Source organism: Mastigoproctus giganteus, chromosome 8 (assembly GCF_048544385.1).
Source record: "Mastigoproctus giganteus isolate SK-2022 chromosome 8, ASM4854438v1, whole genome shotgun sequence".
In the NCBI taxonomy this organism is placed as follows: Eukaryota; Metazoa; Arthropoda; class Arachnida; order Uropygi; family Thelyphonidae; genus Mastigoproctus; species Mastigoproctus giganteus.
This window is the reverse complement of record NC_143582.1, coordinates 50,433,937-51,010,652: the sequence shown is the minus strand read 5'-3', so window position 1 is coordinate 51,010,652 and position 576,716 is coordinate 50,433,937. Positions and strand designations below refer to the sequence as shown.

The following is a 576,716-nucleotide window of genomic DNA, read 5'->3' as shown; positions in this document are numbered from 1 at the left end:
ATTTGCTCTATCTTTGAGCAGGAGAGGTAAACATTAAGAAGCCAATTAATTTTTTTTTGTTTGTTTTTGACCCGATGGAATTCGATAATGAATTCTGAGACGTAACCAGGTAGTTAATTAGTTTACTGAATTGTACTAAATGTTGGTACATACAAATATTTTTTGTGTATTTCGAGCATTTAGTTCATTAAGCTAATTATTTAAAAAAAAAACGTGTTGTATAATAAACGTGTTTGTCTTTTATTTTATTTTAAATTAGTGATATTTTTTCGGATTATAGGAGTTTTTACTTTCATGTTTTCCTAAACAGGCATTTGTAAAAGGTATTACTGATGTAGTTAGAAGTCATTCTTGAATTGGAATTTTAATTGAATCTTCAGATCGAATTAAACTTGTTTTTAATTTCCCTCTTGTTTATTTATCATTTTATACTCTATTTCTTCACTGTCCACACTCCTTACTACTTCTCTAACTTTATGATTAAATGTTCAAAGTCATTCTGTAGTTTCTCTGCTAAAACATGTTACACTTTTCAGTCCAGTTGAACTTTTGAATGAAATAGCGCGACCTTTAATGCTAACGCCATCCTTCGGTCCCTCATCCGCCGTCGACATCATCAGAATGGCTTTGCAAACTGCACTCTACGTCATAACCGAAACGCAATGAATATATTCGATACTGTTGGTCCAATTCTGGGTTGCGTACAGGGAATCAAATGTATTGATCTGTATGTTAGTTAAAGAAAAACTTAGCCTGTCAAGACGCCAGTGGTGAAACAGGAAAAAAAAAAAGTAATTGCATTTTCTCAAAGTAGCCGTTACTGCTATGTTCTTTGTAGCAGGGAACGAAGGTCTTCAATAAAAACTTCGACCCTTATATCTCTGTAACAGCCTTCTTCTTACAACGCTTGTAAGACGTTCGTTCTTTTTATGTGAAAGTTTTTCGTCTTGGTTCTGAAATGATGACTTCCTCCGTTTACTGAAAAAAAAAAGTGCATTACTGCGTCTCAGGCTATTTTGTACTGAAAAGAAGAGCATACAGAAAAATCTCTACTTGAAACGTCTTGGCACTTTCGACCTCACTCACCCATGTCTGCGTAGTTTTCTTTAGATCCATTTTCCTCTAAAGCTTCCAGTCAAAACTTTTATGTAGGCGTTCTAATCATTTCGAACTTATGAATTTTATGGGGGAAACTTAGCTTTCTGTCAGCGATATGCAGAGTTCTTATATATACAAGTGTGCCTAGCACAGGAATAACGTAGCTTACTTTAGCAATCTCCCTGTTCTTTGAATAATTCTGAATAAGTTATGTACATTTTATTGGTCATTGGAACTTGTATATTGATTAAGGGAAACTCATCTAGAGTAGAAAGCTCAGTAAGGTAAATCTTGAAGCAAGCTAAATCATGCCAATAACAACTAACAGTTCACTAACAGGTGTAATTGCCCAACAATTCAAATGGTAAAGTCCAACAGAATTCAGAGATATGCATTGCTGGGGAGAAATTGAAATCTGTTACGCCAAGTACGACGTGTGATCAAAAAAGTTCGGGGACTGACTTTGTATTTCAAAATTGCTGCATCGTAGCAAGTCGTAAGTTGTCACAACACGTTCGGTGACTTATAGAGATAAAGTAACTCATGAATCACCCGTTTATTTGTAGTTGAATAGAAGGTCTTTTATGTGTTTCGTCGTATTTTGAAATGAGTGCTTTTACTGAGCAGTGGATTTGCATGAAATTCTGTTTCAAATTAGGGAAATGTACAACAGAAACTTAAAGAGTGTTATAAACAGCTTTCGGAGACAGTGGTTCGCAAAGTTTATGTTGCTTGACCGTCGAAGATGATCCTCGTTGTGGCTGCCATTCCGCTTCAAAAACCATTGAGTCAGTCGCTGGTGTTCGTGATCTGATCAGGAGTAATTTACGTTTAAGTGTCCTTGAAGTTGATATTTCTTATGAGACACGTCAATCAATTTTTTTGAACGACGCATTTCAGTCAAGTTTATACCTCATCTACACTCACTGATGGTCACAGAGAGTGAAGAGTTCTCGCATGTCAGCCTCTTCTTCAACATGCTGCTGCTGACGATCCACACTTTTTTTCTTCCATCATTACTGGTCGTGAATCGTGGCTGCATGGCTATAACAAGAAAACAAAGGCTCAGTCCTCTCAACGGAAGACTCCTTCTTCTCCATGGCCCATAAAATCAAGACAGTCTCGATCAAATATGAAGGTCAGGCTTATTGAATTATTTTGACTCACTGTGAATTAGTTCATTATGAATTTGCCCTGCGTAGGCAAACAGCGAGCCAGGAGTATTGAAAAACAGCCTCTTCGTCGATTGTGCATATGCTATTCGGGTAAAGCGGCCGTAAAAGTGGGCTTTAGAGAAATGGCGCTTGCATGACAACGCCCCTGCACACCGGACGCTTTCCATTGAAGAGTTTCTTAAGTAGCACTCCATCACTGTGGTTTCCCATTCACCATAATCATCAGATGTAACTCTCTGTGATTTTTTTTCTTTCCCAAACTTTCTTTGAAAAGTCAGATTTCGAACGACTAAGAAATTCAGAACACGACACAGCAACTATTAGCAATTCCAAAAGAAGCCTCAGAATTCTTCTAGAAGTTGCAGAATCGTAGAAATCGGTGTATAAAGTGTGAGGAAGAATGCTTCGAAGGAAATCCATCAGAATAGCTGGTTTCATTATTTCCCAAATATTAGTTCATTCCCAAAAATTTTTGATCCCATTTCGTATAATTTCAGTTTTGATGTAGTTTTTACAGACCAAAGCAAGTTTTGTGATGGAAATTATTTTTTGATGGGAAAACATCTGTGGGGTCACCTACTAAATTTTTTGGACTCAAGTGAAACCGACTGGTAACGAAAATTCGAGACTGAAATTATGCAAATGTCGTTACTTCCTTAATGATGCTAATTCAGTCACTAACATTGATTCATTAATAAAACGTTACATCGCTCAAAACCTTGGTTCTAGATGTTCGATTTTAAAATTTTAAAATCGAATTTTGATTTCGTGCGTACAGGGTACACGCGCAGTTTTTTTAAATTTAGCATTTGCATTTGCTTATAAAGGTGGTATTATTTTGGAAATACAAACAGGAATATTTTTCTCAATTTCTAGGTTTTGTCAACTTTTTTTCGTTGTATGCCTTGATAATGAATGGGATTTGAATAATAATTGAAATGTAAAAGATTATTAAAATAAAGAAATTGGATGAGATTGTTTTATCTTCAACCAATCTTATTTTTTGATGTTCGTCATTTTAGATAAAATGACATGGTCATTTATTATTAAAATACAAGTACAGTATAAATCATAATTTCAATGCATTCTACAGAGAGTTTCATCAGACTTTCAGAGAATATTTATTTGAACGCATTAAAGGCGTCTCCATTCTTTCGAAGCGAGCTCCTAAACGTATACGTTCATTTTGAATTTTTGAATCATAAATTCTCAAGTGGATAGAAACTTCCGATCAGGAAGTGGAAACTTCCGGTTATCAAACAGCAGCATGAGCAACTGACAGCTTTTCTGCTATCAGATTTTGAGATGGCCACGTGGTGCGACGCTGACTAATCATCAAATACGTTTAGTATGTATTCCTTTTGCCATCATGGAGGATATTTAAAGTAGTCCCTACAACAGTAAATACTATAAATTCATCATAACATAATTCTTTAATATTTAACAACTTAAATCATTTGAATGGGATGAAATTTGACATTTTTCTTTTTAATTACAGCTTCCTTCTTTGAAAAAAATAAAGTAAAAAACGTTTAATTTCATTGGTCATTATCTTGCCTGAAAAGATTTTTTTTTTAGGAGTAAAAAAGTTTCCTTCCTTTCCCGTTCTGTTCATAACGAAGGATATCGCACTACATTGCTATCTTTTAAATGATTTTCCTGCCATTTATCAACATAAGCTTCAAGATATTGGATTTTTTTTTTATGTGAAGAGTTTTTTTTTCACCTTATAGCTTTGGTTTATGTGGTAGGCGATAACTAGTTGACAAAAGGAGTTTAATTGTTTTGTTTTTCCCGACGGAAACGCCTGCTGACTACTGAAATGTCAGAGCTATTATATTACGGCGCTCAATTCCCCCCCCCCCCCCTTTTTTTTTTTTTTTTTACTTTTTTTGTGAAAGGATGCTTTGGTTTTAAGAATTAATTCTGACAGCGTTGAATTAAATAACGAACTATTCTGTTCACTACCACTTAATGTAATTCCATTATATAATACATCGTAACTAGATATTTTAGTATAAATATTATTTTGTGTATTTTGTATTTTACTTTTAATACAGGTCTGTTTTATTTTAATGTAAGTCGATTTTAAATTTATTATTGTTCATTTTTATTATAAAATTAATTTTTAATATTTACATAAATTAACGTTTATTTTGATTTCCTTTTTAATATATTTTGTGTTAGTATGCTTTTTGTTTGTACGAGTTTCAATAAACTTTTTTTATATCATCTGTTTTGAAAATTCCTGATGAAGCGTCTCTTTTAGCTCGAACAAAATGAAAGATAGTCATAAATAATCACTTTCATATTCTTTTAATACTTACAAGGCAGACACTTCGAGAAAATAGATCAATCATCCAATGAGAGTTTCTTTTTCTGTTTTGTGTTTTGCAAAGCTATTCTCACAATCCAAGAAACTAATTTACGATTGAAATTCGGTTCTTTCTTTGATTTATGACATCAGCTTCTTTCGCTTCCCTTTTTTTAAGGGAACAGAAGATTTCCGCTATAAAGAAAACCTTAGAAGTTGTGCACCATCGAAACAAATAAGGAATAGGATGAACTGCAGCCTTAGCAATGCACCGATATGAAGGCATAAGGATTTCTGTGAATGTGAAAGACAAAGAAGGGTTAAGAAATAACAAAATTATTAAAGTAACGAAAACCACTCGGGCATAATATAAATTCCGTAATTGTCTTCAGAATTTGTTGTCTTGTCTTGCCTCCTCAAACTCAACCAAATATTTCCTCTAAGCATGTGTAATCAGCAAAGTATAGAGTGTCGTAATTTCGATTGGCTATTATTTATCGTAATGAAAATCGCCATCTCTTGGTTAATCCAAAAATTTATTGTTAAATGGCGATCTTCTTATCTCGGCGTGTACGTTATTTATGAGAAAATATGATCATATGACAAAAATGACAACCTAATGAAATAAATCAAAAATTAACAACTTTCTAAATGGGAAAGGTTTTAATTTTAATGTCTTTTGGGGGGTCTCCTACTGTGTCTCCCCCTAAAGTAAGTCACCCAGTGTGCAAGAGCACAATAAATTTCCTGTGACAATGTTATACTCACATACACCGAAGTTGACACCAAACTATTAAGAGATTGGATGTACATGGTTTTAGTATTAAGTGAACTACTCAATGAAATCTCGAGATGCTGCGATATACCGGCAATTTATGCTGAAATAAATTCATAAATAAAGCAAGAAAACGTATTTGTACTATTTTCCCAGTCAGTGAAAAGCTGTTTCCCTATAGATGGCCGAAAAAATATCAAATATCACCCGCTTTGAAAAGTTAAACCATTTTCTGTTTACCGCATGGAGGTGCCAAGAAAATGTCTTTATCTTAACTATTCCTGATAAACCGAGTGAAGATATGTCAATCTCACATCCGTCGACATCGATTCTAACTTGCATTCTTGTTTAAATGTTTTATTTTAAGAGTTGGTAGTAAATTGCTTTTTGTTTTGAATTTATAGTTCAGTTTACAGGTGAACCGATCATTTATTTAGTTTGCGTAACATTTTAATAATGTATAACATTATACATTAATAATGTTATCTTAATGTATATTAATATTATATTAATTATATATTAATAATTATATTTTAATTAATTATAAATTAAATATAATCAATGATTATATTAATAATAATATTATATTATATATTAATAATTAATTATACACATTGATTTTATTAATGCATATTAATGTTATTTTGATGTATAATGTTATACATTAATAATTAGTAACATTTTAATAATACTGTATATAATGTCTTTTGGACTAATAATTATAGGACTATAGACTAATAATTTTCATTTGTTGCATAAGCTCTAGGGAAGATAATTATGTCACTTTAATCCTTTTTGGTAAATTGGATGGATTGTATGTTTGTTGTAACTCTGGCAAATATTTATTTAGATTTAATTGTTATTTTTAGAGCTATTGTACACTATCGAAGATAATGCAGCCAGTGCGAAGAACAGGTCAGTAGTTATAATACAAATTTCTTAGATCTGTAGCTAAAATTACAAATTGAAATAAGATTACGGAGTTCGCGGTAATGTTATTTTGATTATGGAATATTTTATTTATTTTTATATTTATTTTTCCATTCTGCAGATTTAGTATTTTCGTAAACTGAACACTTCGAACTTCTTGTGTTATTTTCATAATTTTTAATACAACAAACTATAACGGCATTATCTTTTAAAAATTTTAAATAAAAAAATTAATATTTGTTGTATGCATAGAAGGATTTTTACCAATTTGTAGATTACTAACTACTGATTCACGTACAGAATAATAATTCACTATTTTGAAAACAACATTCAAATTTAAAAGCTGTTCTGTCAGTTTTATATTCAAAGATAACAATTTAGGTGCTGTTTCACCAGCCAGTTGTTTTAAACCCTCCCCCTGCATTTCAGTTATTGATTCTTTCTCTCGTAATTTTGAAAACTCGTTTCCCACAAATGTACATATAAACGATGAAATACAGAAAAAAGCATAAAATATATTAAATTTTGCAATATCCTTACTTAGAAACATAGAGACTGTGAAATACAGTATACGGGGATTTTTATAAAGATGGAAAGAGAAAGTGAAAGAAACAAAAAAAAAATCTAAATTTGTTTTCTCTTTATTTGGGTAAAGTAGAAAATTGCCTTGGATGCAATTTTCATAAATTCGACAAATAGAGCAAAGATAGTGGAATCCGCGGGAAGATAACAGAGCAGTGTTTCTCCAAACCCCATAGGTAAAGGATCATTAGGTCTCACGCAGGTGTTTGTATGGATAATACCCGGCTATAACTTAATGAGTTCGATACGATACGGTGAAGGTATGTGACCTTATTTAAGGGCACCTGCGGTAATATACTAACATTAAATTCCCTGAAATGAGACGAAGGGGATAGAGAAATGATAAAACAGGAACGCAAACACAGAAGGAGTCATTTTCTCTCGCGATGCCTGGTGCTTTAGTGATGTTATCACTGGCCGCTTCTAATATCATCTTGTAGAGGGTTTTTAACCGTTATTGCTCTTGTAGAAGTCATCTCTTCCTACACGATCACTTAGAGTACGGCGGGAAGGCTACTTGCACGCGAACCCCCGAAAGGTTGGTAGCACTTACCTGTCTGTACAATAAAAGTCCATCAAGTAATGGACTGGTTTCGAGTTTTCACTCCAGGGAGTTCGTACATTTAGTTTTCCACTTTATATGTGGAATTTATTACCCGGGTGGCCGACCTTCGTTTCCATGGGAATATTGCAGTAGCCTTGTTGATATGGCAACCGGAGCACAGTTGCACGTGAGGACTAGGCAAATTCATCCCTACTTTATACAGAAATCTGTATTACCTGTATCAATATTTTAGGGGGCATAAACAATGTGTTATTTCCTTAGAAAGAATCGTATTTTTCGCTTATTTGTTTATTTTTTTCAGTGGAATTACATTTATATCTGAAGGTAACTTTCTTAAGCGTTCCCTAATGTGCTAAACAGCAAAAAAAAAAAAATGTGCCTCAGTGCATTAGACCAACGACAAGATCTTAATGACTGTGATGACGACTGGATAAATGATGCCTCGTGTCATGGTAGGCATCCCGGGATTTGGATTCATCTTCTTCGGTGTTCAAGCATTAACAGCAGCTATTAGTGACCTCTGGTGATTAATATCCCTCCGGGAAGGTCGGAATTGGATATTAAATTGATGGAAATAATTTGTGCTGGTCCCTAAAGGTATACTGTGTTGTGACATTGTTACGACTCGGAGATGGTTGTCATTATTGCATAACATGCGCAACAGTAGTTTTACGACTCCCCTAAGGAAGCGTGCAGGAAGGATGGTTGATAATTTTGTACGTCTGCTAATGCAGTTTGGTGTAATGACTACCTTTAGAAAGGGGAACCATTTATATACTATTTATAAATGGGTCCCCTTCCTACTATTTGTTGGAATTTCTTCTTTCTACTTCTTTCTTTAACTCTTTCTCTTCTATCGTCTTTACCTATCTTCCATTTGAAATTGCTGTTCAGTTTTTTAAATTCATTTCCCTAATGTATTCAGTATATTCATCATTAGCACTGATAAAATTCGCCAATTGCTACTCCTTCCCATAATTTCTTTACTTCTCCAGATAACACTTATTTGTTAAATAATTGCCCTTGCAAAAATAAATTTTATGATTTACAGTCCAGTTCTAGGCATTAGGGGAAGGGGTAAGATGGGCTCGATAAACAAAAACAGTTACAAAAATTTCTATTTGTGTGCAATAGATACATAAACAGCGCCTCTTGTCTTGTCAAGAACTGGCCAGCTATACACACGTAAGAGCTTGCATAATTTTAATACTAATAAAATTTCTTTTCGAAAAAAAAAAGTGATAATGCCACCATTTTGCCTCATATAGGAGGCAAGATGGGGTGCACTTTAGGCGATACTATCATACCGTTAGGTTTGCCACTGCAGTAGAGGAAGGGAGAACAATGAGTCAGAAGGCCTATTCAAAAATTTTGTTGGGGGGTCGACTTTATAGTTTCGTTACTGCTCTTCGTCATTGTTACCTTCTCCTGCACATGAAAACGAGCTTACGTTTTGCACACTAACCACATCACCATCAACTACCCCTCTGTGGATCCAGAACATAAAGAGGATATGTTAAATTTCCTTTTGTAAGGACCGAAGTGCTTTTCTGTTTTACGTCGTGGTAACTCGTTTTTATACGGAGCTTCGATCGGGATTGCTGTTTTGTGTGATGGCAGCCCCTTGGCTTCTTTTTCCCTTGAATGGCATGAGGAATGGGTAAAGTGTCCTTTGGGGGATACATTTTTAAAGGTGCTGGTTCCTTCTTTTATGCTCCTGAGCGAACGACCAGAAACTACGTCATCCTTGTATGTAGTAAACTCTGAAGCCGAATGATTGTTAGATTCTTCATTAACATCAGAAAATTGCCTGTCAGTAGTTATAGAGCCAAGGAGTGCTCTCAAGAAAGATCTCAGGGTCAGTTGGCCATATGCTCATCTTTTGAGATTCATTTATCGTGTTGTCATTTTCACTTTGGCTGCCTGAAGAAATGTACTCCCAAACAGCTGGATAATTTGGAACACTTACATTACATGGAAATTTTTAAGAAGAGAAGGCATTTTGACAGCTATTTTTATTAACATCGCAATATTTTAACTCAGTATTGATACAGCTCTATTAAAAATGGGTATTGCTAACTAAATAAATAAGGAGCAAGATGGAACAGTGTAATGCCCGACTATAAGTCCCCTTCTTGCGTTTGCGTTTCTGTTAACGGCCAAAGCAACGAACGCTATGAGGGGTCAATATATTGTATCTGTAAATTGCTTGTATTCTATGGCCGATTTGCCTGTTTTCAGGAGAAAAAAACCATGTAACCTTCGCCTGAGACTGACTAACTCAGTCAAGTTGTGGAAAAAGTGCATTAAAATACTTCGCTTCATTGAGAAACCTGTGAGGATCCCTTGCCCCAAAGGGTTCCCTTCAGGATAAGCGAATGACAACAGCATAACTTTTTTTCAGTTACCGAAACAATAACGAATACAGTATGAATACTTGAGATTTAGCTTATTCGCTGAAAGGCCGAAATTGCAAAAGAATAAGATCACGGTAGTGGGAAATAGCACAAAAACTGATGAATGCATAGGAATACCTAATATGACTGACACTTTCCATACTGTACTACCCTAGTGAAATATTCTTTGAGTTTTTGCGGTTTCCTGGTAGGTAGAAACATTGTACACAGAAATAAGCACCTATCCCGTCGTCTTTTGTCTCGTGTTCCCATCGTGCTCCCCCTCCTTCCTTTCCCTGTTACGTTTCAGTACCAAAAATATTAATTCTGTTTGATTCTTTGCTGCAATTCCTATAATAGCATTTCCTAATAAAAAACAAACAAAAACAAATCTAAATGTTGGCAGATTAAATAAATAAAATATGTTTATAATTTTTATTTCAGTACACAAATAGAAAAGTGTAGTTAGCAGTTGTAAGATCCTAAACGACATCGTTCAGAATGTATTGTCATTCTTTTCGGAAAATTGTCCATTTGGCAGCATTAAGAATTGCTCTGCTATCCAACCGCCTTTCGCCTTGAAGGAGCGCAGATTAAGCCAGTTAGCAGTGTGTAATTGCAAAATACTGAAGTCATTTTGAAATTAACTCGTAACTCATCTCCGGTTATCGCAGCCAGGAAACTAATCTAAGTTGTTGGTAACTTGAACGGAGATAAGTGATGACAGATAATTCTATCAGCCAACTGCTTGCAAGGGTCGCTTCTTATCCCATTAGAAAATCGAGCGAAAGTTTAAGAGATTAATGCGCGGCGGAAAGGTGCGAAGTTCGAGTGTAGTCATTAATACACTTCCTTTATAAATGGGTCCTAATTTTTCTCGCGTGTCTGCGAGCCACTTCTTGTTGGAGGCCTCTGATAAACAGATTGCTGATGTCGGGAAGCAGTGGGCGATAGTTAAGAATTATTTATTCATTAGCATTTTCTCTCGAAAAGCCAAAAGTTGCTTGGAAACGTTGTTTTGAAAGCTGCACTGTATAGGATAATTAGGTTCTACCACAAAAAAGAACTATCATTCAGCTCATCGTAAATCATTTTAAAACGTGTTAGTAATTGTTAGCTCATAACTCTTTATAGAGAGTTACTATTTCCATAAGAGCACAGCCTATTGCTTCAATGATTAACCTTTATACCATCAATGAAAGAAAAACCGTAACGATACAAATCCTATGCAATGTATATACACAGGCTAATACACATTCCAATTGTTAATAGGTAGCGGTGGGCATAATCGATTATTTCGATTATAGAAAACAATTCGAATGATTCAGGTATGCAGGTACAGAGGGGTGGGGGAGAGGGATTACAACGAAGAAAATCGAACCGATAAATCAATACATGGTATATATAAGGCATACAATTAAGGAACTTTTAGCAGTCTAATACTAATGTAAGTATAAGAAGTAATCGATATAATACAGTACTGTAATTACTCCTTTAATTCGATTTCACACTCTACATTTTCGTTGTTATGGATTTTTATATTAGGGAACATTTTCACTTAAGTCAAAAAAAGTTCGGTATTATTCTGTCGACAACGGGCTAATTTCTTGGGAACTGTTTTTCTCACTGATTATGATATTTGTAATTTACAATTTATGATATGATTGCAATTTATTATAATTTATATTATAGTTTGTTAAGCTATTATTTTTATTTATAATTGACAAATAACCACTGAATTTACCAATTCTGGAGCTCGTTAGTAGTATTTTGCCAACAATTTAAAATTTAGAGAATTATTTATTCTGACTGTCTGTCATTCTATGTCTGATTAGTTAGTATTATAACGGATGAACGTTGCAAATAAGCGGACTTTTTTCCTCCATCTGCCAAAAATAATCCCCAATCACTAACACTGACTTTTTCCTTTGCCAAAAAGTGAGCATCGAATTTCGCTTTAAACTTTATAAACTCTCTACTTTACTAATTTATTCCAATAATCTATGATTCAATAATGTCCCACCGTGAACTTCGTGAGATCGATCCTAAGATTTTATATTTGTGTTCCTTGGTTCTCTTTTCCTCTACTAGAGAGAATAAATTACCCTTGTTTTTCACTGATCCACTTCAGTGAAAATGTTTTTTTTTGGAAACACTTTAAACTTCCTGTGTCACCAGACAACTTTTAATACACCTATATCTGCATTTTCTCTTAAAATTCGTAAATATAAAATATTTGTCTTACGCATAAATGCATCTTGAAAAAAAAAGATTACAAATTCTGATTATTAATTCACGTATTACTAATTCATTATTTAAAAACAAATTATAAATTCAAATTAGAACGCCATTCTGTCAATTTTCAGTTTTATTTTAAAGGATAGTAACCATTGAAATGTTGTTCTACTACGTATCAGCTATTTTGAACCTCTCCTCGCAGTTCAGTTATTGTTTCCTTCTCTCATAATATTGAAAATGCCTTTCCCATAAACAAACATACAAATCTTTCCATTAAACAAACATGCAAATCTTTCCCATAAACGTACGTATAAACGATTAAATATAGGAAGAAGCATAAAAAATATCCAATATTGCAAATAAATTATTTTAAATTATCTCCCTCCTAGCAACAGAAATACAGATTCAAGTAGAAAAATGTGCATTATCTACTGAAACAAGATTTTCTTGAAGAAAACACGTGCATTTATTTTATACAAGGTCGTCTTTATACGATAGTTCAACCCACCCCCACTGCTCTGGCTCATTTATTAACGTTGCTATAGATAAAAAAATTACAAGTCTTTCCACACAAATAACAAGTCTACCTTCGAGGTCCCATTATCATCTGAGGCCTCCAGCACGTGTCAGGATGTATCCATACATCCTTGCTTATATCCCTCATCCCTGCTTATATCCCTCACTCGGTCTCCATAAGATACCTAGTTGCGAAGCTTTGAAGTCTGCAGCATTTAATGCACTCTTCAGAAGGACATATATGCATCGACTACTTTGGTAATAGTGTTGTAATTCATGTGGTATACTGATTGATACAGTTGATACAGTTTGTCGTGTATTATGTTGTTCAAATGTATGTTCCCAAAACAATATGCATGTTGTGCAGGCTTAAATATCCGCAAAAACTCACGTGGAATCCTATTCTTTCCTTCTGAGATTAGCTAACTACAGCCCAGTTGAGACTTTTAGGACTTCTTACAGTTTCCGACGTGATTCGAACTCTGGGGTTCTCCAAACTAATGACAGGCAGTGAGCTCATTATACCTTAATGAAGGACCAGGTTAATAGAAATTCACTTTTATGGGCTTTGTATCTTTTAGTATAAATGGAATTCCTTGTTAGCGGAAATCCAGTTGAAAGCTGATAGTTCCATTAGAGTATAGAGAAAATGACGAAGTTTTCGAAGCGTGCGTGCCATGCGTAAAATACCCGGGAACTAAGCTTCTATTTTTGATTATTCATAATTCTCTGAAGATAACGCACAACTGACATTATCCTATTTAACATGGTGTTTATCATTTGCGGAAGGAACTGCATTTAAAAATTGAGAAATTCGAATAACCTAATAGGCCCGTGCGATAGAACACCGCACACTTGCCAAATTTGTCCCTTAATGATCATTAAGCCTTATCTTGAGGACAATTAAAGTCATCCACGCTTCTGTATATGACACAAATTAGAGCTGTGGGAGGGGCTCCGAACCCTTAGTTATAACGAGGTCCTGTCTGATAAAGAAAGAGCATCATCTGTCATAAGAGGACACAATTACAGTGACAGAATTGATTTGAATAATTTGCCCAAATGAGTGGTCTTGTTTGGGAAGAGATGCTCTGCCAGTGACAACTACAGGACGGGGATGCGCTAAATAAGTAACGATGGAAATTCATTTTGTGGGTGTCTCTATTCGACTAATTATGCTGAACCTCATTTCGCACAAAAGCTAATTTCCGTAATTGAATGAGAGGTGCGTTTGGAAAAGTTACGTTACTTGCTAAGTCCCTCTCTCTTTCTCTTTTCTAAATGAGAGTGATCAACCGCTATGTTCTGCTATATTATGCTCTATCAAACAGTGTATTGTTTGTAATTTTCTTTGTCTCCATTAATTTATATTTTCACTACCACGGTGTGTCATTAAAATTTATTCACCAAGTGCAACCAATAATGAATTAATAGCACATAATTAATTCTTTTTAATTAATTACTCCCAGCAACGGAATACAGATTCGAGTAGAAAAATATGCGTTTTCTGCTGAAACAAGTTTGCTTGAAGAAAGCACATGTATTTATTTCATCATCGGTGCATTCTTCTAAACTTCCACTGTTTCTCTGTATCTGGTTTCTTAGCTCTTTTTTTTATCTTTGTCTTTCTCCGCTTTCTCCAGGTATCACAATTAAACCCAGAAGCTATCTCCTTACACCGGCAAGTGCATCACAGGGTATTGTATAGCCGCGTGCCCTGAACTGAAAGAAAGCGTGGACGGTTTCTAAAAAAAGATTATGCGAAAGTTCAGAAGTTTTCTATCCGAGATGTTGCGCTGTGAAAGAGTGGGAAGATCACGTTCGTACAGCTTCGTGCAGATGATAAGGCCGCTCATATGTGGATCCATCGGGGAGATATAAAGAAGAATTAAATAATCCCACACTACCATCAGCCTACTTTTGCAGCCTCTTTCTCCACCCGTAGCCCATTACTGGTGATCACAGGCCAGTTATTTCCCAGAGCTCATCACACCATCCCCGACGAGGTGTAATGCGCAGGTCGTTCCTAGTGAAATACGTCTGGATCGTTATTTGGTGGGTAACAGTATACAGGACGCTGGATCCTCGAGATAAAGAGAGACAGAAGCGTCTCCTAACGGTAAAAGTCAATATTCATCTGGTGAGAAATGCCTTCGTTCCGGGATGAACCACTCTGTAGTCTGATAAACGGCTTAGATAGCATCCGTCTGCAAATTTATACAAAAGGGGGAGAGGGAAGGGGAATTACTTTCTTTTACAGTGTATGTGTGCAGGGGGGGGTGGAGTGAGGGATGGATTTGCATGCAACGTGGATATTTTTATTTATTTTTCAGGAAATTTATTATGCAGTGCCCTAAAGCAGTTGCTCCTCGTGCAGTTAGAATTACTTTCGTGTGACGGTTACTGGTGGGTTTGAGAATAAGCGAGAATATCACCAGGGGTGGTCTGAATCATAAAGCTTTCCTCCCACATTTTCCACTACTGCTGTAAAAGTAAGAATGAAATATCTATAAACATGAACGGAAACATACTTGCGTGTTCCATTCCTGTGGAGGAAATAAATGTGGAAAAAATGTGCCGGGTGAGTGCACGTACAACCGAGCCAAATACGAAAGTAGCCTGAAACCACATAAATATCTAAAGATAGAAGAAGTAAATATAGGTTGGATAGGAATCAAACTTATTATTATGTGCAAAGCTTTAATGGCTGATGTGATATTTTTGATCAATCAGGCGGTTTAATGAAGGCGAAATGACACGCATTAGTTCATATACGAGGAACCAGAATTCGAGTGATTCGTCTAAAAGTAGTGTCGTCGTGGATCAACACATAACGTAGATTTGAACCTGGAAATGTAAAACACGATTGGAATAAACTGCAAGCAGTATCTTTAACGTTTCTTAGGACATCGTATTAGAATGTGGTATAGAAAAGAACGATTCTCGCACGCCAGTTTCTGTTTGTAAATAGGGTGCCTTAAAGGCCCCTGACCTACTTACTTTCCAACTTATTATTTTATATTCAGTTTTATTTGAAGCAATATGAGAGGTGTTTGAAAGGTTCGTGGCCCGAGTATGAAAGAGTAGCGGTACAGTACTAAAAATTACAGTATTTGTATAACACTTCAAATAGTAACCTACTAAGTTTCAATAACTTCTTTTCTTTAATTACAGGACCTGAAGTAAATAAAGGTGTGTGAATGAGGAAAGTTGGACAAAATCAGTCACCGTGCAGTCATCCATATTTGTGGGGGGGGGGATTAATGCCAAAGGCGATTCATTAGTATATGGTTACAACATTGTGGGAGGATGCCCATTCCATGGTTATGGAGTGGACAGCAGTATTTAAAGGAGGGAGAGAGAGAGCCTGGAATGTGACCTACGCTGCAATGTCCATCACTCCAGAAGTTGTTGACAGTATGCATTATCTGGCGAAAAGTGATCGAGGAGTAACAGTTCGGTATATTGCCAGCGTCTTGGGCATCTCAACTGAACTTGTGTACCACATAATCACAGAGATTCTCGCTATGAAAAAGTTGTCAGCATAATGGATCCCAAAGTTGTTGTCAGAAGATCAAAAACGCACAAGAGTTGTCAAGTCAAGTGAACATTTGCATCGCTTTCAAGCAGATCCATCAAATTTCTTTGCAAGGTTTGTGACCATGCATGAGACGTGTGCACATCACTTTCAGCCAGAGACAAAAGAGCAGTGGAAACAGAGGAACCTCGGCTTTCGTTTCACCCTCCAAAGAATGCCAAGTCGATTCCTTCTGCTGGCAAGATGGTGGCATCAAACTTTTGGGAGGCTGATGGAGTATTGCTAACATATTTACGCACGCTTTGTGACTGTGAGACTGCATGAACACATCAAAGGCAAACTCAAAAGAAAAGTCAGTAAACGAGTCTTATTCCACCAGGACAATGCGCCTGCTCACATGTCTGTCATTGTCATGGTTGCACTGCTTTGAAACCTTGAACTATCCCCCCATGTTTACCAGATATAGTGCCATCGAACTTTCATCTATTTCTTATTTGAAAAAAAAATATCTATCTGGCATCCATTTTCCCACCGGCAGTGACGTCATTGCTATGGATATCACTGCAGTGGATGCATTCCTGGAGGCCTAGAGAAAACTTCCTTCACAGATGGAATCAACGCATTGCAACTTTGGTATCAAAAGGGTATTGACTCCAAATGGGGACTATGTCGAAAAATAACATGTTATCAAACTCCTCAAACCCTTCATGCCCATGCCACGAACTTTCAAACTAGTCATGTAACAGTGAGAAGTTATTGGTGCAAATCTTTCATAGAATTTATTCTGATATACTCCCTATTCTCTTATGCATATGTCACCTGTATTATTTGTATCCTGCTTATGTACTCTTCTAATTAACTGGGTGTCCCCGGGGTAATGTGGACCAATGAGAAATAATCTGATTTAATAAATAAATAAATGTAGAAAATCAAGGGGAATTAAATAATTCACCTAATGCATGATTTCATATTTTACTGAAAATCAAAGTTCCTAATCTGGCTTCCAGGTTAGGAAATCTTTGAGCCAACTGCTCGTTAAGAGAAATCTTATAATCCTATCTAAAATCGTGATCGGACAATTCCATGGGTTCAGAATTGAAAACATCATCAAACATTATAGAATTTCCAGGTCCACAAATACCAGACAGATGGATAACAATACTTTCGAAACTCCATAACCAGGTCGAATAAATGAAACTTTTTCCATTCAATTAAAAAATAATAATAATAATAAATAAATACATTTTCTGTTTATACTCCGGGACGACCACACAATCAGAGAAGTTCACAAGATGAAGAGAACTCTAGAAACAACACCGTATTTAGCAATCACACGTGCTTGAAATCTCGTCACTCAAAGCGACTGTACGTATGTACTCTCTCGCTTGACCACTTAGCTGCGGCGGCTTAAAAATTTTCTGCTTATGTTCCAGGATGACCACGACTTCGCAAGGTTGAGAGAGAATACAAGGTACAGCACTGTATTTACAGGTCACTCAAAGTGCGGGTACTTATGCACCCTCACGTCCGCCGATCGGGCTAGCCAGGTGGGTAAAGTGCCTGCCTGGCAACCCAAAAGTCGCAGGTTCGAATCCCGCCTTGGGCTTGGATCACAGTATAATGAAAAAACTTTGGGAGGTGCATTATGGCCGCAGAAGCCGATGCGCCAACGACTAAACAACAACAACCCTCACGTGTGGATACTAGGCTAAACCTTTGAACACTTTTGTAATTATGTTGTACGTTTAGAGGGAAAGATTGTCTTTAAAAAATTGCACACATAAATAAAATATACATACATTAACTAAATGATATATTTTTTTATTTTTCTAAGGCAGCTAAGGCCACGAAGCGTCGGTCTATTGTATGTGTAAATTGCACGTCTTCTGTAGTCAGTTTGCTAGGCAAAAAGCCCGAGTTTCTGGCACAGATACCTTTCCTAAGACTTAATACCCAGAAGAGTACCGCCTGTCCAGACTTGAACTCAGGTCTTTTAGACATATCGAGGAAGGATAATGATCGTAACCACCGTGCTAATCACGAAGGCAAGTACGGCTGCCTCATTAATACAAACACCAAATAGCGAGCATAAAGCCATGTGATTTCTAGCGCGCTTAACGACAGTGTAGGAAATAGACATGTAATATACCGGGTGATTATAAAATAAGTTTCCCTATTCAGGAGACCCTAGTGTCAAAACGGTTAGAGATAACGCCGTGAAAATTGGTGGAATGCCATTTAGGGTACGGGAAAGCGTTTTGTAGAAGAAAAAAAATTTGTTCAAATTTACACCACCAGGAGAGAAATTGGCACTGTAAACATGAGATGGAATACTTAACTTAGGATTAGATTTTAATATCACCACCAATTTTCACAGCGCTAACTCTAATCATTTTGACACTAGGGTCTCCTGAATAGGGAAATTTATTTTATAACCAACCGATATATAGATATCCAGTGAAATCATTGAGACGAGGATCTGCACTCTTTTCCATTGGGTGGGGAAGAGAGTCGACCACAGTAAAGTTATGGAAGTATTCCAGGATCAAGAACCGCACAAATTAGTTTTGAGAAACCCATTAACTGGGCTGGAGTTAAACGTTAATGAATTACATTTGGAATAGCTTAATGAAAAAACAAAATCGAAAAAAGGAGTTGGAAGCTCCACGATAATGGGTGTCAGTTAACATAATTTCCTGGCTTATCTGACGTACATAACTTGATCCTGTTGCTTCCAAAAGCCTCCTGTACTGGTATTCCTACCTATAGATTGAGAATATAAACTTACTCTGAAATCAAGTGTCGAATACATTCCACATGTCTAGAAGATACGATATAAGATGATCATGTTATGATTTCCTTCGCCGTTGTCTTTCTGTGTTTGTATACCCGTAAGTTACACGGTTTAATATGCGGAATTGATTTTTCGAATGGAGTGTCATCACTTTGGGATAACAGAATTAAATTAAACATTGATGATGTGTGTGAGCTCTTATATCTTATGAATTATATTCATATGCAACATGGAGATGATTTTATGCAAACCTGTTCGTGGAATTTTCATGAATTCCCCAGTTAGCGTTAATATAGCATATTTAGTGAATTTTGAATCTGAAATTATGTCGTATTTTAAAGTTTATACATGATATATAAATTGTTTGTATGTGATATGTTCTCTGTTTTTCCGGGAGGTCATGATGAGGTCTTAAAAGTGATTTGGCGGCGTTAAAATTCTTAAATTCTGCTGAGAAGGACGGCCGTTTTTTTTTTTTTTTTTAAATAAAATTTCGAGTTATGTCTGTACATAAATGAAGTGTTTCGAATATTTAGGCAGTACTCGATAAACAGGAGCTAAATCAACACCAAATATCACTACTCCCTACAGAAATTTATATTATCTGCAGACGTTCGAGTATTATTTTAAAGAGTCAGATCAACACCAAATTTTCAATGCATGTTTTTTCTTCCGTGGGGAGGTTTCAGATTAAATTCCGATTCCATAAATCTGGAATAACTCTGGAATAAGGGTTCCGAACTATTCAGAATTTCAGGATTTATTTAGAGTATTCTTTGTACCAAATTTCACGCCGGTAGAATAACCGATATTCCGTGTGCACCCCTTAAAAAAGCTCACATATAGAATGCGTTAACACAAATCCCTCATAGATTCACGTGATAACGTTTTAGCTTAGACCATTTGAATAGAATATACAGTGATGGCCAATTATTCCTTGCAACATGCCACATATGTTGATTTTGGTTTGATTTAGTATTTTATTATGTTGGGAATGTGTCGTGTGCACCACTAGGTGGCACACGCCGTTTTGGATTCAGAAGGCCCAAGACAAATCGAATTTGGAAGGGTGAAAAAAAATCATCGCAAATTATACTTAAAAGAATTCCTTTTGCTACTTTTCTATATGAAAAGCCAAAACAAATCCCAAACAAAATTTTTAAGGTCAGACTTAAACGAAATCATCATTCCTTCCCCCAACTGATTCGCTCGTGGCGCCACAAAATAATTTTTGTTAATTGAGCAGAAGTATTTTAAGCTAAACATTTTAAATAATAAAAACAATGAAAATAGTTTTACTTTTATGAAATGAATTTAACACAGCAGGCAAATGTTCATTCTTACAGAATTGTTGTTATGAGAAGTTCACTATCGCCGCTACCTGCTTATACTAAACTAAAGCTAACATGTAGTGAATATGAACAGTAGGTTTCTGTAATCATTAAACTTGGGTCGTAATTTCATTTCTAAAAAAAAACAAAGTTGAATTTGAACTGTATGTGAAAATCCTCAGGAGACATACCACCAGTGGCATCTGTGCAGAAAATTGGAAATCCCTGGATAGCAGTTTTTAACTCCTTAAGTACGTTATTTGATAATCGAATGCTCCTGCTACCTAACTTGTTTCATGTTCGTCCGTCAGCACGTAACAACCAGTGGACGGAGTTTCATGAAATTTTATATTTGGCTCTTTTTAAAAATATTTGTCGTGCCATTCCAAATTTAATTGATTTGGAATAATAAATATGTGTTTGATTACCTAGTAAACACCGAAGTCAGAGTACTATGGAGCAGAGTTTTTTTTTTATTTTTAGAACTCTGTAAGTTGGTGTATCCAACGTTGACAGATGGAGAAGAGCTGTGGAAAGATCCACCTGAGGAACAATGTAACAAAGACTTTGAATATCTCCAGTTGAAATGCGTGGATTCTTGAATTATCTGCAGCCTCTGAAACTCTTTCCCCTCAAGGAAATATGAAACACCAGAAATCCCCGAAGCGAAAAGTGTTTTCAGTTTCCCTCTGCCTTAATTGGCTGCTTTTGTCTGACATTGGTGAGTGACGGGATGAATCGTCTCCAACTCTAATTATGCAGTTTCTAAAGAGAACGAAGTTCTCCACAACAAGTGTTGTTATACCAGTGTCACATGACTGAGTACCGGCATAATTAGAAGGAAATATATCCCCTTCAGCACAATGAAATTTCGCAACGGTTCTCGAGAACTGGAGAATGCGTTAATACATGATTTCCTGTTTCCTTAAGGCGATTTAGAAGACGACACATGACTTGTCTTAAGATTGTTTTGGTAGATGAGAACGTAATTATGAAAGTAACACTTCTGGTTTCCTTCTGATACGACTTCCTCATTATTTGAAAATATATCGTTCAGTCCAAAAGATATTTGTAAAGAAAGAATGTTAAACTTTGGAAAGATGAAGTTCCTTGAGGCATAACAGCCAAAACCAGAGATCATTCTTGTACTGTAAGCATTCAAAAGACTGTTGGCAGCAGCGCAGCTCTATTCCAATCGGAAATGTTTCGTATGAGAATGAAGAAGGTGAAATCGAAGTAGGTGGTTCAGAAGAAGACATCGCTGAGCATCCTAGGCAGATTGAGATGTGATCACGGTGTTTAGAAAAACACTTCACTGTGCCCCTCTGTTTATTTACTAATTAGCATATCTAATAATCATAGCATCGTGCCGGAAATGTCTATTTAGATATTTTTTTCCCTTGGTGCATCGAATGCCTTTTGCCGCGAGCATAAATCACCAATTATTACGTGTTCGTATTAGAAACGTGTACTGAGATGCCGAAAAACTTATTTAGTAGTAGTAGCCCGAAAGATGTAATAAGTATAGACCTAACTAAATTGTGTATGCAAATGAGATTTGTTTCATGAGTGAGCTGTAGGGCGTTGTTACCCCTAACAACGATCACAGCCGGTGTTGCAACGCCTTGTGCGTCATTACAGCGAGAGAAACTCGTTTTCTCCATAATCTGAAGGAAATAAGCAGACTCCATCGTATCCAATCGACTATTGTAATTCGTCTCCTAGACATTGTAATTTGTTTAGGCCTCCCACTGTATCCTCATCAAGTGTGAAAACCTAGTTCAGTGATATCAGCCGGTCTAAAAATAGATTCAAAGTGGAAATGAACGCAACTTTTCCAAACTCACTTATTTCGTTTTTCGGATAAAATAAGTGAGCGTGTGTTTATTGGCTTTAGATAGAAATGGAGTTGTTTTTTGGTTTTTTTCTCGCGCATGGCTGTTGATTTGCTGCATTATTTCAATTAGCTGTTGCGATTGTAGCAACTGTTGTCGTGTCGTATGAGCATCAGTACGCATCTACTAGTTTAGAACTAAAAATATTTCATACAGGATCTAAAAGTGGCATTCATTATATTATTATTAGCTTGACGTCACAGTTTCAGTTCCTCCTCCTCTCACTTTTCTTTCTTATATGTAACACTTAGTTATCCAGGGTACCTCGTCTCCGTCTTGGGAAACAAATCTGTTGTTATAGCAACAACAAAATAGATGAATGGTCTAATGAAACTCCTTTGTCGTTTGATCGCATCTCAGTGGGATGTAAGCTGAACTCTGTGGGTGTTCAGGACGTGGTATACACAGCCTTCCCCTCGCGGCGTGATCAGGGAATTGAGTAGATAGCCCCATGTCTCCCCTCCCTCCTGGAGATTTATATACCTCTCCGACACCCTTGTTGATCGAAGTTTAGCCTAAGGCCACCTGCGTCGTGTCAATTCAGTACTTCCCCCCACTGGGATATAAAATCCCCCTTGAGACAGTCCCTGTGTCAGCACATACCCCAAGAACATCCTCCAGACTTTTCTTATATCTCACATGACGTCCAGACCACTCAAGTCCCTTGAAATATTGGTGGCGACCAGGTTTTTACTGCTCCCGGGGACTTAGAGGCGATTGGTCACCAAGACAGAAAACTGGGAGACACCAGCAATTTGGTCTCGCACTAAAGATGATGTTTGGATATAAATCACTGAACCCGTGCAACGAGGTGCGTGCTTCGGGTGCTAGTGTAGTGGGTAAATAACTGCATGCTTCTGTCAAGGGAGTTGTATGGTATCCATTAGACACAAAACTGTTGAGCAACTTGGATATTAAACACTTGTAAGGAAACACCAGCTGCACATGACTTGTTGTACACTCAGAAAGCGATTTCCGACAGGTTTAAACTGCGTCTTCTATTAAACATTCTTTTCTTTTCTTAACAACGATTACGTCGAGATGATATTAATAAATTTGAAATGCTAAATTGCAGAATTTATTTAATAGCTTTTAGTTTTAATTCTATCGGAATTCGTCAGGTGGCAGCACGAAAATCTCTGCATTTGTCTAAGCTATACTATTTCTGCATTTTCCGTAGAATTATAATAGTTGCGGCGTTTTATGGTTAATAATTGAAATAATTCTGGTTTGATCTTGTGTAGTAATAATTGATCTAATTCCTAAATATAATTGTAACCTGAGATAGAGAGAGAGAGACTCAAAAGTAAAGCCGCGAGTACTTTACTGTACAAAAATTCAAAAACATAAACATTTTGCTGTTGCCTGAGTTCTAAGGCTGGTTGTTATAAAAGCATCTTGAAGAGAATCAGTTTAAGAAGCCATTTGTAAATTCCATCCCAAAACACGCCATATTAGGACACACGCAGAAACAATATGTAAGTATGGTTCTTCCAGCACGTGTCCAAGTCGATATCATCAAAGTCATCTTTACATGCTATTTATTTAACTGCTTCGACCATTTTCTTTTCATGAATAAAAGAAAGTTTCTGTAATGACCATTACAGTCAGCTGTTTCTTCTGGTCCATAAGCAAGCCTGTTTATCCACTCTAAAACGTATATACTCCAAAGTTTAGAACTTCTCAGTAAAATGGAGGAAACTTCATTTCATGCTGCCTGTTTCATTATTTTTAATAAAGAAATGCCATAAATTTAGCGTCTCTAATTGACTTTAGTTCCGTAATAAAAACTGCCATCTCATTGGCTACTGTAACTCGTGCAGCGTGTGACGTAACTGATGCTTGCTATATATCAAAGATGATGAGAGACAATGACATTCTTACGGGTGTACAAGAGAGTTGGATGGCATTATTTATTGGCTGTGTTAGCCAGGCTAAGTGGCTATTCACATAATATATAGCTACCATAAAAACATAACGAACTTTCCGCTTCCGTTTCCAGAATCGTTAAATAGTTGAGAAGGTCTTGTTTATTGGGAGCCCACTTAAAACTTGTTTGGCCAGTGTTTAATGTTGGCTCCAGCACTGTTTGATTAATTTCCTCTTTATTTTTATATTGGTACTTTTTTACCCTTTCTCATGCTACATCCAGCTGTTCGTTTAGTGAGTAAATTTAATGTCTTTCGGTTTTCAAAGAAAATGTAAACGTCTTTAATCTTAATACTTCCTTTAATGACAACTCCTTGCGTTATTTATAATATTTTAAAACCGTTTGAAGGAGTTCTTCGTTTTATTAATACTAACTGGGATAAATGGTTCACATAAAATACCAAACAAGTGAAGTGCTTTTTTTTTTTTTTTAAGACTGCCGTATTATTTTAGATTTAAAAATGCATTTCCGGCTCTTTTGTATATTCTCGTATGTTTTATTCCCGTAATATCGTTATTTTTTTTTCCTTTTCTTTTCCCTTTTTTTCCTCAGACATCCTTTGTACTGTAGATTTATCTTTTATTTCTAACTTACGTGAGTTTTCTTTTCTAAATTTCATGTCTTTAATATCCCGGAAATAAAACTCACCACAATTGGGTACGAATTTCAGAGCTGGATTTTTACCCATAATGCCCCTCGTTGCTTTTTGAAACGGGCTTTTAGCTCATGTATGGTTTGCAATTGATAAGCTTGTTTGCATTGAGAAAAGTTGCTCGGCTTCCACAACAATAAAGTTGTGAAACTTTATTGTTGTGGAAGCCGAACAACTTTTCTCATTTAACAATGGCATACAGATTATATTTTGAGCAACATGCGCACTTGGTCACGAACGTTAACTAAAGGACACATTCGGCCTTTAAAAATTAAAGCAAAAACAGCTTTCTTAAACTTAAAATAAAACATATTAAGCTTCAAGTTTACTGAAGGCTAAATTAGAAGCTTCTCGAACTTTTATTTTATCTAGTTCAAAATTTATTCTTCTTAAATATAAATAGAATTTTCTTAATACTAAATTCTAAATTTTTAAAGAATCGTGCAAATTTTTGCCTATAAAATGAAACTTATGTTATAATATATCCAGATTTATTTTATTTTTATCAGAAACCGTCCAGTTTAACGCAGGATATCATGCCTTACAACCACAGAAGATTCTTATATTGGATAAGGAAACAAACTTCCCTGTTAACTTATGCGGGACTTTTTGGAAGGCCATGCTTTCTCCAAATTATCTAAAGCATTTAACATTACTGAAAGTTGTTTTTGTTCTAGACACCTTTGGCGTATTTCTGTTTTAAGTAATTCACGTGTTCCGAGGTCTGCATATTTACTTGTGTGCTTTCCAGAAGAACCTCCCTTAGATTCTATTGACTGCTGATAGATCTTTCCAGTGGATATCTTCAAAGCTTTTCTGAGTCATTAAATTCTTTCTTTATTATTCCTTTGGCGCTGCTGGCGTCTGCTTTGAAACTATTATTCACCAGCTGCAGCGGTATCATTGTTGCTACAAACCATGCGCCAAGCGAACGAGGAGACAATGACGTTTGAAATATGCTACGTGCCAATGGCAGCTTAAGTCATTGTTAAAGCCCATTACTATATAGTTTATGATGCTGTGGCTGGAAGTTGATAGCAGGAGGGGTCATTTTTGTCTTCTTCCATGATCAAGCGTTATTTAGGAAGGGCTAACTTTCCTAACCTCCAGAACCTTAAATGAAACATTTCTCCATTCTTTGATACAGTTCCTTCTATTACTGGATGCCTTTGTTTGGTTTTCATTCTTAATACTCAATCTTAAATCTGCTTCGTTTTACTTTTTTTTTATTTGTGTGGATATTAAGGTAAAACGGGGAGGAGTGGATCATTAAAGTTATAAATGATAATAAAAAGATAAATATGTTACAGAAATTTGCTTAAGTCAAAGAATTTAATTCCTATATGTCTTAGTTGGGGGGAAAGCAACTGAGAAAGATACATAAGACCTTGAAGAAAATCAGTGACATCAACGCGAGGTTTATTTTTACTGGTAGGAAAAGAACTGGGGTGCACAGATACAAAATACAATTTTGGGGAATCACAGAGGGCTCAATGTCATGAACTTCGTCCAGGATGTTGCATGCAGATCATTTGAATGAATTGCCTGCCACAATGGTCGAAGCAGAGAGTTTGATGAAGCTAAAAGCTGAATTGGATAACCAATTTTTGAACACTATATGCTATGCAAAAAAACTTGAAAGCATCTACAAAAATCAAAGAATTATAACAGAATAATAAAAGAATTATAACAAAGAATTATATTGTCATCAATCCACTTCACCCCACCTTAACGGGTGCTTTCCTCTGATCCTTACAGACCATATGAATAATAACCTTCTGCTCAAGTTTGATACTTAGAATACAGTACTTCAATAATGCTGAACGACCAGATGAAAATTTACAATGTTTTATAATATCACTTCCGAATCGATTGGACTCAGCCGTTTTAGAATTATAATACCGTTCTTATTTGGCATATGTAACTGCTCTTCGTGTATTAAAATTTATTTTTCAGTTAAGCTACGTTAAGAAGAAATTATCCAGGTTTAATGTTAAATTAAGCCGTTTGGATTAGAATTGCAGAAATCTAAATTTCTAAAATCACGAAAATTTGTTCTAGTTCCACCAGCCTGCAATAATAGTGAGCTGAATTTGTTGGAATCTCTTATTTTCCAAAAATAAGTACTGGAGTAAATGAATTAACATCTCTGCTAAATTTACTAAATCGAATTCCCCTAAATCCACAGTGGTCCCAGAAGATGGGCGAAGGATGAAGTAGTAATATCAAGTGTTTCAAATCCTTGCAGAATATCTCAAAATACAGTTCCCCCTCCATGATGTTTCATTGATGTTTCTATTCTTGTAATCATCAGTGCATTCTGCCAAGATTTAGTACTCCAGTGCGTTCTGAATTTCAGTCTACTCTTAAAAAACTGCGAAATTAAATTTTTGCCTCTTTTACTAATTTTCTCTCTCCCTTTTTCTCCCGTTCTGGTTTTTTTAATGTCTAAAATAGAGTAAATCATTGGAAAAACATTTTTTACGTTAGTATTTGCTAGAATTGTTTATCTTATATATCCTATCGCAGAATACAGATTCACAGACATGAACAGACTAGTTTTCACTGCTGTTATTTAATGTGTCGTATGAGAATTTCGGGAACATAGACGATTCAAGTAACCAATCTGCGGTTTCAAATTTCCAGACAGGCCCTGTAGTTTAATCAAATTTAACTATTAAATGTATCCCTGCCTACTTTTACTGTTTGATAATTTTTTCCATTTCGTCGTGGCGTTCTTCTTCATTAGTAACAATGCTTTCATCCATTTCAAGATCATTTTCTTCCATTAGGAGAGATAATGTCCTTTCATTTATCACATGAGAAAGCCACTTTATCCGTCCCCTCCTTCCTGAAGTATATCGCTCTATTATTTCCGGTTGACATCTCTATTTAATGACGCACAAACTTAACCTCACGGACACGTGATTTATATTCTCCATAGCAACAAAAAGAAAAAAAAAAAAAAAGGAATTCTTTAAAGAAATGACTTATCCAAAAAAATGCTTGCAAGGCTAAACCACCATTAATAACAGTTATTAAGATAAAATAATAAAGAATTTTACCAAGCTCCATCTGGCGTGTAATTTGTGAATCTGAAGCATTTAGGTTGTTATGACAACTCTGCCTACAGTATTAGAGACTTTCATTGTTGGTCTTATATGTTGATTTTGTGTGAAAATAAATGCTGCACTTGACTGGGTTTTTTTTTTATTTACTTAAAAAGAGACATAATTAATCAAAGGACCAACATAATAAGGAAGCTAAGAAATGGATGATTAATTTTCAGAGCGCGATGTGGAAAATTCTTTCACTTGGAGTTTTGCAGACCCAAACCGTGTCATCTTCGTATTATTTTAATAAAAAAGTCAAACTCCATTGAGGCCGATGAGTTAACCGTGATAAGAAGATTTGCCAATAAACTGGGATAATCAGCATCCTATAAAATGGTGCCATCTTTCATTTTTTAGGTTCGGGGGGAACACCGCAGCTAGCGAACAAAATGTTAATATCCCTGCGTTCAATCGCACGTAGCGTTTACAAATCTCGTTCTCCTGCTAGCCTGTTCCTTCTATTACTGCAGATAATCCGAAATCACCAGTCTTTCAGTGCACTAGATGATCAATGACAGGCCATTTTCGGAGTGACAGCCAACCCTCAGTTTGATTCAAATTGTACTAAATGACAAATCACATTCCTCCCTGGCGACAGGGCCTCGGAGCCAGAAGTTCAGAGCCCCTATCAATCACACTTCTTATCGTCTGTCAACCCTGCAGTCGAAGATATTTGCGAGACTATCATCTCCTCTCCTGTATCGCTCCCATGCGTCCCATGATGAACTTGGGTTTTTAAAGTTCGCGTGATGTCCCAACCTCACACCTACCTAACTCTATCGAGTGTTCAGAGAGATGACTAGGAAGGCTATGCTATTGTTTCCTATCTATCCATCTATCTTTCTTTTATGCAGTCTCTTTGTGCATTTGAAGGGTGATCTGCTAGAAGTCGAGCTTTTTACCAGTGCCTCACTAGGAAATCTAATATAGTGATTACTTTAGACTGATTCACCGCTGCTGTCAAATTTTTCTATTGCTGATACAGGTAAGAAAAGCTCATCTTATGTGCCAGGGGGATAAGCCGTATTCTGCTCTTACCTCCGCATTTTCTTGAATTGCGACCATTAGGCACTTTTCATATCCAAATTTAGAGGGGGGGGGGATCTACAGATTGATGATTTTTGTATATTTATCCGATTTTCATGAATTTTTAGAAAATTTCGCTTAATGCATATTAATTTGAATTACTTTTTTTTCTTCTTTCAAATGCACGTTTAAAGCTACCATATCATCATTTTAAATTGGAAATCGAAAAATCAAACTTAGAAAGAGGAATCTGTTCGGATGGATGAATCTGTAAGCGACCTTTCAAAAGAATCTGACCCCCAACGGATGTAGTAGATAAAACTCAGTAAAGATATATTACAATATTCTTTTAAGAATGAAGAATATATCAGTATCATCGATTTTAACTCAAATGGAATAAAAAGTTAAAATGGATAGGATGTCGCAAAAATTTACGGGAGCCTCTAATCTGCTAATAATTAAACGGTGGTTTCATTATCAGCAGAAGTGCAGACTGTTTAAATATTTAGATAAATTAACTATCTAAACAGTCGATTACGAGAAGGAAAGAAAGAAAAAATCAAATGCTTGTCACCACTTCTGTCATGGTCGTTTGATTGGTTCCGTATTTGTGTGATGTGGTGCACTATAACCCTAGTCGTTTTTGCGCCATAAAAACCAAACCCAAACTCAATCCCATATTTGGTCGCCTCTCATTACTTACTAGAACCACGAATGTCTAGCGAGAATATATCTAGTAATTACGAAGTATCTGGTAAAACGGTGGTTTGTTTTTCTGACAGAAGCAATGAATGAATACCGCTAAATGCAGTGGTGTATCATTGCAGGAGGACTAATCGAACGGACTCAACTCAGGATTGTTTCTGTTCAGCGCATTGACAGCCCTGGGTTGATGCGATGGAAAGCCCGCTCAGCTAGCAAAGTTGTTATGATCGTTTTCCTTGCGCACCGTGCAGAAAGGATATCCCTGTCTATATGGGAGGAATTTTTTATGGGCTTTTTACCATCGTGATCGATTGTCCATTTTGGGGGACACGTGCATAGTTTCTTTCAAAAATCTTCAACTTTTCATCCAGAAAACAAGCAAATGGACAGTAGACCACACGCATTTTACAGACAAACAGCTGGCCTGATCTGCCTTGGCACAAAATTGGACAACTACGTGACAGTATTTTCACAAAATTTCTCGGACTCATCAGTATTTCCAACTTTGAGTGATGAAAGACAGCTCGACCCAGATTCAATGTCATCTGTCTCCCACTTCAAAAGCGACAGTGCCACTAAAGTGTGTAGGTGAACGTAGTATAAATACTACATTATAAGCCTGATGCGGGTTTGAGTCTCAACCGCACTTGATCTAACTTAAAGCAAAATTTAGTTTACTTTTTACTTATCCATCTCGCACATCAAGTATGACAAGGTCACGTTCATGTAACTAACAGTTCCTATTCCATCTCTCTCTCTCTCTCTCTCTCTCTCTCTCTCTCTCTCTCTCTCTCTCTCTCTCTCTCTCTCTCTCTCTCTCCAACTACAAGAATTAGTTACGTAGTCAGAAATTTCACGCAGAACAATAATCAATTTAGTTCCCTATTATCCGGTTCAGGTTTTTGCATTAAAAAAAGTCAGCGCTTGAAATATATTGATAGCCAAAATAAAGAGTAAGAGCTGTAAAGGATTTTGGTGGCGGGGAGTTGTTTAGAATCGGCGTTGAAGAAAATGTAGTCCTTAGGTCTCAGTAATATGATGTCTAAATTCCGTGTACTTTTGGTCGGTTTTTTCTGTTTTGACAGATACAAAATCCGCGATTCCAGGATAAAAACCTCTTCAGCCGGTCTCGGAACCGAATAGTGCGGTTACTATGTGAAAAAGTTCAAGAGTGCTTCCCGTCGAGACTGAATTCGAACCCAGGCTTTTCCTATGCTCTGTAGAAGATGAACGATAGCCGCTTGTGCTGGGTGCGGTCACGTGAAAGATGGAGAGCGAGAGAAAAAGAGCGAGATTACTAAGATGGAGTCTGACGTGATACTTTTGCTATAATGTCAAACACGACAAAGTTCGGCTGCTGCGAAAAGCGTCTTAAGCTACGAGGATAAAGTAGCTCAACGGCGCTATTACACGAAAAAGATGTCATTTTCCTGACACTTAACCAGCTGAATTTTTAACGACAATCATCTCTCGACAGTCATTAAAAAGAAATAAAATTCCCATCATGCCAAACAGCAGTAATAACACGGTCGTCGTGCGAGAACCAAGACTCAGGGATGGGAGCAAAGTTGAACGATAATTATTTCACCGGCACGACAAAAGTTGTTCACTTCCCAGTCTCGGCATAACGTAGGAAAAAAGTGCTTTAAAAACAGACCTGCAAAGAAGAAATACTCCGAACTGCAGGAAACATACGGTGTAGGCTTTTGCTGAGCTAGTAGAGACATCCCATGTCAGTATGACCCTTGTGTCCTCAAACAATTAAGGTCGATAGTATTTCGTGCTTTTCTGCCTAGAATTCTGCTCCGAAAACTGTGTCACACATTCGGCGCACGTATACCGGGTAATTACATCACTTTCACCATGCCTTCGTGGGCTTGCGCTGGTGGAGATCATTAAAATTCTACGCCACCCTAGCCTGCTACGCGAGGTCCTGCTGATTCCATAGTTGAGTTGGTGAAGAATGCTAGTTTATGATGAATGGAGATCGTGCACGAATATTTGTCCATTAACCGTATATATTGCATGAGAGTACTTCAACGTTTTCAGACGCTCCCAGTGGGGTATTAGAATATCAACTAACGTATCGTGTGTTGCTATGTATGTTCACCGTCCGGGAATAGAAGGATTATGCCCCTGCAATGGTAGCCTTCCCTCTCAGCTAGTGTCACTTACAGAGAATTGGCATTTCATGTCAGGAACGTTGAAGGATAGCCTAATCTGTGCTGACCTTCAAAATAAATACAGGGTGTCCCAAAATCGCTGCGTATTTTGGTGAAAGTGATTTTCAAATAAATTTCATTACGACACGTATATTTATTCTTTTTTACATAAAACGTAAGTATTTGTAATGTGTTAGAGATGTTATTATAATTTTTATTAATTTTTTAATGTTTTCTTTCAAGACCCATAATTCATGATGAATGTTCAAGAGCGAATTTTTATTGTAACATCAGGCATCAAAGGAATGAAGTTTTGTGAAATTTCAAGGAGATTTCATAGTCTTGGTCCTACAGACAATGCGAATCGTGCACTGGTGAATAAGTTTAAAAGAACTGGGCTATGCGTGATGAGGCGAGATGTGGACGCCAAAGGGCAGCACGTGAAAGCATTGAATCAATTGGAGAAACATTCGAAGAGGACCCAGAATTATCAGTTATGGAGGGATCTCGAAGACTGAAATACCCAAGACATCAGTCCACAGAATTTTGCGTTCGACATTGATGAAAATGCCCTAACACATGCAACTGTTGCATGATCTGCATGAAGAAGAAGAAGATTTTCCACGTCGACCAACAATGTATGCAGAACTTGTCGATCAAAACAAAAATAACAGCTTAATGGACTATAAAATTTCCTTGAAATCTCCTATGAAATCTCCTTGGTATTCTTTCCCTAATTTCACAAAACTTTATTCCTTTGATGAGGGATGTTACAACAAAAATTCACTCTTGAACATTCATCATGAATTATGGGTCTGAAAAGAAAACATTAAAAAATTAATAAAAATTATAATAACATCACTAACACATTACAAATACTTGTGTTTTATGTAAAAAAGAATAAATATACTTGTTGTAATGAAATTTATTTGAAAATCAGTTTCCCCGAAATAGGGAGTGACTTTTGGGACACCCTGCATATAATTTTGAAGATTTCTTTTTTATGTCCTTGATTATTCTACTGTAATCCTTTATAACTAGTCAGTGTTCGTTATAAAAGCTGATATTATTACATCCATTTCATTTTCCACAGAGATGGCTGTTGTAACTTAAATCTTCAGTTGAAGAGATTCCAAATAGGAAGACTAAGTAAGGGTAAACGACTGTGACAGCACCAAATTTTGTGGTATTCCATTTTGCGTTGGGAAAACAATTTATTAATCAGATATGCTTGTCTTTATTTAGCAAAATGCGTGATGTCGTTATTTACGGATGAAAGTTCCGATTAGCATTGTTTGCAACGAAAGTGTGCTAATAGGAAAGATCGAAATATAGCTGATGTAGTCAAGCAAATTTATCTAACCGCAGCTGGTTACCATATCAACGGTGACAATGAATTTCCCGTTAGTTGTTATTGATAATGCATCTTTATTACCATAAATTAATAATGCATCTTTATTACCATAAAGATTAATTAAAATATGAATAAGTGTTTCAGTATTTTTGGAGCAAGAGACATCTTAGGTTAAAGGAGTTTAGCAGTTGCGCCTTGTAGGATCGTAATGCACAACAGCGAAAAGCATTGCTAACCCAATAATTATATCTTAGGTCCAATACCTATATTTGTGTGTATGGAAATTCCCTGGCTGTGATGAGTTACAATTGACGGTGTTCCCCCTGTGGGAAATTATTATGATAATAAGTTGCTTCTTCATTAATTTTAAACTCGCCTCCTTTTCAGCTCATAAAACATTCTATCTTACGGAAATTGAATTTCCAGCTGCTGCGAGTAGCCCTGAATGAGTAATGGTGTATTTTCCCCGGAATTATGAATGTATAAATTAAATATTGGTCACCATCTTTTTCAACATTCAGCGTGCATTAACTGAACGCTATTAATCAAGATTCAGAACGTCTCCGCCCTCATCCAAAAGTGACCATGAAACGGATGTGGACTGAAAACACTTCCGTTTTGGTAGTTTAAATGAGTTTGTAGCGACGTTCGTTATGCCAAATATTAAGCATTGGAGTAACTGCGGAAACGATGACGTCATACGTGGTGCCGACAAATCCTACTTTCAATGAGACGCTGGCTAGCCATTGCGTGTTATGACATGCACTGGCTGGGGACATTTGTCATGCGTTTGACACGCCGATTGTTGTAACGGTCGCACTCGGAAACATTGCACCAACTTTCTAAGACACCACGACGCCTTCATAAAGCAAACTCATTAATATACGGTCACGTGCTAAACAAATACTCAGCTTAATAGAGCTTTTGTACGAGCAACTATCTTCTAATGCTTTGCAGTGAAGGTTTACTGAGAAGACTCCGGGTGGTCTCTCTGTTCTGTTTGATTGCTACTTTGTATGGTGCAGCGTATGTGTTCTTTGGTTTCAAAATTCTTGTAATTTTATCTCTTTCGCCTTGCTTTGTGTTCAAAGAATTGTTGACTCTTCATTCAGAAATTTAATTATTAATTGTTAAGGATTAAAGTTCCTTAAATGAATTTCAAAGGAAAATTTATCAGCTTTATTTTTGATAGCTATTGAACATTAGGAAAACTCGGGAGATATTTGGTCGCATCACAACAACTGCCTTGTAAGTTTGATAGAATTAGGAACACATTGATGCTTCGTGCACAAATAAAAGAAAATTTGTCTAGGCTTATACAGTACAAGAATTACTAAAATGGTTTGATTAAAAGGATCTGACTAAAATGTGTTTTAAAGAAATTAAAACATCAGAAATTACTAATGATTAAGTTTAAAATACCTAAAATTTAATTCATAGTGATTAAGATTTTATATTAGTATTCTTGAGAAAATCTTTCTATACCCACAAAAAATATAATCTTATTTACAGTATAACTGTCTACACTAATCGGATTAAAGATATCATGTCAAAGTGAGTAGAAGACAAGAAGGAGAAATATATCCAGATATCAAAGGGTAGGTGGAGAGAGAGAGAGAGACTTTCGTAAAGAATTTTTATTTATTTTGGAAGGTCTGACCTGCAGTATCAACTACATCAAAGAAACCGTAGAAAAGGATTTATTCAAGTAGCTGTCTCCAAGGGACGTTAAAAATGCTTCAAACGACGCTAGGGTTATATACATGAGTTGCGCTATCTTTCGGTGATGAAATATTAACTCTGCTCGCTTCGAACAATATGGAAAAGTAGCAATTTCCCCTCCTTTCGCATTAGGTGCAGGCAATTGTTAGTACGAGGCTTCCATTTTGAGGTATTCGAAAATGTTCTTCATTTATTATCCCCTTGCGCTTCCATAAAAATACTCCCAGTCCTTCCAGCCCGATAAGTCTGCACTGCTCCGCACTTATTCCATTTAGCTGCACGGCAATAGGCCATACTCCGCCCTTGGAATGTGACGTTATCTCATCCCTTTCGTGGCAAATGATCCCGTGTTTCCCTATAATGGATGCCATGTTGTTTTTCCATAGTTTTCTTGGTCCCAAGAGTTGAGGGCTGAGTAAATTAGGTCTTTCCTTGCGTGGCATCCATCCCAGCTAATCAGAGCATTGCCTATAAGTCGGTGGCTTATGGACTGTGTCAGATGAATTCCGGGCGTGTAATCCAGTATCCTTCAAGTGAAGCGTGTGCAAGTCATTATGAAGAAAATAGACTTTTGTATTACATTACCATGTCACAGGCCAATGGGGATGTGTAGAGAGAGAGAGAGGGGAAGAGTCTTCACTAGCCTGCTGTTGAAAATCCAAATACACTGCTGTGTTTGACCCCTAGGTAATTGTAGTAGTTGCAGACTGCATGTAAAAGCTGTTCCTTGAATTCCCCTGGCTGTGATAATTCATTTTGGCTTACACTATGTCTTTCAGTTAATCTATTTTGCTCTGTTTTGTAATAACTGCGTTTTACTTGCGCAGTAGTTTTGATGCTGTACTTTATATGGAGATAGTTCTCCATATAAAGCGTACAATCCTGTGGGATCGCTTATTTTTATCTTCAGTTCTGAATTTATTTCCAGTTTCTTCCGATTCTTTGTATTTTACTACTGTCTGTTCGGTAGCACAGTGGTTATAATCGCCGTCCTCCCCAGACCGGGTGGAAAAGGACCACAATGGAATCCCGTCAGTGACGCGAGGAACTTTTATGGACTTTTCTTCACTCTGTGACTGAGTTAGTTGGTTTCAGGCTCTCTTCCACCCGGAAACTCGGGATTTTCGTCCAGAAAAACAGACAGATCAACCAAAAAACATGGACATAAGTATATCAGTTGGCTCTCGGGCGACTCTAATATGACAGTTTTTTTAATTATTATTATTTGTTTTTACCACTTCATATAAGAATTCGTCTTTACTATACATTTTCGCAAATTATTATATAGAAAATGCTTCAAAATTTTATTACAATGAGCAGAAATCATCTGTTTGATTGAGAGATATCTGCATTTCGTTGTATGCCATATACACTATCCTCACAAAAGAATTCGGACACTAGTAATAAAACCTGAAGCGCATATATTCTGATTCAAGAAATTAGTAACGTGAGTATCCATCTCTGGCATGAACGATGGCAACTCGCTGGAATTAGTGCCATTCCTTAAATAAATAAATTTTCTGATTATACTCGGGACGATCACACGGTCAGAGGAGTTCACAAGGTAGAGATAATACAAGAAACAGCACCGTATTCAGCATTCACGGGCTTGAACCCGGGTCACTCAAGGCACGTGTACTTATGCACCCGCGCGCTTGACTACTCGGCTACGGCGGCCGCAATCGAAATTGGCCCTACTGCCCTCTCTAACATGAAGAATACTGTCAAGCGTGACTCTTTGTTCCACGTGACATCATTCCATTATTACAAAGCCAACGAGCTATGGATAACGTACTTCGGCAAACGACATTTAGTTTTCCTTTGATCTCTTAGGAAACCTGCAGCTCACACTGCCCGGAGGCAGCCACGGACAGTGCAATTATAGACAAAACCTAAAATAAACAACACTACACATTATTTCCAAAACTTAAAGCAGTGTCACAAAAAAGAACATATCGTGGGTACCCTGGAAATAGTCTACTTCAAATTCGCCTCTGATGATTACTATAGATTGGTAAACAGGAAACGACAATGAACACTCATGCACAAATCGCGGAGGACGATTACCAGCCAAAAATTAAGTCTCGCCTGATATATCTGTTGCAAAATAGAGTATTGATAGCGATGCTGTTAATGCGATCTCCAGTCTCTGGTATCAAGACATTCAGGTGGCAATGGTGCCCAATGGTCAACAAGAACACTTCTCAAGGTTAAGACTCTGGTCACGCCATGTGAAAAAGAGTGTTAATCTCCAGATAACGGTCAGTGAGTGTGTACATTTCCCAATGCGCAATTTCAGTGTCTGTTTTTTACCAATTAGTTCAGATTACTCAAGAAATCAATTCAAGATGTGCGCTCATCTAGGGACAGTCAGGAATATAACATTTTTTCCGATAATTCTGTAGTATGTTGTCAGGCATCTCTTTGGGCGGATGCACTGACATATAGAGTTGACACCTGGATTCCTATGCCAGCTATTATGCAGATGCGATAGAGGTATCTTACAGGACGATAACGCCTAAAAATATGTCTGCCTATCCCACACCTACCAGTCGGAAGCATATATTTTCATTTAAAGTTGTCGTCTTTGGTGTATCTCCAGCAAGTCTGTTGGTATAAATCTGCGACTCTCAGAATCTTAATCCTCTCCAACGACTTTGGACAATCATAAGATCAACATTCAATATCAGGCTATATCTGAGTTAGAGTTGTGCATCTGGTCGGATTGCAGATCGGGTCTTCAGAAATTTTGCTTTTCGTGGGGCGGTGCGGTTCCATTTTTGAATGTAAATAATTTAATACAGTAATAATACCAAAAAATTAACATATTAACTCATGAAGTAGCTGTTTTTATTAGTTTTTTTTTCTGAGTAATTTTATTTGCTATCAAGCGTGTATCTTGTTTATGTGTGTGATTTGAATTACACACAACGCAGCTCTACTACTGATATCGTTATAAATTGAAGAATGTCCTTTTTCGATTTCTGAATTATCTCTGATTATGTTTTAATTGGGTTATTATTCTTGTTATTATATTGCTTATGATTATGAAATTTGCACTCAGTGCTTCAATGTTAAAGATTGAATGGACACAAAAAATAATCTTTCAACACAAAACTGAAAAAAGAACGTCATTAAAAATTGCCTAAAATTTACTGATTAAAAGAACACTAACTTAGGATCGCGGTAAATTCAAAATTACTCTATAAGTAAAGTAGTCACGCAAAATCATTATTTCCTTTTGTTTACTGTTTATTAAAATTATTTTTACAAAATGTTTATTTGATTTGAATTTTTATTGTGCATGGGCATCTTAGACCATGATGTGCCAGTCCAATAAAATAAAGAAGATATAAAATGATGGAGTGCACAATTAAGAAAAATAGAGTACACATTTAAAAATAACAATAAATTGTATAATTAAGAAATTGTATATTTCGAGTTTGAAATCTGAGCTGGAAGTTGAGGAGGAAGTTGAAGATTGATATATCTCCCATTGCAATGGGAGATATGTCAATCTTCAACAAAAACACACACCCCACACCTTAATACCACCAACCTACATTGTTGACACCTGGCTGGATGGACTATCACACTACGTTGACACCTGGCTGGATGGACCTAGGACAGTGCACTCATGCTGTTTTTTTTGCTATATTCTGGTCTCCTCCATGAGAGTCAAACAACAGGAACCAGGATTTGTGACGCTAGACAACTCTTTTCCAGGCCTCCACAGTCCAGTGTTGGTGTTTCTGTGCCCACTGTAACCGTGTTGACAGGAATGGAAACCGGTTCGGTCGTTGGCTGCAAGGGCCAGGTGTATCTAATAAAGTGGCCATTCAGTGTGTACGTGGGTCTCCTTAGCATTTGTAGGCTGTTTCAAGCGTTTGTTGACAAAATCCCGTGAAAAACAAATTGACATGTTCCAGATCATAATGTAAGAAATGGAAAGTAAACGGCCATCTGCTGGCATTAAAAAAGGGAAAGATCACTGGCTGCTGCCTAGCGAGGAGTTCGGATGCACGTCCACTACACTGGACATTCCTGGGACAATATATCGATCACAAGAACACACGCGATTTACAGACATAATATATACGCTGCAATGTAGCCTAAGTTTTATTCTCAAATTCCCCTTGCAATAAGGAGGCATTCCAAAGGAAAATTTGTCTATTGTCTGGAGGTCAAATCCAAAAGCGTGATTGAAAAAAGAAACTTTTCAAGAATGGCTCATAAAAGAATTTTGCACGGAAGTAATCTGCTATTGTGACGCTAATAACTTGGAAACAAAGCATTGTTACTGATTAGCAATGCCACTCGCACCCAATCAACTTGGAAACTTCGAATATATACTTCCTTGTGGAAGTGATGTTCTTTCTACTGAACATATCTTCCGATGGACTAGAATATCATAGAAAATTTTAAGCTCTATTGCATGGGCTGCACCATCAAAGAACTGATTGAATCATCAGTTTTGAGCCGTGCTGATGGTCAAAATCGACAGTCATTTAGGGAGTTTTGGAATTCTTATCACATTATGAAGACAGCAAGGAATATCAGCACGGCTTGGGATGAAGTGCCCACCAGTTGCATGAAAACGTCACGAAAAATGTTTGTACAGGCACTCATAATGATTCGAACGATTCAGATTAAAATGTGCAAAATCAGGTAATTGATGGCGTTATCTATTTTGCCAAACAACTGAGGATGGGCGAAGTAATCGTAAACACCATAAAAGATTTAACTGCGCTCATATCATACAGGCCTGACTAATGAAGAACTGTTGCTGTTTATGTGTTTTACGGCTCAAGGGCAGTAAGGCTATAATGCGCCAACGAAGAATTGATGGAATTTAACAGCAAAATCTGTTGTTGAGATTAAGAACTCTACGAATGATGATATTGAAAAAAAACTTAACAATTTTGTTGAGAGATTTTGTGAATAAGATTGATGATGCCTTAGATATAATAACTAAGAATGCGTTCCCTATATGATATACTTCTACAAAGAAATGCATCGTGAGAAAAAAATTCAGAAAAGACAATCTACTTTGATGCGTTCTTCAGGAAAGTTGGTAATTAATTTTTATATAATAATCTGTATGTATACGTATTCTGTAATGAATTTTAAATTAAGAAATTTAACTCTACTCCATTTAGTTATTTTATTTGTATAGTACTTATATAAGCACTATAAAAACGACCTCATTTTAGCTTACGCATCGATGCAGCTAACGTTCTAGCTTTTAGGAATGCATTCTAGAGTAAAGTGCGATTTGACAATATATCGTTTGTAAATTGCATGTATTCTATGGTTGCTCTGACTGTCTTTTGGAATGAAAAATCTCAGTTTCTGTAGTTGGGGTGGGGGGGATAACGAGAAAAAAATAATAAATTGTCATATTAGGATTACCTGAAAACAAGCTAATCCATCCATGTGTATTATGTATGCAAATTGCGCGTGTTCTTGGTAGGTTTGCCTTTTTCGTTGGACGAAACCCAAATTTACCGAGAAAAAAAAAAAAAAAAAAAACCAAACTTTCTGTCTTCGATGGAGACTGGTTAACTCAGAATGGAAAGAATCCATAAAAATTCCTCGCGTCATTGGTGAGATTCGAACCCCAGCTTTCACTGTGCGTAAAAACGCCTTTTGGAATTCCTGTAGATATCCATTTAGTATAACTTGTCAGTAGCACGAAGGTTTACCGAGTCAAGGAGGGGAAGGAGGGATAAGATGAATTTCCGCCAATTCAGAAATGATCTTCGAGTAGTTGTAGGATAAAAATATCAAAAGCTAGTTCAGTGTCAATTTAAATGATGGCAAGTTCTCTTCGCCGATGCTGAAAGTGTGCTGTGGTGGCGGCCAGGAGATTGATAATAGATGACCTATTAGGTGTAATGAGAATTTTAATGAAGAGAAGCATCTGGAAGTATCTGCATTGCGAAAAGTGTAAGGAACATTAAATTAATTTCAGATGTGAGTAGTAGTTTGAGCTAGGTGTGAAGTGCTTTTCCATGGGTTGGATGTTACACTTTGGAAGCTACCTCGCCAGATAGTCCTCTATCCATTGATGCTGGGATTGGTTTATTTATTTAAATTATTCCATAATGAAAAAAAAATAATAATAATAAAATAATAATAAATAAATTCACTTTAGTAGATTTTATTTGTTTGGCTTGTTTGAGTGAATAAAAAAAAACTTTTTTCTAACCGAACTATGGAAGTAGTTACTTTTCCTAATTAGAACCTTCACTGAGCAAACACGTTTGAACTGCGCTTTGCTATTTGCAGATGTGTGAAAATTTACTGCTGTGACGTCATTGTCAAGGCCGTAACTCTAAACTATTGCAGTATTGCTTCAATGTCATATTTCACCTGTAAGAGTTTCAGGCTTCTCTGTGGAAGAGCCAATAGGCATTTCATCATTGAACGTTTGTTGCACACTCCTGAATTGATTGTCTGTTGCATTTCCTGCACTGTTGAGCACCCGGTTATGGTGCAGCATAATCTACTTATAATGATTTGTGATCATTGCTATATTCGTGCATTGTTCAAAATGCGATCTTTACTACATATTAGAGCCTTCGTTTTCCATCAGTGGAATTAATTCGAAGAAAATAGTCTTTAATCTATTTTTAATGGTTGCGGCTCTCATTCCTTTTTCTTTTGATAACTATACTGCAGTTGCGTGTGCATTATCTATTTATATTTTCCGAACGGAGATAGTACATGCATGAACAAACATTATGTCGTTATATTTAAAATTCGATAAAGGTTTCCTAGGTAGAAAACGATTGTGCACCTCTTCTTTGAACCCCTTAATTGGGACATGGAGACGGTTTTTCTCCATGGCGTTGTTCACTTACTCTAGCAACCAGTGACGTTTCAATTTCTAATAAAAATTGGTATTTTAACTTCATGATATGAGACTTTCGTGTCGCTTTCTATTTCGATCTTCATGTAGTCGTTAGTCACTTAGTTACTAACGAATGAAAAAAAATTAATTTAATTTGATTGTTTATTTAGTTCATGTTACAGCCAATTTCGTCCTCTTTTAACTCGATTATTATTCGTTTATGCCAAAAGTTATGCGACTTCTAAACATTTTGATTAAAAAGTTGCAAAAATATAGATTTTTTCTTGAAATGCCAATTGCTTTCATAAGAAACGAAAAGTAATTTTTATAAAATTTATGAAAATATTTCATAAGATTGTTTAAAATCATATTGCATTGAGAATATCTGCGATGAATCCTGTTAAATTAGAAACATATATGAAGGCAATATTGAGTGATTTACCTTCTACAGTATCACTGATGAAGCGAAGGGAATCGGGTTGTGTGAGAGTAACAACATTATTAAAAGACTTTCCTAAACAGAAATTCCTTGAAACGTTTATTAGACGGTTGCATATTACTTACAACCTTTACGAGGATAACAGGTCCCATTAAAATAAATAGAAAAAACTTAGAATTTTAAGCTGCTTCAAAGTGTAGCGTATTGGTATAGAAAATAAAAAAAAGAGAAAAATACTTGGAGAAACGTATCTGTGTTTGCAAATGATGCATTTCTGTGGTTATCAACATACGACTTGAGTAATTTGGGAACTTTAGGAGGACAACCTTGGAGTGATTACAGCTTGTTGGGATGCGCATTTCCTTAACCTTTTCGTTCCTTGGTTTGCCTCCAAGGGGACAAAGTTCTTTTTCCGCATTTGTTTGATTTTCCTAAATGTTTGAATTATCGGAAAAAACGGGCCTATTTCCATGTGATTGTTCATAGTAAAAATTCTTCCCAAAGTTTAATGGCGATTTTCAAAAAAATTTTGACTTGACAGCGGTTGGTTTTAATATCTTTAATGGCGTTCTTGGAAACGAAGCTATGCCTGGTCGAAACTTAATGAAAACTTAATTAGGAAGACACGTAGAGCTGGAGTAATGGACGCTGTAATTAGCAAAAGACTGTAAACGATACGTTGGTGGACTGAGGGTGGGATATCGGTACCGCTGGCTAGGTCTCCGTAAAATCTTAAGCTACACTGGTCACGTACGTCGATATTTGCATATCAGAAAATGCCATAAAATTTAAACGAATATGAGATAATTAGGCCCGTTATTTACAGCTTTTTTTTCTGTACGGTAACTTGGTTTTCCTATTTTAAAGTTCATCCGGAAAACAGAACTCGGATTCCGTTTTTAAAGAGAAAAGGTTGCCAAATTGAAATTAAGCGCCAAAAAAAGTACCTTGTTTTTAAATTGTTATTTTGATTTTCAATTATTTAGTTTTCGATTTTATTTCACGGATTTAAGTTTGCTGTGTGAAATTATATTATATTATTTTTTAAGTTCTTTGATTCCAAGAGTTTTATTGATTTAACAGTTTATAAATCAGTTTTAAACATTTCACAATTTGCAAATCAGTTTTAATTATATCTATTTTATATTTGTGGTGTAGCACTTTTAGCGATTTGGAATTTTAAAAAAATTTAAATATTCTTGATAGCCGTTTAAATATTTTAATAATTTAGTTAGCATAATAACTGACAAATTACTATAAATCGAAATGAATCGTTATTAATCGTACGAGAATTATAATAATCCCTAATTAAAATAATAGATTTATTATTTTATTAAATAATGATTTTGTATTCTCCTCTGTATGTTTTTAATAGTACCTTCAGAACCGTACGTTAATGTATAAAATATTTCATTAAGCATTATTTGTTAAAACCAAATAGTAATATCAGTAACTGAATGCTGAGCTAAGTTGTTAATATAATAAATTAAAATCTCATTAAGAACTAATTTGATTTCAAGTTACTTCTTAAGTGGGAACTGAATTTTTCAAGAGAATACTGTTTTCTTTTTTAGTTGTTGTTGGGAGATATACTTTCCCTTAGTTACTCCTTATTCACAAACTAAAAACTGAATACGTCGTACAAACACCATTTTCAGGAAACTGCACGACACAAAGAAGAAGCGAGTTAATTTTTTGCACGTTATTTGTGTTTCGTATTAGGAAAATGACCCTTAAAGGTAAGTCGGTTTCTTTACATCTCCGAGGAAATCGGTGTGGGAATAGATTTCGCTAAAAAAATAAGTAAATAATAAATAAATAAACAAAATAAATAAATAATAATACAATATTAATTCAAATAATAAATTTTTACAAATTACAGAACTTTTAAGGAATAATTAATGCATATGAAAGTTTGTTTATGTAAATTGAAACAAACACACTATATACAAGGTAATATCCCCCTGAGGGGGGAAATAACCTGCTGATTCCATCTTACGTGATAAAAAAATCATTCTATAAATTATATGATATGCTTTCTTACTAAAACTTTGAACATGCCAAAAAAATACTCATTTGACTTCTGAAGTTCAGTATGCTCAACACGGTATTGATAATATAGGTGTGCCTAAACCATATTTGTTCAGAGTTACAGAATTGTTGTTGTTGTAGGGTTTTAGGCGTAACAACAAATTAGGCCATATTGCACCGTATAAAACATGTGTTTTACTGGACGGAAAACCTGAAGTTCCTGGAGGGAAAGCCATGCTATCCTCTCCTGAAACCGACTAACTCAGCCATGTTGCGAAAAAGTCCCACAAACATTCCTCGCGTTATTGATGTAATTCAAACTCGGATCTTTTCCACCCCCCCCCCCTTGGGAAAAATGGTGGTGCTACCCACAGGAGCATTTACGGAATGAATTAACACGGGAACTCTTTACAATCTAACAGAATATGTTATGGGAGTGGTTGTATTTGCTGCTTATAGTATAAACTCTTTATTATTAAGGATTAAATTTAATTTCAAATATTTGAAGGGGTCGTACATAAGTTTAAACTGGGGGAATACTTTGTTTCCAAACTAAAATCATTCCAACTTAGATTAACCATAAATAAATTAAGTATTCTATTCAAAAATTATTAATGTCCTTTAAGTTGTGTTAGCTGTGGTCCAGATATTGACAGCATAATTTAAGACTGAGCTGTTAAAGCAGGGTAGATAGAAATTACAGTACTTAGATTTGGTATTTGGTTTATTTTGAATGAGACAAAATATGTATGGGAAGAACCTTAGTTTGCTCTCTATATAATTAATGTTCTTAGCCCCCATCAATCCATCTCAACAAAAATATCTGGGCTATTAGCTCAGATGTTTATGTTGAGATATTTATTCTATTTAGCTGAAATAACAGGAGTTACATTTTAACAAGCAAGCAAGAACATCTATAGCTATAGAATCTTATAGGGGGGGGGTGTACATCCAGTAATCTGATGAGAAGGTTTTATTTAATAAAAATTATGTTTTAAGTTCACTAATTACAAATTTGTTATTTATTTATTTTTGTTACACAGAGCATTAAAACTATGATAAATGAATTAGCTTTCGGCTGGGTGGCAGCCTTCATCAGATTAAAATACTTTGAATGGCAGTTAGAATAGAGATGTACTGCCAGGATGGTGCGTGAGACACGTGGTTAATTGTTTGTTGATGTTTGTGGCTGTGACGTATGGTGGTGACGTGGCCAGCGTTTGTCCATGGACAGAATTACTGTTTCTGTGATGGGGTTAAGTTGACAACCACTGTTCCTGTTCAACGAGGTATCCGCGCATTTTATACTTAACGATTCCAACCAGGTGCGCCTTAGGTAATGGTGGGACTTGTCTACAACCACGACATCGCGGTGTGGGTCGATGTCGTGGTGGGTTGTCCAGACATGCTCGGCAATAGCTGAGTGTTCTACATCCGCCAAACGGATCGCCCTTTTATGTTCTGAGAGGCGTTTCTCGAGACGACGACCAGTCTCTCCAAAGTAGCAGCTCGTGCAGTCACGGCAAGAGATGTGATAGACCACACCACTCTGTAGAAGGGTGGGGACAGGTGTTTTTATGTTGGAAAGGAGAGAACGCAGTTTCTTGCCTGGGAGTTGGATGCACTTTACCCCATGCGATCTTAGGATTCTACCGATCTGCTGTGACAGGTTGGGGTAGTATGGGATGAATGCCCTCGTGGAAGACTCGTCACTGTTGGCGTTGCTGTTGGTCGTCACGTTGTCGCGTGCTTGTAGATCACATCTGTTAAGGACATCGATGGGGTAGCCACACCTCGTAAGGTCTACTTTGACTCTGGTGATCTCTTTGCGCCTTTCATCTGCAGAGCTGGAGTGTGTCCAGGCGCGAGTTAGCAAGGTTCGGGCGGTTGAGAGGAGGTGGCCCCGTGTGTGTGCTGACTGGAAGTTGGTAAATTGGCCAGCACACATAGGCTTACGATAAACTTTAAGCATGTGTCTTCGCGCCGGACAAGTGTATCTAGGTATGGTATAGAGTTGTTCGACTCCAGCTCAACCGTGAATTTTATGAAGGGCGACAGTGAGTTGAGGTGGCTTAGGAGTCGCTGACTTGAGTCTCTAGGGATCACTACGAACACATCGTCTACGTAGCGACACCAAAAGGCGATGTGATCCGGTGCGTGTGTAAACGCACGTCCCTCTAACTCCTCCATCACGATGTTTGCTGTGACCGAGCTGACAGGGGAACCCATGGCTGTGCCATGTATCTGCTGGTAGATCGAACCATTAAACATGATTGCACCCCCTGTTAAGCACAGTCTGAGGGCGGCGGAAATGTCATCAGGCGTCAGCTTAGTTCTGTCGCTGATTGTTCCATCATTGTCCAAGAGTTGTTTTGCGCAAGAGATGGCAAGTTCCACAGGGATGGAGGTAAAGAGTGATACGACATCGAACGATGCCATGACTTGATCTTGCGAGATGGATATAGTGCGGATCCTTTCTATGAACTCAACACTGTTGGAGACGGTGTAGGTGGTCTTGCCAACTAGAGGAGAAAGAAGTCTCTCCTCTAGTTGGCAAGACATAGCCCGTAGCAGGCAACACCTGAGGTTTGCACATAGATGCAAAGCTAACTGGATTATACCGAAAGGGTTTCGCTACAAACAACCGTTTCCTAGTGAGCGTATGGGACGTGCCTGTCGGAACTTCGGCTTCAGAACTCTACGCATATGGATCGGCTGCCTCCATCGTGACATACAACGTGCTACAGCGAGCAAAGCAGCCCTACTTGCCGACCTTAAGGCTCTGATTCCCGATCCTATTTACACCAAGGTAATCAATATTTTATGTTGCCAGGCCGTCAGAGAATCAGATCGTTATTGTGCCCGACAGAAACGTAAGTTCAATACTTTGATTAATGAATCCCGTCAATTTCGGCGCCAGCGTAATGCCCTTCCCACAAATTGCACGGATTTCGTATTGAACCTAAGCAACAAGCAGTTATCTGCAGAACAAACAAACTTGTTGACCCTTGGCATGACATTTGCCGTTCTTCCAAAGCACCCACCAATCACCGACATCGCCTTGGGTGTGGAAGCAAGCTTATCACGCCTCCCAGAAGATGTAGCCAACGCAATCCGCTTAAAGACTGCAGCAGTTCTACACCATGCTCGCCCCGTCTCTTCAAACCTCAGCCGTATACAGATTTCTACCCTCAAGGCACTGAAACGGGATTCGTCCATCGTCATTCTACCGGCGGACAAAGGCCGTCGTACAGTTGTAATGAACCACACTGATTACATGGCGAAAGCCTTACTGCTCTTACGAGACACTACCGTCTACAAACCCCTAACCATCGACCCCAACAAGGCTTTGGAACGATGGGAGTCAGAGGTGAATATCCTCACCAACACTTGGCTGAAGCAAGGGAAAATCACACAGTCAACCCGTAATCACCTCCGTGCCTCCGGGTGTCAGATCCCACGGTTTTACGGCCTGCCGAAAGTGCACAAAGAAGGCACGCCACTAAGACCTATTGTATCCTGCTGTGGATCACCGACTTACGAGTTGTCTAAATTTGTCTCGAGACTTCTTTCTCCTCTAGTTGGCAAGACCACCTACACCGTCTCCAACAGTGTTGAGTTCATAGAAAGGATCCGCACTATATCCATCTCGCAAGATCAAGTCATGGCATCGTTCGATGTCGTATCACTCTTTACTTCCATCCCTGTGGAACTTGCCATCTCTTGCGCAAAACAACTCTTGGACAATGATGGAACCCTCAGCGACAGAACTAAGCTGACGCCTGATGACATTTCCGCCGCCCTCAGACTGTGCTTAACAGGGGGTGCAATCATGTTTAATGGTTCAATCTACCAGCAGATACATGGCACAGCCATGGGTTCCCCTGTCAGCTCGGTCACAGCAAACATCGTGATGGAGGGACGTGCGTTTACACACGCACCGGATCACATCGCCTTTTGGTGTCGCTACGTAGACGATGTGTTCGTAGTGATCCCTAGAGACTCAAGTCAGCGACTCCTAACCCACCTCAACTCACTGTCGCCCTTCATAAAATTCACGGTTGAGCTGGAGTCGAACAACTCTATACCATACCTAGATACACTTGTCCGGCGCGAAGACACATGCTTAAAGTTTATCGTAAGCCTATGTGTGCTGGCCAATTTACCAACTTCCAGTCAGCACACACACGGGGCCACCTCCTCTCAACCGCCCGAACCTTGCTAACTCGCGCCTGGACACACTCCAGCTCTGCAGATGAAAGGCGCAAAGAGATCACCAGAGTCAAAGTAGACCTTACGAGGTGTGGCTACCCCATCGATGTCCTTAACAGATGTGATCTACAAGCACGCGACAACGTGACGACCAACAGCAACGCCAACAGTGACGAGTCTTCCACGAGGGCATTCATCCCATACTACCCCAACCTGTCACAGCAGATCGGTAGAATCCTAAGATCGCATGGGGTAAAGTGCATCCAACTCCCAGGCAAGAAACTGCGTTCTCTCCTTTCCAACATAAAAACACCTGTCCCCACCCTTCTACAGAGTGGTGTGGTCTATCGCATCTCTTGCCGTGACTGCACGAGCTGCTACTTTGGAGAGACTGGTCGTCGTCTCGAGAAACGCCTCTCAGAACATAAAAGGGCGATCCGTTTGGCAGATGTAGAACACTCAGCTATTGCCGAGCATGTCTGGACAACCCACCACGACATCGACCCACACCGCGATGTCGTGGTTGTAGACAAGTCCCACCATTACCTAAGGCGCACCTGGTTGGAATCGTTAAGTATAAAATGCTCGGATACCTCGTTGAACAGGAACAGTGGTTGTCAACTTAACCCCATCACAGAAACAGTAATTCTGTCCATGGACAAACGCTGGCCACGTCACCACCATACGTCACAGCCACAAACATCAACAAACAATTAACCACGTGTCTCACGCACCATCCTGGCAGTGCATCTCTATTCTTACTGCCATTCAAAGTATTTTAATCTGATGAAGGCTGCCACCCAGCCGAAAGCTAATTCATTTATCATAGTTTTAATGCTCTGTGTAACAAAAATAAATAAATTATGAATCCAGAGCACGCAGGCGTGTTTTATTATGTACAAATTTGTTGTCGTGGATCCAATCTATATGTTAATTAAATGTGTATGTGTAATCGACTGATTAGTAGTTAGTAAGTACTAATCATTCGCTGATTTCGATTTTTGAAATCTATCGGTTTCTAATTATCCAATTATGCCCATCGTTGGTTTGAACTACGATCCACTCAAACGCGTAAATTGCTATTGTATCGTAAACTTATAAAACTTGGTACGACAATGAGCAAATGTGTTTCTGTTTCTAGACCTGCTGTGTACGAAAAGAAGAACAAATGTTAATAAAAGAACTCCATTAATTTGTAAACTAAACCAGAATGTGTCTAAATAGGTTAAACCGTAAAGGAAACAAAAAAAAAAAAAAAAATCCCATCAAACCAATTAGTGCTATAACAAAGAAAATCAATGAAATAAGAAATTTGGATAAAAAAAATTCTCTACCAGGTACATAATGTATCCTGCCGCTAGAACAGAGGTTCCCAAACTTTCTCGGTTCACGGTGCCCTTAGTGTCCCAGTAATTTTTTCATGGCATCCCTAGGCCAAAAGAATACCTAACACAGTGGTTTGCGACCTTTTAATATATACCTATATAATAATTTTATTCTTTATATAGAGGTAGAAGAAATTCTTTATTGTACAGTAAAGATACAGATACAATACAGGTAATAAATGAAGATCAACTATAGATCAACACAAAATTAAAAAGGTATGGTACAATGGATATCGTACACCTTTTTATAATGAATTAAATTTATAAATTAAAAAAAAATAATAATAATAACTTTAAAGTAACTTAAACCGAAATAAACGGTACCCCAAGAATATTGTTGCGGCACCCCGGTTGAAAACCACTGCGCTAGCATATTTAGCGTGTTTTACATTTAAGTCATCGGCAGGCGTTAAAAACGTTTTAATTTTCAGATATTAATAAAATTCATGGATAATAATATAACAATGTTTTTATTTTATTAATAATAATTACATATCAGTTACTGAAAGTATTGGTCTGTGATCACTAAAGTAGAATTTATAATTTTTACATTTAAGAGTTAGTTCACGACTAAATACGCCATCTATAGTTGTTCTATTATTTATTTATCTATCGAAAGATAAATAAATGGCATGATGGCATGTCCCAGTTGAAGAATGTTTTCATAAATGTGCAGAACTCTTTTCCAGCCTCAGACTTTAATTGTAAATAAAAAAGTACATTCAATCTGAAAACACCAGGTGACTTGAAACCAGATGCGTTTTCGAATTAACGCATTTCCCAATTTCCGAAAGTTTTTTTTTTTTTGGTCTTAAAACCTTAATATTTCTGTTTCTAAATTCCTTAGCTTTCCAACGTATGCTATACGTCCACATTATCCCGTTTATTACGTTTCCTTGATCACATGTTCATATTTTCCACTATCCTGTAAAAACTACTGCAATTTTCAGCGGTTTGAAAGTTTTCCTTCTGTATGGAGCTGAGATGAAGCTCCCTGCAAAATTTCATTAAATTTGGTCCAGTAGAAGATAAATTAAACTGGAATAAATTTTCGTGACGCTTTTTGCATGACGGTTTTTCGTTACAAAATTTTTGGAATAACGCCAGTAAGAACGTTTTTAACATTTAAAAAAAAAAAAAAAAAAAAAAAACAGCAGAAACCACATCCTTATAAGGGAAATCATCACTAAAGGAAAATAGAATATGTATCTGATATTTTTAATTTCATTGCTTCCGTAACCGAAGAAGTAATCCTGTCCTTTCATGGCAGGACTGAAGGTTTATTCTCTGGGCTTCGTTTTATTTTTTTTTATAAGTTAGTACATAATATCTTAGCATTAGCATTAGTAGATGCATATGATGCAAGAAAGCAAGCTTTTGAGCATAAGCAAAAAAAAAAAAAAAGAAAATTCCAATTTCACACATCTTTTCGTTCTAAAAGTTTGTCAACTCCCACAACAGCAGACTCAAATTTGTTCCAGCAGTCAATTACCCGCTGGCTAAATGCAAATTTCGGCATCTCTTCTACAACTGTCTTTCCACGATTTGAATTTATGTCCACTCACATTCGTCACATTCAAGGCATTACACACCTCAGTCAGATCACCTCGCAGGTGCCTAGTCTCCAGACGCTACGATCTGCAGAACCTAAACCTCTCTTGGTAAGTCTTTCTCTGTACGCAGTACTCAAGGCCTGGCCTGACCATTGCCTTATACAAAGGGATAATCATCTCCTTATCTCTACTAACAAAATTCTTGTATATCATTGACAATACCCCATGACCTGCTCTGGTCGCCTGTCTGCCCTGCTCAGAAAAAAATCATATCTAATTGCACAATTACTCCCAGGTTTTTTTTTTCATTCTCTACAGCCCTGAGTGTAATACCATAAAGCTGGTACTCGTCTCTGGGGTTACTTCTACCCATATGCAGTACTTTGCATTTGTCAATGTTAAACTTTAGTTGCCACTTCTCAGCCAATCTGCCCAACTTTTCTAGATCCTGTTGCAATCGTATACTATCAAAATTGTCATTAACAACCCTGCCAACCTTTTTATCATCTGCAAACTTGGAAATTAAGCCTGATATACCTTCATAAATACCATTGATAAATATACAAAACAACAATGGACCCCACACCGAACCCTGGGGAACTCCACTAATAACCTTAGTCCCCGAAGAGCAGTGTCCATTGATTAACACTTTCTGTCTTCTCCCACTCAACCATCCTTTTATCCATACCAGCAATTTGCCTCCAATGCCGCACTGCTCCAATTTGTACAGCAGTCTTCCATGTGCAACAGTATCAAAAGCCTTTCTAAGATTCAAATATATGATATCAAAGTTATTACTTGCATCCAGTAGCTTTGTGACCACGTCATAGTATCCAATCAAATTGGTCAGACAAGACTTCCCCCTTAACAAACCCATGCCATATCTGAATTGTTACTGCAGTCTTGTCTAGATGATCCTGCAATGCTTCTTTAACCAATGACTCCATTATTTTCCCCTAACACAAGAGTAATTACAGACCTATTGTTAGTTTAATTTCTATATTTGCACGTCTCCAGACCATGTGGACATCTCCTGAGTCCAGGGACGCCCTCATAATTATGACTAAAGGTTTACTTACTTCCTGCGGCGCCTCCTTTAATATCACTGAATAGATCCCATCCACCCCATGTGCGTTTCTTGTATTCAACTTCAACCATTTCTCTTCCAATTTGCTCTCAGTTATTTCAAAATCATTAAGCTCCCTGTTATAGTTTAATAAGCTTGTATCCTCCACTTTCCTACAGAATTCTTCATGTGTGAATGTAGATGCAAAATACTTGTTCAGTTTGTCAGCTATCTGATCAGGATCATCAACAGTCGAACCATCGATTTCAAGTGGACCAACCTGATTCATTCCCTTCCTTCTAGAGTTTATATAAGTCGATAAGTCTTTGCTGTTTTTCTTTGCATCCTTTGCCAAAGATTTCTCGTAATCTGTCTTAGCTTGCCTGACTTCCTTTGTGACTTGATTACAGACTAGCTTATATCTACCATAGGATTCTGTGTCACCTGATAATTTATATGCATCGCACGCATCTTTCTTCTCTGCCACGAGTCTCATTAGTTCATCTGACATTCATTTAGGCCTAAACCTAGAACAGTATTTCTTAGTTGGTATGAAAAGCCTAGTAGCTTCCAAGGTTAATTCCTTGAATACTTTCCATTTAGAATTTGCTGTTGGTAACGTCATATGTTTGTCCCACTGTATATAATTAAAACTCTCTACGACCACTGTAGTCACGTTTACGAAAGCAAAAGCCCTTCCCTTTACTCTTGATGGTATTTACGTCTTTAAGTAAATCCCACATCAGTACATTGTGATCACTGCCACCTAGTGGTTCCTTTATCTGCTAATTCTTAATGCACGAATAATCCCTGCTGTGATAATTAGATCAAAAGTGTTACTCCCCCTGGTTGCCTCTCGAACATGCTGCTGTAGAAAACAGTCATCGAATAAATCCACAAAAGCCTTGCTAGTGTGCGAGTGACCAACCCACAAGTTTCAGTAAATATCTGGGAAGTTCAAATCCTCATTATAAGACATTTTGATTTACTGGCCCACTATTTATCTGTGCAATTGTTCGTTGTACTCATCAGAGTCATTAGGCCTATATCAAACTCCTACCCTCATTTTTGCTTTCCCAGTGCTTAAGTCACACCACACTGACTCAACATTGCTCTGTCCATCTATGTCAACTGGATTCACTTCCTTAGATTTTGTGTTTCTTAACTAACAGCATAACCCTTCCTATCCTTTCTATACATATTGCACTTTCCATCTTCCAATTCTGCACTGCTTATATCTGTGCGACACCATGTCTTTGATATCCCAACAATATCCGCCCTTTTGATGTCTTGACCAGCACTTCGAATTCATCAAATTTATTTACTCTACTCCGAGCATTGGTGTACATGCACATATACATGCATCTTTTGTGAATTATCTTTTTATCTGGAATTGTTTAGTCTGTAGCCGACTTTTCACTCTCGTTTAGAATTTTAAATTTAATTAATATATCAAGTCTTGATTTGTAGAGGCTTGAATAAGTTTATAAAATTCACAAAATCTTAATAAAATTAGATAGCGGTATTTATTTCTTTTTAATGAAAAACCTAAACACGAAAGATATTAGAAATATATTGATATAGTGCTTAGTACCGTGAGTCGGTTGAATGTTGAGATGACAGAAGACGCTTGTCGACATTAGACTTAAATTTCTGTTGATTGTAATTTTAGGTAAATATATATGAAGGAAGGTTGTTCTAGAAAAAATATGTTGAAGGAATAAATGAGGAAGAAGAAAAGTTGGTTCTTTGAGTTTGAAGTTGGACAGTAAATCGATGTTGACTGGTTTGGACGAAAGAGGTGTAACTTTAGATGCCAATTCAGAAGAACAATGCCCATGGAAATATATATAGAAAAGACGTGCAGCAGAGAAGAGAACGTCTATGAAATAGAGAGTGGAGACTTTTTATGAAATGGTCATTAATTAACCTGGCTGCCTTCTATTGAATAGATTATAGAAACCTGAGAAGGGTTTTGGGTGCACCACTCCAGATGTGGGAACAATATTCCATGGTATGGGCCGATTTGTACAGAGTAAACAGCTGTTTAGAAGAAAAGTAAAGCTGAGAGCGACAGAGAAAATCCAGTTTTTTAGATGGTTATGTCAAGCGAGATTAGAAGTCAGGGTAATCCCTAATATAGAGCTATGTGATCTTTTCTAGAAATCTAAAATAAGCATCAGAGCAAAAGAATCCTTTTTGCGAGATATTAGACAGGACTGAGTTTTACAAGGATTGAAATTAACTAAATTATCTTTGCGTTATTGGAAAATTACTTGAAGATCAGCATTTAAGGAATTGGTGGTAAATATTCGAGATGAAGCTGTTTATGAAGGGCAAGATTTCTCAAATTGGAAGGCGGAATGCACTATGCTATCTACGTGCTATACAATAGGAAAAGAGTGGGAGAAAAAAACTGAACCTTGGGTAATACTAGCGCTAGTGTTACCCAAGAAGAGTTAGAAGACAGTGTGCCATTTTCCATAACCTGCAGAGAGCGGTCAAGAGCAACTGCTTGAGTTTTGCCAAACTTTTCCATTGATTTGTCCATAGATAATCCAATATATCATCAGTGATCGACATTGACGGAATTCATACTGGCAATCATTGATCAGATGGAAGTTTTCGAGATAGTTTAGTAGTTGGCGGTTAATAGATTTCTGTATTGCTTTGGAAAGAGTAGAGGTAAGTGCGGTGGGACATTAAATGTATGTGAGGGATCTGTTACCCCTTTTTAGGAACTGGTTGAATATGAAGAAATTTCCTAACAGAAAGAAAACAGTGGAATAAGAAGGTGTACAAAGACGAACTGAAAACAGAAGCAAGCTCAAGAGCACAAGTTTTTTTTTCAAAACAAGTGGAGAAATGCCATCAGGATCTGGCGTTTTCTTGGCATTAAGATTGTTCAAAATTCTTCGGATATCCTTTTGACGGAAGACCACGGGAGGCATTGAGTAGAGTGTACTAGGAATGCTAGGAGGTGTTTTACCAAGATCGTCAATACAAGAGTTAGAAGAAGATGCTAGAAATTCGGTTTTATCTTTAGCTGAGGAGGCAATAGACCCATCAGGTTTTAACAGAGGTGGAAGTATAGGGGGAAAAGTTGCAACTAATAGCTTTGGCAGGAAACTAAATTGCTCGACTACCGTTTAGACAAGAAGCAAGTTTTCTACCCTTAGCGCGTTCAAAATATAGTTTGGGTTGATTAATAACTACTTTGTACTTGTTGCGAACTTTAGTGTAGGCAGAAACTGAACCTGTAGATTTGTACGTGACCCAATTATGATATGCAACGTTCTTGTCTTGAACAGACTTAGAAATAGTTTCACATTTATTGGAAAACCAAGGTTTAGATAAAGAACGGGATTTTAAGGTGGAGCGTGGGATAAAGGATTTCATCCCTACAAATATAGTTTCACTGACATGATCTGAAGAAATACGGGCTGAACAAATAATCTCGTATTGACATCAGAACATTGAAACAGTAATCCAACCAAGTAAAAGAAGAATTCAAATCTCGCAGATCATTCCATTTCACATCGTTGTAATGCCAAACAACAGAAGGCTGAGAATGTCCTGTTTAGAATTTTACTTAATCTACAATCATTTCATCTAAAAGTTTTATTGTTCTATTTTATTTATTTTTGTTTTGTTTTTCTTGATTATGTGTTATTAATTTTTTCATTCATTATATTGTGGTCTCTCCCCGCCGTTTTGGTCTGCATTTGTTAAATTAAAAAAAAAAAAAAAAGAATTCCTCGCTGATGGCATTTTTATCCCCCGCCCTGTTCAGAAACTTCTTTTCATCCCTTCAAACCGGAACCGTACCTTACGTGCAATTTACAAACAAGATGTGCTGAAGCCGCATAGCTTGAGATGTCTTATCGTTGTACTGTACAACTTAACGCAACCTATTAAACGAAATATTCAAACTGGGAAAAAAAAACAATTATTTCATATTTAAGCAAAATGATGAACTAAAAGATAAAAAAAAATATAGTGAATGTATGGAGTTTGCGTTTTAAAAATATTCTAACCATATCTGTATGCAAACTCGGCTTTTAGATACTGTTATTTTGTGTTAAGAGTTACATTCTTTAAAGCTTTTATCAACTTTACGTGTGTTCATCACTAAAGTGGAGAGAATTTCTATAAGTGCTTGAAGGTCATTCGTAACGTTAGCTGACCTCTTCGCTTTCATTCCGTATTTCTTTGAGCCACATAATTCGTGTTACCCACTTCTTATGTATGCAGTGCTTGTCTTAAACCAACTATCTGTTGACGAGAAATTGTTGAATTTTAGCGTGAATGTCTCACAGAAGAGTTAGTGATAACCTTGACCCACCTGCAGAAATTCTCTCTACTATACCATTATTGATGTCATGACCAATGTGATAAAAAAAAAAAAAGTACTACAAACCAGATTTTTTTTTTTTTTTTTTTTAGCGGTCTTTCGCCGTTTTACTTTTTCAAGACAAACATTATTACGATTCTCCTTCTGATGAATTCCAATAAAGAGATGAAGGGTACCACAGACTTCTTTAATTGACAATTCAAACTTCAGGTCCATTTCATCCCTTCCCATGACAGTAATTCGATTATATTCGAAGACTTTTTTTAGCCGGAAGTGTACTCAGTATGAACCACAAGGGGTGTTAAATTAATTTCGCATCCGTTATTCTCCTAGCAGTTTTTCTTGATATCCTCATAATTTCTATTCTGTTCAGTTCTCTTCTTCATCACTCTCTTTAGACTTTTCTGCTGTATATATTCCCACTAATTCTGTTGTTTCATGGGCACAAATTACGATACTTGTACAAATAAAATACAGAAACACAGCACCTGACGGGCTTTCTTTCTGTCTCAGAAATTCTCAAATTCCTTTATAAAATGTACCGCGTACTTTGTTAAATCTGCTGAACCACAAACTTGAATCTCACAAAGCATCTGATTTAATTTGTAGCGCAGCGACAAACTAACTGGAAATATCAAGCATCAGGACGACTACTGTTTACAAGCCACTTGGAAACCACTGAATTACATTGCCCTCAAGTTGAATAACTGGTACACACCGCATATGACGCACAAAAAAGCTCAAATAACTACAGAATTCTCGGTGAGCAGGCATAGTATTCGGGCTTCTTAGAACTTCCTAAGAAATTTAAGTTCGCGTAATTTATAAGAACGTAATGTTTGGACAGCAGAACCACCTTAAGAGCAGGAAGCATTTAGTAAACAAAGAGATACGAACAGAACATACCAGAGGCATGAAGTTCACTTTCCTAGAAAGCTTGGCAGTCTTGCTTGACGTAAAATGTTGTTAATGAAGATAGGAGAGAGAGAAGCAAATCTTGTTAGCCTTCTATGAACAAGCTCCCTCATCCTTTATCAGTGAAAGAACAAGATACAAGCCAAATGGTTCCGAGTCGGTCCTATTCATCAGCCACAATAACAAGTGCCCAGCACTCTCTCTTTCTCTCTGTTACCCTATAATTAATGAAACAGCGCGAGCGATGAAGAAGGAGAACTTGATCTCCTCGACATACGACGTACGTTACGTCTAGCAGGAAAGCTCGTGCAAGGAAACTGACCCCCATAGTAAAACTTTACGCAATTTAATTAACATGTACCGTTTGGAAGCAGACTTCCCGATTATTCTTCGTTGCTTCGCAATTTTTGTTCCACCTCAGGTAGAAACTTTGAATCATTTCGCGGTGCATTGTGGGAAAACTGTCGTTCCATGAAACTGCTGCAAGCCAGAACTATGTCGGTGATTGTCCTTCATTATCGACTAAAGTTGACTGTCAAATTTCCCTTTTAAAGAATGGCAATTTTCCGTGCCACTTGCATACAGTTTCCCGATGAACATTATTGTATGGTAGCGTGTTCTCCTCAGCTGTGTATAAACTCGGCGCAAAAACATGTTAAACACGTTCCGGCTCGCTAAATCACATGAGTGTATTGTGTGAGGATGTGACAGCTAACATTCTTTCGTGTTTTCTGGAACAGGTACAAGGTACAACGCGGGACACCTCACATTCGTTTAAAAGCAATCACCATATTTACGCGAACAGACGGAGCATATTGTCAGTTGAAGTTGTATCTCTTATTGTGAGTTTTGATTTATATGCCAGGGTGCCGTTCTCATTTGTCTGCGTGCTTTCGTAGATAAATCGTGACAAACCATCGCCCAAGCGCAAGATGAAAAATTCAGAGTCGAGGTTTTATGAATATATATGAGCGTATGACCGTACTTCGAATCTGTGTATTAAGATTTCCATGACAACGTATTATTATTAGCTTTCTCTGGAAGTTGGGCTTCCCTTGAGAACTGGTTATGAATAACACTTTTTTATTCTATGTATATCACAACAATTCTGGGTATTTCGTCATCGTTTTCTCTTGGTGGGGAGATTTTATTGTGGAATTCGGTTTAAGTACTTCTGTGAATAAAAAACACGTGGGGTTTGACACGTCTAGCTTTCAGCGACACCCGATCGAAATGGCGTACCATTTTTATATGAAATCTTAATACGGTCATTTAAGAGATATTAAACATCCTGTCTTGACTGCAGTTATTGTTTGTTTGTTATTTGGTTTTAGGAGCATTAGTAACTAAGGCCATATTGCTCCGGGAATATGCGGTGGTCATTCCCTGACCTTTCCGCATCCTCCGGATTTGGTGGTGACGGGCTCGAACCCCGGTCCTTGACTACAGCGATTAACTTTTAACTTTAAAAGCAGTAGGTAAAGCGAAGTTTAAACAATGTCGTCTAATAAGCTTTGCAAAAGGTTAATTAATGTGAATCCCAATTCATTAATTCTATAATAAAAGTCCTTTAAGTTGCTTCGTATTTCATGACATAGAAGCCGAAAGGTCATTTCATTCTCAAAAGTGTCTACATTTGTTGCCTATAAGCAGCCTTCGGATAATGATCGGCTTGTGTTCTCTTCTCCCTTGATGGGAGGCGAGGGTTTCTTGTTTTTTTTTTTTTTTTTTTTTCCAGAGATCCATTAAAACTCTGAGCATCAATCTCAATTGGGGCTAGATTTTGAGTGACGGAATTGAATACCCGCAAAGGACAACTTTTTTATTATTATTGTTTTATTTTAAATACAGTCCCGGGAACCCTTTGATCACCCTCATAAGTACTGATTTTTTGAGTGCACTATCGCTTTCTTTTCGTTTTATTATTGCGTTGTGAGCGTTTATTACATCAGTCTTGCTATTTCCTTTTTCAGTACATTCGCATTTATATGAATAAACGCCTGTTGCCTTCACCATGTCCATTCGTTCCTCCGCATGTAAAATCTTGACTCCAAATGAATGGACATTCACGAAATTTTATATTTGGCTGTTTCTGAAAGATGTGGCAAACCATCCCAAATTTCATTAAAATCTAACAAACAGAAATCGGGTAATGGTAATTTATAATTATTATTTTTTCTCATACATATCACATAGGCTATCCATACACGTATATCGTAGAAACACCGGATATCATGTGTATTTCCATATGCTGATTGGAGTGGGCGATATGGAAGACGCACAGAAACGAAATGTTCCCGGTTCGCACATAAAAGTCGTTCCTATTTGAGAAACTTTTTTTTTATCAGTTTACTAAAATGATGAATTATTACTATTTACTTATTATGTTAATCATGGCAGAAACGTGAAATATGTTCTATATTTCAATTTTTATTAAAATTCACGAAGAAATAAGTAAACTTCATTACGAAAGTGTTGACAGCATATCAATTTAAGGTGCTTGTTTCATTCATGAAAACATGGAGTCTGAAATATGTGTTGTATTTCACGGGCTGTGAAATACGTGTTGAAATGGAGTTTAAAATGGAATGTCACAAAGAATTACAAACGTGGATTGAATATTAGGTTGGTGAGGTATGTACAGCAGAACCACCTTAAGAGCAGGAAGCATTTAGTAAACAAAGAGATACGAACAGAACATACCAGAATAATGAATGCAGGAAACTGTAAAAACAATTGCCTTTATACATTAATTAATATATAAAGGCAATTGTTTTTATAATATTTAATGATTGCCAATAAGCAAAAACAATAATTAAGCAAAATGCTTGAATGTAATTCCAACAGAAAAAAGACACTAATTATGAACTTTTTTGGGACCTAAAAATCTGGGGGATCCGGGTGCATGGCTGATTTTGGTCCCCTTTTGCTAAACTTTGGCTTTCCTTCGATGTAGGAGGTCCCAGTGCGTCGCATCAAGTGTACCTTCCTTTTGTAAATAAATAAATAAATTTTCTGTTTATACTCCGGCACGACAACCAAGTCAGTAGAGTTTACAATAAATCGTCAATATAAATATTTATCAGTCACGGGCTTGAACCCCGGTCTACTCAAGGAACGCGTGCTATGCACTCTCGCTCCTGACCACTGGGCTACGTCAGGCGTACGACCCTGCTGACTGCTTACCTCCAGTTCTCCTGAAAATCTTGTATTTATTTTCTTTGTAGATTGGCGCCATTTCTAAGCATTTAATTTCATCATGAATCCAAACCACAGAGTCTTTTTACAAAACCTTTCTTAACGTTTTATTCTTTAAGGGCAAGTTGACAAATTTCGATCGCTATGTAAAATAAATTGAGCTATAAGGCTTCCAGCCGTGGTTACTTCAAAAAACTGTTCTAGAGTTAATTCCTGTTGTTACTTCTTTACGAAAATTAACCATGTCCGGCCAAAATCTTCAGAAGGGAGAAAAAATTTCTATTATCGTTATAATACCCATAGCCCATACATTTCTAAAGTAATGGATAGGCCTATTAACTGTCAGGTTTTACAATGCCTCAAAATCTTTTATCTGATTAATGATTGCCAATATGGATTCTATTACTGGTGATCCACAGGGTTCATGGCTTTTGGTTGTGCAAATTCTATACAAAAGGTTTGAGAGATTTAAGCTCTTAGTCTAGACATTACAAAGGTATTTGATCAGGTTTAGCATTGATGTTGTGTTTTCTATGTTATCATTGGAGCTGAAGTGGTCCAAGGTTCGTTCTGCTCTTCTGCTGTATATCAGTGACCTTCCGTTGAGTGTAAGTCCTATTTATAAGGTGATAGTGATTGTGCCATACCTTCCGCTTTCCAGTTTTATAAACAGCCACAACTTCTCGAATATCCGTCGCTATTTTCGTAAATGCTGATCCCCAGCCTTCTCCACTGGGGACCAGAAAATTTAGTTAACTTCAATCCTTCTAAAATCCACTTATGTTTTATTTCCCACAAATTGGAATTTATTTCTCCTGTGTTGATCTTCAATAGCAACGCATCCTCAGGCGTCTAGAGACTCCAGACCGTAACAGAGTTCTCTATTTTGGTTTATATCAGACTCATACAACAGTCTAGCAGTGTGATGACTACAACCACAAGAGACTATTCAGAACATTTCAGCTACGTGATATATGCCTGTATCTTGGGGATTACTGGTAATCTTGCAGAAAAAGTAATACATTTTGTGAGAATTCAGAGAAAAGATGTTAGGTGGCAATCCAGTCTCGTGGTTTATGTCTGCTGCTAATTGATTACTATGTACAGACAATGTTTTTCCCATGACTAGATAAAGAATTGTATTCTGAAGTTAACTGATATCAAAGAGAAGAGAATTGTATGATGTGGATGTCTTTTAATAATGAATGCAGGGAATTTTTTCCAGATTAAACGTGGTAAAAGTATTTTCGGTAGTAGGCTATTCGAAATGTGCCTATTTGTGCAACTGAATTTAGTGGCAACTTGTATTTTTACTTTAATTACCCTCCAAAAAGTATCCGAAAAACTCTGTTTCATAACACATTGTATCTTCCCTGAAAAACAAATGACTCAGACTGCATATAATGAAAAGGCGTACGAACTACGTAAGTCAGTTTTTCTCTACGTGGCACATAAAAACAAGCTGACTGATTTCGAGAGAGGTGTTATTGTCGAATGTCACATTGCTAGCTTGTCGAGTCGTGCAACTGCTGACAGCCTACACTATCCATAATCGATCGTTGGTGATGCTATCGTGCACTGGAAACGTGGCTGTATCACTGACACCCAGCAACGCACAGAAAATAATCCACGAAAACTCACTCTACGTGACAATCCCGTCAGCCATCCTTGCAAAATATCAACAAAAAGTTTAAGGCGTCAACAGCGGTTGAGGTCTACAATCTCGTTTTTCATGGCGGCGCATAAGCCAAGCATCACCAAGCGAGTGAGCAGTCTTGCCTTGCATGATGCAACGAACACCGTAACTGGTCCATAGAGTAGTGGAAATTGGTTCTATGGAGTGACGAACCTAGCAAACAAGTAGGTTGGAGTGGGTGTAGAAAATGCCTTAAGAATGTCTACTGTCGGAGTGCATTTGCTAGGCAATGAAGTTTGAGGAGGTGGGGTTATGGTATGAGGTGTTTTTCATTGTATTGCCTACAATCCTTGGTGGTTGTGCGGAGAACCACGAACTCCGATGTGTACCCTAACATGTTGAACAATTCCTACGATGTGTAAGTTTGATGCCGATCCATGTTTGTTTCATCAGATAATGCCAATACCTTACTAATAGTGCTGTTCGAAAGTGCCTCATGGATATGAATGTACAAAAGTTGGAAAAGCCGAACAGCTTCCTATGCCAGACCAGATGCAAATTACCACTGCTCTAGCGTAGGAAGCTGTTCAGCTTTTTATACTGCGAGCTATGCGGTATAGTCCGTTACGGATGGAATGGTCATAATTCGTGATCACTGAGTGTATATATACGCTGTGCTGCCACTTTATTAGGTAAACCCCTGCTGTGCACACAAATGGTTCGTCCCACAACGTTGCAAGTCACATGACCACAATTGTGGATATAAATGCAGCAGAACAACCTTTCTAGTATCAGTTAAGCGTACAAACCATAGCAAGAATGGGGGAAAGGAGTGATCTAACGATCTTCGAACGTGGCATGGTTGTAGGTGCAAGACGTGCTGGACAAATCATCTCTGAAACGGCAGTTCTCCTGAACTTTTCACGCAACACAGTTTCAAGGGTGTATCGAGAAGGGTGCAACGAACAGAAAACATCCTCTCAACGGTATTCCTGTGGAAGAAAATCGCTTGTTGGTGACAGAGGTCAGAGGAGGATGGCTAGAACTGTGCAAGCAAACAGACGGGCCACAATGACGCACATCACGTTATATTCTGACGTGATGTGCCACAATGTCGCACATCACGTCAGAATACAACCTTGGTGCGCAGAACAGACCACTAGTCGCACTTTGTCGCGAATGGGCTACAACAGCCGACGGCCACATCGCGTACCTTTGTTATCAATGAAGAACAAGAGAGCACGCCTCCTGTGGGCACAGCAACACCAGCACTGGACTATCGAGGATTGGAAAACAGTTGCTTGGTCCGACGGGTAGAAGTTCCTGGTGCATGATGTTGATGGAAGGCTCAGAATTTGTGGAAACAACATGAATCCATGGACCCGTCATGTCTGACGACTACTGTGCAAGGTGGTGGGGAAGTGTTATGGTGTGGGGAATGTTTTCTTGGCACACGTTGGATCTATTTATACCCATAGATTCACGCCTGAATGCCACATCGTTGCTGACCAAGTGCATCCGTCCATATTGACAGTTTATCCTCAGTCAGATGGTTACTTCCAGCAGGATAATGCGCCGGTGCACAAAGCCCGAATCACTATGAAATGGTTCCAGGAACATGACAATGACTTTTATTTGCTGCAGTAGTCCACTCAGCCCCCCCCCCCCGATCTCAATCCTATTGAACATCTTTGGGATGAGCTGGAAAGGGCTGTTCGCTGCAGGCCTACACCTCCGTCTAATCTCAAGTGACACACTGATGTCTGCATGGTACTCCATTCCTGCGCAACGTTTTCAGCATCTTGTTCAATCCATGTCTAGACGAATTCAGGCTGTTTTGAAGGATAAAGGAGGCTCAACAGGCTACTACTAGGTGTTCCTAATAAAGTGGCAGCACAGTGTATATCATATAATAATTTTTGCATGGGATACATTGTAGGAGGCTGTTAAAGAGGTAAACAAAAATGCTTGATAAAACTGATTTAATAATAATAATTTCTATCTCACTTTGTATATTGAATCTTTGTCCTCTTTTTGAAAAAATGGTGTTTTTAAAGTGACTTTCCTTTCAATCGTTCCACTATTCTTTCTCTATATTCATTCCCTTTTCCTACGTTGTCTACCTTCCGTCCCTCGCTTTTTATCAGTTCTGTCTTTTGTCATTCTTTCATTCGCCTTTTATACTTTTTCATTTTTCTCTTTGTTTATACTTTTGTCATTTTTCTCCTTCTTTATACTACCTGATTTGTGCTATTGTTCCTATTGTTTATCATTTCTTTGTCTGTTTCCGTTTTTTATTATTTATTTTCTGCTTTTTGTTATTCTTGTTTATCATCAATACCCTTTCATCGCTGGAGCAGATCTATAGCGTCAGTAAACTAAATGCTTTACGTTGCTATGGCTACAACCTCTAGTTTTCTGCGATATTTTCACTAAATGATAAATAAATGTCTGTAGGGGGAGAGAGAGAGAATTAACTTGATCAACGTTTAAGAAGTCTCTTAAGTAGTTACAACATTCAAAGCAAGCATTATATGCAAGTTTCAAACTTTGTTAAAAGTGTTCTAAAACTTCACTTAGCTGCGGGCAAATCGGATAACCTCTCCATGGTCAAAATTCGTGATAAACAAGCAAAATGGGATTTTCTGCAACACAACTTAGTTAAAAAGGAAAACAAAAAACACGTCGTGGCATGCCGGTAGGTGCGTGCACATTACTGGTTTATATCAAATAAGATTCTCCCGAAACTCAATTACCTCCCGAGCGGTATTGTATTAAAAGAGGTCATTTAACGTTCTACAAGTGGTGTTTTTCGAAACAACTTCCAGATAGAGTACGGTAATGTTGTGAATATTCACCTGTGAGCAAAGTACCAAAGAAATTCAAGATGAAACTCAGCTCTGTAGAACACTACTGCACAAGTAATTGGAGCCATTTAAACAAGAACTTTCAGGATAAAGCGTCTTTCTAAGACCGGCGGTTAATGTTATGAAAAGCCATTCACTCCATACAGCTTGGAGAATATTTACCGAACCGAAAGGAGCCAACATGCGTGAAAAATGCTTTAAAAATTGAATTTTTCTGAAAAATAAAAGTTTCAGTGCCTCGGAGATTATATTGTGGTGGCTCGTTTGGTTAGCGATAAAGTGGACAATGGGAGCCTCAGCAGCAATTGGAACGAAAAGAAGTGCTTCCGCAATCAGCTAGCGAATGTAAATATTTAAAATGGAAGAAAAAAAAACATGAAATGTATTTGGATTGGAAAAGAAGCACGAAACTTGAAGGCTTGTGAATATAAAAGAACATGCTATAGCTTTTATACCTACTAATGTTTTTCTTTAGGGTTTAAACAGTTTCTACAAATGTTCCTTAATGAGGTATTGGGCAATATAAAGCTAGTTGGACATATTGCCAGTCTGCGCGATTTAGTTCGACAACTTGAGGGTATCCATCATTGTTACTTCACCCAACCATTAAATTATGCTTTTTCGGTATACTCCAACTTAAGTTTTAATTATATCTTGCGATATCTTGCACTTCAGCAAGATATTGTTTCTCTCTTAACGCCGACTGATTCTTATACTGTATATATTTTTCCGCCAAATACGAAAATGGAAGTCGTTCGTCTCTTAGTTTTTAATCATTTGTACTCTTCCCCCCCCCCTCCCCCCGCATGATTTTGCTATTTTACGTTCTGGAATCAACTGCAGTCTCCTGCAAAGAGATACGTTTAATTCTGTAGTTTTTCGCGACTGTTAAAAAGATGTTTTAATATTTTTTTATAAGTAAAGTAATTTAAAATAAAGGGGAAACACCAGTTCCTCATGAAATAAGTTTCTGTATTATATTTCTCTTGACGACGGAATATTTGTAGAGAACGTAATCCAAGTGAATGGCTCTTATTTCATTGACTCATCGACGTTAAGTTTAAAATCGGCTGCTACATAATGTAGATGTTCGCTATTCCACATAAAGTATTCGGACAGCCCCCCCCCCCATTTCCAGTGTACTGAATGGTGCAAACGAGATGTATGCAAAGCAGGGAACAGGTTTAATAGTGTGCAGGCAATGAAAAGATGAAAGAACGAAGATGATGTAATCGTGCGCAGTGAAGTAGCGAAAAAAAAAACAAAAAACTGATGGATAGGAATTGCCGATCCTCTCAGAATGTGGAGAAAGCAAAGCAAGTGACATACTTAGAAAACGTTATGTTGGAACTCCAGATTTCCACAGGAGTATCCGCAAGTGCTTCCACGGTATATAATGTGTAGAATTTCATGATACAGCTGCTGCTCACAAACACCAACACTACACCAATGATCTTCAGGTATCGTGGTGTGTAGCCCATCGTTCTTGGATCATGGAAGAGTGGAAATGGATTGTATGGAGCCACCAGTCGCGTTGCATCGTCTTCAGATCAGACATCCGAGTGTAGATGTGGACAATGCTTACAAAATGCCATCTGCTGCCGCAGTGTACTATTCCCACAGTGAAGTACGAATATGGCTGAATCATGATGTCAGGTTGCTCTTCGTGGTTCGGACTTGGACCGTTGCTTGTAGTGCTGAAAACTATCAATAGCGAGTCGTAAACTGACGTTTTGGACAATTTCCTAGTGTCCACTTAGCATTCCTAAGGAAATGAGCCTTTCCTAATTCAGCATAACAATGCCTCTTCTCACACAGCGATAAGTGTAAAAGCCTAATTTGAGGAAAACGAAGTTCAGTAACTCGTCTGGCTGTCCTGAAGTACAGACTGCTACTGGATCAGGGTGCAGCCAATGCTGACCTTGTTGCTTTCTGTTTTAGCGTCTTAGCATATTACGCCATATCGCACCAAGGTATTGTGATTGTGTTCTCGAGACGATTTGCATGTTGTGGGATGAAAGACCTAAAATTAATCTGAATCATCAGGGGGAGGCCTTTAGGAGTCACTTCCTCTCTGATGGGATTCAAATCCAGACCTCTTCCGAAGTGTTTTTGAGTAATAAAAAAGTGACAGAGAGAGTGAAAATAAAGGTAAAACCAATATACTGCCAATACTTCCCCTCCTTTACAGTTAAACTGGCGGGTGCACTGAAAGATAAACTGACAGAGATTCCTGCTATGTGCTACAAGGAAAGCATTCCACCACTGGCCGAAAGCGTCCACCATAGATCGATGCTATCAGTGGCCAAACGTGAGCTTACGCCTTATAAGTTTCTTCATTAAAACACGCGTTTATCCATACTTTTGGTAGATTGGCATTGTTCACATGAAAGAATACTGTACTATGAAAATATGTGCCGCCATTAAAAATAAAGACAATTCGAAAGCATCACACTTGATATTTTGGTACAAAAGAACTAAATGTGTTTATTGTGTCAATAGAAATTCATTTTCTTCGGGGCTGCCTCCACTTTTTTTTCACGCCAAATCCAGGATTCGTCATTCATGAGCATAGAAAAGAGTTTAGCATTATATCATGAAGGCGATGAACTCCCAAGATTGTATTAGAGGGTTTCAGACGACACTTATAAATCAAGAGAGACAGTGGCACGTTTACGCATAGGCGCACGCACGAGCATAGGGCCTGAATATGTAGTTACCCCATAAAGTTGAGAAATACGTTGAAATAAAGAAGATTTCGTAGAAGTAGAATCCTCAAAATCCCACTCAGCTTAGGGACCTCAAGTGACCTTAAAGCGGCACTGAGCAAAAAATATTTTAGGAAGTTCATTATTATTTTTATATACAGAAACTACGATATTCAGTGAATGACCGTTATTTCTACACGGCATGCAATTCAGCTATACACCGCCAGTTCAAAAAAAAAATTAACAACAACAACAAAAATGATATGGTTATAATGATCGAAATGTGTATCAATACGAAACTTTTCGCTATAATGCGTGCTTTGGACTGGGACAATAAAACGTTTTGCAAGTACGCATCTCTTGCTTAGATTATATTCTTAATGCAGCTTTACACATTCTTCTCATTCTTGGAGCGAGTGTGTTTAAACCTTGGGAAAGCATCAGAAAGCGTAACTTCAATTTCCTTGTCCTTTTATTTCCACGTTTAACCAACATCAGTTTGTAATTGTAATCTTTGTTAAGGTGTGAACTTTGCATTTAAAGCGTTGAAAATGTTGTCGATAATTACATTCTGTAAATGATTTGCACTTTTGTAAACATGTTTTGTAAAAATTGATATTCCTGCATTTTTGTACACCCTTCTAGCCGGTCGGCTGTGTAAAAGGGGTGAAAGCAATCACTTGCGATAATAAATGCTTGATAAAGTCCGTTGAAATTATCTTCCATCGGAAAATGTGTGAGGAACGTTTTAACATAAAACATACCGAAATGGAAAGTTGTGGACTTATATTGCATTATTATTATTAAATCCGTTTATTATTATCGCAAGCGATTGCTTTCACCCCTTTTACACAGTCGACCTGCTAGAAGGGAGTACAAAAATGCAGGAATGTCAATATTTACAAAACATATTTACAAAAGTGCAAATCATTTACAGTATTATTTACAGAATATAATTATCGACAACATTAGAAGAGGTAATTATTCACAGTATCACATAAAAATACCGGTAGATGTCCAACAGTTATTTTTATATTTTGGTCATTCCATCCTATTATTTATAAAGTTCAAGTTCCTAGCTTCCTTCTAGTTCAAGCTTCTTTATACTTCTATAGTTCAAGCAAGCTGTAAGCTTCAGAGAGGCTCTTCACTCTGTACTGCTTGGCTTCACAGTATTTCACAGGGTCTATTGCCAATGAATTGAAAAGGGGGATTGCGTTGTTTGGAAAGAAGTTCTTCAGACAGCACAGGTTGGACAGTGTAGAATGCAACGGTAAGTAGGGATTGTGAGTACTGCGTCCAGCACGTGGAGTAGCGATAAATCCATGAAGACTGAGGGCGTCAATCACACCAGTAAGCATCTGAGACAGAAGAAGAATATTCCTAGATGCTATGTGAACTCTCCAGGGAGTGATCTTTAGATTGGTATATAAAATAGCCCTGGATGGTGAATGCGTTGCCCATGACCCTGTTCATCTATCACATTACTCAGTACTCGACTGCCAGGAATCTGTTTATGTACGATGTCGGGGTAGAAGACCAGATTGGTGATGCATATAGTGCGATAGGTTGTAGGCACCGCTGGACGTATCCTCCGATTACATCGACGTTGAGTAACCCCGTCAGCTCTTGTCGAATTGCCCACATCGTCGAGAAGTCTTCGATTTCATGGTCGAAAAATGGGTCTGAAAAGTGAGGCCTTCGTCCCAAGTCATGCCGAGGTCTGTGTGAGACGTCACTTTCCTTATCTGCACTCCGTTGTGATAGTTTCTGATATCAATTTTGATTCTCTTTTTTGTAAATGTGATTTGGGCTGATTTAGATATGTTTAGCTCCAGACCTATCTGCAGTAGATAGGTAGGTTACAAGGCGACTCGCTGATTTATTAGGTGGGTTTGTTCAGGATTTTTTGATTTTATATATAATTTGAGGTCATCTGCGTATGATGAGAAATCAGTGTAATTTGCGAGGAAAGGTTCAAGGGCCGCGGCGAACAACAAACATGACAGGACACCTTCCTGCGGTACTCCCCGCGTTATAACACGCTTCTGTTGGAAGGATTTATGGCTGATGATGAGTTTTCTAGGCGTAAGGATGAGGTTGAGGGTTTTTAACAGGCTTCCTCTAATGCCAAAGTATTTTTTCCAGAATGTAGATGAGAGCGGGAATTGAGAGCTTATCATAAGCAGATGAGATATCAAGGAAGATGACGTCCATCTGAGATTTACTGTTGACAGCAGTTCGAATTTTAAATAGTCTGTCCTCGTATAGCACGATAGTTGTGTTCCTAGAAACCCTCGTGCAATATAAACAACAGGCCCTATGGGAAAAGTGGGGTTAGGTGCCGACCACCCAAGATTGAACACACATTTGGAACCAAAACATTACCAAACACAATAAATAATCGGGTAATTTTAATCGTTATAAAATACGTAAGTATTTTATAACGATTAAAATACGTAATAAAAATAATATTATAATATATTTTTATTTTTATTATAATATAATAAATAATAAAAAATATTTATTTTTTATTATTTATTTAAATAATAAAAATTTATTAATAAAATAGTAAAAAATTTATTATATTAAATAAAATAGTCGTAATAAAATACTTACGTATTTTATAATATGTAAGTATAAATTATAATACGTAGGTCGTAATAAAATGCTTACGTATTTTATTACGACTATTACGTAATAAAATATTGCTAATGCTTTTTGCTTCTATCGTAAGCAAACTTGTTTTTTGTTTATTTTCTATCCAAACAGATGACTGCCATTCCATCTCTTCCAATTCTTTGTGTCTTAATCTAATGGATTTTAATTACCCTTTGTGTTGTTCCTGCTATGAAAGTTGTTTTTATTTTCTCTGCATTCTTTCTAATTCTCGGCGTTGCCTCATTTCGGTCTGTAGCACGTGCAATATCACATGGTCTTTCATTTCGCTCAAAGCGTTTCACAATTTCATATTTTTTCTCTATCGACAGAGGCAGACTGGCCATAAGCATTACCCGGGAAATCCGGTGGGCCATAAACCGTAGTATGAGGCCACTATAAATTTTCCCGGGTAAGAATTTTTGACCCAGTCCGCCTCTGTTTATCGATATTGCTTTTTTTTCTCTCTGAATCTGCAGTGTCTTCGCCAGGACGCTTCCTTTTCACACCTTTTAAGTATTTTACTCATTTTTAGGGAATAAAGCACAATTACAAAACGAGGAGGCACGCTTGATACACATAAACAAAGCTGCGCACGTGTAGCAACTGAATAAACAACACCGTAAAGGCCACTATTAACACCTCACATTTTACTAAAGCACATTTCTGGGGATTACTACCATAAAACAATTTCCAGTTGCGTTTCTGCTAGTGGAATCTGTTATAAACTGGTAGTAAACTCCATCTAATTGCATTTGCGATTATATCGATAGCTGGAATTGTGTTGGTTTTTACGTTATTATGGTGAAATGTGTTTCCCCTTCATTGATATAAAAAAGATAAATACAGTACATTTTCAGAATCTTCTCTTCATTTCTATCGTGTTGCGTTCGGTTGGGGTGATTCTGCGTTCGACTGCCATTTCTTGTAAACACAAAGGCGAATCGTGCATAAGCGAATTCGGTTCGTGTTATATAAGATATTGTTCCCCTATTTATAAATCGTGTATGATCGAATTCGTGTAATGTAAACACGTGTTATACGAGGACCGACTGTAGGGTGTCTAGTAGATTTTTATATGTAGATCTTTTGGAGATCACAGTATGAAGATGTTTCTCAGGTCTCTGAGAAAAGCATTGGTCGATCAGTGTTGATAAGATAGATTTTTCAAACACTTTTAATAGAGAGCAGCCCGCTGAGATCGGTGTGAAGTCCTTAGGCTTTCTTCTTTTGGGTATGGGTTGTACCCTGTAGTGATAACACATGGTCGGAATTGATTCGGAATTTAATATCTGATTTAAGATTGATAGTAGGGGCTCCACAATGAAGGCACTGCACACTTTACCATGAACAGAGGAAAGCCATCAGGACCAATTGTAGTTTTATTGGGAAGTCTATTGATGGCATTTATAAGGTGTTGCTTTGTTAGAGATATAGTTTAAAGGGACTACTGGAGGGTATGAAGAAATCGCTCAGTTTTGGGGTTTTTGGATCTAATGGCATTCCTGAAATCATTCCTGAGATACCAATTCCTGAAATACCTTCTCTTTCATATGGAAAATCCTTGTTGCATTTAGATGCAATACGTTTGGAGTGATTTTTTCTGTTGAGTACCAGCTGCCGGATTGCTTTTCTTTTATATTTAAGGACGGTTGCCCACTCTTTCTTGTACATCTGGTAGTCAGCTGAGTTATGAAACATTTTCCATTTTCTGAAAGCTTTTTGTTTCCTCTTGAATGCTTCTCTGACTTCAGCATTGAACCATGCGTTGGATCTGTCAGATAATTTTATTTGCTTGGAAGCTCCTTGGGCGGCAATTTCAGCTAGCTGGTTAGCAAGGCTAGATATAGCGATGTCCATTGATTCTTGCTGTAGATCCTTCCAGTTTATTTATGTGAGACGTGCCAGGATGATCTCTGGGTTTAAGTATTTGATGGATGAACAAAGCCAGCACTTCGTTCCCGAAAGCTTCGCCAGCGTCGTTAGTGACGTTGAAATCAAACGTAATGGGAGAGTGATCAGAAGGAAAGCTGTAATGTTCCGTGGTCAAATTAAGGTGTGGGATATTGTGGAATAATTGATCCAGCGTCTGGTTTCCCCTGGGAGGAGATGTGGTTTGATGAACAAAGCCAAATGTGCCAATGACTGTTCTGAGATATTCAGTGGCTTCATGTCTATGCGTAGGCATGTTAAAATGGCCTATAATGAAGGTCGGAGTATTGGGGGCTAGGTTGGCTGCTATCCATGCTAGCAGTTCACTCCGGTAATCTTCTGTATGGTCGGGAGGTAGGTACACGAGACAAATTTGTAGTAGTATGGTATCCTTTCTAAATGTGGCACATGGGGCTTTGAAGTTATTTGATTTGGTCACCTGAAATCTGGATTGCTTAAAACTGGATGAATACAGCACCGCAACACCTCCGCCGCGTCTGCTATCCCCGGAGTTATGGAGGCTGAGATCGAGAGGTTTCGGTCAAGCAGACGAACTGATATTCACCTAATAACATGATTATTTGTAGAGGGTGTAGTTTGCTGCTGATACTGCGTACATTTTGGTAGAAGAATTTAAGGAGAAATATTGGGAGAAGTTGGCATGAGACTGACGTTGGTTGCTATCCCTGTATTGTATTCGATTCTCATGCGGTAGGGTGAAGGAGAGGTCCGTTCTTTGTACATTTTTATTAGAGTTCCCGATGGCCAGATGCTGGTATCCAGTACTTTTAGTTCATCATATCATGTTTGTCACAAGTAATAGTGAATGAAGTATATCTTGTTTTCAAAGGTTTCACAGCCACCTTGATCACTATTTGCTCCTCAAAGAACTTAGATATATTGGCACCGGTTGTTGAAGGCTCAAGTCCCGATATGAAGATTTTCGATTTTGTTTGGATGGATGTTATATTGTATATTGTCTCCAATATTTTGGATTGGTCGACTGGTTTGGCTTTGTTGGGCCATGCTCGGGTTGTTCCTTGAGTGGGACTAGCCCTCTGGGCAGCCATTCTATTTACAGAGCTATCTTGGTGAGAAGTTGGATCATTGACCATTAATGTCACTTCCAAAGAGGATTTAGGTCGCCATTGTTGTAAGGGTGACTGCTGGGAGACAATATTTCCATAAGTGGGTTTTTTAATTGGTGTCACAACTTATGCTTGAATGTAGACACGAGGTATTTTGAGGGGCCTCATTGTGAGAAACGGCTGCTTTAGATGTATAATCGATCATATACAAGATCAACTTAATTTATTTAATTGCATTTATTATATCTAACTAATGTATATTTGAATATAACGAGAATATATATATATATGTGTGTGTGTGTGTGTGTTGTGTGTGTATATATACACACACAGGCGTCTCCGTAGCCAGGTGGGAAGGAGCAGCAGTGCGTAGCACACGCTTCTTGATTAGACCGGGGTTCGAGCCCGTCACCACCAAATATGGAGGATGCGGAAAGGTCAGAGAATGACCACCGCATATCCCGGAGCAATATGGCCTTAGTTGCTAATGCTCCTAAAAACCAAATAAGAACAACAACAACACACACACACACATAATATAATGACTCCAGAGATTCTGTCGTTATCGGAAACATTTCGAGATATCCCGTTCCCCAAAACACTTCCTGTTATTATAAGTTTGTGTAGCTTTGCAGTGCTTATTTAATTTCGCGATTGCCACATCCATGTTAATTTTAGCCATAAATAGTCGCGCATGATCGACACAGCACTGCACCATTACCGCGCTTCTCCCACATATCATTGTGGGCATAATACATTGCAATAAATGACGTTCCATAGGCGTTGGTTACATCTTCACCCGACCGTCTGATTTGAAGATGTAAACGCGACTCATTACTTCATAGAACCTTTTCGCGTTGTTCCATAGTCTAAGAACGATGGTCCAATCAGCACTGAAAACGACATCTGGGCCTTTGTTGGTGTGATGTTCGGCTAGTATGTAGTCACCATGCCATTAAAATCTGTCTGCAATTCCCTACAGACTGCAGGTGCACTTACAGACTGTTTTTGATACTTGGAGTTCGAACGTAATGTTTTCCAAGGACCATTGTTTGGTTCGCTTTAACCGTTTTTTTTTTTTTTTATTATTATTTTTTTTTTATTCCAATGGTCTTCGATTTCTGCTCGTCAGTTTTTTTTTTTTTTTTTTTTGTGTGGCCTTCCTTCATTTTGTCACTACACGATTGCGATTGACTTTGCGAAGTTTAAACATGTGACTGTCGCATTCAGTGACAAATTGATGACATGGTATCTGATGATTAAGACTCTCTGAAACGTAAGCGCCACGCTCTTCCACTGATTTTATTTGGTTGTGGTGTAGTAGTAGATGCATATGATGCAAGAAAGCAAGCGTATGAGCTTATGTAGCATCAGCCAAAAAATAAAAATAAATATATATATATTAAAAAAAAATTGGCACATCCATTCCCTCTAAACGTTTGTCCAGTTCCTCCTTGAATTTATTTAAGCTATCAACGACAGATGGAAGTTTGTTCCAGCAATCATCTACCCGCAGGCTAAAAAATCCCATCAGAATTGAGCCTACTGAACCCATTCAAGGCCTTATACACCTCAATCAGATCACCTCACAGATGCCTAGTTTCCAGACGCTGAAATTTGAAGAACTTAAGCCTTTCTTGGTAAGAGGACCCCCTTCGTTTCCCTAATCAATCTTGTTGCCCTTCTCTGTACTCTCTCAAGCAACACTACGGCATACCTAAAATGAGGCCTCCAGACCTGTACTCAGTATCTGTTATGCCTGTACACTTTTTAAATCTGTTTCTGCTTTCCATGCATTGGTACCGTAGTGTATATTTCGGCCTTCGTTGTTTTACGGCTCCCATTACAGTCTATTTACTTCGTCCATATCCGAACCGGTTACTGCTTGAAAGGAGAGATTCTTTGGCCTATCGTAGGGCTGCCATCATGACCTCTTCATTTGACGAGAAATGATCTCATCTGCAATACTTCTCTGAGTCGTCAGAAATCTTCTTTGAAAATAACTCTCACCGCTGAGTCTGATTGATATGAAATCGACGAAAAACTAAAACCGAAATGACCAAATGACTTCACTCCCCACCTCTCGCGTTGAAATAAGTGCTGTGAGGGCGGGAATTGTCGTACAGGCACACACCTCATGATATTTGTTCCGGATAAATTTCTGTTGGTTTCTTAAGGGCGACTTACATACATGTGGTATCTGAATCTTCGTTTATGATTGCAATGGATCTGCCACCTTGTACCCTCGGGATGACGTAAAGGGTTGGTACAGATGACGTCATCGTATGGAAATGGCAAATATGCTCATATGTTGCTAGTAGATTTTAAGGAAATCAAGAGCCACAAGAGTTTAGTTATTTTTCGTTAGCTGCGATTTTTCTGACATTTTCGGCTTTCATTTGAATCTGCCTCGTAATTTTTTTCTTTTATGCCATCTAATATTACAACAGAATATTCGTAGCCTAGTGTTCTGGCGCGCTGGTGCATAAGTACACGTGCCTTGAATGACCGGAGTTCAAGCCCGTGACTACTGAATACGGTGCTGTTTCTTGTATTCTGTCTATCTTGTGAACTCCTCTGACCGTTTGGTCGTCCCGGAGTATAAACAGAAAATTTATTTTAGTTATTTAAATTTATTCGTTCGGTCTTGCCATGTCCTCAATTTTTAAAGCAACATGTATTAATCCTCATAGGAATAAGATAATATTCATTCCTATAGTTTATTATATCTACATCATTATCAATAAAATGCCAAAGAAACATTTCATGGTTCTTTCCGGGTATATTCTGCTCTGATTGATCTAATGCTTGCCTATCGCGTTAATAATATAAGTAGTGGACCCCGGCTGCTGCCGTATAAGTTTCACTATTGGGCATACATCGTTGCAATAGACTCATTATCCTCAGCAGTGATCTCGAATATCATATTGGAGATGTTATTGCGGAAACTGTATTAAATGCAGCTATACTAAAATAGAATCGGTTTTTATTAGTTGTACAAAAAAGGTCTTGCTCATCTCATCTGGCTTTCCCTCTCTTTAGGTTCAAATAATGGTTCCTGCAAATTATATTTTCCCCTTAGTAACCCCGCTCTAAATATACTGTACGTTCATGTGCGGTATTCCTTTGGAATGCCTTCCTATAGTTTTATTACAGTGACTGTTATCCTTTCAGGTTTATTAATACAAATTAGGTAGACGGAACGCTGAATTGTTCTACGTGATCCCTTGAGACCAAATTGCACTTAAAAAGGCGTTACCAGAACGAATTTCTGTTGTGGAACTCCCAGAAGATAAATGAGCCTTAAAATTGATTTTCACAATGCTGGCCGCTGCCAAGATTAAGTATTATGCTTGCGTTCCTCTCTCTCTCTCTCTCTCTCTCTCTCTCTCTCTCTCTCTCTCTCTCTCTCACCTGAAATAATGGTTATTGGGAAGATTTTATAATATCGGAAACTAAGCAATCAAAATCCTTGAAGTGTTTCAAAGTAGATAGAGTAAGAGTTTTTGTATATTAAGGTCTCTATACAGACCTTTATTTAATGGTTTAGGCTTCATTTCGTGAGGATAAGTAATCAGACGCTGTCACTTAAAAACAGACTGCACCATATCTTGGTAAAAAAAAAAAAAAAAGTCTATTTCTAGGAGAACAGAGTATGGAATAAAATCATGCAATAAATATTATTTTGGGCCCTCACCAGCAGTAATGCAGCCTAAAATCGTGTTGTTTCTCCATATTCTTTCTTTCCATTTTTCTTAGATCCTTTCCTGCTCTCTCTCGCTTCTCTATTTTTCTTTTATTCTGTTCGCCTCATTCTTTATCTACGAAAACAGTCCCACTCTCTTTAACTGCCGGATGTGTATTTTTTTTCTCCCTGCCTTTAACCAAGTTTTTCCTCTGGTTTTTGAGCGAAAACGAGTCAAGGTTTATATTGTCTGATTGTATTCCTTAAAAGCTGTCGATTCTTCGATTTCATGAGTGAAGTTTCGACTGGAATCGTATTTTACGCTTTACCATTGTTCTAGCCAACCCTTTATTTGATCACCCGAACTTTTCGTCTCCAGCAAGGGCCAGCGAATGTGTAACGACATTCGCAACCGAACGGACAATCACCACCATCCACAAAGCGTAACTCCAGTCCCATCCTGCTACAAAAGGGACTCAGTTCAACGGCAAAGAGCAGTTTTAGTAACCTTAAAACACTTCTGCTAACCTATGGTATATTTTTGCCATCTGCTAAAATCCCACTTTCACACAACTCAAATGACAATAGCAAACACGCAAAGCAAATAATGTCTTCATACTCGGCGAAGTTGCTAACCTCGCAAGAAAATGGAATCGTAATTTTTTTCAACTAAAGAAAATGCTTCCTTAGAGTACCATTTGACAGCCACAACAGAGAACGTGTCACTAAAAAATATTGCTCTTATTTTCCGCGTAGCAGGAATCGTGCAAGTGTATTCCGGCCACACTTCACGGGCACAAACGTTTCTGAAAAAATTGACATCGGCTGCCGTCTTAGGAGCAGCAGTGATTGTCTTAGCACCAACAAAAATAACGACGTCGCCTGTCTCACCTAAGGTTTCTCATCAGTTCCTTAGAGGAATATTTACAAAGTGCGACTCATTTAAGGGGGAAAAATATGGATGCTCTCTGCGGCAGATTTGAAGCCAGAATTGTCAAACGTGCAGAACTTCTACAGGAAAAATATAACGAACTTCACTAATAATGCTGTAACCCGAAAATGAGCAAACTTTATTCAAAAGGGAAAAGTTATGCAACTCGTATGTCTTTCCGTTTCATGCAAATGATAAATTTTTATCACGAAGAGGACCATATCATAGAATAAACAATTGCCCATACACCTCTAAAGAATGAAAATTAGAAAACATACTCCGGTGAAAGTTATAAAATGGTCTATTACTGTCTGAAGAAATTCGGTACACGGTAGCATCTTCAACAACCTAAGTACAGTTGTAAGTCGAGTCCCACAAAAAGTTGCTATTATTAAATCTGTCAAACTAAATTGAATTTACTGCAATTTGTCCTTGCCATTTTATTGGCTATAAAATGGCATACACTCACAAATCATTTATCAGGAAAACACCATTTCTGTAGATTACACGTACAGTATCGGGAAAATAAATATCTTTGCTTGTGCCCAGTTCCAGAGGCCTTTTCTGTTGTTATTTTTGGTTGTAGGGTTTTAAACACATCAGTGACTTTTAGCATTAGCATTAGCATTAGTAGAGGCATATGATGCAAGAAAGCAAGCTTATTCAGCATCAGCCAAAAAAAAAAAAAAAAAAAACCCTCTCCCATTTCACCCCTCCGTTCGTTCGAAATACCTGTCCAGTTGAGCTTTAAATTTGTTTAGGCTATCAACTTCAACAACAAGTGATGGAAGTCGGTTCCACCAACCAACCACCCGCTGGCCAAAGGCAAATTTCCGCACATCTATCCGACATCCGTCCTTCCTCAATTTGAATTTATGCCCTCTGAGGTGATTATTCTGAGAAAGATGAAGAATCCCATTGGCATTGAGCATGCTCAAACCATTCAAAGCCTTATACACCTCTATCAGATCACCTCGCCGGTGCCTAGTCTCCAGACTCTGTAATTTGCAAAACTTAAGCCTTTCTTCGTAAGAGCAACCCTTTGTTCCATTTACTAATCTTGTTGCCCTTCTCTGTACCCGTTCCAGCAACTCTACATCCTTCTTGAAATGAGGCCTCCAGACCTGTACACAGTACTCAAGATGTGGCCTAACCATTGCCTTATACAAGGGAATAATCACCTCCTTATCCCTGCTAGAAAAATTCCTGTATATCATTGACAAGACACCATGAGCTACTCTTGCAGCTCGTCTGCACTGCTCAGAGAACTTCATATCTGCCTGCACAATTACCCCCAGGTCCTTTTCATTCTCCACCACTGTCAGTGTAGTACCGCAGAGTTGATACATTGCTCTGGGGTTACTGTTACCCATATGTAGTATTTTACATTTGTCAATGTTAAACTTCATTTGCCACCTCTCAGCCCATCTGTTCAACCTTTTCAGATCCTGTTGCAGCAGCATAGCGTCAGTAGTGTCCTTAACGACCCTGCCAACCTTTGTATCATCTGCAAACTTAGACATTAAACTTGATATCCCATCATCAATATCATTCATAAACACCGAAAACAACAATGGACCCAACACTGAACCTTGAGGAACTCCACTAATAACATTAGTCCACGTTGAGCAGTGTCCATTGATTACCACTCTCTGTCTTCTGCCACTCAACCATCCCCTTATCCATAGCAGCAATTTGCCTCCAATGCCACACTGCTCCAATTTGTGCAGCAGTCTTCCATGTGCAACAGTATCAAAAGCCTTTCTAAGATCCAAATATATAATATCAAAGTTATTCCCTGCATCCAGTTCTTTTGTGACTACATCATAGTATCCAATCAAATTGGTCAGGCAAGACCTGCCCTTAACAAAACCATGCTTCGTCTGAGCCATAACTGAATTCTTGTCTAGATGATCCTGCAGTGCTTCTTTAACCAGTGCCTCCATTAATTTACCTGGAACAGAAGTTAAACTAACAGGTCTATAATTACTTGTGTCAGCCTTTGATCCTCCTTTGTGAATTGGGGTTACATTTGCACATCTCCAGTCTATGGGTACCTCCCCTGAGTCCAAAGAAGCTCTCATAATTATGGCTAGGGGTTTGCATACTTCCTTTGCTGCCTCCTTTAATATAACTGGATAGATCCCATCCACCCCAGGTGCCTTTTTTATGTTTATCCTCAACAATCTCTCCTCCACTTTCCTCTGTTATTACAAAATCATCCAGCTCACTGCCAATGTTTACTTTACCTACATCATTCTCCTTCCTGAATAACTCCTCATGCGTGAATGTAGATGCAAAATACTCGTTTAGATTGTTAGCCACCTGAGCAGGATCCTCAACTGTTGAACCATCAATATCCAGTGGACCAATCTGATTCATCCCTTTCCTTCTCGAGTTCAAGTATGTAAAGAACTCCTTTCTGTTTTTCTTTGCATCCTTTGCCAAGGATTTTTCGTAGTCTGCCTTTGCCTGCCTAATCTCCTTTGTGACTTGGTTACAGACCAACTTATATCTATCATAGGCTTCCATGTCACCCATGACTTAGACCATATTGCTCAGTATATATTATGCCTACAAATTGCGTGTGTTCTCTGGATGATTTCCCTGTTTGCTGGATCGCAAACCCGAGTTTTCGATGGAAAAAACCATGCTACCTTCGCCTGAAACCGACTAATTCAGCCATGTTGTGAAAAAGACCCATAAAAATTTCTCGCGCCATGTATCTTCCGTCTTTTCAATCTTCATTTCACCCTAAGGTGCCGCAACAACATTCCAGGGGTGCCACGTAATTTGGGTTTAAGTTACTTAAACTTATTATTTTTTAATTTATATGTTTATTTCATAATAAAAAGGTGTACAATATCTTTTTAATTTTGTGTTGATCTATAATTGACGTTTACTTAGTACCTCTATATAAAGAATAAAATTATATACTGTATATATGTAATTTGTATTATGAAATGTAATTTTTAACGCTGGTTATGGAGAACAAAGGGCGAACGGAACTGTGATCGCAATCACGGTGAACAAAGCCGGGAGCTAAGATAATGAGAAGTAATAATGATTAATAAGAAATAATAAGCATAACTTAGTGCTGTTCGTCCTGTGATTTCAGCGCCCTTTTTCAAGGGCCAGCCGTCGAAATCAAAGGAGGAAACGGCAATAAGTGGGTATAGCCTCTGTTTCTTACATGAAATACAGCCCCGCGTGGTATACTAGGAAGTAGGTAAGGTTAGTTTAAATCAGTTAAAATAATTTGTATAAATAAATGGTTTAGGTCAGTTAAAATATTTTGTTTAACTCGGTTAAAATCATTTTATTCTTTATATAGAGGTACTAAGTAAACATTAATTATAGATCACCACAACATTAAAAAGATACCGTACACCTTTTTATAATGAAATAACATATAAATTAAAAAATAATAAGTTTAAGTAACTTAAACCCAAATTACGTGGCACCTAACTGACCTAAACCATTTATTTTTATATAAATTATTTTAACTGATTTAAACTAACCTTACCTACTTCCTAGTATACCACGTGGGGCTGTATTTCATGTCAGAAACAGAGGCTATACCCACTTATTGCCGTTTCCTCCTTTGATTTTGGCGGCTGGCCCTAGAAAAAGGCGCCGAAATCACAGAAACAGCACTAAGTTATGCTTATTATTTCTTATTAATGATTATTACTTCCCATTATCTTAGCCCCCGGCTTTGTTCACCGTGATTGCGATCACAGTTCCATTCGCCCTTTGTTCTCCATAACCAGCGTTACCATTCCAGTAACGTTAGCACATTACCCTTCACGACTATTAACTTTTACACACACTCACATATGTATACAAAGGGTACTAGGAAAGTTTTGCAATATGACGCAACAATGAATCACAGGAAGCTGCTTGTTGCTGCATGTTGAGACATGTTCATACGTGCATAGTAGCCGCCGCGGCAAGTCGATGGGCTCAGTTATTCATTAGTAGTGAGAGTGTAAAGTGCTTGCGATGGCATCGTGGTCACGAAATGAGATAAGGACAGTTTTGCGGTATAATTTCGTGCGTGGTTTAACCATAGACCAGTGTTTAGAAGAAATGACTCTTGCACTAGATGATGACTGTCCACATCGTACAACGATATTCAGGTGGTATAGAGAATTCCAAAGGGGAAATTTCACTCTGGAGGATTCTGAGAGGCCGGGAAGGCCACGAACGTCAGTTACGGAGGAAAACGTTACTGCTGTGAGGAAAATGCTTGACGAAAACAGGCGAGTGACCTACCAACAGATAGAGGATACTTTGGGCCTAAATGCACCAGCAATTCGTTCGATTCTGCAAGATCATTTGCACGTGAAGAAACTTTGTTCTCTCTGGGTGCCGCATCAACTGACTGAAGAGCAGATGACACGACGTGTGACTTGGTGCCGGGAGATGTTAAAAAAGTTTGATAAGGGGCAATCTCGGTATGTGAACAACATCGTGACAGGTGACGAGACTTGGCTGTACTATTACGATCTGCCGACCAAGGCTCAAAACAAAGTTTGGGTCTTTGATGATGACGACACACCCGTAATTGTCAGAAAATCCCGATCTGTAAAGAAGAAAATGATAGCTGTATTTTTCAAATCGAGTGGAATTGTGGAACGTGTCGTTTTGGACACGCAGAAGACAGTCACAGCTAAGTGGTATACTGAACAATGCCTGCCTAAAGTCATTGGATCTATGAAGAACCTGCGGCCAAAGTCAAGAATGGACACCTGGTACCTCCATCACAAAAATGCTCCAGCTCACCGCGCCAAAGCCTGCACCGAATATTTGACCACGACAGGACTGAAACTTCTCGAGCACCCTCCCTACAGTCCAGACCTTGCTCCCTGCGACTTTGCACTGTTCCCGCATGTGAAAATGAAGCTAAAAGGGAGGCGGTTTTCCAGTGATGAGGACCTTCTACGGGCTTGGGACAACGAGTGTGCTTTACTCCCTAGTGAAACTTGGCAGAACTGGTTTAAAGATTGGTTTCGGAGGATGGAGAGGTGTATTGAATGTAGAGGAAATTACTTTGAAAAAATTAAATAAACAAAGATGTATTGCAAAACTTTCCTAGTACCCTTTGTATACACACAGATATATACAGAGAGCGAATCGGATCTAACAGGCGGAAAATTGAGTAGGGGTGCCGCAAAATAAAATAAATTACTTAGGGGTGCTGTTATTAAAAAAAAAAAAAGGTTGAAAACCACTGATCCAAGATATTTAGACAGACTTCAGCATTCGTGTCGTTGTCCAAAACAACCAATCGCCCAAGGCCAAACACAGCTCCAGACCATCATGCTGCTTCTGCCCGACTACATTGTCAGGACGACACAGTTCGGCAGGTACCTTTCTTCGGGCATCTCTCACTAATAAATATGGCCGTTAGATGATAAACATGTATCATGACTCGTCACTCCAAAACACAGCTTTCCATTGGTCAACGGTCCAGGAATGGTGGGCGTTAGACAAATCTAGATGGCGTCTGACATTAGTCGGAATGATTTATGTGCGGTTGCACTACTGTAACCCATATCATGCAGCTTCCTGCACACAGTACTGGTACTGACATGTGTCTCAATCATCTCACTGAGGGCCTGTGCTTGCCGTGACCTGCGTTCCGAGCGAACAATGCTTTGTAGGGTTTGTCATGTTTTGTTCGTTTCGGAATTTTTCCGGGTAGCATTAGTGTAAACAATAACGTTGTGTGAGAAGTTTGATGAACAGTAAATTAAACGTTGGATGGCAAGGAGGAATAGATTTGTTGTTCCTAGGAGGCATCTGTTCACAAAATTTACAGGAACCGGGGCACACTGGGTTCTCAGGGCGACAGGCTGGAGTCCATCAGCTGGAGGTTTCTGAAAATAGGCGGTATGAAGGATACTTATTGAGATATTAAAAGGTTTTTCGTGATCCTGTTTAACCACCTAGGATCCAGTATTCGAAACTAAGGAAGCTTTTGAGTCGAGTTGACGATGCAGAAGACCAAATGCACCGTCTACTCGACTCAAAAGCTTCCTTAGTTGAGTAGACGATGCAGAAGACCAAATGGCAGGCGCATAGTGTGCAGCCAGGGAGATATATCTGAAGACATTGCATTATGAAGCTAGGATGGTTAACACCTTCAAGTTCTTGCTTTTTCTCTCTAAAGGGTTGCAAGGGTCTTTTTTTTTTTTTTTTTTTTTGTGGTTTTTGGAACTGTCGCGAGAAGGTGAGCTGTTCATCCCAGGTGACTCCTAAATCATCATGATGAGTGATTCTGTTGTCAGGAAAGATAATTTGTATTGCGGTGGTATTATTATATGGTTTGTTAGAAAAGGTGATCTGGACTGACTTCCAGGATTTAATCGAAATTGCAATACAGGTTCCGGATTTTTCATAAACTATTCTTATTGTGTGATACATGAAGTTTTAGCCTTGGAAATTTTGAGTGGAATCCGGAGCGATATTACGTTAACAGGATACAAGTCATGGATGTCCTGTTGCCCTGAGTACTATGACAGGCTGAGACTCGGTGGTTACAAACTGTTGGGGGGGGGGGTGGAAGAGGTTCTACAGTTTATTGCGTCTGCATCTTAGTAGCAAACAGATAAATCGCCACTGAAATTAGTACAAGTTTGCCAGTTATTGATATGTGCAATGCACGATTCAGTTTGTTTTTTATGGAAAGAAAGCTGGGCCGGCCTTTCCGAGAGAGTGGAGTAGTAGAACAACTGTACTCTTTCCCAAAGCAATTGCAAGACTTCACAAACTGTGAGGATCATGATAGCTCTCAAGTTGCAACTGAATATCTACACTAAAAATAAAATAAAATAAAACCCAAGCGAATGTGCTAGTTGTTCAATGGGTTGGAATATTCTGCCCAGTTGAACGACAGTTAATGTTCCCTTATATACAACATTCGTCAACTCATTCCTAGAATCAGAACGTGGTGACAAAACGTTGCTCTTCATATTAAATCAGAAGCCAGAAATGTATGGAACTGCATCTCCATACTGCGCAGTAATCCAGTCTTGAGCATATTTGACGATACTGTGCTCCTCTCTAATATTTCCACAAGAAAAGAACATAAACGAAGCGGAATGTTTTTGTAGCTACGTTGACAGTTGATTAATTGTGCACTTCGCAGTCTGTGGCTTTGCATTGTCGTGATGGACCTCTAGAAAAGAAGTCCATCTTTTACTGAAGGATCAAGTCTGGTTTAAGTGACCATTGGCTGAATGTGACTAGCAGTTTTGTAAGCAGAATTTGGAATCATTTCAGAAACACGCAAATGTCCCTCAAAATTTCTGATCACGGGTTATCTGGCCCTAACTGTAAGGGTTTTATAGAGACGCACTAGCAGAATTTATAGACAGGCTTATGTCTAGAAATACTGTCTGTAGAAAGCTTCACGGGAAGAGAATTATACACGACAACCAGCTGTCTGTGTTCCCTTGATCCTTATACTCAAAACAGTCCATTTGAATTGGTGCCGATCGCATGTTGACTAGACCCAGGAGCAAAGGGCCAACATTCCTTGACCCATTAGTGAAGTTTTCAGTCAGTTTCTGGAAGCAGTTTCATTCGGCGAGAACTAAAAAACCGATTGTTTACTGTACCATTATCTTATGTGGCTGTATCACAATGAGATCCTGATCCTTTTTGTATGAACAGTTAGTCCCGACTTTCTTTTAATGAACAATAATCCATGTCCTCACAGTGGCTAGCCAGATCCTCAGACGTCATCCAGTACAGCATGTCTGGGACACTCTATCGGTAGGAGGGTTGTCTGTCACAGTTCCTCCCCAGAAATTTCAGCTAATCTGCGTTAGCCCTTATGTCAGAATCTGAATTTCTACGTCCGGTAACAATATAACTGGATACCTCTTCACGTAAGAATGGGATTTCCAGCAAAAGAGCAAAATCTGTAAACTACATTTATACAAATGAGATATTTAATACAGTATTGACAAAAAAAATAAATTTCAGAAATTGGATTGTGGTTTTATATTAACTCCTACGTCGTTCATAATACTCGCGTAAAGTAAAAACACACCTTTTTTCTTACATTTAAATTACGCTTCTCCAAATCATCTATTCCAAGAGTTTATGACACTTCTGGTCGCGTTCGTTATATTAATCCGCCTGTTGTACTTCACATGTTTGCAGATGATGCTTCTGACAACATTTCCAAAAGTTGGTAAAATTGGATTCATTTCTCTTTTAAATTGATCGCAATTGTTATTTGTCATTAACAGATGGTCAGACTTTTCGTGACCTGTTTTATTGATATTTAACAACATTGATTGTTTTGGAGTGTAGAGTTGAATGCAGTATCTCACCCGTATGAAACACAAAAAGCAATTAGCGTAATTGCTTATTTGGGAAAATTTTGGCGAACTGTTGTATTGGAAATATTTTTCTAAGGATGTACGAGTATTGTACTCATACACTCGCTGGCCAAAAAATTAGAAACCTTTATTAAATATCTGTTTGCCACCTTTTGACCGAATTACACCCCTACAAGTCGTGGCTTGGAATGCACTAAGTGTCCGAGGAAGTCTAGCTCCAGATTTGGACCATTCTTTCATCAGGATATTTGTCAGCTGCTATATTTGGTCGGTAGAGAAATGGAAAGCTGAACTGGCCTTTCTAAAATAACCCAGACATTCTCAATTGGATTCAGATCTTCGGTATAAAGCGGCCAGGGTAGATGTTGGAAATCTTGAGAATGTTCTTAACCATTTAGAAAGAATTTTTGACAAAATATGAAAGAATCCATCACAATTCGGGTAAAAATGAAGCATTGCAATGTGACTTTAGACCGATACGACAGAAAGATTTTCACTGTGGATAACATGACTTTCGAAGTGAAAACATCTCTGGCGGCACTAGAGTAAAACCATTGGTAACGAAATTTTCTTACGGAAATGACGCAATTGACGTAAATTATGGTGGCTGTTAGATTTTAAATGACGCCACTTCCTAAATGGTGCTAACGATGCAACCTCAGTCACTAACGTTGATTCGGTAAACTAAGTTCATACTAAGATACGGAAATGACATCACTTCCTGAATGATGCCAACTCAGTCACTAACGTTGATTCGGTAGAATAAGCAGCTGGTAGTAATATTATGCAAGAATAAAAGCTTCAAAGCCAACCAAAGAAGCTTCTCGTTTCGAAAAGGAACGAGTTCAAAAACATAGAGAACGAAAAAAATGTAGGCTTTAATAAAATCTGCTTCTCAAGATTTGATCAACATCAACCTTCTAAGTAGCGTTTCGATTAAACCGTTTAAAAATTTAAGCGGTTTAACGACGTCATACTAGAGTACAAATGGATTTCGCTAACTATTGAATTGTAAAAATACCAAATCTAATTTCAGTTAACAACCTATAAGAATATTTCGAAGATGGCTAAAACTCCAGCTGAGCAAAATCGAGAAAAGAATGCAAGAATAAAAGCGTTAAAGCCACCGAAGAAGCTTCCCATATCGACAAAAGAACGAGTTCAAAAATATAGAAAATGAAAAAAAAAAAAATGCAGTGTTTAATAAAATCTACTTCTCAAGATTTTGATTAACATCAACCTTCTACATCGACTTCTCATCAAGTAGCTGGACCGTCGACATCACGAAATTATATTCAAGAACTTCCTGAAGATTTAAATGAATAACCTGACGATTTTCAATTGATTCCTGAACCGGCTAGACAGAGTATACTGCAACAACCATTCGATTGCATCATCCAAAAAGAACCAAAATCATATTTCAGCTCAATCGCCTGTTGTAGATCCTCCACAGGTTTCAACAGTACTCGAGTGTGAAATCATCTACAAGAACATCGAACATAACCGTAATTCCTATGAAGAATTTGAACGACAATTTCTGAAAAATGCATTCGGAGCTGTTTGTGATATCTGCGATCGATTATGGTATGAAAATGATGTAAAATTGTGCACTCCAGGAAGTTATCCGTTACTTCTCCTAGAGGCGCCTCCGTAGCCAGGTGGGCAGGAGCAGCAGTGCGTAGCACACGCTTCTTGATTAGACCGGGGTTCGAGCCCGTAAACACCAAATACGGAGGATGCGGAAAGGTCAGGGAATGACCACCTTATGCCTTAGTTGCTAATGCTCCTAAAAACCAAACAACAACAACAAGTTCTCCTAGAATTTCCAACTGCAGACGTAACGACTATGAAGGCTTGTAATACTTGTCGAGCATCTCTCAAAAATGATTCCATTCCAACATTTTCGAAGATCAATGGTTTCGTTTATCCTGCTATTCCACCTCTTCTGCTTCGATTGTATTTAGTAACCGAGCGACTCATTTCTCCTCGTATACCATTCTTGCAAATTAGAAAACTAAGACATGGTTTCGGCCAATACGGAATTTTGGGGAAAATTATAAAAAAAAAAAAAAAAAAAAGTAAAGTGCAGCCATTATCAACCCACTGCAGGATGGAAGCCTCCTCAACAATTCATGCTGAGGGAAATGGACCATAATCTGCCACGCTGGTCCAGTGCGGGTTGGCAGATCGACCGTATTCAGCAGTCAGGGGCTTGAACCCCGGTCTACTCAAAGAGCGTGTGCTACTGCACTCCCGCTCCTGACCACTCGGCTATGGAGGAAAATTATAAATGTTCCTGTAAATGTTAATTTGATGGATAATTATTTGCCTCGTAGAATAGATGACGATTATATCAACCATGACGATTATATCAGCCTTATCATATCAACCGTAGAAAACTACACAACTCGCTATTTAATGGGCTTGGTTCGTAAACAAGATGTAAGGGTTTGGTTAAAGTATCTGCTTACGACTCCTTTGTATCGTCTGTATGATATCGAGATTGACGAAGCATTCTTCGCTAAAGACATGGAACACGATGATGCTCCTACACGTGATGAAATGAGTGAAGCTATACCTATTTAGGAAAGTTTAGTCACTCAACAAACTTAGGAATAGCTCCTGGTGAACGAAATGTTCCACAAAGTATACTTTTTGACAAACATGCCGAAGAATTTTCCTTTCCTAGCCTTGGTCAGCATCATGAGTTTACAGATAATTTAAAAGTTACACCGTTTATGATGGCATCAAGTGAACTTCGTCGTTCAGGTCGGCATAGAGTGACGCCTTATCTTCTTTATATGACCATGGAAATAACGAGACTAAGAATTCGAGATGCATTAACAGTTGCTTTTAAATACGTCGGAAAAGACACTAAGCCTGCCAAAGAACGAATCAAATCCCGAGAATAAGGGATAGTATGGGTGCATGGGATCATGAGGTTCATGAATACTTTCATCCTACCACTAGTGGGGGAAAAAAAAAAAAAAAGGGAGTAAATCGAGACTCGCTCCAATCACAGTCTAATCTTGGCGTTGCTGGCACCACTTCAGTCGAATCTTTCGATTTTTCACAGAAAGCTTTCCTACATAATAATTTCCTACATATAATAATAATAATAATATTGGTAGACATACGACTACCGCATCCTACATTCTTCAACTCTCTCTCTCTCTCTCTCTCTCTCTCTCTCTCTCTCTCTCTCTCTCCACATAGTTGGAAATGGGTCTTTCTTTGCTTGAATTTAATTTTTCAGTCATTTTCTGCACATTGGACCCTATGCTACCCACGAGGGTAGCATAGGGTCCAATATGCAGGTCACACTATGCTATCCTCGTGGGTAGCATAATTAGTATAATCGCCTTCCTCCCCACAGTCGGGTGGAAAACACCTGAGTTCGTCAATGGTGCGAAGAATTTTATTAATATTTTTTATAACGTGGTTGAGTTAGTTGGCCTCAGGCTAGGGAAACAGTTTTTCTCCAGGAAACTTGTTTATCGTCCAGAAACAGCAAATGGACCACAAAACACACGCAATTTACAGACATAATATATACGGCGTAATATGATCTAAGTGGCTGATGCGCCTGAAACTACAATAACAAAAATTTATTCTGACGCACAATTCGCTTTGAATTCCTGCGGTCTTGTTCTGGGAGTGCCGACTTTCTTCTGCATTTCTTTCTTTTAGAGCTACGTTCTCCTTTCGCCTTTCACTCATTGTATACTTTTCAGATAGTTGCTTTCAACAGACCAGTGATTTCCTTTCTTTTCTCAATTGTGACTCCTGCTAAACGCGCACCAACAATAACACTTTTCTGAAAATTGAGAAAAACTACGTGACTTCCCCATGACCGGATCGACGAAGACGCTCCGGTATTTATCCAAGTAAATTGTTATCATATCATGTGGCAGCTAATATTTGCATGCTGTACGTCTAATTACCTCTTTAAGGCAATTGTTAAGGATTTCTAATTTGGTGGCTAGTGAATGTAGCTATACATGGTACATCTACAATTTTTTTTTTTTTTCGAAAATGATTGAGTGCACCTTTGAATGCCCTCGTGGGTAGCATAGTTGGTAGGATCGCCGTCCTTTTCCACACTGCATGGAAAATACCCGAGTTCGAATCCCGTCGATGACGGAAGGAATTTTTATGGGTTTTTTTCACAATGTGGCTGAGTTAGTCGGTCTCAGACGAGGGTTGCCTGGATTTTTCTTCCGGGATGTCGGGTTTTTCGTCCAGCAAACAGAAAATCGACCTCAGAACCATGAAGTTTATACTCAATATACATGGAGCAACATGGCCTTAGTCGCCAATGCTCCTGAAACCCAATAACAATAACAACATACCTTTGAATAACATTTCCGTTCAATTTGTATCCTTAAGCAGGAACACATTTTTATCAAAAGTTGTAAAATTGTTGGAAAAAGTCCAGAAGGCAGTATATGCCAAATGTTTTCAATTATCTGAATAGCTTTTGTCGCAGCTGGTTGTACTTCGTCAGCAGCTGGTTGTACTTCGTCAGCATCTTTGAAATCTTCGTCGACGTCTTTGAAATTACAACCTCTCAGCAATTGATTAAACCCTTCGAAAAGGATATAAACCGCATGATGCCAGATGTGGTGAGAAATAGAGAAGTGAATGATGGAATGCTTTTGCTCCATGTTTAGAGGTGCGAAAATGGATCTGTGTGCTTGCGCATTGTTAAGCAAAGCTCAGTCAGTCCTTTTAGCTCATTTCTTCGATCCTTTTCTACTTATTGTATTTGTCACACGACTAAGCTGGTTTGGTTGGTTGTTATAGGGTTTCAAGCGCATCAGCGACTGAGACCACATTGTATCGAATACAGTATATTATGTTTGTAAATTTCGTGTTGTTTTTTAGTCTGTTTGCTGGACGGAAAACCCGAGTTTCCGGAGGAAAAACTATGCTATCATCGCCTGAGACCAACTAACTCAGCCGTTTTGTGAAAAAGACCTATAAAAATTCCTCGCGTCATCGACAGGATTCGAAGTCGTCTTTTCCACCCGGTGTGGGGAGAACAGTGATTATACCAACTGGGCTACCCACCACGACCCTCGCGGAAACGCTTAAGCATGTTTCATCGAATCGTCACCATACGCTTGCTGTAACAATTTAAATATTTCAACTTGAAATTTGGCGTGTTGAATGAAAAAGCGAAATTTCTGGTGTTTGCAAATGGAACCGAATGTGCAGCAGTTGATGCATTATGAAGTTTAAAGAAATACATTCTTGGACGGTAAATGGTGTAGGTACTCTTTTTTTTATTTATTATACCAGGCGGTCCCTGCCAAATTCTGGCAACGCCGCCATATATTTACATTACCATACAGTTTACAGATCCAATCTGTAAACCGCACAGAGAATGAGGCGCATCCATTCAAACGTAGGTAACAATGCCCAAAGTCCATCCGGCCATTCAAAATTCAACAACAGGCAATAGCGTACTGAGTCGCACTGAGATTAGTCTTAGACAGATTCGTTGGGCTCACAGTAGTGATTTGATTCTTGAACTGACTATTCTCAGTTCAAAAATAAAATCACTACTGTGAACTCCAGGACGTCAGTTGTAAGGCCTCTCAGTAACTTTCAACCAGGGAACACAAATCAGCAATAGTAAAACGAAGTTCAGCGTAATCTGTAGATTAAAACTGAACGCTGCAGCCAAAAAGAGTGCCTCACTTTTTCTTTTCTTCTTCTTTTGAGGTACTAAGAACCTGCACATTTGACTGTTGTTGTTTTGCTGTCGGATTATGTTCAACCCCTTCAGTAAAATCAGCCAGCTCAGCGGTGGGAAAGACTCGCATCCTCTCTTTATCACGGTATTTTCGCTTTGTAACCTCCATTGTTATTGGGAAACTGAAACGTTATCCGACAGGAAATTGCTTCTAGTTGGAATGTCATGAGGCTATCCTACAATGATGACAACAGCAACCAAATAAACTAAGGTTTGTAATTAAATGATGTAAATGGGTAACAAATGCCAGCAGTCTAGGAATTCTAATCTCCCCGTTAGCTGTAAGGAATGTTTGTGCTATTTTCCCCCCTATCATATGGTCGATAATTGGGTCTCTGCGAGGGATTAAAAATTGGAGAAGCTGGGATTTTCATACTCAAAAAATTCAGCCCAACCACAGAACTTATGCTGTTTATAGAGGTGGCTTTTGCTGCCTCCTTGCAAATACCAGGTAGTAACCGAAACGATTACGGATATTAATTTGAGAAATAATCCATCTTTAGTTGATAGGCAAATATATCTTATTTTCATTTGACTCACGTCTCACACCAGAATAATGATGGAAAGTCACCATTAGTTGTGCCCATTTTTTGCGTTTTTAATCTCGCATAACAGGAGCATTTTGTCCTATACAGAAAGGCCTCACTTTGTTTAAAAGTTTGCATGTATTATTGCGTAAAACAGCGGAAAGGAAACGCATCAGCAAAAATAACGATCTTTGAATGTAACTTTGCATTGTCAGTGTGTAATCAATTTTCTATCTTAAAGTTTTCGACTGTTTAATCAATACCTTTCATTCCAAAAGTGGAAAGCAAGTGACTGTTGAAACATTTCCAGGCATTCATCGATTACAATGCGTTAGGAATTTCGGGTTTCTTAACTCCTACTGCTGTGCCGTCCTCTGTTGGTTCCATATATTTCCACGCTTATCTATTAAACAAGCATGCATTCTATCAGGATTGCGGTAAACACCATCAATATCTGTAGGAAAGTCTCTCTCTCTCTCTCTCTCTCTCTCTCTCTCTCTCTCTCTCTCTCTCTCTCTCGGTTTCTGTCAGCTAAAAGCCACTGGCCATTACAAACTAATACATGTGTCATTTGCTGGTTATATGATGCAGGCGCAGTTTATGTACCCTGATTACAATCACCAGAGGAAATTTACCTAATGAGGACATTAGCAATGCAGATAGCAATGTGGCGTTGTGCAGGTGACATTGGGTGAGTGATGGCACTCCTTAACCCCCTTCCCCAATTCTCCAGATCGTCTGGGGACCAGCGCTGTGTGACCATATAACTAATTTCACTTAGTACGGTAAATGCATATTCTTCGCCTCCCCTTCTTTCCCCATCCCTTACTTGATAATTAACATTAATGTTTATCATAAACAAGTCTGTGTAAGTAGAGTATGATTTGTGTAACCTTTCCCTCTGTGGACTCGCTTAGTTCATCAAGGTTTGTGCGATCGCATTGGAACCCTTACTGGGACAGCATGCTGTGAATATATTTGTAAACAACATCCTGTACCTAGCTTACTGATCTGTATAGGCGGCATACATGATACACCAAATGAACAGCCACCTTATATATATATATATATATATTTTAAAGTACATGAGGTTATTATCGATAATTACTCTGGTAACACAGTTGAAGAGTTAGAACTTTGTACATCAGATAAGGGCTCACATAAAATTCCACGTAATCTAAGTGTCAAACTTAAGAGTTATTTTAATAATACTTCTCAGGTTGATAATTCTAGTATGATTTGTAATGAATGCAAATTACAAATCAAATATATTAAAAAAATGAAACGCCAAAATTAGATCAGATATACTACACGAAGCAGCAACAGAACAGAATGTGTCACAGAGAGAAAGATTGAAGTTAAGTTTCAGCAGTGCCAATTTGGAAAACCGAAGCTTGTTCGCAGGGTGTGTTGTGGACGGGGGGGGGGGCCTCTTGTGATTCAAAAAAATTTAATAGTAAATTTCGTCAAAATTAAAAAAAAAAGTTATTTTTAGTGAGCATGGGCTTCGTAGTCGCGTAGTAGGCGTTGAAATAACAAGACCTGTTCTTAAAAAGATAGAATAGAAGGATAAGTTGCCTAGTGAGAAGTAGATTTAGCACAGTAGTATGAGGTAACCGGCTAACTTGGTAGTCAATTTAATTTGACTAGATTAGCGTTCCTGAAATTGAGCGCCTGTGCCACGAAATTATGTCGCCAATTTAAAAAAAAAATGTGACTTGGGAAAGTTCACATTTTTAAAATGTTGCAGTTCTTGTGACTCGCAAGAACTGCAAATCACCACGTACGATAGAAGCCCTTTAACCGATCTGATCGGGACTTGTGGTTGGTCGGTTAATCAAAAAAAGTCGGTTAAAGCGGAGAATTAAAAAAAGTTAAGATTTTTATTTTCCCTTAAAACATATACATTTATTTGCCTAAAATAAGTATTTTTGTTTGTTTAGATGATGAAATGTGACCCTTTGCAGCATAATCCCTCCACTTTTTTTTTCCACAAGCATCACACCATTGACTTAAATCATTCTTATTTGAGTTAATGTAAAGGTGTATCTAAAGCATTGTCCCTGGATTTCATTCGCTCTCTGCTTCCGTCACGATGGGTTGATTCCTGCATCATCCGTAATTTTATTTGCCAACGAGTTGTTGAATCCATTGTAGTGTGTCTTTTTGCTGTAAATCATTGGAATCTTCAATTTGCTTGAAATAAGTTAATAAACTGTGTTCTTCACTATTTTGTTGTGGTGATCTGTTATGAAAATAATCTCTCTGGAATAATTGAAATTTGGGTAAAGAAAAAGAATTGCGTATTCGTTCAAAAGGGTGGGGGGGGAAGAAAAAAGAGACAATATAGTGACTTCAGCTTCGCTGTGGTTGCAATCCAATGAGAGTCCCTTTAAAAATCGCTTTCGATACTTGTGCCATCTAGCGTCATAGAAATGAATCACATTCACAAATCAAAACAATCATGGTATCGCAGCTAAAACACTAATCTTAAGTACAGTTGTCAGATGCGACAAAGATTTGCTTTGTGAATTATCCATTTAATGTTTTTTCTTTCTCTCGGAACGATTGGGTTGCGATTTTTAATGCTTTTGAAGCATCAAACAAATCTCTTAGATTGCTTCTTTCCTCTTGCACACCACACTGAATTCATTAATAAAGATTAAAACAAGAGCATCCATGACGGTTTGATCCCCTTCTGGAACGCATCGTATGCAGCTATCTATCGCTGAGATTCCGTTCTTGAAGGAGGAGACTGTTAAGTAGCGGACGGCGGTCGAGTCTAAGTTAGCCGTAATTTATGGCTTGTCATATACAGCGATTTATGGCCGCCTTCGTATCTTAACAGCTTTTATCGACCTGTGAACCCATTTGTCAATGCCCGTTGTCGGTTCACGCGAAATTATTGTGGTCTTTGCACGGCGCTCAGCAAGGTCACTGCAGTGATCCATCACATTTTACGGATTTTATTATCATGTTTAAATGTAGATGTGTGTTTTGTCACTGAATGGTAATTAGTCGAGGAAATGATCGCTCACAGCCGGCTACATGCTGTCGATGTGCGTCCTCGGCATTTAGATGTATGCATACATAGACTTCCTTAGGAAACACACTAGCAACAGGTTCTTATCTGTGTTCTTGTGCGGAAGAAGGTAAACAGAGGTAGATGAAGACATCAAGTACACCAATTATACCTGTTTGTACCTCATGATTTGGTTGAATTAGCTGTGGGGTGGCAGTAGACGCCGTTTTGAGATGCTTGCGTGTTCGTGCGTGCAAAATCTACTCAATTACGTTGCCACCCATGATGCTACCAAAGTCATGTGACTTCGGTAGTCAGCAGGAAAACGTTTTCGCAGACAGATTTTATCTGTTCAGTGTTTGCCAATTAATAGTCAGGTAGTTCACATTGTTATTTCGAACTAACATTATTTTATAATGTTAGTTCGAGAATTCGGGAAAGTGGGAATTCCAAAAGGCGTGAAAGTAGCTGTTATTGAACTTGCAACATTGTTGCAAGTTCAACAACAGCTTGTGGAGTCCTTTTACGGCTCCACAAAGTGACTTCAGTAAAGATGCCGAAACCCAGGGGCGTCCAACCTTTTTGGCTTGGGACCAAAATCGATGAAACACTGAAGATCGCGAGTCAAAAACACTGAAGATTGTGGCTTGTTTACTGGGTTTTCTCAGGAAACTTGAGAGAACTTTTATGGTCCTTGAGGTTGTCACAGACATTCTCTCAGATATGCCAGACAAGACCTGCTACCTGGGAGTCTAAAACGCTGATGGAACTGGTATTTGGATGATATTCAAGTCAAGCGAATCCAATTTCGGCGAAGTCCGGATGGTCTGTGACAGCCAAATCCTCTGCTCGCATCTTCACGATGGTGGGACCGTTAGTAATCCTGGGTATAACCTCCATGCACAATCCCACTGTGGGTGACCATCCAGGTGTGAACCAACGTAAGCAGAGGTCGACGGTGGCGCCTACACCACATGTAGGAATGCCACCCCTCTGTGTTACCAGGCAATACAAATATTGCTTCAAACAAGTATTGCTTCCTCGGCATCTAAAAAACTTGGTTTTCTCTTTCATTCTCGGCGTTACTTTTCTTCTAAACAGCTGCTCACTCTGTACAAATCGCAAATCCGCCCTGCCATGGAATATTGTTCCCACATCTGGGGTGGTGCCTCCAAAACCTCTCTGTCTGCTTGATTCCATTCAGAAGAGGGCAGTTAGGTTAATTAATGACTCATCTCTAACAGAGTCTCATAGACGTACTGTTTCTGCTGCATGCCTCTTCTACAGATACTTCCATGGGCACTGTTCTTCTGAATTGGCTTCTATAATTCTTGCCCTCTTTCAAAACAGTCCGAACACGTGCAGCCACCATCCAACATCCAACATCCATTTACTGTCCAACTTCAAACTCACAGAACCAACTTTACATCTTCGTCGTTTATTCATTCAACTGCCGTCTTCTGGAACAACCTTCCTTCATACGTATTTCCTGAAAATTACAATCTACAGAAGTTCAAGTCCGAGGTCAACAAATATCTTCTTTCGTCTTCTCAACCTCCAACCCAAGCATGGTATAAAGTACTATAGGTTCTAATACCTCTCGTGTTTGGGGTTTTCATATAAAAAAAAAAAAAAAGCCGCAAGTACAGTTCTTTACTGCTTATTACGCATTTTTTCAAAATAGAATGTAAATTTTGTAATCAACACATATTTATTTTTTTATTTTATATTTAATAATTAAAGATAAAAATCAGACAATTATTACATACTAATAATAATAACATTCTAATCGTGTATTACGATAATGCTGTTTATAGCATAAATCGGATATTGATATTTTCAAATTTTGTCACACGCTACTTTTAAGTTAGGAGAAAGAAAGATTCGTAACACTCGTGGCTGTTTAAATGGCTGCTGGTTAGACTTGAACAAAGACGCTGAAACCCAGGGACCAAAACATTCAAAGACATGAAATAAAAATGGCTAATAACATATTTTCGGTAAGTTAAAAATAAAGATACTATCGTTGACACTTTAACAGAAACACAGCAATATTTGAAAAAATATAACGGATTTTAAAAATATCAGAAATGTTAACATATCAGATCGAATTATAAAAATACCAAAATAATCGTATTATTTTTTACGAAAATAATATATATAGCCTATAACATAATTGAGTCACGAATTATTTTTTGACCAGATTTGCATTTACCATTTAATGTTATATAAAACTTACTTGGAAGTCAGTTGGAATCTGTTCTCATTCATACAGTTAGCTGTCATTCAGCAATCACGTTTTTTCGCCTACTTCTAGCAATAAGTGTGAAGTATAGCAGAACCTTAAATTGGGAACTTTTTCGATGTTTTTCCAAATTAATCGACCGTATAAGTACAGAGGAAAAAATGGGCTGGCCGGAATTAAAAAATGCGCCGCAGGGGCAAATTTATGCATTATGTTCCGCTTATAATTTGTAGGATTTTAGGCGCATCAGCGACTTATATTATATTGCATGGTTACGTACAAATGTGTGTGTTTCCAGGCCGATCTGCATGTTGTTGCGGCTGAAAAATCCAGAATAGCCTCCATTGAAGAGAATTCCTCCAGTTGTAAATGGGAATCGAACCCAGACCTCTCCAAACTATAGATAAGCAGCGAAACCACTATAAAGTCATTAATTTTGCGAGACAATTCAATACTAGTTCACAGTACATAATTCATAAAAATAGTACTTTAATAGGTGATTTAATAGGTAATAAGTGATTAATGCTTAGATTCGATTTCTGAATCATGCGCACTATTTATATCTCATCTTAAAAAATACTGGATAATCGTAATACCCTTACCAGCATTTAACCTGTCATCTTTATTTCTTAGTTAAGTACATCACCCATGGGACAAATCCGGCCGTATGGGCTAGCATTTTGTCTTAATGCTGGTAACTATCGTTCTGTACAGATTATATGAATCAAAGCTACAGTGTTACAGAATACAAATAACGAATTAGGCTTGAATCCCTAGGCTTATGCATAACCTTTCTTTCATATAGCCTTCTCCGAAATTTTCGTAAATCTGGAATGTCCATGTTCCCAAGAATGCCGGATTTATGGGGTTCTATTGTACCTTTGCTTATATTTGTATATTATTTTTTCTTTGTGATTCCCCGCTTTACAGATTAATGACTCTTCTGAGAAAAGTACCTTTTTTTTTTCCTTTTTTTTTTTTTTTTAAATGTAAATCCCAAAAACGAGAGGTATTAGAACCTATAGTACTTAGTACCGTGCTTGGGTTGGATGTTGAGAAGACGAAAGAAGATATTTGTTGACATTGGACTTGAACTTCTGTAGATTGTAATTTTCAGGAAATACGTATGAGGGAAGGTTGTTCCAGAAAACGTCAGTTGAATGAATAAACGAGGAAGATGAAAAGTCGTTTCTGTGAGTTTGAAGTTGAACAGTAAATGGATGTTGGCTGGTGGCTGCACGTGTTTGGACTGTTTTGAAGGAGAAAGCGGGAATTATAAAAGCCAATTCAGAAGAACAGTGCCCATGGAAATATATGCAGAAGAGGCATGCAGTAGAAATAGTACGTCTATGAGACAGCGAGTGGAGAGACTCTGTTAGAGATGAATCATTAATTAACCTAACTTCCCTCTTCTGAATGTAATCGAGAAGCCTGAGAGAGGTTTTGGGGGCACCACCCCAGATGTGGGAACAATATTCCATGGCAGGGCGGATTTGCGATTTATACAGAGTGAGCAGCTGTTTGGAAGAAAAGTAACGCCGAGAGCGAAAGAGAAAACCAAGTTTTTTAGATGCAGAGGAAACGATATTTGTAATGTGCTTGTGCCAAGAGAGATTAGATGTCAGGGTAATCCCCAAAAGAGATATCATTTTGCCTAGAAATCGTAGTGTCACTAAAGATAAGCATAAGAGCAGAAGAATCCTTTTTGCGAGATATAAGACAACAAGATTGAGTTTTAGAAGGATTGAAATCAGCTAAGTTGTCTTTGCCCCAATGGAGAATTACCTGAAGATCGGCATTTAAGGAATTGGTAGCAGATTTTCGAGAAGTTGAAACTGATTCAGCAGGGCAAGGTTTCTCAAAATGGAAAGTGGAATGCAATGTGCTATCATCGGCAAAACTATGGATAGGATTTCCAGTCAATGGAAGAAGGTCATTAATATACAAGAGGAAAAGAGTGGGGGAAAGAACTGAACCTTGGGGGACACCGGCATTAGTGGAGAAGTTAGAAGACAGAGAGCCATCTACCATCACTCTCAGTGAGCGATCAGAGAGAAAACTGGATAACCAATAACTAAAAACAGTTGGCAAACCATAAAATGGAAGCTTGTTTAGAAGACCTTTATGCCAAACACGATCAAAAGCCTTTGAGATGTCAAGAGCAACTACTTGTGTTTCACCGAACCTTTCCATTGAATTAGTCCATAAATGGGTAACATAAGCCAGAATATCACCAGTGGATCGACACTGACTGAATATCCATACTGGCGATCGTAGATCAGACGGAAGGTTTCTAGGTAGTTTAAGAGTTGGCGGAAAGTTGGCGTTAATTGATTTCTCCATTACTTTAGAAAGAGTAGAAGTAATTGCAATGGGACGATAATTGTATGGGAGGGATTTATCACCCTTTTTAGGAACTGGCTGGATATGAGCAAATTTTCCAAGCAGAAGGAAAAACACCTTTGGAATAAGAAAGTGAAAAAAGGTGGCAAAGAATAGGAGTAAGTTCAGGAGCACAGGTTTTGAGAACAAGTGGAGAAATACCATCGGGACCTGGAGCTTTCTTAGCATCAAGATTCGTCAAAATCCTTCATGGTGGGAGGTGTTTCACCAAGATCATTAACACATGAGTTGGAAGAAAAATGGGATGCTAGCAGGTCAGCTTTTGCCTTTGCTGAAGTGACATCAGAACCATCTGGTTTGGACAGAGGTGGGTAAAAGTTGCGGCCAATAGCTTTGGCAAAAGACCAGAATACTCGGCTACCATTAGGGCAAGAAGCAAGTTTTCTACTCTTAGCCTGTTCAAACTCTAGTTTGGATTGATTAATAACTGCTTTACAATTGTTGCGAGCTTTGGTGTAGGCAGAAAATGAAACTGAAGAATTAGAAACAAGCCAATTACGATATGCAATGTTCTTCTCTTGAACAGCCTTAGCACAAAAAAATATAAACAAGGGATATTTATTATAAATAAAGATATAGTCATATTAAAAATCACAATTTTTATTATTATAATCACATTTGATATTACAGAAATAGCAAATCAATGAGATGTTTGTAGTTGTTTTGATTTAGCAATAATTGAAATGTTAGGTTTAATAATAGAAGTTCCCAATCTTAAAAAGTCTTGCAAATGTTCATCTGTCATTCTTGATCGATGTTTGGATTTTATATATTTCATTTTTGAATATGTTTGTTCACATAAATAAGTGCTACCAAAAATAGAAATTCTTCTTCTTGCTAATTTGTTTCAATTATGGAAATTCATGTTCTATAAAAGTTTTATAAAAGTTAATTAATGTTTCATTTTTCAGTAATGTTTTCAGGTTATCGTTACTTTGAAGATCTATGATTTCTAATTGTAGATTTTTATCTATTTGTGAAACATTTACATCAAATGGATTCTGAAATAATGTAAATAATTTTCTATTGTTTTCGAAATCAACAAATCGATCAACAAATGCTTCCATCAATAATTCAAGATTTCGGACAAAATTGTCGGTAGAAAAATCACAATTGGGCATATTATTATATGCACTTTCACAGCACAAAAAATGAGAAAAATTATTTTGTTCAATTTGATTTTTAAATAATTCTAATTTTGTCTGAAATGCTTTAATATTGTAGAACAAGTCATTTACAAGTAGATCGCGACTTTGAAGTTTTTTATTCAATGTATTCAAATGTCCACAAATATCTGTTAAAAATGCAAGTTCCCATAAAATTTAGAGTCTGTTAATTCTGGGACTGGTTTTAATTTTTCGTTCATGAATATGTCTATTTCGGTTCTGAGTTGAAAAAATCTTCTTTTAACACATTACCGCGACTCAACCACCGCACCTCCGTATGATAAACAAATCACCATTTTCGCTTTCCTCCAAGAAAATTTTAAACTGACGATGGTTCAGGCCATTTTTGCGTATAAAATTCCCAATGCTAATTATAGTCGACATGATTGAGTTCGAAGACGAACATTTATCGCACAACGATTGCTGGTGAATAACACAATGAAACTGCATAGGTCTTTCGAAGTTTTTGGAATCAAAATATTTATTAACATGGCCGATGAAACCAATATTTTTTCCAACCATATTCTTTGCACCATCGGTCGTAATTACTGTCAACAATTCCCAATCAAGCTGCAGGTCTTCAACCACTTTTGATACGCTATAAAATATGTTTTCACCAGAGGTTCACAGATAAATACCAGTGTACTTTTTCTTTAGAATAGTACTGTAATTTGTGGTGCAAGACTGAGCAACTCGTAGTTATTTTCTTCATATTATAAGATGTGTGATGTCTCACATTTTGTAGCAAACTCAGTTTGCATTTTGATTAAATAGAAATGAGAATTTAGCCGCTCCATGTGCATTGATGCTAACATGTCACCAATTTTAGATAAATGGGGGTTATATTAGGTTGCAGTTAAATTACAGTTTAGCCACCCAAAGCAGCTCAAGAATATTCTGTGTGGTGTTAACCTTGAATGCAAAGCAAACCTAGAAGCATCACAAAAACATTTTAGGAGCCTTCTTTTTACTGGGGGGGGATTGGAGGTTAAGTTAGTTAATTATCATTTCTAGGTTGTAAGAATATATAATATAGTGGGTTAAAAAGATTTGAGAATACGATTATGTGTGGATCTGATACCTATAAGTGTCTATTAAGAAATGCTTCAGTTCTCTCAAGTGGTCAATAAAATTTGACAGTAAATGGTTCTTATATAATAGATGATATTTTGAACACCTTGCTGTAATATCATGTGTTCCACAATGTTCATCTTGTTTGAATATCCGTCACTTATGCATGCTTCATACTTCTGTCTCTTTTTCCGCCCACAGGCAACCCCTGGTGGAAAATTTCCGTTATTACCGTACATAATTTAATCCCATGAGTAGTATTCCGGTTCAGCCAGCGAAAAATAATTTTCCAGTAATAGAAGAATTTGGTGCTGTGTCGCGTGCTAGTTTATTATTTCTCTACATAACCTACAGTGTTGTTCATAGCCTATCACGCAGAAGAATTAAATGGCACTGTTCGTGCATCTATTAACTATACATGGCGCCAGTTTTGTGCGTGTCGAAAATAAACCATAGAACGCCGAGACATTAAATTTTGACTTGATGGGTAGTTAATGCTGAAATTGTAAGACACTGACTTCTTTCAGTCTGTTTGTTGGAATTCCGAGATAAATTATTAAAGTACCACGGAAACTCAATACTTTTATAGATTGCAGCCTCCATTACTTAATATTTAAAAAGTGCCTCTCTTCCCCTCCCAGAAATTCGGGCAAGGATTGTATAGATAAATCGGAAGCACACACACAATTGTAGCTCATTGATAAACAATCTCAACCAAACACCACAGCTTCCTGAGTTCATTATGTTCAAATTTCCTGTCATGTTGGCCCTCAACATACAGTCGCACTAATTAGCTTATTCTGTTTCTTTCTCAAATTCTGATGTCACGCAAGTTAAAATTTCATCTCAGTTCAGGAACACAGTTATTTTCTGTTCCGTTACTCTTCACACCTAATATGAGTAGTTTCGTAATCTCGTAGTTACTATAGCAACGGTTGATCTATCGATTGATATCTTTTATTCTCTAAGCAAAGATTATGGCTGCTTACCAGAGAAAAAAAGAAACTCAAGGAAAAAGTTACCGAATGCTTGTTAATTTCGTAATAATTATAGGTAACTGTGACTGCTGTCACGAGGTAACTGTGACAGCAGTCACAGTTACCTCGCCCTCGTGAGTAGCACAGTTGGCACAATCGCCGTCCCCCCACACCGGGTGGAAAAGACTTGGTTTCGAGTCCCGTCGATGACGAGAGGAATTTTTATGGGCCTTTTCACAACGTGGTTGAGTTAGTCGGTCTCAGGCGAGGGTAGTATGGTTTTTTCCTCCCGGAAACTCGGTTTTTCGTCCAACAAACGAAAAATCGACCTCAGAACACACGCAATCACCGACAGTATATACGGAGCAATGTGGCCTTAGTCGCTGATGCTCCTAAAACCTAATAACAACAACAGTTACCTCGTTACCACAGTTGAAAATGTTGTCACCACACTTACTACGTTTGGTTCCTGTTTTGTTTTTTGAGCTAAGGAAACTAAGGTTATGAAGCGTCATGTATCGTGCCTATGTATTCTGCACGTTGCCTATTCTCGGTTTGCTGAATGAAAAATCTGAGTTTCCTAGAGAAAAAAAATAAAATAAAATAAAAATGTATAGTTCTCGTTAAGGCTGGCTAACTTGGCTACCGTTCCCATTTAGTTGAATGAATTGAAATTACGTTGAATTCGCTTGATGTTGCAATTGTAATTAAGAAACAGTGCATAACAAAGTTTCTATAACATCTGCATATTAAAAACAATTCTAGTTGTTTAATGCGAATTGGTAAACTTAATTAATTTTTAACTACAAACCTGTAAATTCTTTATAATGTATATTTTTTAGCACAAACTGAAAAGCATACAAAATGTAATACATTTAGAAAAAAAATGACAAGATGTACAAGTATTTCGAACTTTCAGCGGATAGTTTTAATATGAAGTATTAAGAATAAATAGTAATGTATGCAAATAATCAGTTATTTCACTAAATCGAGCTTTATTTAATGAAATAACTGATTACTTGCGCATCATTACTATTTGTTCGTGTTTTTTTTTTTTTTCTCTTGAATTTGCACTTTTTTGAAATCTTTTGTGCCGATCAAATGAATCTCCTTTCAAACACCAACAGTACTCAGCTGTCATTGTCTCATTCCATTTATTCTGGTATTTTTTCTCAAAATCTTGATATCTTAGTGAAACCTTTCACCCTGCACCAAGCTTCTTTGCTATTGAACTAATATTTGTGGCCCTTTCTGACGGTATGATCTGTGCCTTTCTTCTCGTTTGAATAAAATATCTAACTATGAATTAAAATGTAGTTTTTAGACGCATCACAATGTAGGCCATACTGCGCCGTATATAATGTCTGTATAGTCTGTATATTGGACACGGACTAATTCAGGCCCGTTATGAAAAATACCCATAAAAATTCCTCTCATTATTGAACGATTCGAACTCGGGTCTTTTCCACCCGGTGTGGGGTGGACGTGATTGTAACAACTGGCTACCCACGAGGGTTATACTATTAAGAACTGCACTGATTTAATTACCTTACACACACACACACACACTGTCCAGTTAAAACAATATGACGACCCCTGTTTTAGTAATCGGTCATTTTTCCCCGTCTGGCGGCAAACGTGTTGCCGTGAGAACCGGTAAATGCGATACTGCAGATTCACGGCATGCAGCGAGGTACTTGATCGACATAGGCAAGAGACACGATGTGATGGATTTCAAAAAAGGGATGATTGCTGGATACCGATTGAAGGGTGGAAATATTACGTAAACTGCGAATCTTGTGAGCTGTTCGCGGAGTGCTGCAGTTAAGATGTTCCAAGAGTGGAAGGACAAAGTGTATTCGTGTCAAACGGCACCAGGGGTTTCCCCATCTCCGCGTAGTATACATTGTCATGTGAAACAGAACACCGTTGAGGCCAGAGATTTAAAAGTGTATGGATTTTGTACATGTGTACTGTCGTGTACCGTTGTTCATCTGGTCATTTAGCCGCTGGACCCCTACTGAGGCCCAACGTTGCCCACACTCGGTCCCTATGTTAAAAAAAAGGGGGGGGGGGGGTAGACGCTAGAGGTTTAAATAAGGCCGAGATAGGTTTTAAATGAAGGTTATGTTAATTTTTCACATTGAACTTTAGCAGCTTGCAGTCGGGACATTCACGGTTCGTCAGTAAAGGTAGAGTGGGGGAAGACCGAAGATTGGGGGGAACAGGTAGAAGTATGGGAACGAAAGAGAAGGCGATCCCAGGAGTGTCAGTGGAGCAAGCCCCACCAGGGGAAGAAGGGGGAGGCAGGGGAGTGGAAGGACAGTGAACAAAGCAGCAGTCGCCAGACCAGTGGCTAGCACCGACGCCTGAACGATGGTCGTGGTGAACATGGCTGTCCTGTCTAGTGCCAGCGATAGATGGAATACGGTGGAACGGCTGATGATGGACTTTAACCAGGCAGTGACCAGCAATGTTTTCAAGACCACGATCCAATGAACTCTCCTTGACCAGAGTAGGCCAAGGTACCCACGCTTGCGGCCGTCCCTCGTCAACAACGCCTACAGTTTGCATCTGAACGGCGTCACTAGACCATTGATGACTGGAGAAGTTGACTTTCTCTGTGAATCACGTTTCCTGCTATGCCGAGTGGACAGTAGAAGAAGAGTGCGGCGACAAACTGCAAAAAGGAATCGCGCCGATGCCCTGGTCCAACAGAAACAGGCAGGTGTAAGCAGTGTTTTGGCATCGGGGGATGTTTTCTTGGGAAACTCTTGGAGCTCTCATACTCCTAGCCCGCACTCTGAATGTCGAAAACTACCTGTCGAAAATTTTAGATGACATGTTAACCTTCTCCTCCCATATTAATCACCTCGCCTCGAAGATCTGCAACAATTATCCACATTTCCAAATCGGACTGGGGACTAAATAGGAAGGTTCTCTTATATTATATTATACAGCAGTATTCGTACCCAGAACAGCATATGCTTCGGGAGTCTGGTTCCATAGAGCCATTAATGTTAAACTCCGTTCCAAGCTCATCTCCATTCAACAGATTATGCTGCTTGCCGTGCTCCAGGCCTGCAGGACAGTGTGCTCTGCAGGTCCTTGCTGGAGTCTTGCCACTAGACGTACATGTCAAAGGACTGTGCTATCGTCTAAAGCACAGAGTTCTTGGCGAGATTCTCGGCATCTCGTGCAATCTAACTACTAACATCAAAGACGAGAAACAGAGAATTTGGAATGAACTTATCAATGTGTGGCAATCATAATGGGATTCCAGTACTACTGGTCAAGTCACCGGCTCTTTTGTTCCTGCAGTTACCTTCCCTCTCAACAAGAACTTTCGCTAATGGTTTTCTCCCAGCTTATCAACATCATATATACTTACTGGAAACGGCTCCATCAACTCCAAACCATTTCAGTTTGGCTTGTCTGACACCAATCTCTGCTTGTGTGGTGCTGAGGAAACCTGGACGCACATTCTGTATCGCTGCAGTCTGTACCACGACGACAGATCTACACTACAAACTGCTGTCAGCAACTTTTCTGAAGGAAATGAAGTGGCACTGACTGAAAATTCTCAACCGTTCGCAGTTCTACAACAATTCTCCTCTGCTGTTTTCACCAAAAGTAGGCAACTCTTCTCAAGTCTATCATCATCTCAACAACAAGGAACCAACCCAATACCTGCAATGTCTGTCGATATGTCTAAATACTGATGTCACCTGGCATCACTTTTTTTTTTTAGCTGGTACCCCAGTTTGGGCAGCTGTGAGTACGGGATTGGCTAGCATCCACTGGTATAGCACTACCAGCAGTGGGTGTGGTTTTCGTCCTTCCTAGGACAGAAAAAGACTGCTGTCTTGTAGTTCCTTGTGCCACAATTTATACTTCTGATTAGTTGCGTGATATGATTTGCTGTTTGGACATGTTACATGTTCATTACACTTATGAGATTGCAATTAACATCACTCTGACTATGTATATCATTGTCAGACAATTAACACACTTGTATATAATTTAATATGTATGTATGTATGTATGTATATAGAGTATTTGCCAGTTTCTTGCTAGGGGCCGCTTGTTGTTTTGTTAATAAAGTAAAGTAAGTAGACAGTACCTATGCATTGTGCCTCATTCACTACATCATGGTTACTGTCTTTCTGGGTGGCATAGGTGTGTTACAGCAGAATAATGCGCTCTGCCACGTTGCCAGTATTTTTCGAGAGTGGCTCGCCAAAAAAGAAAGTGACTTCCAGATGCTACTTAGCCGTCGAATTCGTCCATATGAATCCCATAGAACATCTCGGAGATTCTGTATCGACAGATCCGGCGTTATGATCCCCCTCCACGGACTGTCGCAGATATACGGGACACAATCTTGGCGACGTGGTGTAACATAGTTCCTGCAAAGTTCAGAGTCCATGCTAGCAAAATTTTAAGTTATGTAGGCGTGTATAGTATCTTATGTAGGGGAGTTCCAGTGGAAGGCAGCCATTTATGACCTAAAACGCAACTGTTGAAGCTGTACGACATATTAGATTCATAACTGAGAGCATGCATCACTGAAAAGATATTTTTTTTTCCTGAAGGTGAACCTTTTTAACGTACCAGGACCAGGCGCCAGCACCATAGGTACAGAGAGGGAGAAATAATCAAATAAAGAAACACATAAATAAAAGTCAGCGCGTACGATGATTAAGATCCCAAGATTGGTTAGAGAGGCGGGTAATCATAGATGTTTATTTTATAATAAGTTAACAATTTAACATTTGTTTTTATCTACTTTTATTTATTCTTTATTAAAGTCGGTTTCATAAACTGGACTTTTCGTTGCCCGATTTTCCTTCAGTAAAGAGGAAATTAGTGTAATATAATTTGAGGAACAGTCTAATCGGTTTTACAGATTGAGGTATTTCGAGATAGTCTCTAAATTGTTTCCAGATATATTCAGTTTATTAGAGACCGACACATGAGAAGGAATATAGCCTGATTGGAAAATCCTTCTAGAGGGAACAATTTGCATTTAAACAGAGGACAGCGACTGGGCTCTCACTGCAGCAATTACGCAGGTCACAACTAATGAGAATTCTGAGAACGGTTGAATCCTGTAGCTCATTAGTAATGGGATGGGGTGAATAGTTTTGCGTGCTTCGATGATATTTGGACACTGCATCCCGGCCATTAATATTTATTATGACATACGAATGGAAAGGATTTGTCGCATGAAGCGGTTTACCTGCACATATAAAATCAAATGGAAGACTCCTAGAAGTCGTTTCTAACAAAGTGACTAAATTTGAGATTTTCGTGTTAGTATCGGTGACACTGCTCAATAGTACTTAATTGGAATCATCTGTAGAGAGAACAGTTTATATATTGATCTTTGGCAGTTGTAAAAGAATGAATCTGTTGTTATTGTTATTTAGGAGCATAGCAACTAAAGTCATATTGCTCCAGGAATATGCGGTGGTCATTCCCTGACCTTTCCGCATCCTCCGTTATTTGGTGGTTACGGGCTCGAACCCCGGTCTAATCAAGAAGCGTGTGCTAGGCACTGTTGCTCCTGCCCACCTCGCTACGGAGGCGCCAATGAATCCTCCTTAAATTTATTTAACCTATCAACTTCCACAACGACAGATGGAAGTTTGTTCCAGCAATTAACCACCCGCTGGCTAAAGGCAAATTTCCGCACATCTATTCTACATCTGTCTTTTCTTAATTTGAATTTATGTCCCCTTAGGTTCGTAATCTGAACAAGTGGAAGGATCCCATCAGAATTCAGCGTGCTCAACCCATTCAAGGCCTTATACACCTCAATCAGATCACCGCGCAGGTGCCTAGTCTCCAGCCACTGCAATTTGCAGAACTTAAGCCTCTCTCTTGATAAGAGGATCCCTTCATTCCCCTCACCAATCTTGCTGCCCTTCTCTGTACACGCTCAAGTAAATCTACATCCTTCCTAAAATGAGGCCTCCAGACCTGTACGCAGTACTCATGGTGTGGCCTGACCATTGCCTTATACAGAGGGATAATCACCTCCTTTTTCCTGCTAGCAAAATTCCTATATATCATTGACAAAACCCCATGACCTGCCTGGCAGCCTGTCTGCATTGCTCAGAAAACTTCATATCTGCCTGCACAATTACTCCCATGTCTTTTTCATTTTCTACCACCTTAAGTGTAGTACCACACAGTTGGTACGTTTCTCTGGGGTTACGTCTACCCATATGCAGTACTTTGCATTTGTCAATGCTAAACTTCAGTTGCCACTTCTTAGCCCATCTGCCCAAATTATCTAGATCCTGTTGCAGTAGCACACTGCCATTACTGTCATTAACAACTCTGCCAACTTTTGTATCATCTGCAAACTTCGACATTAAGCCTGATATACCTTCATCAATATCATTGATAAATATACAAAACAACAGTGGACCCAACACCGAACCCTGCGGGACTCCACTAATAACATTAGTCCACGAAGAGCAGCACCCATTGATTACCACCCTCTGTGTTCTCCCACTTAACCATCCTTTTATCCATTGTAGCAAATTACCCTTAATGCCATTCTGCTCCAATTTGTACAATAGTCTTCCATGATAATAGGATTAAGATCAGGTGAATGTGGGGGCCTGGGAAGATGATGGACATCCGTGTCATATTCTTAGTGTGCTTACACGGAGAACGCAGGTAACTGCTTACTGGAAAGCACAGCGACATGCAGCTGAAGCTTCTCACTGGTTATGAACACATAGAAAGCAGTTGACCAGTGCAACTTCTCGGTATGCATTCGGGTAGGTTTTACTTGCGCCACTGAATTGCGGAACGTATGATTTCTATTACTAAGCTAAATACAATATATAGTTTTCAAAATAATTACGTTATATTTAATGTTAATTGCATTTGGAAAAACCTAGATTAATTAGGAAATATGAAACCGGTGAGTGTTAGCAACTGCAGTCTCTTTTAGGCCATGCTTTAAAATATTAGTGCATTTTTATGCACCGTGAAGACTGCAATTTGTTGTAGAAGGCAAAACAGTAAGAAACTTAAAAAAAAAAAATTACAAAAAAATCAATGATAATAAAATGCATCTATTTTCAGAAACAGAGTAAGTATAAATCTGAAAATTGAAGTAATAAAAGGTTAATTTTATATATTCCAAATTTTTATTTCTGCGTGGTCATACTGATAAATTTTTGTACAACCCCCCCCCCCCCACCAGATTTTAAAACAGTAAGCGATGTGTATACCACATCCCCGTACATTATAGTAGACAAACTTTTGGATATCATAATGTATGTAATGAATTGGAAGGTTATGAAAGGCAATTTTAGATATATCACAACGAATCGAGAAACATTATGTTTTAAATTCGTTTAACAAAAACACAGACTAACCGACTAATTCTACTTATTTATTAGCACTTTACAGTTAAATATCAGAAAATAGAACCAGCTGCTATTCCTGTTTGAATGCAGTTGGATATTTTTGTCCTATATTGCGTGTTTTACCTAAATCCGTAAATGTTTGAAATTAACTTCAGTATCCATGCTTAAAACTTCTGTATTACAAATTTTCTTTACGTCACCATGAATTCTTGCTTTCCATAGTAAAAGCAGTTAGAGGTGCGAGCAATGCGTACCCAGTTTAGTGACATTTGTACTTCCGCTGGGAACTACATGCTTAATTTGTTGGGGTAAACTGGTAGATTAAGCAAGAAGCGGCGGGCAGTGCCCACACGCTCTTATTATACGCACTCCCATTAACTTACATTATTCATTTAGGCTATTGTGGCTGCTGGTTACAGGTAAGCATTCAACCTGCGTTCTACGTTTAAGCACCCTTAGAACCATTCTTGAAAGATTCTGGCATGATGTGCTGTTGCATTGCCATCCATAAGGTGGCTATTCTCAGAAACAAGTGGCTTCTGACTAGGCAGGCGACTGCAGTATCTATTTTTTCTAATTTCTTGCGCATGATACCAGTTGAAATAGGGCACTTCTGGGCTTGGTTGAATTCCGATGTTATTTTTTGCACATTGTATGCCCTATTTTTCCGTACAATCCTCTTCAGGGTAGGACGGCTTCGCTTCTGAAGTATTGTTTTTCTGCCATATTTACGCCTTTGAGATGTGGAAGAACCGCTTGCTTTCATTGAAGAACTTTGAAATGGATACTTTTGAGAAACCATCTATGTCTTTCGTTTCTTGAATAGTGTCTCCTGATAAACGTGCAGCCACGAAAGGACCTTTTTCAAAGCTACACGTTTTCTCCATTCTGGCTTCAGATCACTGCTGTCTTTTTACTCAACGAGTCAACAGGTCATCACCCCACGTCACAGTTTCTTTGCATCTATTTGCATTTCATGTCTGACTGTCGTAGTACAAAGTTTCGTATTTTTTTTGGTCAGTGTGTGTCTTTTATATTGCATATAGAATAAATTTTAAAAAGAAATTTGAAATAACTTTGCTCAACAAAAAAAAAAAAAAAAAACAGAATAAACGGAGCTGCAAATAAATCCATACTTAAGAGAAGAAGTGTGTTAACAACTTGATTTTTACGGTTGCCAAACGTTGTTTGGTTAGCAACAGTCAGTGCATTTTTCGTTGTGGCGTACGGGTTCGAACATGAGGCATGTATATTATGCGCAATTATGTTACCGCGCACTCACGGCCGGTCAAAAGCACAAACGCCATGACGGGAATCATAATTTATATACTCGTATATATATTTTTTGCACAGAGGCAGGTAAGGCCGTCAGGTTTCGTTATGTTGGGTGTCTAAACTGCGTGTATTCTTTTGTCGGTTGTTCTGTTTTGCAAAAATTAAAACCCGGGTTTCTGTGAAGAAGTCCTGCAGTTCTCGAACGGGATCAGCTAAATCCGCTCACGATATTTCATCAAGGAAAAAAAGTTCATCCCGGTATTTTTCATACGATGTAAAAGAGCAGCGACACTATCCATTTGAATTGCCGAGGTCAGAATAAAAACATGTGCATTAATTGCACTTATTGAAACTTACGTAAAACACGCAAAACCACTAAAATTTTATTAGATCTTTTATCTAAGTAACGCATAAACAAGAATATTAAACAACTAATTAAGCAACCACGATTAATTAAGGAATTAATCGTGGATGCTACTAAAAGTTTCATACCTATTAAGAAATATTGTTTAAGGTTTAGGCCTAAATGGTTGTCAAATGAACTAATGAGACTCGTAACAGAGAAGAAAAATGCATGGGATGCATACAAATTAACACCTGACACAGAAGCCTATGATAGCTACAAGTTGATCTGTAACCAAGTTACAAAGGAGGTTAGGCAGGCGAAGGCAGATTACGAGAAATCCTTGGCAAAAGATGCTAAGAAAAACAGCAAGTATTTCTTTACTTATATAAACTCTAAAAGGAAGGGGATGAATCTGATTGGTCCACTTGACATCGATGGTTCTACTGTTGATGATCCTGCTCAGATAGCAAACAAACTGAATGAGTATTTTGCATCTACATTCACACGTGAGGAATTATTAAGGTTTGAAAATGGCAGAAGGTTATCAAATTGTAGAAGGATACTTAATGATTTTGTAATAACTGAAAGCAAAGTGGAAGAGAAACTGTTGAAGTTAAACGTAAGAAAAGCACCTGGGGTGGATGGGATCTATCCAGTTATATTAAAGGAGGCGGCAAAGCAACTAAGCAAACCCTTAGCCATAATTATGAGAGCATCCTTGGACTCAGGTGAGGTTCCCACGGACTGGAGATGTGCAAATGTATCCCCAGTTCACAAAGGGGGATCGAAGGGTGACACGGGTAATTACAGACCAGTTAGTTTAACTTCTCTTCCGGGTAAAATAATGGAGTCGCTGGTTAAAGATGCATTGCAGGATAATCTAGACAAGACTGCAGCAATAATTCAGACACAGCATGGGTTTGTTAAGGGAAAGTCTTGTCTGACAAATTTGATAGGATATTATGATGTAGTTTCAAAGGAACTGGATGCAAAAAAAAAATTTGATATCATATATTTGGATTTCAGGAAAGCTTTTGACACTGTTGCGCATGGAAGACTATTGTACAAATTGGAGCAGAATGGTATTAAGGGTAAGTTGCTACAATGGATAAAAGGATAGTTAAGTAGGAGAAGACAGAGGGTGGTAATCAATGGGTGCTGCTCTTCTTGGACTAATGTTATTAGTGGAGTCCCGCAGGGTTCGGTGTTGGGTCCACTGTTGTTTTGTATATTTATCAATGATATTGATGAAGGTATATCAGGCTTAATGTCGAAGTTTGCAGATAATACAAAAGTTGGCAGGGTTGTTAATGACAGTAATGGCAGTGTGCTACTGCAACAGGATCTAGATAATTTGGGCAGATGGGCTAAGAAGTGGCAACTGAAGTTTAACCTTGACAAATGCAAAGTACTGCATATGGTTAGAAGTACCCCAGAGAAACGTACCAACTGTGTGGTACTACACTTAAGGCGGTAGAAAATGAAAAAGACCTGGGAGTAATTGTGCAGGCAGATATAAAGTTTTCTGAGCAATGCAGACAGGCTGCCAGGGCAGGTCATGGGGTTTTGTCAATGATATATAGGAATTTTGCTAGCAGGGAAAAGGAGGTGATTATCCCTCTGTATAAGGCAATGGTCAGGCCACGCCTTGTGTACTGCGTACAGGTCTGGAGGCCTCATTTTAGGAAGGATGTAGATTTACTTGAGCGTGTACAGAGAAGGGCAACAAGATTGGTGAGGAGAATGAAGGGATCCTCTTATCACGAGAGGCTTAAGTTCTGCAAATTGCAGTGGCTGGAGACTAGGCACCTGCGCGGTGATCTGATCGAGGTGTATAAGGCCTTGAATGGGTTGAGCACGCTGAATTCTGATGGGATCCTTCCACTTGTTCAGATTACGAACCTAAGGGGGCATAAATTCAAATTAAGAAAAGACAGATGTAGATTAGATGTGCGGAAATTTGCCTTTAGCCAGCGGGCGGTTAATTGCTTGAACAAACTTCCATCTGTCGTTGTGGAAGTTGATAGGTTGAATAAATTTAAGGAGGAACTGGACAGGCATTTGGAGGGAATGGTGTGATATTTTTTTTTTTTTTTTTTGGCTGATGCTGCATAAGCTCATACATTTGCTTTCTTGCATCGCATGCCACTACTACTACTTGTTGAATATTGCAAACCAAAAATTATGCTTCTCATCTCTAACAATGGCACCTCCGTAGCCAGGTGGGAAGGAGTAGCAGTGTGTAGCACACGCTTCTTGATTAGACCGGGGTTCGAGCCCGTCACCACCAAATATAGAGGATGCGGAAAGGTCAGGGAATGACCACCGCATATCCCGGAGCAATATGGCCTTAGTTGCTAATGCTCTTAAAAACCAAATAACATCTCTAACAATAATAAAACAAAACTTTCACTTTAAATTAATGACTTGGATTGACATTGCTTAACTTTTGCAAATTCTTGTTGCGAGCTGCTAATTATTTCTGCTGAGTTTTATCAGTCACTTCGCCAAGTAATGTAACTGATAATACGCAACGTAATATCATTTTCATATATTCCTTGGCCCTACTTTTTGTTCCTTGGTAATGCTATTCCAGTGAATTATCCTTTTGGACGTATTGTTTGGTGAACTGTTGAAGCCATCTAAGACTTGATATTGTTTGTACATAGTACATACAGTATATTTGTTAATGATGAATCTTTCCCTATTAATAGTTTGATGGGGTGAAATTTGATCCATGATATTTGGACTCTTTCCTCAACGAAGAAAAGAATGTCTTGAGGAGCTTTCTCTGTTTGCTGATTCTGATACTAGGATGGGACTTTTGGTAAGATGTCAGGAACCCGTCACGATGACAGCAGAACAGAGCACAGAATTTACATACAACAAACACTACACTCACATGACCGGTTATGGCGCAAGTCTCACCACAAGAAGTATAAAAGCGGCTAATGGGGGAAACCCTGGGGTCCGCAACAACTACACTTAAATACTTAATACTTAATATTCCTTGGCCCTGAGTGCCAAGCGATATAATTTTCTTTTCTATCGTCATTTTCTCTTTTGTTTACTTCACATAGTTCTATGCTTCAAAGGTTTAAAGTAAGAACTCAGAAAGAAAACCCACCTTTCTTTCTTTTCTTAGTGTATATATTACTAACCAACTCTACTGACTTCAACAACCGCATAGTCCAGTGGTTTTCAACCTTTTTTTAATAACCGCACCCCTAAGTAATTTGTTTTATTTTGTGGTACCCCCTACTCAATTTTCTGCCTATTAGATCTGACTCTCTCTCTCTCTCTCTCTCTCTCTCTCTCTCTCTCTCTCTCTGTATATATATATATAGTAAAGAATAATTGTATTAAGAAGCTAATTAATATGGGGGTGGAATGTGCCTGTACGAGACGGGTTTGCAACCCCGAACTACCCGAGCCCAACTACTTATCTCTACTTCATTCATTTTTCTACTTTACTAGCCACTACTTCTTATGTCCTGTGAGCCATTAGTCTACCGAACGTAATATGCGCGACACTACCTTCTTACTTTACCCAATCTATTTTTCGCCTTAACAAAGTTTAGCTGCTTTTCACTGCTACTTTGTAAGCTATTATATTTCTCAACTATCCTGGGCAGTTTGGACATGATGTATTTAACTGAGCTCATCACCACTTATATTATTTCAATCTATACAGACGCCATACCATAATTATCAAAAAAAATATATATATATTTTTCACACCTAACGCTAGGAGCCGCTAGCGTACCCACATATAAATATACCGGCACGTCGCCATCTTGGTCATTTGGTCAGTTTTACATAGTAACGGTAAGTCCCTTTCTTCCTGCCTATACCGATATTCATTACTTTAGTTTTTTCAGTTTCTTCAATTTTTTCAATTCTTTTCACTTGCTTCTGTAAGGTTATCCATGATCTGTATGCACCACGTAACATAACCACTTTTATTGGCACAATCTATTAGACTCTTACCGCAAAATTTTAAAAAAATTTAAATTTCTTTCTCAACACGTGGCAACCGCTCACGTGCACCACAGCATACAGAACATGCCGGAAACAGAAGCAAGAACATTGCTGTCTTTTCCATAATTTCGGTGGATGACCTCTGATGATGACACTGAGATTGTGAAAGACACCACAATGTTATCTTATTTTGGTCGCCTTTTCACTTCTTATCTTTATTTTAATTTGCGGCCTATTTCTTCTTTTTCATACCATATATCGCTCACAGTGTATACCATATATTCATTAGGTTTAAATCAAAATCTTCTTCACACTTTCTACTTACAATATATTTTATATATATATATATATATATATAGAATTATAGATCACCACAAAATTAAAAAGATACCGTAGACCTTTTTATAATGAAATAAATATATAAATTATAAAAAAAATAAGTTTAAGTAACTTAAACCCAAATTACGTGGCACCTATGGAACGTTGTTGCGGCAACCTAAGGTGCCGTGGCACTCCGGTTGAAAACCACTGGCATAGTCACTTGTAGCACTGTTCCTGCCTCCACGTGGCGTGGCCGGAAACCTGGGGGAAGAAAACCACTTACGAATCTCTTGATTCAGATCCGTTGAACAGAGATGATATAAATGTAATGCAAAAGGCCAGAAAAAAGAAGAAACTGAAAGCTCTCCTCCTCCTTCCATTCATCCATTGAATAAGCTCTTCCCATTTTTAATTCAGAAATATCTTGAAAATGTGGTTGGTCCTCCAAAAATGGTTCGAAGACTACAATCTGGGGACATTCTAGTAGGGATGAGTGAGAATAAACACTCAGAAAAATTATCGACATTCAGTGGAATTCCCACAAAGGTTATCCTGCATGGCATTCTGAACTCCTCTAAACAGTTAATAGCAGAGTGAGATCTCCTTAATGTACCCAAGGAAGCGATCAAAATGAAATACATGTTAAAGGATTGTTATCAGAAAAGATGGAATACTTACTCCAACTCGGGCAATCATTCTTACATTTAAAACACTAATTGTACCCTCTCAGTAAAAGCTGGATATCTAGGATGCAAAATTCGATCTTACATTCCCAACCCAGTCCTGTGTTTTAAGGCAAAAATTTGGGCACTCTCCAGCAGTCTGCAGAATTATAACCACCTGTCCCTCCTGTAGTTCGAAAGGACTTTTTCACACAGACTGCAGTACTGGAACACAATGCTGTCCAAAGTATGGAAATTATTCGACATACTCAAAGGAATGCAATCAGTGACAGAGAGAAAAGAAAAGTGAAAAGTACAAAGTCGAGCATAGGGTACTATACTAAAAAGCAAAGAAACAGTTTTTAGTGTCTACTAAATCTCTCCCCTGTGCTTCATTTGTACAAAAGCAACGCTCCATAAAAATACAGACTGATTGTTCACTTCCTCTCAAGCATTTCAATATCTGGCTTGGCAAGGTCAGCTCTCTTCTCACTAAAAGAGTATTCTACCCCAACAGCATGCAATTCATTCGGTAAATACACCATTAACAAAACCTCCAGATAAAAACACAGTACAACAGCCAGTAGAGCAAACAAGAGCTCTTAAAGGGATAAGCAAAAATCCGGTACTGATACTCGTACCATGGACATAGACGAAAAATCACACGAGGATGATCTGATTCTTGAAATTCACGCAGAAGTGGACACAGACATCCGCAGACCAGTATTCTCAAAGAGAGAGAGAAAAAAAAAAACTAAAGTAGTTAGACGCAAAGAAATTACATCCCGTAAGCGTTGTGGACTTCGAGGAAATTTAGACGATCCATATGACCTAAGTAGCGATTATAAGGCTGTTGTTCTTTGTCTACAGGATACAAATTCGACTCCTCAATTATCTGTGAGAGTAAAACATCACAATATAGAGAAAATGTAGGAATGACTATAATATAGCTCATGAAGGAACAGCATTGCTAGTAAACTCCAGAACACAAATACCTTTTAGAAGCTGTTGCGGCTCGAGTTATGGTCAGAATAGCAATAACATTAGTTTCTTTATACCTTTAACCCAATCATGCATACACTCTTGATGATTTTGAATAATTTAGTTACTCAGCTACCAACCTGTTGTATCTTGAGTGATTGGGATGGGCATCACCTCTGTGGGGGTTCTTTCCATCGTGATAAGAGAACACAATTAATCAAAGCATTCCTTGAAAAGCACAGTTTAACGTTGTTAAACATTGGCAGTCACACATACATGCATCTCTCCTCAAGGTAATCTTCTGCAATTGACCTCTGAATATGCTCTCCAAACTTGTTCCCACTCATAGGCTGAACAGTTACTGATAACCCTAACAGTGACCACTTTCCTGTGATATGCACACTCTGGACTAACTCTCCTTCCCAAACTGAAATAAAAGCAGTCTGGAAGTTTGACAAAGCCAAGATGAAATATCAAAAATTGGCACATAGTGTGCATAGTATTAGGGTCGGGCGCCACCTGTGGTTTCCCACATCTGCGCCACATGTACACTGTGAAAAAATACAGAACACTGTAGATGCCAGAAAAAGTGTAGTGTGTTGGGTTCTGTTGGTGTCCTGGCATTTGGCCGTGGGATCCCTGATGGGACCCCACGTTGCCCGCACACACCACTAGGAGGTAGCCAGGCTGCCCATTATTCTCTGGCAGATCTCCATCAGCCTGAGCTTCCTGAACGGATACCAATTTAAAAAAAAAAAAAAATAATAATAATAATAATAATATATATATAAATAATAAAATAAATAAATAAATAATAATAAATAAAAATAAATTAAATAATAATAAAAAATAAAAATAAAAAATAAAATAAATAATAAAAATAAAAAAATAATACAAATAAATAAAAAATAAGGTAGAGTGCGGCAGTACAGGGTGTACGGAAGAAAATGGGGGATGAAAGTAAGAGTAAGAGAAAAATTGGCACATTTAAATATTCAGAGCATCGCATCTCTCACCATTCACTCTGCGGTAAACTATATCACTCACCAGATAATGTCAGCTGCAGAATCCGCCATATCTAAATCGTCTGTCAAAATTCTGTGCCACCCGAAAATATGGTGGAATAAAGTCTGTAACAAAATAGAAGAATAAATATTGTAATTTAATTTGCAAACACCTAACCACTGCTAACCTGATACAGTTTAAGAAAGCAAGATCTAAAGCTGGTCACGTACGACAAATGAATAAGAAATAATCATGGACAGCTCGATTCTCATGCAGTTACTTTTCAATATGATATTAGTTTGTTTTTTTTCTAATTCCCTGTAAACAGATCCACAGACATCAGTACAGTTTCAGTTTTGACTAATATTAGAAGAATTAATGAGAAATACCCTCCTGTAACCACACCAATACTACTTCTAAAAGGGAAAGTCAGTCTCTCTCTCTCCTTTCAGTTGTAACTGCATGTGAGATTTTAATACTACACGCCAGCTTCCACATATATACCTCTTACGATGAATGAATTGAACGATCAAAGAATAGTGCTGCAGGTCCTGATGGAGTTTATTATACTATGATTGGTCGTATTGAGCATTATAGCTCTGGTTCATACTATGATTGATCATATGAATGAAGAGTCTCTAACTGCTCTACGACTGTTTAATATATTCTTAGATGAGGATTACTACCCTGCTAGCTGTTGTCATTCTATAGTATTAGTATTCCCAAAGCCAGGAAAGGACCATTCTGATCCAACAAATTACCGACCTTTAGGAAAAACATTGGGAAAAATAATTAATATCAGGTTTACATGTTTCATAGAAACTGAAAACATTTCAAGTCGAAATCAATGTGCCTTTCAATGGGCTAGTTCAGCACTCGATCTCATGGTCAAAGCTGAAGCAAACATTCTAAATACATTTCTCAGAAACGAACACTTAGTGATGATATACTGTCGAATAAGCTTTCGATACAACATGGCTATATGTGATTCTTTGATTTGTATGAATCCGGTCTTCGAGGTTATCTTCCAAAATTTATCCAGAACTTTTGGATCAATAGATTCTTTCAGATACGTTTTCATTTTGCTGTCTCTCCCAAACATGTGTAAGAAGAAGGAATCCCCCACGGTTCTATGCTTAATGCCACAACCTTTGCCATCAGGATCAGTTAAATTACCAAATGTATTCCTGACACATTTGAAACATTCCAGTATGCTGATGAACTTGCAATCTATGCAACTCTCAAAATATGCGTCCAATTGAAATACAGCTTCAAGGCACCATTAACACGCGTGTTCAGTGGACGAAAAATATTTTTATCTACTCTCAAAACAAAAAACAACAGCTATGCATTTTTACCGTAAGCTTAAAATTTCATCATGACTTACAGCTCTATTTTCATCTAGTTACTTTTCAACATGGTATCAGTTTTTTGGACTAATACTGGATAAAAAAAATACGTTTTTTGGAACATATTAAGCATATCCGTACAACCTGTCTAAAGAAACTAAATCTATCTAGGATAATTTCTCCTATGTCATGAGGTGCAGATCGTTACATGTTGCTACATCATTTATGCCATTCATTAATTAGGTCTAGACTGGACTATGGGTCTCCTGTATATGCCTCAGCTAAACAAAATGTATTAAAATGGTTTGACCCTATACATTTCCGCATAAGGAACTCGCCACTTCAGAGTTCCTTATGCGGAATCACACGAATCTCCGCTTTACATGTTCTGCTATTAAACTATGCAGCTAATATCAGAAGTTGCCCGCATCATTCCCACATGCCAATAATGTGTACACCAAAATGGGATAATTTGTATCAAAATAAACCATTACAAATAAACCACGTGGAATTAGGTTACAAAGCTTATGTATGTTATGGATTAAATATGGAAAACATAATTCCAGATGTTAGCGCAGCTACACCGCCATGGCAACACATGACGGTGTACACACTGATAACCATTTCCAACAATGGGGGAAACTGCACTTAAAATTTCAATGTTAAGGAAATCCTTGCAGCTTTTCGATTCTCTTTTCGATTTTCTAATTTCACCCGAATGTACACCAACGGTTTCAAGACAGACAGTAAAGTTGGTGCAGCTGTAGCGCTACCAAATATTACAAGTCTCGGCAGCTCCCTCTGGAGTGCAGCACTAACGCTGCAGAATTATATGCTGTCCTGATGGCTTTAAGCGTTGTATCCGCTGTTCAGTTCAAACTTCCTTCCTTCCAGTCATCCCTTACTTCCACAATTCGAATAAGGTTAGTGCAGCTTCATACAAACAGGCAAAAATAATCGTCTGTTGCTGGACATGCTAGAATCATAGCAAACGAACAAGAAGATTTTGCTGCCAAGAATGCCAGTCTCATACCATCAGACCTCCAAATACCTTACACTGATTAAAAACACATCATACAATGAACCAGTTTTGTTTTATTTATTTTTAATTTTTTTATTATTGTTTTTATTTCTTAATTTAGGGCGTTTCACAATCCAGACTATGACAAACGTGTTTACATACATTACTGTACCCAGCAAGGCCGTTCTGTGTAGTGTTGCGCATCCATAGCAGACTAGTATAATGTTCATTCGCAGTATATAAGACAAACATAAGTTGCCTCCAGTCCATACTCAGTGTATAACTCAGTAATTCATAGAATTGGGGTGAATTAGGATTGTAGCATTTTATCCACTGTAGTGCAGCACAAGAAACTGCGTCATTACCGATTACCATATCTTGTATAGTTCAGCATACTACCCTGCTAGCTGTTGTCATTCTATAGTATTAGTATTCCCAAAGCCAGGAAAGGACCATTCTGATCCAACAAATTACCGACCTTTAGGAAAGGTCGGTAATTTGTTGAACTGCAGGGTTGTTGTTGTTTAAGAGCTATTGGCGCAAGAGCAGCTTAGGCTATAATGCGCCTAGTCTAGGTAAAACTGCAGGGTGCAGCATAAGGAACTGCATCGTAATCGATTACCACCTGTTACAGCAGTAAGAAAAAATTGCTATCCATTTGGCAGGAGCACAAAAGGAATAAATTTTTCCAGATTAAGAATGATTACAAGCTGTGGCTATCAAGCCTAAGAGGGAATAGGAAGAAAGACGTCATACTTTCTAGATGCATGTCTAACATAACTCGTAGCTACCTACTCATACCGAATGATCCTCCACTGTGCAACAACTGTCAGACCCAACTAACACTAAAACATCTTAGCATCGAGTGCCCAATTATTCCTAAGAGAACGACAAACAACTTTCTCTTCTCAGTCTTACAATCAACTAACATCACAGCAGGTTGTGGGAAACCTACGAGACATTGATGATGTTTTCGCTTTCCTAAAAATGATAAATACCATCTTATCTGAATCCGCTTGTTTAATAGATCAAACCTGTACCAACTAAGACTGTAATAGATGCATTATGGCTTTAGTAGCCATTGCACCAATAAATCAAACAAAACAAAGAGCAGTATATTTGATCATTTTTAACATTTTTGTTCGATATGTATAGCTTTAAAGATTCTTTTAATTGTGGTTACCATAATTTCTTTCATTTATTATTCCGTGAGAAACACCACGCGCTAATCAGTGCCCTCAGTGAGTGTTTTTGGAAGCAGCCGAAAACTTGTATCGCAGGAAACATTATTCTATATTTTCCCATTTCGTATTTTGTGAATCGCAACATCTGGTCTGTATGCTTGATTTCTGCCAAGGCGGTCAACAGTGAGAGCATTTTGTAGACGAGTTAAATGGTTTTCGTGGTTTTATTAGCATTGTTGATTGCCCATTTTGGAGTTATCGTCACAAAATCGTCTCATAATTTCCTCTTCCCACTATCGGAGTTAATTAATGCGACCGTATAAATATTGCTACGTTTTGTGACTTCGAAGAGCTATATACTCATAATAAGAGTACATAGTGTCTGTTCCTTAACTATTTTTTAATTCCGTAATCGAAATTCGAAATCTTTTATACGCCGCGAGTTTAGCAGCAAAATAACTCATGTTTCCACCTTCTGTTAAGATTTCACTTTACAAATTAAGTCATTCGCTTGAAAATCGACTACGTGGTACTTCATCCATGAGATAGCCTTAGGTTATAGATAGAGTGCCACACAATGGAAAATGCTTAGATTGTCTTCTCTTTAGACTTCGTCATTTATTGAGCTTATTTGAACTGTGAAGCCAGCAAAGGTGGAATCGAGGATTTAAGAAAACAAAGTCCTTCTTCCACAGTTAAATTAGTTTAAAAGGATAACTGGTAACATTATAATAAACCACTTTCTACACGACTGATGTTTTTTCTCACTAAGTTTTTATCAGTCTCTCTCTCATTTCCGCCATTAAACATTCAGAATTCAATCTCAGGAAACTGAATTTTCATGATATTCATAAACTCTTACCTTATTTCGTCACAGATTCGTGCACTCGCCGCTGTTGTCATGGCAACCGCGAAATGCATCGCCTTCGGAGTTTTATTGAATGAAATGGAATGATAAGTAGTCAAATGCGAATGTTGCATTTTAATGTTTTATGGATTCATTTGAATAAAATGAAATTAGTTGGGCAGAGAGCAAACTAGCTAATCAAAAGCGAGATATATCAGCCACGCAGCAAGGACAAGAAGCATCTCAGGTGTTCCAGATGGTCCTGATTGAAAAGCAGATCATTCCCTAGTTTTGAAGACCTCAAATTATTTTTCCAGCTGCCTCGGAGTAGCTTTAAGTAGCTTTGAGTCACGAAGAAAATGGCAGTTACTAAAATCTTAGGTAATTACAGTGAACTATTGTTAATTAATCAGATTAGTGTAATTACTTTCTCTCTTCTTTGTGCTCTCTTGGTAAGATGGAAGTTGTATGGAATAACGGGACTAATAAGGTTAAACCGTCGTTGAAACGGTGGTAATAGGATCAAAGGAAGCGTGCTAGATGATAAGGGCGTGAAGAATACCTGTGTTAAAGGTATTAGAAATTACTATTAGTTCACTTCGCATGCTTTGCATTCAGATTAATTCCATATATAAGCCTTAGGTACTTCATGCCATGAGATTGGATCGATTAGCCTTGCGAAGTTTCACTGTATTATGCCACCTGATGTTTCCTGCTTGTATATTTATTGGATGTAGTATTTTTTTACCAGGTTCACATATTGTCTACTCAAACATCCTTTAAAGATTTTGCCATCTTCATAAAAATAGAAGGTGAAGAGCAGATTTTTATCCATCCTGTAAATTAATTAAGTTTTCAAAAGTAAACCTACATTCCAAGGCCATCTTTAAGTTAGGGCGAGGCCTGTTTGGAATACATAATTGAGGACTTTTTGCAGGCAGTAAACCAAATATTAATACAGTTATATATGATAGTACAGTATTGTGGCAGACAATCTCCATCGTTGTATATAAATATATTACCCTGCAATTATTATTAAAATAATTAAAATTAATTAATATCATAATTCAGTGCAGAGCAGCTCACAGAGCTGCACTCTTCGCTGAATTAGTCGACATTTTTAAAGCATTTATTTAAAAATATATGTTTGCATTTCAAAAGTGTATACGGTTCCTAGTTATATCGATTATAATGTTAAAATAAAGAATGACTTTAAAAAGTACACGGTTTTAAACTTTTTATCTAAAAAAAATTAAATGGTGCACAATATGGCTATGCGCTTACTCTACTAAAATTTTTTACTCGCCCGTAGAGTTTTATGGAATTATATGAGCACTGTTTTACAGACCTCATAGAATAATCCATACGTAATTTACAGCAGGTTTGGGGGGCACTCCTGGGCCTACCCCATGCTATTCATCCCGATCATTGACCACTTTAGCTAACGCTCATGCTTATTCCTCTTCTTAGGGGGGCATGGAGTGGGATGCTGACACTAGTTGCAGGTGTCAGCATGCCAGTGTGGGATTATAGATGACCATGCAAACGGTCACGTGCCAGCCGCGAGTCTCTCCCACTTCGGGGGCCCTGTTCCTATGACTATACCTCCATATTCCAAGGGTAACTCCTATCCCCACCCTAAATATTTCAACTGGGGGACCCTACTATCGCATACACTATCTGCTGTTCTTATCAGTCCCCTTCTCCCTGTGGAGAGTGTGGACTCCTTCCACAAGGGTGCCCTTCTATCCCCTATTTTAAAATTCCTTGTAGATGTCTCCCTATCTGCCCCACCCCCGTTACTTCATTACTATTTTCCAAACTTAAAACGTATGGGGGAGAAACCCTGGAGACCGCTACACGAAAACGCTTTCCAAAATTAAACTATCACCCCCGCGCTCTCTTCCTAACAAAAAATCCTCACCCCGGCTTTCTTTGGGTCCTCCCTGGTCATGCGATGGCGACGCCCGGGTTCGCCCACGAGAGTTCTCGTTTTGGACGCACGACGCACATGTGTACCCAATCTCAACCCACATGTGGACACTGTTGAGAGAGGCCACGACTTTAACTCGTGCCCTAAAAAAGAAGACACATCCACTTGCGCAAACTGCAAATCAATGAAAATGCAGGCAGATCATTCCATCCGGGACAATAAATGCCGGTCTACACAAAAGCTAAGAGCACATGCCAACTAAGGCTCGATTATGGGGACTTACCTTAAACCATTTACTACTCCCACTGTAAAATTTGCTCAAATGAATGCCCAACAAGCTAAAGCAGTTGCAGCGCAGTTGAGGAAAAAGGCAGACGAGCACCTCGATATCCTCTTTCTTCAAGAGCCATACTTGCATAGTAAAGCAGTCAGAGGGTATCCGTTGACTTATAAGATCGTTCAAGTGGACGGGGAGACCCTATGGGTAGCTATTCTGTTCAGGAACCCTGATCTCACTGTCACCAAAATACCACATTACTGCCTTCCCTGGGCAGCCTGTGCCCATATCATCACCCCTTTGGGGGGATTTTACGCAGTTTCCCTTTACTCTCGGCCGGGTGAGGATATTCTCCTGATTATTAGATACTTACAAAGCATCTCGCTGGAATTCCCAAATGCGAAAATCATCGTTGCCGCCGACGTAAACTGCAGGTCGCCAGCGTGGTTCAGTGAAACGCAAGATAGACGAGGCACAAACAACGGACAAATACTGGAAGAATATCTCTCAAACAGTTGTTTCTCAAACCAACCAAATAACCTACCGACCTTCTCTAGTACAATGTGGGAAGCCACAATTGATATCATCCTGGCCACAAGATCCATTGCACGACATCTTTCATCCTCTGAACAGTTACAGAAAGCTTTACCACTTCGGACCACCGTGTAATAACTTTCCAACTGCACCGATCAGTAAGCCAACAACCAATTATAAGGCAACCTCTCCATAGATTTGCAATTGACAAGGCAAAATGGCAGCAATTTAAGGATTCACTGATCATGACCGCCCGCTCTCTCAGCACAGTTAGACTGGACCCAGACCAACACCAAAAGGCAATTGTAAGCCTAGTTACTAAAACCTCAAATAACTTTATTAAAAGGAAGGAACCTTCTCTTGGAGTCATACCCTGGTGGTGTCCAGAGCTCCAACAACTGCGACGGGAGGTTTACACCCGACGGAAAAATTTTCAACGCGCAAGACGGACATGGCCGGAAGCGGAAGTAGAGTATCTCAAGCAACAGTACCGAACGGCAAGAAATGAATACACAGCCCTGATTAAACAAAGGAAGAAGCGCTCCTGGGAGCAGCTAGTCTCCACAGTTGGAAATTCTGCCCCATGGGGAGTGGTGTACAGAGTGATCACAAACAAACTCCCCAGGGGAGAAGTCATCCCAGCCACCAAGACGCCACAAGACACGTATACAAAGACACGGTCCGAATCTATAAATAACATCCTTGACGCCATGTTCCTTTAACACACGCCACCAAACACCCCAGAGCAAATACTACTATGTGAGGAAAACAGCACATACACCACGGCCCAAGTGGAAGACCGCTTCACCAAGGAAGAAATGGACACCGCTGCGGCAAAAAAAAAAAAAGAAATCTCCAGGAGAAGATATGCTGGAGCCGGAGATCGTAAAGAAGGCTGTTGAAACCATCCCAAATGAGATCTTAAACCTCTTCAATCATTGCCTTGAAGCAGGCGATTTCACAGCAGTATGGAGATCTGCAAAATTAAGGCTTATTCTCATGAATCCGACAAAAGCCCAAGACCTTCCGGAGTTATACCGGCCCATCGCTCTTCTATTCATACTAAGCAAACTTCTAGAACATCTTCTAAGCAATAGAATATAAATTCATTACTCCAAGGCTGGCCTTCACTCTGAAAACCAATACGGCTTTAGAAGGAGATGCTCCACGGTGGATGCCTTTAGAGAATATCGTCAAAGCAGCTAGCACTACCAGTCATAAATACTTCCTTGTCATTTCAGTAGATTTTGCCGGGGCGTTTGACTTCCTCTGGTGGCCAAGCGTCCTCGGCAGACTCCGGAAAGAAAAACTACCAACTAATTTGTACAATTGTATAAAAACCTATCTCGCAAATAGAACAGTAACCGTCAGTGCTCCGTACTGTTCAGTCACACGACCAGTCTATAGAAGATGCCCACAAGGCTCAGTACTTGGCCCACTTCTCTGGAATGTGGTGCTCGACAGCTTTCTAAACCTTGACTTTGGTGATGTGAGGTCACAGGCCTACGCGGATGACCTGATCCTGATGCTGGCGGCAGACTCAAGAGCTCAACTAGAGATCTCTGCAAACCGTGCTATAAATATCCTACAAGACTGGTCCACCCAACACTACTTAAAGATATCCCCAGAAAAAACTTGCTCCATCCTACTTAAAGATTCTCTCAATATCAGAAGGCCTCCCCAGATAAAGATTCAGGAAACGACAGTTAAGCTTTCCACCGAACTTAAATATCTTGGTATTCTGCTGGATAAAAATCTGTCATTCACACCCCATCTTACTTACCTCCGAAGCAAAATCAAAAAATACTCCGCACTAATAGCTAGAGTCATTCATCGCGACTGGGGGCTTAAGAAGAGGACCCTAGTCCTCTTCTATAAGGCAGTCTTCTTACCAGCAATAACATACGCATCAGGAGTCTGGTTCCACAAGATGGTAACAGCAGTAAACAAAAGGAAGCTAGAAACCATTCAACGTTTAATCCTACTGACAATCTCGAGAGCCTGCTGTACTGTAAGCACCCACGCCCTCCAGGTCCTCTTGGGCGCTCTCCCACTAGCCCTGGAGATCGTCCGCTGTGGGTTGCTTTATCAACTATCCAAAGGCAGAGCAATCACCTGCACAGACTACACAACTGATCCGGCGAACGATCGTAAACTCGAGAAAAAACGCCTTCTCACTCACCTACAGCAGGCCTGGCAAACCCGCTGGACAACTTCGACAAAAGGGGAAGTCACCCGAAGATTCATACCGGATAATCAACTAGTGTTTCCCAAAAGCACAAACTGGTTTTCACCGGGACTGCTGGCATCTTACCTACTCACGGGACACGGCGCAATAAGAGCAAAACTCTCCAGTTTCGGTTTGAGTGACACCCCTCTCTGCCATTGTGGACAGCCAGAGACGTGGGAGCACCTCATGTACCACTGCCAACTATACGAAGACTATGCCAAGAACAATATCTCTTGGAGAGCGAAGACAATTATAAAACCTTAACGCAGTTTGCGCAGGATCTTTTTACTAGAAGAAGGTCATACCCACAACCTTAGCAGGAATTTTCCTACAAACCAACCACTCGTCATCCAGAATAAAACTCCTTAGATACCTCAACCAAACAAAAACTTAACAACTACAATCTGAAGAACAACTAATCATTAACTTAATGATTAGTTGTTCACTGGAACTGATCACTGTCTTAAACTGGAGCCATTATCTGGACTTAACTACTCACACGGACGAGACAACATGTCCCAGGAATGGCATACGAAGACTCGACAAAGACATTGTGCAGTTTTCTGCCGAAATATCATTAGGCGATCTGAACCGGGTACCCTCACTCGGTTCACTTTCCATCCCTTCCCTTGGCCGGGGGATGGTTACTCTGCACCCTTCCCCCCTATCTTCACCTGGTGAGGCATGGGCCTGCCCCACCGATTTTTGGGTTATCTTCACTATTGACTCCATATTTCTGTCTTTCACCCCCAAGTCGTCAGTGTCCCTTCTCTCTCTCTAGCTATCTTGCGACTAGCGTTTGACCCTTGTCAAAACTACACAAGCCCCACACTCAAAAAAAAAAAAAAAAAAAAAACTCTACCCCGCATAACTTATATCTCTTTCGGCCTGAACCAATTTCTAGCGTTTCTCCCCCTCCACCCCCACTTTTCTTTTCTTTTTTTTTTTTTTTTAGGTCCTAGCCACTGAAATCTCAGGAAATGAGGTGGCAGGACCTGCCAGAGTAAATAGTAAATCTCTAAAATACTGGTGTACCTGGTCTGCCTCCACGAGGTATAGTGTGGGCAACGGTGGGTCTCAAATAAGACCCAACGGCTAAAAGACTAGATGAACAACGGTACAAAACATTACACACCACAATATCCGTACACTTTTAAACCTGTGGCCTCTACAGTGTTTTGTATCGCACCACAATGTATACTACACGGAGATGGGGGAACCCCTGGTGCCGTTAGACCCTAAACACACTATAGAGTTGTCCTACCTACCGACCTGGCTCACTTAACTGCGGAACTGGAGAGTAACTACTAGGGCACTGTGGTGTTCTACGGATCGCTAGGCTAAGTGGCCAGATGGACAACATTCCAACATAACTCTCACTAACCTTACACAAACACATACTAACCCACACTGTCTGGCTTTTACAGGGTTTGTATTCCATCATAAAGTTACGACGCAGAGTTTGGGGGGCCCTCCCGGGCTACAGGATATGTAACACTAAATACTAACCCCATGAAACAGAAATGTGTAAGGCGTTTTCCTTATTTGACAATTTTTCTATGCAGGGCTCTCAATTAAGTGGGTAATTTTTATACTACTACAACACAACCAGAAATTGTACTATAGAATATAAAAATTAGTTTGCTACAACTTGCCTCCACCGGACCTGTTAGTATTGGACCAAGTTCTCCGGAATCCCTTTGAACACGCCTAACGGCTAAAACCGGTCCTGCTATAAACCTGTTTGTGTTTTGATTCCGTAGACTGCTTTTTAAGCACACAATACACAGTGTGCATAGTATTAAGGTCAGGCACCACATGTGGTTTCCCACATCTGCGCCATAAGCACACAATACAGCAGGCTACGGCTGCTCTGTTTTCCAACACCGTATGGGAAAGACCTAGGTTCAAATCCTATTTTAGTGGAAGAAACTATTATCAGCCGTTTGACTTACTTTCCAAAAATGGAGAGCTTGCTTATAAGATTACCATTTCTGTGTGTTTGTGCGTGTCCCTACCTTTGTATTTGTAGTTCGGTCCAAAGTACGTGTGAGAGAGCACCAGGGTACTCCGATGCAAGTTTGTATGCGATCTGTCATCTTAAAATGAAATGACCACTGCTCACATTATAAGCGCCATCCATTTATAACCTTTGTGTTTAAACTGCTCTAACTGCACTGCAGGCTAAATTTCCAGTATATATGGAAGAGGAATTCCTAGGATATCCTGATGGAAGTATTTTATTTTGATCTTCCATCTTGAAACAAGATAGCGGAAGATGAAATTATAGGCACCACCCATTTACAACTGATGTTTTCGCAGCTCGAAAAAAAAACAGAAATTCTAGACGTCTCAAGAGAAATGTAACTAACAGGAGCATATATTTTTTAATCTCGGTTCGTCATTTTGAACAAGAGTGATGTAGCTTCTATTCATTGTGTTTAAATAATAGGAAAGTAGGTTCCATTAGTTCTGCTTAGAAACTTCTTGTTTATTTTCCTTTCTATTTTTGCCCTTCGGGTCTCTCTCTTTGATTAACTGTTGAAATGATTGGATTAAAACGGAGTACTGTATAAGAATATCTGAATATCCGTGCGTTTGCCATTGAACTCCGTGCCGAAATTTCCAGTGGTATGCAAGACCTTTTGTTAATTGTTAATTTAGAACTGATCAGAACCAAACACTTCACTTTAATGATATTCGAAATTAGTTGACGGTTCTAAATTAGGCTTCTGTCAAAGGGATGAAGATTGGTGGGACCGAAGAGAGTTCAAATTGACGCCGATCATTAAGGTGGAAGCGGAAGAAACAGACACCAAATAATTGCATTTAGTTCTGGGGTACTAATTATCCTTGTATTCCATTGGCCTGTTTTATCAACGCAACAAATCGCTACCCATTTTTCAGACCGTGATGATCCTCCTTTGCTTTCATACAAACATTTCTTTCAACGCGGGGAAACAGTTGGCAAGTGCGAAAGGCCGTGACCTCTCCGTATAATTATTGAGACTATCTGTTATGCCAATCGAAGAGACAGCCAGTGGGCTTCTGTGTGTCAGTTCTAATGGTTACTGGCAATGAACCTAATTACTACTGATGAGATCATTCATTAGTGTGTCTACTGTGTTGCGCCAAGGCAATCCATTGACCTCTAATATGTTCGCCAATTAGTTGCTGTAGAAATTTGTTCCGGAGTTTCCCAAATGCAGTACGCCTTCATCATATATAGCTGCACCAAATATGAAGAATAACCACTAATTGGTTTTTATTACTTAAATGTGGAAAAGTTTCTCTATTAAGACTAATGTTTTTGGTATCTTAAAATACTCTGTTTAATCTTTCCAAGTCACGTCTTTCTTAATGGTGGCTCACTGTATATCGAACACAACGTACGTCTGTGCATAGGTGATATTTCCCCCCTGTGAATAATTTTGTTTCTTTGTCTACTAAGATTTTTTGGAACAGAATGTGAAATACTTAGCAAACTCGTTTAGAGAACAAATTACTACCTTTAAAAATAATCTCCTTTACTGCTTACCCTTCGCTTCAAAACACCCCACGTTTCTGCAGTAATGAAGACACAGCGTGCATACATGTCCAGTATAGCAAATCACCGACGACTAGAAAATATTGGTTAACACTGGGATTGTAAAGACGAACCTTGTTGAAAGATAGATTATTGGGGATTATAATTTTATTATTTAATGTGAATTTTCTGAAAACTTTGAGCAGAAAACGTTATAAAAAATAAGAAACTTCGTGAACTGGTTTCCTTTTATGCCCTTGGAATGTTCCAAGATTTGCACGTCTCCGAGAAAGAGAGGGAACTAACCAAACAGGCGCGCGAGCCACGTATTTTACAATCTGAGCATAAAAGGAAATATGTGAATAGTAAAATTGCTTCCTTGTAAATGCAGAACGTCTGTAGTCTGTATTTAGATATGCGTACCCACGCAGAATTTAATTTTGAGTTGAAGAAAGGCGTAATTCAGCTTCACTCTCGCTCTAAGCTATCGTAAGAATTAAAATTCTGTGTTACGTCCATTTGCAATCTAGTGGAAGGCAGAGCAAATATAATTTGTTAAGAAATGAAACATAGGATTCATTGTAATGCTGTTTCTATGACTTTCACTAATGGTGTGCCCTTAAGAAACGTTACTACCTGAGAAAGAAGTAAATGTTTTTTTTTTTTTCTGCAGGAGCAAATGGTCAATCGAAAAGCACATTAGTCGTTACATTAGTTCGCGGTACATAGAAATATAATCTAATTTTCTGGAGAACATTAATATGATAGAAATCACATTAATTACTTCCTGATTTAGTTTTAAATTTATGTGCATTCTTCGGGGACAATGTTCAGCACCGGGACGACCACACGGTCATAGGAATTCACAAGATATATAAAATAGGAGCAATAGGACCGTATTATGCAGTCACAGGCTTGAACCCCTGTCGCTCAAACAGGACTACTTATGCACCCTCGCGCCTGACCACTTGGCTACCGATCATCAGTAAATTTGGTTATCGTCGTGTTTCTTTTGAAGTATATGGGATATGTAGTAATTGGTAGAAAGTGTTTTGACGATTTCAAAACACTGTTCTTCCTGAAATAATGTTTCAGTTTAATATTCATCCATCCGAACTCGTCTTCGGAAATTGATTCAAAGGCAAAATAGCATCATATGGTAAAATCCAGAGCGAACTGTGGAATTTTATTATCAATTTAATTTTAATTAATAATTTTTTGCAGGGATGCATTTAGCGGTGACCGGAATTTAAATCGTCATTGGATTGTGCAACCAGGCAATGATGGATGTCTGCTTGCGATGACATAGCAATACATATGGTGACATCTGTCATAGGGGTAGCACCGCATTAAACAGAATGCATTTATATTATATTATATTATATATACTTCTTAAAAATTAAAGTGCTGAAAGTTTTTTTATTAGTAAGACTGGCGAAACTATGATATCATCTCTACCTGAGAGATCGCAGCTAATATAAGAACCTTATATTTTTCTTTGCAAATTATATTTACGTAATATGCATTAGATTCCGAATAGACTTGAATTTTTATACTTAATATAGAATTATATGATTGAAAAACATGTATCACATATCGGCTATTCCATTCGTTGTTTGGATTGGTTGAGAGTAGAAGTTATCCTGGGTTATGAAACCTGGTTTATATATACAGAAGAGACAAATACAACGTTATCTAGACTACAGTGGAGTTTGTCCTAATACTCAAACTAGGCATTTCCACTATATCGTTTCCATGTAGGGAAATGAAACCTGCGGCATGAAGGAGAAATATTGGAATACATTTTTTTTTTTTTTTCAATATGACGTGCATTCCAGGGGAATCCCTACATTACATACGCGGAGAGAGAGAACCATTCCTACATAGAATATAATTTTAAAAGAAGTAATTATTACTATGGATCTTACAAGAATCGATTCATACGTGTGATTCCTATCGGAGTGATGAACAAACTTGGTCAATGGACCACTGTTGTTCCATATAGCTATAGTCAAGTAACATATTTTACTTTTAAAATACATACACGGTTTTTATTCATTTTCGATTTCCCTAATTGTTTAATTCCCTTCTTATAGGCAATCGGCCGTATTTTCTTGGCACACTTGCATTAACTAAGTTACAAGGGAACCTCTGACTTCGAACTCTCAGTTGGTGATGTTATGAAATTAACTCTGTACCTTTCATTAATTTGCCACTCTTTAATTTCAGTTTTTCTGGAATGTTCCCTAAAACTTGTGTTTAGGATTCGAGTTTAAATTTTTACATTTTATACAAAATCAATCAATATAAATATTCTAACACAAAACGATATCTCATAAAAGTGACACTGAAAGAACTCGGAAATATTAAACACTAAAACTCTGGTCTCTTTGGTCCACTGAAACCTCAGTGGTTGCCTGCTCCTAATCTTGAAGAGGTAAAGCCCTGCTGTCATCATAAATTTCTATCTGATTTGAGTTTTCCTCCATTCCACAGTTGCACAACGCAGTTTTCGATAAACCAAGCTAGTACAACTTCTTGAACGGACCATGTCCGTTAAATAACGTATAGTACATACCGATAAACTAAACGTAAGCTAAGCTCTTCTCTCTCTCTGATTCACCATTGCCATATCAGGAATAAAGTCGGTTGTTGCCATTTAATTTCCAATTGTGTTTGAAGAGGCAGTTTTTTTATTCTTTTTCTTCTGAAGACTATATTCAATTTCTAAATTAAGAAAACAAGAAATCCCTATAATCTCTTTTCTCACATTTGTCTTTTTGTAATATATCAATTTAATTATAACATATTGGCTGCTTTCCTATTATTATTTTCAGCGCAACATTTGATACAATCCTACAGGCCAACAGAGAAAAACGCTGTGCTGCAATCAAATGTCTTCTGATTACAACCGTGGTCGCTCTGTGTCCCCAGACAGCGGAGATGGGAGAAATCCCAGGTGCCGTCTGACACGAACATACCTGTGTCCCCAGACAGCTGTGGCATATGTCATTACAGAAACAAATGCACAATCTTAGCGCATGTTCAAGGCTTGCCCCGAAGTTCACATTTAATTCTTGCTATTCTTCTTAACTTAGCAAAATTTAATTTTTATCTTATCGTTGATGTATTTTTACGTACCACAGTGAAGGTAATCTCTCGTTTAGCATAATTCCAAGATATTTGATACTTCAGATAAAGAATAGCTGTATCATAAAATCTAGCAGTTAGCTGGCGTCTTGCACTTAATTTATCCCTAACCAACTTACCACGTTTTTTTTTTTTTTTTTTTTTTAGCTTAGTTTGAAGTTTAATGTGTCTAGCACCAGATACCAATTCTATTCCTGGTCTTTAACCTACCTACCTTATTACCGGACAGGGATCAATAAACCACAAACTAACATCCATGGGAATTATTGACAACACCTACTGTGCATGTGGTGAAATAGAAGACGGGAACCATCTAGTATCGAGGTTCCCAAACTTTCTAGGTTCACGGTGCCCTTAGTGTCCTAGTAATTTTTTCACGGCCCCCTAAGCCAAAATAAATACCTAACACAGTGGTGTTCGACCTTTTAATATATACCTATATAATAATTTTATTCTTTATATAGAGGTACTGAATAGTATGAATCAGAGCTGTAATACTCAATACGTTCTACGTTGATATTAATATTTGTAAAATAATAAGAGGAGTATACCTCAATATAGTACGTAGTACTATACTGAGGTATACTCCGATATTCTAGTTATTACTGATAGTAGTACTATTCAAGACATTTTGCATTCGTTTAATAATATTCATTCTAGACTCAAATTTACATTGGAAAGGGAGGATACGGATACAAAGTCATTAAACTTCCTAATTTTCACGCTTACCCGGGACTCGAATAAAATCCAATTTAGCATCTATCGAAAACCTACAAACACCGGTATGCTTCTACATTATAACAGCTATCACCCGTTCACCTACAAAAGATCGATTATCTTTAATCAATTTCTAAATGCCAATAAATATTCAACGACGGAATCTGCTTTGGACTCAGAAATACAAATATTAATTAGCAGATTCTTAAACAGGGGTTATTCCATTGCCACAATAAACAGAATTAGGCTACAGGCTAAGGATAGAATACAAAATACTACACCGACCAACAATAGTAATATCAAAAAATACTTTATTTCTGTCCCATATGTTGAACAGTGCACAAACAGCTTAATAGATTCTTTAAAGATACCGAGTTTAAAATTGTGGCCAGGCCAATACGGAAGTTACACACTATACTGAACAATCGCTCGCTTCTTTCCGCGTTCGCAACACAAAGTAATGATCTGGTATACAACATTTCTTGCGGTGATTGCGACTCGTCTTATCAGGGTTCGACCGATTTTCTCTTAATATTCGTGTAAATCAACATGAAGCCTTAGTTTGTGCTTCTCGTTCAGCAGCGTCAGAATTAGCCTTTCATGCCATTAACGGAAAACATACTTTTTTTATTTAACGAGGCCAAAATACTTAATGTTCAACGTAATTATAATCGACTATTAATTGCAGAAACCGTTTAAATTAAATTACACGAGAATTCTGTTAATGTTCGGCGGCCATATTTGATCTCTGATGCGTGGACCTTTACGCGCATGCGCGAAGACAAATAATCTCTATTTAAGTTTCAGGTTTAACCCGATTCGGTAATTTTCATTCCTGTGATCACGACATACGGTCGAAAAGCGTTGTCAGCTTCAGGAAGGAAAATCGTTTTGAATATTTTCGTTAGATTCTTTTTAATTGCGTTAAATTGATTTTTAATTGTTTTATATTGATTTGAATTGTGTTAAATTGTTTTTTTAATTATTTAATTATTTATATTTTACTCTAATGTGCCGGTAAGTCGTTGATTTTTTCGTTTTAATTTCTGGAGGGTATCATACGGAAGTGTTCTACGTACTATATTGAGGTAAACTCCTCTTATTATTTTACAAATAGAGGTACTAAATAAAGATTAATTATAGATCACCACAAAAAAAAAGATACAGCACTATGGATACCGTACACCTTTTTATAATGAAATAAATGTATAAATTTTAAAAAATAATAATAAATAAATAATAATAACTTTAAGTAACTTAAACCCAAATTACACGGCACCCCAAGAATGTTGTTGCGGCACCCCGGTTGAAAACCACTGATCTAGTATATATCTGTCAACACTATGAGGACCTTCGCAGCATCCTGTTTACTTGTATACAAGACAATCCTCAAGGAAATGAACACTTTTTCATCACAGAACAAAACTACTACTATGAGTTTACCAAGTTTGCACAAGTCCTCTTCACAAGACGGAGCACCCTATTGCCAACGCAGAATAGGAACACTCCAAACATCTGATCCTAACCCAACTGGCCAACCGATCTTAACCTGGATAGGATTAACTGGCCACCTGATTCACCAGTGGCGACTTGCACGCAGCTCTCTTGCTGTGACTTATTTATCGTCCTTCCTGGATTCCCCTTTCATCTGATGGCACTTATTGCCCCATTGATAACCTGGACGATGCCTTCGCCTCCATCCTCCATATTTCTAGCTATACCCTCCATTCTTGCGTACACTCTGTACTTCCCCAACTCTACGTTTTTTTTTTTTTCTTTTTTGGTCTCCACCCAGGGCGCTCTGGCGACCCTGGCGGAGGCAAGCCAGATAATAATGGGCAGCCTGGTTACCTCCTAGTGGTGTGTGCGGGCAACGTGGAGTCTCACCAGGGAATTGTTGTTTGTTTGGTTTTTAGGAGCTTGTTTATTTGGTTTTTAGGAGCATTAGCAACTAAGGCCATATTGCTCCGGGATATGCGGTGGTCATTCCCTGACCTTTCCGCATCCTCCGTATTTGGTGGTGACGGGCTTGAACCCCGGTCTAATCAAGAAGCGTGTGCTACGCACTGCCGCTCCTTCCCACCTGGCTACGGAGGCGCCTCGCCAGTGGCCCTGCGGTCAAATGCCAGGACACACAACAGAACCCAACATAATACGACGTCTTCAACACACAACGCTTTTCTGGCATTTACAGTGTTATGTTTTTCTTCACAGCGTACATATGGTGCAGATGTGGGAAACCATGGGTGGTGCCGACCCTAATACTATGCACACTATACCAATCATAAAAATTCTGGATTAACTTCTATTTTCTAGAAGATGAACATTTCAACTTATCTATCATCAGATTACACTGTCCTAAAGAGTATACAGGGTCCATCAGGTTTAGAAAAATACGAGTTAATAAGGTGAATACAAATTAATAAGGTGTGTATGTCCATTCGGACTCAGTTGCAGCATAGATTGTTCTTAAATTTCATTTTCAAACTAGGTCTTTACTGGTCACTGGATGGAGCATTATCCTGCTAGAACATGGAGGGCACATTTCCATGGGCAGCATGGAAATGTTCAAAATAATAATAATAATATTCTTTAATAAAACGAAATACGTGATTCCTATCGCAGAGCATCTAGAGAAATCTTACAATGGTTCGAAGCATTGCCTTAGGGGAAGTGTCTTTTAAAATAATCTCTGGAGGTTTGAAGCGTAGTACAGGAGTGGCTCATAAATCCTTAGCAGTGATCCGCAGATGTCAGTATACAACTTCGCATTGGTGGTTTTTGGAAACAATGAGTTGGAACCACGGACTCGGATCGTACAACCAACATTTCGAGTCCGAACCGCGCGAAGCAGCTTCCTGCCATTTCGTTCTCTGTGGGATGGGCACTGTATTGATGACGATCACCAGGTATTCTTCACATACATATTGGATCATCTAATCTGAAGACTGTGTAACACGTCTAGCTGATCCATAGTATCTGTTTTGAATTTTTTTTTATTTATTAACAACAAGATACACAACAGGTTACCATTAACAGTGTATCTGAGAGTAGAACAATGAACACAATTGATAACAATAATATGAAATCCAACAGGAAGATAAACATTGATAGATTTAAAAATTAAAATCATGTGTACAAAAGTGAACTGCATTAAGTTAAGTTACCGGTAAAACAAATAATAAATTAATTAGTTAGAGAATAGAAAAATAATAAAACAAATAATAATAATAAACTACATAAACAAATGAGAGCTAGTCATTTTGCAGTTCAAGAGAATAGGCATACTTGTGGATGGAGCTCATCAGTGATTGGAAGTTGTCAAAGAAGTCAATGAGCGAGTCATTTGCTGATTCTGTTCAGTGGACTGAATTTCATAACGTCCGTGGTGGCAGAGTCAAAGCAAAACAGTGTAAGGTTCCTGACTTGTCTACAAGGAGCATTAAAGTTTATTTTACTAAGGATATCAGATGCTTCATAAGTTCCAGTGATTACTTTGGCTAGCAGGGTGATGTCAGCAATAACTCTTCTAGTGCACAGAGGCCTCAGATGAAAGTAATCACACAGCGATTCATAGTACACTGTGTGATAAAATAGAGGATTATGGAACTTAAGGTAACGGACAAAAATTTTTTGGACTGCTTCAATTTTATTAATTAATGTTTTTGTGTGAGGATTCCAAATGGGTGAGCTGAATTCAAGGATTGGGAAAACTATAGTTTTATAAAGGATGACAGAATATCTGTAGTTTTTGAACTTGTAGGCGTTTGATAAATCCCAGTGTGTTGAATGCTTTTCTGGTGATTTTAAGGACATGGGCATCAAATTTCGCACTGCTGGAGAAAAGAACCCCCAAGTCGTTAACTTGGTCACACCTTTCGATGATCACAGAGATAATAATGTACTCCGTATTTATTAGTTTTGTAGATCTACGGGTTGAGAAAGAGATTACTTTGCACTTCGAGGGGTTAGCAGACAATCCATTCAGAGATAGCCACAGAGAGAATTTATTGAGGGCGCATTGAAGCCTATTGAGAATCGGTAATCTTCTTCACTGCTGAGTATAATCTTCTTCACTGCTGAGTAGATCTTAAGATCATCTGCATAGAGAGCAACTTGAATATTGGAGGTGCAGATGAAAGAAGGAAGATCATTTATGAAAACAATGAAAAGTAGAGGACCTAGGGGAGAGCATTGAGGTACGCCCCTTAGTGGAATAAAACTGTCGGAGTTCACTTGATTGACGATGCGTAATATAGCTGCGTAGCCATGAGAGCAAAGGGTCACGGATACCGTACTGCTTAAGTTTTTCCAGAAGTTGTTCGTGCGGGACTTTATCAAATGCTTTAGATATATCTTTACAATGCAACAACAACAACACATCTTTACAATGCAACAACGAAGCAAACTCCAAAATCGCCGAGTTGCAAGAATACCTTAATTGCATGGGGCTCCGACTAAATGAACACAAGACAGCCCAAATGGTTTTCACCAACAAGGTATTAAAAAACCACATATCAATACGCGTAAATGGCAGTGTGGTCAAAAAAGTCAGGACACATATTGATCTTGGTCTGAAATGGGACGAAAACCTAAACTTCACACCCCATTTCGGACATGTAAAGAAGAAAACTTACGCAGCGCTATGGACCTCCAGACAAGAACTAGTAGGTATCAGGAACCCTGACCTTGTTAAACAATATATTTTAAGATGCGTCATCCCCATCCCTCTCTACGCATCTCAGATTTGGTCTTCTGCCCCAGATGCTACCATCAAGGCTTTCCTGGGTTTAGAGTACTGGATGCTGAGATGGTTAAACAGGATCACTACGAAGCCATTTACAATCTCAAGAACCATTTTATATGCCAACTTGGATGTCACGCCTTGGTCTCACATTATTGTCACCAAGAACGTCCTCACGCTTGCAAAACTACTGACCGGAAGAGTCGACTCGCCGAAAACTGACCACCTGCTGACTCGGCCCCGCATGACGCAAAGGTGGGCGAATAGAACAACATCCCTTCCACTCAGTAGCGCGCTCACACAGCTGGAAAGCCTTCGGCGATTTTTTCCTTTGAACACCATTAAGATGTTCAACGATCTTCAAGCAAACCCAGAAAGGCTTTGCACAGAGAAGAGATACAGGACCGAAGTGTTTCAAAAGGCATTACTCCACCTATAAATGTTGAGTGATGCCGACAGAGGGAAACAAAAGAGAATGCAGGAAATGAAAAATGAACTGGTTTTTGCTCCTGTTATTTTTATATTGGACGTCTTGTCTTTCTGTGAACTCGCTGTAAATAGTGCTGTACTTTTGTAGATGTGAACATTCTCTAATTCCTTGTAAAATTGTAAATTATGCTTGTGCTCTCTTTCTATCTGCCTGTCATGTAAAATAAGGCAATGATGTGTATAATATAATTAATTAGACAATATATGATTTAGAAAATGTATAATTTAGACATTGTATAATTTGTATAATTTATAAAGACTTGATTTGTATAAATTATAAATAGATAATTATGTATATAAATTATATTTGTATATATGAATGTGCACCCCCTGGTTAATAGCTGTAAGCGGGTGTCTCTTTGGAGAAAATAAAGATAATAATAATAATAATATCTGTGTAGACTGAATCAACTTGAAGCAAGGTTATCAAGAACTTTTGAGGTATATTGCCAGAAAGGAAGCAAATTTGTGACTACCGACTTGCCACTGCAGAAACCATGTTGGTTCTGGTCAGTGAAAGGCCTGAAGAATTCGAAGAGATGTTTGTGTACTGCTGTGTCGAACAGTTTAGCCAGACTGTTTTGCAATGATATGGGTCTGTAATCAGTTGCATCATTTTTATCACCTTTCTTGAAAATTGGAACTATATTGACCTGCTTAAAGTGCTTAGGATACTTCCCCTGCCTGAGAGACAAGTTGAAGATTCGCGGTATGAGGGGTTTTAAGGTAGCGACAGTCATTTTCCAAAATAAGCCAGGAATGTTTTTTGGACCTCTAGTATAGTCATTTCTCGTGCTTTTTAATGCTGACTTTAAATCTTCATCTGTGATAAAGATGTTGATGAGAATATCATCTTTAACAGATGTGAAGTCAGGAAATGAGGCAGATCTCAATGTATCGTTTGTTTGGATTCTGGAAAAATGTTTGGCAAACTCTTGAGCAATACTTAATTCGTCCGATTAGAGAATTCCATCTGCATTATGGAGTTGTAACTTTCTACTGGTTATATTCTTATGCTTCGTGAAATTCCAGAATGGTTTAATATCTCTGTGAGTAAGTAGACTATTCTGAATTGATTCTATATACATGTTGTAAGATTTTAATATGAGGGTTTTCACTTCTTGGCGGAGTTGGCCGAATATTTCGTAGTATCGACTGTCACCTGATTTTAAGGAAACACAATTTTAAGAAGTCGGCCTGTAATATTTCTGGTACAAATCGACTGCTTTAAGCATCTCTATTGTTAATGGAACTGTGTTCACAAGCACGATAACAAAAGTACCGCCCATTAATGTATGTTTTAATAACCTATTTGTAGAGCATCAAGAGGCCAGGAATGCTTTAGACGTTGTAAAACGGAAAAACTTCTTATTTTAGTGATAGCTAAAGGAGCACTTATCTCTACATTAGAACGTTGGATAATTGTCATATGTACGACATTTTCTTCCATCTCTGCGTCCTACGAGGACATAACGGAGTTCATTCATACTCCAGAATCATATCCAGAGCCGTTTTCGATGTATTAGCGATGGTGGGGAACACAGTCATGCTTTAGTCCAGTTTTAGCGTCAAACTTCTTCTCAAGAAGTTTTCACTGCCTTAGGACTACCATTTACTTCAACTATAAAAAAAAAAAAAAATCCTGCAATGGAGAATCTGTCCCTTCATAAATTAATGTACATGTACTTAAATCATAGATTCATCCAACGAACTGCATATTCGGAAGAATGTTAGGGCTCAACGTCAGACACGTCTGTTAGAGTTAGTAGTTGTATGAATTGCGCAAGAAACTACGCCTACGGATTTTTAAGCAGTGTCCTGTTATACAAAATGAATATGTGTGCTTCATTAAAAGTAAGCACACTGCCATCAAACAATGACGTTCATAAGCCGGGCGTGCAAGGAAGCCCTCATTACTTAGACAATTTAATTTGTGGGTATTAATATATCACATCTGCTGGACATAAAGATTTAATTCCCTCCCCACACTCCTTTTACCCTTCATTTATTTGTAATTACAGTAGGTGGCGTATCGCTCCCGTTAATGGGGTTAGTTCCGTACTTTTCAATTAGGAATCTGCCATTAATATCATGAGTTAATCGTGTGCAGCGTCCCGGTATGAAGTTTTGTGGTAAAAAAGCGAAATAACAGCCACGTCACGTATCAAGACGACAGTGGGGAATTTATCAGCAGAATCTGCATCCCTTGGGGGTGCTAAGATAAGAGAACTGAACACCCGGTTCAGCTTTCCACGTGTCAAAGCAACCATGGCTGCTCCAAGTTCTGCTTATCATTGGTTACTGCTGATTGCGTAATTGAGCCAGGGCTTTGGCAGCCACCTTAGAATTATGTCTGGGCTGTCTTTTTGCTAATTCTTTTATCACTGTTTTTCGAATGGGCTTCATCTTCCATCATGTTTTGTATGATGGGATTCACTTGTATGATCCGGTGGTAGCGGATATATTTTTCGTTCTCTGTTCCGCCTGCTACCTTTTTCGCTTAAACTTCTCGCTAATCGTGCTTGGAAAACCAACAGATATACAAATAACCTTATATCATCTTTTTTTAATAAAAATATGATATATGGATATTTGTGTGTGTGTGTGTATATATATATATATATATATATATACACTAACATAAATGAAAAGTATGGCAAACCAATATAGCGAAAATAAAATAAATCCATACGTAATATAACAAAAAAAAAAAAAAAAGAGTAAGGGGAATCAAGATAAAGGACATTGAAGAAGGAACGCTCCTAAAATAATTTAGAAAAATCCAATTTATAGAATATAAAAAATATAGAAATTTTAGAATATGCCAATTAGTTGAAATTTAGTGGCACCCAGACGAAAGCAGCAGGTCCAAATTATGTGAATTATCACCAAAAACGGAGGCGAAAACCAACAACACTTGACCAACAAAATGAAAATAAATAAATAAAATATAGACTGACCATTATGCCCCATCTCGACGGAGGCCAATAATGACCACAAGGCCAATAATGGTCAGTGAATCACTGCATTTCAAACATTAGACAAATCCATGCCCGATAAACCGATCGAACCGCAAATGCAATGGGCCTGAATAATGGTGGCTATTATTCAGTGAAAAATTATAATAGAATAGATCCTAGCACTCACATGGCGACACTATACCACTGAATAATCCTAGCACTCACATGGCGACACTATATCATGACAAAGTCACTGTTAAATTAGAATATATAAAGAAAAAAATAGGCTATAGATAAGAGTATGAGCACAGCATTAGAATTTGCATTACCCATGCAATATCATGCATGGGTAACGCACTTCCATCATTTCTACTACCGAGGTAGTATGCATGCATCATTTAAGTATATTTCATATTGTGAATACCATCACAACGAGTTGCCGAGGTACTGCACTGCTCTGAATAAGTAACGCTTCGCCAGTGGAGAAGACCAATTACTTATTCTCGGCGGATACCACCACCCAGACGGCACCGTTTTGAAGGTTGTTGGCTTACTCATCGATGGGTGGTCAGGTACCCTGTTGTTGCAATAGTGACTACTGGGTTATGAAGTTTAACTCCACAATATGAGAGATGCTTGATGGTGTGCGTAGTTTAATATTTTTAGATTAATCTAAAAATCTAAAATCTAAGAATCTAAAAATATTAAACCACGCACACCATCAAGCATCTCTCCTATTGTGGAGTTTTCCTTCATAACCCAGTTGTCACTATTGCAACAACAGGGTACCTGACCACCCATCGATGAGTAAGCCAACAAGCTTCGAAACGGTGCCGTCTGGGTGGTGGTATCCGCCGAGAATAAGTAATTAGTCTTCTCCACTTATTCAAACGTTACTTATTCAAAGCAGTGCAATACCTCAGAAACTCGTTGTGAAGGTATTCACAATATGAGATATAATTAAACGATGCATGCATTACTACCTTGGTAGTAGAAATGATGGAAGTGCATTACCCATGCATAAACAACCTTTTCATACTCCTGGCCATTTAGTCAAGAAATATTTTTAGAACTTTTAAATTGTTAAGATTAATACTTGTGAATAGACTTTTAAAGTCAAATGTTTGTAACTGTGTTATATTATTTTTTTATAGTATTAATAATAGTATTGATTTTAGTGATTTTTATAATGTGGTACCTGGAGCTTTAGCTTAACTACACGAATTTATGAATTTGAATGCAATAGGTGATTTATGAAATTTTGGAATGCAGTAGGAACTTTGTTATTACACTGTTTGACAAAGCCACATGTAATTAAACGATTATTATATATATATATAGGTATTATAACGATCGTAACATAACATCCTCCACTAAACTATAGCCAAAAAACTAATAGCATTACATAAAAAAATTAAATTAAACTATAATAACTTAAAATTTCCACTTGGCTACTGCATTCCAAATTTTCATAAATCACCGGAAGAAGTCATCTGTAAATTGCAGGTATACAGCGATAAGGTTTTGTATGTTAACCTTTGTGTCTATGTAACATACTTTACCTACGTGTTCTTCATAGATTTATCTAGGTAGTAGTAGTATTAGTAGTGGCATGTGAGGCAAGAAAGCAAGTGTATGAGCTTATGCAGCATCAGCCAAAAAAAAAAAAAATAAATAATAATAATAATAAAAATCACACCATTCCCTCCAAATGCGTGTCCAGTTCCTCCTTAAATTTATTTAACCTATCAATTTCCACAACGACAGATGGAAGTTTGTTCCAGCAATTAACCACCCGCTGGCTAAAGGCAAATTTCCGCACATCTAATCTACATCTGTCTTTTCTTAATTTGAATTTATGCCCCCTTAGGTTCGTAATCTGAACAAGTGGAAGGATCCCATCAGAATTCAGCGTGCTCAACCCATTCAAGGCCTTATACACCTCAATCAGATCACCGCGCAGGTGCCTAGTCTCCAGCCACTGCAATTTGCAGAACTTAAGCCTCTCTTAAGAGGATCCCTTCATCACCCTCACCAATCTTGTTGCCCTTCTCTGTACATGCTCAAGCAAATCGACATCCTTCCTAAAATGAGGCCTCCAGACCTGTACGCAGTACTCAAGGCGTGGCCTGACCATTGCCTTATACAGAGGGACAATCACCTCCTTTTCCCTGCTAGCAAAATTGCTATACAGTATATCATTGACAAAACCCCATGACCTGCCCTGGCAGCCTATCTACATTGCTCAGAAAACTTCATATCTGACTGCACAATTACTCCCAGGTCTTTTTCATTTTCTACATCTGAAGTGTAGTACTACACAGTTGGTACGTTTCTCTGGGGTTACTTCGACCCATATGCAGTACTTTGCATTTGTCAAGGTTAAACTTCAGTTGCCACTTCTTAGCCCATCTGCCCAAATATTTTGGATCCTGTTGCAGTAGCACACTGCCATTACTGTCATTAACAACCCTGCCAACCTTTGTATCATCCGCAAACTTCGACACTAAGCCTGATATACCTTCATCAATATCATTGATAAATATACAAAACAACAGTGGACCCAACACCGAACCCTGTGGGACTCCACTAATAACATTAGTCCACGAAGAGCAGCACCCATTAATTACCACCCTCTGTCTTCTCCCACTCAACCATCCTTTTATCCGTGTCCTTTATGATACTCTTCCCCATAAACTAATACATATATCTGACAAAATAATAGTATGTATATATATATTTTTTTCTTTTACATATGAATTCTTTTTTTATTAATTATAGTGCAGCCGTTAACAAAATGCTGTAAATGAGAAGTTAGTCAGTCATGAAAAATAAATAATAAGCGTGATGCTTTTATGAAACTTATCTAAGATATCTCTTACTGTTTTGCAATTAAAGCTCTAATCTGTTTTTTATGAAATGATTAATTTCAGGCGCTTCAAGTTTGAGTGACTCAGTGAATATCTGTGATAACTCGTACCAACTTTTTCTCACCCGAGATATTTCCAAGTTCATAAAGTGAAACTTTCGACAGTAACCATATCACAAATAGAAAAATAGCACTGGAAGCGACGATTTTTCTAGGCTTGTAAATTGTGTTAACAATCAACGCAAAATGTGGAAAATATTTTTAACAACAGAGAAGATTTAACAGTAGAGTAATAATGGTAAAATTTTCCTGTGCTTGGGATCGGAGCGCCATTTGGTAGCAAGTGGACTGTGCAACGCATTAGTAGTGTTTATCAACTTGCTGAAGCCTACCAAACAGGTTTCCTAGTCTTATCAGTGCAACCACGGTTAAACTCCAGAGCATGGCGTTACATTTTTTTAGCAGTCTGAGATTAGTAGTAATCAAGACATTTCTGTGGAAGGAGAGAGGAATTAAACTACGTTTCAAGTCAGGTAAGAAGTTTTACAATCATTACAAACATATTTTGATGTCTCTTTAATGTTTATAGGAGTTTCAACACAATTTTAAGTGATGTTAAAAGTCTCATTTTTATTAGTATAATTCGTTTCACAACCGCTATGATTAGAATTCATCTCGCCGAACTTATATTTAAATATAAGTTTCAGGGAATGTAGAAATTATCTTCTGGTTTTTCTGTTGGAGAAAGGAGGATATCATTTTTGTTTTCAATATTAAAACTTACCCGTAAAACTAGTGACATTTATCACACGAGTTCAGCACTTTCTGTGTTACTATAATTTATATGTAAGTTTGTTCCATGAACAATCCTTTATCATATATTCCACACTCAATTAACAAATGTTTATTTAAACACGTTTTGTTCATAAATAATGATATTACAAAATGCGGTGGTATATTATGATTATTTTTATGATTATTTAACGCAACAAGAAATTTAAAAAAAAAACATGGATTTTAACAGTAATCAGTAAAAATCGAATTTAAATTCGACATTAAGAGGGAAAGGAAGCAAGCGAGCTCGGAAAGGCTGACCCCTATTCTGATTCTCAATGTTTCTGGTTGGAGCATGTGTGAACATTACGGAAAATTAAGCAAAGCTTTGCAATATTATAGTTGTCTTTATGAGCTCTCATAAGTGTGTGCTCTCAGGCCAATTTGTATGTTGTTCAAACTAAAAAACCTGAATAATTCACTAGAGAAAATCATATTCTCTCTGCCTGAGTTCACCGACTGAAGAGGCCTCTATGACTTTAAGAATTCCTACCGTTTATTATTAATGATAATTACTGTTGGCTTTAATGTTCTATTTTAAACTGGACAAGAAATTTGTACAAAGGAACTTGAGTAATGGAGTTGAAAATGATAATAATAAAAATAATGATGAAATATGTGTATACTTCGGTACAACCATTAAGTCACAGGAGTTCACAGCTAATTTCTACAAGTATACAATCATTAATATTTATTACCTGTGTTGTGCAGACGGTCAGAGTGTATACTGTCATGCGCACCGGGGTTTCAAGGGGTGTTCCCTGCATCTCCGAGCTGTTGCTTTGTGACGCAGCACAAATTCTGTAAAGGCCAGATAGTGTGTATATTGTGTGGTTTACGTCAGTAGTGCTAGTTTATGTTGGTGTCTGGTTCATCTGGCCACTTAGTAAAGGGGCCCCAAGAAATACCCTATGCTAAATGGCCTAACAAGTGGAGGTGGGCCAAGTCTGTTTTGGAGGAGCTCTGGTGGAGCGAACCTTGGCGTCGCCTGAGCTTACCAGGAAGGGCCTAAAAATAAGAAGTTTTATGTTGGAAATGAGCGCTTGGGTGAGAGTTCGAGCTTTGGAGGATAGGTTAAGGCGAAGAAGGTTGATAGGAAGGCTTCCATCAAGAATTGAAAGAATAGGGGACAGAGGGGATACCTCTACATAGCAACGGAAAACCTCCACGGAGGGGGAAGGATTGTTAAGGGCAGTAAAAAGTTTTTAGGGTGGTAAGGATCACCAGGCGAAGTCTAAGGGTAATATATGGGGGAGAATTAGCAATGCCCTGGTTTGGATAAGGGGGATTAAGTTATAGGGCCAGGGGAACCTCTGTGGTATGCAGAGTTTCTGCACCATAACAGAGTACAAAGGTGGAGATGGGCTAAGGCCTAGGAGCCACCCCGATATAAGAACACACACATGCAAACACACACAGTACCTTGATTACCATTATATAGAATGGATATATATATATGATAATGTCTATAAAACTGTATATAATCTTGTATATAAATTGTTTATATCATGAGAATGTACATAAAATTGTGTGTGTAAATAAATGGAATGGAATGTGGTATTCTGGTCCCACAGAAGGTCTTAATGTCAGAAAGATCTGATATTTCCAAACTAGCCAGACCACCTGAAACCAGTGTCAGCATCCCACGCCTGAGAACAGAATTCAGCATGGCGCCAGTAAGGGCAGTTTGGGGGTGGTCCCAAAATTGGTTTTTCCCCAACTGCAGTTTATGATCGGGGGCTCTCCTACTCACGAGGTACACAACATTTCCACACCAACCAGTAAAAGCAACCCTATGCAAACCTTGGCATGAAACCCTGGGAAACCATCATCAAAGAGAGGAATCTATACACCTTAGCACAACTTCTATGTCGCCAAATGGATTCACCTGACATCTGGGATGTTTCTGCAAACCCTCGGACCTAAGAACGAACCCGGTGCAGGTCAACACCTTGTTCACTCTGCAAAATGTGCAATACCTTAGGTCAGTGTTCCCGGCAAATACGTTCGGAATGTATAACTCCCTGGGAATTGATGCCTCATCTTTCTGCAGCTCGAAGCGCTGTAGACAGGACATAGTGAAAGAACTCTATAAACACTGACAATAAACGTTATGTGAAAATAATTCCCTGCAAAGGCTTTCCTGGATTTATCGTTGTGTTTTTTGCTGTTTGTTATTTATTTATTTTATTGTTTATTATTTTATGTATTGATTTTTACTTTGTTGTGTATTTTCAATCTGTTTTGATCTCTTGTAATTCCAATCAATGTAATCAACTGGAATTTGCATAATGTACGCCCTTCTAGCCGAACCAGGCTCTTCCAGGGGTGCCCACTGATGTGGAAATAAAATAAAATAATAATAATAATAATGCATGTCTCACGAGCGAGACGCTCTTCCTCGAGACTGAAGGATTCATGCTTGTCACCCAAGACCAGGTAATCAACACCAGGAACTATAGAAAATACATCGCCACGGAGCCCGGAGGGTCCGATTACTCATGTCGACGATGCCACCTGGCCTCAGAAACGATCGAATACATCACCGCGGAATGCAAGGTGATCATCTCTGCAAGTACTCTCATAGGCACGACCAGGTAGCAAGGATAATACATCAGAAGCTAGCAAGGAAATACCTATTGAACGAAGAAAGTATACCGTACTGCAAAGTACGAACCCCAGGCAGTACTAGAGACCCCCAATCCACAAGCTGTACTGGGACCGCGCCATAATAACGGATAGGACAATCCCGCACAACAGACCGGACAGAACCCTTGTGGACAAGAAGGAAAAGGCTACCTATCTGATTGACATAGGGGTACCGAACACTGGCAACCTGCAGAAACCCATGGGAAAAATAAATCAGGAAGTAGACGAACCTAAGACAGGAGATCAAGAAGATGTGGCATATGCAACAAGTAACGAGGCGTCTCCGTAGCCAGATGGGAAGGAGCAGCAGTGCGTAGCACACAATTCTTGATTAGACCGGGGTTCGCGCCCGTCGCCACCAAATACGGAGGATGCGGAAAGATCAAGGGAATGACCACCGCATATTCCCGGAGCAATATGGCCTTAGTTGCTAATGCTCCTAAAAACCAAATAACAAACAAACAAACAAGTAACAACCATCCCGATCATCGTGTCAACCACAGGCATGGTGCCAAAGACCCTACATAACAGCCTAGCAGCAATAGGTCTCCCAGCGAGCACCTACAAGGAACTCCAGAAAGTCGCAATCCTGAACACCTGTAGGATAGTCAGAGAGTTCCTCGACCAACAGTAACACTAGACATAACAGCAACTACCCTGTGTACTTGTTAGCAATATCCGTCACAAGGTGGAACCCCAAATCAGGGAGAAATAATATAAAAGTAATAATAAGAGAAGGGCAAGACCATCTAGCCCCACCAACTGGAAGTGCTTCCTGCGCAACTGCGCTAGTGACCATCCAGGAAGGAAGAAAACGCTAACGCATGAAGTGGAGCATTGAAATGAATACGTTCATCATGCGAGCATACTATGAAATAACCAGGCTAGAGACCGATATGACAATGTACAGGTCGCGACTACATACCAAGTGGTTGGAACGATACCCCGGATAATCAGGTCACTGAACAGCGATTAGCAGACCAAAGAAGGACCATCGTCACGAAGAACCTAATAGCTCTTGCCATCTTGGAAAAAATCAAGCAGGACGTTAGCGATCAACTACAAAGCACAAAGAATATGGAACCAGAGGAGGAACATCATACCATGAAACAAGAGGGGGAACAGCAAGAAGAAATACAACCCAGAGTAGCTGAAGTGGAAAGAGACGAAGTCATGATATCCAGAATAGAAGACGAGTGGAAGAGGGCCCTAACAGAATTCGAAGGAATGGGCCCCACAAGAACCCACCTAATACCTACGCAGAGGCCAAATAAAATCCTGTGGAGAGTAACAGACCGTCAAATAATGCCACATTACCTTGACAACAATGGTGCAACGCTGGAGGCTATCCACACAGCCGTATACTGTGCTGCCATAGCAGCCGCTAGGATTAATGGAAAAGAAACGGAAGACCAGCAGCAGAAGAACCGAAAACAGAAGGAACCGCCAGCTTGGGAAAGAAGACTTCAGCAGAAGATAGAAGAATTAAGAGTCAAGATAGGTCAGTTGACCCAGTACCAACAGGGTAATAGAAGTAAGAAATTGATTGGAAAGGTGAAGAGCATCCTCAAACGAGACAGCGTCCACAGCAAACATGAGACCAGAAGTCAGAGAATAGGAGAATACTTGAACACCCTGAAGCAGAACCTCCTCGCACTCAGCGAGAGACTACGCAAATACAAAGAGAGCTCACAGAGAAAAATAAACAACCGAATCTTCGATGAGGACCAATGAGCCTTCTACAGGAAACTGGGTGAAGATGAGAAAGCAGGAAACGGACCACCCAGAAGAAGACCATCGAGGAGTTCTGGGGAAATATCTGGACCAGTGAAGTAAGACATAACAGCAGAGCACCCTGGATAGAAGGAGAACGGAAGAAAACCACGGACATACAAGAGATGAGAGAGTGGGAGATTTGAGAAGAAGAAGTAAAACAGTCGATCAGGAACACCCACAACTTGCGAACCCAAGGAATTGATAACATCCACAACTACTGGTACAAGAAGCTCACCTGCACACACACACAGCCACCTAGCAGAGCAGTTCACTCGAATGATAAGGCACCCGGAGACAATCCCGAAGTTTCTCACCGAAGGAGTCACATATCTGAAGCCTAAAGACGAAGATACAAGAAACCCGGAGAAATACAGGCCAATCACCTGCCTCCCAACGATGTACAAGATCCTGACCAGCTGCATAACCAAGAAGATATCAGATCACTTAGAGAATCAGAACATAATGGCCGAAGAGCAGAAAGGATGCAAGGAGCAATTAACCATAGATGCCGCAGTTATGGAGCAAGCCTACAAGAAGCACAGCAACCTATACACAGCCTACATCGATTACCCAAGCCCTTCGACTCCGTATCTCATAGTTGGCTAATAGAGACCCCTGAAGATCTACACGGTCAATTCGATAGTGACAAACGTCCTAGGAGCAACAATGGCGAAATGGAGTGCTACCATTCAGGTCGAGAACATCACAACCAGGCCAATCCCCATTAGAAGAGGAATCTTTCAGGGAGATGCTCTGAGCCCACTGCGGTTCTGTCTACCACTCAACCCGCTATCCACCATTCTTAACGGCAGCAAATATGGATATAACCTCAAAGATGGAAGAAAGAACCTGTACACCCTCACCCACTTGATGTATATGGATCACATCAAGCTCTATGCAGCAACCGAGAAGCAACTCCAGCAACTACTCCGGATCACCGAAGAATTCATCAAGGACATCAGGATGGAATTTGGTCTAGACAAACGCAAGACCCACACACACTGCACTAGGGAAAAATAGTTGGCCGAAACTACCAGCTGCTGACTGGTAAAGAGATGGAAGCTATGACAGAAGGAGAGAGACCTACAAATACCTAGGGATGATACAGGCTGAGCAGTTAGAGCACAAGGAAATCAAGAAGTGCCTGAAAAATATCATTAGAGACTCAGAAGCCTGCTGAAAGCAAAATTGAACAGAGGGAACACAATTAAAGTCATAAACACCTATGCAGCTCCAGTACTAACATACACCTTCGGGATTATAGATTGGACTAACACCGAGCTAGAAGATATCATGAGAAAGACAAGGACAATGATGACCACGAGCCACCAACACCACCCGAAGTCAGCAGTGGAGAGACTAACAATATCTCGGAAAGAGGGAGGAAGGGGCCTGATAGACCTGATAGAGCAACAGAAAACAGCGATAGTTAACCTGAAGGGGATTACTTCGAGAACAACACAGCACCACTCCACCAGGCCATAAGGAAGATAGATAAGTGGTATGCCCCACTCAACCTAAGCGAGGAATCCCCACCCACCCAGATGGCACAAGAAACGAAGTTAGAAAGATGGGCAAAGAAGACACTCCATGGCAGACACTACAATGGCCTCCATCAAGTTCATATCGATAGCATTGCTTCCAATGCATTGCTCACAAGCGGGACGCTCTTCCCCGAGACTGAAGGATTCATGCTGGCCATCCAAGACCAAGTAATCAACACCAGAAACTATAGAAAATACATGGCAAAGGAGCCCGTATTGTCAGATAACACATGCCGACGATGCCACCTGGCCTCAGAAACGATCCAACACATCACCGTGGGTTGCAAGGTGATCACCCAGACTAAGTACTCTCATAGACGCGACCAGGTAGCCAGGATAATACATCAGAAGCTAGCGAGTAAATGCCAGTTGATCAAAGAAAGTGTACCATACTACAAGTACGAACCCCAGGCAGTACTAGAAACCCAAACCCGCAAGCTGTACTGGGATCGCACCATAATAACGGATAAGACCATCCCGCACAACAGACCGAACATAACCCTTGTGGACAAGATGGAAAAGGTTACCTACCTGATTGACATAGCGGTGCTCAACACTAGAAATGTTCAGAAAACCCATGAGGAAAAAATTAGGAAGTAAACGAAGTCAAGGAGATGTGGCATATGCAAGAAGTATCGACCATCCCGATCATCGTGTCAACCACCGGTATGGTGCCGAAGACTCTACATAGCAGCCTAGCAGCAATAGGTCCAGTCCTGAACACCTGTAGGATAGTCAGAGATTTCCTCGATTAACGGTAACACCAGACATTACAACCACCCTGTGGTTGTAATGTCTGGTGTTACTTGGTGGCAGTACCCGTCACGAAGTGGAATCCGCCAATCAGGGAGAAATAATATAAGAGCAACAACAACAATAATAACATAAACCATACTCCTATCATATCTGCATGCACACAAGACGTTTCAAGATTTTTTTAATGTAAAATTTAATCAGGGTACAAACTATAGTAATGAGACTGTTGACAACGTTTAGCATTCACACCACCTTTTTTCACTCATTCTTGCACACAGACTGTGGCACAGCATCCCGAATATAAACGCCGCACACAATTTTAAAAGACGGTCAGTGGTTAGAAGGCGTACAAATACCATTCACGTCGGGCCGAACCTGGTCAACTCAATACTACTTTTAAATATGTTTAAAACGTAACCGTGCTGACTACTTGGCTGTGTTTTAAACAATTTTTAAAATTTTATAAATAGAAATATTATTTTATGAATTATGATTGGTATTTACTTTTGATATTACCGCATCCTGTTCATGGTGTTTTGTTTTAGGTATTGTAATTAGATATTGACATTGCGATATTTGAAAAAAAAAAAAAAAAAAATGAACTACACGATGTGCAGAATTATTCAATGGACCAGCGAACTCAGCTAAAGTATGAAAATTTTATACTTTTTTTTAATATAAAGTAGCAATCACAGGCGCATCTACAATATCAGTAGATGGGTGGGAGTGTTATTTGAGAATACAAAATGCGAAAGTTTGCCCTCTAAAATATCAGTATATTTCACAACGAACATTATATATTTAAACATTCATTAATGCATACAGTATTTTAAAAAATGATTTTTTGTCATGATTTTGCCTATCTTGCTTTCTAATGTACTACTTTAAAAATAAAGACCCACTGCAGCTTGAAAACGACGAAACGATGAGAGAGTTGAGCTTCGAAACCCCCTCCCCCGGAGTTACGCCACTAGTAACAGTATATTTTAATATTTAAATAACAAAGTATAAACTTTTAAATTTCTTATTAAAATCTTATAATTAGGCGATTGCTATAATTAATGAACGTAATATGCATTATAAATTTATGAGTGAGTGTGTTATACAGCTTCTGACTGCGACCTCTGCTCCCATCGCTGCTGATATCAAATATGACTGAGGGTTTTATTTTTATATTTATTTATTGTTTGAAACTAATCCGCTATGGCACTTATGCAATCAGGCCGCTCTAAGTGAGCTCTAGTACTTGCTGCATCAGATGAAACCCTGCACTAAGTAAACTTTGGCATCGGTTTTGTTGTACACTCGAAATATCTAGAAGGAATTATGCATTTTGACTCCACGATTTTTTTGTATGCTGTATAAATATTTTCAAATGCATGAGAATTATGTTTTTTTTTTTTTTTTGGTTTCAGATTGTTATGCCTACTAGTCGAGGTTGTAAACTCTTTCCAGAGTCCTATGTTTGCGCGATACTACACTGGTCCAAGCAGGTCCAGCATATGGTTTATGCGGCATTCAATTTTGTAGTGCATATAAAATATAGTTTGGAATGCTTTTAGGCGACAATAACAACTCTTGGCGCCTTACTTTCATAATGAGAGCTGCCGATCAACATAAGAAGGATGGTTTCATGTTATCCAGAAGCATTTTGCGATTCCTTGAACTTGAGTAGAATCCACTAACCACCATAATAACTGCTACTTCAGTATGGTAACCATTTCTATGTATTGTGCTCCCACTTTTATTTTATTTATATTTATTTTTATTCTGTAACTGTACGCCAATTGTTGTACCATCCCTGGCTAGCTCGAAAATTCTGTTCGTTCAGCCAGGTATATTTATTTACTGGATCGCAAATTAGTAACACATACAACATACCTGATATCCTTCCTGATGAGGTAGAACATGCGTTGAAGAAAATGAAGAATCAGAAAGCCCAGGGGGAAGATGAATTTAGTGTAGAGTTGTTAAAATTGGGAGGAAGAGACATGACACAAAAACTGGCAAGGCTTTTCACAAAATGCATTAGAAAAGGTGTGACGCCTAAGGAGTGGAATAATGCAATCATAGTTTTGCTGCATAAAAAAGGAGATAAATCAGAAATTGGAAATTATAGACCAATTAGCTTGTCATCCCATATCTACAAGTTGTTCACAAGGATCATTACTAACAGATTAGAAAGAATACTTGATGAGAATCAACCGAAAGAGCAAGCTGGCTTTAGGACAGGATTCTCAACTATGGATCACCTTCTCGTAATATCACAGCTAATGGAGAAAGCAAATGAATATAAAACACCATTATGCCTGTCATTTGACTCCATACAGCATAAGGCAATTTCGGGCACTGGAAAGACAAGGCATAGATACTCCATATATTATGATTTTGAAGAAAATATATGAGAACGCTATCTCCTTTATTAGACTGGACAAAGACAGTAGTAAATTTAAAATTGAGAAAGGAGTTCGACAAGGAGACACAATATCTCCGAAGTTGTTTACTGCTGCCCTTGAAGAAGCTTTCAGAAGATTAGACTGGTCGCAGAAAGGAGTCAATGTGATTGGAGAGTACCTAAACCATTTACGATTTGCAGATGACATTGCGGTCATAAGCTTCGATCCCAAAGAATTAGAGGAAAATCTTAATAATTTATGCAGAGTTAATAAGGATCTTGGACTAAAGATGAATATGGCTAAAACAAAAGTAATGGTGAACAAGTATACCACAGAAAGAAATATAATGATTGAAGGAGCAGTAATTGAAAAGGGAGTCATATACTTATCTGGGACAAGTCATTAGCTGTAATAATGATAAATGGCTGGAAGTCAAGAGAAGAATAAATTTTGGATGGGTAGCATTCAGGAAATATAGTCACATACTGAGGAGCAATATCCCAATTTGTCTGAAACCTAAAATAATGAACCAATGTATACTCCCCACCATAACTTATGGAAGTGAAACTTGGGCACTCATTAAAAGAATGGAAGAGAAGCTGAGAACTACACAGTGAAGAATGGAACGAATTATATTGGGAATCAGACTGTTAGATAAGAAGAGAAACACATGGATTAGGCAGCAAACTCAAGTAAAGGACATTCTTATCAAAACTAAAGAACTAAAATGGTGTTGGGCAGGATGGACTAAGAAAATAACGGAATGGTACCCAAGAGGAGCTAGAAGAAAACCTGGAAGACAACGGAGATGGACATATGATATTCATGAGTTTGTGAGTAGTAAATGGATGGCCATTGCACAGAACAGAAGGAACTGGAAAGTTTCTGGAGAGGCCTTCATCCGTCAGTGGATTGAAAATGGCCGATGATGATGATTCTGTTCTGGGGCCCGAATTGGGAGTGCATCACTTGGTAGGTTGCTAGAGTCCCTGTTTGAGTCCCTGGCGAGCCCCCAGTTGTTTTCGAGGGACACGCACCCGTTTTTTCAGTGACTCAAATTGTTCTAGCAATGGACCAAATTGTAACTTAAGGTCGGTGCACTCCTTACAACCGTGACAAAGAAAAGAATCTCCCAATTTGCTAGGATTATCCACTAGGTCGACCTTGGCATACATGCCACAGGTTTTGCAAAGGATAAAATCATTTTATCATAAAATAAAATCATAAAAAGGGCGAATAGTCCAGAAGGAAGGACTATTCGCCCTTACACGTGGCCTTTTATGAGTCATGGTACCCTCTGGAGAAGTGTTCAAGGCGGATCTTGTAATAACCATTATGAAATTATATTTATAATATAAAAATAAATCAAACTATTACAGGGAAAAACCTTATTAAAATAAACTTTACAATATACTAAAAAAACCTTTGAAAATAAGTATCTTGCTCTACTTCACTAATCCTGCTTTAATTCCCTCTTATCTATTCTTCTTTAACGTCGCTATGAAGAGCTGTAATAGGCACGTCTGCTCGCCTCGAATGCCAACAGTTATCGGCTGAACTGCACGGTGATTGGAATTTACGAAGCATGCTCAATAAAATCTCCAGAATTCCATACTCAAGGGAATATGCAGAGATGCGGGAAACCCGTGGGGCCGTTTGACAACTAACATTCAAGGGAAGGTTAGATGACTAAAGTAGGGATACCAAATTCGACGTAGAGCTCTAGACATCCCGTCTTAAAGAGTGGAATTTACCGAATCGTATCCATTTACAGGGAAAGGCATCTCACTGTTGCATTTTTCTAAGTTCTTGCTAATTCCTTGTGCTACTACTCAGATGTCAATAGTTTTATTGAAAACGTTGTCATTGATCACAATCCGCAAGGTTTTGATTCATTGTAAAGTGGCCTTCAGACTTCTCGACGAGAAGTCTGAAAGCCACTTTACTTCTTAAATAAATTTTCATTGATTCTTGTAACTGACTCAGTTCATATATAAAAAAGAAAGTCTATGAAAATTTGAGGTATTTATTATAGCAGATCAACTGTGGAATCCTATAATCTTGAAGTCTCCCGGGTATACAAATGGCATGTCTGCGGGGATTTCAAGATGCTAGGATTCCCTCTTGAGTTGCAACGTGGTTACACTAAGCATTTTTGTTTTTTCTATCTATGGGAAGAAGAACAATAAGTCAATGCTGTATCAGAATGGAATGACATATCAGCCAGGATTAAAGCCTAGTAAACATGCCCTGCTGCCGCTAGGTTAGTGAAAGAATTAATCGAAGCTTTGGACACTCGAAATTATGTTTTTTAGCGTATATATTTAATATTTTCAAAACTTCCTGAAACAAAAATAAGATGCTAGCATCTAAAGAGTGGAAGACAAAATGGCCGCTCTTGAAAAGTATGCATTTTAAGCATTTAGACTTGTATTTCGTGAGTTTCTAGTAAAGAACAAGAGCGGAAACTCCTGAAGAGCCGTTTAAATATTTGATTTAACAATACAGAAAACTGGGATAAAGAATATCCCTACAGAAGGACTATTCGCCCTTTCACGTGGACTTTTATGAGACCAAATTTGGGTGACGTCAGTGAAGACCATGGAGAATGTTTGCATCAGGACATTCAAGCAGTAGAAATGAGGTATCAGGGAAGATGAAATGCGAGTGACATCTGATATTTGGTTCAGTTCGAGGCGATCGCAGCAATAGAAAACAAAAGGACATTCGAATGTTTGTTATTGACTGAAGCATTCTAGTTTATCGACCTTGATAGCAATCGTACTTACATGTTTACTGCTCTAAGCTAGTTTCTGATCCTTTAATAAAGGGATGCGGGCGCTCTGTCCTTCTGTAGGTTAGATAAATGTTGATAATAAACACAGATATAGTATATTGGCATGCAACTGAAATTTTCTTTTTAATATCTTGAAAAATCATGATCGCAATTAAAAAAAAAAACTATTGTCATAAAATAGCATATTCAAGATCATAAAGAAATACTGTAGTATGTATGAAATTAAGATAGAGAAGAGATATCAAGGAGGATAGGATACAAGTTTTTCACGTTGTTATTATATAGATAGATGTGAATAATACCCTGGATTAACGGTGCATTAATTCATGTAGGTGATTTACATCAGTTGGTTTGTATTTTAGAATTTCTTTGCAAGAGAGTTAGGTGGAAGTTTTCTTAATGCATTTCCCTCTCTGAGTTAGGGTAATTTATTGGTTTGAGCAAGTAAACATTTGCATGTCATTTCTTTGTTTCTTGATGGTCTTCACAACTTTCTGGATACTGCACGAATTGACAAAGAACTTCGAGCTACCTACTTATTCATAAAATATAAAACATTTCCACTTTAAGACGTTGAGGCGGAAAACGCTTGGAATTGCTTCCCACAACCTCTTTTTCCTTCTTATTTCCTTTATCTGCCTTCCCTCCTCTTTCCTTGTTTCATAAAATATGAGGCTGTTCGAAGTGAACGTGCAAAAGTTTCAGACATTTCCAAGAACTATAAGTAAAAGACGCTACATTTCGACCTTCGGAACAATGCGAACCTATCACCCGCCTGTCGGTTGACAGCACGTAGCGTGAAACAGATGCCATCCCCTTGTAAAATGAAAGTGGAAGAACTATTGCCGTCTGTCACGGACTCCGGAATGAGTTATGCTAGCTCATGAACCAGACCTGCCCTGGTTATTCGTCCTAATCGCAAGGAATCGGGACCTAATATGCAATCAGATATTGGAAACATAGCTGATTATATAAAATTTACCTAGTAGTACCGGTAATTTAACCTGGTTACCCACCAGATATCCTACAACTTATTACTCGTTTTCTTGTATACGCGAGTCTTAAAAACATTGTGGAAATACGAAAAGTATTTCCAGTAAACGTGGTATGTAATCCACCCACCCTCCAGGACTTTTTATGAAGGAATTTTTAACTATGCAATCAGTACTTATGGTATTCAAATTAAATCGTTTGGAACCACCAATTTTTAGGAGTGCACATTTTGTATAGATCAATGCTTAAGGTTAAATAGGATTAACCATATTAGGCTAAAATAGGGTTAAAAAGCAAGAGGAGAGCATTCAGAAATCTTGCAATTGGAGCGGAAATCGCTCCCCAACTCAGTGAGTTCATACGCCGATATCCCTGCAATACATTGCAGGAATATAATTGCAATTTCTTTTAACAAAATTTTGTTAAAATAGCTTTCAAAGAAAATTTTTTGTCCAGAAAGACGGTTTGATGGCCCAAATAGCAGGGGGGGGGGGATAACCGACTATTCAAAGTGAGTTAATGTTCTATCCCATTTCCCAGAATATTAGTGAATATTGAAAAAGTTTATACTAGTTTGCCTAACAGATGCGTATCTAACTCTAATGTAGCCTAGTGTACGCTCATTACGCCTAAATGTTATTTATGAAACTCCCCGCAACCTAATTTCTGCACCCGGAACTGTAGTTTTGCTTCATCAAGCCTTTTCCTTAATGCTAAAACTCTCTCAGGTTATTGGCAACTGATAGCCCTTTTCTCCCTTAAGGTTTACAGCCTCATTAACTTCTGGCTTTTATTAACCAACTGGCTGACTGCTATCTGCTACTATTGCTTCATGCGCTGTGTGGTTGTTGATATGGCAACCACGTGATACCTATCTTGCCTAAACGCATGTGTATAAATGGCGACGTAAGTTTATAGTTCCTTGTACAGAGATTACAGAGATAGGTTTTATGTAGTCATTAGTCGTATTTTTATTTCTTTATTTTAGATTTTATCGAAAACAATTTTATTATTTTATCTGACACGTGTCCCACTCTCACGCGTGTAATACGTTGAATAATATATCTCAAAAACGCAGTATCGCAATAGTTTTTATTCGAATCAATTTTTTATCTTAGGTTGACGTGTAAGAAAAATTTAACGCATGGAAGGATGAAAATTTACTTGCAGTGTATTTATCATTCCTTACTTCCAGGTGATTATCTCTAAAGATTATACCGTTTGCATTTCATAACTGAAAGAGAGAATGGAAGCGCTTATCAAACTCATTACAAACATCGACGTAAAAAATAAATAAATAAACAAAATAAAATTAAAAAATATATATAAATAATTTGAGTTTGCTTCCCAATATCAAGTTTTGCCACAGAAATTAAAAATATTGAAATATTTTTCATTTCTGTGGCAAATATCGAAATCTCTGATTTCAATTATCCACATCATTAAATTGCAGGGCCTTTGTCCATTTGCGCTACGAGTGAATTACCTTATGAGGGGAAAAAATAATAATAAGTAAAATATAATAAAATGAATAAACACAGTATTTCAAATGGGCAAACCCGTGCAATCTAATTCTTTGCGAATATTTCATTCAATGATTAGAAACTATCTATTAGTGTTTATTTCTTTGGTTTTTACTTCTGTAGGTTGGATAGATTGCCATAATTTATCCTAAGAAAAATCACCTGTATTCAGTTTGTAATGTTTAATGTGCTTGAGGTTCTCCAGTGCATTTTCCAAACTGGGAAGAAAATGCGTAACTTCTCGTGTATTTTACCTTCTCCACTTACCTCAACCAATAACCATCACCTTTATAGATCGCTGAATACCATATTCTGTCCCTGTGTTATTGCAGATGATTTTAGGAAAGATTGGAAACAGGGGGAAGGTCCCCAGCACCGCATCCGCAGGACCTCCATCTGCTACGCCTATTCCAACCTGAGGAATGCTCATTTATGACCTCCATCTTCTTACATCTTTAAGCCAGTTTCAGATCCACTTACGTATTTTCCTTGTAATCTCAGTGTATAAGTTACAACAGTAAATGAAGCGTCCCGAAACGCACATGGGATTTTATCAATCAGAGGTAGAAATAGAAAATTTTACGAAATGGAATGCTCTTTTTAATAAAATATGTTATTTTTAATAATCAAGTTATGTGCATGACACTACTGATGCTTGAGACGAACCGGAACGGTGTGTGGTGCTCTTTGATCCATTCTGTGAACCCTTCTGCAAATGCTTTAACCAAGGGCTAACTATTAGTTCATCTTCGAGTAGCGTGTCAGATTTTTGTCAGTTGTCCTTTGTCATTTAAGTGAACTCGTAGCTATGTCGCTCCTCAGACGCTTGCCCATTAGCGACAGCTTCTCATCTGTTTCCAATACACGACTTCTAGTTGGTGGTTATAATAACACAATAAACAGAGATTCTAAAGATCAACTCAAACAACAAAACAAATAAACAAAGAGATTATCATAACGATCATTTAGCCTCATGGCAGGGATGGGCCATCAACCCCCCTCCATGAGTCACCGTCCCCACTACGAGGAGGTAGGTCACTACTATCTATTAAGAAATACTCGTATCTGAAACACCTTTTTTTTTTTTTTTTAACTTGGTCTCTTTCCAGGAAGCTCAGGCGACCCTAGCGGACACAAGCCAAAGAATTATGGGCAGCCTGACTACCTCCTAGTGGTGTGTGCTGGCAACGTGGGGTTCCACAAGGGAGCCTGCGGCCAAAAACCAGAACACCCAACAGAACCAAACACAATACTTCATATATAACACACAGCACTTTCTGTTTTTTTGTTTTTGTTATTTGGTTTTTAGGAGCATTAGCAACTAAGGCCATATTTCTCCAGGAATATGCGGTGGTCATTCCCTGACCTTTCCGCATCCTCCGTATTTGGTGGTGACGGCTCGGACCCCGGTCTAATCAAGAAGCGTGTGCTACGCACTGCTGCTCCTTCCCACCTGGCTACGGAGGCGCCTAGCACTTTCTGGCTTTCACGTTTGTCTCCACAGAGTTTATATGGCGCAGATGTGGGAAGCCACCGGAGGCGCCTTTCCCCTAACATCGCACACTATATGAAACGTCTTTTTAACATACTGGCAAAACTGTGAGAAGAAGTCCCTAAGTTAAAACAGAACATGCACGTTTTCATCAGTGAGAGCGAGTGTCCCTCGTTCCAGCCGAGACCTTAAGTCCAAATGATTCGGACAACTCAACATGTTGTGGAGGCTGGTCCGCGGCTCTGACAAAGTTCAGAGTCAGCTATGCTCATCTGGCAAAGCCTGGACATCAAGCCATGTACAGTTAGGACACAACAGGCAGATAGGCCAAACTGCAGCCATGCCCGAAGCCTCTGGCCAGAAGTAAGAACAGAGGGTAGGAAAGCATATGCCTGTCTTCCCTTCTCAGAATTAGACCATCGGGTCTGCCATATGATATATAACTCATCACTGATTCTTCTCCGTTCAGATGGTAAACTCAAGTCATCGACCTCCCGCGCAACTGGGCACGATCGGACGCCCAAAATTTCTCTGGGAAATTCTGGGCGTCCGATTTGAGACCTCGTTTGAGACCATAGGTCAGGGCAGACCTCTCCACCATGTCTGCGAGGATCTTCCCGCGAGTACACATAAGGCTTCGGTGGAGACTGTTCTAAAAGCCCTAGTGATGCCCAGAAGAGCGAAACGTTGTGCGGAGAGGAGAGCTTTTCTTATATGGCTGTGGAAAACCCGCCGTCCCCAAGCTTCTGCCGCGTAAGTTATGACGGGGGCAAAGATGTTATCGTAGAGGAGGTGGAGCCCTCCCCTTAATGCTGCAATCAATGCGGGTTACTCTGGCATGCAGCCTTTTGATCTTCTCCTTCAGATTATGACCATGAGCAATAAAGTCAATAGCTCCTTCAGGCAAACACCCAGGTACATCGTCTGTCTCACGTTTCTCAAAGAGAGGCTCAGGCTCTACAAATAGGTTGCTTCTTCACGCTGAGACGCCCCTTTAGGAGCAAAGTGGCTGACTTCTGTCCAGAAACCCTAAGCTTATGCAGGCTCGCCCAAGATGTCAGTTGGGACAGGCTGGCAACTGTCCCGGCTTCTAGTTCCCTGCGGGTGTTTCGCCCCCACAAGGAACCACGAGATCATCTGCATAAGTTAGCCTAGTAACACTCTATTGACATCATGTCACACTAGAAGCTCATCTAGTACGATGGACCAGAAGACAGACCCCTGAGGGCAGCCTCGCTCAAAGCTACGCATTTCCTCCCCGTAAAGCTTCCTGGCAATAATCAGTCTATTTTGAAAATAACTGCGAATTAGGCAGAACAGATTGCTCAGTCACAGGGACGCCCTAACCCTGCGGAGGATACTTTCCCACCTCAGGGCGTCGAACGCCCCCTCAAAGTCCAAGATGAAGCCCAGGACATGTCGACCGGTATGTTCAGAGGCGTGCGTGAGAACAAAGTCAATGGCATTCTTTGAGGGAGGAGGAGCCCTTTTCAAAGCCGAACTGCAATGGAGAAGTCAGATTCTGGGCACCATAATGATAATGTGACATCAGGCACCCAAGGACCAGCCTCTCCAAGATCTTGCTCAATATCGGTAGCAATACAATCAGCCGATACGAACGAGGCTCATTCGCGGGCTTTTCCGGGCTTTTGAGTTTTGAGTTTACCTTCACCACTGCCGTTTTCCACGGAGAAGGAACACTTGCTCCTCCAGACAGTAAGTGTAAAACGTCCAGGAGAAAGTCGAAGTGCCTCATTGAATCTCTTAATTATAGCTGCCTCTAGGAAGTCAAGGCCTGGGGCATTGCCATCCTTAGTCTGCGTTAAAGCAATAAATCAGCCGAAGTGAAGGGAGTCTCGTTCTCCTCGGTAAAAGATTATACACAGTGTATATGCTCAGTTGTCCGTGACAGTCTTGTACTCTGCATCATCATCTACAGTTGGTCAAAAATAAACCATTCATTATATTATTTACGGACTCAGACCAACTTAGGGATTCACCTCCGTCTCTGTCCACTATAGAAAACACCACATCTCTAGAATACAGCGTATCAGATTATTGAAATGCATGCCCTCCCAATATGGCCGAGGAAGGGAGTTTGATGAGTTCAAAGTGGAAACTGGATTTTATCAGACTTTCCGCCAATGGAAAACGTAAGGGCGATTGCGTTATTTATTTATTTATTTTTTTTTATTATTTATTTATTTTTTTTTTTGTTGGAAGATGCAGAAAAAGTCCATAACCTTACATTACATCATTAGCCATGCCATTACTGATACTGTACTAACACTAATATCACGAAGAAGCGGCTCTTGTACGCATGCATGACCACAACTAGTAATTCTGGTGGATGTTAATATGTTAAATCTTAGCAAGATGGAGTTAATAATAATAAAAACATAATTGCTCCCCTTTGTAGTTTATGAAATTTATATAATCATGCGAAAGTTTGTAAATCTTCTTGTAAATTAGGTCTGAATTCAACTCTCAACGAAACAGCGCAGTATAATTATCCAGGCAGTCATCAATAGATTTTTATTTAAATTCTCAGACAATATTTAATATGCTGTAAAGGCTGTTGGCAAGTCGTGTTCACCACAGTAAACATTTTTAATATGGTGAGAAAGCTACTGTGGTGGATAAGTTATTGTTTTGCGGTTTTTCTCTTAGTGTTTCATGTGTGTGGAAAACTAAAATACTCCCTTTTTATATGACAGACATTGAAAGTTTGGCAAGATTTTTCTATAAGTTTCGGTCCAAATTCCAGCGGATTATTTAAAACCCTGTAGCAGGCGCGTATATCTGCATTGTGCTAAGCTGGCCAATTTTTTTTGTCTAAAACAAAAAAAAAAAAATGTCCATCAGAGTGACGAAAATGATAATTTTAGTTTTCCCCAATTGTTGCGTTTCCTCTAGATCTGCATTCTTAATTGCTTTTATAATGATTTTTCGAATAGAGATTTTAATTTGTGTGCCACTTTATATTCCGACGTCTGTGAAGCAATGTTGACAGTCAATTAAGTATTTAACGTGTCTCTTTCTTTTCTCATGGAATTGTGGTAGGCGACCAGATGTAAGGGAAAAATATCTCTTCTGTATAAATACTTAAAATTCTATTTTAGAATTCTAAATTCATAGGCTTTTGCAGGGATTTTATAAGGCATAGGTTATAAGGCTTTAGCGTTAGCCAAGTATTTGGTTTTTTTTTTAGGAACATTAGCAACTAAGGCCATATTGCTCCGGGATATGCGGTGGTCATTCTCTGACCTTTCCACATCCTCCGTATTTGGTGGTGACGGGCTCGAACCCCGGTCTAATCAAGAAGCGTATGCTATGCACTGCTGCTCCTTCCCACCTGGCTACGGAAGCGCCGCTTTAACCAAGTAAGGAAGGGGAGTTTTTGCATGGTTCAAAAACAACGTAGGCTCTGTGCGCACCTCAGAACTAAGAACTTTTTAAATAATCATAACTGATAGCCAATAATCTTCTTAACTCGTAGATGATTTTCTTTTCTGGCGAATGTTGTTTGCAAACTACAAACAGAGACGCAGGGTACCTATCTAAGATGCAAAAGTCTTGAGTAGGAAATCTTACTGCATATGCTGTTACGACACTGTGGGAAGATGTAGGTCAAAAGGGATGGATTACGAGATGCGGTTTGTTTAGGTGTACAGCTGCGTCTTCGAGTCTCAAATGGGGCGCTGCTCTTATTTTTCTGGACGTGGCACAGAGAAGCGGACACATCACAAACGTTACGAAATATTCATTTCCTGTTTACCCCCACATCTCCATCTGCCATTGATCGATGTGAGCAACAATGTAGAGTGCATCCCGTATGTCCCTAGCGATTTGTGCCGCCTTTCAAAATGAAACGAAAGACTCCGCTTCGAAACGGAGCTAGATATGAGCGCAAACCAGGCAGGCCTAAAGACAATCTCGGTAAGACCCAGGAAGCACATCTCATCCTTTTAACCATTAAAACATCTTCCCTTACCGCAAGGGAGCATTCGGATTCCCAGAAGAGCAAGTACACGCGACAGTAACATGTAGATGTTGCTGGGGAAGCGTTCCTCTCGCGCTCATGCGGCGGATATTAAAGTCTATAGTATTCGAAAGCAAAATTCCAAAATAAATCAATCGGACGGCTGAGTCGGATCCGTCCTTCTCTTCCCTGCTGCCACCATTCCCCGCCGCCAGTCACAAGTGAGTAACGCAAGCACTCGGGTTTTTATCAGGCAAAAGACCCCCTCCGTTTCGTCGGTACTTTTAGCCGGCGATCGCACGCATGTAAGCTACGCCTTGCTACATCGGACTGTTGATGGTATTACTGAATAGGAATGACTGCCAAACAGCATTTCTGTACAGCTTCACTCTTTCCCATTGCTTTCTGCTTTTTTTTTATTTTTTATTCCATATTTATGACAGTACTAGCTGCTACTCTTATTGAGATGAAACTCCAGGATGATACGATTCCCATAAAAAAAAAACAAAAAAAAAAACGGGCATATCCAGTTGAATGACTCTGATATGCGCAGTATTTCAAGAGTTTTCTGAAGAAAAGACCCAAAATACCTTTTTAGAAGGCAAATGCCCGTAATGGGCAGGAAATGTAAATAGAGCGTGTTATCTTGACTCCATTCTGCCACTTGACTTTTTTTCTTTTTTCTTTTTTTTTTTTTTTGTAGATTCCAAAACATTCCCTTGCAGATACATACATGCTCATAAAGCAGACTTCGGAAACAGCCTCACTGTCTTCGCTGGCATGAGAGAACATTACGCATAATTGAGAATTAATGTTCTGTAGGGAAGGGGTAGGTTAAACACGACTCCCATCCCTCTCTCTGTCTCTCTCTGAGGTTTGCTATAGTTGCATTTTCGTTATGTGATTGTGAACATGAATTTTGCTGTGATTAATTACAGTCGATTCTTCACTGGTGGGGCGGGACGCCCATTTTACAGCAAAAGATAAATTTAGAAGACATCGTATAAACAACACGAAAGCCTCTGGTCTTTACAAACCTGAAACATTTTAGGAATCTTTTATGAAGTGAGGTTTTTGTATTGATTATTAATTAATCAGTTTGTGTTGATCATGTGAACTGGAATCTGCTTTTTTCTTTCTTTTTTCTTCCCCCCCCCATTTGTATAACAAAGCACCAGAGAGATGGCATTAGCATTTCTTAAAAATGTTTTCTTACAGATTAAACTTAATTTAATTTAAATCAATGGTATGATTACAGTGGAATGATTTATTTCGTTGGTGACTGCAAATAAAGTATAAAGGAATTTTCGAAATTAGTCTGACTCGGGTGGAGATGGATTTTTTATAGGACTTTAAATTTTTCATTCCAAAAAACGAGTGAACTGCGCATGGAATGCACGAAGTTTAGAAACATGATATACTGACTCCTCATGGCCTTGGTTATCCCGATATATACGTATATCTGAACCAACTCATTGACTGTTTCTCTTTCTCTTTCAGTCATGTTCGGGTAGCAGCTGAAAGACTGAGGATAGTTGAAAAAAGTTAAATACGTGAAGTGGAATGATATCTATACCTAAGAGTGAAAACATTGACACAATGGACTTATGGAATTAACTGTCTTTTGATACTGATTTTAACATGTGTTTGCTGTATGTTTTTTTTTATAATTTATGTCGTTAATCGCAAATAATGGCAGTGCACACACACGCAGATACCCTGGATCAACACAGCCACATAACGTCAGAGGAGTTTACAAGATAGAAAGCACAAGTACATTACCATATTTAGCAGTCGCGTGGACTGAAACCACGGTTATCTCTAATGCCTGTACTACTGTACTTTCGCGTTTGACCACTTAGCTACGGCGACCTTTATGAATAACTGATTTTTGCTCATTCACATCAACCACGTTTCAATTGTACGTAGACAATAAGAGAACTTTCCTAAAGCCTTTATATGCTAGTAAAAAAAATAATGAATAAATTAAAAAATATATAATAAATAAATATATATATATATATATATATATATATATATAAATTTTCTGTTTATACCAAACTTAAAATTATTTATTACGTATACTAGTGCTTTCTATTTCGGTTATCGAATTAAGATGGAGTAGTCAGTTGTTTCACAACTGACTACTCCATCTTAATTCGATAACCCATACAGAACTTTGTAATTATTCAACTTTTCAGTTCTTTAGGAGTATTAGCCTAAAAATGTTTCGTTGGTCTCTGGATAACTTTTAAGATCACAGGCCCCTCCCCCTACCACAGAAATCTATTCGTATAAATGAAAATATATTTCGCGTATTAACCTAGAAAACAATAGGCGCTTATGCATAATATATGCATAAGCGCTTATTGTTTTCACCATGTCCGTCCGCATGTAACAGAGAAACTCCCAGTGGACAGATTTTCATGTAATTTTATATTTGGCACTTATAGAAATATTTGTCAGGCCATCTCAAATATCATTAAAATTGGACAAATAGGAATCTGGCAGTTATTATTTCTTTTTTCCATAAAATTTGTATGGAAAAAATGAATTCATAGATTAAACGTAGTGTTAATGCACTATTGCTAGCTTTGGACAGTCCATATACGCTTCACGTGTGCTATGTAAGACTCGTGAACACGGTGTTGCTTATAGACAGATACGCATATACAGAGAAAAGAGACCTAAAAGTATATGGGAAAGAGCTATAAATATTATACACTTGTATTTAACCTAAACGTCTAAGTTTTAAAAATAAAACTATAGAGTCTTATTAAGTGCATAAAGTTGACCTTAGTGATTAATTGATTAGAAGTTAACTATATTTACTTTTCATTTCAGAAAAAGAAAAAAAATTCAATTAATTTTAAGAAACAAAATAAAATGCAACGCTCTACGTACATAAACCTAACTTGAAATATGTTAAATCAGATGTTTAAACATTACTTAATGAAAGATCCATTATTTCACAGCTCTCGAAAAAGTTCAATCAATATCATATTTCCAGCGTATGTTTCGTTGGTCTCTGGATAGCTTTTAAGATCACAGTCCCCCTCCACCCGACCACAGAAATCTATTCATATAAATGAAAATATATTTCGCGTATTAACCTAGAACGAAGTCGGATCGAGGCAAAATTTTCAACTTGTTTTCTTCTGTTGGTCCTTGGAAAAATTTCAGGTCCAGTTGTGATTTCACAGTTCTCGTTCCTTCCCCCCCTCCAAAATCGGCATAAATGAATGTGCATTTTCCCATTAATCGACAAGAAAAATGTGGATTGGTACCAAGTTTACAACATATATTCTGTTCGCTTCTGCGATGGTTCTAGGTTCGATTCCAATATCAGAGCATTCCTTCCCCGGTTTCCCTACAGAAATATTACTATAAATTTGGAACAGGTGCTCTGATCACCTTTTGTTCCTTATCATTAGGTTGATGGTAAATACAACATGTAAAAACATGTGAATAAGAGAGTAGAAGCACAAGGTACAAGGTATTCGTGTAATGGTTGCGGCCTCCAGGGTTTCCCCTATATGCCGCTGTATCTTCTGTAGTTTATTTATAGCCGGCAAGTGTGTATAAATGTATGTGTGTATGTTTTAGTGTAGGTTCTGTTGGGTGTTGTTTGCCGGCCCTGGAGACTTTGCAGCCTGGAGGCAGGGGGGGGAAGCCACCTGCGTCCAGACTCCCGTACCTTGCAACGAGGAGGCGCTCCAGGGGTTAGTAACCGCAAAGGGGGTTTCCAACCAGTGGTAAACCCATGAAAGTTATGGGAAGGAGAAGTAGGACAAAGAAAGAAGAGAGATATTCTCTTAAGAAAGGAGCAGAAAACGGTAGGATGAATTAACAACTAAGAACAGAGAGGAAAGTTAGGTTTTCTCCGACTGGAAGAGGAGCCCAACCTCAGCCAGCCAGAGAAAGGAAAACTCAAGAAACAAATTTAATTGTGTCTGAGACACCAAGAAAATAACTTAACTTAACTTAGCATCTAATTACAAAATTTTCCAAAAATTTACAGTGAGAAGACAAGACTTCTGAGAAGCTCAGAAGAACTTGTCTGAACAATATTTGGTAAAAGTTTTAAACAGTTACACTAAATAACAAGCAATCTAATAACCTTTTCAGTGATTTTGTTAGAACTGCATTTCTAGTATCTTAACACACAATGAGGAAAACTTGAGATTTAACAAGGCTATTAACTCCGAGAGTCATAATAAAATTAAGATCACAATTACATAAAAGAGGAAGTTGTAATTCTAAACAATAATATTTTTTTTTTTTTTTTTATCCAAAATTTTGAGTTAAACAGGATGAGCTGTGTTTAGCATCTTTCGTCTTCTAAACACAGAGTTAGCGTAGTTACAAAAAGCTGAGAAGGATTCTGATGTTTCCAAAAATTTTGGGAAATCATCTAGGGTGTAAACATTAGTGTCTAACATGAGCTGGTAACGTAAATCTAAATATATGTTGCAATTTAGGACTAAATGTTCCACCGTCTCCTCAGCTCCACAATGACAAAGAGGAGAGGGGACCAGTCCAAACCTAAAAAGGCGGGAGTTAAGGCCGTGACCCGTAAGAAGAAAAGAGGAAAAAAGTCCAGGTTGAAGCCAGGAAAGATTCTTAGATTTTACAAAGACTTTAGGAAGGAAGGAGAAAGTAATTCTGCCAACGGAAGAGTCATCCCAAGAGAGCTGCCACTCATCAAGGGCTAAACTGAGCAGTCGAGAAACTTCGAGGTCGGTAGAGTTATTATAATTATTTTCAAAAACACCAATGGAAGCAGGGGTAAGATGCCTCCTGTGAAATTTAAGAAATGCAAGGATAATTTCTAAATGAATGGGAAGGCGCCCATTCAGAACTAGCAGGGCATCAGTAGAAACAGTTCTACATGCCCTGCTCGTGGCCAAAAGGAAGGATCTTTGCGTCTGTAGAAGAATTTTAAGGATGAGAGAGTTTTGGACACGGGAACCCCACGCACCCGCACCATATGTAACAATTGGGAGGAATATACATTTGTAGTATAAACCCAATGTTCTAGATTTGAGGTTCCAAAGAGATCTGGCAATGTGAATTAACCAGCCAGTAGTTGATTTAATTTTTTCCTTTAGGAATTTGCAGTGTGGAATGAAAGAAAGGCAAGAAAACCTAGGCCATCTAGGAATCTGGAATCGACCATACCACTTAGCATAAAAAACGGAAAGTGTCCACAGCTCACCACCAGCCGCGGAGTATGAAGCAAATGAGGGAAATAGATGTAAAATATTAATGTATAACTCGATAACTGAATTTTAATCAATTTCATCAATATATGCAGGTGAAAGAAATCAAAGTGAAAACAATGCTAGAATGGTCACAAAATTTGGCGGCACCCGTTGGGACACGACTGGACACCCTTGTTGGAAAGCTATAATTTATACTAAAGTTTGAAACTTTTCTTATTTTCCAGATAGAAATTCATATTCAAAGTAATGGTAAAATGTTATTTTGCATGACTCATTTCTTATGGTGAAAATTTGCTGTTGTTAATACAAGGAAGACGCCGAATGAATATTTTTTCCCTTTAATTTGGCTTTCTTAAAAGTGCTCTGTGTCCAATACAGTTCGGTGGCCAAACTTAATAACCTTGACACCGCATAAGGATAATCTTTGAAGGCTGAGAGCAGCTAAATCCTGAAGTGCACACGTGACTTTTATTAAATTTAGTTCACGTACACAATAAAAACTTAATTTTCAGATCGAATCATTTCAGTATTAACGGTTAATAGGTTTGTTTTAACTACATTTAAAATATTAGGAAAATACTATCTTATAACTAATCATAAAATTACTGGGGAAATGTCGTAAATGATTTTTTTTTTTTTTTTTTGCCTTTCGTAATAGTGGAACTTGGCATTAATTATTTCTGACAATTTTTTTTTTGGTCTTTTCTAGGCAAGTTGTTGTTACAGGCGCATCATTGACATAGGCCTGACGTAGCCGAGTGGTTATTCAAGCCTGTGATTACTAAATACGATAGATATTTGTATCGACGATTTATTGTAAACTTATTGACTTGGTTGTCGTGCCGGAGTATAAACAGAAAATTAATTTTTTTATTTTTTTATTTTTTTTATAGACCATTATACTCCGTATTAATCTCAGCAAATTGCGTGTGTTCTGTGGTCGATTTGCCTGTATGCTGGACAAAAACCCGGGAGAAAAACCGTATACCCCTCGCCTGAGACCGACTAACTCAGCCACGTTATGAAAGAGACCCATAATATGCTTCGAGTCATTCACAGGATTTGAACCTAGTCTTTTCTACTCAGTTTGGAGAGGACGGTGCTTATATACAGAGGTGTATTGCTAAAAAAAAATAGTACCGAAACGCTCGTAACTACAAATAGTTACCTACGCTTTTTTCATTTCCAAAAATAAATAATTCAAAGATTATAATATTTGTTCGGTATTTATTTATAACTATTAAATAAAATTTTCAAAAGTAAAAAACAAAGACAAAAAATCAGAAAAGAAAAAAACGAAAACAAAAACTCCAAAATAATATAAAAAATACTGTTCAGAAGAATCATAGAAATTCCCATACAGGATCGATTACGTATTCTTGTGTGATTGCCCTTTCTGTTTGTTGGTCAACAGCAGAACGATGAAACCGTAACCAAGTTCGGACATAAAAATTTGGATTCCATAATTCTAATGGTGGACCGTGTAGTTTAATAAACAACAAACTTGCCACGTGTTCAACAAGAATAACGGGATCTTTTCTCATTTAATATTAAATTCATACTGCTGAAGCCACGCTCGCATTCAGAAGGACTGCAAGCTATAATTTTGGAATAAGTTTTTAAATGTTCCAAATCTGTGGGCACGCTACGACCACCATTAGCTAAATAATCCCTATAGGCATTCAAACATTTTGTGAAAGATAAATTAAAACGTTTAGAGAGAGATTCTATTTCATTTACTCCAAATCCAAGATCAATTTCAGATGGCCATTCGCTTGGTTCAAGAATTCGCAACTCTTTTATAATGTCTGAAGTTGAAATTTCTTCAGTAAATTCAGAAGAATCTGTACTAACGCTCAGCCTATGCTTCATATTATTAATAATGCTGTTTAGAAATTGATTTCTATGAATTAATGTTACTTTGTTATTGGTTATGTTATTGGTTTCAGTTGATGTTACTGAAAATAGTTGCATTTTTTTCAATAGCATCTGAGGCTTCTAACAACTTATTTCCTTTTTGAGGATCTTTTAAAAATTCCAAGTAACGAATTGTACGACGAATCAATTTGTCTGCATATACTATTGTCGTATCTCTTTTTTGCAATGACTCTGAAAGAATCGATATCTCAAACAATACATCGTACATAAGGGCTAAATTTAGAACAAACTGTTTGGATGAAATTCGTTTATATAATCCGTTGAACATGGATTGTTCAGTTTTGTTTCGGTTTTTATCTTTACTGCCATTTTCAAAATGATGGCATAAAGATGCAAATTTTTGCCAAACTGCTGATACGGTCCTAAAGGAGCTGGCCACCCACTCCAATCCTTTTAATTCCTTCCCCGATGCTCGTAGCGCATGCTTCTATTTCTCTCTGTTTTTTTTGAAGATTGACTGTACAAAGTAGTAGTAGGTGGTATGTGATGCAAGAAAGCAAGTGTATGAGCTTATGCAGCATCAGCCGGAAAAAAAAAAAAAAAAAAAAAATCACACCATTCCCTCCAAATGCCTGTCCAGTTCCTCCTTAAATTTATTCAACCTATCAACTTCCACAACGACAGATGGAAGTTTGTTCCAGCAATTAACCACCCACTGGCTAAAGGCAAATTTCTGCGCATCTATTCTACATCTATCTTTTCTTAATTTGAATTTATGCTCCCTTAGGTTCGTAATCTGAACAAGTGGAAGGATCCCATCAGAATTCAGTGTGCTCAACCCATCCAAGGCCTTATACACCTCAATATGATCACCGCGCAGATGCCTAGTCTCCAGCCATTGCAATTTGCAGAACTTAAGCCTCTCTTGGTAAGAGGATCCCTTCATTCCCCTCACCAATCTTGTTGCCCTTCTCTGTACACCTCAAGCAAATCTATATCCTTCCTAAAATGAGGCCTCCAGACCTGCACGCAGTACTCAAGGCGTGGCCTGGCCATTGCCTTATACAATGGTCAGGTACAGCTTGTCCATAAATATTTGAAAATGGTTAATTCCATGAAATTCTGATATTGCATCTCGAACTGATAACTTAAGCTTTAAACAATGCCATATGATCAAACTTGGATATTTTTCTAATAATTTATTTCAAACTCCAGATTTTCTGCCCAACGCTCGTAAAAGAAATTAAATGGTGTTTTAAATAACTGTCGTCAAATCCGTATTTTTCAAGACATTTTAAGAGACATTCTGTTATTGTGAAAGCTGTTTGATCTGGCAATTCGATTAAATCAAGAAAGAAGTAATGTGGATCTTTCATTTTATTGGTTTCACATTTTAAATAAATAATCAGAGTAGATTTCTTTCTTAGAGTGGTAGACTCATCAATGAGAATTGATACGTTCCACGTATGTCCACAATCTTCGTGGACTAATGTTATTAGTGGAGGCCCCCAGGGTTCAGTGTTGGGTCCGTTATTGTTTTCTGTATTTATTAATGATATTGATGATGGTTTATCAGGCTTAAGGTCCAAGTTTGCAGACGATACGAAGGTCGGCAGGGGTGTTAATGACACTAATGACAGTGCGCCGATGCAAAAGGATCTGGAAAAGTTGAGCAGGTGGGCAACTGAAGTTTAGATGGCAACTTAAGTTTAACATTGACAAATGTAAAGTACTGCATATGGGAAGCAGTAACCCCAGAGTAACGTATCTACTTTGTGGTACTACACTGACAGTGGTAGAGAGTGAAAAGGACCTGGGGTAATTGTGCAGGCAGATATGAAGTTTTCTGAGCAGTGCAGACGGTCTGCATGAGGTGCTCATGGTGCCTTGTCAATGATATACAGGAATTTTTCTAGTAGGGATAAGGAGATGCTTATGCCCTTGTATAAGGCAATGGTCAGGCCACACCTTGAGTACTCTATACGGGTCTGGAAGCCTCATTTTAAGAAGGATGTAGAGTTGTTGGAACAAGTACAGAGAAGGGCAACAAGATTAGTGAATGGAACAAAGGGTTGCTCTTACGAAGAAAGGCTTTGGTTTTGGACTACAGTGTCTGGATCCGAGGCACCTGCGAGGTGATCTGATTGAGGTGTATAAAGCCTTGAATGGTTTGAGCATGCTCAATGCTGATAGGAGTCTTCCTCTTGCTCAGAATAGTCGCCTGAGAGAGCATAAATTCAAATTTAGGAAAGACAGTTGTAGGATAGATGTGCGGAAGTTTGTCTTTAGCCAGTGGGTGGTTGATTGCTGGAACAAACTTCCATCTGTCGTTGTAGAAAGTTGATAGCTTAAATAGATTCAAGGCAGAAATAGACAAACATTTGGAGCGGGTGGATGGGTGAAATGAGAAGGATGTTTTTTTTTTTTTTTTGGCTGATGATGCTATATAAGCTTGCTTTCTTCCATCATGTGCCTATGCTAATGCTAAAAATTTGTTGGCACAGTTTTAATTTCATTTGCCTTGCGACATGCTCTATTATATTAGTAGCACTTAATCTTGAACGTAAACCGTGCGGAATAACAGTGCCATTCAATTCTTGAAGTTGTAACAACTCAAAATGGTCAGAATATGGTCGATCATGTTTCATAATATAATATGCAGTTCTAAAAACCTTACAGGTGTTAGAAATTTCGGAGTCATTCATTTGATCAATTATCGCTTCTAAATGTTCTTCATTTGCAGCTTGCAAGCTTCCGACACCAGTAACAAGGGGAATGCAGCAACTTGACCTGTTGTACCATAGTTCCTTAGACATAAGGCTAACGCAAAACTGCATAAAATTTAAGTCGGACCACAATCCCATTGAAATAGAAGCAGCACTGAAGATACACAAATACATGCAGGGTAACCACACGAACTGGGAAAAGCAAAGGAAGTATCTTTTCTCCGTGAAGTATATTAATGCAGAGGTCATTCTCAGTCACCTGACTAGTTACAACTGGAATGACCTGCAAGAAAAGCCAGTAGACGAAGCTTTAGAAATGATCACTAAAAAGCTATACCAAACAGCATTGGAAGGAGCAGCAAAAGAAATCAAAATATCTGAGAGAACAAAAGAATGGTTTAACCCACAACTGAAAGCAAGTTTCCTCAGGAAGCAAAAACTGTATAGAAAATGGCAAAGAACGGGTCATCCTGCCGATCACATTCGTTATAAGAAAGAAAGAGCACATTTCATCAAAGCAAAACGACAGGCACACTGCAGTGTTATTCATAACAAACTAAAACGAGCAAAAAGAATTACTAGCAATAGAAATAGCACAGAGAATATGACAGAATGCATTTTCAAGGAATGGGCTAATAACACTTTTAGTAACCTGCATGGACTGAATCAAATTGAGAACACTGATAATGGTAACAAAATTTTGGAATTCCTGAAAGATTTAAACAAGCGAAACTATTCGGCAAGAGAGGAACCAACAAGACCTCCATTGAGTGAAATACTAATCACCAAAGAGAGCGTAATGAAAGCAATCAACGATCTGCCCAATAAGGCCACTGTTGGACCAGACAAATTTCCAATGTTCATCCTTAAAATAAGTAGCCCATTTATAATAGATCTATTACTGCACATCTATCAGAAAATCATCAGGTCAGGAGCTTTCCCGCAAGCTTGGAAAAATTACATTGTAACCCCAATACCAAAGATTAAACACCCAAAATTGGCTAAGGATTACAGACCAATTTCTGTTAGTTGCACCCTACAGAAGGTATTCGAAAAAGCGCTTCTTCCCACCATCAATCAACACTGCTTCAGCCATAGACCACCACATTTGCACTCAGTTATTTCGGGTAGATCAACAATAACAAACTTACTGGAAACCCTTTTTCGCGTGCAGAAAGCACTAAATGAGAAAAAGCAAATTGATATTATTTTTTTGGATATCTCCGCAGCCTACGACAACGTCTCAACTCCAGCGCTCATTGCGATTTTAAAGAATTATTTTAATGTAAGAGGAAATCTGTTAACTATAATAACCAGCCTGCTAGAACATAGGAAACTTATTGTTAAGCACCAAAAGCTACAATCTTGCTTTACCATCTCGCAAGGAGTGCCTCAAGGGGGAGTTCTTTCGGCTACTCTCTTCGCGGCCGTCCTGGAGCCGTTTCTTGCACGGTACTACAATTTTATAACATATGCTGACGATGTAAAATTCTTCATCACTTCCAAAGACCATGAATCAGCAGAAAGTATTTGCCAGATGGCAAATAGCACAATCCGAGAATTTGAGAGCTACCTGGATTGCATCGGGCTCCGTATTAATGCACAGAAGTCTGCCCAAATGACCATAAGTTACAAGCAGAATAAAAATGACATCTCAATCTCTGTGAACGGGTCTAGTGTGGAAAAAGTGCACTCTCACCTGGACCTGGGTCTTAAGTGGGATGACAGACTCACCTTTGCTCAACACTTCGCCCATATGAAGACAAAAATATTCGCCGCTTTATGGGCTACTAGGCAGGAACTGGTAGGAATTAGGGATCCTCAGCTAGCGACCAAGTACATTTTAATGTGTGTCCTGCCAATTGCAATGTATGCCTCGCAAATCTGGTCTTCAGCTCCAGATTCACATTATAAGTCCGTCCTTGGGATCGAGTACTGGTTCTTGCGATGGCTTAACAGAGTTGCTGGCCACCCTTTTACTATCTCAAGGGCCATTCTCTACTCAAACCTTAACATCACACCCTGGATGCAGCGGACAATTAACAGGAACATACACACTCTCGCACAAATGCTCACAGGCAGAGTGGATGCTCCAGTCCTGGATAATATTCTAGTTAAACCGCGTGCCACTGCTAGACGTTGCGGAGAACTAAATAATCCACTGCGTTCAGTCATGAACAATCTTAGTAGCCTGCAAAGATTCTTCCCATCAAATGCAGCGAGAATATTTAACTCACTACAGATAGATGCCGAAAAACTGTGTGAGGATGCAACGTACCGGAAAGAGATCTTCCAGGATTCGTACAGACTTACTGAAATATGAATCGGCTGCAAAGTACTAAAGAATTGTGAATAAAAGTGAAGCTTTCTGCTTTAAGAACAATAATAATCTGTTGACTGTAAAAATATACCTTCTGTAACAGTTGTGTTAATATGTAAGTTATATGTGGAATTATTAATGAATTGTAAATATATGAGCTGTATAATGTTTGTACACAATCATAAATGTGTAAATACTGTATGTATGTATTAAACATAAAATGTGTATATAATATTTCGGGACGAGACTACGTGTTCAGTATATGTAACCCACTGCACGTAGTATCTCGTACCCTGATATGTACTTAGCACCCTCCTGGCACTTTGCCGTCCCGGGGTGGTTTCCTTATGGAAATAAACAGATAATAATAAAAAAAAAAAAAAAAAATAATTTTTTCAGCCTTTATATGTGAAGTACTTTTTGAATGTTCATAAAATTTCTTACGCAAAGATGTCAATTGTGCACTTCTATCTTTGCCATAAGATGATACCACTACAAAACTCCATTCCTTTGAAATGCTAACTCCCTGCGTTTTAGACGTCCCTATTTTTTTTTACAGCAGCACAAGTCAAACATCCTAATTTTCCGGCGTCGCATGTAAGCCAAGGGTATGTTTTTTTCTTCTCAGTTCACATGTCAGCATCCCAAACGTGGTGCCGATTAAATTTTAATTCTGTGTCACTGTTTCTCTCATCTTTAGATCTTGATGGAAAAGAAGAGGCCATGTCGTTATCATTTCCACATGTTTGTACATTTTCTTGCCAGTTTTTAGTTTTTTATCAAGAAATCTATTTAATGTTGTTTGCTTGCGTTTTTCGCTCATTTTTTATTTAATGAAAATTTCTTCTTTTAATTTTTAAATACTGAAATTACGTAAATTTAAATTTATAATCCCGTAAAAATTAATTTTTACCTTAGAAGAAACAGTAATAAATAAATTAATTAATCTAAATAGTAGAGATCGGTCATAAACTCACATGTACATATATATATAATACATATATGAATGACAAAAAAAAAAAAAAAAAAAAAAAATCCTGTACGTCGTTCTCCAGAAGACTGTGATCACACCACATCGACTGTACAGTAACTGATTATCAGACTTCAGACTCACGGTTCATAGAACAACCAGTGCTAGCGTTCAGCTCATGGCGAATCAAAATGCAGCATTCGTACGCATCACAGTATATCTCATTCGTTGATCTCTTTATCTGACACATTGTACTTTAGTAAGAAACGTCGAAGTTTCATTGCGAAATTTACATTTTTGTTTTTAAATAAATTTTTAAAGAAATCTATTAATTTTAAAGATTACTATTAATATATATTTTTAGTAGCAATGGGTAAAATAGATATTTCTCCCTCCCCTTTGATTATGCCAGTGTTTCATAATATTTGGTGTATAAATTTCATGATTTTCTATTATGACATTTAGAAAAAAAAGTACCGGAACGTCGTTCAGGTGCGTTCCGGATCGAATACACCACTTCTTATATGCACTGTGCTACCCACGAGGGCTGGTGAAATACTGCTTTCTATAGAATCTCTGTATGAATAAAACTTAGAAATGGCACACGAATTTATGGGAAAATGCCAGTTGGTATTAAAATTATTAGAAATTCAGTTGCTACTCAGGAGGTTTTTTTGATTTTTTTTATTTCCTGCTGATCAAGGTATTAATTTGAGGAATGAATTTTTCCAATCCATATTTCTCTGAACCATAGTTTGGCCACATCTGTGTCGAGAAATATTCTTTTTGTAGTGCACATTAGTGAACAGAGTCATACCGAAGCTTTAGCAGATTTTAAGTTAAAATGCTGGCAGATGATCATAATAACCAGTCTCGCAATACAACGCCACAGGAACAGAAGAATGGAAAGAGGGGACAAAAAAAAAAGTGGAAATTCAACTTTTCATATGTGTAATTAACACTTTCTTAATTAGTTCCACCTGCTCTTTCATTCTGTTGATTTCGGTGGCACGAACATCAGTACCACAAAAACAGCGATTACGCCACACATGCCTTCATGCAAACAAGCAATTAAAAGAAGCCAAGAATTGTGACGCGATGTCCATCACTGTGCATTTCTATGTGACAGCATTTCATGTGTTTTGTTCTCGGCTCAATGAACCCGAGTCTTAATGAAAAGGGATGAGAAATATTTAATTTAGAGTAAAGTAATAATAAGACAAAGTAATTACAATGGTTTCCACTTCCGTGACTCTCTCACTGGCTCATTTCTTCGGGGATTTAACAAAGCACAGTCAGCACCTTCAAATAAGTACTCGGTGTATAGCAATTCGATCTCTTTTCACTGTCCTCGCCTGAGGAATGGATGGGGGGGGGGGGGAATTAAAAAGTGGAAGATTACGCTGAAGAGAAGTTTCGTGTGTTTTTCTGAGTGTGAATCGGTTTTAGTCTACTACTATGAAACTTTCTTCTGGGTGCTAATTATGGTTTCATTTATCTCAAAAATAAATAAATAAATAAGTTGGTTGAAAATCGTTGTTCGGCGAACAACTCAACATTTTCCATCTTCAGAACTTTGAGGGCTTAATTAAACAGCGAAGGTATAACATAACCCCCCCCCCATTTTACGATGTCCCTCCTTTTTTTTTATTCATATATTATCATTTAGGCTTGGCGCCATGTCTGTTGTAACGATTTTCACTCTCTAATGTGAGAAATTAGAATTCTTATGTGCACTGTGATTGTTTACTCACCACACTATTTAATTCATCTGAAGAACATAAAATATCGTTTACAGACGGAAATTAATACTTGAACTATAATTATGTGGCATGAATTTCCGGTGTTGGCAAATTCATTTCATAGCATGTTCAGCGTGTCCTCCACGGTTAATCAATAATGTGTCACAGTCAAAGTGTGAAGTTTGGAAAAACATGCTCCAAAAAGTTTCCTACAACACAGAAAAAGTTTCATCTTCAGTCTCTTTCTTCAACGCAAAAATGGTTCGTGGATTCTGAAACGTTCTCTATTTCAGATAACCCCAAAGATAAAAGTTACATGGTTTAAATCAGGTGACATTGGAGGCCACTCCGGTACTTTGCTATACACCTCAGGGTATTGGTTAGAAACCACTCTGTTACCAAAAATTTCATCCAGAAACTGCAGGACAATTCTGAAGAGTATTCAGTGTTGCCAACAAAATCTGCAGACCTTTCTCTACATAGCAATGTTTTTTTGGTACGAAAAATTTGAAACTTGCGAAACTGCAAAGAAAAGAAATGGTGTGATGAATAAAAAATCACCCTGGACTTTCCTTTCTACACACTTCTTTTCAACTACACTTTGGGTTCTGGCACTTCATCTGACTCTCTGCTTGGGTTCGGATAGTAGGTTGTTTAGATTATGGTTCTTTAGTGGACTTTCAGAATCGAAACTACACCATTAAAAAAAAAAAAAAAAAAAAAAAAGTGAAAAAAATTAAAAAATGGAATTTTGTCTGTGAGCTTACTTTGTGAATTCTTCTTTTTTTCTTTCTTTTTTTTTTTTTTGTTATATTTGACCTGAATTAAAATATATGTATGTTTGATTCGGTGCTCATTAGATGGCGCTATTATCGCTTACTGTAGTATTCCAGCATGTTAATTTAATGACTGGCCTGTAATAAAGATGAACGTTTTATACGCGATATCTGCTATTTCTGGTTAAAAGGAGCTTAAATCATCTTATATTCTTGAAAAGATAACAAGTTTATGTAGACCATAAACAGCGAAATCTAATATAGCAAATGAGATTCGGAAACCGTGTATGTTAATGGTTGATGCTTTAAGACGTAAAGAAAACTGTTTTTCGTTACATAAATTTTGTTATGCACAAAGTGGCTTTTGGCGATTTCCAGAACGCCGTTGTAGGGTTTTAGGCCCATCAGTAACTTAAGCCGTATTGCCACGTATGTACTTTATTATGATTGTAAATTGCGTGCGTTCTGTGGCCGATTTGCTGTTTTTCTGGACGAAAAACCCGAGTTTCCGGGAGAAAAAAAAAACCATGCTACCCTCGCCTGATACTGACTAACTCAGCCACTGTGTGAAAAGACCTTTAGAAATTCCGCGCTTCGTTGACGAGATTCGAACCTACGGCTTTTTCACTGGGGGTTGGGAGGACGGCGATTTGACCAGCTGTGTTACCCACGAAGGCATTTCCAGGACGTTCATAATTTCAGTATACCCTTTTGTCCTTCGACGTTAGATTGGGTCCGTACTCTGCGCCAGAACACCATCATCTAAAATGTCATAATTTCAAGCTTCGTGTCTCCCTCAACTATTAACTTAATCTTGAAAAGATATGCTCATCTCTGGGAGAAGAATGGAATGAAATAATTAAGCATAAAAAGTTCTATTTCAGAAATATAAGCGCTTTTCATCAAGTCTGTTTCACTTACAGTCTTATAAAATATTATAATATTTCCGGAATATCAAAATGAAAGGACGTCAGTGATGTGATGGTCCAGAAAATCGATAGTAGGTTCCATCAGAACAATAAGTAAAAATTACAAACTGTAATTTTAGAAATTAATTTCTTTATTGAGATTATTTTTTATTTCATTTAGATTAGATAATTAAGGTGTGGCGAATGTGGCCCAGAACATAGGCATCCCTATGTTTCGGGCTACATTCGCCAGTTTAAAAACAAGGAAAGAAGGGAAAAAAAAAAAAAGACAGACTCAAAAATAACTTAATTTATTTTACTACAATTGTTATTATCTGAATCATTAATTATAAAAGCCGCCATCTTTAAGAAAGTACAGGCTTTTTGTAGTTTTGAATAAAGTGTTGCATTTTATTATAAGGGCTACGAGAAAGACATCGATCACTTTTACTTACGAATGGATATAAAATAAAATTAATAGTAAAAAAGAATGCCTAACGTTCATTTTGAATCCTTTATTGCTATAAATATGTACATAATGTATATATAACAGATACAATATTTAGCAGTTTGACCCTTCATGGTCAAAAGGCCAAGAGTTTTACCAGAAATAACAAAGAAATAATAGGGTGGAACCCAACATTAAGGTAAAGGAATGCACATCGCGAAAAGAGAAAAATTAGAGGTAAAATAAATAAAAGAATATATGTGCAGTATCCATAGAAATAAATGAAAAATAGAAAAAAAAAATATTTGCACTGCATAACTTAACATTAAGAGCAAACTAAGTTGACTGAACAGTTAATCTGAAACACAGTCAGAATTACATGGCCTCGAATCGAATCGGTCAGTGATATTTTATTATAATGAAAGGCCACAAATGATAATATTGTGCGAGCTGAGAGAATATCTGAATTATCTGAGAGAATATCTGAAATATCTGACTGAATAAATCGGCAGAACTAGTGGGAGATAGCGATTAAGAAGGACTTTATTCAAGGAAAACGTGATTCAGGATGCGTTTTTGATACATTTTGTTCTCCACAAACGTTCTGAAATCGGCATCCAACTGTTGGACAAGTCGAAGTATCTGAGCTGGCACAGAACGATCTGAAAGGTGGAGTCGAGTTTTATACGAGCATAGCTTAGGAGGTGCCCTAAGAACTGGTGACGGGACTCTCCAGTGGCACATATCCCAGAAGGACAGTGCGGAAATCTGTAGCGACGAGCCTGCTTGTTTTGATAAATGTTGGTAGCCTTTGTATCTGCAGGGTTTAAGTCATCACTGTTGTTCTGTGCTGGAAAGGAAGTTTGTTCTTTTGAATATCTCATTTGAGTAGCCAGAATTTCGATGCAAAGATAGGTGGTATTGTATTGGGAGCGGCCAATACAATAACACCCATCCATCTCTTTTATATGCAACTGAAATTTGCATATAAAAGAGATGGATAAACAATTGTGTGAATGTAATTGACTGTGGTTGCTTTATCGTCAGAGTATCGCAGGTGTTGCCTGGCAGTCCATTTAAGATGTGCAGCGCTGGTGAGGAGAAGCTCATGGTGGCAATTGAACCTTAATTTTGGATAACACTGTCCCCAATTCAGTGTGGCTTTGATTCCATTAGTATGGAGGCTCTATAAAGCATAGGTTGGATGGCTATAGGGTTTGTCTCAAAGAGAAGAGCATGCATTCTGACTTAGTGGGGTTGATTTTTAGACCATATTGAGATACAGTGGGGGACAAAAAAACTGCATCACCTTAAAAAAAAGTAATATTTGTAGTGAAACGTATAAGATATTGTTTTATTACAATTACTTTGTTTGTCGCAAAGTAAAGGTATTGTGTCAGATAACGCTTCTGCTGCATCAGACAGTAATTGCAAGGTATCTCATCAGCCGTTTCAACAAATACGGCGTTGGAAGGGTGTACACGCCCATTAGTATCCTGTTTTGCAGAGGTGTAAGCATGGCTCCATATGTTCCGTTGACACCAAAAAAAAAAAAAGAAAAAGTGTAGCTGTTGTTCTGTCCAGGAAGGACTTTCTACGCTGATAAATAGGCTGTCACCAGTCAACAGTGTCCCGGGTGCTGAAATTAAAACATGAAACCAGTGATGTGAAGAGAAGACCTGGATCAGGCCGTAAAAAAGTGACTACGCCTTCCCAAGATCGATATTTGAAAAGGCTATGCCTTCGTAATCGCCACCCTAGTGCTCCTGATCTAAAACTGGACTCTGAGATGGCCTCTGGTGTTGAAACAAGTGCACAAACTATCCAAAGACGGCTTTCGGAATGTGGTCTGCATGCCTATCGGCCCAAGAAGAAGCCTTTGTTGACCCAACAAATGAGGAAGAAGCGACTTGCTTGGACTAAAATGCATGTTTCATGGACAAAAGAGCAATGGGACACCGTCATCTTTTCTGACGAATCAAAATTTAACCTGCATGGCTCGGATGGGAAGCGATATGTCAGAAGACGAAAATTGGAGGCATGCCATCCTGACTGCATAACACCGACTGTAAAGTTCCCCGCCAGTCAGATGGGCTGGGGAAGCATAACAAGCAAAGGGGTGGGGCGAATTAAGTTTATTAACGGAACGGTGAATGCAGAAACCTACACTGCTGTCTTGGAAACCCGTTATTAGGGATCACCACACAGACGTCCAAAACTGCATTTCTCAATAGGATTTAGCACCTTGCCATACAGCAAAATTGGGAAGTTTTATGCTATTTAGATTTAATGATGAGTTTGTTTTCTTGTGTCACAAGGCTTAAAACATACTTATACCAATGTTTCCCCTCGTTGTTCTCCCTTAAGGTGCAGTCATAACTCAGAAATGCTGGCATTACAGTGTTGGACTTGCCCAGCCCGGCAACAGTCAGATTTGAAGCCTATTGAAAATTGCTGGTACATAATGCGTTTAAAATTGCTCAGAAGAAGCCAACAAGTAAGATTCAGCTGCAGGAGAGCATTGTAAGGGTGTGGTACCACGAAATTGGGCAACCAAATATACAGAAATTAATTAACTCTATGCCAGATCGTTCCAAGGCTGTAAGCCTTGGAACGATCTGGCATAGAGTTATGCAGCTCGAGGAGGAACAACACCATATAGTGGACTTATTTTCCTGATTTACAGTACATAATAATATTAGGTTAACTTGTCATTTGTTTGTACACGTAAATGTAATAAAATGTATGTTTGGTTGTCATGATTGCCATTTGCATGATTTCTCATAGTTCCATTTATTACGCATTTTACCCTTTGGGAAGATATTTATGGCAATTAAGTATATCAGGTGGAATCTTTTTATTGGATTTCATTCACAGAGGTATACACTGGTGTTCAAAGAAAGTGCATCGCCTCCTAAAATTGTAATTGTCGTCCGAATAACGTAAGTATATGGCAATATTTCTTACAGATTGTATCAGATAAGATTGACACGCGTAGGTTATGACGAAATATTGCATCAGCTTTCACTTTCAGCTATATAAGCACGCTCTGCAAGAGTTGCAGTCATTCCTTGCTTGTGTCAGGATGGCGAGTTACGTGCAGTTGACGCCACGAAGAAAGAGTGCTATTGTTGCTTTACGTGAGGAAGGATATTCTTCCCGTCATATTGCTTGCTTATAGAGTGTCTTGTAATCAGTCGACAGTGAGTAGATTTCTTTCCAAACTCAAGAATACTGGTTTTGCTGATAAGAAAAAAGAAACCAAACGCAAACGACTCTCTACGCCAAAACAGGACAGTGTTTTGAAGCGCTTATGCCTTAAAAATCGTAAAGCTTCTTCGTCTGAGCTGAAACGAGAATGGGAAGAACATACAGGAGTGGTAGCAAGTGCAGTAACAGTCAGAAGACGCCTCTTCAAAAATGGACTTGTAGCCAGTTGTCCTAAGAAAAAGCTCCTCCTCACACAAAAAATGAAAAAGGCCCGATTAATTTGGTGTAAGGGGCATGTCAAATGGATCCCCGAGCAGTGTAAGTCAGTTATTTTCTCGGATGAGAAGAAATTCAACCTGTATGGCTCTGATGGGAGACAAACGATTCGCCGTAGACGTGGTGAAGAATACCATCCAGACTGTATGGTGTCTACAGTGAAATGCCCTACCAGCCAAATGATATGGGGGTGCATTTCGTATTGCGGAGTAGGTCACCTGCAGTGTATAAAAGGTTCCGTAAATGCCAATGGATACCGGGCTATATTGGAAGGCAAATTGCTGCCAACCATTTAGAGACCATTTCAACCTGCCAAGTAACTGCATCTTTCAGGACGACTCTGCTCCTTGTCATCGGGCGAAAAGTAGGCACTTCTGTAGTTACTTTAGCTTCATTTCTGCATTAGAGGTTCGACAGTAATGTCTGCTAACCTTTGTTACAGGTGAAAAAATGGTTGGAAGAATGGTCCATTACAACTGTTAGCTGGCCAGGAAACAGCCCGGACCTGAATCCTATAGAGAACTGTTAGCATCGTGTGGAATCTGCAGTTGCCAGAAAGAAACCAAAGACCCTTCGTGAACTTCAGGAAGCCATAATTCGTGGTTCCAAACACGGCTTGAAGATAATCAACTGAACTATCAGTTGATTATCTTCAGAAATTGATCTCGTCAATGCCTCGACGGTGTGTTGCTGCTGTCATCAGGGCCAGAGGCGGTTCAACTAAATATTAGTTTGCACCCGGTGAACTTTTCATTTTGTTTTCCATTTGAAATGATAAACTGAAGCAAATTCAGGGCTTCCGATAACATTTCAGCCATAATTGTCGTGTTTACCAAAACTGTTTTATAAAGGTTGCAAATGTTCATTTTGGAATATTTTGAGAACACCTGTCAAATATTACTTAGCTTTGCCTTAACTATTAATAAATATCATTTGTTTATATTTCTATTTTTGATGCTAGTTATTAATGTAACATGCCATCGCGAAAAAGGGTTAGAAATTCCTAGGTGATGCACTTTCTTTGAACACCAGTGTGTATCCTATCTAACAAATGCCTTTCGAACATTTCTGCAACCCACAATGCAACAAAAAACACTTTATTTGCAAAATTCACAAGTGATGTAGTTTTTTTGTCCGCCATTGTATGTGGCAATGTGAAATCCATTATTGGAATCTGTTGTGTGGATATTATTATCCTTGGCTGTGATAGGGGTGAGTATCTTAATATCTTCGGCGTAACTGATGAGATCCGTCCCGTTGCTAACCAGCGGGGAGATAAGCTTGCTGAACAGAAGCCTGGAGATAACTGCGCCTGGTGTCCCACAAGGCGCAGTTCTTTCCATGATGCGCCTAGTAAACTCTGTATCCAGCTAAGAGAAGGATTGTTCTCTTATGAAGAGACTAGGACATCAAGAGCAGGACATTTCCACCAGTGAGAAAGTTTTTTTTGTAAAAACTGGAGTAAAGCAGGCGCGCCGACTGTCAAGTGCCGATTCTACGTCAGTAGGATTTTCAAAGGATCCGTTTGGAATGGATCCGTTGAGGTACATTAGGTAGAATCTGCTTGGCGAGAATTTTTAGGCGTACCTTCTCTAGCAACTTTAGAAAATTAGAGGCATTGGTAATTGGTCCGTAGTGGTTTACAAGTGTGGGCGTGAGAGTTATTGTTAATGGTCTGACATGATGTACATTCCACTGGGGAGGGAAATAACGAAAGGATGGAATTGAATATAATTAGAAAAGGATTGATGATTTAAGGGCTGGGCATTTTTATAAGAATTGGGGAATAGGTTTTCACTGGCAGTACTGGAAACCGGAATGGAATTTATCGCAGCAAAAGGTTGATGTCTGGTGATGACCAATGGCTTCAGCGGTCCAGCCTGAAATTCATATGGTGGTAAAAAAAAAAGTGCAGATTGCCATTCAACATCCCTGTTGAATCTAATGGTGTTGTGATCCAGCCATTGGAATTCAACTGTGGGGATAATCTCAGTCAGCTTAAGAGTAGGGAATTCCCATGCGGAGAGTGTTATAAAAATACATCCTTATTGCACTCCACTAAGGCTATTAAACTCTGTGCGAGCTCTGGAATATTTGTCCTGGAATTCTGTCCTTCACGTCACGAGAGCACTTCTAACTTCTGTGTAATCCTTGTTTTAATTTGAAACTGACATTGAGATTGTGGTCCACCAGTCTCTAGACCAGTTGGTGATGATTGTCCTTTTGGATGCTGCATAGGTTGCTGTAGATCTTTAAAGTGGTCGGTAGCACAATGCATGGAGGCGATCAGGAGGTTCAGTTGGTTTTCAACTCTGTTGAGGAGGTTATTAACTAACCGAAGACCAGTGAACGCAAGCTGTGAGAGAAGAGTTCTTTTGAGGTTGACTATGTGCGCGTGCAGATTGACATCTCCGCAGAAAAGATGCATTCTCAATGAATGTAATTGACTGAGGTCCACTTGGTGGCTTGTAGAATGGTGTTATAGGTCGGAATTAGAGGAGTATAAATTACAGTGTTTCAGTCCTCCACAAAAATTTGTAGAAACAAATTTACATAACATTAAATGCCATCATGGAGCCACCCAAGAATTAACTTATATGTCCGTGTGTATTATATCCATAAATTTCGTATGTTCTCTGGTCAATTTTCCTGTTTTGATTTGCGAAAAACTCTGCTCTCCGCTCCTGAGACCGACTAACTCAACCACGGAGTGAAAAAAATCCGTAAAAGTTGCTCGCGTCATTGACTGGATTCGAACCCGGGCCTTTTCCACCCGGTGTTGGGGCGCCTCCGTAGCCAGGTGGGAAGGAGCAGCAGTGCATAGCACACGCTTCTTGATTGGACCGGGGTTCGAGCCTGTCACCACCAAATGCGGAGGATGCAGAAGGGTCAGGGAATGACCACCGCATATTCCGGAGCAATATAGCCTTAGTTGCTAATGCTCCTAAAAACCAAAAACAACGACAACAACAACAACACCCGGTGTTGGAAGGACGGTGATTATGATCACTGTGCTACTGCACCCACAAACTGGTTGAAAAGGCTTTTGTTTTTTTATTTTTATTGTGTTAACTTAGGATGACACCGAGTATAGCTACAATACCATGTGTAACACACCACTGATAATACACTTAGTGGCAACTTTATTAAGTGCACTGTTTCATGAAATGGATCACCACTCCTTCAGTAACAACATTATTATGTGTTCATATCAAGCGATATAAAGCAAAGTGGGCAAATATGTAAAGATATATAAGTACAATTCATTATGAGGATGGGTAAGACGAAATATTTGAGTGACTTTTAATGTGGCATATTAGTTGGTAATAAATGCATTGACTACCATGCCACGTCCTCCGTCCCTGCCCTCCCCAAACCGGGTGGAAAAGGCCCTGGTTTGAATCCCGTCAATGACGCGAGAAACCTTTGTGGGCTTTTTTGTGCCATGGCTGAGTTGGTTTGTCTCAGGCGTCGATAGAAAGGTTTTTCTTCCAGCAAAACAGACAAAACGACCAGAGAACAAACGCAATTTATGGACATAATATACATGGGCAGATGTATATCTTGGAAACGCTTCTGCGGGTCTCACATACGACTGAGTGAGGTGTATCGAGGTTGGTCCAGTAACCAAATAACATACAGCCCAGGAAGATTCTATAGTCTGATACAGCTCATTGATGCAAGACATGTGCCAGGGTAACAATCAGTCAAAGAATCCAGTATAACAATGGTAACCAAAGAGGTATTTCAGATCGCACCATTCGTCGTACCTAGTTACGTATCTGCTGACGACGGAACCGGATTTCACTCCTGTATACAGAACAAAGAACGTAGGGTTACAGTGGGCTCAGGAACACCAACACTGGACAGTGTAGGAGTGGAAAAACGTTGCCCTATCTCAAATCTCAGTTTCTGCTGTTTTATGCTGATGGAAGGACAAGAATATGACGAAAAAAGCATGAGTATATGGACCTATCCTTCTAGGTGTTAACAATGCAGGGTAGTTGGTGGTGGTGATATAATGGTCAGAGGAGCGTTTACTTTTATTTATTGTTTCGAAGTAGAACGCGGAAAAGAAATATATGTAAATGGTACGTAAACTTTTTTATATCAAAAGTCGCAAATAATTATCCTGGACTATGTTGCCATTATACTTATTTGCGTAAATGGTTGTGTGATTGGTTATTTATTTCTTTAAAGACGGTGAAGTCAATATTTTATATACTAAACTATGAAACCTAATGAATAAAACCTATTTTTAAAATATGAACATTAAAATAATTTAAACTGTTCTTTTTTTTTTGAAGGAACTTCAAAAAGAGAAAGAACAATTTAAATTTACAGTTTGGTGCATGTGCGTCAATTCCTCCTTTCATTGACATTTTGTTTACAACTGTACTAATACACGAATTTTTCTGATACTCCTTGAAAAAAAAATTTTCCGCCGATAGTTTGGACAACATTGGTCTATGTCAATTTTTCTCAAATTGCATTCCAAAGAGCCCCACTCGTTCACAAAGAGCCCACACGACTATCAGAATTATCATGATGAAAAAGGCGTAGCTACAACTCCTTGCTGGACGGGAGCAGACGAGGGGAACTTTTATGGGCTTTTTCATATCATGGCCGAGTCTGTCAATTTTGGTTGAAGATTGCATAGTTTTTCCTCTAAATGAAAAATAAAAGAAAAACCTCTAGTGTTTAATCTCTCAAACATGCGAACTGATCACAGAATGAAGAGCATCTTTAATGAAGAAATACATCCAAATCTTTCGCGTAAGTAACCTGACCAATATGACCGCCTTGGGTATTGATCCATGCGAGGTCTTCTGGCTTACATTATATAGCTGTGAATCAAATAGAATTACCTTTTGCAATTAGGCGGCCATTTCTGTTGTCATGGGGCTTTTGCCTGAGTCCCTAATTTTAGAACAATTACTCTATTAATAATCAGTTTCTGTCGCTGTAACGAAACTTCGCCGTAGTGAAAGGCACAGTGGATTACTTTCACACGCACACACACACACACACCACACACACCTTGAGAAAGGCCTGGTTTCTAATCCCGTGTAGGCGGGAGGATTTTTTCCCCCCTTTCTCGCACTGTCGTCGATCTCGGGTGAGAACTATCTTGTTTTTTCCTTCCATACACTTCGAGTTGAACTTTTCGTTCAGCAGAACGGACAAACCGACTATAGATTGCCCGCAATTTCCAGACATTTCTCTAATTCCTCGTAGCCTTAGCTGCACTCCATCAAAAATAACAGTAAAACTGTTATTTTTTTAACGAACGCCCTCAAGGCAAAACAGAATATTTTCTGGTTTAAAAAATCGCTTGACCTGGTCCCGAGGAATCCATATCTATAATATCCTATGATTTACTTTTGTTTAAACAAGAAAGACAGAAATTGCAGTAAAAGGAGTTTAATCTATAAGAAAAAAAAAAAAAAAAAAGCTTAACTCTACACAACAGTAACTTTGACAGTTTTGAAAAACACTTCAAAATTTTTTTGTCCATGTGACATTAAAACCTTTCTAATCGTAGAGTCTTCTCTCGGTCCACCTATATTTACCCCCCCCTCCCGCGCGGTGAATGGTAAACAAACAAACTTTTTCAACTTCCCGTTAAGCAAGTGGTGTGTTTTGTCTGTCTGTAAATTGTATGAGTTCTGTAATTTTTAGTGCGGACTCTACTTTGGAGCTCCAGATGTCCACAGGAGTTTTCGCGATAAAGAGTATTACACGGTATGGATTTTGATGTCAAAATCCATACCGTGTAATACTCAAAAGCCACATCTCAACGAAAGTCAGACATCGCTTGCAATGATGTCTAACCCCATCATTCTTGGACCATGGAACAATGGGAAAGAGGCCCTATGTAGTGAAGAATTGCTTTACCCAGTCTTATGGGCAGAGAAGGGCAACGAGATTGGTGAGTGGAACAAAGGGTTGTCGTTACCAAGAAAGGCTTAAGTGCTGCAAATTGCAGATTCTGGAGACTAGGCACCTGCGAGGTGATCTTATTGAGATGTATAAGGCCTTGAATGGATTGAGCAAGCTCAATCCATTCAAGGGATTCTTTCTCTTGTTCAGATTACTCATCTGAGAGGGCATAAATTCAAATTGAAGAAAGACAATTGTAGAATAGATGTGCGGGAATTGACCTTTAGCCAACGGGTGGTTGATAGTTGGAACAAACTTCCATTTGTTGTAGTGGAGGTCAGCAACTTAAATAAGTTCAAGGCAGAACTAGACAAATATTTGGAGGGAAATGGGAAGGGTTTTTTTTTTTTTTTTTTGTTTTCGCTGATGCTATATAAGCTTGCTTTCTTACATCATGTGCCTCTGCTAATGCTATGATTAGACGATCGAGTATGGATGAAGGGAATGCATCAGCTGCACTAGTGTATTCGCGCCTATAGTGAAATCAGAGTGGGAGATGTTATGTTGTAAGGCTGATTCTGGTGGTTCGGACTCGGACTTGGACTGCTGGTTGCAGTGTCAAAAACCTTCAATGACGAGCTCCACACAGACGTCTTGGCCAGTTCCGTAGTGCCCACATTCTTGCAGTTCTGTGGAAATGGCCCTTCACGTTGCAGCATGCAAATGTTCCATAATTAGAAAGTATAAAAACCTGGTTTGAAAAAAACGAAGTCCAACAACTTTCCTGGCGGCCCAGAGGCCAGATCTAAAGGATGAACTGGAACGCTGGATAAGGGCTAGATCAATTGATACTGTGTAACTTCCGAGTTAGTCTATATTAGCCTAGGTTTCTGCGCGTGTAGCACAGTGGTATCGTCACCGTCCTCCCCACACCGGGTGGAAAAGGCCCGGGTTCGAATCCCGTCGATGATGCGAAGAACTTTAATGGACGTTTTTCGCTCCGTGGCTGAGTCAGTCGGTCTCAGGCGTAGATAGCAAGGTTTTTCTCCCCAGAAACGGGTTTTTTCGTCCAGCAAAACAGGCAAATCGACCATAGAACACACAATTTACAGACACAAATATGGGTTAATGTATTCAATTACGGGCAACCCTAAAATAATAATTTTTTTGTATTAGCCTGGGTGTGTGAGGTTTCCGTTTTTATAATTTTGTTGACTTTGAGAGACGAAATCTGGTTTAATCACGAAACTAAATTCTGGTATGATGAAGCTTTATTTTATTCCTTTGATATTTTATTTCTTTTTTAAGGTATGTGATTTTGTTGTTTTCTAGGCACGCCTATGGCGTGTCGGCTTGAAAGTAGAGCTCTGCACGTTAGCGTGTTTGAACCCGTACCACGTATCTTGAAATACCATACTGTACTGTTCTTTTAATGTTTAGCTTATAAATTCCTCCGATCTTATGTTTAGCTTAATTCGACATTTGATTAGGTGGCAACCCCTAGAAGAGCAATAATTAGCGAACACTCTGCGACTCTTTTTACTCAAGTCTTAGAAGTAAGTGGATGCCTGGGATGCACGATGTAGTGGGTACCGGATTTAGACTATGTATACATCTCCATAATGAGAGCCAGATGAACTGCGCAGGTTGCGCAGCGACGCTTGGCAGTTCCAAATGAAGTACAGCAGCACATTTCAGTCAACACCATTAATGGTACAGAACTTGGGCTGGGAGTTTCCATGGGTCCTGTCAAACTACAGGCTTTAAATTACGGATATAATTTGTTTCGGCATAAATTCTCTCCCGAACACCACATAGCTGGTTTTTGTGCTCACCACATGATTTTGTGCTATATACCAAGTTTTCAGTTATTGCTGTGTTCCTTACATCATACTGCTTTCTAAGGCCAAGGTGCCGTTTAAGATTACGATAACCTCGCTTACAAAGCTGGTTTCTGTCAGTCTGTGATTTATGCGATCTCTAGTACTGGTGTGCAGATCACTTTCGCTTAAAATCTGACTAAAATTGTGCTCTTTCCGAGTCATACAATAATTATGAAGAATCAACTCACAGAGAATTAGGATTCAGCCGGAAAATTTCAGGATAGTATGAGTGTGGCGTTACTTTTTCCTTTTGGCACTTGTGTTTTAAATCTCACAATCAGACATGGCCCTCGACAGAAGAGAAGAGTGCAGTACAGTATATCGGCGTCAGCGAAGTAATTAGCATACGTCTACTCGTGGGCGAAGTTCTCTTCTCTTCTGTTAACAGTGTTCTTTCCCCTGAGCCAGCAAAGAGAAGTCGCAATAATTACACACAAGAGGAGGATAATTCTTCATCTTCTCTCAAGCGTCACGAGTTTGTATCAGTTGGCTGCGTGTGTGTGCTCCTGCTCTTTGACTGAAACTTTTAAATGAACCGATAAAATGTTTCTTTTCTCACAAAAGTCGCCGATCTTTGTTTTGCTTGGAATTCCATTAATCGCCAATTCGCTGCCAACAGCATCAGACGATCAGTAGAAATGTCATCGGACGTACCAAAGCAATGTACAGTAATTGTAGCTTGTTATTGCTGTGATTTATGGGGCCTTTCATTTTACAATTAGCCTTCCACTACAGGAGAGTCTATTTATCATCGACTCAATATCCTTCTTAGACTTGGTTTGGTGTCTTGCGCCTTTGCAGAGGGATGGTGCACAGTTATTACATATGACAGATTTATTTTCTTGTTTAATCGTAAATATATTTCACTCGCGAAGAGGTTTAAGTGCGGGAAATTATCAATCAGGGCATGGTAGATGCCCCACCTGTGGTTGATATATAGCTGGTACCCAGTGGGGATTACATTACAGCAGGGTGGGCTTGAATATGTGTGTGTCTGTGACTTTTAGTGCTCACGTAATAATTGATTGCGGTTTGTTGCTAATGGCAACGAGTCCATGAAGCTAAATGACCAAAGTTTGCAAAACATTCCAAGCGAAAGCTGCGATACTCGATCGATTCTTAGATGGAATCCACACTTGTGAAATAACAGAACAAAATGCATTTGCGTGTGTTTCCATTCACCACAGTGGCCTGCAATCGCTGTTGTGCAAGTGGATTTCATATTCAACAGGTGTGTGCCCGTGCACGCATTTAGATAAAATAAAAGTAAATGGGGGAGAGATGTATGAATTAATGAAATTTTTTCAGGGGTATTTTCCGATAGTAGCAACAGTACGAGCTTACTAAATAGCCGACAGTTATTGCAATTGATATCTCTCTACGTATGATCACGATTTCTCTGTCTTTCAGACATAACGCACGTATACTTGGCTAAATCGAGAAACTGTGTTCTGAATTTAGCCGAAGAACAAAGAGTATTCGTAATGTCATTTCGGCCTCGATAAGTAGCGCCCTCTGACGAGTTTTTTCCCCAAGTCATGAGCATATGAAATTCTTCTAAACCTAAATCGTACTGGTAGAGAAAGAAAAATATTTCTACCCCTCATGGGAAGACCTTCACACCTTTTATGGCGAAAATGGACGAGCAATAGCTGCAGGCAGTAGAGTGTGTTGAGTGTCTTGTTAGTTTGAGAATCTTGTTTAGTGTTCTCGGCCAATAAAACGCCATTAAACAGCTAGCGGTCACATTAGTGATGGGGGATAGGAAAACAAAACCTGACTTTGCTTTAATAAACTCCCAGTCATCTCGTGTATGTGTGTATATGTGTGTGTGTCGTTATGTTAGCCCTCTGTCCCCCAGGGCCCACGTGCCGGTGTGGAAGAGTAACAAGGTTAACAACCGGCTGGTAGAGTGGCCCTGTCACATTCCTCACCCAAGGATACAGCCTCCTAGTGCCGGCCTACCAATCGTGTGGTCTAGGGACTGCACTCCATCATGACACCCCTGACGTACGGGGCCTGTCATATCGGGCCACAGCTTGGCAGACAACCAGCTAATTAGTGGCGCTTTGCGCTAGTGTTAAATGCGGAGTTTTGGCTGGAGAGTGGTTTGTCTTCTATAATTACCGCGTTCGCATGAGTTGGGCGCCGAAAGGTATCCTCGGGGATCGGTGAAGATGGCACCGACAGTGTTGGAAGTGTACGGTTCACGAAGAACACAGATGGGAGCTGAAGCTGCTACAAAATTGATTCCCCTCGCACTTTTTTGAATTTCGTTTTTCTTCTTACGGAACAAATCCCTTCGATATATTAGGCTGTCAGCCAGCACGATTACAGGCTGGAATTTTAATGCACAGAGGGTTGGGCTTGGATTCCTGTACAAAGCAAGGCGTGAGAGACCAAGAAAGACAAGTTGTAAAAAAAAAAAAAAAAAAAAATTATGCAGGAAGAAAAAGAATGGAGGAAACAAAAAGAAATCTAAAAAATGGCACATGGAAAGAAACAAAATAAATAAAAAAATAATGAATAAAGCGATAAGAAATTAATTTATGCTGGGAAACAGTTAAAGATAGAGCAGTATTGAAAGCATTCGACTTTTTTATTATCATTTCATCAAATTATACTGTTGGAGGAACAGTTAGAGAAACAGGTGTGTGTGTGTGTGTGTGTGTGTGTGTGTGTGTGTGTGTGTGTGTGTGTGTGTGTGTGTGTGTGTGTTGGCAGAATAGTAAACATTATGAAGTAAAAATGCCTAATTTAGCCAGCATGAGGCTTCTACTTAAGGGGTTAGCTTTCTGACAGAAATCTTGCTTAGTGGGCAAACCGATTTGTTCAAAGTAACTGCAGATATAGAAAACAAAACAAGAACATGGTTATTGCATTTGGTTTAGCAAACGTTTGAGATTTCAACAAGGGCTCCTATTTGTTTGTTACAAGATATAGTGGAGTGCATTGTGGAATTTTCCTTCGGAAATTGCACTTTAATCCTGACAGATGTGTCCAGTTAAATAGCGAGGAATCAATGTAATTAGCAACATGTTTCATCGGTATTTGAAAAGCTGTGAGAGGGATTCTCTAGTATCTTGTGCCCTTCTCTGATATAACATAAAAGAAATCCATCCCCAATGAAAGGTTCTCTGTCCTGTCAGAGAAGGGCACAAGATACTAGAGAATCCCTCTCACAGCTTTTCAAATTGTTAGCAGTGCAGCAATCAACGAAACGAGATTAAGGCATCGAAGCTGCCACTGAAATGCTTGTCAAAATGAGAAGGAATGCAGTTACAGATTGACAAGGAATACAGTGTTTCTCCTTGTATACTGCGCTGCTAACTTTCTTTGGGATGATTCTTCACCATCGGATTTTGTTGCGGATTATTGGAGGCCATTGCTAGATTGAATGGAAAGATTCGTTCCACTTTTTTATAGAACGGAGAGCAATCTTTTTATTTGTAATTCACATTCTTCTCGTATGTTCTTTTTTAAAGACTTTGATTTAGAAAAAGAACTTAAGTTGTTCAGTCATAATTAGGCTGCTTCCATATTTGAAAACATTAATGCGCCCGGTTTCTCTTTCTTTCTCATAAATCCACTTGGATAATTGGTGGTTATGGCAGATACATTCTCCTGATGCAGCATCTTCATTTTCTGTTTTAACATTTGTTTAAAACAACGAAATGAAAATAAAATTGATATTTTTATTAATAAAACTAGTGTTAAAAATGAATATCACAAACTATTGTTTTAGCCCATTCATGTTTTGTATTAATTCTCTATATTTTAACTTTACTGAAGTTTATTTGTTACTTTTATATTTATACGTTATTGTTATATTTCAAACTGTTTTTCACAAATTTAAGGCTTTTTTCTGTTTTTTGTGATTAATTAAAAAAAAAAAAAAACTTGTAACAAAAATAAAAATGCTATTGAATTTTGTATTTTATTTAAATAATTATTATCATGTTTACATTTTATATTATTTTTAACAAACAAATGTTATGTGTTTAATAACAGTAATAATGATGTAAGTAATAAGGGCAAATGTAGTGTTGCTGTGTTGTTCAGTAACAATTGATATGTACTTTGTGTTGGTAGATGTGTACAGTATGCAAAGTCACGTGCATATCACATGGCTTTGTGTCATGGGTTTGAGGACGACGAGACACGCAAACAAATTAAAAGAAAAAAAGAGAGAGAGAGCTCATTATGAAAATGGACATATCATTGGTTATTATTATTATTATTATTATTATTATCATCAGTTTATTTCTCTTAGGAGAACACCCGGTTACAGCTACTGGCTAGAGGGTGAAAATACATATACTGTACAACTATGTTACAAAAATACATCTATGTTACAATTATAAAATACAGTACATGAAATACATAATATCTGATTTATAACTACATTTTATCTGGAAAAGACACTATTTGAGTTATTAATTATTCGCAAATACTTTTACTACTTAACTACTGTAAACTGGTAAGAACATACCGTGACAATTGAAGCATACCTTCTGCTTAAACACACACAAGTGGGAGTTTTACCATATTTACATAAACACAAATATTTACAGCAGCCAAAACAACGTACAGCATATGAAACAACACGAATGACCGTGATACGGCAAAATAAAAATTTTAAAGTAAGGTTGCTACTGAGAGGAGAGAAAGGCAGACATCCATAGTATCAGGCAACCCCCTGAAACTCTACACGGTGCTATTTCATGATGCGAAACCTGTGGCCTTGGCAACAGTCTGTCACGGATCTAGCAGACCCAAAATCTTTACGGAAATAAAAGTAGAAAGAACTTCTTAAAGGTTGGTGGGAGGTTGGTAAAAGTTCCTCTAATCCCATAAATTGCGTGTGCTCTGAGGTTGATTTTCTGTTTAGCTTGACAAAAAACACGAGTTTCAGGGAGAAAAAATTGAATTACTGCAAGCAAACATCTAATTAGCAACAAAGTGCAACACTGATATCATCTCTAGTATGAGTAATTACATTTTCCTATTTTAAGTTTATCAAGTGCCGTGAAAATCGTGATGACAGTGTGAATAATGCAAAGAAGTTATGATACAGCTGGATGACGTGTGGCACCTTGACCTGTGGAATGTCGAATCACATATAACGTTGTTCGTTCATCAGCAAATAGATGCGTGAGGATTTGAGAACACTCCGATCGTTACCAGCCTGAGTGTCTTTGCGAACAGCGAAAGAAAGTGGTTGATCTCTCATGGTATGGTTTGCTCATTCTTCTCAGAATCATGCGTTTTTTTTCCCGCCGGCTTTCTCGACTTCTTGGACAGTACAATGCCACTAGATCTTAATGAATTTATTTTCAGCAGGAATAACTCTACTTGCCATAATACAGACCTCGTGCAAAGATAGTTTATACTTAGAGCAACCCTGTACGAAGAAACTTCAATAGTTGGCCTATAGCAGTGCCTATTCATCTCTGATCTGCTTTTAACTAGATGGCGATGAGTACTAAAGCTTCATAATACACGATTTCCTTTAATATAATAACGAGCTGTTGCTCACAATACGTGGAAATACGTTTTTTTGTAGAATAAAAGTTGTCATAGCTGATGAGATGGTTCACGATAGCACTTAAAAGTACAGTGTACTCTCGCGAAGGGACAGTGTGTGGCGCACCATGGCCACAGATGCCGATGCGCCTAATAAATCCCCAAACAACAAACAAGGGACAATGTGGGGTCGCTGTCTCACTCCATGTGAAAAAGACCTGATTTACTGAAAAAGACCCGTTCTTGGCCGAAGTTCGGAAATGCATCTCATTGTGAGAGAGTTAGATTTATGACCTTTTTCATGCTGTGGGCGAATTAGTCAGTCTCGTGCGAGAGTACATAATTTTTTTCTGAAACTCGGGTTTTTAATCCCATAAAATAATCTCTGTTAAGTGCCAAAGCAACTGAGGCTATGACATCCTCTCCCGAGATTGAACAACTCGGTTCACGTTGTGAAAAAAAAAAAAAAAAAAAAAACCAATAAATGTTATTGACGTCGAGACAGGATTCCAATCTCAGGCCTTTTCACACAGTGTTCAAGAACAGTGCTCATAACTACTATGTTACCCTCGAGGATAAAAAATAAGCAAACGGACAACAGCATACCCACAGTTTAGAGACAATGTACTGATGCCTAATTGCCTTAGTTGCTCGCACAAATTCTGAATAACCCAGCGAAATCTGCACTGGGTAATGTCCCTAACGCTTCTAATATAAGATTATAAGAATAATAAATTGGTGGTATTAACTTTTGGTTTAGGAAAGATAGAGAAGATAGCAGGGGCAGCGGGATCATGCCTCTTATCAAAAGCAAGCCTGAGCGCAAAAAGAGTTTTTTCTGTCAGAAGTTACGTCAGCCATCATAGTATCAGGACGTGTGGTGGGAGTTAGTTGGAAGAAAAAGTATAATGACAGTGGGAGTAATCTAGAGACTAGAAGATTATGAAGAGTATGACTAGAGTCTCTACATGCAGATGGAATGGGCAGTCAGGTGTGAGTATCTTATTATGGGTAAGTTCAATCCGCTCCTAATTGATTGGATTAAGTGGGAGGGAACTCACCCTGGAGAAGAAAATTTTTAAATAAACTCGATGATTATTATTTGTGCCAGAATGTTAGGGAAAATACGAGGGATAAGATATTCTTGGCCTCTTCGTTACTCACGAATCAGATGTCATCACAGAGCCTAAAGTGCAGGAACATTTGGCAGGTAGTGATCACACAGTTATACCCTTAAGAAAATATAGCAAGAGGAGGATGGCGAGATGGATGAATACAGAGTTAGCCATTCTAATAGAACAGAAAAAAAAGATAGCATTGGAAAGTTACGGAGCGATGGAAAGTAATGAAACGTACAACAGCTACAAGTGATCTGTGATATTACCACAGATAAGGTTACGGAGACTAAGGCTGAGTATGAGAACTCACTGGCTAAAAGAACAACGAATGGGGACAAGGAGTTTTCATGTATGTACTGCCTTAGATAACCCAGCTGATGTTGTTAATGAATTAAATAGGTTTTTCGCAATTGTCTTTACTGACTAAAGACCCTTCGTGTGTGTGTGTGTGTGTGTGTGTGTGTGTGTGTGTGAGGCTGAACCATATGAGATGAGTGATTTTTGGAAATTACAGATGGCTGTTTGTTAAAAAAACTTTCTATCTTAAAGTCAAGTAAGGCTTCAGTAATTTTGAAGGAAGCGGCCAGACAGTGTATTGAACCATTAGCATTAATTATGAGGGCATCATTGGACTCGAGAGCGATTCCTTTGAATTGGAGACGTGCCAACATATCGCCATTACATAAAGGGGGATTCTAAGAATTAGATAGGTAACTAACTGAAGTCAGTCTGACTTCAGTGGTAGGGAAAATCTTAGAGGCAATAATCAAGAAATGTCCCTGGCCATTTCGATAGAAATGGCATTTTGAAGGAACACACAACATGGTTTTATTAAGGGAAAATCACGTAACCGAGTGGTCAGGAACGGAAGTGTAGTAGCACACGCTCTTTGAGTAGACCGGGGTTCAAGCCCCTGACTGCTATATACGGTCGATCTACCAACCCACACTGGACCAGCGTGGCAGATTATGGTCCATTTCCGTGAACATGAATTGTTGAGGAGACTTCCATCCTGCGGTGGGTTGATAATGGCTTCTGCTTTTTAGCTATTTTGATATAGTTACTCATGAGTTGGATATAGGGAACAATTTCTACATCGTTTATTTAGATTTTAGGAAAGCATTTGACTCAGTCCCTCATGAAAGATTACTATGTAAGCTGGAACATGTTGGGATTACTGAAAAGATTCTAAGATGGATTTCAGGGCAATGGGCAGATGGTTGTGATTACTGGATATTCTTTAGATTGGTGTAACGTCAGAAGTGGGATCCACAAAGGATCGGTTCTTGGACCACTGTTGTTTCTCATTTTCATAAACGGCATCGACGAATGGTAAAGGGCGCGATGTCAAAATTTGCAGAGGATGTAAAAATTGGGAGAGTCGTATTAATGATAATTGCCAAGTAGCTTTCCTACAGGAAAGCTTGAAGAGGATGGTCAGAAAAGTGGAAGCTGAGGTTGATGTTTTCCTACACTTGGAGAACAGTAACCTCAAAATAACATATGCACTTTGTGCATTAATAACAGTAGAGGAAGAAAGGGATCTGGGCGTTACGGTACGGACAGATATAAAGTTCTCTGAGTAATGTAAACAGACTGCTAGGAAAGGTCTTGTTGTTCTATCCATGATATGTCGAACAGTATCCTATAGAGATAGGGAGGTAATAATCCCACTATATAAGGCAATTATAAGACCGCATTTGAAAAAGTATGGAATACTCATTTGAAAAACGACACTAACCTTCTTGAAACTGTCCAAAGATGGGCAACTAGCATGGTGAGATTAGCAAAAGGGTGACTGACTGTAAGAGGAAAGACTTCGATTACGTTGGCTACAGAGCTTAGCAAGCACGCATCTTAGATGGGATCTAATTGACATTTATAAATCTCTGGCCGACCGGGCTAGCCGGGTGGATAAAGTGTCTGCCTGGCAACCCAAAGGTCGCGGGTTCGAATCCCGCCTCGGGCTTAGATCAGAGTAGTGCAAAAACCTTGGGAGATGCATTATGGTTACAGAAGCCGATGCGCCAACAACTGAAAAAAAATAAATAAATAAAATAAAATAGAAAATTAAATCTCTGGGAGGTGTCAGTAAAATGAATGACGACAGAATTTTCAACGTTATAAAGAATTCCAAAACTAGGAGCCATGAATTCAAATTACAGGGAAAAAAGTTTTAGAATAGATTGTAGGAAGTTTTCTTTTAGCCAGTGAGTCGTTGATTACCTACAGTTTCTGCAAATTGGATGGTTGTGAATCTGTACTCCAAGAGCATTATAGCCATAGTAGCTTATGCGCCATTAAACCCCCATAACAACGATATACTCCAAGAGCTCATTCCACTGTCTCACAAGTGCTCGATTGGATTGATATCCGGTGACTGGGTGGGCTACTGCAAGTAGGCTCAGTGAAACCAGTTCTGTACAATTCTGGACTTATGACATGGCCTATTTTTCTGTTGGAAGAATCCATTAGTAGGTGGATATGCTGTAGCCATGAAAGGGTGCGCGTGGTCGGGAAAAAAAAATTCCAGATAAGATAACTTGTGGCATCCAAATGTTGCTCCACTGGTTCAAAGTGCCCAAAATGCACCACGAAAACAATTCCCACACCGCCGCCACCAGTCTGGCATGATGGATACATGGCCTTATGCTGTTTTCGCTATATTATGGTCCTCCCATCAACGTGAAACAGCAAACCGGGATTCGCCAGTTCAAGTGACGTTTTTTTTGTCTTCCACTGTCCAGTGTCGGTGTTCTTGAGCCCACTGTAACTGTCCTTTTTTCTGCTAATAAGTTCGGTCATCGGCTGCAATACCCGATCCATCACAAGGTACGAAAAATTGTGCGTCCTGAAATGGTCTTTGGTTACCACCGTTGTACTGAGTTGTTATATGACTGACTGTAGCTTTTTCTGTATTCTGCACAAGGCTTGTTAGCCTTCGTTGTCCTGTTTCGTCAATGAGTTATCTCCGACCATAGGACCGCTGTTGGCTAGATGTTATTTGGTTACTGGAACAATCCCTATGCGCAGCGCATAGTCCTCCATGAAAACCCCAGCAGGGTTGTATTTTCCGAGATACTCATACCGGCACGTCTAGCGGCGACTACCATGCCACGTTCAACATCACTCAAATCTTTCGTCTTGACCATTATCGCACTGCATTGCACATATACAGTGTCCCTACTTATCTGCCCACCTGCTGTTTATCGCATGGTACGAACATGTAATGCTATTACTGTAGTTGTACTTGATAAAGTGGCCACTCTGTATAACTCTGTGTAGAGATCAGCATTAAAATTATACGTAAAATTGTATTGATCTCCTTGATAGTTGCCATTAAGGACAACTATCAAGGACGTTATACATTGGAGCAGTGTTTCTTAACCGGTGCTCCTCGAGTACTCATTGCTTGGAATTCCAGCTGAGGAATATATATCTTTTAAAATTTATTTACAAGTATTGTCTATGTAAATATCAGCGAGATCTTATTTAGTTCAGTTTTTGGATCGTTATTACGTAATATAATATTTATATACAGTAAAATGTGTAAAAATATATATATTTTTGATTGTTCTCCATTTAGTTAGGGAATAGTTTATAGTGCTCCACAGAAACACTGTTGTAGAGGCTGATATGGGGGTGGGATTTTATGATTTTATTTACTAAACTTGGACATAATTGGTATGGAAATTATTTGCTCATTTACGAACTTCTTTTCGATCACTTTCGTTTAAAAATTGAAAGCATTGCTGAAAATCATTTAGCTTGTGTATTTTGGCAACAGAGTAAGCAAAAATCTTGACAGGAACAGTCGCTTCTTAAAATTGTGCGCTATGAGCCTAGAACGAAACAGTAAAATGCTCTTATCCATCTCTTCATTTTGCTGATCACCATCATCCCTGTGTATTGCAAAATCTTTCTGTCTGTCACAATAAAATGAAATAGATAACAGAGATATGAACTACCATTCAGTTATTGACCACTAGATACACAAGATGCGATTAATTTATTTCTAATCGAATAATTTGAGAAAAAAACTCAAATTAGCCGTATTTAGCAATGAATTAGTCGAGTTTATATAAAAAAAAAATGATAGCGCCGTTCTAAGAGTTGTGTTTCAATTTAAATACAGTACGATTTGCTTAACATCAGCTTTGTTGTGATAGTCTTGGTGTATTACTCCCGTGATGTAACGTGTACTTTAAGTACGACTAATAAAAAAAATCATTACATCATTATAGGTTCAGATATTGACACGCAAGCAATGACATACGCTATTCTGATCAATAAGAGGGGGAGGAGGGAATGATACTGTTAGTAAACAATGCTGACAGAAACCATTAAGGTCTAATTATGCCAAATATATCTGGATCGGGTGGGTGGGGATAAACTCCGCCGTATCGATTCTCCTAATTATATTTCTATTAGGAATTTCAAGAGTGAATCTGAGAGAAATAATACCCACTATACGGTGAAGAGAGCTGCGTGTAACATGAAATGCCGCCAGGTGTCACTGCTTATCATTTCCGATCCTTCAAGCACGATTTGTCTGAGTCAAGGGAGATCCATTACTGAGGGAGGACTTATACTTTTACAATGAAAGGTTAACTGAGTTTTACGGATCATCAAACGAGTCTCACAGGTCCACAAAGCGCCGTCATCCCCGGTAATTCTCTGATTACAAGGAACGTTTGAAATTTTATACATGAAAGCTTCGTTCAAGTTCAATTACGACAACTCATGGAGCACGGGGTCATAAAAATTTAGCTACCGTGCATGCACTTTTGTCCGGGGGTTCCCACCCCCATCTCCATCGCAGTTCCCCCGTCTGATCTACAGTGAGTAATTCTGTGGGATAAATATGTAATGAAAGCTCCACCCTACTTGTCGTTTGGGCTACTGGCGCCGACACGGTTCACCAGTTTCAGCCTTCTCCAAACGTTCGCAGCCCACACGACGGTGATATTTTCTACATCCCAGCTGTCCCCTTCCTTTCCCTAGAATCATGAGTCAGCGGATGTTGCGTGGAACGGCCGCCGTTCCATCGTCACGACAGAATTGCCCGAGTTTTTAAGACAGCAGGTCGCCAATTTCTGACTGAAGGTTGGGGGTGGGGTGGGGTGGGGGCGGAATAGTCGTACAGATGAGACTTCAACGCGTTTGACACACTCCCCAATCTTTATATTTATTTATTTTGCGAATAATAATTAACAGTTGGCTTGAGTTTTCCAACTATTTATCAATAACTGCATTGTATTTATTTTTATTTAAATAAATATTCTGTTTAACTCCGGGACGACTACAGGATCAGGAGGTGCTCACAAGATAGAAAAAAATATTTCGCCGTATTTAGTAGTCACGCGTACTTAAACCACGGTCACTGAAGCGCGTGCAAGTCTGTATCCCTCACGATTGACCACTCGGCTATTTTAAGTTACAAACTTTGCCCCCAAACAGTATACGTCGTATACATGTTGATTGGATTATCGCGCATTATTATGACTTTAATTTGTCATTCATATAATTTTACTATGCTAATTCGATCTTTTTTGAACTTTTTCCACTAGGGGTCGCAGTTGTGTCCACTACAGAATGACTTCTGCTCTGAATTCTTGATGCATGTTCTACAACTTATTAATTTTTTAACAAAAACGAACCTAGTAGATCTAGTTAATCAGGGCCCTGAGTCTTATTTATCATAGACCAACTTTTGCTATATGGCAGTATATGTAAATTCTATTGATCAGTGTAACAAACTGATTTCTATGGGGTGTAAGTGCTTTTTCCTCTCGTCTGGTTAACTCATCGTGCTTTATTGAATTTGGGGTACTGTAATTTCTTCTGTCTGCTCCCATTCCCTGATTGTCTATTTTTAGCACCATCCCCCCTACAGAACGTTTTGCGCAAGTCAATGTTCATTTACCTTTAGCTTTTCATCCTGTTCATCAGATGGCGCTATGTCTTCCCATTATAAACCTATTTCCTCATATCAATACAGTGAGAAAGCAGACGCCTATGCTGTGGTGGGCGTTCGCTGTCACGGTTTGCTGTATTCCACGATGGGTAGTAACGAATGAGTTGCCCTTATACACTCGAGACATCCGCTAATGGAGTAAGCGTTCGGCTCTTCTGTACTCATCGTCTTTGACAAGGTCACCGTTCACTGCTAGACTGACCCTACGCTTCTGAACACTCCTGGTGTTGTTTCAGTTCACGATTAACATCGACATTGTTCGTATGAAGGGTTCGTGACTTGTTGCTAAATATTTATCAAAAATAAATATTCCTTAAGAGCATGCGCCACGCTACTTGGAATCACCGTGTCTCCATTTAAACAAACTCATAACTTAACAAGAACGTAATTCATTATAGAAAGCCAAAAAAATCGAATCCTTAAAATAATATCGTCATTATTTTTCAAATGAATCAGGATCTGAACAAATAACGTTAATTAGCAGCCAGAAAATCCATGCAATTTATTTAATTCTTACAGTATATTGGAAAACAAACACAAAGCACAATTAACCGGTAACTTCAGTGCACGTTCTGTTCATTTGTTTATCACTTTTGCTTTTACGCAATAGCGGCTCCAGCTGCAGTACGTGGGCGTGAACATAAAACATGATAAACGCGAAGCCATTACAGTTATTAAAATTAGGGGATAAAAATAACTAATCAATTACACATACAGTAAAGGAGGTTTTTCGATGTTTTTTCCCCTACTTTGAAGTAAATATACCTTTTAATTAAAATAAATAGAGCGGAATTAATTAAAAATTGTTTTAAAAAACAACATTGCGAAATGGTGGTTAATTTGTTTCAAGCTGAAAGAGGTATTTAATAGATTAGAACGGTGTGCACTTTAACGCACGAAGACTTTGAGCGTTATTTCCTCCTCCTTTGGAAGAGCGATACACCAAAATAGCATAATTTAGAAGTCTCGAACTGCTTCAATTATAAACATTTTTTTTTTTAGTGAAAATTATATTTGGTGTACAAATGGTGCCCATACATATTTAGAACAGTTATTTTTCTTGGTATGCAGTCTAGTATAGGGCATCGATTTTGTCTTTTTGTTTTGTTTGCTTTTAATTGCTCCTTAATATTTATTCCGATATCCAATGGCCTTCCGTGAATGAAAGAGTTTTATTTGCCACCCTTCTGCGAAGCTGTAATTAATGATGCTGCTGTTACGGAAAGTATTTCGGAACACTTGAGTCATTAACAAATTAACTGTTTTCTCCCTAATTGTATTTCATAAGCTAATTGTTTTAGTAAGAGCTTAACGAATTTCTAGCATCAGGATATTTACTAAGATCGGTCAAATGCAGCTGAAATGAAATGATTAGAAATATGCGTAGTTGGGACCCGATAAAACCAAATAAGAGGGTATTTATGGCAGTATTTGTTATACAACAACGGAATGTAGTTTCCTTTTTTTTTATTTATTATTGACACCTTCAATGCCGGTTATAATGAGCTTATTGATCGAAAGCAAGATGCTGTGGTATCTTATGCACGCTTATTTTGTGAATTTTCTGATATTAATTAATATTTTTATACTTATATATATACATAAAAAGAAATATTCGTGACGTAAAGCGTCACGTCTTTACCAGTACATCTTTACTAATGCATGTTGTACAGAAGGTGCAAAAGCTAAGTCGACTATGCATTTATGCTAAACGTCATGCATTTTTACTGGTGGAGGGCACTCATTTTATCCATTACGAATGTTCTAGAATTGGAAAATAAAAGTTTCATAAAATAAAAACTGCAAATAATAGACAAATTGAACCGAAATGGAGGAAATAACTTTAAGTTTTGTACATCGGTTTCTTTCTTCAGAATATTTTATACACTAACGTCATATTTGTAAGATTGGATTATCTTATTATTTTTTCATCCTCAAGCAACAGTTAACTTAGCTGTCCGAGGGAGAAATCTGTCACCATATCTCGATAAGCTGAAAAAAGTTAGCGAAGTTTTTCCATCCAATTGTGTGTGGAGTGACAATGCGTTTGCCTTCAGCATCGATAAAGGATGAAAGGGTAATTTATACCTGAAGTGTGCTGAAGGATCAGAAAGAGAGAGATATTGTTATTTTTGAAGCCCGATTGTCTTCCAGGCCACTGCCTCTAATGGCAATATGTGAGTTCTATGGTGTGATAACGCTACCACTGATTGACAACAAGAAGAAGAGCTCAGTGTGTGTGCTCCCCAGAGTATCATGAAAAGCAATAGGATTGCGTTAGGCGTGCTGGAGACGTAATGAGATACACTTGTTCCATCGACTATGGCCTGCGAAAAGGCAACTATACCCTGCTATCTTTATATAAATTCCGGCAGCTATGAGTTTTGTTTTGGGACCGAATGGCTTGTCTTCTGATTAGCGTTGCCAAATAGCATTCGTGATGTGTAGAGCTATCTGAAATCCCACATTAATTCCCAGATGGTAGTGTGCGCCAGATGTTCTGTAGTGGGCCTAAGGATTCACAACTTAATTTCAGAGTATTTGGAGTGACCATCCCTCGAGACTTGCCTTCACTGAAACTTCTTGCGATCTCCCAGTATTGATCTAAATGGCTGAATTGCTGGTTGAAATCACGCGAGGTTTAAGCGTCACTCTTCATGTGTTAAGTATAAAAAAAATAAAATAAAAGGAATGTTCTTTTTTAAAAAAGAAGAGATAGGGAGTTTATTTCTTTAAAAGCTTCTGATTGCAGCAGTGACTTGTGTACATGTGTTTGTTCTTTCCAATCTGAGGAAGCTCTATGTCTTGGGAACTCATTGAAATACGACACGTCTCTGTAAAATGAAAGTAGTTTTTTAACAGTTCCATCGATCGGACAGTTTTGCTCTTAAGAATCTTGCATATAACCCGAAGAAGCCCACGAATTTTTAATTAGGGGGGGGATGATTATTCACATGTATATTTGCTTACGCGTGTCTGTTAGTGGTACGTCCTCTAATGTAGGAGCCAGATTTACTTTAATAGAGGATTTGGTATATTAATAATTCCTTTTAATTAGAGGACCATACATACCCTTTTTTTTAAAACAAATTAGCTAGCAATTAATTAGCAAAGAAACGTAAAGATTTTTAAAGACGCTTTTATGAGGTTTCATTTTAAATTAAAATTAAAATACGGGAATTTGAATTAAACCAAATTTACCAAGTCTGTTTTTGTTGAGAGTAGGATCCAGGTCGCTGTAAAAGAGAATAGTAATCCGGATGAAAAGCGCCCAGCCTTTCATGGGGACAGTATTTGGAATAATATCGTGATTTCCATGTACCCTCTGGATCTGTGTATTCTTGCCTGTAATTGTATGTGGTCCAGGTGGGTTTAACTTTATGTGGAAAGAGAAAACATACGGGAAAAGTCCCTCACCTTTGCATGGGAGAGTAGCTGACCAAGGCTTTTCCAAACGGGTAACTAGGAGCCATTTTAACACACCCATTTTTTCGAAGAAGGCTTAATGATATATTACAACAACATACCTACAGTTATGAACTTTTTAGAATTTTCTACCAGCCAACAGAATGGAGGCTATTTATTGACCCATCGAAGAAAAGCCTCAAATGAGTTCTCCTTCATAATGGAAACAAGTACCGGTATGCATTTATTCCTGTAGTCTAAGTACACTTAAAAGAAAACCACGTAAAGGTTAGGCGTCTTTTGGAAAAAAAATTAGTACGAGGATCATAGTTGGCTAGTGTATGGAGATTTTAAAGTTATTTGTCTGTTAATAGACCAACAACTTGGTTACACCAAAATGCACTGCTTTCTGTACGATTGGGTCAGTTGAGCAAGAATTGAAAATTTGGAAAAAAAAAAAAGAAACGTGTCCACTAAGACACCAGGTTCTAAGAACATTAAAGAGTTGAGCCCCTAGTATATAGAAAAAAAAAAAAAATAAAATAAAATAGTGTACTCCTTCTGCATATAAAGCTAGGTTTAATAAAACAATTCGTCCAAGCGAAGAAATGATAAAAGGAGGAAACTGTTTCAGATATGTTTGCAATAAATTCCCTTCGCTTACATACGAAAAAAAATCAAAGTAGGAATGTTTGTTGGACCCCAAATCCGCAAGCTGCGTCTAGACTCTTATTTGAAGAATCAATGAACAAACTGGAAGAGACTCTTGCGCTGACTTTAAAAATATAATAAGCAAATTTTTGGGTTGTAGTTGTAGATGTTGTTGGGTTTTAGGAGCATCGGCAACTAAGGCCATGTTGCTCCGTGTATGTTGTCTGTAAACTGCGTGTGTTCTGAGGGCGATTTTCTGTTTTGCTGGACGAAAAACCCGCGTTTCCGGGAGAAAAAAACCATGCTACCCTCGCCTGAGACCGACTAACTCAGCCACGTTGTGAAAAAGACCCATAAAAATTCATTCCTCCCATCATCGACGGGATTCGAACTCGGGTGTTTTCCACCCGGTGTGGGGAGGGCGGCGATCCTGCCAACTATGCTACCCATGAAGGCGTAAATTTTTGGGAAACAATAAACACCCAATTATGAGGTGACCGTGAGTGACATGCTCTAAAGTTCAGAAAACTACGCCGTAATATTAGTGTTAAGGTACACTTCTTGCACTCTCATTCCAACTATTTCCCAGAAAATCTAGGTAGTTCAAGTGAAGAGAAGGAAAAGATTTCATCAGGATATAAAAGAAATAAAAAAAAAAGGGGGTACCAAGTGGGATGAATGGAATATCAGTATGATGGCCAACTATTGTTGGATGCTAAAAAGAGGCACAGCCATCGAAACTAGCTACCTCAAGAAGTCAAAGAAGATTTAACCTAGCTTAGTTTGTAAGAAGTCCAGTTTGTGGCTATGTATGCTTGACAGGAGGACTTAGCTTTTGATATTTTATAGTATTTTTATATGAAAATAACCTAATTATAAAATCTGTAAAAATACAAAATAAATCAGTTGCACCTCCACCAATATTTTCTTATTATTTGTAAAAGTTCTTATGCGATAGAGCAAATTTCAAGTAACTTTCGAAATTTCCATTAAAATGTAGTTCAGATTTCTTATCAGCAGTAAAACATTAGAGAACCTTTCTTAAAATGCAAGCCGGTGTTGTATAAGATTACGTCAGATTACAAAAAATGATCCTTTCAACTCATTTCTTCCTCCAGGGATTGTAATTCCTGCGTTTTTGCGATAACTTCTTTGCCATGTTATATTTGAGTATTATCGTATTTTGAAGTACAGTATTATATTTTCACTTTTCCGTAACCTGAATAAAATGCTATTATGTATGAATTTAATTTTAGGTAAAAACCTGGGCTGCCATTTTACTTAACCACTTCAACGTCATAATCGCAATGCCAGCTTTGTATTTTGCTTGCACTCCACTCTTTCGTACCAACCCATTACCTCAACTGTGTGGAAGAGACCACCAGAAGACAAAGAAAAGATGAGACAACTTGTGCCGAACCGAACTGAAAGAGTGGCGTGAATGGAGGTGTCAGGTAGTGATGAATGACTAGTGACACTGATGGAGTGAGATGGAAGGTCTCGTGATGTCTAATCCTCCATAGAACCTTTAAGGAACAGCTTGATGGTCGGCCGAAACAGGTGGGTAGCCGAGAGACGCTTCTAGGTGATGTCATTGACACCGCTATAACCAGGTAGAGCTCCAGGGTTACCATGGATACAGCATGTTTGAGCAGTGTATTGGCAGGCGAAAACCGATCTGTTTTGCTGTAGTGCTGGAATAGAAGGCAGCTTACTATCAATTACCATTATCGGATGAGCTTTCATTTGGTAAATTTTATCTCCACGTGACTATCCCACGGTATTTATTTTGCCCAGAAATTGCTAACTGTCTCGTGGAATGCTACATCGCAAAAATCAGGATACTATGACATCATTAGAGCACCTCCCAGATTTATTTATTTCAATTTATTTTATTATTTTTCCAGATTTATTTATTTATTTATTTCAATAGCTTGAAAGTATTAAGACTAAATACGTTATGCATTAAGCTTTTATATGAATTGTAAATCGCTATAATTTTTGTTGTGAGGATCACATTTTTTTGTGCTCATTTACTGTTACAATATGCAAATTACTCAAGATTAAGGTTCATTATATCACGACTGCGGTGGCATAGTCATTTCCCTGATAAAAACTTGCCTTTAATTGGTAGGTGATAGATTGGGAAAAATGAGCGTGAATGGAGTTCAACTAAACCCAGTACTGGAGGAAAGGGACTTGGGTGTTACGATACGGTCAGACATGAAATTCTCTGAGCATTATAAACAGGTTGCAAGGAAGGCCCATGGTGTCCTATCGATGATCTATCGAACTTTTGCAAGTAGAGATAGGGACGTGATAATCCCATTATATAAGGCTTTTGTTAGACCACACTTAGAATACTGTGTTCAAATATGGAGACAGCACCCAAAGAAAGACATCGAGCTTCTTGAAAAGGTGCAAAGACGGGTAATTCGCCTGGTGAGATCGGCAAAAGAGCGTCCTTATGAAGAAAGACTTCAAATATGTGGATTGCAGAGTTTGGAAACTAGACACCTTAGAGGAAATTTGATTGAGGTGTTTAAGGCTCTGAGAGGCATCAGTAAAATGAATGAGGACAAAACTTTCAAGGTTATAAATGATGCTAGAACTAGGGGACATAAATTCAAGTTACGGGGGGAAATGTTTAGATTGGACTGCAGGAAGTTTTATTTTAGCCAGCGAGTTATAAATTACTGGAATAAGTTGCCTACATGGGTGGTAGATGCTGACAGTTGAGGAAATTCAAAGGTCATCTGGATAGTACCTTCGGGTGAGGGAAACGCATAGGATGTTAGGTTTAATTTCCTTTTCTTTTATTAATTTTTTGTTTTTTTTATCATTGTTTTATTCGTTTTTTTTTTTTTTTTTTGGCTGGTGCAGCATAAGCCATAGGCTTTCTTGCACCATGCGGCCATTACTAATACTAATACCGCAGTACTAAAGCGGTAGATACGAAGGCCGAATGTCATAAGTCTGTATAACAGTTAATTTGCATTTAGCTGTACTTCAGATGAGTCAAAATCTCTAAAATTATTACTATACAAGTATATAATGATAAGACGCCTGTGAAAGATTATCATTTACGTATCATTTGCATTTCGGGCAGTTAGTGACTGCCTAAACTAGAAGAGCGCATGTGCTGTGGGAAGTTCTTACGATATTTGCTACCATTTGGGGGCGAAGACCTTCTGTAAGGAATGAAGGGTTAAGATTAAAATTGAAATTGTTGTTTGGAATCTACCGTCCAATATAATGTCAGTTATTTTTATTCTTGTGGATTATCCCTTAATTTAAATGGAACTCTTTGTCCCAGTTGAGCTGCCTGTCTACCCTATCGTACTCTGTCATCTTGTCGATACGTCTTTCGTCTCATGAAAGTCGACTTCTGCAGTTCATTATATTGACGAAAGAAGGTAAGGGGTATAGAGTTAGTCTACTTTCAATACTTCTTAATTACCAGTGATGATAATCAATAAACACAAATAGTAGTAATATTGAAGAAAAATTATATGAATGTAACAGTTGATTAGATTTTTGTTTTGCATACTTTATAACAAATGGTTACAAAGTATGTAACTGACAAATGGCTTGCAACTAAATTTTTTTATTTATTTACTTCTGCAGTACGGAAGGCCTGTTTACTGTGTAAGCTAATATATTTACAACTAATATGTAACCAGTCTACAATAACAGGAAAAATTAGTTTTTGTGAATCAGTTCATTGTCTCTATCATCTAAATTTTGTTTTATGAATAGTTTTTTCTTTGCCTCTGGAGGTCCTCGTATTGTTTAATAAATAGTTATCCATTGCACCTTATTTGCATGCTTTTATTTCCTGTTTCTGCAGATAATCAGATAACGTCTTCATTTCACGCTCCTTGTGAATATTTTAAAGTGAGCCTTACCAAGTGTGACACTTTTAACTAATTAATAATTTGCATTTACCAACATTTCTGTTGGCAACATGGCTGGTGATAACAAATCTTACTTAATCTGACGATGTGTCCAAGCAGCAGTGTTCCGAAGACTCCGGGATTTCGTTTTTAGTTTCTTTAATTAAAGAACTTCCCATTTCTTACATTCACATTTCATAATGCGTTACTTTTGGTCGTCCATGCTATGAAAACTTAAGTTGAATTATATTTTTGTTGTTGCCTATTTCCTTTTGATGCTAATTTCTGTATTAATCAGCAAGTTCCTAAATTCTCGGTATGTTTGATGCTCTTTTTTTTCTTCTTTTTTTTTTTTTTTTTTTTTTGTTCTCCGTCGCTCTTTTTATGGGCGATATTATCCCGGGGAGGGAGAAGGGTTGAAAAATGCCTAAAGTGATTTTCTATTCATTTTCCCTTTCAGAGTAAATTCTTGTAAAGATTAACTTTCTTTATCCTGAATTACGTACTTCTAGTTAATTGGTGTAGAGTGTGAGGCTCGCTTGAGAAGACAGGTATCTCTCCCAGAAATGCAAAAATTAGCAATCACACTTTCCCAGTTCGTAACACCTGCTTATCCCCCGGGGTCTAATTACCAAAGATGTAACAAAACCACTGCGGTTTTCCCCTCTTTCAATATCCGACATCACGCGCGCTTAATTAACACCTGAGCTTGCTAAGAAGAAAGAAAGAAAGAGCGCCAGGCAGCTTTACTCTAACTAAGATATCTAATGCTAACACGAAGTTAACACTTGATTCTCTCAGTAACAACACAATCAACTGGCTTCCTTTCATTAATGGCTCTTGCTGTAGCCCTGGGGACAAGACTATAAAATCCTCGTCATCAAGTTTTTACAACACCACTCTAAATAACAGATTGTCCTCATTAATCTTTGTGTCTGTCATATGTACGGCAGCTGGTCACTGACTTGCAGTTCTAACGCCCTCTGTCTGTTGCATATTCAAATACCACATGAGAACGTACGTAAGGCACCTGACTATTTTTCCTATGCTGTCTAAAAACTCTTTAATAATTCTTATCGGTTTTTGAGTAAATGTGTCACAACAGCGATTGATATGCATTTCAGAACACTACTCCTCGGCTAATACAGTTCATTATAGAAGTGACAACCGTGCGCATCCTTTACTGCGCAACAGTAGATGCTATTTGTAAAACGGAGTCCTAAAGCTGTAACAGTAATTAGCTAATATACACACGACTAGAACTATGTGAACAGCGAATGCGTTACATTAATATTACAAGTGAGAATTTGCCAACAGTAAGCTTTATATACGTGTTTATGAAATTCTGTCGATTGAATAGGTGTTATGTTAATAGTGGCCAAAGGAAAACCGCATCAGCAATTCGGTGATTGTTGGAGTTGAGGTGTTTGAACCATTTGGCCTCCAGGATTTTTTTTTCCGCTAAAAGAGACTGCAATCACACAGCACTAATGTACCGGGTGGTTATAATATCTTTATTGCAATCAGCGAAAATAAGTAAATTTTACATGTATGCTTGATGCAATGCCCATAACAGCAAAAATTCTAGGGGTTTAACATAGAAACGAACTAAAGCTCTAACAACAAAAAAATAAGTTGTAAACACATGAAAACATTTTTTATATATATACACACACATACACACACAATATCAACAAACCAATCAAGGAAAAACAGTGACAGTCACTCGGTTGAAGACGAGAGCTGCTCCCTGATGATACTGTAGGCTTTGTCCTCAATGAATTCCTTGTAGTCAGCATCCATATCTAGGATGTTTTGGAGCATCTCCATTGTCAGGAATCTGTCGTCGCTCTTCCTGGGCCTCCACGCCACTGACTGTAAAGAAGGGAGAGCTCTTAAGGGTCTCGGAGGGATTCTCCAACTACAAATCTGCCAAAAACTTGGCGTAATGATTTCACCCACTATCATTTTAATGGTGACCAGTAAGCGGAGGGTGAAGATCCGTTCTGACACTTTTCTGTAGTTTAGAAGTTTTGTCATTTCTGAAGTATGTGTGAGGGGTGGAAGCTTGTGCTTGAAAAGCGCCCACCGAAGAAGTCAGTACTCATCAGATGAGATGGTTTTTGCTGCCAACGCCCAAATTTTCAGATCCGTAGGTAATGACTGGCTGAAGAAACCGGTAAATATATTGAATGGTGTACTGGGACTCTATGACATGAAGGAGATGTTGTTTGGCAAGCCATCTGGATCGGCAGACCTTGTTGTGAATATCTGCCACATGGTGTTTAAAGCTGAGCTTAGGGTCAAAGATGACCCCGAGATCTCTGTGCTTGGTTACTGGAGGGATAGAGGTTCCATGGTTTGTCAGGCTTAGTTGAGCTGGGTGTGATTTGAGTGAGAACACCATTTGTGCAGATTTATTTGGGTTAATCTGGAGAGAGAACTGTGCTAAGTACGTAACTAGAGCTTTTAGGCTGTTGTTGATGATGGTGTTGGAAGCAATCTCAGGTTGATCGGTCCCATGGATCCGATAGAGGAGCTTCAAATCATCTGCGTAGCTGAAAAAAAATTCATTTCCTGGCATAGGAATGGGTGAATGGCAGCAGTAAAGAAGAGCCCAGACGGAACTCCGCCCTGGGGAACATCTACACTGACTTTACTAGTTAAGGAGGCGCCTCCATTGCCAGGTGGGAAGGAGCAGCAGTGCGTAGCACACGCTTCTTGATTAGACCGGGGTTCGAGCCCCTCACCACCAAATACGGAGGATGCGGAAAGGTCAGGGAATGACCACCGCATATCCCGGAGCAATATGGCCTTAGTTGCTAATGCTCCTAAAAACCAAATAACAAACAAACAAACTAGTTAAGGATTTTTTATTCACTGTCAGGTGAAGAGCCCTGGTAGTAAGAAAAATAAGTTTCCCTATTCATGAGACCCTAGTGTCAAAACGATTAGAGATAGCGCTATGAAAATCGGTGAGTATGCCATTTAGGGTATGGGGAAGCGATCTGTAGAAAAAAAAAAAAAAATAGTTCAAATTTCCGCCACTAGGGGAGAAATTGTCACTGTAAACATGAGATGGAATACTTAACTTAGGATTAGATTTTAATATCAGAACTTAGAGATCTACAGATATTGTTCTACACTGTGCTGCCATTTTATTAGCTACACCTACCTAGTAGCGTGTTGAGCCTTCAGAACAGTCTAACTTCGTCTAGGCATGGATTGAACAAGATGCTGAAAACGTTGTGCAGGAATGGAGTACCATGCAGACATGAGTGTGTCACGCAGTCCCTTGAGATTCGACGGAGGTGTAGGCCTGCAGCGAATAGCCTTTTCCAGCTCATCCCAAAGATGTTCAATAGGGTTGCGATTCTGAAACTGAGCGGGCCACTGCAACAAAGAAAAGTCATTGTCATGTTCCTGGACCATTCCATAGTGATTCGGGCTGTGTGCACCGGCGCATTATCCTGCTGGAAGTAACCATCTGACTGAGGATAAACTGTGAACATGGACGGATGCACTTGGTCAGCAACAATGTTTAGGTACGATGTGGCATTCAGACGTGAATCTATGGGTATCAATGGACCCAACGTGTGCCAAGAAAACGTTCCCCACACCATAACACGGCCCCCCCACCACCTTGCACAGTAGTCGTCAGACATAACGGGTCCATGGATTCATGTTGTTTTCGCCAAATTCTGAGCCTTCCATCAACATGATACACCAGGAACTTCGAGTCGTCAGACCAAGCAACTGTTTTCCAATCCTCGCTAGCGCAATGTTGCTGTGCCCGCAGGAGGCGTGCTCTCTCGTTCTTCATTGATAACAAAGGTACGCGATGTGGCCGTCGGTTGTTGTAGCCCGTTCGCGACAAAGTGCGACTAGTGGTCCATTGCGATATTTTGTTCTGCGCACCAAGTTTGGGTTGTATTCTGACGTGATGTGCGACATTGTGGCCCGTCTGTTTGCTTGCACAATTTTAGTCATCCTTCTCTGACCTCTCTCCCATCAACAAGCGATTTTCTTCCAGAGGAGTGCCATTGAGAGGATTTTTTCTGTTCGTTGCACCATTCTCGATACACTCTTGAAATTGTGGTGCTTGAAAAGTTCAGGAGAACTGCCGTTTCAGAGATGCTTTGTCCGGCATATATTGCACCTACTGTCATGCCACGTTCGAAGATCGTTAGATCACTCCTTTCCCCCATTCTTGCTATGGTTTGTACGTTTAACTGATAATAGAAAGGTTGTTCTGCTGCATTTATATCCACAACTGTGGTCATGTGACTTGTAACGTTGTGGGACAAGCCATTAGTGTGCACAGCAGGGGGGTGTAACTAATAAAGTGGCAGCACAGTGTATGTGCTTTCCTTCATTTGAGATGATATTCTGAAAACGAAGGACTGTGTGCGACACAGTTTCGCGTAGCATCTCATTGGGGATGTTGGCTACATGCTGTTTAATGCTTGCTTTCAAGTTGACAAGCGTCTGTATGCCGCCATACAGACGCTTGTCAACTCTGTCTTTCAGGTATCCCCATAGCCAGAAATCACAGGGATTGAGATCTGCCCACCGGGCTGGCCACAACTGCGGAAAGACTAGAAATTATGTGATCGTTTCCGAATGTTGAACGGAGCAGTTCCTTCACTTGTCGACCAACGTGGGGAGAGACACCATATTGCATGAACACTACGGTCTCCAAGCATTGTCTTTCTTGCAGAGCGGGAATGATGTAATCTCTTAGAAAAGCGCAGTACCGTGCATTGTTACCGTACACCTTACGGGGGGGAGAGAATGAGGTGTAGGCTCTTCAACGAAAAATGGTCCAATTATAAACTCTGCTGTGAATCCACACCATACTGTAACGTATGGATTTTGTAGTGGTCTTTCATGCACAGCAGATGGACGAGAATATTCGACAGTTTTGCGCATTTACATCACCATGAAGAGTGAAATGTGCCTCATCAGACCACAAGATCATTCGAGACCATGTATTGTGAAGTTCCATAAGAGCCAGAAATCATAGAGCAAAGTCTATTCGTTGTTGTTGATCACAAGACTTTAGTTCTTGCACTACGTGAATCTTGTACGGGAACCAGCGTAAAATTATTCGAAGCACTTAACGTACAGTAGACCAAGGAAGGTTCAAGTCTCTTGACATACCTCTGGCATTAATGACTGGTAGTGTTTTGCATTCCGACCATTGCAACCGCCACTTCATCCACTACCTCCGTTCCAATACGTGGTCGTCTGGTCCTCTTCCTGGAATTACACCTAACTTCCCGTTCCGTCGCTTCAAATTTCTATATTAGTTTTCGAAGCCCCACTGTCGTCAAAGGTCCTTTACGCAAACCGATATTCCGAGTTTCCGATATTCAGTAGTGCTGCATTAGCGTTACTATTATTCTGGTAGAACAGTTTTACTAAAAGAGCACGTTCCTTTTTTGTAAGAGCCACAATGGTTATTGACGGTGGCGTTGGCCTTTATCTAATAGGATGTCATTTGCTTAAGCAGAGTGTCTTGAAGTAAATGACAAGTTTTACATATGTTCAGCGTCGTTTTACTCCTGGTGGAGGAAATTGAACTAATTTTTTTTTTTTTTATTCTACAAATCGTTTCCTCATACCCTAAATGACATACCCACCGATTTTCACAGCATTAACTCTAACCGTTTTGACACTAGGGTCTCCTAAATAGGGAAACATTTGTTTCGCACATTATACGAGGTTTGTCTAAATTATTGGTAATTTTTAATAGTTAGTCAGGACTGTATAGCGTTGTCTATACTGTATATCTTTATCGTTTCTATGCCTGAGATAGACCGGGGTTCACGCCCCCGACTGCTAAATACGGTCGATCTGCCAACCTGCACTAGACCAGCATGGCAGAGTATGGTCCATTTCCCTCAACGTTAAGGAGGCTTCCATTGTGCAGTGGATTGATAATGGCTGCATTTCACCTTTATTTTTAAGCGGCCGGCGTAGCCGAGTGGGGTTAGGCGCGCGGGTGCAGTAGACAAGGACTTGAACCCCGGTTACTCAAGGCAGGCACACGTGCCTGCCTTGAGTAACCGGGGTTTAAGTCCGTGTGTACTAAATACGGTGCTGTTTGCTGTTGTATTCTGTCTATCTTGTGAACCCCAGGGGCTCACATCTGGTGATTATGGGCTTGGCACACCCAGGGTCCTGAGCTGGATATCATTATTCTTCTTTTTCTTGATGATTCCCTTCTACTTCTCTCTCTCTCTCAGGGTAACTTGGGAATTTTTTTTTTGGCTGGTGCAGCATAAGCCTCAGGCTTCCTTGCACCATATAGCTAATAATAATAATAATAATAATAATAATAATAACTCCTCTGGCTGCGTGGTCGTTCCGGAGTATAAACAGAAAATGTATTTATTTTAATTTTTTTATTCAGCTACTGATACAAAGTGCATCTTTTGTAAATGGTCGGAGAAAATCTTTGACCGTGCTACTGTGTTAATTTTTTTTTTTTTTTTTTTTTTAGCCATTCTACCATATGACATACTAAAACTGATGTTTTCGTAACGGAATTTCATCCAATGAAATGTCAATTAATTAAATAGCTTAAATAGTGTTTCAAAATTATTTGCTTCAACAAGATCGAAAGTGCGCTGTTTATAGCATCAAGCTAGTTTTTAATTTAAGAGCATAATTTCATTTTATGCAAAAAATTATAAATAATAAAAGATTTTCTGTTTATACTGGCCACAGAAGCTTACAAGATAGATAATGCAAGAACGTTATCATATTTAGCATTCAAGTGGGCGTTAACCACAGTCAACTCAAACGCGTGTACCTAAGAATTGGCTACGTCAGGCCTATGTGTATCATATTTGCAGAAGTTAAAATATAAATTAAGTAAGAATTCATTAAAAATAATTTCGTTGTTACTTTTTGCGGTCACGTTAAAGTAAGTTTGTTTTAGCTTTATTTCTTGTACTTGCTCTCAAGTTCCTCCATTCGCTTGAAATCATAAAATTGCAACTAAAAACATTCCATGGCGGATATAACTGGCACTTTTATAGCCATCTCTATTTTAAAAACAGTAGACACTCGGGAACTACCTACTTACTTGAACTTTTCACCCTGTGTCTTTCTCATGTTCCAAATGATTTCAGGTGCTTCCTTTTCAGTGACTGCAAATCTAAAATTGAATCAGAAGCACGTCATAAGAAATTAAATTTTTCTTACAAATGTAGTCAGTTTCGATCCATCGTTTGAGCATAAACAGTTCCTGAGAGATCTTATTTACTACTTAATTTGCAGTTTTATTGTTTAGTTTTTCCTAGTGTACCCTATTGCTATTTGTTTCAGTTTTTGTGAATTCTGTATTCATCACTCAGAAGAGTTACTAACCTTTTGGTATTGCATTCAAGTCGCCTCTATGAACTATGAACATAATTGTTATTTTGTTATAGTCTAATCCTATTGCTATGCACATTAAATCGGCCCCTTTTATTGTGTGCCCTTGCGCATAGTACAGTGGCTGCGATTTCTACACTCCACACCGTGTGAAAAACCCTGATTTGATCTCGTTAAGCCCCGAGCGTGGTCCCCTGCACTGTGGCCGAGTTAGCCGGCCTCGGGAACTCGGATTTTTTATTAAGCAAACTAACTATAAACACATGTAATTTACATAACACACTAACACTCATTACCTTGGCGCTAAAAAAAAACATCACTCATAAAGTAAAGCATATAATTTAAAATAGTTTTAATATTAAAATGCATATTAAGCTAACATAAAGGCACTCTGTGTAAAACTGGACGTTCGTTCATTCTGCAATGCTTTGAGAGGCAATAATTATTGAATTCTCAAAAAATGTTCACTTGCTAAGCATGCGGATCTGCAAGTTTTTGCAGTTTTCATTCCTACTAGTGACGAACTAATATATGTCACTTACACAGTAAACATGTGTAATACCTCTCATACTCCAGTGTTGGACATTATTCTGTTTTTTTCATGAGCACTAACAACATACAAGACGACATAGCGGAGTAAAATTGTAACAACATGTTTCTCTGTACATTAGGATTAAATGCAATGTGGACATGCCAGAGCCATTAGCTCAGTGTGGATGCCTTCAGGAAAGTCGCAATACTAACAGAAATAAATTGCTGGACACACCCGTCGAGGATTTCTTATCAAAGATTTCTGTGGGTAGACGTCTTAATCTGTCTCTCTTTGTCTTTGGCACAGTGCTAAGTACTTTTTTCACAGACAGACATAGTGGAAGTCTGATCTCTGATGTATCGGTCGCTATGAACAGGTTTCGTGAATGTGCGATTTCCTAAACCACCCCAAGGCGCACCGTCTCAATGGAAGAGCGGTATGCAGACTCCTGACACCTCAGGAAGATGGAAATCTTTTTAATGAATAAAATTAAGAATGCCAGATTGATACAGCGTTTAGTCTCATCAATCTTTATTATCGCCGCAACAGGAGTGTTGTTAACAAGTAATTTTCTCTGGTAATCAAGTCTCAGGTGTTCCATGGTGCTCAAATCCCGGCCTGGCTGCAGGTGCTATTCTTAGAACTGTTCATAGTCTACCTGTCCGTTATCCCTCTCATCCTTGTCACCTAGGTGAGATAAGAATCGGAGAACTGACCATTTTGGTGTGAAAAGGGTTAAATAAGTGGACCGAATTCTTAAGCGAGATGCTCTCAGACTTGCTTGCTTTCCAGAGAACTCTGAATAACTTCGTGAGAGACAGAGACACGCTCCAGCACGGATAAGATACTCCACTTTCTTAATATTATGTTGCCAAGAAGCAGATGAGTACCTCATGCTGTCTGCGGTGAAATATTTCATCTATTTGGCCTGCTACAGACAAATATTGTAGTAGATATCTGGGCAGCCTGAGATCGCACAGAGTGGCATCCCAGTACGCCATACTTTTTAAGGACAATCATCTTAAATACAGCTTTTGTGTCGATACAAATACTTCTTTGAAATAATGAAGAGGTATTTGTTACCGACAGTGTTCATCATTCGAATATTAAATTAATTTAATAATTTTCTTGTTTAAAATGATTGCATTACATGAATTTTAACAAAAGTTACTAATCATTTTTCTGACACAAAATCCAGGGAAAAGTCGGGGTATCTCGAAACAAAACACTGTTTTATTTTTAGTAAAAATGTGAAACTCGCAAAAGAAAAAAAGTGCAAATACCCTCGACACTTATTTGGAAGAAGCTTTTATTCTTAAGCAAAGGTGTAGCGATATGCACACCAAAAAATGTGTGCTTTATAATTTTAATTTTCGTTATTTGCAAAATTTAATCAAAATGTGAATTACTGATTTTAGTATTTACATTTTAATGCTAAAATTATTTTGGTAGTATTAAAAAAAAGTACCTCTTGCTCATGATGATTATAAGACTATAAGCTGTCTCCCAGACAGTGACATTGCCTGGAGTTCAAAAATACCTCGAACAGCTACTGTATTTCCCAATGTATATTTCCTTCCAGCTCCAGGCGTAAGTTTTTCATTGATTACGTTCCACAGTAGACAAGATCTAGCATGTGTTGACCCTCTCAACTGATTAAGAGTAAACCGCATTCATGCCATTTGTGAAATTATCAGTTCAGTTCTCTGCAGCCGACCGGGCTAGCCGAGTGGGTAAAGTACCTGCCCGGCAACCCAAAGGTCGCGGGTTCGATTCCCGCCTCGGGCTTGGATCAAAGTACTACAAAAACCTTGGGAGGTGCAATATGGCCACAGACGCTGATGCGCCAACAACTACCAAATCAATCAATCAATCAATCAAATCAGTTCTCTGCTTTTCCTCCCTCAGATCAAGTACCCCGATTGATCTTTTGAAGTACCAAGATTGATCTTTTGAATAAAGCAGTTATGTTTATACTGTAGTAGTTTTATTATACAAAATCAGTCTCTATTTAAGTGTACAGTTCTTCTTTGGGCGCGGGTGGGGGAGAATCATGCTGAAGGTAACGATACATCAGATTCGTACTTGTCATAATAGCCTGTTTATTCTCCTTGACATTATAGTGGTTTAGCCACTTATTACTCGCTTGAAGACATCTCGTTGCGAGTTCCTTGTAGACTGGAATAATTTCTAGACTTCTTCAATTGGAAGAATTGGAATATAAGATCGCACCACAGGAGAAGGAGTGTGCGCAGTGGCGAAACTACCATACCGTATAATTTGCCATTGCCGAAGGGGAGAGGAAGAGCCGGATGGAATGACATTTGGTTCCGTATTGTTAAGTAGCGTAGAGGAGCTCGTTCGAGTGTCTCACTGGGCGATCCAGCTGTAGTTTTTCATCTGAGTGTGTGTGTGTGTGTGTGTGTGTGTGTGTGTGTGTGTGTGTGTGTGATATTATATTAACAGCAATATACATGTATGTCGGTGTTGTTAATACTAGAACTGCAGTATTTTCTAAATCTCCACATTCGTTATCTTTTAAGTTTATATTTCGCCATATTTCAGTTCTCCAGGTTCCTAGACGGTTGGCTAGTGATTCGAGTCCCATTTGGAGGGTGCACATATATAATTCACAGGTGTCTTGCCGTTTTTGTTAGTTGGAAACCATTCTTCGCTTGCGCTCGTTTCAGCACGTCTCTTGCACTTTCCGGGGCGCTGTAAAAATAAGCTTTTAATGTGGCGCTCAGCAGATCAGAAGTTCACTAGGAATAATAACGAGGAGAATCTATTGTGCCGATGTTGGCTGGAGAAGCAGGCAGCTCTCTCTCACCATCCGTCATCGTAACGTAGACGTTACGGTGACGGATGGTGAGTTGTCACGTGTCGTCCCGACTTTCGTCAGGCGGATTGACAACGTGCTACCGAAAACACCTAGAATGAGGTCAGTATCATTGATCATTCCGGAGCTTCACCAATTCGAAGAGATGCCTGCTGAGAAATCTGTTTAAGTCCAAACAACCACTTGCTCTAGATATCGGAAGGTATAGCGGGCGCTTTGGTATACTTGCTGTTCACTCGGAGTGAAAAATACGGTACTTGATTTAATTTGTTAAAAAGAAAGTTGAATGTAATTTTCTTTGTTAATGTATAAAGTTTGAAATAAAATGGCGGTGCCAAACACTCCTTTTGGCAATACACCTTTTATCTACCCTCCTTTAGGTGATATTGGCACCGCCATCGATGAATGATAGTACTAATAGTTGTAGTCCTAATTACTAAAAGTTCACTTCGAAAGGCACCTTTAGCATCTCAAGGTTAAAAATCCCTAAATTATTCCGAAGCTTGGCAGAAGCAAATCTTAATCTGCATAAAAATGCTGTTTGTGGTCCACAACGAATAATTAACACCGTGGTGGTATTGAACCCTCACAGCATAATTTATGGACTATTGGCAATGTTCGTTGACATTGGTTTATGATCCATCAGTACGAGACCATTTTATTTGTTTATTTATTTTTGGAGAAACAATAAAATTAGAGTCCATGGGCAGACAAAGAGGAAATGGGTCTGCCATTGTTAGGATACTGCGTGTCTTATAGTTTGCGAGCTTAAGTTTTTTTTTTTTTTTTTTTTTTTTTTATGGGTCATCAGTAAGAAATGAGTGTTTTAACTGTTACTGCCTCACCGCACGTTACATGACTTCACATTAATTAACTTTGGTGACCGCAGTATTTGAATGGCTAATATAATCTTTTTTAGTACAATCTATGCTGGTTATGAAAACAAAAATTGCAAATGCTAAACTGGTTTTGTGAACAACTCGCCTCTATTAATGCTGTTTGAAAAGGTTTATGGGTGATTTTATAGGAGTCGGAGTTGACTCACTGTAATTGCATAAAAGAATTTTGGACTCGTCGCATTATGGTTTTAGTTGCCAGTGCGCCAGAGAAGTCAAACGAAATATAGAGAGGGCATTGACTCATTTTTTTGTGCATTTTCACGTGATACAAGAGAATCAAACGAGTTTCCTCCCTTAAATCTGAACGAAGCAGAATTGTACAAAATAAATGAAGTTTTCGGTTTATGATCTAGGACGGACGGGTACCTGGAATGAGATAACTATAAAGACAGAGACAAGAATGTTATCGTATTTCTTGGTATCACGTGGCGTGGGTCTTTATGCACCCCCCCCCCCCCAAAGCATTGCGTTATTTCGCTTTGAGTTTAAGCGACATCCCTGAAAAATATGTTTCGCATCTCTTTTGGAAGCGGCAACCATGCCTGTCACATTTCAAATGTTGAAACAGGCCAGGGGCGATCCAGATTGGTTTTTTTTATAGGGGGGGATATATAGCGATGATGATACGTGATTGACAATTGAAAATTAAACTGCATTTTCGCGTGAATCTGTCTCGAACTTTTAACTGGCGTTTATATTAATATGTATACATAAAGTATGTTAATATACATACATTAATAGTGTAGCGTGTTGATATCATAAAACACACAGTACAGTATTTGTTGTATACTCCACATAACTTAAAATTTAATAACTAAATTTACTTGCGTTCATACTAAACTCACTTGGCCTTTCTACTCAATTTTCTTAATCCCCACCGAGCGAGAATTTTTATTTTACATATATAATAAGATACATGTATATATTTTTTAAGGTCCTAGCCGCTGAAATCTCAGAAAATTAGGTGGCAGGACCTGCCAGAGTAAATATGTAAATACACATGTACTAGTGTACCTGGTCTGCCTCCACGAGGCATAGTGTGGACAACGTTGGGCCCAGCAGGGGTCTAGCGGCTAAATGGCCAGAAGAACAACGATACACAACACTACACTCATACAATATCCATACACTTTTTAAATCTCTGGCCTTTACAGTGAACTGTTACACCCACAATGAAAGCAATGTGGAGATGGGGGAAACCCCTGGTGCCGTTAGACATGAACACACAATACTATACAGTATTTGTTCGAATGTACTCGGGCGGAGGGGTGGGGGACGATCGCCCCTTCCTGAATCCGTCACTGAAAGAAGTCGGAAATATTAAGAGCCAGGTTCAGATATGGTTGATGAATTCAATTCCGACAATCCGATCTTTTTGACCAGCTGCTTGATCATTGGACAATTTAGTGGTTGTAAAGACCCTCTTTTTAATTTTCCTGAATGTTTTAATTTTGGCTTCGTGTGAATATCTTATTATTACGCTGTACACAACGCGGAGTGGAAAAAGCTTGGCAAAATTTAGAGAATCTTCGTAAAAGCTTACTACTGCCCTTTCGTAGCACTGCCTATGAGCAGTAAAACAGTGAGAATAAAAATCTGCGTTCTGACTTGACATTTTCCTTCAAAATACAGTTAACTCGGCCTTTAAGTGACATCGCGAAAGACAGGCGTTTAATCTTTGCCGTTAAGCTTTCAGAACTTCTTGGACGAGCCACACATTTTAAACTGCATATGGTTTTCTGATGAAACTCTTTCATTTAGACATGTATGTGAACAAACAGGCTTCCTTCTGGGATTTAAAAAAAAAAAAAAAAATGTACATAATATTATTGACAGTTCTCCTACATCTTCGACGACGACGAGTTACCGTGTAATGTGTTCATTTCAAGAACGACATAATTCGGACCAAGTTCATTGAACACAACATTCTGAAGTTAACCTTGAGATTTTAATTTCTTTTCTCGGTGATTGCCAAGTGGATATTTATAACGCTGGTTGCAGTAAGATGGCACGAGTTGTCGTGCAAGTAAGGATCGTAATAGAATTTTATGGAAACTATTGGAAACATTTAATATCCAGAAAACAGAATAGGAACAGCTTTTTGGGTGTTCATTTTTCGCGAGAGGAGAGAGAGAGAGAGAGAGAGAGACCTGAAAGCGGAGCACCAAACTTGAAGGTCCGCCTTTTAGACTCCAAAATCATGGATGTGTTGCCACAGTCCTTGTTGTAATAATTCGTTATCGCGGAACGAACAGACACTGCCACCATTGGTTCCGCTGATAATAATGACGCATATAACGTTTCCAGAGATAGGACATAGTAGTCTTAACAATAACCCGTGAAAGTGCATATAAGTGGCCTTGACGAGTGAAATAAAAGCTTTCTTGTAGCCATCCATCAAAGGGGCGCACAATCACGGCATTTGATGCGGGAGGACACTACGATTTATTATTCCGTCGTTAAAACATTACGCTGCCCTAATGGTTGGCTCCATTAGTATTAATTAGCTTTACAAATAACAGTCATTAGTAGCCTACGTTGTAACTTTCCGGCTACACGCTTTGGACCCATTTCACAGCATTTCACTCACCAGAGCAGAGGGAGTAGTTAAAGCATTAAGTATAGATACTTCCTCGAACATTATACGAAGATCTCAAGATTTTATATGTTGTAAGATAGAGGCCGTCGACGTTACTTTTTAAGAAATTAGTTTCTTTTGTTTATCAGTAACTCTGCCGATTTAATCGATACTTAGTTTAGAACTGTATTCATTAATAACCGGTCATGTAAATATTCGGTAACAAAGCTCTGCGCAACACTGATTAGTTGGTTTTGGTTTATTATAAAAGTTTGGCTCTGTCCATTTATGGCGTGGGCAGTTTTTGGAGGATTAACTGGCAAGAACGCCGTTTTGTTTGAAAGACATAAGTGAGAGACTGAAATATCACGAAGTACACTAATGCAATTTTTGGCTAATTAATTGAGTTTATTGAACCTTAAAATGAAATAAATTGCATGTAGGCAAACCCTAAACTAAATAATCAAGCCTGACTATAAAATAGTCGACGCTTTGGAACAGGGTCGTCTTTTTTATTAGGGCCAACGAAAAAGCAGGGACACACACATATTCAAATAGAATATAATGATTTCATTTCAGCAATAAAATCCAACAAATTAAGCACAGATTTATAAGAAATTCTTTCCTCTACGTTTTCTGTTAACAACATTTTTAACAACCACATGTTATTGGTTTGTTATTTGGTTTTTAGGAGCATTAGCAACTAAGGCCATATTGCTCCGAGAATATGCAGTGGTCATTCCCTGACCTTTTCGCATCCTCCGTATTTGGTGGTGACGGACTCGAACCCCGGTCTAATCAAGAAGCGTGTGCTACGCACTGCTGCTCCTTCACACCTGCCTACGGAGGCGCCAACAACCTCATCAAAGTTCGTCAAAGTTCAAACTAATTTATGGAAACGATTTCCAATTTCTTTAAAAACAAAAAAAATTAGATATAACGCAAGGACTTTTTAATATGTTCGTTTAATGTAGTACGCCCTCGGAACGAAGAATAAGTGGGATCTACGACGAACACCAAAAGACGACCCTGTTTCGCAACTGTTTTGGGTCATGTTTTGAAGACAGCTGTAACAATAAGGCAGAGTTAAAGTTAACTTTACGAAATATTAACTGAAGTTTTATCAGTTACTAAATAAAAAAAAAAAAAATTGTCTTATTGTTATAGTTGCTTGAAAACGGTGCCCAAAGTAATTTTCGGAACAGATAGTTGGCTATTTGTATTCAGGCTCGAATGATTTAGTTTAGTGCCTAGGCGCAATTTATTTCACTTTAAGGTTAAATTTAATGAATAAACTTAATTAATTAGCCAAAAAACTACACGAGTTACTGTACTTCATTATCTGTTAATGATACAGCAAGATCACAACCTCAACAAAAGTTTATTATATTGACAGAAAAAGTTCTCCATCATACGCATTTCCATTGGAATTTTATTTTCTTGCGTGTTATAGTAATTTTAGGGAAGTCACACTGGTCTTTCAAACCAAACAAATAACTAACTCAACCAATGTATCATTAAGGATGTACTCTCGCCTTAGGACAGGAAGAGAACAGTTTTTACAGACCAAAAGAAAGGAAAATAGCAGATCTGAGATTGTTCTTCTGAAATCTTAAGTTTTCTGATTTTTTTTTTTTTTTTTTTTTTAAATGTGAACCCCAAACACGAGAGGTATTAGAACCTATAGTACTTAGTACCGTGCTTGGGTTGGAGGTTGAGAAGATGAAAGAAGATATTTGTTGACATTGGACTTGAACTTCTGTAGATTGTAATTTTCAGGAAATACGTATGAGGGAAGGTTGTTCCAGACAACGGCAGTTGAATGAATAAACGAGGAAGATGAAAAGTTGGTTCTGTGGGTTTGAAGTTGGACAGTAAATGGATGTTGGCTGGAAGCGGCACATGTTCGGACTGTTTTGAAAGAGAAAGCGGGAATTATAGAAGCCAATTCAGAAGAACAGTGCCCATGGAAGTATCTGTAGAAGAGGCATGCAGCAGAAACAGTACGTCTGTGAGAGAGCGAGTGGAGAGACTCTGTTAGAGATGAATCATTAATTAATCTAACTGCCCTCTTCTGAACGAAATCAAGAAGCCTGAGAGAAGTTTGTGGGCACTGACCCAAATATGGGAACAATATTCCATGGCAGGGCGGATTTGCGATTTGTACAGAGTGAACAGCTGTTTGGAAGAAAAGTAAAGCCCAGAGCGAAAGAGAAAACCAAGTTTTTTAGATGCAGAGGAAGCAATATTTGTAATGTGCTTGTGCCAAGAGAGATTAAAAGTCAGGGTAATCCCCAAAAGAGATATATCATCTTGCCTAGAAATTGCAGCGTCGCCAAAGATAAGCATAGGAGCAGAAGAATCCTTTTTGCGAGATATAAGACAAGACTGAGTTTTAGGATTGAAATCAACTAAGTTGTCTTTGCCCCACTGGAGAATTCCCTGAAGATCAGCATTTAAGGAATTGGTACCAGATTTTCGAGAAGTTGAAACTGATTAAGCAGGGCAAGGTTTCTCAAAATGGAAAGTGGAATGCAATGTGCTATCATCGGCAAAACTATGGATAGGATTTCCAGTCAATGGAAGAAGGTCATTAATATACAAGAGGAAAAGAGTGGGGGAAAGAACTGAACCTTGGGGGACACCAGCATTAGTGGAGAAGTTAGAAGACAGAGAGCCATTTACGATCACCCTCAGTGAGCGATCAGAGAGAAAACTGGATAACCAATTACAAAAAACCGTTGGCAAACCATAAGATGGAAGCTTGTTTAGAAGACCTTTATGCCAAACACGATCGAAAGCCTTTGAAATGTCGTGATCAACTGCTTGTGTTTCACCAAACTTTTCCATTGAATTAGTCTATAAATGGGTAACATAAACCAGAATATCACCAGTGGATCGACACTGGCGGAATCCATACTGGGGATCGTTGATCAGGCGGAAGGTTTCTAGGTAGTTTGAGTTGGCGGTTAATTGATTTCTCCATTACTTTAGAAAGAGTTGAAATAATTGCAATGGGACGATAATTGGATGGGAGGGATTTATCGCCCTTTTTAGGAACTGGCTGGATATGAGCAAATTTCCAAGCAGAAGGAAAAACACCTATGGAATAAGAAAGTGAAAATAAAAAGGCGGCAAAGAATAGGAGTAAGTTCAGGAGCACAGGTTTTGAGAACAAGTGGAGAAATACCATCGGGACCTGAAGCTTTCTTAGCATCAAGATTCGTCAAAATCCATCTGACACCCTTTTGACGGAAGACCACAAGAGGCATTGAATGGAGCGTTTTGGGAATGCTGGGAGGTGTTTTACCAAGATCGTTAACACATGAGTTGGAAGAAAAATAGGATGCTAGCAGGTCAGCTTTATCCTTGGCTGAAGTGACAAAAGAACCATCTGGTTTGGACAGAGGTGGGAGCAGAGTTGGGCAAAAGTTGCGGCCAATAGCCTTGGCAAGAGACCAGAATGCTCGGCTACCATTAGGGCAAGAAGCAAGTTTTCTACTCTTTGCTTGTTTCAACTCTAGTTTGGACTGATTAATAACTGCTTTACAATTGTTGCGAGCTTTGGTGTAGGCAGAAAATGAAACTGAAGAATTAGAAACAAGCCAATTACGATATGCAACGTTCTTCTCTTGAACAGCCTTAGCACATTTATTGGAAAACCAAGGTTTAGATAAAGGACGAGATTTTAAAGTGGAGTGTGGGATAAAGGATTCCATTCCTGCAAGAATAATTTCACTGATACGATCTGAGCAAACTTTGACATCAGAAGTTTTGAAACAGTAATCCGACCCGCGGACCCTTCTGAAAATCTAAATCTGCGGTTTCTTAATATCTTTAAAAACAGTAATAACAAAATACTGGGAAGATCAATGTGTACAGATAAATTTTAAAAAATCAGTGATAAAAAAATTAACGGAACTCGAAACCATAAGGTTCCGTGAATACACTTTGAAAACCGGTTCTTTAGACCAGGGCCCCCCGCACTTGTTCCATCTGATCGATCACGGGCACGTTTTGGTCGTACACGGTGTATAGAAATAAAATATAATACTGTATAATTTTATGGAGAATGCAATTGCCACGAACGTCATTAATTACATGCTTCATTTAGTTAAGTTTTCTTCAAAAGTTTTATGTGCCTACTTCATAACTTTTCATAATAAACAAAATAAATAATTCTACAACAGGCGAATTTAATTTAAAATAGAGATACACTTGAAGGGTAAAAAAAGTAAACTCGTAAAAATCGATCTCAACACTTCTGAATCTTGAATATTTTCTAATCCGTGTTAAAATATTGGTCAATATATTTCAAAAACCTTTATCCCCAACTTTTTATGTTATTTGCTGTTCTTTAAAAGAAAAAAGAATAATAAATATAACGCCTTTTAATGGAATGCAGAACTTTCCTGGTAACTCCCGCGTGATAGTTCGATAGCTTAACATTTACATTGTGTGTGTTAAGTATGACGGCTGTCTCTCAAAGGTTTTTACTAATCATGACTGGTAGTTCATGGCACTCAATCAACATAATCTTTTTGATGCAAGTTAGACCTGTTAAGTATATAAAGTGAATATCTATTAAATACTTAGCATTACTACAGAAGGTTAGGTTACCTAAAGTAGAATGTAATAAATGGTTAATTTTTAATCAAGAATTTTAGAAACAAAATATTATTAAAGCAGGTTTAAGGCCTGACGTAGCCGAGTGGCTAAGAGCGAGAGTGCAGTAGCACGCGCTCTGAGTGAACCGGGTTTTAAGCCCATGATTGTTAAATACGGTGCTGTTTCTTGTATTCTCTCGATCTTGTGAACTCCTCTGCTGCTCCTTCCCCCCTGACTACGGAGGCGCCAACCAAAAAGTCTGCAGGTGACAGGGCTGAACCTGGACATGTGCTCAACCCATCTACAGTATATATTAAGCGGCAGCCTGAAACACCCTAAAAATAATATATCTATATATTAAGAGGCGTGAAGCATTCTCTATGTTGATTAATGAATTGATTTATCAACATATTATAAAATAACCACGAGAGTTAATGGAAGAGTAGCCTGTCCTATGAAAAATTTATCACCTTCAGAAATGAAGGGAAAACTTGTCACTTGGCATTAAACGTTGTGTGGGGGGTGGAATAAAAGTTTATTGTTTATATATTTAGTAATTGTTTTATTGTTCTTATTTCGTTTTGTTCCCTATTATGTGTTTGTCCACTTTATTCTTATTTTCCCAACTTACGCATTTGACTTTACTTCCTAGGAGAATTCCAGATTCGTGGGAACTTCTCAATTGTGTATAATTCCCTTCGGAAAGGCTGAGTGTTCAGGAATAACAAACTCACAAATTAATAAACAACAAAGTTTACTTACATATGTATATACAACAAAATATACAATTGAATAAAAAAAAACATGTAATATGCATACAAGGTTAAGTCAAGGATACCTTGCATATATTATTCTTATATTAACAATCAATATGCTATTTTCATAATTCTACTCTGTGTTCTCGCCATTCTGTTACAATACACTGAAGACCAATCTTAACTTTCCTAAAGTCTCTATTTGTTATTAGTCTTTCAGTTGGACCAACAATTCTTCATCAATACGAACACTATATTCAATTATCTATCCTTAGAACATTCAATATTCTCACTATATTCAATTATCTATCCTTAGAACATTCAAATATTCTCACTATATTCAATTATCTATCCTTAGAACATTCCAAGATTCTCACTATAAACTTTATTATCCTTCTAACATATTATAATCATTTGAACAACAATTTAATCTATTACTTACCTTTCGTTTCTCTTGCATTTTACAACAACCCTTTTTGAATTAATTAACTCTGTTAGTATATATATAATTTATTTAAGAGATAATTTATCTATCAAGTTACTTCTAGTGCTATCTCTGTTTTTCATTAATTAATCACTATACTGTTTCACTAACAGTCCTTGTTAACTTACAGTACTTACTATTATCTTTTTTCTTTCCTTTCCTGGGAGGTTTCAAACTTCCATTTTTGGCTCACTGAGGATCTCCTTCATCTGCTTTCACCTGAATTTGCTACAGATAATTTTTTTTAGGAACTCTTGGCTGCATGGGACTGGAGTTCTTTCTCCACCTTATTCGGGCTACCATCCATTCGCTGTTTCCTTCCTTCTCATCAAGCTACTAATTTCGCATTTTCGCTCCTTTCTCTCGATCTACTGATTCTGCGGATTTCGCTCCCTTCCACTCCACTTTATTAAAACTTATCACAAGGAAAACTCATAGGGCATCTCACACTAACTCCTTCTCCACTCCACTTTATTAAAACTTATCACAAGGAAAAACTCATAGGGTGCTACCCTCGTTTTTCCGCTCCACCTATTAAGAACTCTTTCAAGAAGAAAACTTCCCAGGGTGCTACCCTTCTCTTTTCCCACCACGACCAAACACTCAACTGTTAACTGACACATATTTCCTACCACAACAGAACCCTCAACTGTCCATGCTACTAACTCATTTTACTTATCTCGACGAAAATCTCGACTGCTGTGTCCGCTGACTATTTCATTTTCCCTAGCACCAACAAAAACTCAACTTAGAATCCCACTAACTCATTTTCCTAAACACCCACATAACTCAACTCGGGGTTCTGTGTTCCTCACATTTTCTAACACACTAAAAAACTCAACTGTCTGTCCTAACTCATTTTCCCAAACGCCGAGGAGAATCTCGACTTTGTCTCCCCCTAACTCATTTCCATACACACCCACATATGACATGTAGACATGTATTGTGGGGGGTGGAAATGAAAAGATGATTTATATATTTAGTATTTTTTGTATTTTTATTTTTATTTCGTTTTGTTCCCTATTATGTGTTTGTCCACTTTATTCTTATTTCCCCCACTTACACATCTGACCTTACTTCCTAGTAGAATTCCAGATTCAAGGGAACTTCTCAATTAATTATAATTCCCTTCGGAAAGGCTGAGTGTTCAGGAATAACAACTCACAAATTAACAAACAACAAAGTTTATTTACATATATATATATATATATATATATATACAACATAATATGCAATTGAATAAAAAAACATGTAATATGCATATAAAGTTAAATATAGGATACCTTGCAAATATTATTCTTATATTAACAATCGATATGCTATTTTCATCATTATACTCTGTGTCCTCACCATTCTGTTACAATAACTGAAGACAAATCTTAATTTTCCTAAAGTTTCTATTTGTTATTAGTCTTTCAGTTGGACCAACAATTCTTCATTAATACAAACACTATATTCAATTACCTATCCTTAAAACATTCAAAGGTTCTCACTATAAACTTTATTATCCTTCTACCATATTATAATCATTTGAACAACTATTTAATCTATTACTTATCTTCCGTTTCTATTGCATTTTACAATAACCCTTTTGAATTAATTAACTCTGTTAGTATATTAGCATTTTAGCATTAGCATTAGTAGAGGCATTTGATGCAAGAAAGCAAGCTTATGCAGCATCAGCCAAAAAAATTAAAGTAAAATAAATAAATAAAAAATAACCACTTCCACTTCACCCCTCTGTTCGTTCGAAATACCTGTCCAGCCGAGCCTTAAACTTATTTAGGCTATCAACTTCCACGACAAGGGATGGAAGTCTGTTCCACCTACCAACCACCCGCTGGCTAAAGGCAAATTTCCGCACATCTATCCTACATCTGTCTTTCCTCAATTTGAATTTATGCCTTCTCAGGTGATTATTCTGAGCAAGAGGAAGAATCCCATCAGCATTGAGCATGCTCAAACCATTCAAGGCTTTGTACACCTCTATCAGATCACCTCGCTGCTGCCTAGTCTCCAGACACTGTAATTCGCAAAACTTAAGCCTTTCTTCGTAAGAGCACCCCTTTGTTCCATTCACTAATCTTGTTGCCCTTCTCTGTACTCGTTCCAGCAGCTCTACATCCTTCTTGAAATGAGGCCTCCAGCCCTGTATACAGTACTCTAGGTGTGGTCTGACCATTGCCTTATACAAGGGAACAATCACCTTCTTATCCCTGCTAGAAAAATTCCTATATATCATTGACAATACACCATGAGCTATTCTTGCAGCCCGTCTGCACTGCTCAGAGAACTTCATATCTGCCTGCACAACCACCCCCAGGTCCCTTTCATTCTCTACCACTGTCAGTGTAGTACCAGAGTTGATACGTTGCTCTGGGGTTGCTGTTTCCCATATGTAGTACTTTACATTTGTCAATGTTAAACTTCATTTGCCACCTCTCAGCCCATCTGCTCAACCTTTCCAGATCCTGTTGCAGCAGCATAATGTCAGTAGTGTCCTTGACAACCCTGCCAACCTTCGTGTCGTCTGCAAACTTGGACATTAAGCTTGATATACCATCATCAATATCATTTATAAATACAGAAAACAATAAAGGACCCAATACTGAACCCTGAGGGACTCCACTAATAACATAGTCCACGATGAGCAGTGTCCACTTTCATTCTCTACCACTGTCAGTGTAGTACCAGAGTTGATACGTTGCTCTGGGGTTGCTGTTTCCCATATGTAGTACTTTACATTTGTCAATGTTAAACTTCATTTGCCACCTCTCAGCCCATCTGCTCAACCTTTCCAGATCCTGTTGCAGCAGCATAATGTCAGTAGTGTCCTTGACAACCCTGCCAACCTTCGTGTCGTCTGCAAACTTGGACATTAAGCTTGATATACCATCATCAATATCATTTATAAATACAGAAAACAATAAAGGACCCAATACTGAACCCTGAGGGACTCCACTAATAACATAGTCCACGATGAGCAGTGTCCATTGATTACCACTCTCTGTCTTCTCCCCCTCAACCACCCCTTTATCCATAGCAGCAATTTGCCTCCAATGCCACACTACTCCAATTTGTGCAGCAGTCTTCCATGTGCAACAGTATCAAAAGCCTTTCTAAGATCCAAGTATATAATATCAAAGTTATTCCCTGCATCCAGTTCTTTTGTGACTGCATCATAGTATCCAATCAAATTGGTCAGGCAAGACTTCCCCTTAACAAACCCATGCTGTGTCCGAGCTATAACTGAAGTCTTGTCTAGATGATCCTGCAATGCTTCTTTAACCAGTGCCTCCATTAATTTCCCTGGAACAGAAGTTAAACTAACAGGTCTGTAATTACCTGTCTCCCTTTGATCCTCCTTTGTGGATTGGGGTCACATTTGCACATCTCTAGTCCATGAGTACATCCACTGAGTCAAATGAAGTTCTCATAATTATGGCTAAGGGTTTGCTTACTTTCTTTGCTGCCTCCTTTAATATAACTGGATAGATTCCATCCACCCCAGGCGCCTTGCTTATGTTTATCTTCAACAATTTCTCCTCCACTTTACTCTCAGTTATTACAAGATTATCTAGCTTACTGTCAGAATTTAATACACCTTTGGCATGCCCCTACACGAATAACTCCTCATGTGTGAATGTAGATTCAAAATATTTATTTAGTTTGTTAGCTACCTGAGCAGGATGATCAACGGTTGTGCCATCGAAATCAAGTGGACCAATCTGATTTATTCCCTACCTTATAGGGTTTTTACATAAGTAAAGAACTCTTTGCTTATTTAGTTAAATTTAGTTAAAATAGACGCTAGATCCTAGCTTAGGATAACTTTTGAATTATTTCCTTTTGCTGTAAAGGATCTCTTTTTTCTACTGTTGCTGTGAGAACAGGAGTAGTAAAGATTAATGACGTAAGAAGCGCAGCTGTGGAAAAGCTGAAGTCATAATCGAAGAAAAAAACTGAGTATTTTTGTTAACTTACATCACATTCTTCAAAATATAATTTTCTTTTTCAACAGATTGGCGGATACCTTTTCAAGAATTTATTTCTTGTCGTAGAGGAATTTTTTATTGATAAAATATCTGACATCCGCAACTTCCTATTATTTTGAAAACAAACTTTGTTATGGATAACTCTTTTTGAAGACTGACGATGTGGAAGTCGCTTCTCGAGCCAATATGGTCACATAAAATTTTATCAGACGGGTTTCAGAAAGAAGCAGAACAATACTCAACTCCTTTATGAATGCAGAGAACATCATCGTTACTGGTACGAATATTTCCTGCTCAGTCTCCTTGTGGTCACTGTAATACTCTTCGTATAACACTATAATACACTTCGAACACAAGTAATTTCACCTGCTTATGTGTCTGCGAATTTTGATTGTTTTTCTTTAGTGTTTCAAACAATAGAACGACAACAACATGAAATAGATGTACCTAAATTGTACTTATTTTTATATGTGTAATCCTTTAAATATGTACCAACATTAGCATAAGTTCCGTAAGACGAAACCATTGTATTGAATGTGGATACAAAACCTCACCCATAGTGGATTCCTCTACTGAAAGCTATAGCTGCTCTGACTTTAACGAGTGATGCTTAAAATCTTGGGTACTCAATAGTAATTTCATGGTACGCCCATTGGTTTACTAAATTTATGAAATTTGGAAACTTTTTATCAATTTAAATTATAAATTCTATTAAATGACTTTAATTTAAAGTCCACGAAGTTATTTTTGCATTTTTCTTCAATATCTTGATGTTCTTATTATATCCTAGAGGCATCCTCCCTTGATTAAAGTTTAATTGATGTGGTAATTTGCTTCCCAAAATTTGATTTCAATTTTTTGACTTAACATCGTGCATTTGGTTAAATTTTAGAACTCTTTAAATCGATATTAACTCAGAATTTGTGCAGTCTTAATTTTATCATTTCTTTCTTTTTAATAGTTTCTCTTGATAAGAAAATTCCATATCTGAAATATTTTAATATTAATGCGATTTTATTTTACCGAATTGATGAATTTGCCTTTGTGCCGGAAACCATTTCCAATCTTGATAATCAGTAAGCTATTTAGTTTTAATTTAGCAAATATATTTGGAGTCTGTTATGTTCAACATGTCCGCCCGTCTGCATTAAACAACTGGACTCCAGTGGACAGATTTTCATGAAATTTTACTCTTCGAAAGATTTGTTGATTCATCCTAAATTTTATTGGCCTCGAACAAATAGAAATCCGATAGTTGTTAATTTTTTCCATACATTTTACATAAGCTGTCTATATTACAATATTATTTTATATAGGTAGTCTATGTGAAATAAAATAATAATAAAAAAGACAGCCTGTATATGTTGTCTTTATTATATTTGTAGTTAGGGTATTATATCTTGTGCGCTGGTTGGACGCATGAATGGGCAGTATGGTGGATGCGCAGAAACGAATGTTTTCGGTTCGTGCATTTGACACTTGAGGAATTGTGTGTGTTTTAATCAGCTTACTGAACGTATAAATCATAATTATTATCATTTTATTATTATATTGATTATCTTTGAATTGTTATTAGTCCAGGTGGAAATAAGTAATGTACTGTATTATAAAACGTTGTGAGGTACGCATAGTGAAGGCCATATTTTGTTCCTTCAAAAAAAAATTCGAACGAATAATTTCGTTTTACTGCCATTTTCAGGTTTCTAGAAATTTCTAGTTTTAGTTCCAGAAAAATATAGAATTAAAAATTTAAATATTACTTTTTTTAAAAAATAAATATATATCATATAAATGCTTGGTTCTTCATTTCTTCGTTTATTTTCCTCGACTTGGAAGGAAATGATGTTACAGTGAAGGAGGTGAACAGAAATCTAAATTTGCTTCTTTTTCTTTCTTTCGATTTTTTACCTATGTACGCTTTTTTAAAAATTATCGTAAAAATATTGGTTTTATGTCCTTCATTTTCATTCACTTATGGATCTGTTAAAAAATTTGTGTACAGTATATATGGTGTGTTTTTGGTTGCAGACAGGCGCACTAGAGGGCACTCGTCCCGGGTGTCGTATGACGAGGTCGGTCCTCTGTAAGATATACCAACTCAACTTTTATCTTACCAAATTAAACCAGCCGCAGTTTATTACCGTCATCCTAATTTTGAGTAAATTTAATGTTCATTTTTAATGAAGAATAAATATTTCAGTTATTGAAATATCTTGATTACTAGTCATTCGATTATGCTTGTAACTAATTTTATCTCTATTCAGTGATTCTGCTCAGCCAAATCATTGCATACTATTTCTGCGCCCATTCCCCCTTCCTGAGGCCACTACGCTCGTAATAAATTAAACGCAGAAAGGTTTCAAACGAACACTAAGTTTGTTGTTAAATCAGGGGTGGGCAGAGGGAGATCTGCCTCCTTAACCAAAAATTTGAAATTAAGAAAAAGAACGCAGAAGGCGTTCTAAAAAAAAAAAAAAAAAAAAACCAGGTTGCATGGCAACCACGTTTTTTTACGATTGATACCTGGATACGCCACTGTACTGTTGTGAATCACTGTGGATTTTTGCGTTACTCAAAAACGGTTGAGGAAGTAGTTAGAATGTTGAGAAACAGTTCATGTATTGCTAGCAAGTGCTTTTATAAGCGTTCATATGAAAACAACAAGCAGGGTTAGATTGCGCCAAGAAAAGAAGTTAGAGTTGGCTGTGAAGTTCAAGACTAAGATAATTATCTTATTAAGACTAGATTTAATTAAGACTGTCATTTTATTGAACAGTAGAATATAATAACACTTTGAAAAATAATTTGATGTTAAAATTATCAAACTGATATTTAATATTTTTAATACTTGTAGGGCTTTTTAATACTAAATCTTGCGTGCCAAAATCAAAACTCGAGCTGGTACTGTAGCATCTGAACATATACGTTTTTATATGCGATAAATAAAATAAGTCAGGGGCCCACATCTGGTGAGTATGGGCTTGGCACACCCAGGGTCCTGAGCTGGATATCATCATCCTACTCTTTCTTGGTGATTCTCTTTTTCTCTCTCTCGGAATTTTTTTTTTTTTTTGGCTGGTACAGCCTAACCCTCAGGCTTATGCTGCACCATATGGCTAATAATAATAATTAGGGGGTTCCGTCCCCTGCTCGCCAATCCCCGCCGAAGCTTTTCTACGTAATATGTAGAGGTATGACGGAGTAAGTCAAATATTTTCTACGTAAAAGACACACCTGTCGAAACGCACTGATTGATATCTAATCAGGTAATGACCTATGTAAATATTTACCTGTGTATTTGTAGTACGCAGTATTCTCAAGGTCGAATAAATATCACAATGTAATTATTTACCTGCGTTTACATAGGTCATTTAGGAAAAGGCCTGGTAAAAATTCAGATCTTGTGTACCACTCCATACTCCATACTTCGACTAAATGTCAGGAAAAAGGCAGTGACTGGCGGGTGCCACTCATTGTTTAGCCCCGCCCTCACTTGCTGCTGTTTTAAAATCGGGAACTCGTTTTCGATTTTAAAACAGCGGCATGGGGGATAAACACCCTACCTAAGCTAAGCACCTCCTCCTCGACGGCACAAAACAATCAGACACAATACACATTCGCAATAATCACCCAATCACAGAACTCGACCGTTTAATCAGTACGTTCTACAATCACTCCCACTGCGCCGAGACAAGTGGTACCCAAATAATAGATTTTAGCCAAAGACCTTTTTCTTCGGGTTCCATAATGCATGAGGAATATTGTTTCACCCGAAAGAGCAGGACTTAAAATATTCAACTGACATATTTACAAACTATACAAATATTTAAAATATTTTCAAAATACTAAACTATTTACAAATATATAATATTCATTAATATACAAAAAACGGTAAAAAATGGAACATCAAATATTAGACAGTGAAGCACGTGCACGAGGCTGCTGAACGTTATGGTGGCAGTTGTCAATAATTAATTGCATTTGTAGTGTAATTGCCTCGCCCTCTTCTCCCATTGGCTCGAATAGATATCACTAGGAAGAATACTTCCAGTGTACTACTGTACCCTCTGATTTGACTACTCGGCTACTGCGGCCTTATGGTAAATATGAGGTTTCATCACGGCGTGCCTCCAGTTCCAGTGGGGATTGTTTTTGTTAAAGTGCAATTTAGATTATATTTGAAAGCCCCCCTCCCCCATTGAATTTAACGAATGCTGTTGCTGCTAATAACATAATTATAAAAAAAAGAAATTGTTTGTACTCGTGGACGGTCACAAAAAGAGTTATAGTTAACAATAGTCTAATTATAATAGCTCTGATGTGCATATAGAGGCTTATTTTGTTCATATACTTTTTTTTTTTAATTTGTGTAACTTTTTTATCTTGCAAGGAGAAAAGGAAAAATCGTTTTCGTTAAAATATCATAAGACTGCCCACTGGAATGCTATTCAACTGATTTTTCATTTAACTTGGAGTGTAGGATATGTTTTTCGCGTCCTGGGATAAAATTGGATACCCTGCTTACCAGGATTAACTTTGAGCACAAAGAAAAAGTCGTATTACAACTGTCAGAAGTATTTCGGTATTACGGAAATCCCCTGGGAGTGGGAACTTATTGCAGCTCTTAATCCTCTTTGATGTTTCTAAAAGTCTGATTAGGTTCGGGGTTCCCTGTCTTTAATATGTGTTTTGGAAGTTGCTGGAATGGTTCTGTGCGTTTTACTGTCACGTATTGGAGTAAATCACTACAATGTTTTTAATGGATTTAGAATGAAGACAGTTTATTCTACTATCCACAGCAGCTTTCTCTGCGATATCTTTCCACATTCGTCATAAGAAAGCCGAAATTAGTTTCTCTAGGGGGAATGTGGCTTACAATTGATCCTCGCAGATTATCAGTCCTCCTTACGCCTTATATTGCATGATGGGGGAGACTCAAGATGGTTGTTAACCTCCTGGGGAAATAACTCTCCCCTATACATTTTGCGTGTCAGCTGCAGTCTTTCCTTTTCTTTTCTAATCTATGGGGCTATCAGTGGTAACTGACCCTTGGGGGAGGGGAAGGAAATTGAATGACCAGCATTAATCCCAATATTACTATAAAATAATATCCAGGAAAGAAACTCAGTTTATCTCGACGGAAAACCTCCCTACTAAATACTGCTTTGTCGCTTCCAGTAAACCCCACAGAGGCGTGTTCTATGATTAATGGCGAGGCGACGAAGAGCGGAGCCCCTCCCGGGGGGATGATAAAGGTATACGCACTTCAACAGCAGGGGTCATGGGACTCTGATTAACCATTCTGACTTGTTTCACAAGAAAATTGCCGGAGGATCGCACAAAGCCATTTCCTTTGCTACTTCTGTCTAGTGGTTGAGTGTGTGTACTTACAAACATGGCCACAATGGGGATGGGGGGAGCGACATGTGCTCATCAGATAATTTATACTAATAATAAATAATTTAAAAACTTTTTTGAATATTTAGGGTTGGATAAATTCAGTAATACACTGCATTATGGATTTTATTGTAAATCCGAACCGCCCACTTTACAATAGACTAGAATCTTTAATTGCAGTTTAAGATGCATACAATTAATCCCATCGTGGCATTGTGGCGCCAGGGGTTTGCAAATACATGTATAATTAACTAATTACAGTAAATTAATAAATAAATAAATACATAAATTGGCATTGATTTATTGCGGTATTATTAGAGACACGTTACAATTATTCAACTGTGACCTTGTGTACTTTTAGCTGAGCTGCAGCGGCGTGACGTTGCATTCCGGATCCGGAATTTAGGGGTAAAGCCGGACAAGCACTCTTGAGTCCTGGTGGAGCATCAAGTGTGGTCGGCCGGACTCTCAACTGCAGGAGTCGATTGGTATCTCGAAGACACGTCTGTGGCGGTCACAAGTGTTACTATCAGGCAGGCAATAGGCAAGTTGGTTGGGAAGTGGCGGTCTAAATTTTTAGTTTAGCGAAGATATCCTCTCTATATTTCTTGTAGTCTGTCACTTCTTGGAGGTCACTGTCGATCACTTGGAGTGAGGGCAGCAACTCACCAATAGACAGGAATCTATCGGTGAGTGCTAGCCGATTATGGTTTGCTAATAGACGTGCTGAAGACCGGAAGTAAGGGCAAGGAATTCGGCCCTGTTTATTACCCATGGCCATCTTGAATATGAATAGCAGCCTTCTTTTTTCGATGTAGATCCGCAACCTGCACATTTGAAGGACATTGCTAATTGCGTTGCTCTGAGAGCTGGGGAAAGTGGAGGGTTGGCCCAGTTTAACAGCCAGAATTCTGCCTAAAAGATCCTTTTAAGGTTCGTTGGATTCGGTAGCCGAAGCCCTTATCTGAGGCGTATAGGACGATCAGGTATTGATTGGATACGATATATCTTTTTAGCGGTTGTGGGTGGAGCAGCTGTTGTTTGGTGACCCATCGTAGAGAAGTCAGCTCCGAATGTATCAGGTTAACGTGCTCTGTGAGTGATAGCTTGGAGTCGAATTTTACTACTGGATCTTTGTGTTCGAAACTAAGGAAGCATTCAGCTTGGAACTGAGGAGGCTCCAGCGTTATTGGCTACCCTTTAGTGAGATGATGAGTTGTGTCAATTTTAGGGGGATTGATTTGGTGGTTGAAGATACTGAGATAGTCTCTTATGTCATGTAGTTTCCTGTTAATTTGTTGAATAGAGTCGTATGGCGCTGTCCTAGTAAGGAGTTTGGCATCAAAATATTTGATGCAATTGCATTTTTTTTTTGGCCACAAACAACGCCATCATTACCGTAAAGAGGACTGTTGACCTTCCTGAGATCCCATAGTGTATTTTCTGAGGATTGTCACAGAGAATTTAATGGATGACGGACAGTAGCAGTGCTTTCTCCAGAATTTTTACTAATACAGAGGCGCAAGCAATGGGCATATGTTGGCTTGGGAGAGTTGATCGTTGGTTTTTAGGAAGGGACCTGAAACAGATAAAACAGATGCTTTTAAAATCATTACTTTCCACTGTAGTGGAAAGTAATTATCCACATTATCCGAATGGCACGAATAATCCTGGACGATTGTCTATGAGGCCAAACATCAGGGGAAACCACAGATTCGGAACAAATCTAGATAAAATTACCTAATTTAAGTATGAAAAAAAAAAAAAAAAAGGTGTAAAAGAACGAAAATTTAATTTAACGAAGGGAGGAAGGATAAGGACTGCAGGTTATTCTGCGGCATTCGCCATGTTATAATTTTTCTATGTATACAACCGGGTGTGCATGCCCACTTGTAGCATGAGCGAAAGGGAGTTGCATGCAGTGTCCAAAACAAAGATAACTGCGCATTAAGGTTAAATTAATAAACAATGGGGGGGGGGGGGGGGAAACACCTATATCAAAGAGGTTATTATTTATTCAAAATTGAGTATTGCAAGCTTCATGCTCTACGAAACTATTTACGGGCGGATTATTTTAGATCTACAATAAAGTTGTAGGTCTAAAATAATCTAAGGATCTAACTTAATCTAACAGTGTGCAGCTTTATTTTGTTAGTCACTAAATGCAGATTTATGAGCATTCACAAACATTTTACTTTCTGTAAGGTCGCGCCTAAGCCGACCGGGCTAGCCGGGTGGGTAAAGTGCCTACCTGGCAACCCAAAGGTCGCGGGTTCGAATCCCGCCTCGGGCTTGGATCAAAGTACTGCAAAAACCTTGGGAGGTGCACTATGGCCACAGAAGCCGATGCGCCAACAACTACCAAAAAAAAAAAAAAAAAAGGTGGCGCCTTTAGGGAGTGACTGAAAGCAGTGCTGCCATTAAGCTGGCTTCATCAGAAGATTGCAGAACGACGGTTGTGTAATAATATTCAACAGATTTTTAAGGGTGGGAAATACGCTTTTACCAGGAGTATTTGCGACACAGAAAAATGGCAACGATTTGTAGATAAGAATTTATCCAGAGTAAGTTCACCTTTGCGTCTCAAATAGCAATTAATCATCACGGGGCACTTTCCTCCAATTTGTGACACATTGTGGACCGTTGCTCAATTCCTCCTTCAGCACATGTTTTAACTGGACAAATGCTGGCATAGTTCAGTCAGACCTAGCACGGCTGTCTAGTCCGTTCTACGGTAGTCTTGCTGGACTGACATCCAGCTCTGAGCAGTGACATCGTTATATTTACTGTGGCGATGTCATTGTGAATGTAAATAATGTTAATGTAAAATGTCAAACGTGAACTCTCTCTGACTATCTTGTTGCAATCGTCAAAAGGAGTAGGATCAACAATGGTACAGGCAGTAATATCTCGGTATTATTTATGTTCTGTCATCACTCTGAATGGCTGAATTACTGCCACTGATTACCTTGATATTCTGAATGACCAAGTTCATCCCACGGTGCAAACATTGTTTCCCACAAACGAAGCCATGTTTGAAGATGATAATACTCCAATACACAGAGATGGTCTTGGTTTGAGGACCATGGAACTGATGTTAAGCATCTCCCATGGCCTGCAAAATAATATTTAAATGTTATTGAACCTCTGTGGACGTATTTGGAGAAGAGAGTGAGAAGCAGATTTCCTTCGCCTTCATCACTCAAGAAGCTTAATCTTCCTGCACGTATCAACATTCCTCTTAAGACAGTTCAAGTTGAACCTTGTTCCATGTAGAATACAAGCCGTTTTAAAAGCAAAGGGTGGCCCAGCACCATATTAATGCATACTTGTAACCCTTATCACAGGTGTTTTCATTATTTTATCATCTGCCTCCTGTACATTATATTGGTGTATTATACATCGATAGCGTAATAAGTAAATAAGTAGTGCGTGTTTTCCTGTATATAAGTCGTACAACCACAGATATAAAATGAAAGTTAATTACTTATTCAACTTTTTAAAACTTATAAATTGATCAAAAACGATATGAGCATTTCTGATATCGAAAAACATGTAAAATGACATTCCTAGAAAACATCAACACTGAAAAGCTTGTGTTTTTTTCCCTGCCTCTCGTAATCTGCCTTAGCTTGCCTAACCCTTAGTGACTTGATTGCAGGTAGTTTGTACTTAATATAGGTTGCTGAGTCCCCTGATAACTTATAATCATCCCATGCACTTTTCCTGCCCCTAAACTCATTAAATCATCAGACGTCCATTGAGGCCTAAACCTTGAACAGATTCTCTTAGTATAAAAGGCTTAGTATAATAACTTTAATCTTCCTTATCATTTTCGATTTGGAATTTGATTTACTAGCAATATAAGCTGGTTTTCAGTGAAAATCGTTTTACTAAAATGATTAAACCATTATAATCACCAAATGTAAAATCCCTTCCTTTTATTTTGATAGTAGTTATTTTTTAAATAAATTACATATCCAGATTCTTAATACGCCATGAATCACTGATGATAATTAGATCAATATTATTTTTCTCTTGACAAGAGAAAGTAATCAATATTACTTTCTCTTGTCACCTCTCTGGCATGTTGATATAGAAAGCAGTTATCCAGCAATGTCCTGCTACTAACCCACAAATTCTAATCAATATCTGGAAAAACCCAACGATAAGACATTGATTTGCTACCCATTATCTGTCTGTATGGTTGTTCATTACACAATACTCCTGACAGGTCTTTGGCCTATAATATAGGTGTGATTTCAATTTTGTTTCCTAATGTTTATGTTACGCAGGCTGACTGAAAATTTTCAACGACAATTCTACTGCACAAAACTACAAGGGAGACAAAATTCAATGGCAACGAATATTTTCATTTAAAAATCTAAAAACTGCAAACTGCACATATTAACCTCATATGTAAAGATTAACAAATTGTGACTTAAATTGAAGAATATGTATTAAATATAAAATTTTTAATCGCTCATCTTATGTCTGATAATGTATTTTTTTTTTTTTTTGTTCGCTAAGTTGTCTGTCGAGAATAGTAATGCAGTGTACCGATTGTATAAGAAATTATTTCAAGATTTCACTGTATGCACGTTACTGCGATTCCTATTTCACCTAATATGTCTAATCACACAACTTTCATATTTTAATCTAATTTGAATTTTAATGATACAGTACATAAATTATTCAACCTTTTATGAATATCAGTTAATTCGTAAGTCAATAAATAAATGCAGTCTTCGGCTAAGAATGCAAAGAATTCTTTGCTTATATTAATAGAAGGAAAGTGAGGAACTACATTGATCCACTTGATATGAATGGCATAACTATTCATGATCCTTTTCAGGTTGCTAAAAAATTGAATAAATAAGTTTTAGACATAGAGATAACAGAATTTCGGTATATCTAATACAGTTATCATAAATGGTTTTATAATAACTGAAAGGAAGCTGGAAGAAAAACTGTAGCAGCTAAAAGAGAAAACAAGGCATCTGGGACTGGTTTAATCTCTTCACTTGTATTAAAAGAAGCGGCAAAAGAGGAGATCAAACCTTCAGCTATAAAATGAAACCATCCTTTGATTCAGGGGAAGTCCCAACAGATTGTAGATATGCAAATATCTCTCCTATTCACAGGATGGTTCAATGAGCAAAGTGAATAATTACAAACCTGTAAGTTTGACTTCTGTGCCAGGAAAAATAATGAGTTGGTAGTTAAAGAAGTAATGCAAGATCCCCTCGCTAGGGATGAAGCTGCGTAACAACTACAGCATGGATTTAAGGGGAAATCATGCCTGACCAGTCTTACTAGCTACTATGAGATATCACGGAGGAACTAGATGCGAAGAATAATAATACTTTGATTTTAGTAAAGGTTTGATATTGTTTCACGCTAATAGCTGTATAAATTGAAACAATGTGACAGCTAAAAGAGGGCTAGGGGCAAATCAATACTGTGGCTAAAGGATGGGTAATTGGTAGGAGACAGAGTACTGTAGCTATAAATGACCACTGCTCTTTTGGAGTAATGTTATTTTTTTACTTCAGTCCTGCGTTTTTGGTTCTGGTCTCTTTACGTTTTTAATATTCATTAACGATTTTGATGATGGCTTAACGCCTCTGACTCTATGTGGTCGTCCGGTAGTATAAACAGAAAAAAATTATTTATTTATAATAAACATTATGTCTAAGTTTGCATTTGATAAAAAAAGGTTGGCAGGGTGATTAATGACATTTAATCAAGTTATGTTACTTCAAGATCTAGTTAAACTAGGCAGGTGAGCTGGAAAATAGCAATTCAAGTTTAGTATTGAATAACATACCATTTGGGTGGTACCAAACTCAGAGTAGTGGATTCTGAAAAAGACTTAGCGATAACTGTATGGCCCGACATGAACTTTTCGGAGCGGAGCAGTGCAAACATGCTGCTGGAACAGATCATGGGTTCCTGTTAATCATGTTAATTCCGCCAGCAGGGACAAAGAGGTGATTATTTCATTGTAGAAAGCAATGGTTAGGCTACATTTAGAAAACCGTTTTGGGAGTTTCATTTTAAGGAAGATGCAGAGAAGAGCAACAGAACAGTTGCTCTTTCTTCTTGGGTTCTGTAAATTGCAGCGTTTGGAAACTAGACATTTGCATCGAGACCTATTTATTAAGAGGGATTGGGGTTGGGATATGCAGTATGGGTGTTTTATTATTATTTTTTTTTTATGATGCTGTATAAGCTTTGTTCCCTTGCATGATTTTGCCATTACCAGTTCTGTTTATTTTAGATTTTGAAATAACTTTCCTTAAAACTTTTTCCAGACATAGGACTTACAACAGACTACTGTACTGCTAAGTGATATTGGTATGTTTAAAAGTGCAAGCTGGATTTGCGAATTAATAATTCCTTGTATTTTATTTTTTGCAACAAATTTCTACAGAAATAACAGAATCCTTTAACTCATGTCTTGTCTTTTTTTTTTTTTTTTTTTTCTCATTTCAATTTAATAATAATTTTTTCTTTATTTACTGTAAACGTATATTGCAGTATTAAGTCTCATAAAAGAAGCTCAAAGAAATCTTCAAAATCGACGTTTAATATAAAATTTAAGTGATCATGTAGAGCAGCGTTTCCCAAATTGGGGTGTAAGTGTATTTAGGGTCAAGCGGCACCAGGGGTTTCCCCCATCTCCGCGTTGTTTACGTTATGGTGTGTTACAGTACACTAACTGCCAGAGATTTAAAAGTGTGTGGATCTTGGATCGTTTAGTGTCATGTATCGTTGTTCTTCTGGTCGTTTAGCAGCTGGACCCCTTGTTGGGGTCCAACGTTGCCCCACTTACGCCCCGTGGAGGCAGACCAGGAACCCAATAGCTTATATATACTCTGGCAGGTCCTGCTACCTAATTTCCTGAGATTTCAGTGGCTAGGACCTAAAAAAAATCCGCTAGGTTGGAGGCCGAAAGTCAGTGGGCGAGGTTCAATTTTGACGTGTAGGGCATACACTAGTGTATAGGCAAAGTGGGGGGAGGAAAGTCAGAAGAATGGGTGCGATAGAGAAGATGCTCCCAGTTAGTGACAGTGGGGCAGGCCCATACTCCACCAGAAAGAAAAGAGGGAGGGAGCAGGAGTCTGGCTCCTCCCCCTTGTCAGGAAAGAGGAATAAAGATACCCAGCAAGGGAGCAGGATACTGATCACCAAATAGCACATAGGCAGAAAGGCTGCAGTGGTCGAATCCGATGCATTTCCTTTAAGTCCGGTGACATCAGTATCATGGCCTGGCCAAAGGTAGGACAATGTCCTGTCCAGAAGGTCAGTCTGATCCCTTTCCACAGGTCAGTCCCAGATGGTCGCTATGATGGATCTCCAATGATGCATGTGCATCATTGCTGATATCTGAGTCAGAGTCTGCTGTAGGAATCCAGTAGTTGGGTCAAGTTCAGTAAAGTTTTCCATTTTAGGAGTTCAGGGTCCATTCCGAGTTGTAGGCTTGTTAGGGATTCCGTCTTTCTTCTTGAAGAGTATCCCATCCAAGTTGTTGATTGGGTAAAGTTTGGTTTTCTTTGACGGTTTTGGGTTTCAATCTGGGTCCCAAACTGGGGTCCGTGAAATGTTCAGAATTGGTATCAAGTAATGTGTGTTTATATATATGTAGGGGCCCGCAGATCTCAGTAGTTTTGAAGCCGCTGATGTAGAGGATTGTATAATAGACAGCAAGAAAAGTACTTATCGAATTCGTAGAGCACTACTTACATTTAGGAAGCTACGTACATGATTGCCATATTGATATGTCAGAAAGGGGGGGGGGAGGAATAATCAGTGTTGCCCGTGTTGTCTGTGGCTTGCTTCCTGAAAAGTCAGAAAACTGTCATGAATTGTCGTTTAGTTTTTTGAATAACTATTCCACCCACAATAAAAATCGATTTTGAAGCTGCTAGTGGAATTGTTACTAGACTTTGATTTCAGTTTGAAACTTTCACGCCAGTGTATCTGAAAACGACTTGAACGGCTTTGCCTCGCAGAACAGTATGAACAACGAAGTCTAACCTCATATCGCTGTGTACCATTTCGCATAACCTTTCAGCACTGATTTTTTTGCGAATTAGTGTTGCAGAATAAGTGGGAGGGGGATCCAATTCGTGTGTGGAACTGCTTTGGTCTTTGACATCGAACAAACGTCATTGTTGAAGAATGGAAGTGAAAGCTAAATAGAATTAAAAAAAACGAAAATTCCAGATGTGTACTCTTTAATATAGATCCTCAGAGACAACTCGAAGTTTAACGAGCAGCTGCTATAGACCTGGCAATGCCTTTCAATAAAAGGGAAAGGAAAACGAAATACGTAAAATTGAATGGAAAATTTGGTAGTATTAGTGAAAAATGTTATGCTGATAATGGCTTGAAGCGACGTCTGCAGTTTTGCACACATTTAAAAACTGGAAAATGAAAAATAATTATGTTTACTACTTCTGTACATAATTATATATCGTTTTTCTGCTCTGTCTTATGTATCAATTTTGCACTCATGTGAGCAGCTACCTAAGCGTACGTAATGAATTCTACAGGTACCTTTCTTGCTACCTTCTCATTGCACAATGCTTTACCATCATTATAGTTATCGCATAAATTTTGTATTAAACGTTGATTTTTAACGACCCCTCTTGGCTTCTGTTTGGGATATCAGTTTCTTCTTCTTTCTGTCCAGTATTAGGCCTAGTGGCCTGTTATAGTCTATCTCCATCTTTGCAGGGGTCTGCCTCTGTCTCTCCTTTCCTGGGGTTTGTAGTTTAGCATCTCTTTCGGATAACGTCCGTTCTCCATTCTCTCTACATGCTGTATCCATCCTGTTTCTTTATGAGTCGATATAATTCAGTACTGAGGTTGTCTGCGGTTCTGACAGGATGTCTTGATTTCTTTTCCTGTCAAGTCTGGTATAGCCTGCGGTTCTGCGCATGAAACGCATTTCTGCACCAGTCAACTTTCTCCTCCTATCCCCTTTGCTCATTGTTTATGCTTCAGAGCCATAGGTTAGGATAGGTCTGGCAAGGGTGTTATGTATCAGTGTCCTTGTTATTTATTTTTTGCTCAATATCTTTTTTCATATGACAGGTGGTATCCTAGGCACTTGAAAGTGTTAACTTGTTTGATAATATTGTCAATGCAGATTTTGCTTCTTATTGGATCTCTTCCTTTAAATGCCATCACTTTTTTCTTTGAAGATGAGATTTCCATATTAAATGATTTTGTTATTTTGTTTAATGAGAAGATGGCTTTCTGCAATGAGTTCTAATTCTATTCTATTAGGACCTGGTTATCAGCAAAAAGCAGTGTGTCCATTCTTGCTTAGCGGCTTATCTTTTTGTAGCCTATCATCAGTTCTAAGTCTGTAAAAGTGAAGAAAAATGTTTAGTATTCAAATATTAGAACATAAATATCTTTTGCGGCAAACGTAACACGCCACAATCTGGATATGAAGTCCAAGGTCGTTAATGTGACCACAATAAGATCCTTAGAGTAACCGTTCGTTATAATTATTTCCCTTCCCCCACGTAGACGCCTGTAAACCATCTAAAGATCTTGATCGTGGTTACAAGTGAGTTCCAGCTTATATATCAACCTCTCTTGTGAAACAAGTCAGATGCTTTTCTAAATTCGAAAAAAACAATGTCAAATTTAACATAGTTTTCCTTAGTATTGAAGTCAAGCTGACCCATCTGCGGTTTCTCAGTTCGTTCTGAGAACCATGTTTGATTAATCCTCTAAAACGTTTGATTAATCGACAGTTTCTAATAAAATGTGATTATTTTTTATCGTTCCAAAACTTTTAGTAATATAATGTGTAATGGATATCGTTGAGTTAGATCTTTAGAATCTGATGTAAAATACGCTATAGCCGAAACGAAGCAACTAATATTGAGCAACCATTTTATCGAAAATATTTTACGAAAGAACACTTGTTTTACAATTAAAAAAAAAAAAAAAAAAAAAAACAAGGAAACATTTTCAGTAGAGTCTCAAAGTACGGGAGGATTAGGTTCCAGGTAACCCCTCGTAAGTTGGAGTTCCCCTGTAGAAAACTATGGTAAAACTAGGTGAACTATAAACCGTGTACACATATGTATATACTTTTTTGTGTAAATTGAATGTACATAGACATGAAATAAAGCAGAACCAGAAAGAGTCCATCTTCACAAAGGGTGCGCCTTTAGGAGAAGTAATGCTCATTCCAAGCAACCAGTACTAAGAGGTGTGAAGGGTCTTTAGTTTTATTGGTTAGTCGGGCCAATGAGTACTGCTGAACCGGTTCAATGTCGCATGTGTGAACGCTGCCGAAGACGCACATTATCGTTCTTATTAATCCATGAGGTATCATCTGGTTCAAGTACAGAATTCTTATTATATTTTACGATACTTGCTGTATTTCTTGACTTTAACTTTTCTTACATGATTCGAAACAAAACCGATCACAGTAGCATTCAAAGGCTAAGCTAATAATGCATTCGTTATTGTACATAATATTTCTTTCTCTCGTTGTTCTCTTTTTCGCTTAGCCAAGGATGATGGGGGGGGGGGGGGGAATAAGCGTTGAATTTTTCTCCAAACACATACTTTGTTCATACTGTTAATACCAATGGCTGCTGGCGTCATCATCATATTCTTTGCAATATATACGCGTAGCAATGCCACGTGATCTTTAAACAAGATATTTCCGACCATAGATCTTTGTGTCGTAATAATCTGAAGACCGGGCTAATAAACACCCTTAGATATATGGCTATTCACAGAACAGTAATCTCCCGCGAAATGGCTACCAATCAATATAACCTATAGGCTTAGGTGTCGGGCTTATTTTACGATGTGCCATAATTCAAGCGAATATCGTGTCTCCCGTCTTGGACACGCATGCGCTTTCTTTCCACGTCCTCCTTATTAAATGAGCGAGTTTAAAAAAAAAATAATAATAAAATAAAAAAAAAATACGTTGGCTTTTATTAGTCGCCCCTTCTCCTTACCCAATCAGTGTCATTCATACTTTGAAAGTTATTTCCCATACGTCATAAGGCCGCCCATTAAATGGGGTGGGTAATAATTGTTACCTGGGTAACGAACGTGCCAGAAGAGATGTTAATGGACTGTAGAGTGCTATTGTTGGCAGTAGGAAGTCAACATCGTCAGAAACAAGGGAAGATGGATGGACTGGATGGGAACAAAAGCGGGAGTTTCATATTCACCGTCAACTTGGGCGCGCGCGCGCACACACATTTGTGAGCGCCTGCGTTTGCAACACGGATGTCGTCGGTGGTGGTGGTGAAAAGGCAGGGTTTAAGAGTGCTTCGGGATTGTAGTACTCATTTATTATCCGTTGACGTTAGGCCTAATCGGGTGCCCGATGTAAAACTAACGTGATTATGGCGTCATGGGGAATCTATACTGCTCTTGCGTGTTACACAACGCTACAAGGCCCATGATGTTTAAAGAGGGGTGGTGATGGGGGGTGCTCTTGACACTTAAAAATGAAAACCATAAATGATGGAGTTATTTGGGAAAATAACACTCTATCGGAAAAAAGCGAATTGATAAAAATTCTCTCGTAGATGGCGCCACTTACATGTTATTGTGTTTAACAAAGTTCTTATTATTTTTGAGCTTTGAACTGACAAAAAAAAGTCGGTTTCATCTTAAGGGAAAGGCCACATGGATCTCACTTTAGAGGGGGGGCCTCGATTTGGTTAGGAAAAAGAAAAGTATTTTAATTTTTCTAGTATTTCTCTTTATCCCCTTTCCCTAAATAGCATATTGGGATTCTCTAAAAAATTATATGGGTGGTACCCATCGTAATATTTTATAATCAGTGCAAACATTTGATAGCTAAAACGTACTCTTTTTAGAAAAACAAGCTGAAAAGAGTATGCTAAAGCTTACTAATACAGAAGTTATCATTAGAATATCAAGAAAGTCAAATTGGGAAAACATGTTGCGTGTGGAACTTAATGAGGCAATTAAATTACTTGCGTTCATCTATTAAAAACGGCAAGCAGCGCGCGCATCAGTGTTAGTTAATATTGGTCGGATCTCTGTGTCATGCTTCACCAGAGGCGCTTAAGCGGAACAAAAGCGATATAGAAGGGCTAAGATATAACAGAATATAAGAAGCGAACAGCTAAATGTGATAAGCAATCGTATTTACATTATGCTGTGCAAAGCGAGAGAAATTATCAACAAAAGGCAAAAACTAAATAAAACAAAACCCATTAAATTGTGAATAGAAGAAGCTTGGGTATAAGAAAGTGGGCAATCAGAAATGCAGCGTAACTGCTCAGAAAAAATCAAAACGAAACTATAATGCATCCATTAGAAGAAGGAAGGGTCAGCTCATTAAAGTCATAAATGGACTGCTAAGTAAAGAGCAGTACCGGGGATATATCTTTTATTTATAGAAATTCCATTATTATAGGAAACTGCTAATAAGGCCCATGTTCAAAAGAGTACTCTACTGATGTTGAGTCATGATGAATAAAGGCTGAAATTAAATTCTGACATAGGAGTTCTCTCGGGTTTCCTTTTCACAGTGCTTCCCAACTGCCCTAATGCAACTGTGAAACTTTATATCTTGACATAGACACGTTGTGTACGTACCAAAAATAATTCGATCCCCCCTTTAAGTTGATGGTAGGATTTGATGAAAGCAAAATTTGTCGACGCCCTTTTAGCACACAACGCAACACCTACTTTGGAAAGCTCTGCATTAAAATCTCTGTTAAGCGTATACAATAACATTGTCGCATACGCAGGTAATCTCAAATTTTTCATATATTCGTAAAAGTCCGGACGAGAAGGCACTTGAGGAGACGAACCATATTTTCAGAAACACGGAAAGACTTACAAAAATCGAGGGAAGTTAAATCTGAAAATCAACACAGAAATCGGTGTTAATAGCATTCATGCAAATTAAGAGGGGAAGATGGAATCTATCTAGTTATAATGAAGGTGGCAGAAAAGGAAGTAATCAAATTATTTACCCATAATTACGAGAGCATCCTTAAAGTCTGGGGAGGTCCCCATGGACTGGGAATGTGCAAATGTATTCACAAAGGTGGTTCAAAGGGTGACAAAATAATTATAGACCTGTTTCACGCCCCCCTCCCATACACTGAAAGGTGTCTGTCTGATTGCAATGTATTAGTCATCGGTTCCAGTAATCCGATTCAGAAGATCGTGGCAGAGGAGTATTAGCAATGTTGCAGAAAAACCTTTAAGTCGTGAAAACGTAGGCAACAAGGAATCAAATTAGACGATAGAGAAGAGGAATGCGTCCGACTGGAATTATCTGGCGGTTATCATAAATACATATAACGAGGAAAGGATGAAGAAACGGAAAAGTGAGTGGAATTAAAGCAATGAGTTCCGTAGAAAGAATGTACTCTGCAAACACAGCGGCTTAATTAAACAGTTCAGTATAAACTTAAGGAATTTTAATGAGTACGGAGAGTATCGAGTGGAATTACTTAAAGAAACCAAGTTGTATAAAGAAAGATTGAACGACTCAAGTTGAGGCGCGAATGGCCCAAGGTAAACATTCATGATGACTACAACAGCGAGAAGAAAAGGATCAGGAGTACTTTTCGACTGCTCCGTGAAAAAGCTTAGTTACAGGAAAAGAATTTGTGGACATGTGAAGATATTTTAAAGGCAAGATGGGAAAAAGCCAGTGTTGTTAACATGGCAGCTAAGGGGAAAAACTGATAATTATATAGGTGACAGATAAGTAATTTAATTCGATAAGTTTAATTCTGAGAAAGTAAAGTTGTGAAATAAATTGAATTAAAATTAAACTTTTTTTTAAGCTTACAAAAATTATAGAAATATTGTATTGTGGGAGACTTACAGAAACAGTGTGAGAATTGTAGACCAAATGTAGTTCGGTGCAAGAATACGGCATAGGCTGTAATGGTCTAAGATATATTTACGTTGAAACAAATCCGCTGGTCATATGTAGCCCTCCCCGGAATAGAAACTGAATTTATTTAATTTAAGTAACTGTGCACAGAGAAGGCTACCTACTTCTCTACACTTGGCGCACTATAACCGTATCAGCAGATGCACCAATAATATTTAAGCAAACAGCTAATTAATGTGCTAGTTGCATATAGATTTAGTGTGAGTTATTGAGAAAGAGGTAGAATTATGAAAGCAGGAAATAGATTAATTATGTACGATGTACCCACCTGGCTTAGTCTTTGTTGGGACATATGTTCTTTTTAACGCCAAAGCCGTTAGTCTTTTAAATCTTATTTTATGGTAGTAAATCGCGTGTATTTTATGGACGGTTTGTCAGTTTTATTAGATGGGAAAACCAGTTTCCGGTGTTGGTGAAGGGAGCTAGATTTTTCGTCACCATTGTATGACTGCGAGAGTTCTTCAAATGTATTAAAACAATCCTGACAGCAGTGCGAAGATCGAGCAGATCACTCTGTTTGCATCCTCTCGTCAATGTGCTCTTGTTGTGGCTCTGGCAGAAATTAGTGAGAAGTTGGAAAACGTGAAATTGCGAGAAAGGAATTTCTTCCTTTTCTTATAAGAAAAGTCCCAAAGTGTAGGAGTTCATCTGGATGAAAATCCATGCTCTCTAGCCTGTGGCTGTAACCGGGTGTTCTCATAAGAGAAATAAATTGATGATAATAATAATAATAATAATAAAAATGCTGTCCCTTCCTAAGGACTAACTGTGCCACAGGCCTCTATTCCACCGGGAAGTATTTCTCACTATATTAGAGAGCTGTGACGCTCTTTACTGTGCTATATGCAAGGGGAGAGCAAACAGGAGGAGTTTACCATTCTTCAGTTTTTTAATGAAATAAATAAATTAAAAAAAATTCATTTTGGGGAATTATTAAAGAAACATAGTCGTTTGAACCAGTTCTGCTATCCGGAAAATTCTACTAATATACATAAAAATTCAGTATAATTAATAAGTTATTATAACATACTACACTCTTAAATATAACACCCTTTAGGTAACATTGGGGGCAGTAGCGTAGCTACCCTTTTTCTGGCACGGAGGCAAAGAACATGTTCGGGCCCCTACTTAATTAATGAAAATTGCAAAAAGAGGACACAGCCAAAGACGCCGAGCCCCCTAAATGACCCGGGCCCGGAGGCAATTGCCTTGCTTGCTTACATGGTAGCTACGCCACTGATTGGAGGGAGGAGCGGAGTTTCTCTATCGTAATACTTAATATAGGAAATCACTCTTCAAACTCTGTCTTTTATCTGTCTTCTTGCTTGCTGTTTCTGGCTTAAGTAGGTTGAGTTAGTCTTCTCATGCCCTTTGCTGTTCAATTAGCATTGATAACTTCGATGTTGAAGTAGTTGTTCCTTCGCGTAGATATCCATGACTGCTGCCTGTTATCACATCATTTGATTATTCGGCATACATCTTATAGCAGAATACTGCCCTACAACTAATATCCAGACACCTGCATATCTGCAAATAAATTTTATTTAAAGGAAAATTAATAATGTGTGCTGAAGCCTTTATGACAGCCTCTAGTCTCCATGGTCTCCACTAGTTTTTGTAAGTGCCGTCCATATTTTCCACCATTCGGTTTTTTTTGGGAATTCTCTCCCCACACTCACCAGACGATCCAATTCATCCCAAAAGTTCTCTATAGGATTGAAGTCACGGCTCTGGGCTGGCAGTCCAGCCTTTCGACGCTCGTGTCCTCAAAGCAGTCTGTCACAAGGCGAGCAGTATAACATGGAATGCTCTCTTGGTGATACAAGTATGGGTCTGACTAGCTGCCACGACGTAGTTAACTCATTAATGTTCAGGACTTCTAGACTTTAGTTTTCTCCAAAACAACCAATGGTTCCAGGCCATCACGCTGCCTACCCCAGATTTCACTTTCGGGACGATACAGTCCGGTAGATATCTTTCTCCAGATATCTGTCACGCCGGATACAATAGTCATGCCAAAGCACAGCTTTCCGATTGGTATAAGGTCCAAGATCGGCGAGCATTATATTAAGTTAGATGGAGTGTCTTGTGGACGGCTGCATGATATGGGACAGTGGTAACCCATATCATGCAGCGTCCTGCACATGTCTCCCTCCCCTCTCTACCTTCATCATAGCGAAAGCCCCACACGTCAAAAACTTAATATGATAAAATTACCTTACGCCCAAAACTCGGCCTAGCAAACCAAAGCGACATTACCCCTACAACAGCGCAGATTTTTTATTTATTTTTTTTCTTTATTTATTTATTTTATTTTTATATATATTTTTTTATTTTTTATTATTATTTTTATTTTTATTATATTTTATTTATTTTATTTTATTTTATTTTATTTATATTTTTTTTCTTTTTCTTTTCTTTTATTTTATTTATTATTATTTTTTATATATATATATATATATTTTTTAAGGTCCTAGCCGCCGAAATCCCAGGAAATTAAGCGGCAGGACCTGCCAGAGTGAATCTACAGCTGCTGGGTTCCTGGTCTGCCTCCACGGGGCGTAAGTGGGACAACGTTGGGCCTCAATAGGGGTCCAACGGCTAAATGACCAGATGAACAACGGTACAGAACACAACACAACACATGAACAATTCCCACACACTTTTAAATCTCTGGCATTTCCCAGTGAACTGGTTCACCACAATGAAAGCAACGCGGAGATGGGGGAAACCCCTGGTGCCGTAAGACAACAACATACACTTACACTGTACTGGTGCTGACACATATCCCAAATTGTCTCACTGAGGATCTGTGTTTGCTACGAAAACATGTATCTGCGTTCCGAATGGACGAGTCTTTGCAGGGTTCTCCTCTCTGTTCTGTCAGCTTCGATTTTCTGGGTCGTTTCTTGGTGGTCTCAGCACGATCTGCTTCTGTTTGCAGGCACATCACCAATCGTTGACCTAGGGATCTTCAGTGCTGTTGAAATGTACCATACGGACCGATTGCGTATGTGGCACCCTATTATCGTTCCCCGCTGAAAATCTGTTAACTCCTTCGATCGCGGCATCTTACATTCACAATCGTACTACTGTCTCCTCATAGGTTGACAAGCATATTTATTATTATCAATTTATTCAACAAACACCCCTGTACAGAAATTATCTAGGAGGGTAGCTCAACAAAAATATCAGCAGATACATAAGATATATAAATATAGAGGAAAAATTACATAGATACAGAAATCACACATTCATAGAAAATTTACAAAATTACAAAACATTATACGTTTGTACATAGAAAAATGACATAGTCATTTACACTATGAATTGGTCCTCATTGTCATTCTCTGAACAAAAGGAATACCCTCAGTCCTATAAGAGTCTTTTGGAAACAATATATCGTTCATTTAAGATTTTTATGAGTTCGAGGGCACTTGAAGTCTTTCTTGAATTACGTTCTTCATCATATTTGTAGTTTCATATACAGATTCGCTGCAATGAACTTCCTGTAAGTTTTCTCATGGCAGTACCTGTCCGGGTCTATTTTGAGGTCTCTAAACAGCTCCAGAGTATTGGCAGGAAACATCCACCTTAATCCGTCTGTGTTATTGAGAGCGCTTCGGAGACTATGAGGGTTGTGGAAGCGGGCTCCAGGGCGGGGCCTTACTACAAGATTTTCAATCTGAAGGGCATCTAAACTCATAGTCAGAAGTTGTGCTAGAGTGCAGATGTCACGCATTGTGATCATCTGAATCTAGCTGTGTTCAAGTTTGCATACAGTATGGATTTTGAAATTGTGAAGGGCTTCTCGGCAATCCTATTCAACCACCGGAGCAACCAGTATTCCAGGCTGAGAAATTTCGTAATGTAAGTATTTGGAGCAGAGGACCAAATTGTCAAAGCATATAAGGATATAGGAACGATACATCTTTGGATATATTGGCTCACTAGCTGCTGGTTTCGAATCCCAGTTATTTCTTGTCTTACAGCCCATATCGCAGCAAGAGTTTTTGATCTCGTGTTCTGAAAGTGCCTTTGGAAGGTAAGGTCCTCGTCTCACGTCACTCCTAGGTCGGTGTATGAGTTTACTTTCTTAATCTGTGCTCCATTAATAGATAATTTGATTTGATTTTTTATCTTCTTATTAGTTATTGTCAGTTGTGCTGACTTGTCTGAGTTTAGCCAAACCGATTTTGCGTAGGTATGTCTCCAGTTCATACAGCTTAGCGTTGGCATGGAAATTGACGTCGGGCACCAGAGAACCTTCTTTAGAGACGACAAAATATTTTATATCATCGGCGTAGGAAATAAAATTCTGATTCCGCGCCAGAAAAGGCTCCAGGGGGGCAGGGAACAGCAAAGCTGATAAAACACCTCCCTGAGGGATGCCCCAAGTGAGGGTGTATTGTGCACTGAATTCTTGGTGTTGTACAATGAGGTGTGCCTTGGCTTCAAAATGGCCTTGATAATCTGTAATAGTTTGCCCTTAATGCGGAAATAAACTTTCAATATGTTTTCAAGTGCAGGTAACGACACATTATCGAAAGCTGCCTTTATATCAAGGAATATGATGTCAATTTGGGCATTTTTCATTTAATGCATGCTGCATTCTGAAGAGAGTCTCCAACAGATTAGTAGTATTTGATCGTCTCGATACTACGGTATGGAGGTAGGGTGGCCTGTGCGCAAAACACTGTTGGGTTAAAACAGAAAGGATGACTTTTTCAAAAAGTTTTAAAAGAGAACAACTAATGGATATAGGTCGAAAATCTGAAGAGGCCTTAGGGTTCTTCTTTTTTGGCACCGGCCGCACAAAGTAGTGATTCCATCTCTGGGGGAGGACTCCATCTCTCAGGATGTTTTGGAAAATGTGCAACAGCACATCAACAATATAGGCACTGCATATTTTTAAAATAAAGATAGAAAACCAGTCGGAGCCGATCGTAGATTTGGTAGGCAAGGAATTAATGGCATTGATGAGATCTTCTCTAGAAATATTGACTATGGATAAAGCATTCTCACAAACGCCTCCTCTTGCTAAAATATGTTGTGCCATATTCTCCAGCTGATATCCTTGGAAATTTTTTGCTTTACCTGCAACTGGCAGCCTTTGAAAGCACTCCTTAGCCCAGTGTCCGAATGTGGTTTCTTCCATTTCAAATTTAGTGGCCTTTTTGTTCACGATTCTTTTCGAATGTCGAAGCTTTCTAATAACGTCTTCTAATAAGCTTTCTAATAGCGTGAATGTCGTTTCTTTTTCAAGAAAATGGCTCTTTTTTTCTTGTAGTCCGTGAAGTCTTCATTCAATCCTGATTTTTTCCATCTCTTATAAGCTTGGCCACAAACGCCTGTTTTAAATACTCGTTGAACCACGGTTTAGTTTTGTCGGTGACCCTTACCTCTTTTGAGGCACACAGGTCAGCAATAAATAGGAACTCTTTGTGCCTGACACTTTCAGCTTGGGTAGTATGTAACGAACTATGAACGGAGTGATATCTGCATATTAATAATGGGTCAGCGTATATTATTGCAGCGTTATTAATAACTTACACTGCGTTGAAAATTAAGCGAAGTTTATTATTTCTAATTGTGTGTGTGAATTTTTGCTTTAATGCGACACGAAAGTTCTGGAGGTGGCGCATAAATCTGAAACAAATTAGTTCAAGCCTGCTTTAAAAGATATGATATGGTTACTAAATTCCGGAAAATATTATTGCATACAGTATAGTCACCTAGGATTGACTGCGGCTGTTTTTTTTTTTTTTTTCTCTCAGAAATTCGGGGAAGGTGCTTTAATTGAAGGTCAAGTGCAGTCGAGATTCGTTGAGTTTTGTAGGGTTTTAGGCGCATCAGCAACTTAGGACATATTGTGGCGTATGTAATACGTCTGCAAATTTCGTGTGTTCTGTGGACGGTTTGCCGGACGAAAAACCCACGTTTCTGGGAGAGAAAAAAACATGCTACCGGGAGAAAAAACCATGTTACCCTCACCTGACTGACTAACTCGGCCACGTTGTGAAAAAAGGCCCATAAAAATTCCTCGCGTCATTGATCGAGGTTATCAGAAAGGATGTTTGTTATCCTGTCTTCGTGCATATAACCGAATGTGAAATTCATGACTTTCCTTGTATCAGTAAGGGGATTCGAACCTTGACTTTTTTTCAACGAACAGCAGACAAATCCCCTCAATACGCATGCCCACCTTCAAGAACTCTACATAAGGAATGTTCGTACTGAAGCAAACATTCGTGCTTCAGCAGGACAATTGTGCTGCAGCAAAGATGGAAGCTTTCAAAATTGGTGGAACGTAAATCTTTGAAAAATAGCGCTTTAAATGGCATTTCTTCAATATTTACGAATTAGGAATTTGTAATCAAAATCATTTGTCCCTGCCCACTTGATCATTTCTTGGTTGCTGTTGCTCCTTGTTCTTTTGTTTTATTGCAACTTTGGCGGTCCTGTTTATTTATTTTTATTTATTATTGTTCTTTTTACTACAAGTATTAACCAGAAAAAAGAAAGCTACTTTTTTTTCTCCTCTGAATTTGACACAAACTGCAGGCATCATCTCGTGTAGTGTGTTTTTCCTTCTGAAGGTGAATGGCGTTTGATTATGGTTGTGGAATTCCTGCAACTGGTAAGGTATCATCGATCAATAGCACGCTTTAACTGAAATAAATCACGTCAGTTTTGACGGCTTTACCCCACCAAAACGTCGCCCGCATTGTGGTTTCTCGCAGCTGGCACAGTCCTTACGGTTGTTTTTCTTCTAAACCGTGTAAAAAAAGCCTGGGTTCGACTCTCATATGAAGAGGGGAGGGGATTTTCATAGGCTGTTTTCACACCGTGGCCGAATTAGTCTGTCTCGGTCACTTTCGCCCGAAACCAACTAACTGTTCTTCCCTCCTCGTGAAGTCGTATATCATTAGTTTTTAATTTGTTATCATCTAAGGTGCGCCACTCCTCAGCCGACCGATCTGTTTTCAGAGGCGAATATTGAGTTGGTTTTCCTCTCTTCTTCAAGAATTGTCGATTCTTTCCCGTCAATTATATGCCAGTTATTAAACTCTGTTAAATATCTTCGGAACTAATGCCTAGAATTCCCCTAAGTCATTTCCGGAGATCTAGCACATCACCTTTTATTTGTTATAATATCAATTTAGGTATACTGGTGGATAACTGTCTTTGCTGATGTGAACGTAAAAGTCTAAGCCTTAAACTGAAAGTCGATCTCTATCACGATATCCACGAGATGGAATTGAGCTCAAAAATGCGTGCATATTTTTAAATTAATTCAATGCCTGCTTTGAAATATAATTGCTTAACCTCCACTATTTTACATTTAAATAGTTAATTATTTTATTTCAAGCAAACAGTACATAATTATTAATAATTTCCTTTTACTAATCATATTTACTGATCAACTTACTTATATTATCATCATTCTAGCGTACAAATAAAGTTATTTTAGAAGGACGGTTTTAATTAAGTCTTTCTGCTTAAGTGAAAAAAAATGTTAATGGCAATATGAAATTTGGAACGGATACTATCCAATGCATGGTCCAAGACTGCCATCGAGGGCAGTTAGTATCGTGTGCAACTGGTAGAGTATTGTTTGGATGAACTTCCAGGTATGAAGTTCGAGATGTTTTCAATATGGTGACTACTTTTGTCCACTATATGCTCGAAGCGCAGTATGACATGACCAGCTTTTGCGTGTATGTCACGAGAAATGGTAAGGCGTTGCATGTGAAGCCTTCAAATCAGCCAGAATTGGATTTGCCTTTGATATACTCCGTTCTTATCCCCATATTTAAAAGTCACACGGATTGAAGTTGTGAGATCGAGGTGGCCAAACTTTTTTATGCAGGGGTGGGTCTGGTCCACCCTGCATAAAGCATCCTGGTGTGCTCGCGCTCTCTCTCTCTCTCTCTCCTGAAGAACAGGAAAGTTACGGTACATGTCTCTGGACCATGAGCTCGACACTACTCAAATAAAAATAGGCCAACTGCGAAATTCGCCGCAAACCTACGCAAAACAGTAACACAATGATAACGGAGAGACACCTCTTTTGGCAATACCCAGAGGTGATGATTCCCATGCCTGACAGTTATTCACACTGCCAAGATGGTAGATGACTTTCATCAACCGGTAAAATACCACCACTTTGCTTATTGGAGGCTTGAAGTGGTGAAACCCATGTTTAGTCTCTAGAGCAAAGTTTCCGGCATCCCCCCCCCCCCATACTTCTCCTTTAACCCATGCACGGTACTAAGTACTATAGGTTTTGATGCCTTTCGTGTTTGGGGTTTTCATAAAAAAAAAAAAAAAAAAAAAAAACGCGGATCATCAGTCCACAAAATGTATTCTGGCCCTGTGCCATCGATCTCCATCCTTGCCAGAAACTATAGAACAAAGTCATTAAGTTGATGTGGATTAGTTCGTGTTAGCCGTTGTACCACATGGATCTGGTACCACGGCAGATGAATGATGAAGCAAAGAACTTTACGGACGAGTGACCATAAAATGTTAAGCTGTTGTGATACCACCCTAGCACTTAGGAAGAATGTTCATTGCGTGCTGCATCATTGGTCTCTGCAACAGCTGCAATGAATGGAAATGCCCTCTTCAGTGTCTTCGAATTTTTTCATAATTTGTGCAGCCCGTTATAGGAAAGCTGTCCTCTTCTTAATCCTCTTTAACGCCGGCGTTCTCGAAGTGCAGCCATGGGGTTCTCTTGTTCTGATGAAACGTCTTTGATAAAAAGGCGCCTCCGTAGCCAGATGGGCAGGAGCAGCAGTGCGTAGCATACGCTTCTTGATTAGACCGGGGTTCGATCCCGTAGCCACCAAATACGGAGGATGCGGAAAGGTCAGGGAATGACCACCGCATATCCCCGGAGCAATATGGCCTTAGTTGCTAATGCTCCTAAAAACCAAACAACAAGGCACAATCTATGTTTTGCAGTACTCTTTCGAGATTTCTTGACCGTATTCGCGTAGCGTAAACGTTCCTCCTGTTGACAGTTTTTTTTTTTTTTTTTGCGCTTTATATTTTTGCATGCATTGGACTGGGATAGTGTTCATTCCAAATTTCACTTTTATTCCATTAACAATTTTTTACCTACAGCCAACTGAGATGACCCACTTTAATTATAACAACCCTGTATTTTTAACTATCATTAAGCCATGGATCACCTCGTTGAATATAAGTGTTCAAAGAACAGTGAGCAAAGAGAAAAACCTAAACAGAATTTGAAAATGAATGTGGGAAGGAAATGACAGTTGGATGTCATGAGGGGATGTGTCTGTGTGTGCTATTGCTCAGCAATTAAACATTCCCAGGTCGACAAGGTGCAGTAAAAATGGAAGGCCCGAGGTGAAACTGAGCTCAAGAAACGACCAGGTAGGCGTGAAATGCTGATTGATGCGAACCGTTGCAAGTTCAGAGTTAGGTTACCTCATCTCGCAGTCAGCTTCTAGAATCTGATTTTATTAATTTCTTTGAATAAATGCATGCGGCGTTCATAAATCCAAAGTCCTATGAGTTTTGGTAGGATAGTGTATATCCAGGCGCTGCCTAATAGAATAAATGAATTGAAACCATCAACAACAAAAACAGATACTCGGCGCAAGCCGCTTAAAATCTGTGACTTAAGTCCTTCAGCTTGTTTTTGTACGAAGTAAATAAAATACTAATTAGGAAACAACTCTATTCTCTGAAGAGACTTATCGATGCAGCAAATTGTTGTTCTCCGGTTGCTTTCGCCTTATCGGTAGTTAGCTGTTTATTTACTGAGAGCAAATAAAATAATAATTAGGAGTTAATTATTTATTAAGAGCGGCACCGCTTTGCGAAATATATTTTTAATGTCGTTGCTCTTTGACGCTTCTGTAGCAGTTTTAAATGTTTCAGCGTTGAAGGAAAAATGAAAATCACTTTATCCTGTTTTAATTATTTCTTTTAATGCGACATTTTCTTATTAGCGTGTTTTATTGACTGAGTCAGTTGTCAACTTACAGACAGTACAGCATTTAAAAATTTATGGAGCTTGTGTTTGCATCACTGCGCCTTTATTTCCCCGTCCTTGACTCTCACTACTTGCGAAAATTTCTTAATATAATACTGTTGCCATTATTGTTGCAAAGGCAACGAACATTAATCTGGAAAAAAATAGTTATAACGATGGTTTTATGGGCCGCGTGTTCGCAATTTGGATTAAAGATTAATTGCACCAATAATGCGAGATAAACTGTTGTATGAGAGACGAATCGAACCAAATGCACTCTAGACGTCCCGGGGTTTTGGCAAGTGCATCAAATATCCTGGCGCTTAATCAGGTTGGTGATGGAAGAGGAGGAGTTTCCAGTCCGTATCCTGTTATCATTTCCTGCTCATTTTATGTATCTTTTGCTTTAGCGTCCTTTTCCCCACCCCATAAGGGATCGAAGCTTAATGACAGTGGACCGATATAAGAAAACATAATCCGTAAGACATACATGCAAATGAAGCGTTCTTCTAAGCACGTGATATTACTTGAGCCTTCTTAAGTAGTGTGTAATCTGCTGGGCCCACGACATATGAAAAACTTCACTTTCCTCCTGTCTTGATAATTGAAGTTAAGAAGAAACAGTCCGGAGATTAAGTACTTATTACGGCAGACGACCGCAGCAAGTAATGGTGCAAAGCGTCCATCAGGCTTATCCGCTGTGCCTAACGACCACCGTCTCTCCACCGATTATGCGGGTATGGCGGACCTCCTGTTTATACATAAATGGCTGATGGCGAGATGGATTAAAAGGAAATGAAGTCGGAAGTTCGGGAGAAGAAGATGAAGGAGATTAATGGTTTGAAGATTAACTTCCGCTCTGATCTTTAGCCAGTAGCACAGCGACTTCGTAACACCTGTCCCTACTGTATCATCACGGACTCTTCCACCCACTGATTATCCAGTGATAACGACTTAGAAGTTTTTTGGTAGACTTCTCAATAGAGAGGTCTGCCAGAAATTGGCAGATAGATAGATAGACAGACAAAAAAGCGTAAGAAATGCAGGTTAAGAGAACCAGAGAGTGAGAGCTTCCTTTTGAAACTGTAAAATCCATTATTTCGAATTTACTGTTCAGTGGAAGGCAAAACCTAAATTTCAAGTTTATTTATTATTTTTTTAATCCAGTTTAACAGTTTTAGTTTTAAATACATCTGATAAATTGTTGCATCAAAAATCCAACACTTCGAGTGAAATCTTAGCACATTTAAGATGCCACTTTTTATCTTATTCTTCTTGTTGAGCGGAGTCTGAACCTTTCTGAAGCAGGTTTTGATCTGGCAAACCCTGAAGTGGGACGATAAAGACAAGCAAGCAGATGGACTGAACATGCACAGGAAAGAAGGGGGGGATAGTTTTGATGAGAGAAAAAAGGTTAACTACATGCATAATGAATTTCTTCCACACAACAGAATTCTCTCGACTGCCGGCTTCCTTGCACTATGTTGCCATGGTTACTGTCATTTACAATGTATTGCGATGCATTTTGGGAACAACCTATCGCTTAGCAAGTGGTTTTTTTTTGTAATATATAAACAAGTGAGCCTACTTCGCCCAGCTGTTGATGATCACTTGTCTACAAATAGGTTTCATCTCTGCGGATTACCAAGATGAGGGGGCCGAAGACATTAATTTATCGCGTTAATTAATTCATGAGATACGCATGAAACACACAAGGGTCGCCTATTTGAGCGTGCATTTCACTTGTGATGCTTGTTTTTATTAATTACCTCACGTCCCATCTGTACAGGCAAATTACTTAACATCGTTAGACGGATATTTTATGATGGGGCTTGTGATGCGGGGGTAATAAATAACTGTATGATGCATAGGGCACGCTAGCCTCAAATGGCAGCTCCCTTTTAGGATTGTTACCTGCTCTATTTAATGGCATGGCTAAATTGTTGAAGTACGAATCGCCGCAAATATTGAAACACTTTTTCAGTGCAAGTGCTTCAATGTCTGCGACTTGATAGATTCGTTTTAGCCCTGTTCTCTGCTCGTACACCTTTGTCCCCAGTTGTGCCACTATACCATAACGAGCCACGCAACAAAGGATGGCCCATATCACCTTGTTTCGCGCTTTCTTTGGGACTGTCACGCTTATAATAGGGACAAAACAGCTTTGTTACGTGCTGCCATACAGTAGACCCCTCCTTCGTAAGCGGTCTGGATTGTTTCGATGCGATCAACTTTGGAGACTCGCTCACGTGTGACCTATTATGTTGGACAGTTACGCAATAAAACGTGGTCCACACAAAGACGCCGATCTGACAGCGAAAATCTTAAATAAGACATTATCTCCGATGATTACGGCGAAACCGCAAATTTTACCACCTTTGAAACATGATGAGAGAGTGGCACTCTTCTCACTCTCCTACAAAGGCAAGAATTCTTTAACGTCTTTTTCCTTAATATCGCGGCCCCTTCCCACCGCTGTTTCGCAGACGAGAATCTATACTTAGCAACTAGCTGACCATATACGTAATCTGTGGGGTCACACAAGTGCAGCTCTGTTCCGCAGGTCGATTTATAATAACGTAAATTCAGCTTCGATATTTTGGCTACCTCAAGCGATTCTGAGAAAGGTTCTGAAAAAATAAAACAAATAAGTAATTATTTATTTATTTTGGTGTATGTATGGTATTTTCACTGCAGTATTCTGATGATGTAATGCAGAAATAGGTGGTGGCGCCTCCTGGCATCACCTAATATTTTTGTTAATTACGCAGAGGAATTTTATAATGAGCGTTTGAAATAATAAAAGTAATTGTATGTGTTTATTTTCATTTCTGATTCCCCCCCCCCATCAAATCGGGAGGCATACCACTGAGAAGAGCTGTGTGTGGCATGAGTGCTGCAGGTTGGCTACTCCTCCTGTATTGTAGATGCTTCAATGTCTGGACTGCTGGCCTTTATTATTGACTGGCATCTTCTTTATATTGTTCAAATCAATCACCTTCTAGCTATGCTATAAGAAAAGCGTAGATTCCTCCTGTAACGTGGAGTAAGCTTGTACAAATAGAACTTGTATTAGTTTGTTTGTTTGTTTGTTTATTTATTATTATTTTTTTTTAACGTAGCAAATTTAAGAGGACACTGTTATTAAATGCCAAACAAGCTTCACGTTCCATGTGACGCAAAAAATTTGGGCCCCCAACTAAAGAAATATTCTTCCCAAAAAATCTAGATGATGAGTTTTGGATTTACTTTTCTGTCAGTTGGGGAGGAGGGGGCGGATTAAACACAAATTAAATTTGACTATACTCTGGCCTCATTTGGCAAAGATAAAAACAGCGACTGGAAGCCACATTTCTTCCCGGGTATCACCAGACATTCCAAAATTTTCTTTGTAAAAATTTTTGATTATTATTAATTATTTATGGCGCATTATTTTATTTTATTAGTTAGACTTATTAAAAGCATTATTTTCACTTTATTGGGCCCTAAAAAAGGCGCCTCGGAGTCTGACGTGTTGGAATTGCCGAAAGTGTGTTCTGCCACCCCTTTGACAAGCCAGTCCAGTTCCCATAACTTCTGTTTTCCTCTTTCACAATCGAAAATATTTATTCCAGCCTTACGAAGTGACTCGATCAAGTCGATCATGGCGGCGATATTATTTATTGACATACCCTTGTTTCTTTTATGACGTCAGTAACCAATCAAAATTTTTTATAGCAATTTGTTTTAAAGTATTCAACCAAAAATATACTGCAACAATTTGATTTCTTGTAATAAAAAATGCGCTTCTTACGAATTATTCAATAGAACTACGAGGTGTTGGTGCAACAGCATCTTAAAACAGTTCACTTGACACTTTCATTGCTTCTAAGATAAATTGAGACCGAATAGAAGTAATTGCAATGTTTGCTTTTGAAACATTGTCCACCCCTCCCTGAAATTACATGCATATGAAAACAGTTTATGATATCAAAATCAAACGAATCGTGCACATATTTAAATTAGAAATAATGCAGAAATATTGTTTTCCTCTTTTTCATGCATCTCAAGAGGCACCTGTACAGAAGTCCTCAGTTTATTTGAATTTAAACTTCTTAAGGAAGTTTATATTTAAATAATATTAATTATTCCATGTAAAGTGGAATAATTAATATTATTTCAGGTTATGCATTTTAATATATACGTATTCCGGTTTATATATATTTTTAAATAGGAATAGTTGGGAGAGAATCCTTTCTTTTAACGGATGATGTACGAAATACAACGGATCCCCTCCTCCGAAATTTAATGTACGGTGACTATGATGGGGAGAAGCAGAATGAGTATATTTTTAATTTTCCCAAAACTGTGGGGATAATTGAGGATTCTTGAAATGATAAAAGTCTTATTGCGTATAGATGGGCGGAAGTTTGCCTTCAGCCAGCAGGGTGATTGATTGTTGAAACAGGCTACCATCTGTTGTTGTGGAGTGGATGGGTTGAGTAAATTCAAGGAAGAACTAGAGAAATTCTTGGAGGGTATGGATGGGTGAAATATGTAGGGTGTTTTTTTTTTTTTTTTTTTTGGCTAATGCTATATAAACTTGCTTTCTTGCATCGTTTGCCATTACTACTACAGGGAATCAGAGGTCCTCAGATTTTATTCCAGTTAGGTAGTGCAGAAAGCGATAATTTTGCAAATGTCATGAAAGGACTGATTCAGGGAGAAGGGTAACGCTATAATTACCTCTTCCCAAAGGCAAGTAGTGTGCTCTTGCATGTTCTTGCTTTGTAAACAGGTAGCTGGATCCAACCTTAGCTATTTACACTCCAGTACATGAAGGCTAGATCCATCCTGAAACCCCCGACAATCGCTGACAATATATGTTCTGTAAAGTACCACGATTGGCAAGACTATGCTTCCATATAACATAGGGAGTTAGTGGAAAAACAATATTATGCCAAAAAAAACAGTAAATTTATTTTTCGTTTATGCAGCGTACGTTGGCAACCTTGACAATGCAATAAGAATAACAAGATAAGAACAATGGGATGGAATAAGATATATAGGTTACCATCTGCCAAACTGTGTACCGCCAACAATTTTTCATGGATTTGTACCTCGTATATGTAAAAAAAAAAAAAAAAAAAGCAGGCACTTTAAAAATTTTGGTACGAAAATATAAACCGCGTTATTTCAAATCTATCCACGTTTAGAAAGGGATTTCTAATGAAATGGTACAGGCGTGCAAAAAAGGTTGGGGGTATGATCTTAAAGGTTTACGTACTCCTATGCTCCCAAATATACGAAACTGATTATGGAAGAGTAATGTCTTGTAATAAATCTAAGTGGAAACTGACTTCGGAAGGAAAAAGGGTATACTTGCGACCCAGTCCCTTAGACATTTATTTATTTATTTTTTAATTTTTCATTATATTTCATTCCTTTAATAGGCATATATCATCTCTCATAATATGGGTATCTTCCTACCCTAGAAACATTTTTTGGCGACGTTCATGAGTGGAAACACAGGTTACGGCTTTACAATCACCATCCAAGCATTGGGCTTAGAGTTATTTTATTCAGTTCGAGTCATGGGGCCCCACCACAGGACAGCAAAAGGTGCTACTGAGCTTCACATTACGTTACAAGAAATTCGCAAATTAATAACAATACGATTACAAATTACCGTACATTTGTATTAGCCATGTAGTGCAAGAAGCCATAGGATTTTGCTGCACCAGCCAAAAAAAAAAAAAAAAAAAAAATACAGTGTATATTAAAAATAAACAAAGGATAAAAAATAAAATATATAGAAATAACAAAATTCAAAAACTTAAATTTTGACAGAGTCGATCGAATGTATAAAATTGCTGGGAATGCTAATAAGAGCGTATTTTAGACCGAGGGAAGATGTTTTTGTGTTGGAGAATTGCTAATGTCTCCCCAGTCCACGAAGGTAGTGCTAAAGAGGAGTTGGACATCTGTAAGCCAATAAATTTGACTCTTTAGGGAAGATCATGGAATCTGTAGTTAAGAATACGATTCAGGGCCATCTTGACAAGAATGGTATCTCGAATAGATCCTAGCGTGGATTCGTTAAAGGTAGATCATTCATGACCAATTGGTAAATCTAGTTAATCTGAATCAAAAATACTTGAATCGGTTGCGTACGTAGTCCGAAAAATGACAACTAAAGTTTAATGCTCCTAAATGCAAGGTTACGCATTTTGGGGAACGGAAATCCTGGAGTCGCATATAAGTTGGGGGGGGGGGTATTAAATGTGGCTCAAAACGAAAAAGCCTGGCCTTGTGATCTATGTGGTATAAAATTTTCCATGTAGTGTAAGCAGGCTAAGAATACGCTTGGTCCAAAAAAAAAAAAAAAAAAAAAAAGCTAGAGAGAGAAAAGATTAGTTATGAGTGCAAATCGATGCACATATGAAGAACGTCTTAAGAGATGTAAGCTGCAAAGTTTGAACTCTAAACATCTAAAGGAAGATCTGATTGAAGTTTATAAGGTTCTGAAGGGGTTGAGTATGAGAAAGGTCAGTCTTCCCTTTTAGGTGAAACAAGAACTAGGGGACACAAATATGAAATACTAGAGAATAATAGAAGATTAGATCTCTTGAAGTTCACGTATAAGCAGTGGGTTGTTGTCAAACATTAGAATAAGTAGCCTCCGAACGTGGCAGAGACTGTTTGAGTCTAATTAAATTCAGAGTAGAATTAGATGATTACCTTATCGGATTGGGAATAGTGTAAATATTCTGTTTTATTTATTATTATTTTATCTTATTTTTTTTTTTTTTTGCCAAATGTAGAAAATGTCGGTTTTTTGCATCATATGGCCTAACTAATATGTACTTAAAAGCCCAAAACATTAAATATATCGCGGATGCTGTGGTGTAGCAGCAGACAGCAGTCATATACGAAGTATAGGATATTTAATACAGTTCAAGTAACTAGCATTATCTGAGTAGCCCGAGGTAAAGATCCCACTACTTTAAGAAACCGAATAGTTCGATCGTAAAAGGCAGTAAATCTACGACGAGATCTGGATGTGATCCTGGCTGGCTGTAGTGTTCTGTGTATTTCAGATGACTTGCGTTCGCGCTCCTTTAACACTAATTCCATCCATCTGCACCAGTATAGTTTGAACAAGGGGGAATGTGTTGATCAGGATGCGGTTTTTGTAGCTTCTGTACGATGACATTTTTTGGCATCATTTGTAGATTATCGACTATTATGTTGTTTTGGGAACATGCAGGCTAGATTCTGCAGAGTGCTACAGTAGCGGTTTGCCGCGGTGTACTGATCTCTCATTTTTCTACGGTTGTGATGTTAATTTGTTTACTTCCTCTGTTCTGCTCTTTGAGTTTTAGAAATTAAGAATTTTTGCACGGGGCGCAAGCTAGTAGAAATTTTGTAGATGGGGTAAACTCAATTGGAGGGAGGAGACAGCTGAATGGGTGGGAGAAGGAAGCGAAACTGGTAGATGTATTGACAGTAATCGTTACCTGTTAAGTAGTAAATATCACCACCTCAGTTAGATTACTGGTCATATGCCAAGTTTTGGGGAACAAATTTTCTTTGGCTTTCATAAGTTTCATACATATAGTTTTATATCCACTGTATGGGTTATTGGCGGTCGGCCAGACTCTTCCAATCCGTTACCTTACAGTCTCTAGGGAGTTTTGAAACTTTCTCCTGCTGTCTTAGTTGCACTGAAAGCACAACTATTCTTCATATGGGCTGGTAGCTATCATCATATATTCCGTTGAAATTATTGCATTGAGCTGTAAAATGATTACTACCGGGTTTATTAATTTCTGGGTAGTTGCACCGACTTTTATCGATCTCTATATATCAGCCTAAATGGCTGTACTATTGGCAGATGAATGCTACTTCCAGCTATCGAAAATTCGTCTTGTAGAATTTTTTGTTACTAAATGATTACGTTCCGTCCATCTTATGCACTTTATGCTGAGTGATTCGTAGAAGAAATCATATGAAAAGAAAAATGCTAATTTCGATGAGTACATTTCCACTGGTCTGTTCGACTACTTTTTCTCCTTTCAGTTTATTGTAGAGAGTTATCTTATCTTGTCATGTCATTCGGAATTTTTAGAGTATCGGCTACTCTGGCAAAACGTACCGATTTTTATGATACTCTCTCCAGTTCACCCTTTTTTTTTTTAACCTGTGGTCCTCAAGTCCGAGAGCACATAGTTGGTAGTGTATACATTAATCAACAATCAGTGAACCGGGCGTTTTTTTTTTTTTTTTTTTTAAGTATAAAAAAGTTCAGTGATCAATGGTTTGCCCGCATAAAACTTGCGTTCAGCTCATTGCAGAGTCCCCGCATTCTACTTTAAGAAGATCAATGTTTCTCTTGCAGTTTTTCCAATTTCAAAGTTTAACATATACACACGTTCAGTCACTTCGACATTTTGAAATACAAAATATGAAAACTCGTCTTTCTTATTGACTGACAATAAGAGACTGCTAGTAAGCAGGTGAGGAGCTTACTGCGTGGAGGTTTAGGATAAAACATGTCCGAAGACTAAGTTGAACACGTTGCAATGCGCTCTGTTGTCTCAACTATAAACAACTAGCATAATCCGATACTTTTTTGGACAGACCTCGTATAAACATTGCGCCATTTAATGGACTAAATAAATAAATTTCTCTTTATACTCAAGGACGACCAGAGTGTCAGAGGTATTTCGTAGGCTTATATATTATGCATTATACCAGTGTTATGCAAACATTTTCGGCCACCATCCAACCCTTTTGATTCTTAGCTTTATCGGCAGACTATCACATAAAAAATAAAAAACCTCTGAATTAGTGTGACAGTGAGCTTATATCTTCTCGTGGACCCCCACGGACTTGTCTGCGGATCCCAGGGTATCCGCGGACCACAGTTTGCATGCCACTGCTGGATACTATATTTAGTTTAGTTTAAAATGCTGTTGAAATTTCAACGGTAATTTTAATATATGGTGAATTATTTGTCATAGAAGTTTGGGGAATGTGAAAAAGTTTTCTCTATAATTATTCTAAAATATAACGTACATAGTTTTATAATTCTAAAAGTAATTCTGTGGAATTTCAGGTTTTTTTGTTTCTTTTTTTACAATAGACACCTATTAGAATAAACAGTTAGCATCTCTAGCATTGAAAATAGTTTGATAGTTATCAGTAACTAAGAATGTTTTGTCACAGATGGAGCTATCGTTTAAAGTTCCCAAATAAAACCTGGCATTAAAATAAGTTAATTATTTCAGTTCCGGTTTCTATTTTAATTAACATTACAACAGAAATTTCAGTTTGTTCATCCAAAGTAAACAGAAGTAAAAACAGCTTATAGAGAAAGCGTCTAATGAAACGACTTCTCGCACTCTATTCAAATATCCCCTTAATTGAACAGTACGGAGGGTTTTTCTGAACGCCAATGCGTTGTGACTCACCGAACATCTGTAAAAAAACGTTGCCAATAGAAAGCACTTTAGTCCCCAGCACTGTCTTCTTACTGTAAATCTCTCGGCCATCTAGAAATTATTACCCGACAGTCTTTTTCTTTTCTACACAGGCACACTTTTGGACCATTTCCAAACTAATTCGCAGAGTTCTGTCCACCTTCTCAAATCCTCGGAGACTGAGTCTTCTTAATTAATTGCCCAGCATTCTTCTTGAAAGATGGAGTTTTTTTTTTTTTTCCAGTTGTGAAACTAGGCAAGTTGAATGTTCTCCTCTTCCTGTGTTATTGGGCCCATGGGCGGCAAAAGGAGCCTGATAGTGAACGTATTTTGGAATTTTGTGTGATCAGTCCGCATGCACGGAAAGCAGTATCTGTAAAGGAAATGTTCTGCTTTTTTTTAGTGATATTATCTCAAGGGAAAAAAAAAAACTAACAAAGAAAATAAACCGGAGTTGGGGGTAAGAAGTGTTTCGTTGTGATAAGTTAGGTCTATGTGTTATTTCCAGGTATTCTCAGGGGTTGTTTTTGTGAAAACAATGCGGTGTTATATGTACTTATCCGTGAATTCATTCATTTTGGATATAAATAGATATAAAGCAGGGAGTGCAGTAGCACACGCTCTTTGAGCAGATCGGGGTTCATGCCCCTGACTGCTAAATACGGTCGCTCTGCCAACCTGCACTGGACCAGCTTTGGCAGATTACGGTCTATTTCCCTCAACATGGATTGTTGAGGAGGCATCCATCCTGCAGTGGATTGATAATGGCTGCAGTTTACCTTTATGCGATGTTAAACGATAATTAAGATCTGAACTTTCTTGTTATCTGGTGAAGATAACAAGAAAGTTCAGATCTTAATAATCGTTTAACACACAGCTAGCACAGTCTACAATGTTTTTTCACTCCATGTCATATGCAAAGAGCTTGATTCGTTTTGCATCAGAACAGGATAAACTTTTATGGAATTTTTAGGTGTGTTAGCAAATGCCCAAGCACTTATTAGCTTTAGTATGGCCGTCCACATGTAATAACTAGCTTTGCAATGAGTGGATTTTCCTGACATTTTATATTTGTGTTTTTTAGAAAGATTTGTCGAGTTTTTCCAAATTGAAATCGGACAAATAGAATTCCATCCCCCCCCCCCCCCCCCCAAGTATATATTATTTTCGATGGATGCTCCTTGAATTTCATAAGTAATTAGGAATAAATATTTTTTATGAACAAGAAATAATGAACGCACCCGAAATGTAATGTGGGTGCGTTACCGAATTTGTTTCACACAGTATTATTATTTATTTTCAAGAAAACTTGCAGCAGTTTTTACAAACGATATATTGGCGCCTTATTATTAGGGTTACATCGGCGTTTTCTAATGCAGTCAACATGGTGAAAGGATGATGACCGTAGTTTGAACTCTACTTGATGCTAATCTTGATTCTTACAAATTATTTTATGGATAAAGATGAAGTCAGAGGCGTGGTTAAAGTAAATCGAAACAAAACCGTTCAGCATTATAATATCACTATATCGCTTTCACCTAAACTATGGGCGTACACCAGCATAAATACATTAATTAATTTATAATTCCTCTGTCGCTTCATTAACGATATAAAAGTTTTTCTTTGAGTTTGAATTAGCCGTTTTATCATTTCTGTAGTTTTAACCGAATAGTCTTGGAATCAAAGTAGGACGAACTCAAAGATGAACGTAATATGCTACTATTAGGGATAGCGTGCATTGATCATCGCAAGTCCTGACATTTCATGCACTGTTCTTCAACTGCGTTCTGGGTCTTTTTAACAATCTCCGTATCTTCACTAATGTTTGCGTGCCTGTCAAGCTCTTAGTTGAGTGGAACTGGCGGATAAATATGAAAGAAGTGATGAATTTTTCTGTCTTGCATGAAACGATGGCAGCAAAAATGCATCTGATAATCTCCTAATTCTCCATTAATGGTAGGTATTAAGTACACCGCAGCCACGAGATGGAGATAAAGCCGTTTTCTATAATTAATGGAACTAGTCAGGATCGTTTCCGTATAAGGATTTCATGTGGCAACAGAGAATTAAAGGCTTAACAGCACACACACACACTGCTCCATAATGGTTAATATACTTCATGGACGGCCAGTCGGCTGGCCGGTATCTATTTCTTTCTTTCTTTCTTTCCTGGCGCTCAAATGTAATGATAAACACTTGCCTTAACATATAACGCTAATGAGAAAGAAGCGTGCTGGTTCAATACCGCTAAGAAACATGCCCCGAGATCGATTTGTGTGGGGCTGTTGCAAGAAAATGAGCGCTCCGCTGTCACTGTTAATACTACTGTTTATAGCCGGTTACCAAGGCAACAGTGAACGTGGCCGGTGCAACGAAATAGAGTGCAGTGTACCGCTCATATTTGGCATTCTTTGTGTTTTCCGTGTGTTATCAAGGATGTGTAATTAGTAATAGTGCGCGGTTTGTCTTGGCAACAACATCCCTAGCAAAGCGATGCTGCTTTTGTCTTAGATGTGAAGAACGTTAGCTGCCTGCTAGAAGTATGCTACTAGATTACGGAAACTGCCACGAGATAATTGGAGATGTTTCATTCCTTGTGAATATATGGAGAACGAAGTTGATACGGCTGTCAGAAATATAAAAGGAATGTAGCTCGCGATAGTGGCCCACCAGCAGTCCGCGCCCATTTATTACGCCGGAACTAAAGAATGAGGAAATAGAACATTTTTCTACTATTTAATTTGATGCATTTAACAAGTTGGATATCCATTGTGTGGTTAAGATTAACAGGCTAGCGAAAATGCGTATTTTGTTGGGCTGCTGAATAGAAGGGGTATCACGTTCTCATTGTATTCTAAATATTACTTCCGTAAAAGCTTTGCTCGTTGTTGCTAGTGCTGTATATTCAGCACTGGGATTTATTTAACAGAGCTAGCGCCTGTGTATCGAGTTATGATGCCTTTTTGTTGTTGCGTATTTTAACATTGATGCGCAAAACAAAAAGGCACAAAGCCCACATGACTAAAAGCGTCCTTTCTCAAACAACCGTTTCTGGTTCGCAATTGCATTCTCTGTTTATAATTATTCTATTGACATCTATGCTAATGCCTACTGAAGACACTCTTATGGATGCCCTGAATGGATAGGAAAATGGAACTCCACCAGAACCGATGATTGTCTGTCCATTTTTTTGACCAAAAAAAGTTTTCACTTTCGAGTTCTTCCGGTTTACATACTGTATATATATTTATTTCCCCCCCTCTAACATTTCAAGAAGCCAGTATATCATAGTTATGTATCGAGCAGACTGCGTATAGACAATCTTTAATTTTGTTTTCAGTTTACGTGCTCTGTAACATGGAAGAGAAAATTTTGAAAGATGGTTAGAAATATTTCTATTTGTTGATCACAATAGGGATTTTTTTTTTTTTTTTAAGTATTGAGAGCAATAAACCAAAATGATATTTAATTTGGATATCTGCCAGTAAAGTTAGGAATCAAAAGAAATCCGTGACCGAAAAAAAAAAGTTTTCTTTAAACTAATCCAAGGCATTGTTGATTTGGATCTCCTTATCCAAAAATTGAACTATGACTGAATTGAACTAATAATTTCTTAAAGACAGTCTTTTATCTTCATTTGGGGAGGTGGTATTGATGAAACTTTCACGCGTACCGGTCTGGTACCGCCTGGGGAGGGGATTGCTCAAGAGTCGGGAGGCACGACGGTCATGATTTGGTATGATTACTAAAGAGTGGCGAGTCCATTCAAGATCTTACAAGGGAACCCAAAATTCGTAGTAGACTCCTCCCCATCGAGAGGGACCCTTGGGTTTCATTTAAATATGGCATTACCCAAGGATCCTCGTTGGGCCCAATGTCGCTCGTATGTCATGCTTAAGATTTACAAGCCATAATGTATAGAACGAAGCTGCATATGGTCTCATATGCCGATGATGTAAAAAGGTTTACGAGATTAATACCTCATTAAATAATTGTTACTTTGGACGAGGTGATCTCTGATATAAGCACGTGACTGAGCGATAGGTGCTCTTTAACTCTGCTCAACTATTAGCTACCGAGAGTGGTAAATAGTAGAAAAATTAATTTAATGCACTCTTAGTTGGTTTCGTTAGGTTTAGAGCGAAAGAAATCGTAAAACATGTGGTTGTCATTTAAGTAGCAGGCGTCTTACAAATACAAACACTCTTATCTTTGACAGTATTTGATAGAAAATCCAGTAGAGAGAGCTTTTAAAACACATCTGTAAAGGCTCACGATGTCACTTTATTTTTAAAAACCTTATGCTATTTCGGTTTTGCGAATTCTTGACTTTGCGTGTCATGCTTAGTATCCTTACGCAAAGAAAAATATTATTTTTTGACTATAATCGCATCGCCCATTAAATTTTTAATGAATAATGGATTATTTTGATCTCGCTGCCTTATGTGTCAGAAGACATGTATGATCTTCGATTTATTAGAGAAGTTACGATTGGCCAAACTGTTACTCCCGATTTTATTACCTTGTATTGGATCTCTTAGAGACATACTACAGTTGATTCAGTCTCTGAGATGATCGGATGCTTAAGCAAATTAAACAATAATTTGTTTACTCATTCAGCTTGTCTTTTAAAAAGATTAATACTGACTGTACTGATAGTTTAATTAATACTGACTAAGTAAGATTCAGTGTAACTGTCCGCTTAGGTATTTGTTTTCAGAAAGCTAAAACTAGTTTAATTTTTGTTTCCTGTTTCACTCATTTGTTCTTATTTATTGGAGAAAGCCCCCTCTCAAATAAATAACGAACAGGCTCAACTGTCAGACATTCTAATTGAAACGCGTCCGTCTATTCGATACTATATAACCATCTTTTTTCAATTGATAGCCTTAAATAACGAATAGGCCCAATTTGGCGTAAGGCACCCCTTGTGCCAGTAAACCTCAAACAACAACAAAGGTTGTTCCAAAAGTATTGGCGACACTGCTGTACAAAAAACAGAAAAAAATATATGCATATATATATAATAAATAACTTAAAGCTATTTGATGGTTATATCCCCTAAGATCCCTCCTGTAGAATGCTATCAGAAACCTAGTGTTGAACAGTGGAAGCGATCTTTTGTTCGCAGTATGTTTTTTTGGGGTTGTCCGTTCAACCCTGAGTGGCGTTAAACGTTCCAGTCACAAGGACTTGCACCCAAAGAATAGGATGCGCCCATGGATCTCCCATTGTCATGAGTAGTCATACTTCCACAGCATGACCACTGCACACCTAGCATTGTCGTACATGCCCCGTCGATACTAATTCACCCACCTGATCACAGTACTGTAGAGTAGGGTGGGCAACCTCCGGTCTGACCTTGTGCGTGATCCGGCCCGCAGTCGTTTTTAAAATATGTATAATAAACGGCCCGAAGTTTATTATATTTTTTTTGAACTAATGGAATTTCTGTCGTAAATTTAGAAAATACTCAGACGCATTGCTACGATAAATATCGATCCAGATATCGATTTTCTTATAAAAATAAACAGTATCAAATCTCTCATTAAATATTATAAAAATAAAATATTGCAGTTTGTTACTGGAGTTGCATTTGTATTTTGTTACTATAGTTGTGTTTTTGTAATTTTATCTTGAGTTTGTATTTCGTTTTTCATATTAATAAAATTAATAATATGTATGTGTGTACGTTAATAATATGTGTATTTATTGGACCACTGATCACTTCTTGAAAAACTCAGAGCATCTGCAGCAAGCACTTAAATTCTCCATTCGGGAGGCGGGGGGGGGGAGAATGCTGTTGATGTGTAACAGTCCTATCGTCTTTTATATATAGCTTACACCACGTGATATCTGTTCACAAAGTTATTTATACAGTGGTGTTTCCACTACTTTTTGAACAGCACTCGTATTTTTGTCTTTGTATTTTCATTTGCTGTCAATACGTATTCGAAATGGAAGGGAGTAGTCGATGTTCATCTAATAATGTAGCCTTCGTTAAGTTCAAGTAGCCAATCTGGAGGGTGTGACCACGTTCATTTCCTCGTAGCGCCAGTCCCTTTTGTATCTCACTCGGGGAGATCATAGACAGATAGCTTTCTCCACAGTGCACCAGGCATTTTGGGTAATTCGGAAGAAATTGTATGAGAACCTCAAACATCAGAAACTGCTCCTCTTAATTTTTTTCCCTGTTTTTCTCCCTCTCGGCTTCTTCCGTGTCCGCTGTCATTTAGCAAAAGTTCGGGGTAACCATGACAGGGAAATAATGACCCTAAAGATAGTCGAGGGTTAGAATGGGCTCCTTGTATTTCCCCTACTCCAGAACTTAATTAACCTGCAGAGCCGTTGTTCCCCGCTCTTTTAGAGCACACTCTAATTAAAGGTCATGCGCCCAAGCAACATGCTCCTAGCACTGTAGCTAATTAAAGGGAACATTCGTAATTGTAGCTTCTGGTACAAGAGTATTAAGCGTTACCTACGGTAAGGATCACCGCTGCACTTCTAGCTTACAATTAAACTGGTTGGCTCCGCGCGCCCCGTGTATGTTTACCGTACCTAAGTATCCCTCATTATTCCCTCTAAATAGATGATAAATGCTCAAAAAGGTAATTTACTTTTCTTCCACTAGATGGCTTTGTACACGAATGCCAGTTTCCTGTGTCATTTCACGTGCTCTTTAATTGTTTAAAAAGAGCGCAGACCTGCATTGTTCCCATAAAGACAGATAGGGGAGAAGTTTAGTTAAGGGAATTTCCTGTTTGCGCGCTAGTTATAAGACAGCGCAACAGTTATACGAACACGTGGAGATGCTAAAACGTTAAAATTAATTGTGAGCTCACTTAATTTGTATTTATGCGTGAAGGCTTCTTGTAAACAGTGGGGAAGTGGCAAAATTAAACCTACTTAATGGAAACACACAAAAAAAAACTCATTTTCAGTGCGTAGCTTTTCTTAATAGAGACAATTCTCTCTGAAAACTCTTAATTTTGAAAATTTTATTGCGCTTTCTTCTGTATAGGAAAATGTCTACGTATTTTAGGAGACCGGTGTTAATGAATTTCTCCCAAAAGAGTGGAAGCAATGACAAGTAGAGGTGGGTGGTCAAGATTACATTATTAAGTCGGATTTTTTTTTTTTTTTTTATCACACACACAATGTCAAACGGGAAAATCGCGGAAGTGTTTTTCTTCCCGTTTTCAATCAGAGAGCTTTTGTTTACTTTGGTCACATTATGATCACTTCCTGCTTAGTGACTTGTTACAAAGTGATGAACTGTGTTGGCTTGGTTCGGTATCGATTTAAGAAGTATCTATCTGTTAATTAATTGGAGCCGCGTTGGCTAATCGCACTTTAAGAATTTATAAAAATAAAGGGGAGACGTCCAATTAGTGTCAGTTTATTGGCGAACTTCCATTTTTCCATGGAGAAAGTCGTTATTAATCTTTTGTTTTTAAAGCCAGCTCAGAGACACAAAAAAAAAAAAAAAAAAAAAAGACAACGCACTTTTGTCTCGGTGAATACTTTACTATCGGTTTTCTTCTTGTTTTTAAAGAAACAAACAAACAAAAAAAAAAAATTTAAACCATAAGACGTACTCCCAACATTTTGTCTACTCTGCCTGGTGTCGGAAGATCGCACGAGAGTCATCTGTCACTGACATAAGGTGAAACTTTCTTTGCTTTTCTCTGCGGCGAAAAATTAATCGTATATCTTGTTTGCTGCAGAAGGTATTGCGTCAGGTACCAGTTAGGAATGAATGGCTGTTTTTTTTTTTTTTTTTTTTCACTCCCTCTGTTCATTTCGTGTAACGATCAATGAAAGAAGAAATGGCATTGGCAATTAGAGGAATATTCGCTTCTGCGCCTTAATATTATGAAAAATTTTTAACTTCCATCATTCGCAGCAGCTTCCATGGTTGATTCGCTCGTGGCTAGTTTCGGCTTTTATCGAGTGAAGTGGGACCTAACGGCTTCTTTTTCCCTTAAGTGGTCATTTGAATTTTTGGCTTTCTAGGCGGGAAACTTTCGTTCTCCCCTCCCTGTCGTTGTTGACTGTACTTGGAAGATGGCGAGGGAGATTTCTTATTACCATCTGTGCGTGTGGAGAGCGATTACGCGTTATGTTCATATTCCAAAATGAACAGCAATCTCTCGAATGAACGATTTAGACAGGATTGCAGTTTAATGCGTAAAGCTGAGGGATTTTCCTATTCATCGTTTTTTGCGTGTTTTTTTTTTTTTTTCGGATGCGCTGTAAATAAATTAATCAGCGCGGTGATGGCTGGATTTTGGAATTGTTTAACTAGTCCTACGCGGTAGCTTGTTTCACTTTATGCGGTGTGAAAAACGTGTTGAATCAATTTTTCTGTGTGCCTGCAAGAAATTTGCTTTCATCGACACCTGGTTGAAGATTAATGCAAAGCGAGCAACGAGGCGTGGGAGATTTTAAGTGTTTGTACGTGTGGCGAGACGACCCGACCCTTTACAGACAAAAACGAGTCTGCTTACCAACTCCGCTCATTCGCCACAAAGTAATTTTCTGTGACTGATGGATGACGCATTTTGGGATGTTCGTATTTCTCCTGCTGAGAGCTAAATTAGAAAATTTCCCACTCAGTCTCTCTCTAAGAACCAATTAGGAATTTGTTATTTAAAACACTTTCTAAGCCGCCTTTTCTGGGCAAGTGGCCGCTCGAGAAATTTCTGAACCCTGTTCTTTCTGTCTATTTTCCAGAATTTTACCGGACTAAAGAATTATGTATGTATGGCGTTAAGCGTAATGTGGACTATTGTGGACCACGCTGTACCATGTCCGAACTGTATTGCGACATTTCTGAAATGACAATTTTAATTAATTTTTTGCCTAACGATATTTGTTTATTTTTTAAAGTAAACAAATGTTCTATTTATTTTCTAACTCAAGATGTAGGGAATATATCCCCACACCTTAGATTGGAGGAATACACATGTTTCGTGGTATCACGTAGATTCGAACGCACGTGGCATGTGTACTCCTTACACATGTGCGCTGACCATTATAAATTCTTGGGTAGAACACAGTATTTCCCACTAAAATATATAAAATACACAAGCCTTTATTTATCTTATTTTATTATTCTCTTCTGATGACAAAACTATGACACAGTATACGCATTCCAACCACACCATATGTTGCACTGGCACTGTCTCTCGACTTGTCAAAGCAAACAAGCAAGGAACTTATTTTACACCTTGAAAACTTCTGATCCATTCACTTGTGGATCGTATAAATCCGGATATTAGGATGTGTACTTATTAATAAGAAAGAAGAAAAACACATCATACGCTTTGAATATCTTCATTTAGATCGGTGATGAGCATCCTTATTCCGCAGATTAAACTACCATTGGTTGAAACCGAGTTTAGATTACTAGCATAACAGCCGCTGCTATTTTCATCTTGGTATTCTGGTGTGAGGTAATGTGCCGTTCGGTAGATGGTGCGAGGACAGATACGCTTTTCGTGACTGATCGTTGGATAGAAAGGTTTGAGGTATCCTCTTGGCGTTTCGCCGTGTGCCATATTTTGTGAATGTGGTAACCCTCAACTCTCAAGTATTCTTCACACCTTCTGAAGACATTGCCAGACACACGTGCGTGCTCTTCACTTATGATTCCGGATGTCTTCTTCCATGTGAATCCCACGTGAAAAGTTTAGACGTGTCTGCCAACATCTTCAAAAGGTGTAGAGAGAACGCTTGAAAGTTGAGAGTTCGTAGTTTCAACGCCTTTCAAGTAAGGTGTGCGAAATAATCATCAAACGAAAACAGAGGTTCAAGGAGAAAGTACGTTTGCTGGCATACCTCCCCTTGTAGCGTTTTGATCTTGTGTGCGTTTTTGAGCTGTTTATTCTGGCGTATTGACAAATTAAACTGGTTTAATTCCAGTAAATCCTCCCCCATGATCTCGAACCGTCTATGTTGTGAAAGAAGGAAAGATTTAATAAATTACCTAGGCCTATTATGTATTAATTTTGCCTTCCGAAGAAGACCCTCTCCTCTCGATGAACAGGCCTATCAATTATTTCACTGTTTTCGAAATATTGCCATTTAACAGAAAATATATATATAAAAAAAAATCTAAATTCACTATTATTATCTATATTTTATTTAAGTATGTTCTGCCTAAAATCTTTGTGATTTGTTATTTGCGGAATGTGCAATATCTAACAAATATGTTATTTTATTCTAAAATATAATTTATATTTTTCTGAATTCTGAAATTTCGAAACTCTAACAAACAAAGGGATGATGAAATTTCTCCGTACACAATAACTATTCCAGTGGAACAAAGAAAATATTAAGTTAATTTACTCCACAGGCGATTTGGATTGCTGAATGAACAAAATTCCTAGAATTCCAGATTTTTGAATAATTGGTGCACATATATTACGCTATCAGAGTTGTTTTATCAAAGCTAAATTTCTTAAAGCGAAAATCAAAGATGCATTTTGTTAATTAATTAAACATTCCAGAAAAATCATAAGTAAAAATCCTAAATTTAATTTCTTTAATTTACAATGCAGATTGATCACGAATGATCTTCCTTATATTAAAACTAACCAAGTTTGTTTTATATGAAAAAATAGCTAACAAAGATGCAATAAAAAACAAGCTATTGTACTTTTATAAGTATAAAGGAACATTCAAAGTTGCATTACTGTTGTTTTCGATGTGTGGAGCTGATTGTGTACAGTTTCAAAAACGTCTGAGCATCAGAAAGCCTTTTTCACACTTGCGCTACTGACACAATCTGATTACGACAATTTCATAAGTAAGAAAGAAAGAATAAAAAAAAAAAAAAAAAAACATGCCTAGTGGGCGCTCCACTCGATTAAGGACGAAAAGCGCAGGATCATTTTCTGCGACTGCAGCAACAGTTGGAAACGTTTGCAATTCCTTTTTAGTCTTAAGAGCCAAAAACAGGGGCATATCGAACTTGAATAGGTTAAAAAAAAAAAAAAAAACACTTGAGTTTATTGATTTAAAGTGCTTTGCACTGTATCCTTGTTAGTTGTTTTTTTTTTTCCATAACTTTTTTTTTATTCGGAATGATAATTTTTAATTGCTTTGTAAATCCCACTCATTACTGATATATGAATCTATCAATTTCAAGTACACTGTATACTGACAACCTCGCGGTTTCAGTATGTGTTTCTTCCTATCTGAATATATTAGAAATTACAGATTTCATGTTCTTCAAATTCCCAAAATACTACAGTCTGGTACCTCCTTCGGTGATTTTCGGTTCCATTACCTACACTTTGCTTCAAACCAATTCCATTTTTATCCCCTTTATCGATTAGTTGGCCGGTGGCTACCACGCGCACCAGCTCACACTGTCTTATCGATGAGGCAATTTTTGACGCACAAACGTATGTTTCGGATGGAATATCCTCTTTACTTTTCAGATTTGGCTCCATCTGACTTCTTTTTATCCAAAAGTATCAAAGCTTGTGTAAGCGTCACATTTTGGGTCTTTGAAGGAAGTCCAGCAGCGTATGATCAAAAATTTTAAATCGGTTTTAGTAAACGAGTTTCAAATTCTTGGCAGGAAATTGACTTCATATAAAACTGCCCAATGGAGAACTGATTACTTTATAAAGAGGACAAAAGCAAACCAATGGCAAGTTCTGTTTTAGCTTACTTATAGAAGTCACTCTTGAATCATTTTGTGACGCCTCCGTAGCCAGGTGGGAAGGAGCAGCAGTGCGCTTCTTGATTGGACCGGGATTCGAGCCCGTCATCACCAAATACGGAGGATGCGGAAAGGTCAGGGAATGACCACCGCATATCCCGGAGCAATATGGCCTTAGTTGCTAATGCTTCTAAAAACCAAATAACAAACAAACGAATCCTTTTAGACACTTCGGATTCGTGTACTTACCGCCCGCTTCTGAAACCATTTCTTAATTTTTTCATTTCTTTATTTTGTGTGTTGTTTTCGAGGAGAGCACATCCTCGAAACAGTTCATTTTCCCAGTCCTACCTTTCATGGCATTCAGGATATAATTATATAGTTCAGTTTGTTTGACCTTGCTGCCATTGCGACTTAAATTCTGTACCCATTACCTTAAAGCTAGCGATCACCGCATAATCCTCAAACCTGGATTTCCTAACCTTTTTTTCTTCCTTATCCTGAAAATCAGTCTTAAAAAAAAAAGGTTAATTTAGAAACTAATGCATATACTATAATTTATGCGTCACTTTTTCTTGTCTGTCATGACACACATCCGATGGAAATTTGACATGTTTGAAAAGTTTTCCTCAGAAACTGCACAGATTCCGAGGAAAGGACAAACGATATCGAAATTTAGTGGTTTCCCAAAGCTCTGAATCCCTACTTTCTTCCATGAAAATATATTGACGTAAACTGTTTGAGCCTTTGTCTTGGTGTGCATCATGTTAAAATGGATTTTGATGTGAACGTTTTCCTTGTATTTTTCGGTAAAAAGGCATTAAAAGGGTATTAGGAATATCACGCTAGCTAGCTCTTCTGGCGTATAAGCACGAGAGAGAGAGAGAGAGAGAGAGAGAGAGAGAGAGAGAGCAGATTTAACGTAGGCTGGTGGTCAGTTCAGTAGTACACGCGTTTCAGTTGATCATGATGATTCCAACCCCCATGATTGATAAATACGGTTTGTATTTGTATTCTTGTCAAAATAATGAGTTCTGATTTATCATGATACATTATGTACTTGTGTTTAATGACCTATATGCTAGATGGGTCATTAAGCTTGTTCCTACTCTCTTGAGGTAATTCATATGTATTACGTAATGGGTTTAACGAAAGTCAGTGTTGTCTGATAATAGGTCCTTTTCGCGAGGGGGAAAAATATATATATATTGTTTTTGGTGAAAATATTGTATTCACTTATGATAACACTTGATTTCGTTATATATTTTTTTTGAAATACAGTAATTAAATGTATGTAATCGTATGCCTTTAATGAATCAATATATACTTCCCACCATGACTCATGGAAGTGAAACTTGGGCACTCACCAAAAAAAAGAATGGAGGAGAAGCTGAAAACTACACAGCGAAGAATGGAACGAATTATATTTAGGAATCAGACTGTTGGATAAGAAGAGAAACACATGGATTAGGCAGCAAACTCCAGTAAAGAACATTCTTATCAAAACTAAAGAACTGAAATGGACTTGGGCAGGACACATAGCTCGAAGATTTGATGGCAGATGGACTAAGAGAATAACAGGATGGTACCCAAGAGGATCTAGAAGAAAACCTGGAAGACGACGGAGATGAACAGATGAAATTCATGAGGTTGTGGGAATCTAGCCTGCCCTTTTTCAAGAATGCCATCAGTAACCCGCTGCAATGACATCCACAAGAACAACAAACATGAATAGGCCTGACGTAGCCGAGTGGTCAGGAGCGAGAGTGCATAGCACGCGTTCCTTGAGTGGACCGGGGTTCAAGGCCGTGACTACTAAATACAGTACCATAGATATTTGTATTGACGATTTATTGTAAACTCTACTGACTTGGTTGTCGTGCCGGAATATAAACAGAAAATTTATTAGAATACTTTAAAAAATGTCAGTACCTCAATTCTCCTTAAACAATACGTTAAAAAAAATGGACATTGAACAGCGTAGCACAGAATGAGAAAAGGCAGGGATTCGATCCAAAGCAATTATCTCATGCTGCACTATCACAAAGCGTAGCCTTATTTGCTCCAGTTTTAAACACCAATTACCATTACTTTAATTGTAGTCTTTGTTACTCCAGATTAATAAACCTAATTTAATTATATTAAAGTACTCGTTTTTGTTTTTTTTTTTTTCTCCCATTTCCTCCTCCTGGTAATACTCCTCTTGTCTTTATATTCGCGTTTATATACAAATTTAAAATTTTTTCTTTGTACGCATGTAATGGAGCTATGAAACTTTCAACTAATAAGCTCCCAGATAATAGAAAAAGAGAAGCCCGAATGTGGCATGCCATGGTACAAAAAGAAAGATTGGTAATTACATTTTTTGTGTTACCTGATATTCATTATGAGAGCTGAAACTCTATTGGAGTGTACCTTCATCTTCAAAAGTGTGCTGTTGCATACTATATATCCACAACAGTGGATATATAGTATGCAACAGTGGATATATAGTATCCCATCCTCGGTTGTAAATACTACTCCAACTGGTAGACGTTAACCAGCCATTTGGCTACTCAACGAGCATTCAAGGCTGAAATCCAAAAAAAACGATCACTCACTTTTGTGAATGATCATCGAAAATCGGAAAATGATCCTTTCATTCAAAGATCATGAAGAGAAAGTGCTTTCCAGAACAGTGCTGTGCCTGTGAAGGCATGTCAATCGCATCAAAGCCTGAGGTGAATTCATTACCGTGGTATTGCTGCACACATTTTTCCACACATTTACCCTCCCCCTTTCAGGAGAAAGGGAGAGAGTAAATGTGTGGGACTTGCATAGAGTGAAAAAAAATAAATAAATAAATAAATACATAAGTAAACGCCTTAGTTAGAATCATCCCTTCTGAAGAAAACACCACCGGCCCCATCGGACATGACAAAATACTTCATTTAGGGTGTACTGTTGAAATGCCGATCTAAAGAAAGTTTGGCATGGCATCGAACAATCGGCAGGTTCAATAAACATGAGGTGACATGTTTATTTGAATTAATAAATCCGAGCTATGCATACTGTTTGGAAGGACACAGATATTAAAAAAAAAAAAAAAAAAAAAAAAGCCCTCTAAGACAAAGCCACTATTATTGCCTAGCAATACTTAGAATCGACATAGAGTAAAAAGACCTTCATGCTGTGATAATCATTAGCCAACGAAATTCGAGGTTTCTAATCAACACCCCTTACTAAATATTTATGAAACCATAAAATTGAGCAGGGGTGCCGTGGTTGATTTAAGATAAAAGTTAAAAGAAGAAAATAAAGCATAACACGATGAAAGTTTTGGTTATGCTGTATAATAATAAAATTCTCTTCCATATGATAGGCCCATAATATCCAGAACTTAATCACATCTTCATTTCTCTCTGCCCCTAGCCCTTTCCTTCATCCCATAATACCCATCAGCCTTCATCGGAAAAGTCTCGTAATCATCACTCTCCTTTTTAGATAATAAACTCTCTCCTCAGTACATGTAATCCAATGTAATGTCTGATCCAGTTTTTCTTTCTTTTCTCTATAACTTTATAAGAAAAAGAAAGAACATATCTCTAAGAAGGTCGGAGAAAATAGTTCAGTTTTCTTCAGCCTATATCAATATTTCCTCATTTCTAACTGGATCTGCCTATTTCGCTCTTTCAGACTTCCTCTACACCCATATCTCAAAACATTCAGTTCTGATATTCTCCTTCTTTAGTGCCCAATCCATACAAGTTATGTTTCGGGTGGAGTGTCTTAAAGTATTACTGTCTAAAAAAAACATTTGGCTAACCTTTTCCTTAAATTGATTCCACTCTCTCTGTAAATATCCACTTCCTCTGCTTAATGTAACATCCTTACCTATTGCAATTCAGTTTATAATGGCCCTCGCGAGTAGCGTAGTGGTTATTATCACCATCCTCTCACACCGGACGTAAAAGGTCCAGTTCGAATTCCGATGATGACGTGAGAAATTTTTATGGATTTTTTTTCGCAGCGTGGCCGAATTATTCGGTCTCATAAGGATTGCATGGTTTTTCTCCTGAAAAACAACAAATCGACCGAACATATGTAGTTACAGACGATATACAGAGGCCTCATAGTCTTAGTTTCTTTGTTGCCTAGCAAGCACTTAACCTGATGTTAATTGTAACTTTCTGTCAACTTCGATCCCTTGTAATCAGACTTCCACAATATCTGGTATTTATCCACTTGTGGTGGTCTGATAACAAGGGCTGGACGTACACAGGAAGTTACAATTAAGAGACCCTTTCCTAAGTCTCCCCAGTAAAATCGGTAACAGCTCTTCTGTATCAGATATCAATGCCATATCATCTGCAAATCTCATTGTCTACAATTTACCCCATATCTGTTACAACCTCCCTCTCTTGCTATCACCTTTACGTTCTAATAAAACTGTTTGAGAGAGAGAATATCCTTACCATCCTTGTATACCCCCAGAAAATTTATTCAAATTACAATACAAAATCGCCTCCACCATACGAAACACCGGGACCTACGTTCAACATTTGTTATGAGTTATATTTTATACATTTACTTGCGCAAAACATAATGCCGAGCGGTCAGCGCGAGGGTGCTTAATGGTAACGTTCATTTTATCTTTATTTTTGTGAACTACCCTAACGTTATGTGGTCGTCCAGGAGTGTAAAGAGAAATATTTATTTATAATGAATTATTTCGAATATGATCACACACTGGTAATCCACCGGTCGACGTCAATTTCCTCCCTGAAATAATTTCGACAGATTCTCCTAGTAAATATGTTCAAGAACTGAGATATGCGCTTAAAAGTTCTCGTCACCCTCACTTTTCCAATATCGTAGGTTAATGACCGAAAACTTGGGAGCGGTCTCCGATGAACACGGTGAAAAGTGTCACCAAGATATTTCTCAAATGGAAAAAAAAAAGATACCAGGGAAAATGAAGTCCAAATTTGTTGGTAGATTACCGTTGGAATTTCGTACGGGAGACACCAATGGACGATTATAAAAGAAAAAAAAAAAAAAAAAAAAACGAGAGAAGTGTGGTGTTTTGTTATCAGATAAACATTTTTGTAATAGGATAAGGTTTAACAGACCCATTGTTCAATACTTAATACTGTATGTAACATTTTCTTAAAATATAAAAGAAATCTTTTTTACCAGAAACGTTTGACTTGAATCCCTGCTTCCTTAAAATTGGTGGGTGTTACAGCAATATGATTGCCATATTTGAATTCAGCAACGTCAAGTCTACAAGAATCACTCTGAATTTTAACAGGGAGCGAATTTCCCTCCCCACCGACCAGTGTAGTCTTTTATTTTTGAAAAGTAGACAAAACGTCGATTTAAGTACCAGAAACCAGTCTTTTGCCTTAGCTACGAATGCTCGTTAGCAAATTACCTTTTTGTCTAGGTAATAAACTGCTTATATTTCCAACGTTGATTTCTGGTGAAATTGAATCCCTTAGCAAATATGGGAATCGCTCTTGTTTCAAAGACCTTTGCAATGAGTTTAAATGGATTTATAGGAATACTGGAATAACTGCACTAAAGCAGACATCAATATCTTCATTAGGTTCATTTTCGTTTACCTGCTCAATTCAGATTTGATCTTATCAATTTTCAACAGAAATTTCTATCTAGGGCAGTCATTACAGCTAAGAAAGATCACGACGACTTCTCTACCTCGTTAACTTCTTTCAGGATATGGTCCCCACCTTTAACAAAGATGTCACTGCAGATGCTAGAAACTTCGTAATTGGCCTTACTATAAGCTCTCCCCTTCCAGCTTGGGACACTTATAATCAGGCCGTCATAGTAAATGGTTGTCACCACTTTCCCATCATTAGAGGATGTTGAGGGATCGTTTGTCTCGCTGAAAAAGGTATTTCGACTCTTTAACTTCCGAAATTAGAAGAGACAGGTCTTAATGCAAGGGTCCTTCATCATGCTACCTTAACCTTCACCGTTCCGACTGTGTTCGCTTTCTGCCATCATTGGGAGAACGGGGGAGAGACAAAGAAGATCATACATCGGATATCGTAAATCACTGTAGAATGACATCATGGTGGGACAGAACAAGTGGCACGGGGCGCCCCCTGCTGACTTAATTAATGGCTGTCAGTAGGAGTCGAGACAACGACGAATGGTCCGGGACCCCTACTGCAGACACTTTGAGTACCTGCGCTGATTGCTGATTACCTTTTGTGCTTGGCAAGGTGAGGGGACAAATCATGCTCCACATCGTCCAGGCTTCCACGTAGCGCCACAAAAAAAAAAAAAAAAAAACAACAACAATAACAAAAAAAGTTCTTGTTTGAAGTACGCATTCGCCATAACAAGAACGATTTACTCGTTCGAATAATCTAATATTGAAAATAGCCAAGGCTTCTTCTTTTAATATTAGTAAGACACAGTAAATTTCAGCCATTAGGTTATAATTAATGTCAGTATTACTATTCGAATAATGTAATGTAATAATGAGAAAAATGGCCAGCAATATGATGTAATTAAGGAGTCCTCATTTATAGTAAAATTAATATCCTCCGATGGATAATAACAGCTATTTAACTAAGAAGGCTTATTTATTTATTTTATTTGTTTATCTGTTTATTTTTTATATCTACTGGAGTCAGAAGTTGTAAACGTAATTCCCTATCTGTAAATTCATGTGCTCCCCCAACACATATCAAAGAGAATATGTTGTTTCATGTTTATTATGAATTACTGTTCTGCAAGAAAAAAAAAATTCCCAAGCAGAACACACACACTCTCTCTCTCTCTCTCTCTCTCTCTCTCTCTCTCTCTCTCTCTCTCTCTCTCTCTCATTAGTAAAAACTTAAAACTTAACAGTATATTTACATAAATTTTTGCCATGAATTTTCAGTTGCCTTCGGTGGTTGCATCGAAGGTTCGTCTAGTTTTGATTACCTGGGGTTTCTGGGAGCATTGGAAATTCACTGGAGATGTATGAAATGCGCATCCATTCTTTGATAAATTTCAGGTTTTGATTAGCGAATATATAACTTGAGATAATCTTATTTGGTAGACGATCCCACGTCGGATTAATTTGAAAAGTTGGGTGTAAGGAATGCTAACAGAGTTACGTAACAGTCAATGATAAGCGTAATGAATTGTTCGCTACAATTTGCATGGAGCACTGCCTCAAAGGTCATTATGAAGGGATTTCTAGAAATGGCGGATGTCGGAAAACTACTATACATACTCATATCGTATGAGGGACATTTCTAATAAGTTCTTAGCGATACTTTATTTGGAATAGAAGAGGGTAAGCGTCTTCGTAAGACCTCGTCTCTAGCGAACGCAGTTTGGTTTGCGTATGTATTTCCAGTCCAATTGCCAGTTGTATCGCACATCTGCATGTGTCCACTACACAGGTCTGTTGAATTGCTGGGCAGCTTTCAGTTAGACACATCGCGAACTTCGGAAACATTATTAAACTGGTCTTAACTGCAACCTGGGTGGGGTATCTAAGAAATTCGCAGGGGGAAATGCTAATTGGGATAGAAATGGGTTATGTGCAGATGCGGGAACACAAATCAAGTTTCAGCTGGAGGAGACTTCGTCTAAAGGCTTAATGGACTATAAAATTTACTTCGTGTAAACTTCTCCATAATAACTGGCGCATAATCCTTTGGGCACCAGGTTACCATGGCAACGAAGCGGATATCAGTTATGATGTCACTAAAATCGCCAAAAGGTATCCGCTGTCTTTCTCCCTGTTTCATAGATCAAATATTACAAGTGTAATAGAAAGGACTTTGGCCCCCTCTTTTCTCCACCCTCTCCCTTGCAGCTGGCACCTTCAACCCCGAGTGAACAATGACGAATAATCCGATTAAGGGTGCTTGAGTGAGATAATTGCAAGAATAATATCTGCCGTGGAGAGTGATAGCGTTGGAGCGACTGAAGGTGTGTATGCGCGCGCGCACGCGTGTGTTATGTGAATTAGGTGGATAAACAGTTCTGTGTGTGCGTGCGTGCGTGCGTGCAAGGCTCGCCTAATTCCTTCTCCACCGTACAAAATCCGCGTCTAGCTAGCGACTTAAATTAAACACGGTGTGGAATTTCGGCGTTCTGTCGGACGTACATGATCGAGAGGAGTTCATTTATCCTGAGAGAATACCGTCTGTGTTTACCTATAGCCGCATGACAATCTCTGCTACCAGGACTAACCACTCTATCAACTTAATGACGGAGCCGTTGAGAGAGCAAGACTGGCAGCTTCCCATATACTGGTGATTAAAAGCGCAAATAAATAATTGAACTTAAAGATTACGCTGCATCGAACAAGTGGAAAGTATTATGGTCGCAATAAAATCGATGTTTATATTACGACACAAAGATGGAGGGAGGTCAAAAAGATAAAAACAAAATGAACCGAAACTTTGAGGAGCGGTTTTCTTGTCACACTATTTAGCGCTGTTGCGGATTTTCTCACCTCCCCCCCCCTCCCAAATAACGACGAGACTGTGGTTAAAAAGAAAGTGAATTTTTAACGCAGTTAATCAAAAAGCAATATGTGATTTTGGAATCATGGTAACAAGAAAAATCACGTTAATAATTACACAATTTGGTTTAACAGATGTGGTTCTCTATAAAAATGTGTTCACGAGGTGTTTGATTACTCAGTACAGGACTCTCTTCATATTATATGTTTTCTTCACGAAATAATACTGTTATCACAGTATTATATTATAATGCTATAATAATATTATTAATTTTAATCTCATTCAGCGTCAGTCTAAATGCCAATTTTATCCCTTTTGAAAAGGGTGTCAAGACATTGTTGTTATAACTAATCTCAAAACATACAGTATATTGCGGCTTTTCATGTACGGTGAAGACAGGATGTTAGAGCTGGAAAAGGAATTAGAAAATGTGAATTGGAATATCATCGGTTTGGCTGAAACAAGAAGAAGAAATGAATCACTTATAAGTTTATCAAGTGGAAATCTGCTGTACACCAATGGAAACAGTGAAAGGAGTGAAGGTGGAGTTGGGTTTCTGGTCCATAAAGATTTTAAAAACATTTTGGAATTCAAAAGTACATCACCAAGGGTGTCAAGACTAATACTCAAGATTTCTAAGAGGTACAAGCTAAAGATTATAATGATTTATGCACCAACATCGAGCCATGATGATGAAGAGGTCGAAGAAATGTACACTGAAATTGAGAGTCTTCTAGATGAGCAGAAAACCCACTACACTATTATTATGGGGGACTTCAATGCTAAGGTTGGAAAAAGGCAAAACAGCGCAGAAAGAGGAACTATAGGAAATTTTGGAATTGGTGAAAGAAATAAAAGAGGTGAAAGACTTGTGGAATTTGCAGAATCTCAAGGAATGTCAGTAATGAACACTTTTTTTCAAGAAAAGGGTGAACAGAAAGTGGACATGGAAGAGTCCAAATGGATTAACAACTAATGAAATCGACTTCATCCTCACTAACAGAAGATATGTTGTGAATGATGTTACCGTCCTGAATAAGGTAAATGTTGGAAGTGATCACAGAATGGTAAGATGTACACTTGATATAGATGTAGGAAAGGAAAGGAAAGGAAAAAACTGACTCGAGTAAATAATACAAAGGTCTTTGAAATAACAGAGGAGGAGAAAAAGCAGTATGTACTGGAACTTAAGAACAAGTTTGAGCTTCTGCAGACTGCTCAGGACCAAGATATCGACGAGGAATATTACAACTTTCTGAAAGTGATAAAGCCCAAGAAACCTATAGGGAAACAGAAATCCAAAGAAGAAAAAATTAGTCAAGAAACACTTGTCATGATGAACCAAAGAGGACAAATGAAGAGCAAGAAAAACACTGACAGGGAGAAAATTGAGTATACTGAGTTATGCAAAGCCATTAGAAAGAGAATCAGAGAGAACATAAGAAGATTTAACACAAGAAAAGTAGAACAAGCATTAAGGGAAAACAAAGGATTTAAATCAGCAGCCATGAGCAGTAATACAGAAAGACAAATGATACTGAAACTGAAGAATAGCGATGGTGTACTTATAAACAGCAGAGAAGGCATAATTCAAATAGCAGAAGACTACTATAGAGAATTATACAAGGAACGAGGGAATGATACCAGCAGTGGGGAAGATGGATTGCAAAGTAGCAACACATACGACATACCCGATATTCTTCCTGATGAGGTAGAACATGCATTGAAGAAAATGAAGAATCAGAAAGCCCCGGGGGAAGATGAAGTTACTGTAGAGTTGTTAAAATTGGGAGGAAGAGACATAACACAAAAACTGGGAAGGCTCTTCACAAAGTGCATTAGAAAAGGTGTGATGCCTAAGCAGTGGAATAATGCAATCATAGTTTTGCTGCATAAGAAAGGAGATAAATCAGAAATCGGAAATTATAGACCAATTAGCTTGTTATCCCATATCTACAAGTTGTTCACAAGGGTCATTACTAACAGATTAGAAAGAATACTTGATGAGAATCAACCGAAAGAGCAAGCTGGCTTTAGGACAGGATTCTCAACTATGGATCACCTTCACGTAATATCACAGCTAATGGAGAAAGCAAATGAATATAAAACACCATTATGCCTGGCATTTGTGGATTATGAAAAGGCATTTGACTCCATACAGCATAAGGCAATGTTTCGGGCACTGGAAAGACAAGGCATAGATACTCCATATATTATGATTTTGAAGAAAATATATGAGAGTGCTACATCCTTTATTAGACTAGACAAAGACAGTAGCAAATTTAAAATCGAGAAAGGAGTTCGACAAGGAGACACAATATCTCCGAAGCTGTTTACTGCTGCCCTTGAGGAAGCTTTCAGAAGATTAGACTGGTCGCAGAAAGGAGTCAATGTGAACGGAGAGTACCTAAACCATTTACGATTTGCAGATGACATTGTGGTCATAAGCCACGATCCCAAAGAATTAGAGGGAAATCTTAATCAGTTATGCACAGTTAGTAAGGATTTTGGACTAAAGATGAATATGGCTAAAACAAAAGTAATGATGAACAAGTATGCCATGGAAAGGGAAATAATGATTGAAGGAGCAGTAATTGAAAAGGTGGAGTCATATACTTATCTAGGACAAGTTATCAGCTGTAATAATGATAAATGGCTGGAAGTCAAGAGAAGAATAAATTTTGGATGGATAGCATTCAGGAAATATAGTCACATACTGAAGAGCAATATCCCAGTTTGTCTGAAACGTAAAATAATGAATCAATGTATACTCCCCACCATGACTTATGGAAGTGAAACTTGGGCACTCACCAAAAGAATGGAAGAGAAGCTAAGAACTACACAGCGAAGAATGGAACGAATTATATTGGGAATCAGACTGTTAGATAAGAAGAGAAACACATGGATTAGGCAGCAAACTCAAGTAAAGGACATTCTTATCAAAACTAAAGAACTAAAATGGTCTTGGGCAGGACACATAGCTCGAAGGCATGATGACAGATGGACTAAGAAAATAACAGAATGGTACCCAAGAGGAGCTAGAAGAAAACCTGGAAGACAAAGGCGGAGATGGATAGATGAAATTCATGAGTTTTCGAGTAGTAAATGGATGGCCAGTGCTCAAAACAGAAGGAACTGGAAAGTTGCTGGAGAGGCCTTCATCCTGCAGTGGATTGAAAATGGCTGATGATGATGATGATGATGATGATGTACTGTATATGTTGTTCCCACCTGGTCGTTTTAGGCGATCAGATGGGAACAGCATATTTTAACCCTTTATCGGCCACGTTACAAGTACTGTTTAATATTAGCAGGCACGATGGTGAACTTTTTCCACCATTTCACGCATGGAATGTGGCATGACGTAATTCAAAATTGTTCACTTTTTGAAACCACCTTTATTTTCAATCTGTTATGAACACAACTGGGAAGACTCCATTTTAATTAAAAAATATTTTAAATTAAGTTAGGAATAAGCAAAACCATTTTTGTCTCTGGCATCTTATAACATTTTAACTAAAACTTATAAAATGCATAGTATGATGAAGAGGTACAACGTTTCGTTTAAATCTTTCCCAATTTCCAAACTTTCATATTCCGACTCTTTTAATTCCCATTTTAATCATGAATTTTGCTTTAATGTTATTTTAAGGATCAAAAAAAGATTGAACACGCCATTTGTAAAATTTTAACAGTTACTTTAATTTGGCTAGTTTACTTGATAAATATATTAATAGCATTTTGCAAAGATAAATAATCAGAATCGTTTTTTATAGTATTAAATTATTTAATATCGTAGTCAAGGTAAAAAAATATATTCTGCCTTTTTTCTGTTCCCTGGCATGAACTTAAAAGAAAAAGCCACGGAAATGTTTTATATTTTTGTTTATTTAAAGTGCTAAACATTTAAAAAAAAAAAAGGACATTTCGTATTCGGGTCTCTCACCTTCTACGAGAACCATCCATCATGAACCAGATCTGCCAATATCTTTTTCACCAGAAACTCTTAGTACAAGTTCACCATCAGATTCTGAATGTAATATATGATGAAAGTGACCGTTCCCAGCATAAAAATGTCTGAACTGTAACAGTTCACACAAAACCAGCTAAAGAATTTGGTAGGAGATGTGACTGGCTTATAAAACCTTTTGCACAGATCCTGCAATCGAGATTTAAAGCTAAAAACACTCTCTCTCTCTCGCGCCTGTGATCCATCTTTGGCAGTGTAGTCTGCGCAGGGATCGTAAAGGGGAAGTTGGTCTTGCTCGGCTCCGCATAGGACACAGTCATCTTACACACTTCTTTCTGCTGATTTACCCTCCTATGTGCTAGCAATATGACACCTTTTTTATCCGTGAAACATATTTTATCCGACTGTACCAGTTTTACAACTTTTAACCATCTGACTGTGCCATGTACACTCAGTCAGATTTTAACCGATGACAATGGATCAGCTGTGTTTAGATTTTTAAAATTAATAAACCATTCTTCTTATATTTAAATATAATTTTACACACTTTTACATATTTATATTTTTACTCATTTTGACATAGTGGCCTAATTAATCAGGTCACTGAAATATGAACAGTTATCTTTTTATGGGACGCGGTTTTGTCGCTTTATATAGTCCTAGCTGCTGATGCGCAATTAATAGAAACCATATTTTACAGCCTTCAAACTCGTCGATGTCACTAGTAATAGATTTTTTTTTTTTTTTTTTTTTTAATTGGTGAAAATATTGTGGTCGCGAATTGCGATGCTTCAGAGATTGCGCTTCTCCTTATGCTGCAGCTGATCGGTTCGTTACTGCAATAGCATACTCCATGCTTCTCTCTCTCCTTCCTACACGATTTCACGATATTTTCAACTTCTCCAGCTTGACATTTGAATAATTTTACGGACTGCAGCTGTAAAACTTCGTGACTCCATAACTTCCCATAAAGCCCATGACTTCTGTTTCGCAGTGGTCATACGGGGTTTTATCGTACGGTCGATGTCAGAAGTGGAGCTAGGCGTAACAGACGGATAAGCTCTTTACTGTGATTGGCCGAAATCCTATAAATAAATCCACTCAATCCTATAAATTCAGTCAATTTATAATATTTACGCCAATAACTGTACGTTTAAAAGTGTGTCACATGACCCAGTTTCCTTGACTTCCGCGAGATTTCATTCTGGTATAGAGTTGTGTCACTGATTGGGCGCCTTCCTTTTTCTTCATTTCAACAGCCGTTGGATCCGAAGAACATTGATGCATCATGGTGTGTTTTTGCACCTTTTATACCGAGCGCTTTAACAAAATATATCCGTACATGGAAATGTAAAACGCTCTTCGGATTCGTCGTCTAAGCGGCCATCTGAAGAGATGGCCAGTTTATAAAGGACTGTTGTCATAGGAAATTACTTTTACGTGACAATAAATACGTAAAGGATCGTTGATGCGAAACTGAGGGACAAAAAATGTGCGCTTCCTGTTAACGAATTGCGTGATTAAGAATAGTGAAGTATAGTTAGAAGATAAGGTACAGGGTTTTGAAAAATATCGAGTTCATTTTCAATTATCAAGAGAATAAATTAATTGCAGAAATTCCCCTTAACATATTCAGGAAGCCTATATGTAAAATTTGCTTGAAAAACAAATTATCCTTCGATGGTTTTCTTCTTTTAATGAACACATTTTTCAAAATATTATCTCTCCATTCTTTAAGCTATTTATGGATAGTTACAAGACGAAGATATCGTGTGTGTATATATATATTTATTTACATAAATAAAGAATAACAAACAGGGACACTTATATTTTGTTACAGTATAGATACAAATAAAGCTTACCCTCTTTGATTCCTGTTCATTTTTCAGTCGACGTTTAATTGGCTACTCCACTTAGGAAGAGGAATTATTTCAGTTTTATCATTAACTATGAAGAAACTATCGTATCAAAGCTGTAAGTTTTGACTTTCTCGTTTACATTTTTCTATTTTTAAAAAGCGCTGAAGAAGGATTCGATCCTTCCAAATTCAGTCCTTTCAGATGTAAATTTGCACTGGCGACATTTTTCTTCCGTTGTAGCAAAGTAAACATGTGCGCGTTTGCTGTAGTACGGTTGTACTTAATTTTTATACCTTTTAAGCATCAAGGCATCCTACTGCATTTTAAGCATCATTTTTATATTACCAAAGATCAATGCATTATTTATTGTATTTGACAGGAAGTATTGTAATTCTAAGCGTGGGGATTAAAAAAAAAAAATCTATATTATCTTGGTACTAAGTGTACCAAGGCGCTAAATGATTTCGTGATTAACCTAGAAGAAAGTGGAAGAGAAATTGTTGAAGCTAAAAGTAAATGAGGCATCTGGGGCTGATGGAATCTATTCAATTTTATTAAGAGAAGGTGGAAACTTCGGCCATAATTATGAGAGCATATTTGAATTCGGGAGAGGAGCCTGTGGATTTGAGTGGATGCGAAACTATCCAAAGGGGGATCAAACGGCGACAGCAGTAATTGCAGACCTGCACGCTTGACTGCTGTTCTTTGCAAAGTAATGGAATCAGTTTTTAGAGAAGTAATGCAGGACCATCTAGACAGGATTGTAGTTATGCGGCAATCAGCATGCATTTAAGGAAAGACACGTGTGACCAATCTGATTGGATACTACGATACAGTCACAAAAGAACTGTATGCAAAAAAAAATAATTTTGACGTTAATATACTTGGATTTCAGAAAAGCTTTTGACACCGTTCCGCATGAAAGATTGCTGCACAAATTGGAGCTTGTGTCATTGGGAACAAGTTGCGGCTGTGGATTAAGGGACGATTGACTGGCAGAACACAGAGGGTAATTATAAACGGACACCACTGCTCTTCTTGGATTAATGTTATTAGTGGAGTACTTGAGGGTTCAGTACTGGTCCCTTACCAGCGTCAATGTTTATTAACGATATTGACGAAGCCATATCAAACTTATTGTCTGAGTTTGCAATTGATATGAATTTGGCCAAGTTGGTTAATGGCAGAAATCAAGGCATCCTACTGCAAACTAGAAAGGCCATAAATAATTGGACAGATGGGCTGGGAGGTGGCAGTTGAGGTTTGGCAGTGATAAATGCAAGGTACTGCCTATGAGTAGCAGTAATCACTGAATAACATGCCAGTTATTTGGGATTAATTGGGTGGTAACACACCAAAGTAGTGGGAACGAAAGAGACCTAGGGATAATTATATAGCCCGACATGTTGTTCTCTGAGCAGCGTAGACAGGCTGTTAGGACATCTCATGGGGGGGGAGGTTTCTGTCAGTGATATACAGGAATTTTGCCAGCAGGAACAACGAGGTGATTATCCTCCTTGTTAGACCTAACCAATGAGTTCTATAACGCAGTGGTTAGGTCTCATCTTGAGAACTGCATACAGGTCTGGAATCCTCATTTTTAAGTAGGATGTTGATCTGCTGGAACGAGTGCAATCGAGCTTTACAAAAGGGCAACAAGATTAGTCAACGATACAAAAGAGCACTCTTGCGATAAGAGACTTTAGTTCTGCAAATTTCAGTGCTCGGAAACTAGGCACTTCGAGCAGACTTGATTTAAGTGTGTTAAGTGTGTTTAAATGGATTGAGTAAACTTCATTGTTTAAATGATTTAAATGGATTGAGCAAATGCTGATGGAATTCTTCATTCTCGGACAACACACATGAAAAGGCATACTATCGTATCCAGGTATCAATGTAAAGGGGGGGGGAAGCAAGACGACCAGGTTTTTGAGTGTTTTTTAAATACTTAGGAACACTTATTTGCATGGTTAAGGGGGCATATGCCCCCCTCCCGAATATTCCCCTGAAGGGGCATAAACTTAAAATGAAAAAGGATGGCTATAGGATAGATGTGTGGAGATTTTCTTTCAACCAGAGAGTAATGGATTGTTGGAACAAATTCTTATCTGATGTTGTGGAAGTAGGTAGTTTACATAAATTTAAGGAGAAGGATGAATAGATCAGGGTTTTTTTTCTGTTTTGTTTTGTTTTTTGGATGATGATGGTCCTTTAATTATCGTGATTTGCTGCATTCATTTAATATAAATACCAAGCTATAAGTTTTAATTACTGTATTGTCCTATGGGATAGAGCAAAATTTTTTATATGTTCATTTTCAACCGGGAAATTATTTTTCTTACTAATTTGTTGCTAGAGCATTACATTTATCAAGTGGATATTATTGCATATTGAATTATGTTTCTGCTAATAATGATTACTTTTAAAGATTTTTAAGGAAATTTACAATTATTTAAAAATTATTATACAAGTACAGGTTTGAAAAAGAACCATACTTTAAAAAGCTAATTAAAACTTTATATTTGGAATGCTGTTTTTATATGATGGAAAGCACTTCTGAGATTATTATATTGACCTTTGGTCAATGCCCGTTATCGTGCATGTGTATTACCAGAAGGCTGGAGTTAAGGCGTATACTGTACATTCTGCTCTTTGCAGTTTCACTTAAACTATCCACACAAGAAAAGGCCTTTTACAATTTGCGTCGTAGGTGGCAGAAACAAAGTCAGCATCAGATCAGACGTAGCTTAGTGGTTAATGTGTGCAGCACACGCGTTTGAGTTAACTGTGATTAGAGCTCAGTGACTGCAAAATGCGGCGATGTTCTTGTATTGTCTATCTATCTTTTAAACCCCTCTAACCCTATATAAAGGCATTTCCGAAATAAAAACAAAGTTTATTTACCGTTCCGGCATAAGTCGATTCCTTTTTTCAAAGTCGTCTTACACATTTCGCGTAGTGGGGTATTATAGTAAGTCCTAAATTAAGAACATTGTGTACTTCTTAATTCAGTTATTCTTGCTCTCTCTTTTAAAAGGTAACATTGGGATATTTTATTATACTTCACAGCAAATTGTAAAAGAAAGCCGCCGTAGCCTAGTGGTCAGGCGCGCGGATGCATAAGTACACGTGCCTTGAGTGACCGGGATTCAAACCCGTGACTGCTGAATACGGTGCTGTTTCTTGTATTCTGTGTATCTTGTGAACTCCTCTGACCGTTTGGTCGTCCCGGAGTATAAACAGAAAATTTATTTATTTATTTTATATATATATTTATATAAATATATATATTAATTTTTATTTATAATGATTTGTATTATGTATATTAATTCTATATATATTAATTTGTAAATATGCTGGAATTAATTAATGTCTTTATAACACTAAGCACGTGTCTTTAATTCAAGCTTAGGATTTTATTCTCACGTATAAGCCGACCATTTTAGTTTGATATTTTAGTACTTCGTCTTATAGGTTAACATATGCGGTAATTTCAAAGGAACTAAAACATCGTTTCTCCACTTGGCGTCCACCATGAATGGGCCACTGAAAAATAGTCTCTCTCTGCAGAGAGAATTCCTTCGAAGTATAATTTTTTTTTTTTTCGGAATCCGTATATATGTTTAATAGAGGGCAGGGTTGAGTTTCTAACCATTTCTTTGCGATATTCGTTATCTATAGAATTTCCAACCAGAACACACTAGGCTGTTTTGATAGCACGCACACACAGAAGCGAGTGATCGTTAATCTTCTCTTTCCCCAAACATTATCAATGCATTACGATAATACGCAAGTTCTACGAAGCCGCACTTCTCTTATTAGGTGAGATGAACGTGAACACAGACAGTTCTGTGTCACAGATCGTAAACAAGCCCAGTTCTAACTATCAAAACTTGCGGTTGCTAACAATAAATTACGGCATTGTTCTGGTGATTAATAGCACTGGTCTATGAACATACAATACGTATTCCGTTTAGTGGGTTATTTCTCTTTGCACCCTACTACTAGCACAATACAACTGTGTTCCATTTGTAATCCAGTTGTCCCAGGGAGTAATTACTCTTTTGGAAACGGCTTTCTTGAAAGGCATTCTTACATGCCGAACAAGTGCATAAATTCTACGAATTTATGGACTGGTGCGCTGCTGGAATAATTGGTTACAAGCGACTAAAAAGAAACCGGAGAGGGTTACGCTGTTGAGTTTATCGTGACCCTATTTGAGTTTCCGTGTTCCCCAAGAGTCGCGTGTTGCCCATTTATCAATTATCATCGTTTTCCTTATGCTAATGGACATTCGTATAAATCACATATAAGTAAATCGCATTTCTGGAAAACAATTAGATCGCATTTCAGCAAACAGGATGTGCATGCTGAACTCTTTGATCCACGTAATGAACTGTAGAAAATGTTACTAAACGGATTAAAACGCTCTTAATGCTCAAGCCGCAAAGTTGTGAAACGGTTCATGAAACGGCTGAAAGCGTTCAAGTTCTCGTTCATTTGTATAATTTTATTAACTAAAATTTAGTTTATTTAATTCTGGTTAATGTTACATTTAATTCCTTGTCAGGAATTTTGAAATGAAATACTGTTTTGATTTCGTAGAAACAGAGGAAAAATAGTACTGAAATATCAGGTCTGTGCAAATGGGGGAGTGCATTGTATGTTCCCCCCCGATCTAGGGTGGGGGCAATCGAGGGAGACATCAAAGTCTCAACATAAATAAACGAAGCCTCTTAACCCCTTTTTTCTTCCGAACCCCAAGTACCTTTGCACAAAGCTACTTGGGGTTCGGAAGAAGATTTCGGAAGATTTCATTACTATATTTCACAGGTTTGTGAAATATAGTAATGAAATCGAGCATAACATCGTAAAAAAAAAAAAAAAACTTCCATTTTTCCAGAACCTTTTTGATAATGTATAATAAAATGAAAGTGGAAATGGAGTGCTGGAGAAAGATTAGATCACTTTCGTGGAGGATCGCATGCAGGTGTTTACTAACGAAAACATGTTAGCAAAAAAATGTAATTTTTATTTTTTTAATTTTTTGTGGTTAATAGAGTTAAAAAACGAACGATTATTGGACTTGTGGTGATTTTAGTACTGTTTGGGATGAGAAGACATTATTATTACAGTATTGCCCATATATAGCAAAGAAGCCATTGGCTTTTGTTTCACTAACCAAATAATATAAATAAATAAATAAAGAGTTAATCATTATAACAATAAAATATATATATATATATATATATATATAAATAAATAAAAAAACTACCTATGTGCTTTCTTCCTCACGTAGGTAACTATCCAACTGATATTTGAATTTCCCCAAGCTGTCAACTTTAGTTACCACTGAGGTAATTTATTTCAATAATTAACATTCAGTATATAAAATAAAATAAAAAAAAATCAAATCACATAACCATGCCCTCTAAAAGTTTGTCCAGTTCCTCCTTGAATTTATTTCACCTATCAACTTCCACAACGACAGATGGAAATTTGTTCCAGCAATTAACCACTTGCTGGCTAAAGGCAAATTTCCGCACATATATTCTGCAACTGTCTTTCCTCAATTTGAATTTATGCTTCCTCAGGCGACTAATCTGAGCAACAGGAAGGATCCCATCAGCACACTGCGCTTGCTCAACCCATTCAAGGCCTTATACACCTCAATCAGATCACCTCACAGGTGCCTACTCTCTAGGCGCTGCAATTTGCAGAACTTAAGCCTCTCTTGATAAGAGGATCCCTTCGTTCCCCTCACCAATCTTGTTGTTCTTCTCTGTACACGCTCAAGCAAATCTACATCCCTCCTAAAATGATGCCTCCAGACCTGTACGCAGTACTCAAGGCGTCACCTTACCATTGCCTTATACAAAGGGATAATCAACTCCTTTTCCCTGCTAGCACAATTCCAGTATGTCATTGAATTTCGCCTTAATTAATTTTCGATTAATTAAGAGCCTTATAGAACCTTACCTCAATTAAGCACCCTGCTAAGGTGCCTGTTAACCAAGCTCTGTAACCCACATATTCAAAGTCTCTACTCATAAGGAAAGACCCATTTTTCGATTTCTCAGCTTTCCCGATTAGTTAAAATTAGACTCAACTGTCTTCTGCAGATTGTCATTTTTGCGAAATACACGAGAAGGTTGTTCCAAGGAACAGAACATTAATCTGCGTGCAGCAACTGTAATTTATTTCAACCAATGTGTAATCTCTGTTGTGTTAAGCAGTATCCAAGTATCCAAGGACTATATTTCCTGTGATTGTACTTTGTTGCCTGAAAAAAAAATAATAATAATAAATAAACAAATAAAATAAAATAACTAAGCTCTGACAACTGAGTTCAGGATCGGAGTCATCGGACATCTTATACGAACTTTTTTTTTCTTTTCTTTTCTTTTCTTATGTAGAAGGGTTTTTGAGTGAGTCCTAAATCGATTCTGAATATATCCAGCATATTATGAGACTGTGTGTGTGTGTGTAACATGTATATGTGTTAGTTACCAGTTATTATCGTTTCGTTTATTCAATTTCCGGGTGCTAGCTATGTTCAGAATCGACTGAATATTAATTGGTACGAAATTTCTCAATTTAGGCTAAGTCAGCCATCATTTTAACAGTTTGTTCCCGTACTCTAATTAATCGGTCTCTAAATCGGATTACCCACTCCAAAAAAAACTATGGGATATGTGTAAAGAGCGCACACAATATTTGATCTTCTAAAACAGGACACAAACGTTCAGCAAATGTGGATCGGGTTGAAAGTGCGCCGGAGGAGGACTAGGCGACCTCTAAAAATTTTCCTGTTTCGAGCCCTCGTAACTAGCAGGCTTTCTACGACCCTTGCTCTCCCACACCGTGTGGAAAATGCCTAAGGTTGATTCTATGGAAGAAATAAATTTGAGATCAGCTAACTTGCCTGTGACCGAGTTAGTCAGACTCGAGTTTCATGGTGTCTTCCTCCAGGAAATTCTTGTTTTTTAAGACTTTCCAGGAGGTAAAAACATCAAAACCAGAATTAGGAAAATCGCAATTTTTAGACACGTGGCAATTAAGGCCATGAAATTTCAGTTGCATTGGCGCTTTTATAATCAAAATAATTTCGATCCGAGTTGTCAGGAGTGAGAGTGCAGTAACACACGCTCTTTGAGTAGACCGTGGTTCAAACCCGCGACTGCTAATTACGATTAGCGATTGTATTTATGATTTTTTTCTAAACTCCTGTGGCCTGGTGGTCGAGAGTACAAACAAGACTTATTTATTTATTTATTATTATAATTTCTTTTTCTTTTGCTTATTGTATTCTTAATAGACACTCTCGCGCGATGGCGAAATGAAATAAATTAATGTTATTTATGTTTAAACTGCTTTATAAAACGTTTGACGAAAACAAATATGTTTGTTTTAGTGACAAATGGGCCTGGAGTACTGGGGTCCATAGTTTCAAATACATATATATATATATATATATACACAGTTATGCCCAGTTAATTTATTAAAGTACAAATAAAATAAAATATAAGTACAAATTCTGAATTTGTACTTATATTTTATTTTATTTGTACTTTAATAATTAACTGGGCATAACTGTGTATATATATATGTATTTGAAATGTTTGTTTTATTTCCACTTTTATTACTACTACACTTTGTTTTAATGCTAAGAATAAAGAGAGCTGAAAGTTTTATTGACAGAAGTTCTTAACAGATTAATAATGAAATACCTTTTATAGGGAGGGAGAAAGACAAATGAAAATCGAAAATATTGTCGATCCAATTACAAACATGGTTTGTAATTTGCGAGCGTGTTAACCCTTCTTCCCAGCCATCATGGGTTATTTATTTTATACGTTCACACTAATCATTGTAGTTGTTTCCACAAAACAGTTCTTGTGAACAAAAACGGGTTTTTTTCCCCTTTTTTGGAGGAAATCTTTAGAGAATTAAAAATATTCCAAAAAAAAAGCAATTTCGAATACAATTACAGTCAATGTGTGCTGCTACCTTAGATCCTCTTTTTTTTAAGCATTATTTGCACTGTAAAAAAAAAAAAAAAAAAAAAAGGTTTTCACCAAAGGATAAAATAACAATGAAATCCTCGATTATGCGCCAGGAAATGCTAGATGAACTTGTAAAAAGAAATGATTCGTCTTCAATATTTTGCCTATGGCTTGGTAAAAACTATAAGAAGGGCCGTAGGATTAATTTTAGATTTAAATGAGAGGGGCACCCTTTTGCTACAGAGATTAGAAACAAAAATGTGACGAAATAAACCTTATTATTATGTATGCATTCGTCTTGCTTGGGTCGCAGAGATATCTCACACATTGTAACGGCACTGTGAATGTGTTGCAGCGCAGGTGCTATGATGGAACGATCTCAATGTCGCTAACTCCTCTGTTAAAATAATCTCATAGGGGAAACGCAATCCCTCTGTCATGAACTATCAACGTGCTTTGTGGGATGAGAAAATAGCAGCCACGTCTGAGGACATGAAAGGCAACTATGTGAGAGCACCGCGTTAACAGTATAGACAGCGAACGGTCCCTAACGAACCATGATACTTCCCCCTTCCCCATTACGCTGTCTGCCGGAAATATGCCATCCTCACTTACTGATCCGAACTAGCCACATTTCCGATGAAATAAATATCACTTGGATTCTAAGCATTCCATGGTGTTGTTCGACCAGGTCGATGGGTTTTGTTTTGGAAGAGTGACGTCATTGAAATACTTGTGACTTCGTCTGTGTGATGTCTACTGGTCGGACGCTTTGATGCGTTCTGAGCGTGCGAGTTCCTGTTTAATGAATGGCGGGTGTCAAGTATCCTTTTCTGGGTTCTGAAATATACGTGCTTGGATAGAGTTTCGTCCAACTGTCAGCTTTGTTTTGCCATTATTTTTGTCTCACAGTGTCTCTTTGTCTGCATCCAGCTGGCCCTGAAAAGGGGGAACTACACATGGGAGTGCTAACGTCATAAGGAAATCTGTCATCTGCATTGAAGTTGACAGTAGGTGAAAGAGCCTATCTATAGAGAGAAGGTAGAAGGATAAACATGGAAGAAACACACACAGAGAGAGAGAGAGAGAGAGAGAGAGAGAGGACATTATAAGCAGGTTTGGTTGCCCAAAAATGATCCTTAGAAATATGCATTATTATTATTACTCTGGCATTATATTCCATGAAGATTTTTGCCTTTCTTGTGTCTTCTTATTACTCAGTGACTAATAATATAACCCTAGCAGCTAGCACAGTGAGTCTAATGGCTATCTTTCCACACTAAAGACCTGGGTTCGAATCCTGTCTCGACAGGAGGAACTTTTTTTTTTTTTTTTTTTCTGTTGTCTTGGCACAGAGGGTTACATGGTGTTTTCCTCCCGTAAAATTTAGATTTCTATCCCTCAACACAACAGACCACAATCGCCCAATTTACAGATAATTTATTGACGCCTCACGTTGTTAGACCTCGGCGCAAATTCAGAACTAATAATTTACCAGTTAGTTAATTTTATTTAATTTGCATACAGAAATGTACACCGAATTTACTGCATTTAGACCAATTTTTAAAAATATGAAAATTATTTTTTTTTTGGTCGTTTTTTTCTTCTATGGCTGAAAGAAAAAGGTAACGTTCTGCCTTAACAGCTTCATAATAAATTATATCAAGACATTTATTTTCTTTTTGTTAATTTCTCATTTAACCCCAGTAAGCATCCTCCTTTTACGACTCACCTTTTTCCGACGGCCAATATTTCCAAGTCTGTGCATGTTTGTGTTGAGGAGAGTTTAACTGGAGTCCAAACCGTCCAATAGCCTTCGCTTTAATTTGTAAGCTGTCATTTTGGCAATTTATAATTCTCCCCTTTTACTAGGCTACACGTAGTCCCCATTTATCAGCGGCCTATTGTTCTTGCGCTAGATATAACAGTGTCCTGTGTCCATGCTGTGATTATGACAAATTGCTAAGTTTGATGTTGCTCTCTGGTTGGCTCCTTGGTTGGCTGTGATTTGCTTTTACAATCAAATCTCGTGGCTAAAAGGCACTCATTGGAAGGGCGTCGAAAGTTGGTGGATTTCATTGAACTATGCATTATCAGGACAATGACCCTAACATCTTCTGCACATCTTAAGTAGTAACACACAGTTTCTTATATAAAGCCGTGAAGTTGATATCGTGCTTTATTCACATTATATAAATGAATGACGATTTAAGACATCGGGGAGTCCTCTAAAGAATTTCATCAAATCTAATTTTAAGTTTAAATGATAAAACGGTTGAAATCTGTGTAATTAAAATCGATTATACTTGAAATAGTATTTCTTTTTGTTTTTTATTTGATAACAGATACAATTTACCAAGTTTGGTTTTGTTGGAACGCAGATATTTTTGCATTAAGTGTTTTTATTTTAACCAGACATGGTGGACGTAAGAAATATAAACATATTATAACCTTCTAGTGTATGTTTTATTTTGTTGTTAATAGAAATCTCACGATTTTTTTTTTTTTTTCCGTCCTTTGCAGTCCACACACCTCAAAAACAATGAAATCCAAATATCAGAAAAGAGGAGAAAGTTTCTGAATCGCGGAGAGAGACTTAAATTTTCAAATAAAGCAATTTCTAGAAGGATTCCTTGCAGCAAAGGAATTCGCCTCAATGCTGGAATTGTTGGATATGTTCCGAAACTTTTTTCGGCCAAAGTGTAAGAACAGTTTGTCGACAAACGTCGCTCACCACCACCACAGTTCTCCAGCTGTGTTCCAATTGTGTTTCTACCTTTCCTCGTCACTTTTACTAGAAAATCGCTGTCCGAGGGAGGACGTTGCTATAGTAACCGCATTCCTGAAGTTCAAATTCTCCGAGTTTCTTCCTGAGAGAAAAAAGTAGAATTCATATAAAACGTTAAAGGAATAGTGGAAACTTTTTTTTTTTTTTAAAGAAAAAGTTTGCAAACATTCCGAATCATAATAATCCCTAGATTTTGTGAAAACCGGATAATGATACTTTCCTTCCTTGATTACATCAAGGATTCAGTTCTTGATTTCCTGATAAGACTAACTTTTGAACCTACCAAAATATAACTTGTAAGCTGAGGAAACCCATTGTAAATGGAAACACTCCTCTTGAAGAATAAGACTAACTTTTGTGTACTGTATTAGGTTGTTTAAAACTATTTTGTCTCCCTCTACCTTTACTCACTGAATTGATAAATTGATATGATAGCTCTTTTTAAAGGTTCTGATCTCTGAATATATTATCGATAAGTCATTTTGGAGTCCAGTAGCGATTTCAGTTTTTTGGCTATTTCAATTCCTCATAACCTCTGTTATAATTTGGATATGCGTTTATAAGAGTTAGAGAATAAATCCAGAAGAACAATTGTAATATTCACTATTAACATTTCCTCAGAAAGAGAGAAAAGAAAAAAAAGGGAAAAAAATTCTACTTTAATCATCTGGTTCTTTGATGAATTGGGCACACATCTTGAGTCCTTCACGAAATAACAACGAATGCGTCTTCATAGGCACAAGATATACCATATATCTTATAAATGACAAATCTTTAGCTGTGCAGCCCATGAACTATTATTACTACGATGTTTGGCACACTGTAATAAAGATTATTGTTAGACCTGTAATGATTTCAGTGACATGTAAGGGGCGCTGTCTTAAATGACCTCAACAGATCTTAAATTTATGAAGATATCTTCGTGGTCTAAACCTGAATGTACATCCATCGATGGATTTTCGCTGTGCAGGTATCGGCAACAAGGCAAAGCTCTGTTAATCGTTCTACAAGTCTCATGGTCCATTAGTGGCTATGGCGTAGAGAGGTGCTATGACCAGAAATGGTATTTTAACGACACTCACTTCTGGCAGACTCCAGGTAACCTAACATCCACTAGGGAATGGATCTCTATCTAATGGGGTTTTGATGAAAGTTCCTCCCCCTTTGCTAAAATTTACAGAGGAAGTTTGTTCCGTTTGATTAACATAGCCCGTCGCTAATAGCCGACGAGACTGCCGAAGCACGGCTCACTTTTCATCCCCTCTAAACTACCTTTTAAGCGAGTGATTCAGCTGAATAAATACGTAATGTACACTCTCAGCACCTGCCACCGGGGACCTCTGGCGCCACGTTTCTCGTGCATCTGAACAAACCCTTTTCACGTCTCCACCTCTGTGGTCACACAACACCAATATCATTTTCTAGTTTGCAGCGCTTCTCCCTGTACCTTAGGGGGGTGTCGTGAGTCACCCCACACTTCAACAGGCGTGAGATGGGACGCGAAAGTTGAAGCTGATTGAGTTACATTCGGGTGAGAGATGAAACGCCTGGGAATATTTGGCGTTGCCAAGATATTGTATGGATTTACACACTTGCAGTTACTTAAATAGAACAAATACGTAAATTTTTATTTTTATATTCTCTCTTTTATCACTGACTTTTTAGCACTGATGGCGTATGATTACCCGCTCAGGGAGGGACTGCATATCTTGAAACAGTCGTCTAGGACTTTAGGTAATGGCACTCATTACAAATAAACAGTTAAGTTATTCGTGTTGATATTGGCAAAACGTCTTGAACTAGTAACGCGCACAGTTTAGCTGTCTGAATTAACGTTATGTTCTTTTATTTTTTTTTAATAATTGACGATAAGGAATTCGAATGCTTTACGTAATGAATCTTTGTATACTCGTAAACAAAGCCAAAAAAAGACTGTCAATTTTAGTGAGAATACCAATTTTGATGTAAACTACTTGTATTGGTACAGGAACTTTCATCCGTTGTTTTTGAAAAGTAAAACATTTAAATGCAAAATATTCATTCGTAACTCTATTCAACATGTCATCAACTTTGACACCCTTCTTACGAAAAGGTATAAGATGAGGGTGAAAGTGAAATACAAAGATATAATAACTACGATTACAGTAGCGGTGGAATAAAAATGAACAAGGGTGGATGTAGCGCGAAACAAGGGTTAACTGGGAGAAGCAAACAAACCAGATGAGGAGCGTGGAGAAAAGGTTAGAACTGAAGAGACTAAAGTGCTATTCTTTTGAGAGAAGGTGAAGATAGAACCAATTGTAATGAATAAGAAAGAAGGAAAACATTTGCATTATGTGTGTAAGAAAACAGGGATGGAATGTGAAAAAAGAACCCAGAAGCCATAAGCGACATGAAAAATGGGAAGGCAGGGACAAAGACTATCGGAAAATGATGGGAAATGAGATGATAAAAGCGTTATAACCAAGTGCTCTTATCTCATCTCTCTCTAGATGCTTTTTATCCTTTCCTTCCCGTTTTGATGCCATTTTATATAAGGCTGCTTTCAGTTTCCCTTTTCTAATATTTATCCACTTTTCTTCCATATTTAATGCAGTGCTTGTTTTCATTGAGCTGGGCGAGTGGGGGAAGTATTATAGTGAAATGCGGAAGAAGCGGCCATGCCGGATGATTGTAAGGATAGCTCCAGTGCAAGGCACGCACAAAAATAACCACGCCGTTATTGTTCATTTAGAAACGGTGGGAGTGTAGACGGCTCCCATATTTTCATGCATATTTACAGCATACACACACCAAGTGTTGTACTGAGCATTCAGTTCGTTTAATCTCAGTAGTTAAGGTAAGACTTCATATATTAGCGCAATTTGTGAAGAAGGAACAGTTTGGCAGCAGTGAAGTTTCTAATGCTACGGGCTATGAGAGAGAGATCATTTGACTTCACTTACAGTGACATCTGGTTGTTTCCAAGGTTGAAGGATTCAATGTGGTGATACCATTTTAGGAACTGATCTGAGTTAGGGAGCTTTCTTTTTCAAGTAATTAAAAAAAAAAAAAGAAAACGCTACAATACACAAGTTTTCATGCGATCGCAATGATTGTGTATGGCGGTGCTATGAGAGCAAATAAGGGGGATAGGGTGTGAACGAGAGGAAGTGAGAACGATCGAAGTTCTCTTTCGTAAATATGGTGTGGAAACGGCATGGTATATTGATAAGTGTCTCTGTGTAAGCAGCAAAGTGACATCGTAGAATGCAGGAACAGGCCAACTGAAAGCTTGAGGATCATGGAGGGAATGGTAGAGAAGAGACTAAAACACAGTGAATATTGACAACGTTCAGTTTAGGTTCGTACAAGTAAAACAAACTACTTAATGTTATGCAACTTATGTAAAAAAAAAGTGCTATTTTCCAAGATTGAAAGAGAGAGGATACTAGAAATATCTCTTGGAGTTTCCTACTATATAGGATAATCAAGTGGATAACTGCATTTCTCAGAGCGATTCTGCAATGTGACGTGAACAAAATAAAGAGGAAAAAAGAAAGTTCATTTATTTATCAATTTGCTCGTTGTTAATCTAACAATATCATACAAATAGGATATGTTATGGATTAAAATTGTCTGCAATGACGTTTCTTGTTTAAAATGAGCTGGTTGCAGTCGTAATCGAATATTGCCTTCCATGAAGGATGCTATTGAAAAGTTTGCTAAAGTCTAGGTATATAATATCAAAATTGTTATCTGCATCAAACTGTTTTTATTACTATAGCACAATAATTTATTAGACTGTTCAGTCATGATCGCCCTTTAACAAACCCTGTTGGAAAATATTTAGGATACTGTTCTTGTCCAGATGGTCTTGGATTACATCTAACCACATACTCCATAGTCTTTCCCACTACAGAAGTCAAACTCACTGGCCTATAGTTACCCAAGTCCTTTTCAGCACCACTTTTGTGGAATGGGGAAACTGCACTTCTGCAGTCCAAGCTGATCTTTTCGGAGTGAATGAAACCCTCGTAAACATTCACTATTCTTTTCATATGTGAATACGAAACGGGGAGGGGAAGAAGAGAATCAATAGGTTTCTTATCTGATTGCAGTGGAAGGTCCATAGAAGGCCCATATAATTTACTTTACAGCAATCTGACTCCTTAACATCTCCCGGAGATTTGAGCGAGCTTGCTTTCGACTGGAAATATCTTTGAGAAGTATTTATTCAATTCATCTGGACTTTTTGTGGACTTTCCATTGCAATCAGTGAAGGAACCTATTTGATTTTTTGTCTCTCTTTTTTGTTTTGAATTCCATATTCCTGTTTTCTCTTTCTCAGCTTTCGCCCTTCTTTCCCCAACAGCAGGAGCTCTGTTACATGCTCATTCAAATTTGAATAATGTGACTGTATGTAGCTATACCATTATTTTGGGATTGCGCTTGTATTATTAGTTTTTTAGCCTTGCACCATATGGCTAATAATTTTATTATTAGCCATATGGTGCAAGGAAGCCTGAGGCTTATGTTGCACCAGCCAAAAGGAAAATTTCTGAGTTACTCTGTGAGAGAGAGAGAGAGAGAGAATCAGAAATAGAAGGGAAGAATGATGATATCCAACTCGGGACCCTGGGTGTGCCAAGCTTATACTCATCAGATGTGTGCCCTTGGGGTTAAGCTAGGAATCAAAAAGGGTCTGAGGCCAAAAAAGTTAGTGACAATGTACTATAGGCTGTAATATTAGTGATAATAATACGAATGTCCAGAGCGCTTTGTTTTCATTTTTTGAGCAGTGTGATTAAAAATACAAAAAAATAAGTAAATAAAAAGCGCAAAAAAATTCATGTGTACACGGGAAAAATAAATATTAACCAGGTGGAAAAATTAAATTTATCCACCCGGCTAATGTTGTCACCGCTGTTATATTTGTTTGAAATATTTTTATGCCTGTTAGTTAATTACTATAAAAATGTTATTTAATTTTATAGTGTAATGTGAAATTTGTTTCACGCATATGAATAGCTTCTATGCCCATAATGAATATTGTGTGGTTTTCAACAAAAAATGAAGATGCCCAAATATTGGAATTTTGTTTATTTTTAACAGTTGCTTTTGCCAGTGTTTTGGCATACGCCCAGCTGGAACAGTTTGTAAGTTGCACAACGATGTTGAAATTTTTGCAACACATATGCAAGCACAGAAAATATTCTATTCAGAATAAATATAAAATGGGTTTTATGATAGTCTTAAGACAGTTCTCACTTTTCTTTTCTTTTTTTTTTTTTTTTTTTTTTTTGTCTTGCGCCTCCACGTACCTCCGGTAAAGAAAATTTGTCCCGTACCATTTGAAAATATGTCAAATTAATCCATGTTTATTAATCCCAAGTCCAGTATTAATATGAGGGGGTATCAAAAAGCTCGTACCCTTACCTAGAAGTAATAGCCCTAGAAAGGTGAAACTTCACAGGAACTTTAATCCTTTTCTATGTACTCCCCATGTATAGTAACTCATTTTTCTCATTTGTGGATAAGTCGTTTAATGCCTTGAGCATAGAAGTCCGCACTTTTTGCCTGAAACTACGATTCCACTTCATTGATGACTTCCTGAGACGAATCAAAGCGGCGTTCGGATCGTACTGCTACACTCAGCATTCGTCACTTGTTACCAACCGATCAAAAAAGCTCTCAACATCCGCATTACACAAATCCAACAGTTGGCGATAACATTGCATTCGACATTGCTTCTGCAAAGACGTCAGAAATCTTGGAACCTCGTGAGGAGACCTTAGACATGTGCAGATGGTCATGTAAAATGCTGTGGGCAGACCCATAACTAATTGCCACTGCATTTGCGATGAAATGAATTGTCACTCAGCACCAGCTGCTGAACCTTTGCAACCGTATCGCTGTCTGTGGATGTTGATGGCCTTCCTTTTCTTGACTCGTCAAAGACACTTGTACGACCGCATTGGAGCTGTGTCATAGGATGGACAATTCTTCCCACACGCAGCTTTCATTTCTTCATGAATTTCCTGAGTTTTCTTGCCCCGCAAATGCAGGAACTTGATCACTGCTCGATACTCCACTTTTTCCACCATACTGTCTTTCCTCAGATTCCGGACCTGCGGGAATAAAATTTCACATGGTAGTTATTAATCTTAAACCAATCATGTAAGCTTGGGCTTAAGCTTTTGGCAAAAAGATGATGATGAATTTTACAAAAAAAATTGAAAAACTGTGTACTTTTTTTTTTTTTTTTCAAAAGGCGATATATTTTCAATAGCGATCTACCATAGATGGCGCTCGATCAGTTGTGCAGGTTTGTCAATGGAATATGGTATTTTGTCAAAATATGCCTCTAGAGTTGCACATGTTGATTCCATTTTAAATACTGATTAAAGTTTGTCTGCAAACAACATATCTTCTCGCAATGTACTCGATAAACTTCATCTCTATATAAAAGGTAGGCTGGACATGACGTCACAGTTCAGAATATGTATGCAAATCATCAAGCTTTCTTAGAGAAGGTAATTTTTGAGTGTTAAAATTATAATAGTGTTTGGTGAATTCTTTAACGACCACCTGAAAAACGATAAAATGCCCAATGATGAAGACTGCTTTAGCTGTTCGATATGAATCTTTCTAACAGGAGTTGGCAACGGACGGAATTAGTACTAAAGATTAATTTCTCGAATGCCACTATACGACGTAATCCTACTAACAAGAGGCATATTCGTGTTCCAGTTTAATTTCAACGTGAAGCTCCCTAAATTAAATGCACTTCGAAAACTTTTACTCACCCAGTGACAGTAGCGAAACTACTGTAGCACCAGGTCCGCCACCGAAGATAGGGGGTGGGGAAGCGATGAGCTAGGGATCAACCACCATAAATAATTTATTTTTTGTTTTTACAAAAAAAAAAAAAAAAAAAAATATATATATATATATATAGATATATATTTATGGTGGTTGATCCCTGATCTGGGGCAGGACACATAGAATCAGGAGTGTTTACAACATAGAGAAAATTCAAGATAGAACATCACCGTATTTAACAGAAACGTGGGCTAGAACCACTGTATACTCAAATGCGTGTACTTCTGTGCCCTCACGTTTGACCACCCGGCTACCGAGGCCATTAAAACGCACACGAAATCCTTTTACCATTACACTGCCGATTTCACTCTTGAGAGGTTACAAGTGCAGATGAACAGGAAAAAGCAGCTCGCAAGCTGAAACTGTGATTTGCAATGGCATTATGTTGTAGGGCCCCAGATTTCTACAATCACGAATGTTATGCGAAAAATTATAACTCGAATGTTGTAAATGATGATCATGCATCTAATCTAAGTTTTCTGAAACTGTAATAAATAATACAAATACTTAATGAACTGTTTCGGGTTTTTCAGCCCATATAACATGCAGATGAGCCTGTGAATACACACGCACCTGTACAGACATAGCGCACTTCAGACTCCATGAACAATATTACTTTGGAAATGGCTCAGTTACTCTTTGGCTTGAGTAGACAATGCGCCCAAAAATTCCTAAGAAGTTCATGCCAACCCGATGTACTTAACTATTGTAATGTTAATTCTTTAGGGCATGTAATATTTTATATTTGTTTATTACATTACTTTAATAGTATTTTTACTTACGGTATTAACCTACTGAAGGAAAATTTAAAATGAATTAATCGAAAAAATAAATAAATAAAATAAATAATATCCTTTATTACAACTGAAAATCTTTGCACACCTTTTAGCATTGCTAATATATTGACGCGTGTCCCTTACAATTAAACAAACGAAAAAGATTTTGACCAGTCTACTTATGTATTTCATAGTGTTTAATTTCATGAAACAAAAAAAAAAAAAAAAAAAAAAAAACATCTACTGCAATGATCTCGGTAATCTCTATTAAAATTGGATCAGATAATTCTACGGACTATTTACCGTGTCAGTAGTTGGGACCATTCTTGCCTGATGTCTCCTGCGTAATTGTTGATCAACTGAAACATTTGATTATCTTTATCACCACGCCGGATAATGTGTGGATTAGAAGTGATTATTCATTGCTTGTTGATGACGCAGAGATCCAGTAACGGTCAGATGGCATAGTTATAGTATATTGATGTATGTAATGTGGCACCTAGACTTAAAGTCCATATCCACCGTATAATCAGGCGCCTCAGTAGCCAGGTGGGAAGGAGCAGCAGCAGTGCGTAGCACACGCTTCTTGATTAGACCGGGGTTCGAGCCAGTCACCACCAAATACGGAGGATGCGGAAAGGTCAGGGAATGACCACCGCATATCCCGGAGCAATATGGCCTTAGTTGCTAATGCTCCTAAAAAACAAAACTAACAAACAAACCACCGTATAATCAGTATCAAGCAGAACATCTACCAATAGGGGAAAAAAAAAAAAAAAAAAAGATCACTCTGCAACCGGGGAGCAAACATCAAATTGGCGATTGCCTCCCTGTGCCCACCCTAGAGCCGAGTCTGGGTCAACTATTCCTGTCTGTGCACAATGCACGAACTCCACACCCATCGGATGAAGTGCAATACCGATAGGTATCACCATCCCCGCATCCTGGTTGCCCACACCAGGAATAAAAAAAAAAAAAAAAAAAAAAAAAAACATAGGGAAGCAGTCAGGAGTAAATCCCGCATCATCAGTTCGTGATGCCTGCAAATAAATAAAAATAAAATTTAAAAAATCCTTCTGACTGCCTGCAAAAAAAAAAAAAAAAAGCACTTATCTAGGCTGTTTCAGCAATAATCCCGGATCTTAGCATTATAAGATACTAGCAAAAAAAAAAAAAAAGGCTGAGACAGCATAGATAAAATAAAAAATAAAAATAAAATTTAATCACTGTCAATCAGAACATTAAGCTGCCTTCTCTTCTGAAGAGCTCTTCTGGCAAACTCCTGAAAATACTCAAACCTAGATAACAATTTATGTTCATTACCTCTGCATAAAGCAACCACCACATTTACAAGATTAATTCTCATCTGATCGTAAACCGAACAGTCAAATAACACATGGTCCCAAATCTCTAAAGCCTGACAAACACAATAGGGGTCAGGCTCTATCCCTAGCTCGCACAACTTGCCCTTCAAGGATCCGTGACCAGCTAATAAGTAAGAAGTGTCCACTCTCAAATTAAACCATTTGTTCTTCTTATAATCTGCATTAAAAGTTACATCAGGAATAAATCTCCTGGTCACAGCTCCGGTCACACTGGAATTCCATCTTTCCTGCAAAATTTCTATTAGTTTTGACAAATATTCCTATTAGATATCTTTCGATCAACTTGAATATCATTACTAATACCAATAATAGTAACTGGCCTACACTTCCTGGTAAAATAACAAAATGCCCTAAAAATTATAAACAAATCCAATGGAAGAGCACCCGCAATAACCTGTATTTCGTTCGTAGATACCGTTTTACACAGCCGTAAAATACTTAATAACATAGATCTTTGTAATGAATCTAACTTATTCCTAAATTTAACAGTACTCATGCGCAAAAACCAAACGGATGAAGCATATGACACAATAGGCAAAATTATAGCTTTGTAGTACGAGGAAAGAACTCTTCTATTCAACCCCCAGTCTTTTCTTGTAATTCTGTCAATAGAGGCTGTAAAATTTTTAAGCTTACTAGCTACGTATTCTAAATGAGCCGTAAATGTAAATTTATCATCCAAAACAACTCCAAGATATTTAACCTGAGGAACAAGAGGTATCTGTTTATTATCAATAACTACCTTCGGTGGACGATTGTGATCAAGCTTACCTTTCGTAAGCATCATCACTGTTTTAGAAGAAGAAATCTTGAGTCTGTTATTCGAAGCCCAGTGAGCAAGACTGTTCACCACTGTTCCAATTTTATGTTCAATTTGTTGTCTAAATTTACCCTCTACCAACAAAACCAAATCGTCTGCAAAAGCTATCTTACGACACTCAGACTTATCAAAGGATAACTACAAGTTTAAAACGAAGTTCCAAAAAAACCGGGCTCAACAGTGATCCCTGAGGACATCCACGGTTTATAACCCTCTCATATTTCAAATGCTGGGACCTTACTATGAATTTCCTGTCACTTAAATAACTCTTATTATTTTATATAGCATATCCGGACATTTTAATAATCTTAATGCTAATAGAACACCCTCGAACCAAACAGTATCAAATGCTCCCACAAAATCAACAAATAAGGCCAATACATACTTGCTACTAGATTGCTTACTGAAATTCACTAAATCATTGATGGCATCCTCAGTAGAGCAACCCCTTTTAAAACCATACTGAAACTTGAATTCGAAATTTCTATCCAAAAACAAAGATTCCAATCTTAATAGTATTAATTTCTCAAATTTTTTTCCTAAATTTGCTAGTAATGAGATTGGGCGAAACTTCCTGGGATCAGTTAAAGGCTTTCCCGGTTTCTGAATCGACTTCAATAAAGCAATTTTCCAAAACGAGGGAAAAATCTCCTCAAGAAAACATTTATTAAATACATTTAATAACGCATCAGGACACGACACGACTGTGTCCTGATGTGTTATTAAATAATTGCATTGTGACTAACAATGCAATTATTTTCAATTTCATCCAACCCTGGGGTCTTATTATATTTAACTTAGAACACACAACCATTAACTCACTTAAATTGAACAAGTCTGTGTCGTTAGAACCTTGATAGGCTCTGTTTCCCCCCCCACAACCAAAACCTGATACGCAGTATCCTGTGCTTCACAGTTAGTCAAAAATAACTGATCAGTAATAGCTTTGATAGTTGTATACCAATCACAGGATTCCATATCGTCAGTTATGACAGATTATTAATATTTAACTTGTTTCTACATATTTTAAATAATAAACCCCATGGGTCATTATTCCTAACAGACAACACTAAATCTTTCCATGCCTTGAGTTTATGAGAATAGATTGCCTTATGATACTGTTTCCTTTTAATTCTAAAAATTTCCCTACTAACCAGGGCCTCAGCCATACCCCGACTTCTCAATCTCTGATACCTTTTCCTCAGATTAAACATCTCTGATCTTAATATAGATAACTCATCAGACCACCATGGTACATTGTATGCTCTATCTCGTCTCCTTCTTGCAGCAAAGCCCAAGGCATTATGCATAACTGATTGAAAAAAATAAACTAACCCAAGTGCATTCAATTTATAGAAACTGAGCTTAACTTCATTTGTAATATTACTCCTAATTATGCTATCAAATCTATCCCAATTAATTTCCTGAAATTAAACCTTGAGCACTCCTGCAAATGTGTCTCAACCAACTGTCCATCCATCAAATTAATATAAAACACAATTGACCTATGATCACTACTAGTAAAATTAGTAATTACATCCCAATGAAATAATCTCCTACTTAATTGGTAAGAAGCCAAGGTTATATCAATATTAGAGCTCCCATGAACATTATCAAAAGTGTATGGTTTGTCAGGTAAATTTAATATATTCAAATTCTGACTTAGAATAAATTCCTCCATTTGAACTTCCCTAACATTAGCAGTGTTACTATACCACATAGCATTAACATCCATAGCTAGAAGGACATCCCCTCCAGAAATAAAATCCATAACACGTTCCAATAGTTGGATGAAACAATCGATACTCACACTTGGAGGACAATAAGCTGAGACTATATAAAAAGACACAACCACTGTATTAATATGAATACATGTAACTAGCTCAATCAGAGCCTAGAAATCAGTCACATTTAAATTTTTATTTAATATCACTATTGCAGTTTTAGGCTTAACCCTCTTGGTATGAATCACATTGGCAGTTATTGAAAAACCCGTCACCCTATAATAATATTAATAGTATTTTTACTTATGGCATTAACTTACTGAAGGAAAATTAAAACGAATTAATCAAAAAATAATAATAAATAAATAAAATAAGACTATGTATATAAAGTGCTTAGCATCATAATACACAGCCATTTCTGAATAAACAGAAAATTTTTAAGGTGGCATCGTTTTAGGTTATATCTCATATTGTGAATGCCTTCACAACGAGTTGCCATGATATTGCACTACTTCGAATAAGTAACGCTTCACCTAAGGAGAAGACTAGTGTTACTTATTCTCAGATAGGTACCACCACCCAGACAGCACTGTTTCAGGGCTATTTGGCCCTTCGTCAGTGAGTGGGTAGGTACCCAAGTGATGCAATGATGGCATCTCACCCACTCACTGACGAAGGGCCAAATAGCCCTGAAACAGTGCTGTCTGGGTGGTGGTACCTATCTGAGAATAAGTAACACTAGTCTTCTCCTTAGGTGAAGCGTTACTTATTCGAAGTAGTGCAATATCATGGCAACTCGTTGTGAAGGCATTCACAATATGAGATATAACCTAAAACGATGCCACCTTAAAATTTTTCTGTTTATTCAGAAATGGCTGTGTATTATGATGCTAAGCACTTTATATACATAGTCTAAATTTGTTCGCAGCTTGAGGCTCTAGCCCTAAATGCGCCTTAGTATAAATAAAATAAATAATATCCTTTATTACAACTGAAAATCTTTGCACACCTTGTAGCATTGCTAATATACTGACGTGTGTCCTTTAGAATTAAACAAACAAAGATTTTGACCAGTATACTTATGTATTTCATAGTATTTAATTTCATGAAACAAAAACAAACCATCTACTGCAATGATCTCGGTAATCTCTATTAGAATTGGATCAGATAATTCTACGGACTATTTACAGCAGTGACTCTTTACAGTGTCAGTAGCTGGGACCATTCTTGCCTGTTGTCTCCTGCGTAATTGTTGATCAACTGAAACATTTGATTATCTTTGTCACCACGCCGGATAATGTGCGGATTAGAAGTGATTATTCATTGCTTGTTGATGACTCAGAGATCCAGTAGCGGTCAGATGGCAGCGGGGAGATCGTAATGACAGCAAGTTTTCATTCTTCCCAGAAATCGATGGGCGATGAGAACTAATTCAGCATCTATTTGGTCCGCGAGGTATCCGAGTTCGTTTGTAAGACCATCAATCATGTCATGTTCATTCATAGTGCATTAGAGATACCAGTGATCCACATCATTGGCTCGCGATGTTCCGTAGAGGTCAATAGACGAGGCGATATAACTTTCACAGCGCGGAAACACAACTTGTTAAATCAACGGAGTAATTGTGGGGGAGGAGTTTGCCCAACGGGTTTGAAAAGGTCTTGTGGTTTGTTATAGCGATTTTTGTGGAGCCACCAATTTTCTGCAAATGTTTTCTTCTCCAGAAAAGCAAACAGTTCTGTATCACGCAAGATTAAAATCAAATACTTGAAAAGTTGAATTTCTGTAGGTATTCAAGATTACAGTTATATTTTTGTTTAGTTGCCACAGAAACTTTGCAAGCTGATGTAGTAATGTATGAAGTCAGTGACGAAAATGACAACGAATTTGGATCCATTGTTGAATGAGTTTACGAGAATACCGCCAGATGTCTCTGATATGTACAGTACGAAAAGGTGATCTTCAAAAGGAGGGGGGAGGGGGAGATGAATGCAAGCCGTTAAGTGGGCGTTCGCAGTCATGCATTAAGTCGTCGGACGAATTCGAAATCCTCTAGTAAGCCCAGTTATTAGAGGCAGACGGCAATTGTAAACGCGATTCTTCCTTCAGAACGTAATGTTTCATCGGTAACCAGTTCCTCTATTATTGCTGAGGTCACGGTTCCGTTTCTACCGACTTCACAATTTTTCTTCTTCCATCCGGCAGCCTTCCCTTCCCCCTTACAATTGCCCGGATGATTTACCTCAGTGGTCATCCGAAGCCGCTAGGATAATTCGTGTCAATTTGTTTCCAGTGACAGCGAGACCCACCTGGGGAAAAAGCTGACCGTCAATAGGAATCGTTGTTACGATCTTTATTTTACCCTGAGCATTGTTGTTTGACATGTCTGTCTTGTCACGTGACTTGGGCTATTAGTTTTACCTGCACCCTATTTCCGGGTAATCTAATTGCATTGGACGGAAACGATCCGTCCACTTCATTGTCTCTTCGGTTTTTCGTATCCTGGTTACCTGGCATTATTGGGATCGCTGTTAGATGGCGTGTTGTAGGGGGATTTGCACCAAATAGATTTCACGTGCATTAGATGCAAAGAAAAGATAGAAAGAAAGTCCGTAATATCCCTCAAAGGAACTATCTCACGGACATCGGATAAGTGGCCACATAATTGCAGCCAAAAGTGGCTCCATTCTCAAACTACAGTATTACCGTAATGACTACCCGCAGCTGTCTAACAGCTGATGCACGCGCTTCGTGCTAACACAGCTTTAGGGTGGACACGTCTTTGTGCGTGTCATTTATTTTCATTTATATTCTCCTATTTCTGTATTTTTCCTCTGGATTGCCCTAAAGCTAAGTTGCCCACGATTGCATGGTTTTCAAGTATCCATTCCTGTTGTGTGCGTGTGTCCGTCCACACGTCATACGTATAGGTATGCACGGACTCCCTTGTTCAGCGATATGGCAGAATGTTGCTCTGTTATTGGCGAATAAAGTGAAGCGCCGATCTTATTAACCTCCAACGTGCTCATTAGTAATAATTTTATACACGAAGTATGTAGTTAAATTTAATTGTATTTTTTCATTATGCGAGACTAATGGATTGCCGAATTTCACGGGGAAACTTTTTATAAAATTAAATCACGTTATTGAACCATGTAGAAATTGACAGATGACTAAGTGTGCGGATATTGCAAGAAGTTTGGTATTTTACATGCGAGCCACATTTTTGGGTTACCTAAGTTAAGTGTTCGTAATTAAAGTTAGCTTAGTTGGTAATCCGTGGATAATTACTTGCCTATTTTCATAAGGATTTGACTGTTGGGTGCTTTTCTATTTCTGATTTTCATAAATGATACTGGCACGGGTATTCAAGGTAAACTGTAAAGGTTTGCTGAAAGTGAGAAGGGCGTTTAACAATCTGAGCGAGGCCATGATGCTGTTGTTGTTGTTATTTGGTTTTTAGGAGCATTAGCAACTAAGGCCATATTGCTCCGGTGCGGTGGTCATTCCCTGACCTCTCCGCATGCTCCGTATTTGGTGGTGACGGGCTCGAACCCCGGTCTAATCAAGAAGCGTGTGCTACGCACTGCTGCTCCTTCCCACCTGGCTACGGAGGCGCCCAATGATGCTTCAAAAAGACTTAGGTGTTACCAATCAATCTGACGTGAAATTTTCCATGCACTGGGAAAATTTTAATGTTCGATTTCATTCAATTTTCAAAATTGAATGAAAAATTCTCCCAATTCGCTCAACATTGATAGAGCAAGTTGGGTTGCAAGAAGTAACCTTGAGCTTGAATGTCCTCAAGTTGTAATTTTAAAGAAATATAGATGCAGGAAAATTGTTCTGAAGATTGGAAGTATATTTGTTTCAGAATTGATAAGTTGGGAGTGGACTTTTCCAGTGGTTAGTAATGATTGCGTGTTCGCAATCGTTACTCTAGAATTGTAAAGAAAGCAGCATAACTATAAAAGTTGCTTTTCTCGAGTAATAGGACAAGACTGTTTTATCAGCATTTGAATTACACTTTAACATTGCTGTTAGAGTATTATTGTATCTTTAAATTCTTTTATGCAAAATACAATACTTCTTCTTCTTCTTAGGATTTATTCCGTTATTACAACGGTTCTCCTCAACCTAAAATAGAAAAGTCATTCCTTTATTGTTTCTTTCCATTTTCTTCTATCTTCCCAATCTCCATCCACCAGTCCTCTTCTATTCATGGCTGCTCTCACACCTTCTATCCACGTCCTTCTTGGTCTTCCTCTCTTTTTCCATCTCCATGGCATCCGTTCCATGGCTACTCTGGGCAATCTGTCGCTCTCCATTCTCTTCAATGGCCAAACCACTCTAATCTTTTCTCCTCTATTTTATTAATGATGGTTTTTTGGACATTCTAAATATAATACAATTCATAAAATGGCATTATTTTTTCTGACGGAAATCCGAGTCATTTGAGAACTGCACGAAAAGACAATTATTATTATTAATATCTGTTTATTGCTCTGCTCTAGAGCCACCCCCCCCCGGACAACAGTAAGCTGGGGGGGGGTGATTATTACATTCACAGATTAAGGCAGGGATATGTTCTCTGGGTTATATGGAGCCACATGTGTGCTTAACCTGAAAGGAACAGTATTTACAGAATTCTTTAATTACATACTTGAAAATTGTGGAATACTGTAGTATCCCAAACTAAGCAAGATAATATTTGATCAAAAGTGCTGGATAAAACGTGAAGTATATGTACAAGTAGGTATTTCCTTAGTAGAGGCAACCCATATTTTCCTTTTGGTGGTGTCCCTGTGAGTCATAAACGGTAGATTTATGTATGTGTCCGTTAGTTTCTGGCGTCTGTAAGTGTGATGCTGGCAGAATTTATTGAGGTCGATGGTTAGACTGTTCATCAAATCAACCGTGTTTCCTGGGAACATGCGTTGAGCCTTTGAGGTTGCTGAAACTGATAGCGGGAGCCTTGTGTCCACTTGACTTCTTCCTGCTATTCGGGGAGTTTTTATTAGGTCACTGATATCAGGGGCGTCAAGTCGTCCTGTAATTAGTCTGGCCAGTGCAAGAAGGTGCTAACCTTCTTGCACTCGCAGTGTCACAATTCGTTGTTTCCATGGCGTGACTTCGAGATTAATGTAAAGTTGAGGCCCTAGAAATAGTGTTACTGGTTGCCAGTCCGCCTGTTGAGTCATTTCAGGAGCCAGTATTCCAGGCTGAGGAACTTGTTGAAGTGTGTTGTAGGGGCCGATGACCAAATAGTTTCTGCATAAAGAGGAATGGGGTAGAGCCATGAAAGGACGTATTTCTTGAACAATTCTCCATGGTGTATCCTCGTTAGTTCCTGGCGGATTGCCCACATAGCAGAATACATTTTTGGTTTCGTGTTCAGATGTGCCTGGAATGTCAGACCCTCATCCCATACTAAGCCCAGATCCTTGTGCGTTTTAACTTTTTAAATGGGTGATCCGTTGACGGTAACGTTGATATTATTGTGTGACTTCTTCCAGTTGAATGAAATTTGGGCTGTCTTTGCTTGGTTGATCTGTAAACCAATCGAGGCTAGAAATTGTTCAAGTTGATGGATTTTTTTTATTTGCCTACAGAGTAGTGGCAAGAACCTGCTTTTTGTTAGAGGATGTAATGTAAAATTTCAGGTCATCAGCATATGACTGGAAATCAGTTTGGGATGCCAGGAGGGGCTCTAGCACTGCGTCAAATAGTGTTGATGATGGGATACACACATCGTTTTGCCATCTACCAGAAAAACCACATCTTTGATATAAAACTGACACCGCTGTGGAAACGTTTTTCAAGATACTTGGATGACCAAGGTGTTAAGGAACAGGTGATGACTTATGTAGATTTTTTTTTTAATAGTTAATGTTATGGCTTCTCCATTACTCTAAGAGTATTTGAAAATAAGAATAATAAAGCGACAGCGATTTAAAATCTACAGAAATTCAATTGTAATGCCAACAAGTATATTCTGTCTTTTCAATCAACCCACGCATGGTACTAAGTACTATAGTTTCTAATATTTTTCGGATCTGCATTTTCATTAAAAAAAAAAAAAAAAAACTCCTGAAATGCTTTCAGTTACAGGGTTATGAATTTCTAAGTTGTCTCGTTACTACGGCTGTGTCCATCATTATTATTTAAAAATAATAAATCTGTAGAATGAAAGAAATGCACACTCACCGTGAAAGGCCGAACCTTGCGCTCGTCGGTTAAAATTGGGTATGCATGAAACGTGCCTGTATTCACTATGTCCATCCGTATGTAACAGTTCGACTCCTAGTGGATAGATTTTCATAAATTTTATGTTTGTCTCTTTTAGATATGTATATGAAGCCATCCCAGATTTCATTAAACTCGAAACAATAGAAATCCGACAATTATTACTTCATACATGTTACATATGCAGCCCACGTGTGTAGCACAGTTGGTAGAATCACTATCCTCCCTACACCGGGTGGAAAAGACCCGAGATCGACTCGTCGATGAGGTGCGGAATTTTTATGGGCCTTTTCACAACGTGACTGAGATAGCCGGTCTCAGGCGAGGGTAGCATGGTTTTTCTTTCAAAAACTCGGGTTTTTAGTCCAGCGAAACGAAAAAATCAACCACAGAACACGCGATTTACAGACAGTATATACTGCGAAATATGGCCTTAGTCGATGACATGCCTAAAACCCTACAACAGCTATCCATATACCGTATATTGTAGCTGAAGCCCTGAATAGTATGTTTGTTGCTGTCAGCTGATTTAAGTTTACCCTTTTTTTTGTTTAGTAAGAAATATTAGCGAAATCCAAGCTGAGGTAAACTATTAGAAACGTGTGATTTTTCTGAATCAATGTTCCCCTTTCCATCTTCGCTCTTGCAAATTTTCCTAAACTAAACTAAACTAACCTAAAATCGTATAGCACGCGGAGATGGGGGAAACCCCTGGTGCCGTTTGACACTAAACACACTCTAACCTAAAAATTGTTATTTACTTTGGCCAGTTAGGAAAACTGGCCAAAGTAAACCCTAGTGTCTAACCGTACAAGGCGTGAGACCATGGCCTCCAATTGAATAACTAACTAAATAAATATTAAACAGAAATGGAACATTCATACATGTTACATAACGCTATTAATATAAAAATGAAAACATGCTACATGCCACCGCATGTCACCTGTTTTCATTTTTATTATTTCTTTTTTAATGTTTTTTTCTTTCTTCTTTCTCTTTTTAATCGGTAATTAAATTTCAATAATGTAATAAATTAATTTGATCAATAATTAAAATTTGGAAAAGCGAAGCTTGTATTGGAGAGTGGTACATTGTTAACATTTCTCCAACAAAGCACGTTCCCCCCGGTTACGTTACCATTTACCTCTGCTTAGATTTTGCCGAACAAATTTCGCTTTATAATTATAATGTTATTCCATGCCACTATGGGAATGGTTCCGTATGCTTAATGCTATTCTCCACGAACCAACGTATACTAAGAAGTACATTATGTTGACCAAGGATTCCTTGTCTCTCGATCCGGGTTCGATGTCCGATCACCATTGTGTAACGCAAGAAATCAATAAATAGCGGAAGGTATGGGGAAAAAAAATCTGCAAATGAAAACCCAGTTTGTAAGTGTGGATATTTTGTTTCTGGCCCACGGAGTCTTGTTGATATAAGAAGTTTCAGCCTTCAACTCAAGGACCAAAGCCCAGACACGTGCATGCCTGGACGACCTCTCCACGTGACAAACCAATTATTCATCGTAAAGGAATAGTTCGATTTTTTCTTTCTTTTTTTATTTATTTATTACCTACTTTCCACTATGAGAGCGCGCGCACACACACGGCGTGGTTGCTCTGGAACGCAGTGTGCTTAATAAGACCAGTTTTTATACTTGCGATCCATCATCGAAGAAATGCTTTCTCGTAGCGTCTGGTTTCACAGACGCTACCGCGCTTGCGATTAGTAGGTTTTCGTAAATTAACAATAAGTATGGCGAAAAGCATTCCTTGCCGTTGTACTGCCAGGCCAACATAAAGAACTGATAATGGACCAGTGATCAACAGCGAGACATGGACTCAATTTATGTATTTTGCTAGAGATACTTTAGGCCGTCCCTTTCCCTCCAAATTGTGTGGGATAATGGAGCATCTTAAATAATCTATTTTGGGCATTATTTTTAGGGAAATATTACAGCACTTCTCAGCCTCTGCCCTGTCCAAAACAACGTGCATAGTACCATTTCTTGTGCCCTGAAATCCGCAGTATTCATCATGTTTTGGCACCCATTTGAACACCAGTCACTTAACTATAATTACTAGTTAACTGGCCACCATTTTAATAAAATTTCATTCATTGCATTAAAACATTATGTAATTAATTTTTTATTTGAACATCAAAATACTTCCTCTCGAAATATTTCGTAAATATGCGTATATAAAGTACGCGTATGTATATATGTTGATGAATTTCGAAATTACAAAATTTCGTCGGTCCTCGGCAGATTCTATCTTAATTCACGAAGTTGTAAATTATTTACTGTAATCATAATTACCAACGATGCAGTCACTAATTAATACAGAACTTTCCACTTTGCCTTTAAGCGATACAGGCAAACGCACCACACAATGAAATGCGAACCAATTTGAACGTTTCTGTTATTAAAACTTGCGCTACGTTACTCGTTAGCTTTAACCTATAATATTAATTGCAAAACGAACATTTGTTGCAGAGCTTTAAAGTTGCATAACCGCACTAATTTCAGTTGCAAATTAATGAGCATAGAGGGAGCTGTGTGATACAGTTCGCAGTTTGTAATGCACTTCTCACGTGAGTTGCGGCACGCGAGTGTCACTTTGTTGTGTCATTTGATTACGGCAGCGCTTCATTCGCCGCACGCGCACCTATATTTAATCGTACGGAATTTGTTTTGCAGGTAAACTAGGACGCTAATTGGTAACAAAATTGACACCGCTTTTTAGTGCTCCTAATTTAATTTAGTTATTGAATTAGGCAATGATAGATGAACAGTAATAGCAATAATTATGCTCTTTCCGGGAAGGCCTGTTGCGTATGCGTTTGATGGAAGCGTGTCAGAAGTCTTTTACGCGTAAGCTGCGTAATAGTACTCTAAATTCCCGATTATTCGCGCATGATTTTCAGATTCTTTTTTTATCTTTCAGTTTTCATTACTTGACGAATTTATTGAAGGCTTGCGAAACACCCGTTGACTATAAACTGAATTAATCTTTCAGTTCTCGCAGTTTGGTGTTTTCCCAGTAGCCTGTTTTTAAGATTTATGGTTGCTTCTAAGAAAATTGTATTTATTTATAATGGAAGGAAATTTCATTTTCGCATTAGTTGTTGAGGTGGGGGGATGCGATGACCTGTTTTGTACTTTGACTTTTATTGATGTTCCTAAATATACGAGTACACATAGATAGCCAAGTGATCAGCACGTGAATGCAGTAACTTAAGCGTATGAGCTGACCGTGATTCGAGATTACGCGACTGCTAAATAAAGTTAATGATTATTATTGAAAATGATTCTTGTGAAATGAGAGTGAAAATGGTCAGAGGAGTATAAACACAAGACTTTTTTTACGGGCTTGCAATTTAAAGGTCACTCTTACGTATTATTATTAGAAGGATGATGATATCCAGCTCAGTACCCTGGGTGTGCCAAGCCCTGGTATTTTATCGAAAGAAGAAGAGAGAGAGAGAGAGAGAGAGAGAAAAAAAATAATAAAAAAGCGCGTGTATACCTTTTACGCACGAAAGATATTTTATGTGAAAACATCTTTGACGAAAATGTGAAACGGAAATGACGCGATTTACGTCACTACCTAAACGACGCTAATGCATTCACTAACGTTGATTTGGTAGAGTAAGTAGAGGGTGTGAGCCCGCTACTCTACCGAATCAACGTTAGTGACTGCATTAGTCATGTTTAGGAAGTGACGTAATTTGCGTCATTTCGGTTCACATTTTCATGACCGATTGGTTTTACTTCAGTTCGAAATTAGTAATGCCGCTCAAGATGTTTATACATAAAAGTGTGTAGCGTTATACGTTCCAAATAATTTTAAATTAATTACTATTTAGTACGTACGAGTTATGCGATAAATTAATTAATCTTCGCGTTAAGGGAATTGAATTATGGCAGTCCCCTTCCCCCAACCGAAAACAGCGTCTTCTTTAAATATTAATTTTGCCCAAATTGGATACTTTAAATAAAAAGTTTATTGTTATGTATATATATATATATTTTTTTTTTAATCGTGAATTGGGAAACTTTAAAAATGAATGGCTGAACACTCCTGAGACCATGTTTGGCGAAGCATCCGAAATCGTAATTTTGCGAGGTTCTTTCCATCCTGATTAGACGTTGCATATAGTCGAAAGCTGTCTTTTTAATCAATTTCACTTTCTGTTAATTAAAAGTCGTGGTAAGGAAGAAGAAGAAGACTTGGTGTGTGTAACAGATTGAGTATTTCCTGTTTGTCGTTTTAATAAGTTTAATGGCTCCGCACATTTAACAAGTACCTCTCGTGCTTAAGCTGGTGAGGTATCGACCGTGTAGTCACTCGCACATGAAGTTTCCATAACAAAGTCGATTGTTGTCACCTGTTATTTGTCACAGCCTTTTTGTATGTAAAGGAAGTACACCGAATGTTCGTGTTTCCTAACTAAACAGGGTGTGGTGGAGGGTTGCGTTGCTTTTGTCACCGGTGAGGTCAATACTTCGTAATGCTTCCAGAAAGTTGTTACCAAGCCTTTAAATATTAGCTCGACTGTATAAATATTTAAATAGAGGAGAACCGAATGACGCATAGAATGCCTCAACCTTCAATGTGTTTTGCGCAATTAGACCAGGTGAAGGCTGTTTGATTCTTTAACGAACTGGCTTCAGTTAAAATGAAAACGTAGCAAATGAGCGTTTTAGAGATGTTGAAACGCAGTCTTGGCGTTTGAAAATGGTAATTAATTTGCCGATTAAATAATAGCGTGTCTCAGTTTAGCCGGCTTGACAGAAATGCCATTTTTAGCCTGGCCATCATTCACCACTCTTAGATTTCTTCCGCTTCGCGTTTATTGGAATGCAGTAGCATTCACCCTTAGATGTTTCCCTTTTAACTCAGTGGATCGCGAACTTTCCGGGGGATTAAATAAAAAGAAACTGTTATTCCGGGGCACCCATATATAGGGTAAAGGAATGTACAAGGCAGAGAGAGAGAGAGAGAATACAAGAACAGCACCGCATTCACGTGGGCTGGAACCGCGGACAACTCAAATGCACGTACTCCTGTTATCCTTGGGGTTGACTGGTTGGTTGCGGCCTTTCGAACGATATCTAGGGAAGCACGACCTGTTATAATAAGTGTAACAATTCTAAACATCCTCAGACGGAAAAGGCAACTAAACTTGTTATGTGTACTGAGAAAACAATGTTTTATCCTTGTCCTCGAAAACCGTGATCATTATCCAGGTCATTACTACCGTGGTTCGCGATTAGGAAACCAGGGGCATAGGGTTTCCTGTATGATTACCATCTGTTTGAAGCTTATCAACAAGGATATATATATATATATATACACACACACTTGAAATCAGGGGTTTTTTTGGTTTTTTTTGTTAAAGTTGGAGCCACAGTATTGTGGTGCACAATATCTTTGAGTTGACCGTGGTTCAAACACACGTGACCACAAAATACGATAATGTTCTTGTGTTCTCTTTATATTATAACGTGTTCTAACCCTCTGCAGCGGTCCTGGAGTATATTAAAAAAACTAGACCTTTTTAGTATTTAATAAAAAAAAAAAATTTCTTTTCACTTTCATGCGAAAGTGAGACTGTCAAGTCGACAGCTTGACAGTCTCACTGTATGCCATTGGTTGCCATGACATTACACTGCATTTCGTTACATTATTACAATTATTTTTTTTTATTGGGAAACGTTATTTCTATCAATTTCGTTAAACAGAATTAATATCAACCTTTACAAAGTATAATTGCCTACATCTTAGTGGAATTCATATATGGAATTCCAATTTCCTAAAAACTATTTTTGAATTCTCGTGATGTCAGCGTTTAGTCTAGAAACATCACTCTACACTATCCAGTATATAATTCTTCCTTTTGTAGTTCCTCTTTCTCACCCTATTAAGCTCTGCAACAGTTTCTATACATTGCCTGTGGTTAGCTGAGCTAAGGATTAGCGGGTGCCCCGCCGTAATTAGGTTACCATTCATCTCCACTTCCATTCCACATCAAAATGGTTTTAGACATCGTGAACTGATTTGCCGTTACCTTATTAGCTATATGTAGCGGAGTATTTTAAGTTCTGAAACTTCTCGACGTTTGATAGATATGCCGAAGACCATAGTGCTTGTCTATATTTCGTTAGTGCTTAAAAAAGAGGGCGCCCCCCAGCTGGGGGCGTCTCACAGTTTGGGAACCTGTGATGTAGGCTGTCCATATGTTGTAGGTGAAACACTGGATATTTTGATGCAGTGAAGTGGTTAGTGGAACGAATGGCAATATGGCGGATGTGCAGAAATGAAATGCTGTCGGTTCGCGCATAAAAGTCATTGCTCTTTGAGAAACTCTTATTTTTGTTATTAGTTTACTAAATATATAAATCATGAATTATTACTTTTTTTTTTTTTGTTATATTAATCATAGCAGAAACGTGAAATGTATGTTATACTGTACTTCATTTTTTATTAAAATCCGGGAAGAAGAATTCATAATGCACGTTACTTTCATAATGTTCATTATGAAAGTATTGACAGTATATTATGATCTGAGGTATCTGTTAAACAAGTTAACTGTTTAATTTGTCGAATCTCGGTGTCTAAAATGCACACAGTTCTATCAGGAACCACCGGACTCAGAGAATAACTGTATGTCTGCTGCTGACCTACGCCGGTCCCTTAACTTGCAAGGGAAGGTGCTCTTCAGTCCGGGACTGCTTATAAAGCACATACCTGTTTAGGCGGAAGGCCAGAGCACACCCCATCATGCTCTACCTACATTCTCTACCTGTCAAACAGTTGATCCATATGAATCAGGTGATTATTTATAACACGACAACAGCTAAAAGGCTAGGCTATCACTTAACTGTCCTAGTACATCGAATGTACAATTGGTTCCTCCTGTTATTATCAATGAGACTAAACATCCAAACATGCTACTGGATGAAAGCGCTCCCTGCAGGGAATGTACTCGTAAGCCTGACAGTCATGATGTTAGACTTGGACCTGAACCCCAGGTGTATCACTCAGCATTCATCTCAATTCAGCTTCAGACAAAACACAGCAAAAGACGTGTTAAAGATATCGAGCAACCCCATATCTGCACTCAAATCGATTCTGTACAGCCCACTAAACCGGCTACCCAACTTATACTGGCAATCACAGCCAATTCACCAGTGATGACGGTTGGATCGTCCCTCCCTGTATGCCGGAGAGGGTTTCCCTCTCGGTCAAGACATCACAAAGGTAGGTGGCAGTACTCCAAGGTTGAACCAGAGGACTGAACTAGGTCCTGCAGGCACAGGTCGCAATACAGGTATGTTCCAGGTGGAGAGAGAATGGGGATAGTTTACAATCACTACCGTTCAGACCAGAATAAGGATTTTCGTGTCAAATCTCAGGCATGCTACCAGAACAGAGTACATAAAATCTATCCTTGTCAACGAAGATGGGGTTCCAATGGATGTTAAAGTTACTCACACCCTGCCAACATGAAGCAGATAGTTTTGAATGAAAAACTTGTGGCCACCAAGCATGCTTGTTAGGTCCTACAGGCACAGAGGGCAGTCCAACCTGCGTACAATTGGCACAGCAACCTTTGAACAATCCTAATCCTGCAATGCACAGTTTTCAGTTCAGTTCTTCATACAGAGCATTGTGAACAAAGATGCACACAATTCAGATCTTATTCTTCCAAGCTGAATTCAATATCATCTGCCTCAGAGATACATGGCTGTCGCTGGTTAAGCAGCCCAAGTTGTTAAGACAGACAGCATCATACAAGAATATAGAAAACTCCAGAGATCACGCGAGGGGGAGTGGTAGTGGGGTCGAAATTTTCTTCACTGATAATTTCCATCCAGCTTGAGTCCGGTATAGGTATGTTGAGGGTCAGACGGCTCCGGGTATTTCTCCCATCTCCACATATGTTCATGTGGTATGTAGTTTGTTGTGCCCATTGTTCATCTGGCCTGTTGGCCGGTGAGCCCCTAGTGGGACCCGGTGTTACTATACCTAGCGACGGGGACGCCTGCCGGGTGTACTAAGAGACTAATTATACTCTGGCAGGTCTTGCCACTTACTTTCCTAGGATTTCGGTGACTAGGACCTAAAATAAAGGTTGGAGCGATCGCGGTTAATTTCGGTAAAACTGCATTTAGAAAGCGCTGCTTGGGGTTTTGCGCTAAAAGAACTATTTCTAGAGAGCCTTAAAAGGTCGGGCAAAATTTGATATGATTTAAATCTGTAATTTTTATTATCGGGCCTTTGTCGTGGGGCTGTCGCTGTACAAGAGAAAGTGTTGGGGGTGAAATAGGAAGAAGAGGGGTCGGATAAGAAGGTGACCCCCATTTTTAGTGGGGCATGCCCATGCCTCACCAGAGTGAAAATATGGGGAGGCAAGGCAAAGAGGGGAAGAAAAAATTCTCCTTCCCCCTCCCCAGGAAATAGGGGGGAAAAACAGGTTGGCAAAAGGAGTGCGGTTTTGGGTCGCCAATAGGCCATATCACCTATTGCATCTCCGCTGTAGTCCAAATGGTGGTGTCACCACTGACTCAACGAACAAGGTCTTGTCCTGGCAAGCCGGAGTCCGGGGCTCCTGTAATTTTTGTTATCGGGCCTTTGTCGTGCAGTGAATTGGAGTTTTCTTCTGTTTACTTTCAGGAGTGGGAATTTTGGATTGGTGTTCAAACTGGCTATCACAGAGGAATGCTGCGGAATAGCTTCATACATTGTGGTTTTATTTGGGTGTCACATTCTTGTTTGACCTCCTGCAGCCCTTCTAGTCGGGTTGCCTTTGGTGTATTGCTATCATTGTTTTCCTTCTGGAAAATAGATCCTGGGCATATTGACTGAGAGCCTTGTAGTCCTGTTTAGTGTCTAACAGTCGGGCTTGTCTGGTATATATTGGATTGCCGTTATTAGGCGTAGTCGTCATACGGATCGCAGTCAAACATTGTGTCTCCAGGACTCCGGATTCCCACAGGAACAGTCCGCATTATCTATGATGCCAAGTTGGTGAAGCTTAACTTTAAACGGGCCGTGTCCTGTAAGGAGGAAGGTAGTATTCCGACCGGGGTGAAACCACGCTGGCGCCTTAGGGCAAAGCTTGGTGACAGGGGGGAGGAATCTTCTAATCACTGCGCCTTTTTCTGTGTCAATCCATCTCTTCTGCCAAATCTGGACGACGCGGTCGGTGATTCAGCTTGAGTTCGGTTGAGCAAATCGGCTAACTTTAAAGTAATTTGTACGACCCTAAGGAATAAAAACCATCAAATACAAATCTGTTCCATTTACCTTCCGCCAAGCCACCAAGGAAGAATTCCTTAATTGAACTGTTACCAGCATGGTCCCCAACGTTTCCACCATTTTCACAGGCGATTTCTGTATACCATACCCAAGCAAGATGATGCTTGTGCAGAATTTGTCTCCAGTATCAGCGCTGTTGGCCTGACCAATGAGAAATGTGAGGTGGTCAAGCTCTTGATCCCTTATTCCACAGTACAGATCTCACCCTTTTGAATTTCATTCTGATCACTCATTGATCACTTGTTAAATACCTCATAGACTGCACATCAGCGACTCCTGTGAACAACGAACACATTTTTGACATGGTCTTCTCACCTAAATATCTAAAGCCAGACGTCATCCTAGTCGAGTAAATTATGCACCTTACGAATAAGAGAGGCCACCAAGCAACTCGCTAAACAATTGGGGTTAATCATCACTCTAGGAATATAGAATAGAATCTTTAATTGCAGCAATGATAGACATACAATTAGTCCCGTCACGGCATGGTGATGCCAGGGGTTTACAAAACATATTTACAAAAGATACATGAGAAAAACATAAGTTACATCAGATTATTAACAAAGCACAGTTTTACATTTTCAGTTCGACGAGGATACCCTTCCTGTATTTTTTATTATTGACCACTTCTTGGACGTCCCCGTCGATGGCTTGCAGTGAGGGCAGCATTTGCTTTGGCAGGAATCTGTCGGTTAGTACTAGCCGGTTACGGTTTGCTAGCAGCTGTGCTGAAGACCGGAGATAAGGGGGAGGAATGCGCCAAGAGCAGTGATCCCAGAAGTTCGGCTCTGTAATTTTACCGGTGGCCATCTTGATGGTGAACAGCAGCCTTCTTTCTCCGATGTAGGACCGGAGCCTGCGTAGTTGAAGAGCTTCTGCTAATCTGAGAGCTAGGGGAAGGTGGAGTTTGCTGTTGACCCATTTTAGAAGCCAGAATTCGGCAGAGAATATTCAGAGGAAGTTCTGTATCTCCAATAGGTCTAACCCGTGGTTTGACAGAAACAAAACTTCATACGGAAACAAAGGGCCTACAGAAGGTGGCAGAGATCGTATCTAACTGAGGACTACATACACTATATCAGTGGTCTCAAACTGGCGGGCCGCATCCGGCCCCCGAAGCAATTTGCTTATACTCACTCTCATTTTGTTAAAAACAAAAATACCGGCCCGTAAGCTGCTTTCAGATTGTGCATTCGGCCCGCATGCAATTTGAGTTTGAGACCACGGTACTATATAATCCTTAATTCGTTACGTCATAAAAGTCATTGAAAGATTACCCAAGAGTGCAACAATAGGAACTTATGGATTCCCATTCATGATGGATTCTTGCTCAGAATCTCTGGTATATTCTTCATCGACGTGTTTTTACATATCTACAAACAAACCTTCAAAACAGGGACCATACCAACATTTTCGAAATCATACTTCACAAGGTCTATCGAAGGAGAAATATCCAAACATGTCTAATGACTTCTGCTCCATTTCCATCAGCTGTTCTCCAATACGGGTATTTGAAAAACTAATACTGTTTGCCTTAGCACGACACTGTTGTAGTCGCAGATGTACCCATCTATGCAAGGTAAGGATCGCTCATCACCAATCGTGACAGCTGAATTTTTTGCTTTGATCATAGGGCTATGTGCCGGTGAGAATAGCGTAAAACTGCAGACTTTTAAAGTGTCATTTATAGTTTATACATTTTTTAAATATTATATATTTTATATATATAATTTCTTGATGTATAAAATCCTAAGGTAGCATCGTAGCAACTTTTTCTTTTTGCATCATTCAATCATACCAAAAACTATAACCTTCACTGCAGAATGTACATCCTCCTAGTCTGTGAGCAATCTATGGAGTGAACCCTTATTGAAGGGCTAAAAACTGGTTAAATAAAATAAATTAATTCGTATTCTTTATATCCACTTTTAGATAACTTTATTCGCCATAGTTATACAATTACTCCGCAAGGAGTAATTGTTCAAGTTAAAGACGTTCATGCCAGATTAGGCTGCGGTCGGGATGGATGTATCAGTCTTCATTAATCGTACTAGTCTGTATGTTTTCTAGTTTTAATTAAATGAAAAGAAATGTATAGTTGCAAATTATAGCGGAAGTCTTTGAGTCCAAAGCGTAATGGTGAATATAGTCGGTGACTTCATTGAAATTGAACGAATTTAGGAAGCCTTCATATATTATTTCGAAATGAGACCAAATCTTCAACCTCGTTTCACGTTTTGTGTCATATGGTAGGAAGGGTGGGTCAGGGAATTGGGGAACAAAGACATCACCGAGGCTTTGTCATCTACCGCTTTTATTTTTTAAGGTACAATTTATTTCCTGCAAATGTTCTAATACACAGCTCATACCACAATGCAACGTGTCGTTGTCCCTTTTGGATAATCACTGTTTTTATTCTCCCATCCACCCCGCCCAATTCCAAATGATAATAACCTGATATGATGCTAAGTCGGGCACTGCAGCCCCCCCCCTCCTTATTTATTATTATTTTTTTCAACTAATGTTTTTATCGATCTTCATTACTGAGTTCCCATCCGTTGATTGCGTCCTGCTGTTCCAGATAGTTGGGTGTATAATCTCTGCCTATCACCTTGGGTCGAAGATAGGATATTTACACGTCCGGAGACTTTCCATCTCACTCCATCAGCGTCACTAGTGATTCATCACCACGTGACAACACAGTTCCCCCATTAGTTCCCAGTAAAAGAGAATTTGGCCTACAGTATATTTTATGCTTCTGGCATTTTCGCTTTCTCCTTTGTACCTCTATAAAAAAAAAAAAAAAAAAAAAAAGCTAAAAGGAAAATTTAATTAATATTAAACATAGCTTCATTAAATCCTGTTAATTAAAAGTTAACTAGGCCTTCTTGTACCCCTCACTCTTGTTGATTGTTACAATTATTCAGCAGTATTTTTTTTTTTTTTTCTTTTTGTTATCTCGTTTATACGTATCATTAATTTGAAAGCAGAATTAACCAAACTCGTGTTTGGACACGAATGTGTGTTGCCCCTTTTTGTTGAATGCTACACGTAATATTACTGAAGATAAATCGAACTGTAAACCTGCATATTTCCTAATTCATGAACGATATTTCTGACATGCGATAAATATTTCGCAATTATATTAAATTTAGAGTGTTCATTATTGGTTTGACTGTGCATGTAGAGATAAGATTTACGAACATGTATATACTCGTATGCATAACCTTATATTTAAATCTCTTTTTTACGTGTATATTAATCCGTCATTGTTTTTCTCTTCAAATAATTACTTAGATGGCTACATGTTGTTTGCCGTGACACATAGATGTCTATTTCTCCTGTGGTGGAGTGATAGTATAAGGTATAAGGTATGTTAGTGTCTAACGGCTCCTGGGATTTCTCCCATCTCCGCGGGTGTACATTGTATCGGGGCCAGAGATTTGAAGTGTGTGGGGGTCATGTGCTGTATATTGTGTTGTGCCCATTGTTCCTCCGGTCTATTAGCCGCCGAGCCCCTAGTGGGACCCGACGTTACCACACCATGCCACGGGGAGGCTGACCGGGTGTACCACTGTAGCTAGAGTACTCTGGCGGGTCCTGCCACCTACTTTCCTGGGATTTCAGTGGCTAGGACCAGATTTGAGAATGAGATGATCGCTGTTTCTTGAGCAACGGTTGTAAGGCAAACTGACTTTCCAAATTATATTTTGATATATCATCTTACAACTTGTACTTACCAGTAATTTTTCTCATTGGTCTTCATTCGATGTTTGTTTAAATTATCTACTTCTCATACGATCAGTAAAGATGTCCTGTTCACCCAGTATTAGCAGAAGGGGTGCACGACACTAAACTTTGAAAGAATTACATTTCAGAGATGCATCGCCCTACTCTGTGCTTCTCCAATCTAGGTCCTCGGGAAACGGGTATCTCAGAAGTTAACCCTCAGTGAAAATTGTTTTGGAAAAAAACCTACTGAAGATGGTTTTGGAAAAAAAATCAACCTTCGTTTTCAATAGGAATCTTCTTACCTCAATCTTCGCTGGAATCTGTGGAGAGTAGAACATAATCATTCTGTTAAAAGAACTCGCGGTCAGAACGGACAAACCAGACATATCTACCTCGAATTATTGCCACATTTCCTCCATTTAAGAAGAAATCAATGAGGTTCGTTAAGTCTCTTACAATTATAACTTGAACAAGTTCGATTGTCTATATTGAATGTTTCCAGCAAACACCCGCAGAAACCACGAACAGTAGCAACATCGATTGTGAGCGGTTCTGGATTGGCGATAGTTATAGAGAAGCTTTTTCCAGGAAGTCTGAATTTGTAGACTGAAAGTCTGAGGTTCCTTCTCAGACTTTCAGACTGTTGGTTCTAAACCACGCCTCAAAAGCTGTGGTTTTCACTCGCGATTCCTGATCATCTCATCCTGTTCCATCTCGTTAACTCATCTTTGAGCTGCTGACCTGCCAGTCTGTGGAGAGTCCAAGTTCCTAGAGAAGTCCTGTCAGGACTTCTCCAAAAACTTGGATGTGAGATTGTTCAGGGACAATAGGAGAACACTTCATTACCGTCTCCTTCTTGACTTCTTGGAGCGTTTCTCGGTGACAGTTGATTACCATAAAATGCAGACACCAGTAGCTATCCATCTAAATAATTATGACAATTCTCTAAACTCAATTGCCATTTCACGTCACTTTTTCCTTCGATGTCTGTCTGGTAAATGACATCAAATAGGTCTGAAGGGACTGCCTATTCTTTTGCTCTTTCTCAGTTCCCTTCCTGCTTCAATGTTGATCAGTTCTGCTAGTAATTACTAGACAACTTAATCTTTTAGGCGCTATTAACCGTCACCACATGTTGTGGGTTTGACCGCAGGGTGTCGCTGAAATATCAGCGGATGGCGAGGCTACTTTTGCACACTATGTGATTATGTTATTGTCATACCAGTTCGAGGCGCGGCAGCTTCGATAACAGCACTAGAAAACGCTTGACACCCAAGAAGATGGAAGCGTTCTTAATGAATAAAATTAAGAAATATTAGACGATACGGGGGTGAGTGTCATCAATCTTTATTATCGCTTCAAAGGTTAGCGTTGTTAACAAGTAATTTTCTCTTGTACTCCTTCCCATAATCATAAGCCTTCCTCTGAGGGCAACCTATGTTTGGGACATGACACGAGACCGCAAACAGTGACTCCCCCCTTCCCCTCCTGGTTTCGTTGCTCTTAAATATAGCGTGTTTCTAGAACAGCATACTTTTGCTTGCTCAAATTTAGGATTTCGTTTTATTGTCCTGGTCTGTGGTTGGAAATTAAGTTGTTGAGTTACAGCGAACGATAAGCGATTCACCCACATACCTCTAACAACCCGAACTGTTCAGGAATTTCATCAGTTTTTTTTTAATATGAAAAGTGCATAATCCTGTCTTTGATATTGAACGTGGTTTCGGACATAAAATATAACTGCACGCCTTCTCCGTAACTGCCCAGTTGAATTGCTTGTATAACCCTTACTGATCATGGAGTATCGCATCAAAGAGTGCTATTCAAAATGTCTTTTCCTCATGGAGAACACTAATTATTCTTCAGGATGCTCAAGCCTCGCGTTTTTGAGGAACGTTCACCATTTAAGACGGTATTTTAAGTAGCGTTCAGGATTCGGGTATGCGCGAGCTTTCGCTGAGGATAGCAGATCTCATCGGAAGGCTATAAAATATCTAATGGAACTGCTGGTACAAGTCGCAGTTAATCGTACTAGGAATTTGATATGAAGGATTAGCAATTGGCTGTCTGATGTGAGTGAAAAAGTGAATGTCTTATGGCATGTGAAAGCAATCATTACAATTTCTTTCAAAGAAAGCAACGCAAGAAATTGAATTTGATGACCATATCAACAACATTCCTTTGATTATGAACGATTTGTGCTCGATGCCATCAAACAGTTAATTAGGTTTCGGTATCAGTGAGTGCTCTGTTTGTCCTGTAGCGACTATCAAAACGTAGTGTACAGAAACAAGTAGGGTGAAAACATGGTTACTGTATTTCAATAGCCCAGAAGTACAATATGATGGTGGCTTGGCTTGCTTTGCCTCTGAGTGACCTTGTTTCTGTTACCTTCAGGTAGCAGTAGCATTTCCACAATTACTCTTGCACGTACGATAAAGAGGTTACAGAGCGCGATTATCACTATTCATCTGCGATTCCTTTCTGCTAACCGCAGCCTTTGCAAATCTTTCGATACAGTTTAGTTCCTCATCAGAGCCGTATGTAGGAGATTACTTCTATTTAAGTAGGCTTTACAATTTTTCTTAAGACGAATTAAAGACGACTTAAATATCTTTTTTCCTTTCATCTCCAGCTATTTTTTTTTTAGAACTTGTTATTTATTAACAGGAATCTTTCGTATGTAGTATACCTGTGCTAATGGAAAGTCTGAAATGAATAATTTAATCTGACAGAAAGTTTTTTTTTTTTTTTTTTTTATTGTGTACCCTTTTCTTTGTTATGAAGTTTTCGTTTTGGTCTTTTTCCGTCCCTTTGCCCCTGAAATGGCAAAACCGTTAGAAAAAGCATGAGATATTGTTCTTGTGGATAAGGTTTTCAATCTGTTAGCGTTAGAAAGTCTTAAGTTAGATTTTTGTTACTGCTTTAAAGTTAATGAGGGCTTGAACCACGGTCAAATCAAACGCGCTTACAAATGGACACTCATGTTTGAATCCTTCGCTATGGCTTTCGATTTTATGATTTCTAAATGGTTGTATGCTATATATTCATTCTTCACTATGCCGGTTAACTGTGTAAATTGTATAAAATAAATAAACAAATAAAGTACCTTTTGTGTTGCTGAAAGATAGTATGTGTTGTTGTTGTTGTTGTGGTGCCTATGTTTTTTGGCACAAGGGGCTCCTGGACCATATTGTGCCTGTTCATGATTAACTTATGCCTGAATCTTTTATATTATAGTTACAAGAGACTATTATATGTATTTATGCTTATCAAGTAATTAAACAGAGCTTCAAAATCTGCATTATTGCCAAGTATGTGTTGTTAACTTAAACGTTCCTGAAAGTTGGACAGAGAGCAAAAACTGGATTTCCGGATACTTGAATATTGAGGGCATTCTATGAGAATATGTTTAATTGTTAATTGGGATCGACGGAAGGGATATTGAGGAGGGTTCTCTCCCATAAGCAAGAACAGATAAGTTATATAGGAATGACCAGTTCGGAGTCTTGCCAAAATGACTTCTCACCTGCTGTTCATGAAACTAGAAGTCCACAGTTGAGATTCTCTTTTAATTTGGAACAGTTTGTTATTGACTTGAGTTTGCCACGGTTCAGCCCATTGATTCCAACATGCTGTTTTAATAATGGATCTATAATCAGTGTGTGGCACTTCAGATGGCAGAAAGATCCATTATCAGGATTTTAACAGCAGATCTGCACATTCATTACCTGGGATGCCGACATGACCAGGGATCCAACAGAATGTGACCATCTGTTTGGATGTTTGATATTGATATAATTGAGACCGGATCTGTTTCAGAATGGGATAGTGGGAAGAAGTAGTAGATTGACTGTCAGTGATCACACTTAAGAAGGAGTCTGTATATATAAGAGCTTGCTTGAATTTCTGCTTGGTTATATTATTTAGGGCTAGTTTTATTGCATACTATTCTGCAATATAGAAAATGCATTCTGTAGGAAGACACACAGCTATTGAAAAGGTATAACAAATTGCTGCAGCGCCTACAGCTTCATCTTTTTTTGAGCCATCAGTATAAATAAGTAGTTTCTCTGCATTTTCTAAGGTATGGGCTTCATGTAGTTGCTGTAAGTTGTTATTTGGCAGGGAGCCTTTGCCCTATCTCAGAATTGTTGTTTGGCAGGGAGCCTTTTCCCCATCTCAGAAAGAAATTATCACAAGGAGGTGTGGATTGGATCCAGAGATGTTCAGGAGGAGCAATGTCTTCGAGAATATGCTGAAAGTTAATATTCCAACTAGGCATCAGTTCTTGCAACTTAAGACCTGCAGGACCGTTTTCATACTGAGGGTCAAAAAGGTATATTCCCAGCTGGGATGGGATGGAATACTTTTAATTTTAGCAACGTAGCTACATAGCAAGGATTTTCGTCTGAGGTGCAGTACATTTGCCTCAATATACAGGCTGTGGACTGGAGATGTTCCGAAGGCTCACGTGGCTATCCTTAGGGCACTATGTTGAATCGTATTCAGACGTTACAAGGAACTGTTTCTTGCAGATTCATAAACAGATGATCCGTAATCTAAGCGGGACCGAATTAGTTTTATAAAGATGTAAGAGGGAGTGTCTATCGGCACCCCAGGAGTTCGCGGAGTAAGAGGAATCAGGTTGTTTTTTAAATATATTTTAGGATCCGGATGTAGTTTGCGTATTTTACGGAAATGAATTGCAGTGAATTTATTTTCTGCTAAAGAATATCCATTCCGTTGCACCCACGATTCTATTCTGGCTATGGATAGTTGAAGTTGCCCTACAATGGCATTCATCGTTTGTAACTGACAAGAGATAATGAAGTCATCAGCAAACTTGTATGATTATACAGTTTTTGGTATGTCTTGCGTCATATTTGTAATTCTTATTGTGAATAATGTTGGGCTTAGGATGGAACCCTGCGGTACATTCTCCTCATGTTCAAATGATTTAGATAAACTGTTCATATATCTGACCTGAAACGTTCTGTGGTTCGGGAAGTTTTATATACATTGGGGTGATTGCCTCCCTCAGGCCAAAAGAACGAAGGTCCTGGAGGACACCATATCTCCAAGTGGTATCGAAGGCGTTCTCAATGTCAAGATTAACCATAACCAGACGTTGTCTTCTTACGAAAGTATTCCGGATGTTTGCTTCTGCTTTGATCATCATGTCTAAGGTGAAAGATAGTATCGCTGTTAGTTTCCTAAGCGAAGATCCCCCTGAACGCCCTATTTTTATGAAGTCTATTGGCAGCTTCGAAAATCGAGAAGTCTATAGAAGCCACCGCATTAGTACAGTTATGGTTACCAGAGGACCGTTCTCTGTGACAGTATAGTGGTATTGCCATTCGTTTGGAGAGGTCCGAGATCGAATACCATCGAGACTGGAGGAATTCTTAAAGCTCCTTCAATCGAGACTGCGGTTAATCGACCTCAACGGAGTGATTAGGGCTCTAACCATGAGTTATTCCTGGTTTTTTCATCCCGCATAACATGCATATCAGCCCATGAACACACACTTTTATAGATATAATACCATTAATAATTCTGCACATACTGGCGCTTTATGAACGAAGAAGCCGATACGTCGTAAAACCAACATCAACCCAGAAGGCCAATGTACCAGATGTAGAAAGCGTTATGTGTTCAATTGCTAATAGCCCCGCAGCGAAACCTCTTAAAATTGAAACACGTTGCGGAACTTCTGAGTTTCGTTTAGTATAAGCTTCATGTCCTTACGTCTTTTCACATCCAAGGTTTCCAGGCTGTAGGCCCTCATAAAATGAACTTCGTATACATTTTTTATTACTAGTTGCTTCACGTCGCATGTTTATCTGCGAGATGAATATCAAAGGAGAGAATTATAGGATTGTAGTGGGTAAGGGGTGGGATTTACTGCTTTAAATTGTCGGTTATGGGGTTCATTCTGCTCTCACTGAGGATTTGTCTTCGATGAGCGCAGAAATCAAACCAGAAAAGAATAGAGTACGAACTTTATTCTCTGGAAATTCCCCACGCATGTGTCCAACAGCAGCAGTTCAGGATTAACATCAGTTTAGGTATATTAGGCGCCTATCTTTCGTTTCTGCATACCATATAGGATTGACTGAGTGCTGATATATATGTAAAGTTCCTTAAGAACACTTTAAACTCCTTTTCGAAGATGAGGTGCGACTAGAGATGCGGTACCAGCGTAATGGAACATCCTTTTGATTATGAATGGCGGTTAAGTGCTGAGCTGAATGAATTTTATTCAGCTGTGGATTGGTCATATAGCCTCCCTGCTCTCGAGAACTAAATCTGTTATCTTTTTACTCCTGTGGGTGCCTAAAAAGAAAAGGAGAAAAAAAAAAAAAAAAACTGGGATGCAGGACTGAGCTATTCGGTTCATAACGATGCAATCGCTCTGTATACTGTATTCCACATCACTTCTTGCGAATTTCTTTTGTAAATAAAGAAATATAAATAAATAAATGTAATACTAAATATACCTTCATTAAATATTACAATTTCAACCTGTTTTTCGGACTCGTGTTCATAAAAAAAGTTTTCTTTATTGATTTCCAATACTACAGAAATTTGGCAGGAGGATTCCGAATCACCCAACATGTAACGTTAAAAAAAATAATAGTTTTTTTATTTAGTTTTAAAAATTATGTACAAAATATTAATTCTTCGATTCTCCATCCATCCTATATTTGCAACTAAATCTGCTTTTTTTGGATATTTTTAACCCAAGCAATAATTTTACTAATAATCTCTGTAAGGATCAAAAAGCTTAGTCTATATTTTGTAAGCTTACGTGTATCAACAAGCAATTATAGTTCTGTGATATGTGATGAACTGGGATTTAGAAGACTTTAGCTGGAAAAAAAAAAAGGAACAAAAACAAATAACAGCAAGAATCTTTGATATCAAAGAACGAGAGATTCTTGTTAATACAGGTGGGAGAAGAAAGCAACAATATGTCGTTTATAATATAAAAATAGAACCGTGCTTGGTTATCAAAGATTGCTTCTGTGGGAACAAAACAATAATTAACGTAGATATGAATGTTCGGTGTTTTTTCCCCCCCAGTGATTCACGAAATTGCTGCTGTAATTAATGGATTAGAAAAAAGCGTGCTGCGAAGTGATTGCAATAACAAAATAAGCTCATTTTATGATACTTCTCTAGAAAAAAAAAAAAATCAGTAATTAATTGATAATGAACTTTTTAAGTAAATTCAGTTTTCATTGGTTAAGAGATAGAGACAAATATAAGAAAGAAAAAAAAATAATTTTATTTTTCTCTTGCTTGTTGTCGGGAAGATTAAAATCAAATAAAAATAAGACCAATAGATAAGCAGAACTTCAAAGAAATGAATTAATTACCTTGGTAAAACGCTATACGTCACAGTGTAAAGTTGAAATTATATGTGACTACGTTCATTTTTTTTATGGTTATGTGACTCACGAATGGAGGGAGGGGAAAAACCAACTCTTCAACGTAACCAACACTGGTTGATTTGTCCTTTTAGTAATACGTACTAGGAAACCTAACCTGCTACGCAGGCGAATGAACCACGACCAGCCGTAAGCATATCCTGAATAGCCGTGCTGGGAAGGGGGGCTGTAGAAGAACTTGCGACACGAAATTATAACTTTAACGAATGAAATTACTCGTTGGAACGATTAATTGACAGGAGAGTCATGTGGGTAATGGGAAAAAAATACCCGTGTAGAAAAAATCTGGGTAAAAAAAAATATCCTTTTTTCTAGAAAATAAAATGTGTGTTTCAGTAAAAAAAAAACAAAAAAACAAACCTTTTTTTTTTATTATGAAATAATTAAATCTTTATTGCATTGCAAGAATACGATCCTTCACAGCCAATAGCCAGGGGTTTTACATCGAAAATTGAAATAAGGCCAGAGGGTCACATCGAGATCCAGAGTCTGTGCTTCTGGTGTAATTTGTCAAAATATTACATAAATTACAAGCTGAATTATATTACTACAAAGAATAAAGAAAGATAATATTCTAGGAAATTTAGAAAAAAGTAACCGCGATGACACTTCCTAGTTGGACTTCCAGTTTTATCACAGTGGCGTATTTCTTCTATCCTACAATGTTGTCTTCTTAATGCTGGTAATGACATTTTCTGTACTTCTGTTATATATAAATTGGTGGTGATCTGCATCCCGGTTCTGGACAGTCTGAAGCATGCTGATGGGAATGAAGTGGCCAGCTAGGTGGAGCCTATTATAGTTACTGTGGAGAGAGGAGTTAGGGTTTGATGTGGAACCCCAATTGTGCAAATATCCCTGTAATCGGTTTTATGGTGTAATCAGTCTTCTTTTTTCAACATTTCATTTCATAGTTGTATAACTGAGTTGCTGTAGTAGTGGTAGGTGGATATCATTTGTGAGGTTATGTTTGTGTGCAAGCCACCCGATCATCCAATATTCGTCGAACTGAATGATGTGGAAGCCGAAGCCCAGATCTCTGACGCTTACAGGACTGAACTTCAAAGGATGAATCAAAGGATGAAAGTTTATAGGATGAATCATCCTATAAACGCATTTTATGGAAGTTTCAGTCTCGAACATTAGTAACAGTAATCGTGGCATGTGATGCAAGAAAGCAAGCGTATGAGCTTATGTAGCATCAGCAAAAATTAAAAAAAAATTCACACAACCATTCCCTCTAAATGTTTGTCCAGTTCCTCCTTAAATTTATTTAACCTATCAACTTCCACAACGACAGTTGGAAGTTTGTTCCAGCAATTAACCACCGGCTGGCTAAAGGCAAATTTCTGCACGTCTATTCTACAGCTATCTTTCCTCAATTTGAATTTATGCCCCCTTAGGTTCGTATTCTGAACGAGTAGAAGGATTCCATCAGAATTCAGCGTGCTGAACCCATTCAAGGCCTTATACACCTCAATCAGATCACCTCGCAGGTGCTTAGTCTCCAGCCGCTGCAATTTGCAGAACTTAAGCCTCTCTTGGTAAGAGGATCCCTTCATGGTAAAGCAGTGCTTCAAGTGTCTGTGATGTCTTCAAGGTATGAAGTGCTTCAAGATGTTTGTGGAATTGCAGCTTTGGTTCAAATATAACTCCTGTATCTGTGTGGTGGTGGTAGACCTTCGGGATTAAAGAACCGTTTAGCATCATAGAACCATTTAGTTGAAATTAGTTATTGCTATTATTAATATGGTGACAATACTGGAAAGTTTTAATGAGAGCTTTGTTGCTTTGAGTATAATTACGCTTACAATTTCCATTGATAGATGTCGTAAACAAACCATAAAATGAATTTGCCTTCAAATAAAATATATTTTTTATAATATAAAATATTTTAGTTTCTGCTTACTGGTATATTTTCCTTTGCGTGCCCCTACCATTGGCTCACCACCATTCCTATTTTATAGAATAATAATCCTTGGAATACTCGTGCTCTTAAAAAACGAATTTTTGAATAAATATATCATTATCATTTTTGTTTTGTCTTTTCATTTGATGTATATTTATATAAATACATTAACGAATTGTTAATGTATCGACGAATATACAGGCGCCGCAGCCGATTGGTAAAACGCGAGGTGCAGTAGTACATGCATTTGAGTCGACTCTGATTCTGGCCCAAATGTCTGCTAAATATGATGATGTTCTTGTATTTTATCTTTGTCTTGTGAACTCATCTAACATTATGCGATCGTCCCGAAGTATAAACAGAATTATTATTTATATGCCGTAAGTATAGCAAGGGGAGCCACCGCATTGCTTAGTTCAGTTTTTCAGCTTTTTATCTCATCTTTGTATATTGTAATTTCAAAGAAAGCTTTAATTGTTCTAAATTGCAATTTTGTATTAATGTTAAAAAAAAAACAAAAAAACAAACATTATTAAAGGTGAAAAACCCACGTGAAACAAAAGAAAAAAAACCATTGCTAATGTAGAAACCATGGGAATTGGACTATTCGCATGATACAAATACCACGAAAACTCTTGCCCCTCCCCCCTATAAATTGTAAGTGAACGGAAAAAAATCAATATATTGTTGCCAACAACAATCAATAAAATCTATGTAAATAAATCCCAAAAGCTGATCTGGGGAGGGGGGGGGGGAGGTTGAAATGAAAACTGAGGAAGGAAAATCCAAATTGGTTTATTTACGTGTCATGTTACCTTTCAGGCACGCTAGATTGTCAAGTGACGTACCAAGGGCACGATTAAGAGTCATGAACCTTAAGCAGAGCTCGTTATTTAATTACGGTTAAGGTTAATAATGGTTAATTACGAAGTGCATCATTGGACTCGGGAGAGATTCCTTTGGGTTGAAGAAGTGCCAACGCATCGCTAATACATAAAGGCGGTTCTAAGAGTGAAGTCGGTAACTACAGATCGGTTTGTATGACTTCAGTGGCAGTATAAATCTTAGAGGCAATGATTAAGAGTGCAACCCAGTGTCATTTAGGTAGAAATGACATTCTGAAGGACACATAACATGGTTTTGTTAAGGGTAAATCGTGTTTAACTAATCTAGCAAGCTATTTTGACACAGTTACTCATGAGTTTGAGGTAGGGAACAATTTCGACATAGTTTATTTGGATTTTAGCAAGACATTTCACTCAGAACCTCGTGAGAGGTTGCTGTATAAGCTGGAGCATGTTGGGATTACTGGAGAGATTCTAAGATGGATTGTAGGGTGGTTGTAGGGGCAGAAGGAAGAGGGTTGTGATTAATGGATATTCTTCAGATTGGTCAGAAGTGGGTTCCCCAAGGATCGGTTCTTGGATCACTGTTGTTTCTGAATTTCATAAACGCTATTGACGAAAGGTTAGAGGACATGGTATCAAATTTGCAGACGATGTAAAGATTAGGTGAGTCTTTAATGATCAGTGCCAAGCAGCGCTCCTTCAATAGGATGACTTCAACAGGCTTCAAGAATTGTCAGAAAAGTGGTAACTATGTTTTAATGTAGCAGAATGCAAGGTCTTATACTTGGTGAATAACAACCCCAAAATAACTTATACACTTTGTGGGGTTGAATTAAAAACAATAGAGAAAGAGAGGAATCTGAGAGTTACGATACGGGTAGATATGAAGTTTTTCTGAACAGTGTAAACAGGCAGCCAGGAAAGCCCATGGTGTCCTATTGATGATTAATCGAACAATATCCTGTAAAGATAGGACGTTCACAATTTCATTGTATAAGGCAATTGTAAAACCGCATTTCGAATACTATAACTAATTATGGAGACCATCCAAAAAAAGGATATTGAGTTTCCTGAAAGGGTGGAAAGGCAAGCAACTCGCATGGTGAGATCGGAAAATGGGCTGCCGTACGAGGAAAGACTTCGATTATGAGGGATATAGAGCTTGGCAACCAGGCATCTTGGAGGGGGCCTGATTGAGGTTTAAAAAGCCCTGAGAGGGGTTAGTAAAACGAAGGAATTCTTTATAACAGTGAATTCATTCACTGTTATAAAGAATATCTAAGCTTTCTTTATACATGCCTTGTGAAGTCGCAATACACTCCACGTGCATTCAGAAAATAAAATTTAATATTCATTGCATCGTCACATAGTGCAAGTTTTTGTTGCAACTTTTAATCTAATCTATAGGAGGATGGGGAAGGTCTCGATGTGTGATGGCGCCATTACAGTATTATTTACGATGGAAGGCACATGTGGAGAATTAAAAAAGTATGCAAATAAAAAAAAATCGATATTTTGGGGGTGTGCCTTCATTCTGTAAAAAAAAAAAAAGAAGTTCACTCTGAATTGAGGCAACAGCTGATTCTTTAAACCTTAATTCCGACTTTCTTTTCCGATAAGCACTCTTTTTAAGTATGTTAATGCTATCTGTTTCCACGTCATTAATCATTCCATGTAGTAAAATGCTTGCTGTCATTCAAATGAGTAATTCTCAACTGGGGAAATGGTGTTGTGGCTGCCAGGCGTTATGCACAGAAATATCCAAATTGTTATCAACTGATAGGCGCACAATTCTTTCAGTCGGTTTGAGGCTACTTGAAATTCTTGATTGCAGCCTTGTGATGAACGCTAGCACATAAATGGACTTGGACTTTTTTTAGGAGCATTAGCAACTAAGGCCATATTGCTCCGGGGATATGCGGTGGTCGTTCCCTGACCTTTCTGCATCTTCCGTATTTGGTGGTGACGGGCTCGAACCCCGGTCTAATCAAGAAGCGTGTGCTACGCACTGCTGCTCCTTCCCACCTGGCTACGGAGGCGCCTCTTGGTTTGTTTGTTATTTGGTTTTTAGGAGCATTAGCAACTAAGGCCATATTGCTCCGGGGATATGCGGTGGTCATTCCCTGACCTGTCCGCATCATCCGTATTTGATGGTGACGGGCTCGAACCCCGGTCTAAATCAAGAAGCGTATGCTACGCACTGCTGCTCCTTCCCACCTGGCTACGGAGGCGCCGCGCCTCTTGGACTTAGTGAAAGAAATGATAGCACGTTAAATGCGATCCAGGTAAGAAGACAGTAGTAGTAGTAGCAGTAGCACTTGTTTTGGAAGGCTTTGAGGGAATAAGAGCTACATGATCCAGGAGGAAGCTTGGGGGTGAACTGATTTTTTTTTAAACACGGGGCTAACGAGAGCCCCTTGTTAACAAATCGGCAGTACACCTCTGACTATATCCCTATAATATTCAGCCCGTGTACTGATACCTACTGACCTCCTGTGGTTATTACAGACGTTTGCAGAGGATCCTAGGAATGAAGCATGCTTTATAAGAAATGGATTTTACAGCGTCGAGAACACATGTGGACGAGGCACAACCTGCATATCAGATACGCCAACAGCGTTTCTTTCAGCGTTTGGGCAGGTACAGTAGAGGACATAATTATCAATCCCCATGTTACCGAATCGTTAGTGGTAGTATTTGGGTTTCTCATCCATTTTTTATTCATGTGCGTCCAAACGTTTCATCGGATCTATACAATGTGAAATGGTCTGACTGTTTTCAGATATGAGTCCGGTTGTATCTGTGGGATCATAACAAAGGCATGGTGTACATGCTAAGGTAAGCCCTAATTAGGAACATTGGCAGCGTGTTCAGGATGCAGTTAAAAATACGCCACACATTCTGGAGAATGTATGAGCTTTGCTTATACTACGTACAGGTGCACATCTTGCCAGAAAATGCGGTTAAATTGAACATTTATTGAATAATAATGACTTCATTATCAAAAAAAAAAAAAAAATCGCGAGTTATTCATGAGACCCTGCGCCATCTTCCTACAAACTAAATACAGAACAGATACGAATGAAGTATTTTTCAAACTTGAAATATGCTAGGCGATGAACTTATAGTTTGATTACTGCATTTCTGCATTGCTCTTTGATGTAATGTAATTAGCTGACTAAAATTTTAAGGACTTTTGTGTAAGTTCAATATAATATAGATCAGCATCCAGCATGAGACCTTCAACGGCCCTGTCTCTTATTAACTGAAGACAGACAAACATAAATGGGTAGCTAACACCTCTTTTGATATGGATTTGTAGCTGCTGCATTCTCGAAACCTCTAATACCAGCATCCGAGGATACAATAACACCCCTGATTGGCTGCAAGTGGTAATACAAATTGATCAATGGACGCGCAAACTGAAGGGAAGAATCCCATCATTAACGCTTTCAGCTATCCTTTTATGACTAAGATGGAATTCTCTATGGCTTGCTCCTCTGAATCCATTGTAACGGCCTGTTGAAGGTTGTTTACCCTAACCTTTACATTGTCTCTCAGCGGATGGCATGTAGGTGAATAATTTTAATGGGTCCACCCCACTTCCTTTCAGAGGCGCATGGACCATATTCGCTTTTATCATGTGGAAGTGTGCGCGTAATTCAATTTTCTCGCTTTGCTCCCGGAAAACTTTGTTCTCGTACGGGTAACTTTCCAGTTGTTTGTCTACACAGGTATTGTCTATGTAAGTAATGAAGCTGCCGGCATTCCCCGATTGTTGTAGCTCGTGCAGATGAAATGCTACACCTTCCGCTTTACGCCATGTTTGATAATACAATTAACTGTTAAACCAACATGCCTGCCGACTCTGATTTACATGAAATTACCTTCCGCTCATCTTAGAAAGGACTTTAAGTGATTAAGAGTGGTCGTTAAAAGAATGATTGTTATAACCGTGCAGTGAGGTGTGCAGCAAATCAACACCCCATTGAGGATCTTTCCTCAAAAGTATCGGGTTTCTTTTAGTTTTCTTTGTTGTATTCAGTATTTGTGGTGTTTGCGACAAACAATCCTATCGGTATCAGTGTGCTGTATTTATAGTTTTGAACTTACTGTTGTACTATGTAATAATATTATTATTGTTGAATCTGTTTAGTACCCATAGGTCCACTTTCTGTACGGCCAATGAGCCAAAGAATAATTGATTCTGTACAGAATACAAAATTACTTAAATTCGTTGCATATTTAACATTAATGATATCAAATACATTGAAATCGAAGATAGAAATCAGTTCTTCAGAAAATATTTGCATTATGTTATTATTATTACAATTCGTACATAAAAATTATTTACATAAATAGAAATTGTTTACATAAATATTTATAGTTACTTGGAATTTATTGACATAAATTAAGCTGTGGCTGTTACAATTATGAATTTTGCTGGCTTAAGTCAAAGGCGATAACTATGGTGGCGAGGGTCTTGCTGTTGTTTGGGGGTTTTCCCTAGCTTATAGGGATTCTCCTATTAGTCAGTATTGAGAGATTACTTAAACTTTTTTGATATTATCCAACAATAATCATACAAAACAATTAAAATTAATTAACTATAGCCATTTTTAGACATATTTCCTAGTTAAGTTAAGAACATGCTGAACATAAAATAATATAATTATGAGCGAACATGGAATCCCAAAAAATGACACTTTTGTTTTTAAATATTTCTTTCAAAATATTTGTTTGAAAAACTTATACTATTTCTAGTCCAAGGTTGAGGCTGAGTAGGTTGGACATTTGTCTCTCGTTTGGAGAGGGATCTGTTTTCGAATCCGATGGGAGACTAGAAGGTTTAAAGGTTTCTTCAGTTGTTGCTGGAGTTTGCCGATCTTACTTTGAGGAAGAGGTTCCTTCGACTTTTTTTTAATTCGCACGTTATTAATAAACTCATAAACATACACTTATACGGACATAATACACAATGAAGGTCATATCTAGTACTACTTATGAATTGGCGCACTAAAACCAAAATAGCCGAACGCAAATCAACTAACCCAAGCTTTACCAGTTGCCAGTATTTGACCCTTGGATATTCAGTAAATATTTGAACAAATCGCAAAAAACAAGGTGCCTTTTATTCCTCCATGGTATGTGAGTAAATCTTATTCAAGAGTTTGGTTTATGTCTTTTACTTTAAGTTGTGGCTTTCAATATTTTTTAAATGCTTTTTTGCGTTAGCAATAGAAGTTTCTGGCTCTTTCAATAAGTTAGAGAAAGAAACCATTACTTCCTATTTTTCTAAAACTCGTGTTTACTGATAAATTAATCTTCGTATTACTGCGTGTCTGAAAGACTAATGGACACAGTAGTGGTCTCTGTGCAGTCAGATTCACACCATCTGTCTTTTAATAAAATCGATCGCAGTTCCATACTTTCTTTGTTGCTTGAAGAAATTCGAGCTTCTGCTACTCCCAGCTGTGATCGTGGGTAAAGCCTACACCTGCTGATCCCATCCGCAGGGAAGTTGCTTCTGAACTTATTACACACACCAGACATATGGATGTCATCGAATTGGCTGTTGGGTATTTGGCTGAAACTTTAAAGAAAGTATTCTTTAATATAAGATGGAGGATCTTTTGGTAGCTTTTGGCCGGGAAGGTGAGGCACCACAGATTGTCTTCTTTTCCTGCACTCTCTCTCTTTCTCACGTCTGATCCCCTTGCTCCTATTTTCAAGAAATGTGCACATCGGACCTTCCCTCTCCAGTATTTGCATACAGAGTAGATAATGCATTTTGAGGGATCTCGATTCCTGCCTTTTTTATATTCCACTTCCCCAACCACCACTATGCCATTCTCCGATTATGTTTAACTCAACATTGCATGAAGGAAAGAGGGAACATTCCTCGATATTCGACAGTTGAATTGCAACAGAACTTTCCAGAGTTGTTTTGATTGGTCACATTCTTGTCATCATTGTTTCTTTTGACGTGGTATATAGATATACCCAAGTTGATGCAACGGGTATACCACGGGTATATAGATATACCCTGGGAGATCAGTAATGGACTCCATAGAAATGAGTGTAGTTATTTTACAAATCAACAATAAATGATTCTAAAAAAGCATTTAAGGGAAGAGCCTGGAGCTGCGTAGTATGACTAACGCATGGGTTAGTGCAAATGCATCAGTTTTATTCGTAGCCATTTACTAAAGTAGTTAAATTGGTATTGTTTTAATTACAGCTCATTTTGTGAATACCTTCACAACGAGTTGCCATGATATTGCACTACCTCGATACACCAATGAGAAGATTATTATTACTTATTCTCGGCAAATACTTTTTAGTCTCTACTATTGTACGCCATCAGGCATCTCTCATATTGTGGAGTTATACTTCGCAACTGCCTTGCCATCATTGCAACACCAGGGTGCCTGCCCGCCCTCCCATCGAAGAGGGGGCTGTAAGCCTCGAAACGGTGCCGTATGGGTGGTAGTATCCACCGAGAATAAATAACACTAGTCTTCTCCATTGGGTGAAGCGTTACTTATTCAGGGTAGTGCACTACCTTGAATAAGTTGTGAAGGTATGCACAATATGAGATATAATTAAAACGATGCCAATTTAACTACTTTGGTAAATGGCTACGAATCCTGGAAATTACAGATCTACCTGCTGATCGATACCAATTAAAATATGATAGAAATTGCCTGGGTATCGATAAACGAGGACAAAAAGAAAGTTCAAAGACGGAGAGAAACACTTAATGCTCATCATAGGGTCAATACTTTTCTATCGGATAGCATCTGCCGTAGAATAGGAACTTGCTTTCGCCAGCTGCTCTCCAAAACGAGCAACAAACGAATGGCCGACCGAGTTTTATGCCGTACTCGCCAATTACCTAGTGGCTCATAAGCTAAATAACAAAATAGGGGCTCCATTGATCGTCCAATTGAGACTAATGTCATCAGTCCGCTTCATATAATGGTTCTGTTTCACTTCTATCAGCGCTTCGATCTTTAATCAGGTTTTATGGGACGAAGTTGGCCGAGTTTACCGATCCGATCCCGAATAATCTCCGATGCATATCTCATTAATGTTATTACTTCCCCCGTGGCCGTGTCTTGTGGTGACCTCCTTCCCCTTGGAGATTTATGATTTATTGCGTTTCTACAAAGAATTTCGCAGAGATAAGCTTTTAATAAAACTTTGCCAAGAAAAATAAAGAAACATTTTGATGAACCTCAACGGTATGGGAAAGGCGATAGCACGCTTCATTAAAAAACAGTAGACCCCGATGACTTTATAGGGAAATAAGCACACCGGTTCGTAATTAGATCCTGCACACCCCTTGCCGAATGCTGATTTAGTTGCTCGTTGACAAAAAGTACATGCTGGACGTGATTTTTATGAATACATACTACGAGCAATACGTATTGCCACTGTTAAGCTAAATGGAATTTAAAGTCCAATTTGAAATCTCATTAGGACTAACGTAAAATTGTAGGTGGGGCGCAATGACAGCTGCTCTAATGGGAGATGCTTGATGGACTCCGAGAACTATTAGTAAAGGTAGAGAGAGTGCATGAGTCAGGGACAGTCTAGAGATGCAGCTGTTACAAGCAAACACCATTTACAGTATTATTCTGGTGCAGATCTTTGTCTCTATAATAGCACTCACCTATGTGCATTTATCGGACTATCAAGCTATGAAAAATGACGAAATTGCCAAATAAATGGTCTTTTGACCGTGCAGGTGGCCTACAGGGACACGTGTTTGAACCATCAGTGAGTCATCCTTCATTAATCGATTTTAAACAGTTCGTCCTTCTGTTTTCACTATCTATTATCTCCTCGTAGATTATTCTTCTTTTCACGCTGAATACACGTAGGAGGGGAGAACAAACAAGTTGCATAATCATACTCTGTGACTGCCAAAGTCAGTACTGCTGTCGACAAAAATTTCATTGTTTTTTTTTTTTTTTAGAGCAACGAAGGCTGTGAGGTGTCAGTGTATTGTGTTATCTCTAATTTTCTTGGTCGGTGAACCCGATTTGCTAGACACTGTTCTGAGAAATACCATTTAGGAAGAGGGCAAAAAATGAAAGAAAATTTGTTCTGTTTGAGAAGGCTCTCACGATTTGCCTAAACCCATTACGTAACTATTAATTTAGAGAGAGAGAGAGACTACTTTTGTAGTACAACTATTCGGTTGTTATTCGATAATGCAATGTACAGGTACTCCTCGTTGTTCGAGTCATTGCTGTGAAATCAGTTTGATTTGTATACTTATCAAGAATTTCTCAATTTCATATAAATTTAATTGCAACCTTAAAATGCTACTTTAAATATTTTCAAGGATAAATCAAAAAAGCTAAAAATATCTTCAGATGTTCTAATAAACTTCTTACTTTTATTGATGAAGTGAATATAAATTTTCTAATGAAGTTTTAGATATGCGTGGGAGGCAACAATTTGGCGAAAGTGGGACTGTAAAAGCTTAATGTTAGTTATGGATGATTTGATCGCTTTACATACATTTTCCTGTTATAAGAGAAAGAAAAACTAATAAAACAACCGAAAATCAGTTCTCAGTTCTTTTTTTTAAAGAAAGATGAGGCTGCAGTATCTGAGTCCTTGCAGAAATAAACTGCCGACTTTTGTCTTCATTTATAGCTCTTACATCACGTGGAGTTTATACTAAGGAGAAAAACAATTGGCAACTCAAGAGCGCGAATTATGTTGAAGAGAGGTCAAGACATACACAGAGTGAAGTTTGAGCCACCAGGTTTTTCTATTTAGTCATATTTTTATACTTTATTGAATAAATACTTTTGTTGTTTGCCCGGTGGAACATCTTTTGTTCATTACATGTCATAATGTAAGTCAGTTTGGTTGATTGGCCCTGTTTTTCTTCGTGGTTCTAGAAACGTAACTACGATGAACACGAGGACTTCCCGTATATATGCGCAGGGGTTGGCGCGCGCTGACACACACACACACACAATCTGTTTTTGACTGAGAGTTCTTTTAAATTTGCATACAACATGGTTCTAGTTTGCTAAAACCAGGTGGAATTCTTAGCTCGTTAATGCATACTCTGCTATATCTTCAACAGTAAAAGGGGCTAAACGTTCTCTGAAGTGAGAGGAACCAGCGCACAATGATCAATAACTTCTGCAACTCGATTCCGAGAATTTTACTCCCATCGATGTACTGGGTGCCCCTTTGTCTGACCTGCATCTAAAAGATGACGGCGAACAGAGAGGAAATAAATGGCTCGTTTTCCGATACTCTTTAATTCCCTCGAAAAAAAGAGCTTGTCTGGACATGGTGTTTGTCATGTGTCGCTCTGTAAAACAGGAAACGTATGTAGTGTCTCCTTTGCGAAGTTAGCTTAATCGGGTGTTTTTGGTGGATGAGTGGGTCTTTCTGGGAGTTTCAGTATCTGACATTTTCAGTGTGATATAATGAGATTACCGCATCTTTCCAGGTATGTCTGTCAGATAGGACAGGGATTGCGAATAACGACTGGTCGGCGAGTAACGTTAATTCGATGCTATTAGAACCCTCTCCCCTTCAGTAAGGCTTGTCTGCCTGGGTAAACTGTTGATTCCATTATAAATACAGATCGTTGATAAAAGTTGTTGCATTGAATAAAACTGATATATATATATATTTTTCCTCTCTGACACAACTAAGAATAAAGGCTACGAAGCAATAGAGCATTGTCTGTAAATTGCATGTACTATGCAGTCGCTTTTCTGGACAGAAAAGAATTTAACTCGCTTATTTCGCTCCTTTCCAGCAATCCGGAGTTTTGCTTGAATATCATGAAATCAACCACGCAGTCCATTTTTTTCGATTTTATGCCGTCTTTCTATATCTTTCTTTGTAACAGTCTCTGGCGTATCTGAATGATTATTCGAAGGGTACGAATATGCAAAGAGTTTTCTGTATTAAAAAAAAAAAAAAAAAAAAAAAAAAAAAAAAGCACATTATGTTCCGATACTTTCCTCCAGGGGCCATAGGAGCTAATATCTTCGATGTAACTGTTTATTGTAGCCGGTAAACCGGCCTTTAATAATAGTGTGCACATTTTTGCTTGCAGCATGCAGTTTCAATGCACCCACCACATCCGTATCACCACCCAAGAACCTTCATAATCCCTGATATATTTCTTGAATCCAGAGCTTCGCCTAGTCAGTTCTCTTTCTTAGCATAGGGTTTCTTAAACCTGACTATAGACCCTCAGGCAAGTTCGACAATCTTGGCGCAGTTTTTCAACTTTGTAAACATCCATCCAGGAACACTTCGTAAGAACATCGTTTTCTCCCTTCCCATTATTACATAACGAAAAACTGCAATTTAATGTCCTTGCGGCCAGCACAGTGGTTACGCTCGATGTCCTACACGTGTGGGAAAAAGCCTGTGTTCGAGTCCTTCTAGATGGAAGGAATCTGATTAGTGTTCGAAGGATACTAATAAGAATATTTAGCATCGTTGCAAATAAAACAAAAAACAAACAAACTATAACTTTAGGTATAATTACAGATTTAAAGATTAAAATTATCAAAAGATAAAATAAAATATGATTCTTGCGTACGCAAGAAAATTAGGTTTAGTTTTTCAAAATACGATTTCATAAAAGGCGTAATGGAGTACTGTGCATAATGCAAATACAGTCAGGAGATGATATGTTGTCTTATTGTGGAATTCCTCGGGGTAAAATATTGTCATACTTTACGCACAGCACTAGTGCTAACAACCAGTTGAGAGAATTTTCTACTTTAGAACATGTAACAAGCCGTTGACGCATTCAAAAACACTGTTTTAATTTAGTATCGAGTTTAAAATTCTTTAAAGTACTGAAGGCATTTTTTCTTGCAGAAGAAAAGCCACTCAAATTTATTGTAAATTTTTTTCAGTCACCGTTCAATGAAGCATACGTGTATGTTATGCAAGTATGCTTGGCATTTGGGTAAACATTATACTAAAAATTGTATAATTAAAATTGCTCGTTCAAATGGATAAAAATTCTGAAATTACGCGTCTAAGAAATTGCTTCCTTACTTGCACAGCAAATAACAAACAAAAAAAAAAAGGCTTCAGAATTTTAACCGATTACAATGTTCAGGGTGGGAAAAAAAATGAAATCATTTAAAGATGAAAAGATAAAATATTTGATATATAAAACGACTTGTGAATACTTCGTTTATCTGAAAGTTTTATAATGGCAAATTACAAGGCCGGCCAAAGCTACCAATGATCCAGGCAGTCATTTCTGGGTGCTGTTCTCGGAAAGATGTATTTAACGCGAGTGGCCTATCTTTATTTCAGGATTTTCCACAGATTCTTCAATTAAAAATATAAAAATGGTATCAGAATAATTAAGTATTAATACTCCTTGCGATTGCCAAAAGTATTTTGAAAGCCCTGCTAATAAACGTTTTCGCAAAAAATAATAGTTCATTGTGGCCGCGGTTCCAGTATCTCGCCAGGAGTACCAAAAACCTTAGACCAATGGTTAAGACGTAGATGCTTGCTTTATTAATTATTATTTCCTTATAATGGCCAATGACTGAATCAGATCGCCCACTTTGAAGTGAGTTATTAACACAGAAAGGTACTCCATAACGTGAAGGCGGAAGTCAAGATCATTGGAAAACTAATTCCATTACTTGTGCATAATTATAACAAAGGGGAAATTTGATTTGAAATAATCGTTTCAAAGAAGTGTCGTATTAAGGTAAGATGTCCTTTTAATTTATTTTTGTTACATTACTGGAAGGAATCTAATATTGCCATAGTGATAAAGACGGAACTGCCCTGGAACCTAACTATTGAGGGTCACCACCGCTGTGTAAGTCTTGTGCCTGGCCGTCAGCTAATTAGACACACAGCTGGCATGCATCCTTCTCCTTCACCAAGCAACACTAGGTGTCCGCCACTTCACTACTGCCGAAACACGTTTTCGCTATCTCTTTACAGCTTTCGCTTCCATTCTGTGTCGTGCTGCAGTTCATTAATAATGCCGTCAGTGGCCGTGTCAAGTTACGTTGCTTACGCGCAGATAATACTTCCCCCCGCACTCCCCTACTCACCTCAGTGTCAACCTTCGGCTCTCTAAGTAGCTGATCTTCGGTAATCGCCCGACTGTGGTCGACCACTTCTATCTTCTCGCCGATCTAAATGAACAGCCGCACAACTTTGTCTAGGAGGAGCTTACTGTGCACGAGCACTTGCGTTTGACATGTGACAGAGTCAAAAATAATCTAACGGACTTTTTTCTCTCCGGTTAATCCTGCAATAAGTCGCACGTGTGGTACGAATGTGGTCATCAACTACGACACCAGCATCAAAGAACATGTGTAGTTGTCTTCAAGTCGTTTAATTTACCCTCTCCCTTGTCTGCCATCTCCTCTTCTAGTAATAAACAGCCACAGTTGTTTTTTGGTACCGTCGAGGTCCTCTGGGTCTGAATTAATTGCCGATGACAAGCAGAAGCCACTTTGCATATCTTTAGAAAAAGTATTAAAGAGATGTTAGGCCAAATCATTTCGGGGGAAATTAAAAACTATGTAGTATTAACCACTGCTTATGAAAAGACCTGCTTATATTTACTCATTTTTTTTAGTATGCAAGGTGTTTGATTAAATATGACCATAGAACTTGAGCACTTAGCACTTAGAAAATGCATTGGAAAGACTTTTAATGGCTAAGGACAAATATACGAGTTATGTAGACAAGTTACGCGCAGATAATACTTCCATCGCACTCCCCTTTCCTCGTTTAATCTTTTTTTATACAATTTGGACGCCAGTTTTGAGAACTCATTGATGTTCTCTTCATGAGAGCAGTTGATCAAATGGAAATATCGTGCGAATATTAATTTTTACATTACGATTGCTATGGAAAATTATCGGGACGTGCAAATTAAATGTTCGTAATTCTTGCTTTGTGTATTTTTTAAAAATTTTTCCTTTTCATTTATTTGCTAATGAACGGGCTTTCAGTCCAAAATGTGCTTGAGAGGATTCTCCAGACGGAAAACTTTGAAAGCCACTAGACCGAACTTCTAGAATAGCTGGTTTAAAGTTTTGGGAACTCGAAGCTTCTTATAAATATGAAAAGGGATTTGATTTCTCAATGATTCTCTAGACGTAGTCCGCAGCATCTTCGTTGGAAAACTTTTGAGGGATTTCATGCATGACTTTCAAAAACTGAGGGCGGAAAAACAAAACAGGAATTCCGGAAGTATTTTTAACTTGGTAAAGGATCTAATCTCTGTATCATTATCCTCCTGGCACCAACATAAATGCATGTTGGCGATGTTCACGAGATTTAATTATGTTAGTACTTTGTCAGCGTGACTTGTGTTGTTTTTTCGCTCCGTATTTGTTACGTAACTTATGTGGGAACAGAACGAATGGATAACTTTAACTTAACTTTCTTTTCCTTCCCTTTCTTTCGGGTAAAGAAACCGTAGAGTGAGGATTACTGTTTCTATATAGAATAAGTGCAGGCGATTGCAAGGTATTAATTAACCCAAATAGGATGATCAGTGTGAAGTGTCAGACAATGGATCAAGTAGTATGAAAGAAACGCGAGGAATTATGAATTAAAGCATTCCAGGAGACTTTCTATCATCACAGATTGTAGGACAAAACTTTCTCCATCGTTGTCCCAAAACCTTTTCAAAACAAAAGTCAACCTAAAGGAAAGCGTGGATGTAATGAAATTAGAGCATCGCGCCATCATCACAAGTAGTGCAGAGCTAAAATTTGTGAGGAAAATTTACACATGCATGCAGTGGCGGATCCAGAAAAAACGGACGGGGGGCACCATTTTGTGCACTAGAATGGCGATTACATTAGCATCAGAGTTGCCAACTGTAGTCAGTTGAAAATAGCTGAGCCACAATGCAAAAATGGATAAAATCCTATGTTAGTAATGAAAAAAAAATTATTTTTTGTAGCTAAAGGGAATTTAAACGATTGGTGTATATTTTCCGAAAAACGACAGGGGGGAAACGTGCCCTTACCCTGAATTCTCTACTGCATACATGGTGCAGATCCACAAGGGTTTCTTTCAAGAATTTGTAACTAGTGATGAAACGTGAATTCATCAAGGGAATCCCAAAACGAAACACGGTCCATGTAATGGAAACACCATGGGTTACAACCAACCCCAAAAAAATTCGGAACTCATTTATCCCCTTCGCCAGGAAGATGATGGCCACCAATATTTGGGATATGGAACGAGTTATTTTGATAGATCACATGCCATATAGGAAGACAATCACTGAAGATGCCTATGTTGCTGTTCTCAAATTAAAAAGGGCTATAAAAGAATAGTGCAAGGGGAAATCAACAATTAATGCGAGGTGCCTTGCTTCGTCATGACAATTCTCCTGTATACAAAGTTCATAAAGCGATTTCTCTGAAGGATTTCCGATTCCAGGGGTTAATCCCTCAGACCTTACAGTTCAAGACCCCAGTGATTATTTCCACATCATAAATCTGGAGGGAGGAGGAAAGTAAAAAGATACCTGTGTATGCATTGATTTTCAGGTGATGACATTCTGAAGGAAGTTGTAAATTGCTTTTGGAGAAACCAGAACCAAGCTTCTCCCGTTCCCCAGGCATACCTTCTTTGCTCTCAAAACGGTAGACACGTGTTGAACTCAAGGAAATATATATACACCGAATTAAAAAAAAAAAAAAAAAAATCGCTATGTTGTTTTCTTCATTACCTAGGTAGATAATTTTTGAGTGCTTCTTGTATAAATATACAAGAAGCATTCAAAAATTATCTTCATGGTTTACGGTTCACTGAATTATGGAGGTTAGAAGACGAATCTTTCAGGTTGACTGAATAGCGCGAGATGTGAGAGGAGTGTTTTTGGAAACCGTGTCCAGCCACATGTTTAGCAGCTGAGTGATTTTAGTGGTTTTATTCAATCATAGTACTTTACAGCAGGAAAACTGTCTCTTAATTTGCTGTGACTGGAAGAACTACATGGAAAAAAAAAACAACAAATACGGTGTTGTTTGGTGTTTCGGGCACTTCAACGACTTTCGAAGCTTCCTGGAACTAAAACTGGAGAACAGTATCTGTGATTGATTGAGGGCATCTTTCCGATACTCTGTCGTCTAGCGGAAACGCTGTTTGTCACTTACAGACTGAGGTTGAGCTACAGTGGATCGCGCGTGAAAGCCGAGCAACCTTCATTTATTTAAATTTCATGGCAGGGCAAACCGGGACAGGATGCTGAAGAACATCCACTAACCCTAATAGCGCATGTACAAAGGACATTTTAAATATGATGAAAAAGAAAGAAAGGGAAGAGGACGAGTAGAGCAACATAAAATTAGAAGTTTTATCAATAATTATATGAAGAGTTAAATAAATAAATAATATTTTACTGTATAGAAGAATGTTTTAACAGGAACAAGAACTTTAGCTACAATTATAAAATAAACGTTTTATTTTTAAAACAGATAAAATACAGTCCTTAGAGCATATAGAGGAACGTATTTTGATCTGTAAACAAAATCATATCCAATTACAAGTAATGCGACTTTTTTTTTTTTTTTTAATAGCCAGAGATGCTATGTAACAAATTTTCTCGGAATATTGATAGCGAGCGCAGTCAGGAAGGCAGAAAATTATTAAAATCCATTCTTGAATGTGTTCATCCGCTATTTTGATTCTCAAGCTTTGCGTGTACAGAAGCATATTGTCATTCTAAAGTCTGATATTAACAATAATTAAATATATTAACTTTATTCGTAGTTGACTGAGACTCACGAGAGTTCCACAAGTTGGGCACGTGAGCAGTTGTGCGAAGTATATTAAGTCTGAATGAAAGTTTTAACCAATTTATTGCAGGGAGAAAAACAACATGCGGCACAAGGTCAAGGTCACTTGGCTCCGTACTAATAAATAAAAAAATAAATTTTCCGTTTATACTTCGGGACGACCACACGGTCAGAGGAGTTCACAAGATCGAGAGGATACAAGAACTAGCACCGTATTTAGCAGTCACGGGCTTGAAAACCCCGGTCACTGAAAGTACCCTAGAGCTGACCACTCGGCTGTGGAAGAGGTCTAGTGAGTGACCTTCAAACGCCTGTTGTTTTTCATTGTAGCAACTTGTCAGGTGAATTGTGTGGAAATGAGTTCAGTGACATAGGCAGATACCGTTTACCAATAATAATGGAAATAGTTTTCGGATTAAATAAATTTGAACGCGGAAAATTAAAATAATTTCTTCTTTTTTTAGTAGACGTAGGTGAGAAATAAATATTGTAAACAATTTATTCAAAAAATTCTAGCCTTATGTAATTTTTCAAATATTCCTCGCAGTGTTAAAACATGCCGGGGAATCTGTTATAAAATAAATTTTCGTAGTTCACAATATAAGAATTCTTTAAAATAAGTTCAATGATTCATCTATGTTGTTCGCATATTTATTATCCCAATGAACAGAACACAAAGTACCTCAACCTGCTGCAATTCCTCTTCTTGAAACTAAGACCCTTACCTTTCTCGTTGACTCCCGGAACCGCGTTGCTCACCACCAATTTCGAGATTGTGGTAACTTCCGCTAATGATTCCTGTATTCGTGTTTATATATTGTTCGGGTTCTTGCTTAGAACTAGGTCAAATATATTTGCACCTCTCGTATTTTCTCGAACATGCTGTGAAATAATTAAGTCGTTCAACCAATTCACAAATCTTTTCCCGAGAATGAATGGCCATTCCAAGAGCTCCAATCGACGAGTGGTAATTAGTCTTCGATAAGAAGGTACTCGCATTCACTTGCCCACTCAATTGCATACGAATCTCTTATCGTACTCCTCGCAGTTATTTAACCTGTGACATATCTCCACTGCCATTTTTATTTGCTACTGTCTCCGCCACACGGACTCAATATCGTCCTTGGCTTGACCAGATTATCGAAATCATATTGTCCCATTCAGGCTGTCGTTTGATAGGAAGAATGTCCCCGCACCCCCAACACATGATCCACTCATCCCTTTCCGCTCTTCACTCTTGTGCACACTAAACATGGCATAATGAAATTCGGCATCCCTTGTATCAGAATGACACTGTCTGTTTATCTCTGTCATGTCGGAATTTCTCGTCTTGATCAAAAGCACAACCACGTTATTTACTGTAGTCAGGGAATTTTTTCTTCTTTTTATCTTTGTTCTCTGCTCTGCTTTTCTGAAATAACATTCTCTTCTGTCCATCCCTCTTTGCTTTCGTTGGTGAACTACTATTGGAAGATCCGTTGAGGTTATCATCACCGCGGGATTTTCTGGAAAGTTGCAGTTAAATCACATCAAAGTATCAGGGAACGACTCAGAAGAAACCTCAAAATGAATACAGCATGATGAAACACGTGCACCATGAAACTTTATGGTTAGTGAAGAATTTTAAAACTAATACATAAAGCGCCATTCCTTGTTTGTTCTGTATGTGGAAGACTTTCTGCTTTACAAGAACAGCCAAATCTTGATTGAATCTTTCTTCACTGCAGTAATGTTTTAGCGATAAAGAAATCCAGAGACATGCAGTCCCATGGTCTAGTCCACTGTGGGGATTAACAAAGGTGAAATGCAGTTGGCTCTCACACATGTGGAACACTTTTACTGAGAAGTAGAATCCTCGAGGTCACAGTAGCTATAATTCCTATCCTTTGGTTTTGTGTGGAAAAAGCCCGAGTTCGAATCCCGTCAACGAGGCGAGGAACTTTTATAGGTTTTCTTCACATCGTGGACGAGGTAGTTGGTCTCTAGCAAACCGACTAACCAAGTCTTGCTCGATTTCAAACATAAGGACAGTTTGTTTTTTAAATTAATTATTATTATTATTTTTTTTGTAAGGCTAGTTAGAACGGTATGTGGATTAAAGTAAATTAGGTGAAACTTAAGTATAAAGAAAATAGCCTAAGTTTTATCATTATTAAAATGACCTTATTTTGCTCATTCTTATCCATTGCGCAGGTTCACTGCTCTCTCATTGTAGTTTGTAGCTTTACTAGTTACTAACGAGTCTCAGTGGTGAGGAAGCAAAGGAAACAGAAAACTAATTTCTTGACTCCTCAGAAGGCTGGACCACACAGCTGTACCCACAATCTGCCTCAATATTTGGCAGTCATAGTCGAAGACCACAACACTGAGAGACCCGAAACCTTGCATACAGAGAAGCCTAGGTAGGGGGAGTGTACCTGGATGTTTTTTTTTAAGGCACTAGTTATTAAAATTTCTAAGTAGTATCAGTATCTTCCATAAGACGACCCATTATTTATTGACAGATGTCATAAAATTTAAGCTTTCAGATATTTCAGTAAAGCATTGCATGCTTGGTTCAGGTTTATATTATAGCGGCGAGACTTTAATTTTTTTTTTTTTTTTTTTTTTATTTATCACTGAAGCTTCTTTCACTCCAAAAGAGAATTGGGGGGGGGGGGGGGGTAATAAAAACTATGGAGGCCGAGCTTCGTTCGATCTCTCGAATCCAATCGGAAGTCCAACCCAGGACTTGCTTAATCGCAGTGTTTAGTGTCCTTTTACTTATACATCGGAAGCACCGAGGCGGTAAATTATCGACCATTCACATGACCCGAGGTCAGTGTGCGGCCTGTTTCTGTCCTTGATAATTTATAGGCACGTGCATTCAGCCATTCCGTCCTGTCGGTATCGCCTAACTTCCGTTTCCTCGCTCTGATTGTGGAAGTGTAAACTTCACTCGGTAATTACCGTCCTCATATGTGACGAGAAGACGGTAAATTCTCGGCTAATAACAGCGTTCGCTGTCTGCCGCAGTTAATTCCGAAACCGAGAAATGGCATTAATGCCGAAAACAACCACAAGCACTATTTTGAACGAGTAAAAATATGTCTTAATTGCGATGAGTGGAGTGGCGGTTACGCCGGAGACAATGGTTGATCTGGTTCTCGGTGGCTTTCCGCTTCCGTAATACCAGCTGAGATCACAAATTACATCTGAGACACCGACTTCGCATCCTCTGATTCAATAACTCGCTTAGTTTAACAAAGAAGGGTCGTTTCATTTGCTGGAGAACGCAGAATCTTACATTAATAGATGAAATAAGGAAGTGATCTCAAGACGTTCAACTAAGTATTCCAATAAGCGACGAAAAGTTCGAGTTAAAAGTTCTCGATGACAGCGCGTCTTTTAAAACCACTTATTAAATGTAACTTCCACTAGGTGGAAACCCGTTAACTACAATGGACGAACCAGCTGACTGTATTAAGGATATCTCGTGACACAAGCGACGGTATCACCATGGCAACAGTTCGGTAATTGAAATCTGGTAGACCTCCCCGCGTTCACCAAAACACGGTTAAACAAGTTACTAAAAGTGTGCGCCTACTATTATAAATTGGCACGTTTGCAACAAATTGCTCAACTTTCTTCTGCATCCACCCATCATGCAGTTCGCTCGCTTATTGAGCGATGTATCATGAATAGTTCATTCATTTTCGTATTATTTATGATTTATTTCGTATACTCACGCTCGAAGATGGGCAACTCAGTTTATTTATAATTACTGAGTCGCGGAATTCGATAACATTTTTATTGCTGAATTATACATTATTTTAAAAAATCTATTTTAATTAATTTAAAAGTGAACATCAATGAAAGTAGTTTTGCACGAAGTTTCCAAAAATGAATATTTAATTGTTTTTTTAAAACTGTAATCACTACTAGTAAGATGTATAGTTCATTTTAAAAGCAAATTTGTAGTTTTTATCTTAATTATTTTTTTATTTTAAGGTTACCTTAAACAAAAATCTCGTAATATCTAATCGCAAAAATTCATAACAGCTTAGTCCTCTTATTTCTGCTTAATTGAATTATAAATTCAATTTTTCCCATTCATCTTTGTGTCCATAATTTACCTACTTAGATTTTGTGTCCTCAAAGAACAGAGCTTATATTGATCCCTCTGGTTTCGCTGGGAATTTGGTTCCAGAAATAATTAATCTTCATTCCATTTTTATTTTATTACTGATTTATTATTATTATTTCTAAGCCACCATCAAACAGGTGGATGGAGAGTATTTGTTCTTGGCCTCTGAAAAAAATACGAAAATTGCGATGGTAACGCCAGCGATGAAAATCCGCTGTTTACTGAATTCGCTTTTATCGTTCCTCCCTCCATCTTTTTTTTTTTTTTTTTTTTTTGTTCATTCTCTTTAATCTCTACCTAGGCACATTTCTTCTATCTCTGTTCCATATAACTTTATAAATAAGTATTAATTTTTCAAAAAATGTTTTATATAAGATTCTTTTTTTTATGATAAATTAATGATGTTTTTAATAATGAGCCTATTTGCCCCCTTTTTGTTACACTTTGGGCGGTAATAGTAAAAAAGGGAGAGAGGGAACACGTAAGTCAAAGGCTACTCGGGGAGTGTTCCCTGGAGTTCCCTTTTCCAATTTTTATAAATATAATTTATTTCCACATGACACCGAAAGAACAGAACTGAAAGGTTCAACAGGAGCAAGGTAGACGATTTGTTCAATGTGGAAGATTCAAGCGATGAAAATGTTGACGAAATCTGAAATTATGTTGAATGAAATCCAAATTTATGTCCCAATTAAATTTCCAGAACCAATTTCTGACGATGAAGGTTTTCAATTGTTTCAATTTTTTGAACGGTCAGGCGCGCGGGTGCATAAGTACACGTGCATTGAGTGACCGGGGTTCAAGTCTGTGACTGCTAAATACGGCGCTGTTTCTTGTATTCTGTGTATCTTGTGAACTCCTCTGACCTTTGGTCGTCCAGAAATTTTTTTTTTTAACAAATCTTGCAGCTATGGGTCGTTTCATTCTTGCCATCCCTGCCAGAAGGTGTCGAGAGCTGGATTTCTAATTCAAGAAAGAACACAAACTGTGATAATGTCCTCTCTCTGCACATCAAAATGTGTAGAATTTATTTTATTATGAATATAGTTTCATTATTTTTTCTATTTTAATTTTTTTTATTATTATTGATGTAGGAAAAATTTATGACAAATTTTATTAATAAAATTATAATAAAATAAGAGACGAATGGAACCAATGGATGAAGTCTTCTGGGGACAATTTGTTTTTGGGTTGTGGATACAAACAATGCAAGTCGGATTCGACTGTGTTTCCAATTACTGTGGGGAGGGTTGTGTTCTGGTCTAATACAATGTATCCGCTTTGGACTCTAGCTACTACTACACATCGAAAACTAAACGCCGCGCACGAAATCCTCAACCGTAATTTCATGCGCTGCGGCTGCTGCTATCTTCGCCACATAGCGCAATCTCTATATAAGAACAGAGTGTGACACTACAACGTCCGGTAGACCAGCGTTTCGCGTGAAGAATGGGCGAATAATATCAATTCCAATGGGGGATGATCATTAGGGTCCGATTAGCGGGAGAGGAGTGGACCAGCCAGAGATGTCATGCAGGTCAGCTATGGTTGAAAGAGATGCTGTCTTTTCAAAATCTGTGACCCAGAAATGATTTGAGAAGGGGGCAGGGGATAGTGAAAGATAATTACTTGCCTGATTTAGTTTAAGCTTACGTAAGATTTTATGTACTTAACTTACAAAATGCGTTTTTATAATAATTCTACAACTGTTGTATTTTGTTTAAAATATAGATGAACGTAAAAATTCGTGATAGGTCGACCTCGTGACCTTGTTTATTTTCAAAACGGGAAAAACCCTGCAGTTCTCTGGTTTAAGACACTGTGATACAGTGCTTATTTATAATGTTTAATGATAAAGCATTAACTAGCTTCATAAGTTATTTACTTTACTATAAAGACACGTGGTTACGTCTACAAGACTACTTCAGGAAAAAAAAAAAAAAGGAATGCCAATTATGACCAATTCGCAAGCTATTAAAAAAAAACCGTACTATAACATACAGCAATATCACATCCGCCTCAAAATGGAATGATTGCCCCCCTCTCCCATTCTGCGACCTTGAGAAAATTCAACGAAGCTCAGAGCCCAAACGTTACATGCTTAAACGTGAAGAACCCAGATCAAACTCGGAGGGAGACGTGGCAACTCTAGTTGTTGATCAAAGGGATGAGAGAAGGAACAAACATGATTTCCAAACTAACAGACGTGCTGAAGTGGAGCAACTGTACAATATCGGGATGATAAGATAAGACTCATTTCAATTTAGACCATTCGTCGTATACTAGCGCGATTGGGCACGCGCAGCCTATGGTCCACCAAATTAGGCCTACCTGCTGAATGTCCCGAAAATTCCCATACAGCAGGAATGGACGGTGGATGACTGGAAACAGAATTACCTTGTCCGATTAATTGCAGTTTCCAACTGCACTATACGGTTGCAAATGTTGCGTACTCAGCATGAGGCAGTTGAACCCTACTGCACATTACAAACTGGCAGGGCAGCGTAATGGTCTGAAGTCACATTGGAGACTTGTACGGGTTCTTCATTTCTGATCATGTGCCTCCATTTTCTGACGATGACTGTGCTGCCTTTATCATCAAATCATCTTTCAACAAGGCAGTATTCCGTGTCACAAGGCTGTAGCCGTGTTGGACTGGTTAGAGAAGCGTTCTCGCATGCCGTTCTCCCATGCAGAATTCGCTCGATTTCAGCCGACTTGAATATATGTGCTGCCTGGATCCAGTACCATCGAACATCCTGCAACTGTGGGACACAGTGTGGTTGCCATACTTTTGAACATCCTCCTCATGGAGACTGCCGCGACGTGTCACGGCCCGGCCGTGCTGTGCGCTAATGGTCTCGCAACCAGTACTAGGTAATCCCTAGCACTGAGAACCATTGAATTTCCTTTTGAAAAGGATGGGACAGGTCAAACAAATTACAAATATAATTTGCAGGCCCATCCTTGATCGTTCTCGCTTCCCTTTGAAAAATAATTTTCTTCATCGTAAGTCTTTTCATGCTGCTTGAATTTTTAACGTATCTTGAAAGTTGTATGAAATAAAAAAAGCATTAGAAGGCATACTTTTTTTTTTTTTTTTTTTTTACTTCTGGAATTACCATATATATGCAAAAACATGATAGGTTGAACGGTGTATCTTCTACTGTTCTTTGCTTACAGCACTGAAATTAGAGTATAAGATTAAACCCGTTTTCTCTGTTTACAGGCATACCATCTGTGACCGAATAAGAAGTGTTTCCATCACGGAAGATGAAACGCAGAAAAGTTGTTAGTGAGTGAAATAAATAAAGAAGTAGCATCTGTCAGGTTTTGAAGAAAATTCCTGTTAAAGAAGGATCCGAATTTACTGGTATTTCGGAAAGAACAGTAATAGTTTCCAAGGAAGATGTACCGTATTTCCCCATGTATAAGACGCACCTTTTTTCGAAAAATTTGGGGTCTAAAAACTGGGTGCGTCTTATACAGTGGTTGTAGATTTTTTTTACTTGCATTTCCCGCTTTTTCACGCTTGTTGTCTTTGCGCTCATTGTTTCGCACTTGTTACCGGTATATTAGGTTACGTTTTGCCACAGAAATGGCTCAGAAAAGATTTTCGTACAGTGCTGAATTCAAGTTAAAAGTGATCCAGTTTGCAAAAGTGAATGCAAATCGTGCTGCTGAACGTAAGTTTGGTCCTCCTCCAACTGAGAAAACAATCCGAGACTGGCTACGGGAAGAAGAAACCCTACTGAAAACGCCACGACAGAAGAAGGCCATGAGAGGCAAATCAGCAAAATGGCCTGATTTAGAGAGGGAATTGAAGATATGGATTGAAGAGCAAAGGGCAATTGGAATTCCCGTGTACACAAAGATGGTTCAGCACGAGGAAGAATAATTGCTGATGAAAAAGAAGTTACTGATTTCAAAGGAGGACACAATTGGTGCTAAAGGTTCATGAAACGGAATGGACTAAGCATGCGTACACGCACCAGACTTGCCCAAAAGATGTCTGAAAGCTATGAGCAAAAGGTCCTTGAATTTCATCGTTTTGTCATTCAATGTCGGAAGACATCAGTTTGAGTTGGGACAGATTGCAAATATGGACAAAGTTTCCCTTCAATTTGATGTCCCAAGTAACAGAACTGTTGATAAGAAAGGGGTGAAAACTAACTGTGAAGACAAGTGGACATGAAAAGAGCCATTATACAGTTGTTCTAGCTTGTTGTGCCGACGGAACCAAGCTGCCTCCTATGCTGATTTTCAAACGCAAAACAATGCCAAAAGAAGACATTCCTCGAGGAGTGATTGTCCACATTCATGACAAGGTTTGGATGGATCGGGATTGGATGAAGATGTGGTTTGAGAAAGTTTGGAGCAGGAGACCAGGTGGGCTCTTACGCAAACCTGCCCAATTGGTGCTTGATCAGTTCAAGGCACACATAACAAAAAATACAAAGAAGATTGCTGCAGAGCAAAAAACAAAACTTGCCGTCATACCTGGAGGCTTGACATCCCAGCTCCAACCACTTGATGTCAGCATTAACAAACCCTTCAAAGCTGCCATGAGAGACGAATGGAACCAATGGATGAAGTCTTCTGGGGACAATTTGACACCAGCAGGAAGAGTGAAGAAACCAATTATAGGAGAAGTTTGTACCTGGGTGAAAAGATCCTGGGATAATATCAAGATTGAGATCGTTGTCAAGTCATTTAAGAAGTGTGGTATTTCAAATGCCATAGATGGAACTGAGGACGAGGCAATATATGAAGACAGTGATTCGTCATCAGACACAGATGAGGACAAGCTAATGGATGGGAGTTTTGACAGTGATCAGTTGTATGAATTTTACGATGAATAAAACTTGAGTTCAATAACTTTATGTAATACATTTTTTTTTTTTTTTTTTTTTTTTTTCAAATTTCGGGCCCCAAAATTAAGGTGCGTCTTATACATGGGGAAATACGGGTAAGTCGAAATCAACCAGAAATCAGCGGCAGAATTGTGATCGAGTGTGTGTGTGATTAGTGATCGTGATCAGCGACGAATATTGTGTCTAGTTTGAGGTCCATGGTTAACTGATGCAATTAACCGAAGATCTTATCAGCCAATTTATGAGAAAATACTCCCAACAGAATTGCATAACATAGTCATCTGGAGTAGGATAACCCGAAAATGACCGGTGTTAACAGCTGCGCGCATAAAAAAAGCCTGTGTAATATAGGCTAAAAGACAAAAACTGGACTGTCCGGTAATTGGAATGATGTGATTTGGCCTGACAAATCCAAATTCTGTTTCTACTTTAATGATGCCAGACATAAGTGAAGAATTAAGGCATTTCATTCAGCTGTGTGCAAGGTTTCGTAAAAGTTAGTGGTGGGTCAATGATGCTTTTGGGATGTTTTTTCTGTTATGAACTGGGTACTTTTGAACCAGATCCAGGCAGCCATACTCTGCTTCTATTCAGTTTATATTTTTGACTGAAAATGTTCCCAGTCTCTCTTTTATAATAGAATCTGTCAATAAAATTACCTAAATAAAATTGTTTATGTTATCTAGTTAGATTTTTGTTTCCCCCAGTCGTCTCATCTGCCATCGACGTGACTGATTCTGTCATCATTTTAGGCTTTTTCCTTTGCGTTCCGGATTGGAACTTGCGGGAATGCCGCTTATAGTGCTGTACTAATAGCAGACATTAATACGGGCACTATGAATGGTATTCCTACCCCTCCTCGAATGAATTGTTTAATATCTGGTCTCTTATTCTGTCTTTTTCAGGTAGCAGACAAGCGTCATACAAGATTCACTAATTAACAAAATTACTTTGTTAATTTTTATTGTTGTCATTATTGATAATTAGTTATCAGCATGCTTCAAAACCTAAATATTAGGGACTGCGCACCCTGTGGGCATTGAACTTTTATCAGAATAAATAAATATATACTTTCGAGTGAAACAGTTTATCGCATGTATTCACGGACAGTAATTAAAAATATATGATTAAAATAACTTTTTTTAATTTTGAAAAAAAAAGTGCTTCTACTTAAGATACGGGTTTTTTTTTTTTTTTTTTTTTTTTTAAGTCACCACAAGTGTTAAAAAATTACTTCATTGACTTTCCCACTACAAACCCCTTTCTGGCTGTATCCCTATTAAAATTCGTTCTGTTGGCATGACTTAAAGCTATATTAATTTTTTTCTTTAGTTTTTTTTTCTTCTTCTCTCGTGTAATATCGACCTGCTCTATCGTTACGCAACGCTTGCAATGTTACCCCTTCCCCTCTGCTTCTCATATCAAAGGGTTTCTTCTTCTTCTCCTCCTCCTCCTGCTTTGGTCGCAGTGATTTGCATAAAGTGTTCGTTTCGCAAACAGTCTCAGATTCTGCGCAGAGTCTAGTGTTATTGATATCAGTTTAATATATGGGTAGACGGGCGGATTACATCATACATATGGATGGTGACGGTTTGGAAAAATTACCAAGTCAAAAGGATGCTTTGTTTTGTTAGAATATCGCTCAGCCGTTCGTTACATGCTGATAGAGTTACCGATCGATTCATGTTAATTGTGGGGGCAGAAGACATTATGTTGTTTGGAGATGAAGAGATGTTTGGAGATAGGTATCCACCACATTCTCTCTCTCATTTAGCCGTTTTCACTTTCTTTAGCGCCCCCCCCACTTCTCTTCTCACATTCTTGTTGTTCTAATCTTGCTTTCTGTTTGCGTTCTAATATTCTTTTTCATTTCGGTTTCGTTCTCACTGATAGTTGCAGTACTGTACTTTGGCCAGGTTCATAATTTGCAACCTTTTTTGTAAGAACAACAAAATCACTAACACAGAGAAAGAACGAAATACTATTCTAAGCGATTATGCCCTAAATAACCGTTAGTGTGTCTAAATAAGTTTCTCAAACTTAATTACACCAAGAGTCTTCGACTCTTGCTGTAATTAAGTTTGAGCAGAAACACAAGCGTGAACGTGTACAATAAGCCGAGTTTGTTTTTCCTTATTGATTATTTCGATTTTCTTTTGAATTGGCAAGTCATGAATAACTCTGATTTTAAATGTCAGACAGATGAAGTTTTATTTAAACGTGCCCACAAAATTAAGTAAATAAGAAAGGAAAGAATGATAACGAAAAAGTTCGCTGCATGTTCTACGAAGCAAACGAAGTTTGACAACCTGTGTTGATATCTGCTTCGCTTAGTTTTTAGAGAGAAGAATCAATTTTATAGTCCCATCTCCTTGCAGTAGCTTGGCTCTACCTTTCTAATGTGTTTCGGTTTACTGATTTTTCCTTATTTAAAAGAGAACATTCTATCAAACTAAACCTACGAAACTCATTATTCACTAATGTAAACAGCAAACTCAATTACAGAGAAGGAAACTTTATCCAGGGAATGGTGCTGTGCAGAATAGATTCTTTATAAATAGTTCTTTACTTGGATTTCCACGGAGGATCAATCATACATCAACCAGTACGGAAAAGATAAACAGGAGCATTTGCACAAAAGGATATTCAGACAATGTTTGCTCTGGAGAGAGATTAGGTGAAAAATGCTTTCTTGTATTTGTTACCAATTGTGTCGCATCCATCGAAGATTTAATTTAGCAGTAATTTGGAGTGAGTTTGGCGGTATAACTTGTATGCTTAAATAGTAGTTTCTTCTGGCTGTGAAGTTGTCCACTTTGCCAGTTTTGTCGCCTACTCTGAAGCGATAGCTCTCGAACAATATCGTAGCAGATGTGAAATGAACTTATCGATAGGTTCTTTAGATTACCCAATCGGACGGGCCCCCGTTGATATCTTTATCAGGAGTTTTGCTTCCTGCAGAACACCCTTGGGAGCTGTTACCGCAGACTCAGTGACCCTACTAACAAAAGGGGTCGCAGGGTTCTCCAATGACACCGAATCTATTACAAGGAAGTATTTCCCTTATTTCCCCCTCTCTCAACTCTCACCAGAAGGTCATCAATCTCCGGTACCCCCCCCCCACAAGCGTCATGGATTGTTGGTTATTAATGAACGCCTGGCTAGTGACCAAATGTGACCAGACGGAAATGCACGGGGTGGTAGATATCTTTGCACTGCTAGCGGTTTTTTAAGGATAGCTTCTCTTGTGCCATGAAACGACTAATTCGATCTTTTATCGAACCTTTACTACAAAAATATTTACAGGACAGGTTTGATAAGAGATCGAATTAAGTAAACTCATGTTCTGCTCATTGTCTGTTCAGTTCTGCTGTCCACAATCGAATGAGAGCTGCTCCACATGGGTTCTCTCTGGTGCTTGCTTCCGTTTGGAAAGCTCCGGCTTCTATTCCATCCCTAACTGGTGAAAATGCTGAAAAAAATTATCAGGATTTTAGTTTGCTCTTCTTTAAGCAGTGTTGTTTTATTATTTATTTTTATTTATATATATATATATATATATATGTATATTATTTATTTTTTTTTTTTTTTTTCGCAACGGGACAATGAATAAATAAATTAAATAAATGGGGTTGGTAAGATTCTGTTTATTTCTAACACAGTTAGGAAATATTAAGGGACTGGAAAATTTTAATAATAACAGAATGAACTAAAAACATTTAAAAACAAAAATTTACCAGTAACTTATTCGTTTGAGGGAAGTGCGACTGAAAATATTTTTGTGGTTTTCAAGTTCTACTAGTTCATTTTTATTAAAGGGAAGAATAGTGATTTGATCGAAGTTTAAAGGTTTTTCATTTTTTTTTTTTTTTTATTCGCGGAGAAGAACAGCAAGTATTTGAATAAAGCGTTTCTGTAGGTAACCATGGTAATACGCTTGCCGGTATGAATTTTGTTATCTCTGTGACAGCTCATTAAGCGCAAGAAGTGGAACTGAAATTAGGTTATAATCCAAACACCCCCTTCCCCTGCGCATCTAACACCAACAACATCATTCGAAAAGAACTATTTTTATGCAGTGCGATAAAGGATGACATTGGACAAAGTACTGGTAGTTCCATCATCATAGATCACTTCCATGTACTATCGCCCACCTATTTTCTCTTCTTGCTGTCATCAATTAGCCCCTTCTTAACTTCTTACAGACGTGAAAGCGAGTGATAGTAATTATTGGTTTGCCGGTCGCTTGTCGTTCAACCCTTCTTCAGTTGTTTCCCCATACACATTTCTTTGCGAATACACTTCGTTGTGAGGTGTGTGTGTGGGGGGGGGCCTTGGGGAAGGGAGTAATAATAATTTTCCATTGATAATGAACGTTGCAGAACTGATTTTAATGGACAATACCTGGTTATCGTCAAGAGCGGAAAGCCAATGTCGGCTCAAAACGAGTAAGTGATGGATTAAGGCAATGAAAAGTAATGGAGTTAAAACTGGCTTTTCACATTCCACGTCGCGTTCTCTGTCCTGAGCGTGCTAAAACACGGATGTGGATGATGGGAGTGTAAAGGCAAATGTCTTGAAAGCAGGACTGCAATTACTGCAGTTCGCATTTGTTACCCTTGACATATGACCTCCTCCTCGTAGTGGCGATCTTCGGCAAAATGCCTGGCCCTTAATCAACAGAATGAGTTAGTGTTCATAACCCCCCCTCCCTCACCCATCCTGTGTGTGTGCGCGTTTGTGCGTGCTTTCGACCCCCGCCAGGCACCGATTAATTGAAGGCGCCATAACTTTGATGGATTAAAGTCAAGGAATGTTCATCGAGTTGTGTATTTTAGTTCTCCTTTTCTCCTCTCCTGAATTCAAAACATATGTAACTTGTTTAAAAAGTCATATTATGCATTGTAGATGTCTAGTGATGTACCAGAAATCATTCTACTAAAAACGATTCCAGAAGGTCAGTAGCATTGGTATGGCATGATTGGTAATTTTAAGTGGAATGCAAGAGATGTAGTTTTATGATAATAAGTCTTTTTCAGTAGCAAAACTGGAGCGTTGCGTGCAGCGCCATCTGGTAGAAAGTTCAGAAATATATATAAAAAGGCTTAGTAATTGATAATGAAGTTACTGTAAATACAGTGCGTCTGAAAGTAGAGACAAAAATTCTATAAAAAAGGAAATTTTCTGAAAATGAATTTGTTATGAATTTTTCAAAACAGCTCCTATGAGATTTTATACACTTGTTCGTCCCCTATTTTAATCGTTGAAAACATCATTGAAATTCCTTCAATGTCATCTCCTTGAGATGGTCGAGTATCCTTTTTTTCTGAAAATTTGCCCTTTTTTATAGAAATTTTTTCTTATTACTTTTCAGACGCACTGTGTACGCTGCAGTTGTATGCTCTTTTGCTACGGGGGCAGGAGGGCATTCCGGAGTACTGAAGTGGGGGAAAACACTAAATTATGCAGCGCTGCTTTGAGTTTATACAAATTTAAAGATTTTCTAGAGCAGAATGATGTTTCTGGATGATCAGCATTACGATATATATGCCTTTTTCAGCGAATTACTGATATTTATACTCTTCTGTGGAATTTAAAATGTATTATTTATTTTCTTAAGTACGGTCATATGTGCCATTTTGCGCTTTGATTTCAATCGCAGTTGTGACAAAAAGTATGAACACATTCCAAGCTTTCGTATTATCAGTGTATCAGAAAATTTCTAGCCGAGTATTATTTCAGCTCTTATGACTTTTGATCCAAATTTTCGTGCAATAATTTTGACACAGCTCATAATTACTGCCAAACATGCATATCACATGTGGTCTGGTCTGTCAAGTTGCGGAAGTGGAAAACATCACGTTGTGGAAGGAACTGTCCAGACGTAGGTGTAGAACAGAATAATTACAAAGTTGGAGTGGCTTGGAAAATCTCCAGAATTCTGTGTAAAAAAACTTTTGGTCTAAAATTGCATATGGTATTTAAAGAACAGGCTTTCAAACTACTTGGATTAGGCTTGTTTTCGCGAACTCATATTATCAAAAAACTTCTTTCGAAATTACAAGTATAGATCGGTCATTAAAGCAAAGGGCTAGCCTGTATAATATATTTTTTAAATAAATATATGAAAGTTCTTTATTTTCTTAAGGATATGAAATTGAATATATATTTTTAAGCTGCGAGTGTCCCTATTAATTGATATGCTCCTTATACTATATTTTAATTTTACCCAACTTGTAACTTGGTATTTCAGACCGGTTATGGCCTCCGTAGCCAGGTGGGAAGGAGCAACAGTGCGTAGCACACGCTTCTTGACTAGACCGGGGTTCGAGCCCGTGACAACCAAATACGGAGGATGCGGAAAGGTCAGGAAATGACCACCGACCGCATATCCCCGGAGCAATATGGCCTTAGTTGCTAATGCTCCCAAAAACCAAAATAACAAACAATAACAGACCGGTTGTGGTATATTAAAATGAAAAAGACTGATGGTGTGGGGATACCTTCACTTTGTAAGGGACACAAGAAATGCAGTTACTTATTTGCTTTTGCACTTACATTTTTTGAATAAGTGGATTTTTAAAATTACTTTGCACCATATCGTTGCATAAAAAGTTTTTTTTTTTTTTTACATTTATTCGTTAAGACAACTTTCTTTGAAATTTCTGGAAATATCATACAAATATGATTTGTTTGAATTAAATTGCATTTACAGCGGTAGTGTCTCATATTTAAGATAACCAAATGAAATTCGATTACTTTCTGCATGCGATTTCGACAATGAGATCGTTCTGTTATCACTGAAGACCGAGACCGAGTATTCAGCATTAAGGCATGTGTTTGTATTCAACTTAGAGTTAAATACAGGAATACCTCGCATAGCGCGGAATTCGTGCCAAAAAAATACCGGCTATGCGAAACCGCGCTATTATTAGTATGTATTTTAATGTAATGCCTTCCGACAATTTGATTATATGGGTCGAGTTGCAAAAATATATAGGTGTTTGTTTACTAGAAATTGATGCACACGAAGTTCTTGCAAAAAAAAAAAGAAACTAAAATGATAAAAATTAAAAATATTAGTAAGTACAGTAGAAATGATTTTTATTGCAGTATGTACATACCAAAAGAATATAAGTGAAGTATGTACTGTGTTTTTATTTTTAAAAATAACTGATCAGCTTAGTTTGCACAGTTTTTTTTTTTTTTCTTCTTTTTATCTGCATACATTACATCTCTTTATAACATCGAATGTCATTTTGCAACGCCTACCTTACTTTCATACCTCGTTCGGTGTTTGGATCTAGAAGAACACTCAGCGCCATTACATTTCTTCTTTCTACTCATATTTGGGTATAAAGGTGTAACGTTTTTAAAAAATAATCTTTAATAAAAATATACAGCGAAAAATATTTGTACAGCTTACGAAAATCAACGACCTTACTGTTCGGAATCTAGTGTTTGCTAATGTATGAATGCTAGCAGAGTCCGTATATAATGGGAGTTTCGACAACAGTCATAATGGCCTTGAATCCATAATGCATTGGCCTACGTGCTGGCATTGTAATACATACATACATATCAAATGTATTGGTGCGTATCGCAGCAATACATTTTGTAATCAATCAATTAGTAAACCGCGCTATAGCGAAACCCGCGCTAAGCGAGGTATTCTTGTACCGTTATCTACAATTCTGCCTGTGTTTTATACGTTCAATAGTAGAGACCACCAGCTACTAGATGAGAAGCCAGTGGGCTTTTAAAACAGCTGTCGTGGCGACCTCAGATTTTTAAATATACCATGGATTCGCTTGCTCTGGATGGCATACAGTTTAAAAAATAGATATACTGTATGTATTAGCGACTTAGGTAGAACGGTGGATAGCATTTATTTATAAATTTTACATGGTCCTAAGCCAAAGTCGAATATTTAGCCCACGGTATTCAGTTAAAGCAGAAAGGTCCCAATGATCGAAATCGAAAGAAGTAAAGCGTACGAATTTTATTTCATTTCAGCTACTGTGCTGAATCCCTCAGCAATTGTATAATATTAAAATAACCTGCTAGAAGTTGATCTTAACTCCATTGAAATGTATCGGCACGTAATGAAATAAGTTGCCTCCATGGGTAATCGCGGCTACAACTTGGGGATATTCAAAGATCAGTTGGAACCGACGTGGGGAGGGATTCAAATAGGTGAGTTTATTTTATTTATTATTGTTTTAGGCTGATGCATAAAAAGATTCGGGCTTCCTTTCACCATATGGCTAATACCCAGGACAATGAGGAAATTAATAATTTTTTCTTTTCTGCAAGTCTAGTTTGAATTTAATAATTGAAGAAATCATTTAAATTAAAATAAAACAAGGTCGTATTAATATATAGAATAAGTTTTTTTTCCCTCATATATTATAATTTATTGTTAGAACTATCACTCTTCTAAAGTTTTTTTTACTTGTATAAACATTTTTGAATGTTGCGATTTTGACTACTAGGTGGGTAATAAATAATTAAGAGCTAACATTAATTGGGGTAATCATTTGTATAGATATTTGAAAAAAAAATTTTTTTTTAATTAACTTGAGGATTTAAATTATATTTTTTGTTTAGTTGATTACGAACTGTTAATTTGTACTGTAATTTATGTAGCACATTTTAATAAATAATACGACGATATTCTTACAGCGAACGTTTTTTTTTTTATGATTTAAATATTTTGTTATGAAATGGTAACCATTGTGTTTTAACGATTACTTCTCCTATCTCATCTCCCAGAATGCAGCTGTCCAGCTATTCCAATTATCTAACGCAACACGCGTCTCTAAACAAACGAGTTTCCAAGGAGGCCGTTGCTAAGCAACAACCATCTCGAGCATGGTAATAAGCGGGCTAAAACAAAACGCACCTGTGAGACTATAAATGTCTTAAAAGAACTTGATTAGACTCGCAGTTTGCAGTCACAAGTATGAGATGAACTTACACGAAAGTACCCGACAGCGAGGTAGAAAAACGCATGCGCTGTGCTTCATAGGCCTTTGTTAACGACTCCTTTTTTTGTTTAGTTCTCTTTCTTAGACCATCTGAAGGAAATGATGAGGAAATTATTTAGCTGAAATGGCCCTGAGAAACACGGTACTGTAATTTCATGCCGCTTTCTTGTTACTGCATTTTTATCTTCTTATCCTGATATATATATATATATATTTTTTTTTTTTTTTTTTTTTTTTGCGTGCCTAAAAGGCAGCTTTTTTTTTTTTTTTTCCTCTACGAGTGACCTACCCACTCTCCCTGTTAATTATTGCATACAGCTGATTGACACCTATTGAATGCAGAAGCTAACGAAGCTGCACCATTGTAACTTCTTTGTTGCAACACTTTGCATCATGTCAGTTTTCTCCATCTGGTCATAACAGTGGAAATTATGCCAGCACTACACATTTGTATCAGATACGAATTGTAGGGGTATCTAACGCGTCACTTTATGATATAATATCATTAAATAACAAACACTGTTTAAAAGTATTAGCGTACTCCGATTCATCCATTAAACAAACTAATTGTAGGTTTTCTTCAGTATCACCTTATTAAATAAATTCCCTTTTAATAAAGTGGATTTTTCTTGTGAAGTACGCAGTATTTTATTGCGAAATAAATTTTAGGAGTACCCGGCCTTACTGAACTGGCAGCGCATTATCATACCATTAAAAGCAGAATGGATTTAAACATTCAAAATTGTTTACTGGTGTACATTTCCACAACCAGAGGCGTCAATGGAAAATCGTTGGATCCCACAACAGAAAGCCCAATATTTTGGGAAGAAAAGGCGCTCATTTTAAAATTTCATGATGAGCCATGAAATGTTACGTAGTAATTACAATCATATCATTAAGCAGAATTAAATCTTTTGCAAAAAACAAGGCTAATGAATTTAAATTTGATCAGGGTTGAATGTTTAATTTCAGCGATTCAAAATCCGAATATCAGTAATTAAAATAACTATGATAGTAATTATAACAATAAATGTAAACATTCACCATCTTTTCATTCGGTGATTCAGACATTTGTAAAACAAATGTTAGAATCAAGAATAAACTAGTTAAACGTAACCTGGGAGGAGTAAGGAACTACCCTCTCCCGGACGGGGTAGCTCCTGTAGGAGAACCTTGAAAGTTCAATACCCCTAAAACGGGGCATTGAAATTTCAAGAAACGCGAAGTGCAGTGGTCTGTAACTTCGTGTGTGTTCTACAGTCGATTTTAGGGGAAACGGGAGTACCCGGAGAAAACCTCACTCCACGGCCCGAGATCGACTAACTTAGCACCGAGTGGAAGAAGGCAGAAAAACTTCCTAAATACCTTCTGCTGGATTCGAACCGATGCCCTTCCACTCGGCGAACAAGCACGCTACAATTGTGCTACCGCGGACCACGCGGATAGCGAGCGCAAGTCAAGTTATATGCTTTACAGTTTCCCGTGATAGTGGGATCGTTATGGGGTAAGCAAATCTTCATATTGCGATGCTAAAAACAATTTAAAATTAAGAAACTCAAATATCATTAACTGTGTTCATTTTTTTACTTTTAGATTATGTAATTATAAAAATTTATAATAACCACTGAATACATGCACGTATTCTTTTCATCATATTCGATGAAACCTTTTGTGTGTGTGTGTGTGTGTGTGTGTGTGTCGCGAACTCTATCTATTACACGAAAACGGGTTAGGTTCTAATGAATCTTGATATTTGCTCGAAATTTCGCTTTTTATGTTCGCATTTTTATTTGTGAGATTTCGGATGAATTTGTCTAAGTGTAACCTCACAACCACTGCTCTGCATGCTGAGATATACAATATTGCGAAAGGTGTGGTTTTGTACGAATCGCGTATGATTATCAAAATGAGACAAACAGATTGTTCATGAATGCCCTTAATACTTTTTTTTTTTTTTTTTTAAATATTAAATTGTTCATTATCGCAGATTTCTGCAAGATTGCACACCGGACTTCAAATACCATATACAGGTTCAGCTGAAATATTTTCTTACTTATTTCGAGATAATAATCCTATATCTGATTATGATAAGTAATTGGGGGGGGGGGGGAGAGACTGAAAATAAAATATTATTACTTCTCAAACTGAAAAAATATCATCACACCTTTTGTGGGGTAGGGGATGTATTCCCCATATGTCATTGTTTAAAAATCGAAAAAGTGGATGAATCGTTAATGCGAAACATTTTCTAAAATGCAAAAATTTGTGTTATAACTTCCCTTTTCCGGGTGGTATTAGTAGTGGCAAATGATGCAGGGAAGCAAGCTTACACTCATGAGCCAAAATATTATGATTACCTGCCTTGTTAGGCCACCTTTGGCCGTGATAACTGTTTGCACCTGGCGTGGCATGACTCCACGAGAACGCAGAACGTGTTCTTAGCTATCCTGGACCAGCTGGACAGGACGTCCCGAAGTTTGGCAACGGCGCGAGGTACTGGCTGCGTTCCATCGCATCCAAATGTTCGAAGGGGTTGATTTGGCCGCGAAGAGAGCAGACAGAATGCCTGGACATGATTCTAGAACCATTCTGATGCCTTGTGATACTTTTGTCTTGTTTAAAACGTCCGGTACCATCTCGATACACCGTCACCACGTAGGGAAAAATTTGGTCCGAAACAATGCGGAGGTAGGATCTGGAGGTGAAGGTGTGGTCAGTGATGTCCATGAAAACATCCCCCAAGGCCCATGATACCATCTCCGCCGGCCAGTCTGGTTGCAGAGTTGGATGATATTCAAGTACTATTATTATTAAAGAAAGCTGTTGACTACATTTCAGAACATCCTAGCAAGATAGCATTCCTGTATGAAAATTAGCTGTGAAAACCTGAAAACGTAAACAGTGAAAGATATAAATAATATTAAATTAAATATTTATAATTCCAAGAGAAAACTTTAGTAAGTTTTACCAGTTTTCCTGCATGGAACAGTTGATGCTTTATCACCAACTCCGAGAACTACATGTTTAGAAAATTTTATATATATGCAGTGACTATTACTAATATAAAATAATACTAATGATACAATACTAGTACTAATACTGACATTATGTGGTAGATGACTCTCATCAACTGTTGCAATGCCACCACTTTGCTTATTGGAGGCTTGAAGTAGTGAAACCCATGTTTAGTCATCAGAGCAAAGTTTTGGGCATCCCCCTCCTTCCCCATCTCCTTGAACCCATACACAATCGAATTTGAGAATTCAACCATTCGCTTTGAATCATGCATCTTATGTAAAATTGCATGGGAAAGTTTTTGAGACAACTTAAAATATTCTTCGATTTGTTCCCATACTATGCCAGCCTTGTATATCGGAAGACGTGGAGCAATTATTTTGGCGGACTTTGAAAGGTTGGGAATCGTTTCACTTGGTATTGACATGGTAGCTGTGCGTGCTTTTGCCATTCTGGATAAAGTCTATTTGGTACCCTCTAATATGAATTAGTAGTTGTTCTGGGAGGGATAAATATTGGTATGGAAAGTTTTCCTTGCATTGAAGCCCATTTTCCTCCGAAGTGGATGGGAGGTTGTCGAAGACTGTTCAAAAAGCACTGACGGATGTAGAACTTCTGGGTACTTATCTGTCCGTATAACAAGTACAACTACTTGCAGAAAACAAAGGAAATAATTTTTAAATCTAATCGCTTTGTTTTTTTTTTTTTTTTGCAAATAGTTGTATACAGACTCTAAAAAGTGATCATTAGCTTTTGAAATTTTGCTTTGGGTAATATACCTGAGTAATTTTGATGACTATAAATTCGGAGGCCGTAACGGGCGTTTATCCTGCTTAAGGTTTATTAATACTTCTGTTTTCAACAGGATAATATTTTATATACACAGCTATACTCACAACCCTGGGAAGATGTGATTAGAAATAAAAAAAAAAAAAAAAAAAAAAAGCCTGATTATTACAGATTAGTTGACTTTACCCACATACAGTGCATTTTGCTCACAATGCGATAAAAATATATGTCAACTCTTGCCACCCAGTCAGTGGCAATCACAGTCCATTAAACTGGCAGGTCTCACTTTGTAGTTTGGATAACTGGATTTGATAGCACCTTTATAACTTTAAAACTTTACTGTCTATCTTTGTGAAGAGGTGCTGGCTAAAACCAGAGATGTGTTGTGTGAGCTTTGGTCTGATATAGCTCCAATTCCAAAGCTATAGCTAACTCCCACCATGATGAGCTTTCGTGGCTGAGTGACTGGTCGCTCTCAATTTTGGAACAGCCCTGGTCCAAATGACGCCATTGATCTGAGGAAATTTGGAGCTAAATTGGCTAGTCTGTGATAGATACAGAGCTTTCACCGTGCAGCTAGACAAACTGCACTTAGAACAAACTCGGAGATTCCAACACAAACTTCACTTGACGCAAGTTCATAACAATCCAATTTGAACCAAAATTTTAACAGTTCTAATTCAATATCTTGGATCGACATAGAATATTATTTAACTCTTTATATAGGTGGTTAGTGACTTGGAAGTTTCCATTGCTGCTTGACCCGACTCGTCATTTAAAGAGTGGGGTGAGAATACTGCTGGAGGAGGAATGCGTAATAATCCGTGATGGTGTTAGATGTCAGCCCGAATACTTTTGTTTGGCTGCGGGCCATTAGCCTAATCGAAGTACCCTTTTGTCAATATTAATGGAGTGCGAGGCATGAAAGCTCTGTGAACCCGTCAAACCAGTTGCAAACTTGTTTTTGAATATAGAGTTCGGAGATTAAGTAATATTCACACGTTGCTAGTGGGCTCCTTCGATATTTGTGGCGGCGCACACATATTCAGAATTCTCCCTATCGCACTCTGAACGGATAGAGAAAGGAAATTAAAGTTTGGGACGATGCCATTTCCTACATTTTGATATGTAATTACGTACAATTAGTAAACTTTATACTTAATGACCCAGCCATTTGCATTACTGACATTCCGCACCGCTTGTCATTTATCACTCTCTCTCTCTCTCTCTCTCTCTCTCTCTCTCTCTCTCTAACTAATCGCATTTGTGTGGCATGCGCACTGCAAAAAGAATGGCAAAAATGAACATTATTTCAGAACTCCACCGGCTGTATATCTGGCGTTTCCATGCCAACCCCGATTATCTATACCTCACTTAGATCCGTCAATGAAAACACTCATTCTTTTCTGGGTAGGTACCTGGGAGACTGAATTGTTTTGATACCGAATTTGTGACGTAACCAGACACGAGCTGCGTTCATTACTATCTCGCACAAATAAAACTTTCATCATGTCGAGCTTAAAAAAAAAAAACCACACACACCTTAAAGTTTAGTCTATCTGCTCATTCTGTGTTTATTTGAGTATGTTAAGATTTTACCCTTCACGGATTCCTTGAGTTCTTTAAAGGTACGTATACGCTCTTCTTTATTTTCGAAAAAAACTGAGTATAAATATAAAAAAATAATAATAATAAATTAAATCTTCTCTAGTAGAGCATGTAAATTATTTAGGTCGATTTGGACTGAGGATTTTTTTTTTCTCTTATATAATGTGCCAGTTGGTTATGGCATGAAAGGTGCCCTTTGGAGAAGAGTCCCGATTTCCATCAGCTGAGAACAGCAAGTGGAATGAAATGAGGTGCATAAATGGCAACCTGTTCTGTGGAAGGTACATTGCTGTAGCGCTAGAAGATTCTGAGGCACAAATAAAGCATAATTTGAAGATGTATATAAAATGTAGTGTTTATTGAGACAATTTTAAGTATTTTGGAAATCTTAAGACCATTGTTAACTTGAATACAGCGTCAACCTCTGTAACTATAGAAAACCATAATCACAAAGCCTGTGGGGAATTTATGCTCTTCTTCAGCGTGCGTCTGAAAAAAATAAAATAAAATACTGTAACCAATATAGTTAAATAAATACGCATTATGTTTCTATATTTTCTTTAACTTTTTCCCAACCGCATTTGACACTAAAGAGGACGCGCTGACTTACACTTGTCTATCCAATATCACGAGCCAACAACCGATTCCAGATAGGGGGGGGGATAGGGTTTTCCCGTGAGTTATTCCGAGCCCTTCGAACTTGAGCAAATTGTACAGACGTAAGAGATAATAAATCACTTGAACTGGCGCAATTTGACTAGTGGTTGATGCGCCAAGAATCCCAATTTCCAAAAAAAAAAAAAAAAAAAAAGAAAAGAAAAGGAGATATACGTATTCTTTGATCGGCTTAAGCTAATGCTAAACAAGCGCATCCCCGTGTTAGGCGCCGTTATCTGGGTCATCGATATTTTCAGACTGCCTAGAAAGGAAACTGTCAAATCATGCGAACCACTGCAACTTCAGCCAATAAAACAATTTGTTGGTAAAAGGAGACAGAATTGTTAAAATTGTTGGTAAAAGGAGACAGAACAAGGTCTGTTTAGAAAGAAACACCAGTGGAAAAATTGCAGAATGGCGTACCGGCTGATTTGCGAGTTAGTGCAACGTTTATCTAATTTACAAGTTAAAGGAGAAATTCATCCAGTCCCCTCAGTTTTTTTAGAGAAATTTGATCACACTAATACAAATATCTCTTAGGAAACTTGTTCAAAATACGGATTAAAAAGATTCATACCGATTAGGATGACGGATATATGTTCAAAGTGGCAGTGATGTCACTGATATGTTAGCGTTCTGGCCTGTGTTTTTCACATCATTACCAGCTAACTTCTCTCTTTACTTCCTACACTGCCTTGAATTTTTATGTTCTTTTAGAATGACATTTTTGGAGAGATTTCTATAGAATACCATCACATTTTATTTTAAATCTTTAATCGCCTTCAATGGAGTTGTTTAGTTTTTTAATGCTGGATTAACTTAAATAAATGACGTTATTAAAGTAGTTATGTATCTGATAGCCGTGATAGAAGACTGATAATGCCTGCAGTGAAAGAGAAATATGTTATATGCACAGGCCATGAAGTTGCTCAATATGAGCAAGTTTCGTATGATTTTCAAGTTACCTCTGCTTGCTACATGAGGCTTCATTTCCGAACTTTTCCCAGAATTTTTTTTTTAAAACATCAAATTAAGCTCTTACTTTGAATCGTAGACTAATTTATGATTTTAAAAAGTATTTATCGATTTTTGGAAATCTCTTTGCGTGAAATTGGTGACGTTTCCACTGAAGATTACAGGACAAGAAATTGTTCACACAATTTTACATTAATGGATCCAGTGTTGAATAATGTAGTTTTACTTCACCTTCATATACTTTCTACCTTGATTTAATGCATGTCACCTGTTTAGTAGCCGTTAATTGGGAAAGCTTCACTGCATGGAAATTTATACATAAGATTTCTTATTCTTGGGAATACTACATTTGGGAATTCTCATTTGGTCTACCTTAATATCTGTAAAAACGACGTAACTTCGAAGGCAGCGATGTAGCGTATGAAAAATATAACGTCGAAACATTGTGGTTTCAACCTTTTTTTTTAATAACGGCACCCCTACTCAATTTCCTGCCTGTTAGGTCCGATTCTCTCTGTCTATGGGTGGGTGTATATATATATATATATATATATATATATATTATTAAAAAATATATATATATGTTTATATATTTATTACAATAATATAATTATATTATACTGTATTTAATTGTATCTCATATTGTGCTCATCCTTCACAGCAAGTTACCATGACATTACCTCAAATAAGTAACGCTCCACCGATAGAGAAGACTATTGTTACTTATTCTCGGAGGATACCACCACCCAGGCGGCACCGTTTTAAGGATTACTGGCCTATCATCGGTGGGCGGGTAGGTACCCTGGTGTTGCAATCATACCAGCCCAGTTATGAAGTATAACTCCACAATATGAGATCTCCATTGGTGAAGCTTTACTTATTCAAGATGGTACAATATCATGGTACTCGTGAAGGTAGTCACAATATGAGATACAATTAAATCGATGCCACTCATACTACTGTTGTAGTTCACTGCTACGAACAAAGTATTGGAAACTATCACTGATAGTTCTGTAGTGAATTTCCAATTCGTAGTTTATTACGCCTTGTGCCTTTTTTCTTAGTATTAAAAACACACACACACTATATATATATATTTATATATATATATTATATATATATATATATATATATATATGACCAACCCATCCGTAATGGGGGTCATAATTTGGTTACGATCGAGCGTCTGAAATGTAATGCACTGTACACATTAACTAACTTGTTTTTATCCCCACGGACTGGAGATGTGCAAATGTATGCCCAATTCACAAAGGGGGATCGAAGGGTGACACGAGTAATTACAGACCAGTTAGTTTAACTTCTGTTCCGGGTAAAATAATGGAGTCACTGTTTAAAGATGCATTGCAGGATCATCTAGACAAGACTGCAGCAATAATTCAGACACAGCATGGGTTTGTTAAGGAAAAGTCTTGTCTGACAAATTTGATAGGATATTATGATGTGTTTACAAAGGAACTGAATGCAAAAAATAATTTTGATATCATATATTTGGATTTCAGGCAAGCTTTTGACACTGTTGCGCATGGAAGACTATTGTACAAATTGGAGCAGAATGGTATTAAGGGTAAGTTGCTACAATGGATAAAAGGATGGTTAAGTGGGAGAAGAGAGAGGGTGGTAATCAATGGGTGCTGATCTTCGTGGACTAATGTTATTAGTGGAGTCGCACAGGGTTCCGTGTTGGGTCCACTGTTGTTTTGTATATTTATCAATGATATTGATGAAGGTATATCAGGCTTAATGTCGAAGTTTGCAGATGATACAAAAGTTGGCAGGGTTGTTAATGACAGTAATGGCAGTGTGCTACTGCAACAGGATCCAAAATATTTGGGCAGATGGGCTAAGAAGTAGCAACTGAAGTTTAACCTTGACAAATGCAAAGTACTGCATATGGGTAGAAGTAACCCCAGAGAAACGTACCAACTGTGTGGGTGGTAGAAAATGAAAAAGACCTGGGAGTAATTGTGCAGTCAGATATGAAGTTTTCTGAGCAATGTAGACAGGCTGCCAGGGCAGGTCATCGGGTTTTGTCAATGATATACAGTATAGGAATTTTGCTAGCAGGGAAAAGGAGGTGATTATCCCTCTGTATAAGGCAATGGTCAGGCCACGCCTTGAGTACTGCGTACAGGTCTGGAGGCCTCATTTTAGGAAGGATGTAGATTTACTTGAGTGTGTACAGAGAAGGGCAACAAGATTGGTGAGGGGAATGAAGGGATCCTCTTACCAAGAGAGGCTTAAGTTCTGCAAATTGCAGTGGCTGGAGACTAGGCACCTGCACGGTGATCTGATTGAGGTGTATAAGGCCTTGAATGGGTTGAGCACGCTGATTTCTGATGGGTTAATTGCTGGAACAAACTTCCATCTGTCGTTGTGGAAGTTGATAGGTTAAATAAATTTAAGGAGAAACTGGACAGGCATTTGGAGGGAATGGTGTGTTTTTTTTTTTTTGGCTGATGCTGCTTAAGCTCATACACTTGCTTTCTTGCATCACATGCCACTACTACTACTATTGGTTTTCAGTTATATATAAACTGGGTTTTTTTAAAGAAACATTTTCAAAAACTCAATTACTTAGTCTCTCAGTGAAAGAGACCAACTAACTGAGCATTATTTTATATATGTTTTTATTTTATGCAAAATATTATGATTCCTAAATCTTGTACAGTCCTGATGGTTCTTAACTCATTCTAGAATTCAAGATCGGATACCTTCCTGAATTCCCTAATGAAGCCACATGGAATTATTGTCTCATTACCGGAAATCTTAACAGGTAATATTTTTGTACGTGAATTTAATGAGATTTTATAGTCTTTAAATCTTCATAAATGAATGCGTAATCGTGGAACAGTTAAAGAACAGGTATTTGTACAGGCCCTACACGCGTCCGCCTTTATGTCTTCGGGTACCCGAATAGGAAATGTGCTACCGCGAGTCATTTCCCACCCACTGTGACGCAAAAGAGTCGTAGAAATGTCAGGAGAGGCAATTTTTAGAATTTATCGTCTCCTACAGAAATAAAATTACTTTTGACGTAAAAATTCCTCAGACACTCGTCCAGCAGGAGATTCAGCGCCCTCAAGAGTGGAGAAAAAAGGTGATGATTCTCGTGTTCTGTGCTTCCCCGCATCCCTTAGGAGTCTTTATTCACATGCCCTAACACAATGTTAATTGCTGATTCTTAGGACGATGGTTAAAACTCGGGACTTCGCTTCTGTTTGGTTTCAGAGGTCGTGATCGATGAATCGGCTTACAGCATGTGTAGAGCAATCACCTACAGCGTGTAAGTTAATCTCCAGTTAATTAAAATAGTAATTATAGGCGCAAAAATTATGGCTCTCATTACTAAAGTATTTATTGACTTAATGGGCCGACCTGATCGTGGTGACGTAGTTCGCATTCCGTTTCAATCGGCGTTAATCACATCACGAACCTAGTAACCCCCGCTCACAATTCCTCTTCCCCCTGTACTAGACAAATGTACTTTGATTAACACCTTCACCGCAACTGTAATATCAGTCTCTTAGCGATGGGGATGGAGTTTTCCGCCTCCAAATTAGTTTTGGATTCCGGACAGCCGAAATGGACGAAAGATAGTTTCAGAGTTTCAAAAGACGGTTGAGAAAGGGCCCCTTAATGGTTATGGCCCTAATAAATTTAACATCAAGTCAGTGACGATAGCTTTCGTGTAGGTCGCGAGAGGCAATTTGTGTGTTCCATCTCATTGGATAATTTATAGCTATTGTCATCCAACATGCTGCTGCTGCCTGGCTAGACATCGGAACAGAATCAGGGGAGGGGGTGGAGGGGGAACTGGAATTGAGGATACTTTTAAGAACAAAACACGGAGCTGCTGCTTTTCCATCTATCTGTTTTGTGTTGATGCCCATCGAAAGGCAGTGCTATATCTCGCCTTCTGTAAATTATAATCTGTTTAAAATGTGCCAAGATAACATGTCCCTCTTGCTCCGTAGCAACGATAACGTAAACTCGCCGGGCACCCTATTTGTTACCTTATGCAGTTCCAAATGGTCCCCCCAGCTTTCTTCCCGCTATAAATTTTTATCGTCCGCATGAACCGAATGTTAATCGACTAATGATTGCTTTTCTTCTCAGTATACGAGCCTTCTGCGAGAAGGGATGCCGTGATAAATTTGGAGTTGACGGAAAAGGGAGACGGAACACGTGCCGAATAGTAACTGCCTTCTTAAGGACAACTTTATTTGAAGCAGTACCACTTCCGAACTTCTTTTCCACGTTTCGAGGTAATGGCTTTATCGACCTTCATCAGACACACTTATACACTGTATTAAAACAGAGATATTTCATTTCAAATACATTTTACTTATGCTGAAACAGATATTATGCTTTCTGAAAACTTATTGGAGATGAATGATTGATTATTTTCAGTATCTCAGCATTCACTCTTCATGCCGCCCATATCCTGGTTGCCACTTCAACTCGTGTTTATCATTTGTTTCATCCTTTTCTCCTTCACCACGCACATTGATGAGCCCTAGTAATCTTATGAATTGGATGGAAATTTGGATTGGGTAGGACTGTTTTTGATTAGTGTCAGAGAAATAGTTCATAAATGTGTCTCGTGTCCTTTGAATATTAAGGCCGAGATGAAAAATAGGCTTTAAACGAATCGAAGCTGATTCTATTACAAAACCATTTCGTCCATGGGGATTCCGTCAAAGATTCGAACCAGGGTTCATCTGTTTTAATATTGCCAATCCAGAAATGGCTGTCTTTGTTTCCTGCTTTATTTGCGATGGCACATTTTGTAAATCCGGAAAACGTCTGTCACTTATAAATTCCCACAGCACACTGGTCAGGTGTGATCCATGTTAGCTGCCGAAAGTCATAAAACAGGTTTTATACAAGTAGAGATTGGACAGCAATGTGACAAGTCAGCCAGAAAATCACTTCCTCTGGGGATCTCTGAATTCCTAACGAAATTTCACAGAAACCATATTTTGCTATGGGCTTTAAAGACAAATCAAATTGACAATTTTTATGATTTTAGCATTCAGTAACAGTTACTTATTTTCGTACAATTTTTAAATTAATTAATGGAAAACTTGACGTTTATTCATAAAAATCGAACAAAGTACCAAAAGCTTTCTTATGGCATTGCCTTTTCAGTTTGATCAAAAAAAAAAAAAAAAGTTACAGTTTTGAGATCTTGGGGTGGAGGTGAGGAGCGGTAGAGGAAAGGCAGTGTACACCTGTTAAGAAATGCTACTGAATACGAGGGTTTTTTTTGGGGAGCAGGAGGGGGAATTCGTCGCTAACCGAACATTTGTGTTGCCATAAGGAAGCGTAGCAGTGAAGTAATTACTGGACAGGAAGGGGGCTATCTTATCCCTGTAATTTATTAGTTTGCCGAAACGAGAGGAAAAGCTTTATTACCATATTTATAAATGTCTATATATCACTGTAAGTAGCGATCGCTTGCACCAGCCAGGAACTGCCATAAATAATGGTGGGGACAATTAAATCGCGTGCTAGCTGGAGGTGTGCAAAGACGGCGTTTCCTTTAGTCACGCTTCAAGCAGCGTGTTACGTGAAAGCAAAGCACTTAGGTTGTGTGCACGAATAATGAAAAGGTATGGATCATTTTTAGGTGGGGGGGGGGGTAAAAGAAAGGTTTCTGGTGTAATGAGATTGTCGAGGCATTTGGGAAGATAAAGTGCACGTCGGTAGATCCTTGTCAATAACGCCGATGTTGCTTCCACTCGGAGTGATTTTCTCCCGGTACTCTGGATTTTTTTTTTTTTTTTTTTTTTTGTAGACAAACTTACAGTTGACAGCTGAATAATAATCAGTATTTGGGAAACAGAATTGACAACAAGATCAAACTAAAACGCGAAGCCGGTGGGGGGGGGGGGAAACCTAGTCTGTATTAGATAAAATGTCAATTTGTTTTATTCTGTTTCGAATCATATTTTAAACGAAGCTGTCAAGAGTTGAACGTACTAAATTTTGACATCCCCGGATGTAGCCAAAGAATCCCTCCTGCAGTTTTCGCACGCTTCCTCTGCGGGCTGGTATTGCGCGAACTTTTAGATTCCGCAAGGAAGAGGCTCCGGTAGCGTTTTCCTCCCACCGTTCCCCTCTATCAGGAAACACAGGTTCTACCTGGTTCTTCGCTATAGTCATGATTATAGGTAATTCGGCTTTGCCGGTGTTCAAGTGGGTGTTCCAATCACTGAAGCAGAGAGACTGAATTGGTCATTTATCGTTTGATTGGGTGCTACATGTGCGTGGAAACCTTGCAGATACAACACAACACCAGTACACATTGTTCTGCTAGTGGAGAGGGTTGTTAAGTTGCATTATACACGAGCCAGTGAAGTCTCCATCCCATCAGCCGACTACGGAACATTTGCCGCAGTGTTAATTAGAGTTGGTTCATGGATAAACAAGGAATTCGTCACAGAAACAAATGGAAAAACAGATACACGAATTCACAGTCCGATGGCTCATCTCTCCATTTAATACAACCGCCGGAATGGCTTGTCGATAACTGACTGACTGTAGATATTGCGTGGTAAATCACCAAATGGACCAAAAGAATTCAAATTGCTCGTTATGGGATTTCCTTAAGACTTCTGCAATGTTTGTGTAGCCTGAGTTATGTGTTTTGTAATGCGAAAGATGAGGCACCGCTCTGCTCATTCACGCGAAAAGTCCGTAAAATCACTGAAATAGAAGTACCTACTGGCAGTTATTATCCTCCCTTTACACCTCAACTTAACAAAAGAAAACTTGGATTTTTTTACAGTAATTCTGAAATGTTTTGCTTGTTTTTTGCTTCCAAACTAGCTGGACCGAGTTTCTCTTTATAGAATTTCCAGTGTACAGTCAATTTTTGAAATATATATTATTATCAAATTAAAGATAAAAAGAAAATAAACGGTTAATTAACTTGGTCTATGGTAATAAGAACTTTGGATATAATGATTCGATTTCAGTTTAATTTAGTTATTAGTAATTTTAATTTATTTTTTACTAGAATGCATATACTTCATGAAACTTCTTTGTGTTCTCTGTGATAGCGTAGTAGTTTTACAACTTTCACCGGTTGGAGATTACCGGGTTCGAATCGCGCTGGAGACTGGAGGAATTCTTAAAAGTTTCTTCAGGTGGAGGAAGCAGCCTTCCTCCACGTGCGTTATTTCGGGCTTTTCACCCCATAAAACTTGCAAATTGGCCCGTGAACACATGAATATACAGAAGACATGTATAGTAGCTTATGTAGGGTGGTACCAGAACGTTAGTTCAACACCATCACAGTGTACCACGGCGGACTCTGCCATAGTACACTGTGATGTTGTGATGTACAGGTCTCTGTAAAACAGCTAGAAACGTGTATAATGTTATGTTTGTGCAGTGTTTATATGCTGTTTAGTTGTTTTTGGCGATTTTGGCACCAATAAGTCGATCACCCGGAAAGCCGACCCACTTCCCGTGACTGCTGAATACGGTGCTGTTTGTTGTATTCTCTCTCTCTATCTTGTGAACTCTGACTGTGTGGTCGTCCCGTAATATAAACAGAAAATTTATTTTTTCCCCCCATCTACACTACAAGGAGGTGAGCCACAACTAAATGAGTCGTAGTGGATCCTTTGCTGCTGAATGCCCATACATCTGCAGACATAATACGCTCAATCCAGTTGAGTCTAATTGTAGAAATTATCCCCCACCCCGGCGGATTAATTCATTAGATGAATGAATCTGCGATTGCTAATAATCAAAACTAAACTCGAATTCAAAGATTATACGCAAAGTGTTGCTAATTATTACTCTGGTGTAACGAATCATAATTAGAGCAAATATCAAAACTGTTGTCATGTGGGCGCGATTATCAGCGAATAGCCATAATTACCATGTATACACATAAGCAAATAAGCGGATCCTAAGAGGATAATTACCCAGATTATTTTAAGATCACGTTCTGTCTCCCCACCAACTTGCAACTTGAAAATAAAAACATGAAGGTTGGTTGCTTTGGTCCACTTCATTCTAACCTTGATCAGCTACGAAACCTATAGAATATGAAAGTTACTTTGTTCTAAAAAGCATAGCAGAGCCGAATTTACACCACTTTATTACACTCACGCTTTTCATAAAATGGAGCGCTCCTTCAGTAACAGCATCACGTGTTCGGTCTATGAGGGATGCTGTATGTGTGCGTGCAATTCAGCGGGAGCATAGGCAAGATGAAAGATTTAAGTGACTTTGAACGCTGCATGCCAGTCGACGCCAGATACAGCAGTATCTCGGAAATTGCAACCTTGCTGCTGTTTCTACGAATGACTGTTTCGAATTGAGATTGGTCCAATAACCAAATAACATCCAGCAGCAGCCACGTCGTGGTCGGAAACGGCTCGTTGATGAAAGGAGATAGCAGAAGCTGACAAGCCTAGTGCAGGATACAGAATGGCTGCAGTCAGTCAAATAACAACCCTCTACGATCGGAGTGGGGGGGAGGGCATGTCAGAACGCAAAATTCGCCGAACCTTGTCACGGAGCCTGGTTTCACGAATCCCAGTTCCTGCCGCTGATAGGAGGACCAGAATATGGCTAAGAAAACATGGGTTCGTGCACCAATCCTGCGAAATGTCAGCAGTGCTGGCTGGAGGTGCAGACAGAGACTTTAAATCTTTAAATACACGTTTCATGTTTTTTAAATGTATGCTTTAAATAGACATTTCACGTTTGAAAGTTGCTCTGTTAGGAGCCGTAGATCACATTATATGTACAACAAAGAAATAAAGAACTCATAACTGGACTATATACGTAAGAAGGCGGCATCTATGACCATAGATTTCAATGCTCATAATAATCCCTAAACAAACATGTAAGAATCGGGAGGATGTCTTGAGTGGTGTAATGGTGTGGGGAGTGTTTTCGTGGTGCACATATTGCCCTTTAATATCAGTGGAGGAACATTTGTATGCAATAGGTTATCTGGAAATTGTGTCCGACTGGGCGCATTCCTTCATGACTGCAATATAATCCATCTGCGAATAGGTTCTTCAGGATAATGCCCTGTCACTTTGCCAGAATTATGCGGAACTGGTTCCAGGAACATTCGAGTGAACTCACCCTTTGCGGTAGGCTTCCCAGCACCAAATCTCAATCCAATTGCGCACCTGTGGGATGAAGTGGAATGAACTCAACAACCAATTTACAGCAGCTCTGGCACGCTTTCGTTACCTCGGCGAGTTCGTGCCACGAAGAATCTAGGTTTTTCTGAGGACTAAAGTGGGATTTGCTGTCCACTGGGTAGGTGAACCTATTAACGTGACCACTCAGTGTCCATGAGCGGTATTTTGAAGATTTTTTTGCTACCTCGAAAGAAACGTGTCTGTTAACTTTACCTACTGAACACCAACTTATATGCACTATTTATAAAAAGGGAAAACAAAATTTCGCTCACCTGTGGAAAACTCGTACGAGGACGATTTTTTGTCATGTACCTTCTGTTTGGGAATTTATACGCTACACGTGGAAGAATTTTTCTGTTTTAGAAAAAAACACCAGCAAAGAGCTTTGATATCAAGTTCTGTGAAGACTTAAAATGTCTTGGGCTCATTCAGTCCCGATGGACTGTGGGGAAAAAAATCTGTGATGTCACGTTGCTTCTTGTTGATCCATATTGGCAAGAGCACGCGCTTCTTTTGAGAGCTAACGTAGATGGATATAAAACATTAGAATGTGGCAAAAAAACTGGCATTGTGAAGTAATGATTTTATAGGACTGTACACGGCGGGATAGCTTGTACAAAAAAATAATAATAATAAAGCAAAAAAAAAAATAATATTCAAGGAATTGCACACTAAACATGATATTTATATAAACGACAAATTATATTGATCAGTTTTATTTGTATGGCACCAAAATTCTCAGAATCTGCAAAATGTGATTTTAATTTCATGAGAAAACGAATGAAATGCCACTTTCTATTCTCTGCTTCCATCGTTGTTTGTTTTTTTTTTTTTTTTCTGTTTTTTCTTCCTTTCTCTTTTTCATGGTTCTCACGGGTGCATATTTTAATCTTTTTGTTTTTTCCTCCCCGTTTTTCATCTTTTCCATTTATATGCGTCTGCTGTTTTTGTCTCAGATCACTACACGCAGAACTGTGCGACACCTATACGAGATTCCGAGACTTTCTCGACTCGAATTTCCATTTTGTTTTTCTGGCCCAGTGTGTAATGTGTGAATGGCGTACGATCGCTACGTTATTTCTGCCACGGAATCCACGCGTTGAACTAAAAGTACTTCACGTTATTGGACCTTGATGTCTCCGTGCATTAGACTCCTAGCCCGGTTTACTCCGTCATTAAGTGGGTCCTTTATTACATCCCCGTGGTCTTGCCCCCGTGAGTTGTAACTGCTGCTTCGCCAGTTGGATGTGGGTTGTTGTTGTGGCAACTTGAACATCACGCGCAGACAGAGGCTTTAAATACACGTTTCATGTCGAAGCCAGTGTCGGAGCTTGCTCTATTAGGAGCCCCAGGTCACGCTGTATGTACAAGAAAGAAATAAAGAACTCATAACTGGACTTTATACACGCAAGAATCGGGTGGATATCTTAAGCAGAAAACTCGAGTTTTTATTTTGAAATGCACAGCACCCACCTCGAAAGATTGGGGTTTTTATGAGAATAATGTCCGAGCTGAACATTTATTCATCAGACACGTCAAAATAAGTCTGGCTTTGAGGGCATAAATGCTTGATTTGTTATCTAGCGCTAGCCGTACTTTCAATTTCGAATCAATTAGTCTTCCCTGTAAAAGTCGCTTTCCTGCAAGACCGTTATTGTTATATCAGAACCAAGGATCACTTCCATGCCAGGAAATGATTTTTACAGGAAGAAGGGGCAATTTTAAGCTTCTATCAGCATTGTTTTGTATGCCATCTGTACAAATGTAACAGCGCCCTTCTTGTCGAATAGGCTTTGCTGTAATTCGGTATTTGAAATTCTTAATTAATTAACCAAATAACAAATTTTAAGAAAAGTTAGAAAATTTCGAGGACGAATTTCGTTTATTTTCATCCAAATAAATGTATAAACATTTCAGTGACGTAGACAGCGACAATCAGCTGATGGTATTGTCTCTTGTAAGGGCTTGCGAAAAGCATCTATTTATGATTCTTTTGTTTTTATTAACATGCCAGCCACCCGAATTTCCGGATACATCACCAGTTTCTTTATTTGTTTTATTAATACAGTCGATTCCGGTTATTTGGAACACATCGGGACTAGTGCATTTTGGCCCGATTAAGCGGCTGCCCCAATTATCCGAAGTTTCACGAATAGTTAAAAATACAATTTACTCCCCCCCCCCTTTACAATTAGTTCACTGTACAATCAAATCACGTTACGACGAACTCAAAATAGTAAAGTGCCGTTCACTATACGATGTGCAGTAAGCGCCGGTCATTATGATCACGTTTGTGAATTGAATTTTAATTCTATTAAACAGCGATTCTAATTAGCGAAAATAGGAGGAATATTATCCACAGGCTATAAAAGTAAAGATATATTAAGCACAAATTTACCCTTTATTACCTTACCAATTAAAAAATTAAATGATACGTGAAAATCGGAAGAATATACTTGATAATCGGAATAATTAATACGTACTGTAATATGTACATACTAACTAAACTAGTTGACATTTCTGTTCACTGACATTTGTTGGTGGGGGCTGAAATTTAAAACAGTAAAAAGATAAGCAATCAATAACAAAGAACAGGGCACACACAAATTGCAAGTAACACAACACGCGCAAGTGAGAACGGAGTAACAAATTAGGAAGCTTTAAAAATAGGAATGAAGAGAAGATTCTGAAAATTATTTTTTTTATATGATTGAAGATTCCATGGAAGTGTAAACACATTTTACCATAATAACCCACAGAATTCCAGCTGCCGGTATTATCGCAAATTCAATAAGATCGAGTTTACTGTCCGTTTATGATAGATTGCACTAACAGAAAAGCCCAATAAACAGGTGGCTGCTAATTGTTTTTATTGTTTTATGGTTGTGACCTCCAGAAATCCGACCGAACTACGTGGTACGGTCGGAGACAATCGTAGGGTAATCTCCAGTGCTGAGGTCTCCTGCCCCGATTAAACGGCATTTTGTCCCAATTAAGCGAAGTAAACCCTGGTTATTTTCTCCATCGGTTTTTGTTTTTTAAGATTTGCCCCAAATAAACGGCTGCCCCGATTAACCGGTGGCCCAAATAACCGGAATCCACTGTATTATTTAATTTATTTCATCCTTTTTATTTATTTATATTTTGCAAAGCGCGCTATGAATGGAGATAAATTGATGTTTAACCATCGCATGTTCCCTGTGACGTAAGAATTACACTGAAGTCACGTGACAGAATGAATTCCATTATTTCGTTACAGTAAGTTTACTATGGCGTTTCGCTACACAATTTGTAACCTCAAATTACCGACAGGGGTATGAAAATAGTTTAACACGGACTGTCTCTAATGTATTTGATGGGTCTGATAAGGGGATTATAATGGCTACAAAACATTCTATAATTTATGCGCATATTAATGCGTAAAGAGATTAACTTGAGCCCTGAACATTTTTGCATTGTTTCGTGTGATATTAGCTGAGCGATTATGGCAGACTTAATTATAAACATTAATATTGTTCCTCTGGGACTGCGCTTATTCAGAATGGGAGTGACCGAAATACAAGGAACACTGTACTCTGTGTGAGAGGGTATTTTTACGTCTTTGCAAATTATCTCCATGACAGCTAGTAATAACAGAGAAAGATGAGAGAAGAGATTTCTCTCCAACTTAATTTGAAACTAGAAGGCGCTCATAGCTGTGATGTAATTAACTTCAGGCTGTTGAGCAGGTGAAATAGAGCTACAGACGTGACACTAACTACTATTGTCGAACGCTGAAAGTAAAATATTGGAACACATTAAATTGTGGTTGCGCAATCCCCTATGAAGTCCAATTTTTCTTTCATAGTTGAGGTAGCAGTTCGTTGTGGTGTTGGTTCATTCGCTGTGGATTTTATTGTGGTGTTTGCAGTTCCTTTTTTTTTCGTTTCATTGTTGTTTCAACGATTCATCAGTGATTTATTCAAATATTGAGTTAACGATTCACCTACGGATATAAAAAAAATAAGAATAAATAAACATCTGGATGCATCCCACAGAAAATCCAGGAGCTGTTCTCTAAAACATTTCCGTTGCGATAAGCGAGCAGTTTGGCGAAATTTACCATTCCAAGAAGTCACACTGTGGGATCCATCTCTTTCCACAACAGCTGGTGCTAATAACACGTGGTTCATGGTAGGAAGAACTTTTTGTACGATGTTTTTAAGAGGAGCTAAATAGTTCAGGCGGGCGCTTATGATTTTTTTTATCCAGAAAACAGACCAATCGGTTTGAGAGCATATACAATTAATTACTACCGTCACATATCGCGTTCCATATGCCTACTTAAAGTTATTACATAAACCTGCTGCTCTTCATCTCCTCCCTTATCAACCCCGTAAATTCAGTCTTTTTGATCTGAACTAGCTATAACATATGTTGACATTGAACTTGCATTTAACAGGACATGATCAGGTACCGATAAGGCTCCTGTAATTCCACTATTATGTAAAAGAGTTGATGGTCTTAATTTTTTTTTTTCATGTGAAAATAAACAAAATCATCTGGATGGCAGCAGACCAATGTGCCTATAGGAGGATATTTGACACTGGTCTGCTTCGGGAAGAAATATTTCAAGGTCTCCTTTTTAGTCCCCATAGTCCTCAACAGAGAGGATACCATAATGTATGCAATACTAAGCTGCTATAATCACCTTCAGATAATGATGAATCATGGATAAAATGTAAATAGTATCACAAGTTTTATTAGTATTAAAATTCTTTATTGTATGTTTCTATCTTTATAAAGACTGAGAAGAAAACAATGCAATACGTACCCATCACAGCCCGAATAGTCGTGGTCAGGGGTTAATACAAATAATTAAACATCATATAACAAATACATAATATACAGTTGAGTAACAGTAAAATTATACTTAATCATTGCATTTCTATTTATACAAATTATTGACATATCATATTACATCGTTAAGACCGCGTTATATACACAGCATGTAAGATTCACTAGTGAGGTAGCAAGTTACCGTCAGTAGAGTTACTGTCTTAGATCGCACAGTTGGTAGAATCGCCGTCCCCCTTCCACGCCGGGTGGAAAAGACCTGTCTAGTCCCGTTGATGACGTGAGGAATTTTTATTTTCGCAGCGTAGCTGAGTTAGTCTCAGGCGAGGGTAACATGGTTTTTCGTCCAGCAAAAAGAAAATCTACCACAGAACACACGCAATTTACAGACAGTATATATATGGAGCAATATGGCCTTAGTTGCCGATGCTCCTAAAACCCTATTACAACGACAACAAACCGTTAGCAGCAGGGCATCAGTGCAGCGGTGTCTTAAGGATAAGAGGTCATGGTTGAGCTTCCTGTTTCAGTTCATTGAGGATCTTTTTTCGATACCTTGGCTCCTTGGAGAATCTGACGAAATTTCAGTTAATTTGTTGGACCAGGCTAAGCAACTGAGTTAGGATAAACCTGTCTGCGATATACAATCGGTGTTTCTTGTGACACATGGTCAAGCCCTTAACCCACAAATGGGATCATCCAGTGACAGAACTCGCCCACCTGGGGAATATCAGTCATACCAGCAAGAAGTTTAACAATATCTGTTAGGCTGATGTCTCTTATTCTTGTTGGAAATGCTAATTGCAGTTGCGAGATCGGTGGTGCTACGAGATCCACACAGCTCCACCCAGTAAGTGATGGTGTTTATGTAGCGCTTTGTTATGTAAAGGGCATTAGCATGCTTTGCATTCTATTTCAACTTCTGTATTCTTGATGTAATGAGATCAAGTTGATTATTGAATGTGCACTTCCTGTCAAAAATAACTTCTAAACCAGTGTGCTATTTGGCTAGGGATATGAAGCTGCCATCCTGAGATGGATCTCAGTGTGGCATCGTATCGTATCAGGGAGAAGACTACTGCAATGGATTTAGTAGGATTTATTTTCATTCCACAATGCATCATTTCTGATACATTCTAAAATTAGAATACATTTGTGGTAATATATTCTGACAGATGGCTGAGCTCGTGGTTAATTAGCTGGGTTATAAATTGGGAATCATCATGTGCGTGAATGGTTGTCAATAGCCTGATATCATCAGCATAGCTCACGAAGCTTAGTTTTCCTTTGAGGAATGGTAGGAACATAGCAGTAAACAGTAATCCTGACAGCACACCACCGTGAAGAGCCCCTGTTTTTATGTCTAGATAATGATTTTTTACCCAGTTGCAGGTGTAGCACTCTTTCTGTTAATAGGGATTTTATAAATTTTATTATGTCACCCTTGATATTAAAATGCTCTAGGAGGTGAAGTGTAGCATCGTATCAGATAGAAGATCACTGCAATGGATTTAATAGGATTTATTTTCATTCCATACGTGGCAATGTATTCTGATAGCTGACTGAGCTCGTAGTTAATTAGCTGGGTTATAAGCTTGGATATTGATAGAATCAAAGGCAGCACCGATATCTAGACAGGTTATGGCTAGTTCAGTATTTGCCTCAAAGGCAGACAGGATGGCATCAGGTGTCCTAATTGCCAGTTGATTGTGGATCGATTCTTTGCTGCATAATGGATCCATGGTGGGGGTTGTGAGAGTTGAAAGAACTTTATCAGGTACCTTTAGAAGGGTAGATGTAGTTGTTATTGGTTGTAGCTGCTTAACACATTCGGAAGACTGAGCCTTGGGGACCGTTCTGACAGTATAAACTGCCCACTTAACAGGAAATATGCCTTGGTTGAGGATAGCATTGTAAGTACTGACAGAGGGTTCTGTAATGTATGGACTTCGAGCCCTCGGCATGAAATGAGGGACACCATCGTGCCCCATAGTTCCATTGGCAAGGGTGGAGTTGATAGCAGTGATGACTGTCTGCTGGTTAACTGAATTTTTGCAATAATATCAAAATTCCGAACTTCAATACAGAGGAAGAAAGGAATGTGTCACGGATGTATTAAATCTTGATATGTAGTCCATCCATTCGGATGGACTAACATTGTTCCATGGATTTGCGGGCTTGGGGAAAGGGCACTTTCCTTTGGCTAGTGTGAACTACATGTATTGTTTGATGTCTCCGTATTAATCCTGCATAATCTATTCTGATGATCTTTTCTTTAAAGCTTCTCCCGATAATGATTGGAACTATGTTGGACAGTGCTCAGATCGCTACGGCTAAAAATCCCTCATTCCTTAAAAATGGAATTTCATACCAGAGTTCTATTTAGTTATCACCTGGATTATCTGTTATTGAATGCGTGCTACTTATGCTGGCAGGAAGAATAGGATCTGCTTCTAACATGGCTTGCCCAATCTGATTCTCTCTCAAAAGTGAAAAGTTTGTATTCAACTGGAAAATTTTGTCAGACCTAGAGGCTACTAAACCCTTATATGGGAAACACATCAGATATTAATAATATTTATGCTATTAATATCAGAAACTGCCATTTGCAGTTGCAGCATTAATTGTGCAATTAATTATCCATATTACATGTGGAGTTCTCTTTGTGGTCCATCTTCTGAATTATAACCTACTTTCACCATCCCCTTTTTTCCGAAGTCGTCCTGTAGTGAATGTTCCTGGTGGGATTCGTGCAAATGAGTAAAAATAGCCGCTCTGCTACTTTGATTATTTACTGATCCAGTAGAACCATAAGTTTGCTGTCCTGCTTAGCTTTTCCCACTTAAGACCGAGTTTATCAAAACATTTTTACTTTCTGGAAAGTGTTTGCCGTATCTATTATTGAATGCAAACATTTGTTCTATACAGTTACATTTACCATCCACTCCGGACAAACTTGTCAGCTGAACATTATCACAAGAATCCGTGCTCATTAGGACAATGGAAAATGCTTCAAATTGTCACACGAGTTCTCCGACCTAAATTTTGTCTTCAGCCAGTCTTTCAACTGATCTCTCTCTCTCCCTGTGCTCAATCATAGAAAAAACGTTATTTGTTCAACGTCTTTACTTTCATTGAACCACAGTGCATTGCTACCGAGACAATCTTTGACAAAGTCTCTTTCGATATTTCTTTGAGTGCTTCACGGTTTTTTCTAATAACAGCAAGTCTTCTCAGACTGTGTAGACCTTTCAATTAATTCGTTTGTGGAATTAATTACCAAAATCCTCTTCAAATTTTTATATTTTATCAGCTGCCTTTTGAAATTGTCATAATTGTCGTGCTGGTAATTACTGCAATTTTTTTTTTTTCAAATTCCCTTCCAAGGGAAATAATCTCCAGAAAAAAAATCACAGTTCCCATTCTCTCTTGTAAATAGTCGTTAGTTAGTGGCGTCATCTTCTGTGGTCAGAACGATCGTGCGTGGCTTTAGGTTCCACAAGCTGGTGTAGAAAGTGTAATGGGGCACGTTCTCTGAATTAGAAGCGGACATCGAATAATCTCGAAGCATATAGAGCTTTCATCGATACTTTTTCATCTGCCCATATGAAATTGTCCGCGCCCGCGTTGGAGGATATGGCCACCAAAGTGTTATGACCCTTAGAGTGGTCCACGGGTTTCCTGGGTTTTTTTTTCCCCTTTCTTTCTTTTTCAGAAACAAACTCAGATTTTTCTATCCCGAAAAAAGCGAAAATGATTTAGATGAAAGGTAATGCCTCAATGTGAAGCGCAGTATTCGCGTGAGGAAACCCATTTACTCACCGCACTAATAAATCCAGTACTGCTTCTAAAATGTCACTGCATTTACATGGAAGCTTCCTTCTTCTAGCTGTTCTAAAATATATCACTCCATAGTCAGTGACATCTCTGTTGCTATAGTAACCTCGATAAACGCCGTTGACCAGTTGTTACACGCTAAATTGATAACCATACAGACTACTAATCAACTTGAATCCATCAGTTCAACTTGGAATTACTATAATTTCTTTTCGTTTATAGGAAGTATTGTATCGAGTTTATCAGTCTATTTTGGCCTGTTACATATTACCTGTGCATCCATGAATAATAAGTTCTCTCTCTGGATTATTTTGAGACTGACACTCTTTTCCATAGCATAATAAACCGTATGGTATTGAGTAAATAGGTCACAGTAGATGAGTGGTCGCATTGAAGGCGCATGAGTACACGCGTTTTCAGTGACCGGGGTTCTATCTCACGTCACCGTTTCTTGTATTCTCAATCTTGTGAACTCCCCCTGATCGTGTGGTTGCCCCAGAGTGTAAAAAGAAAATGTATTTATTTTTTAAATACGACATGCGCTCCTGACCACTCGGCCTGACGTAGCCGAGTGGTCAGCAGCGCGAGTGAAGTAGCGCACACTCTTAACGTTTGTATTGATTGGTTTATTGTAAACTCCACTGACCTGATTGTCGTGCAGGAGTATAAAAACAAGAACATAAATTTTATACGCTGAATGGCCACTTTATTAGATATACCTACCTAACAGCGAGTAGATCTGCATTCAGAACAGTCTAGATTCATCGTGGCATGGACTTAACGAGGTGGGTGCTGAAAATGTGTCACGGGACTGCTGATCCATGTTGATTGAACTGCTCCCCCACAGTTGTTGCAAATTGTTAAGTGCCACCTCATCCAACAAGTCCTCAATTGCATTGGGATTTGGTGACAGGGGGAAGCCACTGCAGTAGGCTGAATTCACCTCATGTTTCTGAAACCAGTTCATTACAATGGTCACCTTGTGACATGGCGCATTATTCTGTTAGAACCCATTCGTAGATGGACACACTGAAGCAGTAAAGGGATGCACCTAGTCGTAAACAATTTCCAGATAACATCCAAATTACCCGGCCAATACCGATGTCCAACAGGAACACAAGTGTATGTGGCTAGAACTGATAAACTTATTGAAAACCGCTGGAATAACTCCACAACTGGTGCAACTACTAAATTTTCCTACCTTAGGTAGATACCCTAATCAACAAACAACGTCCTACTTGGTTCTACCCTAACTTCTATGCTTCCTTCCTCTTAACTGACCACTGGTCCTTCAAGAGACGCCTTCTGGAGTTCGGCATAGTTGAAGATGCCATCTGTACCTGCGGAGAGTCTGAAGACTGAGATCACGCAACATATACTTAGATCTAAGAAACCAAATACTCCTAAACCTTCACATAACATCACTTCGGCCAGAAATCAAGTTATTGGAGTCTAACGATGCCTTCTGTGCAGTGATCAGATATGCCAACGAGGTCTTTCGTCGTCGCTGGCATCTCTCTGCAACCTTCGAACACTACTCCTGGACAGCCTTCTCCACACAACTGATTCCCAACACCAGAAACTCCCAGTCATGAAACTGCAAATTGGGCTCCTAACCCTTACTTTCCACCACCTGTTCCCAAACTGTTCATCCAACCTAATCAAGTTGAGCTCATGTTACGAGAACGTTCTCTTATCTCTTCTGACCGGGAACCCTTGTTCCCCGGTGGGATGACACATAGACATTGTGGCGATCTCTGATTCTTGAACTTTACCTTCTCTCTTCTTCCTACCCACAGTCCTTCTCAAGGACCTCCCCCAACTGCATCTAGCACTCTTCTTGCTCCTCCGGGGATGCCTTACACGCTGTCATTCCCCACCGTCTTCCCTTTCTGCCACTTTCCTGTCTCTTCTCTGCTCTTTCCTTGGCCCCTATTCACACTCGCTCTCGCAAGAGTGGGTACGGCCGGTCAGATGTTTTTCTACTCGCTGGCCCAGCTCCTCGTGCTAGTGGTCGGATACTGGTAGGCTCACTTCCTAGTGATCGAGCCTCACAGTAACGAAGAGGCCAGTCAAACAACACACTACCCACATCGACTGGCTTTACAATGTTGTACATCATCACAGAGTAGGGAGGCCGCCGTAGCCGAATGGTCAAGCGCACTTGCTTTGAGTGACCAGGGTTAAAGTCCGTGACTGCTAAATACCGGTCTATTTCTTGTATTCTTTCTACCTTGTGAACTTCTCTGACCGTACTTTCATCCCGGAGTATAAACAGAAACTTTATTTATTTATTTATTTATTTAACGCGGATTGGTGGGAACCATGGGAACCGCATAACAATAAACTATGTCCACTATATCCAAATGTTGCTCCTTTGGTATCAATAGGCTCATTGTGCACCACTGACATGCTCCCCATTTCTTTACACCTGCAGCCTGCATTGTTTGACACCTGGCAAGATGGAATCTGCGGATTAATGCTGTTTTTGCCATATTCTGGTCCTATCAGCGTGAAACAGAAAAAATAGAGATAGTTAGACCAAGGAACGTGTTTTTCCAATCTTTCATTATCCAGTATTCGGCTGCGACACCCCATACGTGACGAGGTACGACACGTTGCGTGTTCTGAAATGCCTGTTTGGTAGTTACCAGCGTTGTATTGGGTTGCTATTTGACTGATGCACCAATCTTGTCGGCATCCGTTGTTCTCGCATTAATTTTCTGGTTTCTAACTAGAGGTTAGCTATTCGTTGGGTGTTATTTGGTTATTGGACCAACCTTGATACACCCCAATACGTGAACGCTCCAGCAGGGTTGCAGTTTCCGAGATGCTCATACCAGCGTTGAATACCTTGCCACGTTGAAAGTCGCTTAAATCTTTCGTACTGTCCATCCTCGCACTGATTGCATCCCTGTATACCTGCCGGGATCTCTCAGAGGTGTTCTTATGCAAATCTCCTATAAGTAAGACGCAGTAATGGTTTATTTATAGTATTTTAATTCAATTTATTGGGTTTAGGGGTATTGGGATGTTAGTAAAATTTCTAGCACTATTCTCTGAAAGTGGATTAGTACAATTGATTCTGCGCAGATGGGTCACATCAGGTACGTTGCTTGGCGTACTATTACTCATTTTATATGGTACTCACGCTTTATTCTGTGCATAGGAAGGTCATTATCACGTGGATGCAGCTCTTTCTCTGCAGCAACTATAATTACTTCAAGTTATTTCCTACAGAAAGACCTCCAATTGTATGTAAATTACTGTTCCGAAGGTACGATTTCGAATTAAAGCTGCTTGTAACGTCTTCGATGACAGCTTATTGGTTTCTTATTTCTGTTTACCTCGTGCTGCTCTCTCTCTCTCTCTCTCTCTCTCTCTCTCTCTCTCTCTCTCTCTCTCTCTCTCTGACTTCGCTTTTGTGCTATACAACTAAAAGAAAACTTTCCATGATAGATGGAAGAGAAGAGAGCACACATGTTCTCGTGTGGGTGCGAGCGCGCGCTTTGGTTCTTCCGTTCCAAACGGCGTGAAAGCATTTCCTCGAAGAGCTCCGTGGAGCAATATCATCCTCCGTCACGCCTTACTGCACAGCAGCGGATCCTCAGCTCGCATCGCCGTCACCGCTATTTATCTTCATTTCCGCATTTACCACAGGAGGGGGCAAAAATGGATGGGGGATAGGGGTAGCGATGGAATAGAGCTAATGGATGTCCGTAAAGCGTTTGGAAAATCCTGGACGAGCACACAGAACGTCGCAATCCGGAAGCTGCGTTCGTCTCCAGAAATAGTCGGAGGTGTATCTTTGGCACAGGTTTACTTTAAGAGGATTATTTGTAGCCAACCCCCTTTGTGTTGGTTCATTACGGCGTCCGTTATTAGCGGACTTAACTGTAGCGACAAATGAATAGCTAGTCCGCACGGATCTCGGCTGAATAGTTTCTGGTTTACTCGCATAATGGATCACGCGACTCGGCAGCATTCGTTGGATTAAGAGGATCGGAAGACAAAAGGGTTGGTAAAGTGAATGTCCGTGACCTTTGCGCGATCTTGCGATTTATCCACATGTGCATTCGCTTTGTTTCTTGAAGGTTGACTCAGATTACCTGAGATCGTTATTGAAACGAAGGCCCCCGAGCTCCCTTAATTTGGGTTTGCGAATCGGACTTAGCACCGCTGTAAACAGTTGTAGTTACCATAGCAACGTAGCTAATAGCCAAAGCACCGTCGAGATACGACGAATTAAAATGCCGCGGGTTTAATCGGACCTAAAACTCAATTCGAAATCATTTCGGCACTCGAGCCTATCAGCTGGAGTGTCGAAATGAATCTTAAATCAAGTTGGAAAGTTGCCATTGCCACTTGTTGCCCAGCAACCTCTTTGTTATCGGAATGAGTTCTCTAACTTCCGGTTATCCTTTTATTATTTACGTGTGGTGATTTTCAATAATAGTTCACCTAATTATAAGTTTCGCTGCTTTCTCTCTCTGCAGTTAACCTAATTATGTTTTAAAGCAGCGGGGTTCAATTTTCGTAGCTCATGCATACGATATAGACTTGGAAATGGATTTAATCATTGCAACAAGCTGAAGGATCATTTCAACTACACCTGCCTACAACTGTGGGCGCTAATAATTCATCACTTACATTTGTAAGCATCGCTCCAATTCTAATTTACATTTTAAACCTTCCCAATATTGGTTTATGGAGCATGCGCATTCCGCAGACTGCGGCGTGTCATTGAGTTATTAGTGTGACAAGTACCAGATGTTCTCACAAGGGACGGGAGGAAGAGGGGGAGGATGCATTTGGAATGGTTATTGCCTGACTAAGCGGGACATTAAATTGGACCTGTCTTTGACCTTTGATAACTCGATGCTCGTTCAAGATCGTTTAGTAATTTGCGCGCACATTCCCATAAGGCACACATGGCTCATTAATTCTGTTTTCTGCCACTGTCGATAACTCGCTTGCCACAGGGAAAGACAAAATTTTATTCCCTAATCGCCATCAGGAATTAAGCTTTTCCGTATAAAGCTAAGAGAAATGATAGAACAGCCTTCATTCGGTTGGCTAACAAGCTCTTCCAGTTAACGAACCGCATCCCAGTTTAGATCCAGCATTTTAAACACCTCGTTTTTATATTTCTTAATGTGTCTGGGCAGTGGAGGTTCTTCCTCGCTTTTCTCAAACTTCGTTCCTCCCAACCCTCCTCTCTTGACCTTTTTTGACCTGTCGATAACAGACGTGCGTTTACTGGCCTTTCTTCGTGTAGAGATGTTCCGAAACAGGTTTCGGTCTTTCCTCGCTTAATTGCAACCTCTCTCACGTTCGGAGGCTCAAATTTGTAACAATACCTTCGGTGCGAGGTGTTCGCCGCCTTTATTGACGGTACATATCATCGCTTCGTGGAATAAATTTTCTCTACATCAGCTGGTCTTCTTGGAATCCCTAATCCCCCCAGTGAGAAACTGCTGCACGAGAGATTAATCACAGTAATTTCCTTACTAGTCCATTACGACAGATGTGTGGCTGAAGCCGATCAAATATAGAAAGGATAGCGATCGCCGGTCGCGGAACGTGCATTTATACATCACATTGTTAGTATCGGTGTGTCCTTGGACTATTGTGTTCATTTCCTATAGGTGGGAGAGCGGAAATTACACGCACCACCCTCCAAATACCATATCCGGCATATAAAGGGCCGGCGACTGTGTAATTTGTGCACATTTATTACATATATTGTTGACACGACACCGCTGGGTCCCTACTCCGCAACAGCCAATGCGATAACGAGAAACTCATTGAGCATGCTCGCTGATAATTACTGCTTCTACAGTACGTAAATGGTTTTCTTCACTTTCAAGGAATATGTGTTTTGTCTTCTTTGCTGACTCTAGGAAATCTCTGCACACATACACGAATCCACTCGTTCGCAGTTCTTTTTAATAAACAAACGATTGGTCGTTGTTTCTGTTAATATGCTCGCTTTAAGTTATATTACAATCCCCGATATGTCATTAGTGTTGGGGATGTAGAGCTTTTCCAAAGATTTATCTTATTATTATGTTTGACACTTGTGCGCAGCAGTGCATATTTGCTACCCTGTTTCTAGTTGTGTACCAGATAGGATTTTATACCAAATGAAAAGCTATTTTCCCCGCAAAATATTTGCATCAGTTGTTATTTTTTTGATTAACCGGTATTTGGATAATGTACATTAAAGCGCAACGTTTTATCCTCTCATTTTATGAAACTTTATCGAAATAAGTAAGAAAAGTAAACAAGCAAAAAGAGAAAAAGAAAAAATCCTCATTAATTTGACACGAGCTACAAATTGCCTCATACTTGACAGCCCTCAGCAACTCCGCTCAGCGAATGACACCGTATCTCCGATACTAGAACCGTGTGAACGTGCTTCATATAGGGGTGTCGCTGGTGACTGCGGTATCTTATAACAAGCTGCTGCTTTTTCCGACTCCCCGCAAGTGTGCTTGAGAGTATTTCGTAAATTGGGGTGGTCAGAAAGGTCATCGGAATATGCAAGTCTAAGTAAAAGTTCTAGAAAACTGAAATTTTATTTTTCATATACTATTCAACTTCTGGATGATTTTGTTTCCTTCCCCCTTGAAATGCAGGGTAAACCAAAAGTCAGGGGTTACTTTTTTTATTTTAAGTTGTCTAGAATAGGAACTAAACATTTATTATTTAACAAGCCCAAATATTATTATGGTCATATATAGAAAGATAGGTTAAACTTCAAAGTAACTGCGATGTATGAAACTATTCTTTTTGGCACATTTTCGAAAACTTTGAAACACAACGTGATCAGTTTCAGCAAATTCTTCAGTATTTTTTGATTCTCTACGGTACGAGGTTTTGTGGACTAGACAGTGTTTTAAACACACGAAAAAAAAAAAAAAAAAAAAATCAGTGTGGGTTGTCTTGTGATCTGCTGGACACTCTTATAGGGCCACGATACCCCATCCACTAGTTCGTTTATATTTTTCATTGAGGAAATTCCTAGCTTCGAAAGATTAATGTTCACGCTCATGAGCGTGAACATTAATCTCTAAAAGCAATCTCTCGGTGCTCATGAGCACAATCCTGCATGAATAAGAGGCCTTTTCCATCAATTTAAGGTAAGAAGAATCTTATAACGTTGATAAATATCTGTCCAAAGTAATGCTTTTGCTTAGAAAAATGGTCCAACAACCGCCGGAGTGCAGTTCTGGCTCAAACAGTAACGCTGGACGATTTAATTCCTCAGTGGCTCCCTTAAAGACAATTGTATCGATTAACATGCCCACTGACCTTGAAAATTGCCTCATCGGATCGTAAGATTTCATCGGTCAAGTCATCGAAAATCTTTATTTTCGCACATCTGGAGAAACCTTTCTGAAAATTCAGTTCTCCTATCTGGATCATCCCCATTAAGTGCGTGTCACATTTTTGAAATGTAAAAATTCATCCCGAATCTTTTAAATTTAAATAGAATTGTTACTTAAGTTTTTGTTTGGCTAACTTTTGGAAACGTTGTGAAATTCGTGTGAGTTCGATCCAGAGTTTAACACACGTAACATTATCTTGTGTCGAGCTGAACAGAAGTCTTCCGCTTCTAGGGAGATTAGCAATACTTCCTGTCTCCTCAGAGCACTTAATTATTGGATAGCAAGATTTCAGGGCGTTGGAGATAATTTTCTGATCGCATGATCGTCACACTTGAATGTTTGTATAAAGTTTTCCTACCAAACATCTATCTCAGGTTGTTATATCCATCATGATGCACAGAAAACTTTAATTCTTCCTGCAACAAACAAAAACATAGCTTTCTAAATAAAACATGTTTAAGATGTGTGCTTGACTTTTTGGCTATTCAAAGCATCGACTGATAAGAAGTATTTATTATGATTATTATGATTGCATGTGATTAATTGAGGTTGCATTGCAGCGTTTTTTAAGAGAATTTTAAATGAATGAAAGAAATTGAAAATATAGTTGGCTGGAAATTTAAATGAAGAAGAAAAGTGATTACTTATTAGTAATGGCTCACCTTTTTACGCATTTTTAAATAACTGCGAGAATAATAAATGTTTTGTTATTGTATTTTACTAGCCTCAATTTCTCATTAGATATACACTGTTCTGCCCAGCGCACGTATTTGTAAAGAAAATAACCCTCAGATCTGCTCATATTGAGAATTAACATAGTCAGTTATATTGTAGGCTTTATGCTTTGAGGGGAGCTGTTGTCTCAAGATGATAACAGTTGTCTGAGAACAATACTAAGAAAATGGACACATTATTATCTGTTTATTGATCAATCGCCCTGTACAGAAATTCTCTACGAGGGTGGCACTTATATCCATTAGTACTTAATAGATAATAACATTAAATAAAGAAAGAATACTTCCATAGAAACAATTATTTACACTATTAATTCAATTACAAGAAATAAATCTATTGTACAGTATTTCATCAATCTTTTCAGACTCTCTTTTCTCTCACCGCCTTAACCAGTGTTCTATACAGTCATACAGAGTTTATAGTGCCTCATATACTTTTGTTTTGATTTCTCTTCGTTCCTGATTCTTCATTAAATTTGGAGTTTGTGTACATTTCAGGTGCAATAGATTCCAGTAGATCTTTTCTTGTCAGTACCTGTTCGGGCCGATTTTGAGGTTTCTAAAAAGTTTTAGTGTTGTTGAGAGAACTACATAAGTTATGGGGATAGTTAAGCCTGGTTTCAGGATGTGGTCAGACACAAGTTGAGCAAGAGTGCAAATATAGTGATCAGCTGAATTCACTTGGTTACGTTGAAGTTTGCATATAATGTGGCTTTTGATATTGTAAAGGGATTCACGGAAATTGTATTCATCCATCGGAGCACCCAATACTCCAACCCGAGAAACTTCCTTATTTGGAGCAGAAGACCAAATAATTGAGGCATATATGGAAAGGGGAACGGTACATTTTTGGATATACTGGGTGTTGTTGGTTTCGAATCCCAGTTATCTTCTGTTTTACAGCCCCTACGGCAGCTAGAGTTTTTGCTTTGGTGTTTTAAAAGTGCAGTTGAAAGGAGAGGCCCTCGTCCCACTTCACTCCAAGGTCATTGTATGAACTGACCTTTCTTTACTTGTGTTTCTTTAAGAAATACATTTATTCGATTCTTTATCTTCTTAATGGTTATGGTCAGTGTGCTGATTTGTCAGAGTTTAGACGTAAACATATTTTAGACAAGTATGATTGCAGTTCATGAGGCTCTGCGTTGGCATGTATATTGACGGCAGGCACAAGAGCTCCTTCCTTAAAGACAACAATTTATTTTATATCATCGGCATAAGAAATAAAATTATGACGCTACCCTAGAAAAGGATCCAGGGAAGCATCAAACAGCAAAGTTGACAAAACACTTCCTTGAGGAATGCCCCAAGTGAGAGTTTATTCTGCTCGAAACAATCTGCAGTAGTGTGCCTTTAATGAAGAAATAAATTTTCACAATGTTTTCAAGTGCGGGTATTGATACATTATTAAAAGCTGCTTTTATATTAAGAAATATGATATTGGTTTGGGCCTTTTCATTTAGGGCACTCTGATACAACGGTAAAGGGCAATAGAATCAAATAAAGAAAAGATGATATAAATAATAAACATATTAAAGGTTCTCACACAGATCGTTCAGAAGGCTCCTCCCCTTTCTGCCCCAGTAAAGGTGGTTTGAAATCGAGACGATGTTAATGAGAGGCATTTTCTTTTATTGCAGATTCGATTGATTGTAATATTGCGTATAAATTTCCAGAAAGCTCGATTTATAATAACAAACAATCGCAATTCTCGAAAGAAGTGTATATCTCATAATAGTTGTTAATGATTAAATAATATGAACTTTAAACGAAATTTAAAAATGATACGCAGATGTTTTTGACATTCCATTCTAACCTTTCCCTTCCAAACAAACTCGTTGTCGTTGTTGAGATAATAAGATTTGGTTCTAATACCGATGTAAGAGATGAGTGAAGGGCAAGCGAAGTTTATTATTTCTACTTTGTTCTCTGCTGTCAAGCTGGGAAAGACCGATGCGAAGAAAGCATGTAGTGCGAGTTTCCAATACTAAACCTTTTGTTTCTGCATTATCAATACAGAACTGTTCATGTCTTTTGCAGACTCTATCTCCATCTTTTCTACGTCTCTATATTTTCAATTAAACCACGCGCTGCTCGTGGGATTACGAAGCATGCGAGATACACACAGGTCTTGCTAGTAGGCAGATGTAAAAATAATTGCTTCTGTCCGGATACACCTGTAGCCTCGGTCTTGGTTTCCCATCACTCTGCTGTTAAGAATTTACTTTGTATTAGGTACGAGAATAATCAGAAGGGTTGGCTAAAAATTCGGCCTGCAGATATAGTACGTGAGGATCCCCCCCCCCTTAAAAAAAATCATCTTATTTAACCAAACTGATTATCCTGGTGCTAGTTGTGACCCATGATTCTACAAGTACTCCCACTGGACTGTATAATCAGCGCAAGCGTAATATTGCAAGATGTGTTAATTATTTTTGTGAACAAGGAAAAATAATGAACGATGTTGGAACTCTCACGGAATAGGATTTAAGAATTTAAATGAGTTTACACGCTTTAAACCGTTTTAACGTGTAATGTTATCTTCTGTCCTCCGTGTAAATTCGTCTCTTTTCTCCCCCGTGATTTATTGCTTCTGTGCTTGACGATTCGTCTCTCTCCAGTATCTTGGATATCTGTCTCCCGGATAGTTGGGACTTTTATGCCTTGGGGGGCATTCTCCGCTCAGTAGGGATTCCATGCTCTTCCCTGTCATCGTAATGCCCGGGATGGCGTTAACTTTGCGATCAATAATTGCCACGTTCTCGCTCAAACCCCCCCCCCCCCCGATTCCCGCTGTAAAACGTACCACGGGTATAAATTCAAATTATACTTTGGATAAAAAAAGACGAAGTTATCTTTATTCGCCTCTTCTCAACAAAACAAAATATTCAATATTCGTTCTTTATTTATTTTTCCTTCAATATTATTTCAGTAAATCAAATACTGTAGTAACAATTTATACATGAAATAATGACACAGCTACCATATTTTTCCCTTAAAAATGCCATTCTATTTTTTTCTTTTGGGTGCTAGAATAATAAAAATAAATAAGAAATACAAGAAAACTACCCATGTCGAGGCATGTAAATTTTCTGTTTATACTCTGGCACAGCTGTATATAATTTGTCAGATGAGTTTACAATGTAGAGAACGGGAGACAATTACCGTACTTAGTGGTCACGTGGGCTATAACCACTGTCAACTTGAACACGTGTACTATTACTATTGGACTTTGACGTTAACTACTCTGCTACATCAGGCCTGTGATGGACTAAAAATTCATCACAGATTCTGAGTGGAAACCGCAACCACTTAATTTATGTTTATGCCATGCAAATTAAATAATATTATGTAAAATGAAAATACTGATATTTTAATATAAAATTGAGGCGAATTACTTTATGGTGCGAGCGAGTTATAAATTTAAATTTTCGGCATTCACTTGATACTCCACTTGATCGAAAGAGCTTCTTTATTTATTTATTTATTTAAACATTAACAGTAGATACATTTTCAACAAAATCTATTTACATTTTATGTACAAATGAAAAAAATATATACCGAATGTCTCAAAAATATTGTTACAAACATTTAGAGGAGGTAGGTAGCATCTAAAGGAATGTGAATCGCATAGGAACCCATAACCGGAAACGTCACCGTAAGTCGGTAGACGGCACTGTTCATCAGTTCGCGAGAGGGAAAATTTCTGGTTTACTCATTCAAGCAGTAGTCGCAGCACGAAGATCATGCATCGATATACAAACTGTGAGCTGGCAGACATGCACCTAGTGTATGGATTAGCAGAGGGCAATGGACGAGCCACTCAACGAATTTATGGAGAACGCTTCCCAGACAGACATGTACCAGACCACCGTTTGTTTGCGCATGTGCATCAAAATTTGTGCGATTATGGGTCATTTAGAGGTAACAGGAGTAGTGCGGGCAGACCACGTTCAACGCGAACTCCCACCATGGAAGAAAGTGTGTTGAATGCCGTTCAGAATAATCCTACTACCAGCACACGTGCCGTTGCCTTAGGAGTGTCTCGTTGCAGTGTACAGCGTGTCTGGCACGACGATTCCTTACACCCCTTTCATCTCCAAAGGGTTCAGTTACTGCTCCCCCAAGATCATCCTTCACGTGTGGCTTTTGCGCAGTGGTTTCTCCAAGAAAGTGTTGAAGACTTGAATTTCCAGCCTATGTTTTAGTTCACGGATGAGGCTTATTTCACTCGGGAAGGCTTATTCAATCAGCACAATGCTCATGTGTGGGCTCACGACAACCCACACGGTGTGCGCCCCCATGCGGCACAACATCGCTTCGCAATAAATGTGTGGGCAGGTATGGTCGGTGACTGCTTAGTTGGCCCATACCTGTTACCATCCCGCATGAACTCCGCTAAATATCGGATCTTTCTTGAACAAGTTCTACCAGGGTTACTTGACGATGTTCCAGCAAATGTGAGACGCAACATTTGGTTTCAACATGACGGGGCGCCTGCCCATTATGGAAGGTGGTGTTGTTCGTGACCATTTGAACAGGCGTTTTGGGCGTCGATGGATTGGCCGTGGTGGACCCGTTGCTTGGCCCCCACGCTCACCTGATTTATCGAGCCTTGATTTCTTTCTGTGGTGGGGGCCCTCAAATCTATCGTGTATGGATCGCCTGTGGAGACGGAAATGGATCTCGTGGCGAGACTCGTCTGCGATGCTGCTACTGTCAAAGAAACTCCAGGTGTGTTCGATCGTGTCCGCCAATCCATGCTGCGTCGGTGTCACGCATGCATCGTGTCTCATGGTGGAACCTTCGAGCATCTGTTGTAACATCATGAAATGCATCCATCTCGTACTCCATTGTTAATATACTCCATTGTACTCCATTGTTAATGTCAAATAAATGTTTGCCCCTAATTACTGTCTTGTGTCATTTCTGCTACTTGTGCCTCTGCTACTACTTTCCCGTGACGTTTCCGGTTATGGGTTACTATGCGATTCACATTCCTTTAGGTGTTACCTCTCCCCCCTAAACGTTTGTACCAATATTTTTGAGACACCCTGTATATCAAGAAAAAAACTTTTGATAGAAAAAAAAAACATTTTCTACATTTAAATTTCAGGAATTCAGACAGGTTCTTGGCATTGTATGTCTCATATTAAATGTCACACGTTGAAAGTGATGGACTCTATGGTGATGCTGAAGAGGTGACTGCCGCTGTTCCATTCACTGTTAAGGTAATTTATGGTGGAATTCGAGCAGAAGTCTGCTCTACAACTTCCTCCTTAGGCTCCATTTGAGATATTGCGCCGAAAGAGCTTCTTTAAATGTGGACCGGTCCAGCTCAGGTAGTTTGATATTATTATTATTATCTGTTTATTTCTCTTTCGAGCCACCCATAGACAGCACGTGGCTAGAAGGTGTGGTTACATTATATCAGTATTTACAAGCATATTTACATGAACTCGTTTACAATATTTGGAGGTGAAAAAACACAGAGTATATGGTTAATGAATTAATTGTTAAGTTGGTTTAATTAATTGCGAATGGTTGTTAAATGCTAAATATTATTATATAAATTATTAAATTAGTCTTTTTATTATATTTGTACCTGCCGGTACACATTACCAAAGATTTCTGTCCTATACATTTTGTCTGTACATAGTTTCTCTGGATCTATATTTAAATTATTAAAAAATTCACAGTATTTGCTGGGAAAAATCTTTCCAGAGTCCAGTTGGCACTTGAGACTTGGTTCTTCCCTGTTTATTCTCAGTCTTATCATCCGAGGGCGAGTGATCACGTTTCCCACTTTCGGCGCATCTATTCTCTCCTTTAGTAGCTATGCCAGAGTCAAGATGTTTCTGGTTATGATGATATACTTCCAGGGTGCGATGTCCAGATTGGCAGACAAGACCTTACAAAAACACATGTCCACATGGCAAACAAGACCGCTCTTGAGATGGTAAACGGTTTCCCGGCGATCTTGTTTAGCCATCTCAGGAGCCAGTATTCTACTCCTAAGAAGGCCTTGATGTTGGGCCGATGACTAGATAGTCGATGCGTACAACGGAATCGGTGTAACGCATTTAAGGGTGTATTGAATCATGAGATGAGGGCTTCGGAGACCGGTGAGTTCTTGTCTAGTGTCTTTTTCCTAATGTGTTCGAAGTGAGGTATGAAGTTTAATCCTTCATCCCGCTTAAGGCCAAGGTCAACATGTGCGGGGGATTTTTGGACTCTGGTGTTGTTCACAAAAATCGTAATTTCATTTTTCTTCTTTTTGTTGGTGAAGGTCATTTGGGCAGTTTTCTTTTCATTAACTTTCAGGCCAATGTAGTGCTGATATTCTTCTAGCTTCCTGATTGCCTTGTTAGCTTCCTCTGATAGATATGTGTTTGCCATTTGGAATGCTCTAAAATTGGATGTCGATTGCAGAAGAATAAACCTTTTCTAAGCCTTTGTCAAATTGTGCTCAGTGTGTTGCATGGACAGTAGTGTTTTTTTTTCTTTCTTTCTGAGGAATGACCGCAAAACAGATAAAACGAATAAATAACATGATACAGTTGTCCATCTCTAGACAGATTTAATAAACCCAAAGTGACATTAGAAATAGCAATAATTTCCACTTCTCCAGTAGCAAGAACAAAGGAAGGGGAGGGGAATGTACGTATTGTAGTTCATATTGAGAATCTTAATTTATTTTAAAGTGAAGCTACTAAAGTATTTAAAAAATTCATTGCGCGAAAAAAAAAGGTAACGATAACCAACCTCTTTTTCAGAAATGAACTTTATACATTAAGATAACAAAAGCTAAGTAGAAGTGAACAGAAGTAATTTTCTTCGAACCGCCTGGACATTTTCCCTTTTTAACTAACGATTTCTGCTGTTTCTTTGACTATTAAACAACTAAAAAGCAAAACGGCTTTTTTGCAAGCGTTTAGTGGGAAGGGTGGTTGAAAGAGATCATTGAACCAGTGTGCACGCTCAATTTATTCATGTTTAGATGCTGATGGCAACTTAAATTCGTCGTGTATTTAATTACTCGCTGTTATTATTTATTGCCTCAGTTTTCGATGCAGAGATTATCTGTGCACGATTAATCGTGCTGCAATCTAATATTGCTGTTAGGGGCCATTTTACTCGATTTTTTGTAAGAGTCCTCTTGCTTTCTTAAGTGAGCTTTGTGCCGTGTACCGAAGAAGAGTTAATTTTATTTCCTTCTCGGCAGATGAATTGCCAGCGTTCTAAATTCGTATTTCCATAAGTATTTCTTCAGAAATGTATTATGATATGTTTCCTGATTTAATGCCTTCGCCGTCGCTTCACCGCTCTTAGTACGTGCGTGCATTTGGAAAACAATTTAGGTTCTATTCACAACAGACCCCAGTGAAAACGGTTGCAGCATTAAATAAATAACTTATTTTCATTTTGCAAACTTATTAATAGCGAAAAGCTTTAATAAGTAAGTTGGTTTACGTATTATTTCCACATTTAAATTTTATTTTAATCAGTTCGAGTATACACCTAACCTCAGAAACGACCTAATTGACAGGGGGTTTATTTTTTAACAGAAGACAAAATAAGTTTGCATTATTTGAACTACTTCAGTTATACAGAATATTCAGCTAAAAATAAATAATGTACAACAATAAATATAAATATTAGGATATATAAACAGATAATAACATTAATTATAATTAAATAAATGCAATTTACTTAAGAGGTAATACATTTCTTGTGGCCAATGTCAATTTCGTAGGTGCTTGGAAGGAGTGTATACATTTGATCGATACACGATCTTAGACTGGTAAGCCTTTTCTTTGCAGTATTGTTTACAGTCTTGTGTCGAGGGTGAAAAACATTCCAACAGTGTTGGAAGGGAACATTCTATTAATCTTCTTTGCCTTGTTCCTGGGTGGCTGTAAAGTGGCTTGATGGTCTGCTGGTGGTTGGGTGGTAGAGGGCAATCTCAGTCATGGTTTTCTGTCTTTTCTGTGAAGAGCTTCGACGTGATGGATACGTTCATTTTGATTATGGTTAGTTGCCAGGAGATCCATTTCAGGTTAGCGTGAAGAATACTTCTTGAGCTTGTAAGCAGCTTTCCGAGGTAGTGGTTCAGCAACCTCAGAATCCAGTATTCCACAGATAGGAATCTCCTGAGATTAGCCTCTTTTAGGAGATTCCTAAGAGAGGCATAAAGGGCGACTGGGGATACACATCTCGCTGTATAGCGCGTTGCGAGGTTGGGATATCGCATCTCACCTCTTGTCTAACACGCCACATTGTCCCAAGGGTTTTCGTTTTTGCATCCGTAAAGTGAGGGGCAAATGTGAGTTTGTTGTACCATACCACATCTCGATCCTTGTGTCGTTGCAGTCTCTGAATGGGATTAGTACCACCTTATGTTCTAATGGATGCTCTTACTTGCTTGGTGGTAAACCTTCCTATTTTCATGCGATGGGCAATTCCTAAAGGCCCTATGTGACCTCCACGTTTTAGTGAAGAGGGCTTTAAGTAATCGAAATAATTTAAACATAATGCAATGAAAATTAAATAAATACAGAAAACTAATATCCAGCACGTTTACAATTTATTTAAAGGGGTGGGTGATTGCTTTCTTAATATTATCACCGATTGCATTTGTCTTTAAGAATCCATTCAAAAAAAAAAAAAAAGGCATTTCTCTTTTTTAGTGTTATCGAATAAGTTCGCGATAATTCATCGCGAACTGCTGTTGCACATTACAGCTGTGTGGTTGTTCGTACTGCGCTCCTGTGAGCTGGTGACCAGTTTGACTCCCCTTTAGAACAACTGTGAGCAAAGATGATAGAAAATACAATGCAGAAAAAATGTTGCTTCGTTAAATAGTTAATCTTTTTCATAAAAGATTAACTATTTAACGAAGCCAACTTATGACACACGTAAACAAATGATCGATATCATAACCAAAGTTTTGCCACCTGACGAGCTGTATGACAGCTCATCAGAGGCATAAGTTACAATGTCGGGAAAAACGAAACTTAGTAATGTTTGTTATTCAATGAGGAAAACTGATTGAATCTATGCACAATACATTATTAAAATCAAAATGTTATGTAAATTATAAAGATTGCGCATACTTCCTTATAATTATTCCTTAAGAAGAATAATTTATTCTTTAGTGTGAAAGTCCTTGAATCACATTCATTAATATTCTGTCTGGTGTTGTACTAGCCATCTGGACAGAATTTTCTGTTACTGCATATTGTCATTTGTTGTTTACATTTAGGAAATTGAACTGTTATTTTAATTTGTAACCGCAAGCATCTTTTCGTCATTATAAATGTTTTCGGATATAAATAAGTCAACTTTTTTGCGCTTAATATTAACAAAAATGTGCTTTTCCAGAATTGCTCAGCTACTGAAAGATAAACTGCAGCCATTATCAACCCACAGAAGGATGGAAGTGTCCTCAACAATTCATGCTGAGGGAAATAACCATAATCTGCACCGCTGGTCCAGTGCGGGTTGGCAGATCGACCGTATTTAGCAGTCAGGGGCTTGAACCCCGTTCTACTTAAAGAGCGTGTGCTACTGCACTCCTGCTCTGACCACTCGGCTACGGCTCACTACCACCTTTCTGACATCCGGAAAATTTTTGATATTCGGCCCCTCTCACAATCTCCCATGAATGCCAGATTTTAAAGGGTTCACTGTAGTAACGACACAAAAATTAGGGCTAAAACTAAAATATAGTTATTACAAATATTGCTTACGAAATTAAAAAGATGTAGAAACAGACGTTCAGTAACCTTACCACTCGCACACACATACACAAATCTAACATTATGTTATTGCATTTAATTGTTTACATCATACAACTTTCTGATTAAAAAAAAAAATTCAGCTCAAATTTTCACGGTAGTTCTGGTTATTTAGTCAAGATTTGGTTCATAATTTGGCTTCTGTATGTTTTATTGTCTTCGAACTATACTGGATCAATGGAGAGGGTGTTGAAGTATTCGATGATGTTACATGGGAGCATTGCTTTTAAGAAGTCCAGATTAGATAGCTTCATCTTAAATGGGGGATGGTTTTTATTTCTTGCTCTTGTGAGTGCGATATCTTCTATTCAGTGGCGTAGCTAAGTTTCATAATTTTAATTAGGTGTAATATAAAAAAAAGTTGAATCATTTTAATAACATATGTATTTTATTTACGATTTCTTTATAATTTTACAAACATCATGAAAATTAATATTGCAATATGATACTACTTTTGACAAACATGACAAATTATACTATGGCTAATAAATTTACGAAAAAAAGTTAAAATGTTACTTTTAGCGCTTTTCCATTTGAAAATCATTAATAAAATCCATTTTACTGGCATATTTATGCTCAATAGCCAACGTTGCAAGATTCCACAGTCTACTTTGACCAATAGCATTTATTTTATAATCTTTTATTATTCGTGATTTACTAAATGATCTTCTTTCGGCATAGGCAGCTGGGCAAGCTAAAAAATAACATAAATAAAGTAAAAATTTCTGAAAAGTCAAATAAAAAAATTGTCTGCTGATAAATCTTGTTTAATAAGTGCGATTAAATTACAATATTGAATCGGCAGTAGGGAGAGAGAGAGAGAGTACAGATGAATACTTTTTTATGAGATCTTCACGCTCACCTAATATATCAGCATTTGACATATTAATTATTTTTTTGTTCTAGTATTGCAAAATAATTTTTTACTAACTTCATACTTTTGAAACGATTTTTAATTTGTATTATAATTTTGTCTAAAACAGTTTTTTAAAAAACACTGATTTAAAAAAAAAAAAAACTAATCTCTATTATCAAACAAAAAATCTGAAGCTGATTCATCGTACTGTCTTTTAGTTCTGCGTTGTCGATTGCTTTCAAATTTCCTTGGCAATTTGCTCAGATTCGTATTTAATTTGTTTGTGTGAATTTAGAATGTTTTGTAAATTTTTACTGACTCGATCCAATACAGAAGTACATTCATCGAGGTCTATGTCATGCTTTTGTTGAGTTTTTGAAGCACAATTTCGCGCATCACGTTATTCAAAAATATACAAATGAAAATAAAATCAAATGTCAACATTTTCTTCATTATTCTAAGCGCTTCGTCTCGGTCTGCTTTTTTAGTTGATTTAAGATTAATTTCTGTAAAAATTTTTATAATACAGTATCCGCAAAACGAACTTTCACAGCTGTTATTGACTAATCTAGCAGACCACAGAGTAGAGTTGAGTTTTTTTAATGTAACTTCAGATTCCCCAGTAAATTTAGAAAGAAGATCCCATCTTTTTGTACTGTTTCCAAAAAAAATTATACAAAATTTGAAGAATGTCGAAAAACGATGAAACATTATTACAACAATTTACGCTATCATTAATAACTAAATTTAATCGTGACTTGCACAGTGAATGTTCCCTGCATTTGATTGGATCCTTTTAATGCGTGAAGCACACCATTATAAACCCCACTCGTGACATTAGCTCCATCATATCCCTGACCATAACATTTTTCAATGGGAATATTTAGTTTGTGTAATATTTTCATTATATTATCCGTCATCATTTCTGACAAATGATCATTCATGTCAGAGAATCCTAAAAACGTTTCACAAATTTCAAAATCTTTGGATTTTTCATTTTCGTCGCGAATTGTGTGAACATGTCTTACAATAACACTTAATTGATCTTTTTTTTGTGAGATCTTGAGTGGTATCCAAAATTAGTGAATAGAATGGTGCTGAATTAATTTTGAGTGTTAATTCTTTTGTTAATTTTGTACCTACCTGAACCAGATGGCTTATTAATAATTTGTTTCATTATGTCATCATAGTAAGAAAGTAAACGGTGTTGCGATAAAAAAAATTGCCGTTGTAATCTTCCGAAAATCTTTACCAATGACCGCGAAATGCTAAAGAATTTTTAGCCAACATAAGCGTTATCCGAAATAACCGTTCTAGTACCATTTTCCAAAATGAGGATCAGTATTTTACTTGTTCCTCAAGATCTTTATCAATCGTTGCCTTTTTTGCCACATTTCATGTATAGCACATGCCTCGATATGATGTTGGGAAACACTGAGTTTTTTTTTTTTTTTTTTTATCTGAAAAGATATATTTTTCCAATCTCGTAGTCCGGAGTAGCAAGCCACAAACGAGAAACTGGACAATACATTGAAGTAGATTAGTAGTACCTGCCACTAAAACTTCTATTTTGTTGTTCAGGATCCCTTGGAAATGGTCCTTTTGGTCATCTTTGATGTAACCTACTCATGTTTTTTTTTTTTTTTTTCATCGGAAATGTTGATTGTTGATGTCCACGTATTCTCCAAGATCACTTGAGGGAATAAACGGTGCAGTGCGTTCAACACTAATTTCCGACGAAGGCATATCTATGATTGTTGAATTGTTTTCGTAGGCCCAGACACAGATTCTGATTATTGACAGACCGGTTTAGCTGGAATATAATGAATAACTGTTGGATTGTTTTCTAGACATTGCTGGAATGGACGACAAAAGTTGAGTAGTCAATTTCAAATATAATAAATTATTTTGTACAGATTGCCAAGTTTGTTTTTGTACTGGTATTCCATTTAAATATGGTCTCGATCTTCCATTGAAAAATAAGAATTTTCTACCTAAGATCGCTGATGCATAAGTCGCTCCTATTTGATAAACTTCTCAAATTATACCTAAAAGCTCTCAACACGAAGGCGAATAGAGAGACTTTCAGGTCGTTTACACAGGGAGAACCATCTTAAAGATGTTTTTATACGAGTTTCTTATGTTTATTCGCGAAACTACATTTGATGAAAGTAGAAATTTGAGGGAACTCATCTGCACCCTGGATCTCCATTCAGCCAGTTTAATAGCCAGCAGTAACGAAACAAACAGAAAATCCACCTCAAATTAGGACGCTTGTCTTGCGTAGGTAAATTATCTTTCCTTATTTATGGTTGGCATTAGTGGACAAATAGGGTATGTTAACAAGCTTCAATAGTCTAATTGTTACACAATCGCTGACGGTATCGTCACATCACTATAAAGACACGTGTTACGAGAGACCCCTGCTACAATTACTGATCGTTGCCTTAATTATATGCATTGTTCTAGTCACGACCTTTAATTAGTGCCTGTTCGAAACGGTCGTCAAACAATAGCTCTACACGTCTGGGATTCAGGCGAAGAAAAAAAAAAAAAAAAAGAAAGAAAAATAGAAAAGAAAAGCGGTGGGAAGCCTACGGCAGTCATTATTGGCTACTAGACGAAACTCTTTTTTTCGCCTCTGACGGCTTAGCGTGTGCTGTGTGGGTTAAGCGAAAGTTCTGAGTGTTGGACTGCAGCGTGGTGGGGGAGAGGGGGGATTAAGAGCTGCTGCTGCTGCTGCCGTGGTTCTTAGTTTATTCAGCTTTCCTCACTCTTTATCAATTATGCCCACGATGTAGATTAAAAATAAATTTAATTAGCGTATTCACAATTTTAGGCTACACGTTCTGGCGTGATGTACGAGAGTCGAGGGCTCCTCAAATGGCCAAATCGCAGCTTGCACGGATATTACACGACGTGCTCCCTCTTACAAAGACCCTGTTCAATTGACGTCATTTGCCAAGGACCGACTCCATCTTTCAGCTTTACTTCGATCGTTCGCAACTCGCAGTTGCATATTCAAAACATTTCGATTTTGCACTTCAAATTCTTGTTAAATTCGAGTTGTTCCGTTTCTTCTATGGGGGACGTGCTCGGCGGGTTCGTTGGTCTCAAAGCATCTCGGCGCAGCCGGTTCATAAACGTTTGTTTTATTGTAATCAGGATGTGAACTTCGTGAAAGTTAAGAGTGGCATCTAAATTCGTGTCTCCTTGTTGCAATAATGGAGCCTTGAATATTCGTAACCATGTAGAGAGAGAGAAAAAAGAGAGCAATTTTGAACCTCTTTTGCTCTTTCTAGGATTCCATCAGCATACAACAGCGAAATACTTTATAGATTATCTTCCTGGATTTATTTCGGCTTTTCTACATTTGTTACTCGCTCAATAAATGAAATTAGGGCGTTAGCTGCGAAGAACAATAACAAGTTTAGTTAATGTCCTCAGTGAATTTTATATAGATTTAAAGCGTCTGAAATGTAATTTTAAGCGCTTTAGTAAATAGTAATGATTTATGACCAAAAAAAAAATCGAGGATATTTTTTTATGAAATATGGGAAATTTTGAAAAAATCGTTCTAAAAGAGCCAAACATAAAATTTCATGAAAATCCAACCAGTTAGAGTTGAGTTATTATATACTAAACGGACGGGCAAAGAAATAATTGCCAGATGTCTGTTGATCTGATTTCAATGAAGGGTTGATTTGTTGAGCCAATTACAATTGGCTCAACAAATCTTTTTTAATTAAAGAGTCGAATATGAAATTTTATGATAAACCATCCACTAGGAGACGAATTATTCGGACAGACATGGTAAACACAATAAGCACTTTAATATAATAATTTAATTTTATCCTCGCGCAATTTTTTCATCCCCAAATTTTGAAAAGAGCGGAAAAATGAGTTCCCTAATCTGAGAAGCTCCATAGTCAAGCGCGAGGGCACAAAAGTGTACGTGCTTTGAGTGACTTCTAAATATGGTGATGTTTCTGCATTCTCTCTGTCTGGTGAATTCCTCTGAAAAAATAAACAAAAAATTTTTTTTTTTTTTTTTTTTTTTTTGGGAAGGGGGTTGTCTAAGTTTCATGCACAGCGTCCTAAGTTCTGACATGGTGTACTATCATGAATATTCATATTTAGAGAACTTTGTGTGCTTTAACCGGCATTCATCTTCTCCGGCTAATAAATATATTAAATCCGCTGAAATGCTAAATGAGATCAGGCGTAATTTATCTTCTCAGCGTGATTAAGCTTCTGATTACATATCCTTAAATGTTGTTGATGGCCGTACAGCGTGTGATTTTTGTTTCTTATTCTGTATCTTTTCAATTATCTTCAGCAACCATTTGGTTGCTTCGGTGCAGTGCTGAGGAACGCGAGAGTATTGCATGAGGACGCAGCTTTCGGATGTTCCTACGTATGTATGATACATGAAGGCGGTGGGAACAGCGATAACTAATTTGTTCTTTTGTACAAATTATGTAACAAAAGCAGCATTCCGTTAATTTAATTTCCCTCTTAGAGTTAAGCGTTTCCAAAAACAAAAACAATGCAGCAACGAAGTACAGGTATTCGCACAGGTTGTCTTTTTTAGTTGCCTGTATTGAGATCCATTCATAAAACTTCGGCAGAACCCCAGGATGAACTGTCGCAAAGAAGCTCTCATGTATAGAATCCCTCTTTAGTGTCCGAATCCTTTATTGGAATCTCCGATAGCAAGTCTAGTTTTTTTCTCTCTTCCCCCTATTGTCCACGTCTGCTAAACTCGTATTCATATTTATTTGGAAATATCCTTAAACATTCTGTCCGTGTGTGTACTTTCCATTTAGTTGGCTACAAGCAAGATATTTGTGTAATAAGTTATTCAGGAAGCTACGCTCTGTATTTGCAGTGATTTTAGGCCGATGTTTAGCGTTAATTGCTACTCTGATAAAAAGACGTATTACTGCCTTGGATGTAACTTGCTTCTTATCGACTACGCAGCTGTCAAAGGAAAAAAAACAAAAAATGCTGAATTCAATCGTCTGTCGAGCAACGAAAGCTCCGTCTGCATGAGGCTATCAGGGCAGGCACAGTAGATATTACGTCGCCTCATCTAATGACATTTCTGAACGCTTAACGTTGGCAGTGAGATTTTTCTTAATTTTGCGCCAACGCTTAAGCGAACATAGATTGGAGAGGGGGAAGGCGAGCAGGGGATGTGAAGGCAAAGGATAAGCAATAATCCCTCGCTATTCACGTGATCTGAGCTCTGAGCGCAAAGAAACCGCTCGTTCTACAGAGGGCGGTGAAACGCGTTGAATCAATTTGCATGGCTGTCGGAATGGGGCTTCCTTTTATCCACACACGTCCTAAGATTAATGACCGCACAAGAGCGAGGCGAAAGATGAATAAACTGTTTGTGTGTGTATATGGCGACGTGACAAGGCCCTTTGTTCAGGTCGGGGCCGCAACTTACTGATGTGGCGAATTCTCTTTTCTTTGATGGATGCAGTTATAAATCAGGGGTGAATCCTGATCTCCATCATTACAGAATCTGATTTAGAGATTCCGCCTTGTTATGGGACTTACGTCCGGGACAATGCTAATGGGGTTTGCTGAATCCCACGGGGTTTATAATTATCGCTCATTCTTCCTCTACTTTGCCCTTCCTTCTTTTTGCTAGTTTTCAATTTTAGCATTCCTGCCAGTCACTCAAATTTTTTCATGGGATGTCAGGCTTCTGGCACGAAAGTAAAATGCCTTTTTAATGGATTTCACGTCCTAATCAAGTAATGCGGCAAAGTATTGCCAGTGGTGTGTGGTGCAATGTCTTGGCAGGAGAAGAAAGGACGTTAGTGAATAACAAAAAAATTATTAGTGATTGCTATCACAAATAATACCGGGAAAATGCGTTAATGCAACAAACAACATGTAACCACTATATAAACATCATGCATACAACACAATATAAAAAATAATAATAATAATTCTCTCCTAACGAAATAAAAACGTATTCATTTCTTCTATCTCAGTATTTGAAGTAGTGCAATACCGACTCAACTTGTTCTGAAAGTATCGAGAAGTGTACCATTACAGGGGCAAAAAGAAAATCTTTTCCAAAAAAAAAAAAAAAAACCCCGTGGTTTGTAAGCTTAGAATTCTGAAAGGATGTATTTATGTCCAGCTATTGTCGCACCTCTTTAAATAAAAAAAAAAAAAAAAAACACTTCTCTTGAGATATGGAATTATTCTTATTTGACATAGGCACAATACTTAAACATCTCTTTATGAAGTGAGAGCACTACTTAAGATAAAATTTCCATAATAAGGTTGGGAAATGATTTTGCACGGTTTCTATCCATAAGATAAACTATATATGTCGTATTATAAGAAATATATATAATTAAGGGCACATTTTTACCACCTGAAATGGGGAAAAATAGATTTTATTGAAACATTTTTATCAATTACAAGCTCAATATTCATGAGTACAGTAAATTGTTTATGCAGTTGATGTTTGACATACCGAATCTCACCATGGGTCTCAAGGATCGCTTTTTTCCCCAAGGCCTTCCGACTACATGTTCAATTACATCTCTATCCTCTCTTCTTGTAGAAGTAGTCTGGATGTAGCTGAACATGTAGTCGGAGAGCCTTTTCGCAAAAGGAGTGAGATCCTTGAGCCACATTTAGTTTGAAGACAGGATTAAGAAAGAATCCTGAAACGTCACCTGCAAACAATCTGGTAACTCGTGGATACTAAGCTTGTAATTGATAAAATGTTTCAGCAAAACCTATTTTGTTTTTCCCATTTTAGGTGGCCAAAAAGTATCCTTAATTATATTTCTTATATATAACATATAGTTTATCTTATGAATAAATTTGTCATTCTGAAATTCAGTAATTGTCTGGCCTAAGATTAGCCAGATTTGAGTGTTTGTACAGAAGTTTTAAATAATAATAAAAACTGGAGCCTTATGGCTAATTTAAAAGTCAAATCGACAAACAACGTCTGCTTATTGAAAAAGTCGGTTTTGGTGGTCAAAAACTGGCTGGTTGTTGACTGTAGCGCATTTAGTGAAATAATAGAATTAAAACACTTTCTATGCGTACCACGCAATTTGCATTCCTGAATACTGTATACTGAACATATTGGGGTACAGAGTGATTTTTCTTATGCACATTCAAATTAAGGTATTTATCAGGGGCATCGCATTACTATATATAAGTTTCCGGTCCAGTTTGTACTATTCTTTTTTAAATCTTTATTAATACAAACCTGGGTATGCCTCCTGATATAGATATGAAATACTTAATCCATTAGGATTCGGTAAGACATTGGACATATAGGATGTGGCCAAATAAACAGTAGTTGCAGTGTGCCAGTTCAAATGTTTATGGTGTTGATCAAGATTCGAGGGGTCTGAGAGAATTTATTTTAAGTATGTAGTAGTAGTAGTAGTAGTAGTGGCACATGATGCAAGAAAGCAAGTGTAGGAGCTTATGCAGCATCAGCCAAAAAAAAAAAAAAAAAAAAAAAAATCACACCATTCCCTCCAAATGCCTGTCCAGTTCCTCCTTAAATTTATTTAACCTATCAACTTCTACAACGACAGATGGAAGTTTGTTCCAGCAATTAACCACCCGCTGGCTAAAGGCAAATTTCCGCACATCTATTCTACATCTGTCCTTTCTTAATTTGAACTTATGTCCCCGTAGGTTCGTAATCTGAACAAGTGGAAGGATCCCATCAGAATTCAGCGTGCTCAACCCATTCAAGGCCTTATAGACCTCAATCAGATCACCGCGCAGGTGCCTAGTCTCCAGCCACTGCAATTTGCAGAACTTAAGCCACTCTTGGTAAGAGAATCCCTTCATTCCCCTCACCAATCGTGTTGCTCTTCTCTGTACACGCTCAAGCAAATCTACATCCTTCCTAAAATGAGGCCTCCAGACCTGTACGCAGTACTCAAGGCGTGGCCTGACCATTGCCTTATACAGAGTGACAATCACCTCCTTTTCCCTGCTAGCAAAAGTCCTATATATCATTGACAAAACCCCATGACCCGCCCTAGCAGCCTGTCTGCACTGCTCAGAAAACTTCATATCTGACTGCACAATTACTCCCAGGTCTTTTTCATTTTCTACCACCTTAAGTGTAGTACCACACAGTTGGTATGTTTCTCTGGGATTACTTCTACCCATATGCAGTACTTTGCTTTTGTCAAGGTTGAACTTCAGTTGCCACTTCTTAGCCCATCTGCCCAAATTATCTAGATCCTGTTGCAGTAGCACACTGCCATTACTATCATTAACAACCCTGCCAACCTTTGTGTCATCTGCAAACTTCGACATTAAGCCTGATATACCTTCATCAATATCATTGATAAATACACAAAACAACAGTGGACCCAACACCGAACCCTGTGGGACTCCACTAATAACATTAGTCCACGAAGAGCAGCACCCATTGATTACCACCCTCTGTCTTCTCCCACTTAACCATCCTTTTATCCATTGTAGCAACTTACCCTTAATACCATTCTGCTCCAATTTGTACAGTAGTCTTCCATGCGCAACAGTGTCAAAAGCTTTCCTGAAATCCAAGTATATGATATCAAAATTATTTTTTGCATCCAGTTCCTTTGTGACCACATCATAATAACCAATCAAATTTGTCAGACAAGACTTTCCCTTAACAAACCCATGCTGTGTTTGAATTATTGCTGCAGTCTTGTCTAGATGATCCTGCAATGCATCTTTAACCAGCGACTCCATTATTTTACCCGGAACAGAAGTTAAACTAACTGGTCTGTAATTACTCGTGTCACCCTTCGATCCACCTTTGTGAATTGGGGACACATTTGCACATCTCCAGTCCGTGGGAACCTCCCCTGAGTCCAAGGATGCTCTCATAATTATGGCTAAGGGTTTGCTTAGTTGCTTTGCCGCCTCCTTTAAAATAACTGGATAGATCCCATCCACCCCAGGTGCCTTTCTTATGTTTAACTTCAACAATTTCTCCTCCACTTTGCTCTCAGTTATTACAAAATCATTAAGCACACTGCTACAATTTGATAACCTTCTTCCATTTTCAAATTGTAATAATTCCTCACGTGTGAATGTAGATGCAAAATACTCATTCAGTTTGTTTACTATCTGAGCAGGATCATCAACAGTCGAACCATCGATGTCAATGGACCAATCATATTCATCCCCTTCCTTTTAGAGTTTATATAAGTAAAGAAATCCTTGCTGTTTTTCTTAGCATCTTTTGCCAAAGATTTCTCGTAATCCGCCTTCGCCTGCCGAACCTCCTTTGTGACCTGATTACAGACTAGCTTATATCTGCCACAGGCTTCTGCGTCACCTGATAATTTATATGCATCCCATGCATTTTTCTTCTCTGTCACGAGTCTCATTAGTTCATTTGATAACCATTTAGGCCTAAACCTTGAACGATATTTCTTAATCGGTATATAAAGTCTAGTAGCTTCCACGATTAATTCTTTGAATGCTTCCCACTTAGAATTTACTGTTCGTAACATCGTTAGTTGATCCCACTGTACAGAATTTAAAAACTGTCTGAGACCACTGTACTCCCCTTTACGGAAGCAAAAACCCTTTCCTTTACCCCTGACGGTAGTTACCTCTTTGAGTAAATCCCACTTTAGCACACTGTGATCACTGCCACCTAGTGGTTCCTTTATCTGCAAATTCTTAATACACGAATGATCACTGCTGATAACCAGATCAAGAGTGTTACTTTCTCTGGTTGCCTCTCGAACATGCTGCTGCAGAAAACAATCATCCAATAAATCCACAAAAGTCTGACTAGTGTGTGAGTGACCAACCCACAAGTTCCAGTCAAGTCTGGGAAGTTAAAATCCCCCATTATAAGACATTCTGATTTACTGGCCCACTCTATTTCTCTGTACAATTGTTCATTGTACTCATACAAGTCATTAGGCCTATAACACACTCCTACTCTTATTTTTCCTTTCGCAGTGCTTATCTCACACCTTCTTGCCTCTTCGAAAGCAAAATCATTAATGATATCACCGAAGTTACTTCTTACAAGTTGACTTTAGATTGATAGCATCCCTGATCTGATTGCTCTCTGATTATTGGAATCCAAATGCCCTCATGAACGCCATTTTATTGCAGTTTTGCTTCGGCAATAGTCATAAATAATAAATTTAAAATAAATTTTCTGTTTATACTCCGGGACGACCAAAGGGTCAGAGGAGTTCACAAGATAGACAGAATACAAGAAACAGCACCGTATTCAGCAGTCACGGGCTTGAACTCCGGTCACTCAAGGCACGTGTGCTTATGCACCCGCGCGCCTGACCGCTAGGCTACAGCATGGGAGAACGTCTGGATAGGTATAGAAATTTCTTCAAACACTTAACTGCAGAACTGATAGATTTCGTCTTAAAGCATTAGTGATAGCATTTTAGTGTCTTTTGGAAGTGAACATTAAAAATTTTTACTTCTTACCAATGTGTTTGATTCTTCAAATGTTTCCTCATTACGAACGTTTTTTTCTTCTTTATTTCTTTCACCTTTCTTAACTCAGTACTTTAAGCTGCTGGATGAGAGCAACTTCCGCTTCGAAGGAAATACCTGTACGTTTCTTTAATCAACAATATTCAAGAGGACTTTAATCAGCTAGTCGACAGAACGTTTGTTGAATACGAGCTGAGGAAATTTTTCAAACGTTTAACATCTGAAAGAATATCATGCGTGAAATTTGTTGTAATCATAGAAAAAGCTAATGCTTTAATAACTCCAAGATGTTCTGCAATTGGTAGAAATCCATCATATTTTAAACTGATAGTGAAGATTTCGGTGTATCTCGTCTCATAAACTTTTGTTTGAGTTGGACAGTCGCAAAATAAAGATGAATCACATCTTAATACATCGAAAGAATGAGACAGTTGACAAATGTGATGTGTTCTGCAAATTTTTTAACAAAGGGCTCGCTCGAGAAGAATTTTAGCTAATGGTGTTTCCCGGTTAAAATAGTCTTTTGCATTTTATAAGAATTTTTTTATCTTTTTTAAACAAAGAGCTCGAATGATCCCCAAAAATTTAAAAAGGCGCTCACTCGAGCCGACTCCCGAACATGGCGTTTTGACACGAACTCACAATATTAACTGGGTTGGCACTTCATTGAAAATGTATGGAAAGTTATTTTACTTAAAGATCGAAGCTTCAACTTTTTTTTTTTAAATTTCGTGATACGTTTGACCTATTATCAAATCCTCTGCAATCAGCAACTACATGATTTTTGGTTCTGAACTTCATAATGAGGCGTAATTACTCCAGGGCCCAAAGGTCTCGAGAGGAAGAGGGGGAGTTTCGGGATGCAGTTACTATTGTTCCAGGATATTTCACGACTTTAAAATAAAAAGTCTCCAAAAATATGTACACAAGGATCCCAAGATAGCGAAATCCCGAATTACAATAGTTAGAAAGAGTGGTATATAGCGACTACTCTTTCACTACTAATAATATTTTATTCTAGCCTTTAACTCTAAATTCATTTAGATTTCTCCACGTTAAAGAGTGAGGTGGCCTTAACGGTATGTAAAATATGCTGTTGGAATTAATCTTAGTGGGAAATTATCGCCCTGGGTCCTACTACTATTACAAACTGGAGAATAATTCCCTCCCCAGAGTTATTATCCGAGAATCGCATATCATATAATGTTATTTTTTAGGGGGTGGGATCGTTCTTGATGCCACAAATTATATATTACAGTATATAATTCGTGGATTCTAATTCTGTCGAATCTACATAATTTCTTTCACTAAGACTTGACGGCACCCATTTAAAAGAAGTTAATCATAATTTGTGATTAACGCTTTTTTTTTTTTTTTTTTTTTTTATGATCAGGAAGTTTTGTGTACAATTTTCACCAGTTCTTCACGGTTGGAGAACAGACTTCACGCTTCACCAAAGTGTAGCGTGATGTACGATTATCGTGATCAGAAAGAGTGGAGAAACTCTATACACGGAAAGTCACGAGGATGCCTTCCCTTGTTTTACGGCTTAGAGAATAAGTGGAATTCAGAAAAGTTGTGCGTCTACATCTTTCGGAAACTTAATAGCCTGAAGCATTTTTTCATAGCTTGGTGTACCAAAGGTTATCATATTTCGGCACGCTGAATTAATGCTTTCTGGCTGACACACAACGCTAATTCAGCACCAGGACCATCTGAGTAGTTACTTTTAAACAACCTTTCTGCTTTGCCAGCAGTAAAATTAGTCTCTCTCTCTCTCTCTCTCTCTCTCTCTCTCTCTCTCACACACACACGTTATCTGGTGTTGTTTTCTGGAATCTTGCTGGCCTGCAACAGAATTACATAACTATCCTTAGAATCGCCTATTTTTTTTCGTCCGTAAGAGAGGATCTTTTATGGATTTTTTTTTTTTTTTTTTTAAGAACGCGGCCGAGTTAATAAGTTTCAAGCGAGGGTTGCATGGTTTTTTATCTTGAAACTCGTGTTTTCCATCCCGAAAAACAGGCAAATTGAACATAGAGTACATGCAGTTTATAGACATAATATACTGGCCATCATGGCCTTAGTTATCCTAACACAGCCTACTTCAAACTGAATGGGATGAGATGTCCCTTCAGCACAGAGTTATTGTTTGACGACTTAAGAAAATAAATTATTACCTATTGTCAAAAAGATATATTTAATACACACGCAGCGAATCAGCATCACTGCTACATCATTCCGCTGACTGAGTGATCTGAACTTATTTCTGAGATCTTATTTCACCATAAGTACGGTCATAAATCCAGCGAAAATTGGTTTCGTTACTGCACAGCATATTCTCAACAATATTCACATATGGGCATGTGTATAGTATCTTTGTAGGACGGCCAAAACGCTAGTTCAACTCCGTTTTAATACACTGTAATGATACATAACTCTGTAAAAAAGTTTCAGATATGTGTAGTGCAATGCTTATGCAGTGCGAGCGCGTGTATGTTGTTTAGTTGTTTCTGGCTACTTAGCTACCAGGAGGCAACAAGCACTGAATATCCAAAACGAATTGGGGAGGGACTATTCAAAAAAAAAGTTGATATAGTAAAACTACCAATAAGACTGGTGCCAGAAAGTACAAACAAAGCAGAGGAAAGGATAGCAAAAGAAAAAGAAAAAAAAGAAAGAAAGAGAAGAATAACAAGCAAAAGGTAAACACCTAATAGAACAGACAAAAAGGAAACAACAGGAATTAAAAGGAAATCGAAAAGGAGATAGATCTCCATTGAGACATGATCAATCATACTCTGTTTACCTACAGTGTCATTCCAAAGTTCTAGATTTAATAGCAATAACAAGAATTCAGTTTCAGTTATTCGTGGTGATGTATGCATTTAAAGGCTGGAGAGTTCTTCTAATAAAAGCATAGTAGCAAATTCTTGGAAAAAATTAAAAGAATTTTGGTCTGAATAAGGCAGGTCTCGTTACCAGGGTCCCAGCTAGTAAATAGGAGCCTAAAGTTGTCACTTAGATAATGTTCATAGGTGCAGTCAAACAAAAAGATGCGCTTCCAGTCTTCATCTCCTCAAAGACAAAGATCAGAGTTGTGAAGACCAAGTTGATACAGTTTATCGTTGATGGCGCCGTGGCCTGTAATGAGAAAAGAAGTTTGTAAATTCATCAAGGATCATGTTTTATTTTCCTTGTTTAAGAAGAAAGTAACATCTGGGACAAATTTCCTGGTAAGCAAACCCAAGGTGGAATTGTCCCATCTTATCTGCCAACATGTTAATCATTTTATTCTAACACTTAACTTTTTCCTTCCTAACGTCGTTGTATATGTCGATCTGAATACCCATGAAGCCAGTGGGTAGTTGTTTACATATCCCGTAACAAAAGCCACGAAAGGCTAGATAGAGGGCAAGGGGTAAGGTAGCGGCTAAATTTTGGAGAGCAACTAAAGAGACTGTCTTGCAGACTCTTATGATGACTCCTTTTAGTAATACTAATTTTAGCCGGAGAATTTCTTTGTTCCTATCCTATGAAATCATGCTCCAGCGGCAAATGTGGCTATAGAGAGGAACACAGCATGGTAGTACAATAATAAGGTTTTCCTTGAAAGGTCTCAATCAGTCCCAGAGATGGGAATAAGAGATCCAGTAAAACTTTTAATTTTAGTAGTTAAGTGTAAAAGATGGTAGGCAAAATCTAATTTGTGGTCTGTTATTACTCATTAGTAATTAATTTCGATAACAAGAGGCAATCGCTGTCCATTTGTCTTAACTTGCGTAAGTCCGTTTAAATCCAATCTGCTTCTAAAAATAAATCGTTTTGGTCTTCGTCGATAGACTGATAAACACACAATTTGCAGAATTTTTTATTTATTTATTTTATTATTTTTTTTTTAATGTGAAAACGTCTCTGGCGGCACCTACTAAATTTTTCGGACTGAAGTAAAACCGATTGGTAACGGAAATGCGAGACGAAAATAAGGTAAATGACGAAACTTCCTAGGTGACGCTAATTACGCTAACTCAGTCACTAACGTTGATTCAGTAGAGTAAGTAGCGGGCGTGAGCATAAAACGTTACATCGTTCATAACTTTGGTTCTAGCTGTTCGATTTTAAAACTTGAAATGGTTTTGATTTTCTTTCATCGTCTACTATCGAAATAAAATGTGAAAAGAGTTGAAAATACAGTACACTCAAGTGTACGTTTCCTAAGGATGTTTCACATAAAACATCTTTCTTGCGTATATGTTTTTTTTTTTTAAGTTGCATATACTGTAGTCCACTTACAGTATGAATTCCTTTTTATTGTACACGTGTCAAATTCTATTTCAATAAGAGGTATTGCTGTGCATTTTTAGAAATTTCTTTGGGTGTTGAATTATTTTTAAAAAGGATTTTGTATTTTCGTAAATTTAATACTTACTGAGCTCAAAATACGTTCAGACACTTTTCCTTTCTCTTTTTTTTTTATTTATTTTTTCTTTGAGTTCTTAAGTTGGAACTACGAGAATTCCCCCGAAAACGGTTAAAAAACACTCATTGGAGAAATGAAGATAGGTTCACCCAGGATTAAACCTCAAATCGAAAATACTGTACTTCGTGAGTAATATAAGATGAACGTAGCCGAGTGGCCAGGAGCGCGAGTGCAGTACCACCCGCTCTTTGAATAGACCGGGGTTCAAGCCCGTGACTGCTGAATACGATTAACAATTTGTATTGATTGATTTATTGTAAACTCCACTGACCTGGTGGTCGTGCCGGAGTATAAACAAGAACATTTGAATATTCACAGTAAAGATATTTCGGCGAGCTCCACTGCGTCCAGTGGAGCTCGCCGAAGTTACGCCAAAACTCAGATTGTGATGAATAAATAATGATACTTTATCCAATATCATAATTAGAGCTTTAAAATATATAAATAGCAGTCGTTAAGAAACGTCCTGAAATTCGCGGCACAAGTTTTTCTCACTTGAACTCATTGGACATTTTTATGTGGAGTGTGCCTTGTGCGTTGGCTGCTCATTAATATTCAGCGGCGAGACACTATGGCAAGTTAATCGCATTCGAATTCTACTACTGAAAATGCGTCGTGAAATCGTAAATACGAGTTATGTAAATGGATGTTTTATTAGAGCCAGACCTATTTGTCTCTGACCCTCGATTGAGAGTGGTGCTTACTCCGGACCTCAGGAATGTATGCTGAAATGATATAATTGGTTCGTACTGGAGAGAGTGATAGAGAGGAGCAACTTTTTCCGACACCAGAAACCAGCTGCAGTTGTGACTGATGGAGTCGAAGACCCTCTCAAGGTCAAAGCCCTAAACAGCGGGCAGGTTGTGTGTTATTTGTATTGGTAAATGACTCGTATATTCTGTTTTCACTCTCGCGTTGGTTTTGTTCCGGTGCTTGTTTCTGATAATTCCATCTTTCTTTCCTTTTTTTCTATGTACTTCAGTTTTCTTTGCTTTGGATATTAAGACATGTGACTGAAGTCTTTGTTTGAAGCGACTTTCCTGAGGGGGTTTTGTGGAATTTCTTAGCAAGCACATTTTGGAAAATGTATTAGTTGAAGCGTCAGTCAGGTTTTCATTATGCAAGTTCGTCACTCGTCAGTACATGTTGGTCAGTGAACTTCCTCGGTATTTCGACCTTGTAATGCCGTAATAATTTTTTCTCTCTCTTCTTTTTCTTCTCCGATAGCTGATTTTAAACTATGTTCATACCGAACAAAGAATACGCCTCCTGGTGGTGGCACATTGGGCATGCGTGGGTATTTTGGTTAATCGTTTTAAAACTATAGTTAGGTTTGTGTAGTTGTAGATCAAATTTAATTCTGATCATCCTGCATTACAAAATGCACTATTTTTTGCACGTGTATGTGTATTACTCGTATGTTACTGGCTAGAGATTCCACGGTAGCGGTATATTTAACTGTCACAATTACAGCAATATTAGGGTCATTTTTCAAGAGGGTTATTGGGATTATCTTTGTAACGAACAAAGACGGAGTTGTATGCAAATTGATGGGGTTAAATGCTTCGGTAGTGTCTGGATTGAAGTACTTGAGGACAGCTTCCGTTCTACCTTTAGTTAGAAGAAACGTGTCAGTTGTCACGTAATGCAGCAACGAGCGATGTAATATAACTTTTATCTTTACTCCAATCCTGACACGTTAAAGAAGTAAAAGACTTGTTGAATGCCAAATGCTATACGCAGAAGCTGAGCTGTGCTTCTACACACACACCAACTCATTTTTTTTTTCAGCTCTCTGTTGGGTATCTAATAATTATTTTGACTTTTTGATGTATGATTATTTTATTCCATGCTTATAAATATTTCTAACATTTCTGAGTTAACTGATGTGTTTTAACGAAACTGATGGATTCAGAAATTGTTTTGGATGAGTGGGGGAAGGATTCCCCTTCCTGTTAAAATTCACTAAGTACCTCTCTTCGGTTTATGTGCGCCTTTAAATCTTCTCTTCAGCCATCCGCTGATCGAAGGAGTAGCCGATAATGTAAGAAAATAGAAAATGAGAATTGGAGACTGGGAATGTTTTATTCATGAGATTACTGAGCGATGAATTATTAAAAGTAGTATTACGTATGTCTGCGCGAGGGGAGGGAATTTCATTAAGAGCACTTCTTCCTTTGGTCTTAAGAATTTCACTGTTTTACGAAGTTACGTGTCTCTGCAAGTCCTGCCAGAACCCTAAAGATGGTGCGTGAGCTTTAAGATACACGGATGGGCTGATGTAGAAAGTGGGTCGCTGATTATTCACTGCAGGATGATAAGGCACGTGACTAATAATTCAACAAAAATTGCAATGACTTGATGTTGCCGCTTCTAGAAGTTTGTTATGGTGTCACTGGGCAGATATGATTTATAGCCCGTGTAATGTTAGGAATAATAGCACATTGCATAGTAGCATATGTATTTCGCTTCTGTATTAGAGAATTATTTTAGTCTTGCCTAATTAAATGGTAAGTATTCTAATTCTGAATCTGCTGTTAATTTAAGCAATAATGATTTGGTTACTGCGATTCAACCTGTGCAATTTTTATATGAAAAAGAAACAATTTAGGTAATATACGCATAATTTGTTAGAAATTATTTACCCAATAAAATATACTAGTAATTATTTTCACTTCATTGCACGTACCTCAACATACTTTTCTAATACTTTGCTTATTTTTCTTAGATTTTTAATAAAGATTGAAATACATGTGAGTTAATGAAATAAACAAATAGCAACAACGCGTACCTCAAATTTTAGTGCAAGAGTTGTAATCGTAGCAGTCAACATTTGTGAAATGTACTTTACTTATTCACCTCCTGGATTTTAACAATCGAAAGATAGCAAATATTTCACGTTTCTGCTGTGATTAATATAATAAGCAATTAGTAATAATTAATGATTTATATATTTAGTAAACTGATAACAAAAAAAACAAGTTATCAAAAAAGCAACCTCTTTATGGCGCGAACCGAAAACATTTATTTTCTACTGGATTTATTTAATCTGCAGCTAGATGTGTTTATGAGGATTGTAAACATAAATACAAATGTTTACGGCAGGATGCCTCTAAGAAGGGAAGTTAACGGCCGACTGTGTCCTTCCAGTCAAATATTCCACATAAATTAGCAGAATATCATAGGCGTTTAAATTTGCAGGTTGATCTATTTCCAGACATCATAAGTACCGCTCATTTTTGCATCCTTCATCATATCCCGTGTCTTGTTAAGGATTTCAGTGCTCCCTTTGTCTGGTTCGAGTGCATTGCTATGTATATCGGTTCTTTGTTATGAGTGATTACTCCTGCAATTGACATTTAATCTCTCTATTTAGCTTTCTTCTTTATGTTATTTTAATTCTTTTTTAAGTGTGTCATTTATTTTTTGTTAAAATACAGAAGCAAAGTTAAGATTATCAAGATAGCAGATTCAATGTCTGACGAATAGTAGTCTTCTCGTGACTCTCCCCCACTCCATATCTATGACCCATATTATGTTACACTCTAGTTAGCGCAATACAATTACTGAGAAATCTTTCTGATTTTAAGTTATCGCTCGTTTAAGAAGGGCGTAACAAGAAGTCTCAATTGAGGTAGTCCGAGATGCTTCAGAGCTTTGCCCTGAATGTACCCCCCCTCCTCCTCCTCCTCAAGACAATCGTTTCTTGTCAATGGTACTGGGAAGTGTTGTGTTCCTGGGTAGCAGGCGGGCGATTTTCACGTGCAGTCTCGGTCGCTGTGCGTGCTACCGACCTGACAGGAGAACAATAAGGCAAGCTGGCAATTGAGATCCAGGACTTGTGATAAAAGGAGAAGTAGGTAATTATGGGGGCTTAATAGCTGGATCAGAAGGTCGTTAACACGGACCAGGTAAGCGTTGTGAATCAGTTATTTCTTAATACCTCTTGCAAGGGTGTCGTGTGAGAGGTGTTGACAGTTCACATGCTTGTTTCCAGCAGAAAACAATCTTTTGGGCAAAAATGATGCACCACCCTGGCCCTGCGTTCTAGTTAGCATTGCGAATTCGACCCAGCTTCTTCGTCGATATCAACATTATTCAGTCCACTGTGCTGAACACCTCGCAGCAGACAAATGCTGTCTGCTGCGAGGATCGTGAACGCGTCCCTGTTGACAGTAGGCTTAGTCGCCAGCCTGCCATCAGCAGGCTGACGACTCAGTCTGTCTCATTGCCTTCACAGCTTAGTAAGCCTTAGTTCAAGGGTTGGCAAACTTTCATTGGTGGTTCTGGGTTCACTCTAGTGTGGGAACAGGGATGCCGGATTCACTTTAGTTTGGGGGCGTTGGTGTCAGAGATCCCGTTGACATTCTGTTACGGTCGTATGTAATGGTTTTTTCAACTCTCGGGATCGAGCAGTGTTATTGGGGGGAGTCGAGTGCATAGTTGTTCTTAGGCTTTCCCCCTTTTTGTTATAGCTGTGTTATTCAATTTAAGAAACTCCTTTTGAGCCCGAGTGCCTCGCATTCAGTGAGCCCTGTTTTGCACAGCCTTGCGAACTTGCAAAACATAAAACTTACTGTTAGGTTTTTTATTTTGCACCTAAAAAAAAAAAAAAAATCTAAAACTGTTAGGGTTTTTTTTTTTTTTTTTTTTTTTTTGCGCATCTAACATCTAAATTCTGACAACTGAACTCAGTTCCTTTTCCGATCATGGGCATTATAGGAACGACCCTATGAAAATGATTAAGGGTAGAAAAGAACATTTATTTAGAGATAGAGAGATAATCTTTTATTACCCTTCACGGCCATAAAGCCAGGGGCTTACAGTTTCTCAAACTTCCGGGAAAATTAAATAGTATATTTAAATAGAATACTTAAATAGTATCATAAAATCAATACTGAGAGGAGAAAGAAAAAATTGAAAGATAATGATACGCTCATACTGCAGACCAGGGCCTGAGAGAGGTGGGTGTGGCCCCACCCCACTATCGAAAGCCATAAATTAATATGAATAAAATAAATAAAAACAGAACACTTATGAAATAAAAAGAAACCTTAATTTATAAAACAGAAATTATTTATCATACCGATTACAATGTTTCACGATTTCCGTATAATTTACATTTATTTGAGAAATAATTTGATGAACCTGAATAACACATTACCCAAATTGAAATTAAAATTATTTTTTAAAAAATGTTCTGTAGCAAATTCGCTGGAGTTTGTTTTCTAAATTTTCTTGATAAAAACCAGTTCATCGCTTATTTCTTGTGGAATATCCTTTACCATATTTCTGTTGTAATTTTTGTGCTGAGGCTTTTATTTGTTAAAGAGAGAGAGAGAGAGAGAGAGAGAGAGAGAGATAATCTTTATTGCCCTTCACGGCCGTAAAGCCAGAGGTTTACAGCCTCCAATCTGTTAACAGATTGTTCATCTGTTAAATCCTGAAAGGTCCATTGGATTCCAAATAAGTTATAGATTTCGTGCAAGGAGTATCAACCCAGATATTACTAACATTTCTTTGACTTTGAAAGTATTTTGTCCCATTCCCCGCCGAGTTGTAAAATTATTAAAATAAGGTTGTCACCTTTTTTTTTTTTTTTTTTTCAGCACGAAATCCAGAGTCGCATTGTGAGCTAAAAAACAAAACAAAACGCTGACAACCCTATTTAAATAATTTGGGTTTTTCAATCGGGTTAAAATTTCAATCCATATCGTCGATAAAAGAATGCATTCGAATCTGTCCAAATTTTGATTAATAGAAGTTAATTTGTACATTATGTGGTTGAAGGTTTAGAAATTCCGCCTTATTCACAGTAGCTCGAATAGAGGATAAATGTTTTGCAACTAGTTTAACTGCATCGATTCGTTCAATTCCATCTTGTTTTTGACATAGCAAGTGAAGTGAACATTTACATATTTCTTTAAAATCTCCCATCTCCGTGGGCTGCTGTTGAAGAAGTTATACACTTGCTGAATTTTTCCAAAGTATAAGATAGCCTCCTTGCATGTTTCAACACTGTCGACTCCAACAAGACTCCAAAAGATTCAAAGTGTGGTTTCTGAGCTTGAAAAAATGCAACCAGGTCTACGTTCAAGCAAAACCGCTTGTACGCCATTATACTGTCCAGCCTATTAGTATCATTATCATATGTTTGCCCGGTGCACGTGTTGAAATCAAGTTCAAACTTATCTAGAAGTTTGGGGACTCCTCTGGATCCGAGACCCAGGCCAAATGGCCCTGCTGTAACCCTCCTCCTCCATCTGAGTCTGCTTCAGACTTCTGGAAAATTGTTAAGTTATATTCAACCTTTCCCTTCATATTGTTTATGAACCACTGCAGTGCACAATGGATATAATAATAAACCGTGGTAGTAAATATACGAATTTGTTCCAGCTGTCCTCCATGACAGTAGAGCAGGATTTCGCGAACTGAGAAATACTGTTCTATGTGGGCTGCGGAACCTTGAGGTCCCGTAGATATGCCCCAGGGGGTCCGCGAATAATGTTCAAAATTTGTTGTTAGTGTTTAAAAATTGAAAATCGTTAAGCTTGAAGGTCCACGAAGACATTTTCAAGCTTCAAGGAGTATGCGAAAAGTTTTTTTAAAGCTAAAAAGGGGACCTTATGTCACTAAAGCTTGAGAACCGCTGATATAGCGGGTTCGTTTCTTGCCATTCGTTTGAAGAGGCGTTTAGCCTCTTCAATGCACGCTATAGTCAGTTGATTTCAGGCGAATGGAGTGGGGCCGAGATTCCCTTTGAATTTTTTCAGTCCGTACAACATGCAAATCGATCTTTGAACATACACATACTTATGCACACATAATACACAATAGAGGGGCAACAGTCTGTGACAAAAGTATTCTTTGTAACAAGGGCTCGTATACCAGCTGAGACGTGTTTCACTCCTACAGAAACGAGTTGTTCCTTGTACCTGCTCCAACGTAATACTGTACGCCATAAGATGTATAAAGATAGTAAAATAATTGCAATGTACACGAGGTGGTCGACGACAGGGTAGATCAATACAACTACGAAATGGTACAGTATGGCGACACCATACAGAAACAGAATAGTTGTACGAACTTGGTGTGCTAATATCACCCGAGATTCGTCACCCCCTGTAAATTTAGGGCTGCGCGTGTGATGCAGACATTGCGCGACGGCATTTCAATAATAGAGCGACTGTGGCGATGCATGAACGGGGTGTCGTTTGCGTGACAAATGGCACCCACTGTTCAGGAATTTGGGCAAAAAAAATCGTAATGAGGGTTAAAATCGATCCTTAATGCCAGCCGTTCGCTCTTGAGACGCCGGCTTACCAAGCAGCCGGAAGTGGGAAGTCGCCTCCCGCCATCAATTCCTTCGTGCAATTGTCCACATTGTAGGTCTCCGTCAGCACGTGTCATGAGCCTTCACTTCAACCCTCCGCGCAAGTTCCTCAATTCAAAAGAAGCGAATTTTATTTTATTTTTTTCTTTTCGCAACTCCTGTTTTTCCCCTTCGTCTCCCGCCAAGAAGATGTCTAGAACGACGCAGGAATGTACTCTCGGGTTTACGTGCTACTGTCGGCCGGAATGACGACAGGGGCAAGGTCATCGTCAGCTGCAATTCGATAGGGAAAATCTTTGACGGCAACAATATATTGGACGGGATTAATGCTGTCAACTGGTAACCGGCGACCTGCACAGACTGTGTGTGGCTTTCGACAGGCTTTCTTCTTTTTGCACTGGAGACAATCTCAAGTGATCTCACGTGAGTTTGTGGTCGACGAAAAAATCTTGATGCGGAGTTTCGGTTGTTTTATAAATTTAAATGAATTACAAAGCAACAGTTTTATTTTGAAAATTAAAAACCTTTTACGCTATCTTGATCCATTCGCAGATTTGGAGTAAATGACGTTTCGATTTAGTTATTTTAGTCTTCATCATTAAATGAAACGAAACATGGACTGAAATAGTGACCCGTTCTTCTGAATCTTGTTATTTACTTGCGCCCATGAAAGTACTAATTTTTATTAATATTTCGAATTAAGTAGAACTGTAGTGTCTTATTAAATACGACATTTTGGCCTCCCCCCCCCACCTCATTACTACTGTCATTCCAGTTCAGTTTTACTATGTACAGTAGACTCCCGGTTATCCGGGTTAGATGAATAAATTTCCTCAGATAATTCGAAAAATGAAAGAAAAACCCGCAGATGTGACAAAAAGTAAATTTATTTATTTTTTGTATTGTTGGGTGAGATTTGACATAATTTAATTTTTGGAAGAAAGAACAGATTCCACGTATTTCTGTTTTGCTATTCGACTTGATTTACGCGGGATGTAGGAGACCCCGAATAATCGAGTCTGCTGTATCAGTTTGACCGTATTATAATTAACATTGAGCTTTTTATCTAAGACAAGATCATGTCAGTGTGAAAGCACAAAGTTGTGTACAACCTCTGGTCGAATGAACAAAATATAATACAAATCCTTTGTAGTCACTGTCTTGTGAACTTCACAATTTGATCATCCCAAAGTATAAACCAAATCTGTTTTATTTTAATATCGCAATGAATTTTTATTACTTAACATAACTTGAATGTTGCTGTTCACTTTTTTTTTATCATTTATTTTTGTTTTCTGTGTGGAATAGGTTTTTAGGTGCATATATATACATTAGGAATTATTTGTATCTTATTATATTTATAAATTATTTTTCCGATTTGTAAATATGAATTCACCATTTTTAAAACATCTTGGTTGGTTGCTAAGGTTAAAGAAAGTCGCTTTGATCAAAGGCAGTCGGAGCTGCTCCTCCTCCTCTGTCCATAAAATTGAAGTTCCAAGATTATTCTCTTAAACAAAAGAGGAAACCAAGTGTTCAGACCAGTCTTCTTAGGTTCAATAAACCTTGTTACGTGTAAAGGTTTCTGAAATACTAAGTCAAGTTAAGTGACTCGCGCTGGGGGCTGGACTTCCATTTGCAGTGAGTTACAAATCGAAGCATTTTGTCAAAGCTGTAACTGCTTCACTGAGAACAATATATATATATATATATAAAATAAAAATTCTTCAAACTGCATTTTAAAACTGGCCATGGAATAGGGAAATAAGTTTTAAATGTCCAAAATTAGAATTAATTTTATATTTCCCTTAAAATGTGTCATCGAAATCCAGATTTTCATACCACCCTCAATTTAAAAAATGCTTTTTTTTCTCTCTTCTTTTTTTTTTTTTTTTAGATTAAAATTGGATCGTGATATGTTTGAATACTACTCCCAAATAAACCTTTCACCATTTTCAAAGTAATCAATAACATTTTCCTTCCCGGTTGGCATTTGATTGAACGTCAGGAAATTGAAAATTCTTTAAGTGGATTGATAGATAGCACAGATCCCCCCCTCCCCCAGTGTCATCAGTAGAAAAGGAATCAACACGATGGAATTCATTAATAATGGTCTGATAAATATACTTAATTCGGTGAACGCCTTGGACACTGACCTAATGGCTAATGTTTTCAACTGAGTGAGGAATATAACCAAAAATATAGAAGACGCTCCAGAATTAATTCCTAAAAAAAACAGCAATTGCCTTTCAATAGTGCGCTGTATGGTTTTGTGGCAAAATACGTATGTGTTTATATTAAACGGCAAGTATTTTTTACCATCAACAAATTCTTTTTTGGAAACGATGTCCAAGTCGCCCTTAGCTAGTCTAGATTTGCTAGGGGAAAAATCCAACTGTATTCAAGGCACAGATACCCTCGCATTCCACTTCCCCTAACGCGTTCAACTATGCAGGTGTTATATTGCATCCCTACCTTCTATGAGGAAGTGCATTGTGGAATTCTTCCCCCACCCCACCACTTTAATCAAACGATCTTTCAAAAAAAAAAAAGGAAAAAAAATTACCTGAAACGTCCAGTAGGATGTCGAAATTGGCCCCTTCGGAAGGTCACCGCCACTGCACTGTGTTTCCGCGTAATCGAGATTTATATACTGTACATGGATTGCTTTCCACCCCTCCCTCTCTCCTTCGTAATCATGAGTAATTATCTGGCGATGTCTCTGTTTCCCTGTCACTCCCCAGGTCTCTCCACGGATAAAAACGCTAACGGAGGAGGCAAGTGACTCGTCTTTGTATTCGTGACGATACTCCCGGGTCGGGCATGTGACTGAGAGGAATGCTGAAGATGACCTCCGACAGATATTTATGGAGACGAAAGACACCAGATACGAGAAGCGGCACTGCCTTCCCCATCCGGCAACCACAAACACTAAGTAGTAGAGATGTTGAAAGGACAGGATAATCTCCGCGCCTGAACGAAGGATAATAGCATCCCGTCTAGGATTAAGAGTTCTTACGAAGCCATAAGGAAAGACATGACTAACGGGCCGGCTTTTGCCCGAGGCTGTGTGACAGCAACTGCTATGCTTCCTCTGGATTTTCTGTTAAACACAAGCACTGTGTGCTTTAAGTATTTGTGCCCCTTACTTAATGCACTTAGTGCATTTGTCCACTTTATTTTTTAACGAATTATTTAAGAATTAATATGACCCTAAAGAGTAATTAAAAATAGTTATCCAACAATTCTTGTGATCACGTTTTCATCGACATCTCAGAGTTCTTAAATCTCAGAAGTACTGTAATGCTGGATATTATTGTTATAAATCACTTCATTGAAATATATCCCCCCCCCCCTGGACAGCCCGGTTGGTTAGGAGAGTATTAAATAAATAAACACTATGTTCTAATCTGGGGCTATCATATTTTTGCGATCGCAAAAATATGAATTAAGGATAAAAAATTAAAAAATAAAATAAAATAAATAAATAAATCTCGTCAAAATGATCAGCATAAAACAAAGTGGAAAACCACTTCCGAAATGATTTTACAATATGGAAATTCTGTGATTTATGGGACGAAAATCTTGTAATCAACCTGATAAGGTTGATTGGTCTCCTTATTAGTACTAGATTTACTGCTTTGCTATATTTACTTTTTAACTACTAATAGTTAATTCACAGACTTCACTTTGGATGCTCGTTCATGGTAACTATTACAGAATATAACACAAGTGGCTTAGCGTACGTGTAGCGAACCAGTGCAACCCACTGCACCCTCTCGAAACCAGAGCGCGGTCTCGAACACCCCCTACACTGCTGTATTTTAATTAAAAAATTATAAAGTAATATATAAAAATCCTTCTTTGCTAGATAAAATTAGTTTCATCCCAAAATAAACCGAAATGCTGTGGTAATAATTGATTAAATTAATGTACAACCGTACATTAATCAATTATTCAATTCGCAGTGGGTTAAGGAACACCAGACTGGACGGTGTTTAGAAAATCACTGTCTGGTCTGATAATTCTCCGTTCCTACTGTACCATGCTTGATGGAACAACAGGAACGGAGATTTTGCCATATCCATGGAGAACAAGAATATGGCAAAAACAGCATACATTCATGGCCTCATTCTATCAGACGACAACAGTTTGGGTGGGAAAGTGTTTCGTGGTGTACATTGGAGCTTGGATGTCATAGGCTATCTGGAAATTGTTTCCGACTAGGCGCATCCCTTCATGGTTGCAGTGTATGCCGACCGGGCTAGCCAGGTGGGTAAAGTGCCTGCCTGGCAAACTAAAGGTCGCGAGAGGTGTATTATGGCCACAGAAGCCGATGCTGCGTCAACAACTAACAAGAAAAAAAAAATAAATAAAATAAACTTGCAGTGTAAATAATATTAAGATTCTTTATTAACATAAATTGTATACAATAGTGATTCCTTACACAGAAAGCCGGAGGAATCTTACAATACGTTGTTGATACAATTGATTTTTTTATATTAGAAAAAATAAAATAATAAAAAAATCAAATAAAAAAAAAATCAAATAAAAAATAATAATTGAAATGTAATAATGAAATAGTAATTAAAACGAAAAAGGACTACAAGTTCAGCATAATATGAAATTTAAAACTTGACCTTTACAAACAGAAAGATAGGCCAAGAAGCCACGCGATATGCCTTGTCAATTAACCACAGGTCGAAGTTGAGCGAGTTGAGTGTCCAGAGTCACATTTGGGAAATGTCTCTTGAAATTCTGTAACCTCTGGAGCCTTGAGCACAAGGAGAGGGTACTGCGGAGATGCCTGGCAAACGCCAACCAGCCGTGTTCCAGATGTTGATGTACTCATGCTTAGCTGACCACAGATGAAGGAATGCCTTTATTTTTAGCACATGGGCTCTGTGGACTGTGGGCGTGTAATGCAGGTTGGAGCAGAGTGCAGATTGAGATGTCGTGTAGATCTGGTTCGACCACAAGTTGGCCCACTTCAGCACCCAGAATTCGAGGCCCCATAGTTTCCTGAGGCTAGTGGGTGGTGCCGCCAACCAAACTTCCACGGCATAGGAAAAACACGGTACAGAAGTAAGTTGCGAGGTATTTGCTTATTGTGCATTTTACACAGATCTATTTTCATTCCCAGAAGGCTCTCAGGGCTTTGGAATACTGAGCTTGGATTTGTTGTTTGTAGGTGAGGTTGGCATCAAGAATTACTCTTAGGAATTTGACACTGTCTGTGGGTGTCAGAACATTTCCAGCTAATTCTGGACGTAGAGAAGATGCAGCATCAGCAGAAGTCATCCGACTTGGCGTAAAGATGAAATAGTTTGACTTCTCTGGATTAACTGACAGGCCAAAAAATTTAGCATACTTACAGAATGTATTTAGGTATCTGTTTACAGATTCAGAAGAGGTTTGTCTTTCCTGTGAATCAACAACACTGCGTTTGCATGGCAAGTAGCATACATTATCATCAGCATACGATAGGAACGCTGAGATTTGATCCATTAGTGGAACGAATATTGCTGCAAATAGAAAGGGGGAGAGAGAGAGGCCCCCCTTTGTTTGATCCCTACCTCGACGCTTTTACAGACCGTAATGCCATTGCCTGTGAAGTGAAGCATTCTCCTAGATAACAGATTATTCAGGATCTCGAGCATATTTCCGGGTATCCCGTAGAATATTTCAAGTAAGACAAGAAGGGGCGTGATTTGGACTGAGTCGAAAGCAGATTTCATGTCTAGAAAAATGGTGTAAAGATCTTCGTTGTCATTCCAGGCATGAAGTATTTTCTGTGATAAGGACTGTAGGCAGGTTACAGTAGATCTATTAGGCATGGCTAAATGGGAATGTTCTGGCCTATGCGCAAATATTGCGAGTGCTACATCATTATAAATGCACTTCTCGAGGCATTTCAAGAAGGGAGAGGCAATTGATATTGGCCTGAAGTCAGCCGGTGTTTTCGCATGAGGCTTCTTCGGAACTGCCACGACTCTGTACGGCAACCAGCTTGAAGGCACCTGTGCATATCTGAGTACTTTGTTGTAGAGTTGAGTGAGCTCTTTGCTGATAAAATAAGAAGCAATTTTTAGACTGAAAAGAGGTATTGCGTCAATTCCTATGATGGACTTGTGAGGTAGTGAATTTATTATTTTTATTAGCTGTTCTTCGGAAATTTCTCTATTACTTAGTAGGTGGGGAAACGTTAAGCGCTTCGTTCCAAGGATATGCTTCGGACACGGTGATCTCGCTTAAAACGCAGCATACCATTCCTGGTCATCTAAAGACAGAGGGGTGCAAGTATGACTTGTGGACCACACACGTTTTCCTCTGGATAGCTGGCCGTTCATGAAATTGTCAATAGCTGATTGTTTACTCTTCTGGAAATCCATCCTTGCTTTGGAAAATTTGGCATATGATTCTTGTGAAGGCGACTTCTTGTAGGAGGCATGGGCTGCCTGTTTTTCCCTAAAGGCCTTAGTCAGGAGATCATTCCACTATGGCTTTGAGTGGGGACTAAGGATGCATGTTTTGGACATTGTAGACCTTGCCATGAATTCCCTCCATCTCGAAAGTCAGTAGGCAGCCTCATTGATGTTAAGCTCAGCCAGTATGTTCCATGGGTAAAGTTGGAAAAGGGAAGTAACTTTTCCAATGTTGATGTATTTTGGATTGTATACCCCGCCTGACAGTGTTTGTAGGCTGTACTTGCGTACGTTCATCCTTAGGTGCCTGCAGTGATATCATAGCAGCGTTCGGATCATGATTGGACGGAAGGAAGTTCTCAGTTACGGTCAGGGTTTACTTTACTGAACAGTTTGAGAAGATGCGCTGCAGGGCGGCATCGCCATGTGAGGGAGGAACGTGAATAAGATCAATGCCCATTTCCGACATGTTCAATGACAGTGTATCTAGGAGCTTCTTGATGGGTGGCAGTGGAAGGTTAAAGTCTCCGAGGATGATTGATTGTGGATGACAGCCATGCTGTCAGATTAAGGACAGAATCCTCAGAAACCGGTGGAGGGAAATAAACGGCACACACAGAGATCGACAAACTAGCAATTCGGTAGAATCCAAGAACTGCTTCTACGTCACCTCCTGGATAAGTGTATGCTTTAATTAGGGGGAGTGAACTCCTTTGACAGATTGCTACGCAGCCACCTCGTCTCCCAATTCTCTTAGCAGCCAGTGTGTGATAGCCAAGATTTGAGGTGAAGGTAGAAATTTCCATTTCATCTCTGAGCCAGGTTTCAATCAGAATGACGAAGTCGTACTCTGCGCAGGAAAGTAAATGAAGTAGGCCATCTAGTTTTTTTGGCTCCTCCGTAGCCAGGTGGGCAGGAGCAGCAGTGCTTAGCACACGCTTCTTGATTAGACCGGGGTTCGAGTCCGTGACCACCAAATACGGAGGATGCGGAAAGGTCAGGGAATGACCATCGCATATTTCCGGAGCAATATGGCCTTAGTTGCTAATGCTCCTAAAAAAAAAATAAATAAATAAATAAATAAACCATCTAGTTTGTTTTTGACACTCCTGATGTTTTGTAGGAAACATCGGATATTTACCTCCACAGAGGGTTGTAATATGATGAGATTATTCTCCAAACAGTATCTGCTTTTATATAATGTTCTGAAATCTCGTTTGGGGACCGATGTCGCTTTCGATGTACCCTGTTGCTGGAATGGAATGCGTCCAGTCTGATGTTCGCTCGTCATCTCCATGCTAGAGATCCACGAATTGCAACCGCTTCCAGATATAATTTGGGAAACTCCGCTAGAGAGGACAGGTAGCTATGCTGGCATAGTTATGCATTGTTGTGGAATGGGGTTTGGGCTTGGTGAGTTTAGTCTAGTTTAGTGAGCCTTTAGTCTCCCATAGTATGGCATCACCAGCAGGCCTCTGGGCCCAGTACTCGGCATTGAGGTATTGTTGGTAATTGGGCCCATCAATCTGAATCCTGAAGCAGGCATAAGAGGACTGCTTGATTGATTTTGAAAGGTTTACAGGGTATGCCTAGTTCCTTCAATAGTCCCTCTATTTGTTCAACTTTTGTCAGTGGATCCAGCCTGCTAATGAAAATATTCGCGCGAGTATTGCTGGTCGCTTGGCGATTTCGTATTCTGAGGCTATTCATCTGCGAATGGATTCTTTCAACAGGATGATACGTCATGTCACAAGGTCAGAACTGTTCACAACTATTTCCAAGAAAACGTGGGTAACATCAACCAACTGCTTAAGGCTCAGCAGTCGGTAGATCTCAATCCAGTTAAGCAACTATGGAATATGGTGAACGCGCTTTTCAAAGTAGATATGCACACCCACCCAATTTGTAGCAACGGAGTCAACATGGACCAGCATCCCCGTGACAGGCTTTTGACGCCTCTTGGAGTTCATACCACAGGAGAATTCAGGCTTTTCTGAAGGTTGGGAGGGGGACCTGCTCGCTTTTCGTAGGAGTACCTAATAAAGTGGCTGCTCACTGTGTGTAATACACAAATATCGCTGAAGCATAAAACTTAATCGCCATCAAAGGGAAAAACCAATGACATCATCTGGATTTACTACACAAAATACATACAAGAAGCGGTTAAATATAAAAGTAAACATTTTTTGTTACATAGTGTAAATATTATAATCAAAGTAAGTATGCCACCACAAAAGTTTGAGGTGTTGGTTAAATGTATAATTTCCGAACCCATTTAAAAGAATTAACCGAGATTACTGAAGCCACATGTAAAAAGTACTGTACAAACGTTATAAGACAATTAAGAACTTGAGCGAAAAATCCAAGTTCTCCTCCCATACACAGTGTGTGTGTATATATATATATATATATTAACTATTTTCAAACAGCTGCTAAACACATGTTCGGAACTTGGACTAGCCTTTTTAGTGAAATCTGCCAGTTAATGCAATGCATGCGCGTATAACTAACAACATTCGACAGAAACAAAATTCTGCTTGCTTGATGATCCTGACTCTTACATGCCCTTACGGTTAGCACAGCGCTCGCAATTATCCTACACCGTTTGGGAAAGACCCAGGTCCGAATCTTGTTGTGCGAGGAGGAGGAGTAATACTTTGGGCGGCTTATTCACAATATTACCGAGTTAATTGATCTCGAGCTAGTTTTCCGCTGTTTTTCGTCCAGCAAGTAAACAAATCGACCATAGAATATTACTAATTGAATGAATATAATGCACTGACGTGGCCTCAGCATAAATCCTAAATAACAATAACAGTAATCGTAATTCAGCTTATATATAAAAAAAATAGGGTCATTGGCTATAGGGCAATAATGGGCGAGTTTGGGCTATTATATATTGTATATCGTAACATGGAACCCACTTAAGGGATGGATTTAGGACCTAAAAACAATTTTTAAAAAAGTTCATCTAAGCATAGGGCTGATTTCTCCTCGTTTCCGAATTACATCCATTTTTGTGTTTCAACAACTGAAAATGCTTAGCGTGCGCCTGAATACAAGCCTGCAAACGCCTCATCATTGACTTCCTCCATCCGCTCATAAGTTCCAGATGTCTATCGGATTTACTGTTCTGGTGCTGATGGGGGCTACCACCATTTGAAACTTATTTGACGCATGACAATGAGGGAAGTTTTCTGTATACAGATGTCTTGTCCCGGCCGCATTGTATTTAGCAAGTCCATACGTGAGATGCATGTCTGCCCTCTCTCGATTTGAATAAACCTCCATTATCACATCAAGTGCACAGTATCCAGATGTTAATGACAAGCTTCAGATGTACTTGATCTTGTCGAGAGAACTGACTGAAATCACTCAAAGAACACTACTGGATTTTGTTTTCATAATTACAGCGAGGCCCTCTATGAGATATCGAGCAATGTTGGTAAACAGTTGAATGGAGCCAACTATATTAACTTTGGAAGGAATTGCTGGAACACAAAAATGTCGAACTCAGAAACCAGATCTATGTTTATATGAAATTTTATTTCTTTATCTAGTTTGAAGTTTCACCTATATCCTCTGAGAACACTGATAAATATTTTCGGACCAAACCTCTAAACACAGATCTCCAGATATGAAGTTCTACTCATTCATCTGTACTCCAGCATCTGTACAAGGCAGAAAGAACTCAATTGAAACGCATGTTTCTCTGTGTTTTGTGTAGAGTTTTTACAGAACAATACATATACCGGAATTGTGGCGTCTGTGTCCACGTTATGCATAGTCGACCATAAAAAGTTAATTTGTTTGCATATTTTTCTCTATTTTTCTGCTTATTGCCTTCCATGTCAACTCTTTGTTCGCCATTTATATTTCTCTCCCTCTTCTCCGCCAATTATAAGTCTGTGGCGGTGGTGGGGGCGATAGGCATGTTGACGTAGAGGATGGCTGAGATGTGTGGGAATAAATCTCCGAGGAAGATTCGCACATTCCAACAAAGCAAACACATGTCAGAGCGATGTGACAACGTTTCCCTAACCTTTTACACAACTTCATTGCCACTGGAAACAGCTCTTAATAATTAAGATTGATTGCTCGTGTGTTTCTTCGTACGCAATTCCTGCTAGTGTATGTGGGGGAGGGGAGAGTTGTAAACATCCAACCTTATTAACAAGGAATTTCGCTTCGCACGCGATTGCTCTGATTATTCACGGAGGTCTTAAATTCTCTACGCAGGAAGCGGAAGTGGGACGATTCCTAATGTGACAGATCGAGGTTATAAATCACATTAGGCACAAGTCGATAGGGAGGAGGAGGATTCCAGCGCAAACACGTGGTGCGTAATCTGGTCTTGTAGAATGCGATGGTTCGGCAAGCTTGGAATTCCAGCAATCCGGAGGACAAGCGAGTTGAGCTTAAAAGAAGCAATCCGAGAAGGAAGTTCCCATCTTAAGTCTTCCTCTTCGCTTTTCTGCAACAGACATACTTTGCATAATGGCATTAGGAGTTTAATAGAAAAACTGATATTTTTTACGGTCAGCGTATATATTTCTTTCTGGCTTTTCTATTTTCTATTTCGACCAAAGGGGACGAAACTATTTGTTTCGTCCCCTTTGGTCACTACTTTTCTCTGCAGAGATCATTCCGTCAAGGCAGCGCTGCAGAGGGCGCTGGTTCCGCTACACTAAACTGATATGATCAGTAGGCCGTAGTGTAAATGACGTCACCGAGCAACGCTAAGTGACAAACCACGTCCCTGGTGACAAGCAAGATCCCAAATAAGGACGTTGCAACCGTCATCAATCACAGCATTACCGAGGCTATCTGCTGTCATACTCAGGGTCGAAGGGAATCCATGTTCGTCCCTTTCGTTCACCTGCAAGCACTGCAAAAGGTAGTCGCCACATTAAAAACCGATTTCGCAACCCGTAAACGCAACAGACCTTAATCCCCCGTTAAACCTAAAGGGATAATGGTCCTCAGTGGTAGAATATTTTATAGGTGAAGCCAGAAGGCGAGGCAGGCTTACACCTCTTTGCACGCTCGCTCACAGGGGAGGGGTGTTGAGCCACCGGTGGAAGTTTTCTCCACAAAGTTTACTTGCGGATTGTGACAGCGTAAATCACCCCTCACGAACGCCACTTACGCAGCATTTAGCGGAAAACAAATTTCAAACCGTTTCTTCAGGATAAAGGACTAAATGGCATCAAAGTATTGCCAGCTCTAAGATCTCCCTTGGATCTTTTGATAGCGATTTCTCGCCCTTTTTCCGGATTGCCTGGGGAACTGGTTCCGTCTGTTCGTTTGCCTGGGAAACTGGTTAATTACACCTGCCCCTTTTCTTTCTCTCTTTTTTTTTTTTTTTTTGGTTAAACAAAATAGAATAAAGTTAAGCCATTTTTGGAATAACAGAACATATTTGTTTCTTTTAAATTATTGTACAATTCTCTCTCGGTCTGTTGATCCCTTGGTGATTCTTTTCTCTTGTGACTTTATGCCATCTCCTCCCTCCAATCCCGGTGATGTTATACTTGTTTACTGTTAACCCGCATTCGCTCTGTCACTCTTCTTGTATCTCCCCCCGTTTTCTCTTTCAGAGATATTAAGTGGCATAGAAAGAGTGCGACATACTTTTCGATGGCACAGTCGAAGAGGTCATTCATGCAGATCGTGTAATAAACGGCTGTCGTACGATGGCAACCAGACGGTCGTTAAAGTGCGATTACCTGACTTCGAAGTTTTGGAATTAACGAGGGTTAACGATTAAAATTGGCTCAATTTCACTGGCTGGTCCGCTGGAGAAAGTATTAAATTTACCGCTAATAATTCTCGCTAGCAGACGCTGTGGCTGGAGGTCTCCCCTTTTACTAGTGGGGTGGTTAATGGGGCGAAACTTGAAAGCGCCTGCTATCCAAGTAATAAGAAAAAGTTTCCTTCCAGGAAAGTATAATCAATACAAAATGAAGTTCCCCTCAAGTGAATGATTAATAGCATTCCACATTCTAAATTTACCGTATAAGCTACATCCTTTTCCTGCCTCTGAATGTATCTTAGTACTTTTCTTCCCACTGATAGATAAATTATTCCATAACGGATTACTCGGTGGACCTTCATCCATTCCCATGAATATTAGCATTTGTCTCTACTCGAGCTCCATCCTCTTGTCCACAAAACGTTGTAGTAATGAAAACGCGTGGCAATCTTTCACTTAACAGAAACTGCATCAAAAGACGGAGCCACTTTACATATCCTCGGTTTCCATGGCAACATTATGTAAAACTTAATATGAATAACGTTGCTGTGGTATAATAATGGACCAGTGCAAAGCGAATTGATGCAACGTTGGATTGTAGAGATTTCAGCGGGCGGATCTTTTGACACGGATCCATGTAGAAGAGTGTCGAAAGCGGACATTACAAACTCATTAGATAGATCCAAGTCCGACTGATGCAGACCAACACACCTTGGTCTCCACCCTGCTGCCTGCCAGGTAAAGATACTGCGGAGGTCAGCCAAGTGCCGCTAATCTCCAGCAACAAGTTATTAGTCGGAGAGTCCGAACAAAGTTGGTCAATTAAGGAACTGCATGTAACAGAAGCAGAAGATGCAGGCTGGGAGGGTTAGGTACCTGCGCGTGAAAGGCATTAACTTGACACAGTCACTGCCGCCGTTATTAATGAGCAGGAGCACGACATGAGCGATGTCCGCATTGTAAGTCGCGTGGCGAACAAGTCCTTTCCGGACCGACGTGGCGACCACCTATTGTTGCCCAGTGAAGAGCATAAGCACGTGACAGCGGTTCCGTCCACGATCTAATTAGGCGGCGCAATTATAAGTGCGCGGCATGGCGACACTGACTCCGATAATTACGGAACACAGCGCCGAACTTTAGTTAAACAATGCAGTCGAAAGATAAAAAAAAAAAAAGGACGGTCGTTGCGATCTGTTACGGTATCGTCGTCCGTCAATCGTCGATGCGGCATGCAATAAGAGAATGACATCATTACCGCATGAACGAGTCTGTGAAGCACACCAATCGAAGGAACATCTCCCGTTCGCGGACAGAGCTGAACACATCTGTCCGTTCACAGGTCGGATGTTTTCCCCAGCACGCGCCTGGTCTTTGTGTTTCCCACACTCGCTGGCCATTCATTCCCAATCCTTCTGGCATCAACGTAGTCCTTTAGCGATAGAGAAAATGTGATGCGTATCGCCATTGCTGGTTTCCACGGCAACTGCCATAATCCTCTATTAATAGCATCCAGCGTTATCACTGAATTCGAATGTCTCTGTTTTCAAAGGATTTCATTCTGAATCGCAGAAGACACTAAAATTTTTCTTGGAGAGGCATGTTTCTCTGTTCAGCACCACTTCTACCTCGGTTGAGAGAGAGATGAGCATCGTAGATGTAAAAGTTCAATCGCACCTAACATAGATATTGAAATCGTGCTCAGTATTTACCGTAAAGGTTAAATAAATTGAGTCTTGTGGAAAAGCTGACTAATTTCTTACCATTGCTTCACAATAACTTTAAACTCAATTATGTGGCTTTGGAATCCTCTTAACTCAGTGCTTATTCTTCGACTGAATATCTGGTTACTTTTGGAATGAGGATGGCAGTACATACCGCGTTATTAAAATTAAATAACGTTTGAAGAACATTCAAATATCAGTCAAGACGGGGAAAATTGTCAATTTTAATAAAGTGTTGTGTCCATCGTGAGAGTATAGTGCTTTTGCCACTTATCGCTCATTTGGGAAGGTTTGCGTTTGACTTCTATCCAACATTTGAATTTCTAAAGTCTCTTCAGTCGGGATTGTAGTTAGCCAATCCAGGCGGAGGGAGTAGGAGTTTCCAGTGTTATTGCACATTAATCAGCCGCACAACATTCTGATTGGCCTATGTACACAAGCAGTATACGAGGGGTTTCTGAAAAGTAAGGTAACACATTTTTTCTCTCGATGACGTTTAATAATACGAAATTGAAATTAGTGAACCAAGAAATAAATGAACATCACTACTTCTCCACAAAGTCTCCAGTTTTATTGAGGCACTTGTCCCAACGATGGATCAGTTTACCAGTACTGAAAAAGTCCGTGCCATCACGTAGTAACCAACATCGCACCGCCTGATGAACTTCCTAATCCGTGGTGAAATGCTTTCCTGAAAGGTGTTTTTTCAGAGGGCCGAAGAAATGGAAGTCTTGGCTGTAGGGGGTGGGGATGTGAAAGAGTTTCCCAACGATTACGACGCAACCACTCACGAGTGGCATAGGCAGCGTGTGGAGTTGCGTTATCGTGCAACAAAATCATGCCGTTTGTGAGGAGTTCTGGTCGTTTGCGTCGAATGTTCGCTTTCTTTCAGTTTTTCCAACGTTGCACAGTAAAGCTGTGCATTGATTGTTCCTCCCTTAGGCAAGAAATCCACCAACAGAATACTGTGGCCATGACTTTTCGGACACTGGAACAGTTTTGGATTTTTTGCGCACAGGAGATTGTGGATGTTTCCAGGTCATGGAGTCCTGTTTGCTCTCCGGGGTTAAAGTGATGAATCCACGTTTCGTCTGCTGTGAGTATGCGAGCGAGAAAATATTCTCTCCTCCGTCGCTGTATCGCAACAAGTTATCCAGACACAATTGTCAGAGGAGGACAAGTTGTCCTCCTCTGACAATTGTCGGGGCACCCAGAGCCAGCACACCTTTCGAAAGCCAAGGACATCGTGAACAGTCGGCTTAAATAGTGAACTCACGTTCACTATTTGTGCAATTTCACGCAGTTTCACTCGCCTGTTTTCAAGAACGATGCCCTTAATGCGCGAAATGTTGTCTTCTGTCTTGCTCGATGCAGGCCTGCCCACCCGATGTCGCTCATTCCCTTTCACCTTCAATATCAACACGGCCCGCTTTAAATTCATTGCACCAAAAGCACACCTGCTTCTTTGTCATCACCTTTTCGCCATACACAGCAACCAGTTCACAGTGAATGTCACTTGGTGAAGCCCTTTTGGTTGCAAAAAGCGAATAACTTCACGAACACCTGTTTTGGACTACACTCGCACGGTAGCCGCCATTTTGCAAATGGAATCTGCTGTGAGGCGACAGTACCGCAATACTGCACTGGCGGTCTTTTTTGAACGTTATTAACGGGTCTATCTGTCCACCCCGTTTCATCGCATTCCCTTTCACCATTATTAAGAAAAAAAAATGTGTTGTGTTACTTTTCGGAAACCCCTCGTACATACGCTTTAGCAGAGAGCTTGATTAGGGGAACGAATGCTGGTTCCGGTAATAGGGTCAGTTATCCCATACGCATGTACAAGTTCCAGTGCTTAAGTGATATTTTAGAACACTTGCACCTAATAATAACTTTTGTCAGTCTGCAGGTGATTTCTGTGTTATACTATATATTTTACGAGGACCCATTTCAAACAAAATTCAAGGGCTTTCACCCTTTCGTGCAGTTAGTCTCTCAGCACGTTGACCTTTGACATAGTTTGTAGATCGCTTTGCTTATTTCTTGCATCAGACTTCTTTTTTTGCCGCGTACCCGTGGTGTTCGCGCCTGTTTAGAAAATTTGGATTCGAATCTCATCGTAACTCAAGGAATTCACAGAGGCTTTTTTCAAACAGGGGTCAGCTGCCATTGTCGGGCGAGGGCGTAGGGTTTTTCAGTTGTGGTTCCATCGTAAGAAATCAGTGAAGTCAAGGAAGTCGCTGTTCTACTTTTCACATTTCCTGACAGCGTATGTTCATGGGGCGCAGCGTCTTCTAATTGACCATGCGGGGAAATGAAAACGATACAGCAACAGGGTTAAGCACTGCCGTGTTATTCTCACTGAACTAAACCTGTTCTTTCTGTATTGCTACGAATGCTGTGTCTGGTAAATGTTTAATAGGTACGCCAGCGCGTGCTTGTGTATTCCTTCTGGTGATGTTTATACGCTCAGCCTTCCGATCTTAAATTCTTGGTTGGAGTTGTTTTCCTGTTTTCTCGGTGTCTGCTCCGCCGTCTTCCAGTGTTCATCAGATTTATTTACCTTCCGTTGTCAAGAACTGCACACCCTTTCTCTTCTGTCTTTATTCAGTTCGTTGTAAACTTCAAATTTGCTGTAAGAGAAAATTGCACAACCGCTGAGAAATGAGAAAGAAACTAAATCGGAAGAGGTATTCAAGCCACGCTTTTGCAACGTTTCAGCTGCAGAAGGCACAAGTTCTAAAGTGGAAAGAGTCTTTATTCTTAGCATATAAAGTCAGGCTGTTCGTACAGTAGAACATGATCTCAGAGTATATGCTTAAGCATTGCGAATGGCTTTCGTGGAATATTCTCCTGCCAGGGGCTATCCGGATAATAGAAAAGAAACTTTTTTAAAAGCAATCTTTCTGCAATTTAAAAAAATTGTAGATATTTGACTACTTCTTACAGAAAGTACGTATTTTACGTACTTTCTGATATTTGTACCACAGATATTTGAACGTTAGGCGTTCAATATCTGTGGTCTTAGACTGGTTTATCTACTTCTGGAATGAGAAAACTCGGAAAATTTTCGAAGACATCTCCGCACGTCACCGTAAGGTCATAAATTCCGTATTGGTCCTAAAAAGCACCAACTTCACAATAGGATTCGATCTCGAACTTTTCCAAAAATGAAAAAGGAGAACGAATTTTGTGAAATGAGTCGTGGATTAACATAATTACTGCGTTTTGAACAGACAGCAGTTATTTTTAGGGAGATGCGAGAGAGATATTCAAAAAATTAGGGGGACTGTCCCAGATACGGAGTCCTCCGTGATAGCGGGTTTCGTCACTTGCCATTCATTGGGTGAGGGCTGAGTGCAAATCCTGTAAGAGACTGGAGGAATTCTTAAAGGCCTCTTCGACTGGCACTGTAATTAGGCGATCTCAAGCGAGGGAGTAGGAACCCCCCCCCCCCCAACAACGTGAGTTATTCCGAGTTTTTTAGCCGTAGTGCGCCAGCTGGCGCACTACAGTCAAAGTAGTCGATACGCCAAAAATTTCCAACCAACCACAGAGATATGGAAGGATATATAGGGTTGGTCGTACTTGGGATTAACTGTACTGCATTAGTAGTTTTACGGAAAAGAAATAACAGCGAAACAGGAAACCACATTTTTGTATGGTGAGGATGCTGTCGTTACGGATATGTTGCCCGTCAATAAAGACTATACATAGTTTCACAGCAGGAAGAAGTTTTAAGGGCTTTTGTTTTTAGCTTAAGCAACGTTGTATGTACACAATACTATTTGGGAACAGGTTTAATAGAGTCAAGTAAGTTGTTTTCTGAAGTCCGTTTTTTGCTGCTCCAACATAAAGGTGGGCCGAAACATCGTACTTGCATTTCCTATTTATTTATCGATCTTGAACGTGCTGTTTGAATCCGCTTTATTCCATTTCTCCTCCTGCTTGTATGCATGCATTTAATGAATAAATGTTTTCTGTTTATATAATCCCGGACAGCCACATAAGGTCTGAAGAATTTGCAGGATACACAGCGAGAATAAAAGTTATTCACTCTTAATTCTACGTATTATTTAATGAAACAATACTAAATTCAAGTGGTGATTGAATATTCTTTCTCCAAGCCATCTATTGGCTGCTGTCAGCCGAATACCATTCGTTGCCATCCTCAAATATTTAAACGTGTAATGTTTACAGTTTGTTTTTTGATGCTGAAATCTTTCTGTTAATCTGGATGAAAACTTTGCGTAAGAAGGATGAGCAGAGTATTTTTAACTAGCCTGTGGGGGTGGGGGGTGCGGAAATAGTCAATTAAAATTTCTCTTCAACACGCTTTGTCAACCCGGCCTTCTTTAATTTTCTGCATTTTCGCAAGAAAGCTTTCACACCGGTAACTTTCTACAGAACCTCCTCTAATTAAATAAGAGCTCACGTAATAAATTGGCGGGTAACTTAATAGATGATCGCGGATGCCAGGTAATCCATTTCAGCAATTTTGGTACAGAACATCCTGTTAGAGATGCACACTGGACGGAAGTGTGTTGCAATTCTTTAGTGCAAGGCTTATCAAACGTCTGATTCGCGAACCCAGTAGGGGCAGTGGTAGAATTTATTTTAATGCTATTTCGACGGTATTTTAAAATGGCACCAAAACATGTTTGAACTTGTATTCAGATGGCTGACTGATCAGCCCTTCTTTTGGTGCGCAAATAAATTATACTGTACGCGCACCGCTGCCACTGCAACAGGATGGTTTTAATTGTCAACAAATTCAAATTAACCATCCATTAGACATCAAACACGCGCGAGTTCATCTCTAGAAAAAACATCAAACACCGCTGAGTTTCAAGACAAGGCGAGATTTCCCTCATAAGGACACTTTAAAGAGGAACGTCTGAGAGCCCCTCGTAAATTCTGTATGCAACGTAAACATCCCGTGCAAAATGTTTACGTTGCAACCCCCGAGCGTGTTGAGTACAGTGTTCAAGCACTAATCAAGTAGCCACTATATAAATGGGTGCTTGCCTTTCTTTGTTTCTGTGTACAGATTTTTCTTAAGAACATGTTGATCTTTAAACTCTGGAGTGGCTGGAATCTCATATTCGTTGCGAGAAAGATGTTTTCAACCTAATTCCAAAAGAATCGCATCCCCGGGGACTTCAAGACTGTTTCCGAACTTCCAATAACGACCTCTCGCTAACCACTTGAAGCTGTAGGTCGATAAATCCATAAAATAAAAACTCACCTAAAACCTCGGAACTTCTCGTTTAAAGGATATCTCGGGAAGATAAATATTTAAACACCGTTTTCGATAAACCAACGACAGATATGCAAGAAAAAATTTTTATCGTGCACAAGTGAAGCATGCAGATAAAATTCCCAGTGTCGCTTAGGTATGATGCTTTCCGGTCTCATAAATAGAAAATGAAGATAGTTTCTGTTGTGACCGCCAGATGACAATACTTGCCAGGTCGCATGCTTGTTTCTGTACATTGGCATGGTTTTTTAACCAATGACTTAGTTGTTTTGCTCATCGACTATTGGCAAAAATAGTCAATAAAGGTATGACCAACTTGTATACTTCTCTCGATGCTGTAGCAATCGTTGTGAGGTCACCTGTAGCCTTGGGAGACTCTTTCTTCTCTGTATCCGGTCACATTGATGTTAGAATATGCGTGGCAATTATTTCTTGCTATTTTTATGGTCCAATCCCGAATCCACGCGCTTTGCCTGGCAACTACAATAATCAATGCATCTACGGATGACGAATTAGAATTTTTTTGCAAAGGAGAAAACCAGCTAAGAAATCCTGCGAGAATAAGATGGTCTGAGATCGGAAATCAACTATTCCAGGTTAAGATATGATGGGAAATTTCGGAGATGTGGTGTTTTACAGGCGATGGGGTGCTTTTTATTTCCTTAGTGCTCAATTTAACTCTCGTGACTTGGCGAAGGGAAGGCGTGCCTCATTTTTTTCTTCCCCCCCCCCTCGCCCCTTCCATCGCCTAGTGGGAGATTTCACGAAGACACTTGGTCACCTAGAATAAGTGATAGTCGGAAAGACATATTCAGGTTGCGACACTTATTGATAACCGCCTGTCACAGTCGATCCACCCACACGTAAGAGGTTCTTGTCGATGTCAAGCGGGGGGATTTAGGCTCTTGAAGCACATACCCTAAAGACACAACACAGGCTTGGAGGCCCACTGTGAGAATTCTGAGCAGTGTGATTTATTGAGACAGCGGGATCGAGTAAGAGCCGGCGTCGGTAAAACGTCAAATTTGTCCCCGCTCTCTGGATACGGCACATCTGCGTCAAGGATGAGCATGCAAAGATAGAATTAATGGGAGAAGAAGTGAACTGCGGGCATCATGTCTGATACCTTTTTTATAGAATTCAGAAAGCTGATGGTTTTACTCAAAAACTTCAGTTGATTCGTACAAATGTCCACACAAACGATTGGTATATATCAAATTTTAAAACTTATCACCAAATATTGCAGATTTTTTAAATGATTCTTGAAAGATACCAGTTCCACTGTAAAAGCTTTAGGTATTTTTCCCAATGAAATGTTTGTTTTGAAAGATATTTGCGAAATGGTTCTGATGATTCCATTGACAGTACAGCTCAGTGGTTTGTTCCAAAGATTTGATTTATTTTTGTTTCGTGCTATTAAATACACCGATGAGCCAAAACATTATGACCACCTACCTAATATTAAGTTGGTCCTCCACGTGCAACTAAAACAGCTCGTACCCGGCAAGGCATGAACGCTACAAGATTTCTAAATGTGTCTTGTGGTATCTGGTACCAAGGCGTAACCAGCAGATCATTTAACTCCTCTAACGTCCGTGGTTGAGACGCTGCAGATCAGAATTGTTGTTCCAACACAAACCACAGATGATGTTTAGGAATGTATGTATGTGTTTTATGTAAGGGCGGCTCCTAGAGCAAAGTTCATCTCCGCCTCGTTGCACTGTTCATTTTTACAGACTTTGTTAAGGTTAGGCCATATGGGATTGATGTCTGGGGAATTTGAAGGCCACGGCAATAAAAAATAAATAAAATAAATGTTCTGTTTATACTCCGGGACGACCAAATGGTCAGAGGAGTTCACAAGATAGACAGGATACAAGAAACAGCACCGTATTCAGCAGTCTCGAGCTTGAACCGCAGTCACTCAAGGCACGTGTACTTATGCACCCGCGCGCTTGACCACTAGGCTACGGCGGCCTAATACCTGCAAGTCTTCCTCATGTTCCGAGGCGCATCCGTAGCCAGGTGGGAAGGAGCAGCAGTCGTAGCACACGCTTCTTGATTAGACGGGGGTTCGAACCAGTCACCACCAAATACGGAGGATGCGGAAAGGTCAGGGAATGACCATCGCATATCCCGGAGTAATATGGCTTTAGTTGCTAATGCTCCTAAAATCCAAAATAACAAACAAAACATCCTCATGTTCCGCGAACCAGTCTTGAACAATCCGGGAGGTGTGGCATGGCGGATTATCCTGCTGAAAGACAGCACCACCAGAGGGGAAGACCGTTACAACGAAATGCTGTACCTGGTCAGCAATGATGTTTAGGAATGTATGTATGTGTTTTATGTAAGGGCGGCTCCTAGAACAAAGTTCATCTCCGCCTCGTTGCACTGTTCATTTTTACAGACTTTGTTAAGGTTAGGCCATATGTGTGTGGAAGAAAAAAAAAAAAAAACGGAAGTAGAGGGATAATAGTTTTTCATCCCGCGGACTGAATTTTCATCCCCACTCGGGAGAAAGTGATAGGATAGAAAAAAATTTGTTAGCGAGGTTATGTCTGTGTTCTGTAGTGTAATGTTGTGTTTTGGCTACCTAGAAGACACGATCACCAGGACAGCTGTCCTGGTGATTGCGGCTTCCAGTTACCCGTTCCTAGCCACAGGAAGGAAAGACTTCCCTCGCTACTAGCTCGCCCTTACCCCTGAGGGAAGAATTCCCCAGAGAGGAATTACTTACTGGATGAAGAGGAAAAAGGGGGTAGGATGAGAGAGGAGGGGACCTCTCAGCCCAGAGGGATCCCATACCAGGGCGTAGTGCGAGAGAGAAGAAGGAAAAAAAAAATAAATAAAAAAAGAAGAAGAGAATGTGGCTGTCCAGAAAAAAGAAAAAAAGAAAGTGTTTAGTGTAGCAAGAGGGCCATAACAGTGATATTATAGAAGAAGAAGAAGAAGTGTGTTTAGTGTCAAACGGCACCAGGGGTTTCCCCCATCTCCGCGAGCTATACATTGTGGGTGTGAAACAGAACACTGTCAATGCCAGAGGTTTAAAAGTGTATGGATTTTGTACATGTGTAGTGTCGTGTACCGTTGTTCCTCTGGTCATTTAGCCGCTGGGCCCCTAATGGGACCCAACGTTGTCCACACTCTGCCTCGTGGAGGCAGACCAGGTACACCAGTATTATAGTTATTTACTCTGGCAGGTCCTGCCACCTAATTTCCTGAGATTTCAGTGGCAAGGATCTTAAAAAAATAAAAATAATAAAAATAATAATAAAAATAAAATAAAAAAGTTATAGTTATGCGTCAGCCATAAGAAATACTATTTATGCAAATAAATGTTGTTAAGTTTTTGGGTGTAGGGCTCATGCAATTTAACAATGGTTCAGACACTAGTAATTATAATTAAAAGAGAGAGAGAGAGAGAGGGGGGGAGACTGAAGACTGGGGGGAAAAGACAGAAATAAGGGGTCCATAGAGAAGATGACCCCCAAATCAGTGGAGCAGGCCCATGCCCCACCAGAGGGAAGAGAGGGGCGGCGAGGGGAGGAGGAGACCAGAAGTCACCTCCCCCTCCCGCCCGGGGAGTGGAGGCAAAGGGCCACGCAAGGGAGCGTGGCTTAAAAAAAAAAAAAAATTCTATAGAGTCCCAAAGGAAGGTCTTGTGTCAGTCCAAGAATGGTTAGTTTAGTCGTGGTGCCTGTTCTTGATCCCGGTAGATAGCAATAAGTGTCCTCCTTCGGGTGAACAGTCCCTGGGCGAATTTTGTCAACTCCTTATACTCCTCTTGCGAGTCCAACAGGTTTGATTCCCTGTCGCGAGGGAAGTAAGTCAGCTTTGTCATCAGGAGGCAGCGGAGATCCTCATAATTTTCACAGTTGTACATTATGTGAGACCATGTCTCCACTTCTTCACAGACACAGCGGGGATCGTTTACTAATTTAAAACTGTTTAGTTTGGCATTCAGGGGCCCCATGACCTGTTAAAAGATACGTAGTGTACAGTCCAGGGTGAAACCATGATGGTACTTTTGGGTATAATCTTCCGACATCAGGCAGAAATTTCCTCGTTATTTCCCCTTTTGTGGATTCTGACCACCTATCTTGCCAGACCTGCTGTAGGTGGGTGGCGAGTTTTGTTTTCTCTCTTTTTAGGTTTCCTGTAGGGTCAATGGAGTGGCCCAGGAAGGTGCAGGGAAAGCCCTTTTGCGAGATGCTGCACCATGGCACAACGCACCACCTCGAGATCAAGGGGGAGTGCTCCCGCCAGAACCTGCAGAGCATGTGTACTCACAGTGCAGCAGGCTCGTGTAATAGAGAGGAGTATTGTCCGTTGGATGGAATCGAGTGTCCTTCTGTTAACTGCAGTAGTTGCTTTCTGGGACCAGATGGGTGACGCGTAAGTTATGGCTGGTATAAATGTTGTTTTGTAATACAGTCCCAAGGTGTGCCTCTTGAGTCCCCAATCCCTTTTAGCTATTCTTGAGACGAGGGCAGAATATCTCCTTATTTTCTCTCGGATATGTTTCAAGTGTGGGTTGAAAGATTGATTCTTGTCCAGTATAATTCCTAGATATTTCATCTCACTGACTAGTTTGATAGTTGTATTTTCTACTTTAATTTGCGGTGGTCAACAGAAATTTAATGTTCCTTTCAGTAGCATTGAGTAGGTTTTCCCCGGTGAGATCTTAAGAAAATGGACCTTCATCCAGTCTTGTAGAATTTGAATTGCTCGATTTGCCTGGGTTTCCAATTGAAGTCGATTGTCTGCGGCAACAGTCAGTATCAGGTCATCTGCAAATGCTTGTGAGTGGACTTCCCCCAAGTCGAAGGACAGAAACTCATCCAATACCATACTCCAGAGGAGTGGTCCCAGTACCGATCCCTGGGGGCAGTCCCTGTAAACAGGCCTGGTCAGTTTCTTGTATGGAGTCACTACTTGTATTTTTCTCTTGGATAAATATGACTTCATTATTTTGTAAAGGTTGATGGGTGTTTTTGCCTTCCGCAGTCTGGCTAGGACGCTCGGCCACCAGATGGTGTCGAATGCCCCAGCAAAATCGACCGAAATAACCAAGAAATACTTCCTATCACAGGCAGCAGCCAAACTTAGGAGGCTGTTGAGAGCATCCACTGTTGAGGTTCCGGGTTTGAACCCAAACTGTGTGGGCATCACGAGATTTGCAGCTTCATAGTGGTGCAGGAGTCGCTTGTGAAGCATCTTTTCAAGGAGTTTACTAGCAACTGGGAGCAGGGAAATTGGCCGGTATGATTCGGGTTGTTCTGGTGGCTTCATTGGATTTTTTAGAATTAATTTGACGTTGGCCATTTTCCAGTCGGCTGGAAAGACTCCTGTCTTCAGGCATATGTTGAAGAGGTTTAGTAAAGTCTGCGGAGAGATGTCTACTACTTTTTTAATAATCTCCGGCTCCAGAAGATCTGGGCCTGGGCATTTTTTATTCCTTATTTGTTGCGCTGCCTGTTGTAATTCTTCTAAGGCAAAAGGTGGTTCCATTTGGTCTATATGATATGTTTCATTTCCATCGCAGATCTGCAGTTGTTCTGGTAGTTGCGGGTGTGCTGGTTTTTGGAAAATCACATCGAGGATGTTGGTGATAGATTGTTCCCAGGTGGTGGCCAATGTTCCCTGCGGGGTGCGGGTCAAGGTCATGACCTCACCCCTGGGGAGTTTATTCGTAGTGACTTTGTACACCACTCCCCATGGGTCGGCATTTCCAGTCGTGCTGACTAATTGCTCCCAGGCCTTCTGCTTACTTTTTCGTATTAACTCAGTGTATCTGTTTCTCACCGCTGCGTATCTTTGTCTGAGTGCGGTTACTTCCACTTCCGGCCAGGTACGTCTTGCCCTTTGGAATTGTTTTCTTGCCTTTATGACTTCTCTTCTAAGGTTCTGAATGTCCCGAGTCCACCAAGGGACTGCACCAGGTGTGGGCAATTTTCGCTTCATCGCAGCCTCACTGGCCGCTATTATGGTCTTGGTAATTTTTCTCTGGATGCCGTCTGGGTCTTCTTGTCCATCCGCTTCAATGCGGTGTTGGCATAAGGTTCGAGTCAGCAGTTCTCCAAAGAGTCTCCAGTCAGCTTTGTTTACTGCAAAGCGGTTAAGCATCTGTTTGGCTATTGGTGTTCTATATAGAGATCGGTTGATTTGGAAGGTAATCACTCTGTGGTCAGATGTGGTCCAGGAGTCTTGGACTGTCCAGCCAGTGATGTGTCCTGCAAGGTTTCCGGTGGCAAGGGTGACGTCAATTGTTGCCTCCCACAGAGTATTACAAAACGTAGATAGGTGGTGAGGCCTGTTTAGGACTGTCAAGGGAGAATTCGCCAGGAACTCCTCGAGACGCTGCCCATTTCCGGTGCCCCTTCTGTCCGGTGTTTGGCTGTGCCAAGCCGGGGAGCGGCAGTTTACATCCGCCCCTACCAAGATCCGTTGGCCTGGAAGAGTGTCCAACACAACTTGGAGGTATCTCGTGGCAAATGTTATTTCTTCCCCCGGCCTACAATACAAGGCAATCGCGTAGAAGGATCCCAGGGGTGATATTATATGGGCACAAGCAGCCCAGCCTGTGCAGAGTTGTGTGATACGGGTGGCAGTAATGGCTGGATTGCGGATCACTATGGCCGCTTTTGGGGCCATAGTGATCCGCAATCCACTTTTTTGGGGTGGGTGTAGGGTTCCTGCAACAAGAGGATGTCGGCATTTTCCTCGTCCGCTATTTTTCTGAGTTGTTCAGGCACTGCTCTGGCATGGTGTGCGTTTTGTTGTAGTATTAACAGCTTGGTTGTATTGAACTTTTTAATTTGTATTGCCATAATCAGTCCTCATTTGGTATAAACTCTTTATCTTGTTGTACGTCGGACATTTTGGATCCCTGATGGAATGGGTATGTTCGAGCTTTGAGGATTTACAATTCACACAAACCGGTTCTTGCTCCTTGTTTGGACAGCTGTTGTATTCATGCCCTTTGCTAGAGCAGTGTCCGCAAGTTGGTGTGATCTGAGTGCATGTATGGGAGGTGTGGCCATACCTGCAGCATTTATAGCATTTAGGCAAGGTCACATGCTCTCTGAACCTGTGGCTACCCCACTCAATATAGAGTCTTGTCTGGTGTTTTAGAATCTGCCAAGCGGCAGGAGCCAGTTCCACTATCCAGTTGTTTTCTCCGGACTTTGACTTTTTTGAATATCTTGGTTGCATAAGATTTGTCATGTCTTTATTTATCCCTTGTAGATTACGAGTTTGCACTTCCTCTGCAAGTTGGGCAGGTGTCACATCTTTGTTGACATCGAAAATTAAGATTGATGGCCCTCTTCTCTTGGGTGGCTCTGCAGTGATACCCAGTGTGGCTATCTTGGGGTTTTCCACGATATTCTTGATATCCTCCCTTGACTCTGTTTCTATTATTACCCCTACATTTCATGAAGTTTAGGTAGGTTGTAGACGTCAAAGTGCCCAGCACATGGATGACTGGACCTAGGGTATCCCAGCAGAACATCGCCCAAAGTATGACACTGCCGCCACCGGCTTGTTTCCGTCCCAGGGTGCATCCGGGCGCCATTACTTCCCCAAGTAAACGACGCACACGTATCCGGCTGTCGACATGGTGTAATAGGAAACGTGATTCATCGGACCAGACGACCTTCTTCCAATCACTCAATGTCCAGTTTCGATGCTCGCCTACCCATTGTAGGCGCTGTCGCCGGTGAACCATGGTTATCGTGGGCACTCGGAGCGGCCTGCGACTACGCAGCCCCATTTTCAGCAGGGTTCGATGTACTGTGTTGTGACACATTACTCCCGTCACCAGCATTCCAATTACCGGCGAGTTGCGCCACAGTCGCCCTTCTGTTGCCACGTACCATCCAGGAGAGCCTTCGCTCACCTAGAGCTTCAATGAGCCGGGGTCGTCCAATACCTCGCCGGCGGTTCGTTGGTTTTCCCTCCTCGGACCACTTTCGGTAGGTACTAGCCACGGCTGACCGTGAGCATCCCACTAGCCGTGCTGTTTCGGATATGCTCTGACCCAGTCGTCCGGCCATTACAATTTGGCCTTTGTCAAAGTCGCTGAAGTCCGCTGCTTTTCCCATCTGAAGAACAAGAGTAACACTGATTAACGGAGCTCACTATCAGGTGTTTTTAATACTGTGTCCCGACCCGCGCCGTAGTTCACCTGCAGTTGCTTCCATTTGCATAACGACTCTCTGGACATAATGTTTTGGTTGTATAATGCTCATACGTGTATGCTTATTCAAGTAAATTTCGAATTTTGAAGATCATGTTAAAAATGCAAACATTTACGGCTTAGATCAGGTGCTTCTGGATGTTGGGTTGCCTGTCAAATAAAATTCGAATTCTAAGGGTATCGTCTGATATATCTCTTATGGAGAAAAAACACTTTAGTTCGTCCCTGGTCATAAAATCTCTGAAGATATATTCATTTTCTGTTTCAATTCGAAAGAAGAATGAATATCTTTAATAGAAGGGTTTAAAATTATCCTTCCATCTAAAGCGCTTGGGAAGAGCGTATGCGTGCTGTGTCATATCTACCGCTATCATGATCTGGTCTTTATACTTTTAAAATCGTACCTCTACAAGACTACAATAGGAAAAGGGAAAAGCAAATACCAGCCCTTAAATAAACGAAAAATCAATGTAAATTATTTACGATGTCGTGAAATTTCTAAGATGATATTTTCATCGCCATGTCAATATATAATGTAAGGCAGCATTGGTATTGCTGGAGATGGATTGGTGAAAAAAAAGGAATTCCCCGATTAGTAAGATTTCTGTCTATCCAACAGGAAATTCCACGGCACGATAACATTGATTTTTAGTCGACATTGAAAAAAAATGTCGAATATTGTTCAACAAAGGATAAATGACCACCCTATAAAATATTGCACAGGAAAGGTACATACCAATCTGCTGATATGTGACTTTCCTGTGCAGTATTTTATCGGGTGGTCCTGTAGAGGTGTACTTTTAAAAAGAAATTCCTGCCTACGATAACGGCAGATACCACAACACACGCGCATGCGTGCTTCCATGCTTTAGTCGGACAGATCAATTATTAGAAGTATTATATCGATCTCAGAATGATTACTCTGAAGGAAGGTAAATACTATGCTAAACACTTGTTCAGTAGGTTCCAGATATATTTGCGTATTTCAACTATTAAGAGTGATGTCAGTGAGCTGAAAATCCACTGATAACTTGGATTATCAGCTGTCCATGGTCCTCGTCTTTCTGTTGTGCCATAGCAATCGTTCGAGCACTGTACAGAAGAAAGGGAAGAAGTCGAGGGTGGGCTAAGAAGGGGGAAAGATAGGTTGCAGGCAGGAAAATATTCTTTCAGATCTCATAAAAACTCTGCCATTATATTCATAAAACCGGAAATGTTCTTTCCAATCAGCTGTTGTTCCGTTAGGTTATCAGGCATTCGGCAACTCCTGCTCGCCAAAGCTCGCTTTTGACGGCGCCATTAGGGAAATAAAAAACCGATGCTATCTACGGTGTGTGTACAAAATCCAGCGGTCCGTGCAGAATTAAACTAGATAAGAGACAATAACGAATGAGATTATTTCTAAGAAACCAGAAAGAAGCTTTCGGTCAATAACCCAATAAGATCATGCGCAGTAGGGAAAACATCTGGCGACATAACTAACTTTTTTTCCCCTTTTACTTTTCAGTGACTTACAATTACTTCCCGTCCATCGTCCTATTCACCTACAAAGAATGTGCATCTTGTGGCTTAGATTGCTTGCATATTGTTAAGCACTAGTACAGAATTTTCCATGTAGCAAATGTCAATACTGTTAGCAAAACACACCTCGTGGGCATTGTGCATTGGTTCGCGTTTCCCACCCTTAAGGTGTGAAGAGATGAAGAAAAATTGACTATTTGTGCTTTAACAATCTCCGTTCTGACGCTCTTTAGGAACTATTATAGTAATGGAAGGATAAGGAATAACCGAATGTAAACAGACTATATGATTGCATCCTTTTATGCAGAATTCTTTTTTGGACAAGTTTTTTTTTATAAAGTCTGCGTATTAAACGGATAATTTATTTTTTCAGCTTAACTTATATACTTGCACATAAAATCAATTTATTGCTAAAATATATATTTACGACAGAGCTCGGTAACAGATACATTGGGGGGTGGGGGGTTCAATATGTAGGAATGATAATCGTTAAAAACTCATAAAATATAATTTAAAAAATAAATAAAATTGATAAGAATATAATATAATTCCTGAATTACAAGAATCGCAAAATAAAGACAAAAAAATTCAAAAGCAAACCGATTGATTGAATTTAAAGTGCACGATTAAAAATGCTAGCAAGTTTAAAATACACTGCACTACAAAATAGACAGAACACGTAGAGAACGTGGTGAAGCTTGAGAAGAAACGGGAAAAAATTTGGTATGGTGGTGTACCATAGAATAACGATGAAATGAGGAGCCCTAAAAATGTCCCTTACCAAAAAGGTCACTTACAGAAGCCGATACGAGATGCTCGGAAATATGGTCACATGACAACAGTACGGCGCATGATCCCCTCCAACAGCTAAACAAAAGGCCTGACAGCGGTGAACCGTGCTCGATATAAGGGTGTCTGTAAGATTCTGTGGCAACAAATCCCATTGTTCCACTGGCACAGACCTTAGCTCACTAAGTGACCGAGGAGTTGGCTGTCGGACTGCAATGCAAAGGACGTCCTACACATGTTCGATGGGATTTAAGTGTGATGACAACGGCGGCAGTCTTTGGATATCTTCAGTTTCAAGATATTCCCCCACCACTTGAGCTCTATGTGCAGTGGTGTTGTTGTACAGGAAAAGAAAATCTGTGCCACCCGCATCCCTGAAGTCGCACATAGGGTTCGAGGAGCTATTCTCAGTTATGGTTATGCAATTGCGGTATCCCTATCAAAAACATGAAGAGGGGTGCGGCCGTTGATCATTATTCCGCCCGAACGGTGAACACTGCCTCCACCGTAAGTGTCCCTTTCTCTGATGTTGGAGGGGTGGAACCGCATTTGGGAAACCCGTGGTACCGTCTGACAACTAACACACTTTACACTTCCTCCTTGTCTCCAGATGAAATAACGTCTAGAATCTGTTCGTAGGCTAAAACGGGACCCCCCGGAGAACAGAGCTATACCCCATTTGTCAGGGGTTAAGTCACAGGTTCATGGCACCAGTTTCAACGAGCTCTGCGGTGGTCTTTTTTTTTTCTTTTTTTTTATGAAAACCCAAAACACGAAAGGTATCAAAACCTATAGTACTTAGTACCGTGCATGGGTGGGAGGGGGGTGCCGGAAACTTTGCTCTAGAGACTAAACATGGGTTTCACCACTTCAAGCCAAAGTGGTAGTATGGGGTTAATGGGATACAAACCACTGGCTTCCTTATGTCGAGTCCACATGAACTGAGCCTTCTTAACACAATACCGTTGGAAATGTTTCCTTCCACCTTGTGGCCGTAGCAACCTGAAGGAACAGTTGATGACAGTACATCGTAGGGATCCGTCTTGCTGTTAGAGCCAGATAGCGTTCTGTTCTGGTTGACTTAGCCCTCGGTCGACTAGCTCTTCTTGTAGTGGTTCCTTCTCCTGAAACTGCTTCCTTTGTGCTGAGACGACACTGTCTGGCATATTAAGCCAACGTGCTATCTCCACCTGCGATTGCCCGACTTCAAGTTGTCAAAAGGCCCGCCATCTCAAAGAATCATCTAAACAGTGATGATTTGCCATCCTGAGTAGTGGAGATGCTTCTATCGCACTGAGCGAACCAAAAAACTGAATGAAATGATGTGGTCGCAACCCGTGTTTTTGTAGGCATGAATAGGCATAATGTGTGGCTCTGTAAGGTGGTAGATCGATTTCTATTGGATACTCGGAATTTGTATGCCAGGATGCCTATTATTTCTAATATTCGCCTTTGGCGATACTGCCCACAATAAAATATCCATGTAAAGTATTTTGTTCCGTTAATTTTGTCGAGCAGTATATATTTGCCATAAAAACTAGGTTATTTTTTCAGCAGATTACTATCTAATGTAGTGCACAGGTCTAATGATTTAAATAAACCAGTACCTTCATTGCAACCCTCAATAATCTCGGGTATTATTGTGAGGGTAGCCATGTTTCTCAGCTCATTACATTCTTAAAGAGTTTTTTTTGCCTTTTTCCTTCTGTAATACTGTATAGACATCTTGCATCTTCGACTGTGAATTATGGCAACGTGATTTGAACCCTCTTCCTTCTCCTGATCGCATCTCATAATACCTTTTTAATTCAGAACAATTATTTGGATATTGCATGAACTCTTGAGTTTCGCATACTTATTTATTTTTTATTTGTATTACTCCAAATAATATTTCTTTGTATTACGTATTTGTGTCTGTTTACTGTATATTATTGTGGTGACTGCAAGGTTCAATCCAGAGAGGAGGTAATTAATCCCCCAGAGTATTCCAAAATCATGCTTTTCCATCTTCTGGGAAGATTTACTTGTTTAAATAAAGTATGATATTATTATTATTATGCTTTATTTAAAGCATCTAATGGTTCTGTGTTAATATGCTAAACAGTAAATGCAGTTAACACGAGTAGTTAAGCCTTCTTTGGGGCAGAAAATTATCATCACAGCATCGAACGATAGTTTATTTTTGAAGCTACAGCGCAACAAATAACTGAACGAAGACAGTAAATAGTTGTCATGAGGTGAAAGAAGGTAACAGCGAGCTAAAAAAATATAAATTTCGTAAATTTTTTGTAGAACTACGTTGGTTGCTATGCTTTTGTTTGTTAATTTTATGAGTAAGAAGAAATTACAAAGGACTCCCAAATTAGAATGAAAACAAAAACATTTCAGAATTTTCCAACCTTTCTAAGAATAGTTATAAATAGCAACTAGTTGTGTTTGTTTGTTTTTTAATTAGTGAAACGCAAAAGAAAATTACGTATACAAAGATCTCGAAATGCAAATAGAGTCATAATAAAAGAGAAAAAAACTTCCTACGTAAAACATGTTTTCTTAGAATAGTTGATGAATCTCTTTTCAAAACTGTGGCTCCAGGGATGGCGTCTTGCTACCAATTTTTGACTGGAACCGCAATTAGAGAAACATTTTTTTTTTTTGTTGTTGTTTTTACGTCAGTGTGTGCGCGTATGGGATGCGTAACTGTTGACTTAGACTAATCAACAAACACGCTCCGACCATCTTCTGAACTGGAATGCTAATCTACTTTTTACACAACCAAATGAGTTTCTTGTTTTTCCTCAAACTGATGAATGTTTATCTCATTTGAAGAAATTGATGTCATTTATGACTCACTGCTCGGAAAGTGCGTTTTGAATAAAAATTGAAGAAACAAAAAAAAAAAAAAAAAAACAGTTAAAAACAAAAAAGCAAAGAAAAGTCTGTAATCAAACAGGATAGAAACGAGCTGTCCCAGCTGGAGTCTTTCTCATATTAAGGTAGGAAACCTATTTACAAAGCAGAAAATAACAAGACATACGTACAGAGGATAAAGACAGAGATGCGAGGCAAGTTAAAGATGAAACAGAGTGAATATAGAGCAACTTATATCTTCATGTAATGGCATTTTAGACGGAAACTGTGCTATAAAGTAACGCTAATGACGATAATCTTCTCTGTGAACTGTTCCTTCATTATCTCAATCGATGGCTTGCTTTGAACGAAGATTAACACGGCAAAATGCAGCCTTGACGATTCTGCTCGTGGATCACAAACGAGCTTTACTCTGTGCCTTGGATGCAGTTAAATGCATTGAGGATTATCTACATGCTTTAGGAAGAAGGTCCACGAAACTCAATCGATGGCAATATGTGCTTGAAAAGTAAAGGGTCAAGAGTGAGAGGAACTTTTAGCAGGTTTTTCGTATGGTGCTGAGTTAGTCGGTCGCAATTAGAAGAAGCAATCGTTTCTCCCCACAAACGGACAACCAGTTAAAATACCTGTAATTTTATAGGTCAGACGAAATTAAGAGTTGAATTGTGGCTCGAATTGTTGCAAAAATCGAAACAACCCAACCTTATTCAGCACATTTGTTATTAAGTTATAACAAATAAAAAGCAGAAGCTAGCCAATAATCAATGAACAGAATCATAATTAAAAAATATATATAAAAAAAATCCTTCTTACGTAAAAACTTTTCCTAAGATAATGAATCCTTTTCAAAACTGTGGCTCCAGGGATAGTCTTGCTACCAGTTTTTGACGTGGAACTGCAATTAGAGAAGCCTTCCCCCCCCCCCCCCTTTTTTTTTTTCTGGTATAGGTGTATGTAACTGTCGGCAGACTTATCAAGAAACACTCTCCGATCATCTTGTCCTCGTAGGTAGCACAGTTGGTCCGTCCTCCGCACACCGGGTGCGTGTAAAAGACCGGAGTTCGAGTTCCGTCGATGATGTGACGAATTTTTATGGGCCTTTTTCACAACGTGGCTGAGTTAGTCGATCTCAGGCGAGGGTAGCATGATTTTTCCCCCCGAAACTCGGGTGTTTTGTTCAGCAAGCAGTAAATCGACCACAGGATACGCGCAATTTATAGACAGTATACATTAGTTGCTGATGCTCCTAAAATCCTACAACAACAACAACAACTGACCATGTTATTAACTGGACTGCTAGTCTACTTTTTACGCAGACAAATTGAGTTTCTTGTTTTCTTCAAACTGATGAAGTTCTCACGATTCAATCTGGTCAGTTTCCTCATTCTGTTGTGGATTGAAAGCTTTGCATGATCTGCGCTGTGTAGGTGTGTAAAGTGCAAAGTGTATTCGTGTCTGACGGCACCAGGTGTTTCCCCATCTCCGCTTTGCTTTCATTGTGGGTGTAACAGTTCACTGTAAAGGCCAGAGATTTAAAAGTGTATGGATTTTGTATGTGCAGTGTTATGTATCGTTGTCCTTCTGGCAATTTAGCCGCTGGACCTCTGCTGAGGCCCAAGTTGCCAGCACTCAGCCTCATGGAGGCAGACCAGGTATCCAGTAGCTCTATATTTTACTCTGACAGGCCCTGCCACCTAGTTTCCTGAGATTTCAGTGGCTAGGGCCTTAAAAAAAAAAGCATCGTAGTGTAGACACTAAATTTTGTAAGGCCTAAAAGTTTGTTTCCGTACGTAGTTTAACGCTGGCGTGTAGATAGAGTGGGAGGGGACCGAAGGCTGGGGGTGAAAGGCAGAAGTTGGGGGACGATAGAGAAGGCATCCCCAGACGGTCAGTGAGGCAGGCCCATGCCTCACCAGGCGAAGCGCCTGTCTTCTCACCCCAGGCCAGGCCAGGACCACGCAAAGGCGCGCGGTCTGGAAAGCCAATACGGCCATACATCAATGCTTCTCTCTTTTGCCGTTATGTTATTCCTATACGGGTCACCAGAATTTGGGAGTCATTCCTGGTGTGGGGGTGGGGTTTGTTATGATGAAACAATCTATCTCTATTTATCCCTGGCTGGGTCGCCAATTGTGGTGGTGGTGTTTCTCTTTCTTTATATGTTTTTATTAATTTCTATTTTTTGTTTATATTATTATAAATCCCCACTTTGCATCTGACTTGTTATCTCACAGAAGAATTCCGGTTCTGAGGGAGTTTCTATATTAGTGCACTCCTCCTTTGGGTTTTGCTGTGTGTTCAGAAATGACCAAACTCCATTTTTATTAAGTGAAATACAATCAGTTTATTATGCATACTTACAAATAAAAGATAAGACAAATCATTACTCATTATTCACTTCATATATATGTACAGGGCATGGATCACGTTCCTGGTCATTACGCTCTCCCATCCATCATCTTCTTCTTACTATAGGCCCACTAACATCTCGTACAATCAGTTTAATTTAACTCTTTCTTAATTACAATTTGACATTTATTATTTATCTATTTATATCTATCTTTTCATACCTATCTAGCACAATCCTACATTCTTCTTCATGGTTGATACAATTCTTCTTCTGGAATTTAATGTCCACTTTACAAACTATTCTATTCTATTCTCTCCCCAGCACTTTAAAGTTATATGTTAATGAAATATACATGGGATTATTTATTTCTTCATTCCCTCAGGTAAACTTCAGCATATAGCGACTAACTTCTCTACTTCAGTAACATTATATAAATAACATACAACTGTACCTGCTCTATAGGCTAACCCGTCCAAAATTATTACCTTTACTCCATTGATTAATCAGTAAATAAATCATAACTGTAAACCATCCTTCATTAACTATTTCTATGATATTTCCTTACTTATCTATACAACATGCATTTAATTAACTGTATGTTTCCCTAAATCTCATTTAATATTTATCTATCTTCCCTGCAGTCCTTTGCAATTACATAGAGGTAAATTCGTTGTTTAACCACTTACTTCTGGAGATTTGGATCTTACCGCTAATACAACGTGTGGCCTGTGACTTTCTGCTCTGCATCGAGTCCTCCATTGGTTTGGGAACGTTCATCTGGAATTCTAAATTTTGCCAGGGACACCTTTCGCTTTGACGATCATCCTGGTCTCGTATCCTTCTTTGCTGTGCCGGATCATTCAGTAGGGGTCGCTTCCCATCACTTTATTTCCACAGGACGGTACGGTGTTCTTCTAGCTGTCCTCCTTTCAAATATATCTCTCGGTGGACGCTTTCGGACTTCTATGTTTCATCTCGAGAAAGTTCCCCTTTCTGTAACTCATCTATACTTCAAAAACTATCAGAATTTAGTGAACTCACCATAACTGGTTCTACTGGTGGATCGCTTCCGGGGACTGTTTCCTGGGCCTATCTTTCCAAAAAATCACTCTCGAAGAAAACTTTATCATCTTCCGAAAAACTTTATTATCTCCAAAAAAACTTTATCACATCTCGAAAAATCATCTCCGAAAAACTTCATCACATATCTAAAACATCTTATCACATTTTCACCCCCCTTTTCGTTTGCGCGCGCTCTTCTCCTTTTATTTCCCAAATTTTAGTAACGCCCCTCCTTTCCTCAACCAATCACTTCTATCTGACCATCATCGTCCCCTTCCGGTGTAGAGAGAACTTCCGTTTCTATAGAATTCTCGAATATTCTGGAAAAGACCAGAATTTCGGAGCTCAGACTCCATCCGGAAAACATCTGCGTCCATTTTCTTGATTCGTCTCGCATTATTATCAAATGACCACACCTGCTCTGTTTGCAGTAAACAAGAACGCCCCCGCTGGTACCCCTATTGTCATCTCTGGACCAAACCGTCCCTTGCCATACTATCAGTTGACCCCCCACTGTTCCGTCTTGCTATCTTCGCTTGCTGTTTCCGGTGTGGGTACTGATCGTATATCTGTTTCTAATGTTTTTCTTCAAGGTATATTTGCTTGTACATTAAATTTAACCTTCTCTTAAATTAATTCCATTAGCGCCAGACCCATTATCTTAAACAATATTAGTGACTTTAAGTGTTTTCTTTTGTGGTTTACAATATCACTATCTAGCGTTCTTTCTTAAATTATATTTAAATTTAACTTGTAAGACTTTGTGTCTTACAATCGTCAACCCTTGCAGAAAAATTTATGCATGTGTAAATTTTTCTATTCTAATACACCTCTACTCGCAATTTTATCCACCGTATATCTATTTACAGATCCCCTTTATATACTACTACTTATGCTACAATATCCTCTGATGCCAAAATCACCCTGATGAAGCCTGCCATAATGAATATTTTTAAAGAGTATCTATATTCATTGGAAATTTAAATTACTTAACACACTGCTAAATTTCAGAACTATACTAATCCAATGTCTACCTGTTTATCTCCCAATAGCTGTATGTGACCCTCTTAGTGTTCTATATACAAATATATACATATACACATTCTAAATATATTAGGCCTCACTAAATCTACTCCCATCCCATATTTTCATCGAATAAACCTTCTAAATACATCTGCTGCATCCTGTTTATTTCCTCCAACTTGTGGACCCTTTCCCTAGTGGAATTTTCTGTTCTGTGTTTCCACAATCCTTCGATTCCTTTGAGCTCTGTTGTTTCCTTTAATTGATTGCGATTCTCTTCATTGCCACTTTCTTCCACTTTATTTGAAGGTTTGCTATTTTCATGTCTCTCTTCCCTTCGAGACGTTTTCTTTCCAGAATTTACATTAACCCTTTCTCTCATTTCCAAGACTCCCACGTGTAACATCCTTCCACTTTCTTGGCACTTTCTCTCATTAGTCCTATTAGTTTTGTTCCTCTTCTTTAATTCCCTTAATTCTTCTTGAGCAATCAGAACCTTATCAATAGCGTTTGCCTTACACCTTTTTGATTCCTTCACACTCCTTCCCTTTGAAGATTTCCCTCTTTTTGTCTCATACTTGGCTCTGCCGCCTGCATTTTGCCTTCTATCTACTTCAGGACTCACAGCGGTATCACTACCGAAGGTAATGCTGCACCTTCCCAGATCTATCTGGGCGCGTAATTTCTTTAGTAAGTCCGTTCCTAGTATCGCGTCATGTCGACGACTGTTTACCCTGTTTGCCACTAAATATGAATGGGGCACCATGTTTTCACATCCCAGTAGTTTTATCTTGTCTCTAACTATATAATCGGTGTGAATTTCTTCAGCACCTACCCCCTCTACAAGAAATTCGCGGCAACATCTTATATCTCCCTTATTTGACCCTTTGCAATATCTGATGAGGTAATCCCACATTAAAATAGACCTTGAGGCTCCTGTGTCCACCAGAAATTTACCTGGTACCCCTCCTAAGCTGCCTCTTACATATAACAGGTCGTTTCTCCTGCCATTATCATTTACAGCACCTAAAGATATCTTTTTTCCTTTGGCTGTGTTTAAGTGTAATGCTTGCCTCTCCCAGCGGGCATGTCTAAAAGATCTGTCTTTTAACTACGGCATTGTTAATGCGCTCTCGTTCATTCCTGTACTCACCATGTTTAGCGCAATGCCTTTCCTCCCTGTGCTGGTCCATGTTTCTGGGGTTTTTAAAGTGTGGGTACCTGTCTCGTTCCCAATACTCTCCCCTTTCCCAGTTATCTTTAACACCCCGTCTCACTTTGCAGTCGCGGGTCCAATGGTCGGTGTTCTGGCACCTATAACACCATTTACGACCGCCATCCTTGTCTCTCCCCTCGTTTGTTCGTGAATTTAATTCTCTACCCAATCTTTGTTTCACTTCAGCTTGTTGCTGATCTTCCCTAGCATCATTGCTTAATGAGAGCCTTTCCATTATCCATTCCATCTTCCTTTCGATGCTATTTAAATGTTTAGATAACCCTTCGATTTTACTTCCCCACTCCCTTGATTCTTTACCTGTTTCTGGCAGTTTTTTGTCGGTTATCGCGTTTATCTCCTTTGCCCCCGTATTTCTACTAAAGTTTTCAAGCATTTCCTCCTCTAATGAGAGGTTGTAAGCGTCTGTTAATGTTTCGGGTTTTTTCCTTAGTACTTCCTTTTTAAAATTATGGCGGAGCCCTGTGATAAATTGCCCTGTTAGTACCTTCTCGAACGCCTGTTTCTCCGATTCTGCTGTTTCTGTATTTATTTTTAAATTTAGAAGTCGCTGGTGGAATTCGCTTACTGTTTCGCGAGTGGTCTGCGTGTATCCTCCCAATTTTCCTATGCTGGTTAACAAGTCATTCTTTCTCCCAAATAATTTTCTTAATGTTTCAGTGAATCTGTGGAGCGTTTCTACTTCTTCTGCCACTGTAGCCTGCCTGTATTTTTCTAATGCCTGTCCTTCTAATTTAAATTCCCCTATAGTTATGATATCCATATCGCTTAACTCTTCCTTATCCTTGATTAGATTTAATTTATTAATGAATTTTTCCACTCTTTCGCCCGATTCCCCCTTAAATGGTTTCAAATAATCACTGTATTTGATTTGCCCTGACCCCTTTGCTACCATGCTTACCATTCTAACCTCTGGATTTTCTTGGCCTTCATATTCATTACTGTGGCCCCCAAAATTTTCGCAATCCTCACCGCGTCTCCTACCCTTTTTTGGCATTTTTATATTTATTACTCTCTGGCTATCAACTTTAACTAATCAATAAGTCTGCCGCTTAATCTTTCTACAATTCCTTACCTATATTAGATAATCCAATTCGATCTACCATTAACATTTACCTGCTTGATCAATAATCAATTTGCTAAAATTCAACAACCAATAATTATAAAAATTAAAATTTTTAATTTTAATAATTAAAAAAATCAATAATTATCTCTTTACATCCACAACTATCTATCCTTGAAGTTTACCTGATCAATCTCAATAATTAATTCAATGGTACATAAATAATAATTTCCAATTCAATGCTAAATCAATACTTGCCTATTCAAATCCACAGTTATTTACTTGTTCAATCTATAATCCATTCAACAATAATCAACTCAATAATACATAAATAATTCTAACTTACACTTTCTGGCTCGCCAGCTGAATTTTACAGTTTCAGCAACTGATTATAATGAATCTGTGTTTTGTCATCTCTAAACACAGCCTTCCATTGAGGAGTTTTCCTGGCTGGCATATCGCCAATTGTGGGGGTGGGGTTTTAATGATGAAACAATCTATCTCTATTTATCCCTGGCTGGGTCGCCAATTGTGGTGGTGGTGTTTCTCTTTCTTTATATATTTTTATTAATTTCTATTTTTTGTTTATATTATTATAAATCCCCACTTTGCATCTGACTTGTTATCTCACAGAAGAATTCCGGTTCTGAGGGAGTTTCTATATTAGTGCACTCCTCCTTTGGGTATTGCTGTGTGTTCAGAAATGACCAAACTCCATTTTTATTAAGTGAAATACAATCAGTTTATTATGCATACTTACAAATAAAAGATAAGACAAATCATTACTCATTATTCACTTCATATATATGTACAGGGCATGGATCACGTTCCTGGTCATTAGGCTCTCCCATCCATCATCTTCTTCTTACTATAGGCCCACTAACATCTCGTACAATCAGTTTAATTTAACTCTTTCTTAATTACAATTTGACATTTATTATTTATCTATTTATATCTATCTTTTCATACCTATCTAGCACAATCCTACATTCTTCTTCATGGTTGATACAATTCTTCTTCTGGAATTTAATGTCCACTTTACAAACTATTCTATTCTATTCTCTCCCCAGCACTTTAAAGTTATATGTTAATGAAATATACATGGGATTATTTATTTCTTCATTCCCTCAGGTAAACTTCAGCATATAGCGACTAACTTCTCTACTTCAGTAACATTATATAAATAACATACAACTGTACCTGCTCTATAGGCTAACCCGTCCAAAATTATTACCTTTACTCCATTGATTAATCAGTAAATAAATCATAACTGTAAACCATCCTTCATTAACTATTTCTATGATATTTCCTTACTTATCTATACAACATGCATTTAATTAACTGTATGTTTCCCTAAATCTCATTTAATATTTATCTATCTTCCCTGCAGTCCTTTGCAATTACATAGAGGTAAATTCGTTGTTTAACCACTTACTTCTGGAGATTTGGATCTTACCGCTAATACAACGTGTGGCCTGTGACTTTCTGCTCTGCATCGAGTCCTCCATTGGTTTGGGAACGTTCATCTGGAATTCTAAATTTTGCCAGGGACACCTTTCGCTTTGACGATCATCCTGGTCTCGTATCCTTCTTTGCTGTGCCGGATCATTCAGTAGGGGTCGCTTCCCATCACTTTATTTCCACAGGACGGTACGGTGTTCTTCTAGCTGTCCTCCTTTCAAATATATCTCTCGGTGGACGCTTTCGGACTTCTATGTTTCATCTCGAGAAAGTTCCCCTTTCTGTAACTCATCTATACTTCAAAAACTATCAGAATTTAGTGAACTCACCATAACTGGTTCTACTGGTGGATCGCTTCCGGGGACTGTTTCCTGGGCCTATCTTTCCAAAAAATCACTCTCGAAGAAAACTTTATCATCTTCCGAAAAACTTTATTATCTCCAAAAAAACTTTATCACATCTCGAAAAATCATCTCCGAAAAAGTTCATCACATATCTAAAACATCTTATCACATTTTCACCCCCCTTTTCGTTTGCGCGCGCTCTTCTCCTTTTATTTCCCAAATTTTAGTAACGCCCCTCCTTTCCTCAACCAATCACTTCTATCTGACCATCATCGTCCCCTTCCGGTGTAGAGAGAACTTCCGTTTCTATAGAATTCTCGAATATTCTGGAAAAGACCAGAATTTCGGAGCTCAGACTCCATCCGGAAAACATCTGCGTCCATTTTCTTGATTCGTCTCGCATTATTATCAAATGACCACACCTGCTCTGTTTGCAGTAAACAAGAACGCCCCCGCTGGTACCCCTATTGTCATCTCTGGACCAAACCGTCCCTTGCCATACTATCAGTTGACCCCCCACTGTTCCGTCTTGCTATCTTCGCTTGCTGTTTCCGGTGTGGGTACTGATCGTATATCTGTTTCTAATGTTTTTCTTCAAGGTATATTTGCTTGTACATTAAATTTAACCTTCTCTTAAATTAATTCCATTAGCGCCAGACCCATTATCTTAAACAATATTAGTGACTTTAAGTGTTTTCTTTTGTGGTTTACAATATCACTATCTAGCGTTCTTTCTTAAATTATATTTAAATTTAACTTGTAAGACTTTGTGTCTTACACTGGGAACAGATTCCCGTCCTGTGTGATTAGGGCCGTATAGGCTTTGGTTGCACGTGAGGTGCGGTCTCATACGTTTTCCATTTGTAGGTGGAGTCATCTTCATCTGTGTGGGCTTATTGTGGTAGGAGAAGCCTGGGAGGTTCTTTGTTCCCATTCTGTTGTCACTTGAGAGTGGGCGGAAGCCAGAGCTCTGATATAGCTCAGTGGAAGACAAACTTTAGCGAGGGTCAGTCTTGCGGTCGCTCATTGGACCTTTATCCTTTCAGTTCGTTGGTGTATTGTCAACGAGGTGGGTGCACTTTAATCCTGACACCATTTTATCTATAAAGAATATTTTAATCGATTGCGTTAATTTTACCAATGTTCATAATATATATTTTACTCACTGATTGGGCCTTATACACTCAGTCAGATTTTATCAGACAACGACCATGTGTCGGAAGTTTTCAAAGTATACTTCTATTTAAGAATACATATAATAATTTGACGAGGTAACTTTTTCAAAGATTACCAGAATCTATCGTTTTTCAACTTTTTCCTGGCGTAGTATAACCAAAGTCGTTTTTGCACCAGTAAAATCAAAATCAAATCTAATCAAATCAAGCACTTTAACCCTTAATCCTTGGGTTTGTAGTTCCCTGCGTCATCAGAGAGAAGTTTCTGTCAGCTCCATGGTTCTGTCTCCTTTATTTCATTGCGTCCGTCCGTGTACTGGTAGCGCGTTCCGCGTGTTTTTTTTTTTTTACGGGGCCGCTTGCTGTATTCTTCTTGCAAATAGTTTTTGCGCATATTTGCTGAAAGCTTAATATTCATCCTCGGATTCAAGGAGTTGGTGTACCCAGTTTTTAGGCATGTAGACATATATAGTATCTTATGTAGGACGGCACCTGAACGAAAATTCAACTCCACTGTGATGATTACAGAGCACTGTAAATAGCCAGAAATGTGTGTGATATTATGTTTGTGTAGTGTGTGTTGTTTAGTTGTTTCTGGCGGTTTTGTCATCAGGTAGGCGATCACCTGGAAAGCCTGCCCAGTGTCCGTTTACACCATGGGGAGGTAGGCCACAAGTACTCATGAACCATGTCCAACCTCTATAGTCGCGCACTAAATGTCCAAAGCAGATTGTAATCATTCAAAAGAACCCCCGTGCCAGCAAGCCGGCAACAGCGCATGCACGTACGCGCACACACACAATCATTCCCAGGAGACAAGACAGCAGAAGACGAAGAAATGAAGAAGAAAATAGCATAAAATAAAAAAATATATAAATAAATTCTTTATTGCTAATAAGTACAGGACATGTACTAGAGACAATAATACTCAACACGGCGACATGGCCAGGAGTTTTACATTATAAATGAAATTATAAATGAAATTAATTGGCAAAAAGGAAAAAAATTACCGTTACATGGAAATTAAGAGTTACAAACATGTAAATTGTAATAATGAAAAATGAGGACTAAACGTCATATGGAGGAAATTATCCCAGTTCCACAGATGGAATCCACTCGAAGAGCATGTGACGGTATTTGTAGTCGGTAGCTAATTTCTGAAGGTCGACTCCAAGACGGAGCAGTGCCTGAATTTTGGGGAGTGCCTGGGCAGGTAGGAACCGACTACACAGTTTCAACCAGTTGTATTTGAGGATTAGTGTGGGCTCTGACCTCAAGGATGGCGTTGGATTGTGCCACTGACAGAAATCCCAGATGTTTGGGGCGTTTATTACTCCTGTGTACATTTTTACTGAAGTCATTAAACGCCTGCTGTCAATTAACCTCGGGATCCTGGGTACATTTAGCTGCTCAGCCATGTCAGTTGTTCTCAATTGAGGGGGTCGGCGTGCTTATTTGTGGCCCATTTCAGGGTCCAGTATTCACACGAGAACACCGGTTTTTGAAGTGAAGGCGACGCAGATGCCCAAATTTCAGCAGCATATAAAATAGCCGGATAAACGGTGGCTTGAAGATATCTGGTAGTGGTTGCGGCATCGTTGGAATGAAGTAAGTGTTGTTTTGCGCTCCAGCGTAGGGTGTTAAAACGCTTCCGGAGGTATTCTGTGTGATCATTAAATTTCAGCTTCGGATCAAAATATACCCCGAGATCTTTATGGCAGGTAACCACTGGAATTAGAGTACCTAAAACTGAAGGTTGAATTATTGTTGGTTGCTGTTTCAATGAGTAAGTCATTATTGCAGATTTTGACGGGTTAAGGTTTAATCCAAACATCTTCAAGTAAGTTGAAAGAGTGGTCATATAGCAGTGGCATGTGATGCAAGAAAGCAAATGTATGAGCTTATGCAGCATCAGCCAAAAAAAAAAAAAAAAAAAATCACACCAATCCCTTCAAATGCCTGTCCAGTTCCTCCTTAAATTTATTCAACCTATCAACTTCCACAACGACAGATGGAAGTTTGTTCCAGCAATTAACCACCCGCTGGCTAAAGGCAAATTTCCGCACATCTATTCTACATCTGTCTTTTCTTAATTTGAATTTATTGCCCCCTTAGGTTCGTAATCTGAACAAGTGGAAGGATCCCATCAGAATTCAGCGTACTCAACCCATTCAAGGCCTTATATACCTCAATCAGATCACCGCGCAGGTGACTAGTCTCCAGCCACTGCAATTTGCAGAACTTAAGCCTCTCTTGGTAAGAGGATCCCTTCATTCCCCTCACCAATCTTGTTGCCCTTCTCTGTACACGCTCAAGTAAATCTACATCCTTCCTAAAATGAGGCCTCCATACCTGTATGCAGTACTCAAGGCGTTTTTTTTCATTTATTTATTTATTTATTATTTTTTTTTAAGGTCCTTGCCACCGAAATCTCAGGAAATTAGGTGGCAGGACCTGCCAGAGTAAATAACTATAATACTGGTGTACCTGGTCTGCCTCCACGAGGCAGAGTGTGGACAACGTTGGGTCCCATTAGGGGCCCAGCGGCTAAATGACCAGAGGAACAACGGTACACGACACTACACATGTACAAAATCCATACACTTTTAAACCTCTGGCATTGACAGTGTTCTGTTTCACACCCACAATGTATAGCCCGCGGAGATGGGGGAAACACCTGGAGCCGTTTGACACTAAACACACTCTACACTCTACCCCACGAGGCGAATTTATATGAAGATCACCGAGATTCTGCAGTAATGATTATTAAATGATAACCATTTTCAGACCGCAAAGCATATAGGACACATTACTACATATGCACAGCTGTCCTGTGGTTGACACAAGGAGATTATCTATCAGGGAACTCCAATAAGACTTGAAAATTAGCAAGCAGAAAGATTAGACTACTTATTAATAAACTTTAATTACAAATATCATATAATTTGGAGTATTAAGATAAGTTCTTTTGGTGTTGGACTGGAAAATGAAGTTATTAGTGTCAGCCGTAAAGTGCAAGGAAGCCACAGACTGCTGCACTGGTCAAAAAAGAAAAGAAAAAAATAATAATAAAATAAAGCAGATAAGAAAATAGAAATTATGCGTTTCCCTCTTGTTTGACCTTTGAATTTCTTAAAACTGTCAGCTTCAACTCTGCAGAGGCATCTTGTTCCAGCTCGCTGCCTAAATGAAAGTTATCATTTAGAGGGGCTGATAAAATACGGAAAACCAAAATTACACGCACAAAGCAAAACAAAAAATAAATTTCCATATCTATAGCCAACCGCAGTAGTTCTTACTTTCATGTGACATAGCCTATTTTCTTGGACTCCGTGTAGAAAATAACTGGATTTGAATCCCCTCGAGACTGGATTTTTTTATGTATTTATACCCAACATTCTCGGCTTAGTCGGTCTCCGGCGTGAAAGCATAGTTTTCTTCCAGTAAATAGGAAAACTGACCGAAGAACACTTGCAATATACTGAAGCCTCATGGCGTTAGCGGCCTTGGTTCTTAACACACAACAACAACAACAGCTTCCTTTCATCAATGTGTGCTTAAAAAAATCGACAAGTTATCGAAATCTTCATGCACCAGAAACAAAAATTGGTCAGAAATATGCATTATGATTAACTAGTTCAGTTGTTTAGATTGCTGCTAAGGCAACTTAGGCACATATAGTGCCAGAGTATCACCTTTGTAAACTATGCCTATTCTTAGCGGTCACGTCCAAAACATTCGAAATTCTTTAAATGGAACAATGTCTTCCCAATGACGGGATGGGAGGAGAAAAAAAAGACATTTAACTTAACCTAGGACACATTAATATTATTAAAGACCGAGTACAGCAACTTCTCGATTTATGTCATGGGCTCCTAAAGTTAATTCGTAAATCGGAAATGATTTTCCCATAGATATAACTGTCAAACGAGGGGATGCGTTCCAAAAAATAAAATGTTCGCTTCAAAAATAATGTCAAAACTGGAATAACGAAAATTTATCTAAGGTAAATGTCCTAAGAACAAAATTTTAAACTTTTCACAATAAGATTTTAAAATAATATCTTCAGTGTAGAGTGTGTTTAGTGTCAAACGGCACCAGGGGTTTCCCCCATCTCCGCGTGCTATACATTGTGGGGTGTGAAACAGAACACTGTCAATGCCAGAGGTTTAAAAGTGTATGGATTTTGTACATGTGTAGTGTCGTGTACCGTTGTTCCTCTGGTCATTTAGCCGCTGGGCCCCTAATGGGACCCAACGTTGTCCACACTCTGCCTCGTGGAGGCAGACCAAGTACACCACTATTATAGTTATTTACTCTGGCAGGTCCTGCCACCTAATTTCTTGAGATTTCAGTGGCTAGGACCTTAAAAAAAATGATAATAATAAAAAAATAATAATAATAATAAATAAATAAATAAAATAATAATAAATAAATAAATAAAATAATAATAAATAAATAAAATAAGATAAAAATAAATAAATAATAATAATAAAAAAACCGTTATAGTTATGGGTCAGCCAAAAAGTACTATTTATGCAAATAAATGTTAAGTTTTTGGGTGTAGGGCTCAAGCAATTTAACAATGGTTCAGACACTAGTAATTATAATTAAAAGAGAGAGAGAGAGGGGTAGGGAGACTAAAGGCTGGGGGGAAAGGACCGAAATAAGGGGTCCATATATACAGGATGTGGATTGCATAAAGGAGCCATCTTTATTAGTTAATGAAGTATACGAGTAATAATTATTTTAGGGTGAAAAAGCGCCAACTATGTAAAAAATTAAAACTAAGGCATTAGTGTAGTATTTCCATCATTACCACATAGTTGAATTTTTTAGACAAACCGAAGTTTGTACTTTGGCATCATTACTGTGAAGTTCTTCACAACGAGTTGCCCTCCTTATACTTCAAATAAGTAACCCTTCCCATTAGAGAAGATTACCGTTACTTATTTTCAGTTAAGTGCCACCACTGTTTGTATATGGGTAAGGGATAATTGAAACCTTTTCCACACCTCTGCCCCTATTAAAGGAAAGAGGCAGTTACTAAATTAACACTTACAAAATAATACCCCGAATTAGTAACAGTTCTCCAATAGAGAAGACTAGTATGGTCAATCTGTCTCCGTGGACAACCTCCGGACATCCCTCCCCCGGACAGCTCTTTCAAAGCTATTTGGCTTCTCATCCATGAGCGGGTAGGTACCCAGAGGTATAAAGGTTGACCATCCAGTTATGGCTTATTTCCACAATATGAGAGATTCCGAAAGGTGCTGCTTATTATACTAATATTTTAGGGCAGAGAGCCTCAAACTATGTAAAATTCTATGACATTTGTAATTGCATTTGCATCATTACTACAGAGTCCAATTTTTTAGACCCGTGTCCAGTTAATATATATAAAATATGTTGTAATCATATTGGAGAAAAACCATTTACTTGTCTTGGCTAGAGGCGAATGTCACTTCCGGTGTTCACTCCTGTCTCATTTTCATTCCATCTAGATTGCCATACATCATAGACGGATTTAGGCTAGGGGCACGTTAACACGTGCCCCCCCCCCCCTCAAATTGGAATTAGAAACAATATCAATGTAACGACAGGCTAGATTATTATAATTGACATGAGAACTTGTCCCCCCGAAAAAATTTCTGGATCCGCCTATGCCATACATTCTGCAGTTTATTCATCTATTCCCATTTTTCTTTTTCAGTGGTTATATCAATAATATTAGACCTTTTCTTAAATTATAGCAAATTCCTCTGTAATTAATATATAAATCTAAGGATAATACCACTCAATAACTTGCAGAGCATTGATGGACGCTGTTCTGCAAACTTTAAACATTTATAGAAGGATCACTCTTTGCAGTGAGAGAAGTTTTTGTTTAATTCTGGCATTTATGTACTCGTAAAAAAGCATAAGACACTATTGGGGCGGTATATCAGAATTGCAGTTTCCCCTTTGGAACCTGCAATTCTAATGAAGTGGTCATTCCATGATTGACCGGACACTTTAGAACAGTAGTAATTGCGTCACTGGAAGACTTCCATTTAAAGTACAGTATTCAAAATGTTAATGCAAGGCCAAGATGGCTTACCAACCAACCTTGCAGTTTTCCACCTATATATTCTTTGTACATTGTGATGTTTATAATCGTATTATACTTTGAGCGTTGAGCTGTATTTACTTTTATTTGTCCACGTATGCATATTTTATGTTTAATTTATTAATTTCCTTTTCTTACATATTGTATTATGACTGTTAACCTCTGGTCCTTGTGACCGTGAAGGGCGACATTGCAATGTATCCATTTGTATCATTATTATTGCAATAAAGATTTCTAAAGTGAAATTCACGATATAATAAGATTCTTGGCTCTACCATGGAACTGATCCAAGAGCCTCATTGTTTGTCTTATCTCCACCGATTCCTAATCAAGTTAACAGCAATACGCGTGTATTATGTCAAAGGTCGCGGCGTCTCCAAAACAATGCAGTCGCTGTTATTTTAGAGTACATGACCTTATTTTTAAAGAATCGTCCCTAAAATAGGTCCACTTTTCATGTGACTCTCAGATCGATTTTACAGAGGGGAAAACCGACCTGACTGATCACGTAGTGGTGAACAACAGAAGCGATGCTTTTTCGCTGCCACTGGGTAACGTGCAATGACAGGCACACTACCACCAATTTATTGTCTTTGGGATGCTTCATTAAAAGCCGATTAATAAAGATTTAAGCCATCGTTGCCGACGGGATATGATTGTTTCTGCGATACGGAAGTCTGTAATCACTTAAAGAGCATTAACCCCTGTTGATTACTTGCTTGTTAAGCTTGTTAAAACTTTTAATAAATGGCCATCTTTCGCTGGAATAGATGTTTGAATGTTTGCTATCAGCTGTCCCCGCACACATTCATCACCTGAGGGGCACCCCCTACTCAACTCATTTCAAAATGGAATATTAAATGGATTATTTGAAAACGCGATCATTTTATATGAAGGTGGCACGCCGATATTAATTGAAAAGAGTATTTTAATTGGCATGGAGTTCATGATTATCTGTGAGAAGGATCCAATGCGAATGCAATTAGAATTTTAAGTGCAGTTATTTCTTGAAGGCACAAGGAAACGAAGAAAGTCATCTTTCAAACGACATATCCAATCAAACTGAAATGAACGGCGAAACATTTGGAAGGATATTTTTAAAATAAGAGGGTGATTTGTAAAGGGATTTTACTCTTCTAATACTGTTTATTGAGGTTCCGAAACATACTCATTCCTTTGCAATTATGGGCACATAGGATAATACAGTAGGAGTGTTAAACACGCATGTGCAGTCGATCGAAGCAAGATCACATTGCACATGAATATCCGCATTAGTAAGCCAAAGGTAACATTGATTTCATTCTTCGTATCATCATTCGGGTATCTCCACAGAGATCTGTTGGCCGTGATAAAAGAAAGACATGTGTGATCAATTGGCTACCTAAGTAACGGCGATGTATACGGCACGTCCTACAACTGGGCTCCTGATTAATCAAGATGCACACGCGCGTGGAGATTGTGTAGCCTTTCACGGCAACCCCTCTTCCCCCAGGGAACCCCTCCGTGCAGTCACTACTTTTCACGGCATGCGGAATAAGGGAGAGTTAATCAACACGTTCGTCAGGACAGGTGGTGTCAGGTGAGGGAATGTTAACCAGCGTCTAGACTAGAGCGTGAGTGTCGACACCGTTCAGTACGAGGTACAAAAATCAAGGTCAAAGGGTTGGCCATGGTCAGCACAACACTGTTGTAGCCTGCGGCGGTAAATTTTAAGTATGCAGTTTGCAAAATATGCATGATCGATGGATATTTTCAGGATATGTATACCTTTAGGACTTTGCTTAGTGCCTTAGGGAAGTCTGTAACCATGGCAATGTGGTGACTGAAATGACAGAAGTTTGTGGCTCGCTTTCGTTTTAGTCTGTCATAGATCATCTATGTCATCGTCATCGCCCGATGACCTCTATATCTTCTGTTTAGTTGCCGACTTCCCTTCCACCATTATTTTAATTTTTAGTGGGCTACGCGTCAGGTTCTTTTGCATCATCTGCTCATTTCACTTTACTTTGTGAAGAACTTAATGAAAGCGATGTTGCCACCAACATCCCTTCATTTATCTGGTTTCGACAACGGTTGGCATTAAAGGGAATGAGAAAAAAACAAACTAGGTCTGCTGAAGAAACCATACAATGATAATAAAGTTCTTTATTATAAAAGAAATACACCAGATATACCTGGCACAGCCATGCTGTATCATACTATTTAGCCTTTAGTGTATTAGAGAGAGAGAGAGAGAGAGAGAGAGCTGGGACTGTTACAGTGATTACTTCTAATGATCCAGATGCCGGGCTACTTTAAACCTTGTCAGCAGGAGGTATTGAGAACACTATTGTTTTGGAAGATGTCTGCTGTAGCCATGACGACAGAGATGAGCAATCAACAGGAGTGCGCCATTATCGAGCACGTTCCGATAGTATGTGAAGATGAGGGGATATTGTGGAAGCAGCAAAAAATAGAGAGGAATGTAATTCTGTCAAATGGGTTACCACGTAACGTACGTCTGTATGGAGCTATTAGTTTCAAAGTTGTGGTAAAGTAGTGAGACAATAATTTGTGACTTCAAAAGAAAGTAATTTTCACTTGCTGAGAAAGTCAAAATAGTGTATTAAGAGATGTTCAGGCTTCGAATATATGCAAAGGGTGTCTGAGACGATTTATTCATCACGTGCTAATGTATCTTTGGAAAAGATACATTAGCATTGTCGCTGTTGTGGGTATTATTGCATCAGGCAATCATGCAACCAATCACTGCCTGCAATAAAGATATTTAAAAGATCTGAAACTCGATTCCCATCGCAAATCTGAGGAAGCATTTATTACACTTTTTATTTATTTTATTTTATTTTTCCCGCTCAGTGTATAACAGTCGTTATAATAGTTTTAACGTCAAAATTCGGATGAATGCATCTATGAATGAGAACCTAAAGGAATGTATTAAAGTGCTGGGGCTTGAAAGATTTTTTTTTTCTTCAATTTTTAATTGGGAAATCAATAAAAGGAACTTCTGAATAGAACGATTGATGAGGTTTTATAATTTGAGTGGCTGCATCTTGTTTCAAAATATATCTAAATAAAAACACCCAATTAGGGTGTTCGTTATTTTGATAATGTGAAATTGTGAATAGGATATGTCTAGAACCCTTCGTATAATGGATAGGAATGAATACGGTATTTCTAGAATCCTTCATATAATATTAGATTTAGATGAGACTATAAATCCTAAAGTTATTGCAAGTGGGGGATGAACATACAAAAAGACAGTGATCTTTCATAAGCTAGCTTTCATTTTTGGAAAGTAGGCTATAAATAGAAGCCTACTGTGCGCAACAAGCTTTATTCGGCACAAAATGACACATCCAGAATAAGAGAATTGGGAGCTGCACAACTCTACCGCGACTTAGCTGATTCTATATAACTTCAGAAACATATATATAGGCGAGCATACTGAAATGAAATACAACCAAGACATTTGGACGGCGTCAACATGGGTGAACAGCAAGCATGCTCTAATTCTGTAAATTAAATGCATTTATTTATTTTCATAATTACGTATAAGCTTGCATTAATTTATTTAATTACATTGATATGCACATTAATTTATTCCATTCGGATTATGCAATCTGCATACACAAATATCTTTTGTGCAATGCGAATCATTTGTATAGTGGACCTATACAAATGAAGGTGGAAAGAAGAAGAATTCTTCTTGTACTGTTTTTCACCCTTTGATTGTTAGAGAAAAGTGTGGGAAGGTATGGAGTTCTGCCTTCCATACCTCTGTGGAACATGCCCCATATACGCATCATGTTAAACCGCATATAGAGATCTCGTGACAATTCCATCAGCAGTTTGGCTCTTCGGAGCCAAACAGCTAATGAATCGTTAATGGACATAATCCACAAATAGCTTTTTCCCCTCATGTAATTTACCTCTAACAGAACAACAGAGGAGGAGGGTCCATCATTCTGTGCAATTTAGCTCACTTGACTCCTACTGATGCGTAGAGCATCCCCCATGTTTTTCCAATCTGACCGTGTTCCGTACACCTGCTTTAGTTTGTCTCTTCTTTTTTTTATAATTCTTCTTTTGTTGATCGTTACCAGGTAATTTTCGTCTGCCCTGCTTTCTCTTATCCTGGAGGTTCCAGTCTTATGCTTGTCACATTCTTCAGTTTGCATAAACAAAAGTCCTTCGGAAACTTGTTCTGGTTTCTGAAGGATATGGCCTATCACTCACATTTTCTTTATGCCATTTTTTCTTAGCGGTTGGTATATTCTTTAATATAAACTCAGTGGTCATTTTATTACATACCAACCATTTCATGAAATGGAATTCTTCAGTACATAGCATCTCGTGCTCACACCATGCGATAAAAAAACAAGTAAGCAGATACGTAGAGATGATGCATGTTTGCATGAAGTTTAGTCCAAGAATGGGCAAGACGAAAGAGTTACGTGACTGGCATGGTAGCTCACGCCAGACACATCGGTTGTGAATATCTTGGAAACTGCAACCCTGCTGGTGTTTTCACATACGACCACGCCTCGAGTGTCGAGATTTGTTCAATAATAACACCAGTGTTATCTAATATTTAGATGTTACCAAAATTCATGGTGGTTCTGGGGGTGGATACTTTTAGTGGTAATTCTAAAAATCCAAACCATTTTTTACCTGTTGCATACAGTTTTTTTAGATGCATATTCCATGTATACATGATATACATATTACTTCAGTTTTGACTAACAGGTTTAGACCTGTCCTGACGTGTTTAGAGATGATTAGACCTGCACGTCAGATATTTATATAAACCTGCGAAGTGTTTATTCCACATTCAGTTGTTCTCTGGTGCAGTTGCGCTAACTAGTATATGTTTTTAACATGATTTTCATATTCTGTGTCTTTGACAATGACAACTCTTGATTGTGTGAATAATCCAAATATATTTTGTTATGTTTGTGGTAACTATGTTCAGGCGAAACAAAGGCAGGATATAACAACATGTGCGAAAAAGTATATACCGCATATTTCGGAATTAAATTAGGTCACCAAGATAAAATTGACCCCACCATAAAGTGTGCCGTTCATGTGTGGAGGGCTTGCGATTGTGGAAATGTGGTAAGAAGAAAGCCTTGCCATTTCCGTGGCGTGGAAGGAACCCCGGAATCCTATTAATGACTGCTACTTTTGTTCCATAAATGTAGCAGGTTAGAAGAACAAGCAGAGAGCACTGTGTATTACAACATTACGTAAGATGTAAGGCCAGTACCTCATTGACCCGAATTACTGGTCCCACCTCCACCAGTTACTGAACATATGTCATCAGTTTCCCAATCTGACATTTGCGATCTAAAGGATGATATTAAACGATTGTGACGAAGAACTTCACAACCCAGGACCATACCATAGTTGTTTAAACAAAGTGAACTCTACGTTTTCGTGAGAGATTTAAATTTACCCAAAGGGTCTGCAGACAGAGCTTTTAGGTTCAAGACCGAAATTAAAAAATCTGCTGGTCTTTTCGTGGTATAGACAAAACAGAATGATATATTGCAACAACATTCCTGCAGTTATGAACCTGTTGGAATTTTCTACCAGCCAACAGAGCGGAGGCTATTTATTGACTCATCGAAGAAAGCCTCAAATGCGTTCTCCTTCATAATGGAAACAAGTGTGCATCCATTTCTGTAGCTCATTCAGCATACTTAAAACTATGAAAATGTTATGCATTCTATTGCGAAAAAAATTCAGTACAAGGATCATGGCTGGCTAGCGTGTGTGTGGAGATTTTAAGTTATTAGTCTGCTACTCGTCTAACAACTTGGTTGCACAAAAATGCCTTGCTCTCTGTGCTGCGAGTGGGATAGTCGAGAAAGAAGTGAACATTGGGATAGGAAATTGCGGCACCAAGAAAGTCTCTGACACAAAGTTCAGAGAAAATCAAAGATGAGCTAATAATAGTTGGTTCTCAAATCCGCAAGCTGTTGCTAGACGATGTATTTGAAGAATCCATGAACCAAATTGAAAGAATTCAAAAAACTAGGCTACAATATGAGTGTTAAGGTACACTTCTTGCACTCTCACCTTAACTATTTCCCAGAAATTTTAGATAGCTTGAATGAAGAGTAGGAGGAATGATTCCATCAGAATATAAAGAGGGGGAAAAAAAAGTACTGCGGGGAGACATATCAATACGATGGCCGGCTACTGTTGGATGCTAAAAAGAGGAACAGCCACAGCCACCGAAACTAGCTGCCTGAGAAAGTCAAAAAGGCGCTGTTTAACTCAGTCTAGTGAAAAACAAAAATCCAGTTTGCGGCCATCTTGTTTGACAAGAGGATGTAACCTTTCATATTTCTGATTTTAAGCATTTTTATATTAAAAATAACGGATTAGCAAAATCTGTAAAAATACGAAATAAACCAGAAGCAACTCCATCAGTATCTTTTTTATTTGCAAAAAATTCTACGTGATAAAACAATTTTAAGTAACGTTCGAAATTTCCATTAAAAGTATAGTTCAGATTTCTTATCAGCAGTAAAACATCAGAGACTTTCTTAAAATGCACATTTGATAATAATCAACTAGCATCCAGCTAACAGCGATGATGTGTCACAAACAACTGGTTGATGAGCGAGGCCAATGTTTGTGGCGTCTATCCAATGTTTGTGGTAGGGTGTTAGGCGCATCAGCAACTTATATGTCTGTAAATTGCGTGTGTTCTCGTGATCGATTTTTCTGTTTGCTGGACGAGAAATCCGAGTTTCCAGGAGGAGGGGAAAAAAAACATGCTATCCTAGCCAGAGACCGACTAACTCAGCCACGTTGTAAAAAGACCCATAAAAAATTCCTCGCCTAAACAACAAAAGATGGTAAACTCTTTGAATGATCCCAACAGCCTGCACTGCTGACAACAGGTGTAATGGTGCATATTGGGTCCCTTGATACCAGTGGAGCAACATTTGAATGCCGCAAGTTATTTAGAAATTGTTTCTGACCAGGTGCATCCCTTCAGGCTAGTGTATATATTTGCAAATGGGTTCTTCCAACAAGGTAATGTGCCAAACTGGGTTCACGAACATGACAGTAAATTCAACTTACTTTGGCGGCTTCTCCAATCATTGGATCTCAATCCAATTTCAGCACCTGTGGGATGAAGTGAAATGAGATCTTCAGAGTAGAGATCCGCACCATCAAATTGGCAATTAAGTGATTATGGACCGGCACTCTTGTGAAACGCTGAACCCATGCCATAATGAATCCAGGCTGTTCAGAGAACTAAAGGGGAACCTACCCTCTAGTAGATAGGCGTATATATTACAGTGGCCACTTAGTTTACCGTTGCTAATCTTTTTCCTGACATTTTATTTTCAGTAACTTTTCACATGCTGGGGTAATTGCTTTTGGACACATTCTTAAGTTCCATTTAGTGTTTGTCTCGTATTTCCTTTTTTGGGGAATGCCGGGTGGAGATGGGAAGCTCTTTATATATTTTCTGTCAATATTCCGAGATTACCGCTTAGTGCTAGAGGTGTTTATAACATCAGTAATTTGCGAATAAATAAATATATTTACATATATATTATTTTTTTTACCGTATATCATGGCATCACGTTGATTCGAAGGAGGGATTCTGTACCTTCATATGACCACTCGGCCACGACAGGTACCGTTCTGTTCGGCTAAGAAGCCTTGAAGAACGATGGTAGCCAAGTGGTCAGCGTGTCAGTCGAATTATATGCATCGCGTGTTTGAATGCAGGTGAAAGCACGAAATGTTCCTCTGATCTAATGCGGCCGACACGGACTATAAACAAACGATTTATTCATTATTTATATATGTGTGGGAGCACTCCACGCAACTATTTTCCTTCATTTTCTACACCGCAAGAGTGGTAAACTTGATAGAAGAGCTTGTATTTTCGCATTACAGCGTGTCTTGTGGATCTCCCAAAGACTATTGGGAGTTCACATACAAAAAACGGGAAGAGGAACGATCTTTATTTGTGTGACCTGAATTGCTCGGTCATTCTACTCGTGTATGCGAGTGATAGAAGGATTATTTCTTGATGTTTACACTTGAATTGGAACTAAACTCATTTTTAAGCATTTAATTATTTACTGTATGTATTTGACATCTTCTTAACACATTATAATTCAAATTCCTTGCATTATGGATGGTTTGTTCGTGCTGAACATCTTTATAACGTACTGAAACTGTATATAGTCACGCCTCCCAAATCCTGTAATCCATTATTCGACAACATCCATTATGTTTGGGAAAAATGGGAGAATCCCCAAACTACCCGAAAATCGATAAATTTTGTTCTCGGATTAGCCATTTGCCAAAGCAGTGTGTTACACCTGGGTGGAGATTTCGCCTCAGAGCCTTAAATTTTTACCCCGATTCGACAGATAAATAATTTTTTTCATAACATTGTATAATTGTTATTCTGAGCAGGAATAGGGACACAATGATAATAAGCGACAGACTATTCGGTTTCTCAGTTTCGCCATTCATAAAATTACGCTAATTAAACAAGTTCACTATTTGGTGAATGTTTTTTGAACTTTTAGATTATATTGTAAATAACATCGACACTGCAATTTTCATCCATTTGTATTTGCCCAGATATGTCACCGAAACGAAAAGTAAGAGCTCAGAGGATTGTATCTTTTTAAAATGCGTACATAGCCTTTTCTATCGTGTAAAAGACATCAGAAATAGGACTTCCGTGAAGCGATTATGTTAAACCTTCCCATTCCAGAATATACAGTACGCAGTATACTGTGTTATCCTTATTGAAAAGGAGGGGGCCTAAATTTGTTCAGTACTATGTACATAAGTTGTAGCACAGAAATGCAATATGCAAAAACAATTTTTAGTGTTTTTTTTTTTTTTTTAATGATTATTATACACTCGAAATCCAAAAAAATGCAAGATCCGGCAAGGATTAAGTCTGAGGCTGCTAGCAGCCTTCAGTTATACCGGGTTTTATTCAAACTTTATTTGCTGATTTGATTAAATTGTAAGTAAAACAAAACAAGACAGAAATTCAAGGATAACATAAAGAACCAACTGCAGGAAGGCCACCATTAAACTAGCACATAATAGATTATCAGAATACACAAAAATCCTTGGTTTATGTAGACTAGTTATATGTACACACGCATAAATGTGTATATTCAAATATAAACGATAAATAGTTACAAGCAAAATTATAATACGTATCAAAAATATCTTAGAAGCGCATATATATATATATAAAGGTAAACTGCAGCCATTATCAATCCACTGCAGGATGGAAGCCTCCCAACATTCAGGTTGAGATGGACTATAATCTACCACGATGGTCCAATGCGGGTTGTCAGATTGACCGTATTTAGCAGTCAGGGGCTTGAACCCCAGCCTACTCAAAGAGCATCTGATATGGCACTCCCGTTCCTGACTATTCGGCTACGGTGGTCTTAGAAGCATAATGGTATCATAAAATGAATTTTAAATTAAAATTCATTTTATGTTTAAAATTCTAGATCGAAAAAGTTAGTGCAAAGCACCATTTTAGTTCATAGTAAATCACCGAAGTAGCCGAAATAGCATCGTTTTTTTACATCTCATTTTCAGCCCTAAACTCCTTTTTTAGACTTTATAGTTAAAACTCTTAAATAAATTTTGAAACTACGGTATTAATAAATATTTCCGATAGGAGCTCAAGCATAATATGCTATCATTCTTTTGAATTTATGTTATCAATTATTATTGAGACATTTCTTAGCACAAATCTAAAACCACGTGAGAACTCAAGAAAAACAATTATTATCACTATTATTAAAATCAATTTATTTAAAATTGCGTCACCCAAGACCAGCTAGACGGTGCCAGTTACACTGTACAAAGCAGATGGCAAGATAAAAAAAAAATTAAAGCTTGTGTGCCCTGTACGCACGAAAGATGTTTTATGTGAAAACATCCTTGGCTAGAAAGAGGTTAGCGAAATCCATTTGTAGAATAGTATGACGTCATAATCATACTTTCTGCAGTTACTACTGCAGGAAGTATTATTGCAACAATGCAAATATTTGACCACAACATTTGTATTTCCGTTACATTCCAGAGGTGCCTCATTAAGATGTTTTTACATCAAAAATAAATAAAAGTAAGTATCCGTACTTTAACAATGCAATTAGCTGCCCCATTTGTAAAATATGGTCCTGTTTTTAAGAACGTTAGCATATATGCATAATGTGCCTATTGTCCTCATCACGCCTGCCGGCCACCAGCATGTAACAACTCAACTATCAGGACAGATTTTCATGAAATTTATATTTGGACATTTTAGAAAGATTTGTTGTGCAATTCAAATTATAATAAATATGCTACAATTATTTTTTTGTCCGTCCGTCTGCATGTAATAACGCTTCCCAGTGGATGGATTAATCACACCAGTAGAATTCCAGCAATTATTATATATATATATATATATATATATTTTTTTTTTTTTTTTTTTTTGAAATATATATCACATGGGCTATCCATATACGGTAGCTAAAGCACTGGATATTATGCCTGCTGACATATGCATAAATAGTGCTTTTTCTGCAAATCGTGACTTGTTAACGCTCCTCAAATGACATACTCAGCGCACATTTACTTTTTTTTTTTGTAAAGAACTTTATAATTTTCAACAGGTGCACATCCCAGCAATTGATTATTTTTGCTGAACAGCATAATTATTCGCATTTTAATCGATGGGTTTAGCTGCCGCTGAAATCCACTGCCTTAGTGCATTCTTTTAAGGAGTCAGAACATATCTGTTAAATAAACTGTCGGCAACTCACCTTATGATGGTGGCGTGGCTGTCCCATTAACCCCCCTTCCCTCAAGAGTAAAGTTCACAGCGAGTTTAATCTACGCGCGTCCCTAATCCTATTAAAATTTCGTGTATCCCTCCTCGCGAAGGGCGGTTTGTCTGTTGTGAGGGGGACAACCGGAGTCAATCTCGGTGATAAACCTAACGACCACTGTTTGAGACCGCCAAACTCAATGCCCCTGGGAATCCCATAAGGGTAGTGCTGGAATCGAACCGCGACCAGCTATTCAGCAAGCCGGCAACTCTGCCGGAAGGCTACCGTGGCCTCGTATGTTATCGCTTTAATTTCAGTATTTCACATCACATTTCTCACGAGTCGCGTGGGTAATGTGACGTCATTGCTAAATTTCCGTTACATCCCATCGTTAGGTGCCGCTATAAATGTTTTCACATCAAAAACAAGTAAAAAAATAAATTTTCTGTTTAAGGAGCCAGAACATATCTGTTAAATAAACTGCCGGCAACTCACCTTATGACCAAAACTCACCTTATGAACTCCTCTGACCGTTTGGTCGTCCCTCCGGGACGACCAAACGGTCAGAGGAGTTCACAAGATATACAGAATACAAGAAACAGCACCGTATTCAGCAGTCACGGGCTTGAACCCCGGTCACTCAAGGCACGTGTACTTATGCACCCGCGCGCCTGACCACTAGGCTACGGCGTAATATACAATGATAAATATAAACATTTTACACAACCTTATGCCAGAGATAATATTTTGCATAGGTAGAATTTTTAGAGATTTTTTTTTAGGATTAATCTTCTATATTTCAACGTAGAGAATTTTCTTGGGTCGTTTTATTCTTATATTGATGATAATTTTAGAGAGGGGTGCCAGATTTGTCTTGATGAGTAGTTGACTCCTACGAGTGGCTCCAGGTTTGACCGGGAAATAGATTTAGATATGGCCAGGGAATATCCAGTAACATGACTGGGTCACCCTCATTCATGAGCCAATATTCGAGGCTCAAGTGCTTTATGCGATTATTTGGGGGGTGGGGGACGGATAAAGAAATAGTGACACCATACATTGGTAATGGTATCAAGCAAGTCTGAATATAGTTGGCTAGTAGTTGCTTACCAACCCTTTCCTAATTGACCACATGGCTGCTAGAGTTAAGTTTTAGTTCTGGGAAAAGTGATGCTGAACACAAATTCCATCATCACATATCACTCCTAAGTGATATGTGATGATGGAAGTGTTGCTTGACCTTCCTAACTTCTGAACCATTAATGCCACTTTTTCAGATTTCCAAGGGCAGCCTCCTCGACACTGAAGGTCATCAACTCTGAAAAGTCAGTGGTCAAGACCGCTGAATGTTCAGGATTAATGGCCAATTCTGTGTTGAGGAGGTAGTTTTGCAATTCGTGGTTTTGGAAGTTTTCTTGATGAGTAGCGTACATGAAGTTATGGATATTGTAAAACAACTTAACATCATCTGCATAATGGTTGCATGGGTTTGACCTTGATTATCCCGTTCGAATATTGAGATACCCAACGAGGTGCTGTAGTTGAGATCTTGTGCTGTTAATAGGATCTTCTAGCCTCGCAAATTAATTTTAAGTTTTGCCAATTGGTCTCAGGTACTCATCGTTTCAAGATCGAATCTTCCAAACATTGTTTAGGATGTTTCCCCGGATATGTTCTTTTTGCTGTTTGTAGTTTATAGCTGTTTAAAATACTGTATTGTGTTGACATCAGTTAAGGTGAAGAAATTTTTCTCCGAGCTTTATATATTCTTGCTAAGTTCTCGTCTGTCTGATTCTGTTGCCACTTCCTAAAGAATTTTTGTTTTCAAATGAAAGAATTATTAATTTAGACATTGAACCAGGGTTTGGTTCTTGGCGTAATTTTTATTTCTTTGGAGGCGTCAAAGATAGCAATTTGTTACGGCTCCTGTCGTTTCTGCTTTATTAAGCCCATTCAGTTTTAAAAGGTCCGCTGTATCTCTGGCTAAACATTCTGTCTCGAAAAGATACAGACTGGATTGAGATATTTTTACTGCAGTCTAAATAGTTGATCCGATTTAAAGGAGAGTTTCGCGTGATCAGTTTTGCATGGAATGGGGTGTGAAAGATGAGATCGAGTTACTCATTACCTCTAGTTGGGATGGGGGGTTTACAAGGTCAATATAATGTAGAATTTTTGTCAGTTAGATCGATCGTATCTAGATTCATAAAAAAAAAAAAATTCTAGCCATTCGATTAAGATAGTCGAGATCTCAGTAGACGGGATTAACAAATTATTAAAAATATCTCAGTAGCAGATTCTAGGACTGTTCTGAATTGTGATGATTTATGGGGTAATTTTGAAAATGTCGTTTCAATTTAAATAAAGATTTGTCGCTTTTTTAATTTTAAAATGCCTGCTCATTTCATAACAAAAAGGAAATAATTATATCGACAATCATGCATTTCGAAAGAAAACAGAGAATCAAAAAATAAACTATTTTACGTTTTTTTAATAAAATTTATTCATTCCCCGGATGAGAAAATGAGGAAATCTGAAAACATTCCACTATACTTCTACAACGATGGCTACGCTATTAGCGGTTAAATCAAGTGTTCGAAAGTTACCTCTGCTGTATTTTCTCTTCACTTCTCCGAACAGGAGTTATCACGTTTTATTTTTTATCAGCATATTCGTACCAGAGAGATGTCTCTCTGGTACGAATCAAGTGGTTAAATTGTACTACTGATTTAAAAGTATTTCCAGTTGAGTTGCAAATACTTCTGAATTTATAGTAATCAACAGGTACCATAACGTGTCGAAGTTTGCAGATGATACAAAGGTTGGCAGGGTTGTTAATGACAGTAATGGCATGTGCTAATGCAACAGGATTCAAAAAATTTGGGCAGATGGGCTAAGAAGTGGCAACTGAAGTTTAACCTTGACAAATGCAAAGTACTGCATATGGGTAGAAGTAACCCCAGAGAAACGTACCAACTGTGTGGTACTACACTTAAGGTGGTAGAAAATGAAAAAGACCTGGGAGTAATTGTGCAGTCAGATATGAAGTTTTCTGAGCAATGCAGACAGGCTGCCACGGCAGGTCATGGGATTTTGTCAATGATATATAGGAATTTTGCTAGCAGGGAAAAGGAGGTGATTATCCCTCTGTATAAGGCAATGGACAGGCCACGCCTTGAGTACTGAGTACAGGTCTGGAGGCCTCATTTTAGGAAGGATGTCGATTTACTTGAGCATGTACAGAGAAGGGAACAAGATTGGTGAGGAGAATGAAGGGATCCTCTTATCAAGAGAGCCTTAAGTTCTGCAAATTGCAGTGGCTGGAGATTAGGCACCTGCGCGGTGATCTGATTGAGGTGTATAAGGCCTTGAATGGGTTCAGCACGCTGAATTCTGATGGGATCTTTCCACTTGTTCAGATTACGAACCTAAGGGGGCATAAATTCAAATTAAGAAAAAACAGATGTAGATTAGATGTGCGGAAATTTGCCTTTAGCCAGTGGGTGGTTAATTGTTGGAACAAACTTCCATATGTCGTTGTGGAAGTTGACAGGTTAAATAAATTTAAAGAGGAACTGGACAGGCATTTGGAGGGAATGGTGTGAATTTTTTTTTTTTTTTTTTGGCTGATGCTGCATAAGCTCATACATTTGCTTTCTTGCATCACATGCCACTACTACTACGTGCTAAGTGAAATACGCAGTGTATTCGTTGACTTAAAAAACAACTCTTTTTACCACATGATATAATAATAGAATTTATTAAGCTTATAGCCCAAACCACTATATATTTAAGGTGACGTTTCAGGCAACTTATCGATGCCTATCATCAGACCATACATTGGCTGTTAGGAGGAGAAAATATAAAGAGTTACAATCTGATAAAATATAAATTTCAATTTGATACAATGAATAAATTTTTTTGTAACAAAAATTTATTACAATTTGATAACATATAAAGAGTTACAATTTGGACCTTTTTTAATTAATTATTAATTGTGAATCCGAGCACGGAGGTTATATTAGGGTTCTACTATAGTTTAAGGTAAATTCATAGACATTAAATTCTTACCTACTGTCTGGCTCCTGCTTGCCGATGCTACCAAAACATGTTGTGCGTACTGGTAAGAGGTGCAGCCAAACGGTTACATTATAGGGTTAAATCTAGTGACCAATAGTAGGGTGTCACGTTTTTTACTATCCTGGATCCAGTGGATCTTGTTTGAGGTGCACTATCTGTTGGGTGGTACTGGCGGAGGTTGTGTGTGTGGGCTGCCTTTCCGGATGTTTGGAGTATTTTCTTTTTAGTTTACTATCAATTTTCCATATCTTTCTCCATTTTCTTGTTGAACAGGTGGAAGTATTGAGGGTCGAATTCGATTTCTTGTTTCCTGTTAATTGAAGCCCTGAACAATACCAGATTCCTCTCCACAGACAACCAGTACAACTAAAGAAAATTTAAAGAAGCCTTCTCCATAAATTATTAATTAACAGACAGAATTTTCTCAATTTAACTTTTTTCTCCAGTAAATTTTCCTTAAACCTGTGGTGCCTATTGGCGAGGGCTATCACATGGAAAAATGAATGAAGTAGCAAACAATATCAAGGATGGCATTTAATAATGTACAATATGCGGTTTCTAGATGCCGACATGCTATAATATGTGCACACGTGAACCGACAAAAATTCTAAAAGAATTTGAAGTGACCATGGACTTCTTTCTTGGCCTCTTCCGGCGCACCAATTTCTTCCTATATATGGGAAGATATTCATCAAAAGTAGTGTTAGACGTTTTTCACGGAAAAAATCACGAGGGAGGAAGGGGGTGTCACGGAAGGTAAAATGCAAATATCAGAGTAAAATAAAGATGTTTGCATATTACCTTCCGTGTATATTCCCCTATATAGGAAGAAGTTGGTGCGACAGAAGAGGCCAAGAAAGAAGCCATGGTCACTTCAAATTCTTTTAGAATTTTTGTTGGTTCACGTGTGTACATATTTACACTCTTTTCGACTATTTGAAGCAATTAATCACGAGTTATTCTGAGAAAGTCATAGAACAGTTAAACAGTCACTATCTGGCTCTAGCCGAGTAGTCAAGTTAAAAATACAAATTCTCACACCCAGTGTTCGAATCCACCAAATGCGTTACGATTCTTGTAAACTCCTCTGAGCCTATGTGGCCGTTCGGGAGCATATAAAAAAAATTATTTCTGATTTTTTCGAATGCATATCAATTTAAAAAAAAAAAAAAGTAACTCCTAAAAATCGAATATTCAGAATCCAATTTTTAGCCAAGGACATTGGGGTTATATATTCGCTTAATTCTGTAGTTGTCGCAAATGTTTCTATATCTAGCTAGACGTTTCATGCATTCATTGTTAAATTACTTATGATAAGGCAGTGTACTTGAACTGTGGCGTTTTTTTTTTTTTTTCGAGAAAGACATCAAAATAGTGGTAAATGATAACTTCACTTGTGTTTATCAAAGTGAAATTACTCGTACGTGAAAGCTTATTCGAACGAAATTTGAAATTTCAGCATTGAAGTGATGAAAATGGCAAATTCAGAAATGAGATATTAGAAAGAGATAAAGATGCGCACGTGCTGTATGTTAAAGAAAACATTTTTACACATAAAAAGAGGCCGACATCTTAGCGAGCAATGTTGCTAAGTTTTCAGTTAGCTATAAAAGAAATAAGGTAATTGTAGCGGACACGTCAAGCAGCCATTATACTTAAATATACATAAGATGGAGTGTGCGTGTTCCTGTTGGCGTATAAATTATGTAAAAACACCAGTTTTAATAATCTCTGTGAAAACCGCTGTGTCCGCTCCGAGAGCACTGCCTTCCATTTGTATCCCCTCGGCGAATGCGATGTGCACGACGGGATAGCTGATCATTACACAAGGTTATATTGGGACCATCACCATATTTTTCAGACTTGTACTAAAACAATCTTTCATGCCGTCGTTCGCTCGATACAGAAACACAATTTCTGTAGATTTGTTCACTCGTGCCAGCTAGTGATGCACGAACATGTTACCCGGAAAAGAGTATTTCGAATGTAACTGCCAGCCACAGCAAATATCTTAATGTTTACCTTTGTTTACTTCGATATATCCTGTAGCGTGTTGTGCAAGGAATAGTCCTCTCGTTGTAGACGCAAGGTAAAAACAAAAAATCGATTTTATTTACAGGAACGTTTTGTGCATTTTATACCAATCACTTCTTGTCCTATGCTGTCCTGTCTCAATTTATTTTTAATTGAACCACCACCCAAGGCACTTTGAGCTTCTAACAACAACTCCAAGACTCAAGTGTGATGCTATAAGCGGGGGAGGAGTTAGGAACGAAGTTTTGAGACTGATGACAGTCAATGCGTGTGAAGAATATAAGTGACGATAGAAAAGCTGCGTCTTGATATCTTTCTTTCACTCTTCCACGTCTACTTAATTGCATCTCTTCAGCCTTTGTTTATCTTGGAGCGGGAACAGTAAACTGGAGTTCTTCAGTGAGTTTAGAGCGCTGCTTTCAACACTTTTTTTTTTTACTGTTTCTGTGGGTAAATCTTGGCGTGTTTATTACCGCAGGTGACAGAGGCAAAAGGAAACATGAAAAAAAAAAAAAAAAAAAAAGGAAGCAAGATAATCACATTTCCAAAACGGGAAGTTAGAACAATGGGGAACAACTTAGTATTTGTTAATTTAGCAAAAACACTGGATTGTGTGGCCATCGAAATACTTTGTACTTCCATAAACCACGGCCATACTGTAGCTTCTTTAAAAGCTAGTATGTGCAATGATTTATGTTCATTTTTAGCTTTTATAAATGGATAACAAAATCCACTGAAACTTCATTACAGGAACGCACCTTCTTTGATATTCGTATTTAAATTATTAGAACAATCCAAGACATTACTATCGTACTGCAAAACATCCAACGGGAGTGAAGGGAGGGACCGAAGTAAAATTTTAACCTCTTGCAAGGCCACCCAAAACAACGATGGTAGTGTCTCTAGTAGATCTTCTTCATATGGACTATTTAGACTTTTCTTCAAATATAAATAATAAAAAGTTAGTTAACTTCGTCCCCTGTACAGTAAGCCTGACGCATACGTCGCTTTCTACCAGGCACGTCCACAATATCAAACCCAGCCACCTTTCTCACACCTAGATTGCAGCACTCAAACAACCAGTCCCCGGTTATAGCTAATGCGTTTGATAGTGTACATCAAGACCTATTAGCTCATCTGCTAAAACCCTATGAAATTGGCCTCCTCAGAGTTAACTAGGTTATTTAAATACTTATCTACTAATAGGTCTGCTCGAGTAATTGTGGATGGTGTCACCTCTAATCATTTTTTATCCCTTAAGGGTGCGCTAGAGCTCTCCCTTAGCACCCATTTTTATTTTTAATCGACATCAATGATCTGAAATTTAATGTCGAGCTATTTCTATTTGCTGATGATATCAATCTGTTGAAATGCGTGTCTACTTTTGATGACTGTTTTCTCTTTCAACCTTTCCAACACGATAAGTTACTAGCTTGCACGAAACCAAACGCAGTTTAATATTTCAAAGTGCCGTATGTAAATTTAGTAGTTGATCGAAGTCACCAACCTACGTTTTTCTTATGTTTACAGGTTTAACGATCGGTATTTGGTCTAAAGTGATTTTAGTATATTATTCGTCAGACCATCATGCAGTGGAGGAATAGTGACGGCGTTTTCTCTCATATGAAATCGCATGTGATTATCTAATTCTGGGGGTAGCATGCACGGATGGCAAGTGCTTTCGGCATACGATGGATTAATCTGGTAATGCGTCTGATAAATAAATCAATTATGGTTGTCTTTCGGGATGCCTTTAAGATTCGATGGGAAAGATCACTTCAAAGTCCAAGCATGATATAATCAAACTAAATTAACTAAGTATTATCTGATGGCAAACGATTGCATAAACAATTGGTGGGAACTTATCAATCTCTTTATCGTCGAGCAACATGGAATAAAGATAGTGGACTTAATTTGTGAGCTGCCCCCACAGTTCAAGTGCAACGAACTTTCAGAAGAAAATTTCAGCGGAGAGACGCGCCTAACCATTCAGTTCTGCAATATGCACGTTGACAGATTTAGGGGATAGAGGCTTCAAAGAGCACGTGCTGTTGCCAAAAGCACCAACACCAGAGAATATCACTCTCCAGTTCCCTAGACGTCTGTTCGTTGTTTGTGAGTACCTAGTGATGTAACCTCAACAGCTGTTCACTTTATATTCGCAGATAAACTTGTTCCATGGTCTTAAACTTAGACCAACCGAAAAGCAACGTAGCTCTTCATTATTGAGATACCAGTGGATATACTCTGTATTCAAAAACAATGTTGGTTTGATGTGGAGAGTGCAGAAACAAAAAAAGGGTCAGTGTGTGCCCTTTTTTTTTTTCTTTTCTTTTCATTATTTTCAAATCGATCGACCTGAAAATAATGAAAAGAATTCATATAAACACGTGTCCAATTCTGGATTGTTACCGATCTATTGCTGCTTGAAATTTAAAAAAATGGCTACATGGTTTTCAATGGTGAAAACTAATAAGCAGACACATACCTAGTAAAATATTTATTCATACTAGATATGTGATTGCATATTCTTATTATTTTTTACCGTTAAAAACTCTGTAGTCACCTTAAAATAGTTTTAATTTAAAATAAAAAATAATTCTTAAATTATTTTATTCGTCATATTTTGAAATTATGCGATCTCCGCATAAGAGGCCATAGATGCAGGCGAAATGCGACTTGTTGCGCTATTTTGTCGAAACCAGCTTTAACATTCTCTTCCTCCTCACTGATGTCCCATAGATTCTGTCAGTGTACTGCTGATATGGGCCGACCGGGCTAGCCGGGTGGGTAAAGTACCTGCCTAGCAACCCAAAGGTCGCGGGTTCGAATCCCGCCTCGGGCTTGGATAAAAGTACTGCAAAAAAAACCTTGAGAGGTGCAGTATGGCCACAGAAGCCGATGCGCCAACAACTACCAAAAAAAAAAAAAAAAAAAACTGCTGATATGGTAAAAAAGGTGAGCCCAGCAGTCCCATGGCGGGCCACTGCACAGCAGACTCCATTTTTCACAGGAGGAACTTATTGCTGGGTGATTTCCTGTACACCATCGACCATTATACCCAGTCAGATGAAACAGGCTTCATCGGCGAAGAAAGTCCAGTCTAACATTTTCAGGGTCTTCATTACCTTGTTTATAGTAAAATCCACAGTAATGGCCTTATTTTTCATAGTTGGTGGAAAAAGTTGCTATATGAAATTCACTTTGTATGAAAACAGCTAAATTTGTTAACAGAAAATTATACAGTACAGTTTAGGGCTAGAGCATCAGGTTTTGTACCTGATGTACAAGTTAGTGCAATTGCATCATTTCTGTGCATAACCAACTACTTAAGTTGTCATATATTGGCATCATTTCAACACCAAGGTACCTGCCCACTCACCCATTGATGAGGAGCCAATAAGCTCCGAAAGAGTGCCGTATGGGTGATGGGATCCGCTGAGAATAAGTACCAATAATCTTCTATGGTGAAGCGTTACTTATTCGAGGTAGTGAAACATCATGGAAACTCATTGTGAAGGTATTCATAATATGAGATATACTTGATGCCAATATATAAGTACTTATGTAGTCGGCTATGTACAGAAATGATGCAATTGCACTAACTTGTACGACAGAAAATTATACTTCACTGCTGCATGACAACTGTCGTATGGGATTTCCTTTTCTTGTGCAAGTCTCTACTGACTTACGTCGACTTTCTACGAGGTTCGCAATATTGACATTCCCAGTCTCCCTGTACATTTTAACAAGCTTCTTTATCGCAAATTTTCGTGTTACCTTACGAAATTTAATTTTTACATCGAAATTTCCTACAAAAGTCACGTTGAATGCTTTTAAACGATTCTATTTTGAGGTAATGATCCATCATGAATACACGTTCCTCTATGCTGGACATGTCTTGTTCATTTATTGCTTGCACCGTGCAAGTTTATTAGTAGGACTGATGAGCTGGGTTCGTCTCCAATTAAAAAACAGAGGAATTGTTTGCTACTACAAATGTGAAACCTAGAAAGTTTCACATTTATGGGTTCTGGTTGAGTCATGAGTATTGCACGGTTCAAGGAGCATGAAGATGCATCTCGATAATTGGATTCCGATAGGAAGAATAGATAGTGTATTTACGACAAGATTTGTATGCTGTGCACAATTGAAATGATATTGAAAGGGAATGTAATTTTAAGTCATGTAAAGAAATTTAGCTTCATAGTGACACGTCTCATGAGATGATTCCTTCATCCTTCATTCGTTAGGGGGACCCTCTATTTGAGCAAAGTTCATATAGCGAGATCAGCAATGTACGAAGCTTTTTGCATGTACAGGTTCTTTTAGAAATTTAAGAAAAAAAAAAAAAAGATATTCCTTTAATTAGACTTTCGTCCTAATGACTCTAGATTATTTCTAATTCTGTAAGTATCATTTCTGTGCATGATATGTCGAGCAAGGGTTGTTCAGTGAGTTGAACCACCCAGCGAACTAGGTGGCTCACCCCGGAAATTTTAAACAAGTTTCCAGATAACTTATTCCATCACTTCATGATCCTTTGCAGAGTGGTAAAACGTGAGAGTAAACTAACACAAGCATTTGAATTGACGGTGTTTCTAGCCAACATGATTGTTAAGTACGGTGATGTTCTTCTATTTTCTTTCCTTATGTGGCTGTCCAGGAGTATAAACAGAAACTTTTATTTTTAATTTATTACAATGAAATCACTGAAGTACCTAACATCAATGAATTAGTTCCAAGAAGTTATTTCTTCCGCTGAATGCTTTTCAGAGTTTCAATTAGAACTCGTTCAAATGATTGTTTAGAGATGAAGAAGCCCGTGAATAAAGCAGTGATAAGCAAGAGTTGTGTACAAAACTTTCCAAAGATTTTAAGTAAGTAAGTATAGACAATGGAAATTTAGTTAAATTGCTTCGGAGAATTTAGGTGTCTAGCCTTTGGTATGGGTTTAACAAAATATTTGCTCTAGATGCTTGGAATTTTGCCTGTGCTGGGATTTCATTAAAAATATGGAGTTGCCGCTCAGTGAAAATGTACCACAGATATGAAGGATGAGTAGGGGAAAAGGGCCATCAGGTGCAGCAACTATCTTGTTGGATAGTTTGTTAATTTAAGTGGTCTCGAATGATACTGAGGCACTGGTGTTTCGCATAAGATTTTTCCAGAATTAATAAGTCATAAAATTATGTACAAGTGCAGTATACTAGGGTATTTCCAATGGCTTTCCTTAGCTTACAAGTTATTTTTTGGTGGCATTTTTTTCCTCGCCAAAAAGTGCGGTTCGAGGTGTCTTGTTCAATTAGACCTTGGGCTGTCAAGCACTCCATCTATCCATGTTCTCCTCGGTGTCCTTCTTCCTGGTGGTACCTTTGGGTTTCTTGCATCCGTTTTACATGTCTATAGCATTTTAAACGCTTCTCTTCGCTAGTAGCAATTATATAATTTTTTTCAGTTCCATTCTCTCCCTTATGTCTTTATTCCTTTTTCTATCTCTCCTAGAAGTTGTTGCTGAGCGTCTCCAAAAATCCATATCTGTGCAAATTTTAACTTTGTAAAATATTTAGATTTAAAATCGCAGTTTAATTTATGCGGATTTGTTATATACGTATATTTCATCATTCTGAAGTAAAATTGTGACTGCTCACAATATAAACTTTTCTGTGTATAATCCTGGACGGTCACGCAGAGTCAGATTAGTAAGAAAGATACAATAAGATGACAATACTGTAATCTTACTGCATATATCTTATAAACTCCGTGGTTCTCTGGTTCTATTATATATTTTGTAGCATCTCGTGGATTCGAATAGGCTGCATGCCTCTGTACTTGCTAGTCACCATTATTCTTTATTTTGTTTTATCTTCTTATCTTGGTAGGATAAGAAGATGAAATGAAAAATCTCTAAAGAGATATCAGTAAAATTTTCCTTATCGTATATACATGTTTTAATGGCTGTTCCGTTATTGAAAGGTAGTGCGCAGTAATCGGTTCGTAAAGCAGCCTTAGTGATAATAAAGTGACCAGTTAGTGAAAATTTATATTTACGAAACAGAATCCAGCACACACGAACGAATTTATGAAACGGTAGTTTCGAGAAATCACGCGATGATTTAAGGTAAGGAGTTCCTGCTGTATCCCCTAATGGCCACTTGCATTTGCTAACGAAGTAAAGACGATACTAAAATTTCCAGACTGCCGACAGTGGTGCCACCCATCGGGCAATAAATCTTAACCCTTCCTCTCTGAGCGGTGAGGTGACCTAGTCCGGTTTCAGTTTTAATTTTTACTCTGTTCTTGTCACTCTTGTCTTTTCAGTCAAAGCATTGTAGTTAATGGGTACTGTTGATTACTGGTAGTTGCGTTCGTGTAATTGATGCGTTCTACTCAGCCAGTTGGCTCAAAGTTAACAAACGAGAGAAAAAAAAATTTTTTTTTTCTTTAACAGAAGCCATTTTGAAGTCAACGTGCGTTCCCTGTGTTTACGAGTATTTGTTATCTGCATGTAAAAGATTTTTAACACAGAATTTCTTGAGGATCTCACATAGAGTAGAGTGGCATGTGGTTACTAGAGCAAAGACGGCATCCTTGCACTTACTGAATGTAACGATTGCGAGGGGAGTAGTGAGTTTACGAACCAAAGCAAACATGAAACTCCTTATGGATGCCAAAATTCATCTTACAGCGTTACGCGCCAGTAAGGAAATTTGCAGTGGAGCGGAAATAAAGATGTGACTCGGATAGACTCTTCAAAAACGAACACAGAAAAGAATACCAAAGCACAGTTGCAAATGCGCAGCTTTGACATAATACAGTTCATTATGAAAAAAAGTTCAAAATAGTCACTAGAAGGGGGGGGGGCTAAAGCCAAGACGAAAACTGACGGTTAATTCGATATTAGGAATCATTAAGAGTAGAGTCTGGAAGGAGGTAAAGAGGAACCAGAACATATGCGAATATTTTTTAGGACGCCGGAGGGAGGGAGAGAGAGAGAGAGAGAGAGAGAGAGGAAAAAAAAAACAAAAAAAAAAAAAAAACACCATGATGTGGCACACATTGTTCTTAAGGTTCTTGGGCATTCTAAGAAAATGATTTTGTCGTCAAGAAAGTTAATGAGATCTCAAAGATGAAGGAGGAAGTGAATGGCTGTCACTTTAAATGAAGATTATTTATGCTAAAGAATTGTGCGATTCCAAAGCATGATGTGTGCTGAATTGAAAGGCTTGCCTGAGATTTAAAAATGTTCATCTTTACTTCAACTCATTTGTGTGTCAGGTACTCAACTTTTTTTTAGTATGCAGTTTAGCATATAATAGCTGGTAAGACAGCTGTTATTTTTATAATGATATGAAAGATAAACGCCATCACGTTAAGTTGGCGATTATATAACAGATTATGGTGGAAACTATTTTCGATAGCAGCTTGTCAACTATGATCACTTCGTCTGGAAGGCAGATCTTAACGGCTCGTTTCCCCAAGCAGCTGTGGGGAGAAAATGAGGTCCATCCGCACGTCAAAATGCTATGGCGGATTAATTTTTGTTGTTGCCACAGGTGACAATACACGAAACTAAAAGCGTGATGTATAATTAGCCGTTGATGCTCCTTATAAAAAGAACCCTGCTGAAAGCAGTGAAATGCTGTTCTCTCTTTTCTCCAGGTTTGGAACAGGTACGACGGAACTCTCCTTTAATCTGTCTCTCATCACAAGGTCCGTTGTGCCGGTTCCAAATTTGGGTACTTATGAACCACAGATATGGTTCATAAGTACCCAAATTTGGAAAATTATGAATCACATCTGTGGTTCATAAGTACCCAAATTTGGAAAATTATGAATGGATGATGCAAGGATCAAACAAGGATTAGTTGGCTTTTGGTTCAGCTATTGCTTTCTCATTAAAGAAGAATGAACGCAAATGACTTTCCTGTTTCTTGAGAATATATTTTTTAATTTTTATTCAATGCTGGCGATGAATAGCAGTACCAGATTTTGTTTTATGAAACCGAGGACTCATCTGCAGATAATGAAATTTCTAAATCATTTAGACAAAAGAAGAACAAGCTTCCATCCCTACAAAGTAATCGCCTAAGCAAGTTATCATTACAATCACAGCTAAAATTATTTCTGATCGAATTTCAGTATTATCGCAAGGCGTCAAAACTATCAACTTGACAGTCAATTTCGTATCCTTTTTGCAAAATTATGCCATAAGGATCGTAATCAAAGTGCAGCCGGACTTACTTTTCCAGTTTCATGATAAATTAAATACGGTTATCAATGAATTAGCCATAACTAGATCTCAAAATATTGATCTTACTACACATTAGTCAATTTGGCAAAGCTTAACGTTGATCGCATATCGAAATTAAAAAGTAATATTGTTGATGTGTAAGAGCTATACATTACTGTGAAAGGAGTTACCAGTCCACATAATTAATGAGCATAATGCATTTATATTTGAGGTTCCGCCAGTAGAATCTTTAGGGGGAGGAACTAAGTTAGCCCCGTGTTCTTTCTCCTCTTTGCAGGTTACTGGGCACTAATGGATTTGTCAGTGGTTACTGATCCAGGTTATTTTACCCCCTGCTCCTATTGATAACTTGATTTCGCGACATGACGGTTCACCTCGTCAGCCCTTCCTTATCCATTAATTATGCGTTATTATCGCATTCAAATTCTTTACTCAATATTCCTCTCGAAGCTACGTCTGATCCTAGTACAGTATTTCGTTGGCAAATGACGCCGAGTTTCCAAAAGTATCCTAATTTAATGTCCTTACAGGTTAAAATCTGTTAACCGGAAAGATAAAACTTTTATTTCCAGGCACCCAGCCATTATACAGCGAAGAACATTAGTTTAACGACACAGTCGGCATTATTATACATGCGAGAAAACTAAAATCACATATCCAAACTACAGTTCTGTTTTTTTTTCTTGTGTGGAATATCCCGCTATTATAACCAATAACAAAAATTGGCTAGCAGATACATTAATGAACGCTTTTAAAGATAACTTTCGTCCTAAACCCCAATCTTCTGACATAGGAATTACAGCACAACTCTCCTCATAGTGCTGCTGTCAGTCAGAACGACGAAATGCTTACATTCAAAACTGCCGAAGCTTAATTAAAAATGATATTAATGATGGATAATGTAATTAAAAATTACTATAGCATCATATTTTAACTGAAACTTGGTTTTACCCAACTGCTCTGTGCTGTGAATTTCTATCCCTAACTACTATACGCTTCGTAATGATCATTATTGGAAAGGTGGTGCGGACGTCATCTGGCATAACTTGGCGAAAATCTTCAAGGATTATATATGGAAATAAAATTTTTAAAATCTTATTTCTGTTTTATCTTGCCCTAATTATCCCCTCCCCCGTGGACTCTGACATATTAGGTATACCACCACAACACTCAATACCCTGAGCTAGGAAATCCTCGCCTCCCACCTTCAGTCCATATTTTCACATTATACGTTGTAACACACACGCACACAGTAAGATGCTGTTTTCGTTTGCTTATTTCATGCGGTATGAATGTATCCAAGGCGTATCGTTGCTTAGTCCTTAGAATAAGTTCAGATATTTAAAGATTTGTCTCCCAAAAAAATGAATTGATTCACTTCCTGTGTCCACAAGAAAAAAAAAAAATAAATAAAAAAAAAAAAAAATATATATATATATATATATATAGTCATATAAATTAGAATAAGGTTTAAAATAAAACAAAATAATAAGTAATATTTTATTAAGTAATATTTTTTTCCAACATTATTTAAATATAATTATATATATATATATATATATATATAAGCACGCATCTGTGTGTTTATTTATTTATTTATTTTTTTTTTTTTTGTATATATGAAGAGCGATAAAATGCCTGTTGAGAACCAGCAACACCATCGCAACATTTTATTGAGCGTAAGAGCTCACGAGAAGAGAACTTCAGTGTCGGTACTGGAGAGGCAGTTATTTAAAATCCACTACATGGGTTCGAGTTAAGGTGGGATGTGGTGCGGGGGTTTGCCTTTGATCAGCGGGTGGTTGATTGCTGGAACGGGCTTCCATCTGTTATTGTGGGGTGGATGGCTTAAATGAATTCGGGGAAGAACTAGACAAAGTACTGGAGGGAATGGATAGCTGAAGTGGGAATTTTTTTTTTTTTTTTTTTTGCTGATACTGTATAAGCTTGCTTTCTTGCGTAATTTGCCACCACTAACACTTCGGTATGCAACGAAAAATGATAAGCATCCAAACCGAGATTGTAACTCAACAAAAATACCTTAAACGTGTGCGCGCTCAGATTACTTTTTAAGTTTCGCTCAATTGATGCGAGTACTAGAAAATTATAACTATCTAAACCTAAAAGATGAGAATGATTAACGCGAAGAAAAACCTCAGGTTAATATTATGCAAAGTACTAAGTAGTAAGCTTGACATTCCTGTGGAAATTTCAATTAAAAGATATGCCCATTCACTAACAAAGTGCACATTAATTAGGGTAAACTTTTTTTTCTTCCTCGTTTTCTCTTCTATTCACACTTGGTTTAGAAGTGGTAAAGACGTCTAAAAAAGTGGTATTCACTTAATTAATTCGCTGCAGCCGTTAGTTGAACTTGTACTGGAAATCACTGCGAGATTAATTAAAACACGCTCTTAGAATCTTAAGGCAGTTATCCAGAAGAAAAAAAAAAAAAAAAAAACACATAAGTAATCACAAATTTAGTGAAAGGAAGAGGAATGATCGGAAATATCAAAGGTGGCGATCTGTGCGAGAGTGGAACATCCACAACTAACAGAATATACGCGCCAAGTAAAAGTAGTTTAATGGACAGTCGCTGAAAAATGCAGATTAACTGTTGTCTCTATGAGATTATTAAGAAATTTCTTAATAATTTTATCAGTTTTCACGGTAGCAGAGTGTTTGGGTTTCAAAAAAAAAAAAAAAAATAAATAAATAAATAAAATAAAATAATAATAATATATATGTAAGTTTGTATTAATATATTGAATAAAGTATGCATAAATGGATGTGAAAATTGCACAGAGTGCTAGAAGGGTGAGGATAACAGAAAAGGAAGTGTAGTAGATATGTGAAACGTGAAAGAATGTTAATATCCTAAAAGTTATGATGAATTAAGAAATTATGGGGTGAATTACATAGCCAATAGAAGGTGGGTGAACTGTAAAGTAAAATTAGTACAATAAAAAAAAGTGGTACAGCTGTTGTCAGATGTGGGGAGAAACATAATTGGATAATGGTCGAATATAGGTAAGGCAAATGTGCTGAAGCAAATATTGATACATGATCAGGTAATTTCATCAAGGGACTACTCCTGACCATATATATCAAGAACTGCGTTTCTATACTTGTCCATAGTAGAAGAAGAAAGGTGAAAGGCCAAAAATCAAAAAATATATATAATTAGCACTTTCTAATACAGTAATGGACAAGGTAGTCCAAACGCAGTGTCATTTATGAAATTATAAATAAGGATAAGGTTAGAATAAGATATGGTTAATTCAATAATCTGGAACAAGCATATGGTATTAAATTGAGGACAGGGAAAGGAAAAAGGAGTATTTAAATAAATACGAAAAATAGCAATAGAAGTAGAGATAGTTCGTATCACCCTCGTATACACTAATAGTTTTAGGAACTCTAAGCTAGCGGGGCTGTGAAGCCCAACCTTATACAGTAGTAAGGGTTATTTAATGTTAGTGTTATTTAATTAATTTTTCTTTGCTTTTTATCTTTCTGCTTTCTATTTCTACCATTCTTCCCGTTCGTAAAATTATTTGTGTATATGAGGGTGTACAGCGTTCCTACTTTCCAACTTCTATTGATATTTTTCGTCTTGATTTATTTAAATACTCCTTTTTCCCTTCCCTATCTGCAATTTAATACAATATACTTGTTCCAAATTATTGAATTCCAATCTCCACAAAATTACAACTTTTAAATCCTACACAATACTCTACATATTTTTGTTAACCATATCTTATTCTAACCTAATCCTTATTTTTACCTTAATAAATGATACTGCGTTGGGACTACCTTGTCCCTGCTCGACCATCTTCAATTTTGTTGAAACTTGGTGCAGATGTTTAAACAGGTTTCCAAAGAAGCTGTGCAAAAATTCAGTTCAAAATATAGTATGCTTGAGGCACCAGCACCTTTTTTGTGGAGGTCACTTGTGTTACGCGGAGAAAATCACAAAAATTTTTTTACTGCCAAAGTAACTTGGTAACTTGAAATACCTAGTTAACGTTTGGCAGAGAATGCAAAACTTTTGGTGTCAGGCTCAAAAACCTTCACATTTTTTTACAATTCAGTTTAAAACTGGCGACAAATTTAAGCAAGACTTTTGAAAGTCATAACTTTGAAATAAAAATCTTTGGTACCTTCTTCTTTGGGCATTCCATTTAACATCTGCATGAATTCAGCCTAACTAAATACGAGCTCTTATTCTTTTTTCTGGCTGAGATATTTTCCTTCAAAGATAGACTCAAAATTTGACCTATATTTAGGGGCAAATACCTTAATGTGGGACAACTTCAATTCTCTTGTTTTTGCCACCATTGGAAAGAGCAAGTTTTAAGCAAAAAGAATCATGGTTTTTCAGTTTGGTGTCTTGCTATTTAAGGCCTAAAAAAAATGGCCTTAAACATTTTATATTTTCCACATAATATTTGCATACTTATTTGATGGTGAAGTTTCACATCTCAAATAAGAACAGAACAAATAACAAGTAAATGCAATATTCTCAAACAAGAATATTGCATTTACAAGAGTGAAATTTTCTGCAATTACTCTGCCCTTTGGTTTAAGGAGAAATGATATACTGCATTGCCAGTGCACAAAAGATCTGTATTTTTCACAATGGGGGTGCAAATGGCAAGAAAAGAAATTGCATGGATTTCTTTAGTGAAACTTCCCAAGATTGAAAAGTGGTCTTTATTCGGGATTCCAAGCATAAGGATGATATTCTATTGGTTTCTAAGCGTGAGAGAAGTTATAACTGCAATAAAATTTATTTAAAACACAATACAATTTGAAATAAGCAAGTGGGTGTGAAAAAATTGAATCACTGCTTCGTAATGGACTGGAATTTTTCATTGATGGTTGATATTTCTACTTCAGGCAAGCTATATTGTTGTTCAGGAATCCAGCAGACCAATGAAATGAGCGAGCTGCTCCATGGGGATGCATAAAATTTACTAATACATCATGTTCTTCAAATGAAGTTTCACAAATATTTCCAATCCACCAATTATTTTCATAAATGCAGGCAATGTATTGGCCAGGTTGTAAATTAACAATTGACACATATTGAATATTGGTTTCACTAGTCTGATCTACATATGATGATGGTGTGTCATTTGATACTCTGCAAACACTAATGTCTTGCATCAATAGGAATGAAGTGATGCTTTTCTCTTGTTCCATCAATAGTATGACTGTTGTTGGTTTTTTTTTGGGGGGGGGGAGCATTAGCAACTAAGGCCATACTGCTCCAGGAATATGCGGTGGTCATTCCCTGACCTTTCCGCCTCCTCCGTATTTGGTGGTCATGGGCTCGAACCCCCGAACCCCGGTCTAATCAAGGAGCGTGTGCTACGCACTCCTGCCCACCTGGCTACGGAGGCGCCACAACACAATAGTATGACCGTCAATGAATCTTTTCTCTTGAAATTGCCTTACTTGCTCAATTTACTCTTTAGAAACAAAGCAGAATTTTATTCCAGTCACATGCTTGTCACAAAATTCAAACATGTTTCTTGGTGTCAGGATTTGGTTTTCAGTTGGGCGTTGGAGACTTGCACGTACTGCCAATCGTTTTATTATTCCACCACATTGGTGACTTGCCATGGCTAGTGCCAAAGAAATTCCATTCAGCACTGATATCAAAATCCTTCTGATGATGACACAAGTTAATAAAATTCTTGTATTGACCTGCAGGACCATCACTGAATTAGTAAATGTGCCTGATTTTTGTCATGAAACTCTTCAAATATTCAATTAAGTTGGTTAGAAAAACATTAACTGCAATTGTGTCATGTCGAAAGCATCACTGATTATGCAGAAACTTATATTCAGAAGTTCAACATCCTTGTAATAAATGACAAATGAATGCAATGTAGCCTGGCTATTCTCCCAGTGGAACCCTTGAACAGCATCTTGCACAACAAATGAATAAATTTCTGCAAAATCCATCAAGATGACCAATTCTCCTATCTTTGTTGATGCCAAATGGTAGCTCTGATGTTTAGCAATGTAGTGATGACAGGAAAGGTTAAATATCTTTGTACTCAGCTCTTCAATAAAATCTTGTTGTTAATTGCTGTGTCCAGTATATCTCTGTCAGTGTGTATCCATTGGTTGAATTCAATAATATCTTCTGGTTCATTGTTTTCAAACATATTCTCTAGAAACTTTTTTAATTCATCTATTCCTGGATATTTTTCACACCGATGAAGCATACAAATTTTTTATTCCAAATCATAGACTATTTTACCAATGAGAACCTTGTAATCACATTCAACAGGACTTGCTGCTAGCATTAACTTGACATTTTGATGGATTGTGCATACACATACAGAATGTGTTCCTGGCGCACCAACTGTGACACCACTTGGTTCGAAGTTCACAAAATTTAGAAAATCTAATGTGAGATCCATTTCTATCTCGATAAGTTATAAACATTTCCTTCAAGTTGCTGAGTAGTAGTTGGTTTTGCATTCCAAATGGAAATTTAATCTTTCTTTCCAAGGCATATCCGACTAAATTCATCATCTTCAAAAAATTCCACCACCTTTTGCTTTACTTGCTCAGAAAGCTTTTTTTCCAGGTATGGCCATGATTCCTTCTTCTGCTTTAAATTTTCTTAAACTTCTTGACCATTTTTCTGAGACATTAAACTCTCTTTATGAACCAACTAACTGGAGCTAGTGTTAATATTTGAAGCATTTCTGAATGACTTGATGCCACAAACTTTTCTTTCAGCAGCTCATTGTAATCTAAGCAATTTCCACACTGATGACTTGCACTTGGCTCCATGATGTCATTTGGATCCAAGCCACCACTAGATCAATTTTACTGGCAATTACATCTGGTACCTGACTTGCCTTCCTTTTGGCATAGCCTTGTGAGTCTCTCTTAGCCATTCGCTGAAATTTCACAGGAGAAATACCAATAGCCATCAAACTTGTGTTCAAGCTTTCAGTCACATGCATTTTGTCATCATGGTCCACATGAAGTTGATGTTCCTGTTGCTGCTTCCAGGCAAGAAGCTGTGCCCATCATGGGCACAGCTTCTGGCCTGGTTTTATGTCTACCTTTGTTAAGTCTTTCAGATAGTCTGCCACTGACAAATCAATTAGTTGTAAACTTTTTTTCACCATATGATTTTTCTTCTGGAAAGGATTACAACATGTACCCTGCAAAAATTCAAATTTTGTCAAAAGCAAAGGTTCATGGTGTAGACAAATTGTGTCTTCTTCACCCAGTTTTAATCCACAACGTCGAAGTATCAGCTGTTGTTCTTCAAATTCTTTAAATAATTTTAACCCAGTTTTGCAATATATGTATACGATAGCAGATGACGTTTAGAATTATCCGTATGACTGATGGTGCACGAGTTCAGCTTATCTCCAGCAAAATCTTCTGATTCCATGGCTTTCATGCTGACTGATAAGTGGACGTTTCTGCAAGCAATGAAAACTTAATTAACTTTATTCCAGTCAAACAATAAAAAATAGAGGAACCAAATACTGTTCATCAATAACTGCATGGTTTAAACATCAGCTATTTATACTTTTTTGTACGATTCTAGGATATTCATCAGTTTTTTTTTTTTTTTTTTTTGGAATTCAAGAATATTCTATAATTCTTCGGTATTCTTCAAGAATACACTCTATTTCTAGATTATTCTCAACATTAGGCAGGATTAAGGAAGTATTCTGCAACAAAAAAGATCTCACAAAATAAAATAATAATACGGCACATAAAACTACTTGATGCTTAGGCTTAAGTGCAAAGACACAAAACAGATAAACCATGACCCTTGTAGCTGAAACTCTGCTCTTTCCAGTGGTGGCAAAAACGAGAGAATTCAAGGTGTCCCACATTAAGATATTTGTCCCTTAAGATATTTGACTTTCAAATTTTGAGTCAATCTTTGAAGGAAAATACCTCAGCCAGAAATCAAGAATAAGAGCTGATATTTAGTTAGGCTGAATTCATGCAGTTGGTAAGTGGAATGTCCAAAGAAGAAGGTACTAAAGGTTTTTGAGCCTGGACACCAAACGTTTTGCATTCTCTGCCAAACGTTTTTAGGTATACCAAGTTTCAGAGCATTACCTATCACCGTTGAGAAACAGTAACACTTAAAACTGAAATTTTTTTGTGATTTATTCCACATGTGACCTCCACAAAAAAGGTGCTGGTGCCTCAAGCATACTCTATTTTGAACTGAAATTTTGCACAGCTTCATTTGAAACCTGTTTAAACATCCACACCAAGTTTCAACAAAATTGAAGATGGTCGAGCAGGAACCCCTAGGCCACTTGACATGGAATGACTCAACTTTATCCTTTTGTTGTTTTTTGACCTTTCTTCCGCTACTATGGACAAGTATAGAAACGCAGTTTCTGATACGTGTAGTATCAGATGTAGTCCCCTGATGAAATTACCCAATCATGTATTAATATTTGCTTCAGCTGACATCAGATTCTGCACATTTATCTTACCTGTATTCCACCATTATCCAAATTTGTTTCCCCCCCTCAAATCTGACGACAGCTGTACCATTTTTTATTTTTATTTTTTTGTATTTTATTGTACAGTTCGCCCAGGTTCTATTGGCTATGTGATTCAGCCCATAATTTTTTAATCCATCATAACTTTTAGGATATTACCATTCTTTCACATATCTATTACACTTCCTTTTCTACTATCTCCACCCTTCTAGTTTCTGGCACTCTGTGTAATTTTCACATCCATTTATGCATACTTTATTCAATACAGTAATACAAACTTATACACTGGTGTTCAAAGAAAGTGTATCACCTAGGAATTTCATATTTATAACCCTTTTCCGCGATGACATGTTACATTAATGACTAGTATCACAAATAGAAATATAAACAAAAGATATTTATTAATAGTTAAGGCAAAGCTAAGTAATATTAGACAGGTGCTCTCAAAATATCCCAAAATGAGCAGTTGTAACCCTTATACAACAATTTTGGTAAACACGACAATTATGGCTGAACTGTTATCAGAAGCCCTCAATTTGCTTCAGTTTATCACTTTAAATGGAAAACAAAATGAAAAGTTCACCAGGTGGAAACTAATATTTAGTTGAACGAACCGCCTCTGACCCTGATGACAGAAGCACGACGTTGAGGAGTTGATAAGATCAATTTCTGAAGATAATCAACTGATAGTTCGTGGTTCCAAACATAAATTATGGCTTCCTGACGTTCACGAAAGGCCTTTGCTTTCTTTCTGGCAACTGCAGATTCCACACGATGCCAACAGTTCTCTATAGGATTCAGGTCCGGGCTGTTTCCTGTCCAGCTAACAGTTGCAATGGACCGTTCTTCCAACCATTTTTTCACCTGTAACAAATGTAAACACATTGCTGTCGAACCTCTCATGCAGAAATGAAACTGAAGTAACTACAGAAGTACTTACTTACACTTTTCGCCCGATGACAAGGAGTAGAGTCGTCCTGACAGATGCAGTTATTTGGCAGGTTGAAATGGTCTCTAATGATTGGCAGCAATTTGCCTTCTAATATAGCCAGGCATTCAATTGGCATTTACGGAACATTTTATAAACTGCAGGTGACCTACTCCGCGATACGAAATGTACCCCCATATCATTTGGCTGGTAGGGAATTTCACTGTAGACACCATACAGTCTGGATGGTATTCTTCACCACGTCTACGGCGAATCGTTTGTCTCTCATCAGAGCCATGCAGGGTGAATTTCTTCTTATCCGAGAAAATAACTGAGTTCCACTGTTCGGGGGTCCATTTGGCATGCCCCTTACACCAAATTAATCGGGCCTTTTTCATTTTTTGTGTGAAGAGGAGCTTTTTCTTAGGACAACGGGCTACAATCCATTTTTGAAGAGGCGTCTTCTGACTGTTACTGCACTTGCTACCACTCCTGTATATTCTTCCCATTCTCTTTTCAGCTCAGATGAAGAAGCTTTACGGTTTTTAAGGCATAAGCGCTTCAAAACGCGGTCCTATTTTGTCGTAGAGACTCGTTTGCGTCCGGTTCCTTTTTTCCTATCAGCAGAACCAGTATTCTTGAGTTTGGAAAGAAATCTACTCACTGTCGACTGATAACAAGACAATCTACAAGCAATATGACGGGAAGAACATCCTTCCTCACATAAAGCAACAATAGCACTCTTTCTTCGTGAAGTCAACTGCACGTAACTCGCCATCCTGACATAAGCAAGGAATGACTGCAGCTCTTACAGAGCGTGCTTATATAGCTGAAAGTAACCGCTGATGCAATATTACGTCATCACCTACGCATGTCAATCTTATCTGATGCAATCTGTAAGAAATATTGCCATATACGTTCGTTATTCGGACGACAATTACAATTTTAAGGGGTGATGCACTTTCTTTGAACACCAGTGTATATATTCTTGCATCCTTTAATGCTGCTTTGTGCTTTTAGGTGCATCTGCCATACCTGATTTCTTAACCTTTCATCAACTGTAAACCTTTTTTCATCCACTGTAACGTATAATATATATATATATATATATATATATAGGTATTCAATGTAACTCTATAAAGGTAATGTTTAAAGAGTTACATATGAAATAGGTATGACAGATGCACCTAAAAGCGCAAAGCAGCATTAAAGGATGCAAGAGTAAATATAAGTTGTATTAATATATTGAATTAAATATGCATAAATGGATGTGATAGTTATAGAATCGAATGTTAAAATCCTAGAGTTTATGATAAATTAAGAAAAATTATCGGCTGTATTACCAAGCCAATATAAAGTGGGGGAACTGTAAAGGAAAAATAGTACCTCAAAATAATAATATAATGGAAATTAAAATGAAAATATTATAGTTGTCATCAGATATGGGGGGAAACATAACCCCCCCCTATTCTCCAACGTAATACAAAATGGTCTAATATAGGTAATGCAATCAAATATGCGTAATCTGATGTCAGAAGAAATAATTATACAACTTTATATATATAAACATTTATTCTGTTTATGTATTGAATTTATTAGCAGAATTTCTTCGATTACGTTTTTTACACTGCAGAGAAATGTGAAAGAACGAATAAAAAAAGGTTAGTTTTTATTTGTAAAGAATAAAGATACTGTATCCTTTCAGTATAACTGAACGCCATCAGTGCTGCAGCGTATCAGACTATCTGACTGCTTTATTGTCTCACATCAGAAATTAAAGCCATTCCGAAATTAAATTTATGAAGCGTAACTTGAATATGCAGTCATGATTACTATAAAAGGCTTTTATTTAATTAACGATGTCAACAGAAGAAAATGGGTGTGTGCAATTTCCAAACCACACTATTCCTAGCGTGATATCACTTGCATTACTACTGCGGTGAAAATAATGCCCAGTGCTTCCTTCCGTCTTCGCCATGTCTGTTTTGTAGAGCAGAAATGATAAACATTTGAAAGAATTGCTCGGGTCACTACTGAAAACTGGTATAATCATGTGCGAAGTATAAAGAGAAGGAAAGAAAATTATGGCAGTTGGATGGGCAACCATGAAAGCCAAGATGTCATTCGCAATCTACGATTCTAGTGCTTTAGTTTTAGGATGGAAAAATAGGGCCAATGGAAAAAATAAAACACTCAGGAAGATGTTATTTACACATTGGTACTAGAAAATAATTATGCTTACAGCAGCTATTTTCAGCTTTACTAATGATTTACAGATTAAATGAAATAGGATACAGATAGAATAAGATTTACAAAGTTAGCGGTCCTCTGAAAGAAAGAAAATTTAAATAACGGGGAGGCCTATTTTGCCTTCAGGCTGCGTATAGGCAAAACTTTATTTTTAAATAAATGGACGATAATAAATTTTACTGAGAAAATCAAGCCGGGTGTCCAAATGATAACGAAAGAAGAAATAATGTTCATGCATCAAAAATATGGCAAATTATGCTTCAGCGCATAGAGCTACTTTTAAAATTTCGGTTTATACTCCAGCAGAACCACATAAATCACAGGAGTTTACAAATAAGCATTCGACGATAAATACAGCCAACTTCATAAAAAATCCGGCGCATTTCACACACACTGACATTTTCCAATCCGAGATACTCGTATAAAAGAGGGACATTTCTTTCTTTATAAGATGCTTGCAGTACCAATACCATCTTGCCTTTAATCTGTTTTTGCGGCTAGCAGGATTTAAACTGCAAACTTGCCCTGCAATTACGCTACTTTCAAACAGATAACCTCCTCTCCAATATAGCTAAAAGTACCTGTTGAAAGTAGTACAATATTAAGGCAAATCGTTACAAAAGGCAAGTGTATGTTCCAAGGATTAAGACTTGAATTATCCATGCAGTGTAAATTCTGCTAGCTTCAAACAGGTGAAATGACAGGGTAGTCATTATAAATGTTTACGAATGTAAATAACTGCAGTTAGTGTTAATATTTGTTGAAATGTGCTCCTCAAAAACTGCTGAACCAGTAGGAAACTCTCAAATTAAGGGTTTGAGAGTTTACTATATTATCATTAACCATCAGGTCGCGAGAACCATAATCAATTTAAACGCATATACACTTCTGCATTGACCACCGGGTTAACTGTCGTCAACGTGGCCATCCCAGTTACTGGCATGTGAACCGATGAATTTTTACCGGCATTTCTGTAACAGCATTATAATACTGATCCGTGTAAACTAGTAGCGATAGGGCTTTTTCGCAACCATGGTCACCGCATTCCACTGACATTCTTTCTCTGGACTATTCGTCATGGGATTCTCTTACATCAGAAGAGTACGGTATATACAAGTCCTCTCATATTGGCTTTTCCATTTACTCCGGTTTGAAAAGGTCTAGGTTTGATTTCCATCGTCAGCTGGACGAACTATTAGCCGGTCTCAGAGGAGAATGGGGGTATTTTGATCTTTTGCAAATTTTATATATATTACAAAAAAAAAAAAAAAAAAAAAAAATTTCCAATAATCGATCTGGAATAACAAAAAAAAATTTATTGCAGCAATCAATTAATAAAATGGATGAAGTTACAGAATCTCACTGGTAAATGGAATACTGCATGAACGATGATACACATCCAGTATAATGAGCATCTATGAAAACAGAATATTATTAAACAAGTAGCTGATGCTTTTTAACATAAGGAAACATTAAGCGCGCACTACACACGGATGTCCAAAAGTTGTTAAAAACATTTTTTACTTAATTGCCTAAATCCGAATTTGACGCCAGTATACATTTTTTAGCTACAGAACCCATGCTAATTATGTTGCATATAAAAAGTGCACACAACAAAGGTACCGCTCGTTTCTAATGTAACGCGTTTTTTTTTAACTCCTCCTGTAGAATACTAAGTAGATGATGGGAAGCATTTGATGCTATGGATACGGACATCGTTGGTGCAGAGCAGTCACAAGTTAAGGTAGGAGAGCCTTAATCGTGCAGCCGAAAATGTAATTTCAAAGCTATGACAATATTAGGAGTCAGAAGAAATGTCTTGCAGGTACGTTCATGGTCAAGAGTTGCCAGAATTATCATTAAAAAAAAAAAAAAAGTAAAGTGCAGCCATTATCAACCCACTGCAGGATGGAAGCCTCCTCAACTTTTCATGCTGAAGGAAATGGACCATAATCTGCCACGCTGGTCCACTGCGAGTTGGCAGATCGACCGTATTCAGCAGTCAGGGGCTTGAACCCCGGTCTACTCAAAGAGCGTGTGCTACTGCACTCCCGCTCCTGCCCACTCGGCTACGGAGGCCGTGAATTATCATTAGCTGTCCCTAACAGCGGGATGACACCAAGCCAGGTATCCCCTTGTTCAGTGGAGCTCTCAACGGTCAGTAATTCTTGATATGCTGCAATCTGGAAAGAAGAGGAAACATGCTCCCATGGAAAGGGATCTCTATGGTGGTGGGAGTCAAATGGGTTGAGAAGCATCAATGATGATGGTAACACTGCACGTCACAAGTATGAGATCTTTAAGCTCTATGTGAGGATATTCAAGATGCTGCTCTGAAATTCATTTTCAAGAACGATGATTCTCTTGTACATCGTACTCAGCTGGTCCTCTAATTCCTTCAAAGTTAAGGATTTCTTCGGATGGAGTGGCCAGTCAGATTATTTCAAATCCGTCTGAACGTCTTTCTTATGGTTGTGTGTGTGTGTGTGAGAGAGAGAGAGAGAGAGAGAGAGAGAGAGACGCGAACAGCGGCATATAGACCTCCTCTTTGAACCTTTCATAAGATTTTTGCACGTTTAGGCAAGTGCAGACCTCATATTTCTAGTAACAAATCCCGTTACTCTGTTTTACATGAATGTGTAAAACAGAAAGTGAGGTCATTGTGAGTTGTTTAGTTGCAAGGGGTGTATACTCCCCCCCGTTAAACGCTTGAACTATTATCTGAACTTTGACTAGTCATAATTATGATTCATGCAAATAGTTTTTTCTTTTCTTTTTAAACTCAACTCAGTATAATCGAGTCTTTAATAATACACAACAAACAACAAAAGATTTGATATACTGTATTTTTTTTATTGTGTATCTTAGATTACCAAGTGTAACTTAACCTCTGAACACCAGTGTATCTACAAAGCCCCCCCCCCCCCCCCCCCCGAGATATAATACAGGGTTACCACAAAGAAAATCCATTCTTTGGCAACGTTTGTATTTTATTTTTTCTTTTTCGATACCAGTCTTATATTTGGCAACCCTTAAAGCTTGGCCATAGTAATTTTGAGGTGCGACGGTGTAAGAAAAAGGAATGAATTTGTATGATTCTTAATGAACACCCTATATTTTAATGTATTTGAGAAAAAACAAATTCCTCCGTATATTATTTAAATTTGTAGTGCTCAAAAATACAAATTAATGTTTTATAAAATACTCCAAAAAAGTTTTCGTATACCCTTCAACAAACTAGAAGAGTATGAAATGGAACCATCCCCCCCGCCCCACTGGCTCTGGTGAAGAAAATATAAATCAGAAAGTATATTACCTTATTCGTCGAACGAAAAGACACGAGTTCCTGAGAGTACAAACCGGAAATATTTTAGGTATCACAGATCAAGATAATGATTTTTTATTTTATTTAGGTATCACAGAAAAGTATCACGGAAATATTTTAGGTATCACAGATCAAGATCAAGATAATAGGGCCGCCATAGCCTAGTGGTCAGGCGCGCGGGTGCATAAGTACACGTGCCTTGAGTGAGCGGGGTTCAAGCCCGTGACTGCTGAATACGGTGCTGTTTCTTGTATTCTGTCTATCTTGTTAACTCCTCTGACTGTTTGGTCGTCCCGGAGTATAAACAGAAAATTTATTATTTTTTTATAAAAGCGTAACGTCTCTGACGATTCAGCTGGCGTGCAGCTTTATCACACCAAATATGATATTTTTCCTCCTTGCATTAAGAGCTAAAGAATGGAAAGAAACTTAAATAAAAGATGCGATCAATACTAGCTAGTTTTTCCCAAATAAATGCAAACTTAGTATCGTACAGAAACAAGTGGACCACAAGATTTACGTCTACCACACAAACAGCGTCTTGGGAAACTTTGCATCTGCTCTGGCAATGATTTAATTAGTAAGCCGTCAGGGAAATACAAAGAGAAATATTTAAGTCCGCGATCGCAAAGAGAAAAAAAAAAGTAGTGGCGCACACTTCAACAAATAGCGCAACATTAATCACTGCTGGAATTTGGGCTGCATTGTTGGCAGTAATTAGCATATCTTACGTCCATTCTCGAGCATCAGCCATTGTTGAAGTACACGTTACACTACCTCCCTGGCTATTGTTCCACGGAACAAAACCGAAAGATCAACGTGGCTGCTACTCTTTGGTGACTAGAACGAGATGCCTTTTCACATTCTAAACCTTTCACGGTATCTTGATTTTTCAGGAGACACATCACATCAAAGATATGGAGTGAGTCATTTAAAACTGTGCATGGTTCCATTATGCAATATCCAAAGTGTTTATGAAACTGGGTGAAATGGGACTTTTTTCAAAGCCTACCTTTCTTATTAATCAACCCCCCCCACCCTCTTCTCCAACGTAATACAAAAGTCGGCTACCTAATACTCGGTATCAAATCTTCCAGCATTCATCAGCGGCATACCCACTTTCTGCTTAATTTCTTTTTTTTTCATCCACTTATGAAAATGAAGTTTTCGTCTCGTATATAAAACTTCTCAAACTCCAGAAAGGAGCTAAACCACAAATGCCGAATCCGGGAATGAGCCTGAATACCTATTATTTAAAAAAAATAAATAAATAAAAAATAACTGTTATACAAAAGCTGATTTTATATATATATATATATATATAATCTTTATTGTATACAAACGTGGTATATACAATAGACCCTTCACAGCAGCAATGCCAGGGGTTTTACACTGGATGGTGGACAATAATAGCCTTGGGGAGACGGGGCCCACATCGAAGTTCGGGCTCATCCCCCAGAGCCAACAATAAAATAGAATCAGTGTCAGATTATTTACAGGATATTATGCTTTTCACAGTATTTACAATGAAATAATAAAGATATTCAGATTTACATTATGTTATATTAATATTTATCTTCATAAAGATATTCTTGACTTTATTTACAACATATTCATAAAGACATCGTGCTTTGAACATTATTTACAATATATTGGGCATTATTATGCTGCCCTTATCAATGTGCACTTTGCCTGGCCAAGGTATCTCTCTTCGGTACCTCCGATCCTTCACAAACCTACAGACGTCGCCGTCAATTGAAAGGATTGTGGGGAGCATCTCCATGGGGAGAAAGCGGTCACTGAGTGATAGTCTGTTATAGTGAGCTGTGAGCTGACCTCAGTCCGGGTAGAGGGATCCTCCAGCCGCACAGTTCCCAGATGCTTGGCTCCGAGACCATTCCGGTTGTCATCTTGACAGTGAGAACAAGGCGTTTTTCAAATACAAGATCTGGAAGTCGGGCAAAGTGAAGTGACATCGCAGGTGTCCTTTGCTGGGGTGGACGACGATGTTTTTGCGTGATCCAACGAAGGAGCCAGTATTCGGCGGAGTACACGCGCTTGATGTTGGTAGGGGCCGCGGATCCCCAAATTTCCGAGGCATGCAGTACGACGGAGTATACTGAGGTGTATATGTACCGACGAGTCACATCCAGATCCCTAACGTGGAGCAGTTGTTGTTTTGTGGTCCATTATCACTTCCTTTGACAACTGCAGCGGGAAGCTAGCAGTTAATCAACGCAATCCTTGCTTACCTATATTTGACCAATGTGAGGATATGCATTACCGCTAATTTCGTGTGGCCCAATACCGATTGAGCTGCAGAAATTCGGGGCTTTCGCGAATCGTCTAAAAATGTAAGAGAATAAAACATATACAGTACATTGTTTTTGCAAGTGGTGTACAAATTATTTATAACATTACTTTTTGTCTCCGAGAGATTTTCATAACTCGAAGAGGTCTTTATGAATGTAATTAGGATGTTTCTTATTTTTAAAAAAAATAAGAGAAATAACGGCCATAATCGTTATTTATTTATTTTTTTCTTACTGTCGGGTTAATTCTCTTTAGAGGCCACAACGTATTTTGTGTTCAATTGGTTCGTGTTTCTCTTAATGTTTAAGACGTATCGGGACATCCACTGATATTTGGGTGGAGTAGCGAGCAGTGATTGAAATACGACCCAGACCGAGTTCACAAGTGCCGGTGTCCCTTGAAAAGATGGTGTTTGTGGGTTCTTTCTTTTTGTGGTATTATTTTAGTAGCGCTCGTTCTTTTGGCGAGTGTTGCTTTTCTCCTTCTCTTTTCTATTATTATGTTTATTTTTGCTTCATATTGGAGGTAGTTAGGTTCACAGGAGCAGAATAGCACCATGCCTATACCTTATTAACAGTAACTTGCTGAATTTGTGGCTCACTTGTTTCCCGGGTTTAGTTTAATTCTGTATTATGCTTATACAAGTGTGTCCAATGGCCTCTTAACATGATGTGCTGGTTTAGAAACCCAGAATAATTACCGAGAAGAGGACCCTACCTCCCCAACTGGGATTGGCAAATTGATGCTGATTTATCGGCTAATCCAGTGGTTTTCAACCGGGGTGCCACGTAATTTGGGTTTAAGTTACTTAAACATATATTTTTTTAAAATTTATATATTTATTTCATTATAAAAAGGTGTACGGTATCTTTTTAATTTTGTGGTAATCTATAATTTGTATTATGAATTGTAATTTTGTTTATAACTATATTATTGTAATAACTCTCATATAACATTTTTTAAATATTATATATATATATTAGAGAGAGAGAGAGAATCGGCTCTAACGGGCAGAAAATTGAGTAGGGGTGCCACAAAATAAAATAAATTACTTAGGGGTGCCGATATTAAAAAAAAAAAAAAAAAAAAGGTCTAAAACCACTGGGCTAATCTATGATGGGACTCGAAGGCAAGTGGCGAAATCACTGTAGTCTCACGAAGGGTATACAAACCATCACTGTGCAAGAAGTGACTGGTAGGCAACTTTCGTTCCCATTCAATTCATATTTAGAGAAAGCGTTTTTTAAATTAATTTTTCTCTCTCTTCCCCCCCCCCCAAATATTAGTAAGATTTCTGGCGGTTGTGAGGATCAGTTTTCCAAAAGATTCATATTTACTGCTACATTTGTAAAGATAAAGGTTTTAAAAAAAAATCGAACTTGAAAATGAAAGTTTCCTAATTTTTTTCTTATTTTTGTCTATTTTAGCATACACATGGAAAAAGATATAATACAGTACTGGCATTTTAGAGCAACTAAAGAGAGAAATAGAGATCAGGAAGAAAACTTTCTGCTTAAGTCACTTCCTTATGAGAGGTCCATAACAGGTTAGTTGCCATTCAATTTTACTGTCGTTATATAAAATGTATTTATTATTAATTTGAATTACGCATATTACTGCACCACCGAATATCCTTATAAATTGCATACACTCTCCTAATAGGCGAGGTTTAGGATTATTTATTTATTTATATATATATATATAATATATACACATGTATATATATTAATTTTTGTGAAGTAAGATAAAGAGAAATTTAAGTTCAGAGCAGTGTAACCAAGTGAGAGGATGGAGAAATAAGAATATTAAATAGATTATTGAAATTACATTTACCAGCGCACTGCTTGCTGAAGAAGAATGTAAAGATATGTATATTGTAGATGTATGAAATATGATGAGGTGAGTTGGTTGTAGCGGTCATTGTATAAATCGCCAGAACTACTAGAGATATATGATAGAATAATGAGTGAGAATACAAGTCAAAGAATTAAATACCAAAACTTATAATTAAGTAAATAGTGTTAAAAATTATAACTGAATGAATAGCCTGACCAGGACTACACGGCGTTTCGAAACTCCAGACTAATGCACACTCGTCAAAAAGTATAAATTTGGTAGCAAAGTGCATATAATAGAGAAACAGTAGTACACTGGGTTGTCCCCTTTATATATAAAGATTTGATTTATTTGAATTTTTATGGCTCATGGACAGTTTAGACTATTATGTGCCAATTCGAAGGATATCAGCTATCTTGGCTGTGTTTGCGAACATTGTATACATTTCTACACAATAAAGATACATTTCTTTATTTCTATCCTTCGCTTTGGCGAAGATGAGAGGTGTATATAAAGATCGAAAATAAGAGTATATTATTAAGAAAAGTTTTTAAAAAAATTGTAATTAGTATTTCCAGTTTTAAATGGGGGATGATACAGGGGAAGGCCCCTTGTATGCCCCAAGGGCGAGAGTACAGAACTGCTAATAGGTGAAGTTTAGCGCGTTGAGAGACTACTAAATACTGTAGAATTTTCTTGTATTCTCTTCTGTCTTGAAATAGAAAATTTATCTATTTACATTTTCGTCCCCTCTGTTGGGGGGAGAAAGAGAAAGATTTTTCTCTTTTTTTGACGGGTTGCGGGTGCCCTTCTAATCAGAACCCGCGCAGGACTCTAGGGAGGGCAACACAGGTGAATGAATTGTGGAATACCTTTAGAACTGCTGCGATGGGAGCCACCAATACATACCTATCATTAAGGAAATATAACCTAAGGAGAATGTTGAGGTAGATGAATAAGCAACTAGCTACTTTAATAGAACGGGGGGGGGGGAATTGAGGAGAACAAAATATATAGCATTAAACAGGTACAAACTGATGAAAAGTTCTAAAGCGTATAAATAGTTATCATCTAATGTGTAATAATACCAATGGTTAGGCTGGAAAATGCTGAGTATGAGAAATAACGAAAAAAGAGTAGAGAGTGGAACAAGAAGTTTTATACTTATGTAAATAAAAAGGAAATCAGAATGGCCCCGTACGTAATGGATGAGGGGAAAGTCATTGCTAGCGTTGAATGCAGAGTTGTATCGATCTTTACAGATGAGAGTCCCTTCACGGCGAGAGAACCTGAGCACTGTGAAAACAGCGATATGGAAATTACAGAGGACTGTTTCCAGGGGCGGGGGGAATTGAATCGGAAAGAAGGTAAGGAAGGGCCCTGAAGTTATTTTAAGGGAAGCAGCGAAGGAATGCATAAAACCATTAAGATTAATCATGAGTAGGGAGATAGGAGGAATCGCTAACGGTATTACCAATGCATGAAGCTGATACGAAGTGGGTCTATTACCTCTGTGGATCTATTACCTTGACTTCAGGGTAGGAAAAATAATCGGAAGCTACGATTAAGAATGCAATACAGGGTCATCTAGATCTAAGTGGTATTCTAAAGGGTACACAGCACGGATTTTTAAAGGAAAAATTTTGTTTAACTATGAGTTCGAAGTTAGGAAATAACCAACATTGTTGAGATATTTATTTTATTGGACTTCAAATATTTTACTTGGTCTGCACGAGCCATAAGCTGCCATTGTTGGGTTTTATGGCCTAAGTTGCTGAACTTAGGCCATATTATGCCATATATATGTCTGTTTGTTATTTGGTTTTTAGGAGCATTAGCAACTAAGGCCATGTTACTCCGGGGATATGCGGTAGCCATTCCCTGACCTTTCCGCATCCTCCGTATTTGGTGGTCACGGGCTCGAACCCCGGTCTAATCAAGAAGCGTGTGCTGCATACTGCTGCTCCTGCCCACCTGGCTACGGAGGCGCCAATATATCTGTAAATTGGCTGTGTTTTCTGGACGAAAATCCGAGTTTACAGGAGTAAAAAACAGTGCTACTTCGGCTGGGACCGACTAACTCAGCCACGTTGTAAAAAAGATCCATAAAAATTCCTAGCGTACTTGACAGGATTCGCTCAGCTCTTTTCCACTCGGCGTGGGATTATCTCCAACAGTATGGAAACTCTTTGATTAACAGACTCCATAAATGCCATCTTGGACCAACTGCTACCTAATGATGATCTCACTATTGACACTTCATACCATTTATCTATTCGAGATTGTAACCAAAAATACTTTCCTTTAGAAGAAACAAGTCCATTCACCGCAGAGGAACTGACTTCAATCCTGAATAAAATTAAGTCAAACAAATGTTCTGGCGATGACCTGATTGATAATTTTTTATCAAACATTTTTATGAGCTCAGGCCCAAAATTCTACTTAAATACTAGAAACACACCATTAAGATTTTACATAAACCTGGTAAACCACTGGACAATGCCAGATCCTACCGCTCCCATAGCCTTGTTCTCTCACCTTGGAAAAAGTGTTAGAGAGACTAATCGCTAATAAAATAACCAAACTGCAGGGAGCTACAAGCTCCACATCCTCTCTTCAATACGGTTTTAGGCAAGGGCTCGAATGCAAAGACGCCTTATTAGAACTTCACCACCTTACTGAAAGCTCCACTTCCAAGTACCTTATGGCGATCTTTGTCGACTTTGAGGGCGCTTTTGATACCTTATGGTGGGAGAGCGCCCTGACTAGACTTCGTTCCAATCATTGCTCTCTTCAGCTTTATAAACTTGCTAGAAATTACTTTGCTGATCGCACTGTCACGGTCATCACAGATCTTTCTCCCATGGTTGCCCCCAGGAATCAATTTTGGGGCCCTTGATTTGGAACCTGGTTCTTGATGATTGGCTGCCTAGGACGACTGAATTTCAAAATCTGCAACAACTTGCATATGCAGATGACCTTGTCATTTCGGTGAATGGAAACTCAAGATCTGATTTAGAACTCTATACCAATAAAGTACTCCTTGAACTATCGTCCTGGTGCTCTAAGAACAAATTGAAATTATCCACAACCATATCGAAGATTATGGTTTTTAAACACAAATTAGACTATGGCTGACCACCAGTTGTAAAACGTGACAAGAAATCACTTCCAATTGTTTTACCGCAATGCTGCTCCGAATTACTAGACAAAACTGGGGATTGAACACTAAAACCCTACATCTATTTTATAATGCTGCCAGTCTATCGTTTAAACGTACTGCACTTAAAACTGTACAAACTAAGTTATCCACTATTCAACGTTGTTTTCTCCTTTGCATACTTCACGTTTGCCGAAGAGCATCAACTACAGCTCTACAAACTCTTGCGGGGACTATATCACTTGACCTGCTTGTTGTTTAGAGATTTTTGTTTTTATATCCGCAGAGGAATTTCAGGGAATCATTGTTAACCCTCAGGCTGATCCCAAAACTGAACGAACCCGATGCTGGAATTTGTTGGTCAAAACCTGGCAGAATAGATGGAATTCTACCGAGAAATGAGCCATTACAAAAAAATTCATTCCTGACGTAACTACACTACTTTCATCATCATCCACCAGAAAATGGTTTTCACCGTCACTGTTTACCTCCCACATACAAAATGGACATGGTTTTCTTAACGCAAAACTTTACCAATTCAGACTTTCTACTACGGTCTCCTCTCGATGTGGGCTACCGGAAGACTTCTCACGTCCTTTTTGAATGCTCCATTTACGAGGACTTAATATTGGCTCTTAAGACAACAGTTTCGAACTTGTCTCCTGGATGTGAGAAGGTACTCATATCTATCAACAATTTCCAGGCCCTTCAAACCTTCTGCAATGCTTCTTTTAATCGCAGGAAGACTTTCAACCTCAACGTTAATTCAAGAAATCAAACTGAAAATAGATCATAAATCATAATACAGCCTGTTGCTTCGTCTGTCGTCTGATGACGTCATATACAAAATTGTTTTGGTTTTCAAGAACACGCAAAAGTTTTTAGCAGATGCTGCACTTTTCTGGCTCATCCTCTATCAAGACCCTCTACAGCTAAATAAATCCTTCCTCTGCTTAGTGATACCATCATCAACCACTGACTTCTGATACCACTTCAGATTAACAGAACATATTTATATCTAGAACTTGTTCCTGGCTTGCAAATCTCGTTTTTGGACACACACACACAAGCAGGTGTGTGTGTGTGCGCGCGCGCGCGCGCGATGTTGCCGGCTTGCTGGCACGGAATTTCTTTTGAACGGCAAACTCGCTTTGGACATTCAGTGCGCGACTGTTGAGGTTGGCCATGGTACATGCGTAGTTGTGGCCTACCTCCCCGTGGTGTAGACGGACACTGGGCAGGCTTTCCAGGTGATCGCCTGCCTGGTGACAAAACGGCCAGAAACAACTGAACAACACATAAACTGCACAAACATATTACAAATATTTCTGGCCTTTTACAGTGCTCTGTAATCATCACAGTGTACAAAGGCGGAGTTGAACTTTCGTTCACGTGCCATCCTACATAAGATACTATACATGTCTACGGAATAGGAAGCAAAAGGTTATAATTAATGGTTATTCTTCAGAATGGGCTAGGATTAAAAATAGGTTGCCTCGGGAGGATCCTAAACAAACTCTGTTTCGGTTTTTAAATGCCCGACACTAAAAAGAGTTTCTTTTATATTTGATTTGGTATGCACGAGACCACGGAGGATTTGGACAGGTTTAGAGACGTTCAGGTAAAACCTTAGAACCTTACAGAATGCAAGGTTCTACACATTTGGGAAATAACAACCCCAAAATAACTTAGAAAGATTAAATCAGAAATATAAGAGAAAGAAAGGGATTGGGGGGGTATGTCGAGGCAGGCACGGAATACATGTAATTTGCATATAAAATTACATCCACGCCTGTTCACCTGAAATTGAACTTTTGCGCTCTTCAGTGAGTCATCTTATACCAAAATCTCCTTCTGCTAACCAGCTTTTATACATAAGAATCAAATGACTATTAACAGACCTAGGCCCAACCTTCCATAACAATTCAAATACCCTTGCACTTTGTTTTAGCCCTTGGAACTTCGCTCCAACTTAATGTGATGTGTTCCTTTAAAAATAGAACAGAGCTGCATTACCCAAAGAAACATTTTTTGCGCCGTAAAGATCAGTTTCCTGATTAGGCTGCAGTGTGTGCAGATGGATCAAATAGCGAAATCCACGACGGTATGGCCTTAGTTTTTCCAAACATCACATTATAAACTGTTAAACCAATCCGCATAAGTACTGCTGAACTAGGCGTACTTCAAATTGCATTAAAGTATATTGAATCCTCCAGTGGCTAAAGGAATATAATTTTCTCAGCGTTTTAACCTCCCCCCCCCCCAAAAAAAAAACCGCATGAACATGTCTCACTCAGTAAACAATAAGGGAGAATTTAACCTTGCTGATTACCTTAGTCTATTAAAATCCTAGAACATATGGGAAACCCCGACAGTGATTTAGCCGATAATATTACTACACTGCCTTAACAACAACAAGTTCCATACCAAGAACCGGTAAAAACCAACAGAACAAAATTCTTCTGAAGTATTAAACCAATTCTTGAACAATGGCGCTAATCTTAGGTCAGATCGCCAACAGGAGGGAGGGGTCACAAATATCATGCCCATCTTTCAAAAGCGGAGCATTACGTTTCCAAGCAGTATGAAACATATCAGTTAAATAAGGCGACAAGAAGAAACGGTTAAGCTAGAGGACAGGTGTTATGAAAAAAGTTGAGAAATTCCATCGGGACCTGGAGATGTATTGGTATAAAGATTGCGCAGAATTCTGCTTTCCTGACGAAAAATCAGAGAAAACATTGAATGGAATTATGTGGTGTTGTAGGTAGAAAAAACTGGATAACCTTAGCAAGTACATATTACAGTTTTACAAGAGGAAAGTTTTCTATCCTAAGACTTTAAGTCCAACTTTAGACTGATTAATTGCTCGATTTCGATTATTGCGAGCATTACAGTAAGCAGAGAAGGAAGTTGATTTTGGTGATAGCCGGTTGTGATATACTTTAACCGTATAAGGACCCCGCTTTTCATCAAACTGTTTTTCAAAAAATAAGGAATGGAATAAGGAATAAAAGATTTAATTTCTATGAGTGTTCCTCGCCTAGGAACTAGCTCTTTATTTATTTTTTTGTCGTCAGTCATTCCAAGCCAAAGGGTGCATGCTTGTGTTTTCCTGAAAAAGAAGCAACTCGACTATAGACCAAGAATATTGATGACGCACCATTATATTGTTAGAATGAGTAGATTATAATTTAATATGAATAAACCGTAAGTTTGAAAATGTTAATTTTTTTTAAATAGAATACTTTTTTATCTTTATCTTCTGTCTTGCAGTTATCATATTGGCATCTCTTTCTCTCGCGTCATGCGTGCCTCCTAACAAAGCATCGTGCGCTTTTCTAAATATCCAGTGATGACAAACAAACGCAGTGTTAGTTCTCAAATTGTACTGGGACAAAAATGTATTCAGAAATTATAGTACTGATTCTACTGAGAAAATTGACAGTAAAGAAAGGAAGGAGAAATTACCTCTATAGCATAAATTAAAAAAATACCAAAGTTATTCAATAGTCTTTTTTTTTTTCGCTATTTTCAGCACTGAAGTCTCTAAACCTTCCCTTCCAATTTTTTTAATTAACTTTATTTCATTTACCCCTGCCTCTTCTGTTTTTCAGAACACACGCTACTGGAATTCGATACGATTATCTAAAAACATTTTCTAGAAGCTGCCTATATTTTAAATAATAAATAAATAAATTTTCTGTTTATACTCCGGGACGACCAAACGGTCAGAGGAGTTCACAAATAGACAGAATACAAGAAACAGCACCGTATTCAGCAGTCACGGGCTTGAACCCCGGTCACTCAAGGCACGTGTACTTATGCACCCGCGCGCCTGACCACTAGGCTACGGCGGCCTAAATAGGTATTTTTTAACAAAGTATCAAGACACCACAAAACAAACGGTTTTTGAAAAATATTCTGCAATAATGATGAAATTAAAATACTTAAATGCATATCAAAACTCTTCGCTCTTCCACAAGTTTCGGTAACGTAGTATCCTTAAAGATTATGAAATGTGGGGGAAGGGGACTTCGAAATCACTTTATAACTTGCTCCCCAAGGCTAAGCAATTCCTTCTCGATATATAGCAATTTCTATTACTAGAAAACTCTAAGTTCTGAAGAGATTCGTGTTTAAACGAACATCGCAAAGGGGGGAAAAAAAAAACCAACTCTTGAATTAATTGCTTTTTTTTTTTGTTTAACCTTTGCTCCGTGAGTCTAAAGATAACCCTACACACTAGATGTGCACGAAATAAAGCGGACTAAGCATGCATAAAGCGAGAAATGCTTTTCGTGCGACCTTTGCTCTACAACATCGATGAAAACGCTCCAAGTGACGTGGGAGTGAAAGGCAAAATTTCCGAGGATATGAACGACATAAAAGTCGTAAATTGTCAAGAATTTCTCGCCCGTTTTCGTCAATCCTTAAACCATTGTTACGGAGATCGGGGCAGGTCGTGCGAATTAGGCGGACATTGGCGAAGATGTATTGGTAAAGCTAGGCCGAAGTAATAAAGGGAGCGGCTGAAGTCTGCAGTTGTTTAAAGAACGAGCTGTGATTTAGTGTGCAGGAAAACGGTTCGCAGACAATAAACAATTCCACGCGGACGGAAACATCGGGGCGAAAATAGTTGGATACAATTGCTAGCCTATATGACCACGTTATACATCCACCATGGCTCGTGACTGCTGGACGATATTTTTTTTGTTGAGAAATGCGCTGAAGTTATTGACCAGGCCAGTGAACTCGATGAGCCTCACGTGCAGCTGTAATATATTGCTGCTTTGACACATGAAGGAGTATTTGAAAAGTCAACTAGCAATTCAATAACAACCACTTTCGGTAGGACTGGATCCCTTTATCGAAATATCTAAATCCGATTTTCCTAGCAGAAGGGCTCTAAATACTTGGGCAAGAAACTCGAGTGCTCTTGTAGGAAGTCGGATACAAACAACATGCCATCAAACATCAATATCCGAGAACTTTGTCAGATAAACTGAACGATAAAGAGGCTTATGTCTTCCTAGATAACAAAAAGCCATTATCTGTAATAACCTTTATATGTTCGAAGCGGATAAATAGGAAAAAGGTAGAAGGAATGAAACTAGTGCTCGGATTGCAATGAAACTGGATTTAAAATACTTAAACTTCGGTAGACACTTTGGAAAGGTTATCAACAGATGATTCAGCTTACTCGGGACTGGTCACAAGCTTGAGTACAAAATGAAAGACAGTTATTTGATAATCGTGGGAGAGGCGACACACATTGGAAGTGCAGAAGCAATACAAAAGTAGGACTGTTGATTTTAAGTATTAAAGGTTTGACAAACGAAACTGATAATAACAAAGGTGAGGGCTAGGTCATTTGTACTGGAAGTTAAAAATGTGCCGGCTGAAATGTATTAATGCAAATGGAGAGCGCTATAGTCAAGAATTGCTAACTTTGGCGGGCAAACAATATTGGAAAGGTTCGAATTCTGTCAAAGACGGGAGAAACTCGACTAGGAAATTTTATCTCGTAGGTACTGAGATAGAGGATTTCAGAAGCCGATGAGAACTCCGATTTTTATCCTAGAAAAAATCAAAAGCATGTAATTTATACACACAGTCGGGATGTGTGCAGCGAAGTATAAACCCCCAAAGAAAAACCGCGGCGGCGGCTACAATTAGACTAATGCGGGTGGTGGTCTGCAACCGTGTTACAGACCTCCAAATTGGAGTGACACCACAGTAACGAAGAAGTAGAAGAATCCATATTACTGAATATTATGGTTGAGAACAGTAGGGGGATTGGACAGTTTTCTTTCACTTAACTGAGGTCTTTCGTAAAAATAGTTATTCACACAACTTTTCTCCATACAGGACGAGTGGAGCAAACAACCTCAGTTCACGAGGGAAACTACCGGGTCCATTATTTTCTCGACAAACAAACAACCTTCCAACAGTACGTTTAATCATAATGAAAAGTAATGCTTCGCTCGAATGGAGAATGCACTGAGCTATCCCGTGACCCTTGCGTCCTTTCAGGGGGCCATTAACAAAGATTTATTTACTAGACTGAGTTCAGTAAGGGACGACCTTACCTCTATACACCTCGGGCCCTTGATAAAAATAAACATAAAAATTTAAGACGACGGCGCCGCTATCAGACAGTACGGGGCTTGCCTAAATGATACGCCAAAATGGCGTGATCATTAAATATAGATGGAGAAGCATTTTCTATTCAAAGAGAATAACCATAAAACGGAAGATAACTGTTTTATAGGAGTGCTGACTGATGTGAAAACATATAAACCATGCAAGACATTAAAAATGCAGTTTCCCAGAAGTGGCCAGAAGCACAGTAGCTTCTGTAATTGGAAATTGTGCTGTAGACAGCCAGCAAGTTCCTTGGAGTACGCCATCACGAAACACACCGAAGCTCCATTAATGTATACATACTTCCTAAAAGGGTACTTTTATTTTCAGCCCCCACACATTTTTTCCCCCTGTGAGTACCCTACCTGCTCGCAGGCTATTAACTTTACAGGATCTGAAACAGCTTTATTTACAAAGAAACAAAACAAAATAAACCTCACTATTGAGAACATCTATTTACTATTGCCAATTCACGTGCGTAAAACTCTTCTTGCTTTCTTTAAAGATTTTCTCAGCGAAGAGCTAATAGACCCAGATTTCTCTGCTAGTAGTAAGAAAGAAACAATTGCAAACAGCATATCGTGTAAATTAAAAATATTTCACAGCGAAGCGCATACAATTTTTTACTAGGACCACAGCAAGTTTTTATATCGTTAACTTATACACTAGGTCAGCGGTTCCCAACCTTTTTTGACTCGCGAACCACTAAGCCTATATTCTCTGAAATCGTATAATATTTCTGGATTTGTATTACAAAATATTTCCAGTATTACGTTTTTATAAGCGACATAGCATAATAATAATTTTTATTATTAAGTATCATTTCTACTTTGTAATGCAGTTATTAATCAGTCCAAACTAGATTTCGAACAGGCTAAGAGTAGAAAACTTGCTTCTTGTCCAATGGTAGCCGATCATTCTGGTCTCTTGCTAAAACTACTGGCTGAAATTTTTGCCTATCTCTGTTGCCACATCAGCCAAAGATAAAGCTGACCTGCTGGTATCCTATTTTATTTCCAACTCATGTATTGATGATCTTTTGGTAAATCACCTCAAACACTCCGTTCAATGCCTCCTGTGGTCTTCCGTCAAAGGATGGCAGAAGGATTTTGATGAATCTGATGTTAAGAAAGCTCCAGGTCCAGATGGTATTTCTCCACTTGTTCTCAAAACCTGAGCTCCTGAACTTAATTCTGTTCTTTGCCGCTTTTTTCACTTCCTTATTCCAAAGGTGTTTTTCCTTCTACTTGGAAATTTGCTCATATCGAACCAGTCCCTAAAAAGGGTGACAAATTCGTCCCATTACAATTACATCTACTTTTTCTAAAGTAATGGAGAAATCAATTAACCGCCAACTCTTAAACTATCTAGAAACATTCCGTCTGATCAACGATCGATAGTATGCATTAAGTCAGTGTAGATACACTGGCGATATTCTGGCTTATGTTACCTATTTATGGAAAAGTTCGGTGAAACACAAGCAGCTGCTCTTGACAACTCCAAGGCTTTCGTTCATGTTTGGCATAAAGGTCTTTTAATAAGCTTCCATCCTATGGTTTTCCAGCTGTTTTTTGTAATTTAGTATCCAGTTTTATCTCTGACCGCTCACTGGTTAATGGGTAGACGGCTCTCTGTCTTCTAACTTGTCCACTAATGCTGGTGTTCCCCAAGATTCAGTTCTTTCTTCCACTCTTTTTCTCTTGTATATTAATGACCTTCTTCCATTGACCGGAAATCCTATCCATAGTTTTGCTGACGATAGCACATTGTATTCTACCTTCCAGTTTGAGAAACCTTGCCCCTGCTCAAACAGCCCCGACTTCTCGCATATCCACTACCATTTCCTTAAATGCTGATCTCCAGGTAATTCTCCAATGAGACAAAGATAACTTAATTTCAATCCTTTCAAAATTCAGTCCTGTCTTATATCTCGCAAAAAGGATTCTTATGCTCCTATGTTTATCTTCGATGACGCTCCGATTTCTAGGCAAGATCTTGGGGATTACCCTGACTTCTAATCTCTCTTTGCTTCCTCTGCATCTAAAAACTTGGTTTTCTCTTTCGCTCTCGGCGTTACTTTTCTTCCAAACAGCTGTTCACTCTGTACAAATCGCAAATCCGCTCTCAGGCTTCTAGATTCCATCCAAAAGAGGACAGTTAAGTTAATTAATGACTCATCTCTAACAAAAAAAAAATCAAAAATTATAATATTAGGGTCACCCGTAAATGATTACATCTACCCATATATTTATAGTGTCTGAAACCGACTAACTCAGCCACGGAGTGAAAAAAGGCAATTAAAATTTCTCACGTCATCGACAGGTTTCGAACCCGGACCTTTCCCACCAGGTGTGGGGAGGACGTTGACGGATACCACTGTGCTACCGCGCAACAGTCTCATCTCTAACAGAGTCTCTTCAATCTCTGTTTCATAGATCTTTCTATAGATATTTCCACGGGAACTGTTCTTTCTGAATTGGCTTCTATAATTCCCGCTCTCTCTTTTTTCAAAGCAATCCGAACACGTGCCGCAACCAGTCAACATCCTTTTACTGTCCAAGTTCAAACTCACAGAAGTAACTTTTCTTCTTCTTCATTTAATTTCTGTTTTCTGGAACAACCTTCCTTCTGATATATTTCCTGAAAATTACAATCAACAGAAGTTCAAGTGTAATGCCAAGTATCTTCTTTCAACTTATGTATATTTAATTTGATTTTACTTTATTGTTTAGGCGCCGCCGTAGCCAGGTGGGCAGGAGCTGCAGTGCGTAGCACACGCTTCTTGATTAGACCGGGGTTCGAGCTCGTGACCACTAAATACGGACGATGCGGAAAGGTCAGGGAATGACCACCGCATATCCCCGGAGCATATGGCCTTAGTTGCTAATGCTCCTAAAAACCAAATAACAAACAAACAAACTTTATTGTTTATTATTAGTTATATTTTGTAGTTTAATATACCTAAGTAAATCTAAGCAAACGCCATTATAGAATTTTTAGTGCGAACTCCCTGAAACACTTTCGTGAACCACCGGTTGGAAACCGCTGCACTAGGAGAAGAGACTTTTTTAGGCTATCTACAGGATGTCTAATAAGTGACTCAACTCACTATTTTTAGTGTTATTGCTCCTAAATTAAGAGATATTGCAGCTGTTTTAAGCGTAATCATTACCGTTTCGGTTGCATGTGAATAACAATGGCTCGATAATTATTAGCTGGTTCTGTAAAAAATTTAAAGCAATCTTGGAGACAAACGCCACGTTCAGAAGACAGTGTGACTACTCTGCGGACAGACTTTGAGATAAGCCCAAAAAAAAAAAAAGTCCCAAATTATACTTGGGGACACTTCTAAATTTTATGTAGCCGTCCCTTTCGTGAATGGAAAAATTCTGGATAATTGCCTTTTATGCAAGATGGGGCTCCACCACATTTTGCTTTACCCCTTCGTGTGTTGCTGAAGGTCCATCGAAGTCCAGTAAGGCAATTTCACGCCATGTAACTTCTTTCTCTGGGGATGGGCAAAAAAAGGTAGTTTACAAATCAAAACCTGAGGCTACTGGTGAATTTCAAACAAAATTCATGATGGTGTTTTTTGGTAAAGTATCAGACTACTTGCGAAAATCGTTGATGTTGTACCTGTAAAATTACTGCAGTGTATGGTCAGTGCTGGACCATTACGTTGAATTCTAGCTTTGTTTAAAAGTAAATTATATTCCAAGTTGGAGTGTTATTGGAGTAAATGATACTCAAATTTGGTGAGAAAGTTTAGAAGCAATAACACTTTAAAAATGGGCGGTTGCTCACAGGTGCCTATTCAGAGGTGGGCAGAAGGAGAATATGCCCCCCCCCCCCCAACCAAAAATTTGAAATTAAAGAAAAAAGAAGGCAGGAAGCGTTCTAAAAAAAAAAAAAAAACTCAAAACCCTGGTCACCATGCCCCCCTTACGACAATACCTGGACACGCCACTGGTTGCTCATCAGATATTGTATATGAGGCGTACCATTCCAAAACTCGGCTTATCCTTTTTTCAGAATTCATGCAGTACAATAGTAGTATGCAAAGACTAATGGAAACGCTCAATATATCGGACCTTGTTACCGGCTTCTATTTCTGTCAACTGAACATTTTGTTCCATACCATGTCAGTTAGAGATTTTGTCTTTAGCTAACAAAAATGTATGGGTAAGGGTGGATACGAACACTGACAGTAAACATTTTAGGAATGGAAAAAGGTCACCTGATCTGACGTATCTCGGTTCCATTTAGATCAGGGTATGGCGACAGCAGCAGCAGGATTCGATCGACCCATCGTGACAGGTGCCAACACTGCAGACTAGCTAGCAGACGTGTGATTATGTGGGAGTATTTTCGTGGAACTCATTAGGCCCACCCATACCGGTGGGCGATGAGTATCTGAACATCTTTGCTGACAAGATGAAACTATTCATGCTCACACTTTACCTATGTGACGGTTACTTCCAGCAAGATAATGTGGCATATCACAAGACATGGATCGCTAATTACGAATGGCTCTAGGAGCACGAGGGTGACTTCGCCATACTTTATTAGCTTGCTCAGTCATTGAATGTTAACCCAATTGAGCATGTGAGGGATGAGGGCGAAATAAGCAGTTCGAGGAAGGAAGGCAACATGCCAACATTCTTGTGGAAAGTTTCGTCATCTCAGAATCCATGCATCGACCGACCACTTCAAGTTTTCTGAGGGCTGAAGTGGGGAATGTGCACTATTAGATTGGTACATGCAGTGTAATAGCTGTTCGAAAGAAATGTAGAAACACTGAAATGGGAAAACTAGTATTACATCTGTGTATCTTAAAAATACACAGAAGCTTGTAGACACCCCTATGAAATTGTGAGGGGCACCCGATGGATTCATCAAATTTAATAAAGCGTGCTACAGCGCACTTTCTAATTGCTGGAGGATACCTCTAAATGGAATATTTCGGAACATGCAGGCGGTCGTTTACAAGTGGCGAGAACGGTTGAAGGACGGCCTTCAACTCACCACCCAAATTCCATGGCGAAGGTGAAAATCGTGGTCAGGGTCGCAGCAACACTTGGTGCCATCGGTGTGCGAAAGAAAATTCGCTCCTTATCCCGCAAAAAAAAAAAAAAAAAAAACCAAGTTTGGGGGATTGTTTGGTTTAGCGTTTGTCAACAGACTGGTTTATTTTATCAATGGATGATAAGGTATACGTATATAGTTCCAGGAACCCAATAAGATACAGAGAATGCAGCGGTTGGCGAGTTATTCCTGTACATGAGTATAACATCGTGAACAGGCCTGACATACAATCAGAAAAATGGGCGCATATACTTCTATTTCCAGCAAACACTACTAGAGTTGGGGGATCATTGGATTGCTGTGCAGACATCATCAGAATGAGTTTTAGTCGAAACTCGGCACCATGATAAATACTGAATGGCATCGCGTTTGTGGCTGGCATTATGGAACAAGCGTCCAGATATGTTAAGTGATCGCTGCGTTATTGTACGACAGTACCATCTTGCTCTCTGTGGTTGTCCATCTTTTGTTCCTTAAATAAAATAAAAACAAAGCCGCAATTAAGCGAAGCTTTTCACATGAACGATGAAGTTAAGACTACAGGAGCGAGGTGGTTTACAGAACAGTTGCCCAAATGGATTATGAAGGATTGGGTCTTCTATTTAAAAAAAAAAAAAAAAAAAAAGTTAGATTAAATGTCTACGTACTAAATCTCCATAGGTATTTTTGTATCATATTCTGTAAAGCAGAATTAAACTATCTTCATAAAGTGAAAAGGTTAATGCCTTAGAGCAGGCCCGCCTGTGATGCTTCTTTAGTAAGAGTTCGACATACGAGTGATTGTTCATCCTGGAATCTGACGGTGGAAAAAATCTTTATCCGTCCTCTCCAAAGTGATTCTGCTTTATTCTTTTTTATTTATACTCTGGGACTCTCAGAAGATACAGATAATAGGAAAAACAGCACCGTATTTAGCAGGCACGGGCTTGAAACCGATAACTGAAAGCACGTTGTACTTGTGCACTGTCGCGATTGGTCACTCGGCTACGGCAGCCTTCTCCTACAATTATTACCCTTTTCAACGGATTAGTGAAAATGACCGTCGCTACTGTTTTACTTAAAACCGAAATTTCGTAAGGAGAACGGGCTTTTGAATTTCTGATAACTGCGACAAAAAGGCTAAACGATTTCGAATTGTAATTTCAGGCTAAAGACCAGTTCATACACAGATTCTCTCCGGAATAACGTAAGTCGGATAAATTTACAATTAATCGTTTTCCTCAACAATCATTAACAGTATTCAGTTCCATGCGCCATTAAACCCTAACACAATCAACCAACAGTATTCAGCAGTTACGTGAGCTTGAACCGCAGGCGCATGCCAGGCCTAAGTAATATTTTCCGCGGAAATTGTAATTTTAAGAAATGAGTTCTTGGTCAGGTTCGAAGTGGCTGTTGAATATTTGCCCAAAAGATCTCGAAGTATCAAAATAAACAACTTTCTACTTATGGCATTTTACAGATGAATTTTACAAATCAGCTTATATCTGTTGCCTGTTATTTTCAACAATGGGGCATACAAATGAAAACCTAGGCGCCGACTTACGACAAACACTTGAAGATGGAATTAAGCACTCGCATAAAACTAGAACTTCGTGATGAAGTCAAGCAGGTTTAAATTCTTCATTTGTTCGTTGCAAAGAAGCGAGCTTTTTGTTTCAATTCCACAAGTTTATCCAACTTGTGGCTTGCGCTGATCCCAATATTTTCCCATTCGGCCCACGCTGCAAAACAGTTGCAGCATCTGATTACCAATTTCGTTCAGCTTAGAAAATATATCTTATTAAAATATTTACTGAAAATTATAATTTAATTCTTAGGCAATACTTATGTATATACAAGAAAAATAACAACACAAGCAAGTTCTTATAAAGATTTTAATAGAAGGAATGAAGAGCATTACAAAAATGGTAAAAAATATTCGAGAGAAGAATGGCGCTGATGAAACATACAAATGTGGCAAGTGATGACTCACAAAAAGTTTCCTATATGGCGTCCTGAGTCTGAGCATGAAGGGAAGTTTTGCATGCATAATGCTCTAACACAACAGCTCATTTATTTCAATTCAAATAATATGGAAGTCGTGGACTGCGCAGAAGAGACAGCACAGTGACCAGAAAGAAAATCTAGCGATCTGGAACAAACAGTAAACTTGAATGGAATGAAAGACGCTGCTAAGATAATCACTACTTATTATCTAACCACGACGTGTTGCACCGCCACGAAAGGGCGGAGTTATCACCGACACGTCGCTACTGACTCTGCAGGCAATGTCTCCATCTACTATACAGTCTGTCCCGGTTGGCGGGGCAAGGCATACGGGCAACCTAAGAACTGGTCTGAGATACGACCCGCCTCCCGCAGCCCACTCAACAAGGCACCGTGAACAGTGGCGGGATAGTTACGGATGGTGTGCTCCCCGGCAAAAAAGAGGCGTGGCATATTCGAAGTTTGTCCTGAACCGGGAACGACCGACGTCGAGGTAACAGGAGTGGCCAAAATGTCATAGTCATTACCTGCAAAGAGACGTCAGTCAAGTAAATGATTTTAATAGTGCGAACACGTCAAATTCGTGTAACATAAAATTGAGTAATATAAATGGGCAAGCGTTTACGAAATATGCCTTTTTATTCCTATTTTGCGGATCGGTCAGGGGCAAGCGGCTAATTAGGACACATTACTTCATTGATCCGGGCTACTTGTGCGCATGGCAAGAGACTTGTAACGTGCCAGCTAGCAAATAAATAACTTGTTCTCAGACGTTACAACTTTAACGCTCTCATTAAGCTGAGATTTTGGCGGCCACGGCAGGTGCGCGAGACATCTCGCTTCCCTTTATTTAACGTACGCAGTAGCAAAAGGAATTAAGTTAGAGCGTCCGTGGGAAGCAAAAAAGTGCTTAATATGCCGCACTTCCCTTACTGTCAACGGTGTGGCGCATAATTTTAATTTGCAACTAATACGACTGTGTGCCTGCACTTCGTCCATCATCCTCATTAATGAGCACCATCCTACAAATGTACCTGCTGTTCGGACTGCGCTTTAATTAAACTGGCTCACTACGTTTCGAATGACGCACCACGACCTTCGTCGCGTGCAACAACCGCTTATTATTTATTAAAATGCAGCACTGACCTCCCCACAATTTAAGCTACGGCGATTTCGGCAAAAATTCCTGCGCGAAAGCAAACGGTCTTTGGAGAGGATGCGGATGTGACAAAACTTGCTCCGATCACACGACGAATCGATATGCAATGCCGTGCTGTCCGCAACTACCAACAATGATAAGCCGTGTGAGTATAATGGTCGTCCGTATTTTCTGTCCAATTTAGAGATAATAAAATTTGCAAAGAATCCGCAACGTAGCTTCATTAAGTTTCCCCATTTTCTAAGATTATGAAGTAGCGTCACAATTACTCCAATTCGTTCGCGAGTAATTTTAAGTTTCTTATGAAATGTCAGTGCCACTTCGCCATTCCTTTAGCTCTAAGAAGTCACTTGGAAATATTTAATTAAAATTGCCGAAACTCATTACGTTTTCAATTGCAAGCTCGTTTCGAAAGCAATAAATTATGTTTGATCATTAAAAAGGCACATTTGCATAATTGAATTATTATCTACGTTAATTGCTTAATTACTGTTTAGGAAATTCTTTGCTAGATATACTAAGCAAATAAGTTTATTTGCATGAGAACAGATTTTTTTTTTTATTGTATTGAAACATTACATCGAACTGTAATAATTGACTTACCGGAAGATCCAGTAGCGACATACGAATAAGAACCACGTGACCACGGATCAGCTCGCCAGCGAGTCACTACAGTCTCCTTCGGCTGAAACAAGAATTACAAGTGAGAATTTCTTAAAATTAAAATATAATTTTAACATCTATGTAGTTATATTATTATTACATAGAATTTTTGTGGACTATTCACATGCTCATTTCAGAATGAACCTTTTACGAAATACGCTCAGAGGTAAAACTTTTTCAATTTCTTCACACACGTCTAACGCAAGGAGGAGGGGAGGCTCGCATGAACAGTTAAAAGTTTTTTTTTTCCCCCTATCAAAATTAAAAAAATAATGTACTTTCCAAAAGGTTTTTAAGCATGAAGCTTCAATCAAGTTGCGAGAATCTATACAGGGCTATCCCACTTATTTATAAGTTTATTTCCTGGAAAGTTTTTATCGGATTGGGCCAGATTTTGCTATTTATAATAAATTTTGCCTAATCAACTGTTTTTTCTCAATGAGAAAGCTGTTCCCAAGTTCTTTAGTCAAAAATCGTCATCAATGCACTTCTGAAAAGAACGTGAATCGATTTTATTCGATGAAGGTAAAATAACAACGCAAAAGTTGCAGCGCGTGCGGATGTTATATAAACTGTCTGGCAAACTATTCACAGCTAAGCATCGTACTGAAAAACAAACTTAACATACAAACGTTGTTTTCCCGCTCCTCCTTCAAAATCAGTTTAATGTGGTCTCAGAAATACACTGATAATACTTCAAAAATATTCTTATTTATACACCAGGTCAGAGGAGTTTATATTAAATCGTATTTAGCAGTCACGGGCCTGACTCAAAGAGCGTGTGCTACTCCACCCTCGCTCACGACCCACGGCTACGTCAGGCTTAGACTCAACCGAGGATGGGGAACAACTTTCTCGATGAGAAAATAAGCAGCTGATTAGGCTAAAGTTAATAATTGTAAAATCTAAAGGGTAATACTTCGTCTCATTTTAAGATCAAATACGATATGGTAAAAAAAGGTACAGACGACAAATCGCCTAAAAGGAAAAATAAGCGAGACGGACCCGGCACTTTTCAATTGAAATTCCCTGCATGATCCTCGCAAATAGTGCAAAGTATCAACTCATGTAGTTATAAAAATATAAGCAAACGGCATCAATATGTGGACATCTCATAATATTAATCCCTTGACGAACAGAGACTAGATGAATTTGGATAACGTTGCAACTGTTCCGTCACGGCCAAAAGCACAGGGGCTCACATCTGAATTAATGGCGAAAATAGTAAATTCACTATTTTCTTTAGTTTTAAAAACCCTCACTTTTTTTGCCATGTATTTTGCGTCCGACACGGACGTCTTTAATTGCATTCTACATGGTTGCCTCTTGAAAAAGACACCAGGGTTGTGTCTTTTTCAAGAGGCAACCATGACATATTCTTTTGTATTTATATTTTTCTATATATACTCCTTTATTCCATTACTTTTTTTCTTTAAACTAATAGTTATCATGGTCGTTGGGTTTCGCTGATTACCAGTACCACTAATCCATTATTTTTCTCTTCCTTTTTCATATACATGTATATTAAGTGGTATTCATAGTCTATGTGGACACACAGCGATGCACGTGGTATGGTGAAGCCTTGTCCCCCCCCCCCTCCACACCTAGGAAACGAATTCTGTTACTAGAATAATAAAATCGATGCACTTTGGCATTTAAGCATTAGTCATTATTATTAATATATATATATATATATATATATATATATATAGTCGACGCAAAAAGGGAGGTTTTTAAAACTAAAAAAAGTGAACTTACTATTTTCGCTATTAAGGATGGCACTCCTCAGATAAAAGCAAAGTACTATCCAGTGCTTAATGTCTAGGGCACCGCAGTACAACACATTGAGGACCATTCTTATCCATATGCAACACAGGCAGGTCTGGTATCACAACCTTGCTCTTATTCACTTCTACGATGCGAGCGAGTTGCTAGGACTTTTCCACTAGGTTTTCTAATATTGAATAATTACTCCAGTCCGCATCGGGGTGCTGTACTTCAGTTAACATTTGATAGAGATTGAGAGATTGAAGTATCCGATGGCTACTGGTCGATGCCTACACTTCAGGTGCATACAGGGTGGAGTATAGATTACTGTTCTAATGATCTGGGGATCCTTGACATAGATTAAGTGCTGTTTAGGCAACCATCGCACAGAGGCTTGTCTACGTCAGCATGAAATCAAAGTTTTTGGTCTAATCCTATTCCCAAATCTGAGTGGGTAGGAATGGCTGATATTACAGTTCCAGTGAATGTTTAAAACATTAATGCTGGGATTGGTTTGAGAGGAAAAGCCCTTTGTTTTTGTGGATTATTTGACAGTCCATACTATTTGAGGTATGAGGCGATGTTGATAAGACTTATCAATGCATATGGTCGACTGTTGGTCATTGTTGAGAGGAACAAGCGTCAGAATTTATATCGTTTGCATACGTAATGATTTTCGCGTTGTCACAGACAACAGGTGCGATGATGGCTGCAAATAAAAAGCCAGCTAAACTCCAGCCTATGGATTACATAAATAAATTTTGTTTGTACTCTGGGGCGACCACAAGGTAGAGAGAATACAAGAAACAGCACCGTATTAAGCATTCACGGGCTTGAATCCTGGTCACTCAAGGCAGGTGTACTTATGCACACGCGCGTTGACGGCTCGGCTACGGCGGCCTTCCTTCATAGTGGGACTCAAGTTAGCAGAAGAGTGCTGACACGTTGTTGGCATCAAAGGCAGTTTCAATAGAGTTCCTCGTGCCGTTCAAAAGCACACAATACAGAATCCAGTCACAATATTATGACGCCTACCAGGCTAGCCGGGTGGGTAAAGTGCCTGCCTAGCAGGCCAAAGGTCGCGGGTTCGAATCCTGCCTCGGGCTTGGATCAAAGTACTGCAAAAACCTTGGGAGGTGCATTATGGCCACAGAAACCGATTCGCCAACAACTACAACAACATAAACAATATTATGACCCCCCCCCCCAATGCAGACATCACACACGCCTAGCGAATCATACAGCGCACTCCCCTATCAGACCTGGAAAAAGGTATGATCATCGGCTATCGGGCCACGGGTGCTAACATTTCCGAAACAGCAGGAATTTGTAAAATGCTCACGTGCATCAAGACTGGACGAATGGGACAGTTTTGATGACCCGACGTTCCAACTGTGGAGCGCCATGCGTCGGCTGAAACGGTTGGTCAGGACCGATCGGCACGCTACTGCCGTTCAACTGGCCGTCCAAATGAACCGTGAGGCCACCAGAAAGGTCTCCAACACGACAGTGCAAGCGAACCCTGGTGCGCATTGGGCTCCGGAACAGAAGGCTTGGTGACAGCACCCATGTTGACGGCCGTTCATCGAAAACAACGCCATCAGTTTGCACAGCAATACCGATACTGGATCTCGGCCGCGTGGCAACGGGTGACCTTCTCCGATGGTCACGGTTTCTGCTCCACCGAGTGGATGCTCTCATTAGAATAATCCCAAAACCAGGTAAGCCACCAAGTGACCCTAATCATACAGGCCTATCACTTTATTATCCCATTTAGGCAAGTTACTATAAAAGGCTCATGGCATACAGATGTAATCAAACTTCTTTTGGAAAGTAACCTATCTTCCTCTCTTCAGTATGGATTTAAGCCTGGTTGTAGTTGTGAAGATGCGCTTTTTGAATTAAAAGTTAACTGATAGCTCTACCTACAAATATGCACTGGCAGTTTTTAGTGATTTTGAAGGCACCTTCGACAATGTTTGGTGGGAGAGTGTCTTACGACGCTTAATCACTTTGTTCTAGACATATCTTCCTTTTGCTCAAAAGTTACTTTGCTGAACGTACTGTCTACATCCAAACCAAAATCAGTCGGTTTCTCAAGGGTGTCCCCAGGATCCCATTCTTGGCCCTCTTGTGTAGAACCTCGTCCTTGATGATTGGCTGTCTTCTCCCTCCAACATGGCCGATGTGAAAATGGTTGCCTTCACCGACAATCTCTCCATCTTAGTACATGGTAACTCCAGGTCCCAACTGGAACAACGGGGCTAACTCTGTACTCGATAACTTGCTGGATTCGACTCTGAAATCTAAAACCAAGATGATGATATTCACGGAAAACTAGACCATAATAGACCTCCGATACTCAAGTGGCAGATACTTCACTGAGTATCTCTGCCACTTGTTTCCACTCATAAGCATCTGGTATTATTTTTGATGAACAAATTGTCGGTTCTTACCACACAACCAGAATCTTTCCAAAAAAGTTGAAACCTTTTACGGCCAATGTTATTCAAAATCTCTAGGCAGGACTGGGGTTTATAAAAGGAACCCTCAGAATTCTATACTACACAGTGTTTATTCCAATCGTTACAGATGCAGCCAGCATATGGTTTCACAGAACCAAACTAGACAGTGTCCAACGGACCTTGTAGAACAGTTTCAACTGCATCTTTGCAAGCCATCGCAGACTTGTTACCTCTGGATCTGTATCTTACGTACAAAGGCTTTGTTTACTATATTCGTAAAGGATATCCTCTTAACTTTTTCCGATTTAACCTATGATCCCACTGACGATCCAAAGAATGAAAAAGCGAAATGTTGGACTGAGCTTCATAAAAGATGGCAGTTGAGATGGAATTCCTCAACCAAAGGAGCAGTGACCAGATGTTTTATACCTGAGGTTAAATTCACTACCTCAAAAACAAATCAGTTTTGGTTCTACCCAAGCCTTGTTATATCATACATTCTAACTGGTCACGGTCCTTTGAACACTCGTCTTCTTCAATTCAATCTATCTATCTACGACAGATACCTGTTTCTGCGGCGCCTCTAAAGATTGGAGTCATGTCTTATTCTTCTGCCCAGTTTACCAAGATTTAAGACAAATTATCTAGTACAGTGCATAATTTCGCTCCTGGAAATGAAAGATATAAATTTTCTGTTTATACTCCGGCACGACAACCAAGTCAGTAGAGTTTACAATATATCGTCAATACAAATATTTATCGTATTTAGTAGTCACGGGCTTGAATCCCGGCCCACTCAAGGAACGGGTGCTATGCACTCTCGCCCCTGACCACTCGGCTACATATCTTATTGAAAATCAAAATGCCTTCTGAGCTCTACAGGAATTTGCCACACAGATTTTCAACAGACGACGTGGATTGCTGACTGACATCTATAGTTAACAAAGCTACTTTTTTTCTTCTTTTTTCTATTAATTTATTAATGTTTTATTTATTAATTTTTTTTGCTAGCCCCTTAGGGGGTATCCAGTTTATTAGAGACGGGATTTTAAACTGCTTGTACCCAGATTTGAGCTTCCTGGGTACGGGAACTGCTGGCATCCATTGCTATTACACTTTCTGCAGTGGATGCGGGATGGATTCTTTGTGGTATTCACCACCATACGTGATTATAGGAGACTGCTGCACCCATATGACTTGCGCTTATTCCTATGGGTGCTTGAAATATTACATTTAGTTTAGTACGTGGATAGTTGGGCCCGCCTTCTCGTGGCGTGGACGGGTACTGGGAAGCAGCCTTCCTGGTAGCAAAGCGGCCAAAAACAGCTAAACAAGACACACACACACTACGCAAACATAACACTACACTCATTTCTGGCCATTGTATAGTCTTGTATATTATCACAGAGAACCATGGCGGAGATAAACTAACGTTTAGGGGCCGCCTTGCGTAAGACACAACAAATGTCCACATTATTATTTTTAGGAGCGCCAAAAGGTTACATATCGAACGAAAGTGCGTGGGTAGAGTGAGGCTTTTGGATGTGGTCTGGCGAGGTAGCTGTGACTCTTGAGGAAAGGATCATGTGGTTAGGATTCCGCTGAAGATGGACATGAGGGTTGGAGGATAAACATTTTATCATGAATTGTGGCAATTTTTCAACCATAGCAGTCGCTGGAAGATAATTTATCCCTGCTATGAGTTAGTGATGGAATGCAGAATGGCTTGTTGGTATTTGTGACCAGGACATAGAAGAGGGTTTCACTGGCCTGCGGGCGTATTGAATCTAGTGATATGCTCTATCCACTAGGCTGCATTCAGCTAACTAGGAAAGCAATGGGCTCTTTAGTTGTATGGGATTTTCCCTTGTTGAAGTTGGGCGCCAAGGTGTGCTGTTATTGCTTTTAATTCCTCTGTTAAGATGACTAGTGCTCTTGGATAAGATAGGTCGCAAACCAATTGAGTACTTTTCCAAATCTGGTGCAGCCGCTGGTTTAATAGAAAAGCCAATTGTACTTCTGGATTCCACTTTTCTTTGAAGAGGTATACATTGAGTGGACAGAAATAATGGGATATCTACCTAGTAAGGGGTAGGCCCACCTTTAGCCCGGATAAGAGCAGTCACATGGAGAGGCATTGAGTCCACTAGTTCATGAAAGCATTCCACAGGTATTTCAATCCATGCTTGCTGCACCGCTGTCCATAATTCCATCGCATTGCTGGGTGGAGGATCCAAAGCTCGAACGGACCTTTCCACAGCATCCCAAAGATGCTCCTCAGGGTTCATGTCTGGTGAATGGGGAGGCCATTCCAAGGTGGTAAAATCTGCGGAATGCTCTTCGAACCATGTTCTAGGCACCATGGCTCTGTGAGGAGGCACATTGTTCTGCTATGATATCCAAATATTACTCTACTGCAATCGGGGCGGGGGGTTCGGTGTGTACCACATAAACACACCCACCACCAGCCTACATTATTGACATCTAGTAGGATCAGTCCATGAATTCATGCTGATTTCGCCATATTCTGGTTCTCTCATCAACATGAAAGAGCAGAAAGTGGGATTCATTAGAAAAGGTAATATTTTTCAATCTTCTATTATTCATTTCCTGAGCCTAATGTAACTTTATTTTTTCCCTGACAGGAGTGAAATTCAGTTCGATCGTCGACTGCGCTACGCCCAGCTGTCTGTTCTGAAGGGATGTGTTCGTTACCACTGTTACCCCGCCGTCTGGTCAGCCTCTACCATCAATAAGCTCTTTCCGACTAAGAGATCGCCTTGGTCTGGGTGGCATTTAATAATTGGACCAATCTCGATATGCCGGGGATACATATGGTATGTGAAAACTCTACCAGGGTTGCAGTTTCCGAGATACCCATATCAGCGCGCTTAGGGCTGACTATTATGTCATTTAAATTGTTCCTCTCGCACTGAATTGTGTGTGTGTGTTTTTAAGGAAAGTTATCTTCACAAATTTTAACGTCTCATAGAAAACATACTACAATTCATATTTGGACTCCTTGTACTCCAGGGGGAGACATCTCACATCCTCAAAAGACTTAGTGACAGTGCTAAAAGGGAAGCAATGATAATTTACTGTTCATTCGCTTTTTTTATATCTGCTATCCTGTAAGGTTGTGCCTGTTACAATTAAATATATTGTGAATAACGTATTCAATCAATATCTGTTTATGATTTATATTTCTCTTTCTACACTAGCATTTGTGAAACTTTCCTAATAATAAAATAACTTATTTTGATTTATTGATTTTTACAATTCACCAAAACGAAACCCTCCTAGCGCATACGCTGTACAGGGATTAAAACAAAGAATAACTTGCTTTGGTAAACGTCGAGATTTTACCAACTCCATTACTACACCTCAAGAAGACTAGTAAATCCCAGCAGTTACCATATTATCCTCTTGAATATGAGTACGAGGATATATGGGCCAATTCGCTCATTCAAAATGAGAACATATCAATAATATAAATGTGTTAATTTTATACTCATAAATTCCCAAGTCTTACTGTGGACTGCATTGTGCTGTGCAGTCCGCCTTGCCCCATTGTATTCTTTAGAAAGAAATAGATTTATTTCTTCATATAAATAATTAAATATATTACAGCAGTTAATTCATAAAGAAATACACTGTCCTCCAACATGTGAGGAATTCCATTGCTGGAAAGTAATGGTTAATTATAGTATATGTGGTAGATGACT

At 38.5% G+C, this 576,716-nt stretch overlaps 1 protein-coding gene across 1 annotated transcript in view; it reads right to left on the bottom strand.

The window, feature by feature from the left end:
• Positions 1 to 566,888: 566,888 nt before the first annotated feature.
• Positions 566,889 to 576,716, bottom strand: part of Su(var)3-3 (lysine-specific histone demethylase Su(var)3-3) — an 801,787-nt gene continuing 791,959 nt past the window's right edge. The window contains exons 17-18 of the mRNA XM_090379361.1: positions 568,700 to 568,781; positions 566,889 to 567,464 (exon numbers count right to left, since the gene is read on the bottom strand). Coding sequence (XP_090235487.1) covers positions 567,232 to 567,464; positions 568,700 to 568,781 — 315 coding nt within the window. The 3' untranslated portion in view covers positions 566,889 to 567,231. The remainder of the gene's footprint in view (positions 567,465 to 568,699; positions 568,782 to 576,716) is intronic.